General features: G+C 37.2%; 15 protein-coding genes and 5 long non-coding RNA genes across 34 annotated transcripts; 11 read left to right on the top strand and 9 right to left on the bottom strand.

The window, feature by feature from the left end:
• Positions 1 to 25311: 25311 nt before the first annotated feature.
• lrrc24 (leucine rich repeat containing 24) lies at positions 25312 to 94803 on the top strand. Its single transcript, XM_022678741.2, has 5 exons — positions 25312 to 25824; positions 77788 to 77973; positions 89251 to 89529; positions 91612 to 91780; positions 92413 to 94803. Exons 2-5 carry the CDS (start codon positions 77806 to 77808, stop codon positions 93615 to 93617), a joined length of 1821 nt encoding a protein of 606 aa, XP_022534462.1. The 5' UTR covers positions 25312 to 25824; positions 77788 to 77805; the 3' UTR covers positions 93618 to 94803.
• Positions 94804 to 102664: 7861 nt separating this feature from the next.
• On the bottom strand, positions 102665 to 198791 carry LOC125801060 (polymeric immunoglobulin receptor-like). Of its 2 annotated transcripts, none has more exons than XM_049476610.1 (9): positions 198668 to 198791; positions 116988 to 117311; positions 116572 to 116859; positions 115853 to 115886; positions 114600 to 114694; positions 111599 to 111633; positions 111456 to 111515; positions 106324 to 106386; positions 102665 to 105336 (listed from the first exon to the last, which is right to left on the bottom strand). In XM_049476610.1, the coding sequence occupies exons 1-8, from the start codon at positions 198729 to 198731 to the stop codon at positions 106336 to 106338; spliced, it is 951 nt and encodes a 316-aa protein (XP_049332567.1). In that variant the 5' UTR covers positions 198732 to 198791; the 3' UTR covers positions 102665 to 105336; positions 106324 to 106335. The 2 variants fall into 2 exon arrangements, with proteins under 2 accessions (XP_049332567.1, XP_049332569.1); XM_049476612.1 differs by lacking the exon at positions 198668 to 198791 and adding an exon at positions 118202 to 118787.
• LOC111194609 (CMRF35-like molecule 1) lies at positions 119840 to 190801 on the top strand. 10 transcript variants are annotated; one of them, XM_049476600.1, is made up of 14 exons: positions 119840 to 120264; positions 144958 to 145281; positions 145410 to 145700; positions 179200 to 179265; positions 180227 to 180251; positions 181277 to 181368; positions 183477 to 183529; positions 183674 to 183730; positions 185169 to 185243; positions 185624 to 185680; positions 187006 to 187080; positions 188496 to 188567; positions 189699 to 189758; positions 190215 to 190801. In XM_049476600.1, the coding sequence occupies exons 1-14, from the start codon at positions 120204 to 120206 to the stop codon at positions 190245 to 190247; spliced, it is 1341 nt and encodes a 446-aa protein (XP_049332557.1). In that variant the 5' UTR covers positions 119840 to 120203; the 3' UTR covers positions 190248 to 190801. The 10 variants fall into 10 exon arrangements, with proteins under 10 accessions (XP_049332557.1, XP_049332555.1, XP_049332556.1 ...); XM_049476598.1 differs by lacking the exons at positions 144958 to 145281; positions 145410 to 145700 and adding exons at positions 134948 to 135271; positions 161713 to 162003 and having other exon boundaries at positions 119841 to 120264; XM_049476599.1 differs by lacking the exon at positions 144958 to 145281 and adding an exon at positions 134948 to 135271 and having other exon boundaries at positions 119841 to 120264.
• LOC125801070 (uncharacterized) lies at positions 129706 to 130955 on the top strand. The gene is made up of 2 exons (XR_007438563.1): positions 129706 to 130466; positions 130577 to 130955. It is a non-coding gene; the product is annotated as an uncharacterized LOC125801070 (long non-coding RNA).
• Positions 135135 to 150972, bottom strand: LOC125801062 (uncharacterized). 2 transcript variants are annotated; one of them, XR_007438550.1, is made up of 5 exons: positions 150714 to 150972; positions 150195 to 150256; positions 147671 to 147808; positions 143920 to 144015; positions 135135 to 135687 (listed from the first exon to the last, which is right to left on the bottom strand). It is a non-coding gene; the product is annotated as an uncharacterized LOC125801062 (long non-coding RNA). The 2 variants fall into 2 exon arrangements; XR_007438551.1 differs by lacking the exons at positions 150195 to 150256; positions 150714 to 150972 and adding an exon at positions 148022 to 149213.
• On the top strand, positions 135604 to 136118 carry LOC111194611 (uncharacterized). Its single transcript, XR_007438558.1, has 3 exons — positions 135604 to 135693; positions 135793 to 135843; positions 136071 to 136118. It is a non-coding gene; the product is annotated as an uncharacterized LOC111194611 (long non-coding RNA).
• Positions 151936 to 153522, top strand: LOC111194488 (uncharacterized). Its single transcript, XR_002651097.2, has 3 exons — positions 151936 to 152234; positions 152340 to 152402; positions 153449 to 153522. It is a non-coding gene; the product is annotated as an uncharacterized LOC111194488 (long non-coding RNA).
• Positions 162639 to 164295, top strand: LOC125801065 (uncharacterized). The gene is made up of 3 exons (XR_007438559.1): positions 162639 to 162701; positions 162923 to 162956; positions 164143 to 164295. It is a non-coding gene; the product is annotated as an uncharacterized LOC125801065 (long non-coding RNA).
• Positions 198792 to 199949: 1158 nt separating the features above from the next.
• Positions 199950 to 207300, bottom strand: LOC111194616 (polymeric immunoglobulin receptor-like; the record flags this gene model as incomplete). The annotated part of the gene is made up of 5 exons (XM_049479010.1): positions 199950 to 200000; positions 200387 to 200420; positions 200664 to 200718; positions 206551 to 206844; positions 206973 to 207300. Coding segments are annotated over 5 exons (762 nt in total), but the record flags the coding sequence as incomplete, so codon positions are not given.
• Positions 207301 to 216074: 8774 nt separating this feature from the next.
• Positions 216075 to 222368, bottom strand: LOC125801753 (polymeric immunoglobulin receptor-like). The gene is made up of 8 exons (XM_049479009.1): positions 222332 to 222368; positions 220848 to 221174; positions 220438 to 220752; positions 219120 to 219156; positions 218931 to 219026; positions 217880 to 217986; positions 217737 to 217780; positions 216075 to 216436 (listed from the first exon to the last, which is right to left on the bottom strand). Exons 1-8 carry the CDS (start codon positions 222366 to 222368, stop codon positions 216215 to 216217), a joined length of 1185 nt encoding a protein of 394 aa, XP_049334966.1. The 3' UTR covers positions 216075 to 216214.
• A 2054-nt stretch (positions 222369 to 224422) lies between these two features.
• LOC125801752 (polymeric immunoglobulin receptor-like) lies at positions 224423 to 227883 on the bottom strand. Its single transcript, XM_049479008.1, has 5 exons — positions 227869 to 227883; positions 227027 to 227399; positions 226189 to 226479; positions 225326 to 225368; positions 224423 to 224642 (listed from the first exon to the last, which is right to left on the bottom strand). The coding sequence occupies exons 1-5, from the start codon at positions 227881 to 227883 to the stop codon at positions 224609 to 224611; spliced, it is 756 nt and encodes a 251-aa protein (XP_049334965.1). The 3' UTR covers positions 224423 to 224608.
• Positions 227884 to 229051: 1168 nt separating this feature from the next.
• On the bottom strand, positions 229052 to 241915 carry pigr (polymeric immunoglobulin receptor). Its single transcript, XM_022678901.2, is given in 8 exon segments — positions 229052 to 231216; positions 231313 to 231362; positions 231544 to 231638; positions 231743 to 231815; positions 232589 to 232815; positions 233740 to 233821; positions 234541 to 234885; positions 241795 to 241915. Coding segments are annotated over 8 exon segments (1005 nt in total). The 5' UTR covers positions 241844 to 241915; the 3' UTR covers positions 229052 to 231132.
• A 2330-nt stretch (positions 241916 to 244245) lies between these two features.
• Positions 244246 to 247472, bottom strand: LOC103040403 (dolichyl-diphosphooligosaccharide--protein glycosyltransferase subunit dad1). The gene is made up of 3 exons (XM_007242241.4): positions 247135 to 247472; positions 245401 to 245569; positions 244246 to 244457 (listed from the first exon to the last, which is right to left on the bottom strand). The coding sequence occupies exons 1-2, from the start codon at positions 247343 to 247345 to the stop codon at positions 245439 to 245441; spliced, it is 342 nt and encodes a 113-aa protein (XP_007242303.1). The 5' UTR covers positions 247346 to 247472; the 3' UTR covers positions 244246 to 244457; positions 245401 to 245438.
• A 1275-nt stretch (positions 247473 to 248747) lies between these two features.
• On the top strand, positions 248748 to 262512 carry abhd4 (abhydrolase domain containing 4, N-acyl phospholipase B). Of its 3 annotated transcripts, XR_007438546.1 has the most exons (9): positions 249409 to 249516; positions 251348 to 251436; positions 252564 to 252668; positions 253930 to 254218; positions 256939 to 257123; positions 259422 to 259533; positions 259674 to 259860; positions 261091 to 261610; positions 261669 to 262512. XR_007438546.1 is itself a non-coding variant. In XM_022678900.2 (8 exons), the coding sequence occupies exons 1-8, from the start codon at positions 248936 to 248938 to the stop codon at positions 261178 to 261180; spliced, it is 1080 nt and encodes a 359-aa protein (XP_022534621.2). In that variant the 5' UTR covers positions 248748 to 248935; the 3' UTR covers positions 261181 to 262512. The 3 variants fall into 3 exon arrangements, 2 of the variants coding, with proteins under 2 accessions (XP_022534621.2, XP_022534620.2); XM_022678900.2 differs by lacking the exon at positions 249409 to 249516 and adding an exon at positions 248748 to 248958 and having other exon boundaries at positions 261091 to 262512; XM_022678899.2 differs by having other exon boundaries at positions 261091 to 262512.
• A 3931-nt stretch (positions 262513 to 266443) lies between these two features.
• Positions 266444 to 309426, bottom strand: tgm1l1 (transglutaminase 1 like 1). The gene is made up of 14 exons (XM_022678898.2): positions 309191 to 309426; positions 291212 to 291504; positions 289720 to 289911; positions 282852 to 283103; positions 279232 to 279350; positions 277530 to 277637; positions 277163 to 277340; positions 275647 to 275785; positions 274313 to 274505; positions 273091 to 273244; positions 271038 to 271322; positions 269751 to 269911; positions 269436 to 269572; positions 266444 to 268073 (listed from the first exon to the last, which is right to left on the bottom strand). Exons 2-14 carry the CDS (start codon positions 291501 to 291503, stop codon positions 267926 to 267928), a joined length of 2358 nt encoding a protein of 785 aa, XP_022534619.2. The 5' UTR covers position 291504; positions 309191 to 309426; the 3' UTR covers positions 266444 to 267925.
• Positions 309427 to 317864: 8438 nt separating this feature from the next.
• LOC111194530 (nucleolar protein 9) lies at positions 317865 to 332542 on the top strand. The gene is made up of 12 exons (XM_022678897.2): positions 317865 to 317946; positions 319303 to 319640; positions 321333 to 321569; positions 322056 to 322286; positions 323196 to 323303; positions 323425 to 323566; positions 324337 to 324529; positions 324643 to 324783; positions 327767 to 327886; positions 328925 to 329134; positions 329994 to 330099; positions 332192 to 332542. Exons 2-12 carry the CDS (start codon positions 319427 to 319429, stop codon positions 332344 to 332346), a joined length of 1857 nt encoding a protein of 618 aa, XP_022534618.2. The 5' UTR covers positions 317865 to 317946; positions 319303 to 319426; the 3' UTR covers positions 332347 to 332542.
• A 68041-nt stretch (positions 332543 to 400583) lies between these two features.
• On the top strand, positions 400584 to 403312 carry foxl2b (forkhead box L2b). Its single transcript, XM_007241657.4, has 2 exons — positions 400584 to 400778; positions 401795 to 403312. Exon 2 carries the CDS (start codon positions 401800 to 401802, stop codon positions 402736 to 402738), a length of 939 nt encoding a protein of 312 aa, XP_007241719.2. The 5' UTR covers positions 400584 to 400778; positions 401795 to 401799; the 3' UTR covers positions 402739 to 403312.
• A 12308-nt stretch (positions 403313 to 415620) lies between these two features.
• LOC103021810 (ATP-sensitive inward rectifier potassium channel 10) lies at positions 415621 to 431515 on the bottom strand. Its single transcript, XM_007241656.3, has 6 exons — positions 431393 to 431515; positions 423221 to 423566; positions 420398 to 420609; positions 418860 to 418991; positions 418570 to 418747; positions 415621 to 417577 (listed from the first exon to the last, which is right to left on the bottom strand). The coding sequence occupies exons 2-6, from the start codon at positions 423564 to 423566 to the stop codon at positions 417183 to 417185; spliced, it is 1263 nt and encodes a 420-aa protein (XP_007241718.2). The 5' UTR covers positions 431393 to 431515; the 3' UTR covers positions 415621 to 417182.
• pnp5b (purine nucleoside phosphorylase 5b) lies at positions 423242 to 457393 on the top strand. 2 transcript variants are annotated; one of them, XM_049476613.1, is made up of 6 exons: positions 423242 to 423359; positions 447831 to 448000; positions 449498 to 449601; positions 451196 to 451371; positions 452816 to 453006; positions 456343 to 457393. In XM_049476613.1, exons 1-6 carry the CDS (start codon positions 423328 to 423330, stop codon positions 456579 to 456581), a joined length of 912 nt encoding a protein of 303 aa, XP_049332570.1. In that variant the 5' UTR covers positions 423242 to 423327; the 3' UTR covers positions 456582 to 457393. The 2 variants fall into 2 exon arrangements, with proteins under 2 accessions (XP_049332570.1, XP_022534617.1); XM_022678896.2 differs by lacking the exon at positions 423242 to 423359 and adding an exon at positions 443264 to 443475.
• A 4057-nt stretch (positions 457394 to 461450) lies between these two features.
• On the top strand, positions 461451 to 473237 carry LOC103030849 (uncharacterized). Its single transcript, XM_049479007.1, has 4 exons — positions 461451 to 461558; positions 467285 to 468819; positions 469804 to 469876; positions 472135 to 473237. Exons 1-4 carry the CDS (start codon positions 461540 to 461542, stop codon positions 473235 to 473237), a joined length of 2730 nt encoding a protein of 909 aa, XP_049334964.1. The 5' UTR covers positions 461451 to 461539.
• The last annotated feature ends 903 nt before the right edge of the window (positions 473238 to 474140 follow it).

The following is a 474140-nucleotide window of genomic DNA, read 5'->3' as shown; positions in this document are numbered from 1 at the left end:
CACTTTAGAAACACTGGAGAAACTTGTCTCTCCTCTTCAGGTGCTAAGCTCACATGGGTTGCCAGGTCGAGGATACCCTCATGAGCCTACACACACTTTTGCGCAAAAACGCTGTTGCTAGGCATTAGCGTTAGCTTGTGCTAAATGGAAAAGCACAAATAAGCTAGTTCATGCTTAACTGTGATAGAAGCATATAACTGATTATTTGAAAATTCCTACATCTCCTTATCTTCTGACTTGCCACAGACAGTAGATACAGATCCCTCCCTCAGACAAAGTCTGCTGGCTAATCCTACTGTGTTGAGGGTCTCAACCAGCAGATTGGAATGTTTATAGGGGCAGCCATGACCCAAGTGAAAATACAAAAGCATGCAAAAAGCAAGTTTTGCATATTATTTCAATAAAAATGGTGGAATTTCATATAAATAAAATTTAACCATTGCGTTTACTTAGAATCTTTATGATTAAGTGTGTAGACAATGGTCTGAGCCAAAAGTAAAAGGACAGGGAATGAGTATTTTGACCCATGATTTTTTGGAACATGTGTGTGGGCTCTCCCGCACTGAATGTGGATGTAGTGATGTTGGCCAGAATTTGCTTGTTTCAATGCATGGACAATTCTAGCCAGATGCTTCCGGTCATGATCATTACCACCATTAAGCCATAAAGTCTTCTGTGACAGTGTTTATCAACCTCCCTCACAAGAAAACACCTCAGAACCTAAACAAGCATAGGCATTCCCAAGCCGTTTTCTTAGGTAACACTTTATGATCAGTTTGAAATATTGTTGTCCCATGACTTTGGCATTGTATTGTTATCTTTAATGTCTTTAAAACTTATAACTTAACTTGTTAATAATTAGTAACTTTACAGCATTCTTAACTTTCAATATAAAATCAGTGAATTTTTTTTTTATTCCATATAATTTTGGAGCATTTCTGTTTGTTCTATTAACTGTTCATAAGTAATGACCAGATCAATACAGTAATTATAGTAATTTTATTAAGGTTAATGCACTGTGCCACAGCTGACTCACTGAGTAAACTCAGAAGTGTATAAAATCACTGGTCAGTGAAAAAAAAGACATATGGCTATTTCTGATAGTAGCTCAGCTTCTCACACTGCAGCTCCTGCAGCCTGCAGCGACATATATCTACACAGCATGCCTGGCTTTAGCTGCTTACATCTGCAGGATTTGAACAGCGATGTGTTTTGCTTCGTTTCCCATACATTTTCAAGCCTTCTGCAGCAACAAATTGTGAGCTGTTGAAAGTGGATGGTGACATTTGATGAGCGAGCCAATAATATTGGTTCTTTTTAGCATGGCTTTAAGATTAAACACTATTTCACTATTATTAAAGTTCTTTTTTTTTTTTTGAACAATGTCATGAAAGAACAATGCTTGATTTCACGAAGAACCTTGTTTACACAAGACATGTGAGAGAAAATAGGCAATTTTAAGGGTCTTTCAAAGATACCTTGTTGCTAATAACAGTCTTTTCGCCATTGGTCACATAACAATATTTTGATTTGTCTGAGCACAATACACATTTCCACATTTCCTGTGTGAAAGTCCATTCAGGAACACTCTGAACCTAGAGAAGATTGTTTTTCTGGACATGGTTAACATGAGTAACATGAGTCACACTATCATTTTAACACCAGAATGACTGAAATTTAGGGACTTTAAGGACAGTCAAAACAATCAACGGTTCAAAAACACACTTTAACTTGCCTACTCACAGGGTTTTGCCCATTCTCAGGCTTCTGCCTACTCACAGGCATTTGCCCACTCTCAGGCTTATGCCCAGCAATAGGCTTTTGCCCATTCTCAGAATTTTTCCCAGGCATACCCATTTCCAGGCTGCTTCCCAAGTATAGGTTTCTTCCTAAGTAAAAGTTTCTGCCCATTCTCAGGCTTTTGCCCATTTACAGGCTTCTACCCATTCACAGGCTTTAGCACAGGCATAGGTTTCTGCCCATTACCAGGCTTCTGGACATTTACAAGCTTCTACCCAGCCACAGGCTTTTGTCCATTTACAGGATTCTGACCATTCCCAGGATTCTGCCCACTCACAGGCTTCTGCCCGCTTACAGGCTTCTGCCCATTTTTTTAGGCTTCTGTCCACTTACAGGCTTTTGCTCCTTCTCAGGCTTCTGCCCACTCACAGGCTTCTGCCCACTTACAGGCTCCTGCCCACTGACAGGCTTCTGCCCGCTTACAGGCTTCTGCCCACTTACAGGCTTCTGCCCATGCACAGGTTTTGCCTATTCTCAGGCTTTTGTCTATTCTTAGGCTTCTGCCCACTCAAAGGCTTCTGCCTGCTTACAGGCTTCTGCCCATTCTCAGGCTTCTGCCCACTCACAGGCTTCTGCCCGCTTACAGGCTTCTGCCCGCTTACAGGCTTCTGCCCATTTTCAGGCTTCTGCCCACTCACAGGCTTCTGCCTAATCACAGACTTCTGCCCACATACAGGCTTCTGCCCATTCTCAGGCTTCTGCCCACTCACAGGCTTCTGCTTGCTTACAGGCTTTTGCCCACTCACAGGCTTATGCCCACTCACAGGCTTCTGCCCGCTTACAGGCTTCTGCCCATGCACAGGTTTTGCCTCTTCTCAGGCTTTTGCCTCTTCTCAGGCTTCTTCCCATTCTCAGGCTTCTTCCCAGACATATACTTCTGTCTATTCATAGTCTTCTGCTCAGACACAGGCCTTCATTCATTTGCTGGCTTTTTCCTACTCAAGGGCTTTTGCCCAGCCCCAGGCTTATGCCCATTCCCAGACTTTTGACCAGCCAAAACCCACTGCCCATTCACAGGCTTTTGCCGATTCCTAGGCTTCTGGGCATTCCGAGGTATAGGTTTTTTCCTTTCACATGCTTTGGCCCATTCCCAGGCTCCTGCCCATTTACAGGACTCTATCTATTACCATGCTTTTTCCCAAATATAGGCTTCTGCCCACTCCCAGGCTTCTGCTCATTTACAGGGTTTTGCTCAGCCACAGGCTTTTGTCCATTCACAATCTTCTGCCCATTTACAAGCTTTTGCCTACTAACTGGTTTGCAGAATGTAACCCCTCCACTGTAGTGCTTCACAAAGGGTTGCCAAAGTAATCACTTACTAATGTGGTTAGGTGTTTTAAACACAGATACAGCAACACTTCTTTGGAAGATTATGGATTTAAGTAATATGAAGTCCCATAGACCTCTTTTAATGTTGTGTACATAGCACTGTTGTTATAGCAAAATGATCCTTTTTTACAGTATTATTATGCTTATTGTTTGGTAATCTATATCAATTAATTGTCTGTTGCATTGGAAGTTCTGACTGCGTTTTCATGGAAAATGAGGTGGATTTCATACAAATTAACTCTCTTTTGAGATTGGTTGCCCTATATTGGGCCTCAAAAAACAATCTGCTGAATCATTCCTTATGTATTAAGCAGATATATAGCAAGTAATTGTTGGTCATCAGCTAGGAAGTGAAGGCTACAGCATCGCTCCAAAGAACCAATTTGGCACCATCTAAATTGGAGAGAACTTTTAATAGAAGCCAATGCACTTTCTATTCTACCGTGCTAAAAAAGAAACACAGTTCTCGGAAATCATTTCCTCTTCACCCCAGGTCAACAAGGCCTTGAAGATTCTGACTGAGAAATCTAAGAATACTCCAGTTAAGAGTATATACTGATTGAGAAATCTAAGAATACTCTGGTTAAGAGTATATATGGACTGAGAAATCTGAGAACAGTATATATCAACAGAGAAATCTGAGAATACTCCAGTTAAGAGTATAAATGGACTGAGAAATCTGAGAATACTCTGCTTAAGAATATATATATATATATATGCACTAAGAAATCTAAGAATACTCTGGTTAAGAGTATATATAGACTGAGAAATCTAAGAATACTCCAGTTAAGAGTATATACTGATTGAGAAATCTAAGAATACTCTGGTTAAGAGTATATATGCACTAACAATGCAGTACCTGCCACTCTTGAGATGGCAGCAATATGTGGATGAGCATTGTCCTGCACACCAGATTATATATTCAGAAAAAGTAGGTCAACAGGACCTAGGACCTTATTAACATATTGTTGGGCTGTCAATGTGTCTGTAATGAAAATAGATGATGATCTGGTATCTAAAGAAATTGAACCCCATACCATAACACCAGACACCAGACTCCAAGTTTTATTTCTATCAATTTATTCTTTTTGGGTGCAAACTTTTTTGATGGTGTAAATGAATGAATAGAAATGCTCCAGAATGACTTGGAAAATTTTTTAATCAAATATAATGAAGACCTTTCCTTTTCCTTAAAATTTGCCAATTCGTTCACATAAGCTTTTGGTTTTCTGACAGTGATGACAGGCTCCATTCTAAATTCATCCATTGCAAAACTGCAAGCTATCCTGTCAGTGCTCTGGCAGCAGGATGACCTTGGGTTTGTCAGAAAACTGGTGCTAAGCGTCGGCAAACTGCTTTCACAAGTCCAGCATTGTCCTCTGTGATGCACCGAACGTCAGTTCGAATGATGTATAAAAGGAGACGAAATTAAATTTTGAGGTTGTCAAGACGAGTGAAGGCGGTGCACTGCTTTCGGCTTAGAATAGACTTTGACATGTAAAATCTGTGTAAATATAAAGAAAATGATCATCTTAAAGATGAAGTTTTCTATTGCCACCACAAGATTACTGAACACTTAAGTACGGACAGTTTGTGTGTTGCATTTGTACAGCAGGGCTTTGAGTTTTCAAAGCGTGGATAAGAGTATACATGCACTGAGAATACTCTGGTTAAGAGTATACATGCACTGAGAAATCAGAGAAAACTCTATAACTCTAGATTAAGTGTATACACACTGAGAAATTCCAGAATACTCTGGTTAAGAGTATATATGCTCTAAGAAATCTAAGAATCCTTCGGTTAAAAGTATACATACACTGCCAAATCCTAGAATACGTCGGGGAAAAGTATATATAAACTGCAAAATCCCAGAATCCTTCGGTTAAAAGTATACATAAACTGAAAAATCCCTGATTAAGTTTATATACAGTCAGAGAATTCAGAGAATACTTATTTATGAGTACTCCGGTTACTCTTACTAATACATACTCTTAGTGCATGTATACTCCAGTTAAGGGTATACATGCATTAAAAAATCTAAGAACACGCTAGTTAAGAGTATATATGCACTGATAAATCTAAGAATATTCTGGTTAAGAGTATATATGCACTGATAAATCTAAGAATATTCTGGTTAAGAGTATACATGCACAAAGAAACCAGAAAAACTCTGGTTAAGAGTATACATGCACTAAGAAGTCTACGAATATTCTGGTTAAGAGTATACATGCATTAAGGAATCTAAGAATATTCTGGTTAAGAGTATACATGCACTAAGAAGTCTACGAATATTCTGGTTAAGAGTATACATGCACTAAGAAATCTAAGAATATTCTGGTTAAGAGTATACATACACTAAGAAATGTAAGAATATTCTAGTTAAGAGTATACATACACTAAGAAATGTAAGAATATTCTAGTTAAGAGTATACATACACTAAGAAATGTAAGAATATTCTGGTTAAGAGTATACATACACTAAGAAATGTAAGAATATTCTGGTTAAGAGTATACATGCACTAAGAAATGTAAGAATATTCTGGTTAAGAGTATACATACACTAAGAAATGTAAGAATATTCTGGTTAAGAGTATACATACACTAAGAAATGTAAGAATATTCTGGTTAAGAGTATACATACACTAAGAAATGTAAGAATATTCTGGTTAAGAGTATACATACACTAAGAAATGTAAGAATATTCTGGTTAAGAGTATACATGCACTAAGAAATGTAAGAATATTCTGGTTAAGAGTATACATGCACTAAGAAATGTAAGAATATTCTGGTTAAGAGTATACATACACTAAGAAATGTAAGAATATTCTGGTTAAGAGTATACATGCACTAAGAAATCTAAGAATATTGGAGTTAAGAGTATATATACAGGTATATATGTATATATATATATATATGCACTAAGAAATCGTAGAATACTCTACTGGCTAAGAATATACAGTATATGTGCACTAGAAAATCTAAGAGTACTCCGATTAAGAGTATACATGCACTAAGAATTCTATGAATACTCTGGTTAAGTGTATACACACACTAAAAATCTAGGAATACTCCAAGCAAGACAAGAGTATATATATATATGCATTAAGATATCTAAGAATACTTCAGTTAAGAGTATATATATGCCCTAAAAATCTAAGAATACTCTGGTTAAGGGTATACATGCACTAAAAAATCTGAAAATACTCAGGTTAAGAGTATACATCCACTGGGAAATCTGAGAATACTCCAGTTAAAAGTATAAATGCACTAAGAAATCTGAAAATACTCAGTTTAAGAGTATAAATGCACAAAAAAATCATAGAATACTCGAGTTAAGAGTATATATGCACTAAGAATTATATGTTAAGAGTATATATGCATTAAGATATCTAAGAAAACTCCGGTTAAGAGTATATACATATGCCCTAAGAAATCTAAGAATAATCCAGTTTAGTGTATTTATGCAGTGAGAAATCTAAGAACACGCTAGTTAAGAGTATATATCGTCGCTGTCCAATGAAAAACACTTATCTCCAAAACAGCAACTTTACAGGAGAGAGAAAAAACCTTCTAAACCTTTAATGGAAGTCAATGTAAAAAGAGATTATTTCAGGTCATTTTAAAGAGTTTTTATTGGTCCGATCAACAAGAAATTTTGGCACAGTGTAAAGGACAGTTTGTCTGTTCAAATTACGTAGTAAACTAAAAATCGACAAAAATGGAGATAAGTGTTTTTCATAGGACAGCGAATCTGAGAATACTAGTTAAGATAGATGCACTGACTTAATTATAGAATACTCCAGTTAAGAGTATACGTGCACTGAGAAATCCCAGAAGACACTGGAGATGAGTATATATATGGACTGAGCAATGTAAGAATACTCCGATTATGCACTGAGAAATCTGAGAATACTTTAGTTAAGAGTATACATGCACTGAAAAATCAGTTTACTGAGTTAAATTACAGCTCTCTTTATCAGATTTCAATGTTCTTTACATCACTACACGAATGATCAGATAGCTGCAGTAATCTGATCACTATTGTGAATGGAAATACACTGTGTTTATTTTATTCTGATTGATTTGTGTTTGTATAATCTGTGTTAGAACAGTCTTGATTGTGTTTCTAAATAAAAGTGAGTTGATTGAGTGGTGAGGGAGAGTCAGGCTGCATGTCGATGGTCCGCTAACTGCTCTGCTAACTGCTCATTAAGCTCAGATAATGGCAGGATAATTCCGCACAGACACGGCTGCTGGTGGGAAGTCGTAAATGGCTGGGAAAGTTCAAGGCCGGCGGACTTCATTTCAGCATCGGGTTCAATTCATAACCGCCTCCCGGAGCTGTTTTTCCGTGGAGGCTCGCCGATGTTCGGCCCTGACTTTGTGGCTCTTAATCAGCACAGGCAGGAGAACGTCTGAAAAGCTGCCGTTCATCACCGTAATGGAAATGTATCGATTGTGCCGCAACGTGCCTCTGAAATAGTAATGAAGCAATTGAGAAATCGCCGACTGAAAGCCATGAGGGGATTTCAGGGGTCCGGAGCTGGGCTGTGTTGATGGATATTTTGTAGTGAAATGTGTGTGTATTTGTGTGTGTGTGTGTATTTGTGTGTATTTGTGTGTGTGTGTGTGTGTGTTTCAGAATAGTCCAGGATAATTATAAGCTCAAAATACTGGATCCACTAAATTGCCCAGTGTTGTGAGAAATGTAAAATTTTTGAATGACATTAAGACATTTATTTAGCAGAAATTGAACAATTTTCACTGCAATGCTGCACTATATGGCCTGTATTGTATGTATATATATATATATATACATATATATATATATATATATATATATGTATATATATATATATATATAGCTTATTTGTGAATGTTATGTAACATTTAAGAAGGTCATTGAATTGTACAGAAGTTTCCCAATGCACACTGCAATATACATTTGTCATAAAATATAATTATGATGTCAATACATTTGTATCAATATTTATATCAATTTACCTGCCTTACAGCACTTTAGACCTGTTATAAGGAGTGTTGAACTCTTAAATGACAGCCAATCAGAACAGAGCTTGTTGATTTATAGTGGAGCAGTCCTGATGAGTGCCAGTTCCATCATAACGTTTTTAATAATCTTTGAAGCGTTTTGGATTGAAGTCATTTTTTACTTTACTTACTCAATTAATTCCTGCCATTATATGGATTATACCACAGTAACGTCCGACCCTGCAATGTTGAGAGGTGGCTAAGAGGTGTTCTATGAGGACCATTATCAGCCGGTAATGCACTGTAACCGAAGCTCTCCATGTATAGTATTATTTCGCTACATACAGGTAACCTAGCAACGATGCAGCGCTTACAAGCCAAACAGAGCAGCTACAAACAGAGCAGCAATGGAACTCTTTTAACTGGCGGAGTGTTTATAATCAAACAGATCATATTAAATCTATGCCAATATTATAACTGAAAGCCTGAATTCCAGGTGACTCAACCTAATAAAACTGACTGAGAAAATACAGCTAAGATGTTCAAAACTTTTAAGAATGTAAAATATTATAAAACATATTCAGTTTTTTTTAAATACTTTTGTGTTTACTGAATAAATCTATATGTTTTTCTTCATTGTTTGGATAAAAAAAGCTCTTTATTTAGGGGGTGTACAAACCTTTGACTGGTACTTTATATGTGACTCTGAAATAAGGTTTGAACCAGTAGGTGGTGCACTAGCCAGGTTTGGAACCACCAATAGTGCTTTATTACATTTAATTTATTACAGACAAAGACTTTTGAATTGACATTTTTTTTTATTTCAATTTAATTAAATTATTTGCTATATCAATATATTATTTTTCAGGGTCTTTTTACAATTTTCTTTTTAAAATACTAAAATTACTTTTTTTCAGTTTTTAGTCAATTTTCTACACTGGATTTCGGATTATGGATTGAACCTGAAAAGCTTAATGGCAAAAATAAAGAGAATAAAATATGGGAGTTCTAAAACATTTTGACATAAAGTGCAGCTTAATTTAAAAATAATGGAAACTTAAAGTCATTTAAAAAAAATATTATCAGTATTTCTTCATAAAAAATATATTATTTTTATATTAGTTTATATTATTCAAAATACAAATTAGGAAAATAAAATTAAATAAATAATAATAAAATGTAATATACCTTATAAGGGCACCTCATGGAGGGTAAAATAATATTGGCTTTTAATAATGTACTATAATATCATTACTAATGTAAGCCTATTGGGTCTTTTTAAGCACATACTGAAACCCACCAATCCTGCACCCTGTGGCAGTTATCTATAACACTATACACCAGCTTGCAGTTATTAGCTGGTACTGACTGACATTCATCCTTGCATTTATATCTGTGTGTGTGTGTGTGTGTTTCTATCTATGTGTGGGTGTGTATAAGCTGTAATTCCCTTTGTGCCCTAAACCAGCAAACCCACTAAGATTACTGAAGAGAGAAACATCTGTTAGGCATGCCGTTGCTCACGCCGTCCTCCGCAGACATGACAAACACAGCGTGTTCCTCCTCAGCAGGAATCCAGTACAGCCGTTCTTTCTGTCCGACCTTTTCCCTGCCTCCACTGCAGCCATTAATTCTTCATTATTTCAGCGTGATTGTAATTCCTGAAAGAATTCCGTCTGAAAAAGGAACCGTACAAAAGAAGCAATGCAATGAACAACAAAAGCAGAATAAAACACACCACCTGCTGCATACCCGTTTTGAATTATAATTTCAGATATTGTTCTATAAAACCCTACAAATACATACAGTGCCTTGCAAAAGTATTCTGCCTCCTTGAACTTGAACTTTTCAACCTTTTGCCACATTTCAGGCTTCAAACATAAAGGTGTGAAGTTGTATTTTTTGTGAAGAATCAACAACAAGTGGGACCCAACCGTGAAGTGGGAAGAAATTTATAGGATTTTTTTTTTATATAATTTTATTTCTAATTTTTCCCATTTTCTCCCCAATTTACACAGCCAATTACCCAACCCACTCATTAGGACTCCCCCTCTCACTAGTGATGCCCCAACCCACCAGGAGGGTGAAGACTAACACATGCTTCCTCCGATACATGTGAAGTCAGACACCGCTTCTTTTCTCTTGGAGGAAAGCGCAGCAGCTCGGTTCCGATACAGCAGCTCACAGGCGCCCTGTGCTGCAGACATCACCCTAGGAGTGATGTGGGGAGAGAGAGAGAGGTCCATCTACCCACCCGGAGGGAGCAGGGCCAATTGTGCTCCCTCTGAGCGCCGGCAGCTTGATGGCAAAGATGCATGAGCGGGGGTTCGAACCTGCAACCTCCCGCTCATAGTGGCAGCGCCTTAGACCGCTGGACCACTCTGCGCCTTTATTGGATATTTTAAACTTTTTTTTAGAAAAAAAAACTGAAAAGTGTGGAGTGTGATATTATTTGGCCCCCTTGCGTTAATACTTCGTAGCTCTTGGGACCTTTTGCTGTGATTACAGCTGTGATTACATCAGTTTTGCACATTGAGAGACTGAAATTTTAGCCCATTCTTTCTTGGAAAACAGCTGGAGCTCAGTGAGGTTGGATGGAGAGCGTTTGTTTCTGAACAGCAGTTTTTTTATTTAGCTCTTTCCACAGATTCTCCATTGGATTCAGGTCTGGACTTTGACTTGGCCATTTGAACACCTGGATAGGTTTATTTGTGAACTGTTCATTTGTAGATTTTGCTTTATGTTTAGGGTCATTGTCTTGTTGGAAGATACAGTAAATCTCCGTCCCAGTCTCAGATCTTTTACAGACTCCAACCGGTTTTCTTCCAGAATGATCCTGTATTTGGCTCCATTCATCTTCCCATCAATTTTAACCATCTTCCCCTATCCCTGAAGAAAAGCAGGCCCAAACCATGATGCTGCCACCACCATGTTTGACAGTGGCGATGGTGTGTTTAGACGTTTTGCATTGTGGCCAAAAAGTTCGATTTTGGTTTCATCTGACCAGAGCACCTTCTTCCACACGTTTAGTGTGTCTCCCAGGTGGCTTATGGTAAACTTTAAATGACATTTTTTATGTATATCTTTGAAAAATGGCTAGGGTTGCCACTGTTCCATAAAGGCCAGATTTGTGCAGTGTACGTACGACTGATTGTTGTCCTATGGACAGAGTCTCTAACCTCAGCTGTAGATCTCTGCAGTTCATCCAGAGTGATCATGGGCCTCTTGGCTGCATCTCTGATCAGTCTTGGTTGGGTCTTGGTAGATTTGCAGTGGTCTGATACTCCATTTTTCACTTCCATTTCAATATGATGGCTTGCACAGTGCTTCTTGAGATGTTTAAAGCTTTGAAAATCGTTTTCTATCCAAATCCAGCTTTAAACGTCTCCACAACAGTGTCTCAGACCTGCCTGGTGAGTTCTTTGGTCTTCATGATGCTCTCTGCATAGCTTTAAACAGAACTCTGAGACTCTGATCACAGAGCAGGTGCATTTATACAGAGACTTGATTACACACAGGTGTATTCTACTGATCATCATCAGTTATTTAGCTCAACATTAGATCATTCAGAGATCCTCACTGAAATTCTGGAATGAGTTTCAGCTACACTGAAAGTAAAGGGGTTGAATAATATTGCACTCCCCACTTTTTTTTGTTTTTTATTTCTAAAAAAAGTGAAAAATATCCAATACATTTTGTTCCACTTTACGATTGTGTCCCAATTGTTGTTGATTCTTCACAAAAAAAAAAATACAATTTCATATCTTTATGTTTGAAGCCTAAAATGTGGTAAAAGGTTAAAAAAATTCAAGGCACTGTATATGCATATAGCAAATCCAATATGTTACTAGTGGAGCTAATTTAAAACTCTTTGGGAACCTCTTAAGGTGCTTAGAGGACTGTAGAACCCCTAAATATTCCTCAAGGAAATTTAATTATTCTATTATTATAAGAATTAACTATTCTTTTATACAACAGTTTTTTTTACAAAATAAATAAAGAAAACAAATCAAAGAACTTTAAGAAATTAAGAATGAATATGCTTTAATGCTTTTCCACAAAAACTGTAACAGAACTGAAACTTAACTACAAAACGGTGTATGGTTAATACAGACTAACACCACGAAAGTTAGCATGAAAGCAAAATTGCGATTAAGCGAAGATGGTAACGTTAGGAGCGTGAAATAACGCTAATGCTCTCCTCTCCTGCTCCGTGGAGTCGTCTTCGTCTTGTGCATTTTTAAGCATTTCTGCTTGTTTTGCTGGGTGGTGTTGGTTTTAGCTAGCCGGCTGGACTGTGGTTAGGTTAGCGTAGCTTGCTTTAGCTCAGCATTAACTTAGCTTAGCCTAGCCTGGCTGGTTAAGTTACCGTTCTGGCTGTCAGACGGCATTAACCGAGTGATTTTCTTTCCCTTTTTTTCCACAAAAGACGAGTCAGCGCTGCGGGCGAGCGTGCGTGGTTGAGCGCTAGCCTGTGCTAAGCTAACGCTGCTGCTGGTGACACTGGAGGTGATTATTTAAAACTGTACTGTGTATATATGCCGTTACTCGGCAACACGTCGGCGGAGTGATACAAGTTTAGTGTGAGAAGGCCGTGATGTTATCACAAATATCAACAGTTACGGTTAGAACACTTCTCAACCAATCAGATTGTGAGGTCGGAACTAACTGTTGTATAATAATCAGTAATAAGTAATTATCAGTATTGTTCTCAATGCTAAGAATAAGAATAATAAGCTTCCTGAGCTCAGTCTATAAAGAGACACTAGAATAAAAGCATGTGTTTTACATCATGCTTTACGTCTCCTAGCATCAGCAGTGCTCTCAAACGGAAAGAAAAATCTACCCATGAGTCTTTCATCAAATTTACACTGCAGCTTCAGATATTCTGATGTTTTGCAGCATCAAAACTACGCAACTCAGCATCTCCTTTCAGAAGTACAGACCTTAAGAATTTCCCAGCTTTGATTAAATCCAGCCGATACTGCTCAACCTCAAGCGTTTGGTGTTCCTACTGGTGCCGAGACAACTCAATTTGCTGTTTTGCCTCAAGCTACTGGTGCAGCAGCACTTTCTAGCAATAATAATTCTTTATGTTGTTTATGAGTTCAAGCGAGGCCACAGGTAGATAAGGTAGCAGAAAAACAGCTTCAGATTTCTGAATTCGGTGCTCAGTCAATGCAGACTTCATATAGAGGTGCATCTCAAAAAAAAATTAATATCATTGAATCATTGAAAATGTAAAACTCATATATTATATAGATGTATTACACACAGAGTGATCTATGTTAAGCGTTATATTTCTTTTATTATTGATGATTATGGTTTACAGCCAATGAAAACTCAAAAATCAGTGTCTCAGAACATTTAAATATTATATAAGACCAATTGGTATTTTAATTAGTGTCACATCCTGGTCTCGTCTCGTGTCTCTGTGTGTCTTCCCCATATGACCTATGCTCCCCTGTGTCTCCCGTCTCAGTACCTTTCCACCACTTGTCTCATTTGTAGCTCCGCCCCTTCCCCAGGTGTTTCCAATTATAGTGCGTTTCCTGTTTCTTTAAATAGCCCTCCTCTGCCACTTTGTCTCGGTCGGTCTTTGCACCTTCCCCTGTTGTTTTGTCTCTCTGTGTTTCTCTGCGTTTCATAGCCCTAGTTCTTGCTCCGTGTTTATTTCTTGTTTAGTTTTCTAGTTTCTTGTTTCTTCCTCGTTTCCCCAATTCCCTGCTTAGTGTTTAGTTCCTTTCTGCTTAGTTTATTTATTATTGTCTAGCCTAGTTTTTCCCTGTCTAGTATTAGCTTCTTGTTTGTTTTCCCTTGTAAATATATATCCCTGCCCTGTTTAGTTTTGTTTATCTTCTTGGTTATTCTTGGTAGTTTCTAGTTTCTTTGTGTTCTTACCTTGTTTGTTTCTTTGTTTATTTACTCCCTGTTTGTTTATCATTAGTACTTCTTGTTTTGCTTAGTTTATGTTCTCTAGTCTTACTGGTTTGTTTTGGTTATTGGTTATTTGTTTATCTAGTTTCATTTATTTTGTTCACTCCCTTGTTCCTTGTATATATCTCCCTGTTCCGTATTTAAGTGTTTACTTGTTTCTTGTTTCTTTGTTACTTGTTATTTATTTATTAAATTATTATTTATTGATTTCACCCTACCTGCACTTGTGTCCGCTTTCCTCGTCACCCTGCCTGGGTATTCCTGACAATTAGTGTGGGCAGCATGCCAAGTTCTGCTGGAAAATGAAATCCTCATCTCCATAAAAGTTGTCAGTAGCAGAGGGAAGCATGAAGTGCTGTAAGATTTTGTGGGAAAAGACTTTAGACTTGATAATAAAAGAGTGGATCAACACCAGCAGATGACATGTCTCTCCAAACCATCACTGATCATCAGAAATGCTTGAGGTCTAGTGTGAAGTTTCCACCAATCAGTGATGGTTTGGAGAGAAACTATAGTCCCTATCAATTCCCATTTCTAGAGTCTCAAGGAAACAATTGTGTCCATAAAATCCTCTTTATAGAGTCTCCAAAAAACTAATGTGCTCACAAATTCCCATTCCTAGAGTCATAAGGTAACTATTGTTCCCATTTTTTAAGAGCCTGACGGAAACTAATTTCAGCATAAATTCTTCTTTTTAGAGTTTGTAGGAAATTAATTTCACCATAAATCCTTTCTAGAGTCTGTAGGAAATTAATTTAACCATACATTCTTCTTTCTAGACTCTGCAGGAAACTAATGTCCTCATAAATTCTTATTACTAGAGTCTCAAGGAAATGAATGTCCCCATAAATTTCCATTACTAGAATCTCAAGGAAATTAATTTTACCATAAATCCTACTTTCTAGAGCCTCCAAGAAACAAATTTCACCATAAATTCCCATTTCTAGAGTCTCAAGGAAACTAATGTCCCCATAAATTCCCCTTTTTAAAATGTCTAAGAAGCTAATGTCCCCCTAAATCTCGCTTTCTAGAGTTTGAGCTAAACTTATGTCTCCGTAAATACCCCCCCCCCTTGCAGAGTATCCAGAAAACTAATCTCCCTATAAATTCCCATTTCTAGAGTCTCAAGGAAACCCGTATCCCCATTAATTCCCATTTCTAGAGTCTCAAGAAAACAAATTTCCCCATGTAACTCCATTTCTACAGTCTTAAGGAAATTAATGTCCCTATAAATTCCCCTTTCTAGAGTTTCAAGGAAACAAATGTCCCCATAAATTACCCTTTCTAAAGACTCAAAGAAACTAATTTCACCATAAATCCTTCTTTCTACAGTCTCCAGGAAACTTATCTCCCTATAAATTCTCATCTCTAGAGTCTCAAAGAAACATGTCCCCATTAATTCCCATTTTTTAGAGTCTCAAGGAAACATACGTACCCATGAATTCCCGTCTCTAGAGTCTTCAGAGTCTTCAAAAATGTGTACGAAGCTAATTTTCCTATAAATTCCAGTTTTTAGAGCCTGATGAAAACTAATTTCAGCGTAAATTATTATTTTTAGAGTCTGCAAGAAGCTAATGTCCCTGTCAGTCTGGCTTTCTAAAGCCTGAGCAAAACTAATGTCTCCATAAATTCCCATTTCCAGAGTCTTAAGAAAACTAATCTCCCCAAAAATTTCCCATTTCTAGAGTCTCCAGGAAACGAATGGTAAACTAAACAGCTATACTGTTATTATTTATAATTTTAGTGTTAATAACTAATCATTGGGTTGGTTTAAGGAATCAATGTGTCACAACAGTTAGCAGTTGTTATAATAATGGTCAGAATTGGCCATTACAAATAAATTGTGAATGTTTTATAGTGAATAGACCCATAAAGACACTGAAGAAAGAAGAAAGTTGAAGATCGTATTGTTGATATCTTGCTGTTCAGTCTTCTTCACAGACACCTGGTATCTTCTTCATGCTGTGGGACTTGTTCAGACAGTGATGGCTGTATGGTGTGAGACGGGAGCAGAAGGAGGTGTGTGTATGGAGGTCTGTATGTAGCATGTGTGCAGCATGCTGTGCAGGGAGATCAGCGGGGTCCCCGAGCCCCACCTCCTCCAGACGTTTGTCTCTGATGTTAATTACACTGATCTGGGTCGACACGGACCGACACAGCCCTGGGGCTTTACAGGGGTTCATCACAAACGCATGCACACGCCACACACACACACACACACACACACACACACTCGCACCCATACCAGTGTATTTATACACACACACACACACACACAGTTTACTCACATGTACTGATTACAGGCAGATTTGTAAAAGTGTAACACTGGTGATGCAACAAACCCTCCCATCCTCCTGAAACCAGCCTACGTACAGGAGAAGGAGCGAGACGGTCTTTACACTGATCTGATTCTGAAACTTTTATATCAGATTAGTTTATATTAAAATATAAACACTGTAGAGTTAAGCTGCTGCATTCAAACACTGTAAAATATTAACTATAAAAAATTTGTGAAGTGTGGGTTTTAATATGACTGTGATTATGAGCTTAGAGACAGATGAACAGAGAGAGAGAGAGAGAATTGTAGAGTGAATGAGAGAGAAATAGAGAGAGGAAAGAGAGATAGAGATATGAAGAGGACAGAAATAGACAGAAGACAAAGAGAGAGACTGGAGTGACAGAGTGATAAGAGTAGAATACAGGAATACAGAGAGTGTGAATAAGAAAGAAAAGCAAAAAAAGAAAGAGAAGAGAAAGCAAGATAAAGGGAACAAAAGAGAGAACAAAGAGATGGAGAGAGAGAACAAATGATAAATAGAGAGGATAGAAAGTGAGAGGAAGAGATAGAGAAGGACAGAGTGAGGGGAAAAGCTGAAAAAGTGACAGAGGACAGACAAAAGGAACAGAGAAGGAATAAGAGAATGAAGTGAGGACTAAATGATAGAGAGACAGAGAGAGAAGACAGGAAGAGAAATGAAGTGAGAACAGAAACATACAGAGAAGGGGGACTGATGGACAGAAATAGAAGGAAAAAGATAACAAAGTCAAACTTAGAGACAGAACCAATCAAAATCTGTATTTCAGTTGGGGGTGGGAAATTGGCATAGCCAAACTCAGTTTCCGAACCAATCAGAATCTGAATTTTAGTTGGGGGTGGGACAACAGAGAGCCAAACTTTGAGGAAGAACCAATCAGAATTTATATTTCAATTGGGGGTGGGGAAAAGGCATAGCCAAACTCAGTTTCAGAACCAATCAGAATCTGTATTTCAGTGGATGGTGGGAGTCAACAGGGAGTCAAACTTAGAGGCAGAACCAATCAGAATCTCTGTTTTGGGTTTTGCCTTCTTTTAAAGTATTCTCTGTAGACACAGTTACCCCAATAAAAGCAGTTTACACTCTATATAAACTTTTAATTACATTCATTTCAGAAAAAAACATGCATATAAAAGAGCATGTGTCTTAATACTTTTGTGTGTACTGGTTTCTCTGTGTTCCTCTGTTTTCTGTGTTTGTCTGTGTACCTCTCTCTTTGTCTGTGTTCCTCTGTGTTCCTCTGTATTCTTCGATGGTCCGCTGTGTTGTTCTGTGTTTATCTGTGTTCCTCTGTATTCTTCTGTGTTTCTCTGTGTTTCTCTGTGTTCTTCTATGTTTCTCTGTGTTTCTTTGCGCTCCTCTGTGTTTCTTTGTGTTCCTCTCTGTTTGTCTATGTTCCTCTATGTTTCTTTGCATTTCTCTGTGTTTCCTTGCGTTCCTCTGTGTTCCTCTCTGTTTCTCTGCGTTCCTCCAGGTTTCTTTGCGTTCCTCTGTGTTCCTCTCTATTTCTCTGTGTTCCTTTGCGTTCCTCTGTGTTACTCTGTGTTCCTCTATGTTTCTTTGCATTTCTCTGTGTTTCTTTGCGTTCCTCTGTGTTTCTCTGTGTTCCTCTCTGTTTCTCTGTATTTTTCTCGGTGTTCCTCTGTGTTCCTCTGTGTTTCTCTGTGTTCTGGCTGTGAGCTTCTCCTCCTGGCTCTGATATTGTTGATATTTGGGTCACATTAACTTCTGAGAGGGAGCGGAGGGGGTTGGTGATCGAAGGCTGCCATGGTAAGACAGGCTGACCCACATTTCCAGCTTTTCAATATGCTTCCTAGAAACGACCAGCATTTAGATACTCTCTCTCTCTCTCTCTCTCTCTCTCTCTCTCTCTCTCTCTCTCTCTCTCTCTCTCTCTCTCTCTCTCGCTCTTATTCTCTCTCTCTTTTCTATTATTTCCCTCTCTGTCTCAATCTTTTTCCTTTCCCTTCCTCTCTCTCTCTTTTTCATATCTCTTACTCGCTCGCTCTTCCCTATTATTTCTGTCTCTTTCCCTCTCTCTCTCTCTCTCTCTCTCTTTCAGTTCAAATAAATTTGTTTTTTCAATTTAATGAAGCTTTATTGGCATGACCATAGTAAGTTAAACTGTTGCCAAAGCATTCATTAATTAATGGTTAATTGAAAAAAATAATAATTAGTGCATACATATACAGTTCACATACACATAAATAATTACTAAGGTTAATTAGACATTAATTACTATTGTAATTGACTGTTTTGATATTTGTGTAGATCATATTTCATATCTATCTATCTATCTATCTATCTATCTATCTATCTATCTATCTATCTATCTATCTATCCTGTTATTTCCCTCTTTGTCTCAATCTCTCTCTCTCATTGTTCTCTCACTCCTAATATCTACTTAATATCTGTTCCCCCTCACTTATTCTTTCTGTCACTTTATCCCTCCTTTTAGCTTCTATCTCTCTGTCCTCTCTCTATCCATCTCTCTATCCCTTATTCTTCTTTTTCTTTTTTTTGTCTTTCTCTGTCCTCTTTCCCTCCCTCTGCATCTGTCTCTTTATTTCTGTCCTTTTTCTCTACCTTCCAATATACTTTTTGTCCTTTTTTCACCCCTCGCTAAAATATAGATTCTGATTGGTTCTGCCTCAAAGTTTGACTCCTTGTTGTCCCACCTCTTACTAAAATATATATTCTGATTGGTTAAATCTTTGATTTTGACTCCCTGTTGTCCCACCCCTTACTAAAATATAGATTCTGATTGGTTCTATCTTTGAGTTTGACTCCAAATTGTCCCACCCCTTACTAAAATATAGATTCTGATTGGTTCTGCTTCTGAGATTGACTCTTTGTTGTCTGACCCTCCACTGAAATATAGATTCTGATTGGTTCTGCCTCAAAGTTTGACTCCTTGTTGTCCCACCTCTTACTAAAATATATATTCTGATTAGTACTGCTTCTGAGTTTGACTCTTTGTTGTCTGACCCTCCACTGAAATATAGATTCTGATTGGTTCTTCCTCTAAGTTTGACTCCTTGTTGTCCCAGCCTCCACTGAAATATAAATTCTGATTGGTTCTGCTTCAACCTGTAAACACAGATGTATTGCCAATAGAAAAAGACTCTGAACCAGACGGACACTATACCTAGATTGGCTAAAGGGGTATAAAGCAACCCATTATTGAGTTGTGGGATGATGGTCTTCCATCCAATCTTTGGGAATTTTATCTAACCTCCCCAACATGTGAGCAATCAAATTTATCCCTAAGACCTTTTTTTGCAGATTTGTTTTTTAGAGTATCTTGTTCAGGGTCTGATTAGACACTGAATTTTTTCACAAGTGCTTCTCTTAGTGCCCTTAAAAGGCTGACAGGGGCTGCTTTTGGGTGGTGCACCTCCTGGTGAGAGATTTTTGACAGCTAGACATGCCTCTGCAGCACAAATAAAGACATTTAAGAGAAGCAGGATGGTTGTTTCATTCAGCAAACTCTCTGATAATTTAAAATATCTACTCCAAGTACAATTTTTTGTCCTCTGTTCTCATATCTTAGCTCTTCAGACTCCTTCACTGCCTGAAGAATAAGAGCTCTGCTGTTTCCTCCTCAGCTGAAAGAGTCATCTCAGGACAGATGTTCAGCAGCTCTGAGGGGCTTGTGGGGGTCATCCTGCCGATGGATTACAGTGCGTCTCTTACAGGCTCTGCTTTAATTAGCAGTGTGGATGTGCCCAAAATAAACTGTGGTACAGCCGCCCTGGGTGAAGTGTGCTTCTGCTCCTTCTGCTGTGGATTGGAACTCGCCCAGAAGCTGTAAGATGTCAAATGAAAAGTGCTTTTCATACTTTTACCTCAGTTAAACAATTATGGCCAGCAGTTCTTTGTGACGGAATTGTGTTAATTCAATGTGGAAAATATATATCAGTCATTTGGAAATGACTGATACGTGGAAACTAAAGTCACTTAGAGCATTTATTTGCAGAAAATGAGAAATGGCTGAAATAACAAAAAAAAAATGATGCAGAGCTTTCAGACCTCAAATAATGCAAAGAAAACAAGTTCATATTCATAAAGTTTTAAGAGTTCAGAAATCAACATTTGGTGGAATAACCCTGTTTTTTTAACCACAGTTTTTAGGCATTTTGGCATCATGTTCTCCTCCACCAGTCTTACACACTGCTTTTGGATAACTTTATGCCTTTACTACTGGTGCAAAAATTCAAGCAGTTCAGTTTGGTTTGATGGCTTGTGATCATCCGTCTTCCTCTTGATTATATTCCAGAGGTTTTCAATTTGGTAAAATCAAAGAAAATCATCATTAGTGATCATAAGTGGTCTCTTATTTTTTTTCAGAGCTGTATGTTGACCAGGGCAAATTAGTTTTACTTGCTAACCCGAATAAACTGGTATAGTTTTGTTCAGTTAATACTCTTTTCATAATCAAAGTCTATGCATAACTGATATATTAAAAATTACCATCTGAATTATAATACTGGTATAATACACTTTTAATTTTTTTTTTAATAAAGTGGTGACTTGCTCTTACAGCCTTCAACACAGGGTTCAGGCAACATTGAATACATTTAATAAATTAATACTGTGAGTGATTAAACACAGTGTTTAAAAACTCCAGCAGCACTGCTGGTAAATGATAATGGTTGCAGAAACAAATAGATGGTCATTATGTTGTGTTATGAACAGTGTGTGTACACTCAGTTCTATACGCTCTCACAAACCTGGAGCAGTATTAAAGTCATATATTGATCATAGATGTAATTTTTTTCCTAATCAGGCTATTGTTCAAGGAAGCTGTCTTCTGTCTTTCTGCACACATACACAAAACGAACGCCGTAGCCATGACAACACAATAAACCTGTCTTACCTGGTACTCAATGGGCTTCAATCTGAAGAGCAACGTATTGTTAACCTCAGCAATTTCAATCTCCGCTGCAGAGCATGAGTGGCAGCGATGTTTACACTGTTATGTTTGCAGTGTCTCGGCACAAGGCTGAACCTGCCGGAATCGACGTCTGGAATCTGAGCTGTGGGGTTCACTGGTGATAACAATATCCTCTATAAACCTATATGATATGTGAGTGGGAAAAAAATATATATTATATAGCTCAGCCAAACCTTTTATCGACATTACTCAACCATTTTAAACCATATGCGTTATGTGGACAAGTATGGTCCTGTTGAAAAAAAAAAGCAAGCAGAATAAAAAAAAAAACAGTGTATGTGTGAATGTTGTGATGATAAACTGTACATTATATCACAGTTAGTTCCGACCCTGCAATGTGATTGGCTGAGAGGAGTTTTATGAGTGACGTTATCAGCCGGTAATGCACTGTAACCAAAGATCTTCATGTATCACTCCACCACATACAGCTAACCTAGCAATGATGCAGTGCTTACAAGCCAAATACAAACCAAATGCGACGTGATTATACACCACTGGGAGGTGTGGGATCCCATAGACACAGTGAAGAAACACTATAACTGCAATAGGCGGCGCAGACTCGGTCTCACAAATAAATAAATAATCCCAGCGATTCAAAAATACGCATTATTACACACATTATTAGCCACCAATATCAGGTTAAGAAGTATTAATATTAAAATAAAAGCTTAAATGTATATATTTTCCAGTTACTATAGGGTATTTTAAGCTGAATGTAAGGTGGACTTTGTTTCTTAACAAACAAAAAAAATATTTCAGTTAAACAAGCGCTGGACTTTAATCTACACAGATTTCTCTCTTGAAAAACCTTTATTTTGGTGAGTAAAGCACTTCTGTTTATTTACAGTAAACTTAGATTTCCACAATTTTGACTGAAATGGCCGATAATGCAGAGCTTACAGTGCAGCTACAAGCAGAGCAGCTATTGAACTATTTTAACTGGCAGAGTTTTTATAACCAATCCGATTGCAGTTTCTCATCCTTTTTAACTCACAATCTTTTAATAAAGAGTGATAATGGAACTGTGATATAATCGCAATAATACACTCGAGGTTTGTGCTATAACGTGTAATATTGGCACATCACAGCAGTGCCAGTATTACAGGTTATAGCACGAACCTCAAGTGTATTATTGCTTAATTGTCACGCCTGCTATGGACTCTGTAGTTCAAAATACTAACTCTTCTGTTCCCTTCTATGGAAAACCTTGGTCTGGAACTACAGTCCCCAGCATGCATCCGCCAGTGTCACATGTCTGGACTCAACCAATCTTGTCTCACTTTCAGGTTCGCCATCTCTGGAATTCTAAATTGTGTTCAGGTGTTTGTAATTTACTCATATATATAAACCCGTCTGTTTGTCATGCACAGTATGTTGCGAAGTGTTTTGTTTTTACTGCGATCGTCTGACTCGCGTCTGTAGCGTTATATCCATAAGTAAAATGAAAAGTTAATTCTGGGAAAACTGTACAATTGATAAATTTGGGCATGGTCCCAGTTGGCCAAGAAAGAGTTGCAATCTGGTGCAAATATTCATGGGGAAGATCGCTAGTTCGAATCCTGGTCATCCAGCTTGCCATCGGCTGCCAGAGTCTTGAGAGAGCACAATTGGCCTTGCTCTCTCTGGGTGGGTAGATGGAGCTCTTTCCCCTCATCATCACTTCTAGGGTGATGTCGATCAGCACAGGGCGTCTGTGAGCTGATCTATCGGAGCCCAGTCACTGTGATGCTACTCTGCAATGCTGCACCAGCAGCAGTTGAAAAGATGCGGTGTGTCCGAGACCCCACATGTGTCGGAGGAGGCATGTGTTAGTCTTCACACTCCTTGTGTTGTGGCATCACTAGTGATGAGGGATATACAGCATATACAGCAGTGATGAGGGATATATAGCAGATATACAGCAGACTTGCGTCTTGGTTTCTTCCAAGGTTTTGTCCTCTTAAAGGGAGTTTTTTCTTGCCACTGTGTCACCAAAAAATTGGCATCTCTGTGGTGCTGCTCATAAGAGGCGTGGACCTGTTTTTCTCTGTAAAGCTGCTTTGTGACAACTTTGTTGTAAAAAGCGCTATTTATTCAGACTAGCAGCTGAATATGGCAAATACTGGAAATAAAGTTTTTTTTCCAAAGCTGTATATACACACACATAAGTAACAGGAAACTTGAAACACCTAGGGACAGGTAACGAGGAGGCGGAGCTACAAATGAACACAGGTGAAAACACACAGGGCCACGTGCAGGAACAGAGGCATAGAACAGGACAAGAAAGTGACATACAGTCTACACTATCAGTTATAGTACTAGAGCGTATCAAATGGGATCTATAAACCAAGCAACTATGTGAATCATTAATCAAAATAAAAAAAACCTCTCTGTAATTGTAGAGTTTATGAGCCTTGAACAGTGAGCTAAATATCCCACTTAATATCTCATGCATGACATCATCTAAAGAAACGCCATTTATGTTTGTCTGTTTGTCTTGAAGCAAGTGGTTCTAAGTGGTTCTTTTTGAACCACTTTTTGGTGATGAGTGTAAGCCACTCAGTCAACAGTCTTAAGCTCATTTGCAAGTTTGCTTCCATTCAAAACCTCAACTCCATTAAGAACAGTGGCGTGTTGCTGTCCGCGGTGCTGAAAAGCTATTAACTTTACAGCAGTGGAGATTGTGATGAGTTTGCTTCTACTCTTCATGAGAAAGCTTTTACACTAGATGTGGGAAGCAGCATTAGTGAGGTCAGGAAGTGGTCCAGAGTGCAAAGCCGACTTTTAACTCAACAATAAACACAATAAAGAGTAAAATAACATTCTTGTTCCCTTAAAGGAGAAAAATGGTGTAAAATGGACTTTTGTTGTAGTAAAAAATGATAAAAGTGCTTACCTTTGATGAATAGCACAACTCCGTTCTCCCACAGCGTTCCGAGATCCAGAAATTTGAACAGTTTGTCCAAACACCCTTCAGACTGGGTGATACGGGGCATAATTTGCCCCAATAAATAGCTTTTTACATCGTTATCCAGCTCAAAGTAGCTCACCTCCTTGCTAGAATCCGCAGAGCCCTGACATTTAAAAACGAGGCTTTAATAACTTAAAAAGTGCACAAGAAGCTTATTAAAAAACACTGTTTATATTCTATAACGAAAACACTTCATTACATATATCCTGCGAATGAGAGAAAATGCAAAAATTTAAAATATAGATGCTGAATGCTGATGTTGAGTGTTACATCTTTTTTTAATGTTCCATTGTTTTTAGATTCTGGCGAGACTTTACTTTCTGTCTGTGACCCTTAACCTTGGAGATATAATATTCTTTTTTCCCTACACATTGACTTAAATATGGAGTATATTATTAATATTTGTATTTTATTGAGCAAATACTACATTCACTGATGTAAATACTTGACCTTAATACCAAAAATTAATTTAATCATTTCAATCATTTAGAATTGTTAAGAATAAGAAATGTAAAAAAAAAAAAAACTGTAAAAATATGGGATGAGCTCTCACTGGCCTCTTGTTGATATATAATTTTTTTCTTTCTTTCTTTTCTTTTTCTCTCTAATTTATACTCTCAAAACAAACTTTAGTGATGCTTTTTTATTGGACACTTTATACAATTCTTTATTATAGTAACTGAAATTTTTATTTAACCAGTCATAAATCATATTCAATCCTCCTTATTCAATGTTCCTATTATGCACGGACTCTATGAAAATAAGAGATCAACACATGTCCAGAGCTTTATCCTCTGGGTTGGAGGAATGGGGTGGGATTTGGTGTGGAAAACTAAATTGAATTGAAGGGAAACAATGCGCGCGCTGGAGGAACGCCAGCGTGCTGCGAGGCTTTGGGGCTGGGGCTCGCGCGCTGATGCGCAGCTTACGCTACCAATCGGTGCGAACAATGGTTGGGCGAGGGGAGGGGTGGAGGAGGAGGAGGGATGGAGTGATGGGGGGATCGGGGGTAGGGGAACAGAAGAAGAACAGAAGGGGAAGCGGAACAGCGCGAGAGGCTCGTGCAGGACTGAGCTGGATGGGAGCTTTATGCATTGATGAAGCGTCAGATCGCTGATTGGGAAGCGTTGAATAAAGCCGGAGGGATCGAAGAAGTGTAGATCGCGCAGGTCGCGCGGGACAAACGGTAGGCGGCGCGACAACATCCTCATCATCATCATCATTGCGTGATATTTGCGTACGGAAGGGTGCGCGCGGTGGACGCTGACCAGGCGAATGGAGGGACAGGACCCTGGCCTTTAGGGACCGCCGCTAACCACGGGTGGAATGAGGCTCGTGCGCCCGTGTTTGGTTCGCAACCTTAACGTGGATTGACGGCCAGCCAATCTCAGCCCTGAAAGGTCCGATTGTCCTACAAAGCCGCTAATTGATTTGAAATGAATTGAATTGAATTCAGGAGACCAGCTCATAACGAAACGTTGGAACATTGAAACGTCGGAACGTCTGCAGAACTGAAGCAGCACTTCTTGGCTCGAGACGTTTGACAGGTTGGTGCTCGTATTATTATTTTTTCCTTAGCTTTATTTTATCAGTCTTTTTTTTTTGGCTACTTTGCACTTCTGAAAACACGCGATTAGTGCCGCTATTTATCTTAGCGGCTGTTTGCATTGCAATCTCTTACGCACTGATTTGCATTTGCCTGCAGTTTTACACATGTACTATGCACGTACGTACATTTTTCTTCACGTGCGTGCAGCCAGTGTGGGTTTAAACGGGGTGAGTGATCAGTGCTAGGTTTGCAGGTTGTTTGCAGTGAGTGTGTGCAGTGTGTTATTCTTACCGCAATGATAACAATGGTTTTATTTAGCATGCATCAATATTATCATCATCATCGTTGTCAACATATGGATTGTTTTTTTTTTCAGTTTATGGTCATTATAGCTATAGATATATGATCAGGTAGTAAGTGTATATAATACCACAGTGTTGTGTAGTAGATTGCCATCCAGTGGCAATACTAATGTGGATGTACTCATTATGCATCAACAGAATAGATGGTATACCAAAGAGTATTGTAGTAATATAGTTCAGTATTAACAGAATGGTTTATAGTACTCATGTGTTAGTGAATGAGAGAGAGAGAGAGAGAGAGAGAGAGAGAGAGAGAGAGAGTAGAATGACAGAGGGGTTTAAAAATATTATAGAGTGAGTATGAGAATGCATGTGAAAGAAGTGAGAGCAAGTGAAAGCAGATGGAGAGAGAGAAAGATAGAAAGAAGGAATTAAATGAATGAATGGGTGTGAAAAGAAGTGAGAAAAGGATAGAAAAGGATGAACAAACAAATAAAAGAAGTGCAAGAAGAGGGAGTGAATAAAAGGGGATTGGTAAACGACTGAAGTGTGTGTGTGTGTGTGAGAGAGTGAGAATCAGAGAGAGAAAGAGTAGTTTTTAAAATTTTGAATATGAATATATAACCAGGCAGTACCATATAGTACAAGATAGCTAACAGACAGTACCAGGTCTATATGAGGCAAGTGAAACAAACCATGCAGTTCAGCACTGGAGATTGTGAGAGAGGGCATAGTGAAAGAATGGGTGTGAAAGAAGTGAGAGTGAGTAAAGACTGATGGATGAATGACAGAAGTGGAAAGTGACAGAGAAAGATAGTGAGCTAGAGAGAGAGAGAGAGAGAGAGAAGAAGGTGGGATAGAGAAAGGTAGGAAATCAGTTGTGTAGCAGACTGTCAGATATTAGGAACTGAACAATCAGCACTGGACATTGTTTGGCAATGCTAATGTGATTTTATTAAGAAAGTATTAAGAAAATAGATACAGTACTACAGATAGTACTGTGTTAAAATACCACATTGTAGTTCAATAACACAAACTGCACAGTTCTCAGTAATATGGTGCAGAGACTGTACTGAGAAATCTGGTATAGAGCACATGGATCGATAGATGAGAGAGAGAAAGAGAGAGAGAATATATATTTAATATTTTATATATGTTTAATAATTTGATTATTATTTTTGTATTTGTTGAATTGTTTGCTTTGGCAACAGTTGTTATTTGCAATTCATGCCAATAAAGCCATTTGAATTTTGATTTTTTTTTGAGAGACAGAGAGAGAAAGAGAGAGAGAGAGAGAGAGAGAGAGAGAGAGAGAGAACGAGGATATGGTGAAAGAATGGGTGTGAAACTGAGAACTGAGAAATCTGGTATAGTGCACATGGATCGGTGGAAGAAGTTAGAGTGAGTGAAGACAGATGGATGAATGACAGAAGTGGAAAGTGAAAGAGAGAGAAAGATAGTGAGAGAGAGAAAGCAAGAGAGAGAGAAATAGCGAGAGAGAAAGAGATAGTGAGAGAGAGAGAGAGAGAGAGGTTGAAAATCAGTTGTGTCTGAGATATAGTCAGAGCGTAGTGTGTACAACATAGTACAATATAGTATGAGAGAAAGAGAGAGAGATAGAGAAAGCAAGAGAGTGAGTGAGAGAGAGAGATAGCAAGAGGAATATATATTTTATTATATAAAATATAATATAGTACAAGATAGATAGACAGATTGAGAAAGAGGGAGAGATAAGATATAATGAAAGAATGGGTGTGAAAGAAGTTAGAGTGAGTGAAGACAGATGGATGAATCTGGATCTATCTATCTATCTATCTATTGTTTAAAAATATTATAGAGTGAGTATAGAATGCATGTGAAAGAAGTGAAAGCAAGCGAAAGCAGATGGAGAGAGAGAAAGAGAGAGAGAAAAGGGATTAAATGAATGAATGGGTGTGACAAGAAGTGAGAAAAGAACAGAAAGGGGTGAACAAAAAAGTGAAAGAAAGTGACAAAAGAGAGAGTGAATAAAAGGGAATGGTGTGAGAGAGAGTGAGAATCAGAGAGAGAAAGAGAGTGAGAGAGAGAGAGAGAAAGAGCAAAATAAATATAAAAATGAGATGAATATTAAAGAGAAAGGACTGAATGAAGACATAAAATACAGTAAAAGAAGAGATAGAAAAAAGAATGAGTGTAAAAAGGGAGAATAGAATGGGTAGAATAGAGGTAGAATAGAATGAACAAACAGAAATGCTGTAGAGTACACATGCAATAGTGAATGAGAGAGAGAGAGAGAGAGAGAGTTGAATGACAGAATGGTTTAAAAACATTATAGAGTGAGTCTGAGAAAGCATGTGAAAGAACTGAGAGAGAGAGTGAAAGCCGATGGAGATAGAGAGAGAGATAGAGAGAGAGAAAAAACATAGAAAATGATGAACAAAATAAGAATGGAAATTGAATGAAAGAATGGGTGTGAAAGAAGTGAAAGAAACATAGAAAGGGATGGACAAACAAATGAAAGAAAGTGGCAGAAGAGAGTGAATCAAGAGGATGAAGGGAACAAACGATGGAAGTGTGTGGGTGTGAAACAGAGAGAGAAAAAGAGCAAAAGAAATATAAAAACGAGATTACTATTGAGGAAAAAGGACTGACTAAAGACATAAAGGACAGTAAAAGAAGAGATTGGACAAAATAATGACTGTAAAAAGAGAAAGAGAGGTAGAAAGGAATGAACAGAAATGTACTAAAATAACAGTGAGAAAAAGAAAGATATAAAAAAAATTATAGAGTGAGTGTGAGAATGGATGTGAAAGAAGTGAGAGCGAGTGAAAGCAGATGGATAGAGAAAGATAGAGAGAAAGAAAGGTAAAACATTTTGAACAGAGAGACAGAGAGAGAGAGAGAGAGTGGATTGAATGAAAGAATGGGTGTGAAAGAAGTGAGAAAAAGTCTATATGATTATATATAGATATATCATCATATAGTTACAAATAGCACCAGATAGTACCACAGTGTAGGACTACCACAGTGTGGGTAAAGTGAAGCACCAGAGAGTAGTAGTAGACCTTTCTAACTGATCAGTTCAGCACCGGACAGCTACCAGCAATATGGAGCAAAGAGGCAAGTGAATGAGAGAGAGAGGAAGGAGAGAATGAAGGAATGGATGTGAATGATGTGAGAGTGAGTAAAGACAGATGAATGGATGATGGAAGTAAGAAAAAGACATAGAGATAGGAAGAGAACAGTAAAAAGGAATAAACAAAAAATGAAATAAAGTAAAATCAAGAGAGGATGAGAAAAGAAAGCATGGATACACAATAGAATAGGGTATGATATTAGTATTATTACAATGGGTGTGAGACAAAAAAAGAGTAAGAGAAGAAGACCAGACAAAAGAAAGATGGAAACAATAGATTGAAGTATTCTATTGTTATGGCAGTTTAGTATAAATGAGCAGAATCTATGAATGAACATATAGTACCACAGTGTTGTGTATAAAGATGGTCAGGTTTAAAGAAAGGGAAGCAAGTTGAGCAGGGAGAGAGAGAAAGGTAGAAAGGAATGAATGAAAAAATGAAGAAAAAAGTGAAAGAAGACAGAGTGAGTAAAAGAAAGATGATTTATTACAATATACAGGGGTTGGACAATGAAACTGAAACACCTGGTTTTAGAGCACAGTAATTTATTGTGGTGACGGACAGTTCTGGTGGAAACAGGAGAGTTGAGGTGCACATTGAATTCTGCCGTGATTTGATCAGCCGTGGTTTTATGTTTTTCTGATACAATCCGGGTTAGCACCCGAACATCCCTTTCAGACAGCTTCCTCTTACAGCGTCCACAGTTAATCCTGTTGGATGTGGTTGGTTCTTCTTGGTGGTATCTCGCTGACATTACCCTGGATACTGTGGCTCTTGATGCATAACAAAGACTTGCTGTCTTGGTCACAGATGCTCCAGCAAGACGTGCACCACCAATTTGTCCTCTTTTGAACTCTGGTATGTCACCCATAATGTTGTACTATGTTGCATTGCAATATTTTGAGCTGAACTGTGCTCTTACTCTGCTAATTGAACCTTCACACTCTGCTCTTACTGGTCCAATAATGTGCAATTAATGAAGATTGATCACCAGGCTGCTCCAATTTAGCCATGAAACCTCCCACACTAAAATGACAGGTGTTTCAGTTTCATTGTCCATCCCCTGTAGATACAGATATACAGTCAGGTAGTACAAGACAGTACTAGATAGTATGGCATAGTGCCATATAATACTGAATAAGATCATAGTGCAAGCCAACTATATGGAGCAGAGCCTGTACTGATAAATACTGTACAGCACACCTGGATCAGAATGAGTGTGAAAAGAAAGAGTGAGTGAAGACAGGTTAATGGATGATTGACGTGAGATAGATAGATAGCTCAAGAGGGGGAAAAAGGGAGGGGGGGGCAGAACGAGAGAAAGCGAGAGGATAAAATGGTAGTGAAAAAGAGAGTGAGTGAAAACAGATGGAGAGATAACCGAAGTGAGAAAGAGAGAGTGAGTAAATACAGATGGCTAGATTAAAGAAGTGATAAAGGGAGAGTAAAAGGTAGAAAAGAATCAATGAAGAAATTAAAGACATTGAAAGAAGAGAGAAACAGATAAAGAGGGTTAAAAGAAAGAAGTGTGTGGAAATATAGATTGATTGATGACGTTTAAGTGAGAGAGAGAACTAATGAAGAAATAAAAGGAAAGTAAAGATAGAATTATAGATAGAGAATGTTTTTGGGATGGCAGAGCAAATGTTGTTTAATTCAGTCTGCATCTACAGAATCAACAGTTATTTCTGAGTTTATGGTCATATAGAAATATATATATATATATATATATATATATATATATATATATATATATATATATATATATATATATATATATATATATCATCATATACAGCTTTGGAAAAAAGCTTTGATTTGACCAAATTAAAAACCTCTGGAATATAATCAAGAGGAAGATGAATGATCACAAGCCATCAAACCAAACTGAACTTTTTGAATTTCTGCACCAGGAGTAAAGGCATAAAGTTATCCAAAAGCAGTGTGTAAGACTGGTGGAGGAGAACATGCCAAGATGCATGAAAAAAACTGTGATTATAAACCAGGGTTATTCTACCAAATATTGATTTCTGAACTCTTAAAACTTTATGAATATAAATATTTGTTTTATTTGCATTATTTGAGGTCTGAAAGCTCTGCATCTTTTTCGATATTTCAGCCATTTCTCATTTTATGCAAATAAATGCTCTAAATGACAATATTTTAATTTGGAATTTGGGAGAAATGTTTTCTGTAGTTTATAGAATAAACGTTCATTTTACTCAAACAAATAACTATAAATAGCAAAATCAGAGAAACTGATTCAGAAACTGAAGTGCTCTCTTCATTTTTTTCAGAACTGTAGTTCCATATAGTACCAGATAGTACCACAGTGTATTACCACAGTATGGGGAAAGTGAAGCAGCAGCAGAGCGAGAGAGAGAGAGAGAGAGAGAGAGAGAGAGAGAGAGAGAGAGAGAGAGAGAGAGAAGATATGATGAAAGAATGGGTGTGGAAAAAACAGCGAGTGAAGACAGATGGATGTATTACCGAAGTGAGAGAAAGGGAGAGGGAGAGAGAAAGAAATGAGATGGTGACGAGAAGAGTGTGGTGAGAGAGGGAGAGAGAAAGAGAGAAAGCGTGATGGAAAGGAAGAAAAAATGATGAGGGGAGAGGAAAAGTGAAGTGAATAAGTAAAAAAAAAAGAACGTTGGTAATAAGAGAAGATTGACAACAGAGAGAGAGAGGATTGAATGAAAGAGGGAGCGAGTGAACACAGATGGATGGATCACAGAAGTAAGAGACCCAAAGGAAGAAATATATGAATGAAGGAAAGAAATAAACTGAAAGAAGAGAGAGAGAGAGATATTGAGGTAAAGACAGATTAAAACAATAGATTGGAGTTCTTCAGTGGATTTTTTATAGAAATGCAGATATATGGTCATATGGTTCCACATAGTACTAGATAATACCACAGTGTTTGGAACAAGTGAAGCAAACTGAGCATTTCAGCACTGGACAGTTCTCAGTAATATGGTGCAGAGTAATACTGTTTCATACTAGGGGTGTCACGATTTCGATATTTCATCGAAATCGATCAAAATTATGTCATGGTCTCGAGCACCGAAATCAAAAAGAGGATAGACGATCCCTCCCACAAATGGAGCAGCACACTGTAGCTCAAAGAGCAGCCTTTTCTCCAGAGAATGTGGACATTCTCATCTTCTTAAAGAAAAACTTGAAAATATAAAAATAACAGTTGTTTTGTCTAGCCTCAAATATGTTAATAATTTTGGTACTTTGAGGAGCATCTTTCTCTCAGATAAAGGTAATAATATATCTTTATTAAAGAAAAAAACTTGTCATTCTCAGGGACCGAAAAAGTCTTAAAGTCTTATTTTTCATGTTAAACTGTTACAGTAGGATAGAGTTCAGTTTGTTAAGGCTCTAATTGTTCTATTATTTTGTACATGACTGTTCCTGTATTTTTTTATTATTTATTTTGTTATGTTGCACATTGCTGTTTTAATAGTGCACACTGCTGCTACCAAAAAAAGCCAATAGATGGCATTACATATATATCTTAATTAAATTATTTAAATTTGACCATTAGTGCCTAATGTGGTGTATTAAAGATCACTTGTATCACTTTGCGTCACTTATATCAAAAAAAGTAAATCCAGAATCGAATTGAATTGTGACCCTAAAATCGGAAATAAAATCGAATCGAGGATTTAGAGAATCGTAACGCCCCTATTTTATACACATAGATCGGTGAATAATAATGGACTGAATAAATTATTATAGTCATCTTATGTTCTATATAATCTGTAAAAAAAAGTGTGCATTGTTGTTGTTGTTGCGATGGGTAAAGTTTCTTTTTGTCTGAATCAACAGAATCAGTTGTTTTTCAGAGACAGTTACTACAACAAAAGCAGGATATGCTTTTTGTTTTTAAAGCCTTTGATATTTAGAGTATAGTGTAAGAGTGGAGGAGATAAGAGACAGGGGATAAATGAATGAATGAATGAATGAATGAATGAATGAATGAATGAATGAGCTGAGAGTTTAAAGTAGAAAAACTGAGAATGATGAAACAGTAGAGGGTGAGTGAGAGACTGATATTGTTACAGTGGAGAGAGAAAGAGAGAGAGAGAAAGAGAATGAGATAGTTACAGAAGTAATGAAAGTGTTGAATGAGGGAGAGTGTGATAAGAGAAAGGTAGTAGAAGAGTGAGAGAGAGAAACAATGAATGAATGGAGGAAAAGTAAGGAAAAAAGGAAGGAAATAAAAAAGAACAGATTTAAAAAGAGACAATTAAATAAAAGAGAGAATGATTAAATAAAAGAGAGAGTGAGAGACTAAGGGTGGGAGTGCGAGTTAGTGAGAAAGAGAGAGTAAGAGAAGTAAAGAAAGTGATGGAGGAAGGAGCGTGTGATAAGAGAGAAAGAGAGAGACACACAGATAATGAATGAGGGAAGGAAGGTTAGAGCTTTAACAGAACAGGAGAAACAATGAATGAAGGAAAGAGAGATAAAAGATTTGAGGAGAAAAATTTAGTATGAGGGAAAGAGAGAGAGAGAAAGAGAAAGAGAGAGAAAATGACAGAGAGAGAGAGAGAGAGAGAGAGTGTGTGTGAGTGAGTGAGTGAATGAGTAAAGCAAGAAATAGTAATGAAAGTGATGGATGAAGGAGAGTGTGATAATAGAGAGACACACAAAGAATGAATGAGTGAAGGAAGGAAAATGAGCTGAGAGATTCAGGTAGAGAAAAGAGAGAATGATAAAACGAGAGAGAAATAGAGTGTGTGGCCGAGTGAGTGAGTGAGTGAGTGAGTGAGAGAGAGAGAGAATGACTGAGTAAGTGAGTGAGAGAGAAAGAGAGTGAGAGAGTGAGTTAGCATAGTAAAAAAAGTGATGGATGAAGGAAAGTGTGATAATAGAGAGACACACAACAAAGAATGAACGAGTGAAGGAAGGAAAATGAGCTGAGAGATTCAGGTAGAGAAAACTGAGAAACACAACAAAAGCGAGAGAGAGAGAGAGAGAGAGAGAGAGTAAATAAGAAAATGAGTGAATGAGAGAGAGAGTGAGTTAGCATAGTAAAGAAAGTGATGGACGAAGGAGAGTGTGATAATAGAGAGACGCACAACAAAGAATGAATGAGTGAAGAAAGTAAAATGAGCTGAGAGATTTATGTAGAGAAAAATGAGAATGATAAAACGAGAGAGAGAGAGAGAGTGTGTGTGGCTGAGTGAATGAGAGAGAGAGAGAGAGAGAGAATGCCTGAGTGTGTGAGAGAGTGAGTGAGGGAGAGTGAGTTAGCATAGTAAAGAAAGTGATGGAAGAAGGAGAGTGTGATACTAGGAGACGCAAAGAATGAACGAGTGAAGTAAGGAGAAAAATGAGAACGATAAAACGAGAGAGAGAGAGAGAGAGAGAGAGAATGACTGAGAGAGAGAGAGAATGACAGAGAGAGAGAGAATGAGAAAGTGAATCAGAGGGCAGAGGGATTACAGTGAGCGTTTGTTCTGTACACTGCCGGCTCTTTGCAGATGGATGAGTGCTGACACACAGGGAGGAGGCGTGGTCTCGGTGCTGACCTTTCACTCAGACTCGCTTTTTTATCTGCAGCTCCGTCCGTTTCATCACACGCTGAGATCCTCAGAACCAGAACCAGATAAACACACATCAACAGGGGGCATATTACACCATAAATAAATACATAAACTAATAAATAAACAGGCTGGCATATGCTACACACCTGTATTCAGTATAACGTCAATATAAAAGACAGTTGGTATTGGCGATTAGCTGGACGACCTTGGACAAGACCAACCTTGGATAAGAAGTTAAAAAAAGAAATATATATTATTAATTTCCTGGAGTATTAGCAGATGAACATGAGAAAACATAAACCTATTGGCATTCTAATACCTTTCATGAGCTGTAGAGGGGTATAAATCCCCCCCAGGATTGTGCTGTGAAACAGTGGAAGAACTGTGTTCTCTGAAATGATGCTATTCAAAATGTTCAAAATGTGAAACTCATATATTATATAGACGTATTAAACACAGAGTGATCTATTTTAAGCATTTATTTCTTTTATTCGTGATGATTATGGTTTACATTGTTTTAGAAAATTTGAATATTATATAAGACCAGTTGGTACTTTTGGCAGGGTGGGCAGTGTGCCAAGTCCTGCTGGAAAATGAAATCTGCATCTCCATAAAAGTTGTCAGTAGCAGAGGGAAGCATGAAGTGCTGTAAGATTTTGTAGGAAAACAAAACTGCACTGACTTTAGGCTTGATAATAAAACACAGTGGATCAACACCAGCAGATGACAGACATGACTCTCCAAACCATCACTGATTGGTGGAAACTTCACACTAGACCTCAAGCAGCTTGGACTGTGTGTCTCTCCACTCTTCCTCCAGACTCTGCTCCCTTCATTTACAAATGAAATGAAATGTAAAATTTACTGATGGTCGAAATGTACATATTTGTATATATATGTTTTTATAGCCAAAAATTACACCAATGTTAAGTTGAATAAAACAAGCTTACATTTGTAATCTTTTCTCAATTAATCTTATCATTAATTCATATAAATTAGTTATAGAGTGAACAGTATTGAGAGCACAGCCAACAAAGTGTTACTGCAGCAGCTCAGAAAATAATAATACTTGTTCTTACAGCCTATAACTCAGAGACCTACAAGTTTACCTAGGGCAGCCTGTGTCTGTCAGAAACTGAGGGACACACCCATTATGCAAATAGATTCTGCATGGAAGCCAATGGAAAAGACGCTGCCAATGGCAAAACAGACTAAATTCAGTATTTATAATAAGTTGGTTCAACTTCACAAATGTTCAGCTAACTCAAAATAGTTAAGGAATGTGTACAAATATTTAATTTGATCTAAAACATGCTTAATTCATTTGAGTTCAAACTACTTATGTTACCGCGAACCTTTACTCTTGAAGTCTTGTCAGTTATCAACCAACAGGGGTTGGACAATGAAACTGAAACACCTATTATTTTAGTGTGGGAGGTTTTATGGCTAAATTGGAGCAGCCTGGTGGCCAATCTTCATTAATTGCACATTATTGCACCAGTAAGAGCAGAGTGTGAAGGTTCAATTAGCAGGGTAAGAGCACAGTTCTGCTCAAAATACTTCAATGCACACAACATTATGGGATTATGACATACCAGAGTTCAAAAGAGGACAAATTGTTGGTGCACGTCTTGCTGGAGCATCTGTGACCAAGACAGCAAGTCTTTGTGATGCATCAAGAGCCACGGTATCCAGGGTAATGTCAGCACCAATACCACCAAGAAGAACCAACCACATCCAACAGGATTAACTGTGGACGCTGTAAGAGGAAGCTGTCTGAAAGGGATGTTCGGGTGCTAACCCGGATTGTATCAGAAAAATATAAAACCACGGCTGATCAAATCACGCAGAATTCAATGTGCACCTCAACTCTACTGTTTCCACCAGAACTGTCCGTCACCACAATAAATTATTGTGCTCTAAAACCAGGTGTTTCAGTTTCATCGTCCAACCCCTGTATATGTATTTCAATTCTAAATGAAACAACTCATGAGACTCATTTGTCGATTGGCTTAAAGTGAAGAGAGGAAATCCAGAAATCCAACAATAATCCGTCAAAACATCGCAAACATGTTTACAGGCTGAGCTTATATCATAATATTGTAAAATGAACACATGATTTAATGGACAGCATTAATAAAGTGGTGCTCAGCTGAAGATATCTATAAGCCTCTTATTATTGATTTATGCAGTAAGCAGGACAGATGGGCTGATGGGTGGAGATCTGGGAATGGAATCAAGCTGTTTATTTTAAAGTCAGTTGGGAAGCTGTGAGGAAGGTATTGGATACATGGAACGGCCTCGTTTTTCAGCGAGTCCGTGGCGGGTATTGAACGTGAGTTTGATGAGCTGTCAGTGGTGGATGTGAGGTATGTGTAATAACCCTGGCATTATGTGGCAGACGGAATGGATTGTCTTTGTGAACGGTATCGACTGCAGTGGAATGGGCTCCACAGGTCAGTGTGGGGAGATGCTGCATGCCTGCCTCGCTCGTCCAGTTCGACAGAGGCAGCGAGAGCGAGAGCGGCGGCAGCAGAGGCAGCAGTGGCAGCGGTGGGGGGTTCGGCTTGGCTGGAGCGCGGCGCTGTGGTGTCACAGCCGGCTGGACGTGTGGGGAATGAAACCGAGGGCGATCGATCCGCTCGGCGAGCACAAGCACACTGCTCAAGTGGAGATACGTCCACATCCTGTTGGGCTGCTGCTGATGATGTAATGGTTCTGAACCCACTTCAGACAGCTCGTCGGATTGGCTGTGTGTTTGGCTGTTTGTGCGTTGTGTGTTGTGTGTGTGTGTGTTGTACGTGTGTGAGTGTGTGTTCAGTGATGTCCAGACAAAGCCCAGTGCTCCATTTTTCTTTTTTTGTGTAGATCTAAAAGGGCAAAGCCGTCTTTCTGATCTCAGTCTTATTACATGCTATACTAAACTACAAAAAATGAAAAATGGCTGAAATAACAAAAAAAAAGATGCAGAGCTTTCAGACCTCAAATAATGCAAAGAAAACAAGTTCATATTCATAAAGTTTTAAGAGTTCAGAAATCAGTATTTGGTGGAATAATACAGGATTTTAATCACAGTTTAAAATCATGCATCTTGGCATCATGTTCTCCTCCACCAGTCTTACACACTGCTTTTGGATAAGTTTTTGCTACTCACTCCTGGTGCAAATATTTAAGCAGTTCAGCTTGGTTTGATAGCTTGTGATCATCCATCTTCCTCTTGATTATATTCCAGAGGTTTTTAATTTGGTAAAATCAAAGAAACTCATCATTTTTAAGTGTTCTCTTTTTTATTCCAGTCTCTTGTGTTATTCTTTTTTATATTAGGTATTTATTTTATTTGTGGGCACATATACATTCATATATACATTCAAACTTATACATTTAAGGTTATTTTATTGGTTTTTGGCACAGTCATACAATTTGTATACTTTTATACACAGTCATACAATGTGTATGTGTCCCCACCATCAGTGTGTAGTCATATCCCTCCCCCAACACAGAGCAGCTATTATCATTGGGGTGCAGTAAGCAGCACTGCAGTGAGAAACACTGATTGGAATGATGGTGGTGTATGAGGTGTTAGTAGTATAGTGTGTTGTGCTGGTGGTACGATTGAGTGGATCGAATATAGCAGTGCTGCTGGAGTTCTTAAACACATCAGTGTTTTAAAACTCCAGCAGCACTGCTGCAGTATCTGATCTACTCACTGTTTCTGTTCCACCAGCTCAACACACTATACTACTAACACCTCATACACTACCAGTGTTGGGCACGTTACTTTGAAAAAGTAATTATAGTTACTCGTTACTTCTCCAAAAAAGTTACTAACTGAGTTACTCCACTATAAAAGTAACTAGTTACCAGTAATAGTAACTATTGGGTTACTTTTGTGTTACTCGCCCCTGTAGTTTATTTTAACGCTGTTATTCCCATCACTGTACACCACCATAACCAGAGAACTAAGAATCACAGACTCACCATCCCAATAATAATAATAATATTAGCTGCTCTGTTGTGGTCCTTTGGGGGCTTAAAAGAACTTAAAATAGATATTGGGTGGTCTTAATAAAGTCGATATCAGTGATAGAGATTCTCCAAAAGTTTTGTTTCACAAACTGTGGCCACAAACCACAAACCGTTTAATAATGATGGGGAACTCAACTGTACTCCACTAGTGTGGAGCTGTACAAGGGAGGGCCTTCTATTAAACTCAACCAGCTGAGTGCACATGCTTCCTCCGAGGCACATGGATCCTCTCTCTCTCTCCTTTTTCTTTTTTTTTTCTCTCTCGTTCTTGGCTCTGCAGCTCATGCAGCATTGTAGGGCAGCTGAACGCATTTGGAGGAGAGTGCTGACTGCCCAATACAGAGTATGTGACTTGGCAGGTGGCCACGGCCGGCCGGCCAGCGGCAGTATAGAGAGACAGCAGGCAGAGACTGAGCCATGCTTCCTGCGCTGAAGAACAACAGAGCCAATTTGTGTTCCCTCCGACTGCCGGTGATGGACAGCCGCGGCATCATTGGGATTTTAAGCGATGTCCCTCTGCCCCGGTTGCATAAGGTTTAAAAACAAACCCTTGTTAGGAAGCATCGCCATGTCCCCGCTGTGTCGAGAGATAAATAAATAAAGAAATAAATGGCAGGGAAACAGGAAAATAAGTTTTTCATGTTTCCCCATCATCATGGGATCTGTCAGTCTGCGTTAAAGAAAAAAAAAAAACGGGAAAAAGACGGAAATAAGACGCGGTATACACCCACGTCAAGCGTACGCACACCAGCATAAAAAAGCACACTTACTTACACCCTCATCAGCCTGTCAGGGGAAGCCTTTTGTCAGCATTTCGCCCCACATTCAGCTTTTTTCAGCTCTCGTTTGGCTGCTCTGCATTATTACATTCTATTCTTTCCTTCCCAATTATAATCATCCGTGATCACAAGTAAACCACTGTGATCTTTCTCTATAAAATGCAAACCAATCTGTATTCATTAAGTTCAGTCAGTATTGAGTATTAAATCTAGAACGCTAACGCTGGGTCATTTTCACCCGCACTATTTTTTTTCATGTGATTTTTATTGTGTTGCTGCTGTTTGAGTTGTATGGGACCTTGGGTATCTCCCGGGGCGATGATCATTGATGTCATTGATGTTATGGTTGATTCTTCCACCCATCTATTTTTTTCTTTTTTGTTTGTGACAGAGAGTAACATATTTTATGGGTGTAATTTACCTGATATTAGAGACTGTGTGTTTAAATCTGGCGCTCTGGGTAGACCAAAGACCAAGTTCCCAACAGCATTATTCGTTTTGTTTGGACATTACCTGTTAAGGACTCCCTGATTTAACAAAAACAAATTTGTCTTTTTAATAGGATCATCCTATTGGTACCTTTTATTTTATTTTATGTGATGTTGTATAAACTTGTCCTAAAGTGTAAACCCAACATTAGTGGTGGTGTTACCAATTTTACCATTACTGTTCCAGGGTTAACCCAATATATTTCATGTTTTTTCAACTTGACTTTCAACTTCAGCTTCATTGTATTGATTATTATATACTGTAGATCCATGCCTGCAGTTCAGGCTTGTTACACATTCCAAAAAATGGACAATAAAGCATTTCCACAGTTCCAGTTAGAACTGTGGATATCAAGCAATTAATGGACCCATCGTACATCCTGCGCAAGGCGTGTTGCGATGCTCTTTGCTACACCCCGTCAACAGTCTATTTTCATGCCTTGCACCTGTGCCATTAAAATAGCGACAGAGTTTAAGAAGGAAAACCTACACAGATGGGTGTGGTGGAAATGAGGTGTTTTCAGGTAAATTTCTGGGATGTATCTATCTTGGCATTGGGAAATACAGGTACGCCACTGACTGATTAAAACCCTGACAACAGTCAAGAGTCAGTCCCCCAGTCATATCTTAGTCATGCAGGAGCGCCATGGGTGTTGCACGCCCTCAGAGCTCATACACCCGTACTCATTAAAAACACACACACGGATATGCTACATCTCACAAACTCGACTTTTAACTCAACAATAAACAGAATAAAGAAAAAAATGACATTACTGTTCTCTTAAATGATCCTCTGATCAGACACGTAAAGCACTGTGCTGTTAAGATACGAACATGCCAAAGTCAGAGCTGACCTAGCTCTTAAAGAAAATGACAACTGGAACACTGATTCAATTATTTTACGTGACGCCCAAAACACATCCATGATTAATTTATAGAATTAGTACATGCTTTTAGTGCATTTCCAAAGACACAGGTTTTAGTTGTTATTTTGGCCCCAACTTTCTTTTTGTAAAAATATTTGAAAGATATGTTCAACAGTATGGGTCAATGCCTTTCTAATGTGTTTCTTCAAGTGGTTTTGCATTGTCTTGTTGGGAAAATGCATAAACACCTCTGAAAACAAATTATTTGTCATCGTCATGGCAGCATATGTATGCATTTACCTCTTTTTATGTTGCCATTAATTCTTAAAACACTTTTATAAAAGATGTTTTGGAACTCTGGATACCAAGCAATTAACTGTTTCAGATGCTAGTTTGTCCCCAATTGTCTTCCTACCAGAAAACAAAAACAAGTCGGTAACAAAGGGCAATAAACAAAGTAAACGCGTTGTAGAAGAGCTAGACAACTAGATTCAGTACTCTGCACGGAACAGAGCAAACAGAGGGGTGTTCATACTATACAGGCCAGGTGGAAACAATCAGTAACTGGAGGAGCGGGAACACTATAGCATCACTTGATCAGCAGAGTCAGGGAAGTCCGGTGTAAGTGCATGCTGGGAAGTGGAGTCTTTGTTGTGTAGTTTGTTGTGAAGTCCAGAGCAGACAGATTGACAGCGTCAGGACTGACACTGGGATGAATAGAAACTGCACCTTTATGGATGTGTGCTGAGTGACAACTCTAATTTGGGGGCACCATTTAAAAAAAAGTAAATAGGTAAAAATTCTGCTTATTTACACCAATTCACTCCACATCAGCCCACGAGCACTCAGAATATTGCTGACCTATATTACGTAATTAAAGCACGCCTCTCTTTCTGTGTGTTAAATAAGTTAATGTATCGGTTGCATTTTTAATACTACAGCCCCCCTGAGACCTAATTATAATGCCTGCGTGGGTTTATGTTTATGTAACAGTCACAATTCATTTTTGCGCAGACGTTTTCCAGCCTCTTTGATGTTTCGGCTGTTTCTGTTTCAGTTTCAGTGTAAAATGAATTAAATTAGGTTTGCTGTCAAGGCAAGTCAAGGTTCTGATTTGGACCTCCGATGGCAGGATTGCCAATTTCAAGTAATTTTGCAAGAAATAGAGGTAAAGTGTTTCCTGTTAATGATGCAAAATAATACATTTAACTTGTAGAAACAAAAATAAAGGTTACCAGGAACAATACGTGATAAATTATTAAAGATTAAGGACCCTATCGTGCTCGTTGCTAGCTTACACCCCATCAACAGTCTATTTTCATGCCTTGCACCTATGCTGTCGTCAATAGTTAGCTGACTGTCATGATATTGCGACTGTAAATCGGTCAGATATTGTGTCATATCATATTAAAAAGCCTTTTTAAAGGCTCTCCTTCAATGTGAAACTAATTCACAGTAATAGGCCACCTGACTGGTGAGTTTTTGTGTGTACTTAATGTTTTGGCGGCTCTGGCGTGATTACTGTAGGCAAACAAATGAGTGATATTTGTTGAATAGCTGTACTTGTAGGAAAATTAAGCATAGATTGTTGTGGTCTGTTGTACATGGTACTTTTGTAGTTTGTAGCTGTGTTTGTGGACTGTTAAGGTGCATTAAGTTCATATAAATAAGTCAAGACAGAGAATATATAGTTATTCTAATATTTATCTATGTGTAGGGTGGGCAGGGGGGTTGGTTGGGCCGGGGTGGGGTGTTGCAGAAGGGGTACCAACTATATTAACTGCACTCCACTGGTAGAATTCTGAGGGTTCTGACATTTAAAACGAAGAACTGACAACTAGTAGTTTATTTAAAAAAGACCTGAAATTAAATGTTCCCCTATCCTACCTAATGGTTTGTGCTTGTCAGTTCACTAATTGTGATTTAATTTCAAGATGGCGGTGCCCAGACAACTACCTCAAGGTACTGTGTGTATAAACAGTCAGTTTCTTTGCATGGGTACCGCTATGCCCCTATCACTAGCATTGTAAGCCTGTTGGGAGCATCAGCTAAAAGCACTGTATTTGAAAAATGCTGGGGGTGAACGGAGGTGAGCTATTCGACACATTTGTACTCGTTATCATGTTTCACTACAACCCAAGTCCATTTCACACCGGATTTCTTCTTTAACCTGACTCAAAGGATAAGACTTCAAGTGTGGGTGTTCCCTGAGAAACTACAGTGTGATTTACACATGGTAACACTTTACTTGGATGGTCCATTTGATGGCCTCATTGATGCTCAACTGACATTTAACTAACATTCAACTACATGTCTATTAAATGCAAATGAAATAAAAGGTGAAAGAAAATGATTCTCTATTGAATGAAAGCCAACATCCAACTCTAATCCAAACTCCAATCTTAACATTTTAGCATTGGGTTTAGGGTTAGATTTTAGGGTTGATTAATGGTTAAGTCATTCGACATAGGGTTAAGTTATTTGAGTGTTAGTTGAATGTGAGTTGAGCATCACACAATGCCATAAAATCCATAAGAAAACACCCAAGTAAAGTGTTACCAATACACACAATCTACATTCTATTTTGAAGGCCATTTTAAAACTATTCATTTTAAAAGGATAATGCTGTTTTCTATGATCCCAGCCCTTTAAAAGTACCAGTAAAATGTGCTGTCCCGAGGTTGTTGTTCTCAACGCCTCTATTTTGAGAGTGCAGTTTAAAGAGGCAGTGGGATCCGGGCTGGACTTTTGAAGTGAGGCCAAGTCAGGCTTTATTGTCATCCCTTTCATCACAGCCAGGTGCTGAGAGAGGAGAGAAATACACTTCCCCTGGAACCAGGATGCTACATTTAACACAGGAACCTCAGGCAATAAGCAGAGACCACCAGACCATGTAGAGAACAATGGGGTGGTGGTCTGAATGAAGTGCTTCAGCGAGAAATCGAACTTACACAATTCTCCCTCTATCCTGAATGCAGTCAGTCAGCCGAGACATGTCTGCTGACTGAGGTTCGCCCCTTCAGTTCAGTTTAGCGCTGAATTAGCAACGAAGCTAATGTAGACTCATAGCGTATGAATGAGTGATGCCTAAATCTGAGCATATTTGCTTAAGGCTGTGTTCACATTACTAGCCTCAGTAATCAGTTCCGATTTGGAAGATATTTTGATGCTTTTATAAATGTATAAATAAGTGTGCTGTTTCTGTTTGGATTTCCTCCCAGAATCCAACTCCCTTGCTGTTTTTGTTGTGAATGAAAACTAAATATTAATAGTAGTCATAAATAAAACCAAGCCCTTATTTTAGATTGTGGTGGAAAGTCTTAATTTGGCATAACACAAGTACTGGAGATCCCTAAGCATGTGGAAATTTTTAAAAAAGGCAAGAAATGCGATCTGATCTTTCGCATTTAATGCAAATTAGATGTATCCTCTTAGCACTTTGGTTTGGGTTTCAAGTCCCTACCTGAGTGGAGTTTTTCATGTTCTCCCTGTGTTTGTGTAGGTTTTCTCCTGAAGACTCCAGTTTCCTCTCACACTAAATACACTTCATATGAAAGGCTACATTCAGTCTGCCAGTCTAAGTCCGATTGGCATGTCTAGACAATTTCCTGATACCAAATTTTTGATAGTCTTGACAGACAAAGACCATGGTAAATATGATTTTCCCACACATTTTCTCCCAGTGCTGGGGTCCTGGGTTCAAGTCCCTATCTGGGATGAGTTTCCTTATTCTCCCTGTGTCTGCATGGGTTTCTTCCAGTGACTGTTTGCCCAGATATGGATTGGCACTCTGTGCTGGGTCAACTCCTCAGTGCCCGATGCAGTCCTTCATATAGACCAGGGGTTGGCAATTAAGCTTGGCCGCGGGCCAAATATTTTCCAAGCCATTACGTGGTGGGCCACATAAAAAAAAATCTGTTTTGAAAAAAGAAGTGTAATGGGATGGAGTGCTACAGACTAGTAGCTCTCCAGCCCAGAGGGTTGTTGAACCCAATTGCAGAACAGTTGATCTCAAAGCAGGTAAACCGGAAAGAAGAAAGGAAAAACTAAATAAATTCACACACAGCTTCTTACTCAGGTCGTCAGGGTCGCGGTCCAATACACTATAACTGCCCTGGCTAGTTAATTGGGACATGGACGGGGAAAAAAACACCCTTATACAGAGATAGGGAGCTCGAGAACAGGCAGAAAAGCGAGAACGGCCGGAAACCAAAGTCACCCCTAATGTAGACGGTCGTTTCCGGTTAAGAGTACGCTGTGCTCTATTGGCTGCTGTTTGTACACCCCTGTACAAATCAATCATATGTGTCAAGTATAGTGAGACTCTGCCATGTGGTATAGAAGGATACAACAAGGCATAGTAAAGTTCTTTAGTGCATTTACTCACTAAACTGCAGTGTGAAACCAAAATTAACTAGACTAAATGTACACAAGGTATACAATGTAACAGACAGACACATAAACCTTCATTTGAACTTTGGTCTTGACTTTCAGGTCTGCAGATTGCAGACAAAAACCTCAGCTCAGAGATAAGCCACACGCCAAACTGTCAATGAGTGGTCACCGGTGAGTCTCAGATGTCGAGCAAATATCTAGCTGGTTTATTATCTAGGGCCCTATCTTAAACCCTGGGTTGCGATGCTCTTTGCTACCTTTCACCCCGTCAGCAGTCTATTTTCACGCCTTGCGCTCACGCCTTTAAAATAGCATCAGAGTTTAGAGGAATAAATCTTCACTGATGGGTGTGGTGGTCTGGAAGTAAGGTGTGTTCAGGTAAATTTCTGGTGTGTTTCTATTTAGCCGACATAAAAACACAGGAGCTCCACTGACTGATTAAAACCCTGACAACAATCTAAAATCAGAGTCCATTACTATAGATGCGCCCAGCACAAACCCGACTTTTAACTCAATAATAAACAGAATAAAGAACAAAATAACATTGCTGTTCCCTTAAATGAGCTGCTGGCTAACCTCCACAGTGTGAACACGCAGGTCAGTATTTTCTGCAACATGCCAAAGTCAGAGCTCACCTGGCTCTTAAAGGGAATGACAACTGCCTTTTGCTCGTTTTGAGCAGCACAAGTGTATTTTTTGCGCACTTATGATACCAAAGTAAGTACACCAACACACCCTAAATCAAGCTGCTTGTTGCTTATTTGACTTTTTGCCCATAGATCACTAGTTAGTCAATTAAGAGTCAAGAGCGACTGCCTACAGCTAGTAGGATAGCGTAGAAAGAAATGAATGTAATTTTTGAGCCCATGTTGATAATCAGTCATGAAGTGTGAAACCCACAAGAACTGAAAGACTCAAAAAGTTGTGTAAAGTGAACCAGGCATAACAGGTGAAACCTTGATTAAGAATTGAACCCTACTCTGCCAGACGGAAGGCAGCAGTTGTTGTTGTTGTTACTTATGCACTACGCAGCAGTTCACAAACTACTTTGCTTCAGGCACCAAACTTGTCAAAACCAGTCTGCTGTATATATATATATATATATATGTATATATATATATATATATATATATATATATATATATATATATATATACCGTATGTATGAAGTGAAGGGAAGTGAAGTGAAGTGAAGGGAAGGGAAAAACACATTAATTTGATACGTGTTTTGGCTGAAGTATCGCTTTAAACAGTCATCAGGCAGATCAGTCCAGTTCAGTTGAGTCCGACAGCCTGAGGGAAGAAGAAAGCATCTCATAAAGCTGGAGGACTTGGCCCGGACGCTTCCTAATCTTCTTCCAGATGTGTGATTAGACACCGCAGAGCTTCCCACCGCTCGGCTTATTGATCACTGGTGGTTAGATGGAGCCGGGCATTGGCAGGGGTCTGGCTGGTGGTGCTGAGCCGGTTCCAACCGGCCCCGCTTGGCTCCGGCTGAACCGTGCGGCAGATCGTTACATGCAAAGTGTTTGCCAGGAGCGTCTGATGAGTTCCGATGCAGGGGTGTGTTTGTGAGCGAGCTCTGATTACACTCCCAGTGTTCACTGATTACAGAGTGACAAAGGGTGAGCACACAATCAGCCGGGGGGGTTGTAGGACCAGGAGGAGCAAAAACACACACATTTTTCACCAAACAAAACACTTAGTTTTGGCGTGCGAGATGGAGCTGGAGTGCAGGCGATGGGGAGAAATGGATGTTTTTTTACTCTTTCATTATAAATTACTACACATGCAGTCAGGGCCACAAGTTATTACAGCAGTCGAACACAGAATATTATAACAATAAAGCAGCAGTGCTTAAGATTTTTGGGTTTAAAAGCAGTGAAAGCAGTAGTAATTTCTGTGTGGGAAGGGAACGGAATATTCTAATAAAACTAACGGCATCATTGTGCTTCCTCTACCATCCCTGCAAAACCAGAAAAACATTATGAAATGATTTAGTAAACCAAAAAAAGTGTTATAACTTAGATTATTCAAAGTAGCTCCCCTTGCTGAGATAGAGACAGTTTTGCACATCTTGGCTTTAATTTTGAGGTAGAGTCACCTGGAATTTCAGGCTTTCAGTTAACAGCTGTGCTGAACTCGTCAAGAGTTAATAGTTAGAGATCAGTTCTTCTAAAGTTGTGAAGAGGTAGAGTTACAGGTATACAGTGAATAGCTCTATTTGAGTAATGTTCTAATTTATATTATTAAAAGAAAAATATGTTAAGATATGATGGCTTTAAAAGTACTGCACTTTTCAGACTATAAGGCACACTTTCTTAAAATCCTAAATTTTCTTAAAATCAACAGTGCGCTTTATAATCCAGTGTGCCCTATGTATGATTTTTTTCCAGTCAGGTACTAAGGAGCAAAAAAGCCACGCTGCTAAAGAACATTAGGGTGAGTTTTCAGTGAAGTTTCTGCAGCACAGAGGCTGGAGCAGTATAAGCATTAGCCGCTAACCCCAGCGCAAGCTCTTTCACCATTCAGAGACGAGTATATCAAAGTAATATTGACTGTAGTCTGCGTGTTTATCATGTTCAAACAAGCTATGTGGCATGAACCGCTAGCTGATAGCGCCCTGGCTTACCGGAACACTCAGGGTTTCTCAGTATACTGCCATCGTGCCGTGTTTACTAGCGCTAACTACAACTGGCTAGTACTGCTAACTGGGTCTGGCTAGCACTGCTAACCCGGGGCTCACTAGCGCTGCTAACTGGGGCTGGCTAAGAGCTTGCTAACCACAACTAGCCATCACCCTTGGACAAAATACTGGAAATATAAGCTTTCATGAGAGAAATCTGTGTAGATCCTCTCTAAAAGAAGAATGCATTACAAAACACATTTTAAAAGTACTCTTCTGCATATCCAGTTTAATTACACATTAAAATCCCCAAAAAGCTTATGGACTGTCACTTTCAATAAAGGACTTTTTTAGTCAGGGTATGTTTTTTTTAGACTATCAAACCATCTATTAAATGCATGGCCAGTATTTACTTCTATAACGTTTTACTTATTTCAGTGTATAGGGTTTTGTTGGAGCGCTTATGCCAAGGCTGCTGAATGCTTTGTTTACCTTCTACCCGGTTCCACACCTGGCCACATGGGGTGTAGAAATGGACTGGGAAATGGGCAGAGGGCAGCTATTTATCCTAAAGCTAAATCATTTGGCAATCATGGCGTTCCACTGGGTTCCATTGTAGGGTCTATGAAAGTGATGATAATAATTATATTGTTATAGTACTATAATTTTGAAAGTTTGAAAGATGATAAGTGTGGGCTCATGTACCGTGCCTAAAGTTATGAAAATGTTATATATATTTAAATCATTAATGCTTGTAATAGATGCACCATCTTTGAATGCGTCACCTACAACCAATGGTACACCAACCACAGTCTGAGAAACCTACTGGCTTAGAGGCTCTTGAGAGCATTATTGGTCTTGATTTCCAAGAAAGTGAAGGAAATAAATGGAGGAAATGAAGATAATGGCCATCTATAGAGCTCTGAACTAACAGATCGACCATCGTCAGTCTTCTGGCCTGGACACGACTTCGTACATAAATCGTACATGCTTCACAGAACTGGCTAAATCCATGGCCTCGATATAATTGACCCACTAATGCGCCCTGTCCGTCAATTTCTTTTCAACAGAAAACACATCCAGGCTGGAAATGTCCTCTTTTCAGATAATCCATTAATAAACAGCGCTCCCTGGACAGCCTGTTTTGACCACCAGCGTGGGCCACCGGACTCCCCCGTCTGCTTTATTGAACAGCGAGCGAGCGAAATCCATTAGCTCTGCCGTCTTCGGCGAAACGTAAGCCATCTAACCAGATGTTTTAATGGGAACAGGAAGGAGAGGGCTGACCGCGAGTCAACTTTTGAACCGGCTGTCGGGGGCCGAGTGTTCATTTCGCACGCTTGTTGTTGGGTGTTGCGGTTACTAATGGAGGCTTCATCTGTTTACATGCACACTTGTAGGCCTTGTAATCTGTAATCCGGCTATAATCCAGCTATAATCAGGCTAAATCTGGCGTCTGTGGGCTAAAACCCCCATGCTGTTTCGTTGGATTGAGTGTTGCGTGGTCACTTCTGTTCATAAGGCCAACAAAAACATCCTCACTGGCTGGTTTCTTCAAGGTTCAGGACCCCACAGCATAGACCACCACAGAACAGCTATTACTCTATTATTATTGGTTTGTAACTTCCTTAACTTCTTACAGCATCCTTTGGGCAACATACTTTAGTCTAGACTATTACATATACAAGGTGGAGCATCTACAGGTAGCAGTGTGTAATAGAGGAGTGGAGGACAGCGATTGATTAAACACAGGGTTTAAAAACTCCAGCAGCACTGCTGCCTCCGCTAAACATACACACATGTTGTCACAAAGCAGCTTTGCAGAGATAAAGGTCCAATCCTCTTCTAATATATATATATATATATATATATATATATATATATATATATATATATATATATATATATATATATATATATTAGCGATCTATAGCAAGCTGTCAACCACATAGCTTGATTATCAGATTCTCCCACCTGAGCTGAGCTGTGGATCTCTGCAGCTCCTCCAGAGTGACCATGGGCCTCTTGGCTGCTTCTTTGACCAGTGCTCTCCTTGCTCTTTGATCTGTTAGTTCGGGTGAATCATGGCCATGTCTTGGTAGGTTATTTTTGGATGATGGATTGTTGAACAGTGCTCAAAGCTTGGGATATGTTTTTATAATCTAACCCTGCTTTAAACTTCTTCTCCACAACTTTATCTCTGGCCTGTCTGGTGAGTTCCTTGGTTTTCATGATGCTGTTTGTTCACAAGTGTTTGTTCACTCTAACAACACACTGAGGTCTTCACAGAACGGCTGTATTTATACTAAGACTAAATTACACACAGCTGCAGGACTCTGTCTCTTATTTAGTAGCTTCTGAAGGCAGTTTATTGCACTGGATTTTATTTAGGGGGTTCAGAGTAAGCTTAGGGGGCTGTATCCTTTGCACATCACACTTTTTTTGGATTTCTATTTTATAAAAATGTTAAAAACAATGTATCGTTTTCATTCACTTCGCAATTATGAGCTACTTTGTGTTGGTTTATTACTTAAAATCTATATAAAATACATTTTCAAGGAATACAAGTTCAAGGAATACTTTTGGAAGCCACTGTATGACTGGTGGTTAGATACACAAGAGCCTTAGAGTATTAGCATGAGTCTGGCTGGTGGATCTCAGCCAGTTTTTGTGGTCACTTATGTGCACAAGGCCAACAAAAACACATCCGCAGCCCTGCCCGCAGCGTCATATTTAATGGCACGGGGTTTAATCTGCCGTTACCTCGTGCAGCCCTGCGCGTGTCAGAATGATGTATAAGGACGGAGCTGCACATGCGCGCACCTGTCACTACCGCTTAAAATCATATTCATCCCGTGCGCATCTTCAGCTGAGTGATAATGGACAGCGGTGGCGGGAAGGAAAATAGCTCACGGCGACAAAAAAACAAAAAAACAGCCTGACGGTCGGCATTATTCTACACCATCAATACCACATGTCCTTGGACAGGAGCTTTCATCAACGTCCCGCTCTTCATCCCTCACAAAACAATACCAAACGAGCGGCGGAATCACGACTGGAGCATAATGGGACACTTGAAGGAGGCTGGAGAGACAATCAGACGTGAAGAGAAAGAGAGAGAGACTGGAAAAGGTAAAGATGAAGAGATCAAGAAAGAGAAAAAAAAAGTATGGGACACCTGTTCATTCATTGTATTGAAAACTAAGTAAAAAGTAAAGAGTTTAATCTGCTTTTGTTAGATGTTATTAAGTGTTTCTACTCTCCAGACAAAAAAAAGGCTTTCTTTTAGACTTTATTAGACCGTAGCTGTGAGGTTTTGATTGCATTCAGCCTCAAGAGTAGTAATAAAGGGATGTTAAGTGGTCCAGTGGTCTAAAGTGCTACTGCCACTTTGATCGGGAGAGAGCTGGTTTGATTCCTGGTCATGCAGCTTGCCATCTAAGGTTGCCACAAATATACAGAATCAGAGGTGGCTTTGAAAAGTATGGTTCAAATCTATGAATATTTTAAATACATTAATTATGATAAGGAACTGCTGCTTACCTGCTTATCTAAGTACTGGTGTGAGCTTTGCTTTTGCAACTTTTCCACCATCTTGGTGAAAAAGTTTATGTTGGGAGAGCACACCTGATGAAAAACTAGGTAAGGAGTTGCCTATGATGTGTGTTTCAGGCTTATGTGTGTTTTCTTATCTTCACTTATATCTCTTAAAATTATACACAGTAAATGTCTATTGAGTTGTTTTAAATGTGGTGATTCCACATGGGTTGGATCTGATGTGCTCTTCCTCCTTAATAGTTGATTCACTATCCGTAGGAGCCGCCTGTACTGATTGGATAGTAAAGTCACATGATCCCTCAGCACCAATGAGGCACAATGGTGCATGTCAGCATGAAAAAAAGCCAGATTTAATGCAAGTCTAAATAGTCAGTTAAACTAACCTAGTGAAAACAGGGACATTAAATGAGATTTTTTTTGTCCAGGACCAAATATTAAAAAAAGGACAGTCCTGGGAAAACCGGGACTGTTGGCAACTCTACTGCCATCAGCTGCCGGAGCCCTGAGAGAGCACAACTGGCCTTTCTCTCTCTGGGTGGGTACAGTAAATGGTGCTCTTTCCCCTCATCACTCCTAGGGTGATGATGTGGATCAGCACAAGGCTGCATCTGTGAGCTGATGTATCAGAACCGAGTCGCTGCGCTTTCCTCCAAGTGCGCTGTGATGCTACTCGGCAATGCTGCATCATCAGCAGTTGAAAAAAGAGCTGGTGTTTGGAATCTTTCACTATCTTTAATAAACTCCTGAAGACAGAGCTCTTCAAAGAGCACTTACTCTCCTAACACCTCTAACTAACTACCTTCTACTACCAGATCAGGAGAATCTCTCACTATCTTTAATAAACTCCTGAAGACAGAGCTCTTCAAAGAGCTCTTACTCTCCTAACACCTCTAACTAACTACCTTCCACTACCAGATCAGGATAATCTTTCGCTATCTTTAATAAACTCCTGAAGACAGAGCTCTTCAAAGAGCACTTACTCTCCTAACACCTCTAACTAACTACCTTCTACTACCAGATCAGGAGAATCTCTCTCTATCTTTAACAAACTCCTGAAGACAGAGCTCTTCAAAGAGCTCTTACTCTCCTAACACCTCTAACTAACTACCTTCTACTACCAGATCAGGAGAATCTCTCACTATCTTTAATAAACTCCTGAAGACTGAGCTCTTCAAAGAGCTCTTACTCTCCTAACACCTCTAACTAACTACCTTCTACTACCAGATCAGGAGAATCTCTCACTATCTTTAATAAACTCCTGAAGACAGAGCTCTTCAAAGTGCACTTACTCTCCTAACACCTCTAACAAACGAACTACTTCTAACCTCATTTCCTTCTTCCCCTCCTTCACTCCTCTATCCCATTATTCCCTTTGTCCTCCTTTAGGCCCTATCTAAAAATGTTTTTACCTTTAACTTCTATACTTTTGTACTTCACTATTGTAAGTCGCTTTGGACAAAAGCGTCTGCCAAATGTAAAACTGTAATGTAACGGCTTCCTATGTATCGGAGGAGGCATGTGCTAGTCTTTACCTTCCTTGTGTTGTGGCATCACTAGTTATGAGGGAAGAGTAGCAGCTGAATGGGTGGGACAATTGGCCTGATGACCTTCTCAAAAATACTGGATGGAATACCATCATCATCATCATCATCATCATCATCAGCCAAAAAGACTATTAATCTGCTCTATAGGATTCTATTCTATTGACATAATTTCCCTACTACAAGGACTCGACATGCTGTGTGTATGTGAGAGTGCATTTGCACATGTGTGTCAGCAATGGGTGCAACTTTAAAGTAAAGTAACTAAATGTTGCATTTATAAGAATTGATCTCCACAAACTTTTGGAAAAAATAGTTTATTTAAGATTTAAAAAAAGACAAAGCGAGAGAGAGAAAAAAGGAGGTCTGTGATATTAATGATTAATGATCTTGTAAATAACTTACAACCCAGAAAAAAGTTTTGACAGTATAAAAAATGAGAATTTGAGAAAAACACAGTGTTGCATACAATATGTTTACTTTGGCCCAAACCCATTTCACCTCTCGGCTCTACCACTTAGCCCTACCCCTCTGTTTTGCGAGTGCAGGTCTAGGGTTAGGATGTCCTGATTCATGCTTCCTATAATAAATGAATTAAATAATTAACAATAATAATTAATTGCTGTAACATCTCCCAAGTAAACACACCAGAAAAGCATGTTTGCAAAACTATGTTAGCATAATCATGTTAGACTTCTAACCATAAAGCTCAACAATATGTGTAACTCACATGTGTATTCACACAGTTCAACACTAGCCAGTTTTACACAATAATACAAATACTTTGAGAAAGCATAAAACCCAGGGAGAAACAGCATTTCTCTCTATATGTCACGTCTTTGCCCTGTTTCCTGTCTGTTCTTATGTGTCTGTGTGTGTTCCCCACGTGACCTGTTTCTTTCCCAGTAGTTTTCCATTCACCTGTGTTCATTTGTAGCTCCGCCCCTTAGCCCCAGGTGTTTCTATTTCCTGTGTGTGTTCCTGTCTATATATAGTCCCAGTGTTTCAGTCTTTGTTTGTCTGTCTTTGCACTAACCTCCGTTATCTTGTCTATTCCACGTTTATTTTCTCGTTCTCTGATTTATTGCACCTGGTTGTTTCTTGTTTGATTTCCTTGTTTATTCTTGTTTATTTCATTGTCCTGTTTTGTTTATTTCCTTCTTGTTTTAATTTCTCGTTTCTAGTATGTTTTCTTTGTTTATTTATTAAATAAACCACCCTTACCTGCGTTTGCGTCTCTCCACGTCTTCTGCATGATCACCATCCCTAACACTATATCCACTAGAATCCCAAATATGCAGCCAAACCATAGACAAAAAGTTCTAGAGGCCCCCTAGTGGCAGGGAGGCCAAAACCTCTGTAAGTAAATCCATGTAGCCAAATTACTAGGTTACATTGCTGCACCAGCTGCTTCCTTTCTGAATGCGTACAATAAAGCCCTAATATTTACTAGTAATCCTGCAGCAGCAGCTAGGTTGCTGAACGTTAGTGCTCCACTTGAAGCAATATCCCAATCTTCTTCATTTTTTGTAACTTTGTACCAAGAGGAAGGTTTACACTCGAGAACAATTGGGGAGGTAGGAGTACAACAGAGAATTGAGAAATTGGATTGACCCTTATGAACCCAATATATTTTATATATATAATTTTTGTCCGCTCAACTTTATGAAGCCATTAGGATCTGAGAACTACATATGCTGCCTTCAAGACCACAATTTTTTAGGGACGTCTGTCCATTTTTCAACAAGATAATGCAAATCCACATACTGCAGACATTGCAAATGCATGGCTGTGGGAGAAGAAGGTACAGTTACAGGTACAGGTACTGTCCTGTCCTGCAGTCCTGACCTGTCCCCAATAGAGAATGCATGGAAAATCCCAGGTTGTCATGGAAACAGTGCCATGGGGTCTGATATAAATGGGGGTTGGGGCACTTTAGGTCCAGGTCCGGAGTTCAGACTCTTCAGAACCATTCCCACTGTACAGACAGACAATACGGTGAGCTTCTACCCTCTTCTGATCTATTTCTGTCCCCTCGTCTCTCGCCGCCCTCTCTCTCCTTCTGTTCTTCCAGCCAACTACTTATAATAATGGACCCTCAGCAAGAGAGAGAAAGAGAGAGAGGTCTTAAGGTTTATGCGGAGACATGGCAACCCATGGGCAAAATGTTATGGCAGATTTATAACTATTAGTTTTGTCATGTTACTGTTACATTATCGACTTAACGTTCAATAACAGACATGACCTCAATCATTTTAATAATTGTGATATCGTCCATTGTGTTTGCACTTACAAAATGCACTGTGGCCGTGACCTGGTAATGCAAAAGCACAGAGAGACACAGATACAAGTGGTGAATTAACTCAAAACGTACCTTTATTAGGAAATATGGCCTCCATCAACACCCAAAATAAACTTAAAGGAACATGGTAACGGTCCAGTGCGTCGCTAGTCGCTTAACTTTAGTGTTGCCCCAGCCTTCCTCTCACTGTCAGCGTATTTCTCGAGTCAAGGAAGGCTGAGGCAAAGCCTTCATGCTAGTCCAACGCAGACCAGCTGGGACAAACCGGTGCTGCATGTCATGGTGTGGTTCCCTTGCCTTCACATATATATATATATATTGGGAAGGCATATCTGTAGGCATATCTGTAGCTGTATCAACACAGTTTTCTCGATTCTTCTTCAAATACATGGTAGACAGGATTGCGTCTAATATGCAGATGTGTATATAAATGATTAAATAATAATAACTATAATGAACTCAGTCTATTTCTAAAAGTGTGCCCTCTGCTGCCCCTATAAAAAAGCTTTTAGAGGCTACTGTTGAGTAAAGTACTTCTTGGTGAGAGATCATTTACTGCGAGACATTGTGCTTTGAGAGGGGGCACATCTTTGGACTGAGAGAAGCAGCATATATATACATATATATATATATATATATATATATATGACTATAACCTACTTTGGTTAAAGCTGGGAACTTTTCGGGAAAGAAAAGTTTATTGTATTTAAAATGGTGTAATTCCTTTGTTATGATATTATGTTATCATTATATAAGTGCTATTTAATGGCCAACAATATTGTTTATCGCAATAATTTGTGGGACAACATCGTTTGCAAAAAAAAAAATTATCCTGACAGGCTTATTCATTGTCTTTATTTTGTATTATTGGATTATACTGTACGTTTTTCTGCCTCTTTCTTTATTTCTTTCACTACTTTAAAAAAGTTTGGTATCACTTTTTGTACTATGAAATCCTACATCCATAAGGCAATTGTCCTTGTGGTAAAGATTTTAAGAAGTTTGTCCATAAGCAAGTAGTAAAAAGTGAAATTCTTACTGTTTCTACTTGAGTTTCCATTCATTAAGTCCTTTTCAGAAGGTTAATAATGAAGGTAATGTAGTAGTATCAATATCTGTAGCTGTATCAACACTGTTTTCTCAATTCTTCTTCAAATACATGATAGACAGGATGCGTCTCATACAGTATGCAGATATGTAAGTAAGTGATTTAATGATTAATTAACTCAGTGTATTTTTTAAAGTGTGTCCTCTGCTGCCCCTATAAAAAAGCTTTTAGAGGCTTCTGTGGAGTAAAGTACTTCTAGGTGAGAGATCATTTACTGCGAGACATTGTGCTTTGAGAGGGGGCACATCATTGGACTGAGAGAAGCAGGTTGGTTGATTTAGCAAATCTATTATACTAGGAATCCATAATACTAGAAATGCTTGAAATTCATACTTGTTTCTACATGAGTTTCCATCATGAAATCATTTTTGAGAAGCTCCATAGCAAAAGAAATATAGTATCAATATAACTGTAGCATCACTGTTTTCTCAATTCTTCTTCGAGTACATGGCAGCAGGGTTGCATCTCATTTAGCCTGATTGCACACAGGTTCTTGCTAAAAGTGTGTCCCCTGGCGGCCTATAAAAAAGCTTTCAGAGGCTATGATTAGTGGCTGCAAGACTATGATAATTCCGTAATATAATTCACGTCACCATGCCATGAGCATGCTGGAGAGCGTTCAGCGTCAATCACATCATAATCATAACTTTTAAAGCTGTGGGCATACAACCATTAGTTAAACTGTACTTTTTTTTGCACAATTCACTGGTTTCCCTTGTAAATTGTGAATAATTGTGATAAAATACACATAGTCATGCAAATAATCACAATTATTTTTTTCTTTTGACAGCAGTATGTTTAAAAACATCATGGCATTTCCAGAAATAACAAAATACTGACAAAAGCAGGCTCTTTGACAGCGGATGCTTGACTGAAGAAATGTTTATGCATGTTTACGTCAGTTGTCTGGTAATGTGAAGTGTCTGGTATGGAGCAGTATATACTGCATGGCTGTGTATGACTGCTCCACTGCATTGGGGTTAAAAGGAAGCAATGACAGCAGGCCTGCTGCCCAAGCAACTGTGCACTTTTCTGAGGCCGTAATGTGGAATGTTCTTGTCAGGCAGGCAGCCTGAATCCCACTGAGCTAGCGTTTCTCTGTATGATGACGAGACTGAAGGCAAAAACAAGCAGCGAGTGAAAAAGTCTGCACTGTATGCCTGGCAGAGCATCAGCAGTTCTGCAGCGTACAGACCTCAGGCAGTTAGCAGGGATGGATTTTAACGAAATATTTGGATTCTTTGGCCAGAGATTTCTGTAGGGTCAGATGGACAAGTTGAAAAAACTTCTACTTCTTTAACTAGAAAAAAAATATTTTTTTATTTTTTATATTTTTCCCATTTTCTCCCCTTTTACACGGCCAACTACCCAACCCACTCATTAGGACTCCTCCTATCACTAGTGATGCCCCAACACACCAGGAGGGTGAAGACTAACACATGCTTCCTCCGATACATGTGAAGTCAGCCATCGCTGATGCAGCATCACAGCACACTCGGAGGAAAGCGCAGCGACTCGGTTCCGATACATCAGCTCACAGATGCCCTGTCCTACAGACATCACCCTTTAGTGATGTGGGGAGAGAGCGCCATCTACTGTACCCACCCGGAGGGATCAGGGCCAATTGTGCTCCCTCTGAGTGCCGGCAACTTGATAGTGAAAAGCTGCATGAGCAGGGGTTCGAACCTGCGACCTCCCGCTCACAGTGGCAGCGCTTTAGATCAGCACTGGACCACTCGGCACTGGAGACAGAAATCTTAATAGAACTTAACAATTACAGTGGTGTAAAAAAAGGCTTTTGCATACTTTGCGCCAGAGCCTGATGGGATTAGTTTCTCGTCAACTTTTATAGGGGGTCCTCTGTGATTTTATTCCCATCCAGAACAACCATCTTACAACCATTAGTAAAGTTAAACTGCTGTTTTTTTTTTTTTGCATAATTCACTGGTTTCCCCTGTACTTTTTTTTTAAATTGTGAATAATTGTGATAAAATACACATAGTCATGCAATTAGTAAAAAATATATATATATATATATATATTTTGACAGTGGTATGTTAAAAACCACCATGGCATTTCCAGTAATAACAAAATACTGGCAAAAGCAGGCTTTATAACAGCCGATGCTTGACTGAAGAAATGTTTCTCAGGGGGTTCTGGGATAATTTTCTCTTTTATTGAGAATCCTCTATGATTTTATTCCTGTCCAGAACGACTGTGTGCGTGTTTTTCTTAGACGTACTCTAAGAAAATTACAGACTGAATAAAAACCTACTGTTTTTCTCCAGTAATTTTAGTCCTGTCCAGATGCACATCTCTACATTTTCATCACCTCACGTTTAGTAAATTATTTGTCCACTGCTACGCACCGCAATTACACTTTGGGCTCAGGTTTTCACGGAGATCCAGGTAAAAACACAACAGTGAGTGGAAATGGAGGAGCTACTGAACATCACAATGTCACGTGACCTAGAAAGCTCAATTGCAGTCTGTATGCAGGAGTTTTATCGCTGAGAAATATAGAAGTGTGAAATATTTTTCACAGACGTCCCCCTAAGAAAATAATCCCATCCAGATAGGGCTTTACTTACATTTTTCAGATTATCAAAAAAAACTTTAATATCAAACAAATATAACCTGAGTAAATATAAAAAAAACACTTTTTAAATGATTATTTTTAGGAGGATTTTTAGTTTTCCTAGGAATGCTCAAACTCTTTCCAATTCCAATGAAGCCGGATATGTTTAGTATGAGGCATTTCATAATTTCCTGTTTTATATAGTAAATGACATGCAAAAAGCTAATTTTGTCCACGGCTGAAACCACAACAACGCTGCTGACGTGAGTCATTTCTGAAGACTTTTCTTCAGGGTATCAAGATGTTTCACTCTGACGAGAAAATCACAGTCCCCAAACAGTTTCCAAACAGTTCACTGTGACATTACACGTCAGATTCAGCTGGAGATGAATAGCCCAATCAGAATTATTTCAGGATTATTCATTGTAATTCTCTGTCAGGCAGTTAATGGCACCATAAAAGAGTTATCATTTATTTTTCATCAACACAAACGTCATTGTTAAAAGCGAGTGAACAGCAGAGATAAACAGACGTAGATGCTGTGTTGTCTGTTGTGCTCTAGGGTGGTCAAGGTTCACTTCTAAACTAATGCATGTGTATTAAGATATAACGAGGTCTTGTAATTAAATCCATCGTGAGTCATTTATTACTCAAATTATTTTCACTGCACTTGCTTTGTTATAATCATAGGATGTTTACGCATGCTTGTAATTATACTATAATTATCATTACCTTCTTGAACATTGAATTCTGTCGTGATTTGGGCAATTTGGTTTTATGTTTTTTGGATACAATCCGGGTTAGCACCCGAACATCCATTTCAGACAGCTTCCTCTTACAGCGTCCACAGTTAATCCTGTTGGATGTGGTTGGTCCCTCTTGGTGGTATGCTGACATTACCCTGGATACCGTGGCTCTTGATGCATCACAAAGACTTGCTGTCTTGGTCACAGATGCTCCAGCAAGACGTGCGCCAACAATTTGTCCTCTTTTGAACTCTGGTATGTCACCCATAATGTTGTGTGCATTGCAATATTTTGAGCAGAACTGTGCTCTTACCCTGCTAATTGAACCTTCACACTCTGCTCTTACTGGTGCAATAATGTGCAATTAATGAAGATTGAACACCAGGCTGCTCCAATTTAGCCATGAAACCTCCCACACTAAAATCACAGTTGTTTCAGTTTTATTGTCCAACCCCTGTACATACTTACAATTTCTAGAAGTTTATAGCAAAAGTCCATGTCTACTCTCTGAATGTAGGAAGTAGGTTTGGAAATACGAACTGCAGCTTGTGCATTAATCCATTTTACTGCAATACAGCAAATTCAGTAAATGTGAACATGATTTTCTTGAAGTGAAAATCCAAGGTGAGGAACTTCAACCCTTCCTAAGACACACTCTTCATACTCTGTAAAAAAAAAAAAGAAGTAAAACATATCTCACCTCTACAGAACTATTTATTATTACAGTGTCCTACAGGGCCTTCCTCTTCAACGGTCGATAAAAAGTCCAGCAGCTACCGAGAGCCTTGAGGCGGGCTCCTGAGGAGGAGGCATGCCAAACAAACAGTGGTGGTGGTTAAGGATTCTCGGCCATGCTGTTGTTAGAAGGTTTGTCCATTAAACTGACGGATTGACTTTCCTCGCGAACCCCAGCTGGCATATAAAGAGAAGGCCTACAAACGTTCTTCTGCTGCGGCGATTAAGAGCCGCGCTGTTTATAGCCGCCGTAGCCGCGCTGTGTTGGCGGGTGAAGTGTGCTTTCAACACAGACGATGGCGATGGGCGGCTGGCAGATAGATCGTTTGTTTCAGATTTGGGAGAATCATTAATCAGGCGTCTGCGAGCGAGAATGCCATCTGTTTTGTTAACCTCGCTCGCTTTCTCTACGTTTTAAACACAATACACTATACATTTATGTCCTGAAAGGCAGATTGGAGATAGTTGGGTTTTATCTGGGTTGTATATCTGAGTCTTTTATTTAGTGCTGTCGACTTTAACTTGTTAAAACATGTGATTTATTCTGAAACTTTAACGTTTTAATGTTCAGTATTTCCTTAAGTTTGCTCCCAGCTTACTTCTGTAGTTCCATATGTTTACTTATATGTTTTATTTAGCAATGAGAATACAGCATCATTACTGTTGAGTTTAGAATGTAGTTTCCTTTTATTTAAGATGAAATATGGATAAAATCCCATAACTAACTCCCACTGCTCTCTCACTATTTTAAAACACAATATACTATACATTTATACATTTATATATATATATATATATATATATATATATATATCAAAACACGTGATTTATCTGAAAACTTTAATGATTTAACAGCAATTCTTTTTAAATTTGGCCCCAGCTTACTTCTGTAATTCAATATATTTACAGAACCTGATAACTTATCAGTGTTTTTATTTAGCAATGAGAATACAGCGTCACTACTTTTCAGTTCGGAAGGTACATTTTTTACTTATATCGTTGCTGTCCTATGAAAAACACTTACCTCAATTTTTGTCGATTTTTAGTTTACTACATAACTGTCCCTTACACTGTGCCAAAATTTCTTGAGGAACGGACCAATAGAAATACTTCAAAATGACGTGAAATAAACTCCTTTTACATTGACTTCTATTAAAAGTTTACAAGGTTTTTTCTCTCTCCTGTAAAGTGTTTTTCATTGGACAGCGAAGATATGTACTTTTATTTAAGATGAAATATGGATAAAATCCCATTAAAACTTTAACGTTTTAATGTTCAGTATTTCCTTAAGTTTGGTACCAGCTTCCTTCTGTAGTTCCATATGTTTACTTTTATGTTTTATTTAGCAATGTGAATACAGCATCATTACTGTTGAGTTTAGAATGTAGTTTCCTTTTATTTAAGATGAAATATGGATAAAATCCCATAACTAACTCCCACTGCTCTCTCACTATTTTAAAACACAATATACTATACATTTATATATATATATATATATATATATATATATATATATATATATATATATATATATATATATATATATATATATATATCAAAACACGTGATTTATCTGAAAACTTTAATGATTTAACAACAATTCTTTTTAAATTTGGCCCCAGCTTACTTCTGTAGTTCAATATATTTACAGAGCCTGGTAACTTATCAGTGGTTTTATTTAGCAATATAAATACAGCGTCACTACATTTGAGTTCAGAAGGAAGATTATTTACTTATATATACACTTTTATTTAGGCAGAAATATGAATAAAATACACAAACCAACTCTCACTACTCTCGCACTGTTTTAAACACAATATACTATACATTTATGTCTTGTACAATTTATCTGGGTTGTATATTTAAGTCTTTTATTTAGTGCTGTAAACTCTTTTTGAAACATGTGATTTATATGGAAACTTTAATGTTTTAATGTTCAGTATTTCCTTAAGTTTGGTCCCAGCTTACTTCTGTAGTTCCATATGTTTACTTATATGTTTTATTTAGCAATGTGAATACAGCATCATTACTGTTGAGTTTAGAATGTAGATTACTTTTATTTATGTTGAAATATGAATGCAATCCCGTAACTATCCTATAATCTCACTTCTCTCACACTGTGTCTCTGCTTTCTCTCTCTAGTTCTTAAAAAGCTGTTAAAAGAAAGCTGTAGAAGCTGGAACTGTGATCTGTGATTGGCAGTGCCATACCGTGGACTGCCAGCAGGGGGGCTGGTAGACATAGAGGAAGAAACTCCAACTCCCAGAATCCCCGGCAGTGATTAGCATCAACCAGGTGCACCTGTGCAGCACCCTATATATATATATATATATATATATATATATATATAAACCCCAGTCAAACCGGACTTCTCTGTCGCACCTTTGTAGAAAAGTGAGCGCTAACAGGGGGTAAAAGAGAAAAGAACAGATAAAAAGTACAGAAATCAAAGAAAATGAAAAGAAAAATACAACTCCATAATGGAGAGAAAGGAAGACAAGGAGCTTTTGAGTTGGGTTGGGTTTTAGTTTGGCTTCTGAGGTGTTTGTTATACCGCCCAGTCTCCAGTCTCCTCTGTGAAGAATTGTTGCTAGTTGCAATATCACAAGTGACAAATAAATATTAGACCATATCCAAATAAATAAATAATTTAGTTAATTAATGTATACTTATATTTATATTAATTAAAAAAAGCTTCACAAACAAAAAAAATGTGATTGATCACAATTAATGACAAATAACTGCAATTAATCAGCTACTTTTATTTTATTTACTATAAGAAGTTTAATACACATTATTTTAATTTTCAGTGTGAATTTTCAGTGTATGTACTTATGTACATTTTCATGGTCTTGACAGTAATAACTGTAGAGTGAAGGCTCTTCTGTAACTGGCTTAGCTGCTTACCCAGAGCTGCTTGAAAGAGGAGTGTAAAAAACAGCTTCTACTCCCACGGTTGTTAAAATCGATTCCTCTTTCCTTCTTTTTTTTCCATAAATCAATCAATCAGTCTTGTCGGTCTGAATCACATTTAAAAACATGCCTGATTTAATGATATGATTATATGATGCGAGGTCAAGTGCAAATCCCAGGTTATAAAATGTTAATGAAACTACAAAACCTGCTTACTGGCTAGTTTATGCATAATGTTATGTATTTATTAGGTTTTAATTCTGTCATTTTTGCCATTGATATATGTAATAATGAGGGGCAACAGGATATGCACCCATGTGAACCTGGATTCGCTGTAAAGAAGATACAGCTTGAGTTCTTTAGCAGTTTAATAGTCTGTAAACTGGGAAAATGTATTTTAGTACATTGTGGACCCTGGTGAAAAAAAAATATATATATATTAAAAATATATATATATTAATTGCACTTAAAATGTATTGCGAAATGTCTAAGTATGCTGTAAATGTACTTACCAAAAACATATATATTAAATATATATATATATATATATATATATATATATATATATATATATATATATATATATATATATATTAATTAACATCATGCTTTCATCAAATGTTCGAAAGTAAACTTTAATTATACTTAAAAAAAGTACAATATAGTGCATAAACAAATTAACTACTATAAAGTACACTTTTAATTTAATTTAATTAATTTCAATATACTTCTAAAATACTTATTTCCAAATATACTTTTTAAAAAACTACTGTTACAGTAGTTCACTTAAAGTACAATGTATCATGTAACTTTTTATACGGTACATTAAATGACTACATTGGTAAAATGTTTAAATATATATATATATTTAGGTATTACATTATAGTTAAATATAATAAACTATACAAAAATAGTTCAAATGTATGTCAATGCTGTGTAATTATACTTTTTTTTTCATTTAAAGTACATTTGTAACACCCTATACATTGTAGTACAGTATATTAAAATATATTTTTATACCCAATGAAGTATTCTAAAAGTGTGCTACTTACAAAAGACAGGAACAAGAAGCATATATATTTGTACTCTAATGTAAATGGATCACATATATTTAACATCAATTCTTAATACATTCCTAATATACCTGGTGTATATTAATAGTGATACAGTGTTAATACTCATTAAATGTATTATGATAATTGTACTGTAAGCATATTTAACATATATGGGGTTACATTACATAAGTAGTATGTTTACTACTACTATATACTTAAGTATATATTTAGTACAGTTAAGTACACTTTTTAAGCACAATTTAAGACTGTTGTACTATTTTTATACAATTATAAAAAAAGTATAATAAATACAAAAAAAATCCATTTTAGCACTCTTTAAATATACTGATTAATAATGATGTGGCTACAAGAACACTTTAGTGCGCTATAGCATAATAATGCTTAGTATAATTTAATCTACTGTTTTTTCACTAGTGTCTAGCAGTGAACACCTAGTCTTTCACCAGGAGGTACACTACTAAATACCCAAAAGCAGACCTTTTAGAGAGCTTTTATAGTGCAGCTGGTGAAGCACGTGCAAGCATAGCTCAATAAACTCTTTTTAGTCACGCTAATCAGCTATTGGAACAGGAATATAAACAATATTTTAATGTCCTGCATCAATAAAACCACAAATCTCACTTTTTAGAATGGTTTGTGGCTTTTGAGCCACAAATTATTATTTTTTTAAAGCAGCAAAAAATATATAAAAGAAAAAAAAGGGAGACAGTGTGTGTATCAAGTGGTGTTAAAAATCTTTACTCTGCTTCCCCAAGAGACTCGTTAGTTTCACACATTTTACAGTAGCTCTGGATCTGGAGTTTGAGTCAGTTATGGTAAAATATTTAATATTTACAGACTGAAAACATGTTATCTGTCAGAACCCCACTGTTAAACTCCAACATGGCAGATCTGCAGCAGTGCAGGGAGTCAGACACGGAGCGTTTGATGGCCCAGAAGTCTTTCACAATGCTTTTTGTTGCACAGTGGACGCAACAGTGGAAAGCTGTTACAGATCCCCAGGCTTGAATAAACAATGGGAAAGACAACAGCAGCAGTAAATCTGGATAAATTGGCTCAAATCAAAGTCTGTGCTAAAATACATGCAGTTACTGTCACATGTTAGGAAAGTACAAAAGATCTAGTGCTTTTTTTGTATGCTACTATTTAATCAGTGTATAAAGAGAGTAAAAAAGAAAGGAGAATTTGGTTCTTGTTGGATGCGCTATGTTTTTTTTTGACCTCGTCCCTCTCCATAGTTTGGTAATTATTAGTCATATAATTTATTGCTGTTGCACAGTATTGTGCAAATGTTTTAGGCAGAATAAAGAATAAGTTTCTTAAATGTGCATTACAATAAATACAAACAGCAATTTTACAAAAAGCAGAGCTTTTACAGCATTGTTCTACATTTTAATAAAGTTTTATAGCGTTTAATAAAGTTATTTCAAGTTCATCATATCAACACCTGGTTTGGTAAATTGGTGAATTTGGTAAATCAGGTGAGCTGCTGACGGAACTGAACATATATACACATATATATATATACACATGCTGGCTGAGGAGCATCCAGGAGAAATCAGGAATCTCTACACTTTGTTCTTCAGCTTGGCTCACAGGATATAACATACTTAGTCAGACATGGTGCGTTTGATGGCCCAGAAGTCTTTCACAATACTTTTTGTTGCACAGTGGACGCAACAGTGGAAAGCTGTTACCGATGCCCAGAATGTACAGCTTGAATAAACAATGGGAAAGACAACAGCAGCAGTAAAACTGTGTTCCACATGAGAGAGGAGAATTGCATGATTGGCTAAAATCAGCTAAAGTCTGTGCTAAAATACACACAGGTATACTTGATGAGTAATATTTAAGACAGCAAAAATGAGCAGGTATGGGTCTAGTTTTGATACCACAAAGCAAGTTACTGTCACATGTTAGGAAAGTACAAAAGATCTAGTGCTTTTTTATGCTACTATTTTTATCAGTGTATAAAGAGAGTAAAAAAGAAAGGTTCTTGTTGGATGCGCTATGTTTTTTTACCTAGTCCCTCTCCATAGTTTGGTATTTATTAGTTATATCATTTATTTATTGTGCAAGTGTTTTAGGCAGAATAAAGAATAAGTGTCTTTTCTGTGAAGTAAGTGTTTATTATCTCAGTAAAACACTAACATTACAATCAATACAAACAGCAATTTTACAGAAAGCAGAGCTTTTACAGCCCTGTTTTACTTTTTAATTTTTAAAAGAGTTTAATAGAGTTTAACAAGTTATTTCTAGTTCTCATCATATTAATTAACACCTGGTTTGGTAAATTTTGGTAAATGTGTTAAATCAGGTGAGCTGCTGACGGAACTGAACATAATATACACATGCTGGCTGAGGAGCATCCAGGAGAAATCTGGAATCTCTACACTTTGTTCTTCAGCTTGGCTCATAGGATAAAACCTACTTAGTGAGAATTGCTTGTTAGGTTTTGGCTAAAAATCAAGGTGCTAAAATACACACAGGTATACTTGATGAGTAATATTTAAGGCAGCAAAAAAGATCAAGTATGGGTCTAGTTTTGATACCACGAAGCAAGTTACTGTCACAGTTACTGTTAGGACAGTAAAATAGATCTCGTGCTTTTTGTATGGTACTAAGTAGGGGTGTAACGCGTAACGTGTATTCTTTCTGAACCGTCACGGTACGGGGGTCGGGATTCGGTTCGAGTTAGCCCACGCAGGATACACAGTACACAGGCAGTCTATTGTAGAACCAATGAATGTAATGCGGAACTAGAGTGTGCTAAAATCCTGCCCTGCCATAGGAAATGAATTTCGTCTGATGCTTTCAAGTGTGAGCGCAGGGTTAGGCGCTCGTACTCTCTCTCTCTCTCTCTCTCTCTCTCCTGCTTTCTCGCCATCTCTCTCTGTCTCTCTCTCCTGCTTTCTCTCTATTATAGATATTATAATACAGTAAAAAATGATCTAGTCTGCCAGACCTAAACTACACTATATCATGTATTATTTTTATTACTGTCCCCACACAATAATACTGGAAAAATCCAGCACTAAAAAAAGTATCATGATTTTAAATCATTTTTAAGTGATTGACACTATTAATTTAATTTAATTTTAACAATCTAATGCTGATATTTCTTAAAAAGAACTCAATCACTGGAATACATACAGTAATATGCTTAGGAAAAATATGTGTAGTTTAAGTTTAAGCAGTTAAAGTAATGCTGTTAATGACAGTAGGAGAGAACCCTGGTTTCAAGCATTTAACAAAAGAGTTTGAGACCCGTTACAACATTTTTTTCTCCAGAAAATACAAAACATGATTATAATGAAGATACATTGTTATTATGAAGTTAATAAAGGTAAGGCTGTACAGAATGCTCAGCTATTTATTTTTTCCACCAATCGTACCGAAAACGTACCGAAAATGTACTGAACAGTGGGGTTTATACCGAGGTGTGAACCAAACCGTAATTTTTTTGTACCGTTACACCCCTACTACTATGTTACCAGTGTATAAAAGATAAAGAAGGATTTGGTTCTTGTTGGATGTGCTATGTTTTTACCTAATCCTAGTCTCTTATTGTTTTTTATCTTCAAATAAAAATTCAGTGTTTCTCAATGTTTGTATTGCTTCTTTTTAATATTTAGGATTAAACAGCACGGTTGAAAAATGTCTTTTTGTAACTGTGGAATGACTTTAAATGCAGCCTTTCTTTCGGCACTTTGCTAAAGAATCAGATACTGAGGTGCAATGAAAAGCTCAGTCCTTTCTTTATAGCCTCATAACTCTGGATGTGAGTCATGTACAATAAGATGCAATCAAAAGGGCAGACTCCACAGACTCAGAGACTCAGTTTAAATCAAATTTCTTTGCACACAAATATCGGAAAGTATCACATTTGTTGGCCTGTGGAAAAATGTACATTTTGTAACTTTTTGTTGAACATTTTAAACACTCAATGCTTTCAGAGTTTTGGACAGTGCATCACAGTGCAGTCTAGCCTGTGGATGCCTTTAGGGTGCCTTTTGGGACAGTACCTAAGAGCAGTGTTAATTTAAACATCCAGATTAAAAGTTTTAAGCACTTTTTTACATTTCCTGGTTTAAATATTTTATTCTGAGCAAATCAACCAATCAAATTTAACAGAAGCTGCTCCGGTTAAAATGAATCCATCCTGAATGGTGGGTAAATATGGCATGAGGGTTCTAAATATTTAAAAGATCTGCTTGCAGATATTGACCTTTGTCTTTTTTGTTTATTTAATGAGTAGATAATCCACATTCCCTCCAGTCTTCGAGATTATTATCATATCTTTCTCTCTCACCGCAGCAATATCCCATCTCTCTCTCTTTCTTTCTCTCTTTCTCTTTTTCTTCACTACTTCGGAGCCTGTTTCTTCCAAATTCACTTGTTAGCATTAACTGTTTTTATGGACAATTCTAGTAAGAAAGGCAATCAACCAAGAAAACGCACTGAAGAAGAGCAAATGAACAAATTTAAAACACGGCATGTAAGAGAGCAAACTGAGGGTTATTTATATTAGACAGGCCAGGTGGAAAAAATCATTAACCGGGGGAGCAGGAACACCCTAGAGTCATGTGATCAGCATGTGAGTCAGGGAAGTTCTATGTGAGTGCATGCTGGGAATTGGAGTCTTTAAGTAGTTCAGAGTAGTCCAGAGAGAGCAGACTGACAGTGTCAGGACTGATCAGTTCCTGCCTCTGTGTCCATTAAAAATCTTCCAGATCATCATCATACCTTTCTTTCTTCACCTTACTTATATATTTTCTCTCTCTCTCTCTCCCTCTCTTTCTATTCTCTACTTGAAAATCTGTTTCTGCCAGAATCACTTGTTTGCATTTACAATTTGAATGGACAGTTCTAGCCAGATGCAGCCGGTCACAATCATTACCACCTACTGCACAGTCCATGAAAAAAAGAAAAATGTTAAAATATTTTATTCTGAACAAATCAGCCAATCGGATCTCTTTAACCAGTCAAATGACATTACAGAAGCTCCTCTGGTTCAAATGAATTCAGTTTGAATGGTGGGTAAAGTCTTAGAACATGGCAAGAGGGTCCTAAATATTTAAAAGATCTGCTCGTAGATTCAGAGCATTGTCTCTTTTTTTCTTTTTTTTCTTAAAGAGCAAAGAAACTACGTTCCCTCCAATCTTCCAGATCATCATCATACCTTTCTCTCTTCTCTCTCTCTCTCTCTCTCTCTCTCTCTCACTCTCTGTCCCTCTCGGTCTCTCTCTCTCTCTCTCTCTCTCTTTCTCTCTTCGCTACTTGGGAGGCTGTTCACGTAGCAAATGAAACCACTGGAAGCAGACCTCATTCAAAATTCTTCCTTTTCTTTTCTCGCTCTCTATTCTCTTTCTGCCTGGCAGGGGGAGAACGGCGGGCTGAGCGCAGGACAGTGACCCTGAATGGTGCTGACAGGAACAGCCTGCCATTTCTCTGCTGATGTTTATCTGCCCCCCCCCCCCTCCTCCCCTCCTCCTCCCTCCGTTTTTCCCTTTTCCCCCCACACTCTCTCGTGCTCCGAGCAGATAAGATGGCTTATGTAGGTCACATTACATTAATCTGGCCCGCCGTCCTCACAAATACGCACTGAATTAGGCAGCGGGCATGAAATATTCACGTCTTGTTCACGGCTCACTACTCGGTTTAAGTGAAGATCCACCCGGCTGGTATTATACTGAAGCTGAAACTTTTTCACGCTCCAAGAGATCCGTGTCCTGTGCCAATGAGTGTTGCGTCAACATTTCGGCGCGTGTCGGAGGTGAATCGACTTCTGCGTGACCTGAACTGACTTTTGCACTCTTGATTTATGCACAGTGTGCAAAGTGTGCTCAAACCCTTTGTGGGTCATTATCAGTGATGGGAATAATGGTGTTGAAATACTAACGCTGTACTTTTTTCAGTAAGGAGTAATCTAACTAATTACTATGACTGTAACTATAACGCTGTTACCGTTTCCGACACCCCGTTACTGCGCGTTACTTTAGCCGCTCAATTAACTTTTTTTTACCGTTGCGTTTTGTGTGTGAGTCACAAGGGAGGGAAGGATGAGATAAACGCCTAAGCGATGATTGTTGTCTTTGCTGTCGTGCACTCTATTCATCTGGCTTATGGAACACGCTCTGAGAAGGTGGGGGCCAGGGGGTAGGGGTTACGGGGGCGAGTAACACAAAAGTAATGCAAAAGTTAATTTTACTGGTAACTAGTTACTTTTATAGTGGAGTAACTACGTTAGTAACTCAGTTACTTTTTTGGAGATGTAACTAGTAACTATAACTAATCACGTTTTCAAAGTAACATGCCCAACACTGGTCATTATCAAAGTAATGTACTATATGCAGTTTGGAAGACACAGTGGCTTAGTGGTTAGCACGTTCGCTTTCTAGCACTGGGGACTTGGGTTCGAGTCCCTATCTGGGTGGAGTTTCCATAATCACCCCCTACAGGCCAAAAGTTTGGACACACCTTCTCTTTTTCAATGCGTTTTCTTTATTTTCTCATGACTATTTACATTGTAGATTCTCACTGAAGGCATCAAAACTATGAATGAACACATGTGGAGTTTTATATGCTTAACTAAAAAATGAGCTGAACCTCCACAGTCACCGGACCTGAACCCAATCCAGATGGTTTGGGGTGAGCTGGAGCACAGAGTGAAGAAGGCAAAGGGGCAACAAGTGCTAATAAACACCTCTGGGAACTCCTTCCTTCAAGACTGTTGGAAAACCATTTCAGGTGAAGACCTCTTGAAGCTCATTGAGAGAATGATGCCAAGAGTGTGCAAAGCAGTAATCAGAGCAAAGGGTGGGTGTGTCCAAACTTTTGGCCTGTACTGCACTGTAAAAAACAAAACTTAAAATTGTTCTCCTTCAGGTGATGTTTTAGTCAGCTGGTCAAAAAATATTGAATTGTACTCAGCTAACATTATCACATTTCTTGTTAAAAACTGGCCAAACTAAATAATTTGTGTTTGCAAATCTTATATGATTGACCAAAAGGCAGATATAAAAGAATAAATAAATTACAAGTTCCAAGTTGATTTGTTAAATTAACCAAAATATAGTGTTGCACCCAATAGATGATTTAGTTCATGTACACCTTTTCATTGGCTCAACTAATTTTTTTTTTAGTTGATCCTAAAGGATAGTCAGCAAAACTTATATAACAATATAATACAATGCACATTTCATAAAACTTAAATCAGGCCAAATAAAAACATAAATTGAATGTTTAAGTTGGTGAGAATTCATATTTGAAGTTTCAATACATAAAAAAAAAATATTTATCTGGGCTACAGATTTCTATTTGGCAAACGCATGTGTTTTTTTTTTTTTTTTCAAAACTTTTTTCAAGTTGCCTTGAAATTTGAGAACTTGAGTTTTCTCAACTTTTTAAATTTTACAGTGTGTATCAATGTGTCATATCTTCAGTGTTTGTCCAATTAAAATATATAATAACATATTTACAATAATATAACGGATGTACTCACATTCATAAAATACAGTATATATGTCTCAAACCCTCAAACTCAAGGTAAAGGTTTCAAGTCAGTCCACGTTTCTCATAATCTGCAGGATGGTATATTAGATTCAGGTCTCACCAATCAGAATGTGTTAGCGTGTGACTGAGCTTCTAGATGCAATAACACAGATTACATTTGCCTTATGTATGTGTATATGTACGTGATCAGATATGATTGAAAACAGCACTCCCATGGAATGCATATTACTCTGTAATACATACAGAATAAATAAATATGCTCAGCCTTGTAGAATTGATTAATAAATCAAAACACATCAATCTTGAGTCAAGCACAAAATCACATAGATAATTTGAGGCCCAAAATGAGGCAGTTTATAACATTACCATTCTTTCTTACAACGTTTAAAAGACACTTTGGCACAGAGGATACCAAGGGCCCTCTCTTACACCTTGTAATGCTCATTGCTATCTTATACCTCATCAACAGTCTATCTTTACTGCCTTAAGTCTGCTTCCTTTAAATAGCAATAGTGATTGTGAATATATCAATGGTACTCGGAGTGGTGGTCTGGAAATGAGGTGTATTCAGGTACATTTCTGGGGTATTGCTATCTTGGCAAAAGAAAACACCTTTGCGCCAATGACTGAAGAGAACCTAACCAGATGTCAGCAGTGCACAAACCCATAGCGCTTGCCTGTTGGCAGCTACGCAAACATTTACATCAACAATAAATAGAATAAACAAGCGTGAACAAGCAGGTCAGCTTCCTCTGCGGAGAAGAGTCAAGGTAGCTGCAACCCTAAAATAGCAATCTGCCAAAGTCAGAGCGCATCTGGCTCTTAAAGGCAATAGCAAGTGGTTTATTACAAGTTACACCAAAAACACAACTATTAATAATCAAGATAATTAGGACAAGCCTTTTGCACGTTTTGAGCCGCACAAGGTGTACTTTTCCCGTCGTTATGATAGCAAAGACACACTGGATGCATGGTGCCCAGTTGATGGCTCGCCTAAAGAACACTAAAATAGCACCCCAAGTGATGAAGAGTTTCAGGCATTAAAAGACATTACATTCTTCCTGCAAACACATTTTCAATATTTTAGTAATTTTGGTTTCCTAATTCTCCACACGTTCTCTGCCACTGACAGGCACTGGATTATAAAGTGCACTATCAATGGAGGTCTATTTTCTGGTCTGTTTTCATAGATAAACTCACTGGATTATAAGGCGCATTAATAAGCAACACTAGTAAGGATGCCTGCATCAAAGTTAGCAAGAGTGTCACCATGTTTCCCTTCTAATTGGGAAGCTGGGGGAAGCGCCTAAGTAAACAAAACTGTAATTTAAAAAAATATATTTTTCTTTTAAGGTCAAACGAGTATTGAATGTTTATCTACAAAGATGCCTCTCCTGAAAACCGTTTATTAACAGTAAGCTTAGAATTCCAATAAAGTATATAATAATTTTCAGCACTAAGGCTGAGAAACTTCACTAGAGGAGTTGCTTTACTGCTCCATAATATCTAATTGGTAGAATTCATACAGGGGTTGGACAATGAAACTGAAACTCCTGTCATTTTAGTGTGGGAGGTTTCATAGCTAAATTGAATCAGCCTGGTGGCCAATCTTCATTAATTGCACATTATTGCACCAGTAAGAGCAGAGTGTGAAGGTTCAATTAGCAGGGTAAGAGCACAGTTTTGCTCAAAATATTGCAATGCACACAACATTATGGGATTATGACATACCAGAGTTCAAAAGAGGACAAATTGTTGGTGCACGTCTTGCTGGAACATCTGTGACCAAGACAGAAAGTCTTTGTGATGTATCAAGAGCCACGGTATCCAGGGTAATGTCAGCATACCACCAAAAGGACCAACCACATCCAACAGGATTAACTGTGGACGCTGTAAGAGGAAGCTGTCTGAAAGGGATGTTCGGGTGATAACCCGGATTGTATCCAAAAAAACATAAAACCACGGCTGATCAAATCACGGCAGAATTCAATGTGCACCTCAACTCTCCTGTTTCCACCAGAACTGTCCGTCACCACAGTAAATTATTGTGGTTTAAAACCAGGTGTTTCAGTGTCATTGTCCAACCACTGTACTTAAGGCACACTGTAAATTTTTGAGAAAATTAAAGGATTTTAAGCGCGCCTTATAGTCTGAAAATCACTGTACTCATTTAACGTACTTTGGAATGTGTTGCAGAATTGAAATGTAAGACAAAGAGAGAAACACATCAGTGCATCAATGCGATTTCACATTTTCACATTTCTACACATCTCCACAACGCTCGTCCGCCGAGACGTAATCTGCGATGACTGAAACCTGAAATCCCCCTCCTGCGCTCCTCCTCGCTTCATTCGCATTCTTGGCGAGGACCCGCGTTCTGATCAGCATTCCGCCGTCCTCCCGCTCCGTCTGGACTCACCACGGCACCCGATTCCGATCTCCACTGAATGTTGTCGGATTTACATCCAAGCTTAGCTCTAAAGCTGGCACCGGAGGCTGTAATCTGCGGGCCTGTGTTCGTAGCCCATGTCTTCATCGAAAATGAAGAGCGAGCCGCGAGTGGGAGACAGAAAAAGCCTCCCAGGCAGCACTTTTTGATCTGGGGATGATTACAGTGAGAGAGCTGCCTCGGGGGAAGCGGCGAGGTGTGTGCCGGGGCATATGAGAGGCACTACACCTCATCTACTCGGCAGAGAGAGAGAGAGATAGAGATAGAGAGCAGAGGAAAGAAGAGAAGAGAAAAGAGAGAGAGAGAGAGAGAGAGAGAGAGAGCGTCTCAGGGCTGTCGGTGTGTGCACCTCGAGTTTAATTAAGCGAGACCCAACAGAAACAGCGAGGATTGCTCCTCAGAGAGCTCCTCCAAGAGCTCCTCAGCAGGCCTGAGTGGAGCTGATTGAGTTCCAGGCTTGTCTCTGGTTTTGCCGGCCTCGGATTTTTCCTCTGTGGAGAGTCTTATTAACACGCCTCTCCTTTCCACCATGATATTCCATTTTTTCCACCATGATATTCCATTTTCCAATTCACTTAAGCGTGCTGCCGGAGAATTATACACGCAATCAGACTACGCTCTCTCTCTCTTTTTCTCTCTCTCTCTTTCTACCTCTCTGTGTATCTCGTTTTATTTTGTCTGTGTCTGTCTCTTTTCTCTCTCTCGTTTCTTTCCTCTCCCTCTCTCTTTCTCATTGTTGCTCCTTCGTTTTTCTGCTAATTAAAATAGCTTAATTTGGCGTAAACTGTAATTAACAGCAGTGGCCAAAGCTAACAGTACAATGCTGCATGTTAATAGTGATGATATGAACGAGGATTTATTAACAATTAAACTTACACACAAAACCTATTAATTTTCTAACATAATATACATTTTGTAGCTTGTGTCAAATCTCCATGACAAATGGACCAATAAAATGAGCTTTTTTTAACGTGCCTTCTATTGAACGTTAAAAAGCTTGTAGTGTAGACTCTCTCTTTTTTCTTTTTTTTCTCTTTTCTTCACTCTTTCTTTGTTTGTGTTTCAAATTTCTGCAAATTTAAATAGCTCAATTTGGCGTAAACTGTAATTAACGGCAGTTGCCAAAGCTAACAGTACAATGCTGCATGTTAATAGTGTTATTAGTAATATTCACGAGGAGAACAATCAAAACTTACACGCAAGGCATATTCATTTTCTACATTTTGTAGTTTGTGTCCAAATTCCATGACAAATGGACCAATAGTAATTCATTGTTTTTTTACATGCCTTCTATTGAACGTGTTAAGAAGCTTCGTTCCTTCTTGTATAAACTACTGTTGTTTACAGTTGGTTTAATCTAATGTAGACTCTCTCGTTCTTTTTTTGATTCTCTCTTTTTTACTCTAATTAACGGCAGTTGCCAAAGCTAACAGTACAATGCTGCATGTTAATAGTGATAATATTCACAAGGAGGACGACGAGGAGAACTATTAAACTTACTCAAAAAAAAACTATTAATTTTCTAACATAATATACATTTTGTAGTTTGTGTCCAAATTCCATGATAAATGGACCAATAGAAATTCTTATATACATGCAATCAGACTACGCTTTCTCTCTCTCTCTCTTTCTTCCTCTCTGTGTATCTTATTTTGTCTGTGTCAGTGTCTCTTTTCTCTCTCTCTCTCTCGTTTCCTCCCTCTCTCTTTTTTTGTTGCTCCTTTGTGTTTCTATGAACTTAAATGGCTTAATTTGGCGTAAACTCTAATTAACGGCAGTTGCCAAAGCTAACAGTGCAATGCTGCATTTTAATAGTGATAATATTCACAAGGAGGACGACGAGGAGAACTATTAAACTTACTCAAAAAAAAAACTATTAATTTTCTAACATAATATACATTTTGTAGTTTGTGTCCAAATTCCATGATAAATGGACCAATAGAAATTCTTATATACATGCAATCAGACTACGCTTTCTCTCTCTCTCTCTTTCTTCCTCTCTGTGTATCTTATTTTGTCTGTGTCTGTGTCTCTTTTCTCTCTCTCTCTCTCGTTTCCTCCCTCTCTCTTTTTTTGTTGCTCCTTTGTGTTTCTATGAACTTAAATGGCTTAATTTGGCGTAAACTCTAATTAACGGCAGTTGCCAAAGCTAACAGTACAATGCTGCATGTTAATAGTGATAATATTCACAATGAGGAGAATGAGGAGAACAATTAAACTTACACACAAAAACCTATTAATTTTCTAACATAATATACATTTTGTAACTTGTGCCCAAATTCCATGACAAATGGACCAAGAGAAATGACCTTCTATTGAACATGTTAAGAAGCTTCATTCCTTCTTAGGTAAAGTACTGTAGTTACAGTTTGTTTAATCTAGTGTAGATTCTTTCTTTTCTCTTTTTTCTCTTTTCTTCACTCTTTTCTTGTGTGTGTTTCATTTTTCTACAAAAATGAAACACACACATGCCTTGCGCGTGGTCACGTGCAAGGCACACTAGATGCGCTGTAGCAGCAGTTCAGTTCAGCGAGTCTTCAGCACAGCACGCACGGCAACAGATAGGCTTCTTCTCCCCCGTGTTCCACCAGCCAGGTAACATACACATCAAGTAAAATCCTACCGTTTGCCCTCTAAGCCCAACGTGAAATCATTTTGTTGTGCAGTAAAATGTCTCATACAGTACCACATGCGCTAAAAAGTGCCCTTTTTCCCCCCTGAGCACTTGCCCCCCAAAATGTGGACCTGGTGAACATAAGGCTTCTAAAGTCCTGCATAGTAAAGTTTTAAGGCGGTATTATTGTATTAGTGAATGTAACTCTGTATTGTAGAGCTAGACAAAAGTTTTCTATAGTAATCCCTTGGCTGTGAGGTTCTGTCAGCTATTGCTAACTTTTTCTCTCTCTCTCTCTCTCTCTCTCTCTCGCTCTCTCTTTCTCTCTCTCTCCCACATTCTCTCTTTAATATCGCTCTCTCACTTTTTCAATTCAATGTGATATAAGAGATGCACATTTATGCTATCAAAGCATTAAAATGAACAATTTTACTCCCTCTCTCTCTCACTCACTCTCTCTCTCTATCTTTTTTTTTTACTCGCGTCTCGCTCGGCTTTTTCTCCCTGTTCTTCTTTTTTCTTGCTGCCTATTTCTTCTCTCTTTTCTTCACTATCTCTCTCCTTTCTATAATCCGTTTCCCTCCTCCTCCTCCTCCTACTTCTCAACCTTTCTCCTTCTATCTCTCTTTCTCTTTTTTCTTACTGAATCTGTGTCTCTCGTCCTCCCCAGGCGCTGTGGTGTTCGGAGATGGCTCTGCTCCTCCTCCTCCATATTCCCTCGCTCCTGGCCCTGCTGGCCCTGTTCCCCTCGCTCTCTCTGGGCTGCCCCTCGGGCTGCCGCTGTTACAGCCTGACGGTGGAGTGCGGCTCCATCGGCCTCAAGGAGATACCGCGGGGCATCATCCACGGCACGCAGGTTAGTGACCGTAAAAACTGTGAACGCCGTGACCATCGTGAACCCTGTGACCAATTTTCATCTGCCACCTTCCTGTTTCCTCAAAATTAATATCTCAATTTTTTTGGCTGAAAGGTGATATACATTATATATATCTTTTTTTTTTGCTGTATATCGATAATTCTTAACAATTCTATACATTGCTCAGTAGGAATCTCTCACTATCTTTAATAAACTCCTGAAGACAGAGCTCTTCAAAGAGCACTTACTCTCCTAACACCTCTAACTAACTACCTTCTACTACCAGATCAGGAGAATCTCTCGCTATCTTTAATAAACTCCTGAAGACTGAGCTCTTCAAAGAGCACTTACTCTCCTAACACCTCTAACAAACTAATTACCTTCTACTACCAGATAAGGAGAATCTCTCACTATCTTTAATAAACTCCTGAAGACAGAGCTCTTCAAAGAGCACTTTCTCTCCTAACACCTCTAACAAACTACCTTCTACTACCAGATCAGGAGAATCTCTCACTATCTTTAATAAACTCCTGAAGACTGAGCTCTTCAAAGAGCACCTACTCTCCTAACACCTCTAACAAACTAATTACCTTCTACTACCAGATAAGGAGAATCTCTCACTATCTTTAATAAACTCCTGAAGACAGAGCTCTTCAAAGAGCACCTACTCTCCTAACACCTCTAACTAACTACCTTCTGCTACCAGATCAGGAGAATCTCTCACTATCTTTAATAAACTCTTGAAGACTGAGCTCTTCAAAGAGCACTTACTCTCCTTACACCTCTAACACACTAACTACTTCTAACCTCATCTCCTTCTTCCCCTCCTTCACTCCTCTATCCCATTATTTCCCTTCGACCTCCTTTAAGCCCTGTCTAAAAAATGTTTTACTTTTAACTTCTATTACTTTTGTACTTGACTATTTTAAGTCGCTTTGGACAAAATTGTCTGCCAAATGTAATGTAATGTAATTCCTTAAGTGTGTTCGTGGCACTGTTTATCAGCACTGATTTATGGCCGGTTAGCACTGATGCTAATCCAGCAAGCTACCTATCGAGCCTTTCGCTACTTTCATCCACACTTCATTTTCCTCCAAACTGTGGACACACTGCTGCTGTGCTCTCTCTTTCTCATTCATTTACACACACACAAACACACACACACACATTCACACACAGCATTTCTCTTTCCAAGTTTCCAGCATTACCCTGCCCTGCTAACTGGCCTCCCGGCCTGCGTAGTAAAACCACTCCAGATGATTCAGAATGCAGCAGCACGTTTGGTCTTCAACCAGCCAAAACGGGCACATGTCACCCCGCTGCTCATTGAGCTCCACTGGCTACCGGTTGCTGCTCGCATCAAATTCAAGGCGCTTACAATCGCCTACAAGGTGATGTCAGAACAGGCTCCTTCCTACCTGCACTCGCTCCTGAAGGCTTACGCTACCTCCCGGCCGCTGCGCTCCTCCAATGAACGTCGCCTCGCTTTACCAAACATTCACACAAAGCAATCCAGACTGTTCTCATACAGAGTTCCCCAATGGAACAAACTACCTTCCACTACCAGATCAGGAGAATCTCTCACTGTCTTTAAGAAACTCCTGAAGACAGAGCTCTTCAAAGAGCACTTACTCTCTTAACACCTCTAACTAACTACCTTCTACTACCAGATCAGGAGAATCTCTCGCTATCTTTAAGAAACTCCTGAAGACAGAGCTCTTCAAAGAGCACTTACTCTCCTAACACCTCTAACTAACTAACTACTTCTAACCTCATTTTCTTCTTCCCCTCCTTCACTCCTCTATCCTATTATTCCCCTTTGACCTCCTTTTATCCCTATCCAAAGATGTTTTACCTTTAAACTTATTTTACATTGTACTTGACTATTGTAAGTCGCTTTGGACAAAAGCGTCTGCCAAATGTAATGTAATGTAATGTAATGTAATGTAAAACAATATTCTCATTGAAAAAAGCATGTAACTTCACTATATTATTATAATATAGACATTACAATATAGTATAAAAGTCTAGTCCAAATCTAGTCTGCCAAGACTAAACCACATGACACTATAATTCCTTGTCTCCCTCACAAAAATACAAAAATACAGAAAAGTACCAGCATTAAAAAAATATATATATTTACCTTGATTATAATTAATCACAAAATTGTTGTTGTGTGACATTTTTAGCTCCTTTATTTTTAGAAAAGATGCATATTTAAATGGAAACGATTATAAAGATTGTCATTTTTCATGCTGATGTTTCAATTATAAAAACATATGTATATATATATATATATATATATATATATATATATATATATATATATAAAGGGACAACTTGGATGTGTTCTTTCTTTTTTTTACTGCATTGCCAAAGTATTAGAACAAGATACAGGTAGATATCAGGAGCAATAAAATGTGATCAGGACATCCCTATCACCCAGCCCTGTATCTTCTTATCACAGCACTGAGCCGACATTCACATTATCCAATTACACTCTAACTAGGAGCACAAAAATCTTTAGTGTGAATGAACCAGCGCCCCTATATGACCCGTCTGAGCATATCCTAATCAATAATGTCACATGAATCGTCCGCATGCACCATCAACCACAGCAACAACAGCAGCAGCTGCAGCAGCAGCATGAATTAAATGAACGAACCGGCAGCACAAGCCTTCAGCCTCCATCACAAGGGTTATTAGCTCTGAAAAGCTCCGGGCCGATCAGGATCAGGGGCTAAAAAAGGCCAGACGCTTCGATAGTTTCACAGCTATATGAGCATACACAGCACGGCATAAAGCAAACATTAACTCGGCTCTGATCTGACCATTCTCCTGAAGGTCACTGTCATTAATTGGATATAGACCCACAGAGCAATTTATGAGGAAGGACAAAAGCTTCACATAAACCTTCAGACTAGAACCGCGGAAAATCATTATCCTTATTATTATGTTGTTGAAAGAGAGTGATATAATCGTAATAATTTTTTTTTTTGGTATCTTTGGTATTTATAGAAGAGTTTTAGAGTGTAATAATGAATAATGGATTTAAGTAGGTTAGAGCTGACAGAAAGGCTACCATAGCTCAGGGACCGGTGGCACAAGCTGTGCTTAATCTAAAGTAGTAAACATACTACTAATGCATCTCAAAAAATATTAGAATATCATTGAAAAGTTACTTTATTTCAGTAATTCATTTCATAATGTAAAACTCAAATATTACATAGATGTGTCTGCTGGTGTTGATCCACTGTGTTTTATTATCAAGTCTAAAGTCAGTGCCGTTTTGTTTTCCCACAAAATCTTACAGCACTTCATGCTTCCCTCTGCTACTGACAACTTTTATGGAGATGCTAGATTTCATTTTCCAGCAGGACTTGGCACACTGCCCACACTGCCACAAAAGTACCAATTGGTCTTATTTAATATTCAATTTTTTGAGATACTGATTTTTGGGTTTCCGAGTGTTGGGGGTGGGATAAAATCAGATGATTTCAAATCAGATTTGAACCATTTTAAACATTAAACTGATATTAAACTGGATGCAAGTGGTTTATTACAGGACACAGCTGTTTGTGCATGTTTACATTAATGATCAATAAACTACTTTCAAATACAAATATATGTGTACCTGACCGAGCAAAAAAACAAAAAAAAAATCAGGCCCTTTAGGCTTCGTTCACATTTCGAGCCTCGTTAATCAATTCAGATTTTTTGTTCATATTGATTTTGGCACTTTTGACAGATTCTGGTCTTGTGTGAGTAGAAATAACCATCCAATAGCATTGCGAGTTCTTCATTACCAGTGCTATTTAGCACATGCTCAGCTAACAGAGAATTTAAAAAGAATGTTAAGCAACCTTTTAAAGGTTCCTGAAAGCTTAGTCTGTAACTTTCTCAGCTAAATGAACGCTAACGGTACGCAAATATTAAATGTAACATTTTAACTTTGATACAAGTAATGTTGTAGCGATTAGGGGTGGGCGATATGCTCTAAAATAATATCACGATATTTCAGGGTTTTTTTGCGATAACGATATACTTGGCGATAAATGAAAACAGAAAAATTATTTATTCATTTCAGGAATATAGTATAATAGTATAACAGCATAATCATAATGTGGCAAAACAAATAATATAGCATAAAATAATATAATGCAGCAAATAATATTGCAGAATATTTATGTTGATGTGATGTTAGCAGAACATCCTGAAAATGTGACAGATTCAATGTTCTAAGCATGTTAACTATAACTTACTAACAAAAATTGCTAGATGGATGAATTCAGGCAAAAATATCATATGCAAGAAATCTGATCTGATTGTTAATAATCAGGGTGCATGCCCAGAAATAAGATTTGTGTCTAGATGCATATATAAAATTGACCACATCAGATTTGACATGTTCACACATTCCTAAAACACTCTGACTTAAGTCTGGTAATGTAAGCATAGCCTAAGGTGATTCAGTATTTTTAGGGGGCGAATATGAAACAGTTATTTCTTGTTTTGACAGGCACTGCCATCATTATCAGAATAGCTTGAGGGCTGTAAAAAAGAAAAAAACACAAGAAGTGCATCAGTAGCTTCAATCTGCATGATGTGGCATATGGCTAATCAGAGTGAATGAGTGATGTTGTGTCTTTAATGCAGGCGCACACAGCTCCACTGTTTAATACCTGCAGCCTAATTAAATTGCTGCGGCTCATTTTAATATAAAAGATAAACATCAGATCCACAGCCGTGGCTCACCTCCCGGCCCCGGTGTGTCCCGCCCAGCGCTCCCAGAGGACTGTGTGGACTTCCTCCGCGGCATTGACAGTTCAATTTCCTGTCTGTGTACATTAACACAGGCCGCATTCGCAACACCGCCGCAGCCTCTGCATATTCATAAACTGCCTTGCGCGAATTGCTCAATTAACCCGCGTAACCCTGCGCCGTACGAGCGGGCAGCCGTGGCTCCGCCCGCTTTTAATCTCGGCTGAAATGCTGCGAGAACGAAGAGAGCACAGCTGCAATTAATTCATGTCATGCATTATGCAGCTGATAGGGTGCTGTAGGGAAGCCCTACAAGAAAAGTGTGGAGAAATACAAAGACCTGCTACACGTCTGCTCTAGTGGATTCAAGAAGGGGGTGGCATGGGGGGGGTAACTGTTCACCTGGTGTCAACCTGGTTGAAAAAGCATCACTAAAGTGCCTTTTAACTTAAAAAAAACAAGAGACAAAGTACCCCAGGTAACACTCCAGCCATATCACTCAGACCATTTCTAGGCTCATTATCACTGCATTGCATTGACCCAGTTCAAGTTCCTATTTAGACCTGATTCTTGCCCAAATGCTCAGCTAACATCCAAAGATCGAATGCTGCATGTGCCAAAACCCCGGCTGTCGAGTATAATATGAAAATCAGCCAAAACCACAGTTACTGCATATAATATGTAGATCAGGTGGAGACACATGTGCCAAAACTCTGGTTGCTGAGAATAATTTGGGAATTGGTCCAAGTCACATGTGCCAACACCCCGGGTTCCAAGGATAATATCGGAATCATCTAACGATAATAAAACAGAATAGATTGGGCCAAGATGTATGTGAAACCCTTAGGTTACCGAGTATAATGTGTGAAATGGTCGGAGTCACATGTGCCAACACCCCGGGTACGGAGTATAATATAGGAATCCTCCAACACCCTGATTTTTAAAAAATAAAACATAGATCAACTCATGTGCCAACGCTATGGTCCTAAGTCCTATATTGAACCAGGAAGGTTTCATGGCTAAATTGAATCAGCCTGGTGGCCAATCTTCATTAATTGCACATTATTACACCAGTAAGAGCAGAGTGTGAAGGTTCAATTAGCAGGGTAAGAGCACAGTTCTGCTCTAAATACTGCAATGCACATTATGGGTGACATACCAGAGTTCAAAAGAGAACAAATTGTTGGTGCACGTCTTGCTGGCGCATCTGTGACCAAGACAGCAAGTCTTTGTGATGCATCAAGAGCCACGGTATCCAGGGTAATGTCAGCATACCACCAAGAAGGACCAACCACATCCAACAGGATTAACTGTGGACGCTGTAAGAGGAAGCTGTCTGAAAGGGATGTTCGGGTGCTAACCCAGATTGTATCCAAAAAACATAAAACCACGGCTGCTCAAATCACGGCAGAATTCAATGTGCACCTCAACTCCCCTATTTCCACCAGAACTGTCCATCAGGAAAATAAACTATTGTGGTTGCAAACTCTCAGCCAATGACGCCATACATCTCAACTCGGGGACCCTACTGGCTGCTGTTCTTGTTGGAAAAAGTGATTAAGTGCCTATTGTTGGATTTTTTCTTTAATGGGGGGTCCTTTGTGATTTTATTCCCATCCAGAACGACCATGTATGCGTTTTTCACAGTCGTCCTCTGAGAAAATTACAGACTGAATTACCTACTTTGTTTATCTATGGTAATTTTATTCCTGTCCGGACGCACATCTCTGAGTTTCGTATCCTCGCGTTTAATAAAATAGCTATTTGTCCACTTCCACTCACCGTAATTACACTTTAGTAGCGCGTTTCCATGGAGAGCCACGTAAAAACACAACAGAGAGTGGAAATGGAGGAGCTACTGAACGCGATGTCATGTGACTGAGAAAGCTAAAAAAAAAAAAAAAACTCACTGGTCCTCCTGTTTTTTTTTTTTCAATTGCAGTCCGGACACAAGAGTTGTATCACTGAATAGTAGAAGTGTGAAATATTTTTCACGGACGTCCCCCTGAGAAACGAATCCCGTCCGAATAGGGCTAAAGTGTCTCAATGCGCCCCTGCCTCTGCCAGAACATACGTAACAACCCTGATACCACACCGTCCACTGTCCGAAGGGGTTAGCTGAGAATTTTACTATAAGAAGCTAATAGATAAAGGCATGATGCAACTGATATGGTGTAAATAAACTCCCCACATGGACCCACCACCCGTCACATTCAGCTGCCACCAATTGATTTGCTTACAGGCGTGTTGCGCTGGCAGTGTAGACTCTAAGGAAGACGTCTCATGTCTGAGAGCTGTAAGAGTCAACCCGGGGCGGATTAGCAGAGCCAAAACTTCCCACTGATCCACGCCTCACTTGCAGGATAAAAAGGGCTTTCATGATATGCTCCCCTCCAGCATATTTTTCCATTTGAATGTAATGGAACTGATCTGCTCAGCCTCTGCTGGGGTCGGTAAACAAGCACTTAGAGAGGGTTTTAAAAGCTGTTATGTGTTCGGAGTTCCACAGGGGCTGTAAGCTGAGTAGAACTGGAGAGCAAATGTTTTCCTGCTAATGAGTCCAAAAACACTCACAGGGGTGTCACTGGGGACCCAACGGATGGAGAAAAGGAGCGCCAGGTACCCAGATTACCTGTGGATATAGGACAAAAGTATTGGGACATCTGCACACAAGCCTGTCACAGAAATTGCATTATACACAGCTCTGGAAAAAAATAATCAAGAGGAAGATGGATGATCACAAGCCATCAAACTGCTTGAATTTTTCACCAGGAGTAAAGGCATAAAGTTATTCAAAAGCAGTGTGTAAGACTGGTGGAGGAGAACATGCCAAGATGCTTGAAAACTGTAAAAACCAGGGTTATTCCACAAAATATTGGATTTTTTTTTACAGAGCTGTATATATTTGCATTAATTAACATTATACTCTATATTGCCAAAAGTATCTGTTCATCTGCCTTTACACACATATCAGCTTATTTGAGTGACACACAACTCTTCTGGGAAGGCTTTACACAAGGTTTAGTAGTGTGTTTATGGGAATTTTTGGCCATTCTTCCAGAAGTGCATTAGTAAGGTCAGACAATGATGCTGGACGAGAAGGTCTGGCTCACAATCTCCACTCTAATTCATCCTAAAGGTTTTCTATAACGTTAAGGTCAGGACTTGGTCAGTTTTTTCCATGCCAAACTTGCTCATCCATATATATTTATGTTATAATGGAAAGGGGCCGTCCCCAAACTATCTATCTATCTATCTATCTATCTATCTATCTATCTATCTATCTATCTATCTATCTATCTATCTATCTATCTATCTATCTATCTATCTATCTATCTATCTATCTATCTATCTATCTATCTATCTATCTAGGAATGTTAAATGCCTACAGGACAACTACAGAAATGAAATATTCCATCTATCTGACACCCTCTATTAGATCTTGTTTAATTCATTAACACTGACCAGTGTTCAGCCTCACTCACAAGATGACGCCTCAAAACTTATACGGATGTGGGCATTCCCAAGCCATCCCCTGAGATAAAACTTTTAAAACGATTAGTTTTCGCAAAAAAAAACTGCTTTCACATGACTTTCACTTAGAAGACACTCGTTCTCATGGTTAATTTAGCAGATATGGCCAAATCTACCAAAACTAATTCATTTTACATGGATGAGATTCATTTTCTGAGCCTTAATTTTCTGCAGATTTTCCTTGCTGTTTTAAAACAAATACTGATTTTCAATCTCACGTAAGATACTGAGGATCTGATACACATCACATTCCTGTTGGTGTGACCATGATAAGAACAAATAAACAGGAAGTCTCCCAGTCTTTTCTTTCAGCATGCTCTCGCAGTACCGTCGTCACCCTCTGTCGGAAGTTGATGTCAGTAATAGCTTCTCACCTTCCTGCCCTCGCCGTCAGCCGAGAGCTCTTCAGGGCCAATCATCTCCGCGACGGAGGCTCGAGATGCGAGTTGTTGTCGATGTTCATGACGCAAGTGGTTCATTCCCATGTTTGCACATGTGGGTCGTTTCTCAACAGGGGGGCCGTTTACTCTGAAGCATGATATGAGTCACTTACGCTCTCACAGATTGAGCAGGCAGAGTGATTGGAGCAAATATTGAGTAAATATCTGAACTGAGGAATAGGAACCTTGAAGAAGAAACAACAGCTTTCATTTGTTTTTTTAAACCATTATTTTCCAGGAATTAAAGGACTCATTCCATCGTTTTTTCATTCATTTTAAAATGTCTCTAGTATGTCGTAGTCTCTAGTATGAATTGATGCCATGTGAGCTGGTTTTTGTGAAAAATGTAATGGAACTCCGGTGATCAAGTATAACGCTGCTTTAGTCTGCTGTAGGAGTGTGCATGGGGAAACGATAGGAATTCAGCACTTGCTCTTGAATATTAATACATTCCCTGGATACATGGGGCATTATATACAGCTCTGGAAAAAAATAAGAGACAACTTTAAAATGATAATTATAATCAAGAGGAAGATGGATGATCACAAGCCGTCAAACCAAACCGAATTTTTGCACCAGGAGTAAAGCAGCATAAAGTTATCCAAAAGCAGTGTGTAAGACTGATGGAGGAGAACATGATGTCAAGATGCATGAAAACTGTGATTAACTGTGATTAATATTCAACACTTGCTCTTGAATATTAATACATGGGTAATTCTCCATTTCCAAAAATCAACCTTAAAATGATCTATTAACAACTCCACTTACCAATTATGCAAAATGAATAGCTTAATTCCAAATAGATTTGAATTTATTTGCAACACAAAATGAAGTTTGGGTCAATTTGTCACTGGTGTTACCCCATCTTGAAGAACTTATTTTGTCATTTTTAATTGAAATTACAATGTGGCTGAATGTGATAAAGAAATTCCATTTAACTTAACATGTTACCAAAGTATGTTTATACACCAGCACTAAAAATTACAAAAATAAAGCACTTTCTTTATAGTTTAAGGCTTCTTCCAATACTTTTAAAAAATAGTCCAATAAACATGAAAATTTAACAACTGATATATGAATGAACGATTCTAACATTTCATTCAGGATACTTTTAATAAAAAAAAACAGTGACATTTTAGTTAAAATGGAGAATTTTGTGGAATGCCTGCCTCATTGGCAGTCAAGAGACCATGTGTAAATACCTAAAATCAATGAAATAAAACACATATGGCAATATATTTGATAAAAAAAACCACTTTTTTAACAATTAAAGCACATAACACCAGTGACATAAAGAAGTTATGTGCTACCTGATAAAAAAGAGAACTATCGTCAAATTAATAAAATAATATGAGCAAGTATGGACTCACCTTCTCATGCCTGGAGATGCTTATTCTTTGACGACCTGTGACCCAGGAAACAGTTTAACAGAGCTAACTATATCTATAATAAAATATAATATAAGAGTCCTGAAAACACCAGTGACCAAAATCTTTGTGACAAAATATTTTAAAAATAAAATACATATTTAATCATGCATATGGTTAATCTGGATTTGTTGTATGAAATCTCAAAAGTTAAACCTTTTAAAATATTTCTTTACACTAAAAATGTTTGCTCAAGTGTTGAAAGCTGGTTATATGACGAGCTATTTTACATATATAAAAACATGAAAATATGATTTAAAAAAGGAAAATCTAAGAAATCATAAGGAAAATGTGGTTTTAATCTTAGGTTATCTGTGAAAATGTATATACTGACTCTTGAAATTGTCCCTAATATTTTAGGCTTTTTTTTTTAACCCTCCAACCTTTGTGACATGGTTTCCCACTCCAAATGGAGAATGACCCAAATGCAAACATATCGCCTCTGATTGGCTAACAGCGCTGCGACATCAGAAGGCATTGAGACGGACAACAGTTAGAAACACTTTAAAAATCTCCTTCTGCTAAAATCCACTTTTTCTTGTTCTTTGTTAAATACAATAGGTCTCTCTGAGTTGTAAATGCATTGTGCTTATGAAACTCTTCCTCAACCTTCATTATCTGCAGTAGCTAATAAAAGAAAATATTCTGAAAAACAAGTCGATCAGGGAAAGCACTGCATCTACATCAACCCTTGAATTAGTATTCATGGCATCCTCGCCCACCTTGGCTCGGGACCGCCCACAAGCAGAGCTGTACCCGGGCTGCAGTAGATCTTTAAAGCTTACAGATCTGTTTATACCAGCTAGTTAACGTTAGCTGTCTTGTGTAACTATAGTAACTATAGGTTTAAATCGGATCTCCGGTTGATTCTGCATTTTGCTAAAATCTTAAATATATACACTAGGGAAGCACGGTTTGACAAGGTGTGTGTGATGGAAGAGCATAAGACATATTCAGAATATACACAATATTAGGCACGGGGTTTTACTGTTATAGGTGATATATAGGTGTGTAAATACAAAAAAAAATGTATCAGTTAATGCAGTGAGTTTAAATTCTTTATGAAAACAACACTTCCCTCCATAATTTATGTTCCCCTCCACATTCTTTTCCAGACCATCTTCCTTCAGGACAACGCCATTGGTCAGATCCGAGGTGAGGACCTGTCTGGCATGGGCTGCCTGCACTATCTTTACCTGCAGAACAACAGCATTACGGTTATGGAGCCGGGGGCCTTCGTAAGCCTGAGCCAGCTGCTGGAGCTCGCCCTTAATGGGAACAGACTCCACCTGATCTCCGCTGATGTTTTCCGTGGCCTGGAGCACCTGCGCATCCTGTACCTGGCAGGGAACCAGATCACCCGGCTGGAGGACTACACCTTCCGCGGCCTGCAGGTCTGTGTGTGTTTCCATGTTCTTGAGTTTCAGCCAGTTTGGGTTCTGTGTATCTTATCTATCCTGCCTTTTGTGTTGCTTTGCTTCTATAGAAGAAGTTAAAAGTGCTGTAAAATGAGTACTAAAGTCTATTAAAGTCAAAGACTCTTTGTTTGTCCACACATTACCATAGTAAACACCTAACAACACCTTAGCAACCCACTGCAAAAAACCCATTGGCAAAAACCTAGACAAAATATAAGTAAATAAAAAAAAAAACATATATGCTTACAGTATATTAAGGAAAAAGACTGCCAATGGGATAAGCAAATTTTTCTTAATAAATTTTATTACAAAAATCAGTCAATCAATCAATCAATCAATCTTTATTTCCACTCTGTAATACATTAAGAGTAAACCTAATTTTTTAATGCACTCGAGCATTTACAAACTTAAAGGGACTGAAAAATAAGTTTCAATTATAAAAACAAGCAAACCATATAAGATTTAATTAAAAAGAATTTAAATATAGAGAAAATATATAAAATATAAACCCAATCCAAGAAATAGATAACTTAAATTACACCAATATTATAAAAAAGGTAAATGATGGAACTAAAATAAAGTTTAAAAAGAAATTAAAAAATAAAAGGACGAAATAAATGAAGCAAGACTACAGATATTTTGCCTTAAATTTGGACATTAGTATCAGAATAACTTGATTGCTGATTTTTGGTGCTTATTTTGAGGTCAAACTATTTAAAATAAGATGAAAATTAAGTAAAACTGATTAAAATATTTAATCCTAAAATAAAAAAATGATAATAATCTAACACTTACACAATGCTTAGTAAGACTAAAAGTCTTATCAGATAAAAAAAAATAAGATTTATTGCCTTAAAATTAGAAAATTTAACTTGCTAAGATTGAGTTTTTTGCAGTGTATCAACCACTTACCACAACACCACAGTAGCCACCTGGGAGACCATTGCAGCCACTGTTAAAACACCACAGCAGCACTATATCAGACAGATGACAACCCTTTAGCATCAGCTTATTTATCTTTTGAAGAGCTGCAGATGTGGTGAAGATGTGTGAAGTTTTCTAGTCAATTCTTAATATGCAAGTTGATTTAATATCTAATCTACTGCAATAATAAAAAATGAATAACTTGTGATTAATACCCATTTTGACTGGAAATGTCTAAAACTGCAGGTGGTCTCCGACTTTTGCACAGTTTGCATGTGAAGCTTACTGTAAGAATATTTGCATACATATCTCTATAAACGGTACAATTGCCTTAGGTAAAGTGCTAATTAAAGCATGAAAACTGTGAAGCTCAGATAAAAGGCTGTAATTAGTTCAGTAATATGATAATTAAGGGCAGGCCAAACTGCCCCATTGTGCACGGTTTAAGAATAGCTAGAATAACCTGGACGATGATGAAGGTCGTCATTATGATGGTGATTATGATGATGACAGTGGTGGCGGTGCTGCTGCTAAAGGCAATGATGATGATGATGATGTTACATGAGATACTATAAGGTTACATGTAATAATGATAATGTAGGAGATGGTGATATTGTGATAGTGTTTCTTATTGTAACAGAATTAAAAATCATGATGACTATGATGATAAATAAAGGCAAAAATCCCAATTGCACCAAATGTGAGACAATAAACCATTTGAGAATGTTCTCGCTGCTGATTGGTCACGCCTGTTTTTGGAGGTTGGAACAAGAAAGTAAACACAGGAAGAAGGCCCAATGGAATAATGCATATTTTAGCACAGTTTAACATGATGCATCAGTAATTATCTAGGCATTATATGAGGATATATGACCACCAGACCAGCCATTTAGCTCAAATTTGCAGAGAACATCTGACAGTTGGGTTGGGTCAAGGTCAGATCAGTTGTTACCACAAACTAAGAACTCCAGAGTTTATTTCGCTCTTGTGCATCTAAGTGTGGTTGGTTTGCACCCAATTCTGATTACTGTATTCACAGCTATCCAAAAAATTGCATTAAAAATGGAAACAAACCTTTTTAAACAGACTAAAAAGTGCAAGTTAATTACAATGATTTCTCCTTCTTTCCTCCAGCGCCTACAAGAACTACACCTGCAGGAAAACACCATGGAGGCCCTGGATGAGCAGGCCCTAGTGGGCCTATCCTCTCTGGCTCTGTTGGACCTCAGCAGGAACAACCTAAGGACCCTCAGTCCAGCTACGCTCAGACCCCTAATCAGCCTACAGGTTCTCCGCATCACAGGTACCTTCGTAACCAGTTATACCTACAGCATAAAGGGATTTGATCAAACCTTGAAAAATGGAAATAGAAGAACTAGGAGAAGGCTGTGATGATGAAACTAGAAGAAAAGAAAGTTTACGGTAAGGTTTCAGTTATTTAAATGCAGACGGGCGAGGTATATCGACTGTAGGATGGTGAAATAGAGGGATCCAGGAGCGAGGGAGGGAATGCAAGAGAGCTCAGAGAAGAGCCTGGAGGAATAGAGCCAGGAGGGAGGGAGAGCATAGAAGGGTTGGAGGGACAGTGCGAGGGAAAGGCGGATTAGTAGGGAATCAAAAGGAATCCGAATCAAAAGGAAGAAAAGGACGTAAAGAGAGAGCGCAGGACAATAGCTTTGAAGTCAAAGCAAGTCAGTGTGGAGGGATTTCGAGGTGAGAGACTCTCCCGCTACGTTGTTCTCCTCCATGTCCTATTCCTTTTACTCGAGCTCTTTTATTCCTGCTACTAGTGGTCTTATCACTCGCTAAGTACTCGATTTAATACTCCGTCTCTTGCTTTCTCCCTCTCTTTTCTTTCTCATTGTCTGTCTGTCTTCTCTTTCAATTCCTCCTCCATTCCTTTGTATCTCTTTTCTCTCTGTCTCTGTTGGTCAGATAACCCATGGCGCTGCGACTGTGCCCTCCACTGGCTTCGTGGTTGGATCAACGAGGAAGGCCAGCGACTCCTGAGCTCGGCAGAACGGAGGCTGCTTTGCGCAGAGCCCCCACGCCTTTCTCACCTGAGCCTGGTGGAGGTTCCTGCCAACAGCCTGGTGTGCATCCCACCTGCTGTCCAACTGGAGCCCAGTCACTTGACTGTGCGTCTGGGAGAGAGCCTGCGAGTTTCCTGCCAAGCCTCTGGCTATCCCCAGCCCCAGGTCACCTGGAGGAAGGCATCTCATGGCAAAGCCCAGCTGTCTCCTCGAGGGTTGGTGCAGGAGGTAGGCATGGATGGAGATAGCAGAGCCAGCGGAAGGCTGGTGACAGCCAGGCCTAGCGGAAACGGGGGAACCGTCGGTGGCCGGAATCCAGGGCGAGGGATGGAGGATAATGGAGACAGAGACAACTTTGGTCCAGATACAGGTAGTGGAATGCTCTTCCTGAGCAATGTGACTGTGGCCCATGCAGGACGCTACGAATGTGAAGCTTGGAATCCAGGTGGAGTTGCCCGAGTGACCTTCCACCTTTCTGTCAACATGTCTTCTTCCTCATCCTCTTCAGCTGTCTGGCCTCGCTTGCATTCCTCATCATCCTCCTCCTCTTCTTCATCCTCCTCAAACTACCACCCGTCTTCAGGAGACGTCAGCCAAGAACCTATTTACGAGCTGGAGAGCATGGACTTTAATGCTCTGGGCACCGCCACCCAGACAGCGATTGCCGTTGGCATCTCTCTGCTTGCTCTTACCGCATTGCTCCTGCTCTGCATGATCTACAGTCGCCATCGTCAGCGGCAGAAAGAGGAGGGTGGTGGCTATGGGCCAAGCAAGGAGGAGTCCATCCTCTACGTCAATGACTATTCCGATGGACCCACCACCTTTGCTCAGCTCGAGGAGTACCGGGATGAACGGGGTCACGAGATGTATGTGCTGAATCGTGCCAAGCCGGTGCTCCCCCCTCCACCTGTACCAGGACACAATCCTCTGCAGACCAGCGAGTGTCTCCAAGGCCAAGGAGTCCTGACCCCAGGTAGAGTAACAGGCCTTGGTCCTCGCAGGGCTCCTGCAGAAGGTGGTGAAGGACCTCCGCCAGATCCAGAGGGACTGTTCATCAACCAGAGCCTGCTGTTCGACACACAGATTGCCTATGAGATCCACTGCTGAGGAGGAGCGAATCGACTCAGTTTGAAAGGAGAAGAGGTCGTAAAAAGGCCAACTAAGAAAAGGCTCATTGACTGCACATGGCACTTGAGGGAGGGAGGAGTTGAAGGTTGAACAGGTTCAACAGGTTGCTGGAGGATCTGCCTATTTCTGTTTTTTGTTCCAAAAGCAAAAATGCTTTGATTATTATTAGATTACAAGAACAACATGAAGGTTGCTTCAAAAGGACATTGATGACTTACTTACCTTGCCAAGGGTCAAGATCTGATCTGATCCACTTAATCTGATGCTTTAGGACCCAAGCTAGGACCTTCAACTGGACCAGTCAGATAGATGAACCTACCAAAAAGTGAGGCAGAGCACTGTATAATTTATTTTTTCCTTCATGTCTTGGAAGCTGGGAAGCGCGGTGGCATCTTGAGGACCGGGCTGCCACAGTCAGACAGTCCTAGACACTGACCTACTTTTCAGGAGCAGAGGTGAGAATAACGAAGGACATTTTTGAGACTGTGTTTCCCTATGTGTCAAACATTTCGGTTGTTTTTTTTCCTGCTTCTGCCAGGCAATGTGAATAGCTGTCCTCGTTGCCCATTCGGAAGCTTCCTTTATATTTTGAGAATCTTTCTTTTCACTTTCATACGGATGACATTTGTGTGCATTCTCATGCAAATGAGAGCGGCAGAAGGAGCTGACTGAAAGCGTCTGAGAAAAAAAATAGGTCAGTATTTGTGATAGCAACAAAATAGGTGGAGTTAATATGTTTAGCGAAGACAATATTCTCTCACCTTCTCGACCTCTATCTGAGTAACACTGTGAAAAAAAAGCTCTAGACAATAGATTTCCAGAATGATTATCAACATTTCTAATGTATCAAATGGATAGCGGTAGGTCATCAAGATGGCGTTAAGACATTTTCCGCTAGAATAGACGGTAAAGGATTGCGTGAATGTGAGCGTGCGAGAGAGAGACAATAAGAATGACCAGGTTTGTACAGAAATTGCCTATAATCACTTCAGGGTATACATATAAACGCTCATCTCAGCCGGTTTAAGCTGGCGACATCTGAAGGTGTGAAGCTTCTGCTCGGTAAAATAGTTTTTGAATAGTATGTATTTATTTCTGTTTCTGTCAGATGTCTAATAAATGTGACGTTCCTGTTTTATGCAAATAAAATTTGCTTTTTGATCCAGCTTTTGAGCTCGCTTTCTTTTAAGGGTGTTTTTTGACCTGGAAGTCTGGAGCAAGGTCTGAACCAAGATTTCATGTTTTGTTACTTGGTATGAATTTGGTTTGGATAGTTTTGTTTTAAGTGGTTTAAGGTAGACAGAACTAGTCACACTGAATTTACACAGAACCATGGTAGAGTTCACCAATTGGGCCAAAGAGAATACATCTTTGGGCCGGACCAAATGTTGGTCCTTTGGTCCACACCAATTGTCCCCACCTACCAAGTCAGAAGGAGCAGACCATATAACATGGGCTTAAAGGCACCTTGTACCATGGTTTAGTCAATCCTGACTAAGAACTTATATTTTTTTATGACTAAATTTTGGACCATAGTTTGCGGAAACTTTCACATTTGCTATTTTGGTTCAGGCCAATCCATATATAGTGCCTATTTTAGCGATCCTTAGGAGAGCCATCAACGTTGCACCAAGCAGCTTGAGTTAGGGCATTTTAATGTGTCTTTGCTATCGTAACAATGGGAAAAGTACACCTGGTGCATCTCGAAACACACAAAAGACATGTACTCATTTTCTTAATTAATCATGGGTGTGTTTTGAGCATGAAGTGAAATAAACCTATCAGCATGTCACTTGCCATTCCCTTTAAGAGCCAGGTGTGCTTTGACTTTGGCGGATTGCTATTTTAACAGTGCAGCTACCTGGATATGTCCAAAGCTTTTCAGCAGTGGAAACGGACCTGTGTGAGCAGCTTATTTACAGAAACAGCAATGAATATTTTATTTTGTATTCTGTTAATTTTTTCTATGTAAAAGTTGAGTTTGTGCACTGCTGCGTGTCCTTGTGAATGTCTGTTGTGCCAAGATAGCAATGAACGTCTGACTGTTGACATCTGTCTAGGTTCTATTCATATACTTTCCAGACCATCACGTCCATCAGCGTAGATATATTCACAAGCGCAGTTGTTATATAAACAAGGCAGGTGCAAGGCATGAAAATAGACTGTTCACAGGGTAAAAGATAGCAATGAGCATCATCTTAGTCACACTGAAAACATTCTAACACTGTGTTCTAAGACTCACAGGGAAATCACCCACCATAGTCATGTATAGAGGTATGTATTACTTTCTTAAAAGTAACCACTTTTGAATCCCTTTGCTCGGGAGACATTACTTATGATGAAAGAAGATTTTACCATCCCTGGGATCAATAAGCCCAGCTCTAAATACCAAGGCAAGTGCTTAATTGACACTTTAACACGTAGCACCATGTAAACTGTCGAGCTATTTGTGGAAAAACATATTTTCAGCACCCACCCAAGGAATAGCTGGAGCTGGAGCTCTCATTCCTGTGCAACAGAAAGACCTGTCTTGTCAAATACCCGTCAGATAAATGTGTCATAAATGATGTACACACTCCTAAGCTGACATCTTCTTCCATGACATGCAGAGGACTGTTTGGGAAAGAGAGAAATGTGTCGCTGGAAAGGTTGTAAGTGAAAATAGGAGGATACACTAACTGTTAAAGACATAGTTGCATCCAGAGGGAAGGGCGGGTTACAGTTTCATTCGAAAGAAAAATAAAGGTTGCCAGGAACAATAAATGAGCTTCATATACAGAACAGAGTGTAACACATGTGTAACGTGTGCTGGACATCTTAGCATGGAGTTGATCTCCTATTATGATCCAACCCATACAGTTTTAATATTCTCATACAGTTCCTGGAGTTTTCAATCATGGATAGGCCTGGTTATACAAGGGCCCGCGATGCGATGCTCTTTGCTATCTTAAACCCCGTCAACAGTCTATTTTCTACGCTGGAAAAATAGCACGTTAAGGAATAAATACATTTCTGACGTGTTTCTATTTTGGTGGTGGAAAACACAGCTGCACCACTGACTGATTAAAACCCCGACAACAGTCCATTCCTATAGGTGCTCCCAGAGCGCTCGTACATCCCAGCACGTTAAACACAAACACATGGAAGCACTGCAGAGTGCAAACCCAACTTTTTAAGAAACAATAAAGAATAAAATAACATTGCTGTTCCCTTAAATGAGCTGCTAGTGTATCTTTACAGTGTGAACATGCAGGTCAGTATCCTTTGCTGAGATTCACATAAGTGTGCGCTGTCAGGATATCAACGCGCCAAAGTCAGAGCTCATCTGGCTCTTAAAAGGAATGACTGGAATGACTGATAACTGTCACACTGATTGGTTCATTTCATGTTACGCCCAAAATTAACCACACCCATAATTAATTAATAAGTTCATGCCTTTTGCATGTTTTGAGCCACGCAAGGTTTATTTTTTGCTTCCTCACGATACCAAAGACACACAGACACGCCTTAAATCAAGCTGCTTGATCCACAAATGACTGGTGCACTCTAGATCACTAAAATAAGGCCCCAAATGTGATCTGATATTATAAGAACCTGCACCTCACATCATGACACCAGGCCTTCTGGACTCCATAAAGACAAAGCAAAAGCTAGATTCTGAGTGACTCCATGACAATCTGGAACAACTACCCACCAGGTATCATTCCAGCCGGTCGATTACGTCTATGTGCAAATATTTGTTTGACGATGAGTATAATAAAAGAAAAACTACTAAGCCCAACTCTTGAGACCACTTCTTGCCAGAACTAGTAACTATATCTACAAGGTAAGCTCTTGAGTTTGCAGCAGTATGTGGATGAGCATTGTCTTGTTGAAATAGCGCACTGGAGTGTGCATTCAGAAAAGGTTGGTCTGTTGGTTGCAGAACCATATTAACGTAACCTAACACTGTCAAATTGCCTGGCTTTGCATTTTTTGCAAATTACTCCACACATCATGACACCAGGCCTTCTGGACAGCCGAAAGACAAAAGTTAGATTCTGAGTGACTCCGTGACAGTCTGAAATATCTACCCACCAAGTATCATTCCGACCGGTTGGTCGATTCCATCTGGGTTCAAACATTTGTTTGATGATAAGTGCAATAAAAAAAGCTACTGAGCTCTTGAGACCACTTTTTGCCAGAACTAGTAATTGTGTCTACAAGGCAAGCTCTTCAGATTTCAGCAGTATGTGGACGAGCATTGTCTTGTTGAAAATTCAGAAAAGGTTGGTCTGTTAGTTGCAGAACCTTATTAACATAACCAAACGCTGTCAAATTGCCTTTAATGAAGACCAAAACCAAAAAGTCTTAAATACACCATGACATCAGGCCTTCTGGACGTCCACCAAGACCAAAGCGTCACTTCTTGACAGTCTAGCCGGAGCACCAACCAAGTTTCTTTCCTATTTTTTGCTGATGAATGTAATAAAAACACTTCATCCAACTCTGACCACTTCTTAATGGATGCGAAACTCAGCAGCACAGCTGAAAATGCTGGTGATTGCTTCTAAAAGCTATTGGGCTTCCTGACTTGGCAGCAAGCATGGTACACTTGTAGCCCGGAGTCAGCCGCAAATGATAAATATGATTCAGCATGGCTATTGCTTTACATAATGTTGGAGTTACTCTTTGTTATTATGTTTTTTTGAGCTGCTAGGTTTCACGCAGTAGCCGTGGAGGAATATCCGAGAGCTGTTTGCTCATTTTGAAGTATATTTGTTTTGGGTAAAACGGTTATAAAGCGCAAACAGGAACTTGCTGAGAGCGGAGGAAATAAGAAATCTTGGGTCTTAATTGGAACAAAAATGCAACAGAGCTAAGGCTGACCTAATTTACTCTCGCCTGTTTTGTTTAATGTTTATTCCAATGACATCTTTACTGGATGCTAAACGATTTCTGCGGTTATTTAGATGAGGGATGTGCATCATTAGTGTTCAGTTATTCCATTATCTACCATTAGAACTGTTGAATGTGGCAGTTTTGTCCAAATATTTTGGATACTACTTTTAACGAAGGCTTTTAGATACTTTAAGGCTGATAAAACGTTGTTTTTCTTTTTTGTGTAACCCTTTCCCTTGGAACAGAATTAAATAGTGAAGGGGTGAAATACACCCAATACAAGAAACCACTTTAAGAGACCAAAATAAGAGACCAATTCAGTTTCTGAATCAGTTTGTCTGATTTTGCTATTTATAGGTTTATGTTTGAACAAAATTAACATTGTTTTATTCTATAAACCACAGACAATATTTCTCCCAAATTCCAAATAAAAATATTGTCACTTAAAGCATTTATTAGCAGAAAAATGAGAAATGGCTGAAATAACAACAAAAAAAAAGATGCAGAGCTTTCAGACCTCAAATAATGCAAAGAAAACAAGTTCATATTCATAAAGTTTTAAAATATTGAGTTCAGAAATCAATATTTGATGGAATAACAATGGTGGTTTTTAATCACAGTTTTCATGTATTTTGGCATCATGTTCTCCTCCACCAGTCTTACACACTGCTTTTGGATAACTTTACGCTGCTTTACTACTGGTGCAAAAATTCAAGCAGTTCAGTTTGGTGGTTTGATGGTTTGTGATCATCCATCTTCCTCTTGATTATATTCCAGAGGTTTTCAGTTTGGTTAAATCAAGAAAAAACATAATTATTAAGTGGTATATATTAAGCTGTATATATGTTATAGCAGTTAACTAGTTAAATTTAGGGCTTTATTCTATGTCTTTAGAAAGGGGGCAGGTAGTGCATCAATTATTTATTAGATATTAAATAAGTGATTTTTATTTCCACCGTAATTCATGCAGCCTCTGTTGTCTGTTGCACCATTTACGGTGGAGTGGGAAAGTTAGAAAGTTGGTATGAAATGGAATTGGGCTTAACTTGCACCCATTGTAGCTGAAACAGGTGTGCAAAGGCACACATGAAACAGCTTGTCCAGTTTATGTAGAAAAATAAGTATTGCCAATAGCTTTAAGGCACGCTTAAAGGGAATGGCAACTGGCACACTGATTGGTTTATTTCACGTTACAATAGACAGTTGACCAGTGCACTTTAGATCACTAAAATAGGGACCTCAATGTGTAAATGTAATGATATATGTAAGGGATTATAATATAAGAGTGAATGATCAAAATTATTTTTTGGGGGAAAACAGTAAAATTGAAAGGAGGCTTTAGTTTAGAGCCTGTTGGGTTGCCTCTAGCATGGAGGGATGTCATGTCTAACACTTAACGGTCTCTCACCAGGAGGTACACTACACAAAGTAGTAGCTTTTAAAGCTTTTTTTAATGAAAATGAGGGGAGTATTTTTATACCCTCTTGTGGTTAATCTCAGTGTAAACATATAAGTATTTGCTTTTTTGACAGTGCAGTTTGATTTATTTTAATGGAGTATTCCTTAAAAAAAAACAAGAATTTTGTCTTTTTAAACAGTAAAATACCATGAATTCAGCTCAATATAAACAGGAACTAGAGTCAGAAAGGTACAATAGGTCGATTTCAGGTTGACTTTAAATGGAAGAAAGCTTTCAATGTGATCCATCCTGTTCTAATTACACATCCCTTGTTTATCAGGGTACATGCTCCAGTGCCTTCTACCCAAGTGGCAAGAGCTGAGCTTGAATTCTAAATATGCGAAAGCCGGAATTTCAGGATTTTACGCTTCTCTCACCAGCATGAGCTCGGCGGGGGAGATGCAGCAGCTCTGGCGCACAATGGAGGCACGTTATAAATAAACATTCAATTAAAGAAAAGATTAAAAAAAGGAAGTAACTGGTACTCGTTTATTCCCATTAAGTAATCAATAAAGAACATTACTTTTATTCTCCAACGTTATATATTTGGAATTATGTATTGTACAACTGATACCATAGCGTATCTACCATGCTCTTCACAGAAGAACAAGGACATGCCAAAAGTCATGGGATATCATATCAGTATACAATGTGATCCTGAGAAAACTGCTTGAAAACGCCCACACCTGTATAAGTTGTTAGGTGATAATAATAAGAATAATCAATATCATAATAACAACATGTTTAAAATAAAAATATGTTAAGAATGTTAATAGATGTCAGTGGCAGGTAAAACCTAGGAAAAATATCTATTCGGTTTTGTATAAATCAGATTTTGGAGTCATATAAAACCAGCAAATCAAACTGTTATCAAATGACACCATTTAATCCTTAAAGAAGACTTTCTATACTATTAAAGATTTACATTTCAAGAAATTGTACTGTAGCAATTTGGAGTAAAGGGAGATTAAACATAGGAAAATGTCCATTCAGTTTTGCATAAAACAGAATTTGGAGTCCTATAAAACCAGCAAATTAAACTGTTATCAAATGACACCATTAAATTCTTGAAGAAGACCTTCTATACTATTATTGGTATACGTTTCAAATGATATTACTGTAGCAGTTTGGAGTAACGGGAGGTCAAACTTAGAAAAAATGTCCATTGGTTTTGCATAAACCAGAATTTGAAGAAACCAGCAAATTAAACTGTTATAAAATGACACTATTAAGATCACGAAGAAAACTTTCTATACTATTATTGGTATAAGTTTCAAGTGATATCACTGTAGCAGTTTGGTGTAAGGGTAGATCAAACTTGTGAAAAATGTCAATTCAGTTTTGCATAAACCAAAATTTGGAGTCCTTTAAACCCAGCAAATCAAACTGTTATCAAATGACACCATTAAATTCTTGAAGAAGCCTTTCTATATTACCAATGGTGAAAGCTTCAAGTGATATTACTGTAGCATTTAGGAGTAATGGGGGGGCAAACCTAGGACAAATGTCTATTTGGCTTTGCATAAACTAGATTTTGTAGTCCTATAAAACCAGCAAATCAAACTGTTATCAAATGACACCATTAAATCCTTAAAGAAGACTTTCTATACTATTACAAAGACATTTTACTGTAGCAATTTGGTGTAATGGGAGTTTAAACGTAGGAAAATATCCATTCAGTTTTGCATGAACCAGAATTTGGAGTCCTGTAAAAATAGCAAATCACACTGTTATCAAATAAAACCATTACATCCCCAAAGAAGCCTTTCTATACTATTATTGGTATAAGTTTAAAGTGATCTTACTGTAGCATTTTGGAGTAACGGGAGGTCAAACTTAGGACAAATGACCATTTGGCTTTGCATAAACCAGATTTTGGAGTCCTATAAAACCAGCAAATCAAACTGTTATCAAATGACACCATTGAATCCTTGAAGAAAACTTTCGATACTATTAATGGTAGAAGTTTCAAGTGATCTTACTGTAGCATTTTGGAGTAATGGGAGATCAAACCTATGAAAATTGTCTATTCAGTTTTGCATAAACCAGAATTTGGAGTCCTACAAAACCTGCAAATCAAACTGTTATGAAATGACACCATTAAATCCTTAAAGAAGACTTTCTATACTATTAAAGATTTACGTTTCAAGAAATTTTACTGTAGCAGTTTGGAGTAATGGTAGATTAAACGTAGGAAAATATCCATTCAGTTTTGCAAAAAACAGAATTTGGAGTCCTATAAAACCAGCAAATCAAACTGTTATCAAATGACACCATTGAATCCTTGAAGAAGACTTTCTATACTATTAATGGTATAAGTTTAAAGGGATCTTACTGTAGCATTTTGGAGTAATGGGATGCTAAACATAAGAAAAATGTCTATTTAAATTCTTGAATAAGCCTTTCTACATTATTAATAGTTTAACTTTCAATATTACTGTAGCAATTTGAAGTAATGGGAGATTAAACATAAGCAAATATCCATTCAGTTTTGCATAAACCAGAATTTCTATAAAGTCCTATAAAAAATAGCAAATCGAAATGTTATCAAATAAAAACATTCAATCCCCAAATATTACTCTATCAGTTTGGAGTAATGGGAGGTACAACCAGTGTTAATATCAATGGCAAAACTACTTAGTGATTCACAAATTAATTAATACAATACAAATAATACAATTAAGTATTGAGTACAAATTCTTTATTTTTACATGTCAGTAAATGACAGCAAATTAAATGCCATTAAAAATTACAAATTGGACAGGCGGTGATATATCAGCTGTCTATGTCCACCACTTGAGGGCAGTAAAAGTCAATGGGGACCATGGTGACTGTATAAGAAATCACCACAGACATACAGTACTGTACAACACAGATTCTTAAACCAGGCCTAAGAAACCTCTAGGACAGTCAAAGACAAAACTTGGACTACCTATAATTAGATGTACACTTTATAACAAAAAGTATTCGCTCACCCATCAAAATCATCATTTAACTCAGGTGTTCCAATCTCTTCCATGGTTCCACAGGTGTATAATATACTGTAAAAGCAGCAGCTAGTCATGCTGGAACTGCTTCTACAAATATTAGTGAGAGAATGGGTCTCAGGCTCTCAGGAACTCAGTGAACTCCTGTACTGTGGTACCGTGATAGGATGCAGCACCTGTGCAACAACAAGTCCAGTCGTGAAATTTCACTACTCACTACTAAACATTCCACAGCCAACTGTCAGTGATATTATAACACAGTGGAAGAGACTGGGAACGACTGCAACTCTGTGCTCTGTCAGTGTAAAATAACAGAAGGGGGTCAGCGGATGCTGAGGAGCATAGTGCACAGAGTTCACCAAGTTTCTGCAGAGTCACTACACCAATCACTACACACCTCCAAACTTCATGTAGCTTCAGATTAGATCATCACTACACACCTCCAAACTTCATGTAGCTTCAGATTAGTTCATCACTACACACCTCCAAACTTCATGTAGCTTCAGAGTTCATCATCACTACACACCTCCAAACTTCATGTAGCTTCAGATTTACTGTATATATAGAATGATCTAGTTTTTAGGAAATCATTGGGTTCAATAGAGCTAGTATGTGTGATCTAGGACTGAAAAAAGCAGATGATGCAAGCTGGACCCTGCATAATATTTCCCGTAAAATAACCTACAGGTCCTACAGGTTAATGCAGCATTCTTTAGCTTCTATGGTACACAATGCTACTTTCTAACCCATTTGATATGCCAATTTGATATGGCAATGTACAGTTTTAGGAGATGATGCTGCATGAAATGATGCCTAAAAGGTCCCCTGCTGCCATCTAGAGTGCAGATTGCAGAGGTATTCTCCAAATCTGGCACCGGAGAGCTACCTCACTCCAACCCACATGTTCATCTCCACTCATATATGAAAAGACTTTGTAGTTCTATAAAAAATACAGACTGTAGTCCTGTATCTTTTTATCTGTATATTTTATTATTATAGGGTTTGTGTTGCAGGGTTTTCTACAGTCATATGAAAAAAGTTTGGGCACCCCTATTAATCTTAATCATTTTTAGTTCTAAATATTTGGGTGTTTGCAACAGCCATTTCAGTTTGATATATCTAATAACTGATGGACACTGATGGTCTGTGGATTGTCTATGACTGTTCTCACCATTCTTCTTCTCTGCCTTCCTGATATTTTTCTTGGCCTGCCACTTCTGGGCTTAACAAGAACTGTCCCTGTGGTCTTCCATTCCCTCACTATGTTCCTCACAGTGGAAACTGACAGGTTAAATCTCTGAGACAACTTTTTGTATCCTTCCCCTGAACAACTATGTTGAACAGTCTTTGTTTTTAGATCATTTGAGAGTTGTTTTGATGAGCCCATGATGCCACTCTTCAGAGGAGATTCAAATAGGAGAACAACTTGCAATTGGCCACCTTAAATACCTTTTCTCATGATTGGATACACCTGGCTATGAAGTTCAAAGCTCAATGAGGTTACCAAACCAATTTTGTGCTTCAGTAAGTCAGTAAAAAGTAGTTAGGAGTATTCAAATCAATAAAATGATAAGGGTGCCCATACTTTTGCACCGGTCAAATTTTGGTTTAATGCATATTGCACATTTTCTGTTAGTACAATAAACCTCATTTCAATCCTGAAATATTACTGTGTCCATCAGTTATTAGATATATCAAACTGAAATGGCTGTTTCAAACACCCATATTTATATTTACAACTAAAAATGATTAAGATTAATAGGGGTGCCCAAACTTTTTCATACGACTGTATGTTTTCCGAGTTTCCTTTGTTGCAGTCTTATTGCAGTATGGTAGAACAGGGTGGAATGAGGATAATAATAATAAAGTATGCAAAAAAACAGATACAAGACAATCAGTAGAGCTAAAAGATGGATAATGGGGGTAGAAACAAGAAGGTGGTGTCAGCGCCATGCTTGATAAGTGTATATAAATCATATTTATGATTTATATACAATAACTACACCAAGAAGAATATTATACACTAGCTGAAAGAAATGTCACATGATAAATTTTTAAATGTGGTAAAAGTGTGGAGGAAGTCCTCTTCTGGGACTTATATCCTCACACTTCTTCAAATTTATTCCAGTATCTGTACACATGCTGACCACGGGGGTTATAGCGAGATATGCAAAGACAACAGCTACTTCTTCTTAAGATGCAAATATATAAATAGTGAACACAGATGCACACAGTTCAAAATAGAGGCGCGTACTGCTAACGTCAAAGCTGCTTTCATGCACTTAAATACCATTTCATACTGAAGTAGCTTAATACAGATACTGAGCTGTTGATGATCTTCTTTTCTCTGGCCGTTGGTCGGACAAAGAGCCTGGAAAAGATGGAAAAGAGACTATTTACTTATACTATTTATTAATAAATCAATGACTGTATTATAGGCCTATATCCTTCCCCCAGACTATGTGTGTCTCATACTGTCTTTATTGAGTTTGCAGTGCATAAGCAAAGCAAAATATTTCCTCTTGATACCCAGTTTTTCCAGTATGTAATGTAATTTCATCAGTAAAACTACAGTTTGTGTTGTCAAACACGTCATGTGTTTTATCACCAAAACCACTTACATTTTCACACATTTACACAAATTACAGTACCAAAATTCAGCTCTGCTAACTTCATTTTACCACAGAGATTTACCATTTTATTATTATTTGTTATTTGATGTTTATTTAATCAGGCAAGTCATTAAGAACACATATTTATTTACAGTTGCAGCCTGGAAAGAGGCAAAAAGACTACATTTATTTGCAGAAAATGAGAAATGGCTGAAATAATATAAAATATGCAGAGCTTTCGGACCTCAAGTTCATATTTTTTTCAAGTTTTAAGAGTTCAGAAATCAATATTTGGTGGAATAATCCTGAATTTTATCACAGTTTTCATACATCTTGGCATCATGTTCTTCTCCACCAGTCTTACACACTGCTTTTGGATAACTTTATGTCTTTACTCCTGGTGCAAAAAATCAAGCAGTTCAGCTTGGTTTGATGGCTTGTGATCATCCATCTTCCTCTTGATTATATTCCAGAGGTTTTCAATTTGGTAAAATCAAAGAAATGCATCATTTTTAAGTGGTATCTTATTTTTTTCTAGAGCTGTATTTGTGGTAACATTACTGGGAAACCTAACTTATTCTAATTTTAACTGTTCTAATTGTTGGACCGCTGGAGACGGAAAGAGAGCTTTTGTCATTGAAACATATGGGGATGGGTGGAGCTACACGTCACACGTCACTGTTATTAATTATAGCAGTCTAATAGAACAGTAAGCACTACAATTATATAAGAAAAGCTATACTTACCCCTCACTGGCCTCATTTCACAGCGCTGTAGATGACTCTACTCTCATGGTCAGTCGGAGCGACCTGAAAATAAAACAGCCAAAATTACAGGATGGAAGTTAAAGGCCTGTGATGAGTCACTAACCGAAGCCTGTACACCTTCTGTATGCATCATTAATTCACCCACACTGGGTGAGTGACCTTTTAATCCCATTAGCATCACCGCTCAAGGCAGGGCGGTTCATTGTTCTGCTACATTAGGGAAATAGAACACATACCTTTTTTTTAATTATTATTATGTAGCCTTATTGTTTAATAGTGGGTAAGTGGATGAGGTTGGAACAAGAACAAGAGACTGCTGGAGAATGAGTTATCATGACTGTCTGACTGTCTGAAAAATAAATTAGACAAAGATTAGTCAACCAATATGACTAAAAACTCCTTACTCAGAGAAGGTTAGATTGTGTTTTTGGTTCTTAATACTGAATAAAAGTCCCTGCTTCAATTATTTCTCTGCTAGTCTATATTTCCCTCCTACTGTATATGCATGAGTAATTTAATTCAGCCCAGTTCTACTGCATTGCAGCTCATTGCCACACTTTACATAAAGTACAATACAGAAAATACAGGGTCATCTCAAAAAATTTGAATATCTTTAAAAAAAAGTTACTTTATTTCAGTAATTCAGTTCAAAATGTGAAACTCATATTATATAGTTGTATTACAAGCACATAGTGATCTATTTTAAGTGTTTATTTATTTTATTGTTGATGATTTTGGCTTACAGCCAATAAAAACCCAAAAATGTCTCAGAAAATTAGAATATTATATAAAGACCAATTGATCCTTTTGGCAGTTTGGGTAGTTTGCTAACACTGCACTGACTTTAGACTTGATAATAAAACACAGTGGATCAACACCAGCAGATGACATGTCTCTCCAAACCATCACTGATTGGTGGAAACTTCACACTAGACCTCAAGCAGTTTGGACTGTGTGTCTCTCCACTCTTCCTCCAGACTCTGCTCCCTTGATTTACAAATGGAATGCAAAATTTACTGATGGAGAGTCATGTCTGTCATCTGCTGGTGTTGATCCACTGTGTTTTATTATCAAGTCTAAAGTCAGTGCAGTTTTTTTTTCCCACAAAATCTTACAGCACTTCATGCTTCCCTCTGCTACTGACAACTTTTATGGAGATGAGGATTTCATTTTCTAGCAGGACTTGGCACACTGCCAAAAGTACTAACTCGTCTTATATAATATTCAAAATTTGATTTTTGGCTTTTCATTGGCTGTAAGCCATAATTATTAACAGTAAAATAAATAAACACTTAAACTAGATCACTCTGTGTGTTTAATACATCTATATATGACTTTCACATTTTGAACTAAATTACTGAAATAAAGTTACTTTTCAAAGATATATATATTTTTTTTTTATTTGACCCTATTTATTTTTGTTTAGCCTACAACATTGTGGCCAGGCAAACAACCATTATACAACAGTTAGTTCCGACCTCACAATTTGATTGGTTGAGAAGTGTTCTACGCGGAGTCAGCATCAGTCACCGAGGCCGCAGTCTGATAGCCGGAACGGTAACCAGCCAGGCTAGGCTAAGCTAAGATAATGCTAAACTAAAGCAAGCTACGCTAACCTAAGCACAGTCCAGCCGGCTAGCTAACCAACAACATCCAGCAGAGCAGGCAGAAATGCTCACAAACACGCAGCTTTCAGTTAAAGGCGATTCCACAGAGAAGGAGAGGAGAATTTTAGCGTTATTTTACGGTCCTAACTTCTACTAACCCCCTTAATCCCTAATTTTAAATTCGAGCTAACGTATAAACCATACGCCATTTTGTAGTTACAGTTCTGTTACAGTTCACTTGTCGTGGGACTACTTTTTGGCGGAAGGCACAGTCCATATTAAAGCATATTCATTATAAATTTTTTGAGGGTCTTTTATTTTCTTGATTCATTTTGTAAAAAAAAAAACTGTTGAATAAAAGCAATAGAACACTTGAGGTCGTGTGAGCCTTCGACTCGTGCCTATAACCAAATCACAGCTATGATGTTATTCGCGATAACACACTCCCTCTCGTGTTCTATTGCTTAAATATACAAGATATAATCAAATAAATTATCCCAGGAGACAATAGGAAAATGGCGAACGTTTTGTCCAGTGTACTAAGAAATGTTGGGTAGACTTTACCATTTTTGTTTTAGCTGTTCAATTTAGTTAAAATCGTTGAAACACAACCAACTTATCTGATCAGTGCTCGATTAGGCAATTATACAATTGATTAAGTTGGATTGATTAGTGGGTGGAGCTAACCAATCAGAGTCTGCTGGAACAGTAACGTGTAGACCATGAGTTCACAATTGAGCTTACTGATCATGGGATAGTAGTATTTAAAATTGACTACAAAGTATTACCCCAATCCATGGCTTTGAAAAATCACCCATACTTGTAAAAGTCATGAGGTGTTATATTGTGCCAGTGTGCTCATGGCAAGGCGACATACCCTTGTATCTTTTTCGGTATTATATACACTGACTTGCCATGAACTACACTATATAGTGTTACTGCATTGCAGTTCAGTCACACTTTACAATACAGAAAATGGTAACTTGTTCTTATAACCTACAATATTTTCGATAGTGAAATAACCACCATATAAGATATAACCTAACATCGAAGAGAAGGTAGCCCTGGTGCGAAAGACTACACACTGATGGTGAGAGAAGGTTGGGGGGTTTGGTACCCTTCTGCCAATTCTAGCCAGATGCCGCCGGTCACGATCACTACCATTCACTGTGCTGTCCAGTGTGGGTGGTAGTGCTTTCTACCACTATTAGACCTCACTTAAACTATTGTAATTAACTCACCTTACTCACAAGATAAGACCTCACAGCTTATACATTACAGGTGTGGGCTTTCTCTCAAGCCATCCCCAATTTAACTTGTGGCATGTCAAATAAAAACCCAGCAACCTAGAACTTTAGAAGTTTGGAATAAACAATCAAATTACTATTATTATACTAGTTTTATATGTGCACCATTTTTTTTTTTTTTGCACCTTGGGTTCTGGAAAGTGCTGCCAGGAAAAGAACTGTTCATGGATTGGGTTTTGATGATGCCACAGAGGTAGATTATTATGCACAGTGCCAAGCTTTAGTTGGAGTGGTGGGTACCGCAGTCTCTTAGGACTCTGAAATATTGGAAATGCATTCTCTGATAAATCTCGGAATGGTGGATGCCAGGAGAATGCAGAGTGCCAGCCGTAAAACGCTGCTGGAGGAATAATGGTGTGGAGCTGTTTTTCATAGATTGGTTCCCTGAGTACCAGTGAAGAGAAATATCTTTCTTTTATTTCAAGAATAACAGAAATAGTTTGAACGTTTTACTTTGAATGTGACTCAAAAACCCTGTTTATACAGCTCTGGAAAAAAATTAAGAGACTACTTCAGTTTCTGAATCAGTTTCTCTGATTTTGCTGTTTAAATGTATATGTTTGAGTTCATATTCATACAGGTTTAAGAGTTCAGAAATCAATATTTGGTGGAATAACCCCGTTTTTTAATCACAGTTTTCCTGCATCTTGGCACCATGTTCCTCCACCAGTCTTACACACTGCTTTTGGATAACTTTATGCCTTTACTCTTGGTGCAAAAATTCAAACAGTTCAGTTTGGTTTGATGGCTTGTGATCATCCATCTTCCTCTTGATTATTTTCTAGAGGTTTTCAATTTGGTAAAATCAAGGAAAAGCATAATCAAAAAACAAGTCAAGTTATGACTAAGGAAGCCATATAAATGATTTCAAATGTGCTCATTGCTATCTTATATCTCGCCAGCAATCTATTTTCACGCCTTCGGGCTGCAGTGTTTAAGTAGCATCGTATCTTACGAGTATATCTACACCAATGGGCATAGTGGTCTAGAAATGAGACGTGTTCAGTAATATTTCTGGTATGTTGTTATCTTGGCAGCAAAAAACACAGGTGTGCCACTGATAAATTTAAACCCTGACAATAGTCAACAGTCATCAGTCATGCTTTCGTTGCTATCTTGGCAATGCAGGTACACCACGGATGTTCAGCGGACTTACACCTCTAAAAGAAACATGCAGCAGTGCACAAACCCAACTTTTACATCAACAATAAACAGAATACAGAATCAAAATAACACTGCTGTTATTTTCCTTAAATGAGCTGCTTGCACACCTTTACAGCTTGAATGAGCAGCTCAGTTTCATCTGCTGAAATGCGCAGAAGCACTGAGCCGTTAAAATAACAATACGCCAAAGTCTAAGCAATCCTGGCTCTTAAAGCTCACCTTCCGCGAAAATCCGATTTTTCTTGTTTTTTGTGGAATACAGTAGGTCTCTCCGAGTTGAATGTGTACACCTGCACATTAAACTGTTTTGCAGCCCCCATTGTCTGCAGGAGCTAAGCAAAGAAATCCCCCCTCCCCCCCTCCGAAAAACGGGTGAATTTTGAATTATCTTTCTGCCTACGTAGGCAGAAACTCACAGACCAGCCCACCTTGGCTCGAGAAACTCCCAGAGGCGGAGCTGAAGCGACGCAACATCACCGCTCATCAGTTAGGAGGTGGGAGGCAGTGAGCGGCAGAGCGGTGGAGGGGCGTCGCAGTGCTCCTAGCCAATCAGAGGAGAGATATTTGCATGCTGTTTGCATGTATGAATATTCATGAGCAAAGCTGGAATCCGGTCATTTTGGACACACCCCTAAAACAGTCCATTAAAAAAGAGCTATACAGAGACACCTGAGCACTTTTTTTTTACAAAAACGGCTCACATGTCATTCATTCATACTAGAGACCACAACTAGACATTTTAAAATGAAAGAAAAAACGACGGAAGGTGAGCTTTAAATGGAATGGCAAGTGAAACACTGATTGGTTTATTTCACGTTATGCCAGAAACAAACTTATGAATAATAATGCTGTTTGCACATTTCAAGCCTTCAAGCATTTCAAAACATACTTTTTGCATTAGCATGATATCTAAATCAGGCTGTGTTTTGTATATTGCAAAAACTGCTTGGATACAGAGGGAATAGAGCAGTACTGGAGATATTAGGGTGGTGTAACTAATGTTTAGTTAAATACTTTATTTCTTTAAATGTACCTCTTTTGGTTGTTTCTCTGGCTCTGATCTGGTGACCACGTTATTGTACAGCACATCATCCTGTGGAAAAAGAGGAAGCACCATTTAATAACTCAACTCTTGCAGAGCTGCTCTACTGAATGTAAACACATAAATACACATACCGAACAGTTGTCACTTCCTCTGGATGTGGCCAGTTCTATAAACAAAATAATGACAGTGAGACTGACTAGTTTCCAGTAAACCTGATGTTTCTTTAGAAATTACCACAGTAGCCTGAGCCCAATTTAAGTATAACTGAAATGTCAACCATCTGCAACCCTAAACAGTCAAGTAAAACTCATCATCCCAGACCATCCAAACCATCACTGATCATCAGTAAATTTTACATTTCATTTTGGAATCAAGGGAGCAGAGTCTGGAGGAAGAGTGTAGAGACACACAGTCCAAACTGCTCGAGGTCTAGTGTGAAGTTTCCACCAATCAGTGATGGTTTGGAGAGACATGTCATCTGCTGGTGTTGATCCACTGTGTTTTATTATCAAGTCTAAAGTCAGTGCAGTTTTGTTTTCCCACAAAATCTTACAGCACTTCATGCTTCCCTCTGCTGCTGACAACTTTTATGAAGATGCAGATTTCATTTTCCAGCAGGACTTGGCACACTGCCCACACTGACAAAAGTACTTGGTGTTAAATAATCAAACTTTCTGAGACACTGATTTTTGGGTTTTCATTGGCTGTTAGCCATAATCATCAATAATAAAATACATAAAAGCTTAAAATAGATCACTCTGTGTGTAATACATCTATATAATATACGAGTTTCACATTTGGAACTGAATTACTGAAAAAAAGTAACTCTTCACTAATATTCATTCAGTATATATAGTTTTGCACTCAGATCTATTAGCCAAATGTATTTTCATTCAACTGTTAAGTGAAAGATTATTTGGACAACACAGATATAACAGAAAAACTTTAACATGTAATGCAGATGAGCTGCAATCACACAGTTCCAGCAGGAACTGCACTCTCTAGTTTAAAATGCACATACATAAATGAATTAATGTCGGGAACATGTAAAAGCATAATTAACAAAGTGCATCTGGCATAGAAATGCATAAATTAACAAATAATTCAATATATTTGCATCATATGTATGCAAAAATATGTCAATTTCTGCTTGTATTTATGTATGTATGTATGTATTTATTCATTTATTCATACTTTTATTACAGTCCTGTATGTTATCAGACATATGTTGCCCTACAGAAGCTAAAGCACAGTTACACTGTTCCACAGCTCAATGCTGGATCGCTTTATATCCATCTTTATGGGTCATTATCAAAGAAATGTGGCATCTCATAGTGTATGAAAAATGACTTAGGATTTGGGATTTTTACTATGTAACATATGTTAAAGACTACAGACTACACATAATTCATGTTTTTCAGCTTTATCTGACGCAGCAAGCTAGATGACAGGGTGCACATTTTCTTTAGATGAAATGAACATGATGGAAACATTTACCAAACATTGAATAAGATGATGTGTCCAAACTTTTGACAAGTACTGTATTTTGCCTTTCTAATATGAAAAATTGAATTAAGTCAATATATTACCACACTGGAAACCCATACATTGTTTAAACTCAAATGATTTCAGTCTGTTTTACATAAAATTGGATATTTTTAAACAATACTCAACTATTTTGATTTAGTTGAACATTTGTGGGCACATGTACTGTACTATTCAAACTGAGATCTTTGAGTTAAACCAACTTATAATAAATAACTGAGTTTAGTCTGTTTGCCATTGGCAGCTTCTTTTCCATTGGCTTCTGTCACAATCTATTTGCATACTGGGAGTGTCCAACAGTTTCTGACTAACACTCACCATCAGTGTGTAGTGATTCCCCCTGGGCTCCCTTAGAACTAAATCAAATTCCCCTTCAGTTGTAATAACTTGATGTTCTAAGTTATGCTAACTTAAGTTTTCATTCCCGATTAATTAACTTTTTTAAGGCAAACGGTTTCCCCATTTTTTTAAAGTAAACTCAACTTATGTGGTCTTACAGTGTGACAAAAATAAAAAAGTTAAATCAACTTCCCCTTTACTTGTAATAACTTGATGTTCTAAATTATGCTAACTTTAGTTTTAATTATCCATAACGTAACTTTTTTAAGGCAACCGGTACACTGGAAATGACTCTGTAAATGGGTGTGGCTGTTTAGTCAATAAAACATATGGGGATGGGAGTTATGAGTTACACATCATACTGCAACCAGCCAGCAGAGGCGCTAGACCTGTGGTGGCTTTACTTTGAAGAGATGTTGCTTCATCTATGCTTTTCTACAGTCACTGACTTTAGTACTCTATAATCTCTAATGGTATAAAAGGACCAAATGGTGCTTCCCTTTAAGTGTGTAAAGTGGTGTAAACGTGTATAATACATTAACCTCTTAAGCTCCAAGCCTATTTTGACCAATTTCTGCCTGAAATTACATACTCACATTTGACACCTTATCACTCCAATATTAAATAATTCAGAGTCAATTCTATTAATTAATATTACTTAGAAGACTTTACACAATTAATTTAAGACACTTTAATTATTCAATTGAACATGTAATGGCCAAACTATGGTAAAAACCAGTACAATTTTTAGGCGCTTTTCAGATTTTCTATTTGTTTTTTATTTCCAGACATATAAAATGAACTACTTATATGGAAGAAGGGTTTTGGCAGCTCTACATTTTGCTATAATGTGTTTACAATCATCATATAAAATTATAAACTGCTGCCTCTTACTGGTTAGATTTTATTGTGATCTGAAGCAGTAATGGTATTTTCTTTCTCCAAAGGACTGGAAACTTTATAATAATAAAAACTAAAAACTAAAACTAAAAACATATCTTTATGAAACTAGGCATATTTCGCCATAAATGTTTATTTTCTGAAAGGAGATACTGCTAAATAGGTTAGATAACTGAAAAGCAGAGATTCTACGCTTTAAAATTGTATATTGGATGTCTATATTGAGCCTATAAATGTTCATAACTATTCATAAACACAGCCAGATATTATTTTTCATAAATAATGCGTGTTAAGAGGTTAAATTTAAGAGTATGTAACCACAGATAAAAAAAAAAAAACAGTACTGACTTCCTCTTTGATGAAGCTTCCAGATGACCAAACCCAAGACTATCAGCAGCAGGAGCAGCCCAGCGGTGATGAAGAATGCCAGCATGGTTTCATTTCTATAAAAGTTCAGAAGGAAATGATATAATTGCTTTCTGCAGAAAGACGTATTATTCTTATTATATCCTACTTCACTGAAGAGTTCACTAGTGTGACACTGAGTGCATTTATAAGCAGGTTTATAATCAGATTCCTGCAGTTATTATTTAATTTGATTATGTAAGTAGTCATGTAATCAGTATTCTTTAGTCTATACTTTATAGATTAGATTACATTAAGAGTAAGTTAAAATTCTTAAAAGGTCTAATTCCATCATTTTTCATTCATTTTAAAATATCTAGTTGTGGTCTCTAGTATGAATGAATGCCATGTGAGCTGTTTTTTGTGAAAAAAGTGCTCTGGTGATCCAGTATAACGCTGATTTAGTCCGGTGGAGGAGTGTGTGTGTGTGGAGGGGAGAAACAATAGGATTTCGTCTTTTTCTCATGAATATTTATAAACAAAACATATAGCCTCTGATTGGCTAACAGCACTGAGACACCAGAAGGCAACAAGACGAACAAAAGTTTTAAAATAAAGACATTTTTACACCAATAACAGTCTTTGCAATGTCATATGTTACTTTACAACATAATAATGTAATAATGCCCTGCTAAGAGTAGAGTTCAGCCACGGACCTTAAAGTCTTAGAGTCTCTGTAAAATACAAAATCCACCGGAGATCCTATGTAAACCTATAGTTACTTACATGCAGAGGTGGGTAGTCCAGGTCCAGAAAGTAAAAATCCACCCCGGGGTTTTGTTGGTTGAGCTGCAGCAGAGCCACCCAGGCAGATGGAACAAAACCCTGGGGTGGATTTTTACTTTTAACTTAAAAATATACTAAAAACACACCTTTCTATCTCAATTGTATTTCACTGTTTGTGTTCCATACACAAATTCTAAGCATTTTTTCCTTAGCTCTGAATTACTGGGCAAAGAATAGAACACTGATGTGATACTTAACTATATCTTTTCACAAGGGCCTGCATGGCTAAGATAGGACTGGACGGATGATGTTGACTGTTGTCAGGGTTTTAATCGGTCAGTGGTGCAGCTGTGATACACAAGTGTTGGGTGTACGATAGGGCCCTGAAAGTTTTCTTTAAAAACAAACCAATAAACCTAAAAAAGTACATATTTTACAATATATTATCTACAATAAAGCTCAGTACTTACTGTTGTGCTCCTTCAACACTGATTTCACCCTCACCTGAAAGGAGCAGAGTGAGAGAAGATAAGATACTTGCAGTCCTTTTTCAAAAAAGCAAATTTTCATTTTCAATTATCATTAATAAAACAAATAATAAGTAATTGTGCATGTGTATGACTATAATGCACTCAGATTTTTAAAGGGTGTCACATACAGCTCTGGAAAAAATTACGAGACAACTTTAGTTTATAATAACCTTATTTACAATAACCCTGATTTTCTAATTTTCTAACAGTTTTCGTGCATCTTGGCATGTTCTTCTCCACCAGTCTTACACACTGCTTTTGGATAACTTTATGCTGCTTTACTCCTGTTGCAAAAATTCAAGCAGTTCAGCTTGGTTTGATGGCTTGTGATCATCTATCTTCCTCTTGATTCTATTCCAGAGGTTTTCAATTGGGTGAAATCAAGGAAAAACATCATCATTAAGTGGTCTCTTATTTTTTCCAGAGCTAAATATTAGAATAAAAAGGAGATTTTTTGCTAAAACAGCAGTATTTTAAACATAACACAGAAAGATTGGGGTATATATAAGATTGGGACCTATATAACTTACATCCACCACCCTCTAAAAAGAGGGAGCTGCGTCTGTGGTTGAACAAGCTTATCTTAAACTGCATAGACTAGTAGTATACCTGTAGTGTCTTAAAAAAAGTATTCAGTAGATTAAATATAAAGTGTTTACTTGTATTAGTGATGGTGAGGTGAACAGTAACTCCCACATCTCCTGCACTGAACCAGTACCAGCCAGCATCACTCTTCTGCAGCCCAATCATCTCCACTCTGAAGGATCTATTGTTCTTATCATCACTGATGTTCACTGTTGAATTCTGGAATGGGTAGCAGCTCCAGTCTTTAACTCTGCACCACTTCTTCTCTTCATTCTCATATCCAGAGCTGTAGTAACCCTGGACACTGACTCCGCCCCCTTCCTGACCAATCACAGTGCTGTTCTCCACCCACACAGCAGGATCTGAATGAAGGAGCAGAGAATGAGTGGTGGAAACTCAACAAATCATCTCCATCATAAGAGAAACACGTCTTACAAGCCTTAAACTACAGTGAAGATGTTCTGATTCACACAGAGAGACTCTGACTTACCTGAACTGACCGTCAGATACACAGAATCCCCGTCATCTGGAGTCCAATAACCACCAATTTCCACAGCACACCAGTACCATCCAGAGTCAGAGTCTTGGAGGTTCTTCAGATCCACAGTAAACATATTCTGGGATGGATGATCAGTGACTGATATTCCTGTATTACTTGAGTTGGCGTAGGCTACTATTCTACATGAGATCCAGTGTTCCCCCTTACACCAGTATTTACGGTTGGATTTATATTTCTTCTCATATAAACAAGGAACAGTGAGAGATCCTCCTCTTCTTACAGTTAAATGCTTCAGTGTCCTCACGCTCTCAGAACCTGCAGTAAAAGAAGCAGAATTTTACATCAGCTTTACTCCAAATCCAGACTTTCTTAATCACTAATCAGTACCAGAATTAAACTCAAAGATGCCTTCAATTAATCACTTTACACAGTAAATGATAAAAGATATAGATATATGTATTAGTGTGATATTATAAAGTATAAATAAAATACTGAATAGATCATAGTTTATACTGAATAATACATAGGTGATACTAAATAATACATAAATGTACTGAATAATACATAGAGGATATGGAATAGATCATAGTTTATACTTAATAGATCATACATTATACTGAATAATACATAGTGAATACTGTATAATACATAGATGCCACTGGATAATACATAAAGAATATTGGATACTGAATATAATATAGTTCATACTGAATAATTCACAATGAATACTGAATAATTAATAGACAGATTAATTGATCTGGGTACTATATAGTGCATACTATATAGTATATCTATAGTGCATACTCAAAAATATACTATATATAATTTATAGTGAATGTGCAGTAATTCATGGTAGACACTAAGTGACTTAATAATGTATAGTAGATACTTAATTAAATGCAATACTGAATAATTAATATTGTGTACTTAGTAATTCATATTAGACACTAGGTGATTCATAGTTGTGACTAAGTAATTTACTTTGGATACTGAATAATAATTCATAATGGACACACATAAATTATAGTAATAATTATGAATACTTAATAATGCCTAGTGAACACTTAGCAATTCATAGTGAATACTGAGTTATTGACTGCAAGTAAAAAAATGAAGTTAATATACATATAAAATCTAAAAAAAAATGATACTATGGTTTAAATCAGTGAGATTGAGGAAGAGGAATGATGCAGTATTGATCTTACCTGAGATGAAGAGCAGAAACACAGAGAGAATTAAAGAACTGATGAGAGAGTAAAAGCGCATGATTCTGCTCTGAGCGTCTGAACACCAATACTCTTCCTGTTTCTGAGTGAAGCAGTTTATTAGTTTAGCAGCTTCCTCTTTTTCTTTTTCTTTTTTTTAATACTTAAATCAGGTCAAGTAGTTTTTGTTGTCCATTTTCCATATTAAACCCAGCAACCATAATGTAAAGTGAACTATAGTGATCTCTTACAGACTCCTCCCCTATTAATATACAGCCATGTCTGAACTTTCAAAAGAGCAATAGTAATTCATCTTCTTAGAATTTATATAAATAAAAAAACTCCTGTCATTCCTAAACAATTGCAATATTGCAAATGTCCCACAAGATGGCAGCAGTCTGCAAAACAATTTTTTTTTTTTTTTCTACCTATCCTCCTTCTCTCCTCTGAACTGTAAACCCCACATTTGGTTGAACTCAATAAAATTAAATCTGTTTTATGGTTAAATATTTCCCAAACATTACTCAACCTTTTTGAGTAAAGTGAATATTTGTGGTCACTTTGTACATTCAAATTGGACAATTGAGTTAAAATCAACTGGTTAATGTTGGTACAGACACCCTCTATTGCTTGCTGGTACCATCTACCATCAGTGTGTAGTCATTCCCCAACCCATCTCCGAACTTGTAGGACAAGTATACTGGTTAACTGCCAGGTCTCCATGTTGGAGGCTACTAACTCTGTGCTGGCTGTGTGTTATAGCATTGTCTGTATTTGGAATATAGATAATATTATTCTGTTAAAGAATGAAATAATCAGCCTGATCTGCTTGTGCCAACACCCAGGTTGCTGGTATAGTACAGAAATCAGTCCGAAACCTTTGGGCCAACACCCTGGTTGTTATGTATAATATGGAAATTGCCTCAAGCCACATTTGCCAACACCCTGGTTGCTGAGTATAATATTGGAGGAGGCCCATGCCACCTGTGCCAACACCTCAGTTACCAAGAGTGTTCTATTGCTTTTATACAACAGTTTTTTTTTTTTTTTTACAAAATGAATAAAGAAAATAAATCAAAGAACTTTAAGAAATTAAAAATGAATATGCTTTAATATGGACTGTGCCTTCCGCCAAAAAGTAGTTCCACAACAACTGTAACAGAACTGAAACTTAACTAAAAAACAGTGTATGGTTCAGGCAGACTAACACCACAAATGTAAGCTTAAAAGCAAACTTGGGAATAAGTGAAGATGGTAACGTTAGGAGCGTGAAATAACGCTTATACTCTCCTCTCCTGCTCTGTGGAGTCGTCTTCAGGTGAAAGCTGCACATTTTTTGAGCATTTCGGCTTGTTTTGGCTGGACTGTGGTTAGGTTAGCGTAGCTTGCTTTAGCTCAGCATTAACTTAGCGTAGCCTAGCCTGGCTGGTTAAGTTACTGTTCTGGCTGTCAGACGGCAGTAACCGAGTGATTTTCTTTCCCTTTTTTCCACAAAAGACAAGTCAGCGCTGCAGGCGAGCGTGCCGTGGTTGAGCGCTAGCCTGTGCCAAGCTAACGCTGCTGCTGGTGCCGCTGGAGGTGATTATTTAAAATTGTACTGTGTGTATATGCCGTTACTCGGCAACGCGTCGGCGGAGTGATACAAGTTTAGTGTGAGAAGGCCGTGACGTTATCACAAATATCAGCACAGCTAGAACCAATCAGATTGTGAGGTCTGAACTAACTGTTGTATAAAATGAATAAATATACTATGTAACATTAATGTGTAACAATTTAATTGTTATATAATAGTTTTCTGGATGTTTAAGTTTGCTGGGGTTGAATTGATCCCAAGTATTAAAGAGGTCAGTAAGGTTGAGGATAAAATTAGGGTTAAATTTTGAAGCCATATCAATGTGTTAATGATAGTGAGAGATAGTGAGTTCAAATACAGGAAGAGCACTAAGGATGAGCTGCTTTACAGGAAGAGCATTAGTTGCCGTTGGAGACTCAGAACAGAATCATGCGCTTTTACTCTCTCATCAGTTCTTTAATTCTCTCTGTGTTTCTGCTCTTCATCTCAGGTAAGATCAAAACTTTGCTGTGGGATTCTGCTTTAGAATGCTTTACAATTTATTGTCAGAAGTGTATGGACTAATGCAGGCATTTTTTAAGCAAGTTGTTCAATGTACTTCAAAGACAACCTATTTCATTGATATTGAAGTTTTTCTACTAATTTTCACTAATATTTGATGAATATTGCTAGTCTGGATGTGTAACAGGTGCATTAATTGATCTTGATTGTTTATTCTTATAGTAAAATCATAAAATAATACAGTATTTTTTTCTGCTTCTGTATTGTAATATATGTGAATCTAATTTAATGAATCTAATTAAGAAATTCCAGCTTATATGATCCTGAGATTTACCAGCAGCAACATTAGCAGCTCACCAGCAGCTCCACAGTTGTGTGCCATTAGTATCACCTCCAGGCCATTAGCATCGATACAACATTGCTAGCACTGCTGCCACGACCTTAGCATCGCTACTCTACCAATACAATCACAGCCACAGTGTTAGCATCACTACCCCAGTTTTAGTAACAAGCCATGCTCACCAGGGCCTTGTACATCTGCCATTCTGCCTTCTTGTTATACATTATTTTCTTGTTGTACATCATTTTTTTAACATTGTGTGCAATTTAACATGTTTTGAATAATGAGATGAAGCTGTAACTATATACAGTAACTATATATATACACACTGCTCAAAAAAATAAAGGGAACACTCAAATAACACAATATAACTCCAAGTAAATCAAACTTCTGTGAAATTAAACTGTCCACTTAGGAAGCAACACTGATTGACAATCAATTTCACCTGCTGTTGTGCAAATGGAATAGACAACAGGTGGAAATTATTGGCAATTAGCAAGACACACTCAATAAAGGAGTGGTTCTGCAGGTGGGGACCACAGACCACGTCTCAGAACCTATGCTGTCTGGCTGATGTTTTGGTCAGTTTTGAATGTTGGTGGTGCTTTCACACTCGTGGTAGCATGAGACGGACTCTACAACCCACACAAGTGGCTCAGGTAGTGCAGCTCATCCAGGATGGCACATCAATGCGAGCTGTGGCAAGAAGGTTTGCTGTGTCTGTCAGCGTAGTGTCCAGAGGCTGGAGGCGCTACCAGGGGACAGGCCAGTACACCAGGAGACGTGGAGGAGGCCGTAGGAGGGCAACAACCCAGCAGCAGGACCGCTACCTCCGCCTTTGTGCAAGAAGGAACAGGAGGAGCACTGCCAGAGCCCTGCAAAATGACCTCCAGCAGGCCACAAATGTGCATGTGTCTGCACAAACGGTTAGACACTGACTCCATGAGGATGGTATGAGGGCCCGACGTCCACAGATGGGGGTTGTGCTCACAGCCCAACACCGTGCAGGACGCTTGGCATTTGCCAGAGAACACCAGGATTGGCAAATTCGCCACTGGCGCCTTGTGCTCTTCACAGATGAAAGCAGGTTCATACTGAGCACATGACAGACGTGACAGAGTCTGGAGACGCCGTGGAGAGCGGTCTGCTGCCTGCAACATCCTTCAGCATGACCGGTTTGGCAGTGGGTCAGTAATGGTGTGGGGTGGCATTTCTTTGGAGGGCCGCACAGCCCTCCATGTGCTCACCAGAGGTAGCCTGACTGCCATTAGGTACCGAGATGAGATCCTCAGACCCCTTGTGAGACCATATGCTGGTGCGGTTGGCCCTGGGTTCCTCCTAATGCAGGACAATGCTAGACCTCATGTGGCTGGAGTGTGTCAGCAGTTCCTGCAAGATGAAGGCATTGAAGCTATGGACTGGCCCGCACGTTCCCCAGACCTGAATCCGATTGAGCACATCTGGGACATCATGTCTCGCTCCATCCACCAACGTCACGTTGCACCACAGACTGTCCAGGAGTTGGCGGATGCTTTAGTCCAGGTCTGGGAGGAGATCCCTCAGGAGACCATCCGCCACCTCATCAGGAGCATGCCCAGGCGTTGTAGGGAGGTCATACAGGCACGTGTAGGCCACACACAATACTGAGCCTCATTTTGACTTGTTTTAAGGACATTACATTAAAGTTGGATCAGCCTGTAGTGTGTTTTTTCACTTTAATTTTGTGTGTGGCTCCAAATCCAGGCCTCCATTGGTTAATAAATTTGATTTCCATTGATGATTTTTGTGTGATTTTGTTGTCAGCACATTCAACTTTGTACAGAACAAAGTATTCAATGAGAATATTTCATTCATTCAGATCTAGGATGTGTTATTTGAGTGTTCCCTTTATTTTTTTGAGCAGTGTATATATATTATGATGCAGAGATGATGAACAGATCTGTTATTTTATCATAATTGTTACAGCCAGCATCACTCTTCTGCATTCCAGATTCAGTGTCTTAATTGTCAGATCTTTATTAATGCAATTAATATATTTTATGAACAACTCTACAATGATAAGTGTGGTGGTCTGAAAATGAAGTGTGTTTAGGTAAATATTTTGCTTGTTTCTATCTTGTTGGCAAAAAAACAAAGGTGCGCCACTGACCGATTTGAATCCTGACAACAGTCAACATTCAGCCGTCCATACCTATCTACCTCTATCCTATCATTTAATTGCCAAGATTTATTAATATAACATATAAAATATTTGATATTATTTGCCTTGTCATTTTTTTTTTGCATGACAGCTAACATTTTTATAACCCATTTGATAACCATTAATACGCCTTTTAAAGTGGTACCAGGTAATATCACCATTATTTAACAGAATAGAGGTGGAGCAGGGTGGCATCAATCCCTCAAACCAAGAGTGAAGCCCCATGACAATTCTTCTCCAAATGACTGAAACCAGCTGTAGGAGTATAGGAGTAAAGCTGGTGTATAATAATTCGGCTTCTTTTCTGCAGGTTCTGAGAGCATGAGGACACTGAAGCATTTAACTGTAAGAAGAGGAGAATCTCTCACTGTTCCTTGTTTATATGAAGAGGAATATAAATCAAACCATAAATACTGGTGTAAGGGGGAACACTGGATCTCATGTACAAAAGTAGCCAAAACCAACACAAGTAATACAGAAATATCAGTTACTGATTATCCATCCCAGAATATGTTTACTGTGGATCTGAAGAACCCCCAAGACTCTGGATGGTACTGGTGTGCTGTGGAAATCGGTGGTTGGACTCCAGATGGCGGGGATTCTGTGTATCTGACGGTCAGTTCAGGTAAGTCAGAGTCTCTCTGTGTGAATCAGAACATCTTCACTGTAGTTTAAGGCTCGTAAGACGTGTTTCTCTTATGATGGAGATGATCTGTTGAATTTCCACCAATCATTCTCTGCTCCTTCATTCAGATCCTGCTGTGTGGGTGGAGAACAGCACTGTGATTGGTCAGGAAGGGGGCGGAGTCAGTGTCCAGGGTTTCTACAGCTCTAAATATGAGAATGAAGAGAAGAAGTGGTGCAGAGTTAAAGACTGGAGCTGCTACCCATTCCAGAATTCAACAGTGAAGATCAGTGGTGATGAGAACAGAAGATCCTTCAGAGTGGAGATGATTGGTCTGCAGAAGAGTGATGCTGGCTGGTACTGGTTCAGTGCAGGAGATGTGGGAGTTACTGTTCACCTCACCGTCACTGAAAGACCTACAAGTAAGATGATATTAATATCAGTAATCAGAAATATCTGCTGATCATCATCATGCTGTAATGTTCTTCCACTAACATCAACTGCTTTCTCCTGTTCAACAGCAACAACAGCAGCTGTGACTACACTTCCTACCACTCAGAAAACCACCACCAGTGAGTACAACTCAGATACACCTCAAATACACCTTAGATACAGCTCAGATACACCTCAGATACACCTCAGATACACTTCAGATACACTTCAGATACACCTCAGATACACCTTAGATACACTTTAGATATACCTCAGATACACCTTAGATACAGCTCAGATACACCTCAGATACACCTTAGATACAGCTCAGATACACCTCAGATACACCTCAGTTTAGGATCCTCAAGTCAACTGATAGAAAGAGATAAAGTGTTTGGTTTTTCTTTCTAGGTTCTACAACTTCAGCTACAACTAAAGAGACAACAACAACAATGACAACAAATCTGTAAGTTCAGATTTTCCACTCTGTCTTTAAAACTAGCTGAGCTGTATGTTCACACCTCATTTTGGCGTTTTACTGTTTGCTTTTTGCAGAACTACAAATGCACCGTCTGCAAACACAAAGAAGACGAGCGATGAGTGAGTAAAAGTCTAGAGCACTGCAGTGAAGAAGAGCTGTGATCATTATTTTTTTTGTATTGTGATAGCATCTGTAACTAAAAACAGACATGTGATTTGCCCACTGCAGTTCTTGGAAATAACGCCTGTCAGAGTTCTTCGCACTACTCTATATATACATATATAGTATACATACATGTGTTTTCTTACTTGGCTTTTTGCAGTAGACCAACCACCGCTCGTTTAATAAAAACATCTGAGAATGGTCAAGGCCTAAACACTGATGGAATGTACAGTATTTCATATGATTATTTACCTTTATTTTACTTTTTCCTTTCTACACTGTCAGAAAAAAGCTACTGTACTGGTAAAATGTGATTTACCAAAGCAAAATCAGTGCTAATGTACTTTCTCATACCCTCAAGGTGAATGTCTATACCTTTCTGTGTATTTTAAAAGTAGGAACAAACATCTGCAGAAGAATATAGTTCAAATATCGTCACAGAAATTATTGCACAAATAGTTAAAGCACCCAGAAGGAAGTGTCGAATTGCAGTGCTAACAAAGGATTACAAATGTAGACTTTTGATCATATTATGGAAGTAGTGTGTAATGCAGGAGTGATGCAACATGCATTGTACAGAGTCATAGAGGTTCCTAATGCTGTCCTGCAATCTGTTTTTTTTTTTGTGAGGTTGCACATCGAGAATCATATACAATGATAGCATCATACATTGCATTTACACACATAGGCCCTATTTTACACCCTGCACAAGATGCAACTCTATGCTCATTGCTATATTACACGCAGCCAGGTGTCTCTGCACTATTTGAATAGCAAATGCTTGTGAATATATCTACATCGATTCATATTAATTTATTTTAACTGAAATTGTTTAAAATATTTCTGTTCCAATAAATGACCTGCTCACACACCTTGACAGTGTGAACTCACAGTTCAGTTTCCTCTGCTAAGAAGTGCTGCACTAATTAAATAGTAATTCGCCAAAGGCAGAGCGCACCTGGCTCATAAAGGGAATGGCAAAAGATACGCTGATTGGATTATTTCATGTTACGCCCAAAACACTCCCATGATTAAATAAGAGAGTTAGTACACGCTTTTTGTGTGTTTCGAGACGCGCAAGGTGTACTTTTCCTGTTGTTATAATAGCAAAGACACACTGACAGTGAAAGAGCTATTAAGACAAGAATGGGGTTTGTTGGGAAGACTAAAGTAGCTTCTTTTACTTTTAAGTAATGCTTCAGTATCTGTCAGCTTGTCCAGAAATGCATGTGTAACGCATGTATACCATAGTGGTGTCTCAAAGTATGTATTACACTGTTGATGTGTCCAGGAGCAAGAAATCTTTTTTTTGTTCATTTTTTTTTTTCTCTTAAGTCAATGTTAAAGATACATTGCTATATGATAATGCAAAATTATATAAAAATCTCCTTTGATGTAGACAGTTTCACAAACAAGCAATGCTGGCTAACTCATAGCACATGTCTTCTCTCACTACAGTAATGACAATTCCATGCTGATCTGGGTTCTGGTGACTGTAGGTCTGGGGCTGCTCTTCCTCCTGATCATCATTATTACCTTTAGGACAAGAAAGCAAAGTAAGTATTTATAATCTGTCGTTTTTTAGTTTAAGTGAGGTCAGATAGTGGCTACCAGATGAACGAGGAGACATTCCATTCCTGAAATTGTGCGGTTATTCATCATTCCTCCATCACATGCCTCTAACTTGAATTGCTCATAGAAGGCATTACCACCCACAGTGGACAGCAGTGCATTGTGTGGTAATGATCGTGACCTGCGACATCTGGCTGGAACTGTCCCTGTGCACAAACAAGTGACTCTGACTCGAATCTCTACATCTCCATTAAATGCAGGAGACCTTCTTTGGATTTTAGAAGACGTGACAAAAGTCATGGGACATGTTACTATTCCCTGTCCCATGACTTTTGCCATGTCTCCTAAAAGCCAAATGAGGCAGTCCCACTGACATATGGGATATGTGAGTGGGATTTCCTGCATTAAATGTGAATGTAGTCTGGCAGTCCCATCTCATCAGTCTGGTAGCCACTATCAGGCCTCACTTAAACTATTCAAATATTGGAATTACTGTGTATTTTTGTTTTGTTAAATAAAAAAACATCACACAATATCTGCACCTATATATATATATATATATATATATATATATATATATATATAATGCATGGTGTTAACTCACCCTCTCTCTCTCTCTGTTAACAGAAGGAAATCAGATGGAGGCCACAGGCCCTGCAGTTCCCATGGTCAGTACTGTGGTTGGTTGGTGCAATCATGTAATCAGTTGTACTTCTGCTCTTGGTGTTGAAACAAAGTGCAAGAGTTCATTTTCAATTAAAACCACAAATTGGAAAAAGTTAGAACTGCTTAAAAATGCTAAAAAACGTTTTTTTTTACATTTACTTTGCCTCTTATTTGATTGCAGACAGAAAATCCCAATATAGACCATGTTTTGTCTGCTCATCTTAACACATTCCAACCATGTTGAGATGTTGTCTTTCTTTCTCACAACACAAAGTGATTAGCTGATCATTTAAAAAAAACATTTTCTTCTGGGGAAGGACAGGACTGCACAATGGCATTTTCTTGTTGAAAAATGCATGGATATATTTGTAAAATATGTAGGATTGAAGGCAAAATATGTTGCTCTAAGCCTGTATCTGGTTTCCATGATCCCGATGAGTTGATGAGTTTGTTTATTTGGAGAGTTTCTCCTTCTGTTTGGTTTGGTTTGACAAATGCATATAAACCTAAATGCACCAAAATGTGGATCAATATACCACACAAGCACATAGTGTCCTCTGATTGGTCAGAGCTGTCTGATGTTAGAGCAAGAAAGTAAATATTGTGAGAAGATCCGGTGTTCAAGGGTGTATATCTGTGCAGTGTTAAACTGGTTCAACACTGATTACTACACATTGTAAACAGAGTTCTTGTGGCTGCGAGCAGAGAACGCAGCACACAGTGCGTGTAAACAGCATGGAGCAGAAGAGACAGCGTTTGTTCATAGCTGTGGAAATTAGCATTATCTGGCTAATATATCAGATTAAATTGAGCCTTATAAGCAGTTTAGCTCAAATAAAAAGAGTATATTTGATATCTGGGTTAGATTGAGACCAGATTTCGTTCTCTCCAAAAGTGAATTGCTCCAGTGTTTGATTGTTTTGATTGCTGTTTTCACACCTACTTAATCAAACCGCACTAAGAGTACAAACAAACGAGTCAGTTTTAGACAGACCAAATAGTGCTAGTGTGAAAACGCCCTAAAGCAGGGGGTCAGGCCAGTTAATTATATGATGTTTTTCCTGTTTTTTTAAGCATTCTGTATAATATGAAGTCTTTCTTTTTTGTCGTTAACTTTACCAGAGAGTGAACTCTGAGGGGCAGTGCAGGGGAGTGATTTGGGATGGGTCTGTAAATGCTAATATATATGAAGTCAACGTAATTTCGAACATGTAACACAAGGCTTCTGATTTACACAGTATTGTAGAGCTTGATTTAGGTTTCCTTTAAAACCAATCCCTTGCCCATGTGGTTGAATTAGCGCTTGTTAAATGATGGTTTTGATGCAGTTTCATCAGAAGGCTTGTGCTCTTTACACACTGCAATTTCTGATTACTGACCATTATTTATTATTTAGATTTTTTTTGTGTGCATAAATCAGAGCTCTGCAATTGAAGACCTTCAGTCCAGTTGTCCAGTCTACAGCAGTGTAGTTCATAAAAAGAAGGTAAGAAAGCCCTGTGTCTACATATAAATACATTCAGTAACTGAACGATTAAAAATGTTGTTTTCAACTACAGCGTCAGCCTTCATCTGAAGCAGCTTCTGCAAACGATGTGGTCTACAGCACTGTAGCTCATCAGAAGAAGGTAAAGAAGCACTCACTGTTTAAAAGTAGTGGCACTATAAAGGAGTCAATAGGCAGGAATGAAACTTGGTGGGTAGTTGTGTCAGACTGCCTTTTTCATTGACGATTCTTATTTTGTTATGGTGGAGACACCCAACAAATCTGTGGAGGCACTGGGGTCAGCACAAAGTGCAACGGTTAGTTCAGAAGGCCTGGTGCATTGTGTGGGATGCAAACGCTCCTCGTACCCACTCCTACTGCAAAATCAGCAGGAAATGTGTAAAAATTTGTTTCTATCTTGGAGGTGGGAAACATAGGTGCGCCACTGACTGATTAAAACCCTACAGTCAACAGTCAGCTGCCCAATCTTATCTTAGCCCTGCAGGAATGCTACAGCACAAATTCAGCGTTTACATAAACAATAAACAGAATAAACAATAAAATAACTTTGCTGTTCCCTTAAATGAGCTGCTGATGTACCTTCACAGCATGAACACTGGCAGGTCAGTATTCTCTGCTGAGATGCGCAAAAGGGCTGCGCTGTTAAAATATCAACGTACCAAAGTCAGAACTCACCTGCCTCTCAAAGGGACTGACAACTGGCACACTGATTTAGTTCACGTTACATCCAAAACACACCCATGATTAATTGAAAAAAGAGAATTAGTACATACCTTTTGCCTGTTCTAACCATGATTGAACTCAATCTGTCCACAGCCTTCATCTGAACCAGCTTCTGCAAACGATGTGGTCCACAGCACTGTAGCTAAAGCTGCCAAAAATAAACGCGTGAGTAAAAACGTAATGCTAGTATCACAAGCAGCACTGCACTGTTTTAATCACGCAATAACTTGAGAATAACTTGATACATCAGCCAAAGTTAATCTTAGTTAATCTGTGCTTTTTCAGGTTCCTCCAGCTGTGGAAGATGGTGAGGTGATCTACAGCTCTGTGATCCTTAAATAAAAGGTGAAAAAGTCTCAGATTTAGGGCTAAAATTAGTTATCAAGTGATTAACATCTCTCAGTATCTAAATACTGAAATAGGTGTGACCGGGTATAGTTGTACAGTTGTAAGCACCTGTAACCTGTAAAACTGAAGTTTTGAGCTCAAGTTCTCAAACTTTTATATAAATTTGTGTTTATTAGACGCTTAAGTAGTAAGTTGTTTGGAGACAAAATGCTCAGATGTCAATTATTTAACATCAGATTGTACCAGTTTTCCAGTTTCCAGTAACCATTATTCTTGTAGCACGTCGCTGTGAACAAACATCAACGTCTGACCTGACAGACTGAAAAATTACAAGTTCCTTATACTAAGAAATGACAACTGCGCCAAAGGCCAGCTTCTGTTTATATCAGTTACAGAATTATTTCAATAATGCTCCAGTCAATAACACTTCCTGGCTCGGTCCAAAGCACGTCTCTTAGGGCCCTATATTTCATCCTGCCAAAAGTCTATTTTCACAATTGCCAATGTCTCACTTAAATAGCAACGGTGCTTCTGAATACATCTACGCTGATGGGTGTGGTCGTCTGAAAATGAGGTGTGTTCAAGTATTTTTCTGGTGTATTGCTATCTTGGCAACGGAAAAAACAGGTGCGCCACTGTCTGAATACAACCTAGACCTTTACAACAACGATGAAGCGTTGAACATGTCCAGGTGGCTGCACCCCTGAAATAGCAATCCGTATTGCTATCTTGCTAATGGAAAACACACTTGTGTCACTGACTGAATACAACCATGACAGATGTCAGAAGGCAAATGTTCATTGCTATCTTGGCAATGCAAATGCATCACACTTGCGCAATGCGCGTACACTGCCGCTCGTTACACACAGGGACACCTTAACGACCTGTTCACAAACTGTGAACGAGTTTCCTCTGCTGAGAAGAGTTGGGCACGTTCAAGTGCAACTTTAAAATAGAAATACGCCAAAGTCAGAGTGCACCTGTCTCTTAAAGGAAATGGCAAGTGACACACTGATTGGTTTGTTTTACTTTATGCCTAAAATTAACCACAACCATGGATAATTAAAATAATAAATACATGCCTTTTGTGCGTTTCAAGCCCTGCAAATGAGAAGGGTCTGATCTGGGAAGGCAGGTACCTGCACCCAGCCACAAACTCACTTGCACTTTCATTATTAGGGGATAAGAATACGGAAGAAGGGATTTGAATTTCTCACTTTGCTGTTTTCTCTGTGTTGATTGCAGGTGTTCTCAAGTGTACTTCCGGAATTTCCTGACCGGATCTTGCAGAAACATTGTCCTGACAGTGAAGTTTTACTTTTTTAAGATACTACCACCACCATGTTTGAAAGTTTGTAATAAATGTAATGATCCTAGTTAAAGAGTGCAGTTTTTGCTTTTTGGCACGTTTTTTTTTTTTTTTTTTTGTCAGGCTCCTTGCATCCAGAAACTCCTAGTGAACTTCCATAAAGGAAAGCGCTCACTGGATAAAAGTACACTGTATTATATAAATGTAATTAAAGTTATTTTTTTACAAGGCTTTTTATTGTGATAGTGAAGTCAGTGTAACTGCACCTGTAACTGTAAGTGTAATTTTAAGTAAACTGTTTTGCATAAATGCTAAAAGTATACCTGCACCTGTAACTGTAAGAGCAATTTTAAGTAAACTGTTGTGCATAAATGCTAAAAGTATACCTTGCATTGCCTTGTCATTGCCAAGATATTCACTTGAACACTTGAACACACCTAATTTGCAGACCACCACACCCATCAGCGTAGATATATTCAGAAGCACTGTCTCTATTTTAAATGATGCAGGTGGAAGACTTGAAAATAGTCTGTTGGTAGGGTGCAACATAGCAATGAGCATCATGATGTGCCTTGTGCAGGGTGTAAGAAAGGGCCCTGAGTCTTTTAATGTGAAGTTTCCACTAGATTCAACACCCCTATTCTGTGTCATCACTCAAGCAACCATTTGTAGCACATTTAGTTGTACATGGTAAAGTTGTGAATGTGTGAATGATAGTGAGCGATAGGACGCGCACTGACAGTATTTAGGCTTCTTCAGTCAAAAAAGGAAGAGTATTAGTTGCTGGGCTCTCAAAACCCAACCATGCGCTTTTACTCTCTCGCCAGTTCTTTACTTCTCTCTGTGTTTCTGCTCTTCATCTCAGGTAAGATCAATATTGCGCTGAATTAGTGATTTAGAATCATCTTTAGAAATCTTTTTTCATTTCAATTCCAATTCAATTTTCATTTTCTTCAGACTTTATAAATGTAAAGAATGCAGATATGTGCTTAATGTTTATATGTGCTGAATGTGTGAATTTTGCGCTGTATAAATATACAGATATTTTTTTCATTACAAATTTATAAAATGACTTCTGCGTTATTATCAGACAGGAATTCTTTTGGACAGGATGATAAGGATTAATGTTGTGCTCTTGCATATGTAGATTGTTCCTGTAAAGTAAAGCAGAGTGAAGATAGAACAGTTACAGGGATACAGTTGTGTTTACAGGGCTTTCGAGTTTTGATATCAGTTTGTTCAGAGTGAGATTCCATTGGGGGGGGGGGGATGGGGGGGGGGGGAAGCTGGTGCTGTTTTTTTTTTCTGCTGACATCAAGTCCTAACCCGATACTTTGGCAATGCAGTAAAAAAAAAAGGAACACAACCACATTGTCTGTTATGTTTTATTTTATATTATATATATTGTATATTTTGCACTATAATGCACTAAAATCCTTTAATTTTGCCTGACTGTCAGAGCACACACACACACCGCTCCACCAACACAATGCAAATGAATCGCGCGTGCCCACAGCCGCCGCTGACTAATACTAAAAAAAAACTTAGAAGTTCTGGCTAACTGCTGCTCTTATAATAACATTTAAGAACAAAAAACTGGCAAAAAACTCATTTATGTTATTCACGTAAAAATGAAGTTACTGTAAAAAAAGTGACCTGCTATTTAAAAAGCAACAGGAAGTTGTTCATTTGTAACATTTCTAACATATTTATGGTGTTTTTTACTCACATTTTCTCTCCCACAACCTTAATCCTTTACAGCTTCAAAAACATGTATTATGCAAATAAGGCGATAACGTCATTTAGCGACTTGTAGCAACTTTTAGGACAGCCAATAGCTACTTTCCTTACTAAGGAGTTGTCAACACGGAACGCATGACACGAACAGCCAGCTAATATTGCTCTGGCTTACCAGAACACTCAGGGGTCCTCCTTGTAGTGCTGTCAGGCGGCATTAGCACTATTAGTACTAGTGGTTAACCTTAGTGGAAATCTGGAAATAAATAAATAAAATAAATTGTTACTAAATTAATCACTACAATATTATAATCAGTTATATAATTTAAATGCTGGTAGTTCCCTGTGTGGTTGGGAGGATGAAAGTATAATAATAGTGTAGAATGGTTTAGGTCTGGCAGACTAGATTTCAAATTGATTTTTTACTGTATTTTAATAGGTCAGGGTAGTTTTGATGCTTTTTAAATGAGAATATTGTAATGTTCTGAGATACTGAGTTTAACAGGGAACTTTAATAGAGAAAATATATGCTAGTGTAGCTGCATATTGTGTGTGTGTGTGAGAGAGAGAGAGTGAGAGAGCTGATATGGCTTGATAGGTAGCTAGCTTGCTGGATTAGCATTTGTGCTAGTATACTCGATAACAGACAAAACAGATTATGATGACTTACTCTACTGTAGGCTCCTTCTCAAACATGGCGCTCCAGCATCGCATAAGGTGTGTTGGTCTGCATCATCCAATGACAACAATTGATTTATGCTGCTCTGGTGCACCTTGGTGGACATGGTCTAGTAAATTATGTGCATAAGAGATACAAGGTGTGGCATGTGAGCTTGTGAACATTTTAAAATACGTATCTCACACACAATGTACAAAGAAAAAGCTGAAGCTGAGATGAAATTAAAGTAGAAATTCTGTGTAAAATGGACATGGGTTATAGCAAAAACATGATACCGAGTACAATTTTTTGTAGAATAGCCCACCTCTGTTCACCCCCAGAATTCTGAAATATCCCTTTCATGCATAGAGGTCACTACAGTGTACAGCTGTTTAATTTTTTTTTTTCTTTAAATATGCTTGCAATTTTGGGCACTGCTGCATATAGTCCACTGTAGTGGAAGCTATTGCATCATCCTATACAAAAAAAATCCCATTGGTTGGTCATTGTAATGGGAAAAAGAAGTCAATGAAATCAAGATGGCCGGCAGACAGGGAAAACCACCAAACACCTTGGCTATTTTTGTTTCTACCTTTTATAAAATTATATCACTGCAGGTAAAAAAATATATAATTACATCAAGTAACATCTAAGGTGACATATTATGTAAAGATTTTCGAAATTTTGATTTTATATTTGAGGGAATTGTAGTTTAATCATCTGTCCACTTAATTGTACATCATGCATCATTAGCTATTTTTCAACTTTTATGCAATGTCAATTACTTCCAGTGTTGTTTTTAAAATAATTCATATTGTTTAATGTTTTGGCTGTAAATCAACTTCTTTAATTGAGGAATGGCTGCCAGTACAGACAGTTGCAAGCAGAGAAGTAGGGTCAAGCAGTGGTAGTGAAGGTGAGTCTGGAAATGTTACTGAGGGAGTTGAGGCTGAGGAACGGAGATGAAGGAGATGAGGCTGTTGAAACTAAGGGCACCCCAATATCCAGTATGCCCCTGGCAACCACTGGCCCCAGCTCAAGAAAGTATAAAATGCCAGCACACGAAGAACCAAGTACATCTGCATGCAGTGTCTTGTAGCTTTGTGCCCTGTATGCTTTGGCAACCATCATAGAAAATAGTCTCAGAAATTAGCAACAAGCATGATTTGACAGGAAATATGATACATGCTATAAAATACTATAAGAGAATATGCTCACTTAACAGTTCAGAGACTTGACAAGAATACAGTATGATAATACCAGTCACAATCAAGATTCTATAAGGTTCTACGGTTCAGAGACATTTTCTTGTGTCACAATATCCTCCTCAGTTCCACTATTCCAACAGAATACCATATTACAACTGTATAACTGAATTACATTTGTGTTTTTTTTACAACAAAAAATGCATGAAGTACACTTGAGTGGACAGATAAATACTTCTTTATCGAATAAAGATAGAATATATATTTTTTTCAAACCTTGTTTTACATCCCTAAGGATGTATAAAATCACTTAGAAAAAAAATCCTGACTGAGTTTATTATAATTCATGCATGAGAGGGTTAAAGTTTGGTGCTAGTGATATTAGCAACGAAATAGCCATTTTTACACCATTAACAAGCTTTGCAGATTTGGTATATTCAGGTTAAGTTGATGATACACAATATTTTGGCCAATTGTTTCTTCTAAAATCAAGGACATTTCAAAGAGGAATGCTCCAAAATGACTTAGAACTAAAAATGATTTTATATTGACTTCCAGTGAAAGTGAAAAGCTTTTCCATTTCTCTGTAAATATTTATGGCTGGTAACAAGTCGAATAGCTTCTCTAAATAGTGTTGTATTAAGCATCTCCATCTGGGTCTTAAGAGTATAAGAATAATAGTTTATAATTCTGCTTCTTTTCTGCAGGTTCTGAGAGCATGAAGACACTGAAGCATTTAACTGTAAGAAGAGGAGAATCTCTCACTGTTCCTTGTTTATATGAAGAGAAATATAAATCACACCCTAAATACTTGTGTAGGGGGTATTTCTGGTCCTCATGTACAATAGTAGCCAAAACCAACACAAGAAATACAGGAATATCAGTCACTGATCATCCATCCCAGAATATGTTTACTGTGGATCTGAAGAACCTCCAAGACTCTGACTCTGGATGGTACTGGTGTGCTGTGGAAATCGGTGGTTATGGAACTCCAGATGTCAGGTATTCTGTGTATCTGACGGTCAGTTCAGGTAAGTCAGAGTCTCTCTGTGTGAATCAGAACATCTTCACTGTAGTTTAAGGCTTGTAAGACGTGTTTCTCTGATGATGGAGATGATTTGTTGAGTTTCCACCACTCATTCTCTGCTCCTTCATTCAGATCATGGTCTGTGGGTGGAGAACAGTAGAGTGATTGGTCAGGAAGGGGGCAGAGTCAGTGTCCAGGGTTTCTACAGCTCTGGATATAAGAATGAAGAGAAGAAGTGGTGCAGATTTAAAGACTGGAGCTGCTACACCTTCCAGGATTCAACAGTGAACATCAGTGATGATAAGAACAATAGATCCTTCAGAGTGGAGATGATTCGGCTGCAGAAGAGTGATGCTGGCTGGTACTGGTTCAGTGCAGGAGATGTGGGAGTTACTGTTCACCTCACCGTCACTGAAAGACCTACAAGTAAGATGATATTAATATCAGTAATCAGAAATATCTGCTGATCATCATCATGCTGTAATGTTCTTCCACTAACATCAACTGCTTTCTCCTGTTCAACAGCAACAACAGCAGCTGTGACTACAGTTCCTACCACTCAGAAAACCACCAACAGTGAGTACACCTCAGATACACCTCAGATACACCTCAGATACACCTCAGATACACCTCAGATACACCTCAGATATAGCTCAGATACACCTCAGTTACACCTCAGATACACCTCAGATACACCTCAGATACACCTCAGATACACATCAGATACACATCAGATACACCTCAGTTTAGGATCCTCAAGTCAAGTGATAGAAAGAGATAAAGTGTTTGGTTTTTCTTTCTAGGTTCTACAACTTCAGCTACAACTAAAGAGACAACAACAACGACAACAAATCTGTAAGTTCAGATTTTCCACTCTGTCTTTAAAACTAGCTGATCTGTATCTTCACACCTCATTTTGGCGTTTTACTGTTTGCTTTTTGCAGAACTACAAATGCACCGTCTGCAAACACAAAGAAGACGAGCGATGAGTGAGTAAAAGTCTAGAGCACTGCAGTGAAGAAGAGCTGCGAACATTTATTTTAATTACTGTGATAGCATCTGTATCTAAAAGCACACATTTGATTTGCCCACTGCAGTTCTCGTAAATTTATATATTTGTTTGTTTTGTTAGCCACTTATATATTTAGGGTCTTGAGCATATTAATTGAGCTACACACGCATATGAAAGTAGTGTGTAAAGCAGGTGTACTACAACATGCATTGTACAGAGTTGTTAAGGTTCTTAATTATGTTTTGCAATAATTTAAAAACAACAGACCCTCCAGAGTTCCAGAAAGGGGACCATACCCGCCAAAACCTCTAACAGACAGTTTCAGAAGCAAGCAATGCTGGCTAACTCATAGCACATGTCTTCTCTCACTATAGTAATGAAAAGTCCATGTTGATCTGGGTTCTGCTGGCTGTAGGTCTGGGGCTGCTGTTCCTCCTGATCATCATTATTATCTTTATGTCAAGAAAGCGTAGTAAGTATTTATAATCTGTCGTTTTCTTAGTTTGAGTGAGGCCTTGTGAATGAGGGGACATTCCATTCCTGAAATTGTGCAGTTATTTATCATTCCTCCATTACATGTCTCTAACTTGAATTCCTCATAGAAGGCATTACCACCCACAGTGGACAGCAGTGCATTGTGTGGTAATGATCGTGACCTGCGACATCTGGCTAGAACTGTCCCTGTGCACAAACAAGTGACTCTGACTCGAATCTCTACATCCGCATTAAATGCAGGAGACCTTCTTTGGATTTTAGGAGACGTGGCAAAAGTCATGGGACATGTTACTAGTCCCTGTCCCATGACTTTTCCCATGTCTCCTAAAAGCCAAATAAGGCAGTCCCACTGACATATGGGATGTGTGTGTGGGGTTTCCTGCATTAAATGTGAACGTAGTGATTTAAGTCTGGTAGTCCCATTCCATCAGTCTGGTAGCCACTATCATATATATATAAAATGCATGGTGTTTACTCATCCTCTCTCTCTCTGTCTTTTAACAGAAGGAAATCAGATGGAGGCCAGAGACCCTGCAGTTCCCATGGTCAGTACTGTGGTTGATGAATCATGTAGTTTATTGTATATCATTTTCTGGTGTTGAAACACAAAGTGCAAGAGTTAATTTTCAATTAAATTTCAATTAAAAACAGTGTGGAAAATCCTAAAAAAACGTTTTTTACATTTACTTTGACTTGTATTTGATTGCAGACAGAATAATCCCAACATACACCATGTTCTGTCTGCTCATCTTCAAATTTAATTAATTAATATACATTCATTCCTGCATTTCAGGCCTGTAACACATTCCAACAAACTTGGGATGTTGTCTTTCTTTCTCACAACACAAAGTGATTAGCTGATCGGTTTAAAAACATTTTCTTCTAGGGGAAGGTCAGGACTGCACAATGGCCAGTCTTAGAAACATGAATAAGACTCTTTTTATGGGTGTGTAAACATCAGAGCAAAGTTTCCATCTTATTTGCTATAGTCTAAAATATCTGTGTGTTTTATGTCCATAAATCAGAGCTCTGCAACTGAAAACTTACAGTCCAGTGGTCCAGTCTACAGCAGTGTAGTTCATAAGAAGAAGGTAAGAAAGCCCTGTGTCTACAAATAAATACAGTCAGTTACTAAACGATTAAAAATGTTTTATACTTGCTTTACTACGAATAATCTGTTTTAATCATCTATAGCGTCAGCGTTCATCTGAAGCAGCTTCTGCAAGCGATGTTGTCTACAGCACTGTATCTCATCAGAAGAAGGTAAGAAAGCCCTATTTACATACACTCATTGTTAAAACGTAGTTGCACCCAGAAGGAGTCAAGAGGCAGGATTGAAACTTGGTGGGTAGTTGTAGCAGACTGTCTTTTCTTTGACGATCCTTCTTTTGTTATGATGGAGACACCCATCAAATCTGTGTGTGGAGGCACTGTGATCAACGTGAAGTTCAATGGTTAGTTCAGAAGACGTGGTGCATTGAGTGGGTTGCAATGTCCAATGTTACATTAATAAGGTCATGCAACCAGTGGCCCTACCTTTTCTGAACGTACACTACTGTGCACTTATTCAGCAGGACAATGCACATCCAAGAGCTTACCTGGAAGACACAGATGCTGTACCATGGTCAACCACATCGAAAGACCTATTCTTCATTAAAAATGTGTGTGATGCAGAAATCAGCAGGAAATGTGCACAACTCTGCACTGCATGGGATGGAATATCAAAGGACTTGATTAGGAACCTCTACAACTGCATGCAGAGACAGATGCATTACATACTACTTTACTGTACGTGTAGCTCAAAAGATATTGCTCATTTCAGTCTAAATTATTTATTGTTTCTGATTACATTTATGTTCTGAATAGAATTGTAATCCGACACTTCCTTCTTGGACCAACTATTTCTTTTTCAATGAGTATATGAATGGTATTCAGTAGCAGGAACTCTAAGGGCCCGATCGTACACCCTGCACAAGGTGCATCAAGATGCTCATTGCTATTTTACACCCTATTAACAGTGTATTTTCACTCTTTGCACCAGCATCGTTAAATATTTACATTGATGTGCGTGGTGGTCTGGAAGCTAGGTGTGTTCAGGCACATTTCTGGCATGTTTCTGTCTTGGCAGCAGGAAATACAGGTGCACCACTGACTGAATAATACCCTGACGACATCAACTGTCAGCCGCCCAACCCTACGTTAGCCATGCCGAAACATAGCAGCAATAAAGAATAAAATAACATTACTGTTCCCTTACATGAGCTGAACGTGCAGGTCAGTTTCCTCGGCTGAGATGTGCAAAAGCGTTGCACTGTTCAAATAGCCATCTGCCAAAGTCAGAGCTCATCTGCCTCTTAAAGGGAATGACTACTGGCACACTGATTGGTTTATTTCATGTTACGTCTAAAACACACCCATGATTAATTTAGAGAATAAGTACATACCAAAGACACAGTGACATGCCTTAAATCTAGCTGCTCGATCCGCAACTGACCTGTGTGCTATAGATCGCTAAAATAGGGCCCTAAGAGTGCCTTTTTGTCTTTCTTTTTAACCATGATTAAACTCATGATTAATCTGTCCACAGCCGCCATCTGAACCAACTTCTGCAAACGATGTGGTCTACAGCACTGTAGCTAAATTTGCCAAAAATAAACGTGTAAGTAGAAAGAAAAAAAAAAACTTTTTTTTAACACAAGCTGCACTGCACTGTTTTAATCAAGCAACAACTTGAGCTGCAATTCATCAGCCAAAGTTAACCTTAGTTAATCTATGCTTTTTCAGGTTCCTCCAGCTGTGGAAGATGGTGAGGTGATCTACAGCTCTGTGGTTCTCAAATAAAAGGTGAGTCTCAGATTTTGGGCTAAAATTTGTATGCATTTAATTTATGGTGTATTGCTTTCTTGGCAACGGAAAACACAGGTGCGCCACTGTCTGAATTGTTGTAGAAAAGAAAATGTGAGGTGGGCTAGCCCCCACCTCTCGTCCGGGGTACAACTCCCCTGCGTGTTCGTTTGATAGAGAGAGTCAGACAGTGGAGTGAAGTTGAAAGCAAACCAAGTATTTATTACAAACTGAATATTCAGGAGAACTAACACATGAAAGACCGTCTAACAGCCACCCAGCATAAGTTCTGACCCCCCTCTGATCTGACTCCATGTTTTATACCCAAAATGACGTAAGCCTGTTGATGAGGCGTTGTTAAAATCATCTCATGTTAGCATGCACGTGTTAGTACTGAAGTTTCACGTGTCTGACTGGACCACTAGTGTTTGACCTTGACTGTATTCTTCCAGAATGGAACCTCATGGCACTATCTGTGTGTGTGCGTCACCCCCCGCTTTGAAGTAGAGGTTTTTTAGGGAGGCACTCACTCACCAAAAGGCTGCTTTGATCTAATAGCCTTTTTAGCCCCGTACCAGTCGAATTGATGACCGTTAGTTAGGGTCATGCAGTCAACAAAATTCTTCCAGCCTGAGCTACATCTCATATGTTATATGTTAATGTGTTAGTAAATGTATCATGTGGGTTAATTTGTCATAATAAAGTCTGTGTTAGTCACATGCCATATCAAACAATGTTTTACTATATGTGTAAAGGATATATTGTGATTATTGGTTAATCTTTTATATCAATGCGTGTAAAATACACTGTGAGTAATAAAAATGATCAGATACAATGTGAGTATTGGTTATGCATATTGAATACAAGGTTTCACACAATGATTATGTCATTACAGATACTAAGATAAGTAATCATAACTGAAAGATATTTGTCAATCAACCCAAAGTATAATTAACTGAAAGATATTTGTCAATCAACCCAAAGTATAATAAACAGTTACTCTTTAGAATACAACCTAGACAGACGTCAAAAATAGCAATACACTGTAGCAAAAGTCAGAGTGCACCTGGCTCTTAAAGGGAATGGCACGTGACAAGCTGGTTTATTTCATGTTATGCCCAAAACGAAAAGGTTCTGAATGGGGAAGGCAGGTACCGGTGTTGTGCCGAATTCAGTACCCCCGCCAGGAAAAGCACCCCCCCCTCAGTAAAGTTAAAATGCTTTTATCAGGAAGACGCGCTGCTGAGGGGGGGTGCTTTTCATGGCAGGGATGCTGAATTTGGCAACATAGTAGTGCCAAAATCTGCACCCCCGCCACGAAAAGCAACCCCTCTCAGGAGAGGCTGCAGGTGACATGATTATTTTTCATTATTTCTTAGGAGTCAGCGTAGCTTGGGGGGGGGGGGGGGGGGGGCGCAGATGCTGACAGCAGTGGGCAGTTCAGGAGATAAAAAGACAAGTAAGAAGGGATTTAAACTTCTCCCCTTGCTGTTTTTTTCTGTGTTGACTGCAGGTGTACTCAAGTGTACTTCTGGAATTTTCTGACTGGATCTTGTATAAGGAAGAAACTGCAGCAGAAAATTGTCCTGACAATGGAGTTGTACTTTTTTTAAGCATTCATACCCTTTGGTACTACCACCATCATGTTTGAAAGTTTGTAATAAATGTAATGATCCTAGTTAAAGAGTGCATCCAGGAACTCCTAATGAACTTCCATAAAGGAAAGAGCTCACTGGATAAAAGTACACTGTATTAAATAAATGTAACTAATTTTTTTTTTTTTTACAAGGCTTTTTTATTGTGATAGTGAAGTAAGTGTAACTGCATCTGCAACTGTAACTAAGTAAACTGTTTTACATAAATGCTAATGAGTTTAATAAAGACGTCAAATGCAACACGTTATATTTGAGTACTTTGGCGAGAGGGCAAACTGACTTTGCAAAATTAAGATTATACTTATAATTAATACGTTATAAAAATTTTGGATGTAAAATTTAACACTTTACTCAAACTCAAAACATTAATTCACATTGCCTTGTCTTGTCTTTAATCTCACTTACAATATAACAACGTATATTTTTTATAATTTTAGAGCCTTCCCTGGGGTTTCACTTTATAATCAATTTACATATGTACATTCACATTGTATATGTATATATATTTTTTAATTTACCTGAAAACACCTGATTTTGTGACCTTCACGGCCATCAGCAAAGATATATACATAAGCACTGTGTTTATTTAATTGATGCAGATAGAAGACTTAAAAAAGGCTGTTGACGGGGTATAAAATAGCAATGAGCATCATGTTGTGTACGATAGGGCCCGGAGTCTTTTAAAGTAAAGTTTCCACTAGATTCAACACCCCTGTTCTACGGCATCACTCAATCAACCATTTGTAGCATTTTTAGATCTGCATGTTAAAGTAGTACGTGTGTGAATAATAGTGCGAGACACAGTCCAGACACAGGAAGTGTATTTAAGCTTCTTCACTCAGACTAAGGAAGAGTATTAGTTGATGGGCTCTCAAAACCCAACCATGCTCTTTTCCTCCCTCATCAGTTCTTTAATTCTCTCTGTGTTTCTGCTCTTCATCTCAGGTAAGATCAATACTGCGCTGCTTTAGTAATTTAGAATCGTCTTCAGAAAGCTATTATCTTCAGAATGATCAATTCAATGCTTCAGTGCTGAATGTGTATACATGGACATACTATGTTAATTTGCACTGTATAAATAATATATTTTTTGGTAACACTTTACTTGGATGGTCCATTTGATGGCCTCTTTGATGCACAACTGACATTCTACTAACATTCAACTGTATGTTTATTAAATGCAAATGAACTAAAAGGTGAAAGTAAATGATTCTCTATTGAATATATACCCGACATTCAACTCTAATCAAAACTCTAATCTTAACATTTTGGGATTGGGTTTAGGGTTAGATTTTAAGCTTAGGTTAAGGTTAGGGTAAGGGTTAGGTGTAGAGTTAGATTTTAGGGTTGATTAAGGGTTAAGGTTAGGGTTAGGTGTAGGTTTAGTTCTATTTAGAATCATTTACCTTCAACATAGGGTTAAGTTATATTGAATGGACATTCAATTCAGTGTTAGTTGAATGTCAGTTGAGCATCAACAAGGCCATAAAATGGACCATCCAAGTAAAGTGTTACCTATTTTTTAATAACACATTTTATCAGACAGGAAGACAAGTGAAGATAGAACTGTTACAGGTCTATAAATGTGTCTACAGGGCTTTTAAGTTTGAGGTCAGTTTGTTCAGAGTGAGAAACAGGGGTGTTGAAGGGTGGGGGGGGGGTATGTTTGGTGTTGTGTATTCTTAGTGTTAGTGGCCGGTTTTTATATTGAGTGTCTGCTGATACCGAGTCCTGATCTGATACTTTGGCAATGCAGTAAAAAAATAACATTTACATTTTTAAATACTTTTGAAACAGTGTCAAAACATACCATTTTATCATTTATCGTGCCATTATAACAACAATTGTATATTGGTTTAAAACAAACAAAAACATTTAAAAAAAGTGTAGAATGTGTGGAAACCATGTGGCCTTCCATATTTTACTAAGCTTTTATTAATGTGTATTTAAAAGTAAATAATATAATCAGGGCCCTATCTTTCCCCCCTATGCCAAATGCGCCTATAGATAACTAAAATAGGGCCCTCAGTTTTAGAATAACACAACATTTATTTATATTGAATTAATATTTGTGGTTTTAGACTTAATGTATTGTAATAATTGCTACAACATTAAAATTATTAGCACTGCTGGATCAATGTTAGCCACTAACCACGCTAAGCGCTAGCTCTTTGGCTGTTCAGAGGTAAGTATTATCAGCTTGTAGCCTACTGTTGGAGCAGTATTTGCATTGGCTGCTATCCTCGCTAAGCGCTAGTTCTTAACTGCTAGCGATTAGCTGCTAATGGTAATGCTTCAGCTTTAGTGGAAGGCTGTAGGCTACTCCTCAAACATGGCACTCCAGAGTTGCCCAAGGTGTGTCGGTCTGCATCGTTCAATAACTTTGGAAACATATTGTTGGGATCACATATATTTTACCCAGATAAACAATGCTATTTTTTGTCGGCTGTTGGGTAGATACATTTTTTGATTTATTGACTGGCGTGTGACAAACTTCTTTGGAAATCTGCAGGAAACCACTTGATGCTGACGTGGCATTGTCTTTGCAAATTAAGTGTGATTATGTCAGGGCCCTGGACACATCACCACCTACCCAAGAGGCATTTTATCTACACAGACATCCAAATAAACAAACTGAGTACTTACCTGAATCCTGTGAAAATGGCAGTGCGCGAGCCACCCGGGTCCTTAAGGTCTTAGTAAAGACCAAGGGTTGTCCTGGGGCAGGGGGGTCTGGGGTACCTGTTGAAAGAAAACATAGAAAACAATGTATTAACATCCTAACATTGTAATGAATACTTACCTGGATGACCAAATGTTTACATGCATTTCTTATCTGTAAATATGTTAATATTGTACATAAACAATTGTCTACAGACCCACCTGCCCTCTAATTAATTACTTACCGGTTTAGCCGGGGGACAAAGAGTATTTAAGGGCAGGCAGGTACACTATCGGGGGAACAGACACCAGTTGAGCATGGCTGGTATGCTTACGGGAGTTGCTGTGTATTTAGCATTTTGGTGGTAGCTGCCGATCCACCTTAAACTCCTACCAGTGTACCAGTGTACAGTGTACAAAGAAAAACCTGAAGCTGAGATGGAATTAAAGGACAAATCTGGTGTGAAATGGCCTTGGGTTGTAGTGAAACATGATAAGTACAAACTTTTGTTAAACAGCCCTCCTCCGTTCTTCTCCAGCATTCCGAAATACAGCACTTTAAGCCAATGCTCACAACAGGCTTACAATGCTAGTGAAAGGGGCATAGAGTTGTCCATGCAAAGAAAACACTATTTTTACACCATTAACAAGCTCAAAGTAGCTCAACACTTCATTGGTAGCAATGAGCCCTGACATTCAGAACGAGGCACTGAGAACTGAGAAAGTACACAGGTACACACAGTAATAGACTGTCAAAAACTGATTGCAGAATAAATTCTCCACTGAGTTTCAATTTTTTAACTTGTTATTTTGTAACAATTTACAATAAATAGGCCAATAGTTCCTTTTAAAATCAATGACATTTCAGAGAGGAATGCTCCGAAATGACTTGGAACAAAAATAATTTTGACTTGATTAGTAACAAGCCAAAATGCTTTTTAAAATAATGTGTTATTAAAAGTTGTCCATCTGGGTCTTAAGAGTAAAAGAATAATGTTGTATAATTTTGCTTCTTTTCTGCAGGTTCTGAGAGCGTGAGGACACTGAAGCATTTAACTGTAAGAAGAGGAGGATCTCTCAGTGTTCCTTGTTTATATGAGAAGAAATATAAATCACACCGTAAATACTGGTGTAAGGGGGGAACCTGGTCCTCATGTAGAATAGTAGCCTACGGCAACACAAGTAATACAGGAATATCAGTTACTGATGATCCATCCCAGAATATGTTTACTGTGGATCTGAAGAACCTCCAATACTCTGACTCTGGATGGTACTGGTGTGCTGTGGAAATTGGTGGTTATTGGACTCCAGATGACGGGGATTCTGTGTATCTGACGGTCAGTTCAGGTGAGTCAGAGTCTCTCTGTGTGAATCAGAACATCTTCACTGTAGTTAAAGGCTTATAAGACGTGTTTCTCTTATGATGGAGATGATTTGTTGAGTTTCCACCACGCATTCTCTGCTCCTTCATTCAGATCCTGCTGTGTGGGTGGAGAACAGTAGAGTGATTGGTCAGGAAGGGGGCAGAGTCAGTGTCCAGGGTAACTACAGCTCTGGATATGAGAATAAAGAGAAGAAGTGGTGCAGAGTTAAAACCTGGAGCTGCTACCCATTCCAGGATTCAACAGTGAACATCAGTGATGATTGGATAGGATCCTCCAGAGTGGAGATGATTGGGCTGCAGGAGAGTGATGCTGGCTGGTACTGGTTCAGTGCAGGAGGTGTGGGAGTTACTGTTCACCTCACCGTCACTGAAAGACCTACAAGTAAGATGATATTAATATCAGTAATCAGAAACATCTGCTGATCATCATCATGCTGTAATGTTCTTCCACTAACATCAACTGCTTTCTCCTGTTCAACAACAACAGCAGCAGCTGTGACTACACTTCCTACCACTCAGAAAACCACCACCAGTGAGTACAACTCAGATACACCTCAGATACACCTCAGATACACCTCAGATACACCTCAGATACACCTCAGATACACCTCAGATACACCTCAGATACACCTCAGATACACCTCAGACACAATCATAAACTGTGTTTTAGGATCATAAAATAGAGTAAAAGAAAAATAATTATGTTTTTTGTTCTTTAATAGATTCTACAACTTCACTACTGGCAACATATACTGAGACATCTACTTCAATACAGACAAAGCTGTAAGCACTAATGTATCTATGTTTCTGTAAATGACATCTATTTATACATATATCTGTTCTTATATGTGCATGTGTTTTATCATTACTCATCATCAAAGAATAACTTCTAAGGGAGGTCAAGTCACAAGCAGTAGAAACAGTGATGGAAGGTACAGTATGTGACGTGATTGTTCACCTTTTTTTTTATTATTTGTGTTCTACACTGCCCGAAAAAAAATAACTGTACAGAACCAACATGCCAGACATATCAGCATGGAGTTGTAGAGTTGTAGATGTTCCTAATGGAGTCATATCCAATATTTGCACACAATCTCTGTAGCGTTTGCAATTGGGGTGGATAAGAGAAGTGTTGATAGCACCAAGACAAGAACAGGATTTGCTTCCATTATGAGTCACTCCTTGACAGTCTAACAGCCATATCCACCCAAGCTTCATTCCTGTCGTTTGATTCCTTCTGGATGCAACTATATGCGACTGCAGTGAAATGAATAATACTGTGTAGCATGAGTCTATTAGTGTAAAATCCTGTAAAAGTCCACATGTTTCTTTCACTTTAATTCATATGTGTCAAACTCAAGGCCAGCGAGAGCTTGAAAGGTGACAAAAAATAAATAGCTCAGAAGCTTGTTCTGATCAAGAACTACATTTCCCACAATGCATGACGATTGTGTTTCCCGCAAAGTTTCCGTTTATCTCCACTACACTGCAGTGTAGTCATTGATGTGGAAACGCTGCCACAATTTTGCAGACAGATGTTTTTTGTAATCAAAGCATCTGATTAGTGTGATGCAAGGCTGTTGCAGTAAAACATTTTTGTGAAATGCTTCATCTGTCACACACGTTCTTAGCAGCTCACAATCTTTTGATATTATACTAATTAAGCCTCCTCAGTATGCCAAATATTTTGATCAAAGTTAATATTATAACTTGTATTTGATAGTTTGATTCTTGATTGATGCAGTTTGTGGATTTCATAACATGACAAATTAAAATGATTTATGTTATAACAGAGCAACAAGCAAACATTTTTTCCAAGCAACTGTAATGTTTTAAATGAATAATGAATACATTACAGTAGTTTTATTCATTTTATATTACATTTGGTTACATTTTGTTACATTCCTAAGTTACATATGGCTCTTTGAGGACAGCCATTATACCGATGTGACCCTCTGTGAAAATGAGTTTGACACCCCTGCTTCAATTGGTGGTTCTGTATTTCTCAGCTTGTCCAGAAATGCTAGTGTAAAGTGTGTCTTTTAGTATTGGCTCAAAGTACAAATTACAGTACCCCACTGTAGGGGGGGGCAGGAGCAAGAAATCCTATTTTTTGCATAATGCTACACATACATGTTTTGAATCTTACTTAGAAATTTTATAATGCAGATTTTGAGTCTAGTTGCTAAATGCTGCTACATGCTTAGAACTGCAACTGTGTGAGGTATTCCAAGATTTCTGCAGTCATTGTTAAAGATACATTGTAGTATGATTAATAATCAACATTATTTAAATAAAGAAATTCATGACCTTTAATGTAGCCAGTTTCAAAAGCAGGCAGTGCTGACTTACTTGTGGATAAAACCAATCGAATGCTTACAGTTCAGGTTTAATACCATGTGTCTTCTCTCACTACAGAGATGAGATGCTGATCTGGATTCTGCTGGCTGTAGGTCTGGGGCTGCTGTTCCTCCTGTTCATCATTATTATCTGCATGGCAAGAAAGCGTAGTAAGTATTCACAATCTTAGAATTTGTTTTACCATTTAGTCTGGCTCAAGAACATGAACAAGAACATTTTGTGGAGAGAACATGAGTTAAACGGCTGTTCAGGTGCAGTTTAACCTGATTTATTACCCTCATAATTACTACTGCTATTTACTAATGACATCCCTCCTGTTATAAAAAGCACTGAAGTACATACTGATTCGGAACACAGGACCTTCTGCTTCTTCTTGTATTTACTTTCTTGCTCCGCCCAAGACAGATCTGACCAATCAGCATAGAGAATATGCCAAATAGGTTTGTTGTGACTCATGGGAAACTAAAACAAACCAAGAGGGAAAACGCTCCAAGGTCTTATAGTGGGTGCAGACAGATGGGAATACATGATGTTTTCCCATCCAAGGCATTATCACCCACAGTAGACCATGCAGTCTGTTGTAATGATTGTGACTGGCAGTGTCTGGCTAGAATTGTCCTTGTAAACAGTCAAGCAACTTCTGTGGGACATGGCAAAAGTCATGGGACATGATACTTTGCATGTCAGGTTTTTTGTTTGTGTTAAAGGACAACATTAAACAACACTTGCACCAAAGGTAGAACTGATAACGACTATTCTACATGTTCTTTTCTCACTTATCACTTCTCATTTCTCACTTTTACAGAGGGAGATCAGATGAAGGTCAGAGGGAGAATTAATGACCCTGCAATTCCCATGGTGAGTACTGTGCTTAATGGAACAATCATGCAATCTGGTATGGTTCAGCTAATGATGTTCAAACTTAGCTAGTAAAATCTTTGTTTTTTGAAAGCTTATTTTCATTTACAACCCCCAATTTTTCGAAAATGTAGGGCGTCAGTGTCTCTTTGCTATCGTGAGGATGAGAAAAGTACACTTAGATCAAAACACGCAAAAAGGCACATACCGTCGTAATTAATCATGTGTGTTTAGGGCATAACGTGAAATAAACCAGTTAGGTACCAGGTGTGCTCAGAGTTTGGTAGATTGCTATTTTAATGGTGCAGTGCTTCTGAGCTTTCCAGCAGAGGAAACTGAGCTGCTCGTTCACACCGTAATTTCCCCACAAAATGTTGCCCACTGAAATAAAAGTAAACATTAGCTAACCTAGCTAACATTAGCTAAAACATTCCCCACTAAAATACAGTAGTTAGCATTAGCTAACCTAGCTAGCATTACCTAAAAAAATTCACACTGAAACACAGTAGTTAACAATAGCTAACCCAGCTAACATTAGCTAAAACATTCCCCACTAAAATACAGTAGTTAAGATTAGCCAACCTAGCTAATGCTAGCTAAAACATTCCCCACTTAAATAAAGTAATCAACATTATCTAACCTAGCTAGCATTAGCTAAAACATTCTCCACTCAAATAAAGTAGTTAACATTAGCTAAAACATTTCACACTTAAATAAAGTAGTTAACATTAGCTAACCTAGCTAGCATTACCTAAAAAAATTCACACTGAAACACAGTAGTTAACATTAGCTAACCCTAGCTAAGATTAGCTAAAATAGTTTACACTGAAATAAATTAGTTAACTTAAGCTAACCTAGCTAAAACATTCCCAAATAAAATAAAGTAGTTAACGTTAGCTAACCTAGCTAAAATTAGCTAAAACATTCCCCACTAAAATACAGTAGTTAAGATTAGCTAACCTAGCTAACATTAGCTAAAACATTTCACACTAAAACAAAGTAGTTAACATTAGCTAACCTAGCTAAAATATTCCCAAATAAAATAAAGTAGTTACCTTTAGCTAACCTAGCTAACATTAGCTAAAACATTCCCCACTAAAATACAGTAGTTAAGATTAGCTAACCTAGCTAACATTAGCTAAAACATTTCACACTAAAACAAAGTAGTTAACATTAGCTAACCTAGCTAAAATATTCCCAAATAAAATAAAGTAGTTACCTTTAGCTAACCTAGCTAACATTAGCTAAAACATTCCCCACTAAAAGTCAGTAGTTAAGATTAGCTAACATTTAGCTAAAACATTTCACACTGAAATAAAGTAGTTAACGTTAGCTAACCTAGCTAACATTAGCTAAAATATTCCCCACTGAAATAAAGTAGTTACCATTAGATACCATAACTAACTAGCTAGCAAGCAACTTTTTTCACTCTGGAACATCTGTTCCTGTCACGGCCTCGTTTAAAATGGGCCAAAATATCCCTTAACCCAATTTTAAAAAAACTATACACCTTGGGGATCAGTAAAGCCAACAGTAATACACTGGAGAGGATATGTATCACAATCATTTATTGAACAATGGAAAAATAAGATCTACTTAAAAGAGATTAAGAAATAAGATTTGTAGAACTCCAAAAGTCCATGCAGAAGTCCAAAACCTTGGCAGCAGCTCAAGGAGGGAAGTAAAAACAGTCCATTCAGTCCATTGTTGGCTTCACCACTGACAACACACAAAAAAAGAAAAAGAAACAAAAGCAGTAACTAAATTTTAGAATTTAACTAAAATCATAAACACACTATAAATATAAATCAAAAATAACAAATGAACAAATCTCTACTGGCTAGAACTGGTAAAACACTAAATATTCACTCCTTCACACCACTGCACACTCGATCACCCCAAAATTCAAATATACAAATTAATATGTAACTCAAAATCCAAAGCAAAACCCACACACTCTTCACAAAAATAATAAGTAAATAGCAAATTAAATATAACCAGAAGCCAGAATAGAAAAAAACTAAATTCTATTATTAATTTAAAGTAAAACAAAATCAATAAACTAAAAAAATATATAAAATATACTTAAACTAATACTAGTGGTGAGCCAAGAGTAGAATTCTCAAAATATGGGGGGGAATTAGCACTTAACTTAGGGAAGGGTGAGCGTTCTCACCCTTCCTTCTCCTCACAACGCCTCTTGGAGCAGACAAACGCCGCTGCAATAGAGTCTCTCACGTTCTCATACACACCGGCAGGTCCACGTGGCTTCCCAGCGCGCTTCTCGGTCAGTGATTCAACCAGCGGCCACTCGATTCCTTCGAATCCCAGTTCAGTCAGCGCGAGTCATTCTCAGTCAGCGCGAGTCATCCCCAGTCAGCGCTCCGCTCTGCTTCGCTTTTCCACTGCCGTGTGTTTAGTCCTGTTTAGTCCGCTCTCCCGATGGGCTAGTGTGAGCCTGTTAAATAGTTCCGCTCAACAGCGCAAGTTCACAAGCCGTTGCTGCGGCAGCCCAACAAAATAAAAGTCCATAAAATAAAATTACAATAAATTAAAAGTCACCTTAAAAACACATTAATTTGGCACCCGTGACATTCCATCTGGGACCAGTTTTCATTTTTCATCAAGTGATACTAAAAAAATATTTTTTTCTAACTTAAACTCATTGGCATTGGCTCATTTTTTTTGTGAAAAACATATATAAACACATTTTCGATAAACACACACTGTACACCCACCCCTCCCCCCAACCACTCATTTATATTACATACAGTATGTTTGGCCAAGGGCTAATAAACATTGCTTCATTTGTAAATTTGAAACTAAACACATTTTCTACTCATATCTTGAGTTTAATTCATTTTCTTTTACATTTTATTAAAAAAATAATAAAAAAAGAGTAGCACTTTTTGAAAGAAATGTAACATAAGAAAGGTAAAGGGCAAATAACCATGTAAGCTGTTTATATTGATTGCAATTTAGGTGAAGCCAGCATGTGTAAAGCATTTTGATGTAAAATTGCTTAATTTTGCTTAATTAAATACAAGTAACAAAGTAAACGAGTAACAAAAATATGAACACCACACAACACTAAAACTAACTAAATATATATACTGTGTCCCTTCAGAGGCTTTGTACTTTCAATATCTTTTCTTTTCTTTTTTTGTGACTTGCTTGTTTTTTTGTTTCTTTTTTACATTCTTTTTTCTTTCTTTCTTTCTTTTTTCTTTCTTTCAAACACTATTACCTTTCATCCCTCTGCAAAGGTGTGAGGGAGAGCTGTGGTTTGACTGTTTTTTTTAAAGCTGTGTTTCACAGCTGAGCCTGGTCTGCGCTAATTACCGCTGGGGATTCTGGGACTTGGAGTTTTTTTTTTTTTTTTTTTTTTTTACCTCAGATCCACTGGCTCTTCCACTGCAGTGTCTATGCCCTCTGCTGGTGGTTGGTGGCACATGCCGCTTTCTTACAGGCCCACAGTGTTTTTTTTTTTTTTTCATTTACTCTGAATAGTATTTGATTGAAAACAGGATAAACCCAGAAAATGCCATGATTTGTCTGCCTTTTTTTTTATGTTGCTATAGTCTAAAATCACACATTTCTATGTTTGTGTGTGTGTGTGTCCATAAAACAGAGCTCTGTATCTGAAGACCCTCAGTCCAGTGGTCCAGTCTACAGCAGTGTAGTTAATAAGAAGAAGGTAAGAAATCCCTGTGTGTAAATATAAGTAGATTTAGTGACTGAAATGCTATAAGAGTGTCTTTTGTTTTTTACTTAACCACAATTTAACCCAATCTCTCCACAGCATTCATCTGAAGCAGCTTCTGCAAGCGATGTGGTCGACAGCACTGTAGCTCATCAGAAGAAGGTAAGGAAGCCCTATCTACATACATTCATCCTCAAACTGTGTTTCACCCTGAAGGAGTCAACAGACATGAATGAAAAAAGTTGTAATTAAATTGTTAGTAGTGATACCAGACTGTCATGGAGTGCCTCAGAATGGCAGCAGATCACAGTCCAATGTGCTGTTCCAGTCTGATAAGGCTCTGCCTCAAGAGCATTAAAGTATGTTTTAATTAGGTAATGATTACTGAAAGTGCATTTTCAGTTTAATATACTTCATGAAAATACACGTTAAATATATCTCTGTATTTCCATAAAATGTATTTTTAAATAATGCTTTACTTTATATGTTGTGTTAATAGAAAAAAAGTATACAGTGGTATTAAATACTGCTTAAAGTGCACTGCAATGTATTTTATTTCAGTAGCATCAAGTAAGTGTATTAAAGAAAGATGTTTAAAAACACAAACTTAAATCTACTTAAGTTCGCAGAGAAACACTAAAAAGCGCAATTTTATGATTTTCTGTTGTATTTTAATATATCTTAATTACAACTGTTACAACAAGTTGCTATAAGATGTTCCAAAATAGTAAATTTGGTATGTATTTAAATACATATTTTAATTTTAAAAAGTATGTATTTTTCCATGTTAAATATACTTTTAAAAAATAAACATAATACACGTTTCTTTTACAATGGAAGACACAGACATGGTCGTGGTAGTGGGGGGAAAAGTGGACCTGACTACCCAGGGCCCGAGTAGGGAGAGGGGCCCATGAAAATCCTGATTTTTTTTTCGCTCTCTTTCCTTTGTTTACTGGCATGGATAGGGGCCCATTAACATAGAGGGTGTACAGGGCCCAGAATTTGCTGCTACGCCCCTGGACACAGATAATATTGTTAGCATGTATTGTTTCTGGTAACCTTTTCTTTTTCCTTCTGAATATAACTGTAATCTGGCACTTTCTTGTGGGTGCAACTATTTATCTTTTATGCTGAATGTACAAATGGCATTTAACTGAAACAATAGTAATAAATTATACCATGACTGAAACACTTCTTTTTCACAGCCGTTGTCTGCACCAGCTTCTGCGAATGATGTGGTCTACAGCACTGTAGCTGAAGATGGCAAAAAAAAATGTGTAAGTGAAAAAAAAAAATGTAGCTGTTATCACAAGCAGCACTGCACTGTTTTAATAAAGCAATAACTTGAGCTGACATTCATCAGCCAAAGTTAACATTAGTGAATTGGTTCTTTTTCAGGTTCCTCCAGTTGTGGAAGATGGTGAGGTGATCTACAGCTCTGTTGTTTTCAAATAAAAGGTAAGAGAGTCTAAGATTTAGGGCGAAAATTCATGATTATCTTAAATTTCATCCAGCTACTGCAGGTCTAAAAGAATAAATAGTATGTGACTTTATATTGGGGTAAAAAGCTCAGATGCCATATTTAAGGACTATTAACAATCCTTATATTGAGGGCTTTATTCCCATAACCAGTATACATGTATTCCCATAACTAACTAAGTCTAAAAACGAAGTCATCTCTCGGACGATTTCAGGGCCGAATACCACATGCCGAGCCAGAGATGTATTAACCTGACCCCCGATTTAAATCTAGGTCTGATTCTGGTCCAAATGCTTGGCTCACATCCAGACCAAGTGCTGCATGTGTCAACACCCCGGTTGCTGAGTATGATATGGGAATTGGCACGGTTTGCTTTTGTCAACATCCTGGTTTATAAGTACAATATGCAAATTGGCTTGATCTTCAAGTGCCAACAACCTGGTTGCTAAGTATGATAGTACAATCTGCCCAAGTCACAGGTGAAACACCCAATTACTGAGTATAATATGACAACAAGCCCAAGCCACATGTGCCAACAACCCGCTTGCTCAGTATAATATGGGAACTGGACCAAATCACGTGCGCCAATACTCGGGTTGCTCAGTATAATATAGGAATTGGCCACATGTGCAACACCCAGTTGTTTAGTATAACGTGGCGATTTGCCCAAGTCGTATGTGTCATCAACCTGGTTGCGAAGTATGATACAACAATCAGCCCCAGAAATAATGTGATATGTTAAAGTAGTCATGTTACTAAAAGGAACCAATCACTCTACCCCACACATGGCAGAGGGAGCAGATGGCTTCCACACCTACAGTGGACCAACCACACCAGTCTGCTTCAAGTGAACCCCAAACCAATACATTTCAGCAGGACTAGATATTGGTAATCTGGTCCAATCCAAGACTTCTAGACAGAGCTTTCACACTGGATACACAAATGTATCTAACTTGATAATCAAGTCCAGTACTTGGGTGCAGAAAAAATGCTAGCGTAAAACGCCTAAGGGCCCTATTGTACACCCTGTGCAAACCGCATCATGATGCTCGTTGCTATCTCACACCCCGTCAACAGTCTATTGTCATTCTTTGGGCCCACGCTGTTAAAACAGCTGCATGTGCCCTCACTTTGGTTGCCAAATATATTATAACAATTGGCCCGAGTCACATGTTCCAACACCCTGGTTGCCATGTATGATACAACAATTAGCCCAAGCCACATGTGCCAACTAAATTGCCTAGAAGGTTTTGTCCACAGGTTCCATTTGCTTGTAAGCCCCATATGTATTGCCCTGACCCCTGATTTAAATTTAGGCCTGATTCTGGCCCAAATTCAGTTCACGTAAAGCTGAGTCCTACATGTGCCAACACCCTTGTTGTTGGCTATAATACGACCATTGGCACGAGCCTTTGTGCCAACACCCCGATTGCTGAGTATAATATGGGAATTGACCCGAGTCATGTTCCAACATCCTGATTGCCATGTATGATACAAATATCAGCCCAAGCCACATGTTGCACTTAAATTACCTAGATGGCTTTGTCCATAGGTTCCATGTTGGCCCCATATATAGATGTCAGTGATGGGTTATAAACCTACTCAAAGCCCTTGCCCACTTGGAACCCACAAAGCCTACAGTACTTGTGAGCACCATCTGTATTGACCTGACCCCTGACTTAAATCTAGGCCTGATTCTGGCCCTTATGCTTGGCTAACATTAAGCCAAGTGCTACATGAGTATGATACATAAACTGGCCTGAGATGCATGTGCCAACACCACGGTTGCTGAGTTTAATATGGGAATTGGCCCAAGTCACATGTGCAAACACCCTGGTTGCCGAGTATGATATAACAATCAGCCCAAGCCACATGTGCCAATTAAATTACCTAGATGGCTTTGTCCACAGGTTTGTCCATGTTGGCCCCATATATAGATGTCAACTGATGGGCACCATCAGTTTCATTGATTGGCTGGATCACCTGTCAGGTACCAAAAGTTTTTAGTGAACTGGGAAAATCTGCTTTTAGCTACAGTAAAGCACCAGCGAGCTGGAATTCACTAGAGGAAACGTTGAAGCTCAGCTCGCTGGGATCACTGAACCATTTTAAACTATTCGTTTCTAATCACCATCAGAAAGCCTGTGACTGTTTTAAATAACTTTTTTTTATTAGTTTATCTTTTTTCTTATATTATTTATATATATATTTATATATATATATATATATATATATATATATATATATATATATATATATATATATATATATATATTATTTATTTATTTTATTCATTTATTTTTGTTTATTTATTATTACTTTTATTTTTTATTTCATTTTAATGTTTTGCATTTTCATTCCTGTTCATTTAATCACTTGTCATTTTTATATTTTACTTTACTTCTACTATTATCTATTTACTTATTTTATATTTTATAAATTTTTATTTTTATGTCAAATTTGTTTTTTTATGGTATTTTAGAATTTTCTGTTTTACATATATATTTTTTATTAAATGTTGATTTCAAATGCGTACTATTATTTATTTATTTATTCATTTATTTATTTATTATCTATTTTTTTTACTATTTTATTTCTTATTATTTCTAAATCTTCATTAAATGTGTTCAATCCCTTTGATGTTATAAAGGTTTGGCAACATTGTAAATGAGGGTCACATGTTTCTTCCCGAGTGAAAATAAAGGTTGATTGATTGATTGATTGATAGGACCAGGGTTATAAACACATTCAAAGCCAATGCCCACTTGGAACCCACTCAACAGTACATCCCTGTCAGCCCCACATGAGCATGTGAGCTTATTATGACTCGCTAAAACTAGATGGTTCTTGATGGAGCCCAGTATGGTGTTTGATAGAACACAATAAGGTAGTTGTAGGTTCCTGTGTAGATGTGTTGATTATAATGTGTTCCTCTAAAAAAATTACTATGCAGACAGAATTTGAGTTCTATGAAGAGCTTTTAAGTTCCTTATTGAATATTAAGGGCAGTTGTTGATCTTACAGTGTAGAGTAAGCTCTCACACTCTAGCCACACTTCTGATCTCAGTCACTGATATCTATGTTACTTAGCGTGAAACTTTGACAGTTTCACGCTAGCTGCCTGATCTGCCAGATAGACTGACGAGTGACAAGTTTCACATACTGAGAATCAAGAACTTTAGTGACTGAAGCAGTTGACCATGTTTCCTCAGAATATTAACTTCTATTACATTCATACAATGTCAAAACTTTTAGGCACAGACATGTGTCTGTAAGTTACTCTATAGTGAAATTGGTGAACCAGTTGAAAATCTCATTTTGCTGTTATCTCTGTGTTGATTGCAGGTGTACTGGGAAAAAAAATCCTGATCTTTAATGGAGAAGATGCAGCAGCAGAGATATTGTCCCGACATTGTAGTTTTAACTGTTTAATAATTTGTATTGTGCAACTACCACCACCATGTTTGACAGTTAGAAGTGAATTGTAGTGAACTTTTACAAGAAATACACCTCCTCATTCAATGTTTTTTTTATTTATTTATTTAATTTATTTTCTACATTGTAGATTAATATTAAATACATGGAAACTATTAAAGGACACAAATGGAATTATGTAGTAAACAGTACAAAAGTGTTTGTCCTCCACAATCCCTGACCTAAACCACACTAAGTTGGGTGAATTGGGATCAGGAATCTGTTATCAAGGAAAAAGGTGGCTACTTTAGAATCTGAAGTATAAAACATATTCAGTTTGTTTAACCCTTTTTGCTTACAGAATAAATCCACATGTGTTCCTGTATATTTTTGAAAGCAAGAAAACACATCAAAAGGAAAAAGATGTGTCCAAAAATCTGACTGGTAGTGTATACTGCAGCAGAAATATCGTTCTGAAAGTGGATTTCGTAATATGTGGGTATTTTTACATTACATTACATTTGGCAGACGCTTTTGTCCAAGGCGACTTACAATAGTGAAGTACAAAAGTAATACAAGTTAAAGGTAAAACATCTTTAGACAGGGCCTAAAGGAGGTCAAAGGGAAATAATGGAATGGAGGAGTGAAGGAGGGGAAGAAGGAAATGAGGTTAGAAGTAGTTAGTGTGTTAGAGGTGTTAGGAGAGTAGGTGCTCTTTGAAGAGCTCAGTCTTCAGGAGTTTATTAAAGATAGTGAGAGATTCTCCTGATCTGGTAGTAGAAGGTAGTTAGTTAGAGGTGTTAGGAGAGTAAGTGCTCTTTGAAGAGCTCTGTCTTCAGGAGTTTATTAAAGATAGTGAGAGATTCTCCTGATCTGGTAGTAGAAGGTAGTTAGTTAGAGGTGTTAGGAGAGTAAGTGCTCTTTGAAGAGCTCTGTCTTCGGGAGTTTATTAAAGATAGCGAGAGATTCTCCTGATCTGGTAGTAGAACTCTGGAGTTAGGGAACTCTGTATGAGAACAGTCTGGATTGCTTTGTTTGAATGTTTGGCAACCTTGCCACTACCACCACCATGTCTGATGGTTTGTAGTGAATTTATGGCATTTACACAGAAGCTGGAGATTCTGGACTCATTTTAGACAGAAGCTCATTATTGCTGTTTTTTTTTCACACACAAGAACTCTGAACCTTTATCTGGACTGTGAATCACCTAGGTAGCCAAGAACAGAGCTTTTTTAATGCAGGAGGCTTTATGTGGCTTTATTACTGATAGAAATAATGTGATATGTGAAAGTATTCATGTTACTAAAATGAACCAATCACGCAACCCCACACGCAGCACAGGGAGCAGATAGCATCTCTTACTTGGTCACCCAGACATAAAGAGGCTTTAAGAATGCAAATATGAAAACTGGCAGCATTAGCTTTTTTGCCATTTTTTGTGACCTAAATGTAACTGTACATAAATACACGTGTCCAATGCTGAGTGAATTGTTTTATGTAAAGTTTAATAAAGTTAATAAAGATGTCAAATGCAACTCTGACATTATTTTTGTGGGGTTGTCTTTGTAATTCTGATGAAAGGGGGAGTGTGACTGTGCTACATATACATTAAACACTGTATAAATCAAAAAGTTAAGAAAAATCATCATTTCAAGGCGACTTACTGCACTAGATTTGTGAGTTTTGGGATCAAATCACTCTTTTACGGTTTGAACAAAACCACCACCAGTTAGAAAACATTTAGTTAAGATAATTATAATGTATAAAAACCTCAAATATACTGACGTTATGTTTTTAGTTGTCCTAATTCAAGTTCGATGAAAAGTGCATTGCTGACTATCCTTTAGGATCAACCAAAAAACTATGTTGTGTCAATCACAGGTTTTAAATTAATTAAATTTATGTAGTGGCACAACATTATATTTTTTGTTAATTTGAGTTGGCAACAGGAAACCTATGACTATTCCATATCTGTCTATTGTCAGTCATATAAGCTTGCAGTGATGCAAATCTCACAAGCCAGAGTGAGAGATCGACAGAAAAGGGAAGAACAGACTTCAGTCTTTATCAAACTGCTTCACTCAGAAACAGGAAGTGTTTTAGTGTTCAGAGACTCAGAACAGAATCATGCACTTTTACTCTCTCATCAGTTCTTTAATTCTCTCTGTGTTTCTGCTCTTCATCTCAGGTAAGATCAATACTGCATCATTACTCTTCCTCACTCTCACTGATTTAAACTATAGACTCAGTTTATTAGATTTTATATGAAGATCTGCTGTATGTTAACTTTCTATGTACTTGCAGTGAACTACTCATTATCCACTGTGAATGCACTAGGAAATACTGAGTATTCACCAAGAATTATTAAGTATTTACTATGAATTATTGAGTATGCACTAGAAATTGTTAACTATGGACTTGGAATTATTGAGTATTCACGATGAATTATTGAGTGTTTGCTAGGAATTATTGAGTATGCACAAGGAATTATTGAGCATGCACTAGGAATTGCTGAATACGCACCAGACACTATTGAGTATTGATTAGGAATTATTGAGTATTCATTAGGAATTATTGAGTATTCTCTAAGCTCTATGAGTTTTGAATATGTACTAAGGATTGTTAAGAATGCACTAAGAATTATTGAGTATTCATTAGGAATTATTGAGTATTCACTAGGATTTTTTGAGTATGCACAGTTAATTATTGAGTATGCACTAGGAATTTCTGAATACACACTAGACACTACTGAGTATCCATTAGGAATCATTGAGTATTCACTAGGAATTACTGAGTATTTATTTGGAATTATTGAGTATGCACTGGGAATTATTGATTATTCACTAGGAATTATTGAGAACTCACTATGATTTTTTTGAGTATGCACAGTTAATTATTGAGTATGCACTAGGAATTACTGAATACGCACTAGAAAATATTGAGTAAGCTAGGATTTGTTTAATATTATTTAGTATTTTATTAATTATTACAGTTTTTTTCAACTGTTTACACACTAAATCTTTGCTTGTCACACAATTTTCTAAACATGCCCTTCAAACACCATAACCCCACACCAAATCTGCAAAACCATACACTAATTCTCAGTGTCTGACTCAGTTTTTAATTTCCAAACACACATGTTGCAAAACTCTACACACAAGTATCTACCTAACACACAAAGATCAAACAGGAAGTTACTTAATTTCATCTTTCAAACACAACCTATCAAAATGCCACACTAAATCACCAGTGCAAGCACTCATTACTTTATTGAACACCAACAAATCATTGGCTAAGTGTAGGCCTATAAATAGGTCAAATGTCAAGATATCTGTTTTGAACCATGAATGAGAACGAAGAGAGAGCCAGGAGAGTTGGTAGAGGCACACTCAACCCCCCAACCCATACCCTCACCACAGCCAATGCCCCCCAGCTTTTTCAGACATGTGTTTGGTGTCTGTCCAACTTCATGTGGTGGTTGGATTTATTTTTCTGCGCTGTACAAATATTGTATGAACAGCAGCAAATGATTTGGAAAAAATAAATATTTTGGGTTTGAAAACTGTTTATGTGTGTTGTGAGGATTTCACCTTCTCTCTGCACTTTTGTATGGAAACATCGAATCTCATGAATGAAAGAAGAGCTTTAGGTTTTTATTAACAGTGTGTACACAATGAATCCAAAATGTCATATTATGACAAAGGTGTTGGCAATGTGAGGTCAGTGCTTGCTTTTGAGATGTGTTGATGACATTTTGAATGTTGTGTGTCATTTTGCTGGATATTTGAGGCATTTTGCATTTTGTGTGAGCAATTGTGGGTTTTGTGTGTAGAGTTTTGAAAAATAGACACAGAGCTTGGAAAATGTGTGTAAACAGTTGTAAAAAACTGTAAGCTAATGCAGTTTAAGGGAGGTATGTGTACACACAGGCCTTTAGTCTTCAAATTGTTAATTATATTTCATTATACAGTATCAATACTTACAATATATCTATATCTTTTATCCTTTTTTACTGTGTGAAAGGATTAATGGAAGACATATTTGAGTCTTTAATGCTGGTAATGATTGGTATTGATGATGGTCTGTATTTGGAATAAAGCTGATGTAAAATTCTGCTTCTTTTCTGCAGGTTCTGAGAGCGCGAAGACACTGACGCATTTAACTATAAGAAGTGGAGAATCTCTCACTGTTCCTTGTTTATATGAGAAGAAATATAAATCACACCGTAAATACTGGTGTAAGGGAGGAACCTGGTCCTCATGTATAAAAGTAGCCGAAACCAACACAAGTAATACAGGAATATCAATCACTGATCATCCATCCCAGAATATGTTTACTGTGAATCTGAAGAACCTCCAAGAATCTGACTCTGGATGGTACTGGTGTGGTGTGGAAATCGATAGGACAGTAGATGACGGGTATTATGTGTATCTGACGGTCAGTTCAGGTAAGTCAGAGTCTCTCTGTGTGAATCAGAACATCTTCACTGTAGTTTAAGGCTTGTAAGACGTGTTTCTCTTATGATGGAGATGATTTGTTAAGTTTCCACCACTCATTCTCTGCTCCTTCATTCAGATCCTGCTGTGTGGGTGGAGAACAGTAGAGTGATTGGTCAGGAAGGGGACGGAGTCAGTGTCCAGGGTTTCTACAGCTCTGGATATGAGAATAAAGAGAAGAAGTGGTGCAGAGTTAAAACCTGGAGCTGCTTTCCATTCCAAAATTTAGCAGTGAAGATCAGCGATGATTGGATAGGATCCTTCAGAGTGGAGATGATTGGTCTGCAGGAGAGTGATGCTGGCTGGTACTGGTTCAGTGCAGGACTTGTGGGAGTTACTGTTCACCTCACCGTCACTGAAAGACCTACAAGTAAGTTGATATTAATATCAGTAATCAGAAATATCTGCTGATCATCATCATGCTGTAATGTTCTACCAATAACATCAACTGGTTTCTCCTGTGTAAAATGAGTACAGTTAAAATTTCCATTGGAATCAAACAGCAAAAACTTTATTTTTCATGAACTAGATTTATTCCTGCATTTACCTCACCCTCTAACTTATTTATTACTGCCTGGAAAAATAGTTCTGGCAGTGGGAAAACACTACAGGTAAATGTGGCCCAAATTTGGTCTTTTTCTTAACTTGTGGCACAGATGTGTTGTTTGTGTGGCAAAAACACACTAAATCTGATATTTTGGGCCACATCAATATATGCCATTGAAATCCGATAAATGATTTTAATGTCAAATTGGATTTAGGGCGTGTCATGTGTCTTTTATATTGTGACAGGGCAACAAAAACAAACAAACACCTTGAACGGCTTAAAGTGCACAAAAGTACTAATTCTCTTACTTATTTGCTACTTTCATCCCAACAATTTTCAGTAAATTCCTGCAGTCACAGTGTTTGCATTACTGTAACCGTAAGAGAGAATGACTGAATGTCGTGAAATTAACATAACTTATTTATTTCTTCTTTTTTTTTTTTACTTTATATTTGTAGCAGCTGTGACTTATACAGGAACTGGAAAATCGGAGAAAACCAAAGCTTTTACAAATCCAACAGGTGCGTTTTTGTTTTGTTTAAAAAAGTATTTCACCTTTTCCTATGTACTTATCTAGTATATCTAGTATTTGTGCAGTAATCTAAAACAGTATATTATTGTAGGGTATTTTTGTTTCTTTGGAGCAATTGATGATCCATAATAAATCATAATATATAGAGAGAGTCAACACTGGTACTGTAACAATAATAATTCTTATTTTCTCGATTTTTTGGGGGAACAGAGAAGACTACGACTTGTGGATCTGGGAAACCCATGTGAGTATAAAACCACATTAAATAGAGAAGAAGATTTCAGTATTGGTCAGTTTTTACTGTGCAGTCAGAGAGCACTGAAGCTGGTTACACCTACAGATATTTAATAAGAGGATCATTAGTAAAACATTTTCAGAGACTTTCAGAGATTTTTTGACTGTAGTTTCTAAACAAGCCACCATTATTTTTAACTACATTATACTCATAGCTCCAGTGCTACTTTGTGCAGTATAAGCTTCCTCTACTTGTTAGCTACATTAGCCTCATAGCTCCAGTGCTAATTGGTGGAATATAAGCTTTCACTACTTGTTAGCTACATTAGCCTCATAGCTCCAGTGCTAATTGGTGGAATATAAGCTTTCACTACTTGTTAGCTACATTAGCCTCATAGCTCCAGTGCTAATTGGTGGAATATAAGCTTTCACTACTTGTTAGCTACATTAGCCTCATAGCTCCAGTGCTAATTGGTGGAATATAAGCTTTCACTACTTGTTAGCTACATTAGCCTCATAATTCCAGTGCTGCTTGGTGGAATATAAGCTTCCACTACTTGTTAGCTACATTAGCTTGATAATTTTAGTGCTAATTGGTGGAATTTAGGCTTCCACTACTTGTTAGCTACCCAAGCTTCATAACTGTAGTTCTAATCTGTGAGGTACAAGCTTCCACTACTTGTTAGCTACATTAGCCTCATAACTGTAGTTCTAATTTGTGAGGTACAAGCTTCCACTACTTGTTAGCTACATTAGCCTCATAGCTCTAGTGCTAATTGGTGCACTATAATCTTCCACGTCTTGTTAGCTACTCAAGCCTCATGACTCAAGTGCTAATTGGTGCAATATAAGCTTCCACTACTTGTTATCTGTCATTTTCCAGAGGCATGGTGGTTTAGGGGTTAATACACTCACCTCTCAGTGCTGGGTCTTGGGTTCAAGTCTCTATCTGGTTGGAGTTTCCATGTTCTTAATTTGGGTTTCCTCCCACAGTCCAAAAGACTTTACCATGGAGATTCAGTTAATACCTGATGTGATAGGCTGCCACTTATCCCTGGTGTGTGTGTAAATGAGTGCTGAATATAAATGGTTGTGTGTAAAACGTGATTGTAAATCCCTGGATGTCTAGAAAGGCACTATAGAAGTGTAATTTCATTTATTCATTTTATTCCTGCTGTGTTTTTTGTTTATTTCAGAGAGCTGGTGGAATTCTGCATGGCTCAGAACTAAACCCCAAAAATGCTGTGAAACCTGGGAAGAGCTGCAGCAACAATTTACTATTAAAATGCATTTCTTTTTAAACAATTTATTTGTAATGTACAGTAAACACATTTTTATATAAAAAAAAAACTGGGAGAATCTCATTTTATTCTATGGCCTCAGTCTTGATGATTTTTTTTTTGTTTGTTTTTGGGTTCCTTGTTTAAAACCCAGCCAGACTACAACACATGTACATAAATCAGCCAGAGCTCATCCACAGGTCTGAACCACTTCCTGATCATAGCATTATCTGGCTGTAAGGGTGCAGAATGTGGCTGGGCAGCCTGCTATGCCACCTTCTTCCACCAGGGGGAAACCCAGAACCAGGAGTTGAAAGGAAAGCTTGACTTCTACTCAGGTAAAATCAAGCAGCTTTTCCCTTCCAAAACGTGCCACCGGAAGTGTGCTGGACCATTTGATGAGAGGACCATTTGAGTTAAGCTATCCATTCACCTCCATTCATTTCGGGGTGTCTTTGAACTAATAATAAATGTATTTCCAAGCCGTTTTTGATTATGACACGGCCCTTTTTTATTTTTATTTATTTATTTTTTTTTTCTGCCATTTGATCCATAAGATTAATAATCTGTTCATAGCTTTAGAAAATAACATTTTTATAGAACTATGCTAACGATGACGTAAAAAGACAGCGACTCAAAATACCGTGCTGTAATGTTTGGAGAAGTTGCTCCTCTTAATTTAAAAGTACAGAGCCGATTGAATTAGAACAGGGTCAAAGTAACCTTTTATTATGTAAATATAATACTACTACTTACACTGATAATAGTAGATAGTAAGATATTAGTAAATAGAAGTAAGATAGACTATGAGAATTATAATTTGGGCTCTCCAAATGGAAAAGCCCAAATTTAGCCTGGTCACAAGCTGACCCTACATAGTGCATGTTGGGGTCAGTTTGTAAGGCTGATGGTGGCCTTTGATGGACCTCCTACTGTCCCAGATGGGAGTCTGGGGAGCTGGAGGTTCATTGATGAGGGCATCACCAAGTCGATCCAGGTGTGTAAAATTCTAAAACTCTTAGAAAGGTTTCAAGAATTTCCCCTCGGGGATCAATAAAGTATCTATCTATCTATGTATAATGTATAGATATAACTATAATTTATATTACACATTTATTATTATCATTACAGAGTTTCTAAATGCTTGTTATTATAGACAAACTATGAATATTCCTCAGTAAATCCGTGGACTAATATTGGGTATCAGTAATTCTAGTCTATATCTGCTGTTCATTCAATAAAAGCCCCATTCTGGGACGGAATGGAGCTTTTCTCACTGTGGAGTGAATAGGTCTGTGCAGCTCCTATAAACAGTACAGTTGTTTGCACGGCACGCGAAAGATTTGCGTCATGCTGGAGCCTGCACAATCTCTCACTTTCCCGGTTAACGCCCCACGAGAAGACGATCAGGAAGTGACACGATTGGCCTCACCTGGCTCCGTTGAAATTAGCGGGATGGCTTGGTCCAGTTAATATATACTGTCAATGGGTAAAATAAACTGATAATACAACTCTGAAGTTTATGTTATGTTATGTTTACACTAAACATAACATAACAGAGTGTTGAGTTTTCACGTGTAAAATAACACACAACTAAGAAGAAAGAAGTGAGACAAATAGGTCACGGAGTATGAAACGCAGACTTTGTACTTATCATGCTCTAAAATGGGAGGTGTAAGTGTGTAAAAGACCTGTTTGGTCATTTGTCATTGGTCAATTTCCACCATTTCTAAAACCAGCTGGTCTCAAGATGGAACAGTAACTTGTTTCAAAGCTTAGGCTGAAAGGTAGGTAAAGTTAGGGCGTGTCCTCTGTAGGACTGTCTTATAAAGACTCCTTTTCAGTAGCCTTTTGGTCACAGATATGAAACAGTCTAATGAGACTTTGTGGTGACATCACAAGAAAGGTCTTGCCCCTTGAAAATGTGGCTTTACATCTCTTCTAAGAAATGTTTTACATTTTTTTTATTTTACATTTTATTTTTATTTTTTTCACTTTTATATATTTTACATGTGCATAAAATGTTGGGTAACTGAGGCCTGGGACAGATACATTAGCTGCGCCCTCAGATTTGCTTTGAATGTTTGCTGCATTTCTCAGCTGTATAAGGAAGGCCTTCAGTTTGGGACAGCCCTCTATAGCAGAACAGTCTAGAAATGATGCACAGACTAGATCCAGCAAGTCAAATTCAATGCTATTGACTCTGAATGTTGTTCTAAGTTATATATAGGTGATTTGTGACACCTTTTTCTGAGAAGCTCAGCACAGTTGTACAGAATTAGACCCTGTCAAGAAGTCACTTCAGTTTGCAGAACTGCCGCTCACTGGACGAAAACTGCTGAGAAATCTGAATTAGGAGATCAGAAATTCTGGAAATACCTGAACTCATTTCTCGATTTATACTAAAGCTTTATTTAACATGTGTCTTGAATTAACTTTCTCTTTGAGTAAAATATTAGAGGAAGTTCTGCATTATTACAAGCTGCTGCTGCTGCTGCTGTTTCTCTTTCTTCTATTCTTCTAATAAGAGTGAGAGATCGCCAAAAAAGGGAAGAACAAACTTCAGTCTTCAGTCAAGCTGCTTCACGCAGAAACAGGAAGAGTTTTAGTGTTCAGAGACTCAGAACAGAATCATGCACTTCTACTCTCTCATCAGTTCTTTAATTCTCTCTGTGTTTCTGCTCTTCATCTCAGGTAAGATCAATACTGGATCATTCCTCTTCCTCACTCACTGATTTAAACCATAGACTCTGTTTTTAACATTTTATATGAAGATCTGCTGTATGTTAACTTTCTATGTACTTGCAGTGAACTACTCAGTATCCACTATGAGTGCACAAGGAAATACTGAGTATTCACTAAGAATTATTAAGTATGCACTAGGATTTATTGGGTACTCACAACTAATTATTGACTATTCACTAGGAATTTATTAATATTCACTATGAATTATTGAGTTTGCACTAGGAATTATTAAGTATGGACTTGGAATTATTGAGTATTCACTATGCATTATTGAGTATTCACAACTAATTATTGAGCATTCACTAGGATTTATTGAGTTCACAATTATTCACAAGGAATTATTGAGTTTGCACTAGGAATTATTAAGTATGCACTAGGAAGTATTGAGTATGCACTATAAATTGCTGAGTTTGCACTAGACATTATTGAGTATGCATTAGGAATTATTAAGTATTCTTTAGGAATGATTGAGTATTCACAATGATAATTTGAGTATGAAATTGGAATTTTTGAGTATTTCACTAAAAATTATTGAGTATGCACTAAGAGTTATTGAGTATTCACAACTAATTATTCAGCATACACTAGGAATTATTGACAATTCACAAGGAATTATTGAGTATGAACTAGGAATTATTGAGTATGCAGTAGGAATTATTGAGTATGCACTAGGAATTATTGAGTTTGCATTATGAATTATTGAGTATGGACTAGAAATTATTGAGAATTCAGTATGATTTATCGAGTATGCACTTCAGTTTTTTGAGTATTCACTATGAATTATTTAGTATGCACTGGGAATTATTGAGTATTCATCACAAATTATTCAATATGCACTAGGAATTATTGAGTATGCACTAATGATGATTGAATACGCACTGGAAATGATTGAGTATTCACTGTGAATTATCTGGTATTCACAGTTAATTATTGAGTATTCACAATTAATTATTCATTATCCAAAATAAATTACTCAGTCACTACTATGAATTATTGACCATCTACTATCAATTACGCTACAGTGTATAACTGAGTATCTACTATTAATTGACCAAAATCGATGACTCTATTAGTCTATCAATTATTCAGTATCCACTGTGAATTATTCAGTATAAACTGTGAATTATGTAATTATTGTGGTGCATGGAAGACATCTTTGAGTGTTTAAGTCTTGCACTGATTAGTACTGAAGAAGCTGGATTTGGTGTGAAATTCTGCTTCTTTTCTGCAGGTTCTGAGAGCGTGAGGACACTGAATCATTTAACTGTAAGAAGAGGAGGATCTCTCACTGTTCCTTGTTTATATGAAGCGGAATATAAATCAAACCGTAAATACTGGTGTAAGGGGAGAACCTGGTCCTCATGTAGCATAGTAGCCTACGCCAACACAAGTAATACAGGAATATCAATCACTGATCATCCATCCCAGAAAATGTTTACTGTTGATCTGAAGAACCTCCAAGACTCTGACTCTGGATGGTACCGGTGTGTTGTGGAAATCGATAGGGCTGCAGATGACGTGTATTCTGTGTATCTGACGGTCAGTTCAGGTAAGTCAGAGTCTCTCTGTGTGAATCAGAACATCTTCACTGTAGTTTAAGGCTTGTAAGACGTGTTTCTCTTATGATGGAGATGATTTGTTGAGTTTCCACCAATCATTCTCTGCTCCTTCATTCAGATCCTGCTGTGTGGGTGGAGAACAGCACTGTGATTGGTCAGGAAGGGGGCGGAGTCAGTGTCCAGGGTTTCTACAGCTCTGGATATAAGAATGAAGAGAAGAAGTGGTGCAGAGTTAAAACCTGGAGCTGCTACCCATTCCAGAATTCAACAGTGAAGATCAGTGATGATAAGAACAATAGATCCTTCAGAGTGGAGATGATTGGGCTGCAGGAGAGTGATGCTGGCTGGTACTGGTTCAGTACAGGAGATTTGGGAGTTACTGTTCACCTCACCGTCACTGAAAGACCTACAAGTAAGATGATATTAATTTCAGTAATCAGAAATATCTGCTGATCATCATCATGCTGTAATGTTCTATATTAACTGGTTTCTCCTGTTCAAAATAAGAACAGTAATTTTTCTTAGGAATCAAGCAGCAAACACTTTATTTTGATAAACTATATTTATTCATGTATTTACCTCCCCTTTATCTTATTTATTACTGCCTGGGGAAATAGTTAGCAGGTTCTGGCAGTGAGAAAACTGTAATCTTGAAGTCTTGCAAAGCTACATTCACACTGCAGGTAAACATGGCCAACATTTGGTCTTTTTCATAACTTGTGGCACAGATTTGTTATTTGTGTTGCAGTGTGACAACAAAAAAACACTGAATCTGATATTTTTATTCTAATTTAGGCTGCATCAATATATGGCACTGAAATCTGATAAATGACTTTAACGTCAAATTTAAGGATACACACTTGCAGCATCAAAGGAGAAATAAAGCGTAAAAATGAAGAAAGCACACAAACTATCGAAGTGTCTGTGTGTCTGAATACCATTCTCTTTTTATAATGAGCTTGAGTGAAGTATCAGTGATGAGCCCAGCTTTCAGACAGAACCTCCTATCTCCTCTAATTCTTCTTGTGAAGCTGTATTGTGCATGTGTGTCATTTACACAGAGGGAGCTGTTCAAACAAAAAGATAGTGTGAACAGCCCAAAATAAACATCAGATTTGTTCAGAAAATCGGATTTGGGCCGTATTTACTGTGAATGCATCATACATTATTGAGAATTCACTACTAAGGAAATATTGAGTATTCACTAGAAATTATGGAATATTCACTAAGAAATATTGAGTATGCCCTAGGAATTATTGAGTATTCACTATGAATTATTGATTATTCACTAGGAATTATTGAATATTCACTAGGAATTATTGAGTATTCACTAGGAATTATTGAGTATTCACTAGGAATTATTGAGTATTCACTATGAATTATTGAATATTCACTATGAATTATTGAGTATTCACTAGGAATTATTGAATATTCATTATGAATTATTGAATATTCACTAGGAATTATTGAGTATTCACTAGGAATTATTGAGTATTCACTAGGAATTATTGAGTATTCACTAGAAATTATGGAATATTCACTATGAAATATTTAGTATGCCCTAGGAATTATTGAGTATTCACTATGAATTATTGAATATTCACTAGGAATTATTGAGTATTCACTATGAATTATTGAATATTCACTAGGAATTATTGAATATTCATTGTGAATTATTGAGTATTCACTAGGAAGTATTGAATATTCACTAGGAATTATTGATTATTCACTAGGAATTATTGAATATTCACTAGGAATTATTGAGTATTCACTAGGAAGTATATGCCTGTTTTGTGAATGTAGCCCAAGAGATGCCAAAAAGTGTTTGGCCTGAACACATGCAGTTTCATAAATGCTCCAGAGGCAGAAAACAGAAAAGCTTGTTCAACAGATTTTCATTTATTGTACCAGTACATAAAAAACAGTCTAAATGTATTTTCCCACACAACTACAAGTTTATTGAACATTTATTTTGCCTTTTCTATGATTTGGCCAAACAGCCTAATAATTTCAGTACATCCCTGCAGTCAAAGTGTTTGCTTTTCTGTAACAGTAAGAGAGAATGACTGAATGTTGTGAAACTAACAGCACTAATTTATTTCTTCATTTTTTACCTCATATTTGTAGCAACTGTGACTTCAACTACTGGAAAATCTGAGAAACCCGAGGCTCCTACTAATCCTCCAGGTACGTCTTTATTATCATATGCTCTTGTTCAAGAAATAAATAATGAAAAAAATAATAATTTCACCTATTATTCTGTTGTTTTCTAGAATATCTATTTTTTATTTAGTTTTACAATATTGTAATAATTCTTGTTTTCTCCATTTTTTGAGGAACAGAAGAGACTACGACTTGTGGATCTGGGAAACCCATGTGAGTATAAAAGCACATTAAATACAAAAGAAGATTTCAGTATTGGTCAGTATTTACTCTGTAGTAGGGACCACTGAAGCTGTTTACACCTACAGATATTTAGTAAGGTTGTTAGTTTTAGTGAAGACCATTTTCAGAGAGTTTCAGAGATTTTTTGACTATAATACAGGAGGCTGCAGTTTCAGAACAAGCCACCATTATTTTTAGCTACTTTATACTCATAGCTCCAGTGCTAATTTGTGCTAACTATAATAGCCTCATTGCTCTAGTGCTTAGTGGTGGAATATAAGCTTCCACTACTTGTTATCTGGGATTTTAATCTGTGGGTAGTGAGATTAGTGGTCACCTCTCAGTGCTGGGTTCTTGGATTCAAGTCCCTATCTGGGTGGAGTTTCCTTGCCCCCCCCCCCCTTGCCCCCCCCCCCCCCCGTCTGTGTGGGCTTCAAACACATGAATATCAGGTAAATCAGATGCAGTCCTCCAGGTGGATGGTCATTTCCAGTTGAGAGGATGATGTGCGGGATCAGCTGGTGTGTGTGTGTGTGTGGATGAGTGCTGGGTATTAATAGGTATATGTAAAAGTGATTATAAATCCCTGGGTGTCTAGAAAGGCGCTATAGAAGTGTAACTTCATTCATTTATTTTATTCCTGATTTGTTTGTGTTTCAGAGAGCTGTTGGAATTCTGCAGGGCTCAGAACTAAACCCCAAAACGCAGTGAAACCTGGAAACGGCCAAGTATTTATGAAGATGAACTGCTTTGAAGGATTTGTTCCTGAGCTTAAGAGTCTTAAAATTAGTGCCTAGGAAGAGCTGCAGCAACAATTTACTTATTTAATGCATTTAATTGATTTAATTATATAAACAATTCATTTGTAATGTACAGTAAACACATTTTTATTTGAAAAACTGGGAGATAGACTCTCACTTTATTCTTTGGCCTCAGGAACGTCTGACATGATGAGCTTATTTTATTGAATTCTTTGTTTAAAGCCCAGCCAGACTACAACACATACAAAAGTACATACAGTGCCTTGCGAAAGTATTCACCCCCCTTTACATTTTTCACATTTTGTTACCTCACAACCTGGAATCCAAAGGGAATATTTGAGGGTCTGCATCATTTAATTTACAGACCATGCATACAACATTCAACATTTAACCTTTCTTTTATTGTGAAGCAAACAACAAATAGGACAAAATAACTGAAAACATCAGTGTGCATAACTATTCACCCCCGTAAGTCAGTACTTTGTAGAGCCACCTTTTGCAGCAATTACAGCTGCAAGTCGCTTTGGATAAGTCTCTATGAGCTTGCCACATCTTGCCACTGGAATTTTTGCCCATTCCTCATGGCAAAACTGCTCCAGCTCCTTCAAGTTAGATGGTTTCCGTTGGTGAACAGCAATCTTCAAGTCTGACCACAGATTCTCAATTGGATTAAGGTCTGGGCTTTGACTAGGCCATTCCAATATGTTTACACGTTTCCTCTTGAACCACTCAAGTGTTGCTTTAGCAGTATGCTTTGGGTCATTGTCCAGTTGGAAGGTAAATCTCCGCCCTAGTCTCAAATCACTGACAGACGTAAACAGGTTTTGCTCAAGAATATCCCTGTATTTAGCACCATCCATCTTCCCCTCGACTCGGACCAGTTTTCCAGTCTCTGCTGCTGAAAAACACCCCCACAGCATGATGCTTCCACCACCATGTTTCACTGTGGGGATGGTGTTCTTGGGGTGATGAGATGTGTTGGGTTTGCGCCAGACATAGCGTTTTCCTTGGTGGCCAAAAAGTTCAATTTTGGTCTCATCTGACCACAGTACCTTCCTCCATACAGTTTGGGAGTCTCCCACATGCCTTTTTGCAAACTCGAAACGAGCCTTCCTATTTTTGCCTGTAAGTAAAGGTTTTTTTCTGGCCACTCTTCCATAAAGCCCAACTCTATGGAGTGTACGGCTTATTGTGGTCATATGAACAGATACTCCAGTCTCTGCTTGGGAACTCTGCAGCTCCTTCAGGGTTACCTTTGGTCTCTGTGCTGCCTCTCTGATTAATTAATTAATTCATTCATTAATTAATGCCCTCCTTGACCAGGCTGAGAGTTTTGGTGGGCGGCCCTCTCTTGGCAGGTTTATTGTGGTACCATATTCTTTCCATTTGATGATGATGGATTTGATGGTGCTCCGGGGGATCATCAGAGATTTGGATATTTTTTTATAACCCAACCCTGACTTATACTTCTCTACAACTTTATCCCTCACTTGCTTGGAGAGCTCCTTGGTCTTCATGGTGTTGTTTGGTTAGCTTAATGGTGTTGCAGCCTCTGGGGCCTTTCAGAAAAGGTGTGTATATACTGACAGATGTGACACTTCATTTCACTAAGCATGTGACTTCTGAAGGTAATTGGTTGCACCAGAACTTTTTAGGGGCTTCATAACAAAGGGGGTGAATACATATGCACATGCCAATTTTCAGTTTTTTATTTTCATATTTTCTTTATATACATATTTTTTTTTCTCATTTCACTTCTAAAACGTAGACTATTTTGTGCAGATGCATCACATTCAATTCAGATTAAAAAAATACATACAGGTTGTAATGTAGTAAAATAGGGAAATAATCCAAGGGGGTGAATACTTTTGCAAGGCACTGTAATCATCCAGAGCTCATTCACAGGTCTGAACCACTTCCTGATCATAGCATTATCTGGCTGTAAGGGTGCAGAATGTGGCTGAGCAAACTGCTATGCCACCTTTATCCACCAGAGGGAAACCCAGAACCACTACACCCTAATTACAAGCGATTAGCAACACCTGTTCCTCTCCTATTTAAGGAAAGCCAACCAAAAGCAGTGTGTAAGACTGGTGGAGGAGAACATGATGCCAAAATGCATGAAAACTGTGATTTAAAAAGCAGGAAAATATTGATTTCTGAGCTCTTAAAACTTTATGAAAATTAACTTTGCATTATTTAAGCGTTATTTCAGCCATTTCTCATTTTCTGCAAATAAATGGTCAAAATGACAATATTTTTATTTGGGATTCGGGAGAAATGTTGTCTGTAGTTTATAGATTAAAACAACAATGTTCATTTTATTCAAACATAAACCTATAAATAGCTAAATCAGAGAAACTGATTCAGAAAATAAAGTGGTCTCTTATTTTTTTCCAGAGCTGTATATATCTTCTTTGTTCATCCTTCCTACTTCCATTTTCTCTGGTTGCCCTTAGTTATTTAGTTTGTTCCTTGTTTCTTTTCAATTCTGCACTTGGTCCTTATGTAAATAGTTCAGTTGGTAGCTCAATTACTTTACTCTGGTCTCCCACCCATAGGGTTTGTGGTTCAAATCCACCTTCAAGGAACGTGTCATGTTATACTGGCTAAGTTTCATCTTTTGTCTATTCTGACTGCTCTTCTATAGCATTTATTGGTGGTTTTCTAAACTAGACAGCATTTTGAATACATATTTGCCCTTGAAAGAAAAATATAGTCTACGATTCGGCTTAATCCTATTCTAGAATGTGATCCTTTGGGCTTAAGTTAAGTTTCATCATAAACTGTCTTTATCCTGGGTCTAAGTAATTTTATTTTCATATAATTTGTTCTACTAGTGTGCTACTAAAGTGTTCTAATGCTATTAAAATGTCTTTGTTTTATCCATTCATCCTCTTGCTTTCTTATTCCTGGTTCATTGAGTCCTCACACCTGTTCTTACATCTGTATTTTGTTTCTCTGGTCCGAATCAGTTAAATAGTTTGATTACTTTGAGCTTTTCCCTCTTTGTTTGGTTTGGTTTCACACAAGGAAAATCCCAAGTGCACCAAAATGCATCACAGCAAATAATGTGAACATGTTGTATCTACTGATTGGTCAGAGCTGTGCTTTTCACCTTTTTTTTAATGGGACGGCGGAGTCGAAACTGATAAGTTGCAGTGGTGCTGGTAAAGGGAGTTATACGGACAAGAATGGTGAGCGCTGCACATACCGTGTTCAGTGTGAAAACAGTTTAGCACGTAGCAGCAGTAGAGACGGAGTTTGTACATGGCTGTAGTAATAATAATTACTAATTATCTGAGTAATAAATCAAGATAAACTGCATTTGAGGAGTACATATTTGATAAGATCAAAGTTGCATCATGTTCTCACCAAAAATGAATCACTCCATACCTCTCTTGTTGGCCTCTAAGCAGTATTTTTTTCTGATAATGTTTTTTCTCGCCTCACCTAACCAAAATTGTACTGGTGTGTAAACACCCTTAGAGAAGTGGCCGTGCAATTGGAAAATCACCAACATAATACTCTAAACTAGAGGTGTGCACTACTTAAAAAAAAGTATTGGGGACACTTGCTCATTTATTGTTTCTTCTTAAAATTAATATCATATTAAAAAAACGTATCCTTTTTTGTACTTTTTTTTTTACGGATAATCTGTACACATTTGGCAGCTGTAGTCAAACATCTGTTTCTCCTACCAGTTTCTTGCAAGGTTTCTTGCAAATTTCCACCAGGAGCATGATGGGAAATGTAGTTTGCAAAAGGAACCTAGTTCTGAACTATAGTTCAGTCTTTTAAAATGAGTCTTCTCAAATGTCTGGATACAGGGCAGATCTGTGTAACAGGGTGTTGAGCTTAAAAATAAAATAACACACAAAACAAAGAGGAGAGAGACAAATAGTTTACAGAGTATGAAATGCACTATGTACTAATCATACTTTAAAAATAGAAGGTTTATTTTGTAAAACAAATGTTAAGTAATTTCTCATTGGTCACTTTCTGTCATTTAAGACCATCTGAAACCAGTTATCAGCAAAAGCTGGTCTCAAGATGTAACAGTAACTTTACTATCAATAACTTAATAACTTAAGAAGCTGTGTTTTAAAGCCTAGGCTGAAATGTAGGTCAAGTTAGGGTCTGTCCTTTGTAGGACTGGTGTCAAACTTTATCCGTGAAGGGTCGCGGGGGGGGCTGGAGCCTATCCCAGCAGGCATCGGGCGGAAGGCAGGATACACCCTGGACAGGCCGCCAATTGAAGGGCTATTTATACTAAGAGTAATTAGTATTCAGGAGAAAAACTTCCTGGTTTATGCCATGTTAAGTGTCATGTGATCAGATGAGTGAGTGATGTTGATGTGTGGTGCATTCTGGGTAGTGTAGTCTGGAGACTTGAAATCGCAGGCAGAGCGATGGAAGAGTGTGGGAGAGATTTGAAAGCTGTCCTATGAAGACTTTTTCTCAGTAGCCTATTGTTCACAGATATGAAACAGTCTAATGAGACTTTGTGGTGACATCACCAAAAAGGTCTTGCCTCTTGAAAATGTGGCTTTTCATCTCTTCTAAGAAATGTTTTACATTTTAATTTCTTTTCCACTTTTACATATTTTACATGTGCATAGAATTGTGGGTAACTGAGGACTGGGAAGGATACATTAGCTGTGCCCTCAGATTTGCTTTGAATGTTTGTTGCATTTCTCATCTGTATAAGGAAGGCCTTCAGTTTGGGACAGCCCTCTATAGCAGAACAGTCTAGAAATGATGCACAGACTAGATGCAGCAAGTCAAATTCAATGCTATTGACTCTGAATGTTGTTCTAAGTTATATATAGGTTATTAAGAATTAGACCCTGTCAAGAAGTCACTTCAGTTTGCAGAACTGCCTCTCACTGGACGTGTTTTTTTTTTTTTTTTTTGCACCATGTTGAGAAAACTGTTGAGAAATCTGAATTAGGAGATCAGAAATTCTGGAAACTCATTTCTCGATTTATACTAAAGCTTTATTTAACATGTGTCTTGAATTAACTCTGTTAAATATTAGAGGAAGTTCTGCATTATTACAAGCTGCTGCTGCTGCTGCTGTTTCTCTTTCTTCTATTCTTCTAATAAGAGTGAGAGATCGCCAAAAAAGGGAAGAACAAACTTCAGTCTTCAGTCAAGCTGCTTCACTCAGAAACAGGAAGAGTTTTAGTGTTCAGAGACTCAGAACAGAATCATGCACTTTTACTCTCTCATCAGTTCTTTAATTCTCTCTGTGTTTCTGCTCTTCATCTCAGGTAAGATCAATACTGCATCATTACTCTTCCTCACTCAAACTCACTGATTTAAACCATAGACTCTGTTTATTACATTTTATATGAAGATCTGCTGTATGTTAACTTTCTATGTACTTGCAGTGAACAACTCAGTATCCACTATGAGTGCACAAGGAAATACTGAGTATTCACTAAGAATTATTAAGTATGCACTAGGATTTATTGGGTACTCACAACTAATTATTGACTATTCACTAGGAATTTATTAATATTCACTATGAATTATTGAGTTTGCACTAGGAATTATTAAGTATGGACTTGGAATTATTGAGTATTCACTATGCATTATTGAGTATTCACAACTAATTATTGAGCATTCACTGTGGATTATTGAGTATGCACTAGGAAGTATTGATTATTCACAAGGAATTATTGAGTTTGCACTAGGAAATATTAAGTATGCACTAGGAAGTATTGAGTATGCACTATAAATTGCTGAGTTTGCACTAGACATTATTGAGTATGCATTAGGAATTATTAAGTATGCATTAGGAATTATTGAGCATTCACTAGAAATGATTAAGTATTCTTTAGGAATGATTGAGTATTCACAATGATTCATAATGATAATTTGAGTATGAAATTGGAATTTTTGAGTATTTCACTAAAAATGATTGAGTATGCACTAAGAGTTATTGAGTATTCACAACTAATTATTCAGCATACACTAGGAATTATTGAGTATGCAGTAGGAATTATTGACAATTCACAAGGAATTATTGAGTATGCACTAGGAATTATTGAGTATGCAGTAGGAATTATTGAGTATGCAGTAGGAATTATTGAGTATGCAGTAGGAATTATTGAGTATGCACTAGGAATTATTGAGTATGCATTATGAATTATTGAGTATGGACTAGAAATTATTGAGAATTCAGTATGATTTATCGAGTATGCACTTCAATTTTTTGAGTATTCACTATGAATTTTTTAGTATGCACTGGGAATTATTGAGTATTCATCACAAATTATTCAATATGCACTAGGAATTATTGAGTATGCACTAATGATGATTGAATACGCACTGGAAATGATTGAGTATTCACTGTGAATTATCTGGTATTCACAGTTAATTATTGAGTATTCACAATGAATTATTCATTATCCAAAATAAATTACTCAGTCACTACTATAAATTATTGACCATCTACTATCAATTACGCTACAGTGTATAACTGAGTATCTACTATTAATTGACCAAAATCGATGACTCTATCAATTATTCAGTATCCACAGTGAATTATTCAGTATAAACTGTGAATTATGTAATTATTGTGGTGCATGGAAGACATCTTTGAGTGTTTAAGTCTTGTACTGATTAGTACTGAAGAAGCTGGATTTGGTGTGAAATTCTGCTTCTTTTCTGCAGGTTCTGAGAGCGTGAAGACACTGAAGCATTTAACTGTAAGAGGAGGAGGATCTCTCACTGTTCCTTGTTTATATGAGGAGAAATATAAATCAAACCGTAAATACTGGTGTAAGGGGGAACACTGGATCTCATGTAGAATAGTAGCCTACGCCAACACAAATAATACAGGAATATCAATCACTGATCATCCATCCCAGAATATGTTTACTGTGGATCTGAAGAAACTCCAAGACTCTGACTCTGGATGGTACTGGTGTGCTGTGGAAATCGGTGGGGATGTAGATGTCAGGGATTATGTGTATCTGACGGTCAGTTCAGGTAAGTCAGAGTCTCTCTGTGTGAATCAGAACATCTTCACTGTAGTTTAAGGCTTGTAAGACGTGTTTCTCTTATGATGGAGATGATTTGTTGAGTTTCCACCACTCATTCTCTGCTCCTTCATTCAGATCCTGCTGTGTGGGTGGAGAACAGTAGAGTGATTGGTCAGGAAGGGGGCGGAGTCAGTGTCCAGGGTAACTACAGCTCTGGATATGAGAATAAAGAGAAGAAGTGGTGCAGATTTAAAGACTGGAGCTGCTACCCTTTGCAGAATTCAACAGTGAAGATCAGTGATGATAAGAACAATAGATCCTTCAGAGTGGAGATGATTGGGCTGCAGAAGAGTGATGCTGGCTGGTACTGGTTCAGTGCAGGAGGTGTGGGAGTTACTGTTCACCTCACCGTCACTGAAAGACCTACAGGTAAGATGATATTAATATCAGTAATCAGAAATATCTGCTGATCATCATCATGCTGTAATGTTCTTCCACTAACATCAACTGCTTTCTCCTGTTCAACAGCAACAACAGCAGCTGTGACTACACTTCCTACCACTCAGAAAACTACCCCCCATCAGAGCACTTCAAGTACGATCAGTTTTAAAACTCTCTTTATATGTATATAATTAGCTTAGCTTAGTTTTGGCTTTCTTACAGTTTATTCTACTCAAAATCAGATCCAGGCTTTAAAGTACAGTCTTGTAGCTTCAGACCGAATGAGCGGAGTTTACCATTTGTCTTCCGAGCTAACAGATATATGTAAATGTGTGACAACATGGAAATGATCAATTTAAAAACATTATTTTTTCTAGTTTCCATATACAGCTCTAAAAAAAAAAACAAGAGACCACTTAAAAATTATGAGTTTCTTTGATTTTACCAAATTGAAAACCTCTGTTATATAATTAAGAGGAAGATGGATGATCACAAGCCATCAAACCAAACTGATCTGCTTAAATTTTTGGCACCAGGAGTAAAGGCATAAAGTTATCCAAAAGCAGACTGGTGTCAAAAGTAGGACTGGTGGAGGAGAACATGATACCAAGATGCATGAAAACTATGATTAAAACCAGGGTTATTCCACCAAATATTGATTTCTGAACTCTTAAAACTTAAATATAAATTTGTTTTCTTTGCATTATTTGAGGTCTGAAAGCTCTGCATCTCTGCATCATTTCTGCAAATAAATGCTCTAAATGACTATTTTTATTTGGAATTTGGGAGAAATGTTGTCTGTAGTTCAAAGAATTAAACAATAATGTTTATTTAACTCAAACATAAACCTATAAATAGCAAAATCAGAGAAACTGATTCAGAAACTGAAGTGCTCTCAATTTTTTTTTCAGAACTGTATTTCTACCTCTTCAAAACTTTCAGTTTTCTCAGATAATTGGTCATAATGTTTTGGCTATTTGTGGTTTTGTGGCTCTGTGTAAGGAACACATGTGCATGTGAAGTGACCTGGATTAAAGAGAACCATATTATGTTATTTTATGTCATTTTATTGTTTAATTAACTTAAATGTATTTTTTATTATTAACATTTCTAGGTTCAGACAGAAAGTCACAGACAGAGTAAGTAGTAAATATTGGTTTAAAACAGATGCACTTTTACACATTTTCTGCATGCTCATGTGTTCTGCACTATTTTTTTTTAAGTGTGAAGAGTGACAGTGTGAGAGTGAGTGGAAGGACGTGTGACTTGTACTTTCTTTTGAACTCACACTTTCTGTGTACTTTACTGCTGTAAACTGTAGATACCTTAGTTTAGAGATACGTCAATATATGACAATGAAAAATCATATAATAGTGATAAAAAATTTATTAATAATGTATCACAATAAAAAAAATAGTATATGTTGCAAGAGCAAAATTTTCTCCCACCCCTAGCTCAGGGTTCCAGACTAACTCTTAATTACCCATTCTCACCAGAGAGGGCCCTAAATTCCAAAAACTAATGGACATTAGCTTTACTATGTAAAGAGGTTGGAGAATGAAACTGAAACACCTGGTTTTAGACCACAATAATATATTGTGGTGACGGACAGTTCTGGTGGAAACAGGAGAGTTGAGGTGCACATTGAATTCTACTGTGATTTGATCAGCCGGGGTTTTATGTTTTTTTGGATATAATCTGGGTTAGCACCTGAACATCCCTTTCAGACGGCTTCCTCTTACAGCTCTCTGGTATGTCACCCATAATGTTGTGTGCATTGCAGTATTTTGAGCTGAACTGTGCTCTTACCCTGCTAATTGAACCTTCACACTCTGCTCTTACTGGTGCAATAATGTGCAATTAATGAAGATTGGCCACCAGGCTGCTCCAATTTAGCCATGAAACCTCCCACACTAAAATGACCAGTGTTTCAGTTTCATTGTCCAACCCCTGTATATCTATATATGTCTTTAAAGAAGTCCAAACTTTTTACTGGTACTGTATATTAACAAATTAAATGAAATTTTTTAGGGAAAAAATGTTATATCTTGGGTTCATACTGTCTGCAGTTAAATAAAAGCAGACGTAAAACAGTCAGCACAGCAATGTAATTAAAGCTAACTTATACTTACTATGTGTTTTTTATTTACTGCCGGGATGGAAGTGCTGAAAATGTCTGGGTTCTGGTGGCTGTAGGTCTGGTTCTTCTGCTGATTCTGTTCAGCCTTCTCACCTATATGTTGAGAAGATCCCTCAGTAAGTATTGATTCTCTACAGTATTCTTCTATATACAGGCCTTCTGATCATATCCTCTTGAGACCCAGCGTCCTCATATGAGGACATTCGATTACTGCTTCTCTGCACCATTATTCTTAATTTTTTTAAATGTTGACCCTTTAGCCTTATATGGAGACACTGCCCGTACTATTAAGTGATCACATGACAACATTATACTTAACTGATTAAAAACAAGATGGCGAGAATCCCAGGCAAAAGTTTCTACAGCCAGTAAAAAAGAGCATCGATTTTTCATGTTTGAAACTAGGTTATTTACTTTCTGTAGAAAGAAAAAAATTAGTTTTTTGACTAATTGGGTCCTTCTGATCCCAAATGGCAAGTTTTTTTTTTTTTTTGCAAAAATGCTTCCTATACAAAGAGAACGTTAAGTTTCTTCTACCTACTCCTGAATAGGTAGAAGAAATTAAAAATGCACACCAAGCTAAAGTCCGGGTCTCAGGAGGATATACTGTCATATACTGTTAGGTCCAATCCCATTTCACCCCTTGGCCCTATCACTTACCTCCCTACCCCTCTGTTTTGTGTGTGAACACCAAGGGGTAGGGGTGTTCTGATTTTCATTAGGCTGGAGGGGTAGGTTAGGAGAAGGGATAGATCTTGTTAACCATTCATACAGAGAATTTTTTAGATGCACACTTCAAACCGAGGGGTATGAGAATCACTGGTAAGATGGCGGAACAAGCAACAAAAGAAACGCACAAATATATGCATTTTCCTTGTTAAAACTGATGATTAGCTCTATATTACCTTAGTTTAATGTGTAGTTTCAATGTTTTATGGCCGAATTCTTCATGACAAGCATAAAAAAGGTTGCTTGTAGTTTGTCTCAGTAGCTAGCTTGCTAACTTTCCTGTTCCACCTTAAATGGTGCAACAGATGGCAGGGGCTGCAGCATTTAAGGCGGAATGGAAAAATTAAATAAAAATTAATAAAAAGCTAATCAAGGCTAATTTCAGCTTCCCATCACAGAGGAATTAAGAAATGGACAGTAATAATTCATTTCTGCAGCATCTTCCCCCTTTCTGAAGACATACAATAAAATACGCCCTAAGGTTAACTAGTTAATCAGCAGCAGCTAGCTTACTGAACTTTAGCGCTCTGATGACGTATCAGGTGCATGAAGGGTTGTCCCAATTCTAAGGGGGAGGATTTCACCCATTCACCCCTGTCAAAAAAAAAGATCCCGCAGAAAAAAACTGAAAAAGCACGTCTAAATCTGTACCCCCGCCATGAAAAGCACCCCCTCTAAATACAGTTAGCTAAAGAAATTATCTCTGCTTTTATCAAGAAGCCGAGAGGGGGTGCTTCTCATGGCAGGGGTGCAGACACTACTATAGTGCCGAATTCAGCACCCCCGCCAGGAAAAGGACACCATTGTAAGAAGTGCTTACAGTAGACAAAATTTAAAACACAGGACCCAACGCTACTGAGTTTTTTTCATAATAATATATAATAATAATAATAATAATAATAATAATAATAATAATAATAATAATAATAATAATAATAATAATAAAAACGAAATTTGTTGTTAGATTATTTTAAATATTATGTGATATCTGATCAGTTTTTGTCCTATGTATATAATTCAGACATTGCACACATATTTTTTTTCTAATTAACATGTAGAGTAACATTTTTGTAAACATAATGTGGAGTAACATGTTTAGGTTGTAAAGTCACCTTTGGTTGGATTTTACTAATAATACTAATAATAAGCAAAAGTGTAGAAAAAAAATATTTAGTTTATTTATGATTAACTATAATTCCGCAAATGTTGTTCTAAGTCACTATAGGGTGGGCTTTGATTAATTTTAGCATATGCCCCCCCACCCCCCCCCCATGTCAAACCCACTCCTACGTCTTTCATTTCACCCCTTCCACTTGTAACACTGTTCCAAGGGGAAGGGTTACCCTCGAAAAGAAGGGGTAGGAGTAAGAGGTAGGGCCAAGGGGTGAAATGGGATTGGACCTTAATTTTTTGCACTTATTATTCATAGGTGAATTAATAATCTTATCTCCATGTACTTTGCTCACCCAATTCAATCTGTCTCTTTCTCTAACAGAGAGTAATCAGAGCGAGGCCAAAGAGAGAGGCAGTGACCCTGCAGTTCACATGGTTAGTACTGTGGTTAATCAGTTGCATCATGTCGTTTTGCAAGGTTTTTTCCTCTCATGGTTTTCAAACCAGTGCAGAAGTTAATGCTGATTTTGAAAGAATAAGGTCCCTTTTACACATAATATCTTTCTTTGTGTTAAACAGACGTCTACAACTGAAAACACACTGATCTACAGTGATGTGATTCATGACAACAAGAAGGTATAGTGTAATATTTCTTTACACCAGTCTAAAGTAAAGTTATTAGTGTCACGGATGAGGAGGATGGACGTAAGTGCAGATTTATATATATTTATTAAACAAACAAGATAAAAAAAAACCCAGAAAACAAGAATAGGATTTATTTTATACTAAGACAAAGACAAGGAATACTAAGAAAACAGGAAACTCTAAAAAACTAACTTCAAACAAAGAATATCCAGAAAATACAAAAACAACAGACCTGGATCGTAGTAACAAAAAGATACTAAGGAACACAAAACATAAACTCTATTCACAAATAAACAGTCACAAAAATACAAAAGACTCCAAAAGCATACACTCATACACTGGCCTATTTATACACAAGGAGGGTGAAGACAGGTAATGAGGGGGCGGGGTTACAAACAAGATACAAGGTGATAACACTAATGGCTAGGGAAGGGCTAGGGCGGGGTCAGGACAATAACAAAATAATGCCAAGTGCTCAAAAAAAGCACATGGCTGCGAACACAAGACAGGACAACAGAGGGCAGGAGCACAGAAAACCAAAAGAGGAAAAAACACAGGCTAATGTGTGACAATTAGGTCATCTCACCGTATGATATAATCACTGTATGTTGACCAGGATAACGATGATACTGTGATTCTGTGATGCTCAATATTTCACAAGACACTTTTCTACAGAACTTCACAGCATCTGTGTTACTGAAGAGGATAAAACACTTCTTAATAAGAAAATATCAGGAATTATGCATTTATTAGTGACAGTTTTACAGAATTTCACAACTGATATTCTTCACAAAAGTTAACCCATTTCACCATTAAGGATCATTTTCACACTGTGCCCAGCACAGTGTGAGCACTGACCATGGAACAAGATTATGTCAGATTATGCGACGCTCCTGTAAAAAATATGTCGGTGTTGTGCTGAATTCAGCACCCCTGCCAGGAAAAGCACCCTCTCTCGGGATTGCGCGCGCTATGCCGCTATGTATGTAATAAAGTGAATGAGATAACCATGACTTTTGGCGTGTATTTGTAAGTAAATTAAAGCAGATTATCTCCCTCCACTTTTATCAAGAGGATGATTCATACGCACTTTCAAGAGAGGGTGCTTTACATGGCGGGGGTGCTGAATGCGGCACAACACCGACTAGCCCACTGTGCAGTGAGTGACATAAGTGTGCTCGGGCACGGATTGTTTAAACGCAGTGTGAGTGCAGGCCAGCAGGGGAGTGTGGAAGGGGACAGACCTGTGCTCCAGTACGATTCAATCAAACCGTGTTTGGTGTGAGTACACCCTTAGTTTCTACTGCTACTCGTAATTCTTTAGGTAATAAACATCTGTGCTGGTATTTAACACACATTGAAACACACATACGTTTTATAATTTTATATTATTACAACATCAGTTATCATGAGTTAATTGTGTCCACAGCCTTCATCATCTGCAGCAGCTTCTGAAAATGAAGTGACCTACAGCTCTGTACGAAGAGCTCGCAAAAAGAAAACTGTGAGTAAACTCTGATTCAAACAGTGTTACAGGCTTCCGATCCAACGTAACTCACCAATGAAAATTTCCCTTCCTCTGTTTTTAAAAATATTTCAGTTCAAACAGATAGACCAGGGATGTCAAACTCATTTTCGGCACAGTGGCTGTCCTCAAAGGGCCAGATCTAACTTATATATGTAACAAAATGTATATAAAATATAAAATAAATGAAACTACTCCTTAATGTATCATATCTGCTCATATCTGTGGTTAATCAGATGCATCATGTCGTTTTGCAAGGTTTTTTCCTCTCATGGTTTTCAAACCAGTGCAGAAGTTAATGCTGATTTTGAAAGAATAAGGTCCCTTTTACACATAATATCTTTCTTTGTGTTAAACAGACGTCTACAACTGAAAACACACTGATCTACAGCGATGTGATTCATGACAACAAGAAGGTATAGTGTAATATTTCTTTACACCAGTCTAAAGTAAAGTTATTAGTGTCACGGATGAGGCGGGTGGACGTAAGTGCAGATTTATATATATTTATTAAACAAACAAGATTAAAAAAAAAAAACCAGAAAACAAGAATAGGATTTATTTTAAACTAAGACAAAGACAAGGAATACTAAGAAAACAGGAAACTCTAAAAAACTAACTTCAAACAAAGAATATCCAGAAAATACAAAAACAACAGACCTGGATCGTAGTAACAAAAAGATACTAAGGACCACAAAACATAAACTCTATTCACAAATAAACAGTCACAAAAATACAAAAGACTCCAAAAGCATACACTCATACACTGGCCTATTTATACACAAGGAGGGTGAAGACAGGTAATGAGGGGGCGGGGTTACAAACAAGATACAAGGTGATAACACTAATGGCTAGGGAAGGGCTAGGGCGGGGTCAGGACAATAACAAAATAATGCCAAGTGCTCAAAAAAAGCACATGGCTGTGAACACAAGACAGGACAACAGAGGGCAGGAGCACAGAAAACCAAAAGAGGAAAAAACACAGGCTAATGTGTGACAATTAGGTCATCTCACCGTATGATATAATCACTGTATGTTGACCAAGATAACGATGATACTGTGATTCTGTGATGCTCAATATTTCACAAGACACTTTTCTACAGAACTTCACAGCATCTGTGTTACTGAAGAGGATAAAACACTTCTTAATAAGAAAATATCAGGAACTATGCATTTATTAGTGACAGTTTTACAGAATTTCACAACTGATATTCTTCACAAAAGTTAACCCATTTCACCATTAAGGATCATTTTCACACTGTGCCCAGCACAGTGTGAGCACTGACCATGGAACAAGATTATGTCAGTGATGCGACGCTCCTGTAAAAAATATGTCGCTGTTGTGCTGAATTCAGCACCCCCTCTGTGAGTGCAGGCCAGCAGGGGAGTGTGGAAGGGGGCAGACCTGTGCTCCAGCAGTTTTTAACACCTGTGTTTCAGTAACTATATCCATATGGAACACATATACAAGCTGTTACTTTTAATTCTTTATAAAAGAATTAAAATATATATAATAAATATCATATACATATAAAATATCATATACAAAAAAATATCAAAATATCAAAAATATAAAAAATCATATACAAGCTGCTACTTTTAATTCTTTATAAAAGAATTAAAATATATATAATAAATATCTGTGCTGGTATATAACACACATTAAAACACACATACTGTTATAATTTTATTTTTTTATTTTATTACAACATCAGTTATCATGAGTTATTTATGTCCACAGCCTTCATCATCTGCAGCAGCTTCTGAAAATGAAGTGACCTACAGCTCTGTACGAAGATCTCGCAAAAAGAAAACTGTGAGTAAACTCTGATCTAAACAGTGTTACAGGCTTTCAATCCAACGTAATCCATAACTTATAAATGTAGCCAAATGTAATATAAAATTAATAACTCAATGTATTACTTCAATTAAATTAAAATATTACAGTTGCATGAAAAAAATATATATTTTTGATTGTTGATCTAACATAAATCCTTTTGATTTGTCATGTCATGAAATCCACAAACACCATCAATCAAGGACCAAACTATTAAAGTGAATAAAAAATATATTATATAATATAAATTGTTGTAATATTAACTTCGATCAAAACGTTTGACATATTAATAAGAAGCTTAATTTGTAAAAAATCAAAAATTGTGAGCTGCTAAGAACATGTGTGACAGATGTAGCATTTTACAATTTATTTTACTGCAACAGCCTTGCGTCACACTAATGATAAGCTTTGATTACACATCAATCCACATCAATGACTACACTGCCGTGTAGTGGCGGTAAGCTGTAACTTCACAGGTAACACAATCAAAATGTATTGTGGGAAATGTAGTTTTTTGGTCAAAGCACGCTTCTGACCTATTTTTTTTTTTTAAGACCTTTCAATAAAAAAGATTAAAGGAATTTTCACACTTTACAAGAGAATGACATTTTTGTGTGAGGAAATGACACTGTTTGCAAAGGGACTACTAATTTTTGTGAGGTTATCCAAAAGTTATGGAATAGGGAATGCAATTAATTGTGATAAAATGCAAATTTAGTCAGGGGATTGAAAAACATATGTGAGAGAACGCAATTGTTTGAGAGGGAATGCTAAATTTTGAAAGGAAATTCAATTGTTTGCAATGGGACCCAATTTTATGCGAGGTTATCTAATTATTTATGAGAGAATGCATTTTTTTTCACGCAATTGCAAAACTTACAGGAATGCTAAACTTTGCAAGGAAATGCAGTTTTTGTGAGGGAATGCATTTTTTTGCAAAGGAACACTATTTTGCAAGGAAATGCTTAACTTTTAAGAGGGAATGCAGTGTTCTTACTTTAATTTAATTGCATTTAATTCACATGCCTTTTTTGCTTTTTTGCTTAGAAAAGGTTTGGAATTGCTTGCAAAAGTAGTTTTAATTATCTCACAAAACCTTGTTTTCCTTGCAAAATAATGCATTCCCTTGCAAAATGTTTTTACTAGCCAAAACCCCTTAGGGAGTCTCTATAAGACTGGTTGTCTGGTTTGGAGTTGAAACCTGCAGTAAGGTAGGTCTTCAGGAGGAGGCATGAAGACCACTGGTCTGGGTGGTGATAGAGCTTAACTGCACTGTGGGATGTTTACCTACATGTAACCAGTTTAGAGATATCATTTTGTGAGTTTTGGTATTAATCCTGTAAAAAAATTGATTTTAATGATTTTAATAAATTATGAATTAATTATCTCAACAGTCTTCAGCTGCAGTGGATCGTGAAAGCGATGTGACCTACAGCTCTGTGAGGAAAGCTCCCAAAAGTAAAACTGTAAGTATGAAATTGAAATCCAATATCATCTCTCTACATCTGGTCATGTGATCAGACCAGTGCTTTATTTTTAAATATGGTGCATTTCTAGCTTTATTCAGCAGAGGGCAGTATATTATATAACATGAGAAACTACATACATTGTGTGTGTGTGTGTGTCCATTAAAAATTAAAATGTTTATTAAAAAATATCAATCTTTTCTCAAATTTAATATATACACTGATATGCCAAAAGTCATGGGACACCAGTACTTATCATGCCAGTACTGATCATGCAGTGTTACCTAAGCTGATGGCTTGGGAACGAAGGCCCACACCTGTATATGTTATGTAATGTTATTATTAAACATAGTGTCTTGTACGTTAACCTGATTGCAAAAGTAAGATATGTCATTAAAAACATGAATAAAAAGTACTTAGTACCTGTCCCCACTCTCTAACTATAACTCTCTAACTTTAACATTACATATTTATTTAATTAAATCCTTCAGAGATGTATTTATGCTTTTAACATATATATATATATATATATATATATATATATATATATATATATATATATATATTTTATAATAAATCCATAATATTAAGTTAAAATACACATTTTAGCTGCCATTTAGCAATTTTTCATGTTTTTGCTCATCCCTGTTACTTTCATTCCTGTTACTAAAAACATAAAAAAGAACAGGAATGAGTTCCAGTAACAGGAGTGAGTTCCAGTAACAGGAATGAGTGACGGGTAACAGGAGTGATTTCTTTTGTCATAAATATCTATTATTTGAACATGCAGTCAACCATTTCTTTAACATAAAGACTTTCTTGAGAGAAAATCAAAGGATTTAGTGGACTTTGTAGTGGGCTTTTTTTTTTTAAAACATGCTTTTTAAATATCACGTGAGTTGTGTAATCATCTCTGGATAGATTAAAAATCTTGTAAAAAATGAAGTAAAGCTGCCTGAGTTTGACCAGTACATGTTTTGAATACTTAAATGCATGTATTATTAAAAAATATAAACATTTAAAGTTTAATTTGGAAGAGTTACAACAAGCAAATGGCCCATGTATATATGCTGATGCATAAAGAGATTATAACACTGGGTAATAATCAATAAATGTCTGTTGTAATTCCAGTTCTCTCCAGCAGTGGGAGATGATGGGGTGATCTACAGCTCTGTGATTCACGAGCAGGAGGTGAGAGAGTCGCTGACTCAAGTCAGAACATTATGACCACCTCCTTATTAACACATTCAATGTCCATCTTATCAGCTCCACTTACCATATAGGAGATTTGTAGTTCTATAATAATTACAGACTGTAGTTCTTTAATACTCTTATCCACTTACACCAGCACAACCCACACTAACACCTCATACACCACCACCATGCTAATGAGTGTTAGCCAAATAGTAGTAGCTGCTCTGTGGTGTTTTTCTCTCCTCTGGCGTCCGTAGTGTTGAAGAACAGTGTGAAAGGAGGATAATAATAATAAAATAGGCAGAGAAACAGATACAGAACTGCAGTCTGTAATTATTGTAGAATTACAAATCTTCTGTATGATCAGGAAGACTTGGAACTGATATATATTTAAAAAATACATCCATGCTTTTTTTTATTCATCTTCTAAATGCTTTTCTGTTTTGATTACAGGTGTATGCAAATGCAATTCTGCAGACCAACTGATCAGATCAAAGAAAAAGATATGATGATGCATAAGGATTTGAGACCAGTTGATACGCCCTCGATATGTTTTCCTGTGTTTTCCCCGTTTCCTAGTGTGTTTCTCTAGTAATTTTCCATCACGTGTGTCTAATTTGTAGCTCCGCCCCTCGTTACCTGTCTCCCCAGGTGTTCATTGTTTCATGTTTAGTATAAACAGTACCTGTTAGTCTACGTTTGCTGTCGGTCTTTGCACCTTCCCCTGTTGTTTTGTCACGTCACGTTATTGCTTTCTCTACGTTTCATATTTACTCGCTTGTTTATTGTCATTCACGTTATTTCTAGTCACGTTTATTTCCTGTTCATTTCTTTGTTTATTTTGTATATATTTTCGTATTTATCCTTTGTATATATATCCCTAGCCTTGTTTGTACTTATCTGTTTAGTTTAGCTCTTTGTTTGTTTTCCCTGTTTGTTTATGTATATATATTTATTTGTTATTCCCCTGTTTGTTTATTTGTTTGTTTATTATTCATTAAAGTCTTGTTCTTACCCGCATTTAAATCCGCCTCCCGTCTCATCCCAGCGTCACACCAGTCTATTAAGTTTAATTATTACTGCTTTATTTTAAATAGTTAACTGTAAATTACAAAAAAAAAAAACAATTGTATGAGCTCAAAATAAACATGTTTTTTTTCTATCAGAATATTCCATTTTTGTATTTTTTCATAAAGTAATACGTTTTAAATTATTTTGACCTGTCCTTTACATTTAATAATAAATGGACAAATGGAAATTTTACAAAATAACATTCAGTGTCATTAACATTAAATCTTACATGCTGCATTCCAAATCAACTCTGAGGACACACCTCATCTTTTTAAAATATAATTAATTTCTAATTTTGTCAATTTTTTTCCTCCCCAATTTGGAACCCACCCATTAGGACTTCACTATCAATACTAAAGCCTTTTTCCCCAGCTCTGATACTTCACTTAACAGATGCCTGTGCTGACTAACATCACTCTAGAACTGGCCTATTGAGCTCTCTCAGACTCTGGCTGCTGATGGCGAGAACCATGACTTCTTCAGATCACACTGGAGCCCTCTCCATTTAGTATTACTGCCTTGTACCTTATGATTCCGGCTTAGACACTGAACCCACCATGACCTTTTGATCAGAAAGAAGCAGATAATAGAATGGACGGATAAAACAGAGACTTCTTAATAGATTTTAATAGCACATAACTGCAAAACAAATCACATAGAGAGAATACAATGACAAGATACAGAATAAAAGATTTTCTTTTTCACACTTAGTTATTTATGTACATTAGCCTGCATTAAAAGTACTCTTCCACATGCGTAACTTTATCTGTGTAATTACACATTCTCCCCAGAGAGGTCTCCAAATCCCCCAAACAAACTTACAGACTGCCGACTTTAAACTAGCAGAGCAGTCAGAGCTGATGTATGTTGTATGTATGTGAAAATATTGACTGATTAAAAACAGAGAACTCAACATACAAGCTTCATTAAGACAAAGTAAAGCAATAACTAATCATATCCACCACTTTTTAACAACAATAAAATGTGCTTTTACTGAATTTTGCAAATAAAGCAATTAAAAATAAAGTAATCAAACGTAAAAGAAAGTTAAAGAAATGCATTCTAAGCATAAACTGTTGCTGCAGCTCCTCCTCTACTCTACTTATTTTAAGCCCCTTAATCTCAAAGCGGTTAAATTTCATGAGTTCTTGCCTCTTCCTGGGTTTCTCAGAGTTGGTGGGTTTAGTTCTGAGCGATACAGAACTCCACTGATTCCCTAAAACACAAAACAAATCAAAAATAAAATCACAGATTGTATAAAGACAAGCTGAACATCAGGTGTGAATCACTGTACTGAACCTCCTGTAGACGTTATTGATCATACTGATACTGATTTCTGTTCAAATCTCTTCAAACTGCAGTTAAACATGAAGGTTATGAGAAACACCGACATCCACCAATCAGCCGTAACATTAAAACCACCTGTCTAACATCATGTACTCCTCTCTGAGAATGATCTTAGTTAAGTTAAGAGCTGCTGTAGGTTAAGATCCTCTTACTAAAGATCTGTAGGTGTAACCAGCCCCAGTGCTCTCTGACTGCAGAGTAAATACTGACCAATACTGAAATCTTCTTCTCTATTTAATGTGGTTTTATACTCACATGGGTTTCCCAGATCCACAAGTCGTAGTCTCCTCATCTGTTCCCCAAAAAATTGAGAAAATAAGAGTTATTACAGTATTATTACAGTTTCAGTGTTCACTCTGTATTTATACCAACAAGATTATTTGTTTTTTTTTAAATCATAAAAATAAAACAGTATGTCAAAAATGGATTCCATGTAGCAATGTAATAATGTAAACAATTCACTTGTTTCTAAATTGTTATTTTGCCTTTTATAACACACTGAAACAAATAATACAAAATATACTAATAAATATTAGATCTAAAGGGCCTACACAATCCGTGTATCATTCGTTCATTTGATATTCAATTGAGAATCAAAATCGGAAAATTAAAAAACCAATTCGTTTTTTCGTTTTTCGTTTTTGAATATAATACCAAAAAACGAATAACGGCTTGTATTTTGTATTTTTATTTGGTTATCCAAACAAAAATTGGAAATTTAAAAAACGGACCAGGAGCCGAATTTGATTTTGATTTTGAACTTGACCCATTTGTGTGCCCCGGAAGTTACTGATTTGTTTATTCTTGGTGGGTTTCTGTTGCGCGGGAGTTCACTGCAGTGTTATCTACACAGTCTGTATTGCTGTAGGCTTTGGATGGAGTTGAGGATGGAGAGTTTTATCTTGTTCAGAGGAACTAAACGCGTTGCAGTGAAAGAAGACGATATGACAACAGAAAAAATCGGCAGGATCTGCAACGTGCACGAAATCTCTTCATGCGTCTTACCACCTTCAAAAAGATCTTTAATTAGGCCAGAATGTGGTTCCAGTCCGGCCATGCTGCCTACAGCAATACAGACTGTGTAGATAACACTGCAGTGAACTCCCGCGCAACAGAAACCCACCAAGAATAAACAAATCAGTAACTTCCGGGGCACACAAATGGGTCAAGTTCAAAATCAAAATCAAATTCGGCTCCTGGTCCGTTTTTTAAATTTCCAATTTTTGTTTGGATAACCAAATAAAAATACAAAATACAAGCCGTTATTCGTTTTTTGGTATTATATTCAAAAACGAAAAACGAAAAAACGAATTGGTTTTTTAATTTTCCGATTTTGATTCTCAATTGAATATCAAATGAACGAATGATACACGGATTCTACACAATTAATCTTGAATTTATGCTTCTTTCTTTGCTCAGTCCCATCCTGATCAGTTCCTCTCTCTCTCCAGCTCAACCATCTCTTCTACCCCTTCTAAATAATAAATTACACCACAATACTTGAGATTTCAACAAATTCTAACAACTGACAATTCCCACACTGACCCTCCCCCTCGCGCCACAAAACCAGCAAGTTGATTGGCTGATTCTTCTGAAGGCGGGACTTTCTCCTTGATTCCGCTGGTGTATTTGAGGTGTATTTGAGGTGTATCTGAAGTGTATCTGAGGTGTATCTCAGGTGTATCTGAGCTGTATCTGAGGTATATCTGAGATGTATCTGATGTGTATCTGAAGGGTATCTGAGGTGTATCTGAAGTGTATCTGATCTGTACCTAAGGTGTATCTGAGGTGTATCTGAACTGTATCTGAGGTGTATCTGAGCTGTATCTGAAGTGTATCTGAGGTGTATCTGAGCTGTATCTGAGGTGTATCTGAGGTGTATCTAAGGTGTATCTGAGGTGTATCTAAGGTGTATCTGAGGTGTATCTGAGGTGCATCTAAGGTGTATCTGAAGTGTATCTGAGGTGTATCAGAGGTGTATCTGAGTTGTATCTAAAGTGTATCTAAAGTGTATCTGAGGTGTATCTGAGTTGTATCTAAGGTGTATCTTAGGTGTATCTGAGGTGTATCTGAGGTGTATTTGAGGTGTATCTGAAGTGTATCTGAGGTGTATCTGAAGTGAATCTGATCTGTATCTGATCTGTATCTGAGGTGTATCTGATCTGTATCTAAGGTGTATCTGAAGTGTATCTGAAGTGTATATGAGGTGTATCTGAAGTGTATCTGATCTGTACCTAAGGTGTATCTGAGGTGTATCTGAACTGTATCTGAAGTGTATCTGAGGTGTATCTGAGGTGTATCTAAGGTGTATCTGAGGTGTATCTAAGGTGTATCTGAGGTGTATCTGAGGTGCATCTAAGGTGTATCTGAAGTGTATCTGAGGTGTATCAGAGGTGTATCTGAGTTGTATCTAAAGTGTATCTGAGGTGTATCTGAGTTGTATCTAAGGTGTATCTGAGGTGTATCTGAGGTATATCTGAGCTGTATCTAAGGTGTATCTGAGGTGTATCTGAGGTGTATCTGAAGTGTATCTGAAGTGTATCTGATCTGTATCTGATCTGTATCTGAGGTGTATCTGAGGTGTATCTGATCTGTATCTGATCTGTATCTAAGGTGTATCTGAGGTGTATCTGAAGTGTATCTGAGGTGTATCTGAAGTGTATCTAAGCTGTATCTGAGGTGTATCTGATCTGTATCTGAGGTGTATCTGAGGTGTATCTGATCTGTATCTGAGGTGTATCTGATCTGTATCTGATCTGTATCTAAGGTGTATCTGAGGTGTATCTGAAGTGTATCTAAGCTGTATCTGATCTGTATCTGAGGTGTATCTGATCTGTATCTGATCTGTATCTGATCTGTATCTGAGGTGTATCTGAGGTGTATCTGATCTGTATCTGATCTGTATCTAAGGTGTATCTGAGGTGTATCTGAGGTGTATCTAAGCTGTATCTGAGGTGTATCTGATCTGTATCTGAGGTATATCTGAGGTGTATCTGATCTGTATCTGATCTGTATCTAAGGTGTATCTGAGGTGTATCTGAGGTGTATCTAAGCTGTATCTGAGGTGTATCTGAAGTGTATCTGAGGTGTATCTGAAGTGTATCTGATCTGTACCTAAGGTGTATCTGAGATGTATCTGAGGTGTATCTGAGGTGTATCTGAGCTGTATCTGAAGTGTATCTGAGGTGTATCTGAGCTGTATCTGAGGTGTATCTGAGGTGTATCTAAGGTGTATCTGAGGTGTATCTAAGGTGTATCTGAGGTGTATCTGAGGTGCATCTAAGGTGTATCTGAAGTGTATCTGAGGTGTACCAGAGGTGTATCTGAGTTGTATCTAAAGTGTATCTGAGGTGTATCTGAGTCGTATCTAAGGTGTATCTGAGGTATATCTGAGGTATATCTGAGCTGTATCTAAGGTGTATCTAAGGTGTATCTGAGGTGTATTTGAGGTGTATCTGAAGTGTATCTGAGGTGTATCTGAAGTGTATCTGATCTGTATCTGATCTGTATCTGAGGTGTATCTGATCTGTATCTGATCTGTATCTAAGGTGTATCTGAGGTGTATCTGAAGTGTATCTGAGCTGTATCTGAGCTGTATCTGAGCTGTATCTGAGCTGTATCTGAGGTGTATCTGAGGTGTATCTGAGGTGTATCTGGGCAGTATCTGAGGTGTACCTAAGGTGTATCTGAGGTATATCTGAGTTGTATCTAAGGTGTATCTGAGGTGTATCTGGGCTGTATCTGATGTGTATCTGAGGTGTATCTGATGTGTATCTTAGGTGTATCTAAGGTGTATCTGAGGTGTATCTAAGGTGTATCTGAAGTGTATCTGAGCTATATATGAGGTTAATCTGAGGTGTATCTGATGTGTATCTGAAGTGTATCTGAGCTATATATGAGGTTAATCTGAGGAGTATCTGAGCTGTATTTGAGGTGTATTTGAGGTGTATCTAAGTTGTATTTGAGGTGTATCTGAGGTATATCTAAAGTGTACCTAAGGTGTATCTGAGGCATATCTAAGGTGTATCTGAGGTGTATCTGAGTTGTACTCACTGGTGGTGGTTTTCTGAGTGGTAGGAAGTGTAGTCACAGCTGCTGTTGTTGTTGTTGAACAGGAGAAAGCAGTTGATGTTAGTGGAAGAACATTACAGCATGATGATGATCAGCAGATATTTCTGATTACTGATATTAATATCATCTTACTTGTAGGTCTTTCAGTGACGGTGAGGTGAACAGTAACTCCCACACCTCCTGCACTGAACCAGTACCAGCCAGCATCACTCTTCTGCAGACCAATCATCTCCACTCTGGAGGATCCTTGTGAATAATCAGTGATGATCACTGCTGAACTCTGAGATGTATTAGTTATCCCCACACTCCAGCAGCTCCAGGTTTTAACTCTGCACCACTGTTTCACTTTTTTCTTATATTCAGAGCTGTAAAAACCCTGGACACTGACTCCGCCCTCTTCCTGACCAATCACAGTGCTGTTCTCCACCCACACAGCAGGATCTGAATGAAGGAGCAGAGAATGAGTGGTGGAAACTTAACAAATCATCTCCATCATAAGAGAAACACGTCTTACAAGCCTTAAACTACAGTGAAGATGTTCTGATTCACACAGAGAGACTCTGACTTACCTGAACTGACCGTCAGATTCACATTATCCCCGACATCTGGAGTCCAATGACCGATATCCACAGCACACCAGTACAATCCAGAGTCAGAGTCTTGGAGATTGTTCAGATCCACAGTAAACATATTCTGGGATGGATGATCAGTGACTGATATTCCTGTATTACTTGTGTTGGTTTTGGCTACTATAACACATGAGATCCAGTGTTCCCCCTTACACCAGTATTTAGGGTTTAATTTATATTTCTCCTCATATAAACAAGGAACACTGAGAGATTCTCCTCTTCTTACAGTTAAATGCTTCAGTGTCCTCACACTCTCAGAACCTGCAGAAAAGAAGCAAAATTATAAAACAGCTTTACTCCAAATCCAGACCTTCTTCATAACTGAGTAAAAATATATATATATATATATATTGGTAGTGGATGTCAGAAAGATGGGAATTGCATATTTGAAGAGCATTATCATATCAAACATGACAGAAAGCTTTAATCATCACTCCCAGTGCACACTGCAGTGCAGTGGGTGGTAATGATCGTGAGCAGAATGGAGAGGAATTAGTATCAAATGAAAAAGCAAACAGTACTGTGGAAAAGTGTAAATGCAATCCACACAATGCACGGGTCTGCCCCCTCCCCACTCCCCCGCTGGCCTGCACTCAGACTGCGTTTAAACAATCCGTGCCCGAGTGCACTGCTCTGTGGGCTAGTTGGTGTTGTGCCAAATTCAACACCCCCCCCATGAAAAGCACCATCTCTCGGGAGTGCTTTAACTATAGAACTTTAGAACTATGCGCCAAAACTCATGGTTATCTCAGTCACAGTTACATACATAGCGGCATAGCGTGCTCCAGAGACGGGTTGATTTTCCACTGCTTCAATTGAGCCAGAACACAGTTCAGTTTTCAAGGCACGGTTCAGAGCGACCACACTAATCAGTCAAGCCGTGCTTTGGGGGGTAATCGTGCGCGGCACAGATTGCCTAGTGTGAGAACAGCCTAACATGCAGAATACGTGCCAAAATGAAATGCAGAACCACTATTACATTACATTTCACTGCACTTGAGCCCTAAATTTGAGTTTGTCCATAAACCAGACAAAAACAATTACAGAAATACTGCTATTTAATATATGCACAGGTAATGGCATAACCGGTAATGATTTTACATTTTCTACACGTGAATTAACTAATTTTCTTTCTTTTTGCAGGTTACCCAAAACCCTAGAACCCTCTCCCTCTGTGAAGGTGGATCTGTCCTACAGGGTGAAGCTGCCCCGGTTGCCTTTGCCTCCCTTTTGCCCCTCTGACCTTCAGTGCAGCAGGATTAAAAGGTGAGTACATCCTGGGCTACCTTACCACATCTCTAAAGCATATTCTGGTTTGTTTAACACTTTTTTTATTCTGTATGTGTTCCTGTATAGCTTTAATGTAGTCTTTAATATTAAATGTACAATATTAAAAAATCATAAAAATAAAGAAAACACATTGTATGAGAAGAGGTGTCTAAACTTTTGACTTGTACTGTAGCTGTCAACTGTGTCTTTTATACAATTCCTTACAATATAAAACAATATAACAGCCATATATTAAATACTTAATACATTAAACTTTCTTCCACCAGGAGCAAAGCTTTAAAAACGGCAAATATAAAAATACAAATACAAGCTTTTATTGGTTTATTTAAAATTAATTAAAGTAACTGTTATTAATACAGTATATCACTGCTGTACAAAAACTAAAGAGTGGAAACTGAGTTAGCTATCATGAGGAAACGCTGTGTAATAAAGGGTTAATAAGAGTCTATGGTTTAAATCAGTGAGTGAGGAAGAGGAATGATGCAGTTTTGATCTTACCTGAGATGAAGAGCAGAAACACAGAGAGAATTAAAGAACTGATGAGGGAGTAAAAGCGCATCATTCTGTTCTGAGTCTCTGAACACTAAAACTCTTCCTGTTTCTGAATGAAGCAGCTCATCTTCAGTTCAGCTCTTCCTGTATTTGATCTATCTCTCACTATCTTTAACTCCTTGTACTAATTTAACTGCCCCCCCCCCCTTCTTGTCCTTTGCTGTATTTATTTATAGACGGATGTTTAGATAGACACAAAGACAGAGAGACAAATTGTCTTAATCCCTCACTGTTTTTGCTGTAGGACTGCTTAAACTGAATACATTTATAAAAGGTTTCAGTAACAATGATGACCATAAAAAAGAAAATATAGAAAAATACAGCGTATACAAATTTGATTTACAACCCCAATTAATCTGATTAAATATTTTAATCAGTTGCCACCACTAATAATATATTTAATCTAAAAAAAAATAAATTGAGTGGTCTGGTAGATTTGTTTGATGTATTTTATAAATGAACAAAACAATGAACCCAAAAACACAGAGTTTCACAAACAGCGATTTATTTACATTAACCTGCATTAACAGTACTCTTCCTCATGCTCAGTGTAATTACACATTCTCTCCAGAGAGGTCTCCAAATCCCCAAATCTTACAGACTGCCACTTTAAGTACAACTATCAGAGAAGTCAGGCTTACTGTTTGCATTTGCAACTACATTCCTTTTACAAATTACTGGACAGGAGGAAGCAGATAAAAGAATAAAAACAGAATCAGAACAGCTGATGATGGGACTTAACTTTAAAGCTGCAGTCCCTACGATTTTCTCTTTTAAATGAACAGGGTTTCACACTTAGTTATTTATATACATTAGTCTGCATTAAAAGTACTCTTCCACATGCTTAACTGTATCTGTGTCATTACACATTCTCACCAGAGAGGTCTCCAAATCCTCCAAATCCCCCAAACTTACAGACTGCCGCTTTAAAAACTTTAAACTAGCAAAGCATTCAGAGCTGATGTGTGTTGTATGTGGGTGAAATTCAAGTACTGGCTGATTCATAACAGAGAACTCAACATAAAAGCATCTTTAAGAGGAAGTAAAGCAATACCTAATCATATCCACCACTTTTTAGCAACAATAAAATGTGCTTTTACAGAATTTTGCAAATTAGAGAAATGCATTCTAAGCATAAATTGTTGCTGCAGCTCCTCCTCTACTCTTATTTTAGGCCCCTTAATCTCAAAGCGATTAAATTTCATGAGTTCTTGCCTCTTCCTGGGTTTCACAGAGTTGGTGGGTTTAGTTCTGAGCGATACAGAACTCCACTGATTCCCTGAAACACAAAACAAATCAAAAATAAAATCACATATTGTATAAAGACAAGCTGAACATCAGGTGTGAATCACTGTACTGAACCTCCTGTAGACGTTATTGATCATACTGATACTGATTTCTGTTCAAATCTCTTCAAACTGCAGTTAAACATGAAGGTTATGAGAAACACCGACATCCACCAATCAGCCATAACATTAAAACCACCTGTCTAACATCATGTACTCCTCTCTGGGAATGATCTTAGTTAAGTTAAGAGCTGCTGTAGGTTAAGATCCTCCTACTAAAGATCTGTAGGTGTAACCAGACACAGTGCTCTCTGACTGCAGAGTAAATACTGACCAATACTGAAATCTTCTTCTCTATTTAATGTGGTTTTATACTCACATGGGTTTCCCAGATCCACAAGTCGTAGTCTCCTCTGTTCCCCAAAAAATTGAGAAAATAAGAGTTATTACAGTATTATTACAGTTCCAGTGTTCACTCTGTATTTATACAAACATAATAATTATTTTAATTTTTTAAGGATAATCCACTGTCAACAGAAATGTCCCATACATGTCCCAACATTTCTGATAGGACTGTATCTGAGGTGTATCTGAAGTGTATCTGAGATGTATCTAAGGTGTATCTGAGGTGTATCTCATGTGTATCTGAGTTGTACTCACTGGTGGTAGTTTTCTGAGTGGTAGGAACTGTAGTCACAGCTGCTGTTGTTGCTGTTGAACAGGAGAAAGCAGTTGATGTTAGTGGAAGAACATTACAGCATGGTGATGATCAGCAGATATTTCTGATTACTGATATTAATATCATCTTACTTGTAGGTCTTTCAGTGACGGTGAGGTGAACAGTAACTCCCACATCTCCTGCACTGAACCAGTACCAGCCAGCATCACTCTCCTGCAGACCAATCATCTCCACTCTGAAGGATCCTATCCAATCATCGCTGATCTTCACTGCTGAATTCTGGAATGGGTAGCAGCTCCAGGTTTTAAATCTGCACCATTTTTTTTCTTTATTCTTATATCCAGGCCTGTAGTAACCCTGGATACTGACTCCGCCCCCTTTCTGACCAATCACTCTACTGTTCTCCACCCACACAGCAGGATCTGAATGAAGGAGCAGAGAATGAGTGGTGGAAACTCAACAAACCCAACAAAAAGTACTGACTTTCATCACTTTGTAGGCAGAAGTGTAGATACTAGGGTTCAAAATGTTTTACTCTTTTAGTAAAAGTGTAAAAGTACTGCTTTCAAAACTAATTAAAGTATAAAAGTAAAAGTAATGTAAGTAGAAAAAATACCATTAAGGCTGAAACGCAGGGCCCTATATAGAGATTTATCTGGATAGGGGGGTTTATTGAACGAGGCTGTTTTTAAAATGTAAGGAGTAGAAAGTTCAGATAACTGTGTGTAAATGTAAGATGTAGAAGTAAAAAAGTCATCTGAAAAATAATAATTACTTCAATAAATTATAGATAACCAACATTTCTACTTAAGTAAGTAACAAGTAACTACTTGTTCAAGTAGTTGTATTTAGATACTTAACACGTCTTACAAGCCTTAAACTACAGTGAAGATGTTCTGATTCACACAGAGAGACTCTGACTCACCTGAACTGACCGTCAGATACACAGAATCTCGATTATCTGGAATTTCAGTCCCACCGATTTCCACAGCACACCAGTACCATCCAGAGTCAGAGTCTTGGAGATTCTTTAGATCCACAATAAACATATTCTGGGATGGATGATCAGTGACTGATATTCCTGTAGTACTTGTGTTGGCGTAGGCTACTACTCTACATGAGATCCAGTGTTCCCCCTTACACCAGTATTTACGGTGTGATTTATATTTCTGTGCATATAAACAAGGAACACTGAGAGATCCTCCTCTTCTTACAGTTAAATGTTTCAGTGTTCTCAAGCTTTCAGAACCTGTAGAAAGAAGAAGAATTGTACAGCATCACTCCAGACCTTCTTCATAACAGAGTGTATATATATATACGTCTGATTACTGCCAGACCTGTGGAATCAAGAAATGACTTAAAAAGAACCTGTCTGATAACATGAAGCAGAAACATGTTTATTATTGACAGTGGGTGGTCAGGGATAGGACCGAGATTTCTTTAACGTGTGTTTTTATGTAACTACCCATAAAGCAGTGCTGAAAATGTATGTAAAAGGCTGTGTATGTTGGATTTCGGTGCAGTTAACAGGAAGACGAGTTGAGTTGGCTGTGCCACATACCTCAAATAAATTGGACCAACTTATACAGATAATCCTGACATATTAGTGGCCCAAGACGGGGAGCGACTGATGGACTCAGATCGTGGCGTGATCAACACCAGTGTGATGTCTGCATCAATACTATCCTGATTCTGTGAGCAAATGGCCAACCTTTACTCAGCAGTACAAACTAAAGGTAAGCAGAAACCTATTGTACTGAATTCTGCATTTAACAGATTAGGATTGATTCACAGAATTAGTTTTGTGGAGGCCTGGGTCCTTATTCAAATTTCTTCAAGTAACGTACAACTACTTTTTTTGACCTTGCAATTTAGTCCTGACATGGGCAAATCTTTAAAAATGGCAAATACAAAAATACAAATATAAGTTTTTTTGGTTTATTTAAAATTCTTCCCTTCATTTTTAACCATTTCATTCTTATTAATACAGTATATCTCTGCTTTCAAAAAACTCAAGAGTGTAGGACTGAGTTAGCTATAGATAATAGATAAGGAAACGGTATAATAAAAGGGTTAATAAGAGTGTATTACCAATAGTGATGCAGTATTGATCTTACCTGAGATGAAGAGCAGAAACACAGAGATAATTAAAGAACTGATGAGGGAGTAAAAGCGCATCATTCTGTTCTGAGTCTCTGAACACTAAAACTCTTCCTGTCTCTGAGTGAAGCAGCTCATCTTCAGTTCAGCTCTTCCTGTATTTGATCTGTCTCTCACTATCTTTGACTCATTATACTAATTTAACCCCCCCCCCCCCCCCCCCCCTTTCTTGCTCTATGATCTACTTCTTAATAGACGGATGTTCAGATAGACATACAGACAGACAACCCCTTAATGCTTTTACTGTAGGCCTGCTTAGACTGGACAAAATATTCTGAAAGAATGAAAACAAAAAAAAGAAAATATAGAAAATTTAAAATATCCACAAATTTGATTTAAAACCCCAGTTCCAATAAATTTGTGACATTGTGTAAAACATAAAAAACACAAAACAATGATTTACAAATCCTTTTAATCTATATTCTTTAATGCACTGCTGGTGGTGGTGGAGGTGGAGGTGTTGGTAAATGACCTACATATGGTTAGCAAACCTTACTGAAGCTCAGTGATTACCTGTTCAGAAGATAATAAACAGCTCACCGGTTTCCATGGCTGGAGCACACTGTTTACATGCTGTTGCGTTCTGTACCGGGCATCCCAGAGTGTGGAAATGGGACTGGGGGAATGAACAGTGGTGGGAAGATTCAAGGGGTTAAATTCTACACTGATTGTCGTGATGTACCACAGTACCAGTCCAAATAAGAACATACTGGCTGAATCTCTGCTGACAGGAGCTGCCAGTGATTAAACTCAGCATGTTTCTTTAATATATGGAAGTATATTCTGATCATGTTATGAGTTACTAAAGAAAATATCCTCCTTAATATTCCTTTAAAGTTTAAACTAAATAGAAATTATTCACTGCTTTTAAATGACAATAGAAAGGCACAGCACTCAGTACTGCTCCCTGGTGGAGGCCTGTGTGAAGTGCAGTTTACTAGGACAGTGTTTCTCAAGCCTGGGCTGCATTCCAAACGCTAGGCTGCATCCTAGGTAGGCTGCATTTCTAGGCCGCTTCATCAGAGAAAGCTGTTCTAAACTGAATGATCCTCCATATAGAAATGCTTATAAATGCAGCTGACATTTAAAACAATACTGAGGGCGCGCCACATATTTTTTAAACATAATTTATTTCTAATTTTGTTAAATTTTCCCCAATTTGTAACCCACCCATTAGGACTCCCACTATCATTAGTAATGCCCTCATCACTTAACAGATACCTGTGCTGACTAACATCACTTTAGAAGTGGCCTATTGAGCTCTCTCGGACTCTGGCTACTGATGGCGAGAACCATGGCCTTGGATTCGATCCACTGATCTTCAGATCATACTGGAGCCCTCTCTATTTAGTATTACTGCCTTGTACCCTATGATTCCAGTTAAACTCTGGACCCACCATGACCTCCTGATCAGCAGGAAGCAGATAAAAGAATGAATGGACAAAACAGGGACATTTAATAGCTTTTAATAGCACAGAACAGAAGAACAAATCACATAGACAGAATACAATGACAAGATACAGAATAAAAGATTTTCTCTTTTAAATGAACACAGAGTTTCACACTGTTATTTATAAACATTAACCTGCATTAAAAGTACTCTTTCACATGCGTAACTGCATCTGTGTAAATACACATTCTCACCAGAGAGGTCTCCAAATCCCCCAAATTCCCCAAACTTACAGAATGCTGCTTTAAAAACTTAAAAATAGCAGAGCAGTCAGAGCTGATGTGTGTTGGATGTGTGTTAAATTCAAATACTGGTTGATTAATAACAGAGAACTCAACATAAAAGCATCTTTAAGATGAAGTAAAGCAATGACTAATCATATCCACCACTTTTTAGCAACAATAAAATGTGCTTTTACAGAATTTTGCAAATAAAGCAATTAAAAATAAAGTAATGAAACTTAAAAGAAAGTTAAAGAAATGCATTCTAAGCATAAATTGTTGCTGCAGCTCCTCCTCTACTCTTATTTTAAGCCCCTTAATCTCAAAGCGGTTCAGCTTCATGAATTCTTGCCTCTTCCTGGGTTTCTCAGAGTTGGTGGGTTTAGTTCTGAGCGATACAGAACTCCACTGATTCCCTGAAACACAAAACAAATCAAAAATAAAATCACAGATTGTATAAAGACAAGCTGAACATCAGGTGTGAATCACTGTACTGAACCTCCTGTAGACGTTATTGATCATACTGATACTGATTTCTGTTCAAATCTCTTCAAACTGCAGTTAAACATGAAGGTTATGAGAAACACCGACATCCACCAATCAGCCATAACATTAAAACCACCTGTCTAACATCATGTACTCCTCTCTGAGAATGATCTTAGTTAAGTTAAGAGCTGCTGTAGGTTAAGATCCTCTTACTAAAGATCTGTAGGTGTAACCAAGCCCAGTGCTCTCTGACTGCAGAGTAAATACTGACCAATACTGAAATCTTCTTCTCTATTTAATGTGGTTTTATACTCACATGGGTTTCCCAGATCCACAAGTCGTAGTCTCCTCTGTTCCCCAAAAAATCGAGAAAATAAGGGTTATTACAGTATTATTACAGTTCCAGTGTTCACACTGTATTTATACCAACATGATTATTATTTAAATTTTTTAATCCACTGTCAACAGAAATGTCCCATAATAACAAGCAGCTTTAGATTACAGCAGAAACACTAGATATACTAGATAATTAAATAAGAACAGATTGACTGAAAGTTTTCTCTCACTGTTTTATTAATGATTTATTTATTGAATAAAGAGCATATGATAATAAAGACGTACCTGGAGGATTAGTAGGAGCCTCAGGTTTCTCAGATTTTCCAGTAGCTGAAGTCACAGCTGCTACAAACATGAAGTAAAAAATGAAGAAATAAATTAGTGCTGTTAGTTTCACAACATTCAGTCATTCTCTCTTACTGTTACTGTTAGAGATCAAGTAAGAATATGATACTTAATATTTATCTGCTATGAATAAGTAAGAAAGTAAGTAAATAATAAATAAATAAATAAATAAATAAATGGGGTGTGGGTCATTGATTCTCAGCACTGCAGTAATACTAATTAGCATGGTGGTGGTGTATGAGGTGTTAGTGTATGTTGTGCTGGTCCTGAGCATTGAAGAACTGGGTGAAATTAGTAATTTAATTTAAATCATACCTGGAGTGTCTGTTGGTTCAACAGTTTTCTTGTCAGACGTTTCTGTTAATTACATTAGAAAAATATATATTATAACATGACTGTCAGCTTCAGAAGGAGCAACATTTCTGATAGGACTGTATCTGAGGTGTATCTGAAGTATATCTGAGCTGTATCTAAGGTGTATCTGAGGTGTATCTAAAGTGTATCTGAGGTGTATCTAAGGTGTATCTGAGGTGTATCTAAAGTGTATCTGAGGTGTATCTAAAGTGTATCTGAGGTGTATCTAAGGTGTATCTGAGGTGTATCTTAGGTGTATCTGAGGTATATCTGAGCTGTATCTAAGGTGTATCTGAGCTGTATCTAAGGTGTATCTGAGGTGTATCTGAGCTATATATGATGTGTATCTGAGGTGTACACACTGGTGGTGGTTTTCTCAGTGGTAGGAACTGTAGTCACAGCTGCTGTTGTTGCTGTTGAACAGGAGAAAGCAGTTGATGTTAGTGGAAGAACATTACAGCATGATGATGATCAGCAGATATTTCTGATTACTGATATTAATATCATCTTACTTGTAGGTCTTTCAGTGACGGTGAGGTGAACAGTAACTCCCACACCTCCTGCACTGAACCAGTACCAGACAGCATCACTCTTCTGCAGCCCAATCATCTCCACTGTGAAGGATCTATTGTTCTTATCATCACTGATGTTCACTGTTGAATCCTGGAATGGGTAGCAGCTCCAGGTTTTAACTCTGCACCACTTCTTCTCTTTATTCTCATATCCAGAGCTGTAGAAACCCTGGACACTGACTCCGCCCCCTTCCTGACCAATCACTCTACTGTTCTCCACCCACACAGCAGGATCTGAATGAAGGAGCAGAGAATGAGTGGTGGAAACTCAACAAATCATCTCCATCATAAGAGAAACACGTCTTACAAGCCTTAAACTACAGTGAAGATGTTCTGATTCACACAGAGAGACTCTGACTTACCTGAACTGACCGTCAGCTGCACATAATTCCGGACATCTGGAGCTCCAACGATTTCCACAGCACACCAGTACTTTCCAGAGTCAGAGTCTTGGAGGTTCTTCAGATCCACAGTAAACATATTCTGAGATGGATGATCAGTGACTGATATTCCTGTAGTACTTGTGTTGGCATAGGCTGCTATTATCCATTCCCCCCCCTTACACCAGGTTTTACGGTGTGATTTATATTTCTCTTCATAAAAACAAGGAACAGTGAGAGATTCTCCTCTTCTTACAGTTAAATGTTGCAGTGTACTTACTCTCTCAGAACCTGCAGAAAAGAAGCAGAATTATACGCAAGCTTTACTCCAAATCCAGACCTTCTTCATAATTTAGTAAAACTTTATAAACTTTAGTTTTGTCAGATCCTATGGAGTGAATTTTGTGCCAAAAGGTTTTACGTAAAAAAATAAAATCCACAATCAAAATTTTAAGAATCAAAAGTAAAACATGTATGTTGCAAATTCAAAAGAGAAAAAATATATATCAAATATATATATTTAAATATACTTGGTTATTTTATTATTCTTTGCACTTATTTGAAAATTATTTTAGTTTGGATTTTGCCAGTCTTTGCTTTCATTTTTGGATTTTTTTGGATTTTCTGTGGATTTTGCTGCTAAAGACTTTTGCTTCTGGAATCTCTCCTTTGCTTCTGCTTCATTTTTTTGGTTCTGGCACACTTTTCACGGGTGGGCGGGGCTTAGAAGAAGGCGTTCCCCTTTAATCTCTATTGGTCACCTACCCTGAACCCTCGTCTGAGACAGACCACGCCCACCCCGCCAGCTTCAAGCGCTCTTCCAAACATGGCGGAGCGAACGGGTTCAGCTCACAGCAGCACCAGCAGGTACTTTTCCAATTAAATTTCATACAGACGTTATGTTTAATGTTATATTTCTTTTTTAAGTAAGTGTTTAACTCTATTAAGATGCTCATGTTAGCGGGGTGTGCTAAATATCCATGCTTAAATTATACTAGTTAGTTAGTGAACACTAACCTACCTAGTCAGTGAGTTAGTGGGTTAGCTAAGCTAGTTAGGTTACCTAGTCAGTGAGTTAGCTAGTTAACCTTAACCAGCACTTACTTGGCTTTACCCTGGGGCACAATAACTAGCTTAGCTAACCCACTAGCTCACTGACTAGGTAACCTAACTAGCTTAGCTAACCCACTAACTCACTGACCAGATGACCTAGGTTAAGTAGCTAGCTAACTGTCTGACCAGATAACCTAGGTTAACTAGCTAACTCACTGACCAGATGACCTAGGTTAAGTAGCTAGCTAACTGTCTGACCAGATAACCTAGGTTAACTAGCTAACTCACTGACTAGGTAACCTAACTAGCTTAGCTAACCCACTAACTCACTGACCAGATGACCTAGGTAAACTAGCTAACTCACTGACTAGGTAGGTTAGTGTTCATGTTTGGAAGAGCGCTTAAAGCTGGCGGGGTGGGCGTGGTCTGTCTCAGACGAGGGTTCAGGGTAGGTGACCAATAGAGATTAAAGGGGAACGCCTTCTTCTAAGCCCCGCCCACCCGTGAAAAGTGTGCCAAAAATCAGAACCAAAAAAATGAAGCAGAAGCAAAGGAGAGATTCCAGAAGCAAAAGTCTTTAGGAGCAAAATCCACAGAAAATCCAAAAAAATCCAAAAATGAAAGCAAAGACTGGCAAAATCCAAACTAAAATAATTTTCAAATAAGTGCAAAGAATAATAAAATAACCAAGTATATTTAAATATATATATTTGATATATATTTTTTCTCTTTTGAATTTGCAACATACATGTTTTACTTTTGATTCTTAAAATTTTGATTGTGGATTTTATTTTTTTACGTAAAACTTTTGGCACAAAATTCACTCCATAAGATCCCAGATCCTGTTTGGTTATTTCATACATTTAATTACATATTAAAAGTCTAAATATACACTGACATGCCAAACTGAACAGCATGGAACAGCTTGGAAATCCACAAGCCTGCATAGATTGTGAGGTGTTATCTTGTGAGTGAGGTTGCATCCTAGCCGGTGTGCTATTGGTGAAGAGATGTTAAGTACTGGAGTTGGAGCGAGGACTGATAGTGGATGCCAGATAGATGAGCATTGCATTTTTGAAGAGCCTCATTATAACTAATATCATGGAAGGCTTTAATTAATTTGCCAACCAAAGTGTTCAGTGCAGTGCAGTGGGTGGTAATGACCATGACATGAATTAGTGGCAAATTAAAAAGCAAACAGTATAGTGGAAAACGCTTAAATGCAATCCATAAGATGCATTGTTTTTCCTCACTAAAGTTGTACTCGCACCAGGCATGCCCCCCGACTCCCCCGCTGGCTTACCCTCACACTGTGGCTGTGTCTCAATTCAGGGGCTGCATCCTTCGAAGGACTCATTTGAAGGCCGATTACGCCGATTAGGCCGATAACAGCCTACAGTATCCCAAGATTCATTGCGCGCCGGCTTATTTCAGCGCGGAAAGGGCGGAGTCAGCAGAGGAGTCGGCTGTATTATGTAGTTTATACCATAGACTGTATATAGCTGGACAGAGCATCGTCTCTCAAAAGTGAAGCCACCACAGGTCGGGCGCCCCCTGCTGTTCGGTTTCAGAAAGCTGTGTAACCCCACCCATCCCCATAGGTTTCAATCATGTTTTTTTCAAATATACTGTAATTCTACCTCCTTTATTTAAATGCAGCAGCTAGTGTAACCTCTGCTTATATTGTCAAATTTTTATATCCCCACAGAATTTGTTTTTTGAAACGTTATTCAGCTCTATTCAAAAAAGGTGTGGTGACCGTGAGGCAGCCCTCAGGGGCGGGGTTATTTAAATGAGTAGGCTGTCTCTCCACAGTCTTTCTCCCTCCTCTGGTCTCTACTGCGCAGACTCGGGTATCAGGATCGCCAACATGGAGGAAGATTTTGGCTTAATTTTCATTGAATGAATGGGAACGGAGACATGGCGTCCATCTTTTTTACAGTCTCTGGTTTATACATATATAAATATTTATGGATATTATAAATATTATTTATATATTATATAATTTGTATTATTTAGTTTGTTATATATATATATATATATATATATATATATATATATATATATATATATATATAATGTCTGTGTATAAGTATTATTTAGTTTATATATGTAGTATCATGTTTATGTTATGTTTTTAGTTTAAAGATAAATACATTTATTTATTATATATTTATTATACATAAACTAAATAATATATATATATCTGTGTGTATGTCTTAATGTATTATTTACTTTATTTATGAGTATAGTTTAGTTTATATATATAGTATTTATATATCTATAAACTACATAATACTATATATATATATATATATATATATATATATATATATATATATATATATATATATATATATAAAGTAAATAATACTTTATTCTAATTTATTCTCTTTTTTCCAACTTCATTTCAAACGCCCTTTTATTTGTTTATGTTCAGTTCCACCCGTTCACATTTAAAATATTTAAGTAACTGCACAGCCCCTGAATTGAGACACAGCTTCTGTTTTTTCACACTTTGCACTTGAGTTTATACCGTCCCCCTGCATGTGTTCCTGTAGAGCAGGGGTCACTAATAGGCAGACCGCAGTCCAGGTTCCGGACCCAGCGTTGTCCAATCCGGACCCAAACCGATAAACTACTGAGAAGGATTTAATTCTGACAGTGTTCATTTAAAGCGGCGGAACGTTTATTGTCTTTATGGTTTACGAGCTTTACAGTGCAGTAAACTTACTGACCAATCACGTGTGCTTTAAAATCACCAAAGCTCTCCTCTGCCAATCAGATCTGTGCAGATGCGAGAGGGCGGAGCCACACAGGAGAAACAGGCGGTGAGAAGTTGCAGAATAAAGTGAGAAAAACTAATACAGATGGTGCGCACCAGAAAAAAAAAAAAACAGTAAAATACTACCTTTATAAAACATTCTAACAGTAATGTAACTGAGTGGTGTTACTTAGAGGAATTAAAGAGAAACGACGAGACAAGAGTCCAAAATATTCCACTTTACTCCTCCTGATCAGAACTCCTCAGCAAGAAAAAAAAAACTCTACTCCCAAAACAACCCTACCTCAAAACTAAGGCAGCCCCCAGGGGACAAAAAGCATTGGCAACTCCCCCCATCAGTTTTACCCACAACATAATAAAGTCTGATACAGTAATAATATTAAATAAAATAAAACTACTGTTGTTGTTTTTTTTTTAAAAGCTGATATTTTGGCCAAGTTCAGCAAACATTTCTCCATATATTACGATTTATCATTCATGTAATTATTATCATGACAAACAGAATAAATATAGCATTTTGAAACAAAGTTCTGGACCAAACTAAATTCTAATTAAATAGCCCTGCTGTATAGCTTTAATACAGCCTTCAATATTAAATTTACAATATTAAAAAATGTGTAGCACTTTATTTTGAGTGGTCCTTTGTAGATGATCAATAAAGAAAACATATACTGGAAGAACGTTTAATGTATTAAGTTTTTAATAAATGGCTGTTATATTGTTTTATATTGTGAAGATTAGTATAAAAGTGTATTTACTGTAGAAGAATGAATATATATCCAGTAGTAAGTATATATATATATATATATATATATATATATATATATATATATATATATATATATATATATATATATATGTCTATATATATATATATATATATATATATATATATATATGTAGTTGTAAACTGTGTCTTCCGTTTTTACACTGGCTCTCCTGCTCAGCTCCACCCTGCCTCACGATCACACAGTTAATATCTATAACTGCTGTATATATATAATTGCTATACTATATATGTAGTAGTAGTAGATTAGTATAAAAGTGTTTTTACTGTAGAAGAATAAATATATCCAGTAGGAAGTGTCTCTTACAGCAGTATATATATATATATATATATAGTTGACAAATATATATATATATATATATATATATATATATATATATATATGTAGTTCCACCATATATATACTGTATATATATATTTATTTATTTATATTTATATATATAAACACTTTTATACTAATCTTCACTATATAAAACAATATAACAGCCATTTACTAAAAAAAATAATACATTAAACTTTCTTCCACCAGGAGCAAAACTTAAAAAACGGCAAAAATACAAATACAAGCTTCTTTTTGGTTTATTTAGAATTCTTCCCTTCATTTTTAACCCTTTAACTGTTATGAATACAGTATATCACTGCTGTACAAAAACTAAAGAGAGGAAACTACCATGAGTTAGCTATCATGAGGAAACGCTGTGTAATAAAGGGTTAATAAAAGTCTATGGTTTAAATCAATGAGTTTAAATAAGTGAGGAAGAGGAATGATGCATTATTGATCTTACCTGAGATGAAGAGCAGAAACACAGAGAGAATTAAAGAACTGATGAGAGAGTAAAAGAGCATGATTCTGTTCTGAGTCTCTGAACACTAAAACTCTTCCTGTCTCTCAGTAAATCAGCTCAATCGCAGTCTGCGCTCTTCCTGTGTTTAATCTCTATCTTATCATTCACATCTTTAGTCTTAGGCTTACTTAACTGCCTCCCCCTCACTCTTTTTCTCAGATAGACACACAGACAGACAAATGGTCTTAATTCCTTAAGGCTTTTACTGTAGGCCTTCTTATCCTGAACATATATTTAAAAAAGGTTTCAAGAACAATGATGACCATACAAAAGGAAATATATAAAATTGAAACTTTTTTACAACCACAATTCCAATAAAGTTGTGACATCGTGTAAAACAAAAAGAACATAAAACAATGATTTACAAATCATTTTCAATCCAAATTCAATTGAATACAATATAAAGATAAAGATATATTTAGGGCGTTCTCACACCTGTAGTTCGTTTCTCTGGTCCGAATCAGTTGATGAGTTCGTTTACTTGGAGTGTTTTCTCGCTCTGCTTGGTCTGGTTTCACATCATGCACCAAAATGTGCATCAATAAACCACGCGAGCAGCCTGTGTCCTCTGATTGGTCAGAGCTGTCTGACACGGGAGTACGTTAAATATAAATATACGAAAAAAGTAAATACAGCGAGAAGATTCTGTGTTCCAGCGCAAATATATGTGCTTTAACACTGAACGCTGAAACGTTGCACTTTTAAACACAGTGTTTCTACGTGCAGCGCAGATTTATACATAGTAAACAGAGTCACGCGGCTGTGAGTAGTGAACGTAGCACGACCGCGCGTGCATGGACACAGTGTTTGTTCTTAGCTGTGGTAATAAGCATTATCTGGCTAATATATCAGTTTAGATTGCGTCGTATCAGCAGTTTAGCTCAAATAAATGGCTTATATTTAATAGCTGGGTCGGATCGAGACCGGATCACGTTCTCACCACAGCTCCAGAGTTCGTTTGGTACCGGACCGAGACCACCTCCTCTAGCTGGTCTCGGTCCGGTTCTTTTGATCCGCACCGAGTGTGATTACTGTTTTCACACCTGCTCAATCGAACCGCACTAAAGTTACAAACGGACCAGAGTTCATTTTAACCGGACCAAATAGTGCTGGTGTGAAAACGCCCTTAATGTTCAAATGGATAATAATTATAGGTTTTTTGCAAATATTCACTCATTTTGATATAGACTCAAGTAGCTGATCAGTAAATATGTGGCTTGGTGTAAATGGTTGCATGTGGTTATAATGGTGTGTTTTACAACATATGAGGGACTAGCAAATGTAATAAAATTTAAACCACTTTAAAAAAAGATTTTACTATTAAAAATTCCACCATCAGTGATGGTTATAACAGCTTTTGACCTCAAAAGTCTCAAATGTCTTAAAGTGCATCATAGAGGCAGGTCTAAAAGTGAACAATCTCTCCTCAGAGGGTACAATATCCAAAAGTAGACTCCTTCTAGTAGTAATGCACAGAGCTGTAGACCACCCTGTCATCTCCCAGTCCTAGAGAAAGCTGAAAAACAAGTCAGGATTAGAGATATTCTAATGTCTCTCCTGTTCTACCACATTGCATGCTATTTTACCAGTTAATGTCTGTCTGGTAGGATTTCCATCAAAGCTACATTCCTTACATTACATTTATTTAGACTTTTCTTTATTGCAGACAGTTTGAACCCAAGATATCCTTGTCCTGGCGCTCGTAGCCTATCGAGTCTAACTTTTTCCGATAGACTCCAGTTCCCAGCATGCACCCACACTGGAAATCTCACACACCAAAAATCATGTAACGCTACGGTGTTCCCACTCACCCTGCTACTGATTGCGCACACCTGTTTCCTGAGTATACATACCCCTCACTTCCGTTCTGTCCCTGCTGAGTATTGGACCTAGTTTTCTAGCTCTCATACTTTTTCAACACGTTTTCATATTTTGTCTTCTGTTACCAACTCTTTTTGTTTATTCACCTCGCTGTAGCCTTCTCCCTTCTATTATTATATTATATTATTTATTGACTATAACTCCCTGCACTGCCTTATTACTCTCTTTGGTATTCGGTTTGTTTACGCTGTCCTTTTGTTATTGACCTTGCCTGTCCCTAACTACCCCTTTCTGCTGAACTCCTTTAATAAACACTATGATTTGTATATGTGAGTGTCTGTCTCGTGTCTGCCCTATGTGACAAGATATTAAAAGTTTTATTGGATCGACTTAATTTTTTTCATTTGTAAATATACATCCATTCCTGCATTTTACTCCTGGAAACCAAAAAATAATAATTTAGGGAAATTTTAGAGTTACATTCACAAATGTGGTATTGTATGTACTGAAGGTATTGTATCTGGAATGAACCATCATACATTGGAAATGTTTATTATGGGTTTATTGAATGTGGAGAGGGAAAACTCATATACATATTATATAGATGTTTTACACACATAGCGATCTATTTAAAGTGTTTATTTATTTTACTGTAGATGATTATGGCTTGAAGCGAATTAAAACCCAAAAATCAGTGTTTTAGAAAATTAAAATATTATATAAGTCCAATTGGTACTTTTGGCAGTGTGGGCAGTGTGCCAAGTCCTGCTGGAAAATGAAATTCTCATCTCCATAGAAGTTGTCAGCAGAGGGAAGCATAAAGTGCTGTTTTGCGGGAAAACAAAACTGCACTGACTTTAGACTTGATAATAAAACACAGTGGATCAACACCAGCAGATGACAGACATGTCTCTCCAAACCATCACTGATCATCAGTAAATTTTACATTTCATTTGTAAATCAAGGGAGCAGAGTCTGGAGGAAGAGTGGAGAGACACACAGTCCAAACTGCTTGAGGTCTAGTGTGAAGTTTCCACCAATCAGTGATGGTTATAACAGCTTTTGATAAAGACCTGAGCAACAGTGATGCTGCTAATGGTGCTGATACAAGAGATACTGCGAACATGGAGATATCAGAATGACAAACCCAGTCTTAATCTGTTTATTCACTCATCATTACACCAAAGAAATGCACTTTTTAGCATGTTCAATTTGCTATTAAATATTCTCACCAAAAACCTACAGACTGTCAGTTTAATCAATGAAATGTAGTTGAGCAGAGATAACAAGAAATATCTTGGTTTCATACATACTGTCTGATCTAGTCTCTTCTTTTTTTTTGAGTAGATATTTTTTTTTTAAATAAAAACACATAAAACACCATCTAAACTCATCATATTTAAACTTGACTTACAGTTTTATTGTTGGGAGGTCTTCGTGAAGAGCTGTAGCCCATGTCGCTTTTGCAACCCGATGCAGTTGAAGGCTGTGGATATCTCATGTTATTTATGATAATGCTTGAGTGCTTTACTAACAGTAATGTTTTGAAAAAAATGTTTGTTTTTTTCTTAATTGTAACGTTAAACTTAATGAATGTTCATTTTAATGGTGTTTATTTTTCTTTTTTTTATGTTTTATTTAAAAACAGAAGGGTCTGGGGAGCCGAGTGGTCCAGCGGTCTAAAGCGCTGCCACTGTGAGCGGGAGGTCGCAGGTTCGAACCCCAGCAGATTTACCATCAAGCTGCCGGCGCTCAGAGGGAGCACAATTGGCCCTGCTCCCTCCAGGTGGGTAGATTGTGCTATCTCCCCACATCACTCCTAGGGTGATGTCTGCAGCACAGGGTGTCTGTGAGCTGATGTATTGGAACCGAGTCGCTGCGCTTTCCTCCGAACGCGCTGGCTGATTGGCAAAGCTGGCTGGCTTCACATGTATCAGTGTGTTGGGGCATTACTAGTGATAGGGGGAGTCCTAGTGAGTGGGTTGGGTAATTGGCAGTGTAAATTGGGGAGAAAATGGGAAAAAATAGAAATAAAAAAAAATAATAATAAAAAAATAAATAAATAAAAAGAAAACAGATAGGTCTGAATAAATAGTCTTGCCTTATTTGTGGTAAGGACAGTGGAGTATGTAATGGAGTCTTCAGTTGCTGAGGTCTGTTTTATACACACACAAAAACACAAATCTGTTAATAGTCATAAACAGGCTAATTTAAAGGAACAATCAGTATTAAATATGAGTGGCTGTGTGTGAAGTGGCTACAGGAATCAACTTTCCAAACACTGGATAGAGATTTATGACCTACTCGCTCTTTTTCAGACACAAAGCTCCAACAATTACATTAAAAATAAACAGAATAGACAATAAAAAAGGTTGTTGTACCTGTAAATGACCTGCTTGGAGCTAAAAGCTAGCATTATAGGATGTAAACAGTGTTTTTTTTAATAAGCTTCTTGTGCACTTTTTAAGTTATTAATGCCTCGTTTTAAATGTCAGGGCTCTCTCTTGGATTCTAGCAAGGAGGTGTGGAGCTACTTTGAGCTGAATAACGGTGGAAAAAAGATTTATCAGGGCAAATCATGCCCCGTATCACCCAGTCTGAAGGGTGTTTGGACAAACTGTTATTATTTCTGGATCTCAGAATGCTGTGGGAGAACGGAGGTGTGCTAAGTACTTTTAATCATGTTTTACTACAACTAAAAGTCCATTTTACACTGGAATTCTCCTTTAATGTGAATATTACCTGATGAAGCTGGCCCATATCTGCCTGATTAGGTGAACTCTATAAATAATAGATGTAAAGGTGTTTCTAATGATTTTATGATAGGTGTATTTATGAACCATACAGGGGTTGGACAATGAAACTGAAACACCTGGTTTTAGAGCACAATAATTTACTGTGGTGACGGACAGTTCTGGTGGAAACAGGAGAGTTGAGGTGCACATTGAATTCTGCCGTGATTTGATCAGCCGTGGTTTTATGTTTTTTGGATACAATCCGGTTAAGCACCCAAACATCACTTTCAGACAGCTTCCTCTTACAGCGTCCACAGTTAATCCTGTTGGATGTGGTTGGTCCTTCTTGGTGGTATGCTGACATTACCCTGGATACTGTGGCTCTTAATGCATCACAAAGACTTGCTGTCTTGGTCACAGATGCTCCAGCAAGACGTGCACCAACAATTTGTCCTCTTTTGAACTCTGGTATGTCACATGTACAGTAATGTTGTGTGCATTGCAATATTTAGAGCAGAACTGTGCTCTTACCCTGCTAATTAACCCTTCACTCTCTGCTCTTACTGGTGCAATAATGTGCAAATAATGAAGAATTAATGGCCACCAAGCTGCTCCAATTTAGCCATGAAACACACTAAAATGACAGGAGTTTCAGTTTCATTGTCCAACCCCTGTATATCATATTACATGATGCCACCAAACAGCCACAATGATACTAACTGTGTGAACCCCAGCATTACTGATCCTCTCTGGTTGAGTTTCTTCTGTTAAAATGATAAAAAGGACAAAAATATATATTATATTTTTGGTTCGTTTTAGTTTTACATTTAAACATTTCCCTCAAAAAGGCAAACAATACTTACTGTATTTTCTTCTCAGCACACAGGTTATAATGCTCACCAGAATCAGCAGCAGGAGCCCCAGACCTGCAACAGCCAGCGGAGGCCAGAGAAGTTTCAGACTTCCATCTCTGGAGTGGAGAAACAAGTCAGGCATGATTTGAGTTTGGAAGCACCTTCTCAATCTTATGTTTTCTAGTCATTGTAAATTAATATTAAAGTGATTCAGACTATGAAGGAACACATAAGGAATCATGTAGTAACTTTAAAAGTGTTAAACAAACCAAAATACTGGAAGAAAAATTATTTAGGTGCTCTTATCTAGGGTGCTGGTAGCTCTGATAAACGTATCCTGTACAACAGAGGTGGTACAACTTCTGATGAGTGCCAGTTTCATCATTACGTTTTTTATTTGGTCTTTGCAGTGACTTCACTTGAGGATATTGACAGACCTTCATTTCTTAATATATTTTTTCTTTACTTAGTTGAGTAGTTATTGCTATAATATGGATTAGAACATTACTCAAATAGAGCTATTCACTGTATACCTGTAACTCTACCTCTTCACTACTTTACTTTATTTAACTGATGCTCTCAAATACTTTATTAAGAGGCAAGAAATTCAAGTAATTAACTCTTGATTTGAGTTCAGCACAGCTGTTAACTGAAAGCCTGAAATTCCAGGTGACTCTACCTCATAAAGGTAACTGAGAAAATCCAGCCAAGATGTGCAAAACTGTCTCTATCTTAACAAGAAGTGCTACTAAAATAGAGAAGAATCTAAAATATGATAAAACATATCCTGGTTTGTTTAACACTTTTTTAGTTTACTAAATATTAAATTCCGTATGTTTTTCTTCATAGGTTGGAAAAAAACACTAAATTTAACACTTAAGATGTTTCCAAATTTTTTGACTGGTACTGTATAACAATAAAAAGGGAATACAGAAATTCATGCTGTAACAAGAGATGCTGGTTCTGTTGCAGTAGCCTATGGAAGGAATATCGCTTAAATATCTTTAGTACAGAGATCATTAATTTGTTTAATCAGGATTTGAAATTGTGTGTGAATTACTTTTCTCGCTGTTTCTCACTGCTAAAGCTGCTGTTGCTAATGCTGGTGTGATTTACAGTGGCAGATGTTGTTACTGCAGGTGAGAGAGTTTCTGTTCTGCAAAAAGAAACAGAAAACAAATAAAACATCTCATGCTGAAGTGTTTAAGGAACTGATGTATTTAAAGACTTTCAGATCATCCCTACTTACATATCTGCCTCTGTCTTTCCAATAGTAGTTGTTGTACCTAGAAGAATAAATACATTAAATGAGATGAATTTGCTTAAAAAATGGGTTATGCCTAGTTCACATTAATTTCAGTTTAATATCTGATCCAGTCAGTGACTGGGAGTCAAGAACAGTGGCTACCTGCAGCCATTGGGATCATGTAGAAAGAAAGAGAGAACTGCATGACCAGAGCTGATTATGGAGAGTCTGACCACTTTCTGTGTAACCTGTTATATCTGAAAAATGACTTGAGAGAGACTTGAGAGCGCTCACAAATTAATTCTCTATAAATTTGGCTGAATGGAGCTAAAATCTAAAAGCTACTTGTTCTAAGTATTAATTTAATTTGACAAAGTATAAAAAGTATTTTACTAAAAAAGCAAAAAAAAAGGGCCTATATATTTCCATTTTTCTACAGTTAGCATGTTTTAGGCAGTAAAGACCCCAGCATTACTGCTATTGAGGGCTGAGAGTTTGGTAAGCTGATGCTGAAGGAGAAACAACCAGGACACTGAGCTTAAATGGTTTATAACTGGACAGAGCTGAAGAAACATAGCAACACCATCTCGTCAGATAGGAGCTAACAGCGCTAGGAACAGCATAGCAGTTTGTTCCTGTGTTATTTGTGCAAATAACACATCAGTGTTATATGCTTTACCCAGTAATTTAGAGCTAAGGAACAAATGGTTAGAATTTATATATGGAAAACCACCAGCAAAGTACAATTAAGACAGGTAGGTTTATGTTAAGAACAGTTCTGTTTACACCACTAGTTGAAAGTAAAAGTCCACCCTGGGGTGGATTTTTGCTTTCTGGACCTGGACTACCCACCTCTGTGTTTACATAAGTTTAAATAGGATCCCCGGTGGATTTCTTATTTAACAGAAACTCTAAGACTTGGTCAGTGGCTGAACTGCACTTAGCAGGTCATTATGCATGTTGTAAAGTAACATATGACACAGCAAAGACTTTTATTTGTGTAAAAATGTCTTTATTTTAAAACGTTTCTAGTTGTTGACCGTCTCGCTTCGTTGCAGTGCTGTAAGCCCACAACTCCTCCACCGGACTAAAGCAGCGTTATATCGGATCACTGTAGCACTTTTTCACAAAAAAACACCTAATTTTACTTATTCTAAAGACCACACCAAGACATTTTATAATGGATGAAAAAATGATGGAATGAGACCTTTAAGTAAAGTTAACATCACCGTACTTTAAAACCTTAATACAGAGAAATACGCAGGACAGACACCAACACACATTTTACAGATGTTACAGTAGAATTATCTAGAGATTTTACCTAAATTCTTTCTACTGACGCTGAGATGAACAGGAACCTCTAGTTTTCCAACTCTACACCAGTACCAGCCAGCATCACTCTTCTTCAGTCCACTCATCTCCACACTGAAGGATCTTCTACTCCCATCATCACTGATCTGCACTGCTGAATTCTGGGATGTGTCAGTCCTCCTCCCCACTGTGTAGCATCTTAGGTCTTTAGATCTGCACCACTGCTTCTGTTCAGACTGATATCCAGCACTGTAGATACACTGGACCCTGACCACGCCCCCTTCCTGACCCTCCACACTGCTCTCCACCACAGACACAACAGGATCTGAACACAAACACAGACAGATAATACCTGGATTAAATATGTATGTATATTTATTTGAGCAATATGAATATATATATAATAGCTACAATATCTACCTGATTTCACTGTGATATAAAACTGTTTGTGAACATCTGGTTTGAGTCCTTCAATCTCCACAGCACACCAGTATGATCCAGTGTCTTCAGTCTTCAGATTTCTCATAGTTACAGTAAAGAGGTTCTGATCTGGGTAATCAGTCACTGTTACTCTATCTGCTGTATTATTAGCGTACGCCTGAATCTTACAGTAGTTGAATGCTGAACCAGCATCATAGCACCAGTATTTCTTATGCTGTATAAACCGCTTATTATAATGACATGGGATGGTGATATTTCCTCCAGGTTGAAGAGATAACTCCTTCTTCGAGATCAAGCTCTCAACGCCTGCAGAGACACAACAAAATAAACACTTCTGTTTCTTACATTTTCACACAATTATCTGAACTTTCTACTCCTTACTATTTAAAAATAGTCTCGTTACTCCTGTTTCATTTCAGCTCGTTTTCATTCCGGCTTCTCCTCATTCAATAAAACCCCTATCCAGATAAATCTCTCCATCCAGATAGAGTGAATCTGATTGTGATTGGATGTAGAGAAGTATAAACATATACCGATATTCCGACTCCCTATTGGTTTATACTGTGATCCATCACACCTGCACACGCCCCTCCCCCCCACACTCCAGCAAGAACATAGCAGATGTATGTAGTCTAGTATGAAAATGATCCGTGCAGAGTCTCAAGAGAACTCCAGAAACACTCCAGTCCAACTAAGTCTCCTTTAATTTTATATAAAAAGACACCTTTAGTTTCTGAATCAGTTTCTCTGATTTTGAAGTTCATATTCATAAAGTTTTAAAAGTTCAGAATAAATCAATATTTGGTGGAATAAACCTGTTTTTTTAATCAAAGATTTCATGCATCTTGGCATGTTCCCCTCTACCAGTCTTACACACTGCTTTTGGATAACTTTATGCCTTTACTCCTGGTGCAAAAATTCAAGCAGTTCAGTTTGGTTTGATGGTTTGTGATCATCTGTCTTCCTCTTGATTATATTCCAGAGGATTTCAATTAGGTAAAATCAAAGAAACTCATTATTTTTAAGTGATCTCTTATATTTTCTGTACTAAATACATTCATTTTCAATGGGCATATTTGCAGCTGAAAAAGGAAACACCCTATAGTGAATTATGGCTTTTCGAAAAATGTGTTTTGGGGAGGGGGGTTAGTGCACTAGAGGAGCTTTTAGAGGAGTGCACTAGAGGAGCCTTACATCACTTTTAATTTTATACGTATACGTATAAGTAGTTATAAAATCAGTACTTTTACACTTTTTACTTAAAGAGTGAAAAGTTTAAGTTGATATTTCAACTTCTACAGAAGTATATTAAACCCTAGTAGCTATACTTCTACCTACAGAGCAAATAATGTAAGTACTTATCACACCTTTGCTGTTACTCTAGTATTGTTAAAAAAATAAATATAAATAGTTTGCTATGTTTCTGAATGTAAAAAATTATATATATTCAAAGAACAACTTACTGGTGATGAAGACAATGACCATCAAAAGGCAGCCCATCTTAGATCTGCTCGTATGTTACATAAAGTGCATTGACATCCTGTGTCTCGTGCACTCTCACTTCCTGTGTCTCGTGCTGGCGCCACTTTAACAGAAACTCAACGACCGGTTCCTAAATGTACCACCAGGTAACCATGTTATAGAGGATGTGTTACCTTAGACGCTGACCACATAACAAACAAACAGACTAAATACACTTATAATCAAAGAAATAACACTGTCGAATTGCAATGCTGAGAATCTCTTGGTCTTGATATTTATTGAGCTACACATAAAGAAGTAATCTGTAGCACATGCAGCATGCCAGACGACGGCAATAGGCTTCCCGTGGGTCAGATGTGCCCTGCAAGCAGGAAACATCTGGCCCGTGTGGTTGTTTAAACTATAATGATAATTATATAATGATAAAATATTAATAAATAAATACATAAATAAAATGCCACTCTGACGAGCTTTTGTTTACATTCCTCCCCTGTCTCTCTGTCACGCTCGGCGTGACTTTAATTTCCGCCTGTTCTTGGGCTCCCTATCTCCTTATAAGGACATTTTTGTCCCCGGCCATGTCCTAGTAGTGTATTGTACCGTGACCCTGACGACACAGGTTCGATCCCGGGTCCGATCTTGGATTTACCTACTTTGAGACCAACTGTTCTGCTATCGGGTTCAACAACCCTCTGGGCTGGAGAGCTACTAGTCTGTTCCACTCCCTTATCCCTTTACACTTAATTTTCCAAAACAGATTTTTTTTGTGGCCCGCCACATAATGGCTTGGTAAATATCTTGCCCGCAACCTAATTTAATTGCTGACCCCTGATATAGAGAGTTGTAGAGGTTCCTAATGGTGCCCTGTGATAATCCATCATCACATGCAGCTCCAATATTCTCATGCAGTTCCTGCAGATTTTGTGGTATGGATGGATAGGAAAAGTGTTGATGGCACAACCAATAGCAGCATCCCACACATTTTATGATAAGGGCATTCAATGATAAGAGCAACACTGAGGAGCTTTGCACTTGTACCTGTATATTTTTAACAACTTTATTCAAATATCTGCGAAAAACTGGAAGTAAAATGTTTTATTTGAATATAATAAGAGAAAATAACAATATAATCAAAAGCACAACAACAGCAGCAGCCATTACTTAGTTATATACATAACATATATAAAATATAGCCTAATTATTACCAACAATAACAAAATTCTGATTATGAATAATATGAATAATGAGTCCTTAATTAATGGACTCTGCTGATCATGTGATGCTATGGCATTCCCGCTCCCCAAGCTTCTGATTGGCGACACCTGTTTCTCTTTGTATAACTACCACCCTGTTTCTATTGTCCCCTGTGCCAGGTATTGAATCTAGTTCTCTAGTTTTTCTACAAAGCGTTTCTTTTGTTCTGTTCCTATTGTTACCGACTCCTCTTTGTGTGTTTTTTTTTTTTTTTTTTACTACATTTGACTTTCCATTGTTTGTTTAACATTTTTGTACTTAGACTACTCTTTTTGCCTAGCCCTTATCTGTTTGGATTCCCCGTGTATGATCCTTTTGCCTGCTCACTTTGATATGTTGTTTTATAATTGTATTATTGCTACCATTTTGTTACTGACCCTGCCTGTCTCTGACTACCTCTTTAAGCCTTACCCCTTTGTTAATAAGTTGTTCGATTGATATCTGCGATTGTCTGTCCTTGTCCTTGTTTGGCCCGTGTGACAGGTTGAATGGTGCTAAACAGCTAAATTAACAATTGTAACATATCTACTTGGCCAGGATTTTCTTTTAATCATAGAAATAAATATTAAGCTAAAAAAGCAACAAAAACAGTTTGAGTTTTAGGCAGTAAAGACATTAGCATTACTGCTACTATGAGCTGATAGTCTGGTTGGTGAGTTTAAAATGTTTATAAATGGAATTTAAAAGCTTTTAAAAAATATGTTTGCACTTCTGAAACATGTGATACTGTTCTGTGTTGAGAAAAATAGCACACTTTACAGCATAGGAATGATGAAGCATTTATAAATTATGGACCATTTTGCTCAATCGCTCAATATGAACCCAATCTCAATGCTAGACTCATTTGGAAGCACCCCTAGTGGCCTGTGAAACATGGAAGAGATTCTAAAGTGTGTGTGGGGGGGTATTTTCCTCTCTAGAGTTAGGAGCTTTTACTCCTGTTGATGTTTGATACTGCCATCTTGGATTCTGAGCTCAGGGTTGGTTGAATTTCCTTGTTGTAACTAGTTCAGATGGAGGCAGAACTGCAGCATCTCTCTGAAATATAAAACAAATCAGGATAAAAATGCTTTAATGTTTCTATGCTTTATAATGTGACTCACAGTAGATATCAGGATTCTGAGTTATTTGTGTAGGGTTGGCCTTCTCTATTAACATTTGTGGTCATTAGCTGGTAAAATGTGGGTATATTTTCAAATGGAGGAAGTGGATAAAAGAGGAAGTGGGATTTTAATCTTTAAAGCACGCTCTGAAGTCTAGACTGTGTTCGAGGAAGGGAGCGTTTTCTTGGTAGTACTGTTCTATGAATACTCTATGAATAATCAGTAGGCTGTTGGTCACACAAATGGAACAGTGTAGGTTTCGTGAAGAAATTCATATGGAAACATCACAGAAATTATATAAAAAAAAAAAACATTTTAAAACCAATTCTGCTTTATCCAGTTTTGGTGCTGTGTTTTTTTGCATTGAACAAGAGGAGAGGGTTGCGGGCAATCAAGGGCTGCAAAGGGTACATCAGCTGCGTCCTCCAATTTATTTATTTTTATTTCTCAGCTGTATACTAAGGATCCTTCACTTTGGACCACCCTCCAATGTCATAGCATCTGAGAAATGCAGCCCATCTAGTATTCAACCTTGATTTTGTAACATAGCCCTGTGGTTAGCGTAAAATGTCCTGTTTCCATTATACATGCACTGAATAAAAAAGTGTTTATACTCACATTGGTTCCTTAGCTCCAGAATGTGTGTTTGTTGTAGTACAGTCTAAACAAGGTAAAAAAAATAAATTAATCATGCACTGATGCAATACAGTTTGCTAAGTGAATTCTGCCCACTTTATAACGCCAAAAAGAATGAACAATCAGCCCAAGCTGAATTAATGTGTAGCAGCATGGGTGGAATCTCAGCATCGGCCATGTGGAATTGGGCTGAGTGGGGATTATACTCAGTAACTGGGGCTTTGGCACATGCAGCTCAGGCCAATCCCCATATTATACTTAGCAACCGGGGTATTGGTATATGTGACTCAAGCCAAATCCCATATTATACTTAGCAACCAAGGTATTGGTACATGTGACTCAAGCCAAATCCCATATTATACTTAGCAACCGAGGTATTGGTACTTGTGACTCAAGCCAAATCCCATATTATACTCAGCAACCGGGGTATTTGCACATGTGACTCAAGCCAAATCCCATATTATACTTAGAAACCAGGGTATTGGCACATGCGGCTCAGGCCAATTTCCATATTATACTTAGCAAATGCTGTACCGGCGCACGTGGCTCAGGCCGAATGTTATATGTTATGTTATACTCAGCAACCGGGGTATTGGCACATGTGACTTAAGCCAATTCCCATATTATACATAGCAACTTGGGCATTGCCACATGCACCTCAGGCCACATGCTGTGTTATACTCAACAACCGGGGTGTTGGCACATGTGGCTCAGGCCAATTCCTATATTATACTTAGCAAACGGGTATATTGGCACATGCAGCTCAGGCTGAACGTTATATTATACTCAGATAAGACCTGAGTTGTACTGTTGATGGGCAGCATTTACAGTGCAAGTAATCTTACCTGTAGGTCTTTCAGTGACGGTGAGGTGAACAGTAACTCCCACATCTCCTGCACTGAACCAGTACCAGCCAGCATCACTCTTCTGCAGACCAATCATCTCCACTCTGAAGGATCCTATCCAATCATCACTGATCTTCACTGTTGAATTCTGGAATGGGTAGCAGCTCCAGTCTTTAAATCTGCACCACTTTTTTTCTTTATTCTTATATCCAGAGCTGTAGAAACCCTGGATCCTGACTCCGCCCTCTTCCTGACCAATCACAGTGCTGTTCTCCACCCACAGAGCAGGATCTGAATGAAGGAGCAGAGAATGAGTGGTGGAAACTCAACAAAAAGTATTCGCATTCATACTCTGTAGATAGAAGTAAATTGTAGATTGTACAAGTATCTACTCAAGCTTTTTACTCTTTAAGTAAAAGAGTGTGCAGGTGTGATGGATCACAGTATACACCAATAAAAAGATTGGAATATCGGTATTTATTTATAATTCTCTTCATCCAATCACAATCAGATTCACTCTATCTGGATGAAGAGATTTATCTGGATAGGGGTTTTATTGAACAATGAGAAGCCGGAATGAAAACGAGCTGAAATGAAATAGGAGGAACGAGGTGATTTTTTTAAAATATAAGGAGTAGAAAGTTCAGATAACTGTGTGAAAATGTAAGAAGTAGAAGTAAACAAGTCATCTGAAAAATAATAATTACTTCAATAAATTATAGATAACCAACATTTCTACTTAAGTAAGTAACAAGTAACTATTTGTTCAAGTAGTTGTATTTAGTTACTTAAACTACAGTGAAGATGTTCTGATTCACACAGAGAGACTCTGACTTACCTGAACTGACCTTCAGATACACAGCACCTCGATCATCTGGAGTTTCATCCCCACCGATTTCCACAGCACACCAGTACCATCCAGAGTCAGAGTCTTGGAGGTTGTTCAGATCCACAGTAAACATATTCTGGGATGGATGATCAGTGACTGATATTCCTGTATTACTTGTGTTGGCGTAGGCTACTATTCTACACGAGATCCAGTGTTCCCCCTTACACCAGTATTTACGGTGTGATTTATATTTCTGTGCATATAAACAAGGAACAGTGAGAGATTCTCCTCTTCTTACAGTTAAATGCTTCAGTGTCCTCAAGCTTTCAGAACCTGCAGAGAAGAAGCAGAATTTTACATCAGTTTTAATCCAAATCCAGACCTTCAATACCAGAATAAATCATGAATCACTAAATGAGGGATAGATTATAAGAGTCCAGTATTGATCTTACCTGAGATGAAGAGCAGAAACACAGAGAGAATTAAAGAACTGATGAGAGAGTAAAAGCACATCATTCTGTTCTGAGTCTCTGAACACTAAAACTCTTCCTGTTTCTGAGTGAAGCAGTTTTGCTTGATCTTCCTCTTTTTCTCTCATTGATGACAAATTTAATTTAGATACTCAGAGATAGAAGATGCAAGAAAGCACAGCAATGCTTTTTATTTTATTATTTTTTATTATTATTGTAAGCGTTACCTGCTATAAAGGGTTTCTTGTAGTACTTATGTCATTTATAGACAGGCATAATTTCCCATGCAGAACTGGTACACACATATACAGTAGCTTAGTGGTACACGGTGCAACTGGACTCCAGTTCCTAGCATGCACCAGAACTCTCCGGACCTCTCACACTCCACTGCTCCATCATGTGACACTACAGCGTTCCCGCTCACCACACCAAGCAACTGATTGCTCACACCTGTTTTCCTGTGTATGAAAACTAGGGCTGTCAACATTAACGTTTTAATGCATGCAATTGATTCGTGATTAATAATTTGCATTGCTTTAGCCTATTATCTGAAATTGGATTAACCATTTATGACCCGGGACAGCTTGACCACTCTTTCCGTATGTTTTTTTGTTTATGCTTCCTTGTTGTTATTAACTCCTGTTTACTCAATCCCTTTAATAAACATTGTAATTTGTATCTGCACGTGTCTGTCTTGTGTCTGGTCAACAGGAAAGTGGAGTTAAATCAACATTTAATATTTAATTTAAAACCATTACACAGTTTCTTTTCACTTTATATTAATGTTTATGTAACGTAATCAATATGATTAACAACTGCTTTCTGGGAAGATAAGCTTGCTGGATAGATAGATAGATAGATAGATAGATAGATAGATAGATAGATAGATAGATAGATAGATAGATAGATAGATAGATAGATAGATAGATAGATAGATAGATAGATAGATAGATAGATAGATAGATAGATAGATACTTTATTTATCCCGAAGGAAATTTAGGCATGAGGAATTTAATTTAATCCAGCACAGTTGGAATGTATTTCAGTTTTCAGGGAATTGCCAGCGCTTTACAGTACAGGAAATAGTAACTTGCTCTTATAACCTACAACACTGTGATCATGCAAACTATAAAAAAACAGGTTATAACTGAATACACAAGGGAAAGTAGTCCTGGTACGAAAAGACTTGACTGCACACTTATGGTAAATTAAGGATGTGGGGACATGCCCATTATGCAAATAAATAATGCTAGGAGCCAATAGGAAAATTATGATTTGTGTAGCGTATTAGGTAGACTTTACCTTATTTTGTGAGTGTGTCTCAGCTGTTCAATGTAGGTAATATTTATTGACAAAACATTGTGTTCTATTGAGTAATGATGTAATTAAGCAATAGCATTATAACCAATGATTTTATCATGTGACTTCAGCCTATACATTTTTTTTAGGAGTTACATTTTTTAAGGCTTCCTTCACTAATTACTGCACTGCTATATGACACTCTCATATAAAGTCCTAAAACTTTTGACTTAAGACTAAGATAAAATTATGAAATAAAACCGAATGACAGGACTGAGAACGGATTTTAATATTTATGTAGATTCTATTAAAGAATTAGACCAACAACAGATGATGTACATTAATATACAAACTCACAAACATCTGCTAATCAAAGGCACATTACTATATTTTAAGTCATTTAACAAAAAACAATGCTAAGCACATTCATAATGATAACCTCTTCATACAGTCCCTACAATAAAACAAACTGGGCATCAATATCCTGGGCTCACAGAGAAAGTACAATTGTGATAATCAAAATCAGTCATTTGCTTTAGAAAATATCTGGATTTCATACGAATAATACTTTTCCACACAATTAGCAAACAGCTTTCCGATGAGGAGTGACACCTGTTTACATCTGGTCATCTTCAGTATCAAGAATTATATCTGGATAAGGTCAAGCCACATATAAATAACTCACTGAAACCACTTCAGGAGGTGGTCTGAGATAAATTTAAAACATGTACAAATACGTTAAATCAAACAAACCACTTCAGGAGGTGATCTGAGATGCATTAAACCGATATAAGTCCACTCACTCAAACAAAACCACTTATAGAATTGTTTGAGACGAATTTAAAATAGATATAAAACAGATACAAATGTTATCATTCAAACAAACCACTTCATGAGGTGATCTGAGATGCATTAAACCGATACAAGTCCACTCACTCAAACAAAACCACTTATAGAATTAAACTACTTCAGAATATGGCCTGAGACACATTAAAAACTGATACAAATACGATTATTCAAATAAACTACTTCAGAATGTGGTCTGAGACACATTAGAAACTGATACAAATACGATTATTCAAATAAACTACTTCAGAATGTGGTCTGAGACGAAATTTAAAAATTGATACAAATTTGATCACTTAAACAAGTCACTTCAGGAGATGGTCTGAGACACATTCTAAACAGAAACAAATTCAATCACTCAAAGTACTTCAGGAGGTTGTCTGAGACACATTTAAAATAGATATAAAATTGGATCACTCAAACCACTTCAGGAGATGGTCTAAGACGCATTACAAAAACTGATACAAATTTGATCTCTCAAACAGAACCAGTTCAGGAGGTGGTCTGAGACACATTTAAAACAGATACAAATCAGATCAAGCAAACCAACCACTTCAGTGGGTGGTCTGAGACTAATTTAAAATAGATACAAATCTGATCACTCAAACAGAACCACTTCAGAAGGTGGTCTGAGACTAATTTAAAACAGATTCAAATTCAATCACTTAAACAAATCACTTCGGAAGGTGGTCTGAGAAAAATTTAAACCAATACAAATCTGATTACTCAAACAAGGTGTCTAAGACGAATTTAAAATAGATATAAAATTGTATCACTCAAACTATTTCAGGAGGTGGTCTGAGACAAACTTAAAAGGTACAAATATGAAAACTCAAACAAACCACTTCAGCTTGGTGGTCTGAGACTAATTTAAAAACTGATACAAATCTGATCACTCAAACAAACCACTTAAGGAGGTGATCTGAGACAGATTTAAAACAGATATAAAATTGGATCACTCAAACTACTTCAGGTCTCAGACCACCTCTTAAATTAGTTTAAGTAAGTAGATTTGTATCTGTTTTAAATACGTCTCAGACCATCTCCTGAATTAGTTGAAGTAAGTAGATTTATAACTGGATTAAATCAATTTTGGATTATTTTTACACTTGCATTTTATGTCTTTTTAGCCTAATCCTGAAATAATCTTAATACTTAAGATGTATAACGTTACCAGGTGTAAACAGGGTCTTATGTTTTTAAAGTAAATCTGGGCCAGTGTGTATGATTTAAGTGTTTAATGTGTGGAAGAATCAACATATATTCAAATGCATTGACAATCACTAGTGAAAACTGATATGTATAAACATTTTGATAAAATCCTGAAATAAAAAGCTACATTACAAACTGATAAAAAAACGGATGTACCTAATGTTCAACTTTAAAATAATACAACAAATAAACATCTTAAAGCTTCTTATTATCTCTTAAGTTCTTCTTTCAGTGTCTTCCTCTCTTCTTCTTTTTCCAGACCTTCTTTTAGAACCCATGTGTTCTCGATCAGGGTATTTGGACCTGCTGGACTGAGGAGTTCAGGAAGAGGAGTGAAGTGTTCTCTCCATCCCTACCATTCATTGGGCTCAACTAGAATTGAGAAAATAAAGTCAAAATCTTAGTATGTCAAAAAATTCATCTTAGAAACAAGAGAAAATTTTAGAGTTTTAGGAATTATTTTCATACCATTAGTCTAGCTTTTGTGTCATGTGCTGCTCTTGTCATTGGTTTCTTCCCTGTAAAATTTAAAAAATAATAACAATTTCACATGATTTTCGAGCTCTTTAAACATACTAATATCACTTTTGAAATGCACTTTATGAAATTCAGATTATATGATTAATAAAACAAACATTGCTGCAAGTATTTTACAATAAATGGTCCTTGTTGAAATAAAAAAATAATAAGGAGACATACTCCACTGCTCCATCATCCTCCATGATACCAAGACTGCACTCAGCAGGAGCAGCAGAGCTCCACACACCGTCAGGACAGGCTGCCAGAACACAGGACTGAAATGATACATGCAATATAGTAAATCTGATTAAAGCAGAGTATGATATTATAAACCATGTTTATAATAATAATGATTAATTCTGTAAAAAAAAATGGTCACCTTTTGGTGTCTGGTGCCTTTACCATGACCGGATACTTTGTGGTTAAGCTGCCAGGCGTTGTAATAGACTGTGCTGATGGGGACAGATTAAACATAGTTTTATATTTTAGGTTATTATTCAGTGTAGTATTAGTATTATTATTATTATTTAAATGCCATTTCAAAGTAGAAAAAATGTAACATTTTGTACTAGGGCTCCACGACATTGGAAATTGGATTTGAATTTTACATTGCACATTTTTTTTTCAACTATATATATATATCACAATATTAAACAATGCAGGGGCCATAAAGTCACCAGCCCCGCCCCCATCCGTGTGCTGTCTGGTGTCCGGACCAATCAAGAGCTGAGTCAGCGCCGAGCTCAACTCAAAACCCAAGGAAAACAGTAAAACCTCAGTAATCTGCCCTTTAATCAGGCATTTAAATGGCTTTTTTAAAAGGTAAATAAGAGCGTTCGTTTTTCTTTGATTAAAAGCGTGAATTCAGCTGTAACTGGAAATATCTGCGCTGCAAAACTGTGCTGGACTAAGGTGCACAGCTTTCAACACGTGCCCAACCATGTGGATGGAGGCCATGCTGTTACTTTGTGTTTACGCCTTCTCAGGCAGCAGCAGCCTGTCACTCACACAGACACAGAGACGGCGCTGTGTATCTACTTCTTGAGTCAAGAATCAATACATTGCAACATGATGTGTTAAATTTAATTGCCTTAAGTGACATTGCATTGCATGTCCTGTGATGTGACACATCGCAATGAGGATGCTTAAACAAATATATATCGCGCAGCCCTATTTTGTACTTTAAATGCTTATTAACTTGATTACAGTAGAAACGGACACATACTGGTGGTTGGTCTTGGCGTGACTAACACGTGAACGGTCACGTGCTGCTGGCCGGCTCCGCACCAGTACCATCCTGCATCCCGCAACTCCAGCCTCCTCATCGTCACGGTAACAGTATCCTTCCTGTCGTCTCTGATGAGCACAGATCTGCTGCTGAATGTTCCGTTAGCATCCGTCACTATGCATGAGTTCAAGTGGCCACTCCTGCACCATCACTTCTCACTGTCTCTGCACAAGAAACACAACACACAGGCACTTTTACAGAAAAAAAAATGACTTTTTTTTTTACTTGCTTATTAAATTTTACAGAGAACTATACATATGAGCAACTAATCCCTCACTACTACAGCAGCCAGGGTACAAATCTTTTATTTTATTGTTCCTTACTTGTTCACACCTTAAAAGAAGCATACATTTATTATGTATTGAGCCTGTAGTGTATAAAGCTAAATGTGGCCTATTGTTTTAATCATTTGTTCCACCTTAAAAGTTGAAGCCTTTCAGTTCAAAGTGCCTAAAAACATATCTTCAGCCTAAATCCTGTTTATTGTCTCAGCAGCATTTAAGGTGGAATGGTAAATTAGCACCATTTAAGGTAAAATGGTGAATTAGCACCATTTAAGGTGGAATGGTAAAGCAGAAACAAGCAAAGATAAGGTAGCCTAACAATTATTGTTGGTGTGAAACAGTATTACAAGAATCTGGATTACAAGACCTTTCAAACTGTTGTTTTTTATTGCTTAGGTCTTAGTTAGGGGGGGTCAATAAACAAAATCACCAGTACTGCAATGTTTCTTGCTTTGGAGTCAAATTTGACTAACAAAAGTCTTAGGCTACATTCACATTACTAGGCTGAAGTGACTTAAATCTGATTTTTTGCTCAATGTGGCTCAGATCAGATTTTTTTCATGGCTGTGTGAACGTGCCAAATCAGTTTTTTTTTTTTTTTTTTTTCAAATCAAATCTGAGCCACTTCCATATCTGAGCAAAAAAACGGATTTGAGCAGTGTGGCTTGTAATGTGAACGTAGCCTTAGTCTTGACCTGGTTTCGGCTCTTCAACACTAACCTTCACTACACACTAAGCCATCTTCTACAACTTGACTTGTAACCACGTGAATGGATAACGTTTGATCATGGTTTGAGGAGGTACCTGTATTTTTCGCTGTAGAGGCACTGCATAACAACACTGCTGCCTTCCTCACCACTGACCATGCTGCTCTCCACTCTCATACCTGGTGAAAAATACAAAGGCATTACTCTCAGCAACACTTGAGTTTCAATGTGTCTTATAAGTTTTATAGGATTAAATTATATTAGGGATACGAGTGCTGGATCTTAATCTACACAGATTTCTCTCCTGAAACTTGCATATTTGGCTGAGTAAATCTCTTCAGTTTATTAACAGTAAGCTTAGATTTACAGATTTCCACTAAAGCTTGAGCATTAGCTTTAGGGGCTAACCGCTAGCAGTTAGCGGCTAATGCCACCTGACAGAGCTACACGGAGGAACCCTGAGTGAGTGTTTTTCGGTAAGCCAGGGAGATATTAGCTAGCGGTTTGTCCCACGTAGCTTATTTAAACATGGAAAATGTGCAGATTACAGTCTGATATACTTTCCTCTGAACAGCAAAAGAGCTAGTGCTTTGTATGGTTAGCAGCTAATGCTAATGCTGCTCCAGCAGTGCTATCCAGGGTTAGCAGCAGGCTACAGGCCGATGATACTCAGCTCTAGCGCTTAGTGCAGTTAGCAGCTAATGCTAATACTGCTGGAGAACTAAACTGAAACTCCTGTATAACACTGTACTTCAGCAGAGTGGCTTTACTGCTCCTTAATACCTGACTGGTAAAATTCATACACCATTTTTGGGAAAATTAAAGGATTTTAAGTGCGGCTTATGTAATGTATTTATGAAAGTAAATGAATATTTAATAAAAGAACTGAACCACTCACCATGTACGACACTGATATAAATGGACGCAGTGCTGTCCACACTCCACATGCCGCCAACCTCCACTCCACACCAGTACCAGCCTGAGTCTTCCTCCTTCAGCTCTCGCATGGTGACGGTGAACACATACTGGGCCGGGTCATCAGCTATGGTTAGTTTTCCCTTCCCAAACGGAGCCGATTCCGGATCATCAGTACGAGCCAAGCTGCTGCAGAACTCCCTCATCGAGCCTTTACACCAGTACTTCACGTTCTGCGTGTACTGAGGGTTGTAATGGCAAGGAATGATCACTGACTGACCCTCTAATACAGCCTGGTTTTCGATTGTGGTCACAGTACATAGTGCACCTAGAGTGAGAAACAGAAGGGGTCAATTTGAGGCAAATTATAAGATAATATAAAGTCACTGTGTGCAATAGACAGTGTCTAAATCAGGGGTGTCCAAACTTTTTGTGTTGGGGGCCAGAAGGAGCAATATATTTGAAGTCACGGGCCACACCCTGTAATAAAACAAATAATGAAATATACCACTTTAAATAATACTTTTTTCCTGATTATTTCATTTACACACCATTTTACTTGACTTACTATCTTTATCTTTGACAGTGTTGTGTAAACTAAGATTTGTCAAATTGATGTTTAATTTCATGATGTCTCTTAATATTAAACTCCTTAATTACGGCAACTTTTAGACTCTTTGGCCCGTTTTTCTGCGCTAGAAATGCGCACCCTCTCTGCTTTTAGACTCTTTGGCCCGATTTTCTGCGCTAGAAATGCGCACCCTCTCTGCTTTTAGACTCTTTGGCCCGATTTTCTGCGCTAGAAATGCGCACCCTCTCTGCTTTTAGACTCTTTGGCCCGATTTTCTGCGCTAGAAATGCGCACCCTCTCTGCTTTTAGACTCTTTGGCCTGATTTTCTGCGCTAGAAATGCGCACTCTCTCTGCTTTTAGACTTTTGACACCTAGCGTTCAAACTTTGAATCTCACATTATAAAAACCTGCTTAACAGCGGACCAACTTTCATTCTATTTCTAAAATACCTCCAAAAAAGGAAACAGGCAGCAAATGGCCCGGGGGCCGTAGATTGGACACCCCTGGTCTAAATCATAAACTAGGACTGTATAATGACATCCAAGCCCAGATGCCTCTGAACCCGAAGACGTACTATCTGTACTATACTTTACTGGAGTAATTATAATATTTCAGATGACTTTTTACTTCTACTTCTCAAATTTTCACACAATTATCTAAAATTTCTACTCCTTACATTTTAAAAACAGCCTCGTTACCCCAATTTCATTTCAGCTCGTTTTCATTTCAGCTTCTCATTGTTCAATAAAACCCCTATAAATCTCTTCATCCAGAGTGAATCTGATAATTATTTACCATTCTGACTCCCTATTGGTTTATACTGTGATCCATCACACCTGCACACGTCCCCCCCCCCCACACACTCCAGCAAGAACATATCAGACGTATGTAGTCTAGTATAAAGATGATCCGTGCAGAGACTCAAGAGAACTCCAGTCAAACTCCAGTCCAACTAAGCTTCTTTAATATATTTATATTCTACTGAAATACATTCATTTACAATCAGCATATATGCAGCTGAAACACTAGCAAGCCTAGTGCATCCCAAATTTATAAATTTATCAAAATTTTAATAGAACATTATAGTCATTATAGCTTTTATTGAATGGGCTCCAGGAACATGATAAGGAGCCACTGACTAGATTAGAAGATGTCTTTGGATGCCCTTATTATGGTGCAACCAAGATGAATTTTATTGACGTATAATTTTCGGCATAGTTTTCATCAACCAACCTTTCGTTCAAGCCGAAAATGAGACGATACTTAAATAAAGTATGAGCAGCATAAAATAATAAAAACGATGAGGAAATTAACTGACATTTTCGTCAACGAATAAAAACAAGACGAAAATGTTTGGCAGGGACGACACCCAATCAGAACTGATTTAGTTTTGTGAAAGGTAGGGACCAGTTAGGAAGAGATCCAATCACTAAGACTTTAGCGTAGGTGGAGAGGCGGGACAAGCAGGCTAGTCATCCAATCAGTAGCCATCTCTTTTTTTCAGCAGTCAGATATATTTACATTTACACCCTTTGCATTTTAGTCATCTAAATTGACTGTAGTTTTAGTCGACTATATCTTTATGATATTTAGTCGACTAAAAACTAGACTAAAACTAAAAACATTTCAGATGACTAAATTATGACTTAAACTAAACGCCATTTTCGCCAACAACATTTTGTTGACAAAATTAAAACTGGGTGTGACTGACCCCACTAGCATACCTGTCAAGTTTTAGATTTAAAAATAAGGGATATTTTCCTCTGTACGCCATCCCACCAGCACAACAAAGGTTTAGTATCCCTTACATTTAAAGACAGGTTTACAAAAAATCTAAAATAACCACATGTGAACCACTTACACACTACAATTAGATTATCAGAATCTGAAATGTTGTGGACATTCCTACATATGTCATTATTTTAATACAGCCAAATTAAAAACCCTTTTCTATATATTAAAAAAAAATTAAGATTTCATGTCCTTTTTGGCATAAATGCACTCTTTTATATTATATATTTTTTATTTATTTAATGGATTTAAAATTGAACAAAGGGTGCACAAAATTCTGCAAAATCCCTGTTGGTGACCTAAAAACAGTATTATGAGCTTTTACTAAAAGGACATGGACCAGATATGTTCCATCAGTAAAAATTTGTCCTAAGGGGCCTGCACAATACATTTTAATTAATACTTCTTCCTTTTGATCACTCCACCCCTGATCAGTTCAGTTAATTTCGGTCCTCTCCACATTTCTAGTTAAACTGAGTCACAAGCTGTATTTTTTTATTTTAAAAGGTTTAATCTGTGTTTTATTTCGGAGACGAGTATTTTTAAGCAGCTATCAGAAAAATCTCATCACAGTTTCCATGATTAGCTTACCGTTACCTTTCTTTTAGAAAAATCGCTGAATATCCAGATATGTTTTAACATCAGCTGCTCCGACTAGCTGCCTGAACTCACAGCAACCTCCTTTGCAAGCTGATTGGCTGTTTCTCCTGAAAGGCGGGACTTTCTCCTTGAACCGGCTCCACGATTGGTTAAGAGACACAGAGCGGTCAGTGCCCTGACTCCTCAATAATATCTATTTTTATTTTTAATATAATACAGGAAATTAACGGGAAAATACTAATACGGGAGGACGACGGGAAAGAGGAGTAAAATACGGTAGTTTCCCGACCAAAACGGGAGACTTGACAGGTATGCACTAGTGAAACTTTGGAGGCCTTAAGTCCTTTCCGTTTGACTCAAACTTGACAACCAAAAGTGTAAGTCTTGACTTATCCAACTCTAGCCTTTACTAAAACACTAAACCATTGTTTTCAACTTCACCAGTGGTCAGTTTGTGACCACAAATAAACACTTGGATGGATAACTGATCCAGAAGCTGAATGGGCTCCTGGATCAGGATTAGGAACCACTGGCTAGACTAGATGTCCTTTCTTGTTTTTATTTTGGTTTGAGATACGTAGACTCTGAAATATCATTTACACCAATTCACAGTCATTCTTAAGAGAAGCTAAAACTTCCTCTTTTAATTTCCTTAAAATAACATCAAATCTATTGAGCAAGCTCACATCCTGTCCACTTTCACCCTGGCCCTGCTTTGTTTTTTTGGACGTGTTCCCTTTTTTCTTGGCAGTTCCAGCATGAGGTCATTTTTTTCAGAATAGCAGTTGGATGAGCCAATCACGAGGCCTGATTTCAATGAAGTGTCCCTTTTTAATCTTTTATTTATTCCCAGTAGGATATCTGAGCAGACCCTGCCCTTTTTGGAGGGCTTTTTTATATGGGTGAAAGGTCAGATGAGCAGTTTTTCTTTAAAATACTAATTTATAGCAGTGGAACAACTACTAACTTTATTAGGAACACTATAATAATACCCTGATGGCTTTTATTTGCTTTCAAAAAATCCTTAAACCTTCATGGCATGAATTTCACAAGTTGTCGAAACACTTCTTTGGGATTCTGCTCCCTGTTGACAGTACTGCTTTACAAAATTTTTGCTGGGGATCCACCAGTTCTGCAAAGAAACACCCCAAAGGTTCTCTAATGGATTCTTTGGATTCTGTTGACTGGTGAAGAACCACCACTGAGGAAAACTGAACTCACTCTCATGTTCAAAAAACAACAGTCTGAGACAACTCTTGTGACATCTGAAAGTAGCTGGAAGTAGCTGTCAGAAAATAAGTGAATTTTGGTCATGAAGGAATGCACATGGTCAGCAACAATACTCATTTAAATAATCTGTGGAATTCAAGCCACGATTGGTCGGAATTAAAGGAGAACTTCAGTGTGAAATTGATTAGGGTTGTAGTGAAACAGGATAACAGCTAAGAACTTTTGTCAAATAGTCTACATCCATTCTTCTCCAGTATCTTGAAATACAGAGCTTTTAGTTGATGCTCCTAACAGGCTTACAATGTTAGTGATAGGGGCATGGAGTTACCCATACAAAGACTACCTGTTTTTAACCCTCCTGTTATGTTATAGGTCAAATTGAGCCATTTTAAAGTTTAAAGATCTAGGAAAAATAGTCAAAAGTATTTCTGCTTGCCTTAATTAGTGTAATCAACATATAATATAAAAATGGTTCATCTCACATATTCATATGCAACCACCCCCTGCAAAAACTAAAACAATATTGCAAAATGATGTTTCAATATTATCCAAAACCATTGTGTTTTATATGCTGGTTTCAAATGTAATAAAGTATTGAAACACTAAAATTTACAAAAATATTTTTTTTATGAAAAATGATTGAATTATCCTTATTGAAGCATTACCTGTTAGGTAAAAAAAAAACACCATTGCACTAAATATTGATAGAATAATTAGTAATAGAGTTAATGATGAAATATTCACACTAATTGTTAGTTTGTTTGTTTTTTAAACATCTTTTGGATAATTAAACATGCACCCATTTTATATGACCCAGGAACACCACTGCTGTTCCTGACAAATGAACATAAAAGGAGGGTTAAATCGATATGCTGAGAACTTTAAATGTGCACAGATATGTTATTAAAAAAGACTTGAAATGAAGTCATGATAAGTTAGCTGACAAGAACAAATAGATAGGATAAGGGAACAGATTTCTGTTGCTAAAATATCTCTCTATTTCCACTGCCTTAAGTTACTGTGTGAATAAACATTGTATTTAATAAAAAATACTTGTGCACTTTCAAAGTTCTCAGTGCATCGTTTTTAATATCAGGACCCTCATAATTCTACCAATAAAGTGTGGAGCTACTTTGAGCCTGATAATGGTGTAAAAATAGCAATTTCTTTGAATGGGTAGCTTTGTATGCTCCTATCACTCTGCACTGTAAGCCTGATGGGAGCATTAGCTAAAAGTGCTGTATTTCAGAATTCTGGAAGAATTCAACCAAAGTTTGTCAATTTCACACCATATTTCTCCTTTAATAGTCCAAATGTACCAAAAACACATTTTCCCCACCATTAGACTGCCTTAACTAGCCTGGGCTGTTAACACAAAAAAGCAGGTTGGGTTCATAGATCAATAATACACAAATCAACTGAATAAAAAAAAAAAAAACACCCACAGTTAAAATGTCCAACAGAGTGTTCTGTCCAATATTTACTCAACACAAATAACCCAAGTTTGATTGTTCTCAACTCAGCATTTTAGAGTGTACAAAGGTTATGGTGTTTTAAACGTATCTTGTTTTCTGCTAAAATGTGAAAATCAGCTAACAATTATGATTTTTTTTGGTTTAAAACCTGCAAAATAAGCTTTGCAGTTCTTGTTTGTTCACTTATTTTCACATATAAAATCAACAGAACATTTTAATTTAAACATGCATACCCAGGTGAAAAAAATATACCGGTATATACTTAATTTTACATACTGTAAAACATATTGAGAAATGTATAAGTATGCTGTAAATACATTAACAGATTTATTACTTTACTACTTCCTTAAAATATATTAAAAGTACATAAATATTATACATGCTTTCATCAAATGTAAACTAAATGAAATTTTGATCATATTTTTTTAAAATAACAATATATTGTATTTAAAAAATAGATAATGTTTTATGAAGTACACTTTTAGTTTAATGCAATTCAATATACTTCTAAAATACTTATTTCCAAATATACTTAATATACTTTTGTACATTTTTAGCAAAGTCTGTTAAAAACAGCTGTTACAGTAGTTCGCTTAAAGTGCAATATATCATGTAACGTATTAGAAAGTAAATTAAATTACTACTCTTAAACAAAAAGTAAATTTGTAACATGCTAAAAATTGTAGTGCAGTATATTAAAGTTAAAATATATGTTTATACCCAACGAAGTATACTAGAAGTGTGCTACTTAGAAAAGAGAGGAACAAGAAGCATATATGTATTCTAATAGATTCTAAATAGATCACATATATTTTAAACATCAATTCTTAGTGAATTTCTAAAATATACCTGGTGTATAATAGTAATAGTGATACAGTTATAGTAATAATCATTAAATGTATTATAACTTTACTGTAAATTTTTATTAAAAATATGGGTTTACATACATGAAGTAGTATGTTTAAAGTATGTTACGTAAGTATATTTAAAATAGTTCCATTCTAGTACAGTTAAGTACACTTAGCATAATTTAAGTTATACTTTTATACTATTTTTTAAATACAATTAAAATATTATATAATAAAGTACAAAAAAGTTGTTTTATTTTAGCACTCTTTAAATACACTGATTAATAATGCTTAGTATACTTTAATCGACTTTTTTTTCACAAGGGTATCCAAACTTTTGCTTACAAATGTCCAAAAGCAACATCTGCATTCCTAATAATGCAAAAAAAAAAATAATAAAATTAGTTCCAGAAGTAAATCTCTGCAGGGGATTGAGTCACAGTTTTGCTTTATTAATAAAAAAAAAGTCCCACATAAAACCCTGCTGAAGGTTTAAGGGTTTAGTCACTGATCTTCTAATCAGTCCCACAGACACCAATCATCACCGTTTATTAAAAACTACAGACATACTCCCCTTTCTGTCCCAGTTTTTTACATATTTGGCATATTTTCTCAGTGAGTGTACTCTGAGCTGTACACACACTCTGCTCTGACCGCTCAGCTTCAACATCTGCTCCTAAAAAATCCAATCAGATCTGATGAAGATGATAAAAAATCTCACCTGGAAGTCGATGAAGGAGGAAGAGGAGCAGAAAGAGGAGTGGAGTCATGATGAAGAGCCGTCAGGGACCTGCTCCAGCTCCTCTCCCAAACGCAGCTGTGCTGAGAGGACTGAGAATTCATTCTGCCCTCACTTTCACTTCCCTTCTGCACTGACCAGTTCCAGATGTGCTGCCCTCTTTAACTCTTTACATCCCAGAAGAAAAACAACACCATTTACAGCTAAAAACATTTACAGCTAAAAACATTTACAGCTCACAGTAAATCAAAATGAATAGATTATTATCTGCCTGCCTTTGTGTACTATGTTCTACTCCATATCATTAAATCAATTATGCTTTACTACCTTACTAATTATTAGACCCTTGTAAAAGAAAAGTGTATTAAAAAGTATACTTAACATAGTATATATATGTGTATACTTTTTAAAGTTAAAATGTGTACCTAAATACATACTAAATGTACTATTTTGGAACAACTTATGGCAACTTAAGCAATATATTTTAGTTATGTTATAGTTATCATTTTATTTTAGCTTAATTGAGCTGTGTAATTAAACACAACATAAAAGCATTAGACTTTTGATTGTTTTTTAAACACCTTTTTTTTTTTTACACTTAACGTATATTGTAAATGTACTACTTTGCGCACATAAATGTACTATTGGCGCACATATTGTGTACACTTTAATGTTACTGAAAAATAAATACACTAAAGTGCACTTTAAGCACAACATATAATTGAAAGCATACAGGTCCTTCTCAAAAAATTAGCATATTGTGATAAAGTTCATTATTTTCTGTAATGTACTGATAAAGATTAGACTTTCATATATTTTAGATTCATTACACACAACTGAAGTAGTTCAAGCCTTTTATTGTTTTAATATTGATGATTTTGGCAAAAAAGCAAAGAAAAAAAAAACCCTCAAAAAATTAGCATATTTCATCCGACCAATAAAAGAAAAGTGTTTTTAATACAAAAAAGTCAACCTTCAAATAATTATGTTCAGTTATGCACTGAATACTTGGTCAGGAATCCTTTTGCAGAAATGACTGCTTCAATGCGGCGTGGCAGGATGCTTCCATAGCGGCCTTAAGCTCCTCCAGAGTGTTGGGTCTTGCGTCTCTCAACTTTCTCTTCACAATATCCCACAGATTCTCTATGGGGTTCAGATCAGGAGAGTTGGCAGGCCAATAGAGCACAGTAATACCATGGTCAGTAAACCATTTACCAGTGGTTTTGGCACTCTGAGCAGGTGCCAGGTCCTGCTGAAAAATGAAATCTTCATCTCCATAAAGCTTTTCAGCAGATGGAAGCTCCAAGTGCTCCAAAATCTCCTGATAGGTAGCTGCATCGACCCTGCCCTTGATAAAACACAGTGGACTAACACCAGCAGCTGACATGGCACCCCAGACCATCCCTGACTGTGGGTACTTGACACTGGACTTCAGGCATTTGACTGTAGCCCATTTCCTGCACACGCCTGCGCACAGTGGCTCTGGATGGTTCTACTCCAGACTCAGTCCACTGCTTCCGCAAGTCCCCCAAGGTCTGAAATCGGCCCTTCTCCACAATCTTCCTCAGGGTCCGGTCACCTCTTCTTGTTGTGCAGCGTTTTCTGCCACACTTTTTCCTTCCCACAGACTTCCCACTGAGGTGCCTTGATACAGCACTCTGGGAACAGACTATTCGTTGAGAAATTTATTTCTGTGTCTTACCCTCTTGCTTGATGGTGTCAATGACAGCCTTCTGGACTGCAGTCAGGTCGGCAGTCTTACCCATAATAGCGGTTTTGAGTAATGAACCAGGATCAGAGTTTTTAAAAGCCTCAGGAATCTTTTGCAGGTGTTTAGAGTTAATTCGTTGATTTAGATGATTAGGTTAATAGCTCGTTTAGAGAACCTTTTCATGATATGCTAATTTTGCCCATTCTGCCCACATATTTAACACAGGTTGTGTTAGATTTGATATTATGAGACTGTTAACTGTCTTGTCATGTTTCTTAGCCCTGGTCCTGGGCTGTCCTGCACTTTTGAGTGTTTCACTGCTCCCAACACATATTATATACAATTAATCAGCTCATTATTGAGTTAACACTTGTGTGGAAGATCAGATAAAGCACTATACATTTGCAGGACAACAGAGCTTCAAGAACAGGGTTGATACACAAGTCTAAAGCCCAATACATAGTCTATTTAATTTAGTTGTATGGTGCGGCCTTGTAAACAATAATCATGCATGTGTCCTGAAGGTCTATTGTATTGTCCTGCTGATACTTTTACATTTGGTTGGGAGAACAGCGTGCTTCATATTCTACATGACTGTGATAGTCTTCCTTAATATCTGCATTTTTTATAGAAATTATGTGAATTATAATAAACTGCTATCCATTAGGGATGTAATTCAAGAGAAACAAATGGACAAAAATATATATATTGACAAGTCATAATTAATCATTCTTAGTCACTTTATTTGTGTTTCAGTAACTGAAGAACTTTAGAAAAGTAGAAAAGTGTTTTGTTGAGATGAACAAACAGCTGTTCTAATATTGACATATTGACAAATTATATTAAACATTAAACAAATCTCTATTTTAACGGCACTGATTGAAGTTCACTGTCAGGTGTTGGTCAGGAAGGCATTAACACCACGTCTCCATGCCTGAAACAGATAAACAGATACAGGTCAAAGAGGCATTTCCACAAAGGGAGAATTTATATTTTAGCAGGAATATATTCAATAATTTACTCTCATTTAATAAATGCATTTAGCTTATTTGAGCTGCATCTTGTATGACAGGATGTGTAGACTGTGTTGAGAAATCCTGTCAAAAGAATAGGACCAGATAAAACTTGGACCTATTGACACCATGCATAGTGCCAGATATATACTAGAGTTGTGGGGCAGGGGAGCTATGTTTTTTTTGGGGGTTCCAATATCCTGACTTAATTAACGTTCTTGGACAGTAGAGACAGTTACTCCAACAAAAGCAGGTGTGCCAATACTTTGGTTAGATGATTTTAGATGAGTTGTATTACATTTTTTTTTTAAATTACCAAAACAAAATAGCTTGGAGTTAATGCAACAGTTTCTGTGACATTATAATTAAGGACGTACAATGATATTGGATTTATATTGGTATCAGCAGATAATTGCTTGTTATATACTTTTTTTAGAATAATTGGCATTGGTTGATATTTTAAACTGATATTTGCTCATGTATTTATTATATGCTGAAAATATATCAGGTAACACTACTACAGCACTACTGCAAATGGCCAGCAGTGGCTATGCTTCCTAAAAAAATATTCATTTAAGCTCATTTTATGTTCTTTTATTAGTTTTAAAATGATTGAAAATGATACCGGAGTGTCTGATCTCTCCATAAGTTATAAATATGAATATAAGTATCGTTTTATTCACATTGGCAGAAATGTACATCTGCATTGGTCTAGAAATTCCTTATTAAAAATACTAAGCAATAATTTGTGAATAAATCTCCAAATTACAACTCATCACAAGTATTTAGATCATTTGGGCCCGATCTCAATGTGCAAGTACAGCAGTCAAATAATACAACCTACTAAGGTTATTGCAAATATACCTGCAGAAAGTAGCACCAGCTGAGAACAGGGTCTTCACTCATCCAATGAAATTAACCACCACCAGGTGGAGAACAGTATGGGCGAAGAGGAAGTCTGCGAAGGCCCTCTCCGGTGAGACGGACAGGAACTCTCCTTTATTCTGAGGGTTGATCTGGATACGCAGACACACTGCGGAGGAGAAAGATGCTCTGATGTTATGATCAGTTTAGTTTCACTCAACATGGAAAAAGGCCAACAAAAGCTTGTCTGGGAGCTACACCTTATTATATGTATTAGTTTAGTTTAGTGCTTATGATTTAGCAGTCTTTTTTCAACTAATAGGCTCCAAGCTGTTATCCAATTTATACAGTTTCATGGAATATCAGAATATCAGAGGGATTACTACTTTATTTCTTTTATCCTTCTAAGGATGCTACACCATGAGATGTAAATACTAAGATCTGCAGTGGTTTGCATGGGATGCAGGTGGAGACTGGCCACATTGATGGCTCTACTTTTCCTTTTTCCCCCTTATTATTAAATAATTAACACTGACCTTAAATGAGGAAAATGAGACCTGCAGTTCTTTAAATCTTATTTTGGGTTCTTTTGTGACCTTCTGGATGAGTTGTTCATGCCCTTTTGGAGTAATTTCGGTAGGCCTGTCACTCCTGGGAAGGTTCATCTGTTTTTTTTTTTTTTTTAACTTATCTACTTTTCTCATCTACCTTTACTTTTCTAATCTGTTGTTTAATTCATTTTTTTTCAGATGATAAAGGACATATCGTGTTGCTTTTCAAGAGCTTTTAGCTGCTCTTGTTGTCAGATATCCTCTATTTAAGTGATTTCTTGATTCTACAGGTCTGGCTGTAATCAGGCCTAGTTGTGGTTAGTAGTGAACTTGACCTCAGCTTAAAAAAAAAAAAAATGTGATTAATCACAGTTAATTTATGAGGGTAAAAATAATTTAAGAAGTGCCTTTAATATTTACTCAGGTTTTATATTCATATAGTTTGATAATCTGAAAATGTAGGTATGACAAAAAATGCAAAAACAAAATAAACCTGTACTTTTCATATATATAATAATACCAACATTTTTGAATAACGTGAAAGGAATAGGACCCTGAAATATCGTGCCATATCACTCACCCCTAATTATCACATCAGGGTACTACTTTTTTTTTTTTTTTACTGTTTTTAGCAAAAGAAGACTTTACATCTGTCCAATACCATTTTTATGGTATATGGAGATATTTGGAGTGCATTATTATTATTATCATGACATACTGGATCAGTCTAGACTTTTGTTACTAATCTGATAAAATTCTTGTAATTTTTTTATATATTACAGTTAGTGGTGTGCCATATCATATCATATGCAATAATAAAATTTAATTTTCATTTTGTTGCAGTACAGTATTCTTGATTTTATTTTTTTTAATTCAGTGTTTTGTCATATCACCAAGAGTCTCGTCATTGCAAAAATACCATGAAATATCATGATGTTATTTTAGGGCTATATCGCCCACCCCTAATATATACATACTCAGTTTATATTCGTCAGTTTAAAAAAAAAGTATGATATAAAAAAGACAGAAACTTAGCACGGAATTAATGACTTCCTGATCTGAGACCAGGTAATGCTAGTTAAGCTAAGCTAAGCTAGCTCTGCAGAAGCTAGGTTATCTATATGTTGTGGTATATGCTTTATTAAAGCCCTGTACCATAATAAACATATATAAACATACATACCAGCGAGGATGAAGGATCCCACAGAGGAGATGAATCCGGACAGAAAGCTGTTGAAGGGGAAAGTTCCCACCAGTAAACAGTAGAGGAACTGGAAAGCTCCAGTCAGTAAAATATACAGCAGATAGGCGTCTATCACCTTCAGCTTGCTGGAGGTTCTGTTCCTGTACTCCTCCACAAAACGAGTGAGCACGGAGAACACGGAGTCAGACATCCCGCTGCTGATTTATAATACAGGATATATAATAATAAAGTACTGAATAAAACCCGCAGATCCACACACTCTAATCAATGACGTGTAGCTGCAGAAGAGCGTCTCCCTATAAAGAGTCCCCACTGAAACACTGCACTCCTCACACTGTAGTTCCGACCTCCTCTAAAATCAAATCGAATCAAATCAAAGCTGCGTCCAGAAACTTTTGCTAGATCGTTATGTTTGTCTAATGTTTGTATTTTTTGTGAACCATTGGAACATCTATTTTTCTAATGCAAAATATCTAACAGGTTTTGAAAGGATCTATTTAATTGGTTGAAGACGCAATATAAATAGGATTATAAACTCATAAAATATGGTTTATATAGTAAACACTCTCATAACATTAATACTGTGGCTAAACATTAAATATACAAAACTGTAAATTATTTTAAAACACTCCAAACTGTTGTGACCGTAGATATAAGGATATGGAGCTATTTGTGTTTTTTTCTTTTTTTCTTAAAGCCATCTATTCTTATCTGGGAATATTAATACAGATTTTTTTATGCACTGAAGTGATTTGGAGGTGAATTAATGAGTGTATACAGATGTAATGGTGGTCTAGAAGTTGTTATTTATATGTATGTGTTTGAGTAAAATGAACATTGTTGTTTTATTCTAAACTACAGACAAAATTTCTCGCAAATTACTAATAATAACATTATTGTCATTTAGAGCAGTTATTTGCAGAAAATGAGAAATGGCTGAAACTAAAACTAAAAAGAGTTCAGAAATTGATATTTGGTGGAATAACTCTGGTTTTTAATCACAGTTTTCATGCATCGTGGCATGTTCTTTCTCCACCAGTCTTACACACTGCTTTTGGATAACTTTATGCCTTTACTCCTGGTGCAAAAATTCAAGCAGTTCAGCTTGGTTTGATGGTTTGATGGCTTGTGATCATCCATCTTCCTATATATATATATATATAGATTGGAGCCATGATGCCCCTTCTCTTACTTACTGAATGCATCAGATCAGGAAGGGGGGACAAAAAACACTAAAAATTGATTGGCTAACTCACAGACGCTTGCAGAGAACAGGCCAATCAGACCCTTCACTGTTTTGCATGTTTTATTGTTCATTTGAAACTGTTTCACTCTCTCACACAAACACACACACACACACACACACACACACACACACACACACACACACACACACACACACACAAACATATATCATATAAAACCACTAAAATCTCTTAAAACTCTGGTGCTAGCCTAGAGTAGGGAGACCCAACCAATATGGCGGCGACGCTGGATTACGTCTTTGGGAACGATCTTCTGTCAAAATAAAAGTCCCTCCAAGTCTGTAGTCCCCTTGTTCACTAGCCCCACCCACTCTTAGGTCAGCTGACTGTAGTGTACACAATGTTACAAAACAACCACCTCTCCTCTCTGAACTCACTGTAACCACTACGTAACATTTCCTCTCTGTTCTCAGCTCTGTTTTAACAAAGGTGAATTCCAGTAGCTATTTTCCCTCATTCAGCTGCTTATTGAGAGGCTATGCTCTGTACTAACCTGTGCTCTCAGCGTGGCCAGAATGCAGGACGAGACTGAGCTGGAGTAAGTAGCTGGATTTTGTGTGTTTCACTTGCTTTAAAACACCTCAGCCGGTTCCTGTTGTTATTGCAGTGGAGCTTAGTAATGTAGCTTTAACTATTGACTTATTGTATAGGTGGGATATTGATTGTATGAATAAAGTAGTGAATAATGACATAGATAAGAGCTGTTTCACTAGCGGAGCAATAACTTATATATAATATAATATAACGTTATATACACACTTACTTTAAGTTAACGTTAACTGTTGAGCCTGATTCCTGGAGTTATTCAGCTATAACTGTTTTTATTGTATCAGTGGGATGCTGTATAAATAAACTAGTGGATAATATAGATAAGAGCTTTTTATCTAGTGGAGCAGTATTATATAATTAACTGTTGAACATGATTCCTGGAGTTATAAGTGCTGAGTCATGCTATGTAGTGCTGTAACGTTACTGCTCGGTACTAAAAGGGAAGCAGGGAGTTCAGAGGTGTAGATACTACTAACATCAGAGTCTGATCTCCTGGAGCTGATTTCTGTGCTGTTTATATGATGCTTTCCTCTAAATCTGTCTGCCAGTAAGTAAGCTTAACCCACTATTCTCTAAACTCAGTTTTGGACTTATTTCTACTGCTCTGTCTCTTTAATACTAACATATTATACTGTGTATACTTTAATACCACTATAATAGGTGATATAATAAGTAAAATATAGAATAATACATTTCTTTATGTTATTATGGCTAGAAAAGGTTTATGAAATAATTAATTAAATAATATAACGAGTATTGACTAACACTCTAAGGTAGTACAGAATTCTGTATGTATGGAACAATTTTTTGTACTGAATTAACATTTTAACTATAGAACAAAAGTACAAATTCAGGGTTTTTGTTAATAAAAGCTAAGTTTAATACTATAAAATTCTGTGTATTTTGAATGTACTAATGTTTCATATAAAAATGGTGTTTTACAGATTAATATAAAAATATATAAATACTGTAATGCAAAAAAAAAGACTGGGAATAATTAGGAATAGGATAAAGGAGTAGGATATAATACAATATATATTAAATGAGTGGGAGGTATACTGTACCCTTATTTTAAAGTATTACTGTAAGAAAATATAATATGATATAATAAGTATTAATGATTAAGGATGTCCTCATTTTACTGTAAAAAAACATTTTGTTTCAATGTGAAAAATAGTATAAATGTAAACACTGTAAAACCATAAACCATATAAATGTGTATATAATGTATATAAATTCCAGTAATTTATCTGTATATAAATTATTGGAAGATCACTAAAGCTAAAAAAAAAAACCTACAGATTCACATAAATTATACTATACTACTATACTATTCCATTCTACCTTATAATAGAGTAAAATATTGAGGTTTATAATCATTTGTAAAATAATCTTTTTAATGTAAAATTGTGTTTTACAGATAAAAAAAAAGACATAAATACTGTAATTAAGAACAAAAGAATGTAAAAAGTGAATAGTGTAAGATCTAATACAACCTGTAAAAACCCATCCAAATGAGTGGAAGCTATACAGTACACTTAATATAATATAGTGTTACTCTAAGACATAATATAAGTAATTATTATTAAGGATAATCCTCATTTTACTGTAAAAAAAAAAACAACAACATTTTGTTAAAATGTAAAAAATGGTATAAATGTGAACACTGCCATACCATAACATCTTACTATCTTTAGTTATTATATAATAAAGGAGTGGTGGATATGATGCAACATGTTGAAACATGGCCAAAAGTGAATGGAAGGTTTATTTAAGTCTATAGTATATGTACTATATACTGTATTATATACTGTATACTACCTTGGATTACCTTTTTTAAGTGTGTAGTGAGGAGTATGATGCAACATACTGATTTTTTTAATTTATTTTGGGTACTATAATTAATGTACATGTATAGTTGCCACTTACTATATTTGTTACAAATGTGATAATGATGTTTATGTAAATTAATATCAAATACAGGCTTTATTTTTCTTTATTTTTCCTCTTTTTTCCCCTGTTTTTCTCACTAAAAAGACATTTTTTTCCATTTAAATAGCTTTTGTGCTTTAAACAATGCATTATTCAGTTATATATCTTAATGTTCCTCTCTATTATCCCAAAAATTTTATCTTATAGTTGATCGAGGTTGTGTTTTGAGCTTTGGCTGCTGCATTTGGTATTTAGAGTTTTAGAATGAATGAGTTTTAGTGTAAATATAGATGTAAATGGTTGGGTTTGTGAGGGTGTGCTTGTGTTTGTTTAGAGCTTACAGCATGACTCTGATTGCTCTGTTCACCTTTTACCTGCCTGACCTGTGCTCTACTTCCACTCTGTCCATTAGCTCACATCAATTATATCATCTTTTTTTCTTACAGGCCGAACTCCGGAACCTGGTCCTGGTGGCCGTCTTGGCGACCGACATCTATGTCTCTGTTGAAGACCGCTGAGGCCAAGATTCTCGCCTGTGAGTCCAGCTTTAAATAAATAAAACATATGTCTGCTTTTTAAAAGCAATAAACTGACTGTAATAGGGAGAATGGTGCAGCTAATATAGCCACTCTGGGTTCAGCATGCCAAAAACAGGAAAACAATTGAGAGAACTGTGTAATACAAGATTTTTTTGAGTTTCAGAAACTGTTCTGTATTTCTCAGCTTGTCCAGAAAGGTGTGTGTTAAGTAGGGTTTGGATGTATAACATTATTACTCTTTAAAAGCTATGTTCAAACATGGATAGAGTTTCATAAATATCACCTGTCTAAAGTGGCAAATGTCTTCCATGTATCTCACTAATACAGGCCAAATCTTTCATCTTCCATCTTCTTTTTAAAAATAAGGGGAAAAAAACACAGGTCTACCCTAGTTGTTAGTCTCACAACTGTCTGGTAATGGCAATGTTATCAAGGGCTAATCCGGTATACTGGCAAAAATCAAATACAGTAGTATAACCAGCTAACACAGTGGAGTAATAGTAGCTTAGCTAAGTGTAGTCAAACTGAAGAGAAATTAGAACACTTTATGTGAGGAGCTCCTGCTGCTGTTCCTCACTGTATTAGTGTTTTATTTTAGGTCCATTTATAGTGTTTATGGAGCTATTTTAAAATATTTAGTTTTGTAAAGGAGGCCGTGTTAACTTTTTTTATTTTCTCTTTTTTATTTTAAGGTCTATAGTTTAGATTCATTAGCTGTTTTTCTGATAATGAAGTCTGAGTTCTTTCTATATTGTGTAATTTTGTGGAACAAAGTAAACCCTATACTAATCAAAGCCTTAATTTAAAGCATTAGGGTTTTAAATTATATGTACTCCTAACAGTACAGTAAGTCACAAACGTATATAAAAGCCAGTAATATTAATACCGCAATGGTAAAACCACTAGAATCTTTAAAAAATACCCTGATATACATTTTTGGACATTCCGCCCAGCACTAGAGTGCAAGTTTGAAGCTTTATCTTTAAGATATGTGTGTTTTGAGCCTCTTTTATGTGGAACACGGTCGCACAGATGGTGGTGTTAACAAATTATGAACAATATCCAGTAAATCATACAGTCCTACCTATAACCTGCTCATGATTCATTTTTCATATTTTTGAAGGTATTAAGAATGAAGTGTGGTCTCGATTTGTGACGCTGCCAAATCAGAACAGAATATGGACCCTGACAGTAACCAATAAGACTGCACAAAAAACTTCAGACCAAGGTAGACTCTCTAACCCTTTCAGTTTTCTATCTTTATTATGTGTACCAATGCCTTTATTAATATTTATATTATATTTTAGATATATTAATTTTTATAAAACATTAGTTAATTTTCATTTTCTGTTGTTTAAAGTGTGAAAATGTTTAATCTGATTTACTGGAATGTTATGTACAGTCAATGTGACTCTTTATTTATTAATAAATACTGGATCCCCATTAGCTGGGGCAGATGCCCCTGCTATTCTTCCTGGGGTCCTACTTACTAATTTAAAGAATATAAATAATAATTCCATAAAAATTCAAGATTTCATTATGCATTACAACTACAGAGCTTAAACAAAGAAATAACAACATAATGAATGCACACTATATAAAGATAGACATTGTTACCTACAATATACAATAATAAATGAATGCCAATATAAAACAATTATCTAAAAAAATAAACCTTTTCAAAATGCTCATTGACTTGTGTTTTGAAGACAATCTTAGAATTTTTTTTTCGGTCATAAACATTGGCATCCTGTTCCATGCAGTAATTGCTCTATATAAATTATTAGCATAAATAATATAATAGTACAAAATGCAAAAATAATTACTACTGAGAACTGCTGCTAAAATGAAAAAAAAAAAAAGAAAAATAATTAATTTAATGATAAATCATGGTTTAAATCACATGACATTAAGACAGTAAGGCTACAGACTGGATAAAAAAAATGACTAAAAGCGGGAGGTCGCAGGTTCGAACCCCTGATCATGCAGCTTTGCCATCAAGCTGTCGTCGCTTAGAGGGAGCACAACTGGCCCTGCTCCCTCTGGGTGGGTACAGTAGATGGCGCTCTCTCCCCACATCACTCCTAGGGTGATGTCTGCAGCACAGGGCGTCTGTGAGCTGATGTATAAGAAATGAGTTGCTGCGCTTTCCTCCGAGCGTTAGCGCTGTGATGCTGATGCTGAATCAGCAGCAGTTTGAAAAGAAGCGGTGGCTGACTTCACATGTTTCGGAGAAGGCATGTGTTAGTCTTCACCCTCCTGGTGTGTTGGGGCATTACTAGTGATAGGGGCAGTCCTAGTGAGTGGGTTGGGTAATTGGCCGTGTAAATTGGGGAGAAAATGGAAAGAAAAAAAAAAAAAATCACTAAATATTTTCAAAATTTGAACAACTGCGAAATATATAAAGATAGATTGTTTAAACTAATTTAAAATTGTCCTTTCTTAACGTCCTATATGAACAATTCCCAATGCTTTCTTTTGTTATCCAGCTTCTCAGACCCCTCTTGTGATGGTTCATGGGTTTGGAGGAGGAGTCGGGCTTTGGATCAGGAACCTGGATGCTCTGAGTCGCCGGAGGCCCGTTTACGCCTTCGATCTGCTGGGTTTCGGCCGCAGCTCGCGTCCCTCCTTCCCTGCCGACGCTTCGCTGGCTGAGGAGCAGTTCATTAGCTCTATAGAGCAGTGGAGGCAGAGCCTGGGCCTGGAGCGCATGATCCTATTGGGCCACAGTCTTGGAGGATACCTGGCAACGTCGTATTCTATTCAGTACCCTGAAAGGTAAAGGAAATCTTATAGTACTGAATGTATGCTGTGAAAGATACCTGATAGATATCACATAATTTATGTGGAAGGACATGATGATCGTCAACATATTTAAAACATCATAAAATATACATTTAATGTTTAATATTAATAATACACAACCTGTATGGACTTATAATAAGGCTGTTGAGGCTATACATATATACATATATTACCAAACACAATATTAAATACACTATACACTTTGTGTTCAAAAGTTTGTGGACACCTCTCCTAATTAATGCATTTAGCTACTAATTTAGCACACTCACACACACACACAGCCTGTCTAGTCCTAGTGAAGAAGTTCTGCCAATAGAATAAAGACTCTCTGGAGAATACTAAAAAAAACATGAACCTTCTAGCACCCAGAGGTGTCAAATAATGAAGTAAAAATTTTCAGACAATGTTTTACTTCTACTTCTTACATTTTCAACCAATAATCTGAACTTTCTACTCCTTAAAGAGACTCAAGAGAACTCCAGACAAACTCCAGTCCAACTAAACTTTAACTTTAATATATTTACAATTTACTAAACTACATTATTTTACAGTCAGCATATATGCAGCTGAAACAGGAAGGAGCCTAGTGCAAAATCCCAAATTTATCAACATCAACATTAACATTTTAATAATAGAACATTATAGTCATTATGGCTTTTAGAAAATGTGGAGAGGGGGGGATTAGTGCACTATATGACTCTATGTTGGCGCAGCCTAAGCTTTTGTCCTTAATGGCATTTTCCCCCATTTTACATTACTTTTACTGAAACTTTTACACTTTTACTTAAAGACTAAAAAGCTTTTGACACTTCTCAACTTCTCAAGTTCTACAGATGTATTTTTTTAAACCCTAGTATCTGTACTTCTACCTACAGAGTAATGAATGTAAATACTTTTCACACCTTTGCTAGCACCTTATAATATTAATACTATATTATACATCTGTCCATATAGTGTACAGCAGGGATAATCAATTAAGTTTGGCTGCGGTCCAGATTTTTTAAGAAGCCAAATTTACGTGGCAGACCACAAAAAAATTCTGTTTTGGAAAATGAAGTGGAATGGGATGGAGTGCTACAGACTAGTAGCTCTCCAGCCCAGAGGGTTGTTGAACCCAATTGCAGAACAGTTGATCTCAAAGCAGGTAAACCCAAAAAAAAGGAATAAATAAAATAAATAAATAAATAAACACACCGTTCCTCACGCAGGATTGAACCCGTGTCATCAGGGTCGTAATCCAATACACTATCGCTGACCCAGCTAGTGAATTGGGACACGGCTGGAAAAAGAAAAAAACGGCCTTATTAGGAGATAGGGAGCCCAAGAATGACGAAAAAAATGAGAACGAGCGGAAACTAAAGTCATGCAGAGCGCGACAGAGAGAGACAGGGGAGGGATGTAAACAAAAGCTCACCAGAGAAGCATTTTTTTTCCCCATTATCATTCATTATAGTTTAAAAAATCTCACGGACCAGATGTTTAATGCTTGACCCCTGGTGTACAGCATCTCACAAAAGTGAGCACACCCCTTATATTCTTCATGTTTTTAGGAGTGTGTTCACTTTTGTTGCAGCAGTTTACACTTAGTTACTGTTACTGTAGCTGTACAATGACTACTTTACACTGTTGTCCCATGAAAAGATATAGTAACATATTTACAGAAAATGTAAGGGTTGTACTCTCTCTACTTTTGTGTAGGGCTGTCCCTAACGATTATTTTTTAAACGATTATTCTAACGATTATTTTTTTTCGATTAGTCAACTAATCTATTTATTGAGAAACATATAAAAAATAATTATTATTATACGTTTTAAAAGGGAGGAATTCTACTTTTGAATAACACACTGCCTGGCCAAAAAAAGGTCACCACATGTACAGCACGTTAAACGCTAAAAATGGATAAGCTCCCATACACCACAAACGTGTGTTGCACTGTTTTCTGTGACCGCTAGATTTTGTGACCACGGGCAAGTAGTTCTCAGCAGACCGGTGCACTGGCCGTTTCGAAACGTGTTCGTTTTAAATGTTTACTCCGACTGGCCAAAATGGTTAAGTTTAGGGCTGAGGGTAAGGTGTAGGTATAGAAAGCTTTCGTTTTGCCAATGAACGCTCATAACCGTGAGCACTGCTCACAAAATTCCGACGGTGACAGAAAACGGTGTAACACCGCAGCGCCGACGGCGCTAGCTAAAATAACTTAAGGCAGCTAGCTTAGCTAAACACCTGAACTTATGAAAAATGCTACTGTTTCTGGAAACCAAAAATGTATAATTTCTGCCTGTGGCAGGTTTAAAACCTTTGGTAGACAGCCTTAAGTCTTTTTAAGGACACCCAAGGAGACCCTGATGTAAACGGTAACTTACTGTGTTGTCTTGATCCCATGTTGACATAGTGCTCCTGGATGTTTGCGCTTCAAGTGCTCCTGCATAGCGGTTGTGCTACTGTGGTAGGCTATCCCCATTTTGCACATATGGCAGAGGACCACATTGTTGCCCTTTTGCGTGAAATGCTCCCAAACTTTAGATGCCCGCTGGCTTTTTTTGTCGCTGGAGATTGCTCTCGGAGTCCATGCTCTTCACAGGTGCCGCCATGTTTACGACCAGCCCTACTTTTGTGAGATACTGTGTTTCGTTAAGTTTGTAATGACAAGTCCAGGAATATTATACTAATGTTCTTGTCCTGTGTTCCTCAGAGTCAGTCACCTCATCCTGGTGGATCCCTGGGGCTTCCCAGAGAGACCCCAGCCTCAGCCTGAAGAGTCTTCTAGTCAGGATTTGGAGGTGAAGAGGCCTGGACCGCCTCGCTGGGTGAAAGCTCTGCTACCTGTCGTCTCGCTCTTCAATCCACTGGCCATCATTAGAGCAGCAGGACCGTGGGGTGAGTGTTGAAAAATCAGAGGAATTAAAAACATATTCGGGATACTGGGGTTAGCGGCTAATGCTAATGCTGCTGCACCTAGCCTTAGTGCTGGAGAAACTTCACTAAAAAAAACTCAGCCTTAAGCCCTATCCAGACGGGATTAGTTTTTTAGGGGGTCCTTTGTGGGGCTCCTTTTAATCCAGTCAGGAACAACCATCTATGTGTTTTACTTAGACGTCCCCTGAAACAACTACAGGCTGAATTAAAAACCTACTGTTTTTCGCTTCTGTAATTTTAGTTCCGTACGTACTGTCATTTGAGTTTCTTCACCTCACGTTTAATAAAATCACTGCCACGCACCGAAATTACACATCGGGTGCGCATTTCTACGGAGATCCAAGTAAACCCAACAGCTAGTGGAAATGGAGGAGCTACTGAACGCGATGTCATGTGAGGAAACCCAAAAAACTCCCTGGTCCTCCTGTTTTGTTTAAGATGCAAGGGTTTTATCACTCAGACGTCCCCCTAAGAAACTAATCCTGCCCGTATAGGTCTTTAGACATAATAATAGAAATTTAAGCTTACTGTAAATGAAAGGAAGCACTTTACTCACCCAAATAAACAGTCTTGAGGACTTGAGGAAGTCTGTGTTTTCATTGATTGCCGACAAAAACTCCGCTCGGAAGCGAATCAGGGATCAATCAGCACAATTGCGTAGTGTGAACTACTGAAAGATGCTCGCTGACCTGTCACTGACTGATTGCCGACGAGTCTATTTTTCTGAGTATTTCTTTAGTTTTAGAAAGTAGAATAATGTATTTTACTAAAATAGCGTATAACTGTTCAAAACGATAAAAAAATTATGTCTGCGGTGCAAAACATTTGACATTGTTCTGTGTTGAGGACATAAGTACATTTACATTTGGGGTATTTAGCAGACGCCCTTATCCAGAGCGACTTACAACAGTGCTTCGATGTTACTTCAAATATCCAAAGCTAGTTTGTAGACTAGGATCAAGAGATACATAGAACTTGATCATGTTTAGAACCCTAGGAACCTTTTATTTTTTATTTTTTCGATTAGTTTAGGAACTCTTTGAAAAGATGTGTCTTCAATTGACGTTTGAAGACCGCGAGTGACTCTGCTGTTCTGCAAACCAGTGGAAGTTCATTCCACTACCTTGGTCCTGAAGCACAGAGAAGAGTCTGGATGTCTGTTTTCTGTGTGTTTTGAGGGATGGAGGTTCGAGCCGAGCCGTACTGGAAGCTCTAAGAGCTCTTGGTACAGATCTGGCTTTGACCATCATTGCCATAAAGTATGAAGGAGCTGGTCCGTTTTTTGCCTTGTAGGCCAGCGTCAGGGTTTTGAATCAGATGCAGGCGGCAACAGGAAGCCAGTGGAGGGAACGCAGCAAAGGAGTCACATGACTGAACTTCGGAAGATTGAAGACGAGTCGTGCTGCCGCATTCTGAATTAATTGTAGTGGTTTTTGGTGGCTCGCAGTGGAAGACCAGCCAGTAGAGAGTTGCAGTAGTCAAGTCTTGAGATGACAAGAGACTGCACAAGCACCTGAGTGGCATCCTGAGACAGAAACGGTCGAATTCTTCAGATGTTGTACAGGAGAAATCTGCATGACCGAGTCAGATTTGCAATATGGCTCGAGAATGATAACTGGTCATCCATCACTACACCAAGGCTTCATGCTTCTGCCGATGGAGTGACCAGTGAGTTCTCGAAAGAGATGGAAATTAGTACATATTTCAATATAAGATGATTAGACATTTATAAACTCTGATTTTGCTCAGTTGCTTCATATGAACTCATGAATTCATGTTGGCATCACTTCAAGTGCGTATTCTCCTCTATAGAGATTCTCTGGCATGCCATCACTAGTTCTCGTGTGCATTTAATTCAGGTGTGTTCTCGTGATAAACGTGTTTCTGGAGAGCAGACAGATAAGTCTGCCATTTCCCACAAAGAGAAATTGTGTAATTTTTGACCCCGTGTCGCTGATCAGTCATGTAGTGTGAAGGTCTCAACAACTGAAGGACGATTACAGCACAACCAGTCGTGTAGTGTGAACAGCACAATGACTGAAGACTCAAAAAGTCGTGTAGTGTGAATCTGGCATTAGGCGCTTCCCCCAGCTTACCTATTAGAACTGAAACATGCCCCCTAAAATGCACCCTATAACCCTAGACGTTCATTGATAGTGCACCTTATAATCCGGTGCACCTTATTGTTCAAAAAATAAAAATGGTACATCTTTACAGGAAGAAGAAGAAAACAAATATTTTTTTATTCTCACGTTTCAGGTCCAGGGCTGGTGAATCGATTCCGGCCTGATTTCAAAAGAAAGTTCGAGGACCTTTTTGATGACAACACGATGACCGAGTATCTGTACCACTGTAATGCCCAAACACCCAGGTAATGGGAGTTCAGAATGCTCCACAGCTGAATGCACTCCGAGTTTGAGGTAGTTTGTGTTTATATGGACATGTAATAAATAACCGACCGTCTCTGTCTATGTCTGTCTATGTCTATGTGTGTCTTTGTGTCTTGTCCAGTGGTGAGGTGGGATTCAAGGCCTTGACCGGGTATATGGCCTGGGCGAAGAGACCCATGTTACAGCGGGTCAACCTGCTGCCCCCTTCCCTGCCCGTCACCCTGCTGTACGGAGCAAGCTCCTGGATGGACAGCTCCTCCGGCAAACTCATGGCCCAGATCAGAGGCCAGGACTCCACCAGAGTAGTGGTGAGTGATCCAAAAGCTTTTACTTCTAGGAGTGCAATCTTATTTAAAGCAGAGACCACTTACAAATGATGAGTTTCTTTGATTTTACCAAATTAAAAACCTGTAGAATATAATCAAAAGAAAGGTGGATGATCACAAGCCATCAAACTAAGCTGAACAGCTTGAATTTTTGCACCAGGAGTGAATAGCATAAATTTATCCAAAAGCAGTGTGTAAGACTGGTGGAGGAGAACATGATGCCAAGATGCATAAAAAAATTATTTAAAAGCAGGGTTATTCCACCAAATATTAATTTCTCAACTCATTCTCAACTTGTTTTCTTTGCATTATTTGAGGTCTGAAAGCTCTGTTTTATTTTTGTTATTTCAGCCATTTCTCATTTTCTGCAAATGTTGTCTGTAGTTTATAGAATAAAACAACATTGTTCATTTTACTCAAACATATACCTATAAAAAACAAAATCAGAGAAACTGATTCAGAAACTTAAGTGTTTACTTTACTTATTAGTTTCAGTCCCTTTCAGAATCAACCATTTAAGGGCTCTGTCACTTTTATGCAAAGAAGCTGTTGCTGGACACGCCTTGCTTAAGATGAGCGTTTACCACACATTAGCGTTAGCTTGTGCTAAATGGCAAAACACGAACAAGCTATTCCATAAATAAAAATTAAAACACAAAACTCATTCTTTAAAAGTACTTAAAAGTCCCTCATCTGCTGACTTGCCACAGACAGTAGGTACAGATTCCTCCCTCAGACAAAGTCTTCTGGCTTCAACTGATCTAGTGGGTGGGGCTCTGGTGGGGAGATTGACTGGTGGGAGATGTTGCCAAGGTGGTTCTATGCATGTTTTCTATATTGTAGCGTCACAATAAGGGAGCATCCAAACAGCTCATAGAAGCACATGATTCCTGACACTAAATTCTTTCAGCTGATTCACAGAAAATGGATGGATTGATGGATTTTTTTTGTGTTTGGAGTGTTTATAGAGACAGTCGAAACCCAAGTGGGAATTTAAAAGTTTTTTTTTTCTTTTTGAAATCAGTATTTCAAAATATATGAATTTACAGTATCAGTGTTCTGGGAAAACCATCCCTGCAATGTCTAATATATCCATCAACCTTTTTTTAATACCCTTGAATAAGCAGGTGTCCCAATACTTCTGCCAATACAGTGTATGATAGACATATAAAGTGAAATATATTAATTTGTTTCTCTTGCTTTGCTCTGCAGTTGATTGATGACGCCTCCCATCATGTATATGCAGACCAGCCTGAGGAATTTAACCGTGTGGTGGAGAACATCTGTAATACTGTGGACTGAAAGTGTAATGTTACACAATCGTGTGTGTGTGTGTGAATGTGTGTGAATCCGCCAGAACTTGTATGAGCTTAGGTCTCTATTTAAGTTATATTTTGCAACATATTAAATATTTGCCACGAGGCAAAGCTGGGCCTTGACCTTCACTTACTGACAACATTTCACATCTTAAATTTTATTGTGGCCAGTTTAACCACATTTACACCTGCTCACTTCATGTCTCTTGAGTATCAGGATTAAAACTGGATTAGGCTAAACCACATACAAGTGTGAACACACCCAATACACATTTAAAACAGATAACTCAAACCACTTTAGGAGATGGTCTGAGACGAACTTGAAACATATACGAATCTGATCACTCAAACCACTTCAGGAAGTGGTCTGAGACGTGTTTAAAACAGATACAAATTAGATCACACCACTTCAGGAGGTGGTCTAAAACACATTTGAAATTGATACAGATCTGATCACTCAAACCATTTCAGGAGGTGGTCTGAGACGTGTTTAAAACAGACTTTAGGAGATGGTCTGAGACATGTTAAAAACAGATACAAATCCCATTATTCAAATCACTTCAGGAGGTGGTCTGAGACACATTTAAACCAGATACAAATCCTATTATTTAAACTACTTCAGGAGGTGGTCTGAGACTATTTTAAACAGATATAAATCCAATCACTAAAATCACTTCTGATCACTAAACTATTTCAGGAGGTGGTCGGAGACGCATTTAAAACAGATATCCCTTTACTCAAACCAGATTTTTTAGCAGTGTAAACAATCTGTTTTTCTACAACACATTCGTTATATAAATCCCCCCCAGTACAACTAAAACCCAAGGAATAATAGCCAAACATCAAGTAAATTAGCATATTCCATCCCACACAGCAATCAGGATCCAATCCAGATACTAAACACAATCAAGTGAACAGGTGTAAACAGAGCCTTTACTTTTAGTGAACTGTACTAAATATCACACTTCACCCTTTAACTCACTGTCTGCAAGCGCTTACCAGCATTATCCTGCTCTGTAATGTATTTCCTTATTGATTGTTTTGTGTCATGTTTACATTATTATCAGTTATTGCATAAAAAAAAATACCAGAGAAGGCCACTAAATATTTTATATTTCAGATGTGGATTAATTTATCTTTCAACAAAATATAAAGATTATATATATAAAGATTATAAGACTATAAATGTTGGTTCTGAAGTCTGCAGAGAAATGCATGCTACCAGTTCAGCCTTTGACCTTTTTCCCCTCAAATGTTTTAGTTATGAATGTATTTTATAATATAAATATACAATAAATACAGATTTCTATGTTTTAAAGTCTCTTTTCTGCTTGTGTTTACTTGTAGTGCTTCAGATTTCACTAGAGGGCAGCAGATGCACGTTTTTGGTCAACTTGTAGAGCAGTGTTTCTGCACATTTTAGTGGGTTTTCTGCTAAATGTTCTGTTAGTCTTTTATGGCATGGGGTTGCTGTCAGTCAATAAACCCATTTTTTGGTTATTATATGGTCAGTGTAACGTTTTATCAGTTCAATTTTCTGACAATTTTAGGCTAAATTTGAACATTGGGTATAATTGGGTATAAATTATTTTTTCCACTTACTTTGGTGGGAAAGAAATCAGTTTTTCTTTAGGTTTTGGTTTCTGCTTTTCACTAACAATTGTTTCTTTTCTATTTTGTTTTTATTTTGAGTGTAATAATAATAATAATATATATATATATATATATATATATATATATATATATATATATATATATATATATATATATATATATATATATATATAATGGAAAACGGATGATAACCCGTTTCTTTACTACACCTAATGGTAAAAGTTAAAATTGTCAAGAAGTTTTACTCTTTATTCATTTTCTATTTTTGAATTTAGCCTTAAATGATCTGACAATTTGTTTGATAAAAGTTACACTGACCATTATACGATCTCTTCAGTTATTTTAATAATTTGTTCTTTTTTTAGATAAAATGTCACAAGACATATCTCCATCCAGTAAAATTGGGTGTAGAAGCTGATTTGAGATTTAACTTTTAAGGTGGAGTAATTTTTTTAGTCAAAAGAGTCAAAGCCACACTGGATTCAATGCTACCTCATGGTAAATTAATCTATTTTTTTTTTTTTACATTTTGTTTAAAATAGATTAAAAGATTTACATTTAAATAACTATCAATAAAAAATACTGTGCAAAAATAAGGAAAAGAAAAAAAAGCAGCTCTGGTCTACTTTCATACATAAGGCACACCAGATTATATGGCACATTTTAAGATACACTAGCAAGGAACATAGGTGTCGCCATGTTTCTCTTCTAATTCCTTTCTATTTCTAATTCCACCCAGTGGAAAGATCTGTAAAGCTAAGCTACGTAAACAAAACTTTAATTCTTAAATAAATACACTTTCTTTTAAAGTCAAACGAGCGCTAGATGTTAATCTACACAGATTCCTCTCCTGAAAACTGTTTATTACCGCAACACCCAGGGTTCCTCAGTCTAGCATCATAGGGTGGCATTTATGTCCCGCTAGCGCTGCAGTTAGCGGCCAATGCTAATGATAATGCTGCTGCACCCAGTCTTAGTGCTGGAGAAACTTCACTCTCACTAAAAACTCACCATTATAATGCTGTACTTCAGTGGAGTGGCTTTACTGCTTCGGAATACCTGACTGGTAGAATTCATACATAAGGCGCACAGGAATAAAGGATTTGAAGTGCTCCTTATAGTCTGAAAAATACGGTATTTAGCATTTTGACCTGCAGAACTTAACTAGATCCTGAGTCAACTCTAGAGACCAGCCCCTTCTGACACCAACAATCATGCCATTTTCAAAATCACTTGAAAGAAATACAAAGGAACAGATTCAGATACACCCAAATACTGTTTTATTAACAATAAAATAATATTTATTTATTTATTTATTTATTTATTTGAAACAAAAATACATATATTGATAAATAGTGTCAATTATTAAATAAATCTGAAGCATCTGATGAAGTTTTCCTTCATGTAGGTTTCACAAAACAAGGAAACAAAGACAAAAAAGAGAAGGTTAGTAGCCAGTGCATTAGCAAGAGGAAAAAAAAACTAACAATAAACAATGCTTATAGATTATTGTACGATAGCAAAATATTAAATAAAGTTATATCATTAATATATCATCATAATACTGAGGTTATTTTTTCTCAATCTAGCACAGTATAAATAATGTGCAATTATTTTGTTGAGTAGTATTAGACTGGAGATGGCACTGATATAATAAAAAAATATATTTAAAAAAAAATATATAGATTTTGCTGTCACACAAATACTGGATGTTTCCATTTCAGGCATTTTTCACTTTTTGATTTTTTTAAACATTTAAATTTGAATTTTTTATGTTGTTTCCAAATTTCAAGACGAATTGACCAATAGAAATGCTTCAAAATTGAGCGTTTAGGATACAATGGTTTTACATTGACTTCCACTGAAATTTACACATTGATTTGCCCAATTTTTGTGCGACAGCTTTGATCAGCTCTGTAAAAAATTCTTTGATTTTATCAAATTGAAAATCTCTGGAATATAATCAAGAGGAAGATGGATGATCACAAGCCATCAAACCAAACTGAACTGCTTGAATTTTTGCACCAGGAGTAAAGCAGCATAAAGTTATCCAAAAGCAGTGTGTAAGACTGGTGGAGGAGAACATGATGCCAAGATGTATGAAAACTGTGATTAAAACCAGGGTTATTCCACCAAATATTAATTTATAAACTTTTGAACTTGTTTTCTTTGCATTATTTGAGGTCTGAAAGCTTTTTATTTGGAATTTGGGAGAAATGCTGTCTGTAGTTTATAGAATAAAACAACAATGTTCAATTTACTCAAACATATACCTATAAATAGCAAGAAACTGAAGTGGTCTCTTAATTTTTGTCCAGAGCTGTATAATATTCCTGTGTTACACTATAAATATTGTATATATTTAATCTGGAACGTATATATGAACTATTACATATTTAATCATTAAATACTTGCTTTAAAAAAGGCTGGTAGAAGTTTAGGCACTTGAATGTAATTATTTTAAACATGCATGGACATCTAAGAAGCATGAACTTTTCATATCAGTGCTGTACAATGTATTGTTTCAGCGTCGTTATCACACAATGCGGGCATGTGCAATACACACACATCACAGGAAATGCAAGTTTATAATAGTGTGCAGCCCTACTTTATAGTAATACATCATAATAATCATAACATTCATAATAATACGTAATAAAACAGTGCTACAGCCCTAATATGGCTCAGATGATAACGAATCTCAGTGTAAGAATACTGATGTTGTGTTCTTTATACTTCATACTGTCAGAATACACCAACCAAGCACTTTATGAGGACTATTCAGACTATGTACGGATGTGCCAAAAGTCATGGTATAGCAGTGTTTCTTTCAGGCACCTGTATAAGCAGTGAGGTACCCTCTTATCAAATGTATTTTTAGGATAATATTCTATTAATAAACGTCTATTTTCTGGTCTATTTTCGTACATACTGTTTATAAAGCGCATTTAGCAACACTTGTAAGGATGCCTAAATTGAAGTGAGCAAGGGTGCCGCCATGTAATTCTTAAAAAAAAAAAAATATATATATATATATATATATATTTCCAAGTTAAACAAGCGCTGACTGTTAATCTACACAGATTTCTCTCCTAAACACTCAGGGTTCCTCAGTCTAGCGCTATAGGGCGGCATTTACGTCCCTCAAGCACTGCCATTAGCGGCTAATGCTAATGCTGCTGCACCAAGCCTTAGTTCTGGAGAAACTTCACTGAAAACTCTTATAAAAAAAAACCCTTGTAACGCTGTACTTCAGTGGAGTGGCTTTACTGCTCCTTATAATACCTGACTGCTAGAATTTATACATAAGTTGCACTGGATTATAATAAGGCGCACTGTTGATTTTTTAGGAAAGTTAAACGATTTTACATGTTCGGTATATATGCAGACATCCCAAGTTTTAATGGGAGCCATGATGCTCCTGAATGCATCCAATCCAGGAGGGAAAACTGCCACTGCCTACCAACACTAAATACTGATTGGCTGACTCAGAGACTCTTTGCAGAGAATAGGCCAATCAGAATTCTCTCTGTTTTGCATGCACTTCATGAATATACACCTGAGGGTAGCGTCTTTCTCTTCCTCTCTGCTTTTTTCACATACACGATTGGGAAAAAAGAAGTCTATGGCCTACGTTCACGTTTCCGGGATTCTGAGAGATTTTATTTGACTTGCAGGTATCAGAGAGAAGTTATTAATATGCGTTACTGATATATTGATATGACTAACACAACTTCCAAGACACTTAAGAAGTCTGTTTATGGCATTTAACTAGGCTTTTTTGAGTCAACTCTACCAGCCCCTTCTGACACCAACAATTATGCCATTTTCTAAATCACTAAAATCAATTTTTTCCAATTCTGTTGGTTGATGTAAACAGAATAATAGGATTTTATGTTTCTACACATGATTGGCTGAAATCAGATAATTACACAAATGTAAAGTGTTTAAGTGTAAACTTGTAGTCCTAATAAGGTGCTTGGTGAGTGTAGTAGTCCAGTAGTTCTCACCCTCAATTACTTTTTCATTCAGATACTATTCATACTATTGCATATATGGGTGTTGCCCAGTTATAACCATTGCCATCCTCCTACCAGATGTCAGTAGATGTAAAAATATATTTTTTATTTATATATTATACAGCACCAACCAGTTTTGTGAGGGTGAGCACCACGTCCTTCTCTTTGGGAACAGACACAACCTCATTAACCAGCTTAATAACTCAGTATATAGACTGGTATAGAGTTTCCAGCATATTGGGTGCTCACCATGTACCTACATTCATTGGCCATTTTATCAGAAACACCTGTCATAGAGGTGAACTACAGGTAGGTGACTGTATGATATACTAGACTGTATTAGAGATCATCTATTTGAGACATTATAATGCCATGGAGTTTGTTGGAGCTCTGGTGCCAGTCTAGTTTATGGGTTGAGAATAGTCTCCAGCTGTTTCTGATAAAGTGGCCACTGTGTTTCTTTCTACAAGATCACGTTGTGTTGAAAGCAATGACTGTAGAAAAACATGGACAGCTAATTTTGCACTAAGTCTCTTAAAAGTGAAGCAACCATAGGTCTAGTAGATGTTGTAGCTGTTGTAGTATGACATGTAGCTCCTCCTATCCCTAAACGTTTGATATTTCCATGTTTTATAGACAAGACCGCCCATTTTCCATTCCATTTTTCATGTTTTTTCATCTCTAGTGTCTAATTCCAATTGGTCGTTTTTGCGTTTTGCATTTTCCCACAGAATTAAGCTTTTAAAACCTTATAATTTTGCTATATTCTCTTAAAAAGCTGGGGTTGCACTTTGAAATGAAAAATGGTTGACAAATTTAGCAGGAAGAGTCAAACTGGACCAACTGGTGGAACTACAAGTGGAAAAATCTGTTCATTTAAACTCAATGAAGGCAGTCTGAGACACTTGGGTTGGCTTGGTCTTGGGAAGGGGATGCAGCTACCAAACGAATAGACAAGTCTGGCTCTTTATCTTGTCTCTAAAAAGCACAGACACAGCAGACAATTTTGTCTTCATTTCTATAGAACAGAAAGAGACGTTTTTCTACAGTCACTGTTTTAAAAGAAGATAAGTCCATTCGAAGCCGAGAGCCGAGTCTTCACTGACTCTCTTGCACGATGATGTCAGCCACGCCGTGCACTTGGCTGAGCTGTTTGCAGTCCAGAGAGGCCACCAGCTTCCTCGTTCCAGCCAGAGAGGGGATGAAGTGCTCGGTCACCGTCACTGTAGCGTGTCTGATCACATCACTGACGGATAAAGAAGAAGAAGAAGAATAAATGTTAGAATACTGAGAATAAAAGCAATCAATTTTCATGTATTTATACTAATTGAGGACTGAAATATAATGACATGCCAATACAAAGTAATGGGATAACATGTAGCATGTAAACTGGTCATGAAGTGTTACGTCAGTGGACAGCTTGTCTTGAAGTTGTGAGGTGTTATCTTGTAATTAAGGATGAACACTGGCCAACAAGCTTCAAAGAAGACAGTACCGTCCACTGCGCTGTCCACAGTGGGTGGTAATGATCGTGACTGGCTGTGTCTGGCTATAATTGTCCATGTGAACTGACAAGGGACTTTCTCATTCAATGCAGAAGGCCAGACTTACTGGACAATCTGGTTCTCAAGGAGGAAAATCTGTTCTAAACTCAATGAAGGCAGTCTGAGACACTTGGGCTGGTATGGGGAACACAAACCCTCCCAGTCTCTTAGAAGAGCAGGACTTTATTGTTATTGTTGCAATTCATTGCTCTCATTACTGACCTCGCGTGTAAAGCCGGTGTTGTGCTGAATTTAGCACCCCCGCCCAAAAAAGCGTCACCCACGTCTTCTTGGCTTAAACTTTTTACTTGGAAATACCCAAGATACTTACTCTAAGCTATACTGACTCGTAAAAGAGGGGGTGCTTTTCCACTGGCATGGTGCCGGTGCTGGTGCCAAAGGCCAAAGGACGGGGCATTCGGGGCAAAGTTGTTTACAAATCTCATTTCCATTCACTGCGAAGAGCAGCAGAAGCAGCTAAATGAATGAAAATGAATTAACAGTGCTCCAATGGTTCCTCTGTGTTGTTTTCAATTCGCCCTCCGGCTTCTGCCTACGCCCACATTCACATACGTAGTGAGTGACTCCTTAGAGCAGTGGAAACACGAACCGATCCTTAAAAGGTTTGCCGGTTCGCAGGAACCGGCTCTGGCTCCGGCACCAGCACTTTGTCTGTGGAAAAGAGGTAATAGTTGTGCCTAAATCTGCGCCCCCGCCATGAAAAGCACCCCCTCTCGGCAGCGTGAACACATAGTCTTCTTGATAAAAGTGTGTGGTAATTGGGGAGATGATTGCTTTAATAGCTAACGTTAATTAGAAACATGCTCCTGAGAGGGGTTACTTTTTTTCATGGCGGCAGTGCAGATTCCGATGCGCTTTCAAAATAAAAGTTTATTTTTAAACAGTTTATGCTTTTTCTGCGGTATAATTTTTTGGGGGAGTGGGGGACAAATCCACCTATTTACGGTTCCTACGCCAATGTATGAGTATATACTTTATGATAAAAAAGGCTTAAAATCTTTAAAATTAAAATTCTTAAAAGTTTTAAGTGTTCTGTTTCTTACCCAACGTTGATGGGATGGAGGTTCCTCAGTCCCAGGCCCTCCACTCGAACCACCACGTTGCGGAGGGTGCACGGCAGAGGGTTGGTGAAGGTGAGCTTAGCTGAAGCTTCTTTACCCACGTAGGCCTCTCCCACAGGCTGGAAATATTAATAAATCAATCAAATCCTCACAGCAATGCATCAAAATCTTGTAGAAAGCCATTTCAGGACAGTAAAGGCAATTACTCCAACAAAAGCAGGATAAACTGCTTGTCAATGAATGAGAAGCAGGTGTCTCAGTACTTTTGTCCACATACTGTAAGCAGTGTTGTCTCACCTCAATGCTGATATCTGGAGTGCGAAGCCTGAAGCTGGTCTGAGAGGCGAGCACCTGCTTGGTCTCATTGACTCTGCCGGAGAGCGTGAGCATCAGGGCGGCCTGGTCCACCAGATGGTCCTTGTAGAGTTGGTAGGGCAGGACCCAGTCTATGACTTTCTCTGAGGGAAAGAAACAACAATTGTTAACTGAATTGGGGTTTTCTTAATATCAGTTTACAAATAGCACTAAGGATGTCCCCTATCTAATAATGTGGCAAAGAAATGAGGGTAAAATTTGTTTTGATTTGATTTTCCTAAATGGTCAATGCAAATCCAATTTTATTGAACAAACCTCTCAATAATTACAGTATTTAAAAAATGCACTGTTCCAAATTTTTGCACAACAGTGCAGTTTTAAAACATTTTTAGGTTGAAAAAAAACTGCAAATGGTAATTTTTTCATTTACCGAAATTTTCAAACTATGAGACGTGCTTAAAATCCTTATAATTTGCCTTATTTTCCGATGCTCCTTGTATGTATGTATGAATTTTACCAGTAAGTTTGTAACAAGCAGTAAAGAAATATTAGCATTAGCTGCTAACCGCGCTAAGCACTAGCCCTTTTGCCGTTCAGAGCTTGAATTATCAGCCTGTAGCCTGTAGCCTGCACCTAACTCCAGCTAGCACTGCTGGAGCAGCATAAGCATTACCCACTAACTGCACTAAGCACTAGTTAGCACTTTTGCTGTTCAAAAGTGAGTATATCAGACTGTAGCCTTCACATTTACCGTGTTAAAACAAGCTACATGGGATGAACCACTAGCTAATAGTATCCTGGGTTACTAGAAAACACTCAGGGTTTCTCAGTGTAGCGCTGTCTGGCTAGCTTTAGTGGAAATTTGGAAATCTAAGCACTTTTTGTAAAGGTGTAAAGCACAGGTGTAAAGTTGTGAAGGTAAATTTTAATAGCGTTTCTGACTGATCACTCTCTTCCACGGTATGCAAAAAGATAAACCGCGTCTTCCATCGCAAAATCATCTTCATGCATCTGTGTCATTGGCTGCTATGGGCATAAAAGGAGAGAAGCTTATGGTGTGGCCACCATCCTTCCCTGATCTCAACCAACATCAAAACAGCAGCTCTGGGAGGCTAATCTGGCATCATGCAAAGAAATTCAAGCAGAAACTCTCCAAAAACTCCTATGTTAACATGTAACTGGGCCTGTTAAGATGTCAAAATATGACCATTTGCAGTTCCCTACAACCTGTAAAATATTTTGACTGTGCTCTTCTTCCTCTTTATTCACCTTCATTGGGTTTCAGCTCAATAGGCAGCTTCTCGGCCTTCACCGTGCCCTTCAGCACGCCGGTGTAGTACATGACCGCCACCTGGCTGTTGAGGGTGGTCTTGCGGAGCTGATCGCTCTGGTTCTTCACCACAAACTTCAGTACGGCATCTCCACCCATACTCAGCCCATCTCCATCCACTTTCACCTCCACATTCACGTCCTCCGCTACTGGAGACGAGTAGGCTTCCGGCTTGCTGCCGTAGCGGCATGCGGTCTCCACGGCAATGCGTTCCTCCTCTGAACCTAAATGGGTGAAGGTGAAGGAGATGATAGAGGTGAATAAATCCATATTTTTTACCATTATATAGCTGGTTATTAATTAGCCAATTAAACAACCCACTCACTAGAACTCAATCTATCATTTCAATGGTCCCAACAGTAGGTTACATCCAATGAAAATACTCAAAGGAAAGCACCAGATCCCTCTATCTGATACATTAGCTAACAGATGCCTGTGCCCACTAGCATTACAATGGGTGTGATGAGTGGATTTGAACTCAGGGCTCCACTGGATCTTGTTTTAATGGGTTAAAAGTTATTATTCAGGCAAGCTCTATCTCCAGTTCTCCACTATATACACTGGTAAATTATCTATGAAAGGTTTTCCACCAGTGTGAAGAACATTTTACTCAAGCAAAGATGCATTTAATCACCCGCAAGGTTCTTTACTTTGTCATAGATTATTCTATATACAGTTTACCCATTAAATGTTTGTAATAGCTTGTAATGTGTGAGAGTGAAGAAAAGCAAGTATGTGTAATCTTCTCCATAAAGTGTTGGTATGACTGCAGTTTTTCATTCTAAACAACTCGGAAGAGTTTAAGTGTTTAATCAGTCGATCAGTCTTTAAATGACTAATGGAACAAACTTTGGCTTGGCTTTAATGAAATGACTGGATACCCCTGTCTAAAGAACTCGAACAGTCTTGCACAGTTAATGTAAACTTAAAGGTTCTTCACAGTCACACTACATATTTACTACAGACAAAAATAAATAAATAAGAGACCACTTGAATATAATGAGTTTCTTTGATTTCATCAAACCAAACTAAACTGCTTGAATTTTTGCACCAGGAGTGGCATAAAGTTATCCAAAAGCAGTGTGTAAGACTGGTGGAGGAGAACATGCCAAGATGCATGAAAATTGTGATTAAAAAACAGGGTTATTCCACCACTCTTAAAACTTTATGAATATGAACTTGTTTTCTAAGCTCTACCTATTTTTTCTTATTTCAGCCATTTTTCTCATTTTCTTTAAATGACAATATTTTTATTTGGAATTTGTGAGAAATGTCAAACATTTACCTATAAATAGCAAACTGATTCAGAAACCGAAGTGGTCTCTTCATTTTTTCCAGAGCTGTATATAAGTGCAAACAACAAGTGTACATGATCTCAACCGCTGCTGATTAGCTGAGCAGGAACTATGCTCTCTTGACTCTTGAAATATTCAAAATTATGTAAAATGCAACACATACTGTATGCCTCATTACAAAAGACCTGTATGATTAGTGGAAAGTGATAGATTCCAGGTTATTTTCAGTCAGAGAGAGAGAGAGAGAGAGAGAGAGATAGAGAGAGAGCTCAGTCAGAAACTTCACTCCTTCGTTTCTTTGGTTTTACTATGAGTGAATGAACTACTGAGCTTTGAGTTTCCCCTTCTGAAGTCTCCATTGCTTCACCAGCCGCTCGCATTCAGTAAAACTGAGCCAGATCCTCTTTTAGAGGCTGTACGTGTGAAGTAAGTGCGTAAAGACGTGTGACATCGCCAGAAGTAGAACTCCAGCGAACAGAGACCCGACACCCCAGTTTTTAGAATGAACACCGTGTATCAGGCTTAGCAGGGATGGTCGTTTCAGCACACTGGTACCATTAAACACAATATTTCATCCCTTCTTCACTCAGAAAGGCTTCTGCTTTCAGTTTATAGGTTCTTAAGAAGATGTAGGCTGTTACAAGAGATAGTGTATATGTGTGTGTGTGTATCCATGTGAGCATTTGCATGTTCTCACCTTCAGCATGTTTGTACAGGTGTGTGATGTCGAGCCGCTGATCTGAGCCAACAGCCTTGGTGCTGATGGCTCGCCCCACCACGTTCTTCTCACTGTGGATCTGACTGAAGGTGCCATCCAGGTTCCTCTGCCAGTAGATCTTATCACTGTTCACCTGAAGGCATGAGAGACAGGGAAAAGTTTATTCATCTATATTTACCTATAATCAATATTATATCAGTCTATATTTTGTAATTTATATCTTTAAAAGCTGTTGCACATTGGCTACACCATGTGGCAAAATTTGTTTATACTGAAGGCATTAGGTAAAGCAAGCTGGCAATATTTAAATGAGACTTCTTGAAGATTAGTTATCATCTAAGTTTCATTTTTTATTTTATTTCAAATTTTTATCCCATTTTCTTTCCAATTTACACAGCCAATTATCCAAACTCACTCATTAAGATTCCCAACATCACTAGTTAGCCACCACCTCTCAAACAGAAGAAAGCACAGTGACTCGGTTCTGATACATCAGCTCACAGATGCAGCCTTGTGCTGATCGACATCACCCTAGGAGTGATGAATAAGGGGAAAGAGTGCCATCTACTGTACCCACCCAAAGAGAGCAAGACCAGTTGTGCTCTCTCAGGGCTCCGGTATCTGATGGCAAGCTACAAGAAGAGGATTCAAACTGGCAATCTCCTGATCATGGTGGCATAATGGCCTTAGTCTGCAGGACATGGCATGTTGTTGCGTCTTTGGTATCTTGAGGATGCAACAAATATGCCTTGTATGGCTCAAAACGCGCAAAAGAAATTGATTATGGGTGTGTTTTGGCTGTAACATGAAATAAACCAATCAGTGTTCCAGTTGTCATTCCCTTCAAGAGGCAGGTGAGCTCTGACTTTGGCGCGTTCGTATCTTAACAGTGCAGCACTTTGTGCATCTTAGCAGAGGATACTGATCTGTGAAAGTATGGCAGCAGCTCATTTAAGTGAACAGTAATGTTATTTTACTCTTTATTTTGTTTATTGTTGAGTTAAAAGTCAGGTTTGCACGCTGCAGCGCGTCACGAGCGGGGATGCAAATGCACTGAGGACGTGCAACTTGAACGGCGCTTCCGCATGACTAAGGTTTGGATTGGGTGGCTGACAGTGGACTGTTGTCAGGGTTTTAATCAGTCAGTGGCGCACCTGTTTAAGATTGAAATTTACCTGAACAGATTATTACTGTAACTCACCTCAGCAAACACAAAAGGTGTGTCATGTTTTAAGTACACCTGCCCCGAGCGAATAGCCGCGATGGAGGCGGGGCCACAGCGGAACGTTCCCTGGCTGGTTTCCTGGGGGGTCGAGTCAACAGCCTGCCATCCCCCCATACCGGGCGGCAGATCAGGACGAGCCATCCAGCAGTCGTTCCAGACATGGAAGTTCCTAAAGACGTGGAGACAGACTCTGATTTTGCTATCGATTTTCACTGCTTTGACTATTAATATCAGTTGCACCATGTTGTCTGGGTTACTAATACGTTTCTCTGATTAAACTGGAAATGGAGTGAGGTTTGTGTGGACATTTAACATGTAGAACCACACCAAGATAGAAAACATTTAGGAACCTTATTTGTATGAGTGTTTAGAGCAAAATGAGATCAGCTGTCGGGGAAGATAATACAGCAAACTGACTGGAACAAACTACACTGGGCAATTTTATAACCATTTATAAATATTATATTTATCAAATATTCAAGAGAGTCCTCTTGAAGTGAACAACAGACCACTGATTTAAACCAGGATTCAAATCTTATTAGTTGTGATTTTTAATTTTTAAACAGTGTTTCTAAACTTTTAAACAGTGATTCTAAACTTTTAAACAGTGATTTTAAACTTTTAAACAGTGATTTTAAACTTTTGATCAGTGATTCTAAGCTTTTCAGCAATTATTTTAACTTTTAAACAGTGATATTTAACTTTTTAAGAGTGACTTTTTATAGAGATGAGATAATTCCCAAATTGCCCCCTGAAATAACACATCATGGTCAATTTGCAAACTGCTGTACCATGACTTAACACTGTCTATCTAAACCATGATTCAAATCTTATTAGCTAAATTCAAAATTCAAAAATTTTGATCAGTGATTCTAAGCTTTTAAATATTGATTACATTTTAAACTTTTAAACATTCTAAATGTTGATTCTAAACTTTTTAAGTAGTGATTCGAAGCTTTTGATCAGCATTTCTAAGTTTTTGATCAGCGTTTTTAAGCTTTTGATCAGCGCTTTTAAGCTTTTGATCAGTGATTCTAGATTTTGATCTTTGATCCTAAACTTTCAAACAGTGATTTTAAACTTTTAAACAGTCGATATAAAGGTTTGATCAGTATTTCTAAGCTTTTCGGCTATTATTTTACATTTTTAAACAGTGATATTTAACGTTTAGTTAAACGTTTAGTTAAACGTAAAGTACATTTTTTTAAATATAAGATTATTCCCAAATTGGCCCCCGATATAACACTTTATGGTCAGTTTGCAAACTGCTGTACCATAACTTAACACTGTCTATCTACACAGAAACTCACCACACTGAGTCTGAGTTCAGAGAGTTCATTGGATTCATGTCCTCATCAAAGTAAACGTCAGTGGTTAGTGAGACATCTGTATCATGAGCAGACTGGAAATTTGTCACACTGCGGGCAGGAATACCCAGACACCTCAATACTGAGAGAGAGAGAGAGAAAAGAGAGAGAGAGAGAGAGAGAGAGACACAGAGAGAGAGAGAGAAAATAATGTAGTTAATAGAATTACAACAAGGCCTGTCTGATCAGAGGTTCTTTAGGTGGCATGAGACACACACACACACACTCGCACACACACACACACACCCTAACCCATCAGCCAGAGGCAGGGCCTGCAGGAATGGCTGGAATGAAGCTGGAGTATTTTAGACAGCAGCGCTCGGTCAGGAACACGCTCCTATTGGCCGAGGTCAGCTATGAATGTCGCAGGAGAGTGAAGAGGTACGACCTGTAGCCCCCTCCTCACACACACACACACACACACACACACACACACACACACACACACACACACATACTTAGCACACGCATGTTATAAAACTTCAAATGTTTCCACTCACCTGTGATATTAATACACTTTATTCATAAAATCACATTGACTCATTGAGCTTTCAATAGCCCAGTGTTTACCCCCACCAATGCCACACCCCCACCCTAACTTTTGATCAGTGATTCTAAACGTAACATGATTACATGATTTAAACCTTTAATACGTGATTTTAAATTGTGATCCATGATTCTAAACTTAAAATAATGAAGTGATTCTAAACCTTTATGTGATTCTAAATTGTGATCAGTGCTTCTAAACTTTACATAATTAAGTGATTCTAAACCTATATTAAGAGATTTTAATCAGTGATCAGATCATTTTTATCCGTGATTCTAAATTTTTGATCATTGAATTGTAAATTGTAAACCATGATTCAAATCTTTTTATACAGTGATTATAAGTTTTTAATCAATGATTCTAAGCTTTTGAATATTTAATTCTAAATGTCAATCTGTGATTATAAACTTGTAATCAGTGATTATAAACTTGTAATCAGTGATTATAAACTTGTAATCAGTGATTATAAACTTTTAATCTGTGATTATAAAATATTGATCTGTGATTCTAAACTTTTAAAGTAATTTTAAACTTTTGATCAGCAATTATAAACTTTTGATCAGTGTTTCTAAGCTTTTGATTAGTGTTTCTAAACTTTTAAACAGTGATTCTAAGCTTTTCAGTAGTGATTTTAACTTTTACACTGTGATTTTTACAACATTTATAAATATAATTCAAAATTTCTGATAAGTCATTCTAAACTTTTGATCAGTGATTCTAAATATTTGATTAGTTAATTAATTAATTTAAACCATGATTAAAAACTTCCAAATGGTAATTTGAATGTTTGAAACAGGGTTCCTAAACCTTCAAACTGTACTTTTAAATTTAATAATAGTAACTTTTAAACAGCTATTCTAAGCATTGTACCACATTTGTCCAGTGATCGTGCACTATTACGCAGTGGTGTACCTGTAGTAGTGATACCAGAGAAGACCCAGCACTGTCCGTATTTGACCGGGACTCCGCCCTCTCTGTGGTATCTCTTCAGGATGTCCACGCTGCCGCTCCAGGCCGTGGGGGCCGTCCCGCCCACATAGTTCCCAGACCAGTTCCCCTCCAGCACGCCGCGGTCATCTGGGGAATTAATCTGGAACACATGGACTCACCGTCAGACCACAAGTCAAAAAAATAAACATTAATTTAGCTTTAACCCAGATACAATACTACAGAATTATAGTAGTTTTTATTAGATAAATTGATTAATTTTAGTTAAAAGTTTGTTTCTACATGTAAAAAAATGATGTTTTACTGTATGATACTCTAGTCCATCACTCACCATAGCAGAAATAACTCGTACTACATTAACCGGATCTCCTCGACCAGATGGGAGGATATCACTCTTCTCCAGCAGATACAGACAGGCCTCCAGTATACCTTCATCAAACTGAGAGAGAAACATAAATTTTAGGCCAAAAATCAGTAAAAAGTTGCTTTTTATGTGTCCAAAAAAAAAAAAATACATATTATATATTATATATTATTTTAGGTTTAAGCTAATTAAAATGTTGCAGGAATTGTTTACAGAACTTTTATGAGTTAACTCAAATTAGCTTAATCAAACCTTTTAATGTGTTTGAGGTTTAACTCCATATGTATTGTTAATTAAACTGATATGAAGAATTTAAAAAATATTAGAACATATATGGAATTAACTTATAAAAGTGTTGGAAACATTTACTGCATCATTTTAAATCAGCAAATTCCATTTTTTAATTGAGTTGAGTTAAAGGCTTTGTGGTCTGGCCTAAAATTGACAGAACTAAAATATGTAAGTTACAAAAACATTAAGTTGAGTTAACTGAGATGCAGAAGTAAGACATCTGAGTTACCAGAACTTTAAGTGGAGGTAACTCAAAAATGCTTTGTATTTTAAATCTAGAATTGACAGAACTAAAAAAATGTGAGTTACGAGAATATTGAGTCAAATTAACAGAAACAAATTTAATAGAATGTTGAGATAACTCAAAAATGCTGTTTTTCTTAATTGGACAGATCTAAAATATGTTACTAAAAAAATGTGAGTTACAAGAACACTGAGTTGAGTTAACTGAGATGCAGAAGTAATACATCTGAGTTACCAGAACTTTAAAAGGAAATAACTCAAAAATGATTTCTATTTTTAATCTAAACTAAAAAATGTGAGTTATAAAAACTTTGAGTTAAATTAACTTAGATGCAGAGGCAAAAAAATGTTAATAGAGTTAATAGAATGTTAAGTTAACTCAAAAATGCTGTTTTTCTTACTGGATAGAACTAAAAAATGTTATGAGCACTTTGAGTTAACTGAGATGCAGAAGTAAAACAAATTTCTGTTTTGAATCTTAAACTGACAGAACTAACAAAAATGTGAGTTACAAGCAGTTTAAGTTAAATTAACTTACACGCAGAAGCAAAAAAAAAAATAGAGTTAAAAGAATGTTGAGTTAACTCAAAAATGCTCGTTTTTTCTTACCTAAAATGGACAGAACTAAAAACTGTAAGTTGATGCAATGTTGAGTTAACTCAAAAATGCTCAGATTGTCTTACCTAAAATGGACAAGAACTAAAAACTGTAATTTAACAGAATGTTGAGTTAACTCAAAAATGCTCAGTTTTTCTTACCTAATATGGACAGAACTAAAAACTGTAAGTTAATAAAATGTTGAGTTAACTCACAAATGCTCGGGTTTTCTTACCTAACATGGACAAGAACTAAAAACACTAATTTAATAGAATGTTGAGTTAACTTAAAAATGCTGTTGTGAGTTGTGAGAAGTTTGGGTTGAGTTAACTGAGATGCAGATGTAAGGAAACTTTGACTGGAGCTAACTCAAAAATGCTTTGTAATTTTGAAATAAAATAAACCAAAAAAAAAGGTGAGTTATGGGAACTTTTGACTAAACATAGTCAAGTTAACTCAAAAAACACTTTGTAATTGGCCTAATTTTACATTTTATTAATAAACCTAATGCTTTATTCTCTCTCTCTCATTAGAGCACCTGTCCAAAGTTCCAGGTTCGAGCGCCGATCTGCCTCTCAGTGCCGTAGTAGATCCTCCCTGTATCGTTCAGCACATACTCCTTCTTCTCATCTTCATCATCCATAAACACTGTATCCTCTGAGAACAGAGAGAGAGAGAGAGAGAGAGAGAGAGAGAGAGGGGGGTGGTTATTAGAGGGTCAGGTAGTGGACTCTAGTGGTCTGAGGGGTCTGAATGACCTCATTACGGCACTTCTATTGCATGATATCATGAAAGCGAGACCCCGGCAGGGTGGGGTGTCTCAGAACTGTGGGTTCTGGTGCAGCCAGCGATCCACACCCGAAACACAGGCTGCTTTCTTTCTTTATGAACACATGGGCATGATTATCAGAGGAATGAGAGGCTGAAGGACATTTAGACCAACCGTTACCGAGCTAGAACCTTTTATACAGAAGCAGAGTAAACAGGTTAATGGGCGCCATTTGCTTGTTGTGACTCTTCCAAATTAAACTTTTTTTTCAGCTCTGAATCTATTAACACATGTATGTAACTATTTAAAACATGTACTGGTCAATCTCAGGCAGCCTTACTTAATTTTTTACAAGGTTTCTTATCCGAAGATGTTTATATTTTTCTCAGTCCTGTTTTATAGAAATATTTGACTGCATGTCCAAATAATGAATATTTATGACAGACAGACAGACAGACAGACAGACAGACAGACAGACAGACAGACAGACAGACAGACAGACAGATAGATAGATAGATAGATAGATAGATAGATAGATAGATAGATAGACACTTTATTTATCCCAAAGGAAATTTTGGCAAAAACACTATATATGCATGCACACTGTTTTTTCCTATTTTTATTTCATCAAGACGACATCAACCTAAAATTGATTAAATTGACTATCGAACTCACTCCTGTTACTGGAACTCACTCCTGTTACTGGAACTCACTCCTGTTACTGGAACTCACTCCTGTTACTGGCACTCATTCCTGTTACTGGAACTCACTCCTGTTACTGGCACTCATTCCTGTTACTTTTCATGTTTTGAGTAACAAGAATGAGTTTTTAGTATAGAATTAGCAAAAAAAACATGGAAAATAGCTAAATGGCGGCTATGCTCATAGCATGAGGACAACGAGCACATTCTCGAGTTATTTCTCCAAAATCTGTAAAAAGAAGCAAAAAAAAATCTAATAATTAATTTAGGTAACAGGGATGAGTGCTGAGATTGATCTCCTCAGTCATAGTTGCAATGATCGTTGCACTAAGAGGGTCAGGACAAGTACACACCTCGTCCGATAGCCTACATGCGGAGCCACCAATGCAGCTTCATTAAGCAACCAGTGTAGATCCGCAGTGTAGATCTGATATATCAGCGTTTAGACCAATAAGAACTCACAAAATATGAGCATATATGACACAAGGAGCTTCCATTCAGTGTTGGCACTGATTTGCAAAATACACTCAGCCCAGCCTATTATACACTGAAGAAGAATTGAGAAAACAGCATCACAATGGCAACTCTTCTACATTTAAACAGAAACTCATGTTATCTCTTCTTATCTCATGTTTAATTTTAATATTATAGATATGTTTAAAGTATATGTTTAAGGTAAAGTCACTACAAGCCCCTGGTGCACTACTATTGGTCCATTCATCATGAAGTTGTAGGATATGCACATAAAGGAAAATGAGTCAGCAGAGCCAGCACTTAAAGAAAAGAAAAGAGGAAAAGAGAGAAAAGCCCTGCAGTAAAAAAAAGGGAAAGGACTGACCACACAGACCACACACACTCTCTCGCTCTGGGTGGAAGTGGGTGGCCACAGAGGAACAATACAAACCGCTCACGAGTGAAAGGGCAGTGAAGGAAATTATAGGTCTGACCTGCAGAGACAGGAAACCGGGCACATGAGCCGTGTTCTGTGGCTAGATAAGCTCTGATAGTGATGGGTGAAGAAAGACTACAGAAAAATGGTGGTTCTACTGCAGAATCGCTGGAAAGAACCCTTAATTTTAGAGTTTAAACCAATATATATATCAATATAACATGTCTCTTGTGTTACAGCATAGTTGTTATAATTTCAGGCAAAGAAAAAATTAAAACAGTTTTATTTTTAAGGAAATAAAGACATTTGCTGCTACTTAATGTTCATATTGCCTCTAGTATATTAAGCTTAATATCTAAAAATCAAATGGTCCCTTCTTCCATAAAACTCGCCTTGCAATGTCCTCAAAGAGAGTTTATTTTAACATTTAAAAAAAATATCCCAGCTATTTGAGATCAGGAGGTATAGAAAGGTGTAGAATTGTGAAATGCAAAACCACCAGGTTAAAGAACAGGTTCTTCCCCACTGCCATTAGACACTTGAACCTCATTAGCACCTTACCCTCTACATGTTTACATTTCACTGAAATCTCTCTAAGGCACATGTTTACTTATCGCTGATCTGCTGATGCTGTAGATCAGCGATTCTCAACTGGTGGGTCAGGACCCAAAAGTGTGTCACAGCCACATTGTTGGTGGGCACAGATAGCTTGTAAAAGAGAGAGAGTTTCTTACTAATGTACTCTGAATGCAGAGATATGCAGAAAAGTAAGTTATCTAATTTTGTGGCTTTATTTATTTTGGGCAGCTGTGATATTTAATTTTATTGTAGTAACTTTTATACATGTAGTAGTCATGGTCCTCCTTAGTTTCTTTAAAAAATAAATATATAATTATGTATGTATTCATAATTATATTGTAGATAGTATCTATCTATCTATCTATCTATCTATCTATCTATCTATCTATCTATCTATCTATCTATCTATCTATCTATCAATCAATCTATCTGTATGGTCTGTCTGTCTGTCTATCTGGCTGCCCCCTGTCCGTCTATCTATCTATCTATCTATCTATCTATCTATCTATCTATCTATCTATCTATCTATCTATCTATCTATCTATCTATCTATGTTTATGGATCCAGTAGACGAATATGAAGATGATAAGTTATAGAGAAGAGAAGAAGAAAGAGATTGCAGAGATTGGAAAGGGTTAAACTGCAGATCAAGGGATTGATCGAGAGAGAGCATAAACTGCTTCATAAACCTTTATCTTTGATAGCAGCACACATTCACTGTGGCATTGTTTCAATAAGCTTCTGCAATGTTACAAAATGTATTTCAAGATCTTGCAGCAGCATTGATGATGGTAGAGTCTGACCAACCGCTGCACAAAGCAGCTCTTCTCCATCCAGCACATCCCAGAGATTCTCAATGAGGTTAAGATCTGGACTCTGTGGTGAACTCTCTCTCAATCCATGTGAGAAAATGATAAATGATGATCTCATGCTCCCTGAACCCTGAACTCTTTCACAATTCCAGCCCCATGAATCCTGGTATTGTCTTATCTTGGAATATGTCTGGGTCATCAGGAAAGAAAAAATTGATCCATTGATGGAATAACCTGGTCTATATTCAGTATATTCAGGTAGTCAGCTGACCTCATTCTTTTTCAGCACATACTGTTGCTGAACCTAGACCTGCAGACCAACTGCAGCATCAACCAACCCCACATCATTTACTTTAGAGTTAAATCCAGGTGGAGACTTTTTTTGAAAAAAATCTCTCAGTGTCTTACCTTCACACCAGGGGTTGAAGAGCATGTAGATGTGTTTTTCAGGGTCGTACGTGGTGACAGCTTCGCTCTTCGGACACCAGGTGGTGATGGTGAGCGCGTACTGGCCGACGACGGCTTTCGGCGAGGAGTTGACGGAGAGTTTGATCCGATTGCTGTTCTGTTCTACGATCTTGGCCTCCCAGCACAGGTCCTGCAGCTCCTCCACCAGAGGGATGATGATGTGCGTGCCCTTCGACACCAGCGGGAGCGGCCCTGTAAAAGAACAGGTTCAACAAAGTAAATTTCAAGTGCATACGACTCAACAGCAAGTACCTGGCCAAAGTTTGTGTGATAGGCAGTGCTGCAGGGGGACTAGTAGACATAGTGGAGGAAATGGTAGAGTTGAATCCCAAAACTCCAACTCCCAGAATCCCTGGCAGTGATCAGCGTCAAACCAGCTGCACCTGTGCACTACCCTATATAAACCTCAGTCAAACGAGACCTCACTGTTGCACCTTTACAGAGGGGTGACCGGTAACAGAGGGTATAAGAAAAGAAGGTGATCTAAAAAAAAGGAAAGAGATCTAAAAAAAAGAAAGCCACACAAAAAGAAAAGAAAATATCTTAAAAAAGAGCATAAAGAGAGGACTGAGCGGCGTTCAACCAGTTTTGAGTTTGGTTTTGTTTTAGTTTGGTTTATTTGAAGTTGAAAGCTGTATTTTCTTGGTCCATGCCATTTAGTTTTCTTTTGTTCTATTTCCCGCCTTTTTTCCACACCTCTTTTCCCACCTGTTCTCCAGTTTCTTTGGAGAAACAGTTGCTTAAGCACAACACCTATAACATTATAATTTCAAAACCCTTACTAGAACTGAATAATAGATTATATATATATATATATATATATATATATATATATATATATATATATATACCCCAACCATAACAGTTTGGCCCAATACTGTTCTACTATACTGACTTTCCCGGGTCCTACAAGCCTCAAAACAGTTATTCTTTCATTTGGTTTCAATAATTTCAAACTCTTAGTTTGTGCAAGAACAGAAATCCTGTCACAAAGTTTTATGTAAAAGACAATCGGATGTAAAATAGCGCACCGGTCAATTCCGGATCACGCAGCTAGATTTAGGGTGTGTCGGTGTGTCTTTGGTATCTTTAGGCACAAAAAATATGTCTTCCAGAATATACTCCAGAGTTTTTCAATTTGGTAAAATCAAAGAAACTCATCATTTTAAGTCGTCTCTTATTTCTTCCAGAGCTGTATCCATAATTGAATGAATGTAGAGCCACTAATAACTCAACTGCTAAGAGTTAACAGACTAAAGCCTTCAGGAACGCACTGGAACCCACCCAGTGATTTATTATAACAGTGTGTAATCACACACAACAGTCAAGAAACAGTAAACCTCCCTTTTATAAAATCAGGTTGATTCAACTGTGTGATCATTCATGTTTCTAAAGAAAAGCGTTCACACTTCACTCTTACATGTGCCGATCTCTGACTCACTAGTGTGTGTGTGTGTGAGACAGATAGCGAGGCTATGTCACATTACAGCTGAGCTATTCAAGCTGTTGTAACGTTTCAATTGAAAACCAAGGGTCACTTGTGTGATTCATTGACATTAAATGGTGATTTCACAACGCAGCAGAGGGAAGTTATCAAAAACTTCAGAACTATTCGAGGCATCCGGGCGAGGTGACACCCTGCTAACGCCCTTCCTCCCTCACCCCGCTGACTGTCTGCACACAGGAAAACTAATCTTAACTCCTGCTTTGAACTGTGTGTCACGGCCGACACCTTTGCCTTTATTCAGATCTCTGGGGTTAGACCTGTAATATATACAGCTCTGAAAAAAATGAAGAGACCACTTTAATTTCTGAATCAGTTTCTCTGATTTTGCTATTTATAGGTTTATGTTTGAGTAAAATGAACATTGTTGTTTTATTCTATAAACTACAGACAACATTTCTCCCAAATTCCAAATAAAAATATCGTCATTTAGAGCATTTATTTGCAGAAAATGAGAAATGGCTGAATTAACCAAAAATATGCAGAGCTTTCAGACCTCAAATAATGCAAAGAAAACAAGTTCATATTCATAGAGTTTTAAGAGCTCAGAAATCAATATTTGGTGGAATAACCCTGGTTTTCATGCATCTTGGCATGTTCTCCTCCGCCAGTCTTACACACTGCTTTTGGATAATTTTAAGCCTTTACTCCTGGTGCAAAAATTCAACCAGTTCAGTTTGGTTTGATGGCTTGTGATCATCCATCTTCCTCTTGATTATATTCCAGAGTTTTTTAATTTGGTAAAATCAAAATCAAAAAAATAATATCAATAAAATCATTTGTAACCATTCTCTTATTTTCTCTCTCTCTCTCTCTCTCTCTCTCTCTCTCTATATATATATATGTTGTTGTTTTTTTCAAAGTTGAAATATACTCCTTTCTGCATGTGATGACTTTAACATGTTTTTCCGTGTGCCATTAATTTGGATGGTCCACCAAGCCTCATATTCCAACCTTCCGCAGTTTAATCTGCAGAGCAACATAGGTTCCGTCATAGGTTGCCAAGTCTGTATAGAAACCTCTATATATTCAATTACCAATTGAACACAAAACCCTTATTGCAGGGATTGTGAAGATAGTTCTAAAGTCTAAATAGACTCAAAAGAGAGAAGTTGTTGGGTTTATAGTGAAACCAGTGGGAGTACTTACACCCTGTTCTGTGTTTTACTGCATAAAATAAATAATTCTGTGTGTGTTTATGTGTGTGTGTTTGTATGTTCACACACATCTGTTTGCCGCCCGAAATGATTAAACATTTGTTTTGGTTACCTCTGCGTAAGTCTCGAAAGACACAATGAACACCTGACAAGAAATATTGTGCCATTTTATTTTGCGAGATCTCATGGCACGAGATATTGTTACCCCTACATACTGCTATCCCATGACTTTTGACTTTTGCCTCCTCTACCCTCAATTTAAGCCCTATTTGAATTATGTTTTAATCCATATTATGGCAAAAACTACTCAACTAAGTTCATTGGGTCTGAAACTTTTTAAGAACTTTGAAAGTATCCTTAAACACACTCAACGCAAATACCATCAAAAATGATATGATGAAACTGGCACTCATCAGGTTCGCCCCAGGAAAGAAAAAGCATGCATAGAATAAGTTCTGGATCTCAGTTCAGCCGTACCTGCCTGCTGCTACACTAAGATTATAAAGCATAAATCAGATAAGTAGGAGTTGAGTTATGGGAAAGAGCCACATGTTCAGTTTTTTTAAAGCACTTAATGGTTCAAGTCTTGCACAATGTACTGTAGTGTTTGCACATCTTAAGAAAAAAACATCTAGCAACATACTCTAAAACACTTCTTATTATTGTACAGTGGGCTGCAGGGCTACACCCAGGGTACGCACCCTGATAGTGAGGTCAGCCGTGTTTTCTTTTCACAGTGAACTCAGGGGAAGTAGGTGTGTGCAGATGTGTGAAAGTATGCTCTTATCAGAAGACTGGATACGAGGCCTTGAGATTTATGGCTCTGTTTTATCTATAGATGCATAACTTTACAGACAGGATGACATAGAATTGATTTAGGTAGATCTATAATAACTAATGCACACAGTAAACAGAGGGTAGGCGTGTGTGTGTGTGTTAGTTTAAGGGCAGTAAGTCGAAATGTAAAGCAACATATTGTCTTATTAATGATTTTCCTCTTGGTTTTCACTGATCTCAGTCCTTACATACTCACTGGCCACTTTATTAGAAACGCAAGGTAGTAGTCATCCGCACTGGCTTTTAGTTAACAGCTGTGCTGAACTTGTTGAGAGTTAATTACCTGAATTTCTTGAATTTCTTGCCTCTTAATGTGTTTGAGAGCATCAGTTGTAAAGTTGTGAAGAGGTAGAGTTGGTGTACAGTGAATAGCCCTATTTGATTATAATATATATAGTAGTATAGTAATTTTTAATTATAATTTTATTTTGTTTTGTTTTTTTACTTTTTCTCCTCCAATTCAGTGAGTTTTAATTAGTTTTTAGAGTGGGTTTGCTAGTTTTTACAATTTTTAGTATTATAATTAGTATTATAGTATTATTATTAGTATTATAATTCTAGTATTAGTTTCACAGTATTTTATCTGTAATTTCAGTTAGTTTTAGTTAGTTTTATAAACTTTCAATTCAGTTTCAGTTAGTTACTTTTTAATTAGTTTTTTTTTCTTTCAATTACCATTTCTATTAGTTTCAGTTAACAAAAATGTTTTTTCATTTTCAGTTTTCAGTAGAGTTGGTATACAGTTGGTAAGATTTGGAGTTGGTATACAGTGATGAGCTCTATTTGATTAATGTTCTAATCAAGGTTAAAATAGAATTTTTAATTATAGTTTAATTTGATTTAGTTTTAATACATTTTTAGAGTGGGTTTGCTTTTTATTATTATTATAATTAGAATTATAGTCTTATTAGTAGTATTCTATATTATATATTATTTTTTTGTTTCAGTTAGCGAAAATTGTCGTTATCGTTACCAATAATAACCTTGATTCTAATCCATATTATGAGAAGGAAGAACTACTTAACTAAGTAAAGAAAATAAAACTTTAAGAAGGTCATTCAGTCTAAAACAAGAACTTAAGTATTCTTGAAGGGCGGTCACCAAAAAGACTATCACAAACATTATAACGATGAAACTGGCTCTCATCAGGACTGGCCCACACTCAGCTCTTCCTGCGATCTGCAGCCTCCGGACTACATTGCCCAGGATGCACCACACACTGACATGACACCCAATCCCAATCACATGACTCAGCAAATGACACTTCCAGGAAGCAGGTCACCTGAGTACTAGCCACATGGTTTACCCCTAAAAAAAGTGTCTGATTTGCTCTTAGTCTTACTCTCTCGTTTTGATCTTGCTTTGTATTACCAACCTTGACTTTTGCCTTCAAGGGTTTTGACATTCATAGTCTGGATGATTTCAGTATTCATTTACAATGTAGAAAAAAAACAGAAATATTTAACATCTATTTCCACTCACTGGCCACTTTATTAGAAACAGCTACCAGCATTTCTTGGACTATGTAACTCCACACACTTACAGACTGCACTCTACCTGTAGCTGCACAGTTTATCAGCTATGCTCTACTTTTTTTTGGGTCACTCTTGGCACTGCAGTGACAGTGACGTGATAGTGCTCACAGTAGTGAGTGTGTGGAGCTGGTACGTTGGTCTCAGGCACAGCAGTGTTGTTTGGGTTTTTACACATTAGTGTTACTCTAGGTTGAGAGTGAGTCCAGCACCCAAAAATATCCAGCCAGGAGCCGCGGTGTGGTCAGAAACTGACCTCGGGAGAAAGGCTAGTGGCAAGGGGCAAGGGGATGACTGTCACCCCACACTATAAGCCTGGATAAGTAAAATTTACTTAAATATTTGGAGGAAACCGGCTGCCTTAAAAATATTAAGTAATGTTTACTAAACATTTTTGTTAATTAAGCTTAAAACGTATATCAATTGCTTTTTTATTCTATTTAAAGTTTAACCCTTTGATTCGCAACATGGGTCAAAAGTGACCCGGCAGAGTTTTAATTTTCTATATCTTTGCAATACATTTATTTAATCATTCAGTATTCAAGGTATTCCCCAATCGATTTTATTTGTACCTTTCTTATTTTTTAAATAAAAACTCTTTTTGTATCACTACCCCTCTAATGAGCAACATGGGTCAAAAATGACCCACATGTATTTTCTATGTTAATTCATGTATGGCTGAGTGTCTCTATGATATCTTAGCAATAAATAAATTCAGTCATTCAGTATCCAAGGTATTTCTCAATTAACTTGCTTTTGACCATCATACATCCTGTTTTAATTGTTATCTTTCTTACTTTTTGAATTAAAGCCCTTTTTGTATCAATACCCCACTAATGTGAAACATGGGTCAAAAATGATCCACATTCAGTTTCTTTGTATCTTCATGTTTCTAGGATATATCTTAGCAAAAAAAAAAAAAAATCATGTCGTGCATCAAAGTGTTAACATTCAGATGATTTGTATTCAAAAATCAGATTTAAAATATTCATTGAAAATCCATGTGTTTTCTTCTTTTAACAGAATATTAATAGCTTTACACACCGAATAACATTACAGGCCCTATTTAAGAGATCTAAATCGCACCAGTCAATTACGCATCACACTTGATTTAGGGCGTGTCGGTGTGTCTTTGCTATTGTGAGGCCGCAAAAATTAGGGCTTGCGTCGTTCGAAATGCACAAAAGTTATGAACTAATTCTCTTAATTAATCATGGGTGTGTTTTGGCCATAATGTGAAATAAACCAATCACTGTGCCAGTCGTCATTTCCTTTTAAGAGCCAGGTGAGCTGTGACTATGGCACGTTCGTATCTCAACAGAATGGTGCTTTTGTGCATCTCAGCTGAAGATAGGACTGGACTGGATGGCTAACTACTGACTGTTGTCAGGGTTTTAAACAGTCAGTGGCGCACCATATTTTCTGAAGCTAAGAAATTGATAACATGCTTTTACAGCCTACAGCACGGAGACCAAGCAGTTAACACTTACTACTTACACATACTATATATATGATCTACCTAAGGTAGCCTTTGGAAATTACTACAAACTGATGGGGATGGCCAATGACTAAACAATGCGTAGGACATAGAGAAGCAATAAAGATCAACTCAACTAAAGTAGAAAGTAGAATCAGTTTTACACACAACATACTTCATTTACTTGCTCTCAAAAACAAAGAATGGGGTTTCTAATAAAGTGTCAAGTGAATACTGATAAATAGATGGGTGTTGTAAAATCACATTAGCTGTAACTCTCACTGATACAGTTCACACTGACCTGTCTTCAGCTCCAGATGTAGTTTGTCAGTGTTGAGGTTAAAGGGTCGTGAGAGGTCGAGCTCTATCTGAAAGGTCTGTCCGCGCCGGACGACGAGGCCGCTGCTGTGGTACTGATCAGTGTGATGCTCCTTACGGTTCTGACCCGTTTTCAAGCTGAGCAGATCCAAGGAACGCACAGTCAAGGGCAGGTCTGAAAGAATAAGAAATACAGAAGTGTGTTATGTGTGAGTGTCTGTGAAAGCGTAATAATGCAAATACACTATTTTAAAGAGCAATTTAATTATAACGCATTTTATAACAGTGAAATATAAAAACAATTTATATGTTGGGCATAATCGTGGTCTTGTCCATACTGTATTGTATACTAAAATTTGATAGTGTAATTGATTCGACAGGCCTAGATGGGTGAGGTTATTTAAAGATGCACTAAACCTTAAACCATATTTTTTAATTAATAGCTGAAAGTGTACCTCTCAAGTTTAGCTGTGCTATAGACGAAGAAGAGGTTTCTGTGTACTTTTATACTGCAGATGTTCAACCATCTGCATTTCACTCTGCATAACCATCTGCTGCAGCTTAGCCAATCAGCTTTCCTTCCTGGCCCGCCTCTAAACCCATACATTACCCAGTGCCCCTCCCAAACTTCTACTTCCATTTTTTAGCCTTTTTCAAATTTGAGCTGAAGTTGCTGTATGTAAACTGATATTAAAAATAGTTCACTTAATTGAACATTTCAATTAATTAGTCGTTTATTTTATGGAATGAAAAACTGAATGAAACGTATTTTTTTTTGTTTTTTTTTACATTATTCAGTACCAGTCAAAAGTTTGGACACACTTTCTCAATCGTTTTCTTTATTTCTATGTCATTTATCTTCTACATTGTAGATTAACATAAAAGGCTTGAAAACAATTAAGGGACACATTTGTAATTATGTAGTAAACAAAACAGAATTTGGCCTCCACAATCCCCTAGATAAGATATCACAAAAACTTCTGACATGATAAAAATTGTGATATCACGATATTATTAAAGAAAGATCAGTATTTTTGTATTTGCTTTGCTGTTTACTGTATTTATTTTTATTTTTTTGTTTCCAATTTTTTATATGTATATACTAAATTTGTTTTATTTCTGATAGATTTTTGTTACATTTTTCATTTCGTTACAATATTATCATAATTTTCCAAAATCAGGGTCTTGGTAAGTTACAATTTTTTTTGTTTGTTTCTACTGAATGTATGAAACGTCCATTTATACTTTAATATTCATTTTGTTGCAGTAGTATATTCTTATTTTTTAAAATATTTTTTTTAATCCAATGTTTTGTTAAGAAAAAACAAGAATACTGTATTATTATGTTAGGGCCATATCAGACACCCCAAGTGACAACACCAATTAGTAAGGTCCAGAAAGCACAGTCCTACATGAGTATTGTAGCTCTGACCTGAAGTGTGAACCCTGTGAAAGGGTCGTGTAAAAGTGCTCACCCTCCTGCTCTTTATCTCCTGTGTGGGGCTGGGGGCTGGGGGGTTCAGGGGTAATCACCGGGGTCTCAGTGTCTTTAGCTCCGTCCACTTCATAAGTGACCTCGTACGTGCTGCTCTGCCGTCTGCAGCAACACGGGCAAGCCCTCCGAAACCAGCGGCGGCATTTTCCCTCCGGCTTTACCTTCACAGCCGCCGCCCCCTCCTCCTTCTCCGGCCCCGCCTGCCCGTTACTGGTGCTGACACGGTGAAATCGCCCAACGCTCGACCCATCTCTCACCAACGATCCTTGCATTCTGAAAGAGAGAGAGAGAGAGAGAGAGAGAGAGGAGACACAGTTACGCAAACAGTTTTAAAAATAAAACAACTTTTAGTTAGTGGAACGTTTTCTGAACATTTCAGGTAAAGTTCTTAGACCGTTCAATCTGTCTGGATGTTCAATCAAAGTTATCTGGATGTTCTTATATTTAACGTTAATGTTTTTAAATGTGCTGGTAACGTTTCTGCAATGTTACTTTTATATTTAGAGTAGTGTTTTTGAGTTAATGTTTTAATTTTTAGTTTTGGGAATGTAACTTTTAATGTTTCGATAGTTACACTAATTATCTAGCTGAGAATGTCACGTAAGTTATCACAGTGTTTCTGGAACATTATTTCTGTAACGTTACAGACTAACCTTTCCGAAACCTTTTCTAAATGTTGCTAAAAGTTCTTTTAACATTTTCTGTTAGCTGGGTAAAACTAGAAACAGGTTAATTACGTATACACTATACGTCCAAAAGTTTTTGTATAATAATTATATATTATAATGTTGCTGACACAGATGTGAAAATGCACACACATGGCTTGCCTAGTTCCTGTAAAATAGAAGTACTGATAGAATAGAACTGTCTGAAGCAGAAAATTAGCCTACATACATGTTAAGACATACAGACACTCCTTCACTCCTTCGTTTATTTGGTTTTACTATGAGTGAATGAGCTACTGAGCTCTGAGTTTCCTCTTCTGAAGTCCCCATTGCTCCACCAGCTGCTCGCGTTCAGTAAAACTGAGCCGGATCCTCTTTTAGAGGCTGTACGTTTGACGTAAGTACGTACAGACGCATGAGGTGACCAGAAGAACTCTTTCGAAAAGAGACCCGATACCCCAGTTTTTAGAATGAATATACTGTATATTAGGCTTAGCAGGGACTGTCGTTCCAGCACACTGGCACCATTAAACACTATAATTTATCCATATTCTTCTCCACTCAGAAATGCTTCTGCTTTCAGCTTAGAAACAAAATAATATGGACTGACACTTTAGAAAGGGTCATAAAAATCTTGATTCCAGATGTCAGGTCTTTTAATTACAGCTTTAAATGGTCTGCATGATTTTATAATGGCATGAAGCATCAGAGCTTATCTCCAGAGCATTACAGACACCACAACCCTGTGCTTCACTGTGTTCCTTCATTACAGCTCAGCACAGAGTCATAAAACTGCAGAAATTAAACAGAAAGAGTTAACAGCGCACTAATGTGAACCATGTGTGTGACTCCTCTCTCGCCCCACATGATCGGGCACACTCTCTCTCTCTCTCTCTCTCTCTCTCTCTCTCTCTTTCTCTACATCTCTGCAGCTTGATCGTTTTCTTGTGTTTTCTCTGTGTTTTTATTCCCACAGTCGCCACATTCTGCGTGCCCCTCCCAACATACTTCTGATCTCACAGACATAAACACACGCGAAAATGCTTCACTATTGCAACACTACACACACACACACACACACACACACACACAACACACACATACACACACACTATACAAAAAAATGCTTTCTTTCACACACTGTATTACCGCTATGTGAACTCTGAACTTTCCTCATGCATTTTCAACCTTACAGTCAGGCAGCATGTCTAAATCACTGATTTATGCTTCATCATCTGCAGCTGATTAAACAGACAGATGTTACTACTGTCATGCCCCATGTGATTATTATCATGTCCCATGATTTTTGCCATGTTTAATGAAAGAAATAAAGCTCCTACTCCTACAGACTGAATGTGGATGAACTGATTTATAACATTAATCCACAAAACACACAAACTCTTCTATAAAATAAAACATTTGGTTTTAGTAGAACATTTTCTGAATGGTCAATCTGTAAAGTGTTATGGATGTACTTGGAACATTTCTATTTACCATGGTAACATCTCTGCAACTTCCCTTAAAGCTCCACTAGGTAGGATTGAGATTTTGTGCTCGTGGGCTCCCCCTACAGTTGTAGAGTGTAATAAAGGTTTCAGGCAGATTAGTTTCTCTTTCTCGTTTTCTGGCTTTCACAGACATATTCGGTCTCTTTCCAGCTTCTGCCAGAGTGTCTGTATGTTAGTTTGTAAAGAATGAACCAGTAGTCCTTGTAGAACTGTTAGAACTAAAGGTCGGAAAGCAGGTTGCAGTTCTCGCGAGCGTTGGTCGCGGCCGCCTCGGAAAACTTTGAGAGTCTGGTTTGAGCTCAGAGGAGCTCCGGCACAGACACGAGAGCACCGCTATTCCTCCAATTACACCTCAATGCAGCGCTGCAGTGAGTTTCAAGCTGTAATTTTACTTCTTTAAAAAGATCAAAAATCAAGGAAATCCTATCTAGTGCTGCTTTCAATGTTTTAATTTTTAGTTTGGGGAATGATACTAGCTGGGAACGTCATGTTATTATAGTGTTACTTGAACATTATTTCTATAACGTTACAGCCTAACCTTCCAGAGCAAGTCGCTGGTCTTGATCAGAATTATTTCTCAAATATACTTTTTTTTATCAGCTAAACCGCTGATAATGCTGAGTTTAAACTGATATATTAGCCTGATAATACACTGCTATGAACAATTGCTGTCTCTGCTGCTCCATGCTGTTTACACACTTAAGAGTGTGGTATGTGCAGCGTTCACTGCTCACATCTGCACAGCTGCACGTCCCTTTGAAAACCCTGTTTGTTTTTAGTGTTCTGTGTTAAAGCAGCTTCACACTGCACAGATATATGCGCTGGAACACCGAATTTCCTCACTATATTTACTTTCTTGCTCCCGCACCAGACAGCTCTGACCAATCAGAAGAGACAACATGCTTGCGTGGTTTATTCTGGTAGCACAGTTTGGTGCGTTTAGGTTTATGCCTGTGTGAAAACAAACCAAACAGAGGGAGAAATGCTCCAAATAAACAAACTCATCAACTGATCCGGATCATAGAAATTAAGTTCTAATTAGAAAGCAAAAAAAATTATGCATTCTTTATTTAAAATACTATTATTTAAATTGAAACCACTAATATAAATATAATTGCATTTTACATTTCATACATTCATTCTTTTATTTAAATATGCACTGTAAAAAATTGTGCCTTAAGAAGAACAAGTGTGATTAATCACAGTTAATCACAGAATATTGTTGTGATTAATCTGATTAATTTCTATTAAATCGATTGACTCCACTAATTATAAGTGCATATTGCACTGCACCCTCCCACATCAATACACATACTGTCCCATAGTGATATACTGTATCTGAAGGGCCTAATGATTAACCGCAGGCATATTGTTTATGTCTGTGTGAATGTGTAGACGGGTTACAAGAGTTCATGTGCTGGAATTCAGGTCTGGATGACTCTCTGCACCGCTCCTCCCGTGGCCATGACCACAGTTACCCAGATAAGGTATGTGGGAGAAGAAGCATGCATGAGACTCCAAACACTGCCCTGGATCTGGGGGGAGGAGAGGGAGGGGTATGAACTTTGCTGAAGACCTGAGCAGAATTAACAAATACCATTCGCTGCAGACCAGATGCAGAATTCCCAGCAGACTTCACTCCCTCTAGTTAAAAAATCCATGAGAACAGCATTCGTTCCTGAGTCTCGTGCACAATGGTGAGAAATCCAGCCGTCTGCACCAAACCCTCCACATTCCTCAGTTATGAAATCTTCATTCATAACAACACTCAGCCTGGTCATCAGTCAGAGGTCGCCGGTCTTTCTCCATCCGGCTGTCGGGAATCAGTTTCCCTCTAAACAGTCAGGGTTAAACGGTCATGGTTGTAAAGCTGCCCAAGGCCAAAGTGATGAGCCTGCATTGTCCCTGTGAGGCACAGCTATGTCGGTACCACTTTAAAATAAGACTACCTTTATAAAGTGTTTACAAATGGTTTACGATTAGTTTATTAATGGTTACTAATTAGGTTGTAAATGCCTTAAAAATCATTAATAATCAGTTATAACACATACGTAGAAAGGGCAACAATGACCTGTTGTTTGCCGAATAGTGAACCCACAGCCATCTATACTGTTGCCCTTTCTACGTATGTGTTATAACTGATTATTAATGATTTTTAAGGCATTTACAACATAATTAGTAACCTTAAATAAACTAATTGTTAACCATTCATAAACCCTTTATAAAGGTAGTCTTATTTTAAAGTGGTACCGCTATGTCTAGCATCTCTGTGACACTGTGAAAAACTTTAAGATATATTTAACACTATATTTAACACAATATAGTAATTGTTTAAGTTATCCCTTGAACAGGCAGGCTTTTTTGTCAATCTTCTGCCTGATATCACACAACAATATTTTATGAGGATTTTATTCAAGCATTGCATTAAAAGATTATAAGTTTGGTACAAAACATTATGGAAAATCGTTTATGTAATGGTAATAGACAATATTTTTTTAAATTTGAAGGAAATCTGCTAATGTCAAAAATTAAAGAATAAAAATTGCCACTTTCCTCAAAGTTTTTAGAATATAAATAGGATTTTAAATAACTTGTTTTATGGCAGAGAAATTAGATTTTTGTATCACCTATATTTGTGCCATCCATATAGGCCAAGGTCTATTAAATTAAGGGGTTAAATCAAGTTAGTTTAGTCAAAATTAAGGATGCATAGTCTTGTTAGCATAACTAACTTAGCCATAGCATCTGTTTGTTTGCCAAAAGGCATGCTGCCTTACTTCTGTGTAGATTTCACTCACTTGTGATCTTTCTGTGGTCTTAATATGGCTTTACTATGTAATGTCGAACTGGAAGAATGTTATCTGGTCGATTGTTGAGCCCTGAGGAACTGAACAGTGCTCAGAGTCATGAAGTACTTGCATGATGAACTGAAACTGCACACAATTTTTCCACTTTTTTCACAATTCCACAATATTAATAGCATAAGTATATTTGTGTCTTGTTTGTATCGTAAATTTAAATATATTTATTGAACAATGAAAATGTTCAATTGTCTAGCTTTTTACTCATAAAATTTGAGGAGATCAGAGCAGGTAGGGATATTAACAATTATTTTCTACGTATCGTCCAATATTGGGCCTCTGGTAGATGCTAGAAAAAGTACATTTACATTTAGCAGACACTCGTAATTCAGAGCAACTTACAAAAGTGCTTTGTTGTTTACTTTGAAAACACCCTTAGCTAGTTTTAGAGGCTAGCATGAAAAGATACATCAAATTGTATGTTGCATAGTTAAGTCTGTTGAAGGGGTTTGAAGACAGTAATAACACTTCTCAATGCAGGAGAGAGAAAAGTGTGGATGACTGTTTTTCAAGTCAAGTCAAGTCAAGTCATACTGGAAGCTTGAAGATCTCTTGGTACAGATCTGACTTTGACTGTTGCAATCAAGTATAGAGGGGCTGGTCTAGTCTTGGCTTTGTAGTCCAGCGTTAAGGTTTTGAATCTGATCTGAAGGTACTACACGGCTAAAATTAGGAAGTATAGGGTTGTATGATTTCCATAATGTTAAGAACCTGAATGGAACAGCAGAATTTAGACCAGGGGTCGGCAATTAAGTTTGGCCGCGAGTCAGATATTTTCCAAGCCATTACGTCTTGGAAAATGAAGTGTAATGGGATGGAGTGTTACAGACTAGTAGCTCTCCAGCCTAGAGGGTTTTTGAAACCAGTTGCAGAACAGTTGATCTCAAAGCAGGTAAACCCAAGAAGAAAGAAAAAAATAATAAACACACCGCTCCTCACGCGGGATCGAACCCGTGACGTCAGGTTTGCATTCCAATACACTACCGCTGCTCCAGTTAGTGAATTGGGACACGACTGGGATAAAGAGATAGGGAGAACGGGTGGAAAAATAAGAACGAGCGGAAAAACAAGTCACGTCAATCACGACAGAGAGAGACAGGGGAGGAATGTAAACAAAAGCTCACCAGAGAACATTTTTTTAATATCGTTCATTATTGTTCAAACAGCCTCACAGACCAGATGTTTAATGCTATTGCGACCCCTGATTTAGGCCATAATTCAGCTATAAAAACAAAAAAACAAAACACTGAATAGGATGAAAAGAAAGCCAAGGTGTCTGTTAGCTTACACAGCGTTAAGTGTTCTCCTCCATGCTTACTTAGATGTTTAATTGCATTAGCAGCAATTGGTTGCAAATCAACAACCGGTTGATACTATACTAAGTATTAAAATGCATACTCAACTTCAATCACAGAGTTATAGAAAGCCTTTCTTCAAAACTTTCCGCCAAAATAATGCTACCAATGAGGGTCTGCACTGCCCCCTAGCCCCCTTTTTCGTGTGTATATCTCTTAGCCTTATAGGTCCCTATCCCCACATATCTGTGACATCTATATTCAGCCTGTAATGAGGTGCACATTACCCAGTTACACTCTCAGTGATGGCTTACATATGAGTGCCTGCTTCTTGGCTGGTCTTCTGTTGCTGGTCTAAAGTGATCCAGCTGTTGGTACCAAGCCAAGAAGAGGGCAGGTTGCAGCTGCTGGGGTAGAGGGGTGGGTCCGGGTCATACCCACTACACTACACTACACGGCCTATTTTAGAGCACACAGCTTACGACACCAGATAGTGCTGCAGTACAGATAGAGTTGCAGGTTTCCTGCAGGAGTACAACTAAATACAACCAAATACAACCAAATACAACTAATTACAAATTAAATACAATTACAAAGTGCTTTACAGTAGTTATCATGTCGTGTCATAATCACCTATTTGGGCTGTGTCTCCATATACTCCATATACTTGACCCTGATTGGTCAGAAACTTTTTTTTGTACTTTTTAAATGTATATGCATCATACAGCAAATTCCATTCTGATTCCTTTTATTTCTGTTTATAAACAAGGTTTAATCTACAGTTACAGTAGATACAGTTGTAGCCATACTGTTGTATGCATCATGTGCATGTGAAGGGGGGTCCAGTTCTTTTTCTTTTTCTATTGTTTAACGGGTGATCATAGCCTGTCTAAACTCAAAATCTGAACTAGGGGTGTGCCATATCATTTCCTATGCAATAATATTGCCAACATTTTTGAATGTCATGAATGATATTATACCATATATCGTGCCATATCACCTACCCCTAATTATCACATCAGGGTACTACTTTTTTGTTGTATCATTTATTTTACTTTAATTCTGGATATATGGAGATATTTGGAGCGCATTATTATTAGTATCATGACATTCTGTATCATTGACTTCTGTTACAAATCTGATAAAAGTATTGTATTGTTTTAAAATCTCAGTTAGGGGTATAATACAATAAACAATTGTCATTGTGTTTTTAATTCAGTGTTTTGTCATATTGCCAAGAGTATCGCTATCGTAACAATACCATGAAATATTGTGATATTATTTTAGGGCCATATCGCCCACCGCTAATCTGAACCATCAAACTAAATTGTTTGCATTGATACACCAGGTGCCCATGAAGGAGAGTCTGTCTCAAAGTACACTCAAACTCAATAACAGTTTAAATCAAGTTCATTGAGAAAGGAGCATTGAACCACTGCTTTCCATTTTTCTAACAGTGGTTTGCACCAATTTCCAATGCTACTTTGGTTCTGACCAAACTAAAGAGTTTAAAAGTCCAGACCAAACAAGGTAGGAGTGAAAGCATTTGAAATTACTGTTTAGCCTGTGGCTCCCTAGAGCTGTCTGTGGAAATTTTGTTTTTCCTCTATTTTGGACACAGAAATGTGCACAACTGTACAGTCTAAGAGTGGAGCAACTGTCCAACTGCCTGCTTACTAAGAGACTCTAGGAGATCTACTAGAACCTGTCTGAATGCACCATGTCAGTCTTAAACAAACCAAAATACTTCTGGTAACTCTGATGAATGCATTCTTTGCAACAGAGTTAACTCTTGGTCTTCCTTTCATGGGCTAATCCTGATGAGAGCCAGTTTCACCATAATGATTTTAATGGTCTTTGTGACTGCACTTGAAGATAATTCCAGGATATTTTCTTTACTTAGTTGAGTAGTTTTTGCTTCTCATAATATGGATTAGAAAATTACTCAAATAGAGCTATTTAACTGTATACTGTATACTGTACTGTATATACTCAAACACTTTATTTAGAGGCAAGAAATTCAAGAAATTAACTCTTGACGAATTCAGCACAGCTGTTAACTGAAAGCCTGAATTCCAGGTGTCTGTACCTCATAAAATTGACTGAGACAATCCAGCCAACATGTGCAAAACTGTCTCCATCTAAGCAAGATGTGGTAGTTTGAAGAATCTAAAATATAAAACATATTCTGCTTTGTTTAACACTTTATCTATAGAATCTTAATCCAGAATGCAGAACATTTTAAAATAATGGAAAAACAGAATTTAAAAATGCTCTGTAGTCAGTTAATGCATGGACAAATGTAGCACTATACAACCAACACTTTATCCAGGCTTCTGTTTTAAGGCAAGTGTGGGAACACTGCAGGTTTATATAGTAGCTAATTACTTTATTCCCACTCATTTGCACCATTACTGTGCCCTGTAGTCTCGTCCCACGCTGCAGCACTTTTGTTTTATGAGCATATGTTTCGTAGCAACCACACCTTACCAATAGCATACCAACAGACACAACAGACAATGACGAGTTCAGGAGATCTAGGGTCTAGGGTAATGTGGTGATGCAATACTTCACTGAATACAATGAATAAACTAGAGGTGTAGACACTTAGTGTACATCATCCAACATGATTAGTAATGAATTCACATGTTTCACAGCGATCAACCCAACATTAAAACCACTGACTGGTAAAGTGAGCAATACTGAATAATTATCTGGCTATAAATGCACATGTTAAGGATCAGGATCTGCACATTAGGCAGCGAGTGAACAGTCAGTTTTTGAAGACAATGTATTATATCAGAAAAAAATGGTAAAGTGTAAGAATTTGTGAAATTTTGGCAAATTTGGTTGGGTGCTCCCAATATACAATCCTCAACACTAGGGATAGACTGAATATTGGGCAACCAAGAAAAAAAAGAGGCACTTTTAGACTGGTGACATCATTGTCAAAAGCTATACAGAAATACATTAAAGTTATTTAATTTATGCATGACTGAAAAAAAATGTGGCAAAATTAATTAATTAATGAAAAGCTATTAAAAAACATGTAAATTATTGGCTTTTTGTCCCTGGACCAACTATTTCATTTTGTAGCCTTTAATTTTGACCTTAAAATTGCAATCCCATTTTAGTCTTTTATCTCAAGATTTCTAATCCATTCTAATCCTTTTCCTTTGGCTTCATTTTACTACTCAAAAAAAAAAATGTACCCACCAAAACTGCCTCAACAAAAGACAAACAGACAAAGACAAACCACCAACAGCGTCACGGCACCAATGGCTCATTGATGAGATTCATGGAGGCTCCACTCACCTCAAAACAACTTAAAACAAAACTTCTACAAGAATCTTCTGCTGCTAACATTACTGCTGGTGCCAGATACTGCAGGACACCTCCAGAGGTCTTCTGGAGTCCATGTCTCAACGGGTCGAAGTTCCTTTGGCAGCACATGGAGGACCAAACCCGCCCAGTCCGGTTCTCATGCGCCGTTCATCCAAATACAACACTGATTGTGTTTTATGTTTCCAATAGCACGAGTGCACTTCCTGCAGCCTCCAACAGAACAGTCACTCGTAAAACAACTTGTCTTAAACAACTGCAGACCCAGACCAGAACACTGCGGCCTAATCTCACACAGATTTCCTTCAATACGATCCCAGAGGAAAGACTCCGACCTTCTGGACCTCAGACTTCCCTCAAATACCTCAAAAAACTAACCTTCCATACCGTCATCACTTCACTTTCCCATTACTCCATCCCAACGGACTCTATACTACATTCTACATAATACATACCACCCTTATCTTCTCAAAATTTAATTAAATCCTCAACACCCCATTACTCCACCCTCAACTCCTTAACAAACTATTCTACCTCCTCAACATGTCGTTACTCCACCCTCAAATCCTTAAAATCCCATTACTCCACCCTCACCTCCTCAACAAACACTTCCACCTCCTCAACACCCCGTTACTCCACCCTCATCTCCTCACCACACACTTCTGCGTCCTCAACTTCTCATTTGTCCACCCTCAACTCCTCGACACACACTTCTACCTCCCCAACATCCCAAAACTCCACCTTCATCTCCTGAAAACCACATTACTCCACCCTCATCTTCTTAATACTACATTGCTCCACCCTAATCTCTCCAACACCCCATTACTCCACCCTCAACTCCTCATCAAACACCTGTACCTCCTCAACACTTCATTACTCCACCCTCAACTTCTCAACACCTCATTACAGTTTTTCCCAAACGTTTAAACGCATTTCTATAAAACTTGGCTCAATTTCTCAAAACTCTAAACACAAACTGCAAATTATTAACTGCTTTGTTAAAACTCTACAAATCTCCAGCAAAATTGATTCCTTCCACCAAAACAACACACACAGCTATTTTATGCTTATCTCTTACAGAGCATCAAATAAACACTGACACGATCAATTCAGAGCACTATTATCAGAAGTATTTGGTTGTGTTTTTGACTTCATGAGGCCACTGTACAAATTCAAATGCATATAAGTCCATGGAAATATGTTGTCTTTCTGTTGTTTTTATTTATTTGGTGTGGTGTAGGACCCCCCCATTTACAGTACTACACAAATGTAAGCTATATTTACTGTATGCAATATGTTGCAAAACTGTAATTTTCACCTATTTTCACAATGAGAAACATGATAAGGAAAATTCACATACAAAGAGGACACAAAAATTTATTTATTGCAAAATGCAAAGAAACAGATCACTGTTCTTCAGACCTCTGATCTCGGTCAGGCAAGAAGACCTCATCTACATCAGCTGCAATATTCTCCCTCGCCAAACAGCGGGGGAAAAACACCTCGCATGGCAAATCCATCTTTGGAAAATCATCTGCGTGGATGTCATCACATGCCTCCCCCATTACATGAAGTAGAGCCACACACTCGCGGGGTCTGAGTTTGTACACTTTCCACCTCCATGCAGAAAAGAATTCCTCTATTGGATTTAAAAATGGGGAATATGGTGGAAGGTGCAGCAAAACAAACTGTGGATTTAGAGAACCAATCATTGACCAGAGCTGCCCAGTGGAAACTTACATTATCCCAGATGACAACGTAGTAGGGCTGTATCAGTCATGTGAGGCCTCTTTTATACTCTGACAAATGATTGAAACGTTCTTCTAATGAAGTTTACATAGCTGCAACTTGTGTGAGACTATTTGGTAATTAGAGTTTTGTATTTGGAGGCCAGTGATTCTCAGGTGAGGAAGGTGTACTAAATGATGAAATTTGTGTTTAGTGATATGCAAAGCTGTGATTTAGAATGATATTTGAGTGAGAACATGTGGAATTGTGTTTAGAGTTTAGCAGTTTGGAGTCACAATGTTGACACATGAGCTTCATGTTTTTGGATTTGTGTGCATAGTTCCACATTTTTTGTGTAAACATTTGGGAAAAACTGTAATAATTTTCAGTTTGTGTTTAGAGTTTTGAGAAACTGAGCCAAGTTTTTAGAAATGCGTTTAAACATTTGGGAAAAACTGTAACAAACAATTGCACCTACTCAACTTCCCATTTGTCCACCGCATCTTCCCAATACCCCAATTACTCCACCTTCATCTCCCCAAAACACCCCATTACTCCACCCTCATCTCCTTAATTCCCCATTACTCTACCTCATCTCCTCAATAACACATTACACCACCTCATCTATTTCTACGATGCATTCTTATGACAGTGCCGATTTATTTTCCTCCAGTTTTTGTATCTCGCTCTCCTCCCTCTCTCTTTTTTGACTCTTGTTTTTCTGCCTCCTCTCTCTCTATCTCTGGTGGGTGTTGCCACTAAGTTGGCCGGAGTAAGCTGTGCTCCTGTTGTTGGAATGTGAGAGTGCATGGTCTGACCAGCAGAGATAAAGCCGACTCAGTGCAGACCTGCAGCTGACCAGTAAAAATTTTTTATCTTTAAATGCTTTGTAGAGGCATGTCTAAGTCTAGCAGTCAGTGATCTTTCACCAGGAGGAACACTACCCAACAGTAATTTTGGGCCCTTTTACACCCTCTTGTGGCAAACCTATCCAGACCACATCTGTGACGTTAACATTTCCGCGTATCTTAGACAACTATGGCCAATTTTATTTTTTATCTAATTTTATTTTTCATTTTTCCCCATTTTCTCCCCTACTGGGCACGACCAATTACCCAACCCACTCATTAGGATTCCCCCTATCCCCCTGCCCCAACACACCAGGAGGGTGAAGACTAACACATGATTCCTCTGATACATGTGAAGCCAGCCACCGTTTCTTTTCAAGCTGCTGCTGATGCAGCATTGCTGAGTGGCCTGTGCACTCGGAGGAAAGCACAGCGACTCTGTTCTGATACATCAGCTCACAGACGCCGTGTGCTGTGGACATCACCCTTTAGTGATGTGGGGAGAGAGCGCCATCGTAGTGCGACCTCCTGATTACAGTGGCAGTGCTTTAGACTGCTGGACCACTCGGCTGCATGGCCAATTTTACAGAAATCTGTGAAGCATTATTTTGTTATCATAAATATATTTATGAAGAAGTCATTACACCCCTAAGATATAATAAGTCTGTGATGAGTAAACAGTTGAGAAAGAGCATTATTGCGTAATTTAAAAAGGTCGTTAAACCCGAGATTAAAACAGTTTTACGAGATCTCGTCTGCACAGGCCGAGAGAGAGTCAGTGTGTGTGTGAGTCTGTGCAGACGTAAGAGCTGTGTTTTCAGTCTGTGTTGTCAGTAAGAATTAATGCACTGTACTGGAGTCAGACAGTGGTGGGCTGCAAGTCATGGGAAGACGAGAAGCACATGACCCTCAGATTAGCTAATCAAGCAGCGATGCCAAATGCACATTTAAAACAAACGAATGAGCTGCAGCAAAGCATGATTATTCCCTGATACACCCTCACTGACCTCAGCCGTGATTATTCAACTGATTACAGTGACCTGCTAAGGGGAAAACATGCTAAGGGGAAAACATGCAAAATATGTACAAATGTAAGGATGTAAAGATTAAAAGAGAGAGAGAGAGAGAATCAAAAATGAAAGAGGGAGAGAGAGAAACAGACAGAAAATGATGTTAACTTTTCTAAATTTCTTTTTTATAGCTTGTAAACTGCCTGGCCAACACAAAAAAGGTCACATACTCTAATATTTGCTTGGACCGCCTTTAGCTTCGATTGTTTCAATAAAGCTTCTGCAATGTCACAAGATTTATTTCAATCCAGTGCTGCATTCATTTTTGGTGAATTAATTTCACCAAGATCTTGCAGCAGCATTGATGATGGTAGAGTCTGACCTCTGCACAAAGCAGCTCTTCTCCATCCAGCACATCCCAAAGATTCTCAATGAGGTTAAGATTCTCAAAGGGTCTCTTCCTCCAAAAATCCTACAGACACAGTCACTTTAAATCTTTATTTACTTTTTTAAAGCTATTTTTTCACTCCATTATTATAAAGAGTCACTGATGTGTCATGTCACTCACTTAATTTAATTCTTCTCAATGTCTCTTCACTATAAGTGTCTGTAAGCCGATGGTTACAGTTGTGGTTGTGATCGCACTGTGGTTTTGATTTAGCTGACAAGTGAACCCACTCACTTTCAGTCCGGAAGTTTTCACAGTTTTAAGGAAGTGCTCTCGTCTTTAAAAATAGTTTATAGTGTAGCCTACACAAGCTATACAAACTGCTTTATAAAGATGCCAGAGTGTAGACTGGTAGATAATCAAGACTGGGTAGAACAGTTCTTGCATGTTTGGAGAAGAGAAAGTCCTAAACTCAGGCTGGTCATTAGGGCTGAGTAATTAGAGTAATGTAGGGTATGTTTTTAAGTTGTGTAAGTTTGATTGTTTAGCTGGTAAAAACAAGAAAGTTCACCAACCTGACCAAATGTGATAACCAGTATGCCAGGAGTCAGCAATTAAGATTCCCCTGGTTTTGGAAAATAAAGTGTAATGGGATGGTAGCTCAGACTAGTAGCTCTCCAGCCCAGAGGGTTGTTGAACCCAATTGCAGAACAGCTGATCTCAAAGCAGGTAAACCCAAGAAGAAAAGGAAAAAAATCAATAAATAAGCACACCGTTCCTCACTTGGAATCAAAGCTGTGTCGTCAGGGGCTCGGTCTAATACACTACCGCTGCCCCGGCTAGTGAATTGGGACACGCCGGGGAATAAACGCCCTTATAATGAGATTAGAGTTGCACGGTGTACCGAAGGTTCGATTCTTTTTCGATACTACGTCATCACAAACGATTCGGTTCTTTAGCGTTCGATGCTTTCGATACTGTATATAGCCCAGTCACTAGCTTCAAATGAGTCAAATTAGTAGGCGCGATTTGATTCAGTTCATAAGAAAACTGATTCACACCGCAGCAGTCGGTGTGGCAGGATTCAGATAAACTTAGTGTTCTGAACAAATGAATCGATTCACGCGCAAGCCAGCAGAGCAGCAGCGAGTGTAGAATGGCGACGGCTAAAATAACAGATGTCTCTCGTCCGCGACTTGTGGACAAAACGGGCGCGAGGAGTGAAGTGTGGGAAAATAGTCTGAGATGTAGGCATCTGTTTTTTATTGATATTTTTATTTTTAAATAAAATAACGAAAACTGAAAGTGAAACTAAACTACTTTATTAGCGCTGTTTTCACTCCCGCAGTTGTACAGCGGGGGGTGTTGTGCCGATTCTGTCCGCGAAGCGGGAGTCGGATTCAGTAGCAGATTCGGCACAAGGGCGGCGGCACCTCGCGCTCCGCGGTGTTAGTTGTAAGCGCTCGCGCTAACCGCAAAATACGACAGAAAACACTGAGGGAGCTGCAGAATTATGTGTGGGACTAGAATATGAGCACGAGGAGATCAAAGAGAACCTTTACCTGTGAGTAGCTCACATCAGAACACGCAAATCTCTCTCTCTCTCACTCTCGCTCTCTCACTCTTTCTCTGTGTCTCTCTCTCGCACGTGAACGCCTCCGCGTTTGACCTGCAGCACTGTGTTTAGCTGTTCTTAAAAATCATTTTAATTAAATAATAGTTCTATGCTTCTATGTTACAGTGTTATTTAACATAATTCTGATCATATTTCGCTCATTTAGCAGACAAGCACCCTGATCTCTACAAAGAGCTGAGAAGTCGACAGGTTAGTGGAGTTAGTCAAGATACACTCTGTCTGTAGCTTTACTAAGATTTACTAGCGACTGCTAGTAAATCACGTTAACACGGAGAGGAGTGTGCAGGAGTTTTGTTTTGGACCCGTGGTTTTCTCTATTTCTCCATTATCCCATTGGCTGTGAAACATGAACTCAAGATGTTCACGTTTTCGCGTTTCCATCGCAAATCTGTGGTCAGGCACGTAGCCTGCTTGCTCGTTACACTGAACATGGGCTTATTAAAAACGGTAAACGGTTGATTAATAAAACGGAGCAGTGAGTGTTAAAATGAACATAACATTGTAATGTTCTTCTGTCTCTTTATTTTCCTTATTCAGAACTTAACTTCTGCCCGCCCGTCAGGTTCACATAGTCAGGCTACCATTACCTCTGGTTTTAGTTTTAGTTTTTAGGAAGTGTTTAGATAATTATGTTATAGTTAAGGTTATAATAACGAAACTTGTTTTTTGTACAAATGTTTCATTTTAGAATAAAAACGTTTGCACCGATTGTTCAGTGTTCAATCCAGTTCAGTCAAAAATAAACATTTTATGTTCAGATATTTTTATTGTTTTTTTTTTCTTCCAAGTATCGTTTTGGTATCGAGAATCGTGATACTACAGTTGGTATCGGTATCGAAGTCAAAATTTTGGTATCGTGACAACCCTAAATGAGATAGGGACCCCAAGACTGGCCGGAAAAATGAGAGACAGGGGAGGAGTGTAAACAAAAGCTCGCCAGAGAAGCGTTTTATTATTATTTTTTTTTTCATTATCGTTCATTAAGAATAGTTCAAACAACCTCACATGCCAGATGTTTAATGATTGCGGGCCTATTGCCGACCCCTGCAGTATGCCATGATTAGCCATGCTGGTTCACACTCATTTTTCCGGCTGTTACTCATGCTTTAAGACCAGCTGGACCAGTGGTTCTCAACCCCACCCTACTCCAACCCCACCCCCAGGGGAAAAAAACTAAAACTGCAGGTTTTACAACATTTCTATGTAATTTTTGTGATCAGGCACCACTTTTTTTTTTAAATACACATTGTATAATGATAATTAGAGATGATTAAAGATCATTTTATCATTCAATTCGTCTGATCCAGGCATTAGGGAGATTAGAGCGCCTATGTTTCAACAAATGTATCACAAATAAAAATCATTTAAACGCCTAGTACTGAGAGCTGCCTTACAATTAAGGCTGGGAGGTCCATTAAATTACTGTTTTAATGCGATTTGGGGAAAAAAAGGAGGATAATAAAGATTGTACATCTTTACATATAGAGTAGAAGCTGCAATATCAGAGTGAATATCATAAGATAGAAATTTTATTCTAGTCATTATCCTGAAAATAACTATTTTATATGGCAGTAATTTTCATATTTTACACAATTTTTTACTTAACTAGAATACAAGGACGTTAAACATGTTTGTTGTGCAACATGTTTAATATAAAAGCTGCATGTAAGGTTGAAGGGGTTTGCTTTCTATTCATAAAAATGAATAAATAAATAAAATATATTTTTTTAATGAAATGTAAAGAAAACAAGAGCTTGCACATCACTTTAAATGGTGCAGTTTGTTTACCAATAAAATAAATGTTGAAAAAACGTCATGTTAGAACTAAAAATCATAATCAAAATTGAGAATCACTCATATTATTGAAGAATATTGAGATTATCTGTTTTTTTGCAATATCGCCCAGCCCTAGCTTCCTTACAATGCAGTCAAAATTTCACTAATAAGCAAAACATGGTTTTGACTTCTCTAAAAACTTTATCTTTGATAGCAGCACACATTCACTGTGGCATTGTTTCAATAAAGCTTCTGCAATGTTACAAAATGTATTTCAATCCAGTGTTGCTGGATTATTTTTCACCAAGATCTTGCAGCAGCATTGATGACGGTAGAGTCTGACCAACCGCTGCACAAAGCAGCACTTCTCCATCCAGCACATCCCAGAGATTCTCAATGAGGTTAAGATCTGGACTCTGTGGTGAATTCTCTCTCAATCCATGTGTGAAAATGATGATCTCATGCTCCCTGAACCCTGAACTCTTTCACAATTCCAGCCCCATGAATCCTGACATTGTCATACTAGAAAATTGATCCATTGATGGAATAATCTGGTCTATATGCAGTATATTCAGGTACAGTCAGCTGACCTCATTCTTTCAGCACATTCTGTTGCTGAACCTAAACCTGCAGACCAACTGCAGCATCAACCAACCCCACATCATTTACTTACTTAAATACAGGTGGAGACTTTTTTTATTCTTTGAGCTAGTTTGGTCAATTATGCCTCTACTTGAGTTATTTTGAACTTGAGTTAAAATATGACTCTCTAGTCTTCACTACAGCAGATAACTCAACTGTAGTTTAGTGTAGGAGCTTCAGTATTTTACAGAAAAAGACTATTCATGCTGTTATTGCTGACAGCAACATCTTCACCATAATAAAGAAGCAGTTAGAGTTACCTGGCTTTGAGCTGAGCTGGGTCTCCTCGTGTGTCCCGTTAGATAGTTACAGTAGAGGAGTTGAGTTGAGAAGTTGAGGAGTTGGGAGCAGTGCTCAGCAGGCTGGCTTGTAGTAATTTTAGATAAATGTGGAGAAATCTTCAGTTTTCTGGTCGTTTGGCTGCAGGTCAGTTGGTTGGTTAAAGACTGTGCGCTCTGAAGTTTAAGAGTGTCTCTTTCCTGAAGTGAAAGTCTAAATACTCACTCTGAAGTAACGCCCCTTTTGTAATACTGAGTCTCTACCGACAGGGGGCGCACAATTACGAAGTTTAGAGGGTAAAGACTGAATAAAGGATTGATAAAAAAAACTAGTTTTATTTTATTTTAAATAAATTAATTACTATTTATTTAATATTTAGTAAATTCAAAATAGTAAATAGTAAATACTGAAGAGTATTTATATTTTTAAAAGGCAGCTACTGAACAAGTAAATAAATAAATAAAACAGTAGTAAATAATACATATGTACTAAATAGGTAATTCCTACAATCCTGCTGAAATAATTAACCCATCATTTGTAATCACATAATTCATTATGTGTTTTTGTCATCCCTTGTTATATATAAGTTTTCTGACTATAATTTATTTAAATTATTATTTTTATTTTTATTTATTTATTTTTATTATTATTATTATTATTTTTTTTTTTTGGTATGCATCCTTCATCAAGGGGGCTCCGAGTGGTCCAGTGGGCAAAACGCTGCCACTATGATCGGGAGATCACCGGGTCGAATCCTGGTTATGCAGCTTGTCATCGGCTACCCGAGCCCTGAAAGAGCATATTTGGTTTTGCTCTCTCCCTCTCTGGGTGGGTTGATGATGCTCTTTCCCCTCATCACTTCTACATAATATTCAAAATCCTTATAGTATCCATTTTGATCTCAACATAAAAAAGAGAAATAATGTGCTGTTGAGAATTCAGACACACAATTAATAAAATATCTGTTTTTAAAAATTAAGAATAAATAAAAAATACTTAAAAGCTGAAAAGGTACGTGTTGGCTCTTAAAAATAATAATTAATTAATGTTTTGTACATCATTTTAACACATAAGTCATTCAAAAAGGGGGACGGGACAGTTCATGATGAGTGCCAGTTTTATCATGATAACGTTTTTGATGGCAAATTTCATTTCTTAAAGTAATGTGTTTTTTTGTAATGTTTTTTTTTTTTTTTTACTTAGTTGAGTAGTTCTTGCTTCTCATAATCTGGATTAGAACAAATATTCACTATTCACTGTATACCTGTAACTCGACCTCTTCACTACTTTACAACTGATGCTCTCAAACACTTTATTAAGAGACAAGAAATCCAAGTAATTAACTCTTGACGAGTTCAGCACAGCTGTTAACTGAAGGCCTGAATTCCAGGTGCAAAGCTGTCAAATAAGTACCTACTTTGAAAGATAAAAATATATAAAATATAAAACATGATCTGGTTTATTTAACACTTTTTTTTGCTTAATAATAATTTCATATGTTTTTCTTCATAGTTCGTATGACTTTATTATTAATCTACAGTGCAGAACATTTTAAAATAATAAAAAACGAATGAATTTAAGGGGTGTCCAAACTTTTGACTGGTACTGTAGGCTAAAACAGCGGCACATGGTCTTTTTACTGTGGAACCGACTGAAGCAATACATAATACGTGAATGTTCACACAGCAGCCAACAGCTCTGACGGCTTCTGATGAAGATTATTACACTTTCCAGTTAATAGCAGACAATTAATCAGCTATGATGACATTTCTCAGCCGCAATATTCTCTATAAATTCGCCTGGACTTATTTCTCAATTATTTATTTCATCATACCTGTATCACTCTACCAACTGCCTGATGCACAGGAACAATACTTGTGCTTGTTTTTAAGGAATAGAAATGCTTACTGAATTAATGAAGTTAATTTAACCAGAAGTGGAAAAAGTACAGAAAAATTGTAATTAAGTAAAAGTACCTTTACTTTGCTAAAATTCTACTCAAGTAAAAGTAAAAGTACCCATCTAAAAATCTACTCGAGTAAACGTAAAAAAGTACTCAATTTAAAATGTACTTTGAGTAAAAGTTACATAATTACTTTTAATTATTTGATGTAAAAAAGTACAACAAATCATATATTAAATTGTTTTTAATTAACTAGTGTTTCACATAATAATTTAGACCTTTCAGGCAGTATCCGTGCACCGGCACATCCGCACCAATTATTTTTCATTTTTTAATTCAGACAATTGTTTTTTTCCCAGCGTTTTATTTTTTACTCAGTAATTGGGAGTTTTCCAATGTAGCAAAGTAAATTACTTGTGTTAAAATGTACTTGAGTAAAAGTAAAATTTCCTATTTTAAAAACTACTTTAAAAATTACAAATTAATCATAAAATTTACTCAATTACAGAAAATTGAGTAAATGTAATTCATTACTTTCCACCTTTGAATTTAACATTATCACCAAGAAAAAAAAAAGCTATGAAAAAAAAATTACAATTCTAAAGTAATAATAAAATGTATACATAGTTCCTTTCATTTAAACCTCTGAAATAATGAAAACTATATTTTTATCGTTGAAACCGAACAAAACAGTGTGGAGTGATTTTAATTACTCAATCAATCAACCTTTATTTCCTCTCGGTAAATAAGTTGAGGGTAACCCTCATTTTCCATGCAGCCGAGCATATACAAAATGAAAAGGATTAAAAATTAAGTTTAAATCATAACATTATAACATAAAAGTACTGCATCAGTCTGCATGCTTCTTCAAAGCACTTTCATTGACAGTTCAGTATAGCTCAGCTTGTCCAGAAATGCATGTGTAAAATGTGTCCTTTAGAGGAAAAGTAATTACACTTTTAGAGGAACAGTAATTACACTTTCCTACCAATTCTCACATAATGCTCTTCAATGCACTGGCTAAAACTATGTGAAACTGCTTGTCTGAGGTTTAAAATGAGCAAATTTAAAATATAAAACATGTCTTGACTGATTAATTAAATCCAGGGTAAATAATGAGTCGTTTTCTTTTAATTTTTCTTTAAGTGTAAGCAGATAAACAGTAAGTCTTGACCCCGAACAAAGGGAAAGAGAATAGGAAATAAGAAAAGGGTAGAGGGAGAAAGGAAATTAAATAGAGAAGTACAGAAAAGAGGGCCTCTTGAAAGTTGCAGTATGAATGTTAAATCATCAGAACGAAACTGAATGAAGAGGAGAGGTCAAGTAAGAGGTAATTTGACGGTTCTGTATATCTCAGCTTGTCCAAAAATGCATGTGTAAAACATGTCCTTTAGAAGTAAAGCAGTAATTACACTTCCCTACCAATTCTCACGTAATGCTGCTTAAAAGGACTGGCTAAAACAATGTGAAACTGCATTTTTGAGGTTTAAAATGTAAAACATGTCTTGACTGCTTAGTTAAATCCAGGATAAATGATGAGTCATTTTTGTTAGATTTTCCTTTAAGTGTAAGCAGTTTAAAGTAAATCTTGACCCCGAACAAAGGGAAAGAGAATAGGAAATAAGAAAAGGGTGTGTAGAGGGAGAAAGGAAATTAAATAGAGAAGTACAGAACAGAGGGCCTCTTTTAAGTTGCAGAATGTTAAATCGTCAGAACGAAACTGAATGAAGAGGAGAGGTCAAGTAAGAGGTAATTTGACGGTTCTGTATATCTCAGCTTGTCCAGAAATGCATGTGTAAAATGTGTTCTGTAGTAATTACACTTCCCTACCAATTCTCATGTAATGCTGCTTAAATAGACTGGCTAAAATTATGTGAAACTGCTTGTCTGAGGTTTAAAATGAGCAAGTTTAAAATATAAAACATGTCTTGACTGCTTAGTTAAATCCAGGGTAAATGATAAGTCATTTTCGTTTGATTTTCCTTTAAGTGTAAGCAGTTAAACAATCAATTATTTACATTCTGAACATTTAATGGCTTTGAAAAGCCTGTTTTCTCTCTACTCCACTTAATAATTCCAGATCAAACCCAAATTCTGCATGTTAAAATGTCAAAACTAGACAAACATAAAGAAACTAAAGGAGGACATGACCATGAATTTGATTTGTTTTCAGGAAATACTAATTTTAAAATGATCTTCAGGAAAAAGCCAATTTTATCATTTTATTCCTCATATTTTGACATTAGCAGATTTATTATAATATTTTATCTATGTTACAATTACGATTATGATTACGATTATGATTGTCAGTAATGTTTCTTATCAAACATGAAAGCTTTTTTTTATTTAATGCTTGAACAGAAACCCTCAGGATTTGGTGGAGTAATGTCAGGCAGACAATTGACAAAAATCTTGGCCTATTAAGGGGTTAATAAGGCGACACACATACAATTTATTAGACAACATACATACACACAACAAACTGCAAAAAAAAAAAACTGAACAAAAAATGTAAAATTATTCAAGCATATAATAAATAATCACTTCATCAACTTTTTCCTCTCTGAATCTCCCCCTAACCCACCTAGAACTCATTTTACTGTTCATTTTAACTGTTAAGGACACAAGTGATGTTCAGTATTAGTCAGGAAGTGTCTTTTTATGCATTTTTAAACTGTATTTTGCTGTGTTCTGACCACAGAGCTGCACAGTAATCAAGATTAATATATATATATATATATATATATATATATATAGATTGTATTAACAGTTTTTAAACCGTGTGTATAAAAAATATATTTTTTGTTAATACATTATCAATATGATTTACCCATGATAAGTTATTGTCTATTGTATCCCTTGTAAAAAAGAAGTATACTTAAGTTATGTTATTTTGGAACCAATAATTTGTACTTAATTACTACTTATTTGTAATTTAAACAATATAAATTTGCACTAAATTCATACTAAGTATACTAGTCGTATGTTATTTTCGGCACAATTTATTATAATTTAAGTATGAATCCTCAAACTGAATGTGATGTTAAATCTATATTTTAATCACATTTTTATAGATTTTTAATGTTCAGTAGGACAGCTCACACAAACATACTTAATTATATTAAATAGTGGCGAAAATAACATACGACTAGCATACTTAGTATGAATTTAGTGCAAATTTATATCATTTTAATTACAAATAAGTAGTAATTAAGTACAAATTATTGGTTCCAAAATAACATAACTTAAGTATACTTCTTTTTTACAAGGGATACAATAGACAATAACTTATAATGGGTAAATCATATTAATAATATAATGACAAGACAAAAAAAAATTATACACACGGTTTAAAAACTGTTAATACAATATATATATATATATATATATATATATATATATATATATATATATATATATATATATATATATATATATATATATATATATATATACAAGGGATTACTAGAAAATTATAAAAACAAACATAGCCAGCGTGAATCTTGTATGACGTCAAACTGTGGTTCAGTATTATGAAATGGAAAAAAACAGACCACAAGAAAAGAGTTTCCATGATAATTTAATTACTCAGCATTGCTCATGTTCAACACCACAAGTTTTGAAACCACAAACCTTTTAAAAAAGTAGCCTTTATGTCAAAGGTGAAGAGAGGCAAAGGCCTCTGGGAAATGAAATGACTGGCAATGGAAAAGGCTTCTGTCACACTGGAAAGTGATGCAATACGCTTATAACCAACTACAGGATCATTCAGTAAGAAAGGGGTTGGTCCATTATATTAGTAGACCACAGGTGTTCATTCTGATATAGTGTGAAGATATAGTGTATCTTCATTGCACAGACTGTAGGGCAGGTGTGGGCAATTCATTTTCTCAAAAGGGGCCCAAATGATGCAGGGGGGGACCTATTTTTGCAATCTATTTGCGATTTCAGGCGTGTCAGTGTGTCTTTGCTGTCGTAATGACGGGATAAGTACATCTTGCGTGGCTTGAAACATGCAAGACTTATTTCTTAATTCTTTCTTGGGCTTAACATGCATTTTAGGCTTATCATGCAATAAACCAATCAGCATGTCACTTTGCCATTCCCTTTTATGGTGGTTATTTTAATGGTGGATTGCTATTTTAACAGCGCAGCTACCTATACATGTCCAACACTTCTCACCAGAGTAAACGGACCTGCTCAATCACGTTCATTCTGTTTATTGTTGATATAAAAGTTTGCATAGCTGCCAACAGGCACATGCTATGGGTATGGTGATGTACAAGATAGCAATGAACGTCTGACTGTTGAGGTGTGTCTAGGTTGTATTTAATCAGTGGCACAAAGGTATTTTCCTTTGTCAAGATTGCAATTAAGGCTGCAATGATTAGTTTATATATTCAACAATTTTATTTATATTTGTTGACTACAAATTTAATAGTAGGCTAATCGTTAATTTGTAACAGTACCGCATTACACAAAGTGCTGGGGACAGAAGCAATATGGGAGATGGGTAAATGGCTCACTCACGGGGGCAAGTTACTTTTATAGTGGAGTTACTCAGTTAGTAACTCAGTTACTTTTTTTTGGAGAAGTAACTAGTAACTATAACTAATTACTTTTTCAAAGTAATGTGCCCAACACTGGTGTCTCCAAAAGTGCCCCAAACACAACAGATTACATATTTACTCACTAAACATCAGTAATTTACACATTTAAACAACATCCAGGCATTTAAATGGCTTTTGAATCAAATGTTCAGCTGTTTCTATCGTTTTTAAAGATGAAGGGCATGGCAGAAATAATTTTTGACTAGTTGACTAATCTAAAATAATAATCGTCAGATTAATCGACTACCAAAATAATCATTAGTTGCAGCTCTAATAGCCATAGGCCAGAAGTTTACCCGAACACACCTCATATCAGACCAACATGCCTATCAGCATAGATATATTCACAAGCACTGTTGCTATTTAAACAATGGAGGAAGAAGGTGTGAAAACAGACTGTTGGCAAGGTGTAAGATAGCAATGAGCATCACAATGTGCCTTGTGCCATTTAGTCTTTTTGGCCTTGAAATAAGACTTGAATACAGTAAAGTTTGGTTCATTTTCTGAGGTGAATATGTAAAAGCCAGGTAAGCAACAGCAAAGGGCCGGGTGTGACCCCAAGGTCGTAAAATCCCCACGTCTGCTCTGGAGAAATGAATAAACATGCCCAGATATCAGTGTGACATCATTAGACAGTGAGGTAATCATTTAGTCAGTAGTCATAAAGTAAGTGCCTCAACAGGAACTGAAGGAGTGAGTGTTCAAATTGTTGAACCATTCATAAAAAAGCTCACAAAACACACCCTTTTTGCATATTAGTAAGAGATATGATGAAAGGATGGGAGTCCCTCTAGTGGTGGGCTCCTGTTGAACATTCTCATTTAAAGTTTTTATTTGTTTCTTTTTTTCCTAGATTGTAAATGAATACTGAAGTAATCCAGACTATAAAGGAACACATAAGGAATCACTTAGTTACGTAAAAGTGTTAAACAAAGCAAAATACTTATAATTATAATTATTATTAATATAATGTTTTTGACGGTCTTTGCAGTGACTATGTTGACTTTCAAAGTTCTAAAAGTAATGTTTTCCTTTACTTAATTGAGTAGTTCTTGCTTCCCATAATATGGATTAGAACATTACTCAAATATAGCTATTCACTGTATACCTGTAACCTAGCCTACTGTATACCTCTTCACTACTTTAAAACTGATGCTCTCAAACACATTAAGAGACAAGAAATTTAAGTAATTAACTCTTGATGAGTTCAGCACAGCTGTTAACTGAAAGCCTGAATTCCAGGTGACTCTACCTCATAAAACTGACTGAGAAAATTAAGGCCAAGATGTGCAAAGCTGTCATCTAAACAAAAGTTGCTACTTTGAATAATCTAAAATATTATGAAACATATTCTGGTTTGTTTAACACTTTTTATGTTTGCTAAATAATTCCACATGTTTTTGCTTCATGGTTTTGATGACTTTGGTTCTAAGCTTCAACACAGTAAAATTTTATTAATATTAATTTTATTAATGAAAAAACACTGAATTAAAAAAAAAAAATAAATAAATAAATGTTTTAAAAATCTATCTGGCAACCCCATATATTCACAGAGCCATAAGGAACAGTAATGTTTTTTTATAATGAATATTTATTTCATATTTATTTTATTTCATTTTCATTTTCATTTTCATTCTCGAATGTTTCGGATGTTATAGGATATTGTGAGTTTAAATTAGCATAATTGCAATATAATCGGGAATGTCATAATTCAGGATATTTATTATTAAAATAAAATAATAATAAATGAAAAAAAAAAAAAAAAATATATATATATATATATATATATATATATATATATATATATATATATATATATATATATATATATATATATAAAAATAAATAAAATAAAATTTCATTGGCAAACCCTTATATGGGCATATGGAACATTAATGTTATTTATATAGAATATTCATTAATAAACTAATTATTTTTTAATTTAAAATATATGTATATACACATATATAGATTAATATTTTTGTTAATTATTAAATACCATTGATTTTTTTTCTTATTTTTTGCTAGAATTTTGCTGATACTACAGGCCTAATTTCCTCAACAATGCTCGAAATAACTTAAAAAACTAATTTTATAATTAATAAAAGTCGGACTTTTATTTTCAGTAGGACTTGACGTTGCTGGCTCCGTCATCACTGTGCGACAGCAGTACCTGCTCTCCACATGTGAGAGAGAGCTGCAGCTGTGCTGATCCAGTAAACAGGTAGGAGAAATGTAGCGCTGTTTAAAGTGTTTACAGTTATATTCTCAGTGTTTTACACATCGCCTTGTCTTTATACACACAGAATAAGGGTTATAAACGCGTGTAATGATGGTTTGTTTCCTCAGCATCAGTTATAAATGTGAGATAAAGCTGATCCAGGAACCGTGGACCCGTATAATCAAACTGTATCAGATAAAAAAACTGCTGTAATTAATATGTCTTTAGCTTAGCTGTATTTACATTCCTTTACTAGCTATTTACCTTACAGAGCGCTCCATACAGGTTTGATTTTGACCTAAAATAAAATTAAAAATAGCTACAAATCAGAGTAGGTAGTTATAGCTAACTGTTATATTTTTATTTATTTATTGTGTACAGTCATATGAGTATGTTTGTAGATCGTAGGTTTCTCTTGTATAATGTTCTTGCACTCTTTGCATTGAGACATATTATCCATAGTTCACGACATAATTTGTAATAAATATATTAACAGTTAGTGTATAATGTATAGTTATTGTTATTAAATACTTTGCAGATTATGCATGCCTCTTTATTGCAGTAAGTTAGATATACTATAGGGCTGCAACTATTGATTATTTTAGTAGTCGACTAATCTGATGATTATTTCTTCCATTAGTCGAGTAGTCATCGATTATTTCTGCCATCTTTTCCATCTCTGAAAACAATAGAAAAAGCTGAACATGAGATTTAAAAGGCATTTAAATGTCTAGATGTTGTTTAAAATGTGAAAAGTACGGATATTCAGTAAATAAATATAATCTAAAGTTGAGTGTAAACTGTTACTTTATTTCAGTAATTTAGTAAAAAAAAAATTAAAACTCATATATTATATAGATCTATTAAACACAGAGTGATCTATTTTAAGCGTTTATTTCATTTAAGGTTGATGATTGTGGCCTACAGCCAATGAAAACCCAAAACTCAGTGTCTTAGAAAATTAGAACATTATATATTAAAGACCAATTGGTACTTTGGGCAGTGTGGGCAGTGTGCCAAGTCCTGCTGGAAAATGAAATCTGCATCTCCATAAAAGTTGTCAGTAGCAGAGGGAAGCATGAAGTGCTGTAAGATTTTGTGGGGAAAACAAAACTGCACTGACTTTAGACTTGATAATAAAACACAGTGGATCAACACCAGCAGATGACATGTCTCTCCAAACCATCACTGATCATCAGTAAATTTTACATTTCATTTGTAAATCAAGGGATCAGAGTCTGGAGGAAGAGTGGAGAGACACACAGTCCAAACTGCTTGAGGTTTAGTGTGAAGTTTCCACCAATCAGTGATGGTTTGGAGAGACATGTCATGATAATATACCTTATGTTTGTCTTTCAGGTATGGAGGAGTGAACAGAGCTCACCTGTAACTGAGAGCATTTGGCAATTACAGTTCATCTTCTGGAGGAATCGCTCCACCAGTCTGATTCTAATCTGCTGAATACAGACTGATAGAGGGGGGGATGGTGGAGAGCATGGCGGCACACAGTGAGAGAGATTCTGAGAGCTCAGCGCAGAAGAGGATGAATAGGAAGAGGAATTTTAGTCGGGGAAAAGAAGGAGAAGAAAGAGGAGAAGGTGGGGAAAAGAGGAAGATGCTGGACTCGTTGTCTGTGGGTTATTTCCGCAGAGTCTCAGAGCGACTGGAGGAAGAGTTCGCAGATGATGAGGAGAGAGGTGAGCAGCTCATTTCAGGGCTTTTATGACTGGACAATTTAAAGACTGGCTGTCTGAGGATTACTGTGATGCTCAATAATGATCATTGCACTGCAGTCAGTAAAATTACCAAGAATTAATACCATTGTGTTAATGTTAATGTTTAATGCAAATGTGGTGTGTGTGTGTTTGTGTGTGTCTGAGCCCAGCTCTGCCATCCAGTTGCATGTCTAATCATGCAGTGTTAATTGGCTCAAGTTTATGTTAAATATAAATTCACGCGTGCTGTCCGTCTCATTATTCCACAAATCAATATAACATCCTGACGTTATATGTCAGTACTTTAATTTGACAGCAATTCCTATCAAATTTACTCATGCTGGGTCTTTTAATGATTTTTCAAATGCTCAAAAATATGATTTTTTATATGCTCAAAAATATGATTTTTCATATGTCTTAATTACTTATTGACTTATTTGTCCATTTTAATGTTAAAAGTAAAATACACAGTAAAATGGGCCATGCAAGTTTATTTTTAGATGATGACTACTAGAGGAGTGATCATGCACAGAATTCAGAATTCACCAATAGGCAGAAGCAACTGTAACACATCTGCCAAATTCTAAATAATGTTAATACAATAATACACAGATTTAATTAATTAATTTAATACACTTAAAAAAAATATTAACAATAATATATTAATAAACAAGTACTAAATAGTGATTTTAATGTCCAGTAATCCAATAATGTCCAAAAACGTCCATTTTAATATAGACTTTTCTTAATTAAACACACTAAAAATGTCACACAGCCACAATTCTGCGATTTAAATGCTGGTATTTTCCTGTATTATAATATCATTTATATACAATTCACAACAGGGGTGTCCAAACTACGTCCTTCTTTGGAGCGGCCCGCAAGGTATTTTAGAAATAGAATGAAAGTTGCCCCACTGTTAAGCAGGTTTCTATAATGTGAGATTCAAAGTTTGAACGCTAGGTGTCAGAAATGGGCCAAAGAGTCTAAAAGCGGAGAGAGTGCGCATTTCTAGCGCAGAAAATCAGGCCAAAGAGTCTAAAAGCGGAGAGGGTGCGCATTTCTTGCGCAGAAAAACAGGCCAAAGAGTCTAAAAGCGGAGAGAGTGCGCATTTCTAGCGCAGAAAAACGGGCCAAAGAGTCTAAAAGCGGAGAGGATATTCAGTTGTAGTGCAGAAAAACGGGCCAAAGAGTCTAAAAGTGGCCGTAATTAAGGAGTTTAATATTAAGAGACATCATGAAAAATCTTAGTTTACACAACACTGTCAAAGATAGATAAAGATAGTAAGTCAAGTAAAATGGTGTGTAAATTAAGTAATCAGGAAAAAAGTATTATTTAAAGTGGTATATTTCATTATTTGTTTAATTACGGACTGTGGCCAGTGACTTCAAATATATTTCTCCTTCTGGCCCCCAACAAAAAAAGTTTGGACATCCCTGATTTACTATATTTTAGTGTGCTGAGTTACTGAGTTTAATGAAGAGTTTTAATGTAGGAAATAAATGCTAGTGTAGCTCCATATTCCACACCTTCATCAGCTGTGAACATGTGGGTGTGTGTGGGAGAGTCTGCGCTGTTTGGACAGTTTGGAGGAAAATGAATCGTGAATGAAAGTAGTAGGAAGCTGATCACTCCAGTTATGCACTAATTGTAATTCTTATTTTTCTCCACAGCTCTTTTTATAGAGAATGTTCTTTCGGAGGTGAAGGATAAAGCTGGCCTTGTTGCCACGGATAGGGCGGCCAGTGTGACCCTCCAGAAGCTGCTGTCATTGGCTTCTCCCGCTCAGGTGGGTGAGGTGCTGGCCGAGCTGGGAGGAGAGACAGGATCGGAGTTCCAGGCTGTGTCGTGTAATAGGTGTGGAGGCCACGTCATGGAGAGCGCCCTCAGGCAGGTGGCCAGGTGGAACGGTATGATTAGTTTGATTAGTCCTGTCACAATAATTTCAATATTGATTTATCGCACAATAAATGAACATGACGTCAATAATTATTGTACAACAGTGAACAGTATTTTAGCCAGTAGTGCTTCAATATATGTGACTCCATACACCCAGTGTGGAATAAAGTAGGAGAATAAATACATATATAATTCTCAAAATAATAATAATAAATTATTCATTAAAACTTTGTTGTCTTTAAAAAGTGCATAATTGCTTTTTTGTGCTATTCTGTTATCATCATGTCAGTGGCATTTAATAGTCTTAAAATGACAAATATCGTGAATCGCAATCATTTCTGAGCTGATATATCGTCCACGAAAATTCTTATTGTGACAAGTTTAATTCTTTACTTTACTTTATTTTAGTTTTGTTCAGTTTCTTAATTTCTTCATAATTATAGAAGCCATTCTCCATATGTAAAGTTTACTGAAGCGGTTTCTCTGTATCCGTTTAGAAGAAACGCCCGCTGAAGAGAAGAGCAGCTCTAAAACTGAAGAAGATAAAGAAGAAGAGTCAGATGGAGGAGCATGTGGGCTTCTGGAGGCTCAGGTGGTATCTCTGTGTCGAGTGGTGAGAGAGAACATTGTGGAGTTCATTAAAGACGCTCATGGAACGCATGTTGTCCGAACTCTCATACACTCCCTCGCCGGCTGTTCAGTTCAGGATCAGTCTGATACTCGACCAGGTAATAAAACACTCTATTAAACGCTTATACTAAAACTAATAAAAAAAAAAACTATCTCAGAAAATTAGAATATTATATTAAGACCAATTGGTACTTTTGGCAGTGTGGGCAGTGTGCCAAATACTGCTGGAAAATGAAGTCCGCGTCTTCATAAAAGTTGTCAGTAGAGGGAAGCATGAAGTGCTGTAAGATTTTGTGGGAAAACAAAACTGCACTGACTTTAGACTTGATAATAAAACACAGTGGATCAACACCAGCAGATGACATGACTCTCCAAACCATCATTGAACATCAGTAAATTTTACATTTCATTTATAAATCAAGGGAGCAGAGTCTGGAGGAAGAGTGTAGAGACACACAGTCCAAACTGCTCGAGGTCTAGTGTGAAGTTTCCACCAATCAGTGATGGTTTGGAGAGACATGTCATCTGCTGGTGTTGATCCACTGTGTTTTATTATCAAGTCTAAAGTCAGTGCAGTTTTGTTTTCCCACAAAATCTTACAGAACTTCATGCTTCCCTCTGCTACTGACAACTTTTATGGAGATGCAGATTTCATTTTCCAGCAGGACTGGGCACACTGCCAAAAGTGCCAATTGGTATTACATAATATTATATATTTTTTTATATTTTCTGAGACAATGATTTTTGGGTTTTAATTGGCTGCAAGCCATAATCATCAACAATAAAAGAAATAAAAACTTAAAATAGATCACTCTTGTGTTTAGTATAACGTCTATATAATATATGAGTTTCACATTTTGAACTGAATTACTGATATTGAGCTGAAAGATATTCGTTGATCGGTGATTGACTGTAAATGTAAAAACACAAAACAAGAGCAAACATTACCTATATATAACTGATTCAGATGAGAAATCTTAATATGAATGTGTTTCCTGTCATTTCAGCTAAAAATCAGAAAAGAGCTGAACCTCAGCTGACAGACTTTGAAGTCCCAGTATCGTTTTGGTGGGAGTTGAAGTATCTTTCAGAGTCTCTGATGGAGAATATTAACGGTGAGCTTTTCATCCTCTTCTGCAAAAACTTGTAGCCAGAAAAATACAGTTAACTGAGGGGGAGTAGCCACAGACAAAAACACACAGTTTTATCTATTCCTTCCTGTATGTTTCCTCACAGTTTGTGTCACCAACCCTGCTGCCATTGCTGTTCTCCAGACCTTGCTGAGTGTCTGCCAGAGAAAAAGACCCATCTTGTGTAAGAAGCTAAACAAAGGCATTGTGGGATACTTGGCGTCTCTTAGCTCGGGTCCTGGAGTCAGGTGAGTTGGATAAGTGGGTCACTAGATTAATGAAAGAATGTATCCACCTTATTCTGCACGATGACATGAATAGGGCCATTATCTTTTATTTTGTGTTAAAACTCTTCTAACAGGGCATCTGTTTCACCAGAGCGTCAGACAGAGTTTCCCCTTACAGGATGCTAAGAGTGTTTGGTTGGATGTTGTAACTTTTTCTGACAATCGATTAAAATCAGTCCTCAGTGGAATGTTTAGAAAATATGTGCACGTTAGTCTGTGGGAGGTGCCGGCAACCAAGATGAGACGGATAAACACTTCAGAAATGAGTAGCGGTTTTGGATATTTTAGATAGAATGTCTGTATGTAAAGAAGTAGAATCGTGATTACTACATTTGAAAGTCGCATTAAAACTGTAATATGAATTAACAGAATTAGTCGTGGAAATCGCCCAGCCCTTGTAAGAACTAATAAATAAGCAAGGCGAATACCGCAGCGTGAGTCTGAGTGTCCTATCTGCTCCATTTGCTTTGTGCTTCACCTGCTCCAAAGCTCTCTATCTGGGTTGGAGCTGGAAGTCTGAACCGAAGGATGTCTCCACTGTCATTGTGGGGTTGTCCGTTTTTAAACTTTTTTTTAGTTGGTCAGCCACAAAAAAAAATCTGCGCTTTGGGCGGGGACGGTGTAAATAACTTGTGTTACAAAATATATATAATAATGCATTACTGATTCCAAATTGACATATTGATTGAAATGCTCATAGTATATTTTTTCCCCTCACTCTCTTATAACAGTACGCTCCTGGTGTTTATGAAGGACCAGTCCTGCAGTCGGCTCATCCAGGCCGTGTTTCAGTCTTCACATAAAGTCCTGCTGCAAGACATCTACAAGAACCATCTGAAGAACCAGCTGATGCCGCTGGCACTTCACCCGTTCGCTAACTACACCATACAGAGCCTTATAGCAGCTTCAGTCAAATACAAAATGGTACTTATTGACCACAGATCCAAAAGCCGGTCCAGAGCTTGAGAACAGAGAATACATTTATTTTATATGAGCTGAGAAGATCTTTTAAATCTTATCCGTTCTCTCTTTTCCAGTTCCTGAAGGTGTTTGACGAGCTGCTTGAGGGGTTTGAGGCGATCCTGGCAGCAGGGAACATGGGCATCATCGTTCAGCTGGTAGAAAGCTGTGCTCAGAGAGAGGAACGACAGTCGGAGATGATACAGACCCTCCTTCAGGTCAGGCTAACTACTAATATATATATTAGGGGTGTCACGATTTCGATATTTCATCGAAATCGATCGAAATTATGTCATGGTCTTGAGCATCGAAGTCAAAAAGTGGATCGACGATCCCTCCAGCAAATGGTGCAGCACACTGTAGCTCAAAGAGCAGCCTTTTCTCCAGAGAATGTGGACATTCTCATCTTCTTAAAGAAAAACTTGAAAATATAAAATTAACAGTTTTTTTTGTCTAGCCTCAAATATGTTAATAATTTTGGTACTTTAAGGAGCATCGTTCTCTCAGATAAAGTTAGTAATATATTTTTGTTAAAGAAAAAAACTTGTCATTCTCAGGGACCAAAAAAGTCTTAAAGTCCTATTTTTCATGTTTAAATGTTATAGTAGGATAGAGTTCAGTTTGTTAAGGCTCTAATTGTTCTATTATTGTTTTATTATTTATTTCGTTATGTTGCACATTGCTGATCTAATAGTGCACACTGCTGCTACCAAAAAATGCCACTAGATGGCATTACAAATATATCTTAAATAAATTATTTAAATTTGACCATTAGTGTCTAATGTGGTGTATTACAGATCACTTGTATCACTTTGCATCACTTATATCAAGCCCACCTTTTAAAATAAGATATTGTAAATTTGATGAATCAAACCAATGACTGACCATAGACTAATCTAAAACTGGCATAGGCCTCTCTGCTGTAAAAAAAAAGAAAAAAGAAAATCGAGAATGGAATCGAATCGTGACCCTAAAATCAGAAATAAAATCGAATCGAGGATTTAGAGAATCGTGACACCCCTAATATATATATTATTATTTTTTAAATGTATAAATTATTTTATGCCGTAAATTATACACTGATCATTGTAACATTAGCAACATTGACAAGTGAAATTAAATACATGGCTTTTATAGTGGATATTTGAATGTAAGTAAAATAATAATTGTAAGAAATGTTTAATGCCATTATATTTATATTAGTAGTGTCAGTTAAAATACTAGTATATACTTGTGTGTTGAAGGGGAGATAAAAACCATTGTGGGGCTTACAATGGGGGGGATGAACATTTAAATGGCTTGGGGGAAATATGTAACGGCCAGTATCCAGTAATGTGTACGCTGTCCCTTTAAGAGATATATTTTTTTTTCTTGCATCTCTGGGAGTGATGTCTGGCCTATCATTCTGGGTTTTTTCAGCTAAATATGAACAATATCAAGGTTGGTTGTTAACTCTGTGCTGCTACAAAGTGATACCTTACAGAACCCACGACACACTTACAGAACAAGTTTCAAAAGTGGAGCGAAGCTTCCAGTAAAGTGAGTTTTGGCAAAACTGTTCTGTTGAGGCGGCAGTAACTTAAAAGTAACTTTTAAAATCAGTTATACAACAGTTAGTTCCGACCTCACAATCTGATTGGTTGAGAAGTGTTATAGCCGTGATGATATGTGATAACATCAAGACCTCACACTAAACTTGTATCACTCCGCCAACGCATTGCTGAGTAACGGCGTATATACACAGGACACCCGCAGCAGCGTTAGCTTAACACAGGCTAGCGCTCAGCTGCAGCACACTCGCCTGCAGCGCTGGCTCCTCTTTTGTGGAAAAAAGGGAAAGAAAATCGCTCGGTTACTGCCGTCTGACAGCCACAAAGGTAACCAGCCAGGCTAGGCTAAGCTACGCTAAGCTAATGCTGAGCTAAAGCAAGCTACGCTAACCTAACCACAGTCCAGCCGGCATGCTAACCCAACACCACCCAGCAAAACAAGCAGAAATGCTCAAAAATGCGCAGCGTTCACCTGAAGACGACTCCATGGAGCAGGAGAGGAGAGTATTAGTGTTATTTTACGCTCCTAACGTTACCATCTTCACTTATTCCCAATTTTGATTTCAAGCTAACTTTCGGGGTGTTAGACTGTATGAACCATACACCGTTTTATAGTTAAGTTTCAGTTCTGTTACAGTTGTTGTTGTGGAACTACTTTTTGGTGGAAGGCACAGTCCATATTAAAGCATATTCATTCTGAAGTTCTTAAATTTTTTTTCTTTATTCATTTTGTAAAAAAAATAAACTGTTGTATAAAAGCAATAGAACACGAGAGGGAGTGTGTTATCACGAATAACATCACGGCTGTGATTTGGTCGTAGGCACGTGTTCGTGTTCTATTGCTTAAGTAAACCAAAAAGTAACTAAGTTACTTTTTTAAAGGGGTAATCAGTAATCAGATTACTTTTTCAAAGTATCAGTTGTGGTGGCACAAAGGGGACTTACTCAGCATTGAACAGATGGTGCTAATGTTTTGGCTGATCAGTGTAATGCAGGGGTGTCCAAACTTTTTTTTGTTGGGGGCCAGAAGGAGAAATATATTTGAAGTCACGGGCCACAGACTCTTTAATAAAACAAATAATGAAATATACCACTTTAAATAATATTTTTTTCCTGATTATTTTATTTACACATCATTTCACTTGACTTACTATCTTTATCTATCTTTGACAGTGTTGTGTAAACTAAGATTTTTCAAATTGATGTTTAATTTCATGATGTCTCTTAATATTAAACTCCTTAATTACGGCAACTTTTAGACTCTTTGGCCCGTTTTTCTGCGCTAGAAATGCGCACTCTCTCCGCTTTTAGACTCTTTGGCCCGTTTCTGACACCTAGAGTTCAATCTTTGAATCTCATATTATAAAAACCTGCTTAACAGCGGGCCAACTTACATTCTATTTCTAAAATACCTCGCGGGTCGCTCCAAAAAAGGAAATGGGCCGCAAATGGCCCGCGGGCCGTAGTTTGGACACCCCTGGTGTAATGTAATAATAGACACTACAGTTATTTGGAAAAAATTGTTTGGTGTCCTAGAGACCATGAACCTTGTGTGCAGCACCGTATGAGAAGCAGGTATAAGGAGTGATTGTTGCAGATTGTTGCATCTGTTTACCGATGTTAAAGTTAATTAACCTGATTTCATTTACAGGCTTTCCACTGTGATGATCCAGCGACGCGCTACATCTCCTGTCTTCCTCTCTTCCTGTCCTTACTGACGTACGATGTGTTCTACGGCTCAGAGGCAGCAGAGGGCGGTGCTGCTCCTCAGGTACAGCACACTCACCCAAGAGATTTAAGGCTTCTAGGGGGAGGGGAGGGGGGTCTGCTGTCATACTTTTTCTGCATATGATGTTTTGCAGTATGTAATGTGATGCAAAATACAAGATATGAAGAGCGAAAAAAAAATAAGGGATCAGTTAAAAATGATGAGTTTCTTTGATTTTACCAAATTGAAAACCTCTGGAATATAATCAAGAGGAAGATGGATGATCACAAGCCATCAAACCACCAAACTGAACTGCTTGAATTTTTGCACCAGGAGTAAAGCAGCATAAAGTTATCCAAAAGCAGTGTGTAAGACTGGTGGAGGAGAACATGCCAAGATGTGATTAAAAAACAGGGTTATTCTACCAAATATTGATTTCTGAACTCTTAAAACTTTATGAATATGAACTTGTTGTTTTATTTGCATTATTTGAGGTCTGAAAACTCTACATCTTTTTTGTTATTTCAGCCATTTCTCATTTTCTGCAAATAAATGCTCTAAATGACAATATTTTTATTTGGAATTTGGAATACATGTCGTCAGTAGTTTATAAAATAAAACAAAAATGTTCGTTTTACTCAAACATAAACCTATAAATAGCAAAATCAGAGAAACTGATTCAGAAACTGAAGTGATCTCCTATTTTTTTCCAGAGCTGTATATGTCAGCCAATAAAATAGTTTAAAATAGGACTTATTTATTAATTAATTTATTCTACTTGAATAGTAAGTCTGTAGAAAAATGGATTAACCCCTTGAAACCACCACAGAACCAATGCTGTCATAGTTAACATCAGTTAATCATGTTAAAACCTGTGGGTACTAAATTTAACTAACTAGTTAATAAATAATTCACAGTTTTGACTGAATAACAAATCCAGGATTAAAGGGGTTAAAGGATTGTGTTTTGTTGCCTGTTGGATTCCAACATTGTGGGCAAACCCGCACCTGTTTTTCAGTCAGTCAGTCACTCCCCCTGACCTTGAGACTTTAGTCACGCGATTGCATCATCGTTTTCCCGTTTCCCCCCTTTCTCCTGCAGCGCCCCCTCAAGATCTGCTACCACGGTTCGCGTCTGGTCCAGGCCATGGCCTCCTTCAAAGACCGGACCCTCCTGATGAACAGCCTCCACAGCCTGAGCTCCGCTGACCTGCTGACCCTGGGCACGGACCCGTCCGGCAGCCACGCCCTGCAGGCCCTGATCACCTCGGCCAGTGACAAAGGGAAGGGGAAGATTTTGAGGAAGCTGGAGGTGAGGGAACAATGATTGATTGTGTTCCGAAAGGAAAGAAAACAGACAGTGATTATTCACACCAGATTGCACTTCTCTTAACTCATCTTTCTCTCTCTCTCTCTTTCTGTCTCTATCTATCTATCGCTGTTTATTACTTTGTCTGTCTGTCTTTCTCTTTCTCTATTTCTGTCTCCATCTCTATCTTCTATCTCTTTGACACGCCCACTTTCTTTATCTGTCTGTCTATCTATCTGTCTCACACTCCTACTTTCATTCTATCAATCATTTTCTCTATCTATTTGTCTGTCTGTTTATATGTCTATCATTTCTCTCTCACTTTTCTCTCTCTCCCACTTGTATCTATCTATCTATCTATCTATCTATCTATCTATCTATCTATCTATCTATCTATCTATCACTGTGTATCACTTTGTCTGTCTTTCTATCTTTCTCTTTCTCTATTTCTGTCTCCATCTCTATCCTCTATCTCTTTGACACGCCCACTTTCTTTATCTGTCTGTCTATCTATCTGTCTCACACTCCTACTTTCTCTCTGTCTATCAATCATTTTCTCCATCTATCTATCTGTCTGTCTGTCTCTATCTATTTCACACTCACACTTTCTCTATCACTGTATCACTTTATTTATGTCTTTCTATCTCACACTCCTACTTTTTCTATCTCTCTGTCTGTCAATCACTTTCTCTGTATGTCCATCTGTCTTATTTTGTCTGTTTTTCTCTATCTATCTATCTATCTATCTATCTATCTATCTATCTATCTATCTATCTATCTATCTATCTATCTATCTATCTATCTATCTATCTATCTATCTATCTATCTATCTATCTATCTATCTATCGTTTCTTTCTGTCAGGGACTGTACGTGCAGTTGGCCTGCTCCCCTTGTGGCAGTCGTCTATTGGAGGCTGTTTGGAACAGCGCCACCATCAGTCAGAAGCAGAGCATAGCGGAGCAGCTGGGTGAGATGATCTGAAATTGAATACGTTTCAACCAAGTAAAGTAAAACATGCCTGGTTTTTATATCAATAAATGTTTCTTAATATATATTTCTTAATTTTGGCCAATAGGAACAGTATATAAGTCACCACGCCCTTGGGGTGGAAATCACAGGGTCTCTCTCTCTCTCTCTCTCTCTCTCTCTCTATATATATATATATATATATATATATATATATATATATATATATATTACAATACATTGCCCACAATAACGATTCTGTGATAATCAATATATATCACAAGACAATTCTCTATGGTACTTCACAGCAGCTGTGTTACTAATGAGGATGAAATACTCCTAAATAATCAAATACTAGGAATTATGGATTCATTGGTGTCAGTTTCACAGATTTACATAAGCAATATTCTTATATATACTCAATCTATTTGATTATAGCGCCAACTTGGCCCTAGTTACTTAATGATTCCATAGATATTAATGTCAGCACTATTTTATAATAGAAGTGTAATTTAATATATTCCATGATAGTACAAGTACATTGCATCGCTTAATAAACAGTATGGCATCTCCTATTTTATTTTATTTTATTTATTTATTTTTTGGTAATTAATAAAAAAAAAACATAAGGGACAGGGTCCCATCAAATACATCCAACATGTCAGATACAGTGCAAGCATCCACTCATCAGTATTACATTACCACCATATAAAATGTAGGGGGCAGTATGGCTTTTGAAGTTTTTCTGCACTTTAATATAGAGTAGCAGTTGTTGCATTGATGAAACTTTGACTTAGCAAAGGGGGAAGGATTTTGACAATGAGCTGTGAAATTACTGAAAACTGTATATAAAAGTCTAGAATTGTTTTTTTTTTTGGATACAGAAATGGTTTTGCAACTCTAGAAAGGTGCATCTGTCTAACTGCATGCCAGTCAAGACAACAAAAAAATACCTGTCACAGTTTTTTTGCTGCTGTAGTCTTTCACATTGATTAATCAAGGGGTACATGGGTATCTGGAACCAAAAGCACATTTTTTTTTTCCCATATGGGAAAGTTTCAGACATTCACACACACACACCACCACTGCAGGGCTCAACCAGATCAGATATATTACTCTGATATTACATTAGGTACGAGCCTAATGTTTGGAGAACGTTTGGATCATTGAAGGTAATGTAAAAAAAAAAAAAAAAAAAAAAAGATAAACTTTTCTTTTTTTACTTTGTGTTTTCCATCAGTCAGCATAAATTAAACATGTCTGTTAATAACTTTTTTATTTAACTATCCAGATTAAATATTTATCCAGTAATAATTTTTTACCTATTAAATTACTAAACGGACTTACATTATTATCTACATTATTTTAGTAAATGTTAATGTTAATGTTGAATATAATATAATATAAATAAATGTGGAATCACTATTTGGCAAATAGGCCACTGTTACCCTTTATATGTATGTGTTGTAACTGATTATTAATGTTTTAAATTATTTACAACCTAATTAGTTACCATTTAATAAACCATTTATTAGGGGCGGGCATTTTTATATCGTATACAATATATCGGAAAAATCATGATATAAAAAATCCATATCGTGATAATAGGGATGGTTTGTCTTAAAAGTAGTCTATTATTTACTGTGAAGCTTTAAGTGTATTTATTGTATAATTGTTTTAGTTTATAGTTTTTGTTTGCAGTTCATTTATATTTATTTATATTATTTTATGCTATATTATTTATTTTGCCACATTATGATTATGCTGTTATACTCTTATACTATATTCCTGAAATTAATGAATTATTTTTCTGTTTTCCTATATCGCCAAGTATATCGTTATAGCAAAAATACCCTGAAATATCGCGATATTATTTTAGAGCCATATCGCCCACCCCTACCATTTATAAATGAGCCTTTTTAAAGGTTTTAAAGTGGTACCGACCTATTTAAGCAAACACGTTTCTTTAAATTGCTGTAAAGAACCATGATTTTCACCAAATAACCCTGTAGAGTTTAAGAGTGTGGTTCCTACAGTACTTGCAGTTGATAATTGACTATTTTTTTTGCTTATTTCTCTATTTTTGATATCAGTTCCCAGTGAAGCACAGTTGCGATCGGACCGGTTTGCTCGTCACGTCTGGGGTAAATGCGGCCTGACCAACTTCCAGAAGAGACGAGCCGCCTGGCTGGAGCACCAGACCGGAGAATCCAAGAAGAGGAAAATGTTCAGTGATATTCTGGAGTAACTACACAGATGTTCACCTGGACCACTGTGACATTTGAGTTTGGGTTGGGTTGGGATTTGCATTTTCTACACAAAAAAGTCAATTTTTCCAACATTGGCAATTGTATTTTACACAGTCTTGTTCATGTAAATACTATATAACTTTAATTGAAATTGAAAGGATCTCCAACATTAAACTAATGTTTTTTTTTCTCAGAGCTCTGTCTCCGGAGTGATTCTTTGTTGCCGATGATAGTTGTGTGGTTATGTTTGGGATTTGACTGGAATTTCATTGATGAATTCCGATAAATTCAAGATTTTATCGAATTCAAGAGAAATTCCAGTGTATTTTATGGGTATTTTAAAGGACGCATGCCATTGAAAACTCAATTTTCGAAACAGTATTGAAGTAAAAAAAAAAAAAAAAAAAAAAAAGGTAGAATATGAATATAGTATTAAAGTTTGCTTGCTATGTATATGTTGTTTACAGCCTAATTAATAACCATTAATAAACTTCTTTATAAACCCTTTATAAAGGAGCTTTATTTTAAGCTCAAAGATATTTCTATGAATTGCTGTAAAGAATCCTGATCTTTACAAAATAACCCTAGAGTGCAGAGTGTGGCTCATATAGTACTTACAGTTGGTGGTTGTGTTTGGGATTTTCCTGGAATTTCGTAGATAAATTCCAACAAATTCAAGATTTTATCAGATTCAAGGGAAATCCCAATGCATTTAATGGGTATTTTTAAAGACGCATACCATAGAAAAGTAGAATGTAAATATGTTGTTAACGTTTGCTTGCTTCACCAGTCAATACAGTTTATATATTTTAGTGTTTAAACAGTAAAACAGCTTGTTCTAAAAAAAAAAAAAAGGTTTTGTGACAGCATAAATAACAACACACCTACATAAAAAGATATGTTTACATGTGTACTAGACTGTAGGAAACATAGACAGCTTGACGTTTTGCAACCACAGGTCTAGCGCCTCTGCTGGCTGGTTGCAGTATGGTTTTTAGCTCGTTTTATTCCCATATATTCCCATATTGGGGGTTAATTAAAGCTATGTAATGTGCATAAAGCAACTTAAATGTAATAATCAGACATTTTAAAGCAGTGTTTTTTTAGGCTGTGTAGCAGCTAGGGTTTCAGCTGAACCAGACTGCTTGCTAGCTTCCATGCTGCAGCATCGCTCGCTTGCTATTATGTATTGGTAACCTTGGGGGTGGAGTTAGTGTTTGTGAATTAGCAGTAGGAGGAGTCAGAGGCCAAAACAAACACAGATACCCATGACGCACTTGCTGAAGCTCTGCTGACAAGAGCTGCCAGTTCTTTAACTCAGCATGTTTCCTTAATATCTGATGATACATCCTGATCGTTTTATCATTTAGTACTGAAAATATAATCTTTAATAGTTCTTTAATAGTATTTTTAGTATTAGTGATTTCTGCTACTTGTCACTTGTCTGTTCACATGGACAATGATAGCCAGAAGCTGCTGGTCACGATCATTACCACATACTGCTTAACTATTGTCTACTGGGAGTGGTAATGCCTTTTAAGATGTATTCCAATATATGTGAAACTGTGGACCGAGGAATATAATAAATACTTCCATCCATTTGGCACCTTCTGTTAAAAACTCCCTGGAACTCCTATAATAATTCATAATTCATGACTCCTTGCCATGAGCAAGCTGGCCAGTGTTCAACCTCACTCACAAGATAACAAGATATCGCCTCACAACTTATACAAACGTGGGCATTCCCAAGACTCCACTAAGGTAACACTTTCTGATTAGTTTACTGTGATACTATGAGTTTTGAGCTTGAACATTGTTGTTTTATTCTATAAACTACAAACAACATTTCTCCCAAATTCCACAAAAAATATTGTCATTTAAGAACATTTATTTGCAGAAAATGAGAAATGACTGAAATAACAAAAAAAAAAGAAGCAGAGCTTTCAGACGTCAAGTAATGCGAAGAAAAAGTTCATATTCATAAAGTTTTAAGTTCAGAAATCAATATTTGATATAAAATATGTATATTTTAATCACAGTTTTCATGCATCTTGGCATAATGTTCTCCTCCACCAGTCTTACACACTGCTTTTGGATAACTTTATGCCTTTACTCCTGGTGCAAAAATTCAAGCAGTGGGCATTCCCAAGCATTCCCTGAGGTAACACTTTCTGATTAGTTTACTGCGATACTAAGAGTTTAATCTCAGAATTTGTGATGAAATGCTCATATCAGACGGGCCCTGCTAAGAGCATGAGAGCTTGAAAGAAAGGCATGAAAAAGCGCGAGCAGAATGCAGCTGTGATCCACCCTCCTCTCGCACTATCTGAGTGGGCTGCGGACCACCGGAGTCCATGGTAGGGGCAAAGTGACATTGAGCTGTGAGATTCTCCTGACCGAGTCAAAACCAGTCCTGATAGAACGCTTCACACGAGGACCTGCCAAAGTCAAACAACTCTCGCTAATGGCCGTTAGCCATTAGCGCAGAAACGAGCTAAATTAAAAGCATGCAGTGGTTTTGTCTAGAGGAAGCTTGTGTCACTCATCTGAAGAGGTGCATGGGTCTCGGCCTGGTCCATTAAAGAACAATAACAGTTTTATTCTATAGATTGTTTTTGAGGTTCTTGAGGGAGTTTAATGTAGTGGTATGAAATTGCACTCTGGAGATTAGGTGTCGTTTAGGAGCTCGTTGATGTGAAGGACAGTCATTTGAAGAAAACACTGCTCGGGTGAAAACAATGGATTTTCTGTGTCTAGCTTACAGCTAATAGCATTAGCTGAGAGCACTTGAGAGCACCGTAGCATTTTTAGCATTTTCAGCTGCGTATTTACACTATGGCTGTGTCCCAGTTGTTATTGGTAGCGCTAAACACTCATACTATTACTTAATAGTACACAAAATATTGATGTACTATCACTATTTATCAGGGCCTTCACTAGAGATTCATAAATATGGGGGCTAAACTTTGACTATAGAGGTCTAGGAGTAAGCCTTCATAAAAACAAGCACACAGGTCTGTGAAGAAACGGTGTCTAATAGTAGTTTTTGGTTATTACATCTTTTTGTATCTAAATTTACAGTATATGTATGTCCAATACAATTAGACATACAATTGGGTCAGAAATAAAAATATATATGCATCTCTGGAAAAGATTAAGAGACCACTTTAGTTTCTGAACTAGTTTATATGTTGCAGTAAAAAGAACATTGTTGTTTTATTCTATAAACTATGGACAGCATTTCTCCCAAATTTCAAATAAAAATATTGTCATTTAGAGCATTTATTTGCAGAAAATGACTAAAAAATGGCTAAAATAACAAAAAGATGCAGAACTTTTAGACCTCAAATAATGCAAAGAAAACAAATTCATATTCATATAAAGTTTTAGGAGTTCAGAAATCAATATTTGGTGGAATAACCCTGGTTTTTAATCACAGTTTGATGCACCTTGGCATGGTCTCCTCTATGCTGCTTTACTCCTGGTGCAAAAGCATTTCAGTTTGGTTTGATGGCTTGTGATCATCCATCTTCCTCTTGATTATATTCCAGAGGTTTTTAATTTGGTAAAATCAAAGAAACTCATTATTTTTAAGTGGTCTCTATTTTTTTTCCCAGAGCTGTGTATCATTCTCTATATGTAACATGATGGAAGTGTATGAGATGTTAGTAGTGTGTGTTGTGCTGGTTGTATGAGTGGATCAGACACTGCAGCAGTGCTGCTGGAGTTTTAAACACTGTGTTTAATCTCTCACTCTCCTCCACTCTATTACACACTCCTACCTACAGCTGAAACACCTTTTAGATAAAGTAAAGTCAGAGACAGAGGCTCTGAATCTGTTGCTGCGCTGTTTACAGTGTTGTTAGTCATCCTTTAGTCCTTCATTAAAGCTTACAGGACTCTAGTGTTGGACTATTTATTCTCAGTCCAGCAGTGACAGTGAGGTGTTTAAAACCTCCAGCAGCACTGCTGCATCTGATCCACTCACTCACACCAGCATTTTCAACCCCTTTAACCCCTTAAAGAAGAACAGCGTTCCAAGATCCAGACATTTTAACAGTTTGTCCAAACAGACTGGGTGACACAGGGCATAATTTGCCCTGATAAATCACTTTTTACACCGTTATCCAGCTCAAAGTAGCTCCACACCTCCTTGCTAGGATCCGGAAAGCCACGACATTTAAAACGAGGCATTAATAACTTAAAAAGTGCACAAGAAGCTTATTAAAAAAACACTGTTTACATCCTATAAAGCTAGCTTCAGCTCCGAGCGCCGCCATCACTGTACTGATAATGACATAGACATATATATATACATAGACTCCGCATATCCTGCCTCCTGGTGCCAGCTGCTATACTATGCGGAGCATGTCTATGTTATTATTACCCAGTCTAAAGGGTGTTTGGACAAACTGTTAACATTTTTGGATCTTGGAACGCTGTGGGAGAACTGAGGTGTGCTATTCATCAAAGATAAGTACTTTTTATCATGTTTTACTACAACAAAAGTCCATTTTACACCAGAGTTCTCCTTTATTAGGCCAGGATTTTTGTCATTACACCCCCAAATGTTAAGAATTTCTATTCAAGCTTTACATACAAAAAGCTTTCAAGTTTGATAAGGAATGTAACTGTAAATCATAATTGTAATAGAAAGTATAGGAAAATAGTCAAGTAAATCTGATCTGCTAATGTCAAAATATAATAAATAAAATCATAAAATTGGATGTTTTCTGAACTTTATTTTAAAATTAATACAAATCCTGAATATAAATTGATCAGTTCTTATCCTCCAAACCTTTAGCTTCATTATGTTTGTCTAATTTTTACATCTATTTTCAAACCTGCAGAATTTGTGTTGATTTCTGTTACACTGTAAACCCGTACGTTGTTTAAACTCAAATTTTTTAAGTCTTTTTTTACATAAAATTGGATATTTCTAAACAATACTCAACTATTTTGAGTTAGTTGAACATTTGTGGGCACATATACTGTACTATTCAAACTGAGATTTTTGAGTTGAACCAACTTATAATAAATAACTGAATTTAGTCTGTTTTGCCATTGGCAGCTTCTTTTCCATTGGCTTCTGTCACAATCTATTTGCATACTTGCATCCAACAGTTTCTGACTAACACTCACCATCAGTGTGTAGTGATTCCCCCCTGGGCTACCTTAGAACTAAATAAACTTCCCCTTTAGTTGTAATAACTTGATGTTTTCAGTTATGCTAACTCAAGTTTTCATTCCCGATTACTTTTTAACTTTTTAACTTTTTCAACTTTTTTTCAATTAAAAAAATTCAACTCAAAAATTTGAGCAAACCGTCTGCCTTAAAAAAGTAAACTCAACTAATCCGGCCTTACAGTATATCAAAAATAAAAAAGTTAAATCAGCTTTCTCTTTAGTTCTAAGTTATGCTAACTTAAGTTTTCATTACCCATTACAACATAACTTTTTAAGGCAACCTGTTTCCTCAAATTTTTAAGTAAATTATTAAGTGGAGTAGAGAGAAAATAGGCAGCTTCTCCAAGTGTCTTGTAGGAGATTTCAAATTTTCAGATTGTAAATACGTTATTTACTGCAAAGAATAAGGGTTTTGTATCGTCTACACCTGTAGCCTGTATACAGGACAAGGCATTTTTATAGGTTAAAGGCGGATTTATGGATGAATCTATAAGAACATTGAGTTTAAACAAGCTTAACCGAACATTTATTTATCCAGTGTAAAGTTCTGCTGCTCTGCAGGGTTTAAAGCTCTGACCAGTCCTCCTCTGGATTAACTCATTATGGGATGGTAAGTGTCAAACTTCAGTGCTTTCCTCCGCGACCCAGTGACAGTCATCAGGCCTGATTCTCCCGCAGGAGCCCTGAATGTTGGGGATTTCCTGGGGGGCACTAAGCCTGGCCTCCCCCCTCCTCATTAGCGATCCGTTGATGGATAGCATGGTTAATTGTGGGCCTGGAAACGGGCTCTGGACCTGCCCATCTGCTCCAGCCCTGCAGCTGTGAGCGCTTATCAGTTAGGAGGTCCTTCAGAGGAGTTACTCCAGCTGGGCTCGCTCTTTCTCTCTCTCTTTCACTCTCTTTCTATCTTTTCTCTCTCTTTTTCTCTCTCTCTCACACACACTCACGCTCTCAGGCAGCAGCAGAACTAGCTGATAGCGCATTGTTATGGTCGCTAGCCTTGTCACTTCTGCTGTTGTTGACATCGTTCTCTCAAGATATGATCTATAAAGCACGATTTGGTGCGAATGTTGTTCCGTCTGTTTGCTCAGTTCCTCTTTTGAGAACAGTGTATATTGTCACGAAGCAGCTGTAGCGTGTCCTGAGTGGATGTTACATAGAAATGATTATCATATTTTACACAGAATAGGTATTTGGCACAAGGGTGTGCGATATTGTAAAAAAAAAAAAAAAAATATATATATATATATATATATATATATATATATATATATACAGCTCTGGAAAAAAATGAAGAGATCACTTCAGTTTCTGAATCAGTTTCTCTGATTTTGCTATTTATAGTTATTTGTTTGAGTAAAATGAACATAGTTGTTTTATTCTATAAACTACAGACAACATTTCTCCCAAATTCCAAATAAAAATATTGTCATTTAGAGCATTTATTTGCAGAAAATGAGAAATGACTGAAATAACTAAAAATACGCAGAGCTTTCAGACCTCAAATAATGCAAAGAAAACAAGTTCATATTCATAAAGTTTTAAGTGTTCAGAAATCAATATTTGATGGAATAACCCTGGTTTATAATCAGTAACCTCTGGAATATTATAATCAAGAGGAAGATGGATGATCACAAACCATCAAACCAAACTGAACTGCTTGAATTTCTGCACCAGGAGTGAGTAGCCTAAAATTATTCAAAAGCAGTGTGTAAGACTGGTGGAGGAGAACACGCCAAGATGCATAAAAACTGTGATTATAAATCAGGGTTTTTCTACGAAAATATTGATTTCTGAACTCTTAAAACTTTATGAATATGAACTTGTTTTCTTTGTATTATTTGAGGTCTGAAAGCTCTGCATCTTTTTTGTTATTTATTTCAGACTTTACTCATTTTTTTGCAAATAAAAAAAAACGACATTTTATTTGTAATTTGGGAGAAATGTTGTCTGTAGTTTATAGAATAAAACAACAATGTTCATTTTACTCAAACATAAACCTATAAATAGCAAAATCAGAGAAATTGAGACTAGAGTGGTCTCGTTTTTTTTTTCCAGAGCTGTATATTGTGTCCATACTTACTGTCTGCAATGAAATAAAGAAGTTAATTTTTTTTTTTTTTTTAATGTGTATGTCCCTATACTTTTTCAGATTCAGGATTGTATTACATGAAAATTACATGACAAACTGACCAACAGAAATGGCCCAAAGCTGCTAAAACTAAAATTGTTTACTACAATGTTTTTTTATACTATGAGAATGATATTACAGAATACATTTGCCACCCTGTAAAATAGCCATTTTAATAAATGTGACTCAGATTTCTGTATTTATTTCTGTTTTCTCAGAGCATAGCACTCACATCACTTGCTCTTAAACCTCTGTTTGCTCTGCTTCTCCTGCCTGAACCCGTCCAGCTTCGGGTTTCAGTTAGCCACACAGCTAACCGCCCGGCTGCTTTAGCTAATCTGTCTAATTAGGCCCAGAGCTGAGAGATGCTCAAATGTATCCCTCATCACCAATCACCCACCCAGCTCTGCAGTCTCACGTTTGGTAATTAGCCCATCCACAGGGGCATGCAAAGACAGGGAGCTGCAAGCTGTTATCTCTGTTTTTCAAACTTTTTAAAGGAGAATGCCGACAACAAAGCAGCGCAACAGGAGATCTGCTGCAATCAGTTCTACATATGCAGCACAAACGCCCACATAACCAGCGAAGGCCGTTTAGGGACTGTACTACACCGTGAGATAATAACGCAAAAGAGAAACAAACACACAGACATCAATGTGATTAAGATGATTTTAGTTAGAAGATGCACATGCTGAGAAAAGCATTAAAAGCACTGGTTGAAGTAAATAATTAGAATCAGAAATTGATGTTCTACAATGCTAGAAAATGTCTGTTAAGAAGTTTATAATCTGTCGGCAGAAAATATGCCAGAAAATGTGTTAAAAATGTAATTTTCCTGAAACCCTGCAACCAGAAAATTATTGTTTTTTTTTTTGCTATGCACAGTTTTCTACAAAAGAACAGTAACTTTATGAAATTCATCACTATGTACTGGCACCTGTACAACCCGAAAATTACCATTTTTACAGTTTTTGTTTATCATTGTTCTTTAAAATACATAGCTCTGGAAAAAAATATAAGAGACCACTTAAAAATCATTAGTTTCTTTGATTTTACCAAATTGAAACCCTCTGAAATATAATCAAGAGAAAGATTGATGATCAGAAGCCATCAAACCAAGCTGAACTGCTTGAATTTTTACACCAGGAGTAAAGCAGCATAAAGTTATCCAAAAGCAGTGTGTAAGACTGGTGGAGGAGAACATAATGCCAAGATGCATGAAAACTGTGATTAAAACCAGGGTTATTAACCAAATATTGATTTCTGAACTCTTAAAACTTTATAAATATGAACTTGTTTTCTTTGCATTATTTGAGGTCTGAAAGCTCTGCATCTTTTTTTGTTATTTCAGCCATTTCTCATTTTTTGCAAATAAATGCTCTAAAAGACAAAATTTTATTTGGAATTTGGGAGAAATGTTGTCCGTAGTTTATAGATTAAACCAACAATGTTCATTTTACTCAAACCTATAACTATAAATAGCAAAATTAGAGAAACTGATTTAGAAACAGAAGTGACCTCTCTTTTTTTCAGAGCTGTATATATAACAAGACAAAAACGTATAATATATAAAAATGTAAAAATGCAGTAACATTTTGGCTGCAGGGCTGCCAGAAAATTACATTTTCTACATTTATTTTCTTGCATATTTTGCACTGTGTTTAACCCACATAACATATCCACATAACAACAGCAATTCTGTGTAAAGTGACAAAGACCAACTAAATGTGTTTAATTTTAATGTAATTTTACTGTGATTTGCATTGTAAAATATACTGGATACGATAAGATTCATATGAAGATTATCTTCTACTCTTATCTACTACTATGCATTGCTTTAATATGTGTTTATTTTTTGTTGTTGTTGTAAATAACACTGGATTACTTTTGTTTTGTGTGTGTTGTTGTTCCAATGTTCTGTTATCTAATTCATTCTAGTCAAAACTTCAACACCTTTAACCCAATCCATCACAATTAGGGTGACAGGGGACATCAAACATGTTAGCATGGAGCCACAGCAATGCTACAATTTTGCCCCTTTAATACAAGTTAATACAAGACGCTGAGAAAACTATTCCAGGTGATTCTCCCTCATGAAGACACTGAGATTAAAATACCAACAGTGTGCAGATCTGTCCTCAAAGATAAATGTGATAAACTTGGAAGAATCTAAACATGTTAGCTAGCAAGAATCCATAAGCAAAAATGCTTAACCCTTGTGTGGTGTTCATATTTTTGTTACTCGTTTACTTTGTTACTTGTATTTAATTCAGCAGAATTAAGCAATTTTACATTAAAATGCTTTACACATGCTCGCTTCACCTAAATGGCAATCAATATAAACAGCTTACATGGTTAATATTTGCCCTTTACCTTTCTTATGTTACATTTCTTTCAAAAAGTGCTACTCTTCTTTTTATTAGTTTTTTAATAAAATGTAAAAGAAAATGAATTTAACTCAAGATATGAGAAGAAAATTTGTTTAGTTTCAAATTTACAAATGAAGCAATGTTTATTAGCCCTTGGCCAAACATACTGTATGTAATATAAATGTGTAGGGGGGGGGGGGGGGGGTGTACAGTGTGTGTTTATCGAAAATGTGTTTTGATATATGTTTTACACAAAAAATGAGCCAATGCCAATGAGTTTGAGTTAGAAAAAATATATTTTTTGTATCATTTGATGAAAAATGAAAACGGGTCCCACAGACCCGAACACCACACAAGGGTTAAGACAAGTTTGTGTGAAAGTACTTTAATATCCTTAGTATCCTAACTGAAATGCAGGAATGGATGTATATTAGCAAAGTTGACCAGACAAAACATGAAATACCATAGCTTCCTACTAATACTCATTGCTTAATATCGATATTTTGCTTTTTTTGTGTAAATAACTATGACTTTTCCCTATTTTGTGCATACTGTTGTATCTGTTGTATATGGGTAAAACTGTGTAAGACAAGTTTGTGTGAAAAACAAGATAAAATAACACCTGAAACACCTAATGGATTAGTTTAATTGGCACAATTATAGATGGTTACACTATAAAGTGGTCAATATTTTAACTTTTCCCAACTGAAATAAAGGAATGTATGTATATTAGCAAAAAAAAAAAAAAAGTTGACCAGACAAAAATCCAAAACCAAAAAAATCAAAAACCAAGAAAAAATCTTAGCTTCAGACTAATATTTATTGATTAATATTGATATTTTGCATTTTTGTGTCAATAGCTATGGATTTTTACAATTTTGTGCATACTGTTGTGTTATTACTCTGATATCTCATTTATTTTAATCAAAACTTAAACACCTTTTACCCAGTTCATCACAATTAGGGTGACAGAGGACATCAAACATGTTATCTAGCAGGGAGCCGTGGATAAAACTGCGTAAGACAATTTTGCGTGAAAAAGGAAAAAAATAACATTTGAAACATTCAATGTATTTGTATCGTTGGAGCCACTATGAATGGTATACTTTAATATTTCAACTAAAATGCAGGAATTGATGTATATAAGCAAATAAAAATGAAAATGACCAGACAAAACATAATTTATCTTAGCTTCATGCTAATATTCATTGCTTAATATCGATATTTTGCTTTTTTGTGTAAATAACTATGACTTTTCACTATTTTGTGCATACTGTTGTGTTATTACTCTGATATCTCATTAATTATAGTCAAAACATTCTAATATTCACTGCTTAATATCGATATTTTGCATTTTGGGGGGTAAATAACTATGGATCATTACTGTTTTGTGAATACTGTTGGGTTATTGTTCTGTTATCTAATTAATTCTAGTCAAAACTTCCACACCTTTTACACAATCCATCACAATTAGGGTGTGTGAAAAATGAGAAAAATAACACCTGAAACATTCAATGTATTTGTATCCTTGGAGCCACTATAAATGGCATACTTTAATATTCCTTAATTCCTTAAATGCAGGAATTTATGTATATTAGCAAGTAAAAAAAAAATGACCAGACAAAACATGAAATATCTTAGCTTCATACTAATATTCATGGCTTAATAGCGATATTTAGCTTTTTTATGTAAATAACTATGGATTTTTACTATTTTGTGAATGTTATCTCATCAATTCTAGTCAAACCTTCAACACCTTCTACCCAATCCATCTCAATTAGGATGACAGGGGACATCAAACATGTTAGCTAGCAGGGAGCCGTGCTAGCACTCAGGGCTAAAACAACAGGGTTTTTTTTAACTGCCCTGGAAGTCTCTTAATGACAGGTTATTTTTGAACATGTCGAGCCCTCTTTTCCAAAGGTCCTCCTCCTCTTCATCTGCCTCGACCTTTTCCTCTTCTGTCTCTCTACCAAACGACGAGTGATGACAGAAGCATTAGCCGGCTAAGCTAACTCCTGTATGTGTGCTGACTGGACTTCGCTCTCCTCAAGCAGGTAAACAAACCAATATTTGCTTTGCAGGCTTAGTGTTTTGAGCCTGGGGCTTATAATATGCTGAGATTAAACCTAATGGTGGTACAATTGTGTTTTGCATTTGGTAGCATTTCAGATTAGGGGGTTATACTGTAATTCCTCTTTGAAGATTTTACTTAGACTTAGATTTTTGCTGTTAGCAATTGATAATAATCTGGCTTCTAAGTATGCTAGCTAGCTAGTTATAGCTAGAAATGGTTTTCCAACAGTCTTGAAGGAAGGAGTTCCCAGAGGTGTTTATTAGCACTTGTTGCCCCTTTGCCTTCTTCACTCTGTGCTCCAGCTCACCCCAAACCATCTGGATTGGGTTCAGGTCCGGTGACTGTGGAGGACAGCTCATTTTTTGTTAAATACATAAAACTCCACATGTGTTCATTCATAGTTTTGATGCCTTCAGTGAGAATCTACATTGTAAATAGTCATGAAAATAAAGAAAAGGCATTGAATGAGAAGGTGCGTCCAAACTTTTGGCCTGTACTGTATATGTACTGTATATATATATAAATATATATATATATATATATATATATATATATATATATATATATATAGTCCCCTGTGGGCAATGCTGAAATCACTATTACAAACTGTACAACATGGATATATTTAGAGTAGTCTAAGGAGAAATGATTTTTATATTTCCTCATTTTGGAAGGCCCTGTCTCCTCTATAATGCTCCGTCTCACAGAACACATCCTGTACAGGAGGGAAAAAAAAAAAAAAACATTGCCCGTTTACAATAAATCTGTTGACCCACAGACTCTCTGCAGAGAATAGGCCAATCTTAACCCTCTCTTTTTTTGGATCTGCTTTATGAATATGCACACGAGGGGTGCGCCTTTCTCTCTCTCTCCCTTTCTTTCACACATGCGATTGGAGAAAAAAGTTTGTGTCACCTGCGTGCCTGTTTGCGTTCACTCTTGGGCCACTCGTTCTAGATTCCCGCAACTTCCGGCAGACTTGGGACGTCTGGGACTAAAACTCTTTCCTACATCTTGTTCTCATCAGCTATGTAGGCAGAGTCTCTCCATACTTCATAGTAATTGTTTGGTATGTAGAATGTTAGTAACATGAGGTCGACTTTGAGTTGCTTGCCTGAAATTTTTAGAATATAAATAGGTTATTTTACTGCAGAAAACAGTGTTTTGTATCACCTACACCTGTAGCCCATATTTGGGACAAGGCATTTTAAGAGGTTAAAAGAGTCTCCTCAGATTTCTGTTTTATTTTATTTCTGTTTATAAATAAGAGGTAATTTACTGTTACAGTAAGTAAATTAATTTTCAGTCTAAGCGTTTGTGTTCATACTGCTGCGTGACGTCCTGTTTAAAGGGTAACTAAACCCCATGATTTTAGCTGACTCCACCTTTAACTCAAATTTTAAACATGCTAAAAAAAAAGTAAAAGGAGAAGTATGGGAGGGGCACTGAGTGATGTATGGGTTTAGGGGTGGGGCAGGAGGGAAGCTGGTTGAGCTGAGCAGTGTGCCTCTGATAGCAGTTAGACCCAGATGTTTGGATGTCAGCAGGGGGCAGTATTATTGATTAACTGATTTGCATATTGTGAATATCTTACAGCACAGTTGAAGCTGTGAAGGTGCTGAAGAGGTGAAAATTACCACAGTAAAAGTGTTTTTTTAAAGCTTAGAAATGGTTTATACAATTTTAAAAGCAGGTCTGCTATGTTTTATGACTTCAAAAGAACACATTTGAGCTATTAATGGAAAAAATATGGTTTAGGGGTTAGTGTTTAGTTCTCTAGACTCAACTTCCTGTAATTGGTCTGAAAGTCTGAATCATCTCTTGTTTCCCAGTGCAGACGAGCTGAACCATGGTTTAGAAGATCTGGTCCGAGAACACGACTTTTGATCGAACAAAACTTTGGTTCTTTGGTCCAGATCGTGGTTTACACCCTAATACATGTTCTACTTAGACCAATGCTGCCATCATCAAGAGCTGAGTATACATTAATAATTACTGTATTTATTATTGGTTGTGTGTTATTTAGCAAAATTTAAACACTGTAGTACATTTTTAAAGGTTTACACTCATCAACATGTAAAAAAATGCATAAATACACAACTATAGTACTGATATGTCACTGTATAAAACTGTAATTTGCTTTATTTTGTTTCCAGTAATTGAAAATATACTTGTTTAAATAGAAATCTTTTAAAATTAACTAAATAGAAATAAAATTATCTAGCTACCTTGAAATTCTGTCAGAATAGAAATTATGATTAGATATTAAATACACACTCCAGAGAAACGATAACAGAGCTCAGACTGAAAAAAATACACTTTTTAATATTAGTAACATACTCATAAATACTGTTAAGAAACATTAAAATACTTCTTTAGTACATGTTAGGGACAGAACAGGACCAAGCTAAGTGATGCTAATCTTATTTTGTTAAAGCAGCTTGTTACACTGGGTATATATTAATTTAACACAGAAAAATACACATTCCTGTTGTGTTTTACCATTTCTAATCAATACAGCTGAAAAGTAGAAATGTTAATCATGTGGTTTAATCATTCAAATAAATCTGAAAAATGATTGACTGGACCAAACAGGTCAATCCATCATATGTAGTACCTCCCCTTTAGCTTTAGCCACAGCTATGTAATGCTCTTTAGTAATCCAGCAGTTGATAATTACCGGTAACTGGCTGGTTATTAATGATGATTTAATGATGAATTAGCTACTTTTTATGCCATTAATCATTTAATTTTATACTTTTTTTTTTTAAACCAAGCACTGGTATTTATGTTGGCTGTTCATTGCTAAGTTATTAAGCAGTGAATTTCTGATGAAGTGAACTAAACATTTTTCAGTGTGCTCTATTTTCTGTATCATATAGTTACAGTATGTGGTGCTCGAGTTTCATCTCATTCTTGAGGCCAGTCTCAAGGCCACCGATTCGTCTCGGCCGAGGGGTAAAGAGTTTCTGAAGACCAGCCAAGTGCAAGCCTTTACTGAGGTTTTTACAGACTTTAAGTGAGTGTTAAAGAAAAAGTTAAACAATTAATTGTAATTCTGTTATAATATTAATAGTTATTTTTTTATTTGCATTGTATCTGATTGTCCTGATGACAAGTTATTTCCCAGTTATTAATATAATGGGATTAAAAATTGTTTAGTAATATAATATATTGTAACACATTATCTTAACATGCAATATTATATATTATCTATTATATATATATATATATATATATATATAGAACACAAATGAGAATGTGTTTCACTTCACCTTACCATTACTGCTTATACTGCAGAATACTGATATACAATACAGATGTTTTGGGGAAAAAAACAAGAGAGCACCTAAAAATGATGAGTTTCTTTGATTTTACCAAATTGAAAACCTCTGGAATATAATCAAGAGGAAGATGGATGATCACAAGCCATCAAACCAAGCTGAACTGCTTGAATATTTGCACCAGGAGTAAAGGCAGCATAAAGTTATCTAAAAGCAGTGTGTAAGACTGGTGGAGGAGAACATGATGCCAAGATGCATGAAAACTGTGATTAAAAACCAGGGTTATTCCACCAAATATTGATTTCTGAACTCTTCTGAAAACTTTATGAATATGAACTTGTTTCCTTTGCATTATTTGAGGTCTACAAGCTCTGCATCTTTTTTTTCTTGAAACCCTGTAACCAGTAAATTACTGTTTTTTTACACACAGTTTTCTACAAAAGAACAGTAACTTTATGAGAGCAAATGTGTTAAAAGATTTCCACTATGTACTGACACACCCCTGTTACCAGGAAATTAAATTTTTTACAGTTTTTTTTTTTTAAATATACTGCTCTAAAAAAATAAGAGAACACTTAAAAATGATGAGTTTCTTTGATTTTATCAAATTGAAAACCTCTGGAATATAATCAAGAGGAAGATGGATGATCACAAACCATCAAACCAAACTGAACTACTTCAATTATTTCACCAGGTACGGCTAAAAGTTATCCAAAAGCAGTGTGTAAGACTGGTGGAGGAGAACATGATGCCAAGATGCATGAAAACTGTGATTAAAAACCACCAGAGTATTCCACCAAATATTGATTTCTGAACTCTTAAAACTTAAAACATTATTTGAGGTCTGAAAGCTCTGCTTCTTTTTCACGTATCTGCAAATAAATAAATGCTGTAAATGACAATATTTTTATTTGGAATTTGGGAGAAATGTTGTCTGTAGTTTATAGAATAAAACAACAATGTTCATTTTACTCAAACATATACCTATAAATAGCAAAACCAGAGAAACTGATTCAGAAACTGAAGTGTTTTTTTTCTCATTTTTATCCAGAGCTGTATATACTGCAGATGGTAAAACTACAGTTTGGAAGATTCCCCGGTTCTCCCATTTTCCAACTCCAGGCCTTGTGAATGTTTTTTTTAATGCTGCACATACTTGACCTCAGTTTGCTCTTTTGTAAAAGGTTTATGGGCAAGGCCATGTCCATAAACACAGACCCCTGGCTGACGGGGCGTTGTACCGCCTGCCAGACCCGAAAGCAGCCGTCCGTCCATTAGGCCGAGGCCGCGCGGCCCGGATCCTTGGGCCGTTTCCTGTGATCGTTTAAGCGCGGCTCACAATGGGAGGATACGCGCTGTTATTGCAGAGCCGGAGCATGAATGGAGCAGCGAGCCGCCCGGGGGCCCTCCAGGCCTCATGTTGGATGGGTCTGATGACTGACAGCTGGAGGTGAGTGGGTGGTGTGTTTCGCGGTGTGTGGGGGGAGATGGGGTGTGGATAATTGTGGTTACACCAAATTTGCACTAATGGTCGAGAGTGTTTTGGGTATTTTGAGTGTTTGTATGAAGCACTTATGTGGAGAAATTGCTTGTGATCAATTATTTATCCATTCATGCTTCTCAGGCCTGTGAAACAAAAACTGAAAAAACAAATTATTATTTTTCAGACGACTTTTTAGTCAAATCAAGTCAAATTTATTTCTAAAGCACATTTAAAAAAACCACAAGGGCCAACCAAAGTGTGGTACAATACAGAAGTGTGAACAATAAAATGTATAAGCTTAAACAACAATAAGATATAAGATAAGTAAATAAAAGTAGCATGGTGGGAGATGCCTTCATAAAAACAGGCAGACTATTCCACAGTTTGGGGCTACTTCTACACCCTACATTTTTACATAATTATCAGATTTTTTTTACCACTTACATAAATAGTCCCATTAATCCTATTTCATTATTTAATTTTAGATTGTTTTCTTGTTTTGCTTCTCATCCTTAAAAAATCCGTAAAAAAGCCTATCCAGATAAATATCTTCATCCAGATAGAGTGAACCTGATTGTGATTGGATGTAGAGTATAAAGTATAAACATCTACCGAAATGCCGACTCCCCATTGGTTTATACTGTGATCCATCACACCTGCACATCACGTCACGCCACGCCCAACCTCCCACATTCCAGCAAGAACATGGCAGACGTATGTAGCCTAGAATAAAGTAGAGACTCAAGACAACTCCAGCTCTAGAAACATCCAACTAAGATTTGACTATAATATATTTACATTCTACTACTAAAATACATTCATTTTCAATGGGCATATTGAATATGCAGCTGAAACACTATATATATATAGTGTACAGCATCTCACAAAAGTGAGCACACCCCACACATTCTTTATATTTTTAGGAGTGTGTTCAATTATTTTGCCAGTGGTTTACATTATACTAAAATACATTCATTTTTAATAGGCATATATTGGCAGCTGAAACACTATATTAAAAGTAAAAGTAGTTTTGAAACCAGTACTTTTACACTTTTACTTAAAAAACTTGAGTTAAAACTTCAACTTCTACAGAAGTATTTTAAACCGTAGTATTTATATATATATATATATATATATATATATATATATATATATATATATATATATATATACCATATACCATAGCGTACAGCATCTCACAAAAGCAAGCCCACCCCTCACATTCTTTATATTTTTAGGAGTGTGTTCAGTTATTTTTTTGCCAGTGGTTTACATTATACTAAAATACATTCATTTTAATGGGTATATATATGCAGCTGAAACATTGTATTAAAAGTAAAAGTAGTTTTGAAATCAGTACTTTTACACTTTTACTTAAGGAGTAAAAAGCTTGAGTTGATCCCAGCTGACATTTCAACGTTGAATAAACGTTGAATCAATGCTGATCAACTTAGATGTTATGGCTGAATAAATGTTGAATCAACTATTGATTTTGAAAAGTGAATCAACGTTAATATAGCAAAGTCAACGTTGATATAGCAAAGCTGAGTATAACGAAAGTTACCCACCACTACCAATCTGATTACTGAACATCTGATCTCAAAAACACTAAAACAGTAAAACTATTAGAACATGAACATGATGTTAAATTAAAAAGCAGTTACTGCAAATAGAAGTAAAACACTTTTTCAATCCTCCATCCAACTGTTTTTAGAAATGATATGGTGATAAAATGTAAAATGCTGATTCTAAAGGCAGAAGGTTGAGGACATTATGTTGATTCAACGGCAAAATTTGAATGTTAGCAGAACCATTGAACATTAAACGTTGATTCAATGTTAAAATTTCAACATTAGCACAACCATTGAACATTAAATGTTGTTTTAACGTTAAAATTTTAACGTTAGCACAACCATTAAACATTTAATGTTGATTCAATGTTGTTTCAGACATTACTTTAGTCATTTTTCAACCACATTTCAACGTTGAAGGTCGGTTGTGTGCCAGCTGGGATACTTTAACTTCTACAGAAGTATTTTAAACCCTAGTATCTACAGTATACTTCTACCTAATCATAATGAATGTCGATACGTTTTACACCCATTGAAAAACAGTGTAGCATGTTCTGTGAATGTGTGTGCGTTGCCTGTAGTCTTTTCTCTCTCTGTAGTTCACATTACGGTATGCTTGTCGGTATGCGGTTCTAAAGGATAGCTGGATGTGACATAAAGGCCAGATATCCTGTAGAAAAGTGCTCTTGGAGCAACACATCAGATGGGCTATTTGATATTAATAGATAATAGTAACTCTTGTAGGCCTCGATTTTCTGATAAGCATCTTTGATGCATTCACACACTCTACGCTCCATATGTCGGCGGACGGGGGCCTGGCTGCGTAGAGCTGATTTTTTTTTTCCTCGCACTTTTACTGAATCAAAACACGAGGATTGTCTTTCATCTCAGGAATTACACACGAGCTGACCTCATCGCGCAGGAGAGGAGAAAGGGTGTGCAGCGGGCAGTGCGAGGCAGGGGTGGATTTGAGCCTGAGCCTTCACATGCTTCACATGCAGAAGTGGAAATTTGATTAGTAGCCTTGGTAACATGACAGCGAGGTCACAATACTCTTCGCGGCTACAGATAAGGTGGGCTGAAGCGCGGCGTCCCACGGTTTTGATGGTGCTCGGCAGTCAGGACGAGTTAGGCTCATCTTCGTCTTGTTCTTCTTTTAAAATATACATATATATTTATTTTTTTAAAGATGGAGTTGGAGATGTTGGAGAAGTTTTACCGTGGTCTTCACCGATTGCAGACCGTTGTGTGTGTCCCCCTCGGTTTCGCCGCTGCTAATGGTTTCAGACTGCGGCTGATGGTGTTCAGAGAGAGTAGGGTGACTCATTAATAGAATTTAAAAGCATTATGGGAGCCGGGCTTAATGCGATAAAGCCCTGAAATAAGAGCGAACGGTCCTGCCGGCCGCCAATGTGTTGACATCTGCGATGAATCTTTTGATGTCATGAACGTGATGGTGACCGTGGTTGAAGTGTGCTGTTCGGGAGAGTGGGGATGAAGAAGGGGGGGTGGGGGGGCGGTGGAGAAAGAAAAAACACTATATGGATCATTTGGTCCTCTCTGTGCTCCAGCTTGAGTCTATTATTGATGTCATCTTGATCCAATTTGATGAATTTTAGGGGGTTCGCCCAAAGAGAGGGGCCGTCCGGAGCAAACCCGGGTCACCTTTCTCCAGATTTCACCTCGTTTCTCGTGCTGATGCGCCAGTTCAAGCTCCAGCTACGGCTCTCCTGTTCTTGCACATGTATACACACACACACACATAAAGTACAAGCCAAAAGTTTGGACACACCTTCTCTTTTTCAATGCGTTTTCTTTATTTTCATGACTATTTACATTGTAGATTCTCAATGAAAGCATCAAAACTATGAATGAACACATGTGGAGTTTTATGCACTTAACAAAATGATCTGTCCTCCACAGTCACCGTACCTGAACCCAATCCAGATGGTTTGGGGTGAGCTGGAGCACAGAGTGAAGAAGGCAAAGGGGCAACAAGTGCTAATAAACACCTCTGGGAACTCCTTCCTACAAGACTGTTGGAAAACTTTTCATTTCAGGTGGCCACCTCTTGAAGCTCATTGAGAGAATGATGCCAAGAGTGTGCAAAGCAGTAATCAGAGCAAATGGGGCTATTTTGAAGAAACTAGAATATAAAACATGTTTTTTTTAGTTATTTCACCTTTTTTTGTTAAGCATAAAACTCCACATGTGTTCATTCATAGTTCTGATGCTTCAGTGAGAATCTACAATGTAAATAGTCATGAAAATGAAGAAAATGGATTGAAAAAGAGAAGGTGTGTCCTAATCTGGCCCCAATATTCCATTGCTCTGTATGGTTTGATGTATGGTTATTGCATTTTGTCTTTGCGTGAATCTTCAGTACTGAGATTCCACTCTTCTAAATAAATACACTAAATGCACTCTCCTCTATCTCTTCTCGGTCTCGTTCTCTTCCCCTTCTTTTGTTGCGCCAGGCCTATCTCTTTCAAGTTGACCTCGGCCCAGCCGCTCTTGTGTGAACGACTGCGAAAACCTTGCCGAATCTCATTCGAGACTAAACAAGAAACAGGTTGTTCTAGAACGCGCCTTCGCTAAACAGGGTGCCGAGGGTACAGATTAATCCGCGGGCGTGCCAAAGGTCGCTGGCGCTAATGTGCCTCGAGAGATCCCGCCGCATGCAAAAGAAGCCTATCCATCAGAGCCTCCTTAGGATGGATTGTTGTTGCGTAATAAATCGGTTACCAATTTGTTTTCTAAATTAAAACCCATTTGCCTGCGCCCTCTGTCAACCCAAGGCCCTGTCTCATTCCCTTTTAAATCTAATTTGCTTCTCCCCGGCCCATATCCGCATCCGAAGCGCCCGGCTTTGATCCGCCCCGTGGCTCCGTGAGGTAATGGTGCAGGCGCTGCCATGTTGCGTTCGAGCGATGACAAGGTTCAGCGCTGGGGAAGCGAGAGGTTGTGCCCCGGCCCGGCGTCCAGTGGCTGCGGGCGGCTGCGGGGCCGACTCGCAGTCAGCCTTTATTGAGTCTGGCAGGCCTGAACTTTGTGCCCCCCTCGCACGGGCTCGTGGAGGTGACGGGGTGAAAGGTAGACCAGAACGTGGAGGGAAAAAGGTGTAGGTTTTCTTGAATGGAGCTTTGTAGAGAGAGAGAGAGAGAGAGAGAGACACACACACAAAATAGGACCTCAAAAAAATAATACAGATACAGTTCCAGTATCAGTATCAGCTGGCCTTGGATTAGTTCACAGTCTGCTTGATTTGTTGGTGCGTTCGTAAATGATGCTAATGATGCTAATGATGCTGTGCTTCCTGTAAAACTTCTTTCAAACCCTTGTTTTGTTTCCTCTGCTTGAAAGGGAGCTCTAACTACTCAGTTTGACGGAATTGTGTTAATGTTAATCAGACAGACGACATATTTCCACAGAGGAAGCTGTTTTTTTTAACGCTATTTTTGGTAACTCTTTACATTACTAGCAGTGTAATCAGTAGCTCAATTATACTGTTAGTGGTTTGTTGGTAATCAATCCACCATTGGTTCCTCATTTTCTTTGATCAAGTAATTAGTAGGTCTGATGATATATAAAAAAATTATAGGTATATATTAACTATAAATTAACAGCTAACTAATAAATGTGTTAACGTATATATAAAAAAGCAACATGCGACCTCTGTTAATTATCATTTATCATTATTATTTAATCCACTGGCTCAACCTTCATTTTTTACAGATTATGTCATTTACAGGTCACACCTTGTCAACTACATCTAAAGTCAATTTGTTTTCACAACTATTTTGATTATTTTCGATTATTTTTCCATAATTAATTATCTTACATTACCCTCCAATTAGAGTGATGACCTTCACTTAATACATGCAATAACACACAATTTACAAAACATTGGGTGATGTTGTATTATTTTTTTTTTCATATTACATTACAGGTTGTATCCGCCTGCTCTGTTTTCAATTTAGATCCTTTCTACCTTGGTATAAATGAGGCAGCAACCTACTTACCTATAATACTTACAAATATGTGTACCTACCTGGCAACCTACAATAAAACTGCATTACATCTCCAGCATTTATCTGTAAGTAACTCTTTACCATAAGGGTCACAAAGATTTTAGATAGATAGTGTTTAGGACAGTAATAAACAGTGTTAAATTGTTATATAAGTAATGTCTTAACTAATTATTTATTGACACAAGTTAATAGGTTATTAAACATTATTAAATTTTAATGCTGAGTAATGTTGTAAATAGAGCTCGTACCTAAATATTCCACAGCCAACTGTCAGTGATTTATAACACAGTGGAAGAGACTGGGAACAACAGCAGTCCATCAACAACGAGTCCATCACTACACACCTCCAAACTTCATGTAGCTGACTCATGGAATGGAGAATTAGTTTACATGGCCAAACAGCTCCATCCAAACCTTCATCACATCAACAAACACTACAAAGCAGGCCATCAGATAATTTTTGCAATATTTTGTGTACATTTTTTGATTTATCAAAAAAAGAATTAGATACAAGGTCCAAAATGGCTAAGAATAAAATCTGTTGATGTTCATAAAAAGTAACTAAACTAAAGTTACCAGAAACATTTACATTTAGATGTATGTATTCTGAACTGTTCTTTTAAATTAATCAACTTATTAATTGATTAATTAATGTGATATTACAAGTAAACAAGTAAAATTAACAAAACTGAATTTTGCTCTAATGAACCACGCCTACGCAATGCAGGGGAGGGTGGAACTGTGATTATGTTGCTTGGGGTACATATCAGAAAAGCTTGAGAAGGTACTTAAGCCAGGTCCCCCCCGCAGCTAAGTGAGTGATGAAGATGAGGGTGGTGATGGGGTGGAGGCGAAAGTCTTGAAGGTGAAAAAGTCACCTGGGAGGTAATATATAGGACTAGGGGGAGGAGCTCGGGAAATTGAGGCGTGGCCCATATCCCAAAATTTTGTTAATTCTTAACAACACAATTTTTTTTTGCTATTGGTGAATATTAATAAAATATGTGCACCAGTTAAAAGCAGTCAAGCCAGAAGCAGCCTACTATCATAACTGTACAGTATATACAGTAATTAGTATTACCAATAAATATAAATTCAGCTGAGAATTGTTGGACGTGTCTTTTTGTTGGACTTTTAATGTGTAAATTTGCTAAACATGACAGGATTAATTATCCTTTTCCTCTAGAGACCTCCGGCGGCCTAGAATAGATCATGTGCTTTTTATCTCTCTCTCTCTCTTTTTTTTAGCGATTGTGTCATGGATTCGGCTGGGCTTTTAACTCCAAGTGGGGCACGTCTACAGGACGTGCAGCAGTCAGTAGCACCCGAGCGCGCATAGCGGGACGCAAAGCAGGATACAAGTGTTTTTACAAACATTTCCACATTGCAAATACAATAGCTGTCATCAGCTGTGCCATTCGGGCCAATAAGAGACTCATTTGGCGTGATGCCAGATCCAGAGAAGGAAGTTCAGCAGTGCTGAATATCGAAGCTCTGCAGATACAGCTTTATTTTATTTATTTGGTTTTCTTTTTAATCTCTTCGGCTAAACTACATACAAGTGACGGCCTTCGGACGGTTCTTCAGCTCGTTCATAATTACAGTGTTAACCTTTTCTTAACCCTTCACACTCAACCTTACACTTAACCTGAAATTAACCCCCTAATCACAACAGCCTACGATCATGTTCCAGTCTTACCCTGCGTTCACACTGAAAAGTGACAACAAGACAGGTGACCATTCATTTCCTATGGCAGGGCGTGATTTGTCTCCGTGACACGGAGTTGAAATTTTCTCAATTTTTATGCAAATAAATTATGACGTGGTGAAGCGACATTTTAACCTGATTGGCTTCTAGCATTTCTTTGGACCAATCAAATACAAGGCGGTTCGAGGTTCCTTAAGCTTCTGCTCCAAAACGACAAAAACAACCAAACTCGGGAGTCATAGCTGCAGAATAAAGTGGCCAAGTGATTCCCTATATATATTTATACAAAATATATATTTTTCAAGTGGGATTAAAAATGACTGGATGGTGAATGTTTTATACATATATATATATATATATATATATATATATATATATATATATATATATATATATTTTTTTTTTTACAATTTTAGTGATCTTACTTTAGTTAACAAATACATATTTAATACATTTTTTTCATGAATAAAATGGGCGAGCGATTTATCATATTTATACCATATTTTTCCTCTAAAATATATATTTCTCAAGCGGCAATAAAAATAACTGAATGGTGAATGTTTTATAAAAACCATTCACCATGTCTTTATAAAATCTATTTATTTTTAACAATTTTAGCGATCTTAATTTAGTTAACAAATACATGCTTAATACAAACACACATTTAATATATATATTTTTTTTAATGAATAAAATGGCTGAGCTGTCACTTCTGGTGCTGTTAGCTCCTCTGTCCCTTCCACACCCAGCTCTAACGGAGGTTCTCAGGTCAACAACTACATTACCCAGAATGCACCACCCGCTGACATCACGCACTCACCTGATCACGTGACACCTCACCTGCTTCCTCCAGGAAGTCCCGAATACTGATTACTGGCACTATAAAAGAGCACTCCACACACACACACACCCACGCCGTGTATTGTAGGTTCTCCTCATTACAAAGCGTTACTTTATCTCTTGTCTCTGTTTATCTTGTGTATGACCTTGCCTTTGTTTTCTCGACGCCGATTATTGCCTTTGCCTCTGATTTTGGATTGCCTGTGTATTACCTGGACTGTGTATCACTACTGCCTCTTGGATTACACCTCTGACATTGGATCTCTCGTGTATGAACTCTGGACTGTCTCTCGTTTATGGTATGGTTTTGTCTTCATTGCTCCTGTTATTGGTGATTACCCATTTTTCTGTATCGACTACATCTTACATCTGTTTATTTTATAATAAACATATTTTTATCAGTATCTGCACGTGTCTGCATTCTGTGCTAACCATGACATGAGCGAGTTATCATATTTATCATATTGATTTTAATAAGTCATGGTAAATGTTTGACACGCCCATGACACGCCCACAAGGTGACATGAGCAACTCGTCATGTTCTAGTGTGAACGCAGGATTACACTGTTAGCATGGGCGGTTCTGCATTGTATTCAAACCATAGTGAACCTGATTTGATGTTACAGTGTAAACCCATAAGTTGTTTGAACTTAAATTAATTAGGTCTGTTTTACATTAAATTGGATATTTCTAAACAATACTCAACTATGTTGAGTTAGTTGAACGTTTTGGGCACAGATACATTCAAACTGAGCTCTTTGAGTTGAACCAACTTATAATAACTGAGTTTAGTCTGTTGCCATTGGCAACTTCTTTTCCATTGGCATACTGGGTGTGTCCCCATTTTTCTGACAGTCACCATCAGTGTGTAGTCATTCCCCCCAGGCTACCTTAGGTAAACTTGTAGATAATATATTTTATGAATAACTGTCTGGCCTCTGTGTTGGTAACTCTGTGTGGCTGTGCTCTCAATACTGTTCACTCTATAGCTAATTTATGTGAATTAATAATTTTGATGAAAAGACTACTAATGTAAGCTTGTTTTGTCTAAGAGTCGATGTTAATTCAACTTAACTTTAATATCATTGTTTATTTAGATTTTAGATGTTTAGTAGTGTCCCTTAATTTTGGAATTTTTGGCTATAAAAATAACCACAATATGATGTAGATGTTGAGTAAAAACTACTTAATGTAATTATTGCAATACCTTAAACACAAAGCACAGACCAGTTGTACAATAATTACTTAAATTTAAAAGTTAAGTTTAAGTTAAGTTTTGGGTTCAGCACATTTTGAGTGTAAAGTTCTTTGAAAAAAAAAATCGTTGTTTTTTTAGACTACAGTTTTAATATCTTTTTTTTTTTTTTAAAGATTGTTAAGCTCTAACAACACTCATGCCAGATCCTCGGTGGTTGGTTGTTTATCTTTCCCGAAGTTTGAAAATATCACAGGCACTTTGGATGAATCATGGCATGGGGAGCAGGCACCAGCATGACCTTTACAATCCAGATTAGCTTGTTTACAACACTGAGTGTTCACATTTAACAGACGGGGGCGTTCCAGTAAAGCTGAGGGGAGTTACTGAGGTGGTTTTCTTGCCAGCGCTCCACGTTTTTACTCCCAGAACCCTAAACCGAGTTGTGTTGCCGAAGATTTTCAGTACTTCTGACATTACCACATTCCTTAACCTCACCTAAACGTAACTCTAACCCACCACACGGAGTAACTCAAACCGTACAGCAGTTCTGCTCAAATAGCTTAAATTTAAGAGGTGTATCAACAAAGAGAAGTGCCCTCTGAGAACTGTGTCAGAAGCTATTACATGAGGGTGTTACCACCGCCAAGGAAGAGTACCCTATGGAGACTTAAAACTAGGGGTAGGTGATACGATTTCGTGTCGAAATCTGTGGATATTCATGTGACTGAAAAATTATTTCTTTGATATTTAGGAAGTTAAGGAGTTTTTAAAACAGCTGCTTCATACATATGTTCATATTCACACGCAGCTGCAGATAAAAATATACCTTATTATCAGGCAAAGGAATGATCAGACAGAAAAGGGGCAACAATGGCAAACAGAGATATCATACCAGGGTAGGTAAACAGTCCAGAGGTAATAACAAAGGGCAGGCAAGAATTAAGGTACGAGGATAGAACCGACAGTACTCAGCACTAATTAAGAGCAAATGAGCCCCTTTTATATGGCTTAACCCATGTGGCTAGTACTTAGGCGAGTACTACAGTAAAAAGTAGTTTTTAGGAGTATTTAAATCAATAAAATGATAAGGGTGCCCATACTTTTGCACCAGTCAAATTTTGGTTTAATGCATATTGCACAATTTCTGTTAGTACAATAAACCTCATTTCAATCCTGAAATATTACTGTGTCCATCAGTTATTAGATATATCAAACTGAAATGGCTGTTGCAAACACCCAAATATTTAGAACTAAAAATGTTTAAGATTAATCATAAGTCAGAGAAGCAGCCAAGAGGCCCATGGTCACACTGGAGAAGCTGCAGAGATTAAAATTTAAAAAAGGCATTTAAGTTTGTGGTTGTAAGGTGACAAAATGTAAAAAAAAAAAAAAAAAACATTTAAGGGGTATGAATACCACCGTTAACCTACTGTATATTCATCTAAGATTCATTTCTCCACCACAAACTCTTGTCCTGCCTTATCTCCTCCGTCCACAGCACTGCTCCACCCACAGTCCACTTTAGCAATTTCAGCCCAGCTAACCTGACAGCAGACAGAGCCGTCAGCTCACACCCGCTGCCCTGCTGCCCTCTGAGCCGTGAATTCCTTCCTATGGCTCTTAACACCTGCTCCTGGCACCCGGCTGGAGCAGGGGAGGGGGGGGAGACATGAGAAAAAGGGGCTGTTTTGGGTCCGGGTGTTCTATAGTAAGCACTTACACCTGGGTGGGCCCTTCGGACCCAGCTGTTACAGGCAGGGGAGCTTGTGTGAGGGGCTGGCGAGTCGAGGGTCGAGATCTGGACTGTACAGTTTAGATTTGATCTGCTTAAACCCTGTTTTGAAAACACGAGGCTATAAAACCACTTTCACAAAGCAAATGTTGCTGCTTTGCTAAATTGTTCTATAAACTGTGCTATAAATCATGTCGCAAATCTTATCTGAAGTGTTAAAGGCTCTTAAATTACCGTTGACAGTCATTGGTCCACGAGGCATTCGCATGAGCCGTTCCAGTGCCAATCCAGACTGGTGTTTATAAACTTTCAAGTGGGGTTCAAGCAATCGTGCAAACCATCGTGCAAACTTTAATTAAGACCACTCAAAGACGAAGCAAGTAACGTTGATTACGCAGTAACGACCGAGCACGTCAAGGTCTGGGATGTGATCTCCAGGGACGTCCACATGTCGGATGCAGGTGAAATCCGCTCAGGCGTGAAGAAAAGAGTGACTTTGACAGGATTCAGCTGGCAATGACTTGACAACTGGCTTGTATCATCTCAGAAAAAGGCAAGACTTTGGATGTTTTTTCCGGTTTTCTGGGTCTTGCTGTGGTGCATAATGCAAGATTAACACTTTTTAGAGTTACATCATTCTATCTTTTCTTTGTAGCTTGCCTGATACAAGACTGTTTAGCATCACAGGGTCACAAATTACACAGTCTTTCACCAGGAGGAACCAAAACGACATTTCGTCATGAAAGCAAATGCGATAACTGATGCATTGCCATGTACGAGACATGTTTTCTTTTCTTTATAAATAGAAGTCCGTAGGAGACAAGCAAAAAAATATCTGTGCATTGATTTACAGCAACACATTGAAGAAACTAAAAATAAAGAAAATAAGAAATAAAAGAAAATGGATACAAATGTGTATAACTCAACCATCATCTTATTGATGCTCTTATTGGCTCTAGCAGTCGCCGATTGGTCCAGATATCAAATCTGCTAGATATTTTTGGGGGGCTTGCAAGGCATCTAAAATCACTCAGCAGACCCTCAGATGCTGTTTTTTTTAGCCTTTCACACATAGCGACTGAGTGATTGCGGAGCAAACAACAAATTTATCCTCAAATCCGATTATTTTTTCCAAGGCAAACCCCCCCCCCCAAAAAAAATTGACGTTGAAGTGTTCTTTAAGGACCACACTTTAGTATACTAAAGTATATTAAAATATTGAACATTTCTTGTACCTAAGTATTGCAAGGACTACTACTCAAGTACTGAAAGTAAAAGTACAAGTATTGAGGTATGAAGTTGTTACAGAAGCAGTCAAAAGTTTGAATATTGTATTGCAGAAAGGCAGCAGAGCAAAAGGCAGAATGGAAGCAGTGAACTCCTCTTATAAGATCAGCTTGATCACTTCGTTCTCTAAGTGATAAGGAGATTCATCCCTGATCTGGCAGTGACAATGTGGGTTTGGAAAGATTCCCAGTATTTTCATCATTGTAATGAGTACTGATGCAACACATATAAAATGTATCAGAGAAAAGTATCCAACTCATTAAAAATATAAAGTGAGAAGAAATAATACTCCAGCAGATGCAGCATTTTAGTACTTAAGTACAGTAGTGAATTTAGTTCTACTTTGTTACTATAGCTACATCTCTGCATGTAATATGAACCCAACGTTCCTCTTGATAGTGGTTCAAGTAGCAACGAATCAAAACCCAACAACAGTGTGTTTTGGGGGCGTGGCCCAAAGCTCATTGAAGTGTAAGGATGTGCAATGAAGGCTATCCTATCCTAAGTCTTATAATGTTTGTGATGTCATGGGAATAATACCTTACAACACACAGACAAAAGAGAGTGCCCATGCTAATGCTTGTTCACCTTAAAAAGAGCCTACAATAGGCACAGATGCATGCACCAGGTCACCTGGTCTAAATAGTGTGTTTTTTCTTTTAATTATCTTGTGAATGCCACAGATTCACATAATCCAAAATTATATACAGGCATATCACTATGCAGTAAGTGTTAAAAATTAATATTTTTGTGTATGTGTATAAAGAAAGAGTGGGACATTGTAGAGTTTTAATTCTAGCAGGTCTTCTCACTGATACTTGAGGGCTTTTAAGGGGTTGTTCAATTTGATACTGTGGAGGAACCCTTTGAGGTGCTTACGCAGGATTCCTAGACAGTTTTTCTACAATGCAGAACATCTGAAAGTTCCCCAAGGAACTTAAACCTTTTAATAGTAATTTTGGTTTGGGCAATCCCAAGATCTGATTGGAGTTCCTTGACAATTTTTTAGGGGTGAAACTGTAGGTTAAGGATTAAATGCTTTCAAAACAGAGGTGTATAAAGAAAGAGTGGGACTCTGTAAGAAACATCATACAGTTGTAATGGTAGCTGGTCTCCTCACTGATTCTTAAAGAGTTTTTTTATAGAGGTTCTTCAATTTGAAACTGCATTGTGGAACCTTCAGGAAACCTTCAGAAGTTTTTTCTAAAAAATATTTCTTTCTCAAAGGTCCCTCAAGGCACCTACACATTCCCAATGGACGATTGGTTTGCACTGTTGGTTTCTTTTAAGTTTCTTGATAAACATTTAGGGGGTGAAACTGTAGGTGAAAGTTAGCCTAAATGTACTTTGAGAAACATTTTAAAAAGTTTGAGCAACTTTCCTGAATGGACGTTCAGAATAAGTTGTCTTTTAAAAATATTTTCTCAAAGGTTACTTAAAGCACCTAAATTGGTTCCTCCAGAGTTTCAACCCTTCCCTTAAAGTTGGTCAACATTTTAACAGTTAAAAAGGGACAATCCCAATATCTGATTAGTTTGCAACTAAATAACTGTTAGGGGTGAAACTGTTGAGGAACCCCTAAATGTACAGTACAAGCCAAAAGTTTGGACACACCTTCTCTTTTTCAATGCGTTTTCTTTATTTTCATGACATTTTTTTTTACATTAGATTCTCACTGAAGGCATCAAAACATGAGAGTTATGTACTTAACACAAAATGGTGAAACAACAACAAAAAAAAAGTTTCTTCAAAATATCCACCCTTTGCTCTGATTACTGCTTTGCACACTCTTGCCATCATTCTCTCAATGAGCTTCAAGAGGTGGTCACCTGAAATTTTGAAGGTTTTCCAACAGTCTTAAAGGAAGGAGTTCCCAGAGGTGTTTATTAGCACTTGTTGGCTCTTTGCCTTCTTCACTCTGTGCTCCAGCTCACCCCAAACCATCTGGATTGGGTTCAGGTCCGGTGACTGTGGAGGTCAGCTCATTTTTTGTTGAGTACATAAAACTCCACATGTGTTCATTCATAGTTTTGATGCTTCAGTGAGAATCTACAATGTAAATAGTCATGAGAAAATAAAGAAAACGCATTGAATGAGAAGGTGTGTCCAAACCTTTGGCCTGTACTGTTCTTTGATAAACTTTAAAAAGTTTAAGCTGCTTTCTTTTCCTGAAGAAGTTTAAAGGTTTGTCCAGGATATTATAGAATAATTTATCAGTGGAAACCAATCAAATCTTGGGATTGCCTGTTTAATACTTAAAAAAAATGTTGCACAATTTATACTGTTATACACAAATCCAGGCCACCTCCACTAAACTCCATAATCGTCTTCCCAGAACACTTTTGTTAGTCACCCCTCAAAATAGCTGCTTATCTGCCACTGATCTCCCTACCTGCGAGGGAAATCCAGAGCGCCCACCTACAAAAGCCAGTCAACTCTGGCATCTGAGAGAGCTGTCACGAATACCAGCATACGTGGACACCACCCTGGCACTGAACCCAGCAACTCCCAGCCGTCCTTGCCCTTATCGCCTGCATCGCATCCTCCATTGAGCTCCCCTCCCCTTCATACCTGCTCCTGCACAGGGGCCCTGCTCTTTTCATCTGCTAGGAGGTGAAGAACAGAGCTGTGATTGCTCACATTCACTCGTATTCACTCGCTCTCAGTGAATCAGCTGCAGCCTCAGACAGGGTGGGAGTCTTGCCTGGTCGGGCAGGATTTGGGGGAAATTTTTCTGGCGAAAAAGAATGTTGAGATGGTAACTTGGAGCCAGGGCATGGGGTGAATCTGAGGTTGTTGCCTTAGTTTGTGTCACCACAAGGCTAATCAACAGAATCTTTGATCTTGACTGATCCAAAAACCACCTAGCATAAAAGCACTGGAGTTTTTACACTCTTGGTAACGTAAGAACCAACCTTGGAACCAATGTGGGGTGCACTGTTATCTCCTTTCATTTTGCACCAGGAAAGGTTTTGAGGAACTGATTGTCTACCATTTGAAAGACTTTCCTCGAAAGTTTCACCCCTAAATTTTGCCAAGAAATTTCAAGAAATACTTAAACCGTGCAAATCAATCACATCTTGGTATTGTCCATTTTTAACTGATACAATGTTGACCAACTGTTAGGAGTAAAACTCTGGAGGAAACACTTTAGGTGCTCTTAAGAACTCTTTTAAAAAAAGTACATTAAGGGGTTCATCCACCTAAAATTTCACCCCTAAAAGTTAGTCAAGAAACCATCAGTGCAAACCAACTAGCATGAAAGCACTGGAGTTCTTAAACTCTTAGAACCACTAGTCTTGGAACCATTTTGGGATGCACTGTTATCTCCATTTAGTTTGCACCATGAAAGGTTAAAAGTAGAAGTTCCTCTTCAGTTTGAAGAACCCGTTTATGGGCTTTGAGGAACCCTTAATAATTTGTTTTAGAAGAAAATATTTCCTGAATGTTTCTTCAGGAAAGCAGCTTAAACTTTTTAAAAGCATTCTCGCAGTACATTAAGAAGTTCCAAAACATTTATCAAGAAACCAACAGTGGAAACCAATCAGATGTTGGGATTGTCCATTTTTAGACCAACTTTAAGGAGTAAAACTCTGGAGAAACCCATTTAGGTGCTTTGAGAAACCTATGAGAAAATATTTTAGAAGACAAGGTTTTAAGTATATTCAGGGGTTCACCCCAAAAGGTTGTCAAGGAACTTCAAGAAATATGTTAGCAGTGTAAACCAATCAAGTCTTTCCCTGAGGAACTTTTAGATGTTCTTCAGTTTGAAACTGCGTAGGAACCCTGTGTAGGTGCCTTAAGGGACCTTTGAGAAAGAAATCTTTTTTAGACAAAATCTTCTGAAGGTTTCCTAAAGGTTCAAATTGAAGAACCCCTAAAAAAGCTCTTTAAGCATCAGTGAGGAGACCAGCTAGCATTAAAACTTTATGATGTTTCTTACAGAGTCCCACTCTTTTTTCGTACACTTCTGTTTTGAAAGCATTTAATAAATCAACAGTTGTCATTTGCTCTCATTGTTCCAAGTTTCAACCAAAGTCTTCTTAAGTCTCTAGCTCTGTTAAGTTAGCCTCTTAAGCAGCTTAAGCTTTCTAAAAGGTTTCTCAAAGTATATTAAGGGTTCCTCCTCGCCCCTAAAGGTTTGTCAAGGAACTTCAAGGAATACTAAGGAGTTTTACTCTTTCTTCATGCATGTCCATTTTGAAAGTTTTCTTCAGTTTGAAACTGTGTAGGAACCATTTAATGTGCTTTAAAAAAAACTTTTGAGGACATTACATTGTTTTTTCCACTTTTTCTTTATACACTTCCGTTTTGAAAGCACTTAATGAATCAGCAGTCGTGTCTCTCATTTGCTCTCATTGTTCCAAACTCCAAGCGAAGTCTCACCGAAGTCTCCAGCTCTGTTGAGTCAGCCTCTTAATCTCCAGACAGCAATGACACCACGAGATTCGATAGGGCCCACGGACAAGATAGCGCGGCCCATTGCTCCTGGAGCTCCTGGAGCTGCTCGTCAGTGCTTGGGTGCAGCTACCACAGGGCTGCGGAGGCTTAAGGCAGGTATGGACAGGCCCTCTGAGAGGGGCTTAGTCTCTGGGCTCCCTGAACAAGAGAAGAAGAAGGGCAAGGAGACATTCCACTTCGATTTATCTCGCTCTTAGTAGGATATTTATCTCTTGTGCTCGTCTCGTGATGGGTCTTGCTTGGCTTTTGTCCTCTCTGTCTGTATGTCTCCATTCCTGGTAGCTCTTTTTTTTGTTCTTTACACCTGTATCTGTTTTGTTTGTAATCACTTTATGCCATAAAGTATACACGAGAACATGCTACGCACTTTTTTTGGTTTAGCCATCCATCATCCCACACATGTTCTGTCAATAAAGCGACTCCTTGTAAGAGCAGTTTGTACAGTTCATCGCATGGCTTGAATTTCCATTCATCCATAGATGGTAATTACTTCAGCCTACTTGGCAGACAGGTACTCGCAGTATGTGCTGCTTGCTGTGGGGCAAAGCACAGCACAGCACAGCAGTTACACGGTAATATTTACTGAGCTTTCACTTGGTAACTATCAGAGAAAAGCCATCTCACTCAGCGTAAACATCCCCCGGGCGTTGGTAATGCTATATGGCCCACCGCCACCACCACCACCACCCTCCCAGACTGGAAAGGCTTGGGTATGTGTGTGTGTGTGGGGGGAAGGGGTAGAAGGGTAGATGGGGGAAGGGGGAGGGCACAAACAGGCTCACAGTGACAGACTCACACCTGGAACGCCTGGAAGCCTCGTGATCCTTCAAAATAGTACGTATATGCACGGGCGATTTAATGCAGTGGCTTACCTGGGCTTAATCTCAGGGGCCCTGTGTACTTAGGGACCTCCAATTGTATCTTTGTTTTGTATAAATACATGTAATATATTTCTTTGGCCTACATGAACAATTATCCACATCTGTTGATCTGTTGAACTATTTATAAAGCACTATCTACACTATCTGTATACAGGGGTTGGACAATGAAACTGAAACACCTGGTTTTAGAGCACAATAATTTATTGTGGTGATGGACAGTTCTGGTGGAAACAGGAGAGTTGAGGTGCACATTGAATTCTGAGTGATTTGATCAGCCGTGGACAGCTTCCTCTTACAGCATCCACAGTTAATCCTGTTGGATGTGGTTGGTTCTTCTTGGTGGTATGCTGACATTACCCTGGATACCGTGGCTCTTGATGCATCACAAAGACTTGCTGTCTTGGTCACAGATGCTCCAGCAAGACGTGCACCAACAATTTGTCCTCTTTTGAACTCTGGTACGTCACCCATAATGTTGTGTGCATTGCAATATTTTAAGGAAAACTGTGCTCTTACCCTGCTAATTGAACCTTCACACTCTGCTCTTACTGGTGCAATCATGTGCAATTAATGAAGATTGACCACCAGGCTGCTCCAATTTATTCATGAAACCTCCCACACTAAAATGACAGGTGTTTCAGTTTCATTGTCCTACCCCTGTATATGAATATACAGGGGTAGGACAGGGGAATAAACATGAAGAAGTTGGATTAGAGAGAGATATTTGATGAATGCTAAAGGAGACAATTTAAGTTAAAATCACAGTTGCTGAGGGTAATATTAGTTTTTTCCAAGAGTAGGACCACCCAGTTTGCTTCACAGTAGAAACAGGCACAGTAGTAAAGCTATTTATAGGGCTTACGTCTTTATATATGCATGCTGTGCTATATGTCAAGTAATCAGGGATTACTTTACTTTAGATTCTCTCTGGAGTTTTAATGCCACAAGGTTACAGGTGCTGAAGTTGTCCAATTCTTCTCAGTATCATGGGATCGTCCAGTTGATTCCCATGCTTCCCATGAGAGAAGGCAGCTTTAGCAGAATCCTCCAGATGCTCCATGCGTCTGATTGTTCTCGGGTGCAGTGGGACTAATTAGCAATTTCCCTGAATTTAGATAATTGTAGATCAAAGATTGGATGGACAACGTATTTTGAGACTTGAGGCTTTTTCCTTGTTTCCATTATTTAAAGTGCAGTTGTCCTCAACCGATTCATTTTACTTAAACTGGATCATCTTTTAACAAGTTACTATTATGTAGGATTATTTTCAGGATTATATTACATATAATAAAAAACAACACATGTTCCACAAGCTCTATACATTCTGCATAAATTCTTAAAGGGTCCAAAGACAACTGGTTAGAAACCCAGCTCACAATGTAGCAGTGGCATCAGCAGTCGGAGTCAGAGAGAACACAATTGACACAATGCTCTCTCTTGGTGGGTAGATGACACTTTCTCCCCATATCATATCATAATTTAATGTTGGACAGTACACGCATCTGTTAGCTAAGGTGTCAGAGCTGGGGATCTGGCACTTTCCTCTAAGTGTGCTGCCTGTCTAGTGATGCTGTTTTAATGTCATATTGAAAAGAGGCTATTACCTAATTACAATTACTTAATTTATACAATATTACTAAAACCATTTATGATACATAATATATTATAATCCTGAAATTTAAATATTTTAAGTTAAAACACACATTTTATTTTATTTTATAATATTTACATAATCTCAAAGATTTATTTTGTAAACAGACCAAGTTTCACTGTCTCAACACATGGCTGGCATGTAAAACATTCTTTTTAGTATACTAAATACTTTTCCCTTTGACCTCCTTTAAGCCCATCTAAAATGGTTTATCTTAATTCCTATTACTTTTGTACTTGACTTTTGTAAGTCGCTTTGGACAAAAGCGTCTGCCAAATGTAATGTAATGTAATGTAATGTAATGTAGTATACTTCAGTATACTAAAAAGAATGTATTACATGCCATCCATGTGTTGAGACAGTGTAATATGTGTGTTTTAACTAAATATATTTAAATTTCAGGATTTATAATATATTGTGTATCATAAATTATTTAAGTAATATTGTATAAATTAAGTAATTGTAATTAGGTAATATTGTATGCAGAAATTGAGTAAAGTTTACTAAAAGAAAGGATTGACTGAAGTTCAGTTCTCTTATTTACTCTAGGTAATATTTAAGTCTTGAAACCGAGTTGAAGTTACTTAAATTTATCTGAAATTAAATTTACTTAAAAAAAGCGAATGCAGAAAGTTGAGAAACTTTTTTAAGTGAATTTAACTCATCATTTTTTTCAATGTAATTCCTCTGCTGTGTTTCCTGCAGAGAACATTCCCCCTTTTCACCTGTCTGTTTTTCTGCACGACACCTAAAGTCATCGGCCCTCACCCCCATCCTGGCAAAGACCTCCTGTGTCAGGGACATGGTTCTGCTTACCTGCTTTTAACAATACCTTCGAACACCTGCGAAGAGTGAGGTCGTAGAGGGGCAGGGTCAAGTCTAAGCATGGCTGAAGGGGGGGTAGACCAGCCCTCACGCTCTGGGGAAGGTAGAACCAGGAGCCCCCCACAGGTGCACGCCGCTATTGTGGCTGAGTGAGGGAGGGTCGTGTCCTTGCAGTTTCTGCCTTACCTGTCACTCACCTGAGCTCTTTGATATGGTCCAGCACTTCAGCAGCTTCCTGTGCAGGGCTTAGCATTCCTGCGCACAGAACCCGCGAGGGCACACTTTAAAGAGGCGAGTGTAAGCTCAGGGGAAGCCGCTGTGTCACGGGCTGACTTGACACGACCACATTCGGATTGTTTAGTCAACTCTGTGAGGATTACCAGCCGCGCCTGTCTTTCCGATCAAAACGGCCCTTTGGGTAATGGCTGTGATGATTGACTAAATGCGAATGAGGAGCACTGAAAACTAGTATTCAGTTCATTCAGTATTATCATTCAGTATTATTTTGAAACATGTGTACTGTGTACTCAACGATTAGTGAAACTTAATACTTGCACTTTCATTTAATTGCATTTCCAAGAGAGAAAACATGCTTTTACTTACACTCACCCACTCGCACTTTATTGGGAACTCAATATTCTACTATATATTGTTGTGTTGGACCTTCTTTTGCTCGTAAAACAGCCCCAAGTCTTTGTGTGCATGGATTCCACAAGATGGAAACATTGGACATTGGGTAGAACATAAACATGTTCTACCCAAAGATGTTCTACTGACTTTGGTGACTTCATTCATCACTCATCAAATAAAACTTATCATGTTCATGAAACAAGTTTGAGACAGTTGTTGTTAATGAAACATGGCACATTTTCGTGCTGGACGTGGACAAAGTTTGGGTTAATCCTGGTCCAGGGTTCCTGCGGGTCTTTAAAAAGTCTTAAAATGTCTAAAATTAAAATCCACATAATTAAAGTCTTAAATTGCCTTAAATGTACTGTAAAATTGCTGTAGGTATTACATTTTCAGACGGTGCATTTAATGCCGGTAGAAAATCACAGTGGCCTCAGAAACTGTCTTTAAGGCATTGCATATCTTCATGCTGGATGTAGAAAAAAGTTTGGGATAATCGTGACCATGAAGGGATGCACATGGTCAGCAATAATGCTCAATCAAACAACCTGTGTCATACAAGTGATGGTTGATTGGTGTTAACTCTACCATCTGTGAGACTCTGCAGAAATTAAGATAAACTAGACTATGCTACGTCAGTTGTCAAGTTCAGGTGAGCCTGTGCTCAACCACTGCAGCCTCAGCTTTCTGTTCTTAGCTGATAAAACTGGAACCTCATATGCTGTTCTGCTGTTGGAGCTCATCTTCCTTAAGGTTGGGTGTGTTGTTCATTCTGAGATGGTGGTCTGGTTTGTACAGAGTGGTAATTTAATTTACTGTAGCCTTTCTGTCAGCTCCAACTAGTCCAATCAATCACCATTAACCTCTCTCATCAGTGAAAACGTCCTTCTATAGAAGTTGTAGTGAAAATCCCAGACTATCAACCATTTTAGAAGCACCATTTTCAAACCACCAACAATCATCAACAATGACACAGCCAACATTACTGAGCCACACAAAATCACATTTTCTTTGTTGTGAACATAAACTGATGTTATAGGCTGTACTGCTGCTACCCTATTGGCTGATTAGAGGTTAGCAGTGATTATTAGTGATTGTGGTTCTCCCATGCATTCGGGTGTCACTTTTTTTGTAGTTTTTTGCAGATTCTAAAACTAAACTTTTTAGTTTATCATCTGAGAACTCTTCTCAATGGTACCAGCTGGGTAATAATGTCCAATAATGTCCAATAAAAATTACTTTCTGAACACAACGGTTAAAAGAAAGGTTCAGAAGTGGATTGGGAGTCACTTAATTGGATCAGGACATCCCTAATTATGACCTATTATAGGGCGTACGTACCTATGAAGTGGACCAAGAGTGAGTTATGGGAAACATCTCATTTCAGTGAACTGTGACCAGAATCTTTTCGGGCTTTACTCAGCGAGTTAGCTGCAGCAGAAGAGCTGACACGAACGAATCTATCAGCTTCTGCATGTCAACAGCCGATAAGGTAGGAGTGGGAGTCTTTTTCCCGAAGGAGAGGCCTAGAGAGCCCGTCTCACACACACACAAATACACACACTGTGTACCAAGATATAGGCAGAACACAGTGAGCCGTTGAGGGTCTCAGCGTCTGATAGAGAGTGGCGTCCTCAGCAGTGGAATATTACCCGCTGATAGATGAGCTGCTGCTGAAACCACAGGCCAGATTTAGTGGATTTAGGCAGAAGGCTGCTCTCGCCAAAATATCTAAACATTTACTGAGTTAATCCAGTGCTGAAAGCTTTATTATATACTATAGGGTACTGGTATGTAATATATTGGCTGGTCTTTTATATGTATAAATATCTATTTAATAAATAATTTATTTGTTTATTCCATCTAACCATGTATAACTGCAAAATCTATATATTCTTGTCAAATTACCGCCTACAGTGAGTTAGATTAACACCTACCGTGTTTATTTATGTTTAGTGATGGTACGCCAGTGAATCCTAAAACAGTGATTTGTAGTAGAAGCCATGTGTTAAATATATTCCATTTTCTGGGCTCATTTTATTTAACATAAAAAAATATTATTTTGATATATCGATCCATAGGACAGCTTTGGCTTTGGCTCTATGGGCTATACACACCATACTAATAAAGTTATTTGCACAAAATCACTCTTACATAAAGAGATCTCACCAGCTCTATTTTACCAGTTTCAGTCCTTTTCCGAATGAGCCGTTTAAGGGCTCTGTCATTTTTATGCAAATAAGCTGTTGCAGAAAATGCGTATGTATACATATATACGCTGAGGGCCCAACGATCACCAGCATTGTTTGTTTCTTTTGCACAGGGATTCCTTTTGATTCTCTTCTGAATCATATGATTATATTATGTATTGTAGATAGAGGGACTTTTCAATTTTACCTTGAGGAATATTTTTCTAAAGTTGTATCACAACTTTTTGATGCAATTTTCCACATCGCTTTTTTGCTTTCCATTGCCATTCCCTAACTTTCAACTTGAAGTCCTGAAATATAGGAAAGGACGTATACTAACAAAAAATCAAGTGGACTAGACAAACCATAAAATATTATGGGCTTGATATTGTCTGCAATTGAATAAAAGTCAAGTAAACTCATTTTTCATAGTATCCAAACATTTTGGATTTTAGGATTATATACACTGTTGTCCCACGATGTTTTGCATGTTAATGATATATAGCAAAAGAAAGGAAAATATTTTAGATACTATATGTCTATAATGACCGAACAAAGCTGTAGCACATTGATAGTTAATATTTATATCATAAAATATTCATAAAATTGACACTCTGAAGGCCTTGCATTTAAAATGTGGTGGTCAGATCTGCAATTGTATATATCTTTACATTATATACAATGCTACTCCTGTACACACTGCACCTTTAAGATCAGCCTCTCTGGAGTACTAATAAGCTGACTGCGCCTTTTCCACACACCTGTGACACTTGGGACATCAGCTGATTACCTGGACTATATATATTGGTCTCCAGTTGCAAGATATTGCTATCTTATCGAGAGTTAAATACTTTATTTGTTATTCCTGGTTTTTGATCTTTGCCTGCCTTTTGACTACAATTTTTGCATTGTGTTTTATTTTTATTTTATTTTATTTTTTTTATCTCTGGCTGTTTTTGACAATGATTTTGTTTGCCTATTGTTGTCAGATAAATAATCCTGCCTTGCGTTTGCATCCAACTTATCCTGGTTGGTTCTTAAATACAGCTCTGTAAAAAAAAATAAGAGAGCACTTAAAAATGAAGAGTTTCTTTGATTTTACTAAACTAAAAAGCTCTGGAATATAATCAAGAAGAAGACGGATGATCACAAGCCATCAAACCAAACTGAACTGCTTGGGTTTTTGCACCAGGAGTAAAGCAGCATAAAGTTATCCAAAAGCAGTGTGTAAGACTGGTGGAGGAGAACATGATGCCAAGATGCATAAAAAAAACTTTATGAATATGAACTTGTTCTCTTTGAATTATTTGAGGTCTGAAAGCTCTGCCTCTTTTTTTGTTATTTCAGCCATTTCTCATTTTCTGCAAATAAATGTTGTAAATGTTTATAGAATAAAACAGCAATGTTCATTTTACTCAAATATTTACCTATAAATAGCAAAATCAGAGAAACTGATTCAGAAACTGAAGTGGTTTCTTATTTTTTTTTTCAGAGGTGTATTGAATGAACCACCTTATAATACCCTCTGTTGCCCAGCTTGCAGTAACTCATTCAGTCTGAGCTAAATAAACTTTAGCCGATTCTAATCTTCTGAATGGTGACCTGAAGTGTGAACTGTTTGTATGTTTTGTCTATTGTTTGTATGTTTTACAATAATCCTGTTGGACTGAAGGAAACAACACACTGGCACACTTTAAATTTTTTTTTTTGTTTCATGAAAAAAGTTTTATATAAACTATCCTCACACGCCCTGCAAATTTGTCTTGCCAGCTATATGTGGGTCAAACGTGTGATATGTAAACAAGGTTTTTCACTATAGTAAACAATGTGACATTTGACGGACTGGAGCTCACTCGTTTAAATCTGGATTTTTATTATTATTTTTTTAAGGCTACGATGTTTATGCTCGGGCCACGGCCTGTTAGATACAGCGTACAGTGCTGTGTTTCAAAATAAACATTTTTTTTTTGACGGTGTTGTTGATGAGTTGCGTAGATGACTTTGCGAAGCCCATAACGGAAACACTGTGTGTTTTTTGGTGAGGTGTTTTGCTACATGTCTGTTGTGCTAACGGAGTGGCAGGATTGTGAGGGGAGTGATAACTACAATCGGAATTCTAAACAAAGGGACTGGTGTTTTGTCTACGGCGTTCACTATCGCTGGTGCTGTGGAGAACGGTGTGGCATTTAACATTGGGCCACCGTACCGACTGCGATAGCTTTAACTCTCTGTGAACCTCGCTAGCCTTGCTAGCCTTGCTAGCGGCCGCGGTCGATGTGTGTGCTGTGTGTGTATTGTGTGCTGTGTGTGTATTGTGTGTGTGTGTGTGTGTGTTGTGTGTGCGCTGATGGTGGCTCAGCCCACAGAAGAAAAGCTTTGTTCCACATGTGAGGTATTAGCACCCATGTGGGTCTCTTTACTCGAGCGAGAGAAGAGAAGAAAAGAAGGGCATTAACCTGAACCGCTGAACTCCAATCCGCCGGTGTCATCCGGGGGAATCGCGCTATTAATCCTGCAGCTTCTCATTTTTTTTTCGGTACCACTTAATAGAACTACCTTTAAAAAGGATTTATAAATGGTTTGTAAATTAGATTATTACTTAACAATTGTTATTGATTAGGTTGTAAATGCCTTAAAAACCATTGATAAGCAGTTAAAACACATCAAATAAAAAAGCAACAGAGGCAACATAGTCACTTAATCTGCCCTGAGAGTTTACATCAGCTCATATTGAGCGTATACTGTTTATATGTTAAAGCTACACTTCTTTTTATGATATTAAAAGTGTGAATGTGATGTGTGTAAGAGTGTAAATGTTACAGGAGTGCAGTAACACAGTCTGTTCAAGCACTGCTTTATTGATAAATGAATTTGAAAAGTCGTCAATTCGAGCTGAACTGCTTGAGTTTTTGCACCAGGAGTAAAGGCAAGTTATCCAAAAGCAGTGTGTAAGACTGGTGGAGGAGAACATGATGCCAAGATGCATGAAAACTGTGATTAAAAACCTGAACCGCTGAACTCCAATCCGCTGGTGTCATCTGGGGGAATCGTGCTAATAAATTTAAAATAAGACTACCTTTATAAAGGATTTATAAATGGTTTGTAAATTTGATTATTACTTGACATTAATTAGTGATTAGGTTGTAAATGCCTTAAAAACCATTGATAAGCAGTTAAAACACATCAAATAAAAAAGCAACAGTGGCAACTTAGTCATTTTATTTATGGTAAATAGTTAAACATATTTGTTCCAGCACTGCCCTGAGAGTTATATATTATTATATATACTGTTTATGTGTTGAAGTTCTTTAAAAAGAATTAAAGCCAAACTCTTGTGAACTATGAAATAAAACATTTGTATCATCAAGAGTAAAATACAACAAAGTAAATTTCAAAGTCAATTTAAATCTATTTTATACATTTACAATTAAAAAATACATTTGTGGCCAAAAAATATTTTCTTCACTGCTGAAACTGAAGAGATTTAGTCCAATCATGTTAATCTGAGCTAAAGGCTAAAAGGCTAAAACTGTTTCCATGTGGGTCAGCCAGACGTGACTCTTCCTGTATCAGTTTTCTCCAGTTTTTCTCTAGAGTCTGTATATATATATATATATATATATATATATATATATATATATATATATATATATATATATATTAATTCATTTGATAAGTCATCAAACCAAGCTGAACTGCTTGAGTTTTTGCACCAGGAGTAAAGGCATAAAGTTATCCAAAAAGCAGTGTGTAAGACTGGTGGAGGAGAACATACCAAGATGCATGAAAACTGTGATTAAAAACCTGAACCGCTGAACTCCAATCCGCCGGTGTCATCCGGGTAATCAAGCTAATAATCCTGCAGCTTTTCATTTTTTTTCGGTACCACTTTAAAATAAGACTACCTTTATAAAGGATTTATAAATGGTTTGTAAATTAGATTATTACTTATTATTGATTAGGTTGTAAATGCCTTAAAAACCATTGAAAAGCAGTTAAAACACATCAATTAAGAAAGCAACTTAGTCATTTAATTTATGGTAAATAGTTAAACATACTTATAAATACATGAATTGCATTAATACGGTAGGTGTAATGCTGATTGATGGAAACACAAAGTAAAATCAGTATCTAGAAAGATCTGAGGTTTGACAGTATAAACAAGTGTTTTCATCTCACTGTTGCCATTTTTATTTGTTATATATTAGTTTCTTATGAATGGGTTTTAAAGTATTTGCAACCCAATTAATAACCATTAATAAACCCCTTTATAAACCATTCATAACCCCTTTATAAAGGTAGTCTTATTTCAAAGTGTTACCCTTTTTTCTTCTTCTTCTTCTCTTAAATCATTTGAAAAAAAAAAATTCTGAGCTGCCCGCGTAATTGGCACTCAAATAAAAGAGTGTCAGGGGCGAAAAAAAAAAAAAAAAAAAAAAAGAACAAGGGTCCTTTACCTTAATCTCATTTTATCAGTTAGGTGAGACAAAACACTGGGCCGTTCACATGGGCCCGTCCCTGGCCCGGGTTTTGTCTGCCGAGCGATTTGCTTCAGCGCAGGAGGAGAAAGCCATGGTGGCAGGATGTGTGAAAATGACTGATCGTCCTCAACTGTGTGAGATATGGATGAGTTCTTCTCTCTCTCTCTCTCTCTGTCTCTCTCTCTCTGTCTCTCTCTATCTTTATTACACTGTTATTACTCAGTTTTTTTTGTAGGCCTACATCCTCCCTAGAAGATACCACCCTAGAAGAACTAATACGGTGATGTTATCACTGTTGTGATGGATTAGGTCTAAAATATATAGAGTATTCTGCACAGATACAGTACAGGCCAAAAGTTTGGACACACCTTCTCTTTTTCAATGTGTTTTCTTTATTTTCATGATTATTTACATTGTAGATTCTCACTGAAGCATCAAAACTATGAATAAACACATGTGGAGTTTAATGTACTTAACAAAAAATGACCCGACCTCCAAAGTCACCGGACCTGAACCCAATCCAGATGGTTTGGGGTGAGCTGGAGCACAGAGTGAAGAAGGCAAAGGAGCAACAAGTGCTAATAAACACCTCTGGGAACTCCTTCCTTCAAAACTGTTGGAAAACTTTTCATTTCAGGTGGCCACCTCTTGAAGCTCATTGAGAGAATGATGCCGAGAGTGTGCAAATCAGTAATCAGAGCAAAGGGTGGCTATTTTTGAAGAAACTAGAATATAAAACATGTTTTTTCAGTTATTTCACCTTTTAGTATAAAACTCCACATGTGTTCATTCATAGTTTTGATGCCTCAGTGAGAATCTACAATGTAAATAGTTATGAAAATAAAGAAAACGCATTAAAAAAAGAGAAGGTGTGCCCATTTTTTGCCTGTACTGTATATTGTGAAAACCCAGCAAACTCTGCCTTTTGAAATAAAAACTCCATGAGAGTATATATCAGCTTATATCTTATATTGAGTGTATACTGTTTATGTGTTACAGTGATACTTCTTTAAAAAGAATTAAAGCCAAGCTCTTGTGAACTGTGAAATAAAACATTTGTATCATCAAGAGTAAAATACAACAAAGTAAATTTCAAAGTCAATTTAAATTCATTTTATACATTTAACATAAAATATATTTATAGCTATTTTCTCAACAGCTGAAACTGAGAGAGATTTAGTCCAATCATGTTAATTTGAACTTAAGGCTAAATGCTAAAGCTGTTTCTATGTGGGTCAGCCAGACGTGACTTTTCCTGTATCAGTTTTCTTCAGTTTTTCTCTAAAAAAAAAACTAATAATGAAAGTGTGAATGTGATGTGTGTAAGTGTCTAAATGTTACAAGGGTGCAGTAACACAGTCTGTTCCAGCACTGCTTTATTGATAAATTCATTTGATAAATCATCAAATCAAGCTGAACTGCTTGAATTTTTGCAGCAGGAGGAAAGGCATGAAGTTATTCAAAAGCAATGTGTAAGACTGGTGGAGGAGAACATGTCAAGATGCATAAAAAAACTGTGATTGGTTATTCCACCAAATATTGATTTTTGTACTCTTAAAAATTTATGAATATGAACTTGTTTTCTTTGCGTTATTTGAGGTCTGAAAGCTCGGCATCTTTTTTTGTTATTTCAGTCATTTCTCATTTTCTGTAAAAAAACAAAAAAAACAAATGGAATTTGCAAAATAGCAAAATCAGAGAAACTGATTCAGAAACTGAAGTGGTATTTTATGTTTTCGGTCCAGTGCTGTAATGTACACAGTTGGAGATGGGTTTGTGACCGCTGTGAGCTGTGCGTTAAAGGGTTAAATATGTCCAGTATAGCAGTAATACAGTAAAACTAGCTGATGAGAGCTGATGGTGATTGATCTGATGATAGTAAACTGTGAGTGCTGAGTTTCTGTACAGCGGTATTCCTCAGGGAGAGGCTGTGTGAGCGAGTCCTGCTGAGATGTGTTCTGTTTTTATCAGGCCAGAGACACAGCTGCTCGCCTGATCCTCATACCAGCACTGCACTCACACACACACTGTACACACACAATGCACTGCACTCACACACACACTGCACTGCACTCACACACACTGCACTGCACTCACACACACTGCACTGCACTCACACACACTGCACTGCACTCACACACTGCACTGCACTCACACACACACTGCACTGCACTCACACACACTGCACTGCACTCACACACACTGCACTGCACTCACACACACTGCACTGCACTCACACACACTGCACTGCACTCACACACTGCACTGCAGTGCTGCTAATGCTGACTCGGAGTGAATTTTAGACTCCTTCATTAGATCAGCTGCTAGTACTTATTTTTCACTGATTTTATAAATTATCTCCATTGTAAATGAGCAATTCCCCCAAATGTGTGCCATTTCCCTCCCCAGGAAATTACATGTATACATGTACTCACAAGATAACTTTAAAATACATTTTATTATTAAACATAGTGTTTTGTACATTGACCTTGTTGAAAAAGTAAAATTTGTAATTAAAAACATTATTAAAAACTACTTAAAATGCTGAAAAAACAGCATTTGTTATCTGTCTCCACTCTTTAACTATAAACTTTACCATGAAATATAATTATTAAAATCCTTAAGAGATGTTTCTTTTGCATTGTTGTGTTACTCTTAATAATTCATAATAAATCCATAATAAGTATATTAAAATACACATTTTAGTTGTGTCCCTGCATGCGTTTTACTCAGTCCTGTTACAGTAACACATTACCCTGAGCATCTGAAACATCTGGAACAATCTAAATCTACAAGTCACACCTACAACAGGAAGTTACATCAGCTACATCAGTTACATACATTTTTCTTTCTTTTAATATTTTCTGCATTGTAGATTAATACTAAACTATACTTTAATTGTCTGAACTGTGACAAACAACTTTAAGAAATGAAGGTCAGTAGATCCAAAAAAATTCAAGAACTTTGAAAGTATCCTCAAGTGCAGTCGCAAAGACCATCAAAAATGTTATGATGAAACTGGCACTCATCAGCACTGCCCCAGAAAAGGAAGAGCAATAGTTCCCTTGTTGCACAAGATAAATTCATCAGGTACCAGCCCCATAAACCACAAATGAACAGCTCCTCAGATAAAAGCACCTAAATGATTCACAGAGTATTTTGGTTTGTTTAACACTTTTAAGTTACTACATGATTCCTTATGTGTTCCTTCATCTGGGCACATGTATTTTTAATATATTTTACTTTTACTTTTTTTTTACTTCTTGACAGAATGTGAATCTGGCAGTTGCTCTTCATATTGTGACACAATTCCATAATAACTGGACTAATAGAAATAGTTCAAAATGTGCTTGTAGTACTTCTTTACATTGACTTCCAATGAAAGTTCAGAAGGGTTTTATTATATATATTTTTAAATGTATGTTAAATAATGGCTAAGACATGCTCTACTTGATTTGCTGAAATTTTAAAAAGGAATGTTACATATTGTAATAAACCATCCTATACAGTACATCACACTATGTGATAAATATATATTAAATATATATTGTGACTGTCATGCAATTTTCAGGGTTTTTTTTCAGGTACTTTTTTCATTTAGGTTTTATGTACCATTTGTCAAAAATGCATAAATAATGGCCCAATAGAAATTCTCTAAAAATGACTTGGAATAAAACGAAATTATAGTTTTCATAGTTATAAAAAGTGTCTTTATACTTGTAATCTACATATTGCCATATCTCAGATTTCCGTATGGGGCTCAGAAGTGTCTGTGAAGACCTATGGAAGAATGGTTCTGCTTTACACAGAGAGGGTTCACTAAACCCCGGCTCTGAAGCAGTATCTTTTATGGCGGATCATCTTTCCATCACAAATTGGCTACATGCCGTAGTCAGAACGTGTACAGAGCAGAGGATAATTAGAAGCTGCAGGCCTGAAAGCTCTTCATGAAGGGATTTAAACCCTGCTCTGCCTGCGCGGACGAGGCAACGTATCACTCTGCCACTTCCGGAGCTTGTGCCACATTAGCATTAGCTGTACTTTTCCAGATCAGTAAGTACCCTTAGGAACAATTAGGGAGGCTAAAAAGGTTTGTTTTAAGTTTAAATGGTTCCATCCAGAGCCCTGAACCCAAACCCCCTGCAAACTGCTCTTGAAGTGACGTTTCTTGGGAATGCACCGTGGGCAACCAGCACAGATGTCTTTCGTTCAGCTTCTTCTTTTTGTGTGTGTGTGTGTGTACGCTGCTGCTAAAGCTGCTTATTAGCTCGTTAGCTGGTTAGCATGATTAGCTGGTAGGCGTTCTTAGCTGGTTAGCATTAGCTGACTGTAGTTGCTTTCTCTTCTTCTCGCCTCTCAGCTGTCATTCATTAGTGGCGGCACCTCCTTAAGCTCTGTGTTTGTTTGATTTGGGGGGGGGCAAAGACCCATCACACCCTTGGAGTCACAGAGAGAGAGAAAGAAGAAGAAGAAGAAGAAAAGCAGAGGATAAAGCAAGGGAGGGAGAAAAAAAGAGAGAGAGAAAGAAAAAGAGAAAAAGGAAAAAAGAAAAAGAGAGCGAGAGAGAGAAAGAGAGACGGACAGGGGGACAGGAACCTGATGCTTCTGTGTCTTGTTAACAAGGAAGGTGTTTGTTTTCCTTACCTCTCCTTTCCTTCTTTTCTTTCTCTTCCTCCCCCTCTCTCCAGGAGGCGAGAGCACGGAGCGCCGGGTTGTGGGTGGCGTGAGCGGAGGGCCGGTGGGGGTGTTTCTCCGGAGAGTTCTGTGGCCTTTCTTAAATTCAGGCCTGCTTTTTTTTTGTTGTTTGTGTTTCCTATGATTGAGAACACATTGGCCCGGGCCAGGGCTGCTGGGGTCCCTCTCTCCGGGGTCGCCCCAGCTCCTTCCTCTGCTTAGAACTGCAGCCGGAGCGGGCCCGGTCGGGGGCCGCGGGCCGACCCCCACAAGAAAGGTCCCGCAGCGAGATGACCCTCCGCTGCCCCCAACAGGGGGTGACCTGCATGCCACTGGCCGTCTCTCCTGGGCCTGTCTGTCCGAATCCCGAATCCCTGACATGCTGCACACACGCTGCACCCGTCTCGCGTGGGGATGGTTGGAGGTAACTGGGCAACCCAAGGCACAACCTCTATCGGGTTACCAGACTACCTACAGCAACAGGTTTTAGGCCACCTAGAAATAAGAATATGGGATATTGAGTCAAAGCTAAAGCTTTGGAGTAATAATTTGAGTAATAAGGCCAGGCCATAGTCCTGGTTAGCGCAATCCACCCTTTGTGCTATTGCATTGTATCATATCTCATATTGTATCATATTGCATCATATTGCGTCGCATCACTTCTAATCGCATCATATCATATCGCATTATATCGCATAATATCGCATCGCATTATAACGTTTTGTTTTGCAACATATCGCATCGCATTGTATCGTATCATATGGCAACATATCGTATCGTACCGCATCGCATCGCATCTTATCACTTTGTATCGTATCATATCACAGAGTAACGAATCATATCGTATCTTACCCCATCTTATTGTATCGTATCGTATCTTATCGCATCTTATCATATTGTATTGAATCATATTTTATCGCGTCTTATCATACCGCATCGCATCGTACCGCATCGTATCGTACCGCATCGTATCGTATCAAGATGGTTGGAGGTAACTGGGGAACCCAAGGCACATCCTCTATCGGGTTACCGGACTACCTACAGCAACAGGTTTTAGGCCACCTAAGAATAAGAATATGGGATATTGTGTCAAAGCTAAAGCATTGGAATAATTTGAGTAATAAAGCCAGGCCATAGTCCTGGTTAGCACCAAAGGAGACACTTATCCACCCTATGCACCAACACCAGAACTGAGTAATGCGTGCATGCTGCAACATGTTTCAAGCCAACTCAGAATAAGAATATGGTATGTTGAGTTAAAGCTAAAGCAAAACATTGATTTGGTTGTAAAGAAAAATCCCTACTAGCACTGGATTAATTTGAGTAATCAAGCCAGGCCATAGTCCTGGTTAGCGACTTTTTATTTAAAAAAAAAAAAAGAACATGAAATTACTGCAAATAAGCAATGGTACTCTTTTAAAATTGTGACTCCACCAATCAGTACTAGTTCTATATTATAATGGTGGCACCTCTGGTGGAGATCCTTATTCACCCTTCATCCCAAAACCAGGAGGGTATACAAGACACAAGACACACATCAAGTATAATATGGTAATCCATTAAGCCCAATTCCGCTTGGCCAAAGCGACACACTAAAAACCTCAACAAACAGAAAAGTGCAGGCTGTCGAGCATTGTGGGAGCTCCCTTGTAAGTTCCTAAGTCCCCCTCCATTCTCTGCACTGCCACAATAGCTTGTCACAAAATCAGCTGTAATTGCTGAGCCATGACATGTGTTATGTATAACATTTATACTAGAGCTCTGACGCTAATGTAGAAAGGAAAGCTCTTGCCCAAACACTTGTTGAGTTGTAAACTAGACCTTCTTATGTGGTTGTGTGCCCTTGACTAAATGATGATGGGTTGGATGATAATGAAAGCAACTCTAGCAACTCTAGGTCAGACCACAAGCCATCTAACCAAGCTGAACTGCATGAATTTTTGAACCAGGATTAAAGGCAAAAAGTTATCCCAAAGCAGTGTGTAAGACTGGTGGAGGAGAACATGATGCCAAGATGCATGAAAACTGTGATTAATTAGTTATTCCACCAAATATTGATTTATGAACTCTTAAAACTTTATGAATATGAACTTGTTTTCTTTCTAAATTACAATTTTTTTTAGTCTTTTTTTAGTCTTTATATTTTGTCTGTGGTTTATAGAATATAACAACAATGTTCATTTTACCTATAAATAGCAAAATCAGAGAAACTGATTCAGAAACTGAAGTGGTCTCTTAATTTATTCCAGAGCTGTATGCAGATGCCATTACATATTGTTTGTGGTGTCAAATATCAATATATTTATATATTGAAACACAGGAGCTCTAAACTCCCTAAAGCTTGCCTCCACCCTTACAAATTGACTTAATAAAAAGTTACTGCTTCAATACTCTATAATCAAATGAGTAGGGTAAACTTGCAGTAAAGAAATATTGCTTGTGAAATTCTGTGAAGCTGATAACTACAAAACTCGGCAACAAATCATATCACATCACATCGTATCGTATCATATCATAGCTTTTTGTATCATATCGTGCCTTATTGCATTGTATCGTATTGCATCGTACCGTATCATATCATATCGAATCGCATCGTATCATATCGTATTGTTTCACATCATATCGTATTGAAACGTATCATATCATATCACATCATATCATATCGCATAGTATCGTATTGCATCTCATTGTATTGTATTGTATCATATCATATCGCATCGCATCGTACCATACCATACCATACCATACCATACCATATTGCATCGTATCTTATCGCATTATACCGTATCGTATTTTATCGCCTCGTATCATATCATAGCATATCCTGTCACATCGCAACATATCGTACAGTATTGCATCATATCTGATCGTCTCGTATCATATTGTATCTTATCGCCTCGTATCGTATCATATCATATCCTGTCACATCGCAACGTATCAACAGTATTGCCTCATATCATGTCGCAACGCATCATATCAAATCGTATTGTATTGCATCGTATCATATCATGTCGCATCATATTGCATTGTATCGTAGCGTATTGTACCGTATCGTATCATACCATATTGCATCGTATCATATCGTATCGTGTCATATTATACCGTATCGTATCGCATGTCATCGTATCGCATCGTGTCGCATTGTATCACATTGTATCAAATCAAACGTCCCATATCGCATTGTATCCTATCGCATCATATCATATCGTATCGCCTTGTATCGTATCCTATCCTATCGCAACGTATCATACAGTATTGCATCGTATCTTAGCGCATCATACGTATCCTATCGCAATTTATCGCATTAAATCGTATCGCAATGTATCGTATCATACTATTGATTCCCTCCCCTAGTATGAATTACACCCCCTGCATCCAGTATCCTGGTTTGATGGAAGCTGGCTGTATTAAATATGAAGCGTATTATGAAGCCGTAAAGCTGTGTGTGTTTCTGACTCTGTGGCGAGGTGGTTCTGGGTGATCTGACTCTTCTCTCTGTTCGTATGAAAGCACACATGCGCGTGTTTAGATAAGTGAGAATGGGGAGGCGAGTGCGGCCGCTCGCGCTCCGTATGGCACGGCTTCCCTCAGGAAGACTGCGCTGAGGTTCAACATAAACAGGACATCGAATTATAAGCAGGCGCATGCAGCCCCTGCCATCACCCACGGCTTCAACCGCACAAAGAAACGCCGGCCGCCCGGCCTGAGATTCTCCCACAGACTCGAGCTGAGCCCTTCAGGAACAGAGCCGCCTGCCAGAGGAACATCTCTACCAGAGCCTGCCAGGCCTACAGAGAACACAGAGAACACAGCTCCATATATATATATATATATATATATATATATATATATATATATATATATATATATATATATATATATATATATATATATATATATATATATATATATATATATGCTGCCTGTGTTCCTGAATTCAAATCAGTGCTGATCTGACTCTTCCTATTTCCTAATGGGACTTTTAACCCTTTAAACTATTAGGGTTTGTAAGAGCCATACTCTTTTTGGTTCTGTAAAAAGAACTTCACTGCAGGTGAGTCGTTTTAATTATGTTTTATTGTTGTTTTGGTTCTGTTTATTGGAAATAGTTTGATGACTGGGTTTTTAACCCCTTACACTACATTTTTACAAAAGCATAGGTGCGAAAAAAAAGGGATTTTTTGGCGTATTTGACTATCCAGTTAAGAGAATGTTATAAAATTCATGGAATAAGCAGGTAATTGTTAAGCACTAAAGATAATTACAGTTCCTGTTTGGACTTTTAACCCCTTAAACTACAAGAGCCTGTAAATGTTTACAAAAGTATAGATGCAAAAAAAAGGGATTTTTTGGCGTATTTGACTATCCAGTTGAGAGAACGTTAAAGAATCAATGGAATTAGCAGGTAAGGGTTAAGCACTAAAGCTAATTACAGTTCCTGATTGAGGTTTTAACCCCTTAAACTCCTTAAAAGGGCCTTTACATTTTTATAAAACTATAGTTGTGAAAAAAAGTTATTTTATTCGACATATTTGACTGTTTATTTGAGAGAACGTTATGGAATTCATGGAATTAGCAGGTAAGAGTTAAGCACTAAAGCTGATGACAGTTCCTGATTAGACTTTTAACCCCTTAAACTACAAGGGCCTGTACATTTTTACAAAACTATAGTTGTGAAAAAAGTTATTTTATTCGACATATTTGACTGTTTATTTGAGAAAACATTATGGAATTCATGGAATTAGCAGATAAGTGTTAAGCACTAAAGCTAATTACAGTTCCTGATTGAGGTTTTAACCCCTTAAACTCCTTAAAATGGCCTGTACATTTTTACAAAAATATTGTTGGGAAAAAAAAGTGATTTTATTCAACATATTTGACTGTTTATTTGAGAGAGCGTTATGGTATTCATGGAATTAGCAGATAAGGGTTAAGCACTAAAGCTAATTACAGTTCCTGATTAAGGTTTTAACCCCTTAAACCCCTTAAAAGGGCCTGTACATTTTTACAAAACTATAGTTGTGAAAAAAAGTGGTTTTATTCGACATATTTGACTGTTTATTTGAGAGAGCATTATGGAATTCATGTAATTAGCAGGTAAAGGTTAAGCACTAAAGCTAATTATAGTTCCTAATTGGGGTTTTAACCCTTTAAACCCCTTAAAAGGGCCTGTACATTTTTACAAAAGTATAGATGTGGAAAAAAAAGATTTTTTGCCTTATTTGACTGTTTAGCTGAGAGAACATTTTGGAATTCATGTAATTAGCAGGTAAGTGTTAAGCACTAAAGCTAATTATAGTTCTTAATTGGGGTTTTAACCCTTTAAACCCCTTAAAAGGGCCTGTACATTTTTACAAAAGTATAGATGTGGAAAAAAAAGATTTTTTGCCATATTTGACTGTTTAGCTGAGAGAACATTTTGGAATTCATGTAATTAGCAGGTAAGTGTTAAGCACTAAAGCTAATTATAGTTCCTAATTGGGGTTTTAACCCTTTAAACCCCTTAAAAGGGCCTGTACATTTTTACAAAACTATAGTTGCAAAAAAAAGTGATTTTATTCAACATATTTGACTGTTTATTTGAGAGAGCGTTATGGAATTCATGGAATTAGCAGGTAAGGGTTAAGCACTAAAGCTGATGAGAGTTCCTGATTGTTTTTTTAACCCCTTAAGCTACAAGGTCCTGTAGATTTTTACAAAAGTATAGATGCAAAAAACAAAAGTGTTTTGTAGCAAAACCATAGCACAACCACTTTTGTTTCTGCAAAAATATCCTTACAGGTGAGTAGGTGAGTATTTTATTTAATTTTTTGGAAAAAGTTCACAGTATAAACTTATTAGAACCCCGTAGTTGCAGTTAAGGGTTAAGCACTAAAGCTAATGACAGATCCTGTACAAGACCTGTACCTTTTTTATATGTAGGTGCAAAAAAAGGGATATTTGGAGCAAAGCTTTACAGGAACCACTTTGGTTTTTGTAAAAAGAACATTGCAGGTGAGAAGGAGAGAAGTTTAATTGTCTTTAATTGATGTTCTTTTGTTGATTTCAAAAGAAAAACCTAATTTAAGCTTCTTTAGGAAACTGAAAGGAGCAAATTATTGGGAACTTTAGTCTTCATATATTTACAGTATGAGTCAAACGTTTGAACACACCTCTTCTCATTTCTCATTTTTCTTTTTTCTCATGATTTTTTTACATTGTAAATTTAATATTAAAGATTATATTAAAGCTATACAGGAACGCATGCTGAATTATTTAGTGTTAGCATTTTGAGGGAGTTTCTGGAGTTGGAAGTTATTAACAGAATGAATCAGGTCAGATTTTCAGTAATTTATAATGGTTTATAGTAATGCTTCTAGAAGCAACATTATGGAAAGCTTTTACATGTTTTAGACTAAATTATATTTTTTTAATGTATATTTCACAGCGGAAATATACTTTTTTAAACATTTTTTAAATATTTCATATTAAACACACAAGACAAGTTCTTCTAATTCTGTTATTTTAACCATGCAGCTTATAAATAATAATAATATGTATTATTTTATGTAAGTCACTGTTTTATAGGCAAAACCACTTCTTATACATTTTTTCAATCCACTTTAATCATAATTCATTCGTTCATTATATTCATACATTCAGTTTAGGCTTTAGTTAATTTCTACATTTTGTTTTCTGTAGGAGCTTAATTTACTCTATAATTTTAGAAAATCAAAGAAATAAAAAAAGAGAAGATCAGTTCTGTACTGATAGAATCTGGATCATCACGGTCCACTTGGAAAAACATGTATCTCCATTTTTTGTTGAAATTTAGTTTAGTACATAATTTGAACAGACAGTCTGTCCTTTATACTGTGTCAAAATTTCTAGTCAAACAGAAATTCTCCAAAAAAATAGCTGAAATAAACTCTTTTTACATTGTCTTCCATTGAAAGTTAGAAAGGTTTTATCTCTCTCTTGTAAAGTTGCTTTTTAGGAAATACTTTTTAAACCATTGTTAAAGTTGCTACTCTCATTTTTAGTCAATTAAATACATGTTTATTTAGAAACAAATATGTATTTTCTATTTTATCCCACCCCAAATTACTGTCTTTACATCTCAACTCAACTGAATTATCTAGAAAGTGTGAAAAATGAGTGGAATTCTCCTTTTAAAGTGAGAAGAAGAAGCACACAGCTGTCTGTTTGTCCAGACTGGGTCTGGTGTTCAGGTTTTCAGTGGGCTGGTAAAAGATGAACAGAGGCACAGATGGAAGCTCACAGCGCGGCTGTGAAGCGTGAAGCAGGCGGGGCTACAGGTGAGCAGGATGAGGGCAGCGCACCTGTCCACTCCGACTGAGGCAGGATGACCCGCAGAGCCGCTCTGTAAATATCAACTCAACAGGATTATTAATTATTCACAGCTTTACATCAAACACACACTTCCTGTAAATCATCAGAACATCACACAGAACATCACACACAAATAATAAACATCTGTCCAGAACTGTGTTTCATTTTGTTTCATGTTTTATATTTTGCTTTTTTCATCTTTTGTTTCATATTTTGTTTCATCTTTTTTTTTGTGTGTTTTGTTTAATCTTTTGTTTCATGTTTAATTTTTGTTTGGTTCATCTTTTGTTTAATCTTTTGTTTTATGTTTCTTTGTTTGCTTTGCTTCATCTTTTGTTTAATCTTTTGTTTCATGTTAAATTTTTTGTTTGCATCATCTTTTGTTTCATGTTTTTGTTTTACGTTTTCTTTTAATGGTTTATTTTAAGTTTTATCATTTATCTTTTTTGTTGTGTATCATTTGTTTTGTTTAATTTATTTAAAGCATTGTATTGCTTTGCTCATTCATTTTTAACCTTCTTGAATTAAAAATCTAATGTATAATAGGCATATTATTTAGTAACTACTATAAATGAGTTTTTGCATGTGTTTTGTTTACTCGTTTGTTTTACTTTTCATTTTTGCTTTTGCTTTATGTTTCATAGTTTGCTTAATTTTTGTTTAATGTTTTGTTGAATCATTTGATTCATGTTTAATTTAATCTTTTGTTTCATGTTGTCTTTTTTATTGTTTTATTTTAGGTTTTATGATTTGATCATTTTTTTTTATTTTTCATCTGTTTGCTTTTTTTTAGACGTTTCGCTCTATCTTATTTGTTTTGTGTCATTTAGTTTTTTCAATGTTTTATTCTATTTTTTTTAAGAATTTTGCAGCATTTTAAAGCATTTTTATCCTTCTCGAATACAGTATTATTTAGTAAATACTATAAATGACTTGGAATTGGGGTCTCCAAGTGGTCCTATGCACTGAGGCACTGAAACTATTATCCAAAGTTCGCTTGTTGGAATTTCTTCTTGAATTAAAAATCGAACGTATAATACAGAAATTGCAATGTGTGGAAGTAAAACAATTTTTCTATATTTATTTAGTCCAGAACACCTTTAAAACTTTAAACATCTCTAAACATCTGAATTCTAAAGTTCCCTTTTTAAGCCAATGATTTTATTTACCTGAACTGTGTCCAAGTAAAATAAAACATACAATAATTTTACTGAAAATGGGCTAATTTGCTGTTACAGCCTTTCTGAAACATAACATATTTGAGCAAATTATATAAAATTGTCTAAGATTATCTGGTTTAAATATATTTTTATATGGCAATGTGGTATAACTTAAAGTGCGTCTAACAAGAGATGAGCTGCTGGTGAAACTGAACAATTATTGTACCTACAGTTGATGTTTAGAGCTTACAGAGAAAAAGAAGAAGCACCCGAAACTGTGCACTTCCAACTGTGTTTCTTTAACCAACTTATCAATAATAATATAGAAGCGCATTGCAACAAATAACTATATTTTATATTTTTATATTAACCTTATTTAAAACATTTGGACATTTTTAAACATAAAACTAGAATGTTCCTTCATTCATAAAGCCACTTCATGAATAATAATTTAATATTATATTATAACAATAGTAAAAAAAAATCAACATTCATTTAGAGCTTTAAAAATTAAAAATTCAGTTTAATTTAGTGAAACATTAGTTAAACAATTAGTGAAACATTAACCATCCTGTTAATTTGACCCATGTTACGGGTCAAATTGACCTGTTTAAAAGTTTGAAGATATAGGAAAAATAGTATTTGTATGTAGTATAAAACTCCTTCTGCTTGCCTTAATTAGTGTAATCCACATATAACCCCCTGCAATAAACAAAAACTAAAATGCTTCACTGTTATATAAAGCTTTTATGTATTATATGTTGGTCTTTCAAAAGTAGTAAAGTAGTAAAACACATTAAAGAATGTTTTTTTTTTTTTTTGGAAAAACGAGTAAATTATCCTGATTGAACCATTACCTATTATGGGTAAGGAGCACTATTGCACTAAATATTGATAAAATAATTAGCAATGTAGTTAGTAATAAAGTATTTACACTGCTTGTTTGGATTTTTTGGAATAATTATTATTTTGGACATTTATTATGTTAGATATTAATTTATATAATTTAACATGCACCAGGTCAATTTGAGCTGGGAACACCATTGCTGTTCCTGACAAATTAACATAACAGGAAGGTTGAAAAACGTTATTACTTGTTAATACCAGTTATTACCTGTTATAGGTAAAGAAAACCATTGCACTAAATATTGATTAAATGCTTGGCATATTTAAGATAATTAAACATGCTCCTGTTCAAATTGACCTGGAAACACCATTGCTGTTCCTGACAAATTAACATAACAGGAGGGTTTATGTTCTTATTCGTTTTTAACCCTTGTGTGGTGTTCGGGTCTGTGGGACCCGTTTTCATTTTTCATCAAATGATACTAAAAAAATATTTTTTCTAACTCAAACTCATTACCATTGGCTAATTTTTTGTGAAAAACATATCAAAACACATTTTCGATAAACACACACTGTAACTATTTTTTTCAGTATAAACTCTCACTTTTATTTGAGTTCCAGCATCAGTGCAGCAGTAGGAAGGCTGTTCCTGGAGGATGCTTTATTCTCCTCAGCGTCAGTGGGATCAGGCTGAGCAGGTCTGAACCGTGTTGTGACTTGTTTACAGCAGGCTGGTCCCGATCAAAGGCGGCTCAGTGTAAAACCCCTCAGCACCTTCACCTGCGCCCGTCCCGAAACCAGAGCCAGCGGGACGCTTCCTCTCCAGCCGCGGCACGGCCCATCAAAGAGTCCAACCCAAATCACAGCGGCTCTGCAGCCTGTCTCAAAGCTGGACGTCTTAACTGCTGAAGAGCTCAGTCGGTGTGGGCAGGCCGCGTCTTACCCTCTGTTCCACCACATCATACCGCGCTCTTAAGACTTGATTAAATACAACTGACTCTTTTACAGCCTCACTTCTGTGCATTCTGGCCAGTGACCAAGGTGGACTGTGAGCATGTGATGCGTTAATTATGGAGATTTGGAGAACTTCCTTTCACGTAATCCGTTCAATGCATGTTTTGCATTTATGTAATCTGTAAATCTATCTACATAAATATTGAAGGCTTGAAAAAACCTCATAAAGCTCAGAAAGAACCTTGGGTTAAAGTTAAATTGAAGGGTTACCTATATAAAGGCTTTATAACACATTCATAAGCATTGAATAACATATATATAAAGCAATACTTGGAAGTGTCTACAGCTACAGGTGAAAAGTTACTTTACTATAGTAATTTAGTTCAACATTATATAGATGTTTTACACACAGAGTGATCTATTTTAGGCGTTTATTTATTTTATTGCTGATGATTATGGCTTACAGCTAATAAAAAATGCTAAATTTACTGATGATCAAAGATGGTTTGGAGAGCCATGTCATCTGCTGGTGTTGATCCACTGTGTTTTATTATCAAGTCTAAAGTCAGTGCAGTTTTGTTTTCCCAAAAAGTCATACAGCACTTCACGCTTCCCTCTGCTGACAACTTTTATGAAGCAGCGGATTTCATTTTCCGGCAGGACATTGGTCCTGTCAAAAGTACCAATTCGTCCTACATAATATTCTATTTTTTTTTAGAATCAGACTTCTTGTGTACACATTTAGGCCACAAAATAAGGGATTTTTGATTGACTTTTTGTCTTATTTTACTTATGTTGAGACTTTGTGATTGCTTATTTTAAGAAATCTTACTAAGATTACTCAATTACTCAATTTACGTATATTTTGTCTAGTTTTTGCCAATGGATTCTTTGCACCACAGCACGAAATTCTAACATAAATGAGAAAGAAACAAACGTTTAGATATGAAATAAGGTGGATACAACACATTTTATCTCTTTGCACATCCCAGCTCTAAAGGCTGGGGTCATGAGCCTGGAGCAACAGAGCAACAGTGGCAGCTTATCAGCTATACAGCCCATTTAATTTATCATTATACTTTATACTGTGTTTTTTTTAAGGTTACACTCTATGAATATGCATTCACATCCATATTACACAGGGTTAGTTAATAAACAACTATGCTACTATTTAAAAAAGTGGGATCTTTAGAGCTTCTTTATAGTTCTTATATAGAACAATGCAAACTCAAAGAAGTTGGATCCATTTGGATGTTTAGGGTCCCTCAGCCAATAAAAATGGTGGAAATGCTTTTGTAATATGTTGTATGTTTTATATTGAAACTTGTGTGTATTGAGTTACACTGCACCGTACACCAAATAATGCCTTGATTAATACTATATAGAACCCTTAGATTTGTTTTGTTTTTTTAGACAAGAATGAAGCTTATAGTCCTAGACCACATATCTCTTTTAGTGGATAAATCTAAAATAAAATACACGGTACTTGGATGGTCCATTTGATGGCCTCTTTGATGCTGAACTGACATTCAACTAACATTCAACTACATGTCTATTAAATGCAAATGAACTAAAAGGTGAAAGTAAGTGATTCTCTATTGAATATATACCCTACATTCAACTCTAATCAAAACTCTAATCTTAATATTTTAGGATTGGGTTTAGGGTTAGATTTTAAGCTTAGGTTAAGGTTAGGGTTAGGGTTAGGTGTAGGGTTAGATTTTAGGGTTGATTAAGGGTTAAGGTTAGGGTTAGGTGTACGGTTAGGTTCTATTTTGAATCATTTACATTCAACATAGGGTTAAGTTAAATTTAATGGACCTTCAATTCAGTGTTAGTTGAATGTCAGTTGAGCATCAACAAGGCCATAAAATGGACCATCCAATTAAAGTGTTACCAAATACACTGCTGTGAAGTCCAAAACTAGGCTTTATCCCTGTCTGAAAAATTAATCCTTACTGTTTAAAGCATACAAAGCATTATACAGGGTATTTAAAGGTATTTATTATTGAGGCTCTAAATGATCAGACGTTCCTGTAGGGAGAAGCTTCACGTCTTTTCTTTTATAACTTATGAACGCATAAAAATCTAAGGCCTGGAACTCGAAATTAAGGCCTGGAAATTAGCCTGGTACATTCAGCTGTATTTCAAAGCCGTATGTTTGTCTGGGGCCGAGTAATAAAGCCTTAATATCTTCAGTGGAATTATCCCACAAGGCAAATGACCATATCTATCAAACACGCAGAAGTGGTTGGGCTGTTTTGACAAGGAGATGTTCCTCCCTTCTCCAAAAACCGAATGCAAAAATGGTGTTTAGAGGATGAAAAAAGGAGAGATCTCCGCTGTTATCTTCGGTCCCCGGGGCGTTTTGGAGTATTAATCAAAGAAATTGAGTGAAATCTCAGGCCAGTGTAATATACGCTGAAGATTCATGGCCGGCGTTTCCTCGCTGCAATGCATTATAGTAATTTGACAGGCGAGTTGTTGGGAGAATGGCTTAGAGCTTCCCATAGGTTTCCTGTGGATGATAAGAAAGGCAAACATGGCCTGTACTCTCAAAACAGCAGCAAGAGCGAGCACCTTCAGGAAGAGCGCAGGCTGCTCCGTGAGCTTTGTAGCACGCTTTGTAATTTAAGGCCGAGGTCAATCCTGGGCTTTACAAAGTGAGGAAGCCCCCGCCCGTTCATTAGGACCGGGAAGGATCAGCCAGGGCCAACATAAAAGGCAAATGCTGAGGCTTCACTTGATTCACTTCAAGATGTGATGTGCCTTCTTCCTCTTTAGCTGTGAGGAAGCAGAAAGCAGTGTATAGAATTTCAGCGTATAGTTTAAAATATGGGTTAATATCAATATAATGTGGCTTTTGTGTCCACAGCATAGTTAACATGCACTGAAAGATTAATTAAGATAAATTTTCAATTTTTAAATAATGTTTACCGAAAACTTTTTTTTGGGTTAATTTGACTTAAAAATATATTAATTCATTAGCTAATATGCCTAAATTGTAAGTTAATTTAATTAATTAATATTTTTTTGTTATATCAATTGAATTCCTTTGAATTTTATGGTCAGGTGAACAGTACAGAGTACACAGCCGACGCAGAGTTAGCAGCTCAAAACATTATGCTTGCTCTTACAGCCTACAACATAGAGGCCAGTCATCTTGGGATAACTCTGCCCTTTAAAGAAAGTAAGGTTTTACTTCAGTGACATCACAACCTTCATACTGATTTATTTCAAAGGAACTGAAGACACTTGTTAAATATTTAGTAATTAACATATATTCATATATTATGGAAAATAAGTACAATTCGATATGTATGTAACTCTCAACCAGAGAGTTGTAAAGCTCAACCAAGTTTTTTATTAAATGCCAATGTGCACATATATTTTTTAGTTAACGTGCAGTGATTAAACTGGGAAATATGATTTCTGGATTGTTGGGTTGATGTCTTACAATATGATGAATAAAAAAAAGATCATTTTTAAGTTTTGAGAGCCAAAGAAAAGGCCAGTATAATGTACCTTGCAAAGCCAGTAGTGTAAGCTAACACCTCTTTAACCCACACACACACACATATGTGTATTGACTCGTGCATATGTATTGACATACGCTTTAGTAGGCATTTAAATGTAACTACTGTAAACCAAAGAACACACAAACCAATTGAACTCATAATAGAACAACCCACATCCCACACAATGCTGTATTTGTTCATCATGTTCCTCATATTACCCCACATACCACACACCACTTACTGGGAATTGTCATATGTGCTGTGCTATGTTTTATGATGATGTCTATATGTGTAGATCTGTTCCTGTTACTATTAGGGATTAATAAACTCTGTCTATAAATACAGTGCCGTGAAAAAGTATATTCCCCTTACAGATTTCTTTTGTTTTTTTGCTTATTTTTCATACTTACTTTTTTCAGATTATCAAAAAAACTTTAATATCAAACAAATATAACCTGAGTAAATATAAAAAGCACCAATTAAAATATTATTTCATTTATTAAGGGAAAATAATTATAACGGTACCACTTTAAAATAAGACTGTTTAAGCATCTCAATCAGACTTTAACTAGACCCTCCAAAACCTTAAGATGTTTTTTAAGCCATTCAGAGGTGGACGTGTTTGTGTTCTTTGGATCATTGTCCTGCTGCAGAACCCAAGTACGCCTGAGCTTGAGGTCATTAACAGATGGCCGGATATTCTCCTTCAGGATTGTCTGGTAAACAGCAGAATTCCTGCTTCCATCTACTACAGTAAGTTGTCCAGACCCTGAAGCAGCAAAGCAGCCCCAGATCATCACACTACCACCACCAAGTTTTACGTTTGTGATCTGGTTTGTGATTAGTGTGATGATCTGGGGCTGCATTGCTCCTTCAGGGTCTGTACAACTTGCTGCCATAGATGGAACCAGGAATTCTGCTGTTTACCAGACAATCCTGAAGGAGAATATCTGGCCATCTGTTAATGACCTCAAGCTCAGGCGTACTTGGGTTCTGCATCAGGACAATGATCCAAAGCAACCAAATAAAAAGTCCAAATCTGAATGTCTTAAAAAAAAACATCTTTTGGAGGGTCTAGTTAAAGTCTGATTGAGATGCTTAAACAGATTGTTTATGCTGGAAAATCCTTCAATGTGTCTGAATTAAAACAATTCTGTAAAGAAGAGTGGACCAAAATTCCTCCACAGAGATGTGAAAGACTCATTATCAGTTTTCAGTAAAGCTTGACTGCAGTTGTTGCTGCAGAGGGTGGCACAACCAAGTTATTGGTTTAGGAGGCAAACACTTTTTATATACAAGGCTAGGTTTTAATAAATAAAATTATAGTTTAAAAATAGCTTTTTATATTTACTCAGTCTGATATTAAATATTTATATGATTTTTATAATATAAAATAAGTTTAATAATTGTAAAAAATATATAATCTGGATATATATATATGATGAACTGCTTGAATTTTTTGCACCAGGAGTGGCATAAAGTTATCCAAAAGCAGTGTGTAAGACTGGTGGAGGAGAACATGATGCCAAGATGCATGAAAACTTTATGAATATGCATCTTTTTTGTTATTTCAGCCATTTCTCATTTTCTGCAAACAAATGCTCTAAATGACAATATTTTTATTTGGAATTTGGGAGAAATGTTGTCCGTAATTTCTAGAATAAAATAACATTGTTTATTTTACTCAAACATAAACCTATAAATAGCAAAGTGAGCAGAAATCACTACATCCATGTTTAATGCACCCTATACACATATCCCTGTACTGTAAACAGGTCAATGCACTGTTCTTTAGTGTCAATGGGATGTGGGACAGAAGTCACGGGACAGAAAAGTAGTTCTATATCCCATGCGCATGTATCCAACATTATAGCACGGATTTACCAAACCAGGTGGTGGATTATTACAAAAAGTAACATTTTTATAGCATTATTATTTGTATTTCTTCATTAGTATGTTAAATTATATTATTTTAATACATTGGTGTACTGGGTAAATAAACACTTGCTGACTAGATAATCAGATTTTTACTGTAATGGTCACAATGCTACAGACTCCAGGCCATGCTAAGCACTGGCTGTGCTCAGTATCAGCATCATCGGTCGGTTGACTGTATGCTTTCACTTTGCTTTCTGAAAGCATGCAGTCAGTCATGGTTGTCCTCCAGTGGAGATGTGCTCCGTCCTGCTGGCCTGCAGCCTCCTGTCCCTCCGCATTCTTGCACTCTGAACCGTAAACATCCTCATTTCAAAGAGCGGAGCAGGAAGTCTGAGCGGCTCTTTAAATCCTCCTGTAACTCTGCGTTTCTCTGGGTTTTAGATATCTCACTCTATCTCTGTCCCTCAGCCTTTCTCATCTCAATTACTAAACACTGACAGGCTGCTGGAGCATCGCAGGATCATCACTCATCACTATGCTCCTGTACTGACCTCAGCTTTTAGCATTTTCAGGATAAATTACTTTCATTAATAACAAAAATGTTTTTTTTTTATCTTACAATATATTGCATTGTATTATTATTATTATTATTATTATTATTATTATTATTATTATTATTATTATTATTATTATTATCATTAATACCTTTATTTATTACATTATAATAATTAATACCTAAACATAATAAGCTACATTATTATTGATATTAGCTCTAAAAAAGAGCATGCAAAGATACAGAAAAGTGCATCATATATTTTGTGAAAAAATGGTTTGTGCTAAAAATATATATAAAAAATAATATTTACATAGTCTAATACACATTTATTATGTGTTTATTTTTATTGATTGATAGTAATAATAATAGTTAAAGTAGATGTGGTAGTGACATAGGGTTAACAGCAGCAGTAGTAGTAATAGTAGTACTAGTATTAATAACAGCACCAGCCATGGTACATAGTAACAGCAGTAGTAAAAGAGTAGTAACAGCATGAGTGGCAATAGTAGTAATAACAGCAGCAGTAATGGTAGTAGCAGAAAAGAAGCAGTGGTAGTAGTGGTAGTAACAGCAGCAGCAGGCATAGTAATAGAGTAGCATTATTAGAGGCAGTAGCAGTATTAGCAGTAACAGAGTAGTAACAGCATGAGCAGTAATAGTGGTAGTAACAGCAGCAGTAATACATTAGTAGTAACAACATGGGTGGTAATAGCAGTAATAATAAAAGCAGTAGTAGTGATAGAGTAGTAACAACACAGGTAGCAATAGCAGTAATAAGAGCAGCAGCAGTCATAGTAATACAGTAGAAGTATTTGTAGCAGTATCAGCACCAGTAGTAATAGAGTAGTAACAACATGGGTAGTAATGCCAGTAATAACAGCAGCATCAGTAGTAATAGAGTAGTAATAATGTGGGTAGTAATAGCAGTGATAATAGTAGCAGTTGTAGTAATAGAGTAACAACACGGGTAGTAATAGTAGTAACAACAGCACCAGCAGTGGTTATAGAGTAGTGATAACATGAGTAGTAATAGCAGTAATAACATTAGCAGTAGTAGTAATACAGTAGTATTAACACAGGTAGTAATAGCAGTAATAAGAGCAGCAGCAGTAGTAATAGTGTCATAACAACACAGATAGTATTAGCAGTAATAAGAGCAGCGGTAATAGTAATAGGGTAGTATTAACACAAGTAGTAATAGCAGTAATAAGAGCAGCAGTAGTAATAGACTAATATTAACACAGAAATTAATAGTAGTAACAACAGCAGCAACAGTAGTAATAGAGTAGTAACAACACGGTAGTAATAGTAGCAACAACAGCAGCAGCAGTAGTTATAGAGTAGTGATAACACAGGCAGTAATAGCAGTAATAACAGTAGTAGTAGTAATAGAGTGGTAACAACACAGGTAGTAATAGCAGTAATAAGAGCAGCGGCAGTAGAAATAGGGTCGTAACAACACAAGTAGTAATAGCAGTAATAAGGGCAGCAGTAGTAATAGAGTGGTATTAACACAGGTAGTAATAGCAGTAACAACAGCAGCAACAGTAGTAATAGAGTAGTAACAACACAAGTAGTAATAGTAGTAACAACAGCAGCAGCAGTAGTAATAGAGAAGTAACAACATGGGTAGTAATAACAGTGATTACAGCAGCAGCAGTAGTAATAGAGTAGTAATAGCAACACATGTAGTAATAGCAATAATAGCAGCAGCAGTAGTAGTAACAACATGGGTAGTAATAACAGTAATTACAGCAGCAGAAGTAATAATAGAGTAGTAACAACACAGGTAGTAATAGCAGTTATAACAGCAACATTAGAGGTAGTAGTTTTAAAGTATTAGCAAGAGTAGTGGCCGTAACAGCAGCAGGCATAGTAATAGAGCAGAAGTAGCAGTAGCAGTAGCAGTATTAGCAGTAATAGAGTAGTAACAGCATGAGCAGTAATAGTGGTAGTAACAGCAGCAGCAGTAGTATATTAGTATTACTGCCAGCAGTAAAATTGCGCCTAGAGCCACGGCCTACCTTCCACTATAGGTGTTGACATGTAAGACAATGCTGCTGCACCTGCAGAGAGTAGCGAGGGGGGCGGGCAGACATGCAGACAGGCAGAGAGCAGCACAGAAGTCTGCAGCAAATACCACCAATCACAACCAATAACTGTCACTATATTAAACACTCTATTCTCCTTCACCACTATCCTTATATACACACTATCAGCAAATCAACTGGACAATACACACACAATCCACCATAATATTTATATTAATTACTGAGAATGTATCAAACTGTAACACTGCAGTACTAATGGTTTTGAAATCGATAAGCATTTCTGAAAAATAGAAGACAAATTGCTGATATTTATCCATACACAGCTTTCAAATCTAAGAAATATTTTAGAATACATGACATTCCTTTGTTTTAAAACATGTTTGCATGAGATAAGATATAAAAAACTATTTTACTGTTTATGACATATTTCCATATGTGTCTCCTATATCTTGTAAAGTCTTTACTACAAAAATAAATGAAATTAACAAATTGAGAAAAATAATGTAATGTTTTTTGACTAGTACTGCATATAAACTGCATATGAACCACATATATTATACTGTCCAAAATGTGATATTGTTACACATATATTTATACAATTTAAAAATATATGCACAATTCGGTATGATATACAGTGCTGGAAAAAAATAAGAGGTCATTTAAAAATGATGAATATAATCAAGAGTAAGATGGATGATCATTAGTCATCAAACCAGGCTGAACTGCTTGTGTTTTTGCACCAGGAGTGGCAGAAAGTTATCCAAAATCAGTGTGTAAGACTGGTGGAGGAGAACATGCCAAGATGCATGAAAACTGTGATTAAAAACCAGGGTTATTCCACCAAATATTGATTTTTGAACTCTTAAAACTTTATGAAAATGAACTTGTTTTTCTTTGCATTATTTGAGGTCTGAAAGCTCCGCATCTTTTTTGCTAAATATGAAATTTGGGAGAAATGTTGTATGCAGTTAATAGAATAAAACAACAATGATCATTTTACTCAGACATATACCTATAAATAGCAAAATCAGATAAACTGATTCAGAAAATGAAGTGGTCTCTTTTTTTTCCAGAGCTATATATTAATGGAAAGTAATCAATATGTAACAGTAAAAGGGGAAAGTTTAACACTTCTGGTTAAATAAGCCTCTCACAAGCGCTGAAGCTCAATCCAGTTTGCCAGTGGAGGAGAGAGAAAGTGACGAAAGCGGAACATGACGAATAGGAGCGCGAGGAGAGACGAGACTTTCAGATCCACAGTTCAGCAGGGGAAGACCAGAGCACGAGAGAGAGGGAGAGAGAGAGCACGAGAGAGAGAGAGAAAGAGAGAGAGAGTCCCATCTGGCAGGAGAGAACGTCGGACGCGCTCAGAAACCTCCATGGCTCTGGCGTAGCTCGCGCCGTTTGAAGGCATGCAAGAAAGAGGACGCAACTCCTAAATATCAGGTGCGTAAAGCTACCAAACAAACTCCGCGCGTGCTTTTATCTTCAAAGCAGCCACCGCAGGTGCTTTGATTGGTGTTTCCCTTTTTTTTGGTTGTTTTGTTTTGATGTTTTGGCTTGTTTTTGTTATGTTTCAGATCTTCAAAGTAACAACCACAGGTGCTTTGATTGGCGTTCTTCCATTTTTGGTGTTTGCTTGTCTTGCTCTTACATTTTGGCAAACGTTTTCAACGAAACTAGAAACGTTTTGATTGACGTTTTTTCTCTTGTTGTTTTGGTGGCCCATTTTGAAAGTTTGGCTTTGCATTGAGGGTCGCAGCCAAAGATACTACAATCGAGGGTTTACCTTTAGCCTTTATTTGTTTTGTTTTATATATTAGGGTTCGTGTAGGTCTTCAAAACAGCATCCAAAAATGCCGCGATTGATGTTTTGTTCAATGTTGTTTTTGGGTACTTGGTTTTGACTGGTTTTAAAATGTTGTCACGAGGTTTTAGGTGTTTATAACCGAAATCAGCTACAAAAATACAGTGATTTTGGATTTTAGTTTGTTTCTTTTTAAAAAATAGTTTTGCTTTACATTTCAGGCCATCAAAGCAACAAGTAAAATGCCTTAATTTAAGTTTTGTTCAATGTTGTTTTGGCAATACTGTGTTGGTATGATGTAATGATATGGCACTGGGTTTTAAATGTTCAAATGTATAGTCAAAATATACAGAATTATACCATATAAGTTGTGTTTTTTATTATACCTTGCTTTGTGTTTTTGCTTTCTGATAGAAGGTCTTGGTTCTTCAATACAACTGCTTAAATTCGTTTATTATTCGAATTGCGTTATGTTGTTTCATATCGCTGTATAAATATATGCAGATATTAAATCTGTGTTTGGCGTTGATGTTTTGATGTTATGCTTTAGGCCAGCAAAAGCAGACTTTTGCATGAATAACTAATTTATATTTTGCCTCGTCTTTGCTTTGTTTTGATGTTGATAGTTGTCTTTTTTGTTGTTGTTGTCTTTCAGGCGTGATGGCATCTTACCACAGCTTAGAAGATGAGGCCATGACTTTGATGGCGCACGACAACGAGCCGGTGAAGACCGAGAGCTTCACCAAAGACGAGCAGACGGTGGCGCAGGACGAGCCGGGCGCTGGAGGCAAAACCGACCCATCGCAGAAACCCCCGTACTCGTACGTGGCCCTCATCGCCATGGCCATCCGCGAGAGCTCGGAGAAGCGCCTAACGCTGAGCGGTATCTACCAGTACATCATCAACAAGTTCCCCTTCTACGAGAAGAACAAAAAGGGCTGGCAGAACAGCATCCGCCACAACCTGAGCCTCAACGAGTGCTTCATCAAGGTGCCGCGGGAGGGCGGCGGGGAGCGCAAGGGCAACTACTGGACCCTGGACCCGGCCTGCGAGGACATGTTCGAGAAAGGGAACTACCGGCGAAGACGGCGGATGAAACGGCCTTTCAGGCCGCCCACGGCCGCGCACTTCCAACCGGGCAAGGCCCTCTTCGGCACTGACGGTTACGGCTACCTGACCGCGCCCAAGTACATCCAAACCGGCTTCATGAACGGCACCTGGTCCCTTGCGCAACCGCAGCCTCCTCCGCCGCCGCCGCACGTGTCTTACGCGCCGTGCCAGATGGGCAACGGAGGAACCGGAGGAGCTGGAGGAGGCGGAGGTGGAGGAGGAGACGGTGGAGGAGGTGGAGGCGCGGGCGTAGGCACTCTATCCGTCAAAGGCCTCACGGCTCCGGCCTATCCGTACTCGCGCATGCAGGCCGTGGGGCTGCCCAACGTCATGAACTCGTACAATGGCATGAGCCACCACCACCATCACCATCCTCACCACCACCCGCACCATCACTCTCACCATCCTCAGCACCAGCCGGCCGAGCTCTACTCGTACTGGGAGCACGAGGCCAAGCACTCGGCGCTGCACGCGCGGATTGACATTTGAGGGTGGGAAAGAAATAAATAAAAAGAGAGAGGGAAAGAGAAATAGAGAGAAACACGAAAAGAAAAAAAAACAAAGAGAACGAGTGAGACAGAGGGAAAGAAGAGAAAGAGACAAATGGAAGTGATAATGGTGTTTCTCTTAAGACATTGTTTGAAGGGTCACTTTTACATTTCTTCAGCCCCAAAAAATGGGCACAAAAAAAGAGCGCGAGCAGAAGGACATTTGTATGGAAATTCTGACCTTGCATTTTTGGAGTTTATGGGCCAAAAAAAGTGTTTGGACTTCTGTCGAATCAACTTCGACTTTGAGTTGAGTGATTGTTATTATTAATTTTATAACTTTTTTTTTACGATTCCTGTGAACCCTTAAATTAGTGCCGGCAGATTTGCCCCAGTGTAGATTAGCATTTTAGCATTCTGACACAGTAGCTCTGTAGATACGATCTTTGTTATACAAAAACAATGGTAAATCACCAGACCTCTTTTAGATGATTGTTTTCTGTTTTGATACTTTATTGAAATTGTTGGGACCATGTTAAACCAGCACTTATTTTAAATAAAAGACATTGATTACATTTCGCTTTGTAGATCAGTATATGCATACACATTAGCTCATCTGCTACTGATCATTTTACACATAAATATTAAATATTATTATAAACAGTGGCTTAATAAAACAGCACAAACATTTTTTTTCTTTGTAGAAACATAAAAACTAAACTCTACAATAATAATAATAATAATAATAATAATAATAATAATAATAATAATAATAATAATAATCGCGTGTCAAATCCCAAATAGGGGTCAAGCCGTAAAATACTTAATTATAGAAAGATATTTTAGATGTTTATATAAAACAATTAAAAAAATACATTTTTTAATAAATTATGCCAATTCGTTAATTTTACAATATTTTAAATATGGCCAGTAATCACATAATAAATCTAATAGATTCAGTTGCAGATAATTTCTATTATTAAACATAGTTTTATATGCAAAGTTTATAATGTGGAAAATAACGTATTATCAATAAAAACATAAACAAATGAGTGTAAAATAAATGTATACTAATAAACAAGTTTTCATATAAGTTTTATCATTATTCTGATTTTTTTGGGTCTTCCGAAAAAAAAAATTATGATATAATATTATGTTCATAAACAGAAAAATAAAACGGATAATTTGAACTGACTCCATAAAAAAACATATTTGCCTTGCGATATAAATATGTTCTATAAATATATATCAAACGTATTTTTAGATTTAAGTGCACGTGGACAGATTAGTTTAACATTGTGAAAATCCTTTGTTTAGATTAAAGGATATAAAAGCAAGCCTGGCTTAACTAAACACACAAACAGAGGAAGAAGCAAAATAACGCGTTTTACTGAAACTGTAATTACATAATAAGCTTACATGGCCTATTGTGCAATCGCCTTTCTAGAGAGAAAATGACGTCCAGATGGGATCAGAGAATTAGGCTCGTCCTTACTGGGCCTTACAGTAACCTCGCGCAGTACAGCGAGACTGAAACGTGACGGGGTGAATTTTCAGGCCAAAGAAACCTGAGTACTGTTTGACTGGACTGGACTGGAGTGAACTCAGTTCCGTTCAAACTGCTGCTGTTGCTGCTGGGTGTTTAAAACATTCAACTTTGTTGAAACAATGGAAAGAAAAAAGGCAATACAGATGTATTAAACCATTTTTGACGTACATTTTATTTTTAGCAGATTCCCCCAAAACTCGTGCAACACACTGAAAAAATGACTTAAAGGCAAGGAAACAACAACGCAAATGAAAAATGACATTTTTTTAACATTGTAAAATATGAAAGCACGCAGCATGTGGGAGCTGGACTGAATTTGACGCTCTGTAATTTAAAACAGGGAAAAATGAAAGTGGAAATGCAAGATGAAGATGAGAGCAGACATAAACAACTTGAGACTTGACTGACCTAAAAAAATTTTAGGCAAAATAGCTTGTACAAAAATTGTTATGGCTATGATGAAAATGGGCTAAAATTGTGTGATCATATCTTAATTTACATATTAAAAATAGTCTTTTAGTCACTAATTGCAATAAATAAGTAAGTATATAAATGTAGATGTAAATGTAAACAAACATACAATACAATGCACAAGAAAAAAAATTTAACTTAAAAATTTAGAATATATATTTTATAGGTATAGGTATAGGTATGTGTTTGTTTACTTCGTCAATAGAATATAAGCATTAATACAAATAGCGATCATAAAAAAACTAGTTGTTTTACTTACCCATCTTCATTACAACATCTCAAAACCTTTCTCCATCTTTTCGTTTTAGTCTACTATTATTTATTATAATTATTAATTATTATAATTATCATCCAACACCTGGTTTGGTATCAATTCTTAATTAAATCAGGTGAGCTGGTGATGGAATTAACCACATTTATGCCCTGGCTGGAAACGCCCAGGGGAAAATATAGAACCATTATCAAGTATATCTGAGCAAATAGTAGTGTATTATTTTGTGTTCAAGGTATTATTTTTCAGGCAGACTTAACATTTCCATTATTCCCTTTTCTGCTAAATATTATTGGAATAAGTTAAATTTTAATAAAACGTAGCGTTGAGCTGTAAAATAAAATCATCTGCTGCTTCGTAATAATTATTCAGATTTTTTTCTACCTCCGTGTTTAAGATAAATTAGATTTAGTGTAATCTGGTTTATCGAGATCTAGACTGTGTTCTTGTTTTGGCTACCTAATACTAAAATCAACATTTCAAGCCAACATTGAAAGAATATTTAACTTATTTTCGGGAAGTTTGAGCTGTATTTGGTAAATACGTCTTATCTTAATGAATTAAACGAATGGACGACCCACATCGCCACTGCTGAGCGTTATGTCACGCTCCGGGTTGACAGATAAGCTTAACTTTCAGGAAAATAACATGCGTATTGTTTATATTGCACGTGCATTGAGATGGGTCCCTGACAGCTTGATGTGTCTTTTAGTTTGACAGTATATGCACGATCTTTATTTCTAAAAAAAATCAAACAAACACAAACAAATCGCACATTTTCTTGCCATTTTTTTTCGTACGTAATTGTATCACAATTCCATGACAAATGGACCGATATAAATGCTCCAACTTGCTTAAAGAGGAACAATATCTATTGGTTCCCACTGAAGAAGGGAAGGTTTGCTAATTTTCTTGTAAATTTGCTCTTCTGGAGATTTTTGTGTGACAAAAAAAATATATATCGTTGTTGTCACACACAACAAAATATTGTATATAATGATAAGTGCATAATTCATTTTATTGTCTTCGATTTTAAAATAGTGCATAGATTATATTTTTCGTTTGAAATTTATATTTTGCCATATATCAGATTTCAGAATATGGTGGTTGCGCTCCAGAGATAAATCTGATTTCAAACTGGTAGCTGACTCACTTATTGATGTATTATTTAGCTAATTAATGAGTTAATATTACATATTTCGGTTTCTGATATGAAGGTGAGTTTTATAAATATTTAATATATCTTCCTAAATATGTTTTCACTTGTGTTTTTAAAGTATGAAGCATGAAAAGGGCAATTCGTTATTTATTTGTTAATTTACTTACTGATTCAGACCATTCATTAATTTTCCCTATTTACTTTATTTCTAGTTAGTATTTTTTTCAACGTTTTTCTAACTTATTCTCTTCTCCGAATTATTGAACATAAATAAACAGTCCATTTACATCGATTGAGACTTTAAACTCTAAAAAGTGCTGTATGCTCTAAAATACAGTAGTTCATGGAAAGGGTAAACTATAATGTGTTTAGTTAGACCTCCTATAATATTGTATATAAGCATACATATATTGAGTTAATATTGAGATTATTTAGTTACCCGCTTAAATATATAAATACAGTATTGCATTATGAAATGTTCAGTGCGCACGCAATATTTTAGTACAAAAAGGAACTGTAGTATTTTTTAGTAGTTTTAATTTTAGACCAGTGAACGTATTGGTCTTCTCTTTCCTGCAATAGTGATCGAATTGGACTGTGTGAGTCTCCTGAAGTCTCTATTGAAATGGAAGAATGAGGGTCATCAGTATTTACAGTAGTGTAAAAATGCGGGCTGGGGTCTGGCCTTCACACAGCTCCGGCAATTGTTCAAAATCTGCAAAGACAACTTTAACAAGGGCTCAAATCACCCCCGTGTTTTTCAAACCCACCAATGCTGTTTGTACAATATCTGTGAAAACGACATTCTCTGAAAGTTCACGATGTGCTGCAGCTCTTTATCAGCGCGCTGATCGCTGCACGCGGCTGATGTTCAGGATGGACAAAAGCAAATATTCACAACACGCAGATCCACGAATATCCGTGTCCGTGAGTAATCTGTATAATAGCAGGTCACATCGGGCTTACAATACAGCTTCTGAAATATAGAAACAAAACAATTATTATTGCAGTACTGTACACTCCCGTATTCTATTGTAAAAAAAAAAAAAACATCACACAGAAAAAACATTCATTATTGTCCTAATTTGTTTCAGTAAGTTAAGGTCACGTTCGTGTTCGGGGTGATATCACCCAGCTGGCATTTCAACGTTGAATCAATGTTGGAGTTGGTGTTGATTTTAAAAAAGTGAATCAACGATATACTTTCAACCTTCAATAAGCCATAGCTCACTACAAATAAAAAATCCTATGATTAACAGAGTTTTAACAATAAACGTACCATCACTGTAGTAAATCTGAGTATAAAGAAAGTTACCCACATCTACCAATCGTATCCAACATTTGATCTTAAAAAACAACCGTAAAACTAATACAACATGACAATTCCCCCAAGTATGGTGAAGAATTGGTGCCAAATTAAAAAGCAGTCACTGCAAATGAAAGTAAAACCACATTTTTTCATCCCTCCATCCAACTATTTTTTGAAATTGTTTGCTCATAAAATGTAAATGCAAAATGCTTATTCAAAATGAGTTTTACGCAAATTATACTTTTAACGTTTGCACAACCATTTAACATTAAATGTTGTTTCAACGTTGTTTCGACGTTGAAAGAACTACATACATTATTTCAATCATATTTCAACCACATTTCAACGTTGATGGTCGGTAAAGTGCCAGCTGGGCATGTACAAACTTGTGCAAACACTTACGAGTATATTTTTTATATTGATTGATGGACAACAAACAACACATTAAAACCGCAGTTTTCTTTTATACAACAAATTGGCAAATGTAAGATTTTTTAATCATTAAAAGTATTGAGTATGACTGGAAAAAATAATATTTACTCTGCAAAACAGTAGATCATCTTTTATAACATATAAACATTATTTTAGTAAACTATTAGACCAACTAATTTCATAAATTGTCGGTTTACGTTCATTACTTCATTAGAAGTAAAAAAGGGGATTATCTTTTTCTTCGCTTTACGTGACATCGATGACCTAAAAATATATCCTATATTGTTCTATCATGTTCAGTTTCATTTATTAATGTATAACCTCTTACACTATTCATGTGTTTTACTTGTTTACAATGCAGTTTACTTTAAGATTCACATATAATATTATGCATTATTTCTACAGATCTTTGCCAAATGGACTATTTATTTTTGATTATGATTATGTTAGACTTTTTCCACTTTGCGATTGAGAAACACTTAAAAATGATGCGTTTTGTTATTTTACTAAAGTGAAAACCTCTGGGATATAATCAAGAGGAAGATGGATGATCACAAGCCATCAAACCAAGCTGAACTGCTTAAATTTTTGCACCAGGAGCGGCACAAAGTTATCCAAAAGCAGTGTGTAAGACTGGTGGAGGAGAACATGCCAAGATGCATGAAAACTGTGAAAACAGGGTTATTCCACCAAATATTGATTTTTGAACTCTTAAAACTTTATGAATATAAACTTGTTTTCTTTGCATTATTTGAGGTCTGAAAGCTCTTCCATTTTCTGCAAATAAATGCTCTAAATTAAAATATTTTTATTTAGAATTTGGGAAAAATGTTGTCCTTAGTTCGGAAATTTCATTGGACTAACTACTAAGCAGTACATTTTACTGTAGGTTTTATATGCCAATATTCCGTGTCAAAAAATGCATTCTAAACAGAAAAAAACTTTATCATAGTGTCCACAAGAGGGGGACGTTTAGTCACATTTTGCTAAGAATAATACACCTCTTCCCTCTTCTGTTCTCCTGCTCATCAATCACACTCCAACCTAATATTTTATGGAAATGGAAAGTTCCTACTGTTCGTTTGTCTTTGAGGAAGGACTTCATTTTTAAAAAGCTGTTTTCTTTTTTTGTGGTGAAGCCGCAGAAGAATTTTTGGTTTAGTTCAGCGAGTGTTTCTTTGAGAAGCACAATTGGCATCACTCAACATGTTTTTTTAAGTAACCACATGGGGTTTTTCAATGCATCATTTTAGCAAACAGCACCACACGCCTCTCTAACAAACACCACCAAAGTATAGTGTTCATTATCTCTTCAGATGCAAATATTATGGCTCATATATTGACAAACTTAATACCGAATAACTGAGTATGTTTCATTGCAAATGCTTTATTATAATCTACTTCCATTAGATCACTGTATTTTTTTCAATCTACCCATTATATTATTGTTAAATATTAATGTTAAACACACCAATACTATTATTATTATTATTGTTGTTATTAGTATTATTAGTAGTAATAGTAATAATATTAATTAATCAAAAGTAGTAAAAAAAACATCAGCACTTGTTGACTAGGGAATTTCCAACTTTTGTCATAGATAAAAATATATAACTCTTTTTTAACCCTGATGAAGGCCTGAGGGAAACGCATTGGTTATATTTTTTATATCTCTAATAAATTGGAAATTCTCAAGTCAACAATTGCTGCTGATTTTTACTATTTTTGATCACTTTATTTATTGCCAGGCACCTTGTTGTGCAGAGAAGTTGCACCAAATCCATACACTTCAAGAATAATATAATTGAAGGATAGTAAAACGGGTAACAGAAATAAGAGAAGTGGAAATAAATTAAAACTAAAATAGCAACTTTTGCAGAGGAAGGAAATCCTTCAGTGGAAGTCAAGGTACACTGCAAGGTACTTTGTAAAACGTAAAATTTCCAAGCTTATTTAGATTTAGCATTTCTATTCTTCCTACATTTCCTAAATAAAATGTAAAAAAAAAAGAACTGACAGATTTATTAGATAAAAAAAAATCACTATAGAAGTCCTTGTTGCCTGAACACAAGAAGCTTAATTTAATCTGCTTTACTTATTGTATTAATTTATTTAAAAAAAAAATTAGCTCAATGAAAACCGTCCTCCACCCTGAACAGCTGCATGTTTTCTCTGCTCCCTGCTTTGATGGTATCTGACTAAACTAATTACAGGCTTTATATAAAACTGCTGAACTAAATTAACATTTCTTTGGGGACACTTGCAATCCGCATTTCTCCACCATGATTGCATCTACTGTACCTTATAAATACAATGAAAACAGTGCAACTCACCAAAGCTTTCATCAAGTTAAGAGGCAGGGGAAAATATACACAAAAAAATATTCATTGGCTTAGCTTAACTCAGTCAAGTCATCATTTTGCTTTGATTCAGTTAAGTTGCAAACACATACAATTTTAAGTTTATTCAACTTAACTCAGTCAAGTCATCATTTTGCTTTGATTCAGTTGAGTTGTAAATATATACAATTTCAAATTCATTCAACTTAATTCAGTTATCATTTTGCTTCGACTCAGTTGAGTTGGAAATATATAACGTTTTAAATTCATCCAACTTAACTCAGTCAAGTCATCTTTTAGATTTGACTCAGTTGAGTTGTAAATATATAACTTTTTTCCATTTAACTTAACTCAGCAGTCATCATTTTGCTTTGACTCAGTTGAGTTGGAAATATATAACATGACTCAGTTAAGTTGTAAATATATAACATTTTAAATTAATTCAACTTAACTCAGTCAAGTCATCATTTTGCTTTGACTCAGTTGAGTTGGAAATATATAACATTTTTAATTTATCCAACTTAACTCAGTCTTCATCATTTTGCTTCGACTCAGTTGAGTTGGAAATATATAACATTTTAAATTCATCCAACTTAACTCAGTCAAGTCATCTTTTAGATTTGACTCAGTTGAGTTGTAAATATATAACTTTTTTCAATTAACTTAACTCAGCAAAGTCATCATTTTGCTTTGACTCAGTTGAGTTGAAAATATATAACATTTTAAATTAATTCAACTTAACTCAGTCAGTCATCATTTTGCTTTGATTCAGTTGAGTTGTAAATATATACAATTTCAAATTCATTCAACTTAATTCAGTTATCGTTTTGCTTTGACTCAATGGAGTTGTAAATATATAACATTTTAAATTCATCCAACTTAACTCAGTCAAGTCATCTTTTAGATTTGACTCAGTTGAGTTGTAAATATATAACTTTTTCCATTTACCTTAACTTAGTCAAGTCATCATTGTGCCTTGACTCAGTTGAGTTGTAAATATATAACATTTTAAATTTATTCAACTTAACTCAGTCAAGTCAATATTTTGCTTTGACTTAGCTGAGTTGTAAATATATAACATTTCAAGTTCATTTAACTTAACTCTTAAGTCAAGTTATCATTTAGATTTGACAGTTAAGTTGTAAATACACAACTGTCAATACTGGGAGCATAATACTGGGACAGCATAAAAGTGAATTCTGTATCTCCAAAGGTAACTTGCTCTTACAGTCTACAACACCAAGGCCTGAAAATCAGCACATATATTACAATAATGCACTACTAGGATAAGGTAGCTTTGGGCAACAGACAACACAAAGATGGTAAGGCAGGGAGAGGCCACACCCAAAATGCAAATATATGGTGCTCTCTCTATTTGAAACTTTGAGAAACAGTAAATATTTCATGGGTAAATAATTTCATTCACAATCTGCAGAACTGCAGACCTGTACAACTGGCCTCTATTTGCATAGAAGTGGCGCCACTGCTTTTCCTATCCAATAGATGTAACTGACAGGGTGGATTCCCACTGTTTGTATGGTCACCGTGATGAATGCTATCCATTGCAATGCTACAATAATGATGTCATAATAGTAATTTCAGAATAACTTGGAAACACCAGCAGCTGTGTCTCACACTGGATGGTCCTACCATCCATTTTTATCTTATATTTTCTTAAAAGGAAATCACAAAACTACTTCTGTTAAAAAAAAATAGAAAACATTGGACAATGCATTGCATTGAGTCCCATTTGAACAATAAAAAAACACACACATACAGGGGGTGGTGGTGGGCCAAAAAAGAAAAGAAAAAGGAAATTATGCAATAAATAAATGGATAAAAAAAATCAATTTATTGATTTTAGTGATGGTTTGACTAATTTGAAAGTTGTAATCTGTAGAACTCAAATATTTACACATTTAGAAAGGTGTCTAACTTTAACTTTGGGAAGCGCAAACTGTTGGCTTGTACTTGTTGTTTTTTTGTTTTTTTTTTTGCTTTTTTTTTAAAGCGTCAATTATATTTAATTAAAAATATTACCGTAAAGCAGTGTATGCCATTGAGTTGCTCCACTCATGACAGTTGAAATCAAGTCCTGTTTCTAGGAATATATTTTGCAAGTAAAATACAGAAATGGAAAAATGCACTTTGAGTGTAATTCTTGTGAATCCCAGTTTTATCAACATGTAAATCTCTATGTTATGTAAATATGGGAACAACAGAATATATTCTTAAAATGTGCACTGACACTGCCTATCCTTAGAAGATTCATAGCTATTGAGCAAAACATTGCCACAATATATATATATATATATATATATATATATATATATATATATATATATATATATATATATATATATATATATATATATATATATTTATATATTTATATAAATATATATATATATATATATTTATGTTAAAAGTGTTTTTATTATTTACAGTCTGTCCTTTAAGAGACACATGCTATGCCTCAGTGATTATGTCATGATGTGATTTATATATATATATATATATATATATATATATATATATATATATATATATATATATATATATATATATATAAATTCTATGAATTTATTATCAGAAGGAAATTGTCAGGCTCAATATTTCAACTTTGTTATATGAATAAATTGAATAAATTATATTAAAGAATTTTTAGGGGAAAAAAGCAATAATGCTAAGGAAAGTTAGATTTTTATTGTGCTAAATATTAAATTATAGCTACTGTTAAGTAAAACATTTAAAATTCAGGATTTTTTTCCAGGAATAATCCTTGTAAATGTTTGTTAGACTGTAGACATGATTTACAGGAGAGTCCTAATTGTACAAGTAAATAGATATATACTGTATTGAACTGGTAATATTTTCAACCCTGTCACAAGCAGAGAAAACCCTGTTATTTAATAGTTTTTAATGTATATTTGGATTATAAGAAGAAATATGAGTTCAATGTTAGTTGAATTGCATGTATAATTTACAGGACAGTGTTAAGCAAATCTAAATACTCTGTAAAGCATTTAGGTAATCTTATCTTGTGGTTTCTGAGGCTGGTAACTCTGATTAATTTATCCTGTACAACAGAGGGAACTCTTGTTCTTCCTTTCCTGGGGTGGTCCTGATGAGTGCCAGTTCCATCATAATGTTTTTGATTGTCTTTTTACGACTGCACTTGAAGATCTTTCAAAGTTCTTGAAAGTTTTTGGTTTGACTTGGTTTGTCATTTATTTCTTTTTAATTAGTTGAGTAGTTCTTGCTTCTCATAATATAGATTAGAACATTACTCAAATAGAGCTCTTCACTGTATTTCACCAACTCTACCTCTTCACTATTTTACAACGGATGCTCTCAAACACATTAAGAGACAAGAAATTCAAGTTATTTTCTCTTGACAAGTTCAGCACAGCTGTTAACTGAAAGCCTGAAATTCCAGGTGACTCTAACTCATAAAGCTGACTGAGAAAATCTAGCCAAGATGTGCAAAAATGTCTCTATTTAAGCAAGATGTGCTACTTTGAAGATTCTAAAATATTATAAAACATATTCGGGTTTGTTTAACACATTTTTGTTTTTAATAATTCCATGTGTTGTTTCTTCATAGTTTGGATAACTGTAGTATTAAACTAAAATGCAGAATATTTAAAAATAGTAAAAAAAACAAACAAAAAAAAAAACACAGAATTTAAGGTGTATCCAAACTTTTGATGATTCACCCACATTCTCTCACCTTATCCCTACAGTGCATTCCCAGTCTATATTCCAGTGAAGAGTAGCCACTTCAAGACACCTACATTTGTATTTTGATAAGAGACAGGATTTTGTTTACTGGAATGTTTTCCAAGTAACTTGATGCCATAGAAGTGGTTTAAAGGTTTAAAGATGCAATCAGTGTCTACTGAGTGGCAGGCAATCAACAAGCTGCACTTCTCAGACAGCCACAGTCACAAATTTCTGTACTTTTCACGACATTGTTCTGTGTAATGAACACATCCCTGCTATATTTCTGCAAAGCATCGTAGTTAAAGTTCTGTGGACGGTGAATTCTACAGTTAGCATATTTTGTCTGTAAATTACATTACAATTATTTCAGAGTGGTTTTCTTTTTCAGCTGTTTAAATAATATTATACCACAGTTAGTTCCGACCCTGCAATATGATTGGCTGAGAGGCGTTTTATAAGTGATATTATCAGCCGGTAATGCACTGTAACCAGAGATCTCCATGTATTACTTCCTCACATAGCCTACAGGTAACCTAGCAACGATGCAGCGCTTACAAGCCAAATGTGATATCATAAAACAACCACTGCGAGGCGCTAGATCCCACAGGTACAGTGCAGAAACGCCATGTCCCCAATAGGCGTACGCATTACGTTACCTCAGCTTGCTAATGCTAAGCTAGCTTTTTTTCTTTTAAAATGTTCAGTCAGTTTGTGTCTGTGAAGATGTGCTAACTGATATTAATTGTCAAAAGTGGCTTTTTAAAAAGCATTTTTTACTTAAAAATATATTTGAGTAAAGTTCATGATTTAATGAGAGTGTTAATGAACTGAAACTGGCCATTTTTTGGCTCCATTCCACCATTAATGGTAACTTTACTGCTTTGTTAGCTACATAGCTAATGCTAGCTACTGTGGGAACCACTGAAGACAAAACATTGAAAAGAAGAAAGTTCCTTAACTAGTAAGTAAATTAGTACCAATATAATTTCATGTTAAACTGTAATAGTTCTATTATTGGGCAACATTTCATTTGGTGTAGCAGCAAGTTAACTTAACTGGATAAACATTTATCGCTAGCTAGCTAACTAGCCAACTAGCCATTTGGTGAGATTTGTCATTCTTTTGTATATTCAGGACAGCAGAGTTTTACAAAATTGTATTGATTTAGTACCTTCGTACCTAATGAATGTTTTAAATGTTTAAAATGATACAGGAAATTTGTGATAAAATGTCTTAATTCCATTCAGTGTAATTTTAAAATGTTGAAATGAATGTACTCTAGTACTAGAGTACTAGATTGTATATTAGAGTAATGTAGTAATTTAGCAGATTACTGTGATAGTAAGATATTATTTAGATACTAACTATATACTAATTGCTGACAGCAAGTTTTACATTACATCAAATATCATTATTTTTAACCTTAAGAACTGGCGGTATAATCAAATAATCAGGTAAACCTGCGATGAAGAATTTTGGTTGTGAAAATGACACCAATAAATGCATAATAATCTATCTATCTATCTATCTATCTATCTATCTATCTATCTATCTATCTATCTATTTGTCTGTCTGTCTGTCTGTCTACACTCCTCAAAAAGAAATGAAATAAATTGCTCAGACTCCCTCAGATTCATAAGTGCTGTAATTATAAGTAAAAAAAAAGAAAACAATGCATTAAACAATGTCAAATTATCACAATTCATAAAAAATAATGTGATGATCAAAAACAACTAAGCAGCTTATTTTAAAACTTATAACATTCTGTTCATTGGAAAATATACTTTCAGTCCTCATAAGAACTAACATTCAAAATGCATTTCAGAATGATTAACCAATAAATCAATAAACACGGTCATTACATTGTCTTCACAACCATCTTCATCTTCATCTTCATCACCATCATATATTATTAGCATTGTCTATGTATGTATGTATGTCCTTTGGCCTGTCACAATAATTACTAATCCAGTTACTGTACAATATATTGACCTCAATAGTTCCAAATGGCCTATACAGCTCTGGGGAAAAAATAAGAGAGCACTTAAAAATTATGAGTTTTTTTATTTTATTTTACCAAATTGAAAACCTCTGGAATATAATCAAGAGGAAGATGGATGATCACAAGCCATCAAACCAAGCTGAACTGCTTGAACTGCTTTGAGTTTAAAAGTTATCCAAAAGCAGTGTGTAAGACTGGTGGAGGATAACATGCCAAGATGCATGAAAACTAATAAAAATAAAAAAAATATTTCAGGCATTTCTCATTTTCTGCAAATAAATGCTCTTAATGACAATATTTTTATTTGGAATTTGAGAGAAATTTTGTCTTTAGTTTATAGAATAAAACAACAATATTCATTTTACTCAAACATAGACCTATAAATAGCAAAATCAGAGCCAGTAATTCAGAAACTGAAGTTTCTCAATTTTTTCCAGAGCTGTATTGCATATTGTTTAATGTCTTATGTATTTATGATGAATGAACATTTTCATAATCCATAAATCCAAAAGGTTTTTTAAACAGTGTACCTGCATTTTTATTCTATTATGCAGGACTATCCATACATCATTGCTATATAATTATTTATTGCAATTATTTATCAAGCAATATATCATACAAAATTGAAGTTACTGTGACAGGCCTGTATGTCCTCGACAGCTAAAGCTTTATTCAGTATATTCAGTCTTTATTCAGTATTCAGGAGCAGTAGAGCAGTTGTACTGCTTCTCTACAGGTTCCAGTGCAAAAGACTCCTTGATGCGGTTCAGGGCAGTGCAACCAGCCACTAGAGGGAGCTATTGTTTCACTATAAGCTTCATAATGGCAACAACATTAAACATGTTATATATGTTATATTAAATAAAATATTACATTTTACTCTATTCTATGGAGTTCCAATATTTTAGTTAGATAAAAAAACAGAGAGGTACTGAAGGTTAAAGTGTCAAACCAGCAAAACAAACCAGTTTAGAACAAGCATTCCAGTGTTTTCCAGTGTTGCTCTTTTTTAAAAAAGACTCTAAAGTGCAGCATGTTTATAGCAGTACTGTCATGGATATTAGAACTAAGGTACATTCTTCATCCTGACTCTCCAAAATCCTCCAAATCAGGTCCATATAGTCCATCAGCATCATCCCACATCTGTGCATATACAGTGGGCGTGGTGTGAACGAAGTGGGCGTGGTTTACACATTACTGATCCTAACACTGAAGGGGCTACTGTCTCTCATCCGCCCTCTTTCTTCTCCTCCTTCTCTGTAGCTCTGCTCCAGCTGCATCTTCTCCGGGTCCCCACCCTCCACTTCTCCACCACCATGGTCGCTCTGCCTCCTGCTGGGCGGAGACTCTTTGAAAAGGGGCGGAGACTTGGCCTTCACAACCTTGTCGAAGTAGGCAAGGTTTGCTACGTACTTGCCGTTTGGCGACAGAGAGACGAGGGGCGGAAACTCATATCCCCACAGGATCTCATCAGGTAGGAAGGAGGTGCGCACCTGGCAGGTGGCGGAGGTGGGTTCCACCGTGGAGCTCATCATTACCAGCAGTTCAAAGTCAGCCAGCTCTTGGTCTGTCCATCCCCCACCTAAGAGAGAGAGAGAGAGAGAAAGTCAGACTATTAAACTTCTGCGCTGTTGCTGTTCTATAAGTGGTGTTCCTCAAGGTTCAGTCCTCTGCCCTCTACTATTCAGTATATAGATTATACACAGTTCAGCCTTCAGAGTGTGACAAGTAATGAAGTGAATATATTTTGTTATGTTACTTAAGAAGAAATGTACTCCTTACTCCTTTTCACACAATTATCTGAACTTTCTACTCCTTACATTTTAAAAACAGCCTCATTACTCCTGTTTCATTTCAGCTCGTTTTCATTCCGGCTTCTCATCGTTCAATAAAAACCCTATCCAGATAAATCTCTCCATCCAGATAGAGTGAATCTGATTGTGATTGGATGTAGAGAAGTATAAACATATACCATTCCGACACCCTATTGGTTTATACTGTGATCCATCACAGCAAGAACATAGCAGACGTATGTAGCCTAGTATGAAGATAGCTATCCTTAGTGGAAATCTGCAAATCTTAGCTTACTGTAAATAAATGGAAGCACTTTTCTTACCCAAATAAACAGTTCTCAGGAGAAAATCTGTGTAGATTAACAACCAGAGTTTGTTTGACTTTAAAAGAAAATGGTTTTTTTAAGAGTTACAGTTTTGTTTACTTAGCTTGGCTGAATTAGGAGGAAAACATGGTGACACCACTGTTCCTTACTAGTGTCACATAATGCGCCTTATTATGCAGTGTGCATTATGTATGAAAATAGACCAGAAAAAATACGTTCATTGATAGTGCACCTTATAATTCGGTGTGCCTTATAGTGTAAAAAATACAGTGCTCCAACCAAAGCTGGATAAACTCTCTTTTACACTCTTAAATTTATAACAAATAATAAATATGCAGGTGTAGCAATACTTTTGTCCATATAGTATACTATATGAAGCCACACAAAGCCCTAATTAATGTGTAATAATAATAATTACAAACAGAAACATTAACTGTTGACTGTTCTGTGCGTACCCTTAGCGGCCCACGCTCGAAGTGGGCTTTCATCGTCAATAGTATGGTAGAAAGTGAGGGGGAGGATGAGGAAGGGGCTCTCGCTGGCTGTGTCCACACTGAAGGTGACGTTTCTCTGGTCCAGACGCACCGTCTCACCCTCTTTAGATACACACGGCTGCAGTAGCTTCCCAGTCACCTGCACAGTGGGTTTTAGATTAAAGTGTATGTACGATAAAATAACAATTTAATTTTGTTACTGTTTGGGATCTTATTGTTATGATTATACAGTAACTCTTTCTTCTATTTACCTGGCAACCCAGTAGGAGGCTTTTGCGCATGTTTGCCACCCTGATCATGAGACACGGCCGGCCATCGTGATTGGCCACCACGGCATGTTGGCAAAATCGGACTGTCTCACCACGTTTCTTCGGCCGAGCCACCTGAAGGACAGACGGAGAGATTGGACAGAAAGACAGAGCATTAAGGAAGCATTACTACTATTAGATTCACACACTTCACTTAAGACTGTGTGTGTGTGTGTGTGTGTGTGTGTGTGTGTGTGTGTGTGTGTGTGTGTGTGTGTGTGTGTGTGTGTGTTTTAGGGATGTTATGCCGAATAATCTCTAAAACTATAATGAACTATAATGAATAGAAAGCACATCACAGTAGTGCAGAGAAAGTGAAAAAAAGCTGAGAGTCTTATGTGCAGAAAAAAAGAAAATGATTAATTGCTTAGTGATTGAACTAACTAAACTTGATTAATTGCCTAATAATTGCCAAAAATGCTAGAGTTTGTGTATAATGGCTATACATTTGTCATTCCAGCACAAATGACAAATAGTTCAATTAAGGAGTTACTGTACATAAATATGGGAGTCTGATTTCAGCCCGACACCAGTTATTTTTCTTCTTCTATTGTTTAACGGGTGATGATAGCCCACCTAACTATCTGTAATTGATCTGAAAGCCCAAACCAAAAAAGGGTTTTTAGAAGGCAAACAAATCTGGTCATGGCTTAGTTGATCCAGCCCAAAACCACCTTATTTTAATCAATCAATCAATCAATCAATTAATCAACCATTGAGGGCAACCCTCATTTTCATTGTAGCCGAGCATTTACAAAGAGAGTTTTAGAGTCTCCTGTAGTGAATTTAAGCTCGCTGGTGCAATTGTTCGGAGTTCGGAGGTAGGTCATTGTGAAAGCTGTGTAGCTGTCCCGAAACTTTTGTTCATATGTATTATAATATATACACTCATCACCAAAAATGGTTGCACTTGGAAGGAATCAAACCGACAGCAATGAAGCTTGGTGAGTAGCTGTTGCAGACTGTCATGGAGAATTTAGAATGAAGCCTTGAAGCTTTTGCTCTGTTCAAACTGGACAATGCTAGTCCGCACCAGACTGCTTGCCGCAATTCCACATCTATTACCGATTGAAAATGTGTGAGATGCTATTGTATGTGCTATAAACTCTTAATCCCCATTGCTTAATCTGTAGGAAATGTGTGAGAATATTGGAGCTGAATGGGATGGATTATCACAGGAAACCATTAGGAACCTCTACAACCCCACCATAAGTCGTCTCAGTATCCCGCAAATCAGGAAATTGTATATTTGGCTGCTCATGGACAGGAAGTGAGAGACAGGCATTGTGAGTCTGACATACAGTGCATCCTGATTGGACTTTTCTTGTGCTCAGTGGACCAATCAGTGTTCTCCATGTGTGGGACATCTGTTTTTGTGTCTGGCAACCTTTATCTTCACTGTACAAGAAATTTAATTCTGGGTGCAACTATTTGTGCAACCATTTCTATGAAGATGAGTGCATGTAGTCCAGACAGTGCACCTTTGCGAGGAAGGTTCCTGTGATGAAGATCTCCATGGCGGTGGTGATAAGCAGCTGAATGATGAGGAGGACGATGGCGGACGGGCACTCTTCAGTGATGCACCGGAAACCGTAGCCGATGGTGGTCTGCGTCTCCAGGGAGAAGAGGAAAGCTCCTGTCAGGGTCTGCATCTGCATCACACACAGCGTGTGGTTGGCTGGAGGTTCAAACTCTGTAGAAAAGGAAACGGAAGATGCTCAGATTATCTCTGTTAATTAGATTTAACTAGATTAGCTTGATCTTTTAGAACTTCATTTCCCAGAATGCACAATATACAAATGTTAGCATCATCTAGTTTTTATACTCTCTACGCCTGTCATGATTATTACATTAACGATTTATTGTACAATATTCTGTATGGGAATGACCTCATAATTTTTGCAGACCTCGATATTACCTATTATGTTTTTGTTTGCATGATCCCATTAATGTGAATAAACCTGCGTTTCAACATTTTAAAAACTGTCAGGCAGGGAGCAACAAGGAGACGTTAAGAGCGGATGCAATTGCGAGTATTTATTTAAGAAACAAAACAGACAAACAAAGAACCAAAAACTTAAGCAACCAAAAAAAATGGAGAATATAGAAACTTCGAAAACAAGAGAACACCTAACCTGACTGATAAAAAAGGTACAAGGACCGACAAGGGACACTGAACCTAAGAGACTTTTTATTTATACACAGGAAAGGGAACAGTAAAACAGAAACACCTGGGAATAAGTAACAAGGGGGCGGAGCTTAAAATAAACACAGATGAGCACTCTGAGGGCAGGAAAAACACAGAGACAGAAGGGAGAGACACAAAACCGGACAAGACCTTGACAGAAACAACATTATTTATGTATGGCTCACAACCTGCTTGTGTTTCTTAACCGTTCAGGGACTTGGTCAATCTTTGTAAGAACACTTAAAAAATTATTAATATCAATCCAATGTAGTGCGGAAGGGGATAAGGTCTTTTGTGTTAGCTAGGGAGAGAGAAAAGGTTTATTGGTTTTTGTTTTATTTTTTTATTTGTTTTGGGTTTTTATAATGTCTAACATTTTATTTAAAATAAATCACTCTGGCTTGTATTTCTGTGGTCGATATTGTCTTTGGTCTAAACGCAAAACTAGTGAGAAGATGTTGTCTAACTCATGTAACATAATTTTTTTAATTCTAATTCAAATGTCTGAATAGCCTTACTCTCAAGACTCGACTACTGCAACTCTCTACTGGCTGGTCTTCCACTTCCACCAAACCACTACAATTAATTCAGAACGCGGCAGCACGACTCGTCTTCAGTCTCCCGAAGTTCAGTCATGTGACTCCTTTGCTGCGTTCCCGCCACTGGCTTCCTGTTGCCGCCTGCATCTGATTCAAAACCCTGATGCTGGCCTACAAGGCAAAAAATGGACCAGCTCCTTCATACTTGATGGCAATGGTCAAAGCCAGATCTTGTACCAAGAGCTCTTAGAGCTTCCAGTACAGCTCGGCTCGAACCTCCATCACTCAAAACACACAGAAAACAGACATCCAGACTCTTCTCTGTGCTGCACCAAGGTGGTGGAATGAACTTCCACTGGATGTCAGAACAGCAGAGTCACTTGCGGTCTTCAAACGTCGCCTGAAGACTCATCTTTTTAAAGAGTTCCTAAACTAAAAAAAAAAAAAAAAAGGTTCCTAGGGTTCTAAACATGATCAAGTTCTATGTATCTCTTGATCCTAGTCTACAAACTAGCTTTGGATATCTGAAGTAACTTTGAAGCACTGTTTTATGTCGCTCTGGATAAGGACGTCTGCTAAATACCGTAAATGTAAAAGTAATTTATATCAAGTATTGTCAGAATGTGTGAGTTGGCCTGACATGGTACTCACATTATCGATTATCGATTACAATATGTGGATATGACCTTATCATTTTTGCAGACTTCAATATTAATTAATTTATTAATTATGTTTTAATTATTAATGATATGTAAACAATTGTATATTCTAATTCTGATGTCTAAATAACCTTAATACTTAAAAAAAAGTTCTAAAATATCATTAGAATGTGTAAGTAGGCCTGTCATGATACATTACATTATCAATTATCATACAATATATGGGCATGACCTCCATTATTTTTTGGCGATTTCAAAATTGTGTGTTGTTTTTAAATAACATAAAAAAATATAAAATTAGTAAGCCATTATGTTAACTTTATTTAAAAAATGTGTTTCTTTAATTATTTTTTTATTTGTTAAAGCTTTTATATATATATATATATATATATATATATACATATATATATATATATGTATATATATATATATATATATATACATATATATATATATATATATATATATATATATATATATATTATACTCCAATATTCCAGTTCTAACAATCCCAATGTCTAAATAAATAAATCATTTAATATTTTCTCTGTCTGTACTATTCCTATATTCATTCTTCTCCATCTTCCTCATTATTTACCTATATAATTGATGAACCCACCCAGACTGATGTCTGGATTTAGTACATAATATTGTTGTATTTGTACATTTATTTTAATTTGAACCCATTGCCGGATGTCCAGCTTTGATACACATGCTGTATCAAACAGAAGCCTGTGCTGTGCAACATCACACTAGTGATTAGTGATGAGATGAAAAAGCTCTATCCACACACCCAACTTTGCTCTCTCTCTCTCAGACTCTGGCTGCTGATGGCGAAGTTAGTATCACATTCTGATTCAGGTGTTTATACCTGTCCAGACCAGTGACCCAATGACCTCCTAACCAGTGCTTCCTTACCCAGCAGGTCTCCGTGCACCAGTGCCAGCAGGTACCACAGCAGGCCGAAGGTGAACCAGGTCCCGACGAAGGTGGCGCTGAACAGGACCAGCTTGTACCTCCACTGCATGTCCACGAAGGTCGTCCAGGGGTCACGCAGGTACAGAGCGCCCCGCCCACTCATGTGTTCGATGCGCACGTTGCTCCGCCCATCTTTGGTCAGTATGCGTCGACGGCGACGGAGCACCTGGCTGGCGTGCCCGGCCCAGCCCAGCAGAGGCTTCATGGCATCTGTTTGGGTCTGACAGTGGCACACCTTCTGGTGGGCGGAGGAGCCATGCGGGGAACTGGGTGTGGATGAAGTCATCTGTTCGTACAAGAGCAGAAATTCATAGTGTTAATGCTGTTTTTGTTTGTTTTGTTTAATTTAATATAATATTATTATACAGCTCTGGAAAAATTAAGAGAGCTCTTCAGTTTCTGAATCAGTTTGTCTGATTTTGCTATTCATAGGTTTATGATTGTTGTTTTATTCTATAAACTACGAACAACATTTCCTTCAAATTCCAAATAAAATTTAGTCATTCAGAGCATTTATTTGCAGATAATGAGAAATGGCTGAAATAACAAATAAGATGCAGAGCAGTTTAGAAATCAATATTTGGTGGAATAACCTTGGCTTTAATCACAGTTTTCATGCATCTTGGCATTATGTTCTCTCCTCCACCAGTCTTACACACTGCTTTTGGATAACTTTATGCCTTTACTCCTGGTGCGAAATTTCAAGCAGTTCATCTTGGTTGGATGGCTTGTGATCATCCATCCATCCATCTGTGATCATTATATTCCAGAGTTTTTCAATTTGGTAAAACCAAAGAAACTCATCATTTTTAAATGGTCTCTTATTTTTTTCTAGAGCTGTATATTATTATATCTCTTGCACAATGATAGAATGAGTAAATATGCAATTATCTTGTCCACAGGTAAGTACTGATGCTACATGGGTCAATATCAGCGTAATTTGACTTTTGTGTCTCATTACATTTGTGTACATTTTATATAAACTCTGTGTAACAATATATTTTCCAAGATTTACCCTAACAATGTGACACATTGCTACACATATAAGGAAATGTAAAGTAAATAACCTTCGCTTTAAATCACTTTTTGTAAATTTTTACAGTTTTCTAAAGGTTATGTAGACATTTAAATTATTAATTTAGCTATTTTCATAAAAATCTTAAATATATATAAAAAAAAAAAAATTCCTACACTGTAAATTAATACTAAAGTCATCCAGACTATAAAGGAACACATAAGGAATCACGTCATAACTTTAAAAAGTGTTAAACAAACCAAAATACTCTGTGAAGCATTTAGATGCTTTTATGTTGGGAGCTGTTAACTTGTGGTTTCCGAAGCTGGAAACTCTGGCTTATCCTATGCAACAGAGGGAGCTCTTGGTCTTCCTTTCCTGGGACGGTCCTAATGAGGGCCAGTTCCATCATTATAACGTTTTTGATGGTCTTTTTGGTGACTGCACTTGATGATACTTTTAACGTTCTTGAAATTCTTCTTTTTAAATTGACTGACCTTTATTTTTTTCATAGTCATATTTTATATTTCATATTTTATATTTTTCAAGTCATATTTTTATTTTACTTAGTTGAGTCGTACTTGCTTCTCATAATATGAATTAGAACATAACACAAATAGAGATATTCACTGTATACCTGTAACTCTACCTCTTCACTACTTCACCTCAACTGATGCTCTCAAACACATTAAGAAAGAAGTTTGAGTTTAGCACAGCTGTTAACTAAAACTCATTCTAAATGAATACCTCCTTAAGATGGTGTCTCCATATTCAGCTTAAAAAGATAATGGTAAAACATCACGGTAAAATATCACAGCAATTAAAATGATTTTAGAAAATCTTATTTGAAACAGAACAAGAACAATTTAACATGTCTACTACTCTAGATCAACCAGAATTATGATAAAACGCTATTTTATTTTTCTAAAATTGATGACAAGCTGCATTATGCAGTGGACAAATGGATGCAAGGCATGCAAACAGTCAAAAGACTCCGCAAAAAGCACATTATTCTGATAATGACCCTTATATAAGATTTAACCCCAGTGAACTTCCATCCAAAGCACTAAGTGCTATAAATGGGCTGAGTGTGACCTCTCCACTGTACTCCACCACCTGACCACAAGAGGGAAAAGAGCCTGCCAAAGCATCTCTATCAGACGAATAAAAAAAAAAAGCACAGGAAAGAGTATAGCTTTACTCGAGAGCTGCCTTAAACACACAAAGAGCCCACTTGTTGCAGGAGAGAATGAATGGAGGAGATTAAGTGAACGAGAAAATTCACTTTCTCCAAGTTCCCAGGCTATCCACCTGGCCATCTCCTTCACTCTGCCTCTCGCCTCATTCTCGCTGCACATGATCATCCCTCTATCACTGGGCCTGTTAGCCATTAGCAGACAAGGACAGCTCTCTCTCTCTCACAGCTGATCTAATTCACTGCCGCATTTAGTGGTGGTTCTGTATGATCCAATCACGTGAGTGTGTTTTGGAAGTAACTGATGTGATTATGATTATTTCACATTCATACAGTCACACTGTAGGGTAGTTTTCCTGATTTTTAAACCCTAAATTATAGTACAGTATAATTTTTTATATGTAGAGCAGTATATGTGTTTAAAAGGACATTCCAAAATTTCTAAAGCTCAGGAAAACTGCACTGAATGCAGATGTGATTGTTCTCAAAATTGCTTGACTGTCTGCATGGTTTGGGTGGGCGATATGGACCTAAAATAATATCACAATATTTTTTAGTATTTTTGCGATAACGATAGTCTTGATGGTATGACAAAACATTGAATTAAAAAATAATAATTTCAAGAATACACTACTGCAGCTCCAAGTGGTCCAGCGGACTAGGCGCTGCCACTATGATCAGGAGATCGCCGGTTCGAATCCTGTTCATATAGCTTGCCATCAGCTACCAGAGCCCTGAGAGAGCACAATTGGTCTTGCTCTCTCTGGGTGGGTACTGTAGGTGGTGCTCTCTCCCCACATCACTCCAAAAGGTGATGTCGATCAGTACAAGGCTGCGTCTGTGAGCTGATGTATCGGAACGAGTCGCTGCGCTTTCCTCCGAGTGCGAGTGTGATGCTACTCGGAAATCAGCAGCAGTTCAACAAGAGGCGGATTCTGACTTCATATGTATTGAAGGAGGCATGTGCTAGTCTTCACCCTCCTGGTGTGTTGGGGCATTACTAGTGATTGGGGGAATCCTAATGAGTAGGTTGGGCAATTGGCTGTGTAAATTGGGGAGAAAATGAAAAAAAATATACAATACTGTAACAAAATGAAAATTACGTTTTATTATTGCATACTCTAAGATAACTGAGATATTAAAAAAATATAAGATTTTTTTCAGATTTCTATCAGAAGTCAATGATCCAGAATGTCATGATACTAATAATGCTCTCCAAATATCTCCATATATCCAGAATTACAGTAAAATAAATGATACTGGACAGATATAATCTGTCTCTAGTAGATATATATTAGGAAATGAGAACAGTGTGATTTTTTCTTTTGATAAAAACAGTAAAAAAGTGGTACCCTGATGTGATAATTAGGGGTGAGTCATATGACTCGATATTTCAGGGTATAATATTGTTGACAATATTCAGAAATGTTGGCAGTATTATTATAGCATGCCCCTACTGCATGGACAATTCTAGCCAGATGCAACCGGTCACAACCAATATCACTCACTGCACTATTACTACTACTACTACTCCACTGTTGGTGGTAATGCCTTCTATTATGTATTCCTTTTGCACAAGGCTGATCTAAGTACTGTTCGTCAGGTCTTACCTTTTCCTTCAAGAAATCACGGGTTACTTCATCGGCAGAAGCACAAAGCCTTGCAGTAGTTATGGACAAACAAGCTATAGATATTTTTTTCGAAGTAAGCAACAAAGTACTTTAGTAAGACGCTCTAGGATAAGGGAGTCTGCGAAATACTGTAACTTAAATGTGAACGTACCACGCCTTATCCAAACTCCCTCGATTATTCTTGTCGCCTTGCCATTAGCACATTGGACAGTTTTCCACCAACCTAACTCACAAGACACAAGATGACACCTCACAACTTATACACGTGTGGGCATTCCCAAGTCATCCCCTATCTAACTAATGTGCTTAAGCGTTAATCTCAAATCGAGTGTGTCCAGTTCTGGTCCTGGACTGTTGGATTTCTGCCCAGTTTGGTGATTTTCCTGCTCGAACACAGAGAGAGATCACCACACTGTGCTGGACTCAGCACCCCAACCCCCCAACCCCCCCCGTTCCCCACCGCACCCCTGCACTGAATAGTCGGGTCATTTGTGTGCTGAAAATGTACAAACACTGACACTAACAGTGCGCAGTTGTTCGAACCCGCCGGACTGTCCCTGCTGTTACGCAAGCTGCAGCGTTTATAATTAGGATAATTACAATAACAGAATCCATTTTGTTCCTTTCAGCCTTCACTTGTTTCCTCCCTCCCTTTCTTTCTTTCTCTCGCTGTTTTTCTCTCTTTCCCTCTCTGTATTCCCTTTTTTCTGTAACTTGAATTAAATGTATGAAATGTATCAATAAATGCATTAATAGAAATTCTAGACTCCAGAAATGACCTTTAACATATCGTCGCTGTCCAATAAAAAACAAGTATCTTCATTTTGTCGATTTTTAATTTACTACATTATTTGAACACACAAACTGTCCTTTGCACTGGGCCAAAAGTTCTTGAGGAATGGACTAATATAAACTCTTCAAAATTACCTGAAATGAACTCTTTTTACATTAACTTCCATTAAAAAAGTTTAGAAGGTTTTTTCTCTCTCCTGTAAAGTTACTAATATTTGTTTTTAGAATCAACCCTCTATGGCACAATATAACCAAGTTTATATTCATAAAGTTTTAAAAGTTCAGAAATCAATAGTTTTCATTTATCTTGGCATGTTCTCCTGCACCAGTCTTACACACTGCTTTTGAATAACTTTATGCAACTTCTGTTGCAAAAATTCAAGCAGTTCAGCTTGTTTTAATGGCTTGGGATTGTAATGAGGGTTTGATTCCACAAATCCAGTTTCCTCTCTCTCTCTCTCTCTCTCTCTCTCTCTCTCTCTCTCTCTCTCTCTAGATTGTCAGCAATTACTGGATTATAGCTCAAATTATAGCTCAGATCTTGGTTTCATTTTGGCTGTTCTTTCTCTCCTGAGCTATTCTCTCTCTCTCTCTCTCTCACTCTCTCTCTCTATTTATCTATCTCTTACTGGTACAGTGGAAAGCATTGTTGACAACGGATAAAAGGAACAAAAGGTCAGAAACAAAAGTGTGTGTGAGTGAGAGACAGAGAGTCACACAGAGAGAGAGAGCGAGGGAGAGAGAGAAAGTGATTGAGGGGGGAGAAAGAGAGAGAGATAGAGATGGGGGGAATGGGATGTGACAGAAAGGCGCTCATTAGTATTCCGAAGTGGATAATAATCCCCCTTTAGCTGAACTCAAACACACCGTCTCTTCATTCCTTTACAATCAGCTCCCTCTCTCCTCCCCTCTCTCTCTCTTCCTCTCTCTCTTTCTCTTTTCCCTCTCTCCGCTCCCCTCACTCTCTCTGCTCTTGCCTTTTCATCTCTCTCTCTCCACTTTCTTTTTATCCATCTGTACACAGCCTTTTCTCTCTCTCTCTTTCTCATCTTTCTTCAATTTCTCCTTCTTTCTCTTTCTCCATTCCTTTCCTCCGTTTCTCTATATTCTCCACTTTCACTCTCTACTCTTTTTCTCCCTCTCACTTTCTCTAATTTCTCCTTTTGCTCATCTATCTTTCTCCACTTTCTCTCTTTCTCTCTTTTCACTCTTCCACTCCCCTCTGCCGCCTTCTTTCTCCAGTCTTTTTCTCCCTACATCCCTCTCTACTTTCTCTTTTTTTCTCTCTCTACAATCTTTGTCTTGTCTTTTCTCTTTCCAGTCTTTCTCCAATTCCTTTTTCTCTTTTTGTCTCATTTCATCTCTCTCCACTTTCTCCTTCTTTCTCTCTCTCCACTTCTCCACCCCCTTTCACTATCCTTCTTTCTCCAGTCTTTTTTCTCTATCCATCCCTCTCCACTTTCTCTATTTTCCTCTCTCCACTCTTCCAACCACCTTTCTATGTCTATCTATGTTTCCCTTTATTATTCAGTCTTTTTCTCCACCCATCCCTCTCCACTTTCCCCTTTTTTTCTTTCTACACTATTTATCTTGTCTTTTCTCTTTCCCTTTCCCATCTTTCTCAAATTTCTCACCCTTTCTCTTCCTCCATTCTTTTTCTCCCTCTCTCAACTTTCTCCACTTTCTTTCTCTCACTTTCTCTACAATTTATATCTTTTTCTCTCATTTCCTCTCTCTCCAATTTCTTCCCCTTTCTCTTCCTCCACATATATCCATCTCTCTCTCTAATTTCTGCACTTTGTCTTTCTCACTTTCTCTACAATTTCTCACTTTTTCTCTCATTACATCTTTCTCCACTTTCTCCCTCTTTCAATCTCTCTTAATTTGTTTCCTGACTCTCCACTCATTTGCTTTTTTTCTCTCTCCACTTTTTCACTCCCCCTTCTTTCACCAGTCTAATTCTCCATCCATTTTTCTCCATATTCTTCTCTTCCTCACTCTTTCTCTGTCCATACTTCTTTTTTCTTCCAATTTTCCCAAATTTCTCGCTTCTTCTCTAGTTTCTGTACTTTGTCTCCATTCTGTTCCAGTTTCTTCTTATCCTTTTTAAATCTCCACTTTCACCCTATGCATTCTACTTTTGCCTCTTTCTCTCTCTCTCTCTTCACTTTTCCTCCTTCTTTCTCTGAATAACACCTGCTTCTAGCTACAATTCAAGAAAACTGTAGAAAATGTGCATCAAAAACAAAGAATCTTAAGCCAATATTTAATACGTTGTGCCAAATGTTTGATCCTAATGTTTGATCCTAGTTTAGCTACTTTAAGTTGCATCCATTGCTGACACAGATGTACAAATGCATACACAGCATGTCTAGTCCCTGTAGAGAAGCACTGCCAAAAGATTAAAACTCTCAGTAGATAATAATGAATGTATCTATTGTATTTCCACCTTGTCTAATGCCAGGTGGGGAGTAAAAGAAATTAAGCCCCCCCCCAGCGCTGACTGATGGCGCAACATCCAGTAATTTAAGGATAAGTTGAGGATTTGAGGATGTATGGAGTAGGGTGATGGTCAATCAACATCTTGACCTCCCTGTCCTAACTGTCTTTTCTTGAATCCTGAATGCAATCAAATGCACACAGCAATGATTTAAAACTTAATGGAAAGCAAAGCCTTCTTCCTCGGTTCTTGGGTAGTAGAGACAGTTACTCCAACAACAGCAGGATGAAGTCTTTTTTATTACTCTTAATTTAGGAAGAAACAATGAATAAACATGTGTTCTAATACTTTTAGTAATTATATAGCTCTGGAAAAAATTAAGAGACCACTTTAGTTTCTGAATCAGTTTATCTGATTTTGCTATTTATAGGTTTATTTTTGAGTAAAATGAACATTGTTGTTTTATCCTATAAACTACAGACAACATTTCTCCCAAATTCCAAATAAAAATATTGTCATTTAGAGCATTTATTTGCAGAAAATGAGAAATAGCTGAAATAACAAGTTCATATTCATTAAGAGTTCATAAATCAATGTTTAGTGGAATAACCCTGGTTTTTATGCATCTTGGCATATTCTCCTCCACCAGTCTTACACACTGCTTTTGGATAACTTTAAACCACTCCTGGTGTAAAAATTCAAGCAGTTCAGGTTGGTTTGATGGTTGTGATCATCCATCTTCCTCTTGCTTATATTCCAGAGTTTTTTTTTATTTGGTAACATCAAAGAAACTCATCATTTTTGTGTTTATAAACTATAAACCTGGGCTGCATTGCAATGCTGTAACTATAGACTACATTTCCTTCAGTGTCTACTGTGTAATTCTACATTTCATTGCAGAAAAAAGTGTGTTTTCGACCACGTTGCTAAATGAATATCTTCTTGTGCAAACTGTATTATCCTGTTTAGTGAGACAGAAGTTGTATAAAAGTGTGTGTGGGTAAAAAGCATGTTCCAGAAAAGTTCAGCCGTGTCTTACCTTTAGCCCTGAAGTTTAGGCAGACAGAAAAACACACCACAAATCCTTTCTGTGCTTCAGTTTCATCACCATCACCACACACTACCACCACAGCTCACAACACAGCTACAGAGGAGCTACACACAACCTGCTCTTATAGAGAGAGACATCTCTCTCTCTCTCTCTCTTTCTCTCTCCCTCTCTCCTTTTCTCTCTCTCTCTCTTTCTCACAGCCTCTTTGTGCGTCAGTTCTCAGTTTTCTTCTGCTCAAACAAAATGCCAGCAATTTATTAGCTTAGTAAAAGGGGTCATTAGCCAAGGTGTAATTACACGCACTTACTGTAGGCTGTGGTTAAAATAAAACTTTAAATAAAACTGAACTTCTGAGATTGGTGCCTTTTGGATTATATATTATACTAAACAAAATACCTTAAAAATTATCCTTTTTTAATCCTTTTATCTGATAGTTGATTAGTTAAGCCTTTGAGAAAATACATTTTCCCACCTCAGGCATCAAATTCCAGTCAGTATTATGCATTTCTTCATTAATGTGCATTTCTGCAGTTTAACCCTATAAGAAACATGTTGACTTCTGTGTAATTATGATTTTAAAAAGATATTAAACTAAGTTCTTGTAGAACCCTAATGAGATGTCCCTTTTTATGGCCACTTATTCCTTGTAGAATTTATATTTTTAGAAAATACTCTCAATTTGACTACCAAACAGTTGATGGGTATTTTTTCACCTTCACATTCTATCCACTTTATGCATTAACAATAAGATTTTATTAGGCTAAAATACTGGGAATACTGTAAAACAATACTGGGTATGGCTGAAAACAAAGAACAGAGAGTATATTTTCATTTGTGCTTGATGGTGTAACTGGTCAACTTCAAAAGTGTCAAAAGTATTCCCATTAATTACTCTGTAGGTAGAAGAATAGATACTAGTATTTAAAATACTCCTGTAGAAGTTGAAGTATCAACTCAAGCTTTTTACTCTTTAAGTAAAAGTGTAAAGTACTGGTTTCAAAACTACTTAAAGTATAAAAGTAAAAGTAATGTAAGGGTTAAAAATGCCAATAAGAACAAAAACTTTTTTTGCCGCGCAACTATATAGTCCCCTATATATTCCTATAGTGCACACATTTTTCTAAAACATTTTTCTAAAAGCCATAATGACTATAATGTTCTATTAAAATGTTAATGTTGATAATATAATTTGGGATTTTGCACTAAGCTGCTCCCTGTTTCAGCTGCATGTATGCTCATTGTAAATGAATGTATTTTAGTAGAATGTAAATATATAAAAGCTATTAAAGTTTAGTTGGACTGGAGTTTGTCTGGAGTTCTCCTGAGTCTCTGCACGAATCATCTTCATACTAGGCTACATATGTCTGCTATGTTCTTGCTGGAGTGTGTAGGGGGGGACATGTGCAGGTGTGATGGATCACAGTATAAACCAATAGGGAGTCTGAATATATGGTATATGGTACATGGTATATGTTTATGCTTCTCATCCAATCACAATCAGATTCACTCTATCTGGATGGAGAGATTTATCTGGATACGGGTTTTATTGAAAGAGGAGAAGCCGGAATGAAAACGAGCTGAAATGAAATAGGAGGAACAAGGCTGTTTTTAAAATGTAAGGAGTAGAAAGTTCAGATACTTGTGTGAAAATGTAAGAAGTAGAAGTAAAAATTTGTTTTAAAAAACAAGCCGAGTGGTCCAGCGGTCTAAAGTGCTGCCACTATGAGCGGGAGGTCGCAGGTTCGAACCCCGGCTCATGCAGCTCAGAGGGAGCAAAATTGGCCCTGCTCCCTCCAGGTGGGTAGATGGCGCTCTCTCCCCACATCACTCCTATGGTGATGTCTGCAGCACAGGGCGTCTGTGAGCTGACGTATCAGAACCGAGTTGCTGCGCATTACTCTGAGCGTGCTGGCTGCTCGGCAATGCTGCATCAGCAGCAGCTCGAAAAGAAGCGGTGGCTGACTTCACATGTATCGGAGGAAGCATGTGCTAGTCTTCACCCTCCTGGTGTGTTGGGGCATCACTAGTGATAGGGGGAGTCCTAATGAGTGGGTTGGGTAATTGGCTGTGTAAATTGGGGAGAAAATGGGAAAAATTAGAAATAAAATTATAAGAAAAAACAAGTACTCCAGTAAAGTATAGATAACCAAACATTTCTGCCTACATGCCAAACCTACATGCCTCTTCTTTAACCTGAGCATGCTGGTCGACCATCATGATTAAGCTGGTTTTACCTTGGCTAAGCTATAACCAGCAAGCTGGACAACCAGCATGAACAAAATCCAATGTAACCTACACAATGTTGGTTAACAGCTGGTTAACCAACTACAAAGCTTACCAGCACTGGAAATGTTTTCACCTGGATGACCAGCTTTTCTTCCATTTTAACGACATACTTAGACCAAACCAGAAGACCAACCTAGACTATCAGAGACCAGTTACAAGCAAATGCTTGTTTTTTATTTAGCAGGGTTCTGAATAACGAGTCTGTAAATCATAGTTAAAGCTGCTAAAGCCTTTGAAAAACACTCATTTACTGAGTTACAAAGTGCAGCTTATTTCTGAGGTTTCTGAGGCTAAAAACGCGGTAAACTCTTTAAAAAAACTACAGTGACAAATCCTGCCCAGTTCAGTTTCTTTGTTTACTTGTTTATTTATCTCATCAATCTCTTCATTTATTATTTACTTCCTTTGTGCGTTTCCTTTCTTGGGTTTTGGCTGATCTGTAGCCCATGGCTTCGGTGAATAGGTTGGCAGAGCACGTTTATCCGCATGGCTACCAGATCAGGCAAACTCAATGGAAGCAGAAAGGATCGGAAGCAAGGAAGTTTCGAACCATTCGGACACGGCCAACGTGTCAAGGCAACTCTCTCGCTCTCTCTCCCGCTGTTCCCTGCTCCAGAACTTCCTCTGCCGGTGGTCTGAGAGCCCTATAGAGGCCGGACAGAACGTTCTCTCATTCACAAAAGACGGTGGAGGCCGTGAGCAGCATAAAGACTGCGGTACAGAGCGACAGAGAGAGAGAGTGACACAGCATTCATTAATTAGGGAGAGAGAGAGATAAAGAGGTGAGGCATGAATCAATACATTGTTTTTGTACATGTCTACGTTATTACTAGTATTAATTACTTCTCTTGTACCCTTACATACCAAAAGCCACTGGAAAGGGCCTCGTATTGCAGTCCATGTCTTTTCTCATGCTCCATGAAAGCTAAAAAACACTACACTACCTAAAGAGTACATCCAACTTCAATCTCAGTGTGTTTCCTGCTCTTAGCAGTTTGCAAAATGCATGTCAGTGGTGTAGCTTAAGATATTAAATAATTAGATGTCCATAAAAATTTGAACATATTTTGTATCATTCTAAAGTGGGTAGCATGATTATAGTATGTAAGAGATTTGTGTTGGCCATCCACTAGCCTGTCATCAGTGGTCAACCTCTAACCAAAGGACCAATCTCAGTTGGATGTTTTCAGTTACTGGACTGTTCTTAACCCAGCAGTGAAACTGACTTTACATTGACAGTCTGCCAAGTAGCCTAAAACCTAGTCTAAATGGCAATACTTTTCAATTAACGAGGTTCAGTGGACTAACAGACCCCCAAGTTGCCTTATATCTGCCTTAAATTATGGTATTTTTTCAAATAAAAGAGTGAATGGAGGTGACAAACCCCCAATTACCCTAATATCTGGCCTTAATGGCGGTACATTTGTAAGAAAGCGGCATATGCCGCCAACCACCAGCAGAGGGCCTGGACACTGCGGTGGAGGAGCTGGTGGATCTGGGGCAAAAAACTCCAAGTCCCAGAATCCCCAGCGGTAATTAGTTCAAATCAGGCTCAGCTGTGAACACAGCTTAAAAACCCCAGCCAAACCTCAGTTCACCATCACACCTTTGTAGAGGGGTGACCGGTAACAGTGGGTACAAAAGAAAAAGATTAGAAAGAAAAGAACTCTTAAAAGAAGCCACAAAAAAGGAGAGATCATAAAAGAAACAAAGGCTCACAAAAAAAGAGATCTTAAAAGAAGCCACAAAAAAAGAAAAGATCTTAAAAGAAATAAAGGCTCACAAAAAAAAGAAATATTGAAAGAAGCCACAAAAAAAGATCTCAAAAGAAACAAAGGCTCACAAAAAAAGCCTATTTTCAAGAAGTCTTTCTTAAGTTTCTTAAAGTTTGATTTAATTTCCTTTGTTTGAGCCATGCCATGTGGCAGCAGATCCTTTGTTTGATTTTCCCGCCCTTTTTCTTCACTGCCACATTTAAGGCCCTCATCCAAAGCCACTGCGCACACTCTAAGTAGTGCAGTGGTAGCACACCCGTCTGCAGTTACAAAGGTTGGGAGTTTAAACCCCGGTTCAAGCACACCATCAAACCAACTGCACACACATACAGACACATCAGTAATATCAAATATAATATTACCAATAAATAATAAGACTAATAAATAAGCAAATAAAAATAAATAAGTAAATAAAATAACTCTGCATTTGAGTCCACCTCCCCCACTAAACCGTAACAACATTTCAATTTAAAGGGGTGAAGGGGAGGTGACAGATCCACATATAGCTTAATATCCTACCTAAACTGTGGTACTTTACATTTCAATGGGGTGAAAGGGGGTAACAGATCCACAAGTAGCCTAATATCTAGTCTAAATAGTGGTACTTCACATTGGAAGGGGTGTAAGGGGGCTGATAGACCCACAAGTGCCCTAATATCTGGCCTAAATGGTGGTACTTTTCAATTTGAGGGGGTGAAAGGGGGTGACAGATCTACAAGTAGCTTAATATCCTACCTAAACTGTGGTACTTTACATTTGAATGGAGTGAAAGGGGGTGACAGATCTACAAGTAGCTTAATATCCTAAACCATAGGTCGGCAATAGGCGGCCCGCGGGCCAGATGCGGCCCGCAAGCAAGAAACATCTGGCCCGTGAGGTTGAACTATAATGAAAAAAAAAAATCGGACTGTCCGTCTCAAAAATGCTCTTTATTTAGAAACTTAATTTTCCAAAACAGAAAAATTTATTAAAGATTTTTTGATAGAGCCACGGGCTGTTAGATAACTGCTAGCTTCTTTATTCTGTTTTTTTTTTTTTTATTCGTTATATCATATATCGTTTATTCAGGTATATCATTAATAGTGCCCCCAATGGTCAGTCCACAGATTTCACCCACATCAGCCCACTTGAATGTCTGCTTGTCATTTTAAGAGCGCCCTCCCGCCACCGCGCCCGCCAATCACCCCCCCCCCCCCCCCCCCCCCCCCGCCAAGTGCTTGTGGCCCGCCATGTAATGGCTTGGAAAAAATCTGGCCCGCGGCCAAACTTAATTGCCGACCCCTGTCCTAAACCATAGTACTTAACATTGGAAGGGGTGTAAGGGGGCTGACAGACCCACAAGTGCCCTAATATCCGGCCTAAATGACAGTACTTTTCAATTTGAAGGGGTGACAGACCCCCCCAAGTAGCTTAATATCTTACCTAAATGTTGGTACTTTACATGAATGGATGAAAGGGTGGGTGACAGATCCACAAGTGCCTTAATATCTGGCCTAAATTATGTTATTTTTCAATTTAAATGGGTGAAAGGGGCTGACAGATGCACAAGTAGCTTAATATCTGGCCTAAATGCAGACATCCCAAGTTGCAAAAGTTGATTTCAGGGAGGTCACTGATGAAGATAGTTTTATCTTTTTCCTCTGCTTTCCCTGCCTCTGCCATGATCTGCTTTCTCTCACTGAATGGGAGGGGGGAAAAACATTGCCCACCCACACTAAAAACTGATTGGCTGTCTTGCAGACTCTTTGCAGAGAACAGGCCAATCAGAACCCTCTCTGTTTTCTCTCTCTCATTCCCACACGCGATTAGAGAAAAAAAGTCTGTGGCCTGTGTGCGCGTTTGGGGCGCTCGTTCTGAATTCTGGGAGATTATATGTGACTCGCGGGCATCAGGGAGCCACTACCCAAATGCGGGAGACTCCCACAGCTTCAGGGAGACTTGGTTTGTCTGTAAATGGGTGTACATTAGGCTGGAAGCAGCCTAATATCTGGCCTCAGAGGTGGTACTTTTCATTGGAAGGTTTACAGGGGGGCTAACAGGCACCCAAATAGCCCAATATCTGGCCTATGATGGTAAATTTCAGGGGGTTTAGCCAGACAAACCAAGTCTCCCTGAAGCTCCGGGAGTCTCCCGCATTTCGGTAGTGGCTCCCTGATGCCCGCGAGTCACATATAATCTCCCGGAATTCAGAACGAGTGCCCCAAGAGTGCACTGCACACAAACGCGCACACAGGCCACAGACTTTTTTTCTCTAATCGCGTGTGGGAAGGGAGAGAGAAAACAGAGAGGGTTTTGATTGGCCTGTTCTCTTCAAAGAGTCTGTGAGACAGCCAATCAGTTTTTAGTGTGGGCGGGCAGTATATCTGGCCTCAGTGGTGGTACTTTTCATTGGAAGGGGTGCAGCGGGGCTAAAAGACTCACAATTTGCCCAATTTCTGGCCTGTGATGATACATTTCAGGGGGTCTAGCAGAGATTTATTTAGTCTAATATCTGGCCTATATGGTGATACTTTCAATTGAATTGGGTGAATGAGGTTGACAGACCCTCCCCCAAGTAGTGTAATATCCTGTCTAAATAGTGGTACTTTACATTGTAAGGGATGCAAGGGGCTGAAAAAATGAAAGTAGCCTAATATCTTGCCTATGATACATACATTATGATACATGGTACATTTCAGGGGGTCTGGCAGATATTCATTTAGCTTAATATCTGACCTAAGATGTTGTTTGTTGTACTCTTCAGTTAAAGAGGTGGGAGAGCAGCCTAATATCTTGCCTTAGTGGTGGTACTTTACATTCGAAGTGGTGGTGGGCTGATAGACCCCTCAAGCAGCCTAGTATCTGGCCTCAGTGGTGGTACTTTTACATTGGAAGATCTGCAGGGGCTAACGGACCCCCAAGTAATCTGCCTTACATGATGGTACTTTCAAATGAAGGATTACTTTACATTGGAGGCTGACAGACTGCCAAGTACCCTAATATGTGTCTTAAATGGTGGTACCTTACGTTAAATAAGGGGGGATGGGTTGACAGGCCCCCCAAAAGCCTAATACTACTACAGCCTACAATAATCTCACATAGGTACCATTTAAGCCACATGGGCATTATCATTGGGTGGTGTTTAGTCTATGGTGGTTTTAAAGTTGTATATTGTACGTATTAGCCAAAATACCCCCGTTACACACACACACACACACACACACACTTAAAAAAGGACATGACAAGGTCAAATGTTGTCCCATACCTGTTCCTTTAAAATAAACACACATTTAACACACACACACACACACTAGACTACACACAGGAAGAAAGCGATGAGAACTGCCTAAACTGTTTATTTAAGAGGAACTAATCACTATGTTCTGTTATGTCTCTCTCTTTCTCTCTCCCTCTTTCTCTCTCACACACACTCTCTTTCTCTCTCCCTTTCTCACCCCCTTTTTCATTCTCATTCTCCTTGTCATTCCCTCTCTCTTCCTCTCTCCCCCTCTCTGTCTGTCTTTCACTCTCTCATTCCATCTCTCGTCCTCTCTCCCTCTCTCACACACACTCTCTCTCCCTCTCTCATCTTCTCTCTCGTTCTCTCTCTCACACACACACTCTCTCTCAGTTCAGTTCAATTCAACATGGCTTTATTGGCATGAACGTAATAAGCAACACTGTTACCAAAGCATACAACAGAAAAAAAAGTAAAATAAAAATTACATACATACAATTACCACAATAGAACTTGAGTTATTTACAGGGTTAACAATTATTAAGTTGGCTTGTCAAAGCCAACTTATAGTTCTTCTTATTCTTCTTATTATTATTATTCTTCTACGCTAAAATTTCTCAACGCTACTCCTCCTACAGTTTTCGAGCTAGAACCACCAAACTTCACAGGATGGTAGAACCCATAGCCACTTAAGTTGCTTGTGCTTTTCTAAGCGATCGGAGAACCAGGGTTCTAGCACGGTTCCGTCAAAGTCACTTTTTTCCCCATAGACTTCCATTCACACTTTTTTCAAACTGCTGTAAAAGTCACAATTTTCAAGCTAGAATCACGAAATTCACAAGACATACAGAACTTGCAGAGACGTTTCAGACGATATGCTGATCTCACCGATACGATTTACGGTTTTCGTAAAAGTATCGTACGAACTTTCCCCATAGGAATGAATGGGCGGAATGTTGGCCATCTCACACACACCAGCCGATCCTGCGCACGGCCCCCCTCTCTGCCCTGCTCCTCAGTACTGTATCTGTATGGAGAAGAGACTGCTGAACACAACCCACACCAGAACCAATACCACACTACACACACCACACACACACACCACACATACACCACACCACACACACTTCAAACCACACATACCCCACACCACACACACTCCACATCACACATACCACACACTTCACACCCCACACCACACACACTCCACACACTCACCACACGACACACAGTCCACTCCCCACACTCACTCCACACCACACATACTCCACACCACACAAACTCCACAGTCCACACCACACACACACCCCACACCACACACAGTCTACACCCCACACTACACACACTCCACACCACACCCTACACACATTCCACACCACACATACCACACACCAAACACACTCCACCCCACACACTCCACACCACACATACCCCACACCAAACACACTCCACACCAAACACACCCCACACCACACACAGTCTACACCCCACACTACACACACTCCACACCACACCCTACACACATTCCACACCACACATACCCCACACCAAACACACTCCACCCCACACACACTACACACCACACATACCCCACACCAAACACACTCCACACCAAACACACCCCACACCACACACAGTCTACACCCCACACTACACACACTCCACACCACACCCTACACACATTCCACACCACACATACCCCACACCAAACACACTCCACCCCACACACACTACACACCACACACACCCCACACCACACACAGTCTACACCCCACACTACACACACTCCACACCACACCCTACACACATTCCACACCACACATACCCCACACCAAACACACTCCACCCCACACACCACACATACCCCACACCACACACACTTCAAACCACACATACCCCACACCACACACAATCCACACCACACAAACCCCACACCACACACACTTTAAACCACACACACTCCACAGCTCACATACCCCACACCACACACACTCCACCCCACACATACCACACACAATTCACACAACACCACACATTCCACACCACACATACCCCACACCACACACACTTTAAACCACACACACACTCGATAGCTCATATACCCCACACCACACACACTTCACACCACACATACCCCACACCCCACACACTCCATACCACACACACACTCCACAGCTCACATACCTCACACCACGCACACTCCACCCCAAACATACCACACACTTCACACCCCACACCACACATACCCCACACTCTCCATACCACACACACACTCCACAGCTCACATACCCCACACCATACACACTCCACCCCCACACATACCACACACACTTCACACCCCACACCACACATACCCCACACTCTCCATAACACACACACACTCCACAGCTCACATACCCCACACCATACACACTCCACCCCACACACACTTCACACCACACATACCCCACACCACACACACTCCACACCTGACACAAACCCCACACTCCACCACACATACACCACACCACACACACTCCACACCACACATACTCCACACACCACACCACACTCTCTACACACCACACCACACACACTCCACACCTGATACACACAACTCACCCCACACTCCACCACACATACACCACACTCCACACCACATTCCAAACACACCACACCAAACACACTCCACAACCCACTCCACACCCCACACACTCCACACCACACACACACTACACAACTTAGTAACTATTTGACAAGCCAACTTAAAGTTCGTTCACGAACTTTGCCTTTTCTAGTTATTAATGATAATTTACAAAAAAACAAGTGTGTGGAGACTAATATAAATTAGTATATTAAAATATCAGAAATTTGTTATAATAAATTATACTATGTGTATATATATTCTCTCTCTCTCTCTCTCTCTCTATCTCTCTCTCTCTCTCTCTCTCTCTCTCTCTCTCTCTCTCTCTCTGACACACACACACACACCACCCAGACTTCTGTGAGTCATACCAAACAAGGGCACACTATGTACTGAAGCCACGCCGTGTTCTTTTCTGCACTTGCCACATAATTTTCAGCAATTACAGCGATGAACACGGTCACACTGCATTCCTTTATTTCCTCACATTCACAAAAACGGGGAACTTTATTATGTAGAGATCGTGAAGGAAGTGAGCTCACTTTTTAAACATTATTCCACTCCCAGAGGAATCGACTCGTTTGAACTGAATCGTTTTTTAGTGATATGGCTCGTTCCTATTCACGAGTCCAGAGTAAACCGCATTTTTGTCGTAGCTAATTGTCTATCAATAATCAAATGGAAAACGTGGGAAACGATTGATCGGCGAATAGACTCGTTTGAACTGATTCTGTGTAGTTGAATCATTCCAAGTGATTCACGAGTCCAGAAGAAAACACATTTTCTGGTAATTGTTTAGGCAACGTAGCCACGTACCCCTGCTGTACGTAAAACAAGTTATAGTAGAATAATAATCGATTATAGATAAGTAAAATGTTGGAAAATTATTAAAGCCTGCTATATGCTTTGGTATTATTCCACAGCGGAAGGAATCGGTTCGTTTGAACCGATTCCTTTCACTGACGTCGCTCGGACAGATTCGCGAGTCCAGTGGAAACCGCCTTTTTGTGGTTTCTAGGCAACGCTACACATATCGTGCTTAATACTTATTACTTAATAAGAATCGAATCGAGGTGAAAATGAGAGTAAAAATGAAAAAAAGAGAATTAATCTCTGTATTAAATGTGCATCTCGTTCGTGACAGTTCAGTTATTTTCAGTAGCACTACTGGAACCGAAATGTTTTCTTTTTGCGGTATCTAGGCAACGACTGCCCTGTTGTGTCCCGTATGTTGAAGTGGTTAAAAGTGACGTTTTATATTTTGGTTTGTAAATAGTAATAATAAAAAAAAAAAAAATAAAAAAAAAAATAAAAAAATAATAATAATAATCATTTATTTATTTGTTTATTTATTTATTATTATTATTATTTGAATTTCCACACAAATACCAATACAATAATACACACACACAACACACATTCATCAATAAAAATGAAGAAGCACACTTAGACCAATATATACATTTTTTTAATTGAAAAAGTTATATTTGTGTGTGTTTTTGTTGGCTTGTTGTTTTGCTAGGGTTTCTCATATAAGAATTTCATGTAAGGTTTAAAAATTGGATACTGTATAATAACGTGAATTAAAACGACCATATGTGCTGCTGGTGATAGTGATATCTAGCTAAATCAGTAGTGGGCAGTGGTTTCTCAGCCGTTAGAGCTTTTGATATACCCAGATTTGGTGGGCCAATCTTCTTACAATAGAATATTTTTATTTGTATTTTTTTTTTGCTCCTTATCTATCTTTTGGCCGCATGCTCTGCTTTAAAAATGTATCCCCAAGTGCAGTCACAAGGCCATGTGTCCAAACTTTACACACACACTGTACACACACACACGCACACACACACATTATTATTATGCATGAATGACCGTCAATGACACACATGCCCACAGCATCCATCCCCTAACCAACGCCCGCGCCCTCAGCCAATAGAATCGCTCGGCTGATGTGATGCAGGAGGAAGTGACTTAAATTTCTCCGCCAGACTCGGAAACTCCGCTCATTCTTCTCCGCGGAACGAGGGAAACAGACCGGGCTCAGCTCAAGTTCAGCTGCTTTTACCTCTCTAACCCCTCAGCTAATCATCCAGCAGCCTCCTTTCTTCTGTTATTGGAGATTTCAGCTTTAATTTAGACCTGCAATGTTTCCAGAGTCGCTTTCAGGGTGAGTCTGAGCAGCTTTTTAATGTATATGACTGTATCTTGTGATAGCTAGCCTAGATAAACTAACTAGGATTAAGTTACTATGTAGATAAAATCTTAATTGCTTGATCAATGGCCTGTATGTAGCTGTATCATGTGTTCTTTCCTCAAATATGTGACTCAAGAGGCTGAAAAGTGATGAAATACTGGTGTTTCCTCTGGACCATGTGTCCAGTGATGCTGGATGATGCAACATCTCAGCTTTCTAGTAGCCTATGATGTATAGTTTAGCTAGATGAGGCTTTATGTAATATGGGAATTAAATTGTTCCCTATATTACATTAAATGTTCTTATTATTATTATTTCTGATTTAGTCATATTTAGACTATACATTAATTCATTAGCTGGCTACTACAGTAATACTAGTCATTATGGCAGTAGCTACTGTAACTAGGTTAACTAGCTAGTAATAATGATCTGAACAGGTTTAGTTAAGTGCTGTTTGTGGTCCACATTTGGAGACCTGATGCCATCAAGCACCACCACCACCACGTGTGACGTAGATCTAGCTGTGGCAGGGACATGATTTCCACCACGTTTCACTGGAAACCTCTGTTTAAGGGGGAGGGGGAGCTCCACCTTACTCATCAGCATCTCTCAGACCACTGAATAGTAGTGCTAGCCCCACTGAAAAAGGGGAAATCACTGGGGATTCACTATTTAAACTGATGCAAATGTGTGCATTATTTATTTTATTTTATGAATAGCATGTTACACAAACACAGACTACATTTCTCCCAAATTCCAAACAAAAATATTTTTATTTAGAGCATTTATTTGCAGAAAATGAAAAAAATCAATATTTGGTGGAATAACCCTGGTTTTAAATTACAGTTTTCATGCATCTTGGCACGTTCTCCTCCACCAGTCTTACACACTGCTTTTGGATAACTTGATGCCTGCACTCCTGGTGCAACAATTCAAGCAGTTCAGCTTGGTTTGATGGTTTGTGATCATCCACCTTCCTCTTGATTATAGAGGTTTTCAATTCTGTAAAATCAAGGAAAACATCATTATAAGTGGTCTCTTATTTTTTTCCAGAGCTGTATGTGTGTAATACAGTAATTAGAGTTGCACAATGATACTGGAATAATATCAGTATCAGCCGATTATAGCCTTTTTCTAGAATCATCATTAATGGCCAATATGGTCAATTTTTCAAACCGATACTTGCTGACATATTTATTATTTAGTGTACACTGGAAAAGAACCAAGTAATGCTGGCTGCACTACTACTATTACTTTTATTAATTGCATTTTCTCTGTTTTAAAGGTAATTCGATTTGTTTTGTACTTTTGACTTGCATTACTTCTTATTTTTTTCATTATAGTTTCTTAAAACCTTCATTTAAACTTGTCTGCATTGAGTTTTTCCATCACTTTGAACTATGTCTTTGTTTAAAAGGTGCTATTCAAATTACCTTGCCCTTCCTGGCAGGTGTATTTATTGTATGGTAAAGGAAAAGGACCAAGCAATGCTGGCATTCGCACTGCTTCAGTTTGCTGACATTATAAAGTTATACCAGGGTGTGTAGTCTGTTTTATAAGTTAAAGGTTTCTATAGGGCTGAGTAATGATTTCTCCTCATACAGCACATATATATACTATATACTGTATTACAGTAATCCACTTGTCTGTCCCTATAGATCGGTTACATAAGAAGAAACATGTGATTGTGTTGGTGCATTAGCAAGTGAATCAATAGTAATTTGGATTTTTTTGGTCATTTATTTAATTTTAAATTAATACTACAGTAATAAACTAGCAGTTTGTTATGAAAATAACGTAAGGTGTAGTTTAAATAATTGCTGTAAACTGGTTTTAACGAGTACAGTGCGTCACACTGGGAGCGCTGTTGCCATGAGTGATGTAGCTGTGAATGGGACGTGATTTCCACCATGTTTCTGTGGGAACCTCTGTTTGGAGAGGGATGGGGCTTCACCTTACTCATCAGCATTTAAGACCACCCCTAGTGTGTTATGTAAGATATACATTAGGCCTGTTACATAAGGAGAAAGACGTAATTGTGTGTATATATGTATATCTTGTCAACATTAGTAAAATGTTACAGTATATATATATATATATATATATACAGACAGATGTAGAAATACTTTGCTGATGCAATATGTAATTTGTGTGAAAATAGTGTGCATACTTTCACATATTACATATTACATTACATATACATTAGTTTATTACTACAGTAATAAACTTATCATTATGGCAATACTGCAAGATGTAGAACTGGCTGTGGAGATTCTGGAGGCTGTGTGTGACATAGCTGTGGCTGGGACGTGATTTACACCATGTTCCTCTGGAAATCTCTGGGGGGAGATTCTCATCAGCATCTCAGACCACTGGAAGACCTCTGGTGTAGAATACATTATCCCTGCAGGAAAAGAGATGAGCTGACATGAAATCTTAAATAAAATCTTTAAAAATGGTCCACTATTTCCACATAAATTAAATATTGCATCAGCACAGTATTTCTACATCTGTCTGCCTGTTTTTTTTATCTGTCTGTCTGTCTTTTTATCTGTCTGTTAATCTATTATCATTTTCTTTAAGGTTAGCCAATATGCCACAAACATACATAATAATAACAACAAAACTCTTGTTAATATTGTAATAATATAAGCATTTCTGAGTTTTAATATGTCTCATGGATAGCCAGCCAAATATTTGTTTAATAAGAGTATTTATAAGCATGATTCAGCAGAAGAGGAATGCAAGCACTGTTAGCTTTATTTTCCCATGATATGAGACCAATGTTTACAGTAAATGATACGACATGAGCTAAAATACTGATTACCCTCTGTGACGTTAGGAGTGATTATGGCAATCACGTGTTTGTGTGTGTGTGTGTATGTGTGTGTGTGTGTGTGTTTTTGCCTGTGGGTGTGTGTGTGTGTTTTTGCCTGTGGGTGTGTGTGTGTGTGTGTGTGTGTGTGTGTGTGTCTGTGTGTGTGAATATGTGTGAGAGACAGAGTGTACATAAAAAGCAGAAGATAACTCTAGACTAGAATAGTTGACCACAGTGGTTAAATGTAGTTAAATGTGTATAGCAGTTCCATATGAACAAAGTATATTACATAAAATAACTACATTGATATGGCAAATGTCATGGGACCTAAGCCAGTGTCATGTTCCATGGAAGCTAAACAACGCTGCATTGATCTGTGGGATGTTTGTGTATGTGGTCTCCTGTAGGGGTGTGCCATATCATATGGATTTAAATAATATTGCCAAAATTACTAAATATGGTAAGCATGAAATATTGTGTATATTTTAGGGCCATATGGGCCAATATTCATTGTGTTGCAGTAATGAGTCTGCATTGAATATGGATATGAGTCACGATCATTACCACCAACTATATTAGCCTTCTATGGCATGCAGTATTTCCATGTACACACATAACACTGTGAATTAGTGAATGTTAAATGCTTGTAAATTTTCAGAAATTTAATTTTCCATCTAACTGGCACTCCCACTATCAGGGCTTGCTTGACTCACTATATAATTTACATCACCTTGCCATGAGCACGTCGGACCCTGTTCAGCCTCACTCACAAGATAACACCTCACAACTCATACTCATAGCTGTGATTATTCCCAAGTCATCCGCTGAGATCTTCATCTTGATGAACTGTTATGCATACTTCAATACCATATTTAATGGTATTTTTTTGCGATAACTATAATCTTGGCGATATGACAAAACACAGAATAAAAAAATATATGTTTTAAGAATACACTACTGCAACAAAATTAAAATTATTTTTTTTATTTCATTCAATAAGATATGGCACACCCCCTAACTGTGTAAGTCAATGATCCAAAATTTCATACTAATAATGCACTCCAAATATCTCCATATATCCAGGATTAAAGTAAAATAAAGGATACTGCACAGATATAATCTGTCTCTAGTAGATATATAACAGGAAATGAGAGCGCTTATTCAAAAATGTTGGCGATATTATTGCGTAAGATACGATATGGCACACCCCTAATCAAATGTGTTTAAAAATTCACCTTGACCTTTTGTTTTTTAAGTCTGACTGAACAGTTGTCTCACAGGAAAGGAAGGACACAGAGCTCAGGCTCTCTGGCTTTCTTTTGACTCAAACAAACACTATTTTATTCTGCCGTGTGATGAAACACCCTCGTTCACAACTGTCTGTCTTTTTTTCCCATGACGCACACAGTTCTTACAGTCTGTCTGCTTACTGGAGGTTACGCCACAGTTTGGTAAGCTCTGTTTACATTCTCTCTCTCTCTCTCTCTCTCTCTGTCTTGCTGTGCTTCAGGTACGGCTATGAGGAGTGCAAGGCGACCGCTGACTGGCTCCTGGATCAGGCTCCAGTGCGCCCCCTTGTGGGCATCGTGTGCGGCTCAGGCCTGGGGGGCTTGGCTGACATGCTGAAGGATCAGAAGATTTTCAACTACGGCGATATCCCCAACTTCCCCAAGAGCACAGGTGAGACTGGCAGAGCTTGTGAAGCTTTATAGAACATACATAAGGCCTTGTTTGGACGTGGATACGGATGTAGTGGGCGGGGTGTGTTGTTGTAAAGCTGTGGTTTTAAGTATTGCTACATTTTGAAGTTGCGATATGCCTTTCCTGTTGAACAATCAATATCAGTGTGACACTTCTTGCATTATTTGGTTTAAAATCTTGTACACTTGTTGGATAACACTGACATGCCACAAGTCATGGGACAGGAGCTAATATTCTCATGACTTCTCATGACTTTGACAAGCCATGTCGCAACTGAATCCAAAGAATGCAAAACTGACCTGCATGATATGAGAATGTTAAATGCACTATAAACCATCTCGCCATTTGGTGAACACTGGTTCAAACTCACAAGATAACATCTCACAACTTATACAGGTGTGTTTCATCCTAAGCCATTCCTTGATGAAACACATCAAGATTAATTTATTCTACTATACTACTGTATCCCTACTGTCCCTACTTTTATTGTGTCCGATCAAAGCCCTCAAATGGAGCTGTGATTGGTCAGGTTGCTCATAGAACACAGTAGAACACATTGTGATTGGTTAAATGACTCATTTGCTTAGTGACATATTTTAAAACCTCAATAGACTAGTGCTATTAATGCTATTAGCTAGCTAGGTAAGCAGGCTACTATAAAGAGCTATGGCTTGACTATTGTTATCCCTTTACTCGTTTTCACGTTAAACCAAGAAAATAACCAGTTCAGGGTTAATTAAGTCATAGCCAGAGAACCGGGTTTAGCTAGCTTGTGGTTTTTCTGATAATATTTATCTGACAAGATTGGCTAGCTGGGTAATAATAATATGGCTAGCCTCAGCTAGCTTGCTAGGCTACAGTCAGAGAATACTCACCTCTGAATGGTAAAAGAGCTAGCGCTTAGTGTGTTTAGTAGATAATGCTAATGCTGCTCCAGAAGTGCTAGTCAAGGTTAGAAGCAGGCTACAGGCTGATAATACTCACTTCTGAACGGCAAAAGAGCTAGCACTTAGCATGGTTAGTGGCTAATGCTAATACTGCTCCAGTCTCAGTGCTGGAGAACTAAACTGAAACTCCCTTATAACTCTGTAATTCAGCGGAGTGGCTATACTGCTCCTTAATACCTGACTGGTAAAATTTATACATAAGGTGTACCGGATTATAAAAGGCACTGACAATTTTTGGGAAAATAAAAGGATTTTAAGGGTGCCTTATAGTGCTAAAAATACGGTTTGCTGTTCATGATTGGCTGCCGCTTCTCACTCTGTGTGTGTGGATGAGTGCAGCGTGTAAACAGTAGTGTGTAAAACGTGATTGTTAAGCTTCCTTCATTCATTCACACCTCAGTATATAACAGATTGTAACCTTTGATTAACTCATAAATTGCAACAACCATTAATACTCACTTGTCAAACCTGTTTGTGTGTTTTAGTTATGTCACTGCTCTAACCTGTTGCTGTGCTGTGTGTCCTTTAGTGCATGGTCATGCTGGCCGGTTGGTGTTTGGCACTCTTAAAGGAAAGCCGTGTGTTTGCATGCAGGGAAGGTTCCACCTGTATGAAGGATATCCCATCCAAAAGGTGAATTTTTGCCAATGCTTCTTTCTAACTACCTAAACTCTGCAAAACTAGCAGAGGTTCCAGGACTTTTTTCCCTGATGGTATTACTCAGAAACCACTTAGCCAGTTTGCATTGCTTATAATGGAATTACTAAATAGTATTGCTTAGTGTATGATAAAAAAAAAAATAAATAAATAAATAAATAATATATATATATATATATATATATATATATATATATATATATATATATATATATATATATATATATATATATATATATATATATATATATATATATTTATTTATACTTCAGTTCTGAAAGTTTCTCCGATTTTTGCTATTTATATGTATATGTTTTAGTAAAATTAACATTATCGTTTCATTCTATAAACTACAGACAACATTTCTCCCAAATTTTTTCAAATAAAAATATTGTCATTTAGAGCATTTATTTGCAGAAAATGAGAAATGGCTGAAATAACAAAAAAGATTCAGCGGTTTCAGACCTCAAATAATGCAAATAAAAAATAACACTGGCTTTTAATTACAGTTTTCATGCATCTTGGCATGTTTTCCTTCACCAGTCTTACACACTGATTTTGGATAAATTTATGTCAGGCCAGGTGCAAAAAGCAGTTTAGCTTGGTTTGATGGCTTGTGATCATCCATCTTCCTCTTGATTATAGTCCAGAGGTTTTTAATTTGGTAAAATCAAACAAACTCATAATTTTTAAGTGATCTCTATTTTTTTTCCAGAGCTATATATATATATATATATATATATATATTTTTTTTTTTTTTTTAGAGCAACTGCATCGACTCAAAACTACCAGAGTTTATTGCTAGTTTTATCTGTCTAAACTACACCTAAAAAGACCGTTGCATCACACATACACCCATACAGAGCCCCTAATCACTGACACAGCATTCACTGATACAGTGTTTGTGTTGGATACCAGGACTTGCCACATAGCCTCCATCTTTATTATACTGTAACACCTAACCTAGAAGATATTCAGGCACTGGAACGTGATATGATTTCTTATTAGGAGAACAAAGAGCAATGATACATCTCTACTGTCCAGGAAAGGCTTTCTATGCATTTAACCTTTCTGTGGCAGTAAACACACATACGTACTGTGAATTGGGGCATTGAGAACCTATTTTTCACACTGCACAAGGCGTGTCGCAGTACTGATTGCTATCTAACACCCCACTAACAGTCTATTTTCACGACATCTGCCTGTGTTATGTAAATAGCAGCAGTGCTTGTAGAAATATTTGTGCTGATTGGTGTGGTGGTCTAAAAATGAGTTGTGTTCTGGTACATTTCTGGCATATTGCTATCTTGGCAACGGAAAACACAGGTTTACCACTGATCGAATACAACTGACGTTTATTGCTATCTATTGCTATTTATTGCGTTACGATAGCAAAGACACACTGACACTTCCTAAATCAAGCTGCATGGTTGTGCACTGTTTATGGCTCACCTATAGATCACTAAAATAGGACCAGCCTATGTCAGTATATGTATAATATATGTGTCATAAAGGTAGAATTTTAGACAGTAAATCTTTAATATAATGGCTGTATCTTTTTTTTTATTAGATCACCATGCCCATGCGCATCTTTAAGCTGATGGGCGTCAAGACGGTCATCTTGACGAATGCTGCGGGCGGACTGAACCAGGACTACAAAGTTGGAGATGTCATGATCATCAAAGATCACATCAACATGCCAGGGTTTGCTGGAATCAATCCCTTGTCTGGACCTAATGAGGAGAGGTGAGGAGGATGTTGGACCACATTAATAATAGCGTGTGCCAGTTTGGAACTTTGCTACCTTTCACATAAAAAAATAAACAGATTACAAAAGATAATAACAGTGCTGTAGGTAGCTGCGCCATTAAAATAGCAATCTGCCAAAGTCAGAATGCACTTGGCTCTTAAAAGGAAATGGCAAGTAACACACAGATTTGCACATTTCGAGTCACACATTTCGAATATACTTTTCCTGTCATTACGATAGCAAAGGCTACAAAGTTGGAGGTGTCATGATAGCCAATACTCACTTCAACATGCCAGGGTGTGCTGGAATCAATCCTTTATGTGAACCTAATGAGGAGAGGTGAGGAGGATGTTGGATCACATTAAACTCCTATAACCTGAGCTCTTGCATGGCATGTATTTTGTATTTATTTATTTTTTTGTTAGTTATTTGGGCTAATTGGTACCTGATTAGTGTAAAAAGAAAGACAAAGAATTGTCTTTTTACATGATGTAGTTTCTGAGAAAAATTATGTCCACATATAAGGACTTTAGTTTTTTATTTTGATAGAATAGAGTGAAGTCGCAATTAGTAAAGATGTGCAAAACATTTATTTTATGCATTTTTTTTTTTTTCAAATTTTAAGTGCAAAACAAAAGTAGGAACAACAATTTTTGCCCCTTTAAGAAATATGGCTCATTTGAAGTGCTGCTTCAACAAGAAGACATAAAGTAAAAAACATAATAATTTACTTTATTTACTGTTCATTTAAATTTCTGAACAAAATTGAAACTGCCACCACTAGGTGACAATATAATGGCCTTATAAGAGGACAACAAGGCAAGGCAAGTTTATTTATATAGCACCTTGCATACACAACAGTCATTCAAAGTGCTTTACAAATTAGTAAATACAAAAAAAGTCAAATTAAAATACATGTAAAAGAATAACAAAAAAAAATAAAAATAAAAGCAAGAATGATTTAAACATGATTAAAACAAAGATACGTCAAATTTAAATTTAAAACATGTAAAAGAATATATATATATATATATATATATATATATATATATATATATATATATATATATATATATATATATATATATATATATATATTTAAAAGAAGGAAATTTAACAAAATGAATTAGAATAAAATGAAAAGTAGTGCAAAATTTAGTGCTGTGGCCTAGACAACCCAAAATGTGATGTCCACATGTGGACGCCAGGTTCTAGGAAGTTAATAATAAAAGTAAAGAGTGTGTGGACTGTATTTTCTATAAAATATAGATGCTTTAACTGGATCATTATATTATCTCCTATCACTTATGGTTCTTTATGGAACCAAAAGTTGGAATCCTGTGTAGCATCTTTTGTGTTTTGAGTGTGTTGCTATAAAATAATATCCATTTCTTTGTCTCTCTCTCTCTCTCTCTCTCTCTCTCTCTCTCTCTCTCTCAGTTTCGGCACTCGTTTTCCATGCATGTCGGATGCGTATGACAGGAAGCTGCAGCAGCTTGCTCAGGAGGTGGGGGCGGAGCTTGGCTACTCTGACTTCCTCAGGGAGGGCGTGTATTGTGTGCTGGGAGGGCCGTCCTTCGAGACCATCGCTGAGTGCAGAATGCTTACCCGCTTAGGCGCTGATGCTGTTGGTGAGTTTGGGGGGAAAACTTTTGTCATACTGTCATTTTAGCCTGATAATCACTTACACTTACTCACGTATAGCCATAGCAATCTTTATTTGTACTGTTTCACATTAATAACCTGATCCAGGTATCCAGTGGCACTGTATCATTAGTCTATATCAGTGGTATTCATACTGTGTATGTGTACCATTGGTGGTATACAACATATTTCAGGGTGGGACACTAGGTGAGAAAGTAGTATGAATTTAATCTAAAAAGGTTTTACCTCTAATTTGTTTGTGTGATAGTGCTTTTACATTAGGTTAAATTACATTACATAGCATTTTATCCAAAGCGACTTACAAATAATGATGCACACTAGCATAGAACACTTAGACATAGACGTCTAAGGCAAAAAAAAATGGTAAAAGTGGGATAAAGGAGGAAAGGACAGAAAGAAGAAAATGAGGTTAAAAGTTTAGTTAGTTTGTTAGAGGTGTTAGGAGAGTAGGTGCTCTTTGAGGAGCTCTGTCTTTAGGAGCTTATTAAGGGTAACAAAGATATTGCTCCCGCTCTTAACCTGGTAGACCCTGTATGTAAGTTCTTTACAGTTTAATAGACCCTATAATTGAATCCTGAGGAACTCCACACTTCACAATATTAGTTTTTGTTTTAATAATAATAGCTAAACAATTAGCCTAGGCTTTAATTCTCTCACACTCCTGTTATGTAAGTTTTCTGACATGTCTCAGTAGGGATAATGCATTTACAATAATTATTCAATAATTTGCCTATTTCAAAGTGGGTAAGATTCACACAGCAGCTCCAGTAGGTGGTACTAAAATGTGTTAGTTTGATTATGTGTCGTACATTGATTTAAAAGTTTAATAAACACTAGTCTATATGATTTAAAAGCACAATAATGGGGGCTCAGAGTGAGGCTAGTTTAAATCCCGGTCATGCTGCTTTCCATCAGCAGCCAGAGTCTGAGAGAGAGAGCACAATTTTGGCCTTGCTCTCTCTGGGTGGGTCGATGGTGCTGTGCTTTTCTCGTAAATACTGCATCAGCAGCAGTACGAAAAGAGGCGGTGGATGACTTTACATGTATCAGAGGAGGCATGTGCTAGTCTTCTTCACCCTCCTGGTGTTGGGGCAATGCTAGTGACAGGGAAAATATGAATAAATAAAAGAACAATAAAAACACTTACCAATCCAAACCGAGCTCTGCATGTGAAAACACACATTCTCAAAAACACTCTCTCAGAAAGAATGCCACCACAGCCAGCATTAATCATCTTGCTGTATATGTTATGTTAGGTAGCTATGGGGAAAACACCACTAATTAGAATATACATATTTGAGGTAATACATCCTAACACACAGTGGTGCATAGGGTGCCATCTGGTGGCAGATATGAGCAGATAAAACAGTCAGTGATTTACTTGTTTTTTTGGGCTTGATACCAGATTGAGTTAAGTACAGGGGGGGTCCTATTTACACTGCTGGCCTATTACTTAACCCTCCTATTATGTTAATTTGTCAGAACCAGCAGTGCTGTTCCCGGGTCATATTGACCCATCGCATGTTTAATTATCCAAAAGATATCTGAAAAAAATCCTAACAAGCAGTGTGCATATTTCATTACTATCTCTAACAGGTACTGGTTCAATTAGGATAATTAATAAAAAATGTTCAACCTTTTTTAATGTTTCCATACTTTGTTACTTTTGAAAGATCAACATATAAAACAGTAGTTTTACATAACATTGAAACTTAGCATTGCAAATTTTTGCTAATATTTGAGGTGAACCATATTCATATTATATGTTGATTACACTAATTAAGGCAAGCAGAAGAAGTTTCGGTACCACTTTAAAATAAGACTACCTTTATAAAGGGTTTATAAATGCTTTACAATTAGTTTATTAATGATTACTAATTAGATTGTAAATGCCTTAAAAATCATTAATAATCAGTTATAATATAGATGGCTGTGGGTTCACTATTTGGCAAACAACAGGTCATTGTTGCCCTTTCTATGTATGTGTTATAACTGATTATTAATGATTTTTAAGGCATTTACAACCTAATTAGTAACCATTAATAAACTAATTGTAAACCATTATAAACCTTTTATAAAGGCACTCTTATTTTAAAGTGGTACCGAAGTTTCATATTGAAAAAATACTTTTAACTATTTTTTTTATCCCTAAACTTCAAGACAGGTCAATTTGCTATGTAGGTGCTACAAAATTAATTTGCCACGTAATTGTGTGGTTTTGTCTGTGAGGAACTGAAAAATTAGGAACTTGAGAAAGAGGAACTAATATGAACCCTTGTAGATAAGATAAACTATGGTTATTATTGGTATTATTGTACTTCGTGTACTTTTATTTAATTAATAATTGATAAATTGATGTTTCCACAAAACATATGAAGGTAAATAATATTTTTAAAAGAATCAATATATATATATATATATATATATATATATATATATATATATATATATATATATATATATATTTTAAAGTAATTACATAAATAGGTATATAATTTAGGCCTGTCACGTTATCAACATTTTGTGCTTGATATATCATACGAGAAATGATCATTAATTAATCGTAGTTTGAGAAATATATATATACTTTTTTCTTCACCTACTACAGTCAGTGCACACTGTGTGTATGGAGTCACATTTTGCACATTTTGCCATATTTTGGGAACCTGCAAATATATATATATATATATATATATATATATATATATATATTTTTTTTTTTTTTTTTTTTTTTACTTTTTTGCCTGCCACCACCCCCCCTCTTCGGAGGACCAATTTAGCTTTATTGTTTATTTGTGTTTATACAATGTTTTAGGTACTGTGGGCATTGTGAGAAGAAAACAAAAAATATAATAGGAAAAATAAATAAATAAATAAATAATAATAATAATAAAAAGTGGGGGGTAGTGGAAAAAAGGGAGAAGATGAGGGGAAAAAATATATATAAATAGATTTTTTTAAATAATAATAATAATAACAACAATAATAATAATTGAAGCAAACAAAACCATGTGTAAACCACAAGAGAAAAAGGTGAGGGAAGAGAAAAAAAAACAGATTATAACAAATAAGAGACAAATATTAGGAAACAACAACGAATAGATCTGAATATTTACAGAAAAAGAATGGAGAAATAGATGAGGAAGATATATACATATAAATATTTTTCTTGTTTGATGTTATGTGGGAATAGATAGAGAGAGAAAAGAGAAAAGAGATAGAGAGAGATAGTAGGAAGGGAACCTGCAAATATAAACACTTTGATAAAAAAAACTCTGATATATTGCTAATTATTATTTCAGGCATGAGCACAGTCCACGAGGTGATAGTGGCTCGTCACTGTGGAATGCAGGTCTTTGCTCTTTCCCTGATCACCAACCAGGCCGTGATGGACTACGACAGCCACGAGAAGGCCAATCACGAGGAGGTCCTGCAGACCGGAGAGCAGAGGTCCCTGCAGCTGGTCAAGCTGGTGTCCACAATGGTGGCTCGCCTTGACGTGGCTAGCGACTACACAAATGGCGAGGCACATCATTGTTAGCACTGTGCTGCACCGAAAAAAAAAAAAATATATATATATATATATATATATATAGATCAGAGTAGAAGGCCCATTGGGATAGAACGACCAGCACGTTGCACTGCTAGCCACTTGCACTCCAGCCAAGCTTTCAGTCGCCCTTATGAAGAATCATTAGAACCGTTTATGTTGGGTGCTTACACTCTGGATCTTGCTTATACTGTATTTCTGAATGTTTACATTCCTGAGGGAAACTATGTTCTGAAGAACGTTTATTTAATGTAATGTAATGTAACGTAATGTTCTAAAGCAGCCGCCCCAAAGCCAGCACAGTCACAGTAATGGACACTGTAACGTCTATAGAAAGAAAAGTACAATTGTTACAATCTGTTATTATCTAAACAGATCCTTTGAATGATTACCCCTTACATTATTTATTAAATGTATTAATCGTCTCACCTGTTCCAAATGTAACTTAAAAGAGCAAAAAAGTGAAAACTTTTAAAAAGTTAATGTAAGACGTGCATTGTTAAAGATGTAAACCTTCTAATTTTATTTATTTATTGTTTTTATTTTTTTAAGTCATAAGTCTTAAGTCCACAATTGGATATCTACCAGTAATGTTCATTCTCTTTAAGAACTATTTAAGTAGTTTATTTATGTTGTTTTAGACAGGGTACGTTCTTTGAGTGTTTTTACAGAGATGTATTTTATGTCTGATGCTTAATTAATAATAAGAGGTGTATAACATGAGAAGAACGAGGTTGTGGGGTTATATATTTCCTGCTAATTCACAAAAAATATGAAGATATTAAAAATCAGATTAAAGTGAACTCTGTCTGTGTGGTCTTATTGAAGTGTGCATGTGGATAAAGTGTTAATGACTATGATAGAACTGCTGGTCTAAAGCTGCTGGTCTAGAGCTGCTGGTCTAGAGCTGCTGGTCTATATACCAGCAGCTCTAGACCAGCAGTTTTATACCAGCAGTTTTATACCAGCAACTTCAGAACAGCAACTCTAGACCAGCAGTTTTATACCAGCAGCTATAGACCAGCAATTTCATACCAGCAGCTTCAGAACAGCAGCTCTAGACCAGCAGCTCTAGACCAGCAGTTTTATACCAGCAGCTCTAGACCAGCAGTTTTATACCAGGAGCTCTAGGCCTGCAGTTCTATACCAGCAGCTCTATACCAACAGTTTTATACCAGCAGCTTCAGAACAGCTGTTTTATACCAGCAGCTTCAGAACAGCTGTTTTATACCAGCAGCTCTAGACCAGCAGTTTTATACCAGCAGCTCTAGACCAGCAGCTTTATACCAACAGCTCTAGACCAGCAGTTTTATACCAGCAGCTCTAGACCAGCAGTTCTAGTCCAGCAGTTTTATGCCAGCAGCTTCAGAACAGCAACTCTAGACCAGCAGTTTTATACTAGCAGCTCTAGACCAGCAATTTCATACCAGCAGCTTCAGAACAGCAGTTTTATACCAGCAGCTTCAGACCAGCAGTTGTATACCAGTAGCTCTAGACCAGCAGTTTTATATCAGCAGCTCTAGACCAGCAGTTTTATACCAGCAGCTATATACCATCAGTTTTATAGCAGCAGTTCTACACCAGCAGTTCCATACCAGCAGTTATATACCAGCAGCTCTAGACCAGCAGTTTTATACCAGCAGCTCTAGACCAGCAGTTTTATACCAGCAGCTCCAGACCAGCAGTTTTATACCAGCAGCTCTAGACTTGCAGTTTTATACTAGCAGCTCTAGACCGGCAGTTTTATACTACCAGCTCTAGACCAGCAGTTTTATACCAGCAGCTCTAGACTTGCAGTTTTATAGTAGCAGCTCTAGACCAGCAGTTTTATACTACCAGCTCTAGATCAGCAGTTTTATACCAGCAGCTTCAGAACAGCAGCTCTAGACCAGCAGTTTTATACCAGCAGCTCTAGACCAGCAGTTTTATACCAGCAGCTCTAGACCAGCAGTTTTATACCAGCAGCTCTAGACCAGCAGTTCTATACCAGCAGCTCTAGACCAGCAGTTTTATACCAGCAGCTCTAGACTTGCAGTTTTATACTAGCAGCTCTAGACCGGCAGTTTTATACTACCAGCTCTAGATCAGCAGTTTTATACCAGCAGCTTCAGAACAGCAGCTCTAGACCAGCAGTTTTATACCAGCAGCTCTAGACCAGCAGTTTTATACCAGCAGCTCTAGACCAGCAGTTTTATACCAGCAGCTCTAGACCAGCAGTTCTATACCAGCAGCTCTAGACCAGCAGTTTTATACCAGCAGCTCTAGACTTGCAGTTTTATACTAGCAGCTCTAGACCGGCAGTTTTATACTACCAGCTCTAGATCAGCAGTTTTATACCAGCAGCTTCAGAACAGCAGCTCTAGACCAGCAGTTTTATACCAGCAGCTCTAGACCAGCAGTTTTATACCAGCAGCTCTAGACCAGCAGTTTTATACCAGCAGCTCTAGACCAGCAGTTCTGAGCTACTGTTATTAAACTGCTGTTTTTAATCTGCTGTTCTGAAGCTGCTTGTATTGAATTGCTGTTTTTAAGCTGCTGTTCTTAAAGGAGAACTCCGGTGTAAAATGGATTTTTGTTGTAGTAAATCATGATAAAAAAAAGTACTTGCCTTTGATGAATAGCATACCTCCGTTCTGCCACAGCGTTCCGAGATCCAGAAATCTTAACAGTTTGTCCAAAACACCCATCAGACTGGGTGACACGGAGCATAATTTGCCCCAATAAATTGCTTTTTACACCGTTATCCAGCTCAAAGTAGCTCCACACCTCTTTGCTAGAATTCGGAGAGCCCTGACATTTAAAATGAGGCATTAAGGACTTAAAAAAGTGCACAAGAAGCTTATTAAAAAGCACTGTTTACATCCTGTAAGGCTAGCTTCAGCTCCGAGCACCGCCATATTTGTATTGATAATGTCATAGACGGTCACATAGATGACAATGGTGGATAACCTGGATAACGGTGGAAAAAGTGATATATGTATTAATCAAAGGTAAGTACTTTTTTAAATCATGTTTTACTTCACCAAAAGTCATTTTACACTGGAGTTCACCTTTAAGCTGCTGTTCTGAAGCTGCTTGTCTATGAGTCTGCCAGTCTATGGGACATTCCAGGATTTTGGTTCATTTCAGGGGTGGTCACTTCTGAAAATTTGATCTTCAATTTGATCATATTTAGTCATATATTTATTTAATACAGGTAATAGACTATCAAAAAGTTTGATTCGTCAAGCTCAGGTATAAAAGCATTTTTTAAAATTAGATTATACAATATATTTGGTAACTTACAGTAACAGGGTTGTGAGTAACAGGGTTGGAAATCTAGGCTAAGTTGTGGTTTACCCCAGGAACAGATGCTAACTGTAAAATTTAGCTATGTATACAAGATCAAGGACAAACATGGTTATATAAGGATATAAAGTAAATTTTGACTCTACTCATTATTAGTCTTACAATATGAGTAAGAGTGTTGCATTTACTGAGTGACACACACAACTTGAACAAACATATTTGGAAAAAAAATCTTGAAAATTGTTAGAGTACTTACTCTTGGTCTTGCCATGTGGGCAGAAAATGTCCTTGTGATGTCACTTCCTTTGTGCCAGTAGACAAATATTTTAAGTCTTTCTCTGCCAGGTAAAATTCCTTATGGTAACAGGGTTGAGCGCATGTTGTGGGACACAAATTAATAGCATAAAAACTGTAAAATGCAAAATAATGTAGACCAAAGAAGTTGTTTCATAAGTAAACGAGGAGGCACATCAACAATAAACAAGAGGAAGTAATTTATTTAGAGCTTATTTTAATTGTTAAATTTGCCAAAGGAGTTGGTCACCCAATGTGGGACAAGAGAAAATGGCCATTTTTTGAGATGGTCCAAAGGTATTCAGTCTTTTGAATACCATCTGAGGAGCTTATTTTACCACCATATTGTACAGTTTGTCTTATAACTGTGATGGGCAGTGCTGCACCACTGGCCACCAGCAGGGGAGCTGGGCAACAGAGGGGAAAAAGAAGTGATTTGGTTCCCGAAACTCCAAGTCCCAGAATCCCCAGCGGTGATCAGTGGCAACCAGCCACACCTGTGCAGCACTCTATCTATAGCCCAGTCAAACCACTCATTCTCGTCGCACCTTTAAAGAGGGGTGATCGGTAACAGAGGGTGTAAGAACAGAAAAGAAAAGAAAGAAAATAAAAGAAAGAAAGAAGAAAAGAAAGAAAAAAGAAAAGAAAGCAGCACAAAAAAGATCTAAAAGATCTCAAAAGGTTTGAGTTTTTTCATTTAAAAAGCTGTGTTTCAGTTGTACATGCCATTTTGTGGCATTTCCTTTGTTCTGTTTCCCGCCTTTTTTGTGCACCTCTTTAGGGTTGTGTTTTCCACTTATTTTCCAATCTCCTCTGTGGAAAACCAAACCAAGTTCCACAAGCACACCCTTTTGACACAAACACTATTAAAACATATTTATAAATAGCCGAAACAATTGAATAATCAAACAATTATAAATATACCTAAGTAAACAAAATTAATTGAAGATATAAATAATTAAATAAATCCCAAAACAAACAACCATTTTGCTCTGCACTTGGATCCAACACCACCATCTCCTGTAACAATAAGAAGTACATTTTTCACAAAAAAAAGTGTCATTTAGATATTTTGGATATTTACATTTGAAATTTAAGTTGTGGGACAGGAAATGTACCAAAATCCTGGAATGTCCCCTAAAGCTGCTGGTCTGAAGCTGCTGCTGGCTCCGGATCTGCAGATGGATAAAGTTGGGAGGAGTGGCTCTCTGGGCGGAGTGTTGTTTCTGGATGCAGCTAAGTTTCGTTTTCCTGCGAAGTTTCTCAGAGAGGATTTTAGATAGCTCAACACGCCACCACATCTCCAGAGCCTTCAAACACTGCAGCTCAGAGCCGACATCAGCCCTCTGCTGCTTCAGACTGGAGTAATGGACTCTTCTAATAAAGGTAAGAACTATGTTTTTAGATACTGAAGAAAATAACTGGTGTTATACAGGGTGAGAGTTATAGTGTGACATATTGCGAGGTGATGTTTTTCTTTAGGGTATAAAGTAGAAAACTATTTAAAAAATAGCCTTGAAATAGGGAGTCTATTACATCCCAAATTTATCAGCATACATAACATTTTAATATAACATAGTCATTATGGCTTTTAGAGAAAAACGTGTTTTATGGAGGGGCACTATAGGACCCTTAATGGCTTTTCCTCCCTTACATTACCTTTACTTTTATACTTTAATTAGTTTTGAAACCAGTAATTTTACATTTTTACTAAAAGAGTAAAAAGCTTGAGTTGATACTTCTACCTACAGAGTTATGATTGTGAATCCTTTTAACTCCTTTATTGTCATTGAACAATAAGCTCTATATTATATATCACTTTTTCACTTTTACTTATAGAGTAAAAAGCTTGGGTTTGACACTTTTAACTCCTTTGCTAACACAGGCAATAATCTTAATAATCATTATGTTCTTTAACAATAAACTCTATATTATACAGTATTTTTTTTTAATTTTACTTAAGGAGTAAAAAGCTTATGTTGATACTTAAACACTAGTATCTATACTTCTACCTACAGAGTTATGATTGTGAGTCCTTTTAACTCCTTTGCTAAGAAGCAATAATCTTTATAGTCAGTAGTCCTAAATAATAAACAATATATTATATAGCAAAATCAACAGCTAGTCAATCCTGTAAAAAACTCACAATTTAGACTTGTACCTTTTATATAAAAGGCATAAGCCAATATAATTCTCTCAGTAGTTTTCTTGCCCTGAAAATTAAATTTATATATCTTTTACTGTATAACTACTTATATACAGCTCTGGAAAAAATAAGAGACCACTTAAAAATCATGAGTCTCTTTGATTATATTTGAGAATAATATTTCAAAGATGGATGAAGATCGATGATCCCAAGCCGTCAAACCAAGCTGAACTGCTTGAATTTTTGCGCCAGGAGTGGAATCAAGTTATCCAAAAGCAGTGTGTAAGACTGATGGAGGAGAAACATAATAAGATGCAAAGATGAAAACTAGTTCAGAAACTGAAGTGGTCTCTTATTTTTTTTCCAGAGCTGTATTAGTACTTAATTTCTCACTACTAAAGTCACTAGAGTGTGAAGTTTTAGTTTCATGGTCACAGATTACGGCGAGAGCCTGTTGTAGATGTTTTAGAAGTACTTTTAGAATTTTATAAATTTTTGCTTATATTGTGCAGAAATTACAAACAGTCCACCCAAAACCACACCGGAATTCTTCTTTAAAAAGTTCTGTTCCACCTTAAAGGAGAAGTCTGGTGTGAAATGGAGCCGATGCTCCCAGAAGGCATATAATGCTAGAGATAGGGGCATACACTGCAGGTGCCCATTGCAAAGAAATCTCTATTTTTACACCAAAGACTCTATAAGCTCAAAGTAGGTCCACATTTAAATGGTAGATTTCTGAGGGCCTTAATTTTAAGATTTTTCAAAGCTCTCAAAGCAGTTCTCTCAATGCTGAGGGTCGCCTGCTGATAACAAAGTTGAACTTGGTCAAGGTTGAACCAAGTTGGACTTTGACCACGGCAAGCGGTAGCATGGCAGAGGCATGGTAGATGAAGAAATTAGATGTGTGCTTTAAAGTGTGCCTCTTTATCAAAGGGGTTAAAGGTTTTAACATTCATTAATCAGACAGATTTATAGATACTATAGTAAAAGTACTGGTTTTAAAACTACTTAAAGTATAAAAGTAAAAGTAATGCAAAAAATGTTGTTAAGGGCGAAAGCTAAGGCCACTTAGTGCTACAGTGCACTAACCCCCTCCCCAAAACGCATTTTTCTAAAAGACAAAATGACTATAATGTTATATTAACATGGTAATGTTGATAAATTTGGAATGCAAATATTCAAGAAACTTAGTTAAACATTAGGCTCAGTCTTAGCAGTAAAGCAGCAGACAAACTGTGTTCTCTGGAATGATGGTGCTTCATGAATGAGTTGGGAAGTTGAGGATGAAATTGGGAAAGTGTGGTGGTCACCCAGTTTCCTGCGTTACCGTACCACTTTACTCTTGTACTTTAATACAATCATATCCTCACAGCTCTATGCTCTATAATCTAGTACAGGGGTGTCCAAACTTTTTTTGTTGGGGGCCAGAAGGAGAAATATATTTGAAGTCACGGGCCACAGACTCTGTAATAAAATAAATAATGAAATATACCACTTTAAATAATACTTTTTTTCTGATTATTTCATTTACACACCATTTTACTTGATTTACTATCTTTATCTTTGACAGTGTTGTGTAAATTAAGATTTTTCATATTGATGTTTAATTTCATGATGTCTCTTAATATTAAACTCCTTAATTACGGCAACTTTTAGACTCTTTGGCCCGTTTTTCTGTGCTAGAAATGCGCACTCTCTCCGCTTTTAGACTCTTTTAGCCCGTTTTTCTGTGCTACAACTTCACTCTTGCCGCTTTTAGACTTTTTGGCCCGTTTTTCTGCGCTAGAAATGCGCACTCTCTCCGCTTTTAGACTCTTTGACCCATTTCTGACACCTAGCGTTCAAACGTTAAATCTCACATTATAAAAACCTGCTTAACAGCGGGCCAACTTTCATTCTATTTCTAAAATACCTCGCGGGCCGCTCCAAAAAAGAAAACGGGACGCAAATGGCCCGCGTGCCGTAGTGTAGACACCCCTGATCTAGTATAAAGCCTCTCCTGGACAGTAGATACAGCTACTCCATCAAAAGCAGGATAAACTCTTTATTGCCTTTTATCTCTTTAAACTTTTTAACACTCTTGATTTCAGAAGAAACAATCTTTGTACATCTAAGTTAAGACAACACCCAATTTTTAAATGAATAAAACAGGTATGTTTTAGCATAACTTCCTCTAAATTAGCATTTTAAATGCCAGTGTTGTAAGAACCAGCCTGAGCAGCTTAAGCTGGAGAGGCTTGTTAATCTGGTAGACTAACTGAACTCTTAACCATTTTAGCTTAAATTTTTCATTGGAGTTTGATAGTTTAGATTGATAGTCAACCAGTATGACCAAGCTTGATGACCAGTTTTTAACACCCCAAACTTTTTAACACCCTTGATTTCAGAAGAAACATTGAAATGTAGGTTTTACTTTTGTACATCTTATCTAAGTTAAGACAACGCCCAATTTTTAAATGAATAAAACAGGTATGTTTCAGCATAACTTCCTCTAAATTAGCATTTTAAATGCCAGTGTTGTAAGAACCAGCCTGAGCAGCTCAACTGGAGAGCCTTGTTAATCTGGTAGACTAACTGAACTCTTAACCATTTTAGCGTAAATGTTTCATTTGCGTTTGATAGTTTAGTTGCTTTAACATACAAACCAGCCTGACCAAGCAAGTCATCCAGTATGACCAAGCTTGTTGACCAGCAAGCCCAAGATGGTTGACCAGAATGACTAACCTCCATCTGTATGACCAGCTTTATTAAACTGATCAATCGTATGACAAAGTTGATGACCAGTGTGCACAGAATAAAATGTATAGGGCCCTGAACGTATTTATGTACCACATAATGTGATGAGAAATTCAGCTTAGACAGAACACCAAATATGGGCATACAAGGACTACAAAATTGAAGCATGACTATTATATTATTATTATGTGGAATTATTTGCACTCACATTGCACTAGCATCTCAGCAGTCTCATTCCTTAGATGTTCCACTGCAGTGATAATGCAAATTTACTCTAGCGTGTGCTCAGAGGTGGAAAGTAATGAATTACATTTACTCAAGTTACTGTAATTAAGTAGATTTTATGAGTAATTTGTAATTTTTAAAGTAGTTTTTAAAATAGGTAATTTTACTTTTACTCAAGTACATTTTGACACAAGTAATTTACTTTGCTACATTGGAAAACTCCCAATTACTGAGTAAAAACTAAATGCTGGGGAAAAAAAACAATTGTCTGAATAAAAAAAAAATTGGCCTGGATGCTCGCGCATGGAATAACAAGGCAATAACGTCCTCATGCAATGCATAATGTGCCCCGCCGGACAGAGCTGTCAACTTTCACATCAAACCTGCGAAAGCATGTGGTGTAAGTACTTCTATCATTAAACAATCTGCTTGAATGTTAAAAAAAAACATGTAAGTAGCAGTTAAATAATAGCAATGGCAAGTTAAAAAATAATAATGAACTGTAAAACTATAAAATTACAGTTTATAGTCACATATATTACCATAACTTTTTAATAGTAAAGAAAAAAATGGATCATAGAAACCTATACCACTTGTTTTATGGGGTGGTCTGAACAAATACTGCCTGAAATATCCTAATTATTATGTGGAATATTTGTTCATTAAAAACAATTTAATGATTTTATGATTTGTTTTTACTTTTTATATCAAATAACTAAAAGTAACTATGTAACTTTTACTCAAAGTATATTTTAAGTTGAGTACTTTTTACTTTTACTCGAGTAGATTTTTAGATGGGTACTTTTACTTGAGTAGAATTTTAGCAAAGTAAAGGTACTTTTACTTTATTACAATTTTTCAGTACTTTTTCCACCTCTGCGCGTACTACACTGTGAATATATGATCTTGTATGATGCATGCTTTGGAATGTTCTTCCTCATTCATTTTCATTTAGTTGCCAAATGTGCGTTTGCGTTCACAGATATTTCTATCTTCGACAGGTATTAACCTATGTACATCCACTATATGGACAAAAGTACTAAGACACCATCTGATTGCTCGTTGTTTCTTTTTTTTCAAAATCAAGAGTATTTTCCTGATTTTGTTGGAGTAACTGTCTCTACTGTTCAGGAAGGGCTTTCTACTAGATTTTGGAGCATTGTTCTTATTGATGCAGTGATAAGAGCATTAGTGAGATTAGCTTTTCTATGCACTGGATATCGCATTAATGGAGAGGTTCCCAGCACTTCGTTCAGATAGCTTGTTTTCTCCTAGTTCTCATACACTGGTCCCAGAGCGGCTGAACAGCTCAGGGTCAAATTCTCCTTACAGCACTTGCTGTTGATGACAACATTCTTGACCTTCCTGATTTCCAAAAAAAACAACAAAAAAAAACTACAAACAACCTCCAAGACTTAAGACCTTGTGTCACTGTGACACAGTTAAAATAAGAGTAAAGATAACAAAGCTAAATCAATAAGAACACTGTTAGAAAAATTATATATAATGGTTAAAAGAAAAAGAGTGTGAGGGTGTGGTTATTTCCAATCACGTCCTTCATTAAAGACTTAAGCATAATCCTTCTTAGAAATCAGGGAAGCTGCCCTAAAATATATGAGTGAATACAACATACAATATATGATGGACATACATAATTCATATACTGAGTTTTGCTAGTATTTCCCCATGCCCTTCAGTGAAAGAGAAGGAAAAGAGAAGGGGGGCAAACTCAGATGATTGGGCAGGAGTTCAGGACAGCTTCGCTGGAAAAGCGTGAAGCTGAAGCCCCCCCACACAAAGAGAAACAGGAAGAGAAAGGGAGAAAATAAATGAAGGAGGAAGATGGGCAGGAGGTGGGTGTGAGGTTGTTCGACACGCAGGTAGAGAGGAAGTGATGGTTTATATAGGTTGGAGAGTGGGAGGAGTAAGAGCGTGGATTAAACTCCCAAAATTAAGTTATATAACTCCACTTTAATCATAATCTTTGATTTGCATGTATTTCTAGGGATAAATCACGAGCATATTGAGAGTTGGCCAACCCCAAGACATCGCAGAACCCAACTTGACATCAAGACTAAAGTGCCAGATGACAAGAAAGTGCCTTCATACGCAAAACAGCATCCAAACATGAATGTTCCTCAGCCTGAGAATTCCCCCACTGCATCTTCTGAGTCCATTAGAAACACTTCAGGGAAGAGCCCTTCATCATCAGGAATGGGCCCTGGCCACAAAAATGAATCAGCAATGAGATCATGCAGCCTGGACAGCTCTGCATGCTCCTCTGAGCCTGCTGAACTGCGGCTGGTGCTGGTGGGCAGAACAGGGGCTGGGAAAAGTGCTACCGGAAACACAATTTTGGGAACAGAAAGCTTCACATCCAAAGTGAGCATGAGCTCAGTGACGAAGGAGTGCCAGATTGCGAGTGGTGAAGTCCAGGGGCGAAGTCTTGCAGTTATTGACACACCTGGGTGGTTTGACACTTCCATGAAAGATAACGAAGTAGAAACAGAAGTGGTAAAGTGTATGGCCATGTGTTCCCCTGGACCCCACGCGTTCCTGCTCATCATAAAGATCGATCGCTTCACAGACGAGCAGCAGAGGACTGTAGAACTGATTCTGGAGACCTTCCGAGGGAACATGGCCGACCACACTATCGTCATTTTCACCCACGGCGATCTGCTGGAGGGAGAGCCAATCGAGCAGTTCATATCAGACGAGGACGACGAGAGAGTCCAGCATCTTGTTCAGCAATTCGGCATGCGCTTCTTGGCCTTCAACAACAAAGACCTAAACAACCAAGACCAGGTGACTGAGCTTCTGAAGAAGGTGGACGAGTTGCTGGTGCAGAATGAGAACCGCCACTTCACCAACCAGCAAATAGAGATGGTGGAAAAAGTCATGCAAGTGCTGGAACAGAATCAAGAAGCTCTGACAGCTGAATTAATTAAGAGGGCCAAGCAAGATGTAAGAAACGAGGGACAGCAGCGTAGGGATGATCTTTTGAAAGCCTTGAAGGAGGACAAGCAAGAAATACAAAGACGCAGGATGCGCATCAAAAGAAAGATCAGCCAGATATTAAAAGATTTAAGTCTGAGTCCAGATCCGAACAGACTAAAGCGCCTGACAGAATCTCTTCAGAGAGAACATGACAACCTCTCACAGTCAGAAGAGGAAGAAAAGAAGAGGATGAAAGAAGCTGAAGAGGAACAGGAGGAACTGGACTTATGGATGCAAGAAGAAGAGAAGAAAAGAGAGGAAGAAGTGCGGGAAAAGGCTTCAATTAAAAGCAGATGGTATAAAGATCCTTCTTACTTAAAAATCCTGACGTACCTGGTTGTTTTTATTGGAGGGGCTGGGCTTGGATTTATACCTACGCTTTTTAGCCTTTTTGCCCCTGCAGCAGCAGCAGCAGCACCTGTAGGTCTGATGGCTCAGTTATCTGCTTTGATTGGACCTGAGCTTGTAGCTGTCCTTACAGCTGCCGTAACAGCCTCAGTTAGAAACGCAGCTCCTCTGCTTTTTACTCAGTGCTCTATTCAGTAATTTATGAGCAAGTCATAAATACAGTTGGGGAATACCGCAGATTTTAGCCAAACATCATTTATTGTACCATTTTTAATATGATATATAATAGTAGCCTGTAGCATTTCCATATCACCTTTTCTAATTGTATCTGTCTTAATGTCTTTATTTTTGTTCTGGTTGATCTTTTGCAAGTTGATTTGTATGCATTGTTTGCTTTGACTTTTGGCTTTTTTGTGGTCAATAAATCTCCTTTCTGTGTCTATTTTGTCTCAACTTAGTCCATTTGTGACACATTAAAGGAGAAATCTAATGTCAAATGGACTTGAGGTGTAGAGAAACATGATAATGAGTACAAACTTTTGTTGAATAGCCCACCTCCATTTACCCCCAGCATTCCCAAATACAGTGATTTTAGCTGATGCTCCAACACGCTTACAATGCTAGTGAAAGGGTCATAGTGTTATCCATACAAATGCAAAATGAAATCACTACTTTTACGGCATTAACAAGTAGTAGCTTGTAGCTCCACACTTCATTGGTAGAATTATAAGGGTCCTGACATTTAAAACATAGCACTGAGAACTTTAAAAGTGCACAGATAGTTTGATAAAACACTGTTTATACACACAGAATTATCAGGTGTTCTCTGAGTGCCGCATCTTGAAATTAAGGCCCTCATAATTCTGCCAGTGAAGTGTGGAGCTACTTTGAGTTTGTTAATGATGTATTAATAGTCCATTTCTTTGCAACACTATGCCCCTATCTCTAGCACTGTAAGCCTGTTGTGGAGCAACGGCTTAAAGCATTGTATTTCAGAATGCTGGAGGTGGGCTTTTCGAAACAAATTCGTACTCGTCACATGTTTTACTACAACGCAAGTATTTAACACCACATTTCTCCTTTAACACATTCAGTGACAGAAGTAGCATTTTATTTGGTGCACAATTACAATAGTTCATCACTGTATAAATGTAATATCTGTGGACGAGTCTTTTTCAGGTCCTGATGGACTACAACAGCAAGGACATGGCCAAACCCAAGGAAGTTCAGCCTATGTACAGTCAGTGGTCTGGTCAGTACAGCATCATATTTACCTTTAGCTACCCTGTAGACAATATTTTGCTCAAGACCAGCTTTTGATGGTAACTGGTTTTGAATGGTCTATGCAGTGTTTCATCAAGATTGAAAACGAATAGAAAAACATTGTCTATGCTGGTAAACTAGCTGGTTAACCAGTCCTTGACCAACTCGTTGAAAGTTGTATTTGATTTTGGTGATTCTTAGCCATACTGTTCAACCAGCTTGATTAGGTTTGGTTGAACTGGTTGTCTAGGTAGGTCAGGTTGATTATGCTTGAAGGCCAGCTGAATCCTGCAATAAAAACAACTTTTGGATAATGTCTTGTTCTGCTAACAGACTGGGTGGGTTTGGGTTATTATATATTATATGTTGCTTATATTATGTTGCCAAAAAAATCTCTATGAAACGTAAAGTTTCATTCTTTTGATAAAAGTACACCATCGTAAGAAGTGCTCTCTTCTTAGTGCATTGTGTTCCAGGGTGTCCTGTTTGGGACACAGACAATACATAATACATAATAATAGCCAAATCTGTTGTTTTATTATTTTAAATCTTAATCAATAACTGATCAGTTTTTGTCATATATGTATATAATTCAGACTTTGCACGCATACTTCTTTCTAACAGTAAACAATGTTTAGTAACATGTTTAGGTTGTAAAGTGACCTTTGGTTGGATTTAACTAATTATAAACAGAAGTACAGTAAAAAAAAAAAATTATTTCGTTTTTTGTGTTTAAATGTAATTCCGCAAATGTTGTTAAAAGTCACTATAGGGTAGGCTTTGTTTTATATTAGCAAATGTGTCCCTCCTCCCACCACCAATGTCAAACCCACTCCTACGCCCTTGCCCACAAAAACAACCAAACAGTCAAGGAATGACTTTACAATCTGAGTTGGTCACAATGTCCACCCTAAAGAACCGATTCAAAGAACCGACTCGCAAATCTAATCTCGGCAACGTCACATCAGTGGATTAATTCTCATTTAAAGACTGGCTTTAGTTTCGTTTTTCCATCCACACCTAAACACGCCACGAATACACCAGCGAGGTATATACTGCAACACAAACTGTCGAAACTTGTGTAGTTTCAGCTGAATTTACTGCACAAATGGAACAAGATTTACAAGGTAAGAAATAAACATATATTTAAAAAATAACATAATTAATTTTAAAGATTTGGCTGTAAAATAACGTTACTGGTTTCTCAAGTGATTTAGACGCGAAAACAGTTTATGTATTTTGACCATTGTGATCACACCTGACATGAATAAATGCTTTATGACTTCCAGGAGGGTTTGATATCCTAAGGGAGCAGTCGTCAGAATAAAAATATTTTTTAAACAATGAAAAAAAAAAAAAACAATAATGCTGTTATTTAATAGTCATACAAACTATAATAAAACAGTGCATTACAGATAGTTGTTTGCAATTAAGTTTACAAGTTCCGATAAAGCACTGCATATAAAATACATTTTTGCAATGTTTTGTCAGACATTTCCCTGTAATGTTTTATAACAACTGACCAAGCTGATAAAAAGATCTTCCTGGTCAGCCCAACCTGTCAAACTGGTTAATCCAGACCAACACTAAATGTCCTCTGGGTGTGATTTTCGCTGCATATTAAAAGGAAAATTTACACTTTTATAATTTCCCATTAAATATCTACTAATAATAATAATAATAATAATAATAATATTAATAATAATACAAATAATAATACACTTTATAGCACCTTTCATAAACTAAAATTCAGCCCAAAGTGCTGTACATAAATACAGAGGTCCATCAATTAATGAAGCAAACACAAAAAAGAATAAGAGAAGAAAAAGACTAAGAGTAAAAGAAAAAACTAAAAACCAGAAAAAACTTATTATTTAACAATAAAAAATGGTTTGTTACACAGTATTTGTATGATATTTAAATAAATATATTTATTTGGTGTAAGACACAAAAGAGGTATTCACGCAAATATGAAAAAAAAAAAACATCTAGGTAGTCTCAAGTATCTTCTCCTTACAATTATATGTGTGAATGAGCCTAAAAGAAAAATGGAGAATATTTGTTAAAATTAAACATTTATTTTCTGTTTTTAATGAATTATGTGAGATATAATGTAATGCTCTGATTGGAAATGATGGCCTAAATGCTTTTAATTTCTTACATAGTATACAATATTTCTTACATATAGTTTCAACAATAATGTATTCTAAACTAAACTAAATTAAACACAACAAGGCCAAATTATTTAAAAACTGCGAAGTCTTGCAGTTATTGACACACCTGGGTGGTTTGACACCTCCCTAACAAATAAGGAAGTAGAACAGGAAGTGTTAAGGTGTATGGCCATGTGTTCCCCTGGACCCCACGCGTTCCTGCTCATAATAAAGATTGATCGCTTCACAGACGAGCAGCAGCAGACTGTAGAACTGATTCAGAAGACCTTTCAGGAGAACATGGCCAACCACACTATCATCATTTTCACCCACGGCGATGTGCTGAGAGGAAAGCCAATCGAGCAGTTCATATCAGAACAGGACGAGAGAGTCCAGGGTCTTGTTCAGCAATTCGGCAGCCGCTTCATGGCTTTCAACAACAATGACCCGAAGAACCAAGACCAGGTGACTGAGCTTCTGAAGAAGGTGGACGAGTTGCTGGTGCAGAACGAGTACCGCCCCTTCACCAACCAGCAAACAAAAATTATATATCAGTTATTGCAAGTACTGGAACAGAATCAAGGGCCTCTGACAGATGAATTAATTAAGAAAGCCAAGCAAGAAGTAAGAAACGAGGCACAGAAGCGTAGGGAAGATATTTTGAAAGCCTTGGAGAAGGACAAGCAAGAAACACTCAAACTGAACATCCCAGGAAAGATCAGTCAGATATTAGAAGAACTACAGAAAGAGCAACAAAGTCTGAGTCCAGATCCAAACAGACTAAAGCTCCTGACAGAATCTCTTCAGAAAGAAAAAGACAACCTCACACAGTCAGAAGAGAAGGAAAAGAAGAGGATGAAAAAAGCTGAAGAGGAACTGGAGAAACTGGACATTTGGGTGCAAAACGAAGAGCAGAAAAGAGAAAGAGAAGTGCGGGAAAAGGCTTCAAATAAAAGCAGGTGGTATAACGATCCTTTTTACTTCAAAATCCTGATGTGCCTTGGTGTTTTAATGGGAGGGGCTGGGCTTGGGATTGTAGCTTTAAAGGTTATAGTCTCTGCAACAGCACCAGCACAACTGTTGGGTCAGTTAGCTTCTTTGATTGGACCTGAGATGGTAGATATCCTAAAAGCTGCTCTGAAAGCTTCAGTTAAAAGTGCTGGTCCAATGGTTGCTAGTCATTGTCCCATGCAGTAAGTCAGAGCATTCTTCTTTGAATAGTAGCGATAGCTGAAACAAGCATAACATTTGTCTCGACGTTTAGTCTTGAGCACATGGTCACTAAAATCTGAAATTAATCCTGATACAATTTTAGAGACGTAGTAGTCAAAACCGGCCCCAGTTAGTCGGACTGAAATGGTTTGGCATTAAGTTTTTGTATTTGTTTGGCCTCTTTCTTTTCTATGCTAATGATGGTTGCAGCTTCAAGGTTTGTCATTTAACATGCTGTTTATTTGTGTAGCATGTAGCGGAAGGCAACAGCTTTAGCAGCATGTTCAGACTGCAGGGCCAAATGATTACTATCACTGTTACCTTTTCCATTTGCTTTGTTGCCATTTCAGGACCAGGAAGTGCAGAGATGTGTGTGCGTGTGTGTATGTATGCAAAGCTGACCGCAGGCAAGCAGACCTAGCATGTCCTCCACAGTCCAAGATATGGTTTCCACCATTTTCTGTACTGCAAATATAAAGATCATGGTGCCTGCAGCACAAAGTAAACGCAAACATGGATCTAAACAGTGCCAGGATTTGTATGTTTAAACGCCTCTTGGGTACATTTACACTTTTTTTATACATTTTTGCATAAATGGACTTATCTAGGTATATTACTGATACTAGATGCATTACCTGACCAGGTGTAAACAGCTCTTAGACTATGTTTACGCAGCAGGAAACTGGACCAAATCCATGCTTTTTTTTTTAATAGGGCCTATATCTCTGACGTGTCTGAACAGTTCACACTTTTCATCTGACACTTATGTGCAAAAGAGCAATGTTTTGATTTCATCTTTTTTAGCATCACAGGAGTTTTCAATGAAGTCCAGTGGCTCACAGCTGGGCTTGCCACCGAGAACACAGTTCACAGTAAAAAAAGAGTGTG

The sequence above is a fragment of the Astyanax mexicanus genome, chromosome 4, assembly GCF_023375975.1.
Source record: "Astyanax mexicanus isolate ESR-SI-001 chromosome 4, AstMex3_surface, whole genome shotgun sequence".
NCBI classification, from domain to species: Eukaryota; Metazoa; Chordata; class Actinopteri; order Characiformes; family Acestrorhamphidae; genus Astyanax; species Astyanax mexicanus.
The sequence above is the reverse complement of the archived record's forward strand: the minus strand, read 5'-3'. Positions and strand labels throughout refer to the sequence as shown.

Bases quoted from the DNA above. Each gene is read 5' to 3' on its own strand.
- lrrc24 (XM_022678741.2), top strand. From the start codon at position 77,806: ATGGCTCTGCTCCTCCTCCTCCATATTCCCTCGCTCCTGGCCCTGCTG. The intron at 89,530-91,611 runs GTCTGTGTGTGT...TCTTTCCTCCAG, and splicing joins ACACCTTCCGCGGCCTGCAG to CGCCTACAAGAACTACACCT. The intron at 91,781-92,412 runs GTACCTTCGTAA...TCTGTTGGTCAG, and splicing joins ACAGGTTCTCCGCATCACAG to ATAACCCATGGCGCTGCGAC.
- LOC111194609 (XM_049476597.1), top strand. From the start codon at position 120,204: ATGCGCTTTTACTCTCTCATCAGTTCTTTAATTCTCTCTGTGTTTCTG. The intron at 180,252-181,276 runs GTAAGTAGTAAA...CCGGGATGGAAG, and splicing joins GACAGAAAGTCACAGACAGA to TGCTGAAAATGTCTGGGTTC. The intron at 181,369-183,476 runs GTAAGTATTGAT...TTTCTCTAACAG, and splicing joins TATGTTGAGAAGATCCCTCA to AGAGTAATCAGAGCGAGGCC.
- LOC125801060 (XM_049476610.1), bottom strand. From the start codon at position 198,731: ATGATGCGCTTTTACTCCCTCATCAGTTCTTTAATTCTCTCTGTGTTT. The intron at 111,634-114,599 runs GTCAGTACTGTT...TTTTGTTTATAG, and splicing joins GAAGCTTCATCAAAGAGGAA to AACTGGCCACATCCAGAGGA. The intron at 106,387-111,455 runs GTACATTTAAAG...TTTTATTTTCAG, and splicing joins CAGAGAAACAACCAAAAGAG to GTCGCTCCGACTGACCATGA.
- LOC125801753 (XM_049479009.1), bottom strand. From the start codon at position 222,368: ATGGGCTGCCTTTTGATGGTCATTGTCTTCATCACCA. The intron at 221,175-222,331 runs GTAAGTTGTTCT...GTGTCTCTGCAG, and splicing joins GGTCATTGTCTTCATCACCA to GCGTTGAGAGCTTGATCTCG. The intron at 217,987-218,930 runs GTAATTCACACA...TCTCCACTCCAG, and splicing joins AGTGAGAAACAGCGAGAAAA to AGATGGAAGTCTGAAACTTC.
- LOC125801752 (XM_049479008.1), bottom strand. The intron at 226,480-227,026 runs GTAAGTCAGAGT...TCCTTCATTCAG, and splicing joins GTATCTGAAGGTCAGTTCAG to ATCCTGCTCTGTGGGTGGAG. The intron at 224,643-225,325 runs GTGAGTATAAAC...TTTATATTTCAG, and splicing joins TCTGGAGCTAAGGAACCAAT to AGAGATGCTGCAGTTCTGCC.
- LOC103040403 (XM_007242241.4), bottom strand. From the start codon at position 247,345: ATGTCTGACTCCGTGTTCTCCGTGCTCACTCGTTTTGTGGAGGAGTAC. The intron at 245,570-247,134 runs GTATGTATGTTT...TCTCCTCCGCAG, and splicing joins GGGATCCTTCATCCTCGCTG to TGTGTCTGCGTATCCAGATC.
- abhd4 (XM_022678899.2), top strand. From the start codon at position 249,488: ATGATGCTTTCCTCTAAATCTGTCTGCCA. The intron at 254,219-256,938 runs GTAAAGGAAATC...TGTGTTCCTCAG, and splicing joins TCTATTCAGTACCCTGAAAG to AGTCAGTCACCTCATCCTGG. The intron at 259,861-261,090 runs GTGAGTGATCCA...TTTGCTCTGCAG, and splicing joins AGGACTCCACCAGAGTAGTG to TTGATTGATGACGCCTCCCA.
- tgm1l1 (XM_022678898.2), bottom strand. From the start codon at position 291,503: ATGCAAGGATCGTTGGTGAGAGATGGGTCGAGCGTTGGGCGATTTCAC. The intron at 279,351-282,851 runs GTAAGACACTGA...CTCTGTTCTCAG, and splicing joins CTTCAACCCCTGGTGTGAAG to AGGATACAGTGTTTATGGAT. The intron at 273,245-274,312 runs GTGAGTTACAGT...TCATGCCTTCAG, and splicing joins CACCTTTTGTGTTTGCTGAG to GTGAACAGTGATAAGATCTA.
- LOC111194530 (XM_022678897.2), top strand. From the start codon at position 319,427: ATGGTGGAGAGCATGGCGGCACACAGTGAGAGAGATTCTGAGAGCTCA. The intron at 322,287-323,195 runs GTAATAAAACAC...CTGTCATTTCAG, and splicing joins TCAGTCTGATACTCGACCAG to CTAAAAATCAGAAAAGAGCT. The intron at 329,135-329,993 runs GTGAGGGAACAA...TCTTTCTGTCAG, and splicing joins AGATTTTGAGGAAGCTGGAG to GGACTGTACGTGCAGTTGGC.
- foxl2b (XM_007241657.4), top strand. From the start codon at position 401,800: ATGGCATCTTACCACAGCTTAGAAGATGAGGCCATGACTTTGATGGCG.
- pnp5b (XM_049476613.1), top strand. From the start codon at position 423,328: ATGTCCACGAAGGTCGTCCAGGGGTCACGCAG. The intron at 448,001-449,497 runs GTGAGACTGGCA...TGTGTCCTTTAG, and splicing joins CAACTTCCCCAAGAGCACAG to TGCATGGTCATGCTGGCCGG. The intron at 449,602-451,195 runs GTGAATTTTTGC...TTTTTTTATTAG, and splicing joins AAGGATATCCCATCCAAAAG to ATCACCATGCCCATGCGCAT.
- LOC103021810 (XM_007241656.3), bottom strand. From the start codon at position 423,566: ATGACTTCATCCACACCCAGTTCCCCGCATGGCTCCTCCGCCCACCAG. The intron at 418,748-418,859 runs GTAAATAGAAGA...CCCACTGTGCAG, and splicing joins GCCTCCTACTGGGTTGCCAG to GTGACTGGGAAGCTACTGCA. The intron at 417,578-418,569 runs GTACGCACAGAA...TCTCTCTCTTAG, and splicing joins TCGAGCGTGGGCCGCTAAGG to GTGGGGGATGGACAGACCAA.
- LOC103030849 (XM_049479007.1), top strand. The intron at 468,820-469,803 runs TAATTTATGAGC...AGTCTTTTTCAG, and splicing joins TTACTCAGTGCTCTATTCAG to GTCCTGATGGACTACAACAG. The intron at 469,877-472,134 runs GTCAGTACAGCA...GCCAAATTATTT, and splicing joins TATGTACAGTCAGTGGTCTG to AAAAACTGCGAAGTCTTGCA.